Source organism: Mauremys reevesii, linkage group 3, assembly GCF_016161935.1.
Source record: "Mauremys reevesii isolate NIE-2019 linkage group 3, ASM1616193v1, whole genome shotgun sequence".
Classification (NCBI taxonomy): Eukaryota; Metazoa; Chordata; order Testudines; family Geoemydidae; genus Mauremys; species Mauremys reevesii.
Window position 1 is genome coordinate 93,540,757 of NC_052625.1, and position 576,716 is coordinate 94,117,472.

The 576,716-nt window shown below is 41.3% G+C and overlaps 1 protein-coding gene and 3 long non-coding RNA genes across 17 annotated transcripts; 3 read left to right on the forward strand and 1 right to left on the reverse strand.

The window, feature by feature from the left end:
• Positions 1 to 6,415: 6,415 nt before the first annotated feature.
• Positions 6,416 to 412,031, reverse strand: ARID1B (AT-rich interaction domain 1B). 13 transcript variants are annotated; one of them, XM_039529447.1, is made up of 23 exons: positions 409,985 to 412,031; positions 377,431 to 377,625; positions 316,663 to 316,809; positions 285,372 to 285,482; positions 193,489 to 193,530; positions 133,756 to 133,999; positions 111,420 to 111,509; positions 96,796 to 96,975; positions 88,328 to 88,655; positions 86,171 to 86,299; positions 62,243 to 62,388; positions 53,510 to 53,619; positions 52,611 to 52,769; positions 45,936 to 46,145; positions 41,986 to 42,190; positions 28,743 to 28,881; positions 27,117 to 27,289; positions 22,245 to 22,395; positions 21,090 to 21,206; positions 18,442 to 18,538; positions 14,388 to 15,177; positions 12,339 to 12,469; positions 6,416 to 9,458 (listed from the first exon to the last, which is right to left on the reverse strand). In XM_039529447.1, exons 1-23 carry the CDS (start codon positions 411,689 to 411,691, stop codon positions 7,725 to 7,727), a joined length of 7,335 nt encoding a protein of 2,444 aa, XP_039385381.1. In that variant the 5' UTR covers positions 411,692 to 412,031; the 3' UTR covers positions 6,416 to 7,724. The 13 variants fall into 13 exon arrangements, with proteins under 13 accessions (XP_039385381.1, XP_039385380.1, XP_039385392.1 ...); XM_039529446.1 differs by having other exon boundaries at positions 62,237 to 62,388; XM_039529458.1 differs by lacking the exon at positions 409,985 to 412,031 and adding an exon at positions 386,377 to 386,438 and having other exon boundaries at positions 62,237 to 62,388.
• LOC120400636 lies at positions 253,880 to 258,123 on the forward strand. Its single transcript, XR_005595940.1, has 3 exons — positions 253,880 to 253,966; positions 257,141 to 257,271; positions 257,690 to 258,123. It is a non-coding gene; the product is annotated as an uncharacterized LOC120400636 (long non-coding RNA).
• On the forward strand, positions 393,795 to 409,191 carry LOC120400633. Of its 2 annotated transcripts, none has more exons than XR_005595936.1 (2): positions 393,795 to 393,970; positions 408,936 to 409,191. It is a non-coding gene; the product is annotated as an uncharacterized LOC120400633 (long non-coding RNA). The 2 variants fall into 2 exon arrangements; XR_005595937.1 differs by having other exon boundaries at positions 408,939 to 409,191.
• Positions 412,032 to 497,422: 85,391 nt separating the features above from the next.
• Positions 497,423 to 534,340, forward strand: LOC120400634. The gene is made up of 3 exons (XR_005595938.1): positions 497,423 to 497,636; positions 498,108 to 498,185; positions 533,990 to 534,340. It is a non-coding gene; the product is annotated as an uncharacterized LOC120400634 (long non-coding RNA).
• The last annotated feature ends 42,376 nt before the right edge of the window (positions 534,341 to 576,716 follow it).

Genomic DNA, 576,716 nt, shown 5'->3' on the forward strand with positions numbered 1-576,716 from the left:
AAAGTATTGGCTATTTAGTTTTGCTTATTAAGCAAGACAAGTGCATGGTGGCTGATGGAAATAAGCTATACTGGTAGGTATGTTGAACTACTTGGTAAGCAGAATGTGCTGTGGTTGAGTTGACATTTCGTGTTAACAATGTTATTGGCCTCAGGGTATGCTGGTCATGCATCTGAGTGCTTTTAAACTGATAAGACTTATTGATATTTAAAACAAACACTTTTTACTCAAAAGACCTAATAAAAGAAAAACTACAGAGGGAATAGATGGCAACTGGGAAGGCTTGCTGTTTTAGAATAGCTTTTAGACTCACACTATGTTGCCGTCAATCTGAGATTATCAAAGTACTTTACAAACATTAATTAAGGCATTGAGGGGGGAATTACTATCCCCGCTTTACAAATCAAGAAACTGAGTCACAGAGAGGTAAAGTGACATGCCACATGACACTGGTGGCAGAAGCTGGAAACAGAACCCAGGAGTCTTTACTGCAAATCCTGTATCTTTATGACAAGATCATCCATGTGACAGAACATTTCAAGACCTTCACAAGAGAAAAGCTCTCTTCATAGTTTGCAGTGCAAAGGTATTTGCTAGGATTTACATAAAGCATATCATCAGATACAGTGCATGCACCATGATGCAGCAGAGTACATTTTTAAATAGGTTGCTGCTGGATGGCAGCAATAAAACATTTGCCAGTAAATGTTAAAAGGCAGATTCTGTCTTCCACAATGTAGACCCGTAAAGTGCTCAGCACCAGTTTTGTTGGTAGAGATTCAATTATATTACCTTGATGGTTTCCATATACTGTGTTTCACTTGGTATAGTTGCTTTATGTTACATATCAAAGTACTTCAGACAACAAACTGTTCCCCACCCTCACAACATATCTGACTTATAAATCATGCAATAGAACCAATGTAACATTCTTTCTGTTTCCCTTCCTGTTGAGAAATGTTGGTTTAACAATTGAGTTTATAGTCTTGGGTTATAATCTGACTGCAAAACACCAAACTTTTATAACAGGTGTTTGCTTTCCATCGTCTTTCTTATTATACACAGAGATGATAAACAAAATTTACTAGTACAGACACACCATAAGGTATCTCTCGCTTTTGTCTAGCATTAGTTTACTAGGATTGAAAATCTCATGTTAGATAAATCCTCCCTGGGATTGATTGATTTGTTTTTTAATATTTGCCTTTTGTTGCATTCTGTTGCATACCAAAAGTCAAACCATTTGCTCCTCAGGATTCTCTTTATGGAACAAGATAAACATGACCCCTGATGGCTTAGCCATTTGCAGAAAGAGGGAGAAAGGGTGATGAGTTTCGTGCCCTCATCGTGCCAGCGGAAGGCAATTCCACCCCACCACCTGTTTAATTTAAAGATTGTTCTTTAATCATTGGATTCCACAATGGAAATGTGATATGTACAAACTAACAGTGGTTTGAATAAATTAACAAATGGAGGGCAAGATAGCGTAGCCCTGTTAAAGTCAATGGAATTTCCCTGATTTCCTCCAGCTGAGGAGCCAGCCCTGTCTTGTTTTAATGTTAGTTTTGGCAATACTTTAAAACTAGAATTCTATTGCTACAGTTTCTGGATTGGAAAAAAAAAAACATTATGGGCTTGAGCTTCACTCTACCCATAAATGGCCTCACTTCTTTGCACCCACAAATTTCTGAGCACAAATAATTACAAGCACAATTTAGGTCATTCATGTAGGTAGGTGCCTAGACTGGACACACAATAGATGTCTCAGGCTAAGATGCTCCCACAGTTATTTATAGACACAAAAAGGGAGGTCAGATTTTGCTAATATGCCCCTAATGATATGCAAGAACATGGCAACGAAACTCATCTTATCACCATGCATGAACTATGGGGGAAAAAAAGAAATTCCTGTATTCAAACCATTGTTGGACATTGTTATACAAATTAAGAAACATGGATGGAGTTAGCAACGAAATCAGTATTAATGCCCTTTCCCCTGCCTTCTCCAGCCAGGATTCAAGAGAAAAGATTACGAATGTGAATAATTCAATAAAAATTAAATGTAGCAGTCTGAAAGTGGTGCCTTTCCTTTATGTCTCACACCTACTTCCCTTCCCATCAAGAACTGATGCAGTGCCAGGTTTCCCCCCCGTGTTTTATGCCAGCATAACTATTCTTTTCATGAGAGCAATGCAGTGGTGAAATAGGCCTTGAACTCTATTTTTCCTTTCCTCTCACCTCCTCTTCTGTCTCTTCTTTCTCCTGATGCCTGTATCTTTCAGCTGCCTAGTCTTTCTTTCCCTTGTATCTCCTGAGTGCGTCCTATCTCTTTCCCACAGATCATTCCCCCCAACCTTTTCTCCCCAGGTTTCTCTTTACTTGAAACTCCTCCCTTACGAAGAGGGAAGAGATTCTGTAAAAACCAACTTTTCCCCTGCTGACCTCAGCCAGTGAGAAGGGGACACCAGTTCTATTCTGCCTACTGGCAACTCCAGCAATACTGGTCTAGAAGAACATGAGAGCACATAGGCCTGCACTATTAGTTCTGCTTGGCTTTCTAAGGACAAGTGGAGCACAGCATAGAATCATAGACAATTAGGGTGAGAAGAGACCTCAGGAGGTCATATAGTCCAACCTCCTGCTCAAAGCAGGACCAACACCAATTAAATCAACTCAGCCAGGGCTTTGTTAAGCTGGGCCTTGAAAATCTCTAAGTAGAGTACACAGTGCAGATCTTTGCTTTCAGCAGCAGCAAATCCTGATTGGTGCCAGCAGGTAGTGGCAGCAACACCTGTTTGTTGCTTCCGTGCTCATCCAGCTGCATGCCATGGCACATGTAACATATGGCTGACACTCTATTACTGTATATGAGGTGGGAAGACATCAGCTTGACCCAGAGCTCAGAGTAAGTTTGCACAGCTGGCAGTTAGTAAAAACACCCCCATTCTCTTTACCTGTAAGCAGAGCACATTTCAGTTGGAATCCTTGAGAGTCAATCCCCCTGGAATTCACGTTGTCTTTGCAGAGTCAGTTCTTTTCAGAGTAGGACTGCACTTTAATAACCAGAGGCACAGGGTCCACTGGAATTGCAACAGCAGGGCATCTGGGGGATGGCTGTACCCAAGGTTAGCTGTGATAAATCAGGGGCTATCAACTCGAGAGAAATTACCATAGTGGACGACAGCCACAACCTGCAGGATTGAATGGAACACTAATTCCATCAGAAATGGGACAAGGAACAGAGCTCTTGATAGTACAGATGACAACTGAGCAGTGCATCCGCAGCACCCTCTGTTAAGCAGAGAATACAGAAGCAGCTGATTCAGTGGCTCCCATCAAGAGAAAAACCTGATGAGGAAAGAGCAATAGGGGAAACAGAAACCTCACAAGGCACCCTGAGGAAAATTTAGGGATGCGACTGCTGTGGAACCATCTTCTCGGGCTTCATAATTCCACTTCACTGCAAGAGCTGAGAGGAATGGTTCAGAGGTGAAGAATCATCTCTTCAGAATCTTCTGAGGACCTGTCCTTGTTTACAATAATATAGAGCACTGCTGCATTCTGTAGTAATAGCAGCACACAAAATAGTGTGACTGTGATGTTTTGGATGACTGCTGTAGAATACTTCTGAATCGTCCCTTTGTAAGGATGGACAGCAGCAGATAGGCAGAGAGGAATGCATGGCTTCTACTGACCAACATTAACACCAGCTTTTGAATGAAATAGCCATGCTGTAAACAGAATGGGATAAACATTTTTGTGGGTCTAAGGTAGACAGGACCTTGACTTGGGGTGGAGGTGTGTCAAAAGCCACGAGTGCATCTGATTCTTATTTAATTTAAAGCATCTTTACACCACTCTGGCAATAGAAGAATGCATTGCACTGCCAGAATGTCATACAAGAATAAGGATCATTGTGTTTTTTATTTGTTGCTATTTTTCCACAGGTAACTCTTTTCTGTGTTCTTTTCTTTCCCCCTGGCTCTGGGCACTCAAAGGACAAAGAAAATACACAAGTAGTGGTGGAATAAAACATGGAGTCCTTTGCTTCTAGCATCAAAATGAGGAGGAGGAAGTGGATAGGTTCCTTTTGCCTCCTTGCTTCCCAATAGGGAAACAGGGGATAGAGACTAAAAGGAACAATATTTGTTTTTGTTGAAAGGGATAGTCAGATCTTGGTTCCTAAAATAGTTATGGAGCACATTGGTCAATAAGACTTCAATGACTCCACATATAGGGTATCTACATTTTTAATCCATATAAAACTAGTTGCTTGGGTCTGCCAAAGGAACAGATGGTTTATCAGTAGGTAACACCCACCTATTTCTATTTAACCATTACTGCTTTAAAAATAACATTCAGCCACCTTATCTTACATAACATTTTTCTTTTAGAGTAAGATTTCAAACATTGTGACTCTTCTGTTTATGTTATTCTCAGCCTTTTGCACGGCATTTATGCTCATGCAGCTGGAAAAGCAGTGAATGCTACACATTTTTGTTACTCTCTGGTATTTAATCTTTAAAAAAAATTCTTATAGGAACAAATGCCACAAGCAGCTCTGATTCATTCAGAAGCCAATTAGAAAGACCCTGAAATTTGCAACTCTGATGTAAAATCTTCTCCAAAGGCTTCACTTGGACACCATTGGTTCGAAAGGTGCAAACTATGTATCAAATTAAAAGAGGAGAAAAACTGTTAGACCTTTCACTGGTGTTGCAACATTATCTAATGAATTAGATCTGCAATTACCTTAACTGCAAATCTACCAAACTCATGCTGTCTCTATAATAACCACCTTCCCCAATTTCCCACTATTTCTACCACTGACACAACTGAACTGGTAGTAGTTCTATTGTAGATAGGGATCATGTGGCTGCCAATGCTTTTACCACAATATTGTCTAACGCTGCCACAAGCAGATCTGAATGACACTTGTTAAAATATTGCTGATGCGCTATTCAGTGTTTAGCACTGGTCCAGCTCCCGTAGTGGTAGCAGTGGTGGGGAAATGGGAAAAAAGGCTAGAGCAAAAAAGGCCCCGGTATGTTTTTGGTTTCCTTCTTTGACTAGCCAATAGACACAGGAAAAAGGACAGGAAAGGACTGATTACAGATCAATTTTGGGTTTAGATAACAGCCTGCATTCATATAGTGGATAGCATCACTCCCTAAAACAGTGCTAGCAACTAAGAATAGTATTGGATACTGCTTCTCCCTGCCCTGATTTTAAGTTGTATGCTTCTTCGTGTCATGAAGAGTTACAAATGGGTTATAATTCAACATATATGTCTGAATGCATTGTTATGCAAGAGAAAAAGAGATTGTTACAGTAGGTGATGTGGGAGTGGATAGATTACTGTATAAAAAAAACTAAAGGAAAAATTACTTTTCGTGACACTATGGAGTCACGTTTCAAACTTGGATTATAATTGTATATACTTTACGTGTCTATGAAACTTGCTGCCATATATTAATGTATTAGAGTGAGCTATATGAAGATAAGCAGTATGCCTATGGGAGTAGTAATTCTCAAGTAACTGTACTGTGATTGAAGAAAGGAGGAGGATACTAACATTGTAATTATGCAGCAATTCCGGATAAACTGATTATTAGCTTTTTATGATCACACTAACAAAGTCAATGTTCTGAGATGAAACAGCAAAAATATTCTGTTTGAATATTCAACAATGAATAATATAAACAATATTCAGCAACCAGCTGATCACCAGGTGAGTGGTGGACAGGAGAGAGTCGATGTAGCTGAAACCAGATAAATCCTGAAATTTAAATGGCCATCTCCCACCAGTTATAAGAATGGATGTGCTGTATTAAAGCCTGATCCACTTCAATGGGAGTTCCAGGAGCTAAGCGCCTCTTAAAGTGAGATGCCATTAGTGTTGCAAGCATGCAATAATATATACAATATCAAGGACCATGTATGTGTTTATTTTGAATGCCCGTATCACTTGGGTGCATTGTGCCTTTACCCAGAGGAGAGAATTACAGGTAGTTAGTACAGATCCATTTCTTCAAGTTTGTTTGGTCTTCAACAAAAATCTTGTGTGTCACTTTTTCTAATATTCTCTTTATGATCCCTGACTGTAGCAAGTGGAGTGGATACCTGCTGAGTCAGCACTATCACCAGCTAATCACATCTTCTCCTTTTAAGATCACCTTTTTATAAGTAATAACTGGTATCTAGTCTCTGTGATCTCAGAAAAGAGTCTTCCAAAAGGAGAGTAAATTACTGCCTCACTTGATTAATATTAAAGATTAATATTTTTAAGTCATAATCATAAGGGAGGGGCAGAGAATAACTATTATAGCAGTTTCTTGTAACTGGTTTGTTTTTTGGTACACCACATTGAAACTAGAACATTATTCAAGAACACCCATCACAGTGCTTAACAAGATTTAATGTACATTTATTCTTAACATGTGGAACATATAAAGATTTTATACTGAATAAATGATATTCATTAAGCCAGAGGAAAAGGAGGAATTTACATCAAGTTTTTTTTCCTTTTTAAACTACATTATCTTGAAATACAAATGCGGATTCTCATCACTGAAAAATCTTTGAAGTTGTGTTTCTTCCTTTTTTTCTGTATATTTTTTTGTCTATAGACTGGTAACCATTTTCTTAAATCAATCCATACATAACCATTTTCACACCTTGATTTATAAAGCAAATTGTGATCGGCTGCTCTCCCGAAATAGAGCATGACTTTATACATACAGAAACTTGTACATTACCCTCGGTTTTTTTTGGAGATATGGCCCAAATGAAAGGGAAAAAAAATTCTACTGTCACTTTGGAGTTACCACATCATGGAAAAGAAACTAAAAACTTTGTACTTAAAAAAAAAAGATGAGGGCATGTTTAATGTACAACTTCTATATACATCACGGCCCTTAGGCAATAAAAAAAATATTTTAAAAAATGATTAAAGGAATTGTGAAGAACTGTCATTGTGGAAGGTCAAACAACAGATGCAGACAAGACAGTTCTGGTGAGGAAGCAATTTATGTTTATCGTCATCAGGTTTGTGTTTCAACTCTTTTAAACTTTAAAAACATTTTTTTGTTTTGCTCCTAGCCTAATGTAACCATTTCTCCTGTGGAGAAACCAATATCATTTTGTATTTTGACTACTGACTGACATCCTCGTTGATCCCCTACACCTACATCACTAGAATTTTCTATTGCACAGAGCTTTGGGTGACGGTGTACAGGTTATTTTTATTTTTCCTTTTTTTGAAAAAATAAAACACACAGGAACTTGGTATGTTGGGGTTTTTTTCACCTTTTCATTTCAAAGTGGTGAGATTTCTTTCCCCCATTATACAATGGTTTGCCACAATTTTTTTTTAAAGTTACTAGTTCGCTTCCCAAAAAATATGTAATACAAACATGGAAAAGAACATTGAAAAGGATAATCTATGGAAAAAAAGTGTGACCTTTGAATGTACTAGACAGCAACTTTGGTTAAAAAAAATAAAATAAAAAGATGTACTTATACACATAGACAGCAAATATTAATTTCATAACTGTTCAAATTAATAATTTCTTTAATTCCCAATTGGTAAATAGTGAATGGGGCAGAGGAGCAAAGATTCTTTTTTTTTCTTTCTTCCTACGCTGGATAAACAAGAACAGAAAACAGCCAGTTATATGTGACCCTCTAATCTCCACTCACACATGCTTGGCTTCTCACTTATGTCATAACTGCCCAATCTGAAAAAGTACATCACAGATGACAGATGCAACCAGAGAGTTCAGGACAGCAGATATTGAGATATCCAGCAAACGACCCTCATGCAAAAGGAACTCTGAGCGGTTCTCGTCCACTCTAGCCATGGCTAGCAAAGCCTTGGCTGCCCTGCACATCATGTCTACGCTAGGTGGCTCCAGAGGTGGAGGCTGCATGTGCATGAGGTTATGCTGGCTCTGTTGGTACTGGGCCATAGTGACCCCATCTTCCAAGAAACTTATCAAATTTCCAATGCTTCCCTTCTGCACAGCTATTGCCCTTGCTGCTAACATGTCCCCCTGGGCAAGGTTCGATAAGAGAGCCATGGACATTTCTCGGCAGACTGGGTTTTTGCGGTCCCCAACGTACCTAACTAAAGTAGCGTAGAGTTTCTCCTGACGACTGAATGGGGGAGTGGCCAAGATAAGGTCCACATTATTGTCCTGGATACTGAGCTTACACAGGGTCTCCAGCACAAGTCTTTGAGGCGATAGGACTGAGTTGGGCCCCACGGTTGGAAAAGGATCCTGTGCCTCTGCAGATGGGCACACCATCCAGTGCAGCAAGCCATCCAAAATTGGCAAACAGATGCTTTCTGTATAAGCAGACAAGTCTAGCTGCCCAGAAATGTTGGCTAATGTGACCAATGTATTATCCCTCAAGACCTCGAGGCAGTCCCACCACCACTCATCCTTGCTGCAGGCCACCCCTTTGTCCTCCTCTTCCTCTTTCTCATATGTCTGTGGCGCTCGCTTTCTTTCCGGATGCTCATGGTGAAGGAGGATCAACTTTCCCAGGATCAGCACCAAGCCTGGATGTTTGGACATTTCGGTGTCATTGCCAGGCACAAAAGACAAGCTGCGGACAATATTTGACACACAGATGCAGCGTTTAGCCAAGGAGTCTTGCCAATGAGTTATGGTGCATAGAGGAGTCTCATCCCGGCTCCTTGGCTCATCTTCTAGCAGTTTAATATTCCGGTGGCTTTTGGCTTGATGGATCCCAAAGGGAAATTTACTGCTCTCTGTCTGGGAACCAGGGTTTGAGTCTTCGGGCAATGCTCCTGGTCGAGCTGACAGGACATCATCGATGGTAGCTGTTATACTTTTTTCCTGTTGTTCTTCAGGTTCACCTTTCCCCTCCAGATCCTTCTTTTTGCTTGGAGAGTTCAAGGGCAGAGGGGCCCTCCTTCGTGGAGGAATCTCCATCTTGCTCTCAAAGTGAGTCTGGATGTGTTCAGTAGTATCACCCCCACCAAGCTGCCAGTGGAGAAGCCCACTGTTGAATTCCTGAACACGCCCCAGTTTGTCAGATCTGTCAACAACAAATAGATTATTTTTCTTTACAATCTTTATTGGCAGCTTGTCAAATTTACTGGCTTGTTTTGGCCTCTCACTTGGATCAGCAATGGCACTGGGAGTGGCAAAAACAGTGCTCTTTTCTTCTCCTTCTATTTTTTCAATGTCATCTTCCTCCTCCTCCTCTTCATCCTCCTCATCTTCATCAAAGTAGTCAATACATTCATCATTTTCCTCCTCTTTTCCAGTATCCACTGCCAAGGACTGGCTGTCATCCTTCTTGACTGCGTTGTGATCAAGTGCTTTGTGACCTGGATCTCCCACTTCATATTCCATAAGGATTCCAAAAATGTCAATCAGGCATTTTCTAAAATATTCTACCAAAAGCTCAAGAAATCCAGATAACTGGAGAGAGAAAAAATAAAACACAAGTCAAAAAATCAGATGAACATTTTAGACTGCATGGAATTTGTTAGTAGCACTGAGCATATTCCAATATGTGTTAACTACGTATGCTAAACAATCTGTTCCGCCTTGTATTTAGCAGTGACACTCTGAGTTAGTTTCCAGACCTGAAGAAAAGCTCTGTGTAAGCTTGAAAGCTTGTCTCTCTCACCAACAGAAGTTGGTCCAATAAAAGATATTATCTCACCCACCTTGCTTCTGTAATATCCTGGGACCAACCTGGCTACAACACTGCATACATATTTCTATGAATGTTTTCACACATCCTACAGACTACTGACAGCCAAGCCTTGAATGAAAAAAATTTACTAAGGGAAATTCTTCTTCCCTTCTGTCTACTCCTGAATTGGTGTAAACTGTAATAGCTCCTCTGACTTCACATGAGCTGAGACGATCTACATACATTAAGGACCTGGCCTACTGTCTCTAAACCAACTTTCCAATATGTGGGACTCTGGCAATGTTGATTCTAGGAGTTGATATTCTTCCTCATGTAAGATGTATATAGCAGAATAATTTTCATTATGTCCATGCATATTTGAAAGCTGTTACCGGCAGACAGTTCTCTATGCTGTAAGATACCCTCAAAAGTAGTTTTCATTTGTGTTTAAACCTGCATTAATGTGTAATTATTGCACTACTGAAGGGCAACACTTGGATTCCTGGTGCTGGTTCAGTGGCTTTATGTCAAAGATGAATTACTGTTACTACATTCAGTCCCAAACGTCTGCCTATTAATTGTTCTTATTAAGTATGCAATAATAATCAGGGATCCTAAAAATCCATTTGCCACGGAAAAACATGGAATTTGCATTTTTACAGAGAATCTTTAGTTTTTACATTTTGTGAAAAAATAAAAACATGTATTAACTACTGACTAAATTTTACTGAAATACCCATGTTACTTATTCAATGCACGCAACCTCCCTCTCTTGTTGCTGATTTCTGAATATGCTTAAAATTAACATACTCCAATAAACTGCTTCCAATGTATTCAGGTTACTCAATGTTGTATAGGGGTTTGTGTTTTATTGCAGCTCATATTTCATTTCAGCCTTCAGATGTAATTTAAGTTATGAAAAGATGCTGAAAACTTTAAAAATCACCTCTAAAGACCATGTCACTGAGTTTGACAAGGACAAATTTCATGCTAATGATAATGTGTTGTTCTGTACTGTATGCAGCAAGGCTGTAGATTACATTCAAATTGTAGAACACACGGAAAGTGCTAAACATAAATGTTTATGACAAGAATGGAAAGGAAAGGAAAACAAGAGGCTCAAACAGTGGGGCCATCAACAACAGTAAAGAAACAATGCACTGTGACTGGATTATTCCAGTGTTTTTGTGCATTAAAGAAACCCTTATTTTCTGAAAATATAGACTACAGACACAGAAGTATTTGGTATACGTAAGAAATACAAATGGCAATTCTATTAATTTTATTATAATGATTGATGGAACTGGTAGGCTTCAAACTTACTTAACTGTAAATATATCAATAAAACATGTTCAACTGATACATATATATATTGTGGCTTGGGAAACTAAAGTTCAGCGTTTAACTTTAATCGTGGAAAAGCACAGATTTTTATGGTTTTTTATTGGAGAATGTTGTTTTTTTCTATCATGGAAAACTAGGATCCCTGATAATAACTATTCAGTGAAAATATATACTTTTCTCTGGATGTCCCATGTTACATCCAATTTCTGTTTTTCTACAATAGTTTTATTTTATTGGGTGGACAAATATGTTCCTATTCCATGGTTCTCTTAAGACTTCCAAACCCTCAACTATTTAAAAAAAAACCCACCCCAAATAAAAATCTACATTTAATAACTGCAGAAATTTCCAAACATCATAGAGAATCTTGATCAGCAGTTCAAATCAAGCCCAAGACAGTAATACCCAAAAAATCATAATTAACTAATGGCTGTACAGTGTTTTGTGTGAAATAAATTGGAGGTTTTAGACCCAACTCTAATAGACTATATTAAAAATTGCCACCAACTGGCACAGAACCGCAGCAAAAAAGCCAAGGATTAAATGGGTCATAGAAACTAAATTTAATAGACACTAAATAAACTCTATTTTACATAGCATAGGTTCTTATACCATACTCATCATCATAGTATTTGCTACCTTGATTTCTAGAACAGGGCTGAGAAACACTGGAAGGTAGTAAAGGAGAAGCTTACACCGTTAGATCTTGTGTTATACATGGCTTGTAGAAAAATAGTGGATTTTGGTTTTAGCAGCATTATCGATCTGACACCTTTTGTGAAAATGTAATTCCTCATTTTTTTTAAACGTCCAGTGTAAAAAAAACCAAAACAGTATCCTGATATGCCTGGTGCTAACAACCAATGTGTGTTTTTAGTGTACCTGATCCGAAGAATACCTCAAATCAGTTTCATGCAGTTTTGTAATGCCTCCCTTTTCTGCAAAACCCACTTTGCCACACCACTGATCTATTGTGGTTTCCCTGGATTGCACATACGTCACACTAATGAGTATGTATTCATGGACATTGCCTTCTCCCAATGCTGAAATGCTCCTATCCCTCAACTGTCCATTTTCACAAGGGATATTCCTCATTTTAAGCTTATAATTTACCCCATCTCACACTAGCCTGGGCTCCTCTTGTAGTTCATTGATGTTCAATCAGCAAAATTGAGGATATAGAATATTTTAATTTATATTTTTAATTTAAGCTAATGATAATTAATTTTAATGGACTCACTCAATCATTTTCCTGTGTCCCTCAATTCGGATTTTTGACTTTATCAGGTTGAGAGGTAAAGTGCCATCTCACCTACCTGCGAAAGGTTGAAAGTAGCAACAGTGCTGTCATCATACAGAAGAATATTAATAGTGTCTAGAGCCCAGGTACTTTCAGCCAAAAGGCCAGATTTAAGAGACATCATCACTCGCCAGGCCTCAGGAGTTACTGGAGAATGAGAGAAGAAAAAAATATTAGAAGCAATGCTTTCTAGAGGAGAGCTGGTGGACTTTCAAGAGAGACTTCTGACATGCTGACTTTAGAGAATACAAATGAGGTGGTCTGCTAAACAGGGTGTGCTCAGGTTCTAAGGCCTGGTCTACACTGGGGGGAGGGAGGGGGGATTCGATCTAAGATATGCAACTTCAGCTACAGCTCCCTTGTTGACTCCGCTTCCGCCTCTCGCCCTGGTGGAGTTCCGGAGTTGACAGGGAGCGCGTTCGGGGATCGATTTATTGCGTCTAGATGAGACACGATAAATCGATCCCCGATAGATCGACCGCTACCCGCCGATCTGGCGAGTAGTGTGGACGTACCCTAAATTATGGCACTGAGCATCACTGCTTTATGAGCCTTGTTTCTAGTGTTTGAAACTGGCAGTTTTTCTTGCCTTTCCTCGTGGTGAGATACTTTTACTAATGTTTGAGTAGTCGAAAAAAATCTATGAAACAAGTTAAATAAAACAAAGAGTCCAATGATCATTTTGTTTCTGCCCTTTACTCCTGTGTTGGGGTAGAAGCTGGAAGGAATGCTGTGTGTATCTTTATCACACTGAGATGAATTTAATTGGTATAGCACACTGAAGAGATCATACAGTAAAGTATTCAAAAGCAGTGAAAACAGCCAGGTGTCTCAGTGACTACTATGCTGGTAACTCAGGAACTTGGCTGAGGAGACTGATATGATGGAAGCTGCAACTAAGAGGGCCTCACATACATCATCTACCATCAGTATGGGGCAGAGGAAAGGACAGAACGGAACAATAGAAAGGACATGAACAGAAGTGGGAACTTGAACGAGTGAAATGTAGTAATGGGTTCAGTCAAAATAGGAAAATATTTGGGAATAATGTGGAAAAAAATAATAAACTCTCAATTGTACGAGAGTAAATATTATGGGAATGAGCACTAAATCATAGTTGATGCTATAAAACAATCTCCCCCAGAAAGATTAAAATAATTCTTTAATTTAAAAAACAGTCTTTCTTAAGATTATTTGAGTGATTTTTAAGAATATTTTCCATGCTCATCTATGAGATGCAACCTGGGTCTATCCAAATGTTAAAGAAGTCCCAACTGTGATAAATATATAGTGCATGACTCAAGTCACTGAAGATCTTACACTAACATCCCTGCACTGGACAGACGATTACACTACATGCCAAGTCAGAATGGCCTCTTGAATCTTACCAGTATGATTTCACACTAACATGTTTCCACCTTCCCCCAAAATATCATCTCTAACAGCACATTCCTATGTGATACCTAGGAGAAACCTTCAAGTGCATTCAGCCCTCAACCACAGAAAACTCATCTCCACCAATAACACAAGGCCTTGCCATCAGAGTTGCAGGGGAAATTCTTATCCTGGCTGGATATAAGGCTTGCCATCAAAAAACAAAAGGCCATTTAATGAAGGTGTGTGAATGTCAGTAAACAATGCAACAGCACTGTGCTTTAGTATACTTTCTGTGCCACAAGAACAAACTTTGCCCAACTGATAGTTGTACTGACCATTCCATAGGTGCTGTAGGGTAGCAGCTAACACATGGAATTTGAGAGCCTAAACTGCCTTAATACAAAGAGAGACCCATGGAGACTACGGGGCTCAACATTCCATGCTCCTTTTGTTCCCAGCTGCTGACGTCCTATGCAGTATTTGCTGAGCTGTATTTGACCTGTGGGATGACCACCCATGCTGTACAATTTTTTTGGTGCTATTATGTTTTAACAGACACAATCACTTTACACTTAGCTGAGTTAACTTTCAAAGCAAGGTCATAAACTCAAAGTGGAAAAAGAAAATCAAAACTGAAACCAGATTCTTTATGACTATTTCTGTATTTAGACCTTTGTTTGATGCTCACCAATATCTTTTGAGGTAATCTTTCGTCTTGGTTTTAAGACTGGTTGCGATGCTTCTACGGAGCCTGGAGGGAAAGTAATTTCTCGCCTAATAGGTGGTGGCTGAGGTGGAGGTCCTGTGACTTGTGACACTGGAACTGTGGGTATAACCTTCTGCATCTTCATAGAGGGTAGGAAAGGAGACTTGCTTGGAGACATACGGTTCTCTAAAGAGCGCTGGAAGGATGCTGGACTTGGAGCCCTAGAGATGTGGTTTGGCATTGAGGGTGGTGTCTGGTAGGACGACTGAGGAGGTCGAGTGATAGGCTGCATGGAGGCTGAGGATGACATGTAAGAAGGCTGACGTTGGTTGACATGAGAAGGCCACTGACTCTCATGGTTTATTCTCTGGTCAGGTACCATCATATCATCTGTGCGGTTCATCCCTGGATAGGGTGGGGCCTGTGCAGGGCCTCCAGGGCCTTGCCTGTTCTGGTAAGGGTAAGGCATATCATTCCGTGTTGGCCATATGTTCTGCTGAGGACCTTCACTGGTGGATGATGACTGCATGGGGCCACCAATCATCTGCGGGGGTATTCCATGCTGCTGGATTTGTCCGGGGCCCTGCATCCTCTCCCTGTTATAAGGATATGGATACTGTCCCTGGATAGGCCTCCTGTCTGGTCCAGAGTAAGTGTTGCTGTACTGGTTATACATTTCTTGCTGCTGATTGCCATACTGCATGTTATACATATCCCCTTCATGGCGTTTTGCTGGAGGCCCATACATGCCATCCATATGACGCTTATAGTTCTGAAAAAGAATGTTTTGGAGAAAAAAGCTCAATCATATTGACAGTCAGGACTGAGATTTAATATGTAATTAAAAAAAGTTACTGGCATCCTTAGATTCCATGACACTAATATAACGGCAGCATTTCAGAATGAGCACATTACACAGGAGGTGGTAAAATAGTAATTTTATAATTATTTTTTGAACAAAAGGTTTGTTTCTTTTCCTATTGTACAAAACATATATGAACTGGCAGAAAGCTCATTTTAAAAATAAAAAATTCTTAGGACTGCACAGAATGCTGCTTATAGAGTCAAGCTAGCAATACTATAGTTATGGTTGAGCCAGCTTGCATTTTAAGACCCTACTTTGATGTGCTTATAAACTTATATTTTAAAAAAATTACCTCTGGCTAAAATTTCTCATGTTAGCTCTCAATCCAGGGGTGAATTTTTTGCAAGTTTGATAAAATTCTATTGCTCACTTAGGACACATCTAGGCATGAAAAAGAAATTATCTTTACCAGCTAAGGTATTTTTTCACGTTTTTTATGATCAAACTACCAAAAAAAAAGTGTTTTTAAAGTTTCAGATTTGTCACAGACTTAGTCTTCTTGGATGATAAGTTTTGAAAGTCTTCTAACATCCCAAAGCAGGAGACTTCTGCAAGTATGTATCCAGGACACTGGAGTTTGAAACAGAGTATAAGTCAGGCAAAACAGGCTGGCTGGTGGGAGAAACACCCATCTCAGTTATGTCTGGTGTTCCAAAACCTCCACACATCCCTGCCAAGAAGATGAATCCCTCTCCCTGAATCCCCTAATCACATTTCATGTCTGATTATTCCAGCAGTTAAATTCAAACATTTTATTTTATTCTAGATAGGTGCTTATATGGTGCTCATCACTGTAGTAATGTGCTCCTGGAAGGTGTTCAGATAAGTGACATGACTAACATCTGTCATGTGTGGTTCTTTATGTCTCTCATCCTCCCTCTGAAGGGGGAGAACTGTGGGCACAATGTAATGTTTTGTTTTGACAGGGTTTGATATTTTGTTTTAAAAAGTACATGCTGCTCTGTGTTTATGTTAGAGAAGGCAGGGCGAAGAACTGCACCTTGCACTTTGAGTGGAAGGTGGAGAGGTTTGTAATGGTCGTTAGTTCCTGGGGGGAGTTTGCTTCAAAGTTTGAGCCACACTGAATGCCGTGAGGCAAAAAATGTGAATTAAATGTGCAGTTTTTTTAATATATGATCTATGGTAAACAAAAGTTATGGCTCCCACAGAAACCTTAAGTCACATTGCACAATGTATACTAATGTACTAAAGTTAACATCATATAAAATTCTATATGCATGCATCGTGGGTCAGTTAGAATTGCTCTGGGAACCATTAACTCTCATTTTCTGACTTTGGTGCATGTAAAATCCTAACCACTGAGTTGCATGAATGTTTTAATTTGCCACTCAGCTATCAAGCTATTTTAGAAACAAAGGGTCCATGGCCAGCTTTAGGTCTTACACATCTATGTAATATACTGGGTCTGTGACATGAACTCTAATGCAAGACACAGAAAAACAGGCATCATGTAAAAATTGTCTAAGTTGAACCACAATTTCAAATTCAATGGTTATGCATAAATCTTCTTAGACCCTGATCTTGCAACACTTGAGCACATACTTAATTTAAAACATGCAAGTAATCGCACTTCAGTGGGACTTCTGACATGATTAAAGTTAAACATGGATGTGTTTGCTGGATTGGGATCTCAGACAGTCAGATAACTCAGAGGGAGGATATAGATGTAAAAAGGGGTATAGCAGGACAAAAAACCAGCATGTCAACGACACCTCTAAAGGAGGGTCCCACTATGGTAATTCAGCCATTAACTCCCACCCAACTCTACATCACACCACCAGCCTAACCTTAACTTTGTCCCCTAATATGTGACAAAATATACAAAAAGGTCAAAATAATACATTATTAAGACATTACTGGAAATGAGTACCTAGAATAGGAAATGAGATTTTATATTTTCTTAATAATGTTAGTTTGACTATATATTTTTGCAAAGTTTAGGGCGTTCCCATCTTTAATGAGAACCTTGTTAGTTCATTCCCTTGATACCGTAGTGTGGGGTATCACAGGCTATTTTTGTTATTGATCTTTGTGATTTCTCCACTAAATCACCCCAAATTACTAAAAATGCTGCTCCTTAGCACGACCAACAAAACAAATGTAGAGTTTCTGGACCACGACATTTTGGAGATAGTATGAGAGAAAAAAGAGAAGTGTAACATTCCAAAAGTGAATTTTAGATACATTTTCAAAACCCTGCAACTTTAGAGCTGCACTTCTGATTTTTACTGAACTTCCTAGAAAACCTCTGCCCCGCACTGAGATGTGGTATGTGAAATTTCAGGAAGATAAATTTATTTCTGGGGAATCCTGGCATGTTTAAAAATCTGTCTTATTCTAGTAACCTAGCACCAGCCATAATTACAGAGTGAGTACCAACTGCTTTATCATACACAGCGGTGAAATCCTGGCCTCACTGAAGTCAATGGGATTTCTGCCAATGACTTTAATGGGGCCAGGATTTGCACACATATTACCAATACATTTTACAAAACCTATGTCTAGAAACAGTACTCATATTTCCCTGCATAGTCTGTATATTTTATATATATAGAAAGGCTCAAATGTTAGAATGTTTAAAATATTTTTTCAATGTTAGTAATATATTGGAATATATCATCTGCTATACATTCAAAGTACATGATTCTCTCACATGCAGGTTTTATGATAGTCTTGGATTATCTGTGTGACACTCTATGCCAGCCTTAGCAACTACGAGGCTTAGGTCTTTCTCTTCCTGCCAGACTTCCTTGGTTTCAGTTGCCTGCCTGACAGGAGTGCTTTCTGCTCTTCCAGTCAGCAGCTTTCCTATTTGTCTCTGCAAGCTGGGTGGTGCAATATTATCAGCCTATGAATCACATTGTTTTGATCTGTCTGCTTACTGTGCCTGGGGCTTTCACCTGTCATGGATTCCACACCACAGAATCTCAACTTTAAATTACACCCTTCACATAACTAGTACATGGCCTTGTTCTCGCACATCCGCTGCTAAAATCGGCCCCGATTTTAGCCCGTACTATGTTGCTCACCTGTGCGAAAACTGCATGTATTTTAAGAATTTGTTTCAATTTCATATTATAAAGTATATTTTTGGGGGGTTGATGTTTACAAAATAAATGTTATGAACATAAATGATTCCACCTCTTTTACCTGCTGCTGTGGATACATTCCAGGTTGATGTCCTCCATACGGTGGTTGTCCTGAAGGAGGTCCTTGCCCTGGATACTGCTGCCCATATGGTTCATGCCTAGAATGATGCATTCAAATCAGCACTTAGTACTGTTGGAACTTCCAAGCCACTGGAAAAATGAAATTGCTCTGATGATTCTACACCTTAAAGATGGCCACCACCACGAAACATTCTCTTTCCCATACCACCTAATTTCCATACCAAGACTCTTAGCACAGTGATGATAATTTAATTTTTTAGAATGGATGGTGACACCTTTTTGGGCATGTTGCCAAAGTTGTTTGACCTCTACAAAGATGTCAACGAGAGGAAAATTAAGAGACTCAGCAACCCCCCAACCTTCACAAAACCGATTAAATTCCTTGAATTCCAACAGTCAGGAGTTCTCATGTATTGCACTAATTCAGCACTAAGACTACTGGTGGAAATCAGTTGCAAGGATGTACCAGAAGGAATTACTACACAGAGTATAAAGCAATATAGTTGTAACAGAATGAAGCAGGATATATATTCTAGTAAATAAAATATCTGACCTACAGCACAAAGAGGGTGTGTTCAAATTCTAAAGAGTTTTAAAAAGTGGGTCTCATCAAGAAACTCACTTTATGGAACATTAAAGACTGTACTGAATATAAAAAATATTTTAAAAATTGGTTTAAACTGAATTTGTCATTTTCGCTAGACCACAGTAGCACAAAATGAGTTTAAGTACAAACTATGAAAAATATTTCAAGATGCTACACTTATGCACTGGAACTTTTAACAAATAAATGTATAATGACTAAGGCCCTGTGTAAATAACGATTTCACAGACTGCAAGGAAATAGTGAAATTAGCACAATACTGTGATTTTTCCAACAGTGGGGAGGCAGAAGCAGAGATGCCCAAGGGATACTGGAAAAATCACAGGGCTGGGCTAATTCTGTTGCTGCATCCTGTCCAGCCAACCCATGGAGAGATTGTCAGTGGTGCTAACTAGAAGCCCTGGCCTGCCCCACAGCAGCCTCTGGCAGGCCTGGGTGAGACACCATAGGAACTGAGACCAGGATCCACTATTTGGAGTATGAGCAGAGGGTAAGGGGGCTTCTTGCCCAGCAAGGAACCAGAAGTTTTGAAGGGGGCTCTGACCTGGGTGCTCTCACTCCTGCTGGTGACTACTGTGGAGTGGGCTGGGGCAGGGCTTCTAACTGCTGGCTGGCCAGTCATAGAATCATGGATTATTAGGGTTGGAAGGGATCTCAGGAGATCATCTAGTCCAACCCCCTGCTCAAAGCAGGACCAATTCCCAAATCCCTAAATGGCTCCCTCAAGGATTGAACTCACAACCCTGGGTTTAGCAGGCCAATGCTCAAACCACGGAGCTATCTCTCCTCCCCCCATGTGGTGGGATGACCACTTCTGCCTCTATACTGTTGGAAATATTGCAGCAGTGCCTACCCTGTGAAATCCCAACACTTACCCATGATGATGATGTAATTTTTTTAAAACCTGCAATTTACATATGGCCTCAATGATGACATATTGTTCTTTTTTGAGGAATAGTATAGCAGTTAATGAAATACTGTGTCATAAAGTACAGAGTTAAGGTTGCACTTACAATCTTACCTGTGGCACTTCCTGATTTTTTGAGTGCTTAACTGGGCATACTTTTAATTTCTTTCTTTTTTTTTTTTTTTAAAATGAAACAGAAAATCATTTGAAGGGAAATACATGGAAAGCAGTAAGGATGATAAATACCTGGCGCTGATGGTGGATAGCAAATTGGATTTGAGCTTGCAGTGTGATACGGTAACACAACAAATATCAATTTCAGTATGGGTAGTGTACACAAAACCATCCTGTCACAGACCAAGATGTTAGCAGTCCCTTTGCATACAATACGAAAGAGGACACACCTAGAATTTTGAGTGCAGTTCTGGACACCAGAATATGTTCAAGGGCAATTCAGGAAAAAGGAGCAAAAAAGTTGAAAGGGCTGGAGAATTTGACTTCTTAGAAAGAATTAAAAGAACTAACATGGCCTGATTTTCAAGGTGCTGAACATCCACAGCTCTCACTGACTTCTATGGGTGCAGTAGGTGTTCAATATCTCCGAAAATCAAGCCAGACAGAGAGGTTATCTAAGCAATGTCAAAAGAACTACTTAACTGATAGGAATTGTCTAGGGTTGTCTGAAGTAATATAACAGAGTAATGAGATGAAACTGGGCAAAGGAAAATGGAGGCTATATATCAGGAAATGCTCCTTAAGTGTTAGTGTTACTTAGACTACAGAATGGCCACCACCTGAGCCTCAGGGTTTGTATAAGTCTCAAAGTTTGAATAATTTAAAACTAGAATGGACAATTTGAGAATATAATGTCGTGTACATCCTGTATTGGCACCAAATTGTGTGATTTCCTTTTCTAACATCTATAGTTCTATGGAAACACAAAATCAAATAGCTCTCCCAACCCAAAAAACAAACCCAATGGAAAAATTTCTATAGGAAAACACAAACAAATAACACACCACGCTGCTGAATATTCTGTTATACACAATCAGTAGCTGCTAGAATTTAGGATTATCTGGTTAATGCAGATATTATAAACAGAGAAATCAATGTTCACCTCTGCTGGCCAGGGTAACGATTAGGAGAGTACATGCTTGGGTCACTGTTTGAAGGCACCATGTTGCTCTGACCAGGAGGTCCCATACTGCCTTCAGGACCCAGCCCATGATCCGACCTAAAAATGACAAAGGAAACCTCATTCTGTAAAAAGCACTTATTCTCCAAAATCGCCAAATCAATAAAACTTAATGGGAAGGATTCTTCTGGCCTAAGACCTTCTGCTGGGACCTTTAATCTGGCTGACAACACAGCAACGTGGCTTTTGTTGAACAAAATGATTACAGTTGTTTTATTCTTCCCCTACTGCTTCAGCCTAGGATTGTGAAAACTGGCCTACTATTAACTTAGGAGGCCAATATTGTGCACCGCATTGGCTGCCATCAGGAAATGTTAGTAATGAAGCAAAACTGTACAACTAATTGAACATAACGATGGGAAAAAAAAGTTTCTACAGTTCTAGCTTGCAAAACATATTGCAAAACTCAGTATACCCAAACACTCCCAAACCTTTCTGCCTGCTCCCAATGATCAGACATCAGTGATTCTATGGATTTAAAAAAAACAAAAACAAGACTTTCCCAGGGTAAGGAAAAGGGGGGAAAAATTGGTTTTACTTCACTGAAATTTGGACCTATAGGGATCTAAACCTTCAGCCACTGAACCTCAGTACAGAGGATCACTATGGTCACACACTTGAAGAGCAGTGTCCCTACAGAACAGTATAGACCCTGAAAGCTCCAAATGAAGTTCTAGTCACCGGCAGACCAAAGAAAACATTTTTAAGATGCATATTTTGTTTTTTATATATTAAAAAAAAAAGCAACATCTTCCGTTTAGGTATGAACAGAGCAAGAGGACTAACACAGGTGCTACTTTAGCAAATCACAGCACAACACAACATCCTGCAAAAAGCAGCTGTCAAGCAGACCCACTTGCTGATCAGCTCTGGGTTGAGTGACTTCTGAAATGTGACAACTCTTTTCCTATTAATTTCGGCAAAAACCTAGACTCTCTCATTACCTGTGGCTTGACTCCCAGTGATTTAGTAAGCAGCTGCAGGAAGCGAGGGCTGCTAGGTTCTCTGTAAAGGACAATGAGGCAAAGGAGAAGACGACAGGATCATTTTCACTAACTTTGCTGAAGATTGACTCACCTCCTGTCATAGCCACCTCCATAAGAGAACTGCTGCCGCTGGCTCATACTCATGGTGGACATTGCTCCAGATGGAGTCTGGTTATAGATATCCTGTATTCCACTATTGGGCATTTGTCCAGGGGCCATAAAGGGCTCACTGCTTCCAGGCACTGCAATAATAAGTAAAAACGGAAGAACTGCAAATTAAACATTTTATTTTTGGTGTTCAAAGATGAGCTTCCAAGGTCTGTTAAATGACATCATTTGAAAAAAGGCCTGAAGCCCTAACTCTACGATGCAGAATTATTAGGTGTCTGACAAGCTCTAGGAGAGTGATGAAGCAGATAAATCAGCACTATCGATAAGATGGAACAGCAAGGTGGTCAGCAGGGCCACTCAGAGGATTCAGGGGGTCTGGGGCAAAGCAATTTCGGTGGCCCCTTCCATAAAAAAAAATTGTAATACTATACAATACTATAGTCTTGTGGGGGCCCCTGTGGGGCCCGGGGCAAATTGCCCCATTTGCTCCCCTCCCATGGGCGGCCCTGGGAAAAATAAACCTTCCACATCTCGGCACAAACCCAGTTTTGAGAAAACTTCTTTACAAGGTATCACTGGTTCTCAGCATCAGCTAGTGCTAAAAGGCAATAAAGCTCATTAAAAGGGTTGGACAAATATTTTCCGTCAAAACTTTTTTTGGATCGAAAACTAGGGGTTTTTAAAAAGCAGAACAAATTCACGGACAACATCTGCTTTCCTTCAAAATTTGTTGTTGTTTTTTTTAATTGAAAAGCTGAAATTAGTCTGCCAAAACCTGAACATGGTTTGGGGTTTCAGAAGTGTGTGGCCAAATATTTGCTGCTTGCTGTGTTTGATTGTTTAAAGAAACAATAAAAAAATTCTGCTTAAAAAAAATCCAAAACTTTTGAACCACCTCAGCTTGTGACCAAACGCCTGAGCCCATCCAGTCAGAGATTTTTCCAGGTATCTGATACTCTGCTGGTTTCCTTGACTCATATCTGTCTCCATAACTTTGGGTTCATTTAGGTTAGAACATAAGAACAGCCATACTGGGTCAGACCAAAGGTCCATCCAGCCCAGTATCCTGTCTACCGACAATGGCCAATGCCAAGTGCCCCAGAGGGGGTGAACCTAACAGGTAATGCTCAAGTGATCTCTCTCTTGCCATCCATCTCCACCCTCTGACAAACAGAGGCTAGGGACACCATTCCTTACCCGTCCTGGCTAATAGCCATTAATAGACTTAACCTCCATGCATTTATCTGTTTCCTAGAGACTGGCTCCATGGGGTCCCTCACAAACTGGAGACGGTTACTGTGGGTTTGTCTATAGTATAGCTTATGTACATACTCCATGAACTGAGCATTTGAGCTTGTTCCAGAATCTGGGATGAGCCTATGTTGTGAAAACTGAAATGCTCAAGATAGCACATGCATGTGAATGGACACAGGGTGCTAAAATTAAATTAACCCAGGGGTTCTCAAACTGGGGTTTGGGACCCCTCAGGGGGTCACAAGGTTATTACTGGGGGTCGCGAGCTGTCAGCCTCCACCTCAAACCCCGCTTTGCCTCCAGCATTTATAATAGTGTTAAATATGTAAAAAAGTGTTTTCACTCAGAGGTTTGCTATGTGAAAGGGGTCACCAGTACAAAAGTTTGAGAACCACTGAATTAACCCCTTTGAAGCCTCAGGGAATGCAGGGGAGGTGGGTCTCGCTAGGTAGGGTTGGGAAGGAGGTAGGTGGTGTAGGATATTGCTCTTCTCATGTGATCCCTCCCCCAGTGGCTAATTTTAAATGAAGCTACCCTCCCCTGACATGAATCTCCCTATGGCACTGAAATTAAATATAGACTATAATTTGGCATTTGAGAAGTGAAAGAGATGGTAGCCCTAATGGAAAAGCTAACAGCTTGGCTCTTCTGCAAGCCTCAAACTGCTGAATGAGCTTTAGGGTAGGGAAGGCTGTGCCTCCCAAACAGCCTGGCCCTGCCTCCTATCCGACCCTCACCCACTTCCTGCCCCCTGACTGCCCACCCCCCTCAGAATCCCCAACCCATCCTGCTCCCTGTCCCCTCACCGTCCCCCATAGACCCCCCCGTCCCCTGACTGCCCCCAGGGACCCCACCCCTGCTCCCTGTCCCCTGACTGCCCCCCACAACCTCTGCCTCCTCCCTGTCCCTTGACTGTCCCTGGGACTCCCTGCCCCTTACCCCCAGCTCCCCACTCACCCGGAGCCTCAGCGCGCCGCATCCAGAAGTGTCTCTGAACAGCGGTGCAGCGTGGCTCCAGCGGGGCCTGAGCTCCTCCCAGGGCTGTCCAGAGGGGGAGGCAAGTGAGGCAATTTTCCCCAGGCCCCACAGAGGCCCCCACGAGAATACAGTATTCTATAGTATTGCAACTGTTTTTATGGAAGGGGCCTCCGAAATTGCTTTGCCCCAGGCACCCTGAATCCTCTGGGCGGCCCTGGCTCCTCCCCGCTCAGAGCCGCGTGGTAAGGGGGAGGAGCTGTGAGCTCCAGCGGGGCCTGAGCTCCCTCCACTTGGCCTGGAGCTCTCAGCCCCGCCCCCTGACCACGTAGCTCTGAGCGGGGAGGAGCTCATGCCCCGCCGGAGCCACACTGCAGCGCTGTCCACGGACGCTCCTGGATGCGCTGAGGCTCCGGGAGAGGGGTGGAGGCGGGGTCAGGCCAGGGCTGGGAAGGGAGCCTCAGCCGTTCTTGTGGGGGCCCCTGCAGAGCCTGGGGCAAATTGCCCCACTTGCCCCCCCCGGGTGGCCCTGGTGGTCAGAATATCAAATAACGTCTAATGAAAAAAATCATATTTGGAACTCATGTTAGAGAATTAAACCCATCAGGTAGAAAGCTTTCTTCTTCCTAGATGTCCTAAAGACTCAAGCTGGACTCTGTTCACACTTGCTCTTCTTAGCCCAACAACGTTGACTCAAACTCAAATCTCTAGATATCAGAAAGGCTTATGCGCTAGCCTCATGGCTTTAATTAGCACCCTGTAGCCACAGGGCTGTTTTCTTTCCCTTTCCCAAAATGGGGTTGATGTCTGTGCAGAGGATCCTGTATCCTGGAGGTATCCTCCGGGCAAGGTAGATACAATTCTAAGGGTCCAAGAAGAGACTTGGCCAGCACCAGCCATGACATCATTTAGTAACAAAGGATTCAAGGAAGTTTGAGATATCTGACATAAAAAACTCTCTAGTTTGAGATATCTGACATAAAAAACCTCTCTAGTTTGAGATATCTGACATAAAAAAACCAGAGGTGAGGGTGAAGGTAAGGAGGCAAAGGCTCATCTTGGAAAGGAAGAATAGGACTTCTCCAAGAACCAAGCTTTCCACTTCCTGTCACTTGCTGCCTTAGAGCAGGCCAGATTTGTAACTAAAGCAATGGAAAGAATAGCAGGTGGGAGAACTAGGCACCCTTATAATAAAGGATCAAAGAAGCAGTTCTATTAATTCCAGGAGCTAGAGATTGGGTATATGCATGATAAGAGGGTATTTAAAAATGCTACAGGAAGCCCTGGAATTGTTCCCCAGGTTTTGTATGCACTCATCACCTTGCCAAACTCTTTTATAAAAGCAGAAACACCATCAGCAGAATGAGTTGAGTGAGGGAACAGATCTGAATCACACGTGATCATCTTTCCAAGAAGCCTGAGATGATACGAGAAAACTAATTTTCACTTGTGACCTAATCTAAATGAGAAATAAATGGGTATGTGCAGTAAACCAACCTGATCTCAAGATGACCATGGAAATCAAAATAAGTTTAAGCCAGAAAGGATGTTATTTCCCCTGAAGTTCTGCTGTACCAGGGTCCAGGGCAAAAGGCGCGGGATTTAAGGAAACATAAGGCCTCTACCCAACTGCTGTTCCAAATGGTCTCATCAGCATCACTTTCTCTCTCTTTTTTTAAACTAGTGACACCAGTACATCACCACTTCTTCTCCTCTCCCTGCTCTTTGTCCTTTTCCTCTCCGTTACCTCGTCTTTCAGCTGACACTTCATACTCTTAAACCTCCATCATCTGCTCTTCTGCTGTTATGAACTCTGAACCTCTTCCTACCCTCCCCCTTTCCTATACACAAACATGTAGGAGAATAGTTCAAATTATTCTTTCCTAAGATACTTTAAAATTCACAGAAAGACCCTGAGTGAAGTGCACCCGGGGACTGAGTTAGCTTTAGTGTTATTCTCATTTTTAACTTTCTAAAACACTAAACTTCGAATTACGTGGCACCTGTCACCACAGGATCTCAAAATGTCTAACAAACATTAATTAATTACACCTTGCAACACTTCTGTGTGCTACACAGTTAAGTATACCTATTTTACAGCTGCGTAACCTGAGGTAAAGAGGTTAGGAGATTTGCTTAAAACTGCACAATGAATTTGCAGTTGAACCATGATAGCACCTCTGAGTTCTGACTCCCAGTTTCCTACTCTAACAATTAGAAATGCTATCCCAAGCTGTAATATAGTTTACTATAGTCCAAGATGCTACTGGAGTATTAAAAACCCCCAGGCCCAACTAATTTAACCCGCTGATCCTTAGTGGTATAGTCCAGTCACAAACAGTACTGTGTAGTATTCCTGAACAACCATTCTGGGATCCCGTTGAAGCCTGAATCCTACACTTATATAATTTAACTTTGAGAGGAGGAAAAATGACCAGAGAAAACTGAGATGTGGTTACACTTCCTTTATTGCCGTGGAGATATGATGTTGCTGATGGCAATGATGCAAAGAGACAGGGAGAGCATGCAAAAAGAGCCACACCAAGCACACCTTGACAAATCAAAATACATTGCTTTGATGAAACTAGGGAAGAACACACTGAGACTGCCACTTAGTAGATACCTTTTCTTATCCCACCAAAAGGGTCCTTATTCGGTTCATAGGGCATCCTTCCCATCATATCTGGCATGTTCATCCCTTGCTGGTATGGTGCATTTGGCGTCATGGAGTTTCGCTTCGGGAATGCGGAATCACTTACATCAGAAAAGGGATCGTGCACACTAACTGCACTGTTTCTAAATGGACAGACAAAATGGAGGCATTAATGTTATAGGAACACATGCGAGAAATTGTGATACCAGACCAGACTATGGTCCTTCTAGTGCAGTATCCAGTCTTTGCTAGTAGCCAGCGCCAGATGCTTCAGAGAAAGGCATAAGAAATGCCATAATAGACAATTATGGAATAACCTGCCCACAGGAAAAGTTTCTTCCTACCCCTGCTTTTTCCTTAAGCATGAGGAATTTTTTTATCCAATCTAATGTAAATGTGTATATTGCCATTAGTCACATAAAAGTCCTCACCTTTTTGGAATCCAGAGCAACTGTTTGCCTCAATACCCTGAGGCAATGAGTTTCACATGTTAATTATGTATTGTGTCAAAAAGGTATTTCCTTGTATCAGTTTTAAATATAATTATCTTTCAGTTTCACTCAGTGTCCCCTTGTTCTCGTATTATGACAAAGAATAAACAGCAGCACTTGATTTACCTTCTCAATACCATTCAATATTATGGACCGGCAGCAACCTTTGTGGCTTCAGCTAGCTTTATTATAAAGCCCTTATAAACAGGGCTTGAAAAACTAAGTTGCTCTGAGAACTGCCACGTTTATTCTGAAGGCAAATGAGAATGTTTTTACAAATGGGAAACAAATTAATCAAAGTGTTTGAATGAGAGGTCATTAAAAAAGCTTTGCTACTACCCCTTCTATCTCTCCACATAGTCAGATCTCTTCGAAAACTTGTGCACCGATTACAGCTGAAGACAAGAGACTATAATTAAGCAAAGTTGTGAATGATTTTGTTGTGGATAGTCTAGATCTCAATCCTGCTCCCACTGACGCTGCTGAGAGCTTTTTTGTCATAGACTTTAGTGGCAGAAGGATATGGTGCTGTGTCTGCACAAGAACATTGCCCTTGGCTGGCTGACTGCTGCTTAATAAAAACATGAGGGTCCTTCTCTACAGAACAGAACAGTTCTCCTGCAGTTACCAGGTAGTTGATAACTAAGAGAATTCTCCCTTTAGCTCAGGGGCAGGAGACTGTATGTTTAGAAGTGAAGGAGCAGGGTTTTAGTCCTTGATCTGCACATGTACATGGTTTATGATGGAAAGGACCATTATAAAGATGATCACGATCCCACTTTCAACTCAGAAAAATCCCCATGTTCTCAAATGTTAAGGTTAAGTATCACTGACAACTGAAGCATTGACTATCATCTCAGGAATTCTGTTTTTTCCAAATGGACATTATTACGGGAATAGAAGGCAGAGCACTGATAACCATAGTTGCTGCAACTTGTTGCATGATGCAAAATGACCATGCAAAGATGCCCTTGGAAAGAACAAACAAACAAAAACCCTGTATAAAGAATGCTTTTCTTTATACAAGCGACACCTTGATGGCACACTGTTCTACTCTATGTAGCAAGGGTAAGAAAGGTGAAATGAAGCATTGAGTTTTCAATACCTGCCGCCCTGCATGGGCGTCATTTGTCCATGAGGTGTTGATGCTGGTGTTGGAGGCTTCAAGTCGCCCGGCACTTCTGTCATGGAATTACTACCGGTAGACTGGGGAGTCTGTGGACCTTGTAGGGAACCAGAATTAGCTGGCAGATTTAAAATAAAGACATATTAGATATATCAAGCAACGTACTAGGGAAGCAGCAATCATCAAGGAGAAAAGAGCTATTTTAAAATGAGTCTGCTACTCTGCTTACACATTATGCATTTCAGTATGTCAGCCTTCCTGAGCATCCCCTGAGATTGGTATAATCAGTGTTGTACTATCCCCCATCTTTTCTAGAACTATGAATTTAGTCCACTGCCTAAAGCAACATGAATGGAAATCATCTGGGCAAAGGAGGACCTTTAATTTAAATAATAGGTCAGAGGGTACCCTGTTCATAAAATGACATAACTTCACCACATAATCAGTACCACAATACAAATATTTATATAGCAACTTTCACCCTGAAGGATTACTTTACTAACTCAAACTGATACATAAACACTGTATCAGGAGGACTTCATAATTTCATCTACCACTGAAATGCAGCTCAGAGGTGAAATGTGGCAGCCAGTTAACAGTGCACAGCAACCTTACACAACCTATAAGACAGGATGAGAGAAATACTCTATGGAAAGAATACTGTATCCTTTTTTAAATATAGAGGGAACTTTAGTTAAGAAGAAAGCAATTACCAAAAACAGATTTTGAACAGGACACTGTGGTTAACACCTCATATCTTGTGAAAATACCAACAGAAAGTTTAACAAGTGTTAGGACTTTGGTTTTACACATCAATCAAACACGACCACTGAGGGTGAAATATACTTCAATATACTTCAGCTCTTGAAGAAATGACATAGGTAAAGCAATCTGCGAAGTACAGTATGAAAGGACATTGAAGTTCTTTGCTTCCACTCTGCACTTTCATAGCTCGTATTCTGCAGATGTCTTCCTCTGAACTATTTATTTCAAGGAAAAGGTATGCCCATGCTTAGTGTGTATGCCTAGATTAGGTAACTCTGCAAGGCCACCCATTTCATCTGCAGCTGCACTTGTACTGAGATCTCAATGAGGGATGGAGAGCATTTGCACCACTGGCACTCTTTCACCTTGTTAAGTGGCTCCATTCTTACTATAATTACAAGGAGAGAGAGAGAATTCTGTGAAGAGTTCTATTCCAATGAGAATGAGCAGTTATATATGGCCTAATTAACTGAAGATATTATACAAAGCTGGTGATGGAATACATGCACAGTGTACCTTTAAAGTAAACCTACAGATACCCTTTTAACGTTAATACCAGCAGGACATTTTCACTGCATGAGATGATAGAATATTTTCCCAACTAATTTAGTTTTAGAAATCTGCTAGATGAGACTATACAAGTCCATGTAGAAGCTTTGGATCTGATTTGCCATGCCCCCCATTCTCAGGACCCTACTGACTTCAGTGGGCGTACCACCTGAGGGGGGCTTGCAGGATCAAATCCTTTAATGTAATTGCTGTAAACAAAGATTCACCAGAAGGAAAAACATAGAACTCTAGAATATTTAGAAAAAAAATCTTAACTTAGCCTTAACTTTGCATTTCCTGTTTTTTTCCCCCTAGCTGGCTACAATCTGTCATGTAAATTCTTTCTAGTGCCTAGCCTGTCTACATGTGCTCAATGACTAAATGACAAAAATGTGCACACCGCTGCTAGGAGAAAAAACAGAAGGAGGCAGCCAGGGTTAATCTGTTCTGATTTCTGGGAAGGGACAGTGGGTCAGAGTTGGCCCCAAATCCTAGGAATCACATTATCTTGATGGATGCAGCTCAGTCTTGCTTGAAGGATGCCTTGCTTCGGTTTGCTTCATTCACATCTGTATTGCATCTCGCCAGTATCCGGAAATAATTCCTGCTCCTGAAACATCAGGACCTTTGCACAGCTTGTTTCATTAGTCCTAATGGTGCTATCCTTGGTTCTCAACTTTCCCAACTGTATTTGGTTTATGCCCATATAGTAATGAAGTTCTAAAAGCTTTTAAAAATCACTGAGCCCATTAATATATTAAGAAAACCAAAACACAAACACAACACAAAACTCATGTGCAATTAATGTTACATTTGACTGGGAACTTTGGGTATATCTACACTGCAAAAAAACCCCAACCCTTGTGGCAGCAAGTCTCAGAGCCTGGCTTGCACTATGAGGCTAAAAAGAGCAATCAATGTAGATGTTACTGCTCAGGCTGGAGTGCCGGCTCTGACACCCAGTGAGGGGGACGGTCTCAGAGCCCAGGCTCCAGCCTGTGCCTGAACATTTGCACTGCTATTTTTAGCCCTATGGCATGAGCCCTGTGAGCCTGAGTCAGTTGACCTGGACTCTGAGACTCACTGCTGCGGGGTTTTTTTTTTTGGCAGTGTAGACATACTAATGAAAGTCACCATGTGCATACACAATAAACCCTTAGACTACATGAAAGAAATCGAGTGATTCAGCTGTCACACCCCCTCTCCCCTCCCCCTTACATCTCAAAGTATCCATTGACACCAGGCAAATTCTACATTACTTCCCTGAAAAGTGAAAAAAACCAAAACCATTTCCGAGTTAAGTTATACAGATTTTTAGAGTCAATATACTAGAACCAGGTAAGCATCCTAGCATGGCCCTCTGCTATTTACTATAAAATACAATATTGCCTCACCCGCTATATTTCAAGCTTCTCTCATGATGGGCCATTAAGTGCCAATTAAATGTTTCCCTAACCCACCCTGGGCAAGAAGAACTTAATTCAGATCTTAAAAATAAAGCTGACAGCAGTTAAAATATATTTGCAGTATTTATAGGTTGCATAAATACACCATATTTTTATTATAAAATAATAATACTCTGTTTTATAGTATTTCCTTATATAAACATGTCTTACTCAAAAAATCAGAAAGCAAAATGAGATACCCAGCTGAGAACTTGTAAGCCAAATTTCTACCTGCTGGCTGTTTTAAAAAAATGAATGGTAACAAACAGCTGAAAAATGTGTTGTACAACAGAAATGCCAACACCAGCAAGGTGAATGCAAGCTTCCCGAAACTACTTTGTCAGTGTGCCTCAACTTTGACCTGGCAGGAGCACTTCTAGTGATGTGACAGCATTACAGTGTCTGCGCCCGTTAGGTTGTGGGGTGCCTACAAGGACATAAGTATGTTTAATGTGGATCCTGGAAAATGGACAGAGAACAACTGGTAGGCCACTGAACAGTTAATCTATGGTTTTTGAAGAGTGTTAATGTACAAAACACGTTCTTCATAGCAGAAAAATCTAAGCTCCTCACTCAAAACAATGGTTATTATAGACAGGGCAGACAGAATTGCCTATTATTAAGGTTGCCCGAGAATATTATAAGACCCTGTTTTCAGCTGCTTATAACTTTGCTAAACTTTAACCATTTGGGCTGAAATTTTTCAGACCAGGTATCTGCTTCAGGATGAATTTTTTGTTTGTAAAGTTTCAGTCAAAATGGTTTAGTTGTTTCTGGGAATAAAGCTAAGGGAAAATACATAGTTTTATCCATTAAAAAAATCTGGCAAGTATTCTTACAGAAGCTTTAGTGCACTCATGCTTTGGAGCATGGACTTTAAATCTGGTGTGAGGCGATCTTTGTGTCAGTAGTGTGCCTTTTGCTGCTTTTGTGAAAGTCCGCCCTAGTCCTAAACCTTTGAAAATATCAGTTTGCACATGCTCAGTAGTGACATGCTAGACCACAGCTTAACTCCCCCAAGTTCCTGTCTGCACTGAGCATGCTCCAGTCTGGGGCTGGGCGGGACTTTCCCTGCAATTTCTGCTCCTGGTTGCTCTGGGCTGTGCTGGATCTGGGTCTGGGCTTGGAACGAACAGCAGCAAGTCCAGCTCTTCTGTGCTCTCAATGCTCCTGCTGCTGGGCCCAGGGAGATGGGGAAGTTGCCTGAACTGAGCGCAGAAAGGAAAAGACCCAGACCAGGAAGGATGCAGGGTTAGTAGACTGGGACAAGGAGCCTGGGAGAGGGGAGTACTGCAATTGGAGGCTGGTGGGGGGAGAGAAGGGTCTGGCAGTTGGGGGAAGATTAAGACTTGCTGAGCAAAGAAACTAGGACTGAGATCCAGGAGGAAACAGGGGTGAGAGGACTGGGAACCAGCAGGTCAGGAGACTGAGTTTGTCTGAGGGATTATGGGGGGAGACTGGAGCTAACTGGGACTGGGAATCAATGGGGCGAAGAGAAGTTGTCGGGGGGAGAGACATATGATGAAGACGGTGTGAGGGAATAGCTAGGACTGGCTGGGCAAAGAGACTGGGAAGAGGAGTTGGATGTCGTGGGACACTGAGATTGGATGAGAAGCCGCGGGAGGGAGACTGGGACTGGCAGGTAGCGGGAATGGGGAATGTGGAAGTGACTGGATATCAGAGGAAAGGAGATGAGAGACAGACTGGATGAGGAACTGGGAGAAGCGAAACTGGGACTGGCTGGGCAAGGAGACAGGAACTAATGATGGGGTGAATGAGACTGGGATGGGAGTTTAAAGGGTGGACTGTCTGGGTAACAACACTGAGACCAGGATGAGAAGCCTGAGGTGAAGATACTGAGACTGTTCGAATAAGAAGAATGGAACTGGGACAAGGAGCCAAAGGCAGGGAAGAGACAGGACAGGAACAGCGCAGAGGGAATGTGGCAGAGAGGGTCAAGGCAGAAGAGTCTGTGCCCGCTACAGCACATTTCTCTCCAGAGACTGAAATGGGGCCAAGATTCCTGAGTCTCATTATTCCTCTGCTGTTGGCAAATATCTGTGAAACCAACAGGCAAAACAACTCATCGCCCTCTAGTGCTGGTCACATAGAGGATGACAACCTACTATTGCTATCAGTTATTCCATTAGCTCAAGAGGTCTGCTAGATGGATCTAAAGGTTTCAACTGCTGATGAACCACATGGGTGTCAATAGGACACCACATGATGGAACTTCTTTTTTTTTTCAGTTTGCTTTTTAAAAAATCTTAGGATTTACACACAAAAATTTTTTATGTTAAAAGAACATTATTATTAAGGTTGCAAACTCAAGCACTCAGAAGTTAGGAAATGCCAGAATTAAGGTTGTCTGTGCTACTTAATTGGCCCCTTGTGCGTACAGATTATGATACAGTCTTAAATTACATGATCACATACAATTTTTCCACAAGACCTCTGCCTCATTTAGTGCACAGGACTGACATACTCTGGGGATGAATCAGCATTGTGTAGTGAGGGAGACTGTTGTCTGTAGGACCCTTGCCTCATTTACAGTAGAAGGTGGAAGGTATGCCATCACTGATGCAGGGGATTACAGCAAGAGAAAGAACTGTCTCATGCTTAAGGCAACTGAGTGTTGTCCTGGCAATTGGATTCTATCCTTGCCTGTATCACACAGTTCCTATGTATTGCTAGGCAAGTCACTTAAACCAAAAACTTTTCATAGGTGTTCTTCATTTACTTGGTATGAGACCCTGTGGTTTGATTTGCAGAAGTGCTGTCGACTCATGATTGCAACTGCAGTCAATGGGAGCTGTGCTTTGAATATATTAAGTGCTATATAATGATAAATACTCTGAAAAATCAAGGTCCTAGGTGTCTCAAATTAGGCTCCTCAGATTAGTGGATACTTTTGACCATGATCTCTCTGTGTCTCAATTCCTCCCTGTAAAATGGGATAATAACCCCTCAGCACACAGGGGTTTTGTGACGACAAATTAATTAATGCTTGTGAAGCACTCAGATATTATACTGATGAGTAACATAGAAAAGCCTATGAGGAAATTAATAATTTTGTATTCAGAGAAGTAAATAAGGCCTTGGGCTACACAATGAACAAAATACTGAAATGGAGGAGAAAACAAAATATTGAATAGCTGCTCACTAAGTGATCAATGTCCTTTCTGCGCACTGAATGAGGAATGGGTCCTTTGGAAAAAAACAGTATGATCATGTAATGAAAAGACTGTACCATAATGCATACGCACAAGGGGTCTGAGCTAAGGCTGCACAGGCAAGCTTAACTCTGGCATTTCCTAACTTTTGGGTGCTTGACTTTGCCACCACAATAACGTTTTCTGAACATAGTTTTTGTATATGTTATATATGCATATATATACAGTGTATACACACAGGTTAATTATAATTTATACTGAGTACTGTCCAACATGTACTAGGTGCTGTGCAAATGACTGGAAGTTATGAGATGTATGTTTATATATCCTGTTAACATATTATTACACGTATTATCATTAGTAATACTTTTCCAGTTAGAAATCATGAAACTAAACCCTTTTATCTGTGTGTCAAAGCTGCTACTTGCTCCTCCTTCAAATCTCTCCTTGCATCCCACTTTTGTTTAGATTTTCAATGCTACGTTGTTTTCTGACACTGTTTACATCCATCCTTGTAGCTTATCTTTTTGTTTCTATTCTGTTTAAGTATCAGAGAGGTAGCCGTGTTAGTCTGGTTCTGTAAAAGCAGCAAAGAGTCCTGTGGCACCTTATAGACTAACAGACGTTTTGCAGCATGAGCTTTCATGGGTGAATGCCCACTTCGTCAGATGCAAGAGTGGAAATTTCCAGGGGCAGGTAAATACCCCTGGAAATTTACCTGCCCCTGGAAATTTCCACTCTTGCATCCGATGAAGTGGGCATTCACCCACGAAAGCACATGCTGCAAAACGTCTGTTAGTCTATAAGGTGCCACAGGATTCTTTGCTGCTTATTCTGTTTAAGTTGACTGTAAACTTCTTAAAACAGGGATCCTGTCTCGTTACTTTGTCAAGTCCTACATAAGCACTCAGGACTATAAAACAAAACAACAACAACAGAGAATTAAAAAGAAGGAAACAGACAATTATTTGAAGTGTTTAAGCTGTGCATACAAGACCATACAGCTGACTGGCGATAGCCAGAAAAATACTCCTCTGTATCTAGTCAACTAGTGTAATATGTGATTTTTCAACATACAAAAACACCTGAGCAGCACCTGCCTTATAGGTGCCACCGCAGATTTTAAAAAATTGAAAGAAAACTGTCTGAAAGCAACATTTTCATCATGGCATCCTTCACAGCCTCCTATATGGACCAATTTGCTGCTAGCTGCATGAAATTAGCACCTCAGTGGCTGCTTCCTTAAAAGGCCTGCAATGCTAGGGAGTGTGGTTTCAGGAAAGACCCTTTATTTACAATAGTTCAAATGTGCAGTTAATAAAAACAGAAAAAAATTCTTCCTCTTGCCAGAATTATTTTTCCTTTAGAAAAAAGAAAAAAAAAAAGAATGCAACCTCTTGAAACTCCATTACTAGGAGGCCTGACATGCTCTCTCTAGGATATCCCTACCTTTTGCCAGAAGCTACAAATGTATACGCTAAAGTAAACAATGGAAAGGTTACTGAAGGTTAAGTACATTCACATACTTCAGACTGAACAGCCAGACGCCACGCTGGGAAGATAATTTACACAGTATGAACCCAGTGCCCTAATTCTGACTAGGATGGGGGTGGGCTGGGGAGGGGAGAGTTAGTCAGATATGCCACAGGTCTACAGTGAACAGAGGTCAATCAGAGGGCACCTTTATTTATAACCCAGACCCTTTTCTCATTTATCTTCCACTGGGGATTCCCCGGTTGGCTACATGACAGGTTTTGTGACATCACCTGTCAGCTAATAATAGAAATTCAGTCAGCCACCTGCCAGTAAAGATGGATGGGTTTTTGGTTACAAACTTACTAACTGAATGACTGGCTTTTTTCCCCGCCTCCCCAAGTCTTGTCTCTGCTGCCAAGGAAACACAGAGAACAGGCTGTTGGATCTCTGTGTTACAACAGAGCACAAACTTTCACAGGTTTGCTATCATATGATCTGTGTGAGACCGTCAAGACCAAAGTCTTGTCTGGATTTTATTCAGGAGTGCCCCAATCTATCGCTGAGTACTGCCCAACATTCACTAGGTGCTATGCATATGACAGGAAGGTATGGTCCCACATATATGTTTATATATTTTGTTAAGATATATTACACATATTATCATTAGCAATATTTTCCAGTTGGAAATCATGAAACAGAACCCCTTTCTCTGTGCGTCAAAGCTACTACCTGCTCCTCTTTCAAGTTTCCTTACATCCCACTTTTGTTTAGATTTTCAATGCTACATTGTTTTCTGACACTGTCTACATCCATCCATGAGCTAACTCACAGCTAATTCTGAGCCAGTACAATAACGAGTAACAAACCCCAAATACACAGGCTAACAATGGCCATCACTTCCAGAGTCATGTGTACCCAATTGATCTATTTATTGTAGCTAACAGAATTTCTTTTCTGACCAACAAAAGAATCTATAGTGTCAGAATAGAAAACAGATCATATATGTTGGAAGCTTTTTGCAATTTGCCTCCTGGTAATCATTAGCGTTTTATCATAATGGCCACCTTGTATTTTCAATTTAGAATTTTCCACAACATTCATATATAAAACACTAACAAGCTTATGGCTTTGTCTTCACAAGAATCTCCAAAAAGCATTAGCATCCCAGATAGAACACTTATGAGGATCTTGCTATTCCCTAGTGCTTGTTTGTCTGCAAGAAGCAGCTCCATGACACATTCAAGGCCATCTCTTCTCATATGATTTCTGAGTGGACTGGAGAAGTTCTGATAGTAGCATACATCCAACTCATGCTTTAAAATGGACAATTAGAACAAAAACAACAGTAAGTTGGCCGAGGTGTGTCTGACTCTGGCCTCCACTGAACAAGGCCCACTGACCTACTGCTTTGCTGAACTAGTCCAACTCTTCCATTGTTGTTGCTGGGATATTGAATTGTCACAGGCAGCCTTGAATTGTCACAGGCAGCCCAGACAGCTAAATTCTACCTTCAGTTACCACCCATCCTCACTAAAGTCAATGGGGTTAAAAGAAGTGTAAGTGATGGTAGAATTTTGATCCCTCGACCTCCTTATGTAAACCACTGGGCTAACTCACCAGCCAATGTACCAAAGAACACTCTTCAGTCACAGGATTTCAGTCCCTTTACTTCAGGACTTTGGTTTTATTTCTTCAAAACAAAACTGTTTGATACAAGTTCAACATACCAATCGTGCTTTCTCCTGACCCAGGATCTTCTGCAGGAGCCCATCTACTCCCTGAAACTCTCACATTCCTTCCTAGCCTGCTCCTTGCAGGATTCCGCTCCACAGGCCATCTACCAGGGAGTAGCATATGAACTCTGAGCTAACTCCACCAAGGGGCTGCAATGCAGAGCATTGCAAAGCATAACTCTTAGGCTCTCTGCTGCTTAATCAGAGTCCTCAGCCCCAAGTTAGGTGTCCAGACTCTGCATAAAATGCATGGGGCATGTTAGGCATCTAAGAAAGAGAGCCTCAGAAGCCAGCACACTGAGGGGGAGCCACCTAAGCTAGCCGGGAGTGAAATGCAGAAGAAAAGGGCAGGGCTTGGGGCCCAAATTCACAAAAGTACTTTGGCACCCAACTCGCAGCAATCTAGGCGTTAGGTGCCTGACTGACAGGCCAAGGAGGTGCCTGTCTGTGCTGGAGTTAGATGCCTAAGGCAGATCTGCCCTTTCTCAAGAAGAGAGAGAGAGAGACTCTGTAGCCCCAGGTCAGTCCTTTCTTGGAGGAGGAAGAAAGAGAGAGAGTTTGATTTTATAGCCCAGTGGTTAAGGGCACTCACTTGGGAGGTGGGACAATCAGGTTCAAGTCCAGGCTCCAAATAATATGTGAAACAGTTCCAACAGGAGAAAAGAAAGAGATCCCACTCCAAATACTCGATAGCTCAGTGGTTAGAGCCCTCACATGGGAGACCTGAGTTCAAATCCCTGTTCCAAATCAGGCAGACCAGCAATCTGATTCTGGGTCTTGCACATCCCAGGGAAGTGCTCCCTAACTACTGGGCTACTGGGTATTCTGAGGACAGACTGACATGCACATGCATGAAAAATTCCTGACTTGCTTGCCCCCAGTTGTCTTTTGTGCAAGGCCTGATCCAACAGGCATGCTCAGAGATATGCTTACTGGCTTGGGCCCTGCGAGTCAATGACTCATTTGAGAATCCTGCTGGGGCTTAGGCATGTGTTAAGGCATGAAGCAGCTTGTAAGTTGTGGGGTAGCCATAGGCGGCTTGGCACTTGCCCACCAGAGGAAACTTTGATGCCTATCAGAATTTAGGTGCCTACAGGGTAGGTGGCAGCTGAGTGGTGATTTTGAGAATGTCAGTGGCACCTAAATGTTGGAGTTCGGTGCCTAGGTACCTTTGTGGATCTAGCCCTCAGTTCCTCCCCGACCCAGAGACTCTGGCAGGATCCTTTCTACTGCCTGAACCTCTTCTTAGCAACTGAGCTACTTGCTGGTTTTCATGAAGACCACGTGATCTTCAAGCTGTCACCTGAACCTCAGCCTCATAGAATCAGCTGCAAAAGAGGTGATTTGTCACAGGAGGGGGTTAAGCCCAATTCCCTTAAGGGCAACCCTACCCTTCTTTATCATGTATTGATTTCGGTATCAATATTGCAACTGGTTCTGTGTAGCTGAAGCAGGCTTCAGAAAGGCTGTTATGTGCAGGCACAGGGGTGTGCCTGCACAGAACCAATCTCATGATGTCTTAATGTTTAAAAGCAAGAACCTTTTAGTCTACTGCTTCCTGTTCCAGTGGGCTCCTGCTCCATTTGCAAGCCAAAGATGGATGGATTACCTAAAGTACATCTATAAGCCTACTGCAGTTAAAACATTAATGTTGCCATAAACTGAAGAAAAAGGAAAAAAGAGCCAACTGTTAAGAGAACAGGCCCTGTACTTTCTGCAGCATCTATAGCTCAGCGGGATTTCATGTACTAAAGCTGATACACACTGGGAAAGCCTTTTTCAACACAGAAGTGCAGCCCATTCAGTGACACAAGTTCTTTTCTAGCAAACAAAATAAACCTTGAGATCATTGCTTGATTCCTCCCCTCTTCTGGTCCCTATGTCCAGCTGTGTTTTTATTTTGGAAAAATAGTTTCAGTTCTGCTCCCAGACAGATTGTTTGAACTGAATGTAATGTTGTGATAAATTCAAACTTGGACTTTGCAGTTTTCATTTACAGTTTCAAGGTGCACATGGAACTGCACATGCAGGGCAGCCCATGACATTTCTCTGCTTATTTAAATAAAGATTCTTTAACACAAAATTCAGACAGTTTTATGATAATTGTTCCTGAACCACTAACCAAAATTACTGAATGGCAACATTGTAAGGGAGTTGGAGAAAGGAAGAGGGAAGCAAAATATTTATTTATTTTTAGTTTTGCTGCTTAATTAAAAAAAAAAGTTCTTTTCCTTCTCCCTAATGAGTCTAATGGTTTCAGCTCCATTTACTGGTCCTTGCTGCAGGTGATGCAGCCAAATCCAACAGCTTTCAATTTTTAATAAGAGTGCATGTGCTGGCTAATCTAAACTCCCTCTAGGGAGTCAAATACTCTGACTGCTGTTCTTGTTTATAATACGTGGGCCTTTCCTCCTCCTAAACTTGTTTTTCAGAGTAACATGCTTGCTTGATACATTAAATACCTATTGTTGGGGTACACGATAACCTTAAGTATTTGTAAGGTATAAACATTTAGGGTGTTATACAGGGGTGAACATAGTGGTGATGGAAGGTAAATTTGAACTGAATATCAGGAAAATATTCATAACACTGAATTCTATTAGACTTTGAAATGTCTCTAACAGGAAGCAATTTAAGCCCCATCACTAGAGACATTTACAATACTGGACAAAGCACCAGAGTGAGCATCAGAAGGAATAATCCTACCTGGCAACTGAATGTAATTGCATGACTTAATAGGTCATTGCTATTTCTAATATCTATGAGAGAAGGTCACAAACTAAGGGGACAGCTGGCTGGTTTCCTGGCTCTTCTCCTTATTTCCAGCTGCTAAAAGAAATCAAGTTATATTAAATATTTTCCTAAATTCACATTTCCATGTAAGCAACTGTTGTCGCTTTCACAGGGATTATACTATGTTGCTAATGGGAGGAGGTGGCCTGTGTAATAGTGAATGCCCCCCATTCACTATGTATCTATGAGATTATTGTGTATTAAAAAGTACTCCACACCAGGAAAGAGTCTGAGCATCCCATCTTTCTGATTCACACTTACAAAGGTCTTTTCCCTTTTGTGATTCCATGCAGACAGAAAATAGTGTATACCAATTATAAGTCCTCTTTTCCTCTTCTGTCTGAAACCAAGAGGTTAAATACTCCAAAAGGCAACAAAACCTTCTATTTATTCTTTCACATGCTTAACATGTTACTCCTATAGCTTTCTCTAGCTTGAATGTCAATCATGGTTGTCATTTTACAAACCCTGAGTTGAATGTAGGCAGAAAAAAACAAATCTCACTTTCCTGACTACTTCAAGCACCATACTGTACATGAAGATTCATTAACCAAAATCAACCATTTTGACTGCAGTGCCCTTCTACAGCTGACAATAGGATACAGACAGTGCTGCTAGCACTCAATCTAATACACAGGATTAGCAACAATGGCAGAGGAAAGTGACGTAGTCTATAAATGACAAAGCTTGATACTGTACTATGGGTGTTCTCTAGTCTTGCAACTCTCTCCATTTGCCAGGCATTTCAAATAAACAGTAGTGGGGCAGCAGGCTGAGTTCCATTTATTGGGCCAAAAGCTACCATCCTTACTTACACTGAGTAGTTCTTTTACTTGCCAGCAGGCCCATTGAAATTTGGCTCCAGATTTCCAATAGTTGAAGTGTGGATGGGAGAATCCAGCCCTTCCTTACTTTATTTATTTATTTATTCCTGGGTATCTGATGTCTTACAGAGACCAAATGCAAGGGATGGTTATTGTTGCTGCTATTGTTTCCATTTAACAGTTTGATCATTAGAATGCTTGTATTTTTCAGAGAGAGACAAATAAATGCTTAAAGATGTGTGGGCATATACGCATCTCTGCAGTCTACCCTTAGAGTTAACTTTCATACTGTCTTGGAACCAGTTCAGAACACAAATAGGATCCCCAAGGAGTATTTTTTTTAGGTAGATTATCTAAGGTTAGCAAGGGATGCTTCTAAAATGTTTGCTGGGACAGGAGATTTGAGAGATGCAGGATGCAGTCTAGTGAATTATTGTGTAAGAGGCTGTAATTCTTCTACTTACCAGGAGATGGCGGCTGAATCTTAGGTTGTTTCTTAGTATCTCCAGTGCTGAAGACCTCTGGAGGGGGCTCCTCCCCTCGTTCTATCTTACACTCAAAGGCAAACAGGTACTGAATATACTGTTTTTTCAGGGAGCTGGCGGCGCTGCTTGAAGTGCCAACATTCAGGTTGGTTGCCAACTCACGCCACTTCTTGTTTTTATTAACCTAGCAAAATAAATGGCAGAAGTATTGGTTTGCAGCAAGGCGGCTTGTTTAAAGCCAAGAGGAAAAAGAACACTTAATGTCTTGGTTTACTTTTTTTTATTTGCCTCTTTTAACTAATGCTCATTACTCCCCCACTCAGTAGTGCACAGACAGCGTTTACAGTTATAAAACCATTAAGGAACCTGCTGATAGCTACATAAAAAGCTTGTTGAGAGTCTTCTGCATGGTGCATCTTTTAAATGCCTTGCACTCTTCCAAGGCTTGTGCTGTTCAGTTAGCTATTTATCTCCATTCAAATGCACACTCACTGACTCTCTCTCTGACACACACACACACACCCTATTCTAATTAAAAAAGCAGCTTCTAAAAACTAATTTAAAAAGCAATAACAATGTTATTCTGCAGTTTAAGTGTTTCAGCACTGATATGAAAAACATTTCCTCCAGAACAGCCACCAGCTGTCAGGTAGTTTAGCCTGTAATTTCTGGTTCAAATCCTTTCACTTTAAGGCTTCTTGTGGGATATGATCCCGTTGCAACAGGAGATGCAGAGTCAAGTGAGGCCCCTTATTAATTAAGGCAGACTTCAAACACACTGGGACAATGCAGTAATGTTCTGTATTACAGCTCTGCTGATACAAGCATGCCATTGGTGTGAGCCTTGTTTTGTCGCGTATGCTGGAGTACTGAAAGGGCCTGTTCAAACTATGCTCTTAGGTTGAGGCACACTGGATTTGCCACACCAGATCGGACCATTGGTCCAGCAGTGCCTCTAGTAATGACCAGTATTTTTCCTTTAAACAAAGGTGAAAATGCCCCAATGTGCATCAAGCTAGATGTGCAGTGCTGGGTATGATCCGACGAGGTGCTGAGCACCACTGAAGTAAATGGAAGTTGAAAGAGCTCAGCGTCTCTTAAGATTATATCCTGGGGAGGAGGGGGAGGAAGGGGGAGCGTACTTCTTGAATGCTATGATGATCAGTTTACGTCCTGAAGCATGAGATTTTATCGCCCTATTTTAGCTTAAATAGCTACAAAGTTTATTACTGGTCATATCTGTTGCCAACCCTATATGCCAGCCAAGGAGATATTTATATAGTTTTTATCTTTGTGTTCAATAACCCCTTCACAGCTGCCAGATAGGATGGTTCTCTTGGCAAAAGAGTTAATTACAAGCAGACTGGCATGGCCGAGTGAAGTTTTATTTTCTCTGTGTATTCCAGGTACATCTGGCAGCAATCCGGGGGTCAAAGAGAAAGTGATTTTCATAAACTGGCACTTTTGAGACTTAACCCCCCAATCACACAGCCCTTTTTTGCCCATTTACTTTGCACTACGTGGTATACAACAAACACACTGCATAATGCACACAGAAGTACCCAGTGCCCAAATGTCCAGTGTATTGGCATATAAAGCGAGGCTGCCAACAGCAGGTCTACCCAGGCTTTGGAAGAGGGAAGCAAAGCGCTATTTGGGGTACCTTGAAATGCAATGCTTCCGGAGGATAAATACGCACCATCGCTGCACATCTACAGCCTCTCACTCACTGGGCAGAGATCATGAAACGTGGAGAGCAGTGGTAGGGGCAACTATGCTTTTCAGGTGGGCACCATCCAACTATATTTAAATAAATCTCATTAGACGAACATGTGCATTTCTCTGTAGCCCTAACCAAAGAATACATGTTAACATGCCCGCAGTGAACGATCAACCTTTGTAGCCTACAAACCTATAAATCAAGTTCCTTTCAAAACTGTATCTGAGTGGGACAGCATCTCCTCACCGGTAAGACATGTTGGTCCATATTGGAAAGTAAGCTTGGGCCCAAAATGTGTTTTTAAAAAAAAAAAAAAAGAAATGACCCTCGTTATAAACAAACATGCAGGCCTTTTTAGGATTTCAAATTTCAACTCCCACTTGTCTTATATTTAATGGTTTAATATTAACCAGTTGTGTAGAAGCATTCGAGCCTCTGTAGACACCGAGTCAAATGCTGTAGCTAGACTTAAAAAGAGGGCTGCAGAGTTTTATGACCAATAATAAAGTTTGCAAGTTCAGGAAAACTCCGGGGCACACATCAGCTGGTCATTGCAAAAGTCAGAATGGAATCCCACCTTTCATCCATGGACAGCATTTAACAAGTGGAAAGGTGCAATACATTAGATCTTTCTACCTTCCTCTGTGGCGCCAGTTAGCATCACTGGACTTGAATGACCATGGTCTAATTCAATATGCTATATCATGCTATGTAGAGTACTACTGTTAAAATCAGCAGTAATCACTGTTGGAAGTGGGTTTCCAGAACTGGCTAGGTGGGAGCATTACCAGGGGCTCACTTTCCATGGGCCCAATTCAATACAACATACTTCTGTTTTCAGATTGTGTGTTTTAGTGTAGAGATCATGTGTATTTTAGTTAAATCTAACTCAAAATTTAGAGCCTGATCCTGCAAAGTGCTGATCACCCTCAATTCCCCTTAATTCAATTCAAGTTGTAAGCTCTCACCATCTCACAGGAAGCATTCAGCACATAGCAGGCCTGGGCCAGCAAGGCAAAAAGAAGGTTTTGAATCCCAAATCCAATACTACTACTACTTAATGTTTAGTATCTACTCTATTTCAAAGTGCTCCACAAACATTAAAGGATCTAAAGACATGAATGGGATTGAACCTAAATAAGTTAATGTTCACAGCATCAGTGTGAGTCAGGCAACTATTACTAACCCCAATTCGCACGTGGAAAAAGGAACCTCATATTCTCTCATCTGTGACATCACAGGCCTCATATTTACTCTCGGTGGGAAAGACAAGGTTCAGTGCAGCAAACTGTATCTCTGACTTCTACCAACATCTTTTTTATTTGCAGCCTTTTCCCCAGTCTACCTTCCTGCCTTTAGGGTAGGTTTCCCCATTATTGATTATTATTGTATTTATATAGAGTGAAACAATGCAAAACATGTGCTAAGTATTTTCCAAACATAGAGGAAAACACAGTCTCTTCCCAGCTGAGTGTACAATCTAAACATACAGAGGGAAGAAGAATGGTTTGGGACAGACATTGCTTGCAAATTACATACTCCTGCCACTTCCTAAGAGATTTGAACTGACTTTTCCTAGAGGCACTTCCCTGTCTGAGATGGATGGATTTCAGGCGCTCTCTTTTCTTCCATCTCTAGAACAGCTGTTTTCCATCACCTGTTTTGATCTTCTTCCATGTTTCTAACCCTTCTCTTTAATCCAATGGCCTTCTCTTCTGAGTCTCTCTTAGCACTACTAGAGTGCCCTTGATCGCACAGCAGACTAAGCTCCCTTGACACTAGGAAATTTAGAGCCACACTGTGCACTATGAGAGCACTTGTGGGGTCCAAAATGAACCTCAGGGCTTGTTTACATAAACCCTGAGTTCATGGCAAGCTGGGGTGTAAATCTACCCCAAACTAAGCGCCCGTGTGGACCTTGCCACTGCGCACTAAAAGTTCAAACAGCTTTGAAACAGGAGTAAATACTACAGAGCTTTTAGTATGCAGCAGCAGGATCCACATGGTCAATTAGTGCATGGCAGGCTAGTCTGGGTTAGATTTACACTTGATCTTACTTACCCTCAAACATTAGTTACACTGAAACTTCCATGTCTTTTCCCCTTTGTTTTCAGGGAAGAATTCGTAATGCTGCAACTAGCAGAAAATATTCTAGGAGGAATGCAGGGCTAAATTTTTGGACGGTCTAGTTTCATCCACTTCCACTCACCTGTGCTAAACCTCCAATCTCTTTGACACAGACATAAAGTCTGAAGAGGTCCAGTGGCTTTTTGCCTACAGCTGGCAGACTGGCCACAGGCGTGCCCCTTTCTTCCATGAAGGTGAGGTATCGATCCACCCACATCTTGCGCTCTGGCTCACTTCCCAGCTCATAGACTTTTGTGATCTTTTCTCCAGTTGTGGTGGAGGAACTTGATTTCTAGAGCACAAAAAGAAAAAAAAAAGAGTTGGGGGAAGGGTGGGAAGGGAAGGGAAAAGAAAGTAAGATACTCACAACACTGAAAAAGAGAAGATGTCAAACAAACTAAAGCTATCACACAACAGTCAGGAATGAAGGCTACTAGTTCTGGCACAAACAGTACATTCTGGCCATATACTGCAAGTTACATGATTTTAAATAAAGGGCCCAAACTCCCCATTTTCATTATTTTCTTATATTTCTTCCATTGATCTGAGCTTTGGATCCCAGAAGGCAAGTTTCTGATGATGCCTTAAGTCATTTAAAATATCTAGTTTTTATACAGAGCTTTTCACCTACAGATCTCAAAGCACTTTACAATTTTAAATGAAGCTACATTAAAATCAGCCTCTTCTGAACAACTTGTATAACACAAAGAACACCCTGAAAGAAAGAAAGCACCAAAATGCTCCATCAGAAGAGGAATTTCTGAAGAAACAGCTCAGAGCAGAAGCTAGGACAACCAACCTGCTCTGTGAGCAGTGTTGGAATTGGACAGGGGTAGGTGATTATGTCTTACCTACTCTTCCCATCATGTCTGGCTAAAAAAACCCAAAAATGCAGAAGAGGGAGCCTACTGTCATTTTCTCATACCAGCCAATTTGAGTACTGGTCATGAGTAACCACTCTCTTCACTTGCAAAGGTGAAAGAGAACCACAGAGTATAGCCATCACATGTATTCGGAGTATGGAGAAAGAACATACATAGCACACTGGTGAAAACTGGGGGTATAAACAGAAGCAGAGCCCATTCCAAGTAGCTGGACCAGGTAACGGGAAAATCCACAAAAGTGGAGGGTGGGGGGAAAATTAGTTCTCCCTCTGCTGAGTAGTAAGAATGGAACCATTATGTGGCTACTCCTCTAATTTTAATGCGAGCAAAACCTCAGCATTTCTCATCCCCCTCCCGTTCCTTACAAGGGAAGGGAGAGGAAACAGCTGGTGGATCTGCGCAGAAATGCATCCACCAGCCTGCTCTGGACCCTTTCTCCACACCTTTGCTATGCAAGCAGAGACCCCTGTGAGCTGGGCTCTGTGACTCACAGGGATTGCATCCCACTCATGTGTAGCTCTCTCGGTAGTGTCCCCCTTCCACACAGTATAAATGCTCTGGGTTCTGCTGCAAGAGGGCTCTCTGTCCCTACAGAGGAGGGGAGATGATTTGCCCCCTAGTGAACTTGGGGTTATTCAGAATTAGACATGATCAGGACATTTGGACACCAAGCTACGTGGGAAGGAGATATTCACATGACATTATGGAGAAGGAAATGTATTCTGTATATATAACATATCAGAGGTGTGGCACTGGCTGTGGTAAACACACTTCACCATCCTTGTCCATCCATTGCCCTTCCCCTGCTTAACTTTTCTCCATTTTTTCTTTTTGCCTTTTAGGGTAAAATATTTTAAAATAAGCAAAAAAAAAAAAAAAAAGTTTGACCGATCAACTCTAAAGAAAATTCCCAAATGTACTTTGGGACGAGTACAGAACGAACTTTCTGTTTATCACATGGTTCTGACCAGGGCTTGGCACTGTGGCACGATGCAACATGTAATGTGGCGATATGCAGCTTTCAATGACTTTAGCCTATTGATTACTGTGGTGTTCAGAAAGCCAATGACAGCTTGCATAAAGCATTGCCACCAATCACCTTGTACAATTTGGGCTGGAAAATCTGAAGAGCTCCAAATCTCCCTCTGGTCTCTGGCTGAAACTTGACAATGTTGGGGAAGAGCCAGGAGGGAAGAGAATCAGAGCCAAGAGGATGTGACCCTGCAGTTCCATTGTTGTTGTTATTTCCAGTGAATGGATATTAATTTTAATTAAATAAATTGGCTCCTGAAAAGCTCCCCACTTTGCTAACTGAATCTCTAATTTCTTCAGTTGTAATCCTTCCTAGTGATATGTATGTAATATTACCTTTCACATTTTAAAGTTAGAAGGTGCAATATCGAATTCAGTGAACCAAATTCAGCTGTGCTGCAACTCTCCCGGAAGTCAATGGAGCCAAGGCTGAATGTGGTTTACTGGTTTTAAATGGAGGGAGGCGTGTGCACTGGCATAAGGCCCATGGATTAGGCTGCAAAAGCACAAATTTAACGACTCTGTATGTGGTTGTGATATCAGTTCTGTAACCGAAATTGCTTCATCCCATGCATTTAGGAGCACTGTGTTTTTAAACAATATTTCACCAGTGAACTGTTTTTACTTTGAAGATTATTAAAACGGAAAGGAAAATTTAAAAAGGAGGATGGACAGTAAGTGGACAAGTCATAATCCTAAATATTTTATTCTCAAATAGGAACCTAGGGCTGAGCATATAACTCTGAATAGCAGAGCAGAGTGGAGCTACAGTGCTACCCACTTAAGTAAAGAACAAAACGATTCTGCCTTTTACCAGCATTAATTTCACAGTCTCACATTTGTGATATCACAGACATCTTTATCTATATTCTAGGCAGGAAATACAAGGTTTTATATAGCAATTTTTATCTCCACTTACATCTAATGTAGGAGGTAATAAACTAGTTTCTATTATGCTTTTATACAAGTTCACCAGTAGAAGAAAGTTCAGGTTTAATATTCAAATGAAAGGTTTTACATTATAAAATTCTTCTTCTTTTAAACCAGTACCACTGCAAAATGTCAATTGGTTTACAGTCTTTCATACTGGGCTCTTATACTATCTCTGTCTCAAATTATGTTGCTTTATGTAACATGGCAGCAGGCTCCAAAATGACAGTATGATTTGAAAACTTTTCACAGTTCGCAGAAGGTAAGAAGTGCTTCTCACTCTGCAATTTTCTTTTAAAATGAAACATTAACTTTAGAAGAATGCACTGGGGGAAAACAATACCCTTTCCCAAAAGTAAATGTTTTTTTTTCTCTTCTGCACCACTATGTGCAAAATGACAGACTTTACACAAGCCTGTGCACACACTAACACAAACTGCAGTCCTGTATGGCCAGATTCAGCCTAGAGCAGGTAAGTTTTAAACTGTAGAAAATAGGGATTTATTACAGCATAACTACTGACTAACTTAATTAAAGTGGGGAGTACCAGGCAATACTGGACTAACAACAAATATCCTACATTTTTCTTTGTGAGTGCATTTACGGTCTGATTAAAATAACCAATAGGGCTTAGGCAAGCTTGTCATACCTAGCTCTATCACCTGGCTTCAATTCCCCTGTAATCCTAACCTCTGCTACTCTAGCCCCAGGACTTTCCTGTGAAGAGATCCTGTCATGCCAAAGCGGGTGGTGGCTTTTGAAACAAGATGAGAAGAAGCAAACTCATTTCCATATTTAATTTGTATATTATTTATATTGCACCAAAACATACACTGATGCCTCATAGAGCAGTAATCTACCACACCTCCTATGGTCAATCTGCAAGAATCCTTCAGGCAATCCAAGGTATCTGCTTGATAGTTCATTGTCTCCTACAACAATTCCTTTCAGATTTTAGCTGTAGGTAATTATTTCTGTTTGCATCTGTGTATGTGTGTGTAAAACACAGCCTGATAAATCCCACTTTAAGAGTTTGTTAATATTTATATAATAATAAAGACCTATTTTTATTATATACCCACATGTGCAGGCACACGCACACACAGAGTACACATACAGACACAACTGCGCATGGCTGAAATCTCAAAAGACTGCTTGCAAAAGACTCTTTCGTGCTTTCAAGAGACAATGCACAGTCATGGAGATTTTTACTGATTGCCTGAAGGATTTGACAGATTGCAAATCTCTCAGTGAATGCACTGTGGGAAAAATGTACCATTCAACCAGCTCTACTTTAATATGTAGATATATACAGTGAACAGTTTCAGAGCATTTTAAGGGGGTTCATAACCCTACTGATTTAATTTGTGTGACAATGACCCTGCTCACAGTCTCTCTCATATTGAGACACACACATATTTTCCTATTCTATTTTAATTAATTTTTAAGCCATTTTGTTCTTTACATAACTGATTACAGTATAACAATGCCACTGTAACTATCCAGCTGGAGAATCCCACAATACATATCATGATAGTCTCTTGTCTGCATCTCCTCCCTCTACACTTGCATAAAGGAATCACTGAACAAAATGACCCACTCTGCTGGTGCAGGGGTACTGCAAAGCTAACCACAGACCATGCTGACCCTTGCCCACACTCAATCCTGGAGCCAAGAACTCTATCAGAACATTAGCACTTGGATAATCTGATGAATATATTAGCCAGCACAGGCTATTTTCATATATTACTGTGAAGAATGGGGAATCCCAATAATCATTTCAATCAAAGTCAGACTAGTGTTGTCAATATCAGCTGTAAACTAAGTTATCCAACAGTCTGGCCTCCACAGATAAAAAGAGCTGGTTGACAGCTCTTATTTTTCTATAATTCTATAGTTCTCCAAACCAGCACCATTCTAATCACTCGAACTACGTATTGAGAAGGTAACTGAAGCTATGGAATCATTGCTAAGAACTCTGAGCAGGAGGTGTAACATCGTATTTGAAGAGAAGAGCATGTGGAACAGGAAGTTTAACCTGAAAGCAAAACCATAATGCTTCCCACCTCCTTCACACATATATTCTATTTTTTTTTGTTAATTTTAAGTGGAAACAATACATATATGCTCACGATGGTCCCTGTGGTTTATTAACAAATTGTTAAAATGAGCTCAGGAATGTACATTCACTAGACAAAATATTTTCTAATCTTCGAGAAAAAAGCAAAACATTAAAAGAAAAGAAAAGAAAATTTCCCATCACCAGTTTATAGCATTGTCCATTCAGAAATGTTATTAAAATAAACACAGGATGGGACTCGGAGGGCGTAAGGAACACCAGCTGCCTTCTGAGACTCAAAGTCAATGACATATGGACATCAAAATTAAGGTGGTGCATCTCATTCCTATACTTCCCCTGTTCTCCCCTGCAGAGCTTATATTTGTACATACCTCCTCAGGCCTTTTAAGGTGAAATTCACACCAGTGCAGAGGGCATGCACAGAAACTCTAAAAATTCACTTGAGCCTATTAAATGTGGTTCAGAAGGTCTTGTATGGACCCTCTACACTAGCAAGAATGTCACCCTCCATGAAGAAAGCTGTCTCTGCAGATAAAACGCTATGAGCTTAACTACTTTCCCAGAGGAACAAAAAGTTAGTAACTCTGAATTGCCATGTGAAGTCTATAAACATTTTTGGGGACAACTTTAATGTCTGGCTCTATTTGCTGCAACAATGTAAGAGTGATTAATTACATTCCCTGTCTTGGATGTTGTATTTCCAGGCTCTGGACTGGTTAGACTTATTCCCCTCTCCAAATTGCTTTTGCCTTGAGATGTGCTCTTCAATTTATCTTGTGAAAACTAAGGCATTATACTAAAGCCTAGTTGCTAAGTTAGCTATGTATTAACATTGGAAAAGAGCATTATATTTCGTATATAATTATAATATAGTATTTTGCTTGAGTGAAGTAATATTTTAAATAAAAGAATGACATATACTTTCCTAATTTAAGAAATAAGCCAAAAATGGTCAAATGGATATTAGATCCCCATATATGCTTATGTTTGCACACTTTTTTTTTGTATTTTTTGCTCTTTGCATCTCATCTGGAAATGATACTTAATTTAAATGTTATGTCTCATGCTGTTCTGGATCCAGATTTTTCTGCATAACCTGTTTCTACTGTGATTACACGTTGTTCATCTAAAAAAGGAGTTTTCTAAAAATATACATCCCTTAACTTTTTCACCAACCTTTTGGTTCATTTCAACTAACTGAGTGAAACAAATAACAACTGATGTTATTTCAGATGGTGCCCTGAGAATTTATATTTCTACATATGAAATTTGGAAATAAAAATGTTTCGGAACTGTAAATGACAGACTTGTCTGAGGTGTCTTTTGTGGTGCGGAGCCTGTAATCTATACGGTGCCTGTTCTTACTACCCATAGAAAAGAAAATATATTTGTTTTAAATAGTAATACTTAATGAACAGTGGGACAAACAGTGAAGTCAGTTGTGTGAAGGAGTTTGGACCCAATAACAGAAATGGAATGTCCTTATCAACACATTTGGCATGCTCTGTAAGCTGATGCATTATGGGAAGGATGCTTTCTTCACAACAACTGCTGTATTACCAGACAGTAAACTTACACAATGCACTCAATTTTACTCTTTTTATTACTACTGGGTCAAATTTTGCCCTCTGATAGGCATGCTCAGGTCCCACAGAAGCTAAGCCAGTGGGAGTTGTACGCATGTATCTGAGAGCTGAATTTGGCCCTATTATTATAAAGAAAGAAAATCCTTTAGTGGATAAATTATGAAGAAAAAGAATTTATAAAACAAACAAGCAAGCATTAAAATATAATTAATTACAAAAAAACCCAAAAAACCAGAGCCACTTACAGGGCTTGATGGAGTCTTTGGCCAGCCTGGGCTGCTAATGCTATCACTTTCATCTCCATGAAATGAGGAGATGCTAGCAGAGCTTGGGGACATTGGGGAAGGGACTGGCAGGTTGCCTGGGGTTGGGGGCTGAGAAATACCCTGAGAGCTGTAGCTATCCTGTGGTAGAGGAATAAAAAAAAATAATATGACAAAGGCAGGGCAAACTTTATTAAAAACAAAAACAAAAAAAATACATCCAGTTTAACAAACTGACCAATTCTTTTTATATATAAAATATATATATATAAACAGAGAGAGACATACAGAAAACACACACATATAGAAATATATATATATATATAAAGGTATTAAAACAACATTGTTAATTAGTATAATTTGGAAAATTTGCTGGATGCTTGGCTAAAGTCACTAAGCCACCATGCTTACTTCAAGCTCAAATGGAATGCTAAGCATGGGTTTCCCCTTATGAAAGAAAGAAAAAAAAGCTGTTCACCTTATTTTATCAAATAAGGCAGGAAAGCAAAATATTAAAGTATGTTGCTGCTGCTGAGGCGGCCAAAACAGGAAGCTATAACTGAAGGCAGAGAAAAATGGCTGCAAGTATTGAAACCAGGCAAGACCCTCCTTTCCCACCCACCTGGCTTAGCCAAATCCCCACATAACTGTTTGAGTGGGTTGCTTTGCCCCCGCAAGTTAAAATGCCATAAGAACTAGTAACTTTCAGATCCACACAACGGAGGAAAAAATAAGAAAGAAAAGAAAGAAACAGAATGCACATGAATGGAGAAGGCATGCAGGAAAGAACAAAAGAGGGTAGGCCAAAACCAGAGAATGGAGGACAACATAGCGGACTTCTGCTGGGCCGAACCAACACCACGTGCAGAGGAAGGAAATACCTTTGACTTGCTCTCGGGCTGTGAGGGTCCTTCTTCTTTGCCATCTGCTTTGAGAGGAAGGGGCAGTTTGGACTCACCAGGTGTCATCATATCTGCAAGACCCATAGGTGCTAATCAAAAACAGGAGAAACAGTTTAGCATGATAGGTTTGGCTTTGCAAGAAAATGCTTCCTGCTGTTAAAAACTGATGGCATATGAAGCATAGGTCTTTCACCTTCCTCTCTCCTTCTTTTATTATAGCACCTGGAAATCTGGAAGTCTCTTAGATTTAAGCAGACAAAAAACAAAAAAACCCAACCAACCAAACAAAAAAACAGAGGGCAAAACCCCCCCAATATCACACAGCAAAACCATTTTACAAAGTATAAATAAAATGTTAATGCTGCCGGCAAGTTTGTTTCCATAACACGATTGAGCTATTATATAGTAGGAAGATGACAATCTTCTTCAGAAACTGTTACATCTTTCACTTTATCTAGAGCAGAACATAAGCCAAAACTGTGTATGAAAATTGTTCTCTGTGTTAATGCTGGGAAAAGGGTGAAAACTGTAGTGATACTCCTGTTTGATTTGGTGGCTAGCAGATCATGTTGCCACTTCTCTTCACTATCTGCAGTTGGAACTCCATGGTTAGGTGAGCTTTTTTATTTAAGGTACTAAAATCCTTGGGGTTCCAACACATTCATCTCCCAACTACTTTACACATCTGTAAAGTCAGCTCTAAGGGAGAAATAGGCATTCAACTTTTCTCTCCTGAAGAAGTCAGGTGGGATGACAGGTGAGTACTCAGACTACATGTTCAGATATTACTTACACAGACACCTTGTTGGGTGTTGTGAAGGTTAGTTAATTTTTGTTCAGTGTTTGAAGATGCAGGTGGTAAGTATATTATTACTGCAGCAGTACTGCTGAGTTTCTGGATTTCTAATATGAATGCAAGAAGAGATTTTGAGGTAAAAATACATACAATACGTGACAGAGCAGATTCTGAGAGATGACATGTCATCAACTCAATGCAAATAGCCAAAGAACAACTGCTAGACACTGCCTGAAAACTATGTGCACAGCATTCACTAAAAACTGGGACTGTCTATAAGACAACCATTTTATTTTTAGAGATTCAAGATAAGCAAAAGGGGGAAGGACAGATAAAAAGGTGCGGCAAGAAAGTGGAGGAATTAGATTTGCAAAATGTACGAAATATAAGAATTAGAAAGGCAACATTCTTTAAATAAAATAACATTAACCTGATGGATGTTGGACCAGATTGCTTTTCTGCAAAATGGCAAAGCTGGCTAGTCAGCACAAACATAGCAGGAGGAATCTTAGAGGGGACAGAGAAAGCTTTCAAAAATACTTCACAGATTGCCCACTACAAAATGATTACTGCACATATTCATGTATTACTATGTTTTAGAAAATAATTAGTTTTAATTATAGCAGTCAGAGAGCAAGCAGGACTCTGGCGAATAAACTGGCAAGCTTTGCAGTGCTAATTTGCTAATACCTTTAGCATCACTACAGGTTGAGATTATGGGTCTGCCAAAAAATCTACCCAACCATGTGCCATGTGAGTTTACAACTGTATGCTTAATATTCTGCATGGAACTACCGGTGTTTTTCATGGGCATGTTTTCTTGTTTTTTTTCCAAAGCATATTTGTAGCCCAATCAACCCCTTAAAGACATCACAACACAGAAATCATAATTGAGACATTTTAAAAAAATTACTTGCAATACTTAGAGACTTTAAGAATTGGAACAAAAAGCCTTTTTCAAATGATGCAGCTGCAGCAAATATCTATTGAGATCAGCTAAAAACGCTGTTATTTTTATGAATGTGTGTGAAACCTCAACAAAACAACCAAGCAATATTATGCTGAGAAGCCGGCCTGTAATAAACATCTGATTTGTATGCAGTATTGCCCTTAAACTCCCTTGAAAGAACAGGGCAGCTTGTGACCAGAATGAGTTGAGGACCAGTATCTTGACACTTTTACTTTTTTAATCCTACAAATATTTAAAATAAGTTTGTTTCCCTAAAAGAACACTATCACAACCAAAAAACCCAAAACAAAACAAAAAAACCCCAACCAAACCAAAAAACAACCAAAGAACAGAAAACTCACATTTATGTAAGAAAGCATAAAATGTGCTCCTATAATTTGGTTCCAAACTGACATAATGTTAACCCATGTAACTGTTACAGAATTTCATGCCATAGAAGCTGAAAACAGAAAGTAAAGATCAGCTAACCACTAACCACACTTCTGCAGTAGAACATCACATGACTAAATCCTTCTTTTATAAATTTATTCGATATTCTTTTCTTGTAATTCTGTTTATATCAGAGGTTATGATTATGAATCCTGTTTTTTCAAGTGTAAATTAATAGTTTAATAAAAAAACAAATGACCCAAGTTTGCAACTTACCACTGTATTAGGCATTTTTTAAATTCACTAAAAAAAAAAATTGTTTTGGATGGTAAATTATTTTGAACTTTTCTGAGTTTATCTGCTTTGCAGTGTACTTAAAGACAATTCCACATGTGCTGGTAACAGGGATTGTCAGGAGCTGAAGACAACTATGAAAAACTTTTTATTTAATAAAGTGCTCTGAAAAGTGGTTAACAATCTTTGTTCTATGTTTATTATTGTTTCATCTACCTTGCGATGGGAACTGCAAGGGCTTTGCTATGTTCATTATAAGACTGTCTAGTTTCCTTGTAGCTTCTGTAAGTACTTCTCCATCCTCTGCTGAAATGCTGTTTTGTAACTTCTTGCAAGAATACTCCCCAGTGATTTGCAACAGACATCCCTTCACTTTCTAATACAATGTCACACTAGGGGCATTATTTTGACCCTTTTCAAAGCAGTGGGAGAACATCACTGTCACAAAACTCTGCTAAATTAAGACATCAACCCTTTCTGTACAGATACTAATAATCCTGCATCTGAAGTGCAGACCAAAAGTAAAAAAGAGGATAACAGGGAAATTTGTGACTCAAAAAAAGTGTTGCAGTGTACTGTGAATAGGTTTCAAGTTCTAGCCTCTCACTTTATTATAAGAATAGAAGAGCTAGAATGATTTCATAAAGCGAGTATGAATTAGCTATTCTATGCTGAATTTAATGTACTCAAAGGTATATGTGACATGAGTAAAACTGCAGCAAAGTATTCTTTTTGCTAAAAGTTGGCTATCAGTTCCAGAAGATGGTGACATACAGTAAGAGCAGCAATACACAAACATTGCTTTTCTCTTCATTGCTAGTGCAATAACAAATCACACTCTACAAAACAGAATATTTTGGCCTCTCTCTCTCTCCCCCTTGCATATAGTGTTGCCGATAGGGTGAGCAGACAGCAAATGTGAAAAATCGGGATGGGGTGGGGGATAATAGGAGCCTATATAAGAAAAAGACCCCAAAATTGGGACTGTTCCTATAAAACTGGGACATCTGGTCACCCTAGTTGCCAACCTTCCCAGTTTTGCTGAGAGTTTCCTGGAATCAGGCTCTATCTCCCAGAGGCTACCGAAGCCAAACCAGGAGATTTTAGGATGCTAAAAGTCCGGCGGTGCAGCAGGGCTAAGGCAGGCTCCCTGCCTGCCCTGGCTCTGCACTGCTCCTGGAAGCGACCGGCAAGTCCCTGCAGCCCCTAGAAGGGTTCAGGGGGGTTCTGCGTGCCGCCCACGCTCTGAGCACCGACTCCGCAGCTCCCATTGACCAGGAATGCCTGCAGGGCAGGGATAGAGCATGGAGCCCCCTGCCCCCCGAGGGACCACAGAGACACGCCAGCCACATCTGGGAGTAGTGCAAGGCCATGGCAGGCAGGGAGTTTGCCTTAGCCTGGCTGCGCCACCACTTGGGAGCTGCCCGAGTTAAGCGCCGCCTGGCCACAGCCTATACCCCTCACCCCCTGCCGTACCCCAACCCCCTGCCCTAGCCCTGAGCCCCCTCCTGCACCCAATCTCCCTCCCAGAGCCCACACCCCCTCCTGCATCCCAACCCTCTGCCTAGGCTGAGCCCGGACCCCCCACCCACAACACTCCAACTCCCTTAGCCCCAGCCAGAGCCCACATCCCTGCCTGGACCCCAACCCCAAGCCCCTGCCTAGTGAAAGTGAGTAAGGGTGGGGGAAAGCAAGCGCAGACTGAAATCTCAAGTACTTTTAACATCCACAGAAGAGGTACAGCATGGACATTTGTGATGTGGATATAAGCTCCTTGGCAATGCTGCTTTATCAGCCAGAGAATTGACAGTGTCCCTTCAATTTCTTTAGCACAAACACCGTTTTCCAGGATCTCATTTTCATAATTTGGTATTTCTGAGGTAAATAATTTACAATCAATAATAAAAGAAAGAAAATGCCAGGTCTGTGTGGGACAGAAAACTTGGGTCTGTAATGAGGGCTGTCCCTTGCAATAGAAGAGAGATGAAGTTCTGGTCAATGTTTTATGCATCTGTGGAAGTGCAAAGGAAATCAGGCCTGGTCTACACTTAAAATGTAGGTTGACATAGTTATGGCACTTGGGGAGTGAAAAATCCACACCTATGAGCACTGTATGTCAACCTAACCCCCAATGTAGACACAGCCAGGTTGATGGAAGACATCAACCCTAGCTACTGACACTCAGGGAGGAGGTATTCCTACAGAGATGGAAAAACCCACTCTGTCACCGTAAGCTGCGTCTACACTGTGGGGCTATACTGGCATAGCTATGGCACAGTAACTACAGGCCCTGTAGGGTAAAATGGCCTCAATGTCACTTTCTGATTCTCATGCACAAGCACAGTGCTGAAACATTTGAGATGCAAGGGCTCCATGGGACTGATTGTTCAAATAATCAATTTCCACTAGAATTTTAAAACCACCTCATGAAAACATTTTTATTGGCTTAAGTTTTGTGAAAAATTTGTGTTATTCTTTAAAAAAAAGAAGCAAACTATTGGGTCAATTTAACTCTAAATAGGATAAAATATATCTAAGAGATATAAACCCGTGTGTTTCAGGATAAAAGCTGATGGGGGGGAGGGAAAAGGAAAAACCTCTTCTATGGCAGTTTGTTTCATAATTGTCAAGGGATCCTAGCACTTTCTTCGGAATCATCTGGTACTGTCATAGAGAGGACACTGTACTAGACAGACCACTGGTTTGATCCAGCCTGGCAACTCCTATGTTCCTAAATTACTCTGTGTCAGCAGAAATTGTGAATGTGTTCTGCTTTATACACGGTGACTGCTTAAGTGACAAGATGTAGAATTGCAAAGCTATCTTCTGTGGAACTTGTGGCATCTGTTTGATTTAAAATACCAAAGGAAAAAACAGAGTGGAGTGGGAATAATAAATATTAATTAATAATAAAAATCCAATCTGCAAAAACAAACAGTAGGTCATATTGAGCAACAATGCAACTCTATTTTGAATAAAACCATTGTAGAAATAATCCCCAATAACATCAGCACAAAATCCCTCTCTCTTGTATGGAGTAAGTTCTTAAGATATGCTTGTGTTTTTAAAAAAAATCCCCTCTTGCTTACTGTTTTTTTTCCCCTGGCATTACAGATGAAGAAATAGTTGTCACATTCATATTCCTACTGGCTCCATTTAAATAATTACTTGTTCACTGAAGCTTGTAACAATTTGTCACTACACAAGAGGCTTTTTTTTGGCCCTGTACACTACCTAAAACACATTTTAACTGCCATGTTGTCTTAACTTAGCAGAACAATGGCTGAAGTGCCACTCAGCAAAGTTGGTGTCAATGGCACAGTAAATCCCATTTTCAGTCATGTAACAGTCTTTATCTGTACGCTCTTTACCTCCTCAAATGCTGCACTTCAGCAAGAAAAGAGCATTCTGACAACCCCCACGTCTTCCCTCTACCCAGCACAAAGTTATCATAATTACCGCAGTTAGAGCAGTTCTTATCTTGGAAGTTCAACCTCTTTCTTGCTTGATGTGGGTGGACTGGGGGTGGGGATGTTTCAGGACATGGGAGAAATGGAGAATTCCCTTTGCTCACCACCAATGTATTCTCAAATTAGGCTCCTCTTTTCTTTTCACCCTGGTCTGACATAGTGCATATGCTCTCTTGTAGTCCTACTTCAAGAAGCAGTACGGCACAATACACATATGGTGTGTGTGCACACATCTCATATTTCACTTCCCATTGGGTAACCTCCCAATTAATAAGACTGGAACAAAAGGAAAACCTCACAAATGCACAAGAGGAAAAAAACCTCTGATAAATGTTTAAATTATTAAAAATCCAATATTTCAGAATGCATAACACAATAAAAAGGATATGACTAGCCCATACAAAAGACTGTTAGGATAAATGGCCTTGCATTGAACAGATTTCCACTGTATGAAATAATGAATGGCTGAATTATCTGAACAAAAAAACCCCTCTGTGAATCTTCCTTTAAACTGGTTATTCCTTAGGAATACATAAATCTTCTTAGGCAGGGAACTCTGCCATCTGTTTGTTGTTGGTTATTTTTGCAGCTCTGGGGGCCAAAGAAAAAGGAGGAAAAATTACTGCTGCTAATGGCAAGCCAGAATTTATAGTGTAGTTTCAATGCTCAGAAGTAATTTTATTTCAGCAAGCCAGACAAAACACATAACTACACAACCCAAATACAATATTACCTGGGACAGCTGTGGTGGGGGAAATGCAAGGCATTAACTAATGGCCTGTTCAATAGCTTTTCCCTTTTCGTCCAGAATGTAAGTGTGCTGCCTGGAGAAATAAACGGCTGCCTAGCCAATGTTAAGGAAAAGCAATTTTATTTTATTTTATTTTTTAAAATCTCTCTGATTCCATTTTTTCTTCCACTACCAGAAAACATACCATGAGCACTTGAAAAATAAGTTAGCTGGGAATACCTCTGCTTAACTGTGGTCAAGGGAAAAAAAACCCTGGACATTATTAGGTACTATGATGTCACTGTCCGTTTTCTATATGAAAGCAAAAGAGGACTGATAGTTGAAGAGGAAAAAAATTAGAAAGGATGAGAAAGAAGGAGGAAAGAAACAGGGAGGGTAGAGTTGGGAGAAAGATATAAAACCCGAGGCTCTTGGTAAGATACAGTTCATCTTGTACTTGACATGCTGTACTGCTTAAGCAACAAAAGGTAAGTTAGGTACTGTACCAGCTGAAGAGAGGAATCCCATCAACTTGCCTGACCTTTGTAACACCTTCCTAGTAACCCCACAAAAACCAAAGCTTTTTCAAGAAGAATAACTATAAATAGCAAGTGCACTGATAGAGACTCAAAGGTTTGGGCTCAAGCATTCTGGAGTTATGCTTTAGGGCAGGGATACTCAGACCTCAGTGGTTCAGGAGCCAAATTAGCAAATAACATTACCCAAAAGAATGTGAATTCATTGATTCATTTACTATGAAATAATACATGATATAAAAATGTATATTATTTGCACATCAAAATGACTGACCAAGTATTATTATTTTATCAACTACAATTGGTTAATAACATAGTAAAATATCAGAGGGGTAACCGTGTTAGTCTGGATCTGTAAAAAGTGACAAAGAGTCCTATGGCACCTTATAGACTAACAGACGTATTGGAGCATAAGCTTTCATGGGTGAATATGTCCAACGAAGTGGATATTCACCCACGAAAGCTTATGCTCCAACATGGTAAAAGATACTGAGTGGTTAAATAACTTAGACTGGTTAATTAAATCAGACAGTGTTTTAATATCGGGTGCTGAAAAGAACTGCGGGAGGCACACTGAAGAGCCACCTGTGGCTCGGGCGCTTCAGTCTGGGTATCACTGCCTTAGGGTCATTGAAATCCTATCCAAAACTCCCTAATGTCTTGGAGAATCAAAAGGATAAACTCTTACTCAGATATGATCTTGCAAGAATTTAGCTGTTAACATTTCAGATGAGGTGGCGAGCCTCTCAATATTATTGTACACTTTAAGCTTATTATCAACAGAGAATTACATTAATTTGTCTCTCTTTCACAGGTGCTACGGGGCATTGAAGCCACACACAGTGCAACAAATAACAGTACTAATAATAATTTTAAATTCCCATAGTGCAAGGCACAAACTGTAACACAATTTTAGCAGGTATTTCAAATATATCTTGTTTGCATTTGGCACTTTTTTCCAGTTATGACTGAATCCAATTATTTCATATAGTAAATGTCAACAAGCAAAGGAAAGAAGCACTGTATAGATATAGTGACTTTGCAAATACAATGTATATGGTACACATTTTCAAAAGTGACTAGTTATTGTGGGTGCCCAACTTACAGCAACTTGAAGTGATCTGATTTTCAGAAGACAGATGCTCAGCGCTTTCTAAAAATCAGGCCCATTTTCAGTGTCTCAAGTTGGGATCTCAAAGAGTAAGGCACCCAAAATTAGTCACTTTTGAAAATGTAAGAGTCTCTCTCTCTGCACCTCCACGTGCCCCAAAAGGTAAGCCAAGTTTGGACCCAACTTCAAATATGCTGCCATAACTTTTCAAAGTCATCACATTCATGTACACACTATGTGAGAGGATTTGATCGAAGCAGAAATGTATCAAGTATTTCACCAAAAAATCTGAGCACCTCAACTCAGTATAGAGTCAACAACATGCACTTAGCTGGTAAACTGTATAAAGGATAATCCCTCTGCCATCATTCGAGGGTTTGTACCTTTAAAGAGATTCATGGAGGAAGGTCACTCCTGAAACGTTACCCACCATTACCTGTTGAACTGTTCACCATGTTAGGTGCCATGCTGTAAGGAGGAGCTTGTGGGTTCATCAGGCCAGAGCTGTTGTTCATCGGCTGCGTGTAGGGAGAACTGGATCCCATAATACCACTCTGATTCATGCCAGGAAAACTGCCTTGCCTATGTGAAGAGAAAGCACACGCACAGGCTCTCATTACGTATCTATCTCACTGCTGGGTGTGTTACGGTTTGTCACAGCATTCATCTCTTAGCATTCACAGGTAGCTAAGGAAGAGGCAGGCAATTAGTTTTACCTGCACTGGGGGGCTATTAGTGTTGAATTAGTTACTGTATAATCTGAGACAGAATTAGATCGAACACAAACCTCCAAAAATGTACTCACTTATTAATTTGAACTGATACAACATAACATCACACAAGGAGGTATAGATTATTATCTGTTCCAAGGGAATAGAGTGATGGACTCGGAGGAGGGAGAAAGGAGAATTTGAAATTGGCATAAGAAAAGCAACTGGGACAAGTTCTGTTTAAAAAATAAAGTTTTTTTGAACCTATATTAAAGCTCCTTTGTCTGTCACAAAAGCCATACACCTCCCCGCCCCCAAAAAACAAAACCAAAAACCAAAAACAAAACAAAAAATCCTGGATGAGTGGGGGTCATTTTTAGGAAATTCACTTATTTGCTCTTATCAAAGGTGTCTTGTTTGCAATAAGATTTCATATCCTTGTGGTGGAGAGTAAACATTAGTTGTACATGAAAACGTATCTACACATCCTGGGCTCTTTGAGAACCATTAATGGCCAAAAGTAGCTTCAATGGAATTTCCAAATCAAACCATATGAATGTCATATATTGCTGCTTGCTGCTTCTTCCCCCCAACACCAAGATACTGCACCACAGTAGATTTTTCTCTTGTCAGTCCTGACTTTGTTCACAGGGCTATGGACTCAGTCCTTCAGTAGATGACACCAAAAGAATTAAGGTAAAGAACCTGATTATGGACTTGATTACAGCACGGTACAAAACGTACACCAGGCTGCAATCCTGCGAACAGGTACGTATGTTCATTACTGACAAAAGAAATCTCAATGGAATTATTAATATGCTTAAAAGTTACCCTCGTGTATATACATGTTTGCATGACTGGGATCTTAGTTTGCACAAAAAGGTGTCCCAAATGAAGTCTTGCCAAATGATACTCCTCCACCCACCAGGAACCAGTATTTTTGTTTTGAGGAACAAGTAAAATATCATTAATTTTTTAAAAACTATCATCAGTCTAGTAAAGGCTAGACAGAAGATTTTGTACCTGGGCTAGCAAATTTTCATAAACAAAAGGAATTTGCTCAGTTGTGTAAACTACTGGTTTTGCAGTTCTTTATAGTAAACACAATGCCCATTCCACTCAAAAAAATAGCCCCTTTATTCCTTACAGCTCTAGTGTAATTATGTACCATACATTGGTATACTTAGGTCTGTGCACACATATTGATATTCATCATACATATATACAAATATAAAAACACATGCACAAGTATACTTGTGTCTGCATATCTTATGTGTGAAAATACAAACCTCAGATCTAAGAGTTTCTCCATTAAACGTCTCAAATTTTATTTTGTGCTTTTCAAAAAACAAAATAAAAGTTACAAACCCACCTTTAGCGACTCACATTTAACTACCTTACAAGTACATAAAATGGCATATTTTGGTGTCAGATTGCAGGTTTGGTACAAATGCTTTTTTCAGCATTATGGTTTATATATATATATATAAAATAAAAACAAACAAAAAAAAATGGAACAAACAAACCAATCCCAAAACATAAAACCAAACCTACAATTTCTGAATGATTTGACTAGCTTCAATATTTTTTAATTTGTTTGCAAAATAATGTTAGATTTCCAAGATCTTTGACAGGACTTGATCTTTTCCATTGGGAGTGGGGTACAGAGCATTAAAGCGCCATTTGGCTTAATTTTTCCAAATACGTTGTGAATTTCTTTAAAGGAGTAGAGAATGTGTTGTCTAAATAAAGCATTTTTAAACAAATCAGTTTTGTCCTTTGCTCTGTCACTCCTGCGAAGAGGCAAAGGATTTCTTTTGATATGAATGAGACAACTGCCATACAATGTCATTTCTCTGCTGAAGCATGCGATGAGTTGTGGAGGGAATTTTTAAAAAAATGCATAGTGGGGCAAATCTCCAAGGGGAAATTATAAAAGGAAATAAAGACTAGGACCATTTGGCAACAACTTCAAAAGAGTTCAGTGTTACAATCAAGCTTTTCTTATGTAAATATCGTAACCTTTCAAAAGAAAGCACTTCTCAAAGTTTTGGCTAAAAACTGTTATATATCACAAGTATATCTGGTGGAAAAAAGCTTTTTACTCTGAATAAATGAGATCCTTATCATTAAGGGCTACAAATACTAACAAAATGGGGAAAACCTGCATATCTCGTTCTATGGCATAATACGCAAAACATATGTTCCGAAAGGTTCTTTCAAGGGGTGGGATGGGAAAGAGAGACAGGAAATAAGCTTCAGAAGCCAAGTCTCTCTCATGTCTGCCATTTGCTTTTAAAGAAACAATGCAGATCTCCACCTAGCAAGCAAACAGAAAATGCTCTTGATTCAATAATATTATAACAGTACTACAACAATACCATATCTTCTTAATAGCATCCTTCATGCCAAATTGTTTTATTAACTATGGGGCTCCAGGGAGGTATAAGGATCCATCTGTAAAGATCTGGTTGTAGGCCTGGGGGATTTTAAATTGACACACAAACTATATAATGGGATCACATCACCTACCACAGTGATCAAACATGACACTTGCTAAACAGTGCACAATAACATTATACAACAGGAAGTGAAAAACTATTTCCAGTTGAAACTGCAGGTGGGAATTAGGTAAATGTAATGAGATGGCTATCTTTGGCCAGGACATTCAAAAACCTACCCAATCTTTGAAAAAGTGCCTCAGAATCCTGAATGACCACAATGACAATAAATGGCAGAAAGAGAGGTTACTCCCCTTGAGCAATAACTGGAGCTCTTGTGTCCCTGAGGGTGTTCCACTTTAGGTGCACATGCTCTCCGGTGCCTTTGATCAGAGATTTTTGGTAGCAGTGCCCATTGTGGCTGTACATGCACCCTACACATCCTTGTGCCCCATACCAAGGCATACAGCACTGTGCAGGAAAACCACCTTCAGTTCCTTCTCTACACACTATGTTGTCTGTCATGATCTTGATGGACTTGTTTTTGAGTAGGGGAAGAAAGTGGAGGCAAGCATTTCTGACAGTCCTTAATTCCAATTCCAACAGACTGATGTGCAAGTGTTGTGCCCATTTACCTTGGACTGTGTGAGAACCCAAATGTGCTCTGCATGCCATGATGGACGCGTCCAATATTAATATGACTGTAGAGGATTCTGGTTGAGCAGGATTTTTGCACAAAACTTCGAACGGATTCATCCACCAGATGACTGTAAGACCTGACTGGGTACAGATACCTGCTTGTTGACACTGCGTTTGTTGGGTACATAAACAGTCCTAAGCTACCCCAGAGACATCGAACATACAACCTGATGTTTTGTGTTACAAAAATGCAAGATGCCATGTGTTCCAGCAGTTTCAGACATATCCTTGCTGGAACTTGTCGGCTGAGCTGAAATCTTTGGATAAGGTTCTTTAGCACAAGGAACCTGTGGAGAGGGAGATAAGCTCTGCCCCCTATCGACTCCAGAATCAAGAGAATTTGTTGTACAGGGGCCTTGATTTATCAAGATTTATATGCAGGCCTAGACGTCAGAACAGATAAGTTGGTCGAACTGCCGATCACACCTCCTGATATGACTGACCCATGAGAAGACAATCATTGGAGTAGGGAAAGACAATTATTCCTAGACAATGGCAGTAGGCATCGATGACCTCCATGATTTTGAGAACACCCTTGGGGCGGATGACAGGCTTAAAGGGTAGGACCCGATACTGGTAATGATTGTGACAAAGTGAAAAGAACTCTTTTGTGGGAAGGATGTATCGCTACATGGAAGAAGGTATCTTTGAGGATGAGGGTTGCAAACCAGTCCCTCGATTCCATGGAGGGAATTATAACTGCTAGGGAGACTACCCTGAATTTCAGGTGTCTGGAATCCTTATTCAATTGTCTGAGATCTAGTATTGGCCTCCAAATCCATTTTTCTTTAGTATCAGAAAATATCTTGAATAGAACCTTTTCCCCCTGTGTTTAAGTAGAACTGACTCTATGGCTCCTAGACTTAGGAGTGATGAGATCACCTGTGTCAGCAATTGCTTGTGAGAGGGGTCCCTGACACGGGATGGGGAAGAGGATTGGAAGGGTGGGGTGGAGGTAAATTGGACAGTATAACCCGAAGTAATGGCTTCCAATACTCATTTGTCCAGTGTTATAACCTCCCACGCTTGATGAAATAGAGAGAGGGAATGTCCAATTTGAGGAAGGGGGTTGTGTCATGTGGCTGATGACACCTGGTCATTGGGTGGTCTGGATTCTCAACAAAACCATCAAAACTGGCATTTGAACGATGTTGAAGACTGGGATAAAGCAGTCATGACAGTTGCAGGCTTTTTCTTTGAAAACCTTGACCTCTTAGCTATTGGTTCTGGTGGAAAATTGAGCAGGGCAGGATCTTTATGTTGACTGACAACTACTAAACTTCCTTTTATTTATAGATGTGTATATCCCTAAAGACCTAAATGTTGTCCGAAATCCTTTAGGGACTCGTCCGTGGACTCTGCTAAAAGTTTCTGGCCATCGAAAGGTAAATCTTCCACAGCTGATTGCACCTTCTGCAGAAACCTGGACAACTGAACCCAGGAAGCTTGCCTCATCACTACCGCCGTGGAAATAGACCTGGTTCCAGTGTCTGCCACATCAAATGAAGCCTGAAGTGAAGTTTTTGCCAAAAACTGACCCTCCTTTAAAATGTGCTTAACTGTTCTTGAAATTCATGCGGTAAACGGTCAATAAAAGCATTAACTTTTCATAGTTCATGTAGTCATATTTTCATAGTTCATGTAGTCAGATGTTTCTGGTCCTTATTATTTGGGTAAGCTACATGTCCCTTTTAATTGACTGCATCCATGACCAGAGAGTTTGGTGGTGGATAAGAAAATAAAAACCTTCTTGTCTGCCCTTGCCTCTTGCTCCTCAAAGGTCTCCTCTGGCACAGAATGGGGAGGAGGGATGGATGGTCCTGGGAAATGGGGTCCTGTGGTTTCCTCTGGGACTGAGTTGAGGTCCCTCAAAACTGCTGGCAGTACATTGCCCATGTATCCCAATAAGGCAGATCATAAGGCACAGGGGGGAAACTAATGCTGGGCATCCCAAGTGTTGGAAGGCAGGGGTCTGGTGCCCTTCCTCTGTTGTATTTGCAATGGGGAATAACATCTCCTGGAACAAATTGGGGATCCTTGAGGAGAAAGTTCAGAATCTGAGTCAGTATGCTCCTCCACATATTGTATTAAAGGTGACAACCCCTCCTCATGGATCGTCAAAGGTGGAGAAGAGGCAGGTCTCCTAGAAACATGAGCAGTCAGTACCCAGCCAATCTCGGGACTGAGAGGCATCCAGAGGTTACAAGGAGTGGAGACTCAGACTCACTCAATACCATAAGGTGTTTTGAGTACCAGAATTCCTGCAGTAGCAGAAGCACAACAGAACTCAGAACTGACACTGATGGTGTTGCAAAGGCCATTATGTGAGGTGCAGATGTTGGTATCGAGGGGGTCAAGGATTCCACTGAAGCTGATCCCTTGCAGTAGCAGTCTTCAGTACTAAGCCCTTTACCACTGATGTATGGGACACAGCTGAAATCTTAACATGCTTCACAGTACCCACTGTACTCAAGAGTCTCACTAGCACTCGTCTCGGAGCCTGAGGCCCCTGGTGACCGGATCATCTTTGATGAGGAACACTCTGTTGTTTTGTTCCTCTTAACCCCTTCCTTACACTTGGAATAGAAAGCTCTTGGCACTGGTGGCTTGCTTATCCGTAACTCGGTCAAGGACAGTGGTGGAGACTGGGGTTTCAGTGTCATTTTCTCCTTGGAAGCTCTCTGTGGTAGTGATCTCAATGATGACGGGGCATCGACAGACATGGGGTTTCTCTATACCTGCGCCTAAAACTAGGTTTAAAGCTTGCTCCTTCATTAATAGTTCACACTTAATTTCCCAGTTTTTATGGGATCCTCCCTTAAAAGAAAAGCATGAGAACATGAGAGTCTCCCAAGCAATGAATGCAGTGGGAGAGCCTGTCACTAACAGAGATTGCTTATTGACAAGAGAGGCACTGCTACCAAAAATCTGCAATCAAAGGTACAGGGGCACATGTGCACCTCAAGTGGAGCATCCACAGGGACACTATTCAGAGAAGAACTTCAGTTTTCACTGTAATCCAGTTCTATCCTAGCGCATTGGTTCAGTAAGGAAACAGAGAATCACCAAGCACCAGTTCTGTAGAACTTATGTGTTCTTTGGCAATATCCTATCAAAGTACTGACCAATACTGAACTATATTACATACGGAACAATTTAGAGACCCTGATAGCTAAAACTTTATCTGAGTAAAGACTGTTTTATCTTGAGGTCAGGTGCAGTGTCCAATACACACCTCACCAACAGTACTGCTCTATGATGGGCTGGAATGGACAGTTTCTGGTAAGGGGTAAAAAGTAGGTATTACTTCATCCTCTAATTCTCACTTCACAGTTGGTCTCCCTTTGAGTAAAGACAGCTGACTGTGATAAACTGTGCTGCATCAGTGCTATAATATGAAGTAGAGTCCATTAAGAACTGAGCGGAGATCACCAAACTCATTTTGATTAACCTCCAAGTAACTAAACACTTATAAATATGTTACACAGCAGCTGCTAAACATATTTATATATGCTTAAGGTCATAGCATCATCTGTTGGTTGTTGGAATAAAATCGAAAATCTTATGCTTCCTTCTGTGTTGCTTCACTGAAGTATTTGATACATTGCTTAAGTAGTAGTTATTTGAAAATATATTACCAATCTCTTCCCTACATGCCCCCCAAACTCTTTATTTTTGCAAGGCAACATTAAAATTAATTGCTGAAGTTTTAAAAAAAACTGTTTTTACACCTGGAGTGACATCTACTGGTGAGAACTTAACTTATCAGCTGTATACTATACTGCCGAAGAAATCCAATAAGTTGTAAATCATATTGACGCTGTGATCACCAAGGAAGGAACTGGCTAAAGGGAATGCAAGTGATTATAACTAGGAATAACAAGAAGAAATTAAAAAAAGAAAAAAGTTAGGCTAAGTGTAAAGGAAAACACCCTCCCCTTGAGGGGTATTTATCCTTTAATGGAAGTGATGGAAATCCCATTCCTTTACTCATTTACAAATAGACTACAAAAGGCATTAGAATATTCACTGTAGGGAACAATTCTGCATTTGCAGGGGGCTGAACTAGATGACGAACCAGGTCTTTTCCATCTCTAATGTCTATGACTTTATGACACCTTAGCATACTGTTTTCTTTCCACTTTGGAGGAAAGTCATTTGGGCTATTATAAAGTGACATCAATAGCTCAAAAAGCCACACTTATATTCACCTTTGTTCTGTTTTAACCTACTATTGCTACAAGTAATCCCTAAGGATACTGTGATTGAACGAGATTAGGAAAACATTCTATATTTTTATTTACTTTGTGGAACTGACAGCACTTTGTGTACTGTCAGTTTCACTGTTTTGTTGATCGTTGCTCTTCCTGTCTCATGCACTAAGCATGATGACATCATTCCCATTTACTGTTCTGGAGGGGAGTTCATATTCATGCTCTTCCCCAAGCCTTCTGAGGAATGTACTCGGAACACAGAATCAGACAGCAGAGGCGGATTAAGCTTTTGTGGGGCCTTGGGCCAGAGCAAGTGGGGCCCCCTCCCCACCCCTTCTGCCTGCAGTCCCCTCCACCCACCACAAACTCCTGCTGGGGAAATGGGGTCAGGGCGCGGGGGCTTGACCTGCTCACCAGCAGGAGTGTTGGGTGGGCGGGGCAGGTGGCCATTTTTCTAGGGCCCCTCAATTGGCCGGGGCCTCTGGATACAGGCCCCGTTGGCCCAATGATAACATTGTGTACAAGTTTGGAACTCTGAAAGTGTCCCCTTTTCTCAAGACCCCTGTATGGAGCAGGTAAGCGACAGGGACTGGGGGTGCCCAGGTGAACTCTCTTTCTTCACTCCCCAAGCACCTATCATGAGGCTAGGGAGCAACTGAAACCTGGAGGTTTGGGAAAAACCTATTCCTCCCTCCCCAGGCCCTGCATGGAACCCCAGTTGGGGGATAACCTAGGAGGCAGGAGCCCCTTTTTTCAGTTACCAGTCTCTTACAGAATGTTTTACATTCCTTGGGGCCACTTTGCAGACCTGGAGATAGAGCTTAGCCTCTTTATGGCCTTACCTCAATGCTGTTGCAGAAATGGCAAGCAGGCAGGAGTGTGCACAGATGGGGGGAGGGATGACCTGAGCACCTTTAGTGCTGTTCCTGTGAGGCTCAATCACTCTCCCTTGCTGAGAAGGCCCATATAATCAGCAGGGAAGCACAAAAACTCTTACAAAAGTTCTTACATAAAATTGAACGTAAGAAATGTTTGGACACACTATTTAAAGGGTGTGATCTCAGCTCATAGCTGAAGTTAGTCTATTTCAAAACATCCACATTTGCAGTGTTCTTTAAGAAAGTTAGGGGGATTTCTCTTTCATTTGCAATCAATCTGAGAACTGATTGGTACTTAAGCCCTTGTCTATGTAAAAAAGAGCAACCTCGGGGTAGCCTCGGTAGCAGAGATCTCATTTAACCGTGCATTCTGAGCTGAAGTAGTGATCCTTACATTCAAAAAGGGGGGTTGCAATGCTAGATCTGGTCATTATAACAAAGCAAAACAAGGCAATTTTATGAAAGAACAGAGATTACAGAAAATACCAGGAGTCCATGGCATAATAGAAGTCACTGCTATCTGAGCAAGAATTCTGTCCCTTAAACTGAGGTTCCATTACTTAATTGGGCCTGAAATCACCAGTAGGTTAGTGGGCTATTTCAAGCTCTTACAGTGAAACCATTTCATAGCACTGAGCTACTTTATGGAATGCTGACTGGTCTATTGGTTTAGTACCTATTAAATGTTTCCATCTCATGTCAAGTGCTCTTTGCAGTCATCTTCCTCAGGTTGGGCCTGATGACTTACTACAAAATGAGTATCAGAAACACCAGGCACAGTATCAGGAAATTCCAGAGCTGGGTCAGGATTAGCTATTCAGAATGATAAAAGTGGTTTAAGCTTCTTGCAAGAACAAAAGTAAAACCTTACTCCTCGCAAGGAAACATGTCAGAGTTTGACCTTTTGCGGTGTGTGTGTGGGGGGGGGATTAGGTTCTCTCATTTTCTGTAGGTCTTTAGGCATAAATTTACTCCAGATCTTTAACCTACATTGGTTTTGCAGAGAATGCACTGTAGAATCTCAGGGGGGTAATTTGTGTAAACATTTTAAAAGGAGTATTTTTTTTAATGCTGACACATTGCTAAGGTGGCTATTTGATTACAAGCTGTGAAAATGAGTATGTTAGACTGTACTCACAAATCACAGTGTACTGACCAAATTGCCTTGCGCTTATCTGTGCTAGGTCTGCCGCATGACAATATTTCCTCTCTCTTTTAAATGTCAAAGTATGATTTGGGGGGTTGTTATTTAAACACACTGACCTGCACAATAACCAGAAGTATTTTATTTAAATCTGTCTTGAGCGGGGACTAGCCATAAACACTTATAATCTGTCATACTCTGACACCAAATGGGTTATTATAATGAGAGTAATTCAGGAGTGAGATCTACAAACACATTTTCCCTGCAGGATTTACACTCACACTCTCTCTCTCTCACACATACACTTTTGTTATGGATTTTCCCCCTTGCCACATTATGAGCTTCCTTGGAGAAGTGAAGCTGTAATCTGCCATCAAGGGAGGTTGTGAATTGGGAGAGAGAAAGAAAGGAAAGAAAAATAAAAAAAAGTAATTGCTTGCTGTGCTCTGACCAGAAACTCATCAGTGAGTAATAACTTAAACCACAACAAAATTGTATGAGATCAGGATGCTAGTTACAAAAGCCTTAAAATGGCATTTAAAGGTAAGAGAGTGTGTGTGTGTGTGTGTGTATTTGATTTTATATATATATATACACACACACACACACATATATAAAATCAAATATAATGTAACGCTATATTAAAACTTAATTTTCCCTTTTTTTGTTAGCTGTTAGTATAAAACTTCCCAAACATGTATTTGTCTCTTCCCTTGTTTAGTGGAGAAACTCTGAGTTACAACAATAATAATAATTTAAAAAACAAACAAACAAACAAACAACTTTCTGGTGTGATGGGTGCTGAGACTTTTGATAAAATTCATTTTTCAGGAGCGGGAGGGAAAAGAAAAGTGTATGCTTGAGTGGGTGGGTGGGCAGGGAGGGGCCATGGCTTTGAAATGCAGATGACAGTGAAGAAACATTATGAAATATCAATGACAAAAGCATGTAGGTTAGTACCAGTGAGGATGTACTGATACCACATCAGTGGAATCAACTCACACTAGGTTGCTCAATCACCATGCATGAAAGGCAACACTGAAATGTGGAATAATCTGCTACCATCATAGGGAAAAGATAGCACCCAGCATCTCCTATACACGTTATCATTCAAGGTTACATTTAGATGTGAACCTAAGAGGAAAATAAACCCAGCATTCAGTTCTCTATTGGCCTGATTTGGAGCTATGCTGCTCGGTACGTCTGAAAATTGTAGCCACGTGTTTATCTGTTAATTTACTGGCTACTGTCACCAAATCAGCAAACTTTTGCTGCTAAATGGTTCACCTCATTGGTCACCTACTCATTTTCCATTGGGATCTAAAGCCCAGTGAATTGTAGTGGCATTACTTACATTACATCAAAGTCTGAAAAAGCAAAGAAAGATGCAAATCTAATTCATGAATATTAACATCATCACCACATAGCATTTACTTAGCTTTTTCAACTACATACCTCTAACCATCTGACAAAATGGGATATGTCTCTTTATCCCTGTGTTATAGATAAGGAAAAATGAGAAGCAGAATTAAGACTCAGACTTTCAAAAATGGTCTCAAATTTTGGTGCTCAGCTGTAGACACGGAAGTCCTGAATTTCAGGGCAGAGCATCCACAACTCCAATTGAAGTTAATGGGAGAGGCAGGTGCTCAACACATCTGAAAAGCAGGGCTAAGGTTTCTAAAGCTGGAGACTCAAATTAGAGGCCACTTTTGAAAATATGGCCATAAGGAGAGATACCCAAGGTAACATAACAAGATACATGTAGCACTAACCCACAGAAATAAATCACTAATCTCCTTTGCTCCTGATCACATATGGGTGTATTTAGCTAAATGTATTGTTCTTTGACTTTATAATCCTATTGTGGTATTGCAATATGGACTTGTCTACATGGTGCAGCAATGCGTACTACAGGGATGTGATTTCTAAAGCACAATAATGTGTTGCACTTTAACTGGTCTGCATAGATACTCCTGGTGTGTACTGAAGGTTCCCTAAACCTAACGCTGTTTAAAACAGTACTATGTTAAAGCGCATCAGGGACCATTTAGTGCGCACCAGCAAGATCTACATGAACCAATTGCTGTGCGACATATTATTAATGTATATTATCCTACCGTGTAGACAAACCCTGCGTAAAGCACCAGGTGAACAATGGTCTTTTATTTTTTTTAAACATGTGCCAACATTTAGTGGAATGACTGCAGGATTTAGCCACTAATTTTGATCTCCCAAAATATTTTTATTACACACTGTTCTTCCATGTGCTTTGAGGCGTCTACTCTCATATTTTCTAGTTTAAGAATAAACTAAATCATCTGCAGACAACTGCAACCTGTATTAGATAAATGCAACATAATGCTTGGTGACAGAGAACATGGGACTGCTGAAAAGCTGACCAAGTCAAATGGTCTGTAATCACACTGAAGCTATGCTCTCTTAGTGACCCCCGGCTACCTTACTGACAAGGTAGATTTAAACTGCAGTTCTAAAGACAGCTGCTTGTCTACTGTCCCTATGAGATATAATGTGTCAGCACTAGGAGGAGATACATTTCTTGGCCCAAGTGTAGCATGCAATGGGACAAAGAGGGATTCTGTAGTCCGAACAGTAATGTCAGGAGCACAGTTGGACGCTAGACAACCCAGCAAGCTCAGCTGGGCCCAAGGAGCCTTCTCCAAGTAGTCGTGCTTCCTCATAGGGCAGGGTGGTCAGCAGCCTGCTAACTGAGCCTTGCAGCTGTGGCAGCACAGCAACTACTCAATGAATACCACGCCCTCAGCTGCGCTTGCCCGGCTCTCCCTTCTGCTTCCTGTTCCAGCCTGCTTCCAGTCCTTGTTCCAGCTCTGCTCCTGCCTTGATCCCACCTGCTTCAGCCTAACTCTTGCCTCTCTGCCCTGCCCGACCTCTGGCTTGGGTTCTCAACCCTGACTTTGGCTTACTCTTCAGCTTGGTGTTCCTGATCTTGACTTCTGATTTTTTTGGCTTGGCACCTGAATCCTGGCTCTATGCTTGCCATTGCTCCGAACTTCCACTACAACCACGAGGCAAGGTCCTGCTCCACCCACTTGCAAGTGAACTGGTTTGCTGGAAAAACCAACTTGTCTTGTACAGTATGGGAATGAAAGGAGTTAGTCAAGCTGAATCAGAATGCCAAGAGGGCTAGTTTAGTCTGGTTTGACTTGAAACCAAAATTAGGAGTGACTCATATGACTCTCTCTCTATGTACCTTCTATTTTTGTGTATGTTTATAAATAGCATTCTTAAAAAAGCAGAATGCCCTGTGAACTCCAATTCAGAATGAATTACTTGAAAGCAGGTGAGAATCTGTTCCTGGTGCATTAACAGCCATAAGGTCACCAATGTGTAGCACTAAAAATATAAACGAAGGGAAACAGACATGGAATTTTTCACACTTCCCTATGTGCAATTGCTGAAGAACTGATCCAATTCCCCCCCCATGTATTACTGCCACAAAAAGAATCCAGGATCCTCAACTTCCTCTGCCACTTTGATCTTGCACTGTGATTCTCACACTTCCCTCCACCAAGATTTTATGATGGCTCAGTCGCATTTTTGCATCACTTTTGAGCACTCCCTAGCTCTACTAAGCTCACTGTGCTGGCAACTAACTAAAATCCTGATCACTTAATGCCAGCACTTCAAAGTTCAGGATTTTCAGAGTAAATTTCCTTTGTCTCCCAGCACACTGAACACAACAGAGCAGGGTGCAGCAACATGGCAAGAGAGAGCAAATCAAGACAGTAGGTCCTGAAAAGTGATTTCCAGAGGGGCAGGTTTTCCACTAGCATTCTTGCCCAACAGCCTGGAGCTATTTAATTTTTACCAATAATAAAATAATATTTATAATAATATAATTATCAGCCTCAGGATTTCTGCATTCAGACATTCTCCTGCTAGTGACACGGTGCATATGTCAATACAAATCCCCAGCAGGCTCTTCCTGCAACTTGTGCTCAAAAGACACCAGAAACTCACTGAGGTCAGAGGAACAGTTTGACAGTTTCAGTGCATCTGCTATCATCATTACACAGAGACACACCTAAAGCTGTAGATGGGAGAAGTTGGGTAGCTCTCCCATAACATACAAAATGTAACCCCTTAGCTGTATTTATGTCTTTATTATTAATATTCATCTTACATTAGCAGCTAGTGGCCCAATAAAAATTTATGTTCCACCATTCTACATAGGAAGAGAGTCCGTGCTGCAAAAGGTTTATAGTTTAAGAGAAAGGCATTATTTTCTTTTAACCTCCCCTGAATATCCTTGATATGTCAACTCTGTTAAAGTACAAGCCCCTTCCTTTTTTCTCTCTGCTGTACGAGTTGCACATTGAATGTGTCAGGTCACAATGAGACTTGATCGTTCTGTCACTTTTTCCATTCTGCCCACTAGGAACAAGGGACTCTTCACCCTGTTTTGATTCCCATGATGGTCCCCATCTACATCACACACATTTTCTTCCTGTTCTTCAGATTAAGGTAATGATGCAAAGCATTAGTTTCTCTGGCCAACAGACTGATCCTATCTACAAAAGCTTGTTATCTGGCTCTTGAAATACTCCTGATCATTCAAAAACAGTGTTCAAAATGACATCTCCCTTTCTCCTGAAGAAGCCAAGCTTTGTGATTGTCCTAGAAAAGCAATCGATGAAGCGCTGTATTATTAGTATTCCATCGATAAAGATAATATCTCTCCATTAAAAGCAGAAGTTAATTTGTGTTTCCCATTAAATCCAGTTCAGAGGCAGCAGGTTCCTAAGCTAGATTGATTCCTATACTGCAAATCTGTTTTAACAGAACTATAATTCCAATAGAGGGAATCATCTTTTCTAAATAACTAAAGGGACTAAGCCAAAATTGGAAGTGAGACAGTAATCAAATCAAAGTATCTTTGAGATTTCCGAAAATTCACAGCCACTATCAGAGAATCAATCACCCTGTCCCTGCCCAATATACCCTTGCTCTCACTATTTAAAAATGGTTACGTTCAAAGGAGGGAAGGACTGTTTATTCCTGAGGACTGTGGTTGATCTCTAATGGCATGAACAGCATACAGCAGTCCATTTGATGGATGAGTAACAAAAAACAGTCTCCCTAAATCATTGGTTCCATATTCCTGTGTGGGATCTATAGCCTGCTGACACCCAGGACTCCAAAATGATGGATTTGCTTTTCAGTAAAACAAAATTCCAGATAAAAATTTATTCCCTTCACTCCAGTACACAAATAATTTTGTTCAGTGTGAAGTTTCTGCTGTCTTTACACATTTTTATCTGCAATTTGAGATGATTTACAATATATATATATTTATAAAAATCTCAAAAGAGACGCTTCCTGCCTCTCTTTCGTTTAACAAGTATACACTAGCTCAATTATACTCTACCCCTTCTGAAAAATTTCTTACTTCAGGAAAAACCTGCATATGGTTCTGCTCCCAAATGCAAAACATGAGCAAAGGAAGTTCACTTGAAGGGGGAAAAAAAAAGAAAAAAAAGCACCAGCTGGAAGTAAATGACTATTTTTGGTGGAGGGAGGAGGGGCAAGGGTCTTTAAAGAAAAATCCATCAACCTTGGTTTAGCAGCTCAGCTAGAAAGCTCAATTACAACTATCATTAATATCTTTCCTTTGATCCCAAAGTCACTTAGAAACTTTGTATACCTAGAAATCACTTCACCAAAACACTGAAATGCAGCCAACTTTGAGGTGGAGCGCAGCAGATGTTTAACAGTTCACAGGAACACTACACAACTGTTTAGGCCAAAAAGCAAATACTGTATCATCCAATTGAAACTGTAGGGGGATTTTTTTGGAAGCAGAATGCAGTCTCCCTGACTGAAATTTATTGCTTGGGTATCCAAGCAGTACTAATAGAAGGCAAGGTGGGGCTCATTTTGACTCATTTTGTTAAGGCTCCTCTAGGAAATCAAAAGTGTGGGAGTCTTTGGAAGGGGATGAAACACCTTGAAGTTTTAGAGTTGTGGATAATCTGAAATTCAATAGGACTAGCTCCCTTGCATCTTCTGTCTTACACAATAATTGTATATTAATGTTATATTGGCTTGGGAGGATTAGATTTTTATCAGTAAATGTCAGTAAACATCGATCTGACTGCTCACGCACAAATCGATGAAAAAATATTCCAATGATGATAATAGATTACTGATAATAATTACAGATGGGCAAAGTAAGAAAAAGGCTGCTTGAGAACTCAGAGTTTGATGTAAAGCTATTTACTTTGTATATTTTCACGTGATGTTGACAATTTGTGTGTTAACCATTATAAAGCTTTAACCTTTTGCATCTCAGTGTCCACTATCATGAAATAATTAATGTCTGACCCCCACAATTTCCCACAGCCGTGAAAATTTAAATAGATTAAAATAGGAAAAAATACTTTTGTGTAACTGAAAATTTAAATCAATAAAAATGTAAAAAATGCTTTAAAATAAACATGGATATTATCCGTTGAAACGATAAAAAAAGAAAAACTGAATTCTGCCAGAGAGAAGACTGGGCAGAAGGATGCTTTCTATAATAGGATCCTATTTCAAAGGCAATAGATGAAATGCCCCCAGTGCTGGCTCCAATTACAGCTACTAGTTGCTGTCTTAGCTTAGTTTACTTTGGGGATTTCACAGCTGGCAGCCTTACATCTAAAAATGGCCTGGTTTGAATAAGCATAGAAACTTGAATGAGTACTTAACCTTCCTGAACTCCACAACACTTCCCAGTAGAGAAAAACAGCACCTCCAAGTTCAGGAGGAAGATAGGAAACAATAGGAAACCCTATGCCTCGCCCCAGGAATAATAAAAAGAGATTTTATTGCAGCACTTTAAACCTTTCTGTGATGTAAGCACTGCATGTCACAAGTGTGCTTTTTAAAATCATGATTATAATTGTAAACTTAAATTCCGAGATCAAAAGGGTTAAACTGGCAGACAATGTAGTTACAACATTCCTCTCTTTGAATATCTGAAACCATTATGGCAACACTCACCGTATCTAGGACTTAAAACGTTCAGAAGATATATATTTTTTGTAATTTAGATTTTTTTTAAAGTGTATTCCTCTTCCCCTCCCTCCCATTTTTCCCTTTTGACATTTTAATGCATCATGTCCATTACTGTATTTCCTCACCAGTGGCTTCTAGTCCATCAGTAGTATTGTATTATCCAGGCGGTGGATAAAATAATATGGAAAAAGTGCTTTGCTGGCACCAACAACATGAAATATGAATTATAAATACACCACACTGGAGAAATGCTGATGGAAGGTTTGTGTGTGTCAAATACATATGCGTATATATACACATACTGTATACTAAATATATACAGGAGAAGAAGTTACTCATCTTGGTTCTTTGAGATGTGTCCCCCAATAGGTGCTCCACTGTAGGTGTGTCTGCGCCCCTGTGCTCCTGATTAGAGAACTTTCTTAGCAGTGTCCGTTCAGCCCGTATATGCACTGCTCCTCGCCTGTCATGAGGCTAGCCAGCGTGCATGGGTGAACCCTCTTCAGTTCCTTCTCTATTGCAGAGTCACTGACAAGAATTCCAAAGTAAAGGGGAGAAGGGCGGGTTGTGGAGCACCCATCAGGGGACACATCTCAAAGAACCATTGTTACTGCACAAGATAGGTGGCACCCAAGGAGTACCCACCACTGGAGGCTGGGACATTGGCATCGAGTCTGTTACAGATGATAGTACTGTGGCACCGAAACTGGTGTCTGCACCCAAGTCTCGCAGGACAGTATAATGTTCTGCAAAGGTTTGTGCAGATGCCCATGGAGCCGCCCTGCAGATTTCTGATATAGGGATGCCCTTGGAGAAGGCGATGGAAGTGGAGACCGATCTTGTAGACCGCGTGCATATTGAAGACGGGGGTGCTACATTATGCATCTGGTAACAGCGAAGATACAGTTCGAGACCCATTTGGAGAGTCCCTGAGCTGAAATCACTGTACCTTTTGATGCAATGGAGAGGAAGTCTCAAGAGATTTTCTCAAAGCTCTTGTCCTGTCTGAACAGAAGTTCAAGGCTCTCCTCACATCGAGCATATGAAGGATGGACTAGACTGCCATGTGAAGCCATGGCCACTTGTTCTTTAACACATCTTTCCATGAAGATGGTGTTCCTGATTGCCATCACCTCAGCAAGAAGGATAGGGGAGATAGTGGCTCTGATGGTGCATCCCCCTTCACTGTGTTCATCCCCAACAAAGTCACTCTTAGACCACATCTGAAATTCACTCTCAAGGTGACTTCCACATTTCATATAAATCAATCTCTGTTCGACCTGTAAACTGAACCGAACCACACTTGGAGGGATCTCATCCAGTCTGGCATGAGCTATAACCGATGTACCAAACGCAAATGCCCCAGAAGCTGGTGGCAGTGTCTGGACGAAATCTGAGGCCTGGATTGCACCATCTCTAACAGTGTGGAGAGCCTGAGAAATCTGTGATGTGGGAGGAGCCTCTTCGCCTGGATGGAGTCGAGGTCGACTCCTATGAATTCCATCCTCTGTATTGGTGTTAATATCGATTTTTGTGCATTGATTTGTAGGCCAGATACAGGAAGAGGTCCAGTTTGGTTTGAGTGATTTGCTGGGCTTTTGTGAAGGAACGTGCCCTGAGAAGGCAGTCATCCAGATAGGGATAAATCATGATGCCTTGAGAGCATAAGAGGGCCGCCACTACCCGAGAGGACCTTGGAGAATACCCTGGGGACTGATGAGAGGCCAAAAAGGGAGTGCTCTGTACTGGTCGTGGTCTTGGCCTAGTCTGAACCTGAGATAATGTCTGTGACTTGGTAAAATCAAAATGTGGAAGTACGCATCTTGGAGGTTGAGTGTTGAGCACCAATCTCTTTTCTCTAGTGCTGGAATAACCATTGACAAAGTGACCATTGTGAACTTCTGCGCTTGATAAATTTGTTGAGCGCTCTTGAGGTCTAGTATAGATATTCTTTGATATCGAAAAGTAGTGACAGCAGAAGCCTTCATCTCTTAGATGTGTGGGCACTGGTTCTATGGCTTCTATGCTGAGGAGATGGTTTATCTCCTGATGTAGCAGACTTTCGTGAGAAGGATCCCTGAAGAGGGACAGGGAAGGGTGTTTGTCCCTGGCACACAGTAGCATGACCAGGGACAGCTGCTGGTGAGCCTGGTGCCTGCTCCAGTGGGCAGGGCTGGGGTCACTACAACCATGCTGGAGGAGCTGCCTGGGCTGGGCACTGGCTCCTGCAAGTGGTGGCCTGACATGCTACTGCTTTTGAGGCTGCAGTTCCTGCCTCGGTTGCTGGCCATGGCCCTGCTGGTCTTGCTTGTTGTCTGTCGCTAGAGTCCTGCAGGTACGCGGATATTCACTTTATATTTGTGGATACCCGCATCGATGGGTATAAATTGTGCATCTGAGCAGGGCTCTACAGGCATGCCCAACCAGGCCAAATAAGATCCTCAAAAAAAATGGGGGAGAAGAAAAACTGAAACCTCTCACAGCTAGCTAACTAATTCCATACTAACAACAACTAACTCTAACTAGAAACACTAAACAACTACAAAACATGCTGAGGAACACAAGAGGCAGACACGCTAGAACTCCATCTCAGGCCGAGGTAGTAGAGAAGGAACTGTAGGTGGTTTGCCTACACAGCCCTATATACTGTTGCAGAGAGAGATGAGGTTGTACAGAGCGCAAGCGCAGATCAAGCAGACATTGCTAATGGAAAATCTCCGATCCAGGGCTTGAGAGGAGTATGTGCACCTGAAATGAAGCACCCACAGGGACACTACTCAAAGAAGAAACATGCCTTGTAGTGATAGTCTCAAAGGGCTCGATCAATTTAGCTTAAAAAAGAGAAGGCTAAAGGATGAACTTGACTGCAGTCTATAAGAACCTACATGGGGAACAAATATTTAACAATGGGCTCTAGCAGAGAAAGATATAACATGATCCAGTGGCTGGAAATTGAAGCTAGACAAATTCAGACTGGAAATAAGGCACAAATATTTAGCAGTGAGAATAATTAACCACTGGAACAACCAAGGGTGATAGTGGATTCTCCCACACTGGCAATTTTAATATCATGATTGCATGTTTTTCTAAAAAATCTGCTCTAGGAATTATTTTAGGAAAGTTCTATGGCCTGTGGTATACAGGAGGTCAGATGAGATGATCACAACTGTCCCTTCTGGCCTTGGAATCTATGGAAGTTCTAGTCTGAAAAATAATTCTAAGAATAACATTGTGTGGTTAACATAAGAACATAAGAACATAAGAAGGGCCGTACCGGGTCAGACCAAAGGTCCATCTAGCCCAGTATCTGTCTACTGACAGTGGCCAATGCCAGGTGCCCCTGAGGGAGTGAACCTAACAGGCAATGATCAAGTGATCTCTCTCCTGCCATCCATCTCCATCCTCTGTCCTCCACATCCCTGTGGGGAATAGCGGACAGCGCTGGGAGCGCGGCTCAGCGCTAGCCTTCACAACCTCCTCAGGCGCTTAAGGAGTTCCACAATTTGCAGCGCTGCAGAAGTTTGTTTTCACACCCTGCTGCCTAATTATATATTCTCTATCTATTAATTCTTTTAACATCCTCCCTGTTTTTTTTTTTTTTTTTCCCACACCTCTGCACACATTCTCAGAACTAGAACTACTATAATTCCGATCTTTTTTCCTTTTCCTGACTTTTTGTAGCTAAATTAGCCCCCATCATATGTGTATGTATAGTATTTTTTTTTTTTTCCAACATACATTCATTTACATTTATTAATTTCATTTTTTTTGTTTTTTTTGCTATCACTTAGTTTTTTGTGTGATTTTGAAGTTTTTCACAATCTGCTTTGGTCTTAACTATCTTGAGTAGTTTAGCGCTGCAAATTTGTAAGTGTAGCCAAGCCCTAAGAATAACATTGTGTGGTTCAATGTTTATTGTGTCTCAAGGATTTCCAAATCAAAGTTACACCATTTACAAGTAAAATTAAGCACAGGCTTGTTGTGACTACCAGCCCTGAAAACTCAGCCTGGGACTTGAGATTTCATCTGGGCTCTTTCCTTCTTCTCCATCATCAGCAAAGAGCCTGCAGGTGATATTAAGCCATCTATTATACCTGTGAAACTCTACTGTGTTCAATTCATGCTGTTGGTGACTCCTAGGCAGATTTGGAGTAGAACCACATTTGAAAGCATGTAAAGGGCATATCAACCCAATGTAAGACCATGTATTACCCCACTGCTGTGGCACTTCTGGTCTCTGTTGGCATGATCAAAGAAACCATATCACTTTAGTTTCCTATGTAACTCTTAGAATAAACCATCTGCGTTATGCCCCGTGGACACCAGCTGGGGTGATGGATAGGAGGAAATTAACCAGCTCTCTCTTAGTATATGTATAAACAGCAGTTTTAAAATGACCAGAGGTTATAAATAGCTCCCAAATGCTCAATTCAATAAAAGACTATAATTTTTAAAAATTCCTCTAAATTCAAGTAAATGAAGCTCTTGCTCGATCAGAACAGTCTGAACAAAAAATCGTATCATGAATTTATGAGTTAACACATTTTCCAACAAGGCAGATTTACTCAGAATGACATAGCTGACAGAAGAGATACTCAAAGTGCTTTTGACACATCAAAATCCTGCATTAATTTTGGGTGCCAAACTTCAAACAAGTGGGGTTCAATTTGTGAGTGCTGAGTACCTACTTCTCCAGCAGAAGTTAATGGGAGTCATGGGTACTGAGCACCTGTGATAATTAGTCCCTAGATATCTCAAGTTGGGCACCTATAAATTGACGAACACAAATTTAGCAAACACATGAAAATTTATTTGTTGCCTTTTTACACTCTCGCATGTGCATCCAGTTGAGAAAGTCTAAAGATGTACGTTCATTTTTATAGTGAGTTCATTGAATCCATCTATGACAATTGCACAGATTTGCATACACCTGAACATACTCCTTTTATCCACACTATCAGGTCTTTTAAAATTGTAACTTGAGAAAGAGACTTAACTCTTTAGAGCACTCTCTTCCTCAAAGGCATTCACCACTCCCAGCTCCCCAATCCTTTGGAGCCTGATCCAAAGCCCATTGAGGTCAGTGGTAGTCTTTCCATTGATTTCACCGAGCATGAATCAGATCCTTAATGCAGAATTCCTATCATGATAATAACCTGTTTTCTGAAGCCAACCGATATATAAAAGGAAGATATCTCTTTGTAATCCCTCCCTATTACTTTCCTGAAGTAATTAACTGTATATAATACTAGAGAGTTATTTTGTACTGCTTACTGTAAGTTGTTATGTAGACCAAGCAGAAACATTCTGGGCTACGTGGATTCCTGAAATCATGGCTGCTGCTAGTAACAAAGGGCTTGGACAGATCTCTCCTTCCTTTACCTCCAGCATCTCAGTTTTCATTCAGGAAACACTAGGCTGAGTACATGACAGGGACTAACACATCATAAGGTTTCATTTCATAGGAAAAATAAGCATTCTGTAGGCTGCAGGACATAATCCAAGGATAATACAGGGCAGGTTGAAAGGTCAGGTCAAACGCTCAGGCAAATTGTGTGACGCACACCTAGAACATTCCTCAACCATCTCTCTCTCTTTCTCTTTTAATCTTTCTTTACCCTTTTTTTTAATTAAAAAGGTGGTGTTCTGTAGTGAGGAAAAGGACTGGGTATAACTCACTGAGCGTCTCACATCTTGATCATCTAGCTCTGGTTAGGTAACACTGATTTTCTGCCCCAGTGGAAGTGATTTTACTCTGATGCATGCCATTTAAATTCATTTTACACAGCTGCTTAATGTGGCTTGGCAAGCCACAGCTAAACTAGCTTTCTATATCTAAATGGGACTCCTGAGTTCATAAAGGACAGATCTTGTGGATTAGCACTAGATAAATGTCTCTCCCCCACTGATATGTTGCTACTGATTTAGGAGTTGACCTTGAAGGCTACCACAACCTACTTATACAAACAGACTGCTGTATAACTATAACCTAATCATTTTGTTTCCTTTTAACTCTACATACAAGAATATCTTTCTCAGTTATAAATAATCTCAAATAATCAAATAATCTCTGAACCCCACAAATCTATCCTACAAACTCAAGACATACATGGAAATAGGCTGCACGGTGTTCATGCACTCTGGCATATACCAGAGTAAATCTTTCCAATTCCAGCAAATGCCAGCGGAGTGGGGAGAGGGGGCAAGATTTGCTATTTTGCAGCTTCTAACATTTTAAATAAAGAGAACCAATACTGATTTTTATAGTAGTTTCTCAACTTTCTTTTCTGGAGTTTCTCGAACTTTTTCTGTGTGTGTGGCTATGTAAACAATATACAGTTCATGGAAAACTGAAATTGAAACTTGCTGATGACTGGGAAGGCACTGGCAATATGGGTCTTGAGACTTCCTATTGGTCAGTAATGGAGATAACGTCATGGAGGGAATTCCACGACACTTGAAACTAAGATGAAGTCTTGCACTGTGGAAGATCAAAGGCTGCACTGGAAGCAGGTTTGTACATATTTCCTGCCCCCTCCCTCATCCCCGACACTGTGATTTGTAACAATGCTGCAGAAATCACAGCATGAAGAATTCTTATGGAAAAACATTAGGCATGTTTCAAGCTAATGTTTCATATTGGACACTCCAGCATGTTTAAAACTCCTCAGTAGGGAGGGACTAGCAGATATCTTTCAAACACACACTCTCTCAGTCATGACATAATGAAACCTTTTGTAAGTCCAATTAATGAATCTTGTCATCGCTTTTAAAATAATTCTCCTGTCAAAAAGGGGTGGTTGTATTATGTGAGAGTAGCTCACTGAAGTGGTAGTAATGCCAACAACTACAACATCACAGTCATGTAAGCAATGTTCCTAAACAAAACAACGACAACAATGGGGGAGAAATGATGCCTGGAGTGTGTGGTGGGGTGGATTTAATTCTTTTTCAGTGATGACGTTCTTCATTTCCCTCTCAGGCATGAAGGAAACAGAGCCATGCCAAAAGCCATGCAGGGTGTGTGTGAGTGAGTGACATGCAGATTTTCATCATATTGTCACAGTGGAGTTAGTAAAAACAAAAACAAAAGAACAAAAAAAACCCTTTATGATGCAAATATTTGAAATTCTTTCACTTGATTTTTATATTCCTTCAGCAGCCAGATGGCATGTTCATAAACATTAAAAAAACCTGCTAAGGTCCCACAGCAAGTCCAGTTTGTATTGCTACCTACCCGTACTGGTCAGGCTGGTGCATCATGGGAGCCTGAGCGCTGCCATAGTTGGGGTGCTGTGAAGAAAACATGGGGCGTCCGCCAGCCCCAGACTGGCTGGGATAAGCAGGCGACCTAATGTATGGTGGCCTAAAGCAGAACAAAAGAACAGCTTCTTTGGATTTGTTCTGTATCAAGTATGAATCACCCTGTCAACTACATTCCTTCCATATATAAGTATGGAGGGCTTGCAGAATTAAGGCCAAAAGCAATAATGCTATCTCCCATACACTTAACCTGGGATCAAGGAGAGAAATATTGTGCTTCCAATCCTTCAGAATAAGAAAGGATTGACAGGTTTCACCCAATTTGTAGCTTGTATATGTTCTTTTTGGGGTAAAGACCTGATGACTGCATAGTCCTCCTTGCAGGTGTTGGATCACTTGAATTGGCAACGTGATGAAAAGGCTTTGAAATGGTGCATTTTTGACCAGGCAAAGCTAGAAACTGAAAGCAAGTCTATCAAACTGATTCGGGAGGGAGGTGTGAGGTGGGAGCAGGAATTAATTATCTTAATTTTTAATCAAACACCAGGCACTATATTCAAAGTATAAGGCAAATCACCACCATATACTTTCCATTTATTACAATCAATTCTTTTCCTTTTAATAAAAAAAACAACATGATTTTTTCTTTGTCCACCCACTTGTACTATTATAAAGAAAATGCTCCTACAGTTGCAACAATGGCTAATTTATTCCTTCTAGCCTGACCTACCAGATTACATCCTAAACCAGACAGACAGAACCAGACTTTGTAAATCTTACTCAATAGGTCTGTGAAAACAATCAAGCCAACCAGAGCCTGCTGGTCCACAGGCAAGGGTCTAGGCTATTTTGCAGAAAGGGAGTGTGATTTATTTTACTAAAAGGGAATGTGAAAACAGTGACTTTATTATTGTTTTAAAAGTTTTACTAACACTTAACAGTAGGAGCCATCTGCACTCCAAAAGCACCAAACAAGAAAGCAACATGTACCTAAATGCATTAGCTTCCTATTTCCTTTTGACATTGTGTCTTAGAATTACCTGCACCTCCAACTTCCAAATACCGTTGTAGAATGTATCCTAGAATTTTATAAAGACCTATACATGCATATGTGCCTCTATGTGTGCGCTTACGTGCGCTTAATATACACATGCATAAAAACTGGCATACACATAAGAGGGGAATGAGCTTGTAGTAACCTCAGATATAATGAAACTCCTTTTTTATGGTGAAACAAAATAAAAGCATCGGTCACTATTTGTTTCAATTCAGTGAAACATGCACATTCCTTATATGAAGATGTTCTGAGAAAGAAACACTTCACTATAGGCACTTAGGCACCTTAAAAACACTCAAGGGCTAATCTGTGGCTTTGCCACAAGCCATGAACAAGTGGCAGTGTGTAGCTGCGCTGCCCTCAGGAGCAGACAAGAAACCAGATTGTGACTCAGAGTCACAGTCTAGTTCCCAATTCCCCCCTTGCAGGTGGGTGAAAGTAATTTCCTCCAGTTTATACCTGGTGCAGCTTGCTTCTCGTTCCATGCCAGCTCAGCTCTACTGGCTCGTGTGTTAGGGAGGAGACAAGGCTCCGCCCCACTCCCAATAGCTGCCTGCATGGGAGTGGGAGTAGTGGCCCCATAGAAATGGCTCTCCCCTAGTGCTGTTACCTACAATATGGATAGGAAGCACAGGAAAGTAAGGGGAGCCTTGTGCCCCATTACATCCCAGCACAGGCACGCAGCCAGGGACACAATCTGGCCCTAAAATAGCTACAGGATTCCAATTCAAATATTAAAATTCTCCATTTTAAGTTGTAAGAGCTTGTTTTTGGCTCTTGATGTCACCATAGCCCTGTGGGATTTCCTGTTCTAACAGCCTATAGTGCCAGGAATCATATTGTAAATGGCAAGTCCTCTCCTTGTAAGGCCAGTTCACACAACATATAGCTGTACTGTACTTTCCCTTACATTTAAGATTGTTCTTTCACATTCTTTGTTACCCGTATATGTATAGGACATATAACTAGAGCATACATAAATTAACGCATACATCTACATAACTGTTACCGTAGAAGTTTCTGAAATAATACCAAGTTTCTACTTGTTTAAAATCCTTTCACTTGGATGCATACCTGCTCTGAGCGGAGTTTGCAGCAGCCTGCATCACTGCAGCAGCTGCCTCCTGTGCCTTACGGTTCACAGTTGGCATGGGTGGGCCCATCCCAGGGCCTCCCTGCAGAGACATGCCAGGAGAATTGGGGGTCATACTGCCCATGTTTCCAGGAAATGGTCTGCTTTGCATCCCAGCTGATGGCATCCGTCCCAGGGGCATGGTACCACATGGCTGGCTTGGCCCCTGTCCATGCATCTGACTATTGGCATTTATACCCATGCCGGGTCCTGGGCCACTGTAACTTGTGTTAGGCACCCCACTGTAGGTTGACGGTCTGGAGTAGTTTCCTAAACAAAACAACAAACACAGAGAAAAACATAAAACTTTTCATCTGATGTTTCCATTTAGCAAGTTGCCTGCCGGAAAATTCTTTAGGTAGTCAAATAATGTGAGTAACACAGGAAATGAGTCGGAATTTCTATTAACCATTAGAACACTAGTATTTTCCAGACTGATAGTCATATAAATGCATAGGGTGATATGAATATAGAAACACACTGCATCTAAAGAGTTAACAATTGATCAAAAATGTTTTGTGCACTGAAGAGACACCTAGGGTTAAAGAAACTCCTTATATAAATTCTTTTCTTACATAAATTCCTTTTATTTTTGCTCATTTTATATCATCAGAGATTTCATCCTTCTGTAATTCCAGCTCCAAAATTTTCTCATTGGAGCCCTGCTCCTAAAGGTTCTGCTCCTAACCAAAGTGTGAATTTACAATACAGATGTGCCAGTGGTGATCGGCGATGCTAGGACTTTAGGAATCTTTCCCTTCCCTTTCAGAAGTCCCATTTTACCCTAGTAGAGCTCAGTGTCCACAAAGTTCCTTTTTGATTCCCAGTGTTTCAATTTTCGCATTGGAACTTTCTCCGCCTGTTGGTCTATATTCTAGCTGCTGCATGCATAAACACATGCAGGCTCATAACGCCCCCCCAAGTTTGTGTTTCTCTATGATGCAGAGTATTGCTTCCGGTTCTGTGGACTGTATTCAGTACATGAAAGGTGGGGTTTGACTCCCAGATTGTAAAACACTGAAAGATTAATAGTTGCCCACCAAAAACATGTAAGTGTACCACATGCTAAATATACCAAGTATCCACTGAACTGGACAGGGAAGCTCAAACACATGATTACACCAAAGCACCAACACCTCTGCCTTCATTTGGAGTCTTTCATGGCTACAAGAGGGACAATAATACTTAGTATTTAACCCAACATTTTACATACTCAGCTTACTTTACAAACATTTCCTAAAGAATCCTGAACATTACCTAAGTCAACGTGTTTTACCTTTTTCTTCAAATTTAAGTACTAACTTTTCTGGAACAGAATCCTACTTAAAAAAAACCAACAACGACAACAACAAAAACAAAACCAACCAACCAAAAAACAAAGAGCATAAGAAGGAAAAGAGAGGAAGGGAGATTTGACAGAAAAGATGTTTAAAGAAATATATAAAACCCCACATTTCCCTGGACTGCTCAACTGCTTTGCAATTTCTTTTCCCGTCACACCCAATTTAGTAGAAATACAGCTCAATTCCCCCCCATGGGATAACAAAGAGTGGAATATTCTGACTCTTCCTCAATATTCCCACGCTTATTTAAATGGTACAGCCAATGGGGTCTTCCTCTGAAATGAAGAAATAAGACATCTCTCTCTTCACCCCTCAAGCTACCAGAAAGAGAAATGGAAAGAATACAAGGAGTCCTTCATCCCCTTCTGTTTATATTGAAAAGAAATATATTAATCCATCATCTGACTGTATGTGTAATTAATTCATATATTCATGCCATTTTACTGTGCATAGTTCTCTTCCCCCGCCCCCCGGCCACTTTTAACTGACTCATTCAGTTACAAGCTCTCTACAGTGGAAACATATGTGACCTATGCTTTCGAAGGAAATGAAATAACACGTTACTCTTGTTTTAGAAACCCAGTATCTATGCGTGGTTGTTTCACAGAAGGATCCCCACAATGTGGTTTAGCAGAGATGAAAGTGCCCAGATTTAGCTGTACTCTAAACACTGTGCCCTGTTATTCCCCATGCTCTTCTAGTCATAGCCATTGTCAACTGACCATTTCTATTCTTGAAGAGGTCCTGTTACTGATGCCTCTTCCAGCCAAACCTCTTCAATCCAAATATATGGTGACCAAATGAGTGCTCAAGGCCTGTTGCTCTGGTCTTAACACTGCTTGGTAGATATATTTATGCAACAGGGTTGAGTGAACACATATACACACACAGAGTACAGCATGTTTTATATATATATATTACATTCACACTGTACTTAAGGGACCTTCCAATGAGGAGCAAATTCAGCCCTTATGTAAGCAGGTATTACTCCCACGGAAGTCAATGACAGTTACTGTCATTCCAGCTTATGCCAAAGTTGAATTTTGTCCTGAATTCCTAATTTTTTTCTGTCTTTAATCAACTAGGGTCTACAAAATATAATTCAGAAGCAAACATGGAGGAACAGACACTGATGACATTATTATTTTGAGACTATTTTGCATCAGGGACAGAATATTTCTAATTTTCCTTTTTTCCCCTTTGGTTTATGGAGACTGAGTACCACACACAAAAACAGAGGAATCTTCTCCATAAACACATGTTGGCTCAGTTAAAATCATTCGTCTCCAGGGATCCAAATCCGAGAGTACAGGGAAATGATATCCTTTCAGAAAGGAAAACATGTTTCAATGTTTTTTTCCACAGGTTTTTATTTTTTTTACTAAACATTTCCTCAATACCTCAAGTACCAGCTATTCTTATACCTTCCCCAAACCACAAAAAAGGAAAAATAAAAAGCCAAACAAAATAGAAGAGAAAAATCCAGGACTGAGAAGTGCAATCTTATTTCCATGTTTCTCTAATAGATTAGTAATTTGCTGGCAGTGGCTTTGACAGAAAACAGATGGATGCAGCATTAAACACAAAGAATGCAGCAGATGCTGGGCCAGCCCACATCAGCTGGACGTGTCAGGCAGCCAAGTCCAAGAGCCCACACTTTTCAAGTGGGTACAAGCCTGGCACAGCAGCTCTGGAATACTAGAGAGCAACCCCTCCCCTCTGCATCCAATGGATTTTCAATTCCAGCTCACACAAGCAAATTAGAATAGAATCCAGAAGTTTGGAGTCTCAAATGGAGGAGGAAGCAATCAAAGTTACTTGTAAAATGATAATTGGAGTTAAAAAAAGGGAAGACAGACAATAAAAACACGAAGACACTGACAACCTGCCAAAGGCTGAAACTTATGTCCCATGCTCACCACTGTGCTCAGGCATTGCTGTGCATGAACCACAGTATGTAACTGCACTTAAGGGTCTGATACCCTACAATTTCTAGGCTGTTAGAGAGGAGTGAAGAGGGAAGTTTCAGAACTGACTGTAAGTTTCCTTGCTTTATAGGTGGAGGTCAGATTCACAGTATTAAAAATAATATCCCTACATTTTTTTTAAATTGTCAACACTCCCATTTATCCATCAAACTGTAGTGGTGCCTTTTTTCGTTGGATAAATATAGATTTCAGGAATTTTAAAAAGAGGCCCATATTTAAATGAATGAGTTATTAACAAGACTATTATGTTAAATCCCTTTACAAGCATTTCTCATTAGGGGACGCTATCAAGTGGCGGAGGCCTCATGTTTAGGAGCCAACCTGAAAACACTCATTTGTAGAACTGGAGCCTTAGTTTTTACTTAAAAAAGAAATTACAAAACATGGTATTAATAGTTACTAATGTTATATTTTTCAAATTAAATGAAGGGTGTTTTTTTGTTTGTCTGTTTGTATTTTAAGATTTCGGGTGGGATTTCAATAGCATTCAGTATTGGCCTAATACACTAAAGCAGCGGTGGACAACCTGCGGCCTATCGGGGTAATCTGCTAGTGGGCCGCGAGACAGTTCGCTGACGTCCGCAGGCACTGCCACCTGTAGCTCCCAGTGGCCGTGGTTTGCCTTCCCAGCCAATGGGAGCTGCAGGAAGCGACACAGGCCACAGGGACATTCTGGCCGCCAATTCCTGCAGCTTCCATTGGCTGGGAACGGCGAACCACAGCCACTGGGAGCTGTGGGTGGCCGTGCCTGCAGATGGTCAATGTAAACAAACTGTCTCGTGGCCCACCAGCGGATAGCCCTGAAGGACCGCAGGTTACCCACCACTGCACTAAAGTCAATGAGACTTTTACTACTGACTTAAATGGGAGCAGAGTGAGGTAAACTCTGAGCACTTCGGAAAAATCCCATCCTTAATATGCCCTGATGGGCTCTATTCTATGCTGGTTCTTCTATGGCCCTAACAGCTAAGTATTTAAGAACCTTCCAGAAGAGCATTAAGAGAAGTGATTAACATCCATTACGATAACAATTATTTTTTATTTGTAATCAGTAGCACACAGGAGCTCTAGTCATTGACTTGGACCCCATTGTACGAGCTGTTTTACAACACAGAACAAAAAGACAGCTTACATACAGTTTAAGTGTGTTTCTTTCTTTGGGGTGGGCAAGAAAAATGGTGTTGAGGATTTTTTTCATATTTTAAAAAAATGTAATATATGTACTCTGTGCTATGTCTGTATTTTAGCAAAAGCAAGGTTGAAGAAGTGCACCTTGAATTTGGAGCATAAGGTGGTGATGGTTTTATTTCTGTGGGAATTTGTCCCACAGTCTTGGACCGGCCCGAGAGAGCTGTGTCCTATGCAAATGAGCTTTACTATTGCTGTGAAACTGCATGACAACCAAGTGAAACTGACCATAAACAGATTAGATAATTTCTACTCTATAGCTGGAGGCTAACTCCTGCAAACCCTAACTCACAGGAGTAATTTTTATTCTATTGCAGAATAAGGACTACTCCCTTGAGAAAGGGTTTGCAGGACTGGTCCGTGACTGACAAAGAAAACGTAAATTAAGGCACCCGATATAGCAAAGCACTTTAGCATATGCTTATCAAGTACACAAGACGTCTGATTGAGTTAAATGGGACTACTAGTGTGATTAAAATTAAGCACGGGCTTAAGTGCTTTGCTGGATGAAGGCTAAAATGAATTTTAAAAAAATATGATTTATATTTTGACACTTGAAAGACAAGTGGAGCAAAACTGTCGTATATTCTTAATTGTAAGTATATTTGTGGGCAATGTAAAAGGTTTTGACTGTAACTTTTGAAGTTCTTATTTCTGAAGTGTTATAATGCTGTAAAGTGCACCCTTTCAATGTTAATTTATTCTTTGTTTGGTCTTTGTATACGTATATTTGGTAACTGAAAGAAATATTTAACAAAGCTATAATTAAAAAAAAGTGATTTTTTGACTTTTTGAGCCAGAATGGGCTTTTATACAAATCTCTGTCACAATATTCATAATGTATCAAAGGTTAGTGAGTAAGTGTTAGAGAGGAAAGTACAAGTTATGCTCATTAAAAAATGAAGAGTTGTCTATTAAAAGATAAAACTTAAAAAAGCATTTGAACTAAAAATATATTGGATAAGGCCCAAGACACATTATGATTAGTGCTTGTGAATATTTAATATAATTATAACATTCACGCCAATGTTTCATAAATGGTCAAACAACATGGTGACAAATTTCAGGTTCTCTTCTCCCTTTGTCATCCATACAACAAAGTCTTCAGTGTACTAATTTTACAATTGCCAGAGGACGGAATCACCAGTCCCCTCTAGGATCTGACAGCGAAACACACTTTACATCCATCACACTATTCACCAAGCCCTTTTGAAACTACTTGTTAATGCTCATTCCCCTACTGCCCCCAAGTTCACATTTTAATGGCCGTTTCTTTTGACCATGACCCATAAAATCATTACATAGGCACTTTCATCTACAAAGAGAGGTGAAAAAACTGCTGAACTCAAGAGAAAAATAAAGCAATATTTGGCATGTTACTTAAATGCATTGATTTAGTATAAAAATCTTTCCATTCAATCAGTGTGGATTCATTCAGCTAATGTTTTACTGCACAGACACCAACTATTTCCATGGTCTGGAATCTCAACAGTATCAATGTGGCTTGAAGTCATGATGGTACATAATAAATCCACTGGATTTTTACCACTTAAGCTAGCTGCTCGCTTTTCAGATAACAGAAGCGCTCCTACAACATTTTACAACTACAAAATGCTTTACAAACAAAAGGAAGGCACTAGTAAATTGGACATAACTAATTAATCTTCACACATCCCTGTGAGGCATTATTATCCCCATTTTACAGTTAAGGAAACTGAAGCAGAGAAATTAATTGACTTGCCCAAGTTGAAAGAGGGAATCAGCAGCAGAGCTAGAATTAGAATTCAGGAGTTCTTGGCTCCTTGTCTTTTGTTCAGAGCACTAGAAGAAATGTATCATAGGGATTAATGAGAAAGGGATTTTCTGTGGGGTGAGATGAGCCACCAAAACAAAACAAGGAGAGGGATTAATTCTGATAGAACTCAGAATACTAAAATCATCCTCGTTAGAACTCACTTCCAACAGCATTCTGATGAGCCCTCTACAGAATTTCCTGGATCAAGATACAGACCTTTTTCAATAGAATAGCTATTTTCAGTAAACAAGCAATGGGAAGAACTTGCTGAAACAGACAAGCTTTTTGATCCAATTTGAAAGGAAATACTGTCCCTGTATATTCAATGGTTTCGCAGCAAATTCATTAAATCTCTAAACAGATGCATACTTTAAAGGTTATCCATTAAAGACGAAGCAACAGACTAGTTCAAGGTTGTGCGCATTAAATGTTCGGGGTAGAATTTGTTTCTTCTTTTTTTTTTTTAAATCCCTCAGCAGTTTTGTCAAACAAGCAAAATAAAAGGACCTATCTCTCGCTCTCGCTCTCAATTTGAAGGGTTAGTTAAAATTCACAAACCGCATACATTAGAGCTCAATATTACATTCCCACAGTAACTACTGGATTATGATACTCATTAATAGACCACAGTTACTACAAAATTTCAAACTGACCTCGGGGCTCCACATATCAAGGGAAATCCTGTTTTGGGACCAGTTTTGTGATGCTTGTTCCCTGAGTTGGTAGAACTCAAGCACATCCTAGGGATGACAGGCCTGGCCTCCAAAAGAATGGGCCAGGAAGCATTACAGATCCAATACTCCATGTGTATTGTATGGTGGCACATTTACAGAGAGACAGTGGTGTTAATCTAGAAGAAGTTTCTCCCTTGGCCAGAAAACCAAACCAGTGAAGACAGCAATCTACTTAGACAGAGTAAATTAATAAAATAATAAAGAATAATTAATAACGGCTTCATCAGTATACACATACTGATGCTGTCATCTCTTGGCTAATGGGAGCTAGCTAAGTGGTGTACAATGAGATACCCAACACTGGTGAGTAGACAAATTTTGGACAAGGACAAACATTTGGCCAGCTTATGTTCTGACCCAGGACAATCTCTTGCTCTTACAAACATACCCTGAAATCTTCAATTTCCATTCAAAGGAGACAGGAAAGTAACAAATCAAAAACAGGAAGAGATATGGACAATTAGGAAGTAATTAAACCATTATCAATACTGTAGATGATGACAAAAAGCAATTAAGGAAATACTGGGAAAATGTGAACCTATACAGATCAGTGGGTCTCGGTGATTTGTATCCTAGAGTGGTAAGTGAATCAGCTAACTAACTTACTAAAACACTGATCACCATTTTTGAAAAATCATGGAGCACCCATGACAGTTTCAGATTAATTTTGTTTGAAATTGTGTGTTAATTCAAACCTGAAACTCCAGAGTTGGAAGGGTGTAAACCACACAGATTTAACCAATTAAAATGTTTCCTCAAGCCAAAGTGAAGTGAAACTCCTAGGTTTTGCACAGATTTAATTAGCAATACTGTCCATTATTAGTCTAAATAGAAAATAAAAATAAATGGCCATTAGTGCTTCTACCTCTCTAGGAAATAACTGGTAAAGTTTCAACTCAAGCAGATTTAACCCTACTTTAAAATTTACGAAGTGTCTAACATTGTGTCTTGGCCTGTTTTGGATTATTTTATTTGTATATATATGTCCAGTTTTCTCTTCAGTCACCAAGTCAGATGAGGCAACACCGGAAAACAACTCAATGTATGTCCCCAAATGATCTTTTAATGGCAAATAATCTCTTGCCTCATGCTTAGCCTCAGTATAATACGCAAAACAAAAAGTTTTAACTCAAGTGCCATAAGCTAGTGAATTTTACTGAGAAATTAAAGAATACAAAGACTGCTAATAACATTTTGAATATGATGTTAGTTAAAGACGTTTTTGCAATTATTTTAAAACGAAAGGTGCGTCATTGAGTCCTTTTAAAAAAAGACATTCTTTGAATAACAGTTTTCCACAAAATTATTAGTTTTTTACCTTACAGTTTAACAGCATGTCTCATGGTTTGTTTGTTATATTACCTTGTGGTCCATACTGGCTCATCTGAGGCCCATAAGTACCACTTGAATTACTCTGCTGGAAACTACCAATCCCAGGATGCATTTGGCCTCCAGGTGAAGGATGTGGTGACATGGAAGGCCCAGTCTGTTGAGGTCCATATTGGGATATTTGTGGGTTCCTTTGTATGCCTGCCATAAAACCTAAAGAGAGATAAATAGCAAAACAAAAATGTAAATACAGAACTTTCACTTTCATATTTCTGAAGACATTTATATTTTCTCTTTAAGGGATCTCTTCCTTATGAAGAAACTTTTCCAGTCATTTTCAAAGTAAAGATTCCTAGACAACAGACAGCTATAATTGCTCACATCAGAAAACAAACAGAACCAGGGACGATGAGTCAAAATCTCTGCTGGCATAACTCCATTGCAGTCAGCAAAGAAGTTGACTCAAATTCTAAAGTCAGGAGATATGGCTCACAAATTTTTATTTTCCAAAGAAGGGCAGTGGAGTCCTACTTATTCTATTTTGATTAAGTTGAAAGACAATTTCAAAAACTGAAAGTCTCCAGAAATAGAATTAACAGCAATTCTGTTCACTGTAATAAAAATAACTAAATTAACCAGAGGAGGGGAGGTTAGCGTCTGACTGTTTGCTGCAAGAATACAGCGCTTTTTTGTCCAGCAATGCGGCATTTCCATGAATACTTCTGTTACCTGTGCCACTTATAAGAGCTCCAACATCACTGAAATGAAGAGCAGGATGTAGCAGTCATAAATAAAGTATGTCTAAATGTCCTCATCCATTCTCCAGACCCTTATTCCACCAATTTAAAGTCATCTATATGGTCATCAACACATCGCAACTGCATACTTTTTTCTTTTCCCTCCATAAATGAAAAGTATTAATGATTTACATTTTTGATATATAGTTCAAGCTACAATCAGTGGTCTAGTAAAATTCACTAAAAATCAACAGCCCTATAAAGTCATAGTAGTAACCCCACAAAATGGGAGGGAAGAGAGGGGATTCCATGGAACTTTTATTTTTCCAATAATTAAAAAAAAAAAGAGAGAGAGAGAGAGAGAGAAAGAGAGAAATCTTATAAAATGCAGCCCATCAAATGTCTGTACACAGTTACTAGTTCTGCAGGTTTTTTTTCTCTGAGAGTCTTCAGTTCTGCTTTTAACTCTGATGATGATGTGCTGAGCAGACAGCAAGTCATTCTCTGTTTTCGTGAGGAAAGGTAATTTCTTTCTTGTCCTGTTTGCTTATTAAGATCTGTCTTTACATTTGCCTGAAAAAAAGCCCCCTCAACTCAACATTATAGAGAAAGTTTTGAGTAACAGAGTTTTCTCACTATTCTTCAAGCACAAATAGAATTACATATAGTGTGGCAAAAGCATGTTAGGCCTTGAAGTTGTATTTGAATAAAAGTTACTGTTCAAATACAAATGTCAGGCAGCAAGAATATGAAGATATCTAAATAAAAAATGAAATATCTTTTGTTATTTTTTCCTCAAGTACTGCAGACACTTTTGAGTCAATACTCTGTGGGATTAGACGGTTTAAACTGGCAATTTTACTGCAGTGGAGAGATAGCATTTTCAGATTCTACAGCACAGTATAAAATGCTAGATCCAGCCTGCTGGATGTGTTGATGCTGCCTGCATGCCATATTCAGATTCTGCAGAATGTAAGCGCTGATGAAAAAAAAAAAAAAAAGAGTTTCTGTCCTTCATGACTGCAAACAAAACCTTCCAAATGCAAACGGAATATAAACTCAAGCAGTGTTGCTTTCTGAGACTGGAGAGATCAGACACAAAAGGTGTCTGTTTCCTCCTCTCTCCATTAATCTAATTGGGCGGAGAGGGTTAATGCTAAAGCCTAATGACAGCTTAAATGTCAGATTTAAAGAGATAAGAATATTACACCATTGCTTTTATTAGTGGTGAAATGGAGGAGAGTAAAAATGAAGCCCATAGATGAGTATTGGGAAACTGGAAGTTGCTGCAGGGAAGGAAATGCAGAAGAAGGAGAGATACAAAGATAAGGAAGTGGGAGAGAAACAGAAAAAGGAGTTTGGTGAAAAGAAGAGGCAAAAAAAGGGGCAGTGGCGCTAACTGTAAGCATATTTTCCCCACTGTGAGATACTGAGCGTGACAAAGTATTGAACATTTAATAAATTATTATTGTAGTGTGAGGAATTGGGTAGTGTCCCTTTAAATAGTCTGTGAGCCCTCTAGAGGAAGCAAAACAGTATACACTGTAGTGTGGGAAGACAAATCACGGTAGTCAAGGTCAAAAGAGATGCCTTGAAGACAGGGTAATACCGATTGGGAACTTCCGTACTTCCAGACAGGGAAAATTTATGTGAGTTTTGTATTCAGCTCTGTTTTGAGACAGACTCCTACATTGTAAAGTAGTTACTTTACTACACACACAAAACTTATTACAAAAAATCTGTGGTCAGAGGACATCACTGTAACTAATTTAAATCCTAACATAATAGTTGGCATGAAATAAATGTTAATATTTCCAATAGACACCACCTGTATCACACTCCTGGGATCCATTTCAATGAAACATTCTGTACTAGCTGCACTATAAGTCTTTTATTATAAAGATAGTAAACCCACTTCTATATCCAGTAAGCACATAAAGTACACAGCCTTCCTATTCACAATGGACTTTTTAATCTATATGACATGGTTAACTTTCCAAATGTTGCACTGGCTAAAAAGATTAATCAGCCAGGCTATCATCACTCCTAATACCTTCTTGAACATCCTGGCTATGGTGGACACACTAAAAGGCTATAATTTGTATTAGTAGTGATGGCTTCCACAGGTGATGTGGAGGAATGATTTGCGACAGGGCCTGATGGGTATGTGCAGATACGTTTCCTGAAGGTCTCCTGAAGATACTGCAACAAAAATGGAAGGAAGAGTCTCCATCCCAAATGACCTTTTGTTCAGCTTCTTGAGGTTTTGTTTGAATTGGGCAGCTCCCGAATCTTTGTCTGACCACAAAGCAAAGGGAGTGGAATCCTCATCAGCTTTCGAACTGAGGGACTGGTTATATTGCCCGCCTCCTGGTTTCAGAAGATGTGAGATTTCTCTCAGGATGGTTTGGTGTTTTCTTGTTATTTTTTGAGATTGGAGAGGGGAGGAAGTTATGATGTGATGGAGCCTGGAGATGCAGAGAGAGCATCTGTGCTACATTATCTTTTGTTCCTAGCTGTCTGAGATGAGTTAGAACCATGCCCTCAAAGGTGGGATATCCTGCCCCCTAAGGCCTATTTCTGGAGAGAAATAGGTTGTGTTGCAGTCCCACTGCTGATGTGGATGGGAAGGAGGGATTGGATTGGGTCCTGATCTGGATCTCCCTGAGACATGGCCATGCTCGCATGGCGCCATGGAGAAGTCCAAGCTTGCTTCCAAATATCTGCAGGAAGCCCAAATATCTTAGAAAGGAAATGGGTTCATGATCAAGAAATTAAAGTTCTCACACCAAAAAGAAAAAAATGTATCAATTTTAGGAATCTTATCAAGAGTGGCAGGGAACAGCTGGCATACATTCATTTTTCCTTACTTGCACATTTTCCCACAAGTGTTCAGCTTCATTTTATAACCAAAACAAAAAAGAATAGATTTAAGATGAAGGTTTTTTTATTTTTTTTTTAAAGAAGAGAAGTAGGATTACATTAGGATTACATTTGAGTGGGAATGGGGTGGTCAAATAACTAGATTGCATCAGATGTGTCAGTTTGTGTGACAAGTTTGCTACTTTTAGGAAACTGCTGTAAAACAGCAGTATGCTTAGTCTTAAAAAATCATCATGGAAATGTACTCATAAAAAAAAAATCTATTTATTGTAATGGTGGAAAAAATTATATTTTACTAGCCATCAAAATAAGAAATTACTTGCCACAGGAAAATATGCAAGTGGGATTTGGTAAGGGTGAACTATTTAAAGAGTAGCTGAATAAAGTGTATGCTGCTGTATTTTTAAGATGTATAGAACTTTTTTATTTAAATATTTCTTTTTAAAAAAATAATCTTTTTATTAAGTACGCAATCCATAAAGGCCTTAAAGTTGCCTTTGCATTTTTCAGGAAACAAGTGAAATTGTAGCAGACTACCTATTAACAGCTATAAAATTAACTTAAGATAAAATACATTTGTACATTCAAATAAAGCATACACTTGAAGTTTTAAATTGGCTAGATACAAATTTAGTAAAATGCAAAAATAAAACACATTCTTTGCTATTGACAATGAAAAATTTTCTTTTCCTTCAGAAAGGGCTAGAAAAAGCAAATGGTATTTTTACAGTATCCTACACATCACTGATACTTATTTGTGTCTGAAACGTTTATCACAGAGATTTACAATTTTACTTTTTCTCTTCATATGTATGTACATATATACATATAAATAAACATGCTACTAGACACTTCATGAACTAATGCACTCAGACTCACTTAGGCCATGTCTAGACTACAGGCATTACAGCAGCACAGTTATGGCACTGTAGTGCCATAGTGTAGATTCTTCCTACAGTGAGAGAAGGGGTTTTTCCTTTGCTGTAATCCATCTCTCTGAATGGTGGTAGCTAGGTTGATGGATTTTTTTCCCCACTGACATAGCCATGCCTGCACTTGGGATTACGTTGGAATATCTATGATGCTCAGGCAGGGGTGTGAATTTTTCACTTCCCCTAACTGCTGACCTAACTTTTAAATGTAGACCAGGCCTAATACATATTTGTACAATGCCCACCATCACTATTTATTTACTGAATATGGCTACATTCCAGGGCTATCTATCAAGCACTAATCAATTTCCAAACCGCAGTCCTAGTATGTACTGGGTTCTCCTTTAAGATCTGAGAGGGACTCTTTCAATGCTTCATATTTGGTTTGAACTCTGGAGGTAGCCTCCTTCCAGGACATGACACTCAGGGCATGTCTACACTACAAACTTAAGTCAACCTAATATAAGTCAACTTACAGCCACTGCAGCAATTACTGAGGTGGTTCTCTACCCTCCTTCTGCCAGTGGTGCATGTCCTATTGAGGAGCGCTTCCATTGACTTCAGAGGGGCGGTGTGGGGGGCTGAGAGCCTGGGCTCTCAGCTCTGTGTAGCTCCCTGCTGGGAGCCCAGCTGCCTCCCCCTCCCAGGCTCTCGGCTCCCTGCTCCCCACCAGGAGCATGGCAGCCACCCAACGGAGAGCTCTGTGTGTAGAGCCTAGGCAGCTATCAGGCTCTGAGTAGGGAGCTTGGAGCCTGGGCAGAAGCCCTGCTCATAGATGGTAGCCAGGAGGCAGCTGGGCTGGAGCTGGAGCTCCCTTCCTGCCCCAGGGTGACAGCCTGAGCCACGTAAAAGACCATAGTTAGAATCACATTTTGCACATGATTTTGTTTACTTGCCCAGGAGCAGAGATTTTTATTAAAAGTTAAAAGTAGGGGGCAGGGCGCATGTTGAATGGGGTTCAAAGAGCTGCTTTCCTAAGAGAGAGAGGAGGCACTAAATCCTTTTTTGTATTTGATCTAATAAACGATTAACAGAACACTACATACAAACATTTGAGAAGTGGTACCCTCCTCTGAACTGAAGGGTAGCAATATTATGAAGTCAATTAGAAACAGAATCAAAAGAGCAATGGTGAAGCCAGGGTGCTCAGTTAATGGCCCCTAAAAAGACATCTTCTTCCACTTCATGAACTATCAATTCCTGTATTCTAAAAAATGCTGGAGGATCTCAAAATTCTATGGGGGAAAAATACTCAGGGTTGATGTAAGCTCTGACTCATCGTTCATTCTACAATCAATTCTAAAACGTTTTGGGGGAAAATGTTTTATTTCTGCCATAACAACTATGCAGAAATCAAATTTCTACATTCAGCTGTTTCATTAGCTAGCATGAACCTCAACTTCTTCTACAAGCGCATCAGGATGCCACTAAAAACATTCAAGGTTCTTTGGGCCACAATAACACACAACATGTTTTCTCTTTGGCACCTTGACAATTTATTTTCATCTTGGCATCTGCTATTATTTGCAGACTGATTGCCTTGTTTCTTTGCACCAGTTCAACAAAAGATGTTTCTTTGCATGTGTGAAATAATAGTCACACAACACACCACCTTAGCAAAATCATCTCCTACTGCACAGACAGCGAGAGCTATTGCTCCTCTTCACAAAGAGGCCAAGTTTCTATTTGGGGGGAGGTAGGGATATTGGATCTGTTGCATTTATTTAAAAAAATATTTTTCTATTATGCTTTAATATCTTACAATATCTTCATTGTTTATTTTTCAGCCAGTTTCTCTTGACAATGCCAGTAGCTTTGGGGAAGATGGAAACTAATGACCTAGCTAAGGCTTTAACCCAGACCCCCTAGTGTTCTACCAGCTGTGCTCTTAGGTTAACTGGCTGACTCTCTCTCAGTTCTTTCTCTGATATTACAAAACCCTGTGTAGGTATGGCATGCATAATATTTAAATTTCTTCACACTCCAAGCCCTGCTCAGCTACTGCCTTGCCTTGAAATTCATATAATCTATCACCGATAAACTGGAATCAGGGGTAGGGTCAGACAGATTACCCAGATAGTAGCTTGGGAAGAAAAAGCCAACCTTTCCATATGCAACTCTTGCCTAATGCTCTCTGATGTAAAGTTTAAGTGCAGCACTGAGGGAAGAGAAGCAAAAACATTTGTGGAGTCCTCGACACACTGACAGAGGCAAAGACGACTGTTCATGTGCCCCTTAATACACTATTTCACGTGCAAACAATGTATTATTGCAGCACACATGGTACATGATGCCTTTTGCCATGGTGCTTTGGAAACTGGGACAACAGTAAACTGTAGTTAGAAAACAAATCCACAGCAATTTCACCTGGTAGCATGCCTCGAAAAAAACAAATCTGACCATCAATGTGAAAAATTCTAAGGAGTCTGTCTGCTTTATACAACTGACATTTGTCTATTTCCCCCATAGCATGCATACTTATGAAAATAAAAGATGAAAGAGTGGAAGGAAGGGCATTTTTCAGTGTGTTAATCTGTAGGGTCTGCAGGCTTTATGGTCAGAACTTCAGGTCTGAAAAATTTAGTATGCTGGAGACTCAGGTTCAAATCTCCACTGGATTTCTTAGTGCTTCCCTCTTGTGAGGTAAATATACTGAATTCCACGAAGTATGCAGGGTTTTGAGGACAAAACCATAAATATATGTAGTGTGTCCTGTCTGTCTTACATGGACATAAAATGTTGTGTGACATTTTTCATAAATGAAAAATTAGCCCATTGTCTTCAGCCCCAAAATGTCCCTGTCCTCACACTGTTGTTTCTGGCAGCAGCTCCTCAGTGATAAATGTATATATTGCAGTTTGCAAAGCCATTTGGGATCCTTTAGAACAGTGGTTCCCAAACTTGTTCCACCGCTTGTGCAGGGAAAGCCCCTGGCGGGCTGGACTGGTTTGTGTACCTGCCGCGTCCACAGGTTCGGCCGATCGCGGCTCGAACCGCAGCCACTAGGAGCCGCGATCAGCTGAACCTGCGGACGTAGCAGGTACACAAACCGGCCCGGCCCGCCAGGGGCTTTCCTTGCACAAGCGGCGGAACAAGTTTGGGAACCACTGCTTTAGAATGAAAAGACCAAAATAAACATAAACTATTGTTAAATATATTATTTAGATCTCAGATAACTTATGTATTGACTTAAAAAGAAATAGGGAGCTTAGATTAGCCATTCATTATTTTTAGGGAGGCCTCGTACAAAGGTTAATTAAGATAACATAAATACCAAATATCTTTGAAATTATAATGCTGCCCAATAGGCAGACCAGAGGCAGCTCAGATGTCACAGGCCATGATAGGAAGCTGTCCCAAGGATAGCGATAAGACTCAGTAACTTTACAGTAAGCCTGGTGACAGGAACACGACTGTCACTTTGTCAAGTTCTTCATCAATGACTGGTTGTGGCTTATTTCACTCCCAGACCCCAGAGGCAGAGAATTCAGAGGCTGTCTAATGAAGTCAGTGAAACTCTTGTGTAGAGGAGTCTCAGTGTTAGCAACTGTATAAACTCCCTTAGACTAATTCAATTCCCCTCCCCTAACCTCAAAAAATGATTTCCCAATTTAATGTAAAAGATGAAATAAAGATTCATTCTCCGTATAACTATATTTAACATCAGCAAGAAAAGAGCAATGACCAGATGGTAGTGTACAAAATTTATCTGGAGATTTGGTTCCAGGTTTTGATTGTACCAGTCTCATTATTTACTCTGAACCTCACTTCTGTGGTTATGAAGTTTATTAAAGTGGCTTATTATCTCTCCTAAAATATACTCTAGCCCCTTTCAATTCTTCTTGCAAAAAAGACAATACTGCTGTATATTTAGCATCATGCCACAACTGATCAGTTCACTCCAAAGCTGAAGCTGGCTGGTAAGGGAAATATGTCTGATATCCAAATCCAATCTGAAGCCCACGTCCATCAATTGCTGAAACTGGCATTTGGATTCTTTAAGAATTAACTTGGTTTGGCATCGTGCATCACTTAAAATATTGTAAAACAAGTAAAGCAACAGTCTCCCTTCAACATTTGCTATGCAACAGGCCAAAGGTCATTCAGACTCTAATGGCCCAAAGCAGAGGACAAAGCAGAGACTTTGCAACCCAGCTCCCCTGATTATTCATATGACTTGCATCTAAAGTGACCAGACAGCAAATGTGAAAAATCGAGACAGGCCTATATAAGAAAAAGACCCCGAAATCGGGACTGTCCCTATAAAATCGGGACATCTGGTCACCCTACTTGCATTATTCCAGAAAAAAATGCAATGGTAAAACAACCAGACATACTGATGACACCTTTCTCCCCTTAAATGTTGTGTGTGAAATAAGTGCTCAGGAATGTGACAGTGCTGTCCAGAGTCATACAAAGAGCCAAATTCTTCTCTAGTGCAAGCCGGTAAAACCCATGCTCACTTCAACGGGAGTTACACCCAGGCTGAATTTGGTCCTCAACGAAACCAGGTGCAGCACAGGTTTCCCCAACACAATTCTGCCAACTATTTGATCACTTTTATATGTGCTTGTCTCTCCCCTTTGGAAGAAGGGGGAGGAGGAAGAGCATTGAGACTGTTCAGTAATGCCATTCAAGTTGAGAAAAACTCTTTTTATGGGGCATCCTTATAACTAATAAGTGCTTCCAAAAATCTGTAATGGCTTCAGCTAAAATCTGGTCTGTGTCTAACATGAAACACTTCTCTGGTTGTCCAGAACACAATTCACCTAGTAGCAGGCTGCTGGGCATAAAGATTTGTTCCACGTTGGCATGCATGTTGGCACGTATGTCAGATTGAGCTAGCTCCGCTGCACTCACCCACTTGGAGAAAGGGGTGAAAGCAAAAGGCACCCAAACATACCTGTGGCTTCGCACTCTGGTGCACACCTTGAGCACCTTCGCTTTTAAGAGCCTGAAACACTTCAGCCTACATCAAGTAAACTTATTTCCAAGTCTGATTTAACCTTAAGTGGTGTAATCATTAACATGGCAAGCAGAAGAATTTTAATGACAGGAATCATTTCATTCTTTGGCTCCTCTGTGCTCTGAGTAGATCCCAAATCCCCAAATGAGAGCAAAAATGTAAGGCGGAGGGGGGAGCTTTTTAAGATCTAAAAGCAAACTACCGTATCTTTTTTGTTGCAATCAGAGTTCTTTGATCTATTTTTTCTTCTTGCTTCTTTCTTTTCTTTTTTTTTTTAAAGATGAGGAATAGATTTCAGTCTCTAACATCAAATGTCAGTATTAAACCATATCAGGATTTGTGGAGGAAATTTAGGGACAAATTCCCAAATTGGAATCTATGCCATCTGAACAAGTAAAAATATTTATATTTTATTATAAGAATTTAAATAATGGTGAAGTTTGTGTAGTGACAGTATATATGTGAGGAAAGAAAATAACTTGAAAGGGATAACAAAAACTTCATGAAATCTAATGAGTAAATCTGCAATTTACAGTTACAGAAATTCAGTTTGCTGTTTAGTTTTTTGTAGGGAAGCACAAAGAAAACATCAAAATGCCTGATCACATCCCATCTGTTACTACCTCTTGCTGGACAACATCTCTGCTGCCAAAAAGCCATTTAAATTTACTACATTGCAGCTACTGATAAATATCACTTCTGTGAAGATCTAATACTAAATAAGGACTAAATTTGGAGATAATGCTTACACGCAGCTGTGTCAAACAGATCCAGATTTTGCTCAGCACAACTGGATCCTATTTGTTACCCATTTTTCTCCTTTGTGATATGATTTTAAGCAAAATATACTATAGTACTACCCCCCTCCCATGACAGGCTGCAGCAGGTAAACCATGTAAATAAATAAAGCTAGAAGTGGGAAGGATGACAAGAAAGATACTGGGAGGAGGAGGAGAGAAGAGGACGGTTACTGTTCAACAATTTCAGAAGCTCTCACTCTTGGCATCTTCCATGCAGATCTGACAGGCACAGAATGGTGCCATGAAACTGCCTCCAGCAACGGAATACATTTTCCAGCACATCACAGCAACTGCATTGGCATCAATTCTGCTTGCAATCCATGTCCAAACAGAAAAGTTCTCAGTGGTCCTATTTCAGCATATCTCAAGGACTAATTAAATCCTCATTACGATCTTCTAATTATTCCAGTGCTCTGGGATTTCACTGAGCAAGTCCCTGATGGTGCATTAGATGAAAAGGGTTAAATAACCTGTGTTGATTCTGAGACTCCAGATCTATTTCAAGACCTTTAGCATATCATCAGCATTATCATGAATATTTAACTATACACCGCTGTGAAAATTATAAGGGGAAAACAATTAAAGATTTTTTATAAATTAATTCTGACCCATATTCATTTTCCCTAATAAATAAGGCTTCTTTAAGTATCCCCAGTATGACAGCATATGCTAGAGTAGGAGTATGCGGTCATTTACTGTTTCCATTACGTTCAGTGGTGCTGAGAAGTTCCCAATTTACTATTTTAATATAAATAAGACTGAAACTTGGCATGCAATTTTTGAACCCAGATGAGAATTTTAAAAAATAATTTACTTAAATAGGAGAAGATGAGTTTTGTGAGCTTTTTTAGGATACAGGAAAGAACTTTTCGTTTGTTCTGAGGTAAAAAAAAAAGTCAAATTTTGACCTTATTGTAAAATATACTTTTGTATTTGTAAAACAAACAAATAAAATGATCAGGCTACTATAATAAGGGACGGAGTGTAATCTAATGTTTGGGCCAGGGAATAATTAGGATTTTTAGATTCTATTCCCAGCTCTGGCATTAATTCATGTTGTGACCTTGAACAAGTCACCAAGACACAGATTGTTAAGGGTATTTAGATGCCTAGCTAACTTCCATTGATTTTGTGTAATTTCTTGTGGCACCATTCATATAAAACAACTTATTTTGATAAAATCCTTAGAGGTTCCATTGACTGTGTATCAAATCTAAATAACTAAAGGACACAAAATGTGAATGGAAGTGAGCAGCATGAACCAAATGTTTCCACTGGTATCGTACCAGGTCAAAGGAAGTATGGACCAGATATGATATGAAAGATTTTCAAAATCATTTGCAAATATAGATAACTTCTTACACTACTGCTAAAAAAAGTAAGAAATAAACGACATAAAAAGTAATTTGAAGGGCTTGGCATATCCAAAACTTCCTATTACTGTGCACATGAACATAGATCACACACACACACACACACACACACACCATATAAAAAAACCCTGCTTCCTTGATACTGCACTTCTACAGTATGGGATGTACAGCCTGAGGCTGGCAAACATGAGCAATCCCAGCTGGGTGCTGAGTAACCATGGAAAGAAGGATAAAATACTATCAAACACTTTCAAAATAAAATAACTAAGTGTAAACATAATGGTTCAGTGTGGGGCTTTAGGATTTAGAAGTGCTGTAGCTCAAATCCTACCCTGTCAATCAAGCTGCAGTATATCTGACTAATAATATTTTTTTCAAGTGTTGAGGGTATGGGATTCCATTCAGTAAGCCATTAGAAACCCTTTGTTCATTCAGTCATTTATCTAAACAAGGAAAGAAAAGTTAGGTGATGTGCTAGAAGGAACAAAAACACCTTATCCTAAATTGGAGGGTCACTTGGTCTTTTTGCTGGAAATCATTCATATCAGTGAGCCAAGTGTTTAAATTACTGTAACAGATGCCTGCGGATCAGGTGTCTTCAGCAGCAACGATTTTCTGCTCAGTTTTTATCAGTAATTGACAAGCACGTTCCCTTTGAGCCCCACCTTTCCCCCTCCTTTCCCTCTCCAAGTCAGTGGAAATCAGTTCAAGCAAGCAAAGGAATCAACTAATGTAACAGCCTTTTTAAAAGGTGAAGTTTTCCATTTCAAAGGAGCCTCTAATCAATGATAGGGCACAAAAGGGAATGTATGCATGTTTATGTGTGTACTGCATAGCCTTTACAGAAGCTTTGGGGATCATGTTCTGCAAAATCAATATAACCTAGCTGGTTACAAATTTCATATCTGCTGCATGAAACAAATGGACATTTTATACAAGTTGGGTCACATGGATTGTGTGTAGCATGCTAGAAGCCTCAATTTATAACCAAACAGAAACAAAGCACATTGCATATTACACAATGCAAAAGTTATTAAAATACAAATCCCAAAGTTACAGCTTAAAATATGTTTTTTAAAAATATACCACTAGGTTCAGCTTCCATCTGTGAAGAGCCTTTTGTGTGACAGCACTGGGAAGAAACCTAGGCCAACTCAACCTTGTTTATACATTCTGGTTTCCGCACTGTTGTTCACCGATTTGGCTTTTTAGTTTTGGCAGCTGTCTTCTCCCTTGTTTCAATTTTGATCCACCCCACGCCACCTTTCCCCGGCCGGGCACTTCAACCACAGAGTACCACCTAATTCCCCTCTAGAAAGGTGATCAAGAGATTGACCCACACAACAAAGTTAGAGCATCCCACTCATCCTTAGCATCATTAACCCATTCTTTGAAGCCTAATAATATATCATAAGATCAGCCATACTGGGTCAGACCAAAGGTCCATCTAGCCCAGTGTCCTGTCTTCTGACAGTGGCCACTGCCAGGTGCCCTGGAGGAAATAAACAGAACAGGTAATCACACCCATTCTCAGCTTCTGGCAAACAGAATGTATCCACGCTGTAAAAATACATTTTGTTAGGCAGTGCCACATGCTATGCTGAGACTTTACAATCAAGAAACGCATATATCTTTTGAGATGCTTGGGCCTCTGAAGCCCCTGCCTGATGCAATCCCACTGTTTTATGAGAGTCCATCACATGCAATATACTGCATTAGTACTGGCTAGTGAAACGGTTCTTTCTCCACCATATGGATCACTCTAAACAATTGTTATGGTGGAACTGAGGCCCTGTGCTAGCAATGGATTGTGTTTAAAGGTGACCTGTAAAGTAAACACAACAACTGAGTTAAGCCCATAATTATATACTAAATGTTCTCTGCTAACCAGCATTCCACGGAGGGGGCACACTTCAATACAGAAAAAACTTTTCAATTAACCGTTTCCCCCTCTGTCTGAAATCCTCTTAGTACTTCCTGGATGATATCCCAGAATGCATCATTCTGTCCTCACTTATACCATAGGTTTCACTAGCTGCAAACAGACTTCTAGAGGTATTTGCAGAGTCACAGAATGGGATCTGGGATATCTTCAGTACCAAGACTATTGTAGTGGTGGCATTTAACACAATTCTGTCCTTATCTCAGATGGCAAGTTGGTTTTATAAAATTGTTGCTAGCACATTTCAATCATAGTGTGGACAGCACCTCTGGTTCCATAGTTATTTTGCTATAATCACTTTATGAAACTGGGATATACTATTATCCTGGGGTGGCAGGATTATAATACAGTTGTAATGAGAAAAAACCCTGTCCACATTGGTGAGTGAACCTGTGCTAGCCAGCAACAGCCCCGCTTGAATGGGGTTGTTGCTAGCCAACTTTTCACTACACTGTGAATAGGATCCAACACTTTTTGCAGGTAAGGGGTGGACGGGTTGGGATCCTGAACCACTCAACCCTACCAGCTTGTTTCCCCCTCCTCCTTTTCAATGTAAAGGGATTTTAAATTTCTTTCTAGAATTAGGCTGTAGACCAGCCATGGCCTACATCCAAAGAGATGGGATACATCAGAGTTTTGCTAAAGTGAGTAAACTGTGGTCTATAAAGCAGATAATATTTCTATTCTACAGACATCAAATTCCAAGTTAGATATTTATAATTCAAGTTTATTTTATTTGAATTCTGAAGAACATTAAGACTTAGCAGCAGAATCCTTTTACAATTACTGCTATTTACAGTATTTTGAAAAAGGCTTGCATCCAACTGTGTTTTGGTAAAACCCGCTATTCACTTACTCTTCCCACAAGAGAATTAAGAACCCTACACAGTCTATTTAAATGAAGGTTGTCATTATTCTACTGAGAGAAACGAGCTTAGAGAAATTCCACCACGCTGATGAACTCCTGAGAACAAAAGGTATATCTGACATAAACTAATAAATAAATAAATAAATTCTAACAAACCTCGATCTTGTGGCATTGGTGACTGGCTCAAGGCAGGATGGGAGCTGGATTCTGATTGACTACCAGGAGGCTGAGGTGGCATTTGGCTACCTGCAACAAACAGAGAGAAAATTTAAAAAACAGACCAAAACCCGTTACATTTTTTTAAACCATCGAACATCAAAGAATGTACCAATTGTATACATTAAAAGACACAGCTCAGCAGGTCTAGCTTTTTTCACAACTTTTTTTTTTTTTGGTAACCCAAGGAGGAAGTGTGCATAAACATATTTAGCAACAGGCATGCCGAAATGTTCAATTTTGTATTGAGCGAGTTCCCAACCTCACTGACATGATCCAATTTACAGCTGTAAATCTCGTGACACATATTTCTGTTAGAGAATTTAACAAAATCCGAGTCTGCTGAACAATAGGGCTCACCCTGCCGAGTTTAAACTGGCCTCCAGCCAAGCAGACATGGACTGCTGCCAACAATATAACCAATGAAAAATCCAGTCAATACAGAAAAGACTAATAACAACAGTTTAAAAAAATATTTCAATGAATCGGTGGACTTAATATATTTGAATGTCCAAGTGTAACGCAGAAATAAAAAATGAAAGTATGCACATGCTGTGAAAGCGTGGTGTATGTGAGATCAGATAGAGATGGGGTATATTGTTATTCAAAGGAAAGGCCAACATTTACTCTTATTAAAAAAATAGCATGGTATCTTTCATATACACAAAGAGCAGATATGACCCAATTTTAAGTTCATGTTAAAAAACACCACCACCCTCACAACCAGTAAACTGCATAGATCACAGTTTATCTATCCTGCAAGGTTAAAGAGCACAGACAGCACCGTCAACATTTTCACCTGTTATTCCAAGGAGACCAGACTTTCAAACCAATGAGGTTTAGAGCACTAGAGCTTTCCTCCTTCAACACTATTACACAGCAAAGCAGGGACTTACTGTCATGGGCAGTGGGTATAATAGGCCAGGGGAGGCTAAATCTCCACTGGCGCAGCCGCCACCAACACACTGCTGGATGCCTGGGCCATGGTGGCCCCGCCTGCGCTCTGCCTCTTCCCCTCCCTGCTCCGTCCCCTTCCCCAAGGCCCCTGTCACCTGTTGCTGCTTGGTGAGTCCCTCCTCTCCTCCAGTCCACTCCCCCTCTCCAGTGGTCCCGGCAGCTCGCAGCATCCCTCCTCACCCCCACGGCCCTGCAAGGGAGGGGGTGGAGGAGAGATGTGGGGAGTAGTGGGGGTGGGCTCACTGGGGAGGGGGTGGAGGAGAGGAGGGACAGTGGGCTGTGAGGACCTTGCAGGGAACAGGGGAAGGAGAGGAGGGACGCGCTGTGTGGCGGTGCTAAGCGGAAAGGGGGCGTAGTGAGGAATGGGATGGGGATTGGGGCAGAGTGGGGGTGGAGTGTGGGTGGGGCCGCAGGTGGAAGAGATGGGACAGGCAGCTCCCCTCTCCCAGGGGAGGCATCACCCTCTGCCCATGCTTATTCTACTGATGAATAACACTAGTGAGCCACTTCCCTGGGATGCATCTCAACCCTCAACACAGTGCTAAGCATGTAGGATCAAGCACCAACTCTTGTGCTGCTGTAAAATGGTGACAGTTTCACACCAACCAATCAAATTGCCACAGCCTAAGGAGAAAGGAGAGCAAGTCTCAGGTGCGTCTTGGGATTTTCATTCATCACTGAGTTTGAGATGTGGCTGCTCCTGACAGCCAAAGCAGCTGGAGGACCAGCTCAGATTAGGCAATAAAAATATATTTTAGGTGGTCAGACACTGCAGCGATGAGTGTGGTATAAACAGTAGCAGAGAGATTTAAATGCCTCCTCATCAGAATAAACAGATTATTTTCAGACTGATTTCCTTTTTAAAAAAACAGCAAGAATAAAGAACATGTCAAATAGATTTGTGCATGTAGAACGCCATTTTCTCTTGCTTAGCTACCACCCTTTTTTACTGGTTGAGGGGAAAATCCTGGAGTTATTTCTGTAGCCATAAGGATTTGTCCCAAAGAGTATCAGTAAGGATTGCTCTTTCTGCAGAACTATGAACTATCCAAATATTATGGGCAAATAGGGTGACCAGATGTCCCAATTTTATAGGGACAGTCCTGATTTTTGGGTCCTTTTTTTACATAGGAACCTATTACCCTCCACCCCTTGTCCCAATTTTTCACACTTGCTATCTGATCAGCCTATGGGCAAACCACAGAAGGCAAGTGAAGTGCTATGTATTCTTTCTCCTCCATCTACACCGTGTCAGAGAAACTAGCCACAATTACAACAGCTGATTTTAAAAGATACATTAGATTTATATGCAATACAAAGAAACAAACTAGAATGTTTAAAGTAAAATATAAAAGTTGCCTAGCTATTTGAATGGAAGGTATTTGCACTAAAACTCATAGTATGCAGTATTATGATGGGATATGACAACTGCCTCATTTCTGCACTTCGCAAGAGTATGCAAATGGAAGTCTAGAGGCAGAGTTCTTTCTCCAAAAGACCAAACATGGCACTACTATGAAATATTCAGTGCCTGGGGCCTTGTATACTCAGCCCATTTAGGAACTCTAAAGCATATGAGAACAAAATACTGACTTATTTTTTTATGTCACTCAGGAAAGGACTGTAGCAAGACAGTAAGTGCCTACATTATAATGAACACTTCTGCATGACAGAAAGGATTCAGTGACTCAAGACTGTAAATAAACAGTAATTCCATGTTAACACAGGGCACTACCACTTATACTGTGTATGCCTGAGGCACTGCTCTCAGACAGAATATTTCAAGTAAACCTAAAACATGTTTTATCAAAACCATCTATGACTTTATAAGTTACTAAAAGAGGCAGGGGTACTGCTGGTTGCATTGTACAGCCCCAAGATGGGAATTCCTTTAGGGTCAGGGATAGAAATTCCTTTGGGAGCTGTTAAAAATCAAATAGAAGATCTATGCTGTGTAGTTTATTTTGCATCTATTTACGATGAGCTTGTAAAATCTTTCTAACACTCTAATTTTTAACACTGATAATAATGTCAATTGTCGAGCAAGAACCTTATCCTGCATATACAGTCATGGAAGCACAGCACTGGCGAAATCAAACTTTAGAACTGAGCGTATGTAAATTAGGCACTACAGAAATCAATTTCATCTGCCTCCTCTAGAAATGTAAAGTCGGGAGTTTCTCAAATAAAATGATGGGCACCTGAAACCATTTGCACAAGTATTTATTTATTTACAAAGGGGGTACTTTGGAAATCTCCCCCTTATTTAATAAAAGCTTTAGAACAAAATTTGGCTAAGTCACATGAGAAAATTATTTCTGTAAAGAACGAGCAGATCAACCCTGCGAGCCTTGAAGAAAGATTAGCTCAACCGGTCCTGCTGTAGTTTATTCACATGGTGAAATTCAACAGACTACAAAATTATAAGTTAGACCAAAAGCAACAAAAGGAGAAGAATGCTAAGATCACCATTTAACCCTTAAATGGTGACCCACAAGGGGAAAAGAGTTGGTGCTTTTTTGGTTTCTTTCGGATATATAAAGATGACCTACAAGGTTGTTTGTTTCTTTAAAAAGGTTTATCCTTTTTCTTTCTTTGATCATTGTTTTTATTATTATTTGTGTAGTGGTGGCACCTAGGAGCCCCAATCATGGAGCGGGACCCCACTGTGCTAGGGGAGTACAAACACAGAACAAAAAAGATGGTCCCTGCTGCAAAGAGTTTATAATCTAAATACCCTAGGAATTAAAGCGTAATTAAGTGAGAACTGATTTATATTTAAAAGGGTTAAAATTCTGGGGTTTATTGTTTATTTAATACCCATTTAACTAAAACACCAAGGAGAAAAATTTCATTGGCCTGATTGTGCAATGTCCGATGGGTGGGCGAATGCTGCACTTAATGGGGCTCTTTGCAGTCACAGAGGTCTACCCGTGTGGACTGTGTGATGCAGAAGCAGGGCCTTTGTTATGAATTCAAGTCCCGCCAAATCTTCAATGTGAAGCTTATAAAACTCCTACTATGCATTTTTGAGATGCCAAAAAAATTTTCAGCACAGCTAGGGAAGACCAGACATTCCAGATATTTCTAAGGTAAAAAACAATCAAAAGAAAGAAGTAACTGCTATTAAAATAACCTACCAACCAGCCACCCTTTCTGGCCTTCAGACAATATATAAAAAAGAAGCAAGAATGGGCACAAACCTTCCATCCCCACTCCCCTGTTAGAAGCTACTTTTAATTTCATATTAACTGATTTTTCTATTTAATTTTGGAAAGAAAATTGCAAAGAATGCAAACAAGTGTTTTCGTACATTACCATAGCTTTTGTACATTACCGTAGCTATTTGAAAGAAAAAGAACAACTTTTTTTTTCCACTGGCAAACTATTTTGACCCAGTGCAATACAAATGGAACAGAGCTGAACTTTTCCCATGTTTTTGTGTAGCACTGTTGCTACATTGATGAGGTATTCCCTCTGCCAGAATTTATGCAGGATAACCACTACTGTGTATGTTGCATAGCATCTTTATTATGCAAAATCACAGCAAATAGAGTAATGTGTGTTAAAATACTTTGCAATGACATGCTATTCCATTTCCGTAGATTTCGTACAGTCACACTGTCACATGTAAATCTTGGTAGCAGGAGTGCCATTCAAATCAGTAGCACTGTGTACTAGCCAAACTGTATTATAGGTAGTGTGGAATGCAGGGCCTATAAAAATCTTTATGCAATTACTGGTGCATACACAACAGAAGCTTTTAAAATTTAGATAACAATCTTTTCAACTTTGTTGTTAAAATACCAAAAGTGGGAGCCCACATTACGTTATAATTGCCTATCAGACTGTATTATTTTTAAAAATCAACTTTTTATTAGAAAAAATTAGAGAGAGAGAAAGAGGAGAAATCATTTTAAATGGTTAATAATATAATGACAGACTATGATTTTTCTGCATATAAAAATAGGTTAGGTTAAACTCTTAAATATTTTGTATGATGGTTTGAAACAAAGGCAGAAAGGGTTAAATTGCATCTTTCAGAGAGGTGGACTGAACAGAGTTGGGACATACCACTTAAACTGAAAAAGTACTAAAAAAAAGATTGTATCAATGACACTGCAATATTATTATCACTTTTCTACTTTCTACATCTCAGTTCTTTGCTCCTGCTGCCAGCTCACACTCTGTCTGACTAGAATAAAGCCGGGGTCCTCACACCTGTTGATGTTGTAACTGCAGGTTAACTTGCATTCTGAGGACCAGGTTGACATCTGACTAATCTGTGCTGCTCTAGCAATGCAAAGTAGCTGTAAACTCAGTTTACCCAGCTGTTTAAACCAGGTTTATAGCTATTTTGAGTCACAGGAGCAATGCAAAGCAGACAAAGGATATCAGTGGATCTGTCCCTGAATAGTCCATATTAGCCCTTTAAATACTGTATCATCCTTCAAAGCCGCAAGTTTCTCTAATGTATATTAACTCTCACAAAACAACTAGTAAGTATTCTTTTACTGTTCATAACAATATATAGTTCTTAGATTGTAAGAGTTTCAAGGCAGAACTGTGTCTTTTTTTCATGTTCTCACAGTGTCCAGAATAATGGGGCCCTGATCCTTACTGGGGTCTCTGAATGCTACTGTAATATAAACACTACATTATATTACAAAAAACAAACCCAAACAAACAAACAAAACCACACACCAATCAACCAAAACCACTTCTGTGTTAAAAGAACCTTCCTTAGGTTGAGTAGTCAAGCACTCAAAAGCTAGGAAATCAGAATTAAGACTGAGTAACCTTAATTCTGCTCCCACCCCCCCCGTGCATAAGCATTATGATACAGTCTCTAATTCATGAGCATATGCTGTTTGTTCCACAGAATCCCGTGTCTCATTCAGTGCACAGAATGGGTGGTGCTCAATGAATGAGGGAGCTATTCAATATTTCTTTTTATCCTCCACCACTCAGTGTGTTGCCCCAAGTTCTAATATACTGCACACCATACAAATGCTGCCCTGCCTATGGAATTATTAAAGGCCGCATGGATTTTTCTGTGGTGCTCATCACCGTAGTGTGTGTCTGAAACTTGGGTCTGCCATATTGGAGTTGCAGGTTTGAAAAGGGCAAAGAATTATTAGCACTTCTTAGTAGAAACAGGGAGTCTAAGCACTCGCAGACCCCTAAGCAGGCATGCTAGTGCAGCGGATGTTCCCTTAGGCCAGAGCGAATGTCACTGGGGGGAAAGCAGTGGCAGAAAGATGCATTTTGTCTGTGTCCCATCCGGAGGTCCTCCTCTGGGTGTGGATTGCTGAAGCAAGGCACCACTGCAATGCACAATTCAGGGAATTTTGAGAGTTTTTGGCAGCAACCCCTAAGGAAGCTGAGTCGTGTGAAATATAGATAGCCAATGGCAACTTTCAACAGCTTACAACTCGGCCAAATCTGAATGGATTTTCATGAGGCCACTAAAAGGCATCTTTCTGCCAAATTTCAAAGTCCTGTTGCAAACCTTGGAGGTACCAGAGCAATTCAAAAGAAGGTCGCAAGGTTTCTTTATAACAGAAAATATTAGTTAATCTAAACCTAGGAATCACTGCCTCTCTCCCATAACACCTACTTGTGATTTGTAATTTAGATACAGAGAAGTTTCATTTTGAGGGTCTATTTCCTTCCACTTTCACCTTTGCTCATTTGATGCACAATCTCCATTAAACTGGGGAGCTACCACAGCATGAAATATTTCTGCTGGTACAGTACAGAATCATACAGCTCAGGAGAACAACTAGTTAAGTCTTTTCTAATCCTTGCATTCAGAGATGGTGGCTGGGGGAGGGAGGAGCAGGAACTGAATTGAGCAGGGAAGCTCATATTTCTCTCACCAGGCCAAATTAATAAAAACAAAACCTGATTTCTTCTTTTCTTATTCTTCCTCCTCCCCAATGTTTTTCCTCTTTCTAACATCTTAATTTTTTTTGTTTTGTTTGAGAAGCTTAATATTTGGCTGCCTTCTGAAGAAATGGGCACAGTGACAGATGAAAGACTGTATTCATCGTATAATTCAGAATAGGGGGAAAAATCGACTGCTGTGCATTTAAGATTCTAACAACCTTGCAATTTTGTATAGTTGGTTCCCCCCATCCGTTCTTTTGAAGAAATCTGCCTTTATTCTGTTAATAACTAACCACAGTTGCAGCAGCATGGATCCGATTAGCAGTTCTTATGGTACAAAGAGAAGGGGGGAAAAGAAAGGCTGTGAACAGGGTTGCCAATTTGTCCACCTAGGTCCCCAGGAGAAAGATTAGATGAGGCGCTTGCTCCCTTTTTTCACTCAAGCACTGCTCTATACTACATAGGCCTTTTCAAAGCCAAGCCACTGACTTTTTTTTAAAGCTCTTATTTGAGCCTCCCCAGCAAAAACTCCCTTCATCGGTTTTTCAGTCTGGGCCCCAAAAACATCCAACACAATTGTGCAAATTTGGGGGCAGGGGCAGAAGGGGAAAGGGGACAAAGAAACACAGCCTCTCCAACACATTTTATCACACCTCTATGGTGATTTTAAATTATTATTATATTTGCTCAATTATATTTTCCTGACTAACGTACAAGAGAGAAAATAATGCATAATGAACAGGCACCTCACAGGTGATATAGCAAAAAACATGTACACATCTGTTTAATGTATGAGTCAAATCCTTACTGCAGTTCTTACTCTGTCCTGTTCGCCGTGATTTCAGTGAGATTCGTGTGAGTCAAAGCAGAGTAAGAGCTAGCCTGGTAGGAATAGTTGATGCATTACTTTATATCTTTTTTTAATGTGGTAAACTAGTGAAAACAAATGTGTTTTTAATTGCTTTCTATATTTCAATTAAAAAATTTTTAATCTGCAATTGATCCAATTTGTAAGCAATTGAATGCTTTTAACAAAAGATAGGGAAGTTCTCTTGCCTCCTTATATTTCATTCAAATTCTCTATTTTCTAAAATGAAACCTTATAAAATATTAAGAATTTAGTTTAGCAAGTTAACACAAGTTCCAAGGGAAGGCGTTTTTACTATTAATGATCATTCTTTAGAGACAGCTTATCATTTATAAGGAGAATTTTTCTCTAACCTGGTCTTGGTTGAGCCTACTGTACTCAGGAGCTTGAAAAGTACTATCCATAAGAGGTAGGTATAAAATTCATAGGACTTGCTTCCCAATAAAAACTGACCTACATCACAATTTTAACATAACAGAAGGCATATATTGGTAGTTCACCGATAATCTTTGGAAGTTCACCACATCTGCAATGTGAAAATCACTTGGGACACCAAAGATAGGATAAAAATGTTCTTAGACTCCCCACCACATTTCTTTTTGCAGCACCCATCTACACTTGGGAATAATTCCAAATCAACAGCTGACAACATATGTTGCTGACCCCTAAGTATAGATGAAGACTATCCAGGACATGTTCCTGTCTGCACTTTGGGGTCAGCACTGGGGGCCAGCGATAAGTGAAGTGGCATCATTTGCTAAATTTAAGATATTCCCACTGTTCCACAGGCTCTTCTTTCTTCCCTCATTCTTTCTCACCATCTCTCCTTTTTCAAGTGCTGGCAAGCAGATGGAAATTGGAACAGTGCTAATCTGCAGCATTGAAGCAGTTTACCTGTGTGCTGCTGTTCTTTGCTCTACTCTAACTTTGCAACTTCCACTGCCTGTAATTAATAGATACTTTGTTAGAAAAAAGGTAGGACCAATAATTAATCCCACCCACCCCCATGAGGAACAAGCTTCACCAGAATAGTGTTCATCGTGAATAACATGAGCATATCATCATAATACACACTTCTGTTCAACAGGAAAAAAGAAAGCCCCCAGGAAGGGAAAAAGGCAAATCTAGGATATTATGAATAAAAGCCTCCAAAGGCAAAGCAGGTTCCAAACAGCATTTTACGAATCTGACCTTGAGACAGGATCTATCATGCCATAATTAAAGTTGCCCAACAATGGGAAACCCAAAAGACTAGTGCTAGAGCCTAGCAATTCTTCATATATTTTTAATCAACTTAAAACTTCCATCAATTTAGTACCCTCTGCAAGGTCACACGCAAAACATTCAGCCATATGCCTTTAATGTAGTTTGCAAATACGAACTTCTATGTCAGTTTCTGTTTGGAAGGGGACGTATCAACATTAGCAACCCCTGGTTATATCATTTATAAACATGCAGATGTGGATTATTAAAGATTAATGCATTTTGGGATTGGTGTCGGCATTCCGTTTGTCTCATGCCGAAACCAATTCTGTTCTTCATTAGTCAACGACAACCCACATCACCGTGTTGTGGAAGAGAAATCAAAGGTGCAAATGTGAATTGAGAATAAGTGATGAAACTGATTACTAAGAAACTTAACTGCTGTAATCAATCAACACATCACAATAATTTGAGTTATCTGGGGATGAGGAAATGAACATAAAAACTCACCATCAGAGTGGGTTTATTGTCTGTTTAGTTTTTAAAAACCATGTCTGATATCTGAGTTCCATATCTGACTATGGAACAGAACTGTCAACTCTCCACACACGTATTGCAAAGCAACAGCTCAGTCCACACACATTTTGTTACAAAGAAGAACAAGATATTTCTTATTTAAAATTCATTTCTCAAAAATACTAGCCATGACTAAAACTGGAGGGGTGTGTGCATAGTGGAAACAATTTCCTTGCTGGACAAATCTCATTTTATTATCTGGCCTAAATTTAACTCAGCAAGACTTCCAGGCCTTTGTTCTGATATCTTGCTCCAAGTAAGGACACATAATACCTTCCTGAAGTTGATGCTAATTACAGAGCAACCCCAAATTGGACCATTTCAGGAAGGAGTAGAGATATCCAGCCTACATGGGAAGTAGGCACTGACAAAGCACTCTACTCCAGAAAACAAAATATACCTTGTACTAGATTTATAGAAAGCTTTATCAATGTAATATGTGCAATTGCCAACAACAACAAATTGATAAAGTGGGAGTGGACTGACTGACTTTCCCTGTAACCCATCAATCATTACTCAATAATGCAAAGCACAGGGGAAGGAAGCCTTTTCATTTATGACAGAATCCACACCTATCTTTTATTGTGGCAACACATGAAATGGAAAAAAAGGATCTAAATTTAACCACATAAGAATATAAAAATTCAATTTCCCATAAAGTAAGCACAGGCACTATAAGTTCCTTGGTGAAGGCATCAGTGGGTTGGAAGCATCACATAACAATCAAGGAACACAAATAGTAAATGCTAAAATTACCAGCAAACTGTACTTCCCTATGGTCGACCTCAGCATGCAATGCCTAGCCGCAAGACATGACAAGAACGATTTTCATAGTTTTGGTAGCTTCAGTAGATATATTTGAACTTCGTATGAGAACCAAAATGCATGTACTATATACTTATTCAAAGACTTGAATTGTTTTTCCACACCCTTGTCACCAAAGATTCAGGTGGACTGACACATATGGTATGTTAAGCAACAGAGAAAACTTTAAAAAAGCAGTAAGAGAGACTGTTTTAAATAATTATTTTTTCTGGTTGGCTGGTTGTTTCTTCTAATTTAGTGATGCTGAAAAGTACCAGACTGACAGTCCTGGCAACTGACGCTCTCTGTCCTCAACAAAGCACAAGTGGGCTGTAGCAGTGTAAGTTTCTCTAATGCTTTTTCCTTGCCACTGTGCCTCAGCTCTGTTCTGGAGAGACCACCTCAGAAACGAGGCTAGTTCCTTGACCTCTCTGATGAGACTGCAAGCAAGGAGCCAGTTCTGTTGGAGTTTTTTTGTGACATGGACAATTGTCTCCAAGGAAGTGAACTGATTTCACACAGGCCAAACAGTCTTCAGATGGCAATTTATAATCACTACTGAACTGATCTGATTTTTAACAGAGAACATAAGAATGGCCGTACTGGGTCAGACCAATGGTCCATTTAGCACAGCATCCTGTCTTCCTACAATGAGCAACAGAGTAACAGAGGTTAAATACTCCATATAATAAAACCAATCCCTAGAGCTAGAGTATCTAAAAATTGCCTATTCCTTCTCCCCTTCTCAAAAGAAAGTGGACTGCAGTATAAAAGTTTTAAATGCTGTTAAGAATCATTGGAAAAGGGATTTAAAACTATTGCTATGTGGAACATTCTAATATTTCATTTGTAAGGGAAATCCACAGCCTTGCAGGCTCTGTAGGTTTGTAAAACTGCTGAATAGATGTTTTGTGCACTGCTGGTGATTAAAAACATGGCTATGTCAATGGCATTTTGTGTTCTGTTTTTTTTTCTGGTCTGCTTGCCAATAAACAGCATGCATCTTCCTTGCAACACTTGTTGCAGGAGTTTTGCCTCCGGAGAAGCCAAGAGGGAAATATTGATGGATGTGTTAAAATAATCTTTGTCCATGCAGGAAGATCATGTTCATTTTAAAGGGAAATTATCCCCTATCTTGTCTTGCAATGGTACTACTAGGCACCTGTAAACTTATTGCAAAAAATGAAGGTTCACAAATTCAGCTCATATGGTAATCATCTCAAATAATTTTGTTGAAACAACAAATGCTTTAATACACTAGTAACAGTGGGTAGTAAAGCAAGTTATTTTTCCCCCTAGGTAAGGACCAGAGTTTGGCTCATAGGGGAAGGAAGTCTGAGATTTTCCAAAGTGTAGTTTAAAAGACATTTCCAATCAACTTCTCTTTGTCCAGTCATGCTTCTAGAAATACTTTATTTCACAAGCCTTAATTTTTGCCAGACATGAAAGAGACTACCATTTCTGCTCCAATTCTCACTCTGAAACCTTATTTTAGCCTACGATAGACAACCCTTACTCACTTTTTCCTTGCTCCGCTAATGAATCCTTCTAATCTGCCCACATACTAACTAGTTTGTATACCAAATTAGGAGGCTGGCTGGATTTCCAACCACAACACTTCAAAGACACCCTATCGCCCTTCCCTCCTTCATGCCTGCAGCCATATCACCTTGTATTATAATTCTGTCAGGTCTTAGAAGTTAAGTACACTTGGGCCTGGAAGACCGCCAGGTAAAAACTCATTAAGTGGCGTTGACTGCACAGTGGGAAATACCCATTCCCTTGAACTAGGGTACTCTGTGAGTAGAAGAATGGCTATACAGCTGGGATGTAATACTCAGATACTGACGATCTGTGGCCATTAAAGATCTTTCAAAGTGGATTAAGCTAAACCAGAACAAGGTACTCTTATTCTGGAAAAAGAGTGTCCACACTTGGTGTTATTCAGGAATAGCTACTCCTGAGTAACTCTGTGTGTAGAAAAGCCCCATGTATAGACAAGGCACTACAGCTTTTATCATGACTAACTAGGCAAGGTCAACACTATATTCCTTGATAAAAAAACACCACCACCTTTTTTGCGATGAAGACATAGCCTAGGAGTGTTAAACCCAATATCCCAACCAAATTCCAATTTAGCTTGTAGCAATCCTTCTGTAACACTGCATACGGATAATATTGTTCTTCACTTCCTATGCTAACCTGCTGAGTAGCATTGGTGTCTATTGATAAACAGCTGTTTTTCCTTCATATGGAAAAAATGCTGAGAGAAATGAAAACACCCAACGATGTGAAAAGCCACTGTTTTCCTTTAGGACTTTTCTGCATGGAGACGTGATAAGCAACAAGCCTGGGTGTAACAATAGTAGGCGAAAGTGGACTACAGAACAGTTAGTGTGCAGTAGCAGGGTCCACACAGCCACTTAGTGCACAGCAGGCTGCTGCACTATAGATTTACACTGCAGCTTGCCGTGCACTAAATTTCAGGGTGGGCAAGCCCTGAGGTATTTCTAAACACAATATCCACAATACATGAAGAATTAGTGTCAAAAATGTCAAAGTGTGTCTAAAGGAGTAAACCTCTTTGCAGAGGGTTTCAAAAATAATGTTGCTTAACTCATGAAATCTGCCCAGACACTAAAGAGTTAACAGCTTCCTGGCCTATCAGCAATCTCCCACAGAACTCTTGCCCTTCTTAATATTTAAACACTGTTGCTGCTTACACCGCAGAGAAGAAAAAGCTGATGAAAGCCTTTGGCCAATGAAATAAAAAATTGAAAAAAAAAAAAAAAAAGGTCTAAACCAAATCTGTTTAGCTTATTTACATTTTTGCTTTGTTAGTAAACTGAAACGGCTGGCGCAGGAGGCAAGAAAAGTGAAATTAACATCCACTACATCTTCTGACAACGGCAGCACATTTTGATGTTATGCCCTGTCAGCTTCCACTACTGGGTGAGGGTTGACTGAGGTACAGTATAAGACCTAAATACAGTGCAGGGCATCACATTTTATGTTTTTTTTTCTTTTAAATCAGTAACCTAGTTCTGGAAAAGCTACAAAATAAAGAGAACTTTATTTCTGATTAAGTAAAATAATGGTCTATATTACAGAAATAAAATATACAACAGCATCTTAAATTGGCCTATTTTTAATCACTGAAGAGCAAAAAATGGGCTCTGTAACGCAAGTGTAGCTGAGAGAGGAGTGATATAGGTTTGGGGAAAACATGCACTTTTGATTTAAAAAAGAAATCCAAGTTGATTTTTCTGCCCTCAATGGTTAATCTCCCTGCTCTATTCTAATAGTATGGATGGAAACAAAGCCGGCAGATATGTGTGCCATTTACCACAAGAAATATCTGTCTAGCTTTTCAAAGAGTACAGAAAGGAAATGCCCACTGATTTAGGGATGTGCCAATGTCAGGGCTGTCTGTGCCGGTTCATTCCCATGAAATTCGCAATGTGTGACAGAAAGCAATATGAGATGGCAAATTTTCAGAAAGGTGGAGAAACAGTTTAAACAGGCAATGGAACAAAATCGGCCATTTGGGAGGTTTAATAGTGGGCTGTTTGTTTGCCCTTTTGATGTTTCATTAGTTGTTGATTTTATTTCAACAAAGGAGGGATGGGGAAAAGGAAGCTTCTCTTCCAGCGAACCCTGGGAAAGCAACACCTTTCTTTTAATGGCCTTCCCAGCAAGACCCCCCAGCAACATTTTGGCTTTCGCCCTCATAGCTATCAGCAACACAACAGCTGCTCTTTTTACAATGACTTGCTGGAGAGAGAATGATTGAAAGAGCCAATCTATGTCACATGGAGAGGCTGCAGCAAGACATCGCAGGAGGCAATAGAAGAGAAGTGAGGTCAGAACAAACAAGGGTAGGGTGAGGAAGGAGTGAAAAATAACAACAAAAAGAAAATATTAAAGACAGGGAGCACACTAAAGAATATTTGTTTCAAAAACATTGCAGCCTGAGCATCACAGGTCACAGAAATACAGACAAGCCCCCTATTACTTTTTTCCCAAGGCATCATGGCCGTAATTGGTCTGAATGGAAGATATTAGACAACTGGCAATGGCACACACGGATGGAAATTCCAGTTGGGGTGAAAGGGGAAGATGACAAGAACAGTCTTATTTATATGGCTTAAAAAATTTAGCAGCTCTTAGCCAGAGGATTAAACACGCACCCACCGCCAATCTACTGGGAAAGCAGAGAGCATTTGGATTTCTACTAGGATCCTGTCCCTGGACCCTAGCTAGGGTATCCATATTCCATAGCAACCTTTGGTTAGTAGGTAACTGGTAAGTCAAATCCTACAACCAGCTATCCCCCTTGGCTGCTGGAAAAGCAAAGCATCTGTCTTCTCCTGACTCCTGGACTCCAACACATAAGAGAAGGTTACTCACCCAGTGCACTAACTGACCTTCTTCGAGATGTGTGTCCCTATGGGTGCTCCACTGTCAGCACAGCAGCGCCCCCTGCAGCAGTGCCCGTCAGATTGCACACGTGCACCTCCTCTGTCTCACTCCATGAGCGGGATGCATATATAGCGCTGTGAGGTTCAATCGCCCCCGCAGTTCCTTCTCTGCCGCAGAGCCTATGTTTCACCTCTGAAGCAGAGGGAAGGTAGTGGAGCACCCAGAGGGATACACATCTCGAAGAACCACAGTTACTGCACAGGGTGAGTAACCTTCTCTTCTTCTTTGAGTGATTCCCTTATGGGTGCTCCAGTGTAGGTGACTAGGAAACAGTGTCCCTAATTGGAAGACTGGGGCTTCAGAGCAGTATTTACTGCAGATGACAGGACAGTGTGTCCTAGCAGAGTAGTAGTGTCCTGCTGTGACAGGCTGAGTAATGGTGTAGTGACAACTAAAAGTGTCTGCTGATGCCCATGTGGCCACTTTGCAAATGTCAGCAATTATTATTGAGAAAGGCAATCGAGGTGGAGAGCGAGCAGGTGGAATGTGCTCTAGTTCCAGGAGAAGGCTATCAATTGTGTAGTTGGTAGGACAGATGCGTACACTGCGAGATCCACTTGGAAAGGCGTTGCTTAGAGATATCCGCACCTTTCGATCTTTCGGCCATTGAGAGGAATAAGATTTTCAGAAAGGTTTAGTTCTGTGCAGATAGAAAATGAATGGTCGTCTGATGTCCAGGGTGTGCAATGTTGCCTCGTATTGGTTGCTGTGCAGCTTTTGAAAGAAGCAGGGAAGGTGGATAGGTTGATTGAGCTGGAAAGAGGATGGTACCTTGGGTAAAAACTTGGGATGTGGACATAGAATAACTTCGTCCTCAGGAAAAGTTGTGTACAGGTGGGTATGCCATGAGGGCTCCAATTGAGGGCAGCAGGAGTTCTCTGGTATGGCAAAGAGGTTCAAGATATGCTAAAGGGCTCACGTATCTAGTTCCCACTTGTGATCATGGGAGAATCTGCTGCTCAGTGAGTCCACAGTGGTGTTCTGGTGTCCAGGGAGGTATGCGGTTGAGATGGTAATGCCATATTGTATTCAATATTTCCATAATTTCAGTGCCTCCGAGCACAGAGTGGGACCTTGCTCCGCCCTGCCTGTTGGTGTAGAACATGCAGGCGATATTGTCCATCATGACTCTGATGGTGCGATGTGCGATCAGTGGGAGAAAGTATCGGCAGACACTGTGGACCGCTTGTAGCTCCAGGAGGTTGATGTGAGTGTGAAGGTACTCTCCTCAATCAATCAAGGAGGTGTCGGTTGTTAGAATCATGGACGGCGCTGGATGAAGGAAAGGAACCCAGACACAGATATTGTGGGGCTATATCAACCAGAGTAGAAAGTCCTTGACTGCCATAGGCATGGATAGGAGATTGTGTATGCTGTGTCCATGAGGTACATAGACTATATGTAGCCATGCCTGAAGACGTCACATGCGTAACCATGCATACTTTACCATAAGTGTGGCCACTGCCACGTGGCCAAGTAGCTGGAGACATGTCCTGGCTGAGATTTGGGGACAGGTTCTCACCATGGATACAAAATCAATGATAGTCGAAAATCTCTGAGCTGGGAGGAAGGCATCTAATTTTGCCCCCATAAATTCCAGATGTTGCACTGGAGTCGGTGTAGTTTTCTCTAAGTTTACACAAAGGCCAAGGCTTGAGAAAAGGTCCATTGCCATTTGGACAGCACAAACGGCATTGGTTTCAGATGGGCCCTGAGGAGATAGTCATCCAAGTATGGAAAGATGACGACGCCCTAGGTATGTCCTTGCGTAGGTAGGTAGTGACTACCGCAAGAACTTTGGAGAACACACGAGGGGCTGTTGACAGTCTGAAGGCTACTACCTTATACTGATAATGGTCAGTCCCCAGGATGAACCGAAAAAACCATCAGTCGGCATGTAGCGAGGCAGTGTGGTTCCCCGCCACCCCAGGGAGGGACAAGCCTCTCCAGACACCAAAGTGGGCGGAGCCAGTGAACCCTGCGTCCGCCCTGCAGAGGTCAAGGTGCAGGACAGGAAGTATAAAAGCCCAACCCCAGAGATCATTAGAGATGCGGCTGCCGGAGATGCCAGACGCCTGTGGCCGAGGTCCTGGTTGGGAGACCCCGCCAATCAACGGCCGACCCGAGGACTGGCCAGACCAGCCAATGCCTGAGGCCGACCAGAGCCCGGAGAAGCAGTCAAGCCTGCCCCTCGCAAGTTACCCTGAGGAGCTGCCAAGCTACCACTCGCCAATTACCCGGAGGAACCCAGGGTGCTTGACCCCTTGGAGGACACTGTCCGGATGCAGGTACCTCTAGAGGGGGAGTCTGGAAGTAGCCCGGAGGCAGCCGACCCTCGTCTGGCTGCAGCACTGCCAGAGCCTATGTCAGTGTGTTGCGGCCAGGATCCCCACTGACAAAGCAGCGGGTCTTCTGCCGCTGCTAGGGCCCCGGGCTGGGACACAGTGGAGTGGGTGGGCCTGCGTCCTCCCTGCCACCCAATGCATAGGTGGCAGTCTCTCCCTCTCCCAGGCCCTTCGGAGCCAGGACCTGGGCTTGTTGCTTAACTGTCTGCTCAGCCCCTGCCTGAGGACCTGAGCCATGGACTCTTTGCCGCCCACCCTGATCTAGGGCCTGGGCTGGCTGAACTTAATTGTTTGTTCAGCCCCTCAGTGAGGGCCTTATTGTTTACTGGTTTGCTCCACCCCATCCGAGGACCGGAGTGTGGGACTCGCTACTGCCTGCCAGCCCGGCATGAGTAAGCATTTGTTTTGCTTCTACCGCTGCTGCAGCATGAGATCCCGCAGCCAGATTAGTTCCCTGATGTAACTCGACTGACGTAGTGAGGTGGTATGGTTCCCTGCCACCCCGGGGAGGGACGAGCTCCGGCCGAACCCTTCTACATGGCAGGATATATTGTGATAAGAAAATACACATCTTGGAGGTCCAGGGCTGAGAATCAGTCCCCCTGCTCCAGTAATGTTGGAGTAACCATCTTGAAGCACTGCAGTTTGAGGAACCTTTATGTTTTGAAGGTCCAGGATCGGTCTCCAGCTGACAGATTTCTTTTGGACCAGAAAATAATGGGAGTAAAAACCCTTCTCTCTGTGTTGGGATGGGACCAGTTCTATGGCTGCCAGTTGCAGAAGATGATTTATTTCTTCTCGTGGGATGGGTTGGTGAGAAGTGTCGTTGAATAGCAATGGGGAGAGAGGGTGGTGGGGATGGATAGATAGGAAAGGGATGGAGTATTCTTCTCTGATGGTCTCTAGAACTGACTTGTCTGAGGTAATCAGCTGCCATGATGGGAAGAAAGGGGCTAAGCAGTTGCCAAACCGGTGAGATGTTGGAAATGACTGATGTGACTGGAACCGGGGAAGGCTTCTTGGGACCTCAATCACACCTTCAAAATTGTTGTTTGGTTGATGGTGCATGGGAGGTATCCCCTCGAGGAACCCATGGTGCTTGACCTCTTGGACTCCCAGGATTGTGGGAGAAGTTGGTATTTCCCAGGGCACTGGTCTCTTTGTCTCTTTGGCACTGATGTGTAAGTGCCAATAGAGAAGTGAGTTGCTCGGGAATCCTTAAGGGACTGTAGAGATTCATCCGTATGCTCAGTGAACAATTGGGGGTCCTCAAAGGATAGGTCTTCGACAGTGGTTTGTACCTCCTTAGGAAGACCGGCGAGGTGGAGCCACGACACCCGTCTCATGGAGCTGTTGGATAGGAAGCAGTGCAGTGAGCGGGTGCTGGACAGCCCCAACTCCAACTTGCTGCCCACCCCCAGCTACTGGTTGCTGCTGCCGGTGCCGAGTGTGCTGTGCCCCCCAGGCTGCCTGAGCCGGATGCCGTGTGTTGCGTTGCATGCGGGCCGGATAAAGCACAACAACCAATATGATTGCAAGCTGAATTATTTATTATTTACAATACATTATATTATATAGGCTTCTTTATATTAGCAAACGTTAGACACACCAACATTACATTGCTGCTGATTGGTTCTTTGTCTGATATACACACTTTTTACATGCATGGCCCTTTGCTTACTGGTTTCCCATTTCCCATGCAACTTATTTGATCCCAGTTAGGCCACCTGGCATTTGCCTCGCTCTGGCAGTTCCCTACTTTCTCATAACAACTTTATTTAACTCCTCTATTCTTGTTGTCCTGCTGCTGTAACTTTCCACCAAGGCAGCATAGGGATGATGTAACCCGACAGCCGTGGGCCAGATGCCACTGGCGAGTAGAGCCCTGCATGGTTATATCGGCATCTGATCCACTATCCGCAAAAATGGCCTGCGGATAGCCGCAGATTTGCAGGGCTCTAATGACAGCCTCATCAGGCAAGAAGACGAGAAGTGGAGTGGTGGTAGAATTTCATCCTCCTGTTCTTCCTTCTCATCTGCTAGAGGGAGATGCTCAGCCTCTGGTGGGCCAGAGAGCGATGGAGAAGGTGAAGGTGTAGGCCTCCGGCTTTGCTCCATGGGAGGTTTCCCAAACTGTGCTCTGTACATGGCCCCAAGATCCCAGTTGGGCTAATGTTGAAGGAGTGGCACATTGCATCCATGGTGGTCCGCACCAGGGACCAAGTCTGGTTGTGGATTGTGAGTAGTGAGGATGAGTAGAGGAAGTTTTTTGAGCCTATCTCAAGTAAGAGTATGGAATGGAGTACTCCTTCTCCTCCTCCATGTCACTGGGGAAGGGTGTTGCCGTCCTTGGAGGGGAAAGGAAAGAATGGTGTGAGTCTGGAGAAATGGATGGAAGTAGCGGGAGGTCATGTCTGAGTAGTGGTGACTCAGGCACATCAGTGACAAGTCAGTCCTTGGGGAATCTGTACTCTTGGGGTGGAGGGAGGGGCGTCATCGGCACCAGCGCGTGTATTGGTGCTGAGGGAGAGATGCATTCTCCTGAACAGTCAGCAGATGGAGTGGAAGACTTGCTTGGTGCCAAGGACTTACTCAGTGCTGAAATGGACGTCAGCACTGATAGTGCTGCCAGTGCCATAATACCCGAAGTTGGCCTGGTTGGGACGGTTGGCACTATTCTTCAAGGTCTTGTGTCTCAGTCTGTAGGTCTGCCCAGTTAGGATCTTTAGACCTTTGCTTAGCTGTGGTACCGGAGGTATTCAGACAGGCGATGTCTCAGAAGGTGATGAGGGAGCCAGTTTCTTCTCAACAGAATGGGAAACAGAAGGCATGAAAGTGTTTTTTTTCATAGGGAGAGAACGAAAAGGGAGGAAATAACTACTAAACTACACTAAAAGGTAACAGGTAAGGCACTATCTAACAGGGCAAAAGGAGAAGTGGGCTCTGCTGTGGATTCCCTCCCAGACCAAAGGCGGTTAAGAAGGAACTGGAGGGTGGTTGGACCGCACAGTACTATATATATGTCCCGTTCCTGGCGTGAGATGGGGGAGACGCACATGTGTGGTCCGAAAGGCACTACTGATGAAGATCTCAGATCCTAGGCACAGGGAGTGCTGCCACATCTGCAGGGGAGCATCCACAGAACCATCACTCAAGGAAGAACCCAATTAATATTATTAGAGGTGGGTGCCTACTGCTCTGCTTCTCTCAGCCTCCAGAAAGCTGCAAAAGGAGTGAGTAAGTGATTGTCTCCATTACTTTATACTTGGCTGCTGGCAGGGTAGGGTCTCTACTGCTCTCCTTTACCATGAATCACTCCAGAGCTTGCCTCTGGTGCTTCTCAGTGCTTTCCCAAGCAGCAGAAGACTGAAAGGTAAATATTCCAGTCAATTTCATGGCTACTCAAGGCTTCTGAATTGCAGTCTTGTTAATTTCGTTCTGTAGCTGTTGCTTGGAAAGGTGTAAACAGCAGCAAAGGCACTGCAGCCATCTGTAGATTCAGGAAGACAGCAGCTGCTCTAGTTCATATCTAAAAGTTCATCGTCTACCAAAAGAGTGAGAAAAACTTGGTTTTGGAGGCTGCTTAGGCCAGGAGGCAACCTGGAGCAGCCTATCTTGTTTTTATGTCATTCCTAAAAAAGCTACTTTGGAAAGATGGGACTTCCAGGACTGGCAAATCATTCCATAGAACAGGATGGCTGATTTTCAAAACCATGTCGACTTCCTGGTAAAAAATTAATTAGGTAGACAAAACACCGATTTATTTAGCTGGACATGATTGTTTGGAGGTACACCAAATGTAAATGAACTGACTTTCCCATATTTTAATGCTGGGTTCTTTCAACCAAATTTGGGACTTCCAGCAACGCCATTTGATTTGAGCCCTCATTGTAAAGCGCATGATTCAGTGTATGACCTCAGCCTACCTCTACTATAATAGACAGGTGGGGACCAGTTTAGAATGTGTCTAGAAATCTAAAGTTTATTAGAGAATATTTAAAAAATAAACGATACAAAGCATTTGAAGCGTCAGTTATTGTGTCATTGGGGGTAACATAGTGTTGTAGGGGGCTGTTAGCGTTTTGGTGTTAGGCAGCATATACCATATACAGTCTGTCATGTCCCCAATGCGGGGTATACGGTGGGTGAGTTCAAAGTACAGCCAGCAAACAGTGAGGGTACATCACTCATACAAACAGGTTACAGATAGTCACGGGCATGAGTAAGCGGGCTGAATAATGGGGCTAGGACGGCCCTCACATGGTGGAGTTCCGTTTGGTGGGTTCAGGGCTTAGGGGATAGAGTCCAACAGGGGGGTCCACAAGTCTCCTCCCCCCTGCGGGTGCACAGAGTCACGCCTGCTCACTCCTGGTATTGGCGGTGGCCGGTGATGTGCTCCATGTAAATGTCTCTGGACCAGCGAATAGTAATGCATATAACTTTTCTTCTGGGCAGTTTAAGGTATCTTTATAAATGTCTTAGTCTACATGAACCACCTTGTACCACACACCAAATGGCACTGGACAATGAGTAGTAAACATTTCTCTATCAGTTTAACTATTATTGGTGGGATGGAATCCTAGTGATTTCTTGTCCCTTCCAGCTGTAGGGTGGAAAATACTGTCTTTACTAGTTTGCAATGATGTCACACACTATGCATTCATAACACAGCCCATGGATTATTTTCCCTTCCCTTTCCCTTATGGTACTCTATAACTCCAGGGATCAAAGACAACAAAACCCTATATGTAGAATGAAAAAGGGACCCAGAATAATTCAAAGAAGTGTGAGACTTTTGATAGATGGATCCAAGATTTGGCCCAAGGGAAAAGGTCTGAGCTGTACTGCTGTAAAGTTGAGAGTGTCTGGATCAAAGGTTTTGATCGGCCCATTATAATGACACATACCGAGCGCAATTCTGGATCTGGACCAGAAGATTCAAAGAATCTGGAGTTCAGGGGTGTTTGAGCTGAAGTTTTAGTTTGAACTCATTTCTGATAAGTGGGTATTTTAACAACAAAAGGCCACATAAATGCAAGATTTCCATAAAATGAATGAATTTCAAATACCCAAGCCACAGAAGTAATTATTTTTAAAATTACATAAAACATCATATTTCTACTCATTTTATTTTTTAAATCAAATTTACCTGGAATACTTGCAGGAGAAATTGGACCAGATCTTGATTGGTTGCTTCCAACAGGAGAGCCTACAGGGGACGGTGATGGACCCCCTGGGATTCCAGAGAGATGTGGGGAGGCATGAGGGGAGAAAGGTGACTGTGCAGGGTTACTCTGCTCTCCCTGGCTGCTTGTAGAACCTGATGCACTAACCGCTGAACTCAGTGTTGCTTCAGTTCCAGTGGGCAGGTCATCAATGGAGCCGGATAAATCCTGAGAGAAGAAGAAGAAAAAAAATAGAGTATGAGTAAGAACTAACACCCAAGGAACAGCCCCTGAAAACTAGAAGGGTGGTGAGGAACTCTCTGTGCTTGGGTGGAAACCATTATTATTTTTAAGACGTTATTTCATGTAGAAGATGATGACTGGCCCTGGCCCCTTGTCTCATTAAAGACCCAACTGCGATTTTTTCAATAGTAAGGAAGTTTGCTCTGGTCTGTTAGTTAAATTCCAATTCATAAAACTACATTCTACCAATCTAAAATCCCCTTCTACTTTTAGCTGGATACGCCATTCTTCACGTGTTTTTCTACTACTATATGATCTAAGTTCCCTGTAACCTGCCTGGCCATGCAGCAGCCTATTTAGTGCCATGCAGGCGCTCAGGGAACTGGCCCAGGGACCTGCTGCGCCCCCGGCTGCAACTGGGGCGCCCAGACCCAGGCACGGCCGGGACAAGGCAGCTTGGCTCCAGGCTTGGCTGGTGCACCCCCATCCAGCCCCAGCCCAGACCTGCTGGGGCTGGGGTGCCTATTCTGCAGCCCCAGCCCCAGAGCTGCCATTGCGGGGAGAGGCATCTCTCCCCACCAGCCCAGGTGCTGCTTCAGGGAGAGAAAGCTGCAGGGAGTCTCTCTCCCTGCCATAACCCTGGAGCACCCTCCTGCACCCTAAACCCCTCATCCCTGGCCCCACTCCAGAGCCCGCACAACCAGCCGGAGCCCTCACCCCCTGCACCCAACCCTCTGCCCCAGCCCTGAGACCTTCATCCCTGGCCCCACCCCAAAGCTCGCACCCCTAGCTGGACCCCTCACACCCCAACCTCCCTCCCATACTCCGAACCCCTCGGTCCCACCCCATGAATTTTGTTATGTGCACCAATATGTGTCACACATCACCTCCAAATTGGTGCACATAACAAAATTCATTCCACGCATGGGTGGGAAAAATTAGAGGGAATACTGTATACGATGCTGCTGTGTTTCATTTCATATATGGCTGCACTGACAATGGTGCATAAAGTGTTCCCTATAACGTCAAACCTCGCTTATCTGAATGCTAGTTAACTAAAAATTTCAATCACCTGAAGGCTGGTTACAAAACCCAAAAGGTTTAGATTCCTAGATTCCAAGGCCAGAAGGGACCACTGTGATCATCTAGTCTGTTCTCCTATATAACACAGACCATAGACCTTCCCCAAATTTCTAGAGTGTATCACATAGAGAAATATCCAGTCTTGATTTCAAAATGTCCAGAGATGCAGACTCCATCCCAACCCTCGGTAATTTGTTCCAATGGTTAATTACCCTCACTGTTAGGAATTTATGCTTTATTTTATTTTACATCTGAATTTATCTAGCTTTAGCTTCCAGCCATCGGATCATGTTATAAAGTTCTCTACTTCACAGAAGAGCCCATTATTAAATATTTGTTCCCCAGGTAGGTACTTATAGACTGTGATAAAGTCACCTTTAATATTCTCTTTATTAAGCTAAATAGATTGAACTCCATGAGTCTATCACTATAAGGCATGTTTTCCAATCCTTTAATCATTCCTGTGGCTCTCCTCTGAACCCTCTTCAGTTTATTAACGTTATTCTTGAATTGCGGACACCAGAACTGGACACAGTATTCTAGCAGAAGTTGCACCAATGCCAAAATAACCTCTCTACTCCTACTCCAGATTTCCCTGTTTATGCATCCAAAGATCACGTTAGCACTTTTGGCCACAGCTGGGAGCCCAGGTGTAGATGACCATTCACCACGACCCTCAAATCTTTTTCAGAGTTACTGCTTCCCAGGATATAAAAGTTCCCAATCCTGTAAGTATGGCTTACAGTCTTTGTTTCTAGACCTACACACTTACGTTTGACCATATTAAAACACATATTGTTTGCTTGTGCCCAGCTTACCAAGCGATACAGATTGCTCTATATCAGTGACTTATCCTCTTCATTATTTACCACTCCCCAAATTTTTGTGTCATCTGCAAACTTTATCAGGGATGATTTTGTGCTTTCTTTCAGATCATGGATAAAAATGTTAAATAGTGTATGACCAAGAGCCAGTCCCTGTAGGACCCCACTAGAAATGCATATGCTCGATGATTCCCCGTTTACAATTACATTTTGAGACCTATCTGTTATCCAGCTTTTAATCCATTTAATGTGTTCCATGTTAATTTTATATCATTATAATTTTTTAATCAAATGTTGTGAGGCATCATGTCAACTGCCTTACAGAAATCTAAGTATATTAAATCAACACTACTGCCTTTATCAACCAAACTTGTAATCTCATACAAAAAAATCAAGTTAGTTTGACAGGTTCCATATTCCATAAACCCATACTGACTGGCATCAATTAGATTACCCTCCTTTAATTCTTTATTGAGTCCCATATCAGCAACTCCATTATCTTGCCTGGGATCAATGTCAGATTGACAGCCTTATAATAACCTGGTTATCCTGTTTACACTTTTAAAATATTGGCACAACATTAGCTTTCTTCCAGTCTTCTGAAACTTCCAGTGTTCCAAGATACAGCAAGCTCCTCACCCTGCTCTTTTAGAACTCTTGGATGCATCTATCTGGACCTGCTGGAAGCCCTTGCGTAGCATTCATACTTAACAGACACTGAGAAAACCCACATTTTGCAAAATGTTGTGGATTTTTTACACAATGACAAATACTTTAAGGTTGTAAGGTATATGTTAGGAGGCAAGCTGATACTTCTATTAGCTAAGTAAGGTGCAAATAAAAAAGAGATTGCTATTTCACACATAAAATAGGTCATCTCCTGCGTCATCTCATGACCTCAAAGTCTTCAACAGAATAAATAACTGGTATGACAGACCATTTATCCATTTGGTTCTAATCTTGCTCACATGGTTCTAATCTTACTCACATAAGTAGTTCCACTGAAGCTAACATGATTGGTCACATGAGTAAGGTGTGGAAAATCTTGCTCTGTCTGGGGGAGAGTTGATGAAGGGACAAATTATTCTTGTACAAACATCAGCCAAATTTTTGATAAGCAAAGGAAGAAAATCTCAATAATATTTTTGTTTAATTTTCAATACTTTGGGCCAGATTGCAAAGGAGTATCTTTAAATGTAACAAATTTGCCATCGCCTACTGGCCCCCTTACAAAAGACTCACCCTCTAAAAAAACTAGAAATTTTTGAAAACTATAATTCACTTCCAAGTTGCATGAGTTTAAGTGCAAAATAATCATCTTAAAAACTCAACCAGTACAGAAAACACCCAACATCCTGGACTCGACTCTTCCTTGCGCTTAATGAGGACTACTCTCTGTGCCTGACCCTCCATTTTTGCTCCAAATTTGCTCCCAACATGACACTTCATGAATCTTCTTTCCAATCCAAATAAGATCTCCATTTCTGTGGGCATAACTTTGCACCTGTGATATTAATGCTTTTTCCTCTGAGCACAAAACCGTAGGTGTAGCTCATTGTGCATGTAAAAATGGGAATCCATATTCATAATCTGACCTTGTATGTCAACACTGCACTGATTTTATAGTAAAGTTGCAACCCCCTGAAAATAGTGGCATAATACTGTAATTGGCAATAAACTGTTTTTGTTTTGTCTGTTCTAAAAACTATTAATGTCTATAGAAAGTGTAAGCAAGTAATGAAGGTATTTCATACAGTATAGAATAATTATAGAGATTCTTAAACAGGAGTATATTTGACAAATAGGTAAGTAATTACTGCTCTTCCATGCATAATATAGCGTACCCTTAAACAGAAGCAAATGATTACTGTCGTAATGTGTAACAAATATAGCAGAAATTGCTGATAAAACAAATGCTGCTGAAAAACACATAATAAAAACTGAAAACAGAACCTAGCAGAATAGAAGCAGTTCACAATGAATACAGATCCTGTGTACCCAAGGGGTACAAGATATATACATACACAACTCTGTGTTTAGAGAGGCCATTTCACCCAGACTACAGCTCAGACTCAATAACATTTTTTGGACTGAAGATCACTTGTTTCATGAAGCCAGGTGGAATATGAAAAAAAAAAAAAGTATTAAGCGGGTAATACTGTGCATGATAAAATGATTTGTAGTTCAGGGATCAAGGTAAAACTTGAGAGTTCACCATAATATCACCATTTATCTTTGGCTTGCTGAGCGTGTATGTGTAGGGGGAAGAAGGCGGAGGACATGAGTGAAGTTCATTTTTTCCATCAGGTTGCATTACGACTTATTCTGTTAATCCCCCACGGGGGAGGAGTGAGTGACAAGTCCCAGGCATTTCCTCAAGTGCATGCCTTCAAGGGATTTCCTCACAAACCTGATGCAGCTCATTCATAAAAGCAAAAGGGGAGGGAGAAGGCTCACGTGATGCTACTTTGCTTAAAGAGCTAAACTATGTCCAGAGAGAGAGAGAGAGAGAGAGAGCGTGCAAACAACAGACAGGCTTCAACTGCACTGCACACTACTTCAGCCTGACCTGACTGACCCCCCTCCCGTACATCATGATCCACACACACTGAACAAACAGCAGGATTTCCTTACAGGACTGGATATTGTACATGCACACCTCGCAATTCATTTAGCCACACTGTCAGAGACGTTATCATAGCAACAATGTGTGTCTTGCCAAGCAAGAAAACAGATAAACATGGAAGCTTTCTTACAAGAGTGAATAGACTTATATTATTCGCAGGGCTGTCCAGGTTACAGTGGGCAAAGTCAGCCATCCATACTTCGTTAACTTGCCATGGAGTTGTCTGTGATTTTTTACTTTTAATTCAATAATTCGGCAATTATATGTACCTTATGACCTCCTCCTCCCATCCCCCATTACATGCAATGCAAGAATAGGTGCAGCCTTGTTATAAAAAAAAAAGGTACGTGAGGAAATTATATAGAGAAGAGAATGCATGCAGTATATAGATAGTAAGAGCAGAGGTCTTCTTATTGTTCTCATGTCAGCAGCATTTTAATGTTTGCTGTTCCTCCAAGTAACAGAACAGTAATAAAGTAATATATAATTTCCATATTACAGGCATACACATTAATTTTTATATTTAAATTACATAAATACACTTACACACACACACACACACACACACACACACGCTTAGCTTAACCATATGCAAAGCTATTTAAAAACCTGCTAATAAGAGAAGTACCACAGTGGTTTAAGCATGCAGCCTAGTTAACAAAGAAGCTCTGTAACTAATACTTCTCTAGAGGACAATTTAATCAGCAGGGCACCAACTCTATTCTTTTATAAGTACTATCAGATCTATGATGCCTGTAAAGAACAGAGAGACCTTACTGCATCTCATTCAAACCAAGGCACCTTCAAGGTACAGTGGTTCCATTTATCTTGTTGGAAAGCTGGCAGGTTAGGTAATTGCAGGGATTCTTTTAAGGGGCTGAGGTCCCCATACCCCAAGGCATGCCTTAAATTCTACCTCTTTTTCAGAGACTTCATCTGTAAGGCTCTGATTTCTGGAATAAAGCACAGCAAACCTACTCTTGCCAAAAATCTTTTGCTACACAGGTTTGATTCTTGTAGCATAATCTTATTAGTGTTATCTACAGTTTACTTTAGTTTTAGAATGTGGTGCCAGGTCTAAAGAAAAATAAAGGATGAAATGCAATTTCCTATATCTTCTCCTACCAAATCATACCAAAATGCTACATTATCTATGTGTGTATCTATATTATTCAGGACATCCCAACCAGTTCTCAAAGCTAGTTTATAGATAAAACTTGATTACAGACCTAGCTGTCCCTGTGCAGAATTTATATCTCTTAGGTAAGTGTGTTATCTATGACTATCTTTCCTTTTCCCTTCACCTTCCACCTATGTACCACCTTTATTCTTGTCCATGTGACAAGTACAAGAGCTAAAATGAACAGGATCACATTGTGTTTAGGATTACGATATGTTTTCCCGGTGGTACAATCTTATCAGACTTTGACAGGAGAGCCATTCTTGATTCCGATCCACAATTGTAACACAGCCAGCAGGGAAAGGTGTAGGAAGTAAACTACTCATATGGAGCCAGGAAACCTAAGGTTACTCATCGGTGAAGCACAGGGGAAACAACATAGTACATAAATACATATATATTATATAATGATCCTTCTCGCTCAAGGAATATTCCTAGAGCCAAAAAATATAAAAACCCAACATCAAAAATGAGACTGCAATAACTTGATAATAATCCTGGAAGCAAGCAACATTCTAAACACAATTAGTTTGACAGCATTAGGACATTCTCAGCTCAACATTAAAAACACATCACATAAGGTATGACTCTGCTGCAATTAAACACCTAAAGCTACCCCATGTCAGCTGACTCAGGCTCAGGCTGCAAAACTGCAGTGTGGATTTTTGGGCTCAGGCTGGACTGAGACTGAAGCCACAGTTAATAAATTCAGGCCTTCTCGCAGTCTTTTAGTAGTATTAAAGATGGCATTGCTAAAAAAGATAGAATGCTACATAATATACCCCCCTCAACAATTTTAAAAGTAAAACCATATTTTATATAACAAATACAAGTAGATACACACACTTCACTATTGTTTTGGAACTAGAGGGGATTACGAACAATATGCTCTGTAATTGAGATTAACTTTGAGCCAATGATTTGGCTGACAAACACACAAAGAAAAACGCCACAATAGCTCTGTTTAAATTTCAAGATATTTGTAAGACTTCTTTTCATCACAAAGCAGCCTATAATAGTGTGTTTCAAGAAGTCTTCCAAAGGCCCCGCTGGTCACATTGTCTAGACAGCAAGTGAGCTAACAGCCTCAGATTTCCTGTGCAACTGGAAAAATACACAGGCACAGGAATGATGGAGAACATGAGGAAAAACCTTTCATGTACTAATGCTGGCTCCCCAAGCAGGTGTCTTCTTTCCAAACTATATATGTTGTAATCCTTATCCAGTCATGTCAAAAATACCCCAAGTGCATCCCTTAAAATCTTATCTGACAAGACACACAGAATACCTCCCACCCGTACTTCTCCACTCATCATAACTGGAGAAACAAAATCAGCCAACCTACTTTTTTAAAAGTGAGGTTGTTATAATCTTTTTGTACAAGTGGCTTTCAACATTATCAGTGTGGCTCCTTGCCTAAGTAACACACTCATGGCCAAAAGACAAGGAACCTTCTACAAATGTTGTTAATTCAAGGTTCATTTGAGGCAAATCAGCCACGATCACTTCCATTACAAATACTTTCTTTGGGAAAGCCCTTGGTCTCTGGTATTAAGCCTGATTCACCAACTTTCTGTCTCAGAAAATTCTACCATGACAGGGAATCTGTTCTATATACTAAATTCGTGTGCAGGACAAACCTAAGCTTTGCTAAATTAATGTTTGGTTAAAGACACTCTTCACATACGGTTAGTCATGGTATTCCAGACATTTTCATTTCATTCCACTTATTACACATTCATTCTCATTTTAACTGTCAAAACTGTACCTGTACACACTAAGCTATTCATGAAAGCTTCTAAACCAAAGTAGCTCACTTTGTGCAACATTTTACCTTCTTGCACTAATTTCAGTGACAGTAAATAAAAGCGGTGTGAAATGTGGGCCATTTGCTAGGGAAACCCATTTCCTTCAGTCTATAAATCTCAGGGGTTTCCTAAACCAGTGGCTCTCAACCTTTCCAGAGTACAGTACTGTAACCCTTTCAGGAGTCTGATTTGTCTTGTGTTCCTCAAGTTTCACCGCACTTAAAAACTACTTACTTATAAAATCAGACATAAAAATACAAAAGTGACACAGCACACTATTACTGAAAAATTGCTTACTTCTCATTTTTACCATATAATTATACAATAAATCAATTGGAATATAAATATTGTACTTACATTTCAGCATATAGTATATAGAGCAATATAAACAAGAATTTGTCTCTATGAAATTTTTGTTTGTACTGACTTCGCTAGTGCTTTTTACGTAGCCTGTTGTAAAACTAGGTAAATATCTAGAGTTGATGTACCCCCTGGAAGACCTCTGCGTACCCCTAGGTGTACATGCACCTCTGGTTGCGAACCACTGTTCTAAACTACCCCAAATAATGAACTGTGCTCTCAGACATCCTGCTTTGTTGTTGTAGGGTCAAATACTATTTTTGAAAAGTTATGACGAACAGAGTCCAAAAAATGCAGAATCATTCTCTCCGCCCCACTCCCAGTCCAGTATTAACTTCAGCAATCAGGAACATGTGTGAGCAAATTTTTTAAAAAAAATATCAATGTTATGACTTGTTTTTGTTTAGAATTGATAATCCCCAGTCTTTGTGATGTCAGCAGTGGCTATAATCTATGCAAAGTCTAAATACCTGCACAGGATTCAGCTTCCATTTGAACAGGATGGATTCTCTTTACTAAGGGTAAAATCATGGTACCATTGAAGTCCGTGTGAGGTTTGCCAGTGACGTCAATGGAGCCAGGATTTTATCCAAGGTTCCCACCTGATGGGAACATTTCCAGACAGTAAACATAAGGGGATTCTAAACTGATCAAATGCAAAGTTCAGAACAAAACCAGTGTACATATTAGTTTCCAAATATGGGTCCCGAACCTGCAATCTGATACACAAAGGTAGACTGCCTGTGTGGAGCCCTAATGACACCAACAGTACTCTGCACAGCCCTATGGGAAGCCCACACAGATTGGGGCCACATTTTGGTTATTTAGGAAAATAAGATTTCACTAGCCCATCCTGCCTAGAGCAGGGACCAATTTCTGATTCGGTGTTTTTAAGATGGCTTTTATTTTATAAATATTTTTAATAATCCTGGTTCAGTATATTTAGGTGACCGGGAAAAAAAGTCTGCAGTAGTAGTAAGTTCACTGTAATTCCTATTTGTGGATAAAGCTGCTAAATCCTGTAGATCACGGTTTCCCAAACTTGGGATGCTACTTGTGTAGGGAAGGCCCCTGGTGGGCCGGGCCGGTTTGTTTACCTGACCCATCTGCAGGTCCGGCCAACTGCAGCTCCCATTGTCCGCAGTTTGCTGCTCCTGGCCAATGGGAGCTGCTGGAAGCGGTGCGGGCCGGGAGACTTACTGGCCGCCACTTCCAGCAGCTCCCATTGGCCTGCAGTGGTGAACTGTGGCCAGTGGGAACTGCGTTTGGCCGAACCTGTGGACGGGGCAGGTAAACAAACCAGCCCCGCCCGCCAGAGGCTTTCCCTACACAAGCAGCGTCCAAGTTTGGGAAACACTGCTCTAGATTTTATGATTTAAAGGAGGCATTTATTTCCCAGGATTTAGTCCTAGCAAATTCCTCAGTGTCATAAGGACTATTTGAAATACATGTTGACACGCTATTCTTTTACTACCTTTTTTATAATGGAGTAAGATGTTACCACTGTACATATCTGTGAATTCTTCAAATTTAGAGATATGAAAAAAACTGACCAATTTCATAACAACCCAAATGGAATCTGATAACCAATATCTAGTCCACTAGCCACAAGTTGGGAAAAACGGGAGGCTGCGGGAATGAATGTAATGATTTCAACAATTTTTGCTGGTCAAGAAGGTAGTCCTATAAGGTTGTGTTGGCAACAGATTGACAGGGAAGAGAGCTTTATGACAATCAAAATTACTAAAATTACATTATAGTTTCAAAAAGCCACATGGAAATATGGTCAACTGTACATCTCAGTGATTGTATTCAGTACCACTCATAATGTGATCCATAATTCTCTGATAGTTAATGAGAAGGGGACTCCTGAAGTCTCCAGGACTTTCAAGAAACCCTCCCAATGGCATGAAAAAAGTTGATATTTTACCAACATTAGCTTTATGAAATGATAAAAACTAATGATCCCCTGCTCTCAAAACAAATTGATGAAGTCTAACAAGAACTATAAACTGGTACGATTTAGGGCTTGTCTTCCAACTGCACTTTTTGATATTGAAAGTAAACAATAAATCTTTAGAGCAGGAAAACAATAATACAACATCTCTCAAGGTACAAACTTTCTAGTTTATCTCTAAAATGTAATGCTTAGCACGTAGAAATTCTGAAAATAAAATTTAAAAACAAAAATCCACAAACCCCTTAGGAGCCATTTGTTTCTTTAGTATTCCAGCAATGAAATATTCTCAACCAGAAAGTCCTGTAGCAACAGCAAATAAATTAGCAGCATTTTTAAAAAAAAAAATTGCCCTAAATTCACTGGGAAGACGGAAAAGTTGTATTTGTACAAGAGAAATCTACTAAAACTTAATTGTTCTGACACTATTTTTCACTCACAGTTCTCTCAGAGTTGTTCTCTCTCCACAAACAAAGACCATTTATAATAGATAAAATCCCTTTCAATAAAGACAAGTTTAGCATCACATAATTTTTTCTAAAACCACTGTGGACATTCAACATTTCAGAGGTTTTTCTGAGAGAGAGCTCACCAGCTGCCCCAAGACAAGAAAAGGCTCTTCAGAGGGAAAGGATCATCCATATCTTCTGAGAACCCAAAGAGAGGGGAAGGTAACTTTGCACAATGCAGGTATATGGAAGAAAGACTTATTCTCATTGAAGTGTTTTGGTAAGAAATTCAGGATGTGGGGAGAGCCCTGTTTAAGAAATGAAGGAGGACTTCACAAACTTCACAAGAACAATGGTGGGTATAAGAAATTAAAGAGCAGCTTTCTTTGCAGCCAGTTGGGATAGCAGCCATCTCTTTAGTCCATGTTGGTCAATTCTTCCCCAAGGAAGAAGCAGACCAATCCACAAGGGCCACACAGCAGAGGGGCTGAGTGGGTGAAGAAATCTAGATCTTCTCAACTCCTAATGCAATTATCTTATAGGCCTCCATCTTGCCTCCCTCTTGCAATAAACTTTTAGGTTGGATGCCCATAGAAGGACTCAAGCAGCTACTGGCCAGTCCAAGCTTCTCTTTTCTGCTTTCATTTCTACCTCGAGGGTACATGCAACTTGGCATCACAAAACCATGAAATAAAATAAGAACATAAGAATGGCCATACTGGGTCAGTCCAGTATCCTGTCTCTGTCAGGAGTCAGTGTCAGCTGCTTCAAAGAGAATGAACAGAACAAGGCAATTTTCAGTGATCTATCTCCTATCATCCAATCCCAGCTTCTGACAGGTGGAGGTTTAGGGATACTTAGAGCAAGGGGTTGCATTCCTGACCATCTTGGCTAATAGCCATTGATGGACCTATCCCCATGAACTTATCTAAATCTTTTTTGAACCCAGTTATACTTCCTGCCTTCACAACAGCCCCTGGCAACAAGTTCCACAAGTTGACTGTACATTGTGTGAAGAAGTACTTCCTTTTCTTTGGTTTAAATCTGCTGCCTATTAATTTCATCAGGTGACCCCTGGTTCTTGTGTTATGTAAAGGGGTAAATAACATGTCATGCATCCGACGAAGTGGTTATTCACCCACGAAAGCTCATGCTCCAAAACGTCTGTTAGTCTATAAGGTGCCACAGGACTCTTTGCTGCTTTTAACACTTCCCTATTCATTTTCTTCACACCATTCATGATTTTATATACCTCTATCAATCATATCATATCATATCATGTATATCTAAGATGAACAGTACCAGCCTTCTTAATCTCCCTTTATATAGAAGCTGTTCCCCAATCATAAGGGGATTCTAAGCTGTATATACCCAATCATTTTCTTTGCCCTTCTATGTACCTTTTCCATTTCTATCATTTTTGAGATGGGGTGACCAGAATTGCATTCAGTATTCAAGGTGTGGGGGGTATCATAGATTTATATAGTTGCATTATGATATTTTCTGTTTGTCATAGGTCTCACCCCCACTTGGAGCTGTTGGGTTCACAAGATGGGGACCTGCATGGATCCTTCTAAACTTAAATCCTAGTTTAGATCTGGTAAAAGCTGCCACCACCCAATAATGTACGTGTATTGGGACACAGTCCTTCCCCAAAATCCTTGGGGATCCCAAGAGCCCCAAATCCATGGAGTTCTTACACCTAGGAGAAATAAACCATTCCCCCCTGCTTCCTCCCCCCTCCCTTTTCCTAGGAGAGATACCGGGATCCAACTACAGAGGGATGCCTCCCTCCTCCCCTTTCCCTGAGAATACCCAAGGAAAGATCAACCAAGTCCTTAATAGAAAAGATTTATTAAAGAATAAAAAGAAAGTAACTGTCTCTGTAGTACCAAGATAGAACAATACCCAGGGTCTAAACTTATCAATCTCTGGAGAGAATCCCCCCTCCTTTCTTTCTCAGTAAAAGCAATAACAGTACAGAATTAAAGAAATTCTATAGCAAAACACAGAATTGCAAATACAGAAATAAAAGTATAAGAATACTAGTTCCTTGCTAATACTCACTAGCTTGAATAGAAGAATTTATTGCAGAAACCTGGGAGGACTTGATTAAGATGTCTGGACTCCCTTAATTCCCAAGAGAGACTCTCTAAAAAACAAAAGAACAGAAAAAAAACTTCCCTCCTCAGGGATTTGAAAATATCTTGACCCTGATTGGTCCTCTGGTCAGGTGTTCACAGGTACTGCCTGTTAACCCTTTATAGGTAGAAAAAACCCTTAACCCTTAACTAACTGTTTATGACACTGTTTTATTATCTATCCCTTTCCTAATAGTTCTTAATGTTCTGTTGGCTTTTTTTCACTGCTGCTGCACACTGAGAGGATGTTTTCAGAGAACTAGCCACAGTGACCCCAAGATCTCTTTCCTGAGTGGTAAAAGCTAATTTAGAACCCAACATTTTGCATGTATAGTTGGGATTATGTTTTGCAATGAGCATTACTTTGCACTTATCACTGCTGAATTTCACTGGCCATTTTGTCCCTCAGTTACCCGGTTTTGTGAGATGCCTTTGTAGCTCTTCGCAGTCTGCCTATCCATTGCTATGGAATCATATTATTGATCTCTTCTTCTTAGTAGTGCTCTAGTATGCGGTGTCACTTATTCTATAATTTGATAAAATAAGTTAACAACCCAACACATTCACTGAATACTTTACAGTGATAGCAGCTCCAATGATTTGCTCAACCGCACCATTGGGTTGTCAGTCATGGCCATGTTAAGGAGACAGGTCAGATTCAGGGTGAATGCCAGTGAAGATGCCATGGTTGTTTACTAGAGAGGTGAATTTGGCCTGAGTGAATGGAGTATGTTGAGAAAGAATGTGGACTAATCTTGCAATGTAAATCCACAGATACAAACATCCCTGATTTCAATATGAACTGAATCAGAAGGCATGATATGGGCCCACCTTTTGTTGTTGATTGGGGTTTTTTAAAAGTTGTCATCTTCAACTCTTGATTTATAAGCAAAAATGTATCAGAGAACTATATAAAAACAGCAATAATTAGCACAATGCCATTCTCCTTATATACTGAGTGCTAGAGGGGGCAAGGGATAGATGGCGGCTGCAACACCATCGCAGGGTTCACAATTCTTTCTTGATAGTCACAGAAGAATCAACCCTAAATCTTAAACAAATGACTACCATCAATTAACTTTTGTGCTTTCATCTTCATGCAAGATTTCCACCTCTTCTTTGTTTTTCTTTCATTTTTGTGACTCCAGCATGTGATCCCAATTGAGTGTGCAGCTGAATGACTGATAAAGTGCAAACAATCAAAGGCTGAGACAGTTTTAATTAAGCTCTGCTTCAAACACAAACACACACACACACACTTCTACTTTCTGATGTTAAAAGGAGTTTATGGGGCACTAACAGCAAAGTCAAAGTATTATGCTTCAAAGCTGCTCATTCAGACCCCCCCCAACCTTTCATTATTAAGTAAACTGGAGAAAGAGCGAGTGTGAAATCAAACACAACAATAACAAAAAGCAGAAAATAAATGTTCAGATCTCTTCTCTCAAATGGCAAATAGTGCCACCTACCTTAATCAACCAGAATCCTGAAACATGTCTCCATATAACAAATATTCATTTCTTCAGGACTGTCTGGGATATAATATTGTATAAAATCATTTAGCTACAGGACAATTTGGTACTTTGATATAACATACTTACAGTGAATTTGCGTAAAATTCATAAGCCTTTGACTTTCCCATGCAAGTTTTAAATGGTTTCTGAAATCCTATAAAAATACCTGAGGGCTCAGATTTTAAACAGCATCATGATTAGACTAATAGAAGAGATGTGTTGTTACGCTTCCTTTAATCACTTACACCTTTACAAAAAAATTGAAAAAGGCAATGGTCACAAAAAGACCACCTTTAAAACTGCATAGTGTGCTCTTCCCAACCACATTTTACAAACTCTATCCAAACAAAATGATGGCAGCAGCCTGGCGGAAATATTCAGAGTTACAACAGAAATTATGTCTGTCCCATCACCTAACCTCTCTGTCTGAGAGCTTGAAAGTTTACATGTGCTCTTTGATCCCAATTAGAGAGAGGAAAGCAGAAATACAGATTCATAGTTGAAGTACATTAAACCAAATATACAATACATAGAAGTAAAAATACAGCATTCACAATGATGATCTGAATTTTAGTAAATAAATAACCATGAGGAAAAAATGTTCAGTGGTGAATAGGAAAACCAACCTTTTGTTTGTCTTTGAGTGCCCTAGCGATATGGGACTCTTGAAATTTGCAGCTGTTTCTTATCATAAAGAATAGAAAGAATCCCAAACTCTTCCAGATAATGTTTCCAATGAGCTTGTGTCTCTAAAAGTTATCTTGGGTTGGGGGAGGGGTCTAGGGAAAGGGTACGCAACTATATTACAATGAAAGAATAATAATTATGCCCTGAGAGAAAACAACGGAAGGTGTTTCAGTATAGAATATTTGCAAGTGAAAAAGAAAAAACTGTAGTCAGCCAATCCTATTAAAGTTGTACTGTATTTTATGACCTAGCTGTTAGTATTTGGTTCACAGTAGTTTTATAAAAGTGTTGCCTGTGTGTCTGTACTAGCCCCTTGATGGTTAGTAAGGTTGAAGGGAGTAGATCTGTACCAATAAGGCACAATTTCTCTATTGTTGTCCATTCCTCTTTTTATGCTAGTTGCTTTGTGACTACAAAAAGCTCTGATTGTGGAACCATCAAACCAAACTTCGTCACCATCACACTTCCTTGAGTTATTCACTGGATAAGATTACAAAAAATAGCAAGAATGAAGCTGGCTTCCTCCATGCCACCCCCTCAAATTCTGAAGGGTGCTTTTTCAAAATAAACAAGCACGTTAAGGTAACAAACAGACTTATGAATTAACTAAAGGAGTAAATAAAGAACTAAATATGTAAAAACTGTAACAATCATGCCAATCTGTTACGAGCTGAACCATTGCCAGTTAGTGGGCCTCAGGGCTCCATAGGATTTCTCAGCACAGTGCCAAACTCTAGCAATATTGTTATGGTTAGAAAGGAATTTCTCACAAGAGCTAACAAAGGCAGAAGGTCATAAATAAACACAGCAGGATTGCCTTGTCAGTTCTCATTATTAGCGCTGTGGGCACTTGCTTTTCTATGGGCTGCTCACAGGTTCATTTAAGTGTAAGAGCTCCTCCTCAGAATTTCACATACTCATAAATAAAGAAAATATTTCTTAACTCAAGAAAGAAAAACATGTGTAAAAAAACCTGTGCGCGCGCGCGCACACACACACACACACACACACACACACACACACACACACACACACACACACACACACACACACACACACACACAACTGATTGAAAGCTTAGGCAAAGCTAGCCCAGAACTGTAACATCCTTTTTACCTGGGCCTTCATTATCTCTCACAGGCCTCTGTCAGACTTCAACCATAATGAACAAGAAACTGTACTTTCTTACTATAACAACAGTCAACAGAATTACATCTGGGCGGGAAATGAAGCCGAGTTCCCAAACTGATCCTGACGTGCGTTATAATACCAGGAAAGCACAGCTGTGTGATCATTACTGCAATTATAAAATGACATTTAGTGTTAACTTTCTTTTGTTGCAGAGTTGAAAAAAAGGGAGAGGAAGGTACCAAAATTATTGGGGATATATCAGTAGGAGAAAAAAGGGGGAAAGCTCTTGAAACCTCAGGTACTAGGCAATAAGCTATAGAAGGAGATAGGAAAACCCTAAGTGGACACACCTTTCCTTCCTTTTGCAGCAAAGGAGAGATTTAGGGAAGGCTGTAGACCTCCTCACACAAAAGAAACCAGTGATTTGGTAAGTTTAATGTGATGCATTTGCATTGATTTCAGGGTATGTGGAGATAGTTCCCAGAAAATTAGATCAAAATCAGAGACAAGCAACATAATTTTATTTACCCCTATTCACTGTGCTGGAGTAGAACTGTAAGGACTTACAAAAACTTCACAAGGTCACGTCTTTAGGGAAAGTTCCATTGAAATAATGTTTTAAAAAGAAACTAGATAGACTTGATATCAGTCATCACTGATTCGAGGGATGGGATATAGCCACAGTTAATTAATATTCCCTACTACTATACCATAGGAACTTCAGGGAGGCAACAGGAAGGATGTTGCTCAATCACACCCCATTCTAACAAAAGAGAAGAGGTAAAGAATGCAATTACGCACTTTTTAGAATGACATACACATCCCCCTCCTGTGACTGTTATATAGCACTCTAGTGAATTGCTTTATTTTCTCTGGACAGACTTATTAAAAGGACATGCCAGCCTTTAAAGGCCTAAAATTTAACCTGTATTATCACTGCTATAATCTGGGCATCCTCTTCTACATTTCTTGTCTTTTAAAATACAAATTTTATTGACTTCCAAGAAAAATTTCAGACAAAAAATACAGACCTGGTTGTGATGGGCCTACACAAAACCAACTTTATTTCCCCTCTACTACTGTCTTGCCTTGTTTTTTAGCCAGTCATCTTCCAGACAAGGAAGCTAGGCTGGTAGTACTGATGTGTTAGGATGGGAATCATGTTCAGAGAATTGCTTCTCTCAGTTAGAAATGTCGCAGCCTTTCATTGAGCACCATTCATTATTATCAGTATCAGAAGCTGGAGCAGCATTTTCTGAGTGAAAATTTTTTAGTGTGTGTCAAATCAGTCTACACATTGTCCTTTAGTAAAAACACACCTGGACTGTGCAGAAAATGTGTTCTGAATACTCTATATCCTGAAGCAAGGACAAATTAAATGCTGGACAGCAGTTATTATCAAGGCAAGCCATACTTTCTGTTCCAGAAACTGATACACAAGGGGCTATTTCAAAATTGCTTGGACTCTTAGGTAGACTTCCGTTACCGAAGAAACTAGAGGTGTTACAGGAATAGAATTCTTTCTGCAACAGCAGCAATGTTTACTTCTCGGTTCCAGGTTGTTTTTACAGGAAAGAGCTGCTGGAAGTGAATGAAGCAGGAATTAAAGATAAATGATTTCGGCTGGTCCCTTTCTGTCTTCCTCTATCACCAGATTAGGTATGATCTAATCACAGGACACATCACAATGCCTCCTTTGGAGTGTTGAAACTGAGCTATCACTTTATTTCTAGTGTTCTCTCTTTAATGTCTCTCATAATATTTTCTCAATTCTCTGATTTCTGGCATTGGCTTAAACTTGTGCACTGCATCAGTCCTGACACTCAGCTTCTTCATAGTGAGTTAACAATTACTGCACCTGGATTTCTAACTGAAATAATATAAACACACTGCTGCTATCTGCAGAATGTAACACACTCAATTTGGGCAGATATCATATAGCTGCAACAACAAATTATTTTGTTATATGACAACAATGTGCTCAGTGCTGTACAGGCCCCAAAGAAGACTTAATCCTTGCCCAGAGGAGCTTACAATCAAACCAGACAGCATAATATGTACTGGGAGACCCAAAGCAAGGTTCTGTTTTACAGCATCAAGTTTTTAACTTTGTCTCCATGACCACAAATTTTCTCTCTTCTTCATTGATAAACATAATTACAATAAAAACTCACATAAATAAAAGATGAATGTTGAAGCCACAAAACAAAGAGCCCATAATAAACAATTTTATAGAATCAAGCACTAACCTTTACATTCCCAAGAGTGAGATATAAGAGAACCAAATTGTGAAGGCAGCCCGTTTTGTGAAATCATAACCCATGAAGTATACCATCTGTGATCTAGCACAGTTCTCGTTAAATGATGGGTCCCTGTGCAGTTGAATATGAGAGTTTCTCATTGAATTCTGAGCTCCTGATATCTTTTTTATTTGTTTTCAATATACAGTATATGCATTTCTGAGAAAAGGATACCAAAAGCAAAACAGAACCTATATTTTCCCTTTTAATTTTATTTTTTTTGTAATATTTACCACTCACTTTGCAATGTGTTATCTTCACTGATCAAAATGTGTCTACTTCTCTAGGAATGCTATTCAGCAGTTATTTTCAAAGCTGGGATTGGGTTTCAGCCTACTTTCTCCAGTGCATATTTGTATTTATTCCTTTGTGTACTATAGCATATTAAAAAAGCAAAGATGTCTGAATACAGATTGACACGTCATCCTGAAAATGCCTGTTGTATATATGAAGAGATGTGAATGTTGGTGAATTTGGTACTTAGATATTAGTGATAGAGATTCCAGATTTGTAAGAATAAATTAATTTTCTTTTAGCACAAACTTTTTTCCTCTCCAATATTTAATACTACACCACTCATAGCTTTGGGGTTTTTCATATCTATCACTTAAAATATTTTACATTTTCTCACTTGGATGTTTTCTGGTTGCAAAATCATTGTTTTAATGGTTGCATGACTTATAAACCAAACATGGAACTCTTCCTCCTCCTACATACTAAACATCATACTGTAACAGATTCTATTGCCCTCAGTGCACTGCTTTGGAGATTCTCTCCATAATTAGGAAACATTATTTTTGTACAACCTGTACAAGGCCATTTCATTTTTTTAGCAGTTTTTAAGAGTATAAAACAGGGTGGATTGATTTAAATCACAATTTTAATCATGTGTTAAATCAGCGAGCAGAAAACCTTGATTTAAATCATAGATTTTAATTGTATTTTTTAGTTGTTTTCTAAAGAACAGTTGATTCTCATTGGTTGGTATCATTAAAACATGTTGATTTGCAACTAAATAGAGCCTCTGCACTATATTTGGTCCTTCTTTTTGCTAACCAGGAGGATACATTATATCTATACATATCCACTTAAGCAATTATATAGCTTAACTTCTCTTTATTCAGATTTGTAATTTATTTTACAGTAAATGGTAAATGATGCATTTCTTATTTGCTCAGTGCTTACTATTTTACTTATCAGAGGGGTAGCCGTGTTAGTCTGGATCTGTAAAAGCAGCAAAGAGTCCTGTGGCACCTTATAGACTAACAGACGTTTTGGAGCACGAGCTTTCGTGGGTGAATACCCACTTCGTCGGATGCATGTAGTGGAAATTTCCAGGGGCAAGTATATATATGCAAGCAAGAGGCAGGCTAGAGATAAAGAGGTTAGTTCAATCAGGGAGGACGAGGCCCTCTTCTAGCAGCTGAGATGTGAAAACCAAGGGAGGAGAAACTGGTTTTGTGGTTGTACTATTTTACTTGTGATTTGTATCAAGCTCTTTTTGGATGGTGTGACGGTGTGTGCATGCCATGCACTGGGCAAGACAGGGTTAACCCCACGCCATGGAGTGCAGAAGTCTTGCCCCTCAGACCATGCTGGGTATGCTCCAACTGCTGCCTCAGTATAAAAGGGAGCAGCCCAGGTCATTATTGGCTGACTGCCGGAGAGGAAGGACCATTGGACGAGGCTCCAGCTGAAGAGCTGCCACAGCCCTTGCCTGCGGGAGCTGGAGATCCTGAGATTAGGACCAGAGATCTGTGGCCAACAGAGACCCAGGGAATTATTTGTGCTGAGGAGCCTGGACAGCCCGATGACCCATGGACTACAGCTTCAAGAAGAGTGGTAGGAAGTGACCCAGGGAAGGTGAGTATGTGGTATCTCCAGGGCCGGCGCAACCCATTAGGCAACCTAGGTGGTTGCCTAGGGTGCTAACATTTGGGGGTCGGCGACGGTGGCGGCTGGATCTTCGGCTGCCCCGGTCGTCTGCAGTATTTAGGGGGCGGGACCTTCCGCCGCCTCTGTCGGGGGCAGTATTTCGAGGGCGGGACCTTCTGCTGCCTAGGGTGCCAAAAAAGCTGACGGCGCTCCTGGGAATCTTCCACCCATGTGAGGTCAGTGTGTTTCGGTGGGATTCCCCACTGACCCAGTGGTGGACAATGCCACCACTGTTAGAGCCCTGGGTTGAGGCCCAGTGGAGTCAGTTGGGCCTGGGGTCACCTACTCAGGCCACCCTGCCCCTCTTGTGGCAGCTCCTCAGGTACTGGCCACTAGGCCGCACTGCTATGCCTCAGGACTGTTATATTTACTTAGGCTGCCAGGCCGCACTGCCCTGTGCCTGAGGGCTGTTGTATTGACCCTGGCCACTAGGCCACACTGCCCTGTATCTGTGGGCCATTGTACTAACTCTGGACACAAGGGCCGCTGTAATTGACTGTCTACTAGACCACGCTGCCCTGAACACAAGAGCTGCGGTACTGACTCTGGCGTCTGGGCTGCACTGCCCTGACTCCAGAAGTCGCCATATTGACTCCGGCCTCTGGGCCATGCTGCTTTCAGCCTAAGGACACTCTGGCAGACTGTAACTGTGATGGCATCACAACCCCGCCCCACCCCAAAGGAGGATGGCGTGTGCATGCCACACAACAGATGGAAATTGAAACCCAATTAGAAGTGCACAAAAACAGATTTTTAAAAAATATTATATGTGTAGAGAGGGAACAAAATTCATCAAAGAGTATCTCAAAACATGGTTTTCATTCAAGACTAACTGATCTATTAAACAAAGGAAGTATTATTTGTAGTTAGTGAATTGAGCTGTTTCTAGTCACCATGACCTTGAAGATTTTAGAACTAGCAGATCTCATCCTGTCATACCCCATTTTTTTCCATAGATTAGAAAGAAAAAACAAACTCCTGATTTTTTTCTCCTCCCAACTGGCTTCTTAACTTTGAATGAACTAGTCATTAAACTGAAATAGCCGAATAAACTGAAATGAAGAAAATATTCTCTCTGCACTTGCAGAAGGGGCTACTTATGTCAAAAGCTGGTTTAGACTTTCAACAAACTCTGATTTTAGAGGTTTGCCAGTGACTTCCACCCCTATATTGCTTTGACTTTCTTAAAATCTTGGCACCAAACATGTATTGCTTAATATTATTTTGTATATTCAACTTAAAAGTTTAAATAAGATTATACTAAGTTTAGGTCTTAACATAAGTTGTCAATTTCAAATTTAATTTTAAATAGGTTTATTCAATTTATCCATAAAACCAAATGGATTTTTTTATTTACTTATTTCAAATAATCAATTTTTATCTACCATGTATAAAAATACAGTTTCGAGTAAGGTGGATGGTGGAGTTGAAGAAAGGAGAAGGTTAGAATGGGATGTACATTTCCAGCATAAAAAGTGATTGAGATGTTTTCCTGTTGTAATATTTGATTCATCGCTTTTTTACAAGAGAGAACAACCAGAGAAAGATTAAAAAGAAAGAGTACAAACTAGTCTAGGAAAACAACACAAATTTTGTTTGATCCCCAAACTGGCACATTATTGTCAGCCCTGTTGATTGTTGTAGAATTGTCAGGACATTAATTTATATATATAAAGTAACCAACTCCAACTGGTCTGGGTTGTTTTTTTTAGACCAAAGTTAAAGAACTGTATTGTGTCCATGATCTATATTGCCTTGTACCTGCCCACTTCAACCTCCCTGACACTTGACCTGCTTTCAGAAAAGCAAGAAGTCCAATTTAAGTAGAAGTTCCTATGGGGAGGTAATGGTTTGACCCTTGATCACCCCACCACAACTGTTCCAATTCTCTAATGATTTCCCTGCAGGGTTCATTTACCAGTTTTGGGTCAAAGACCAACACATCTGCAAAGACAAGAGGCAACACAAGCAGTGCATGATGTATTTGAAAATAAGTGCATCATAAAGGATTAGAGCTGCCCTTTGAATTCAAAATAAAAGGAAGCAAAGTGCAAATCGTATAGTATCCTGCATTCATGCTAGCAAACACAGACATGTTAGAGAAGAGATATTCTAGGCCAAGTCCAGAACCAACAATCCCTCGTTCACTTTTTAAAAAGAGTTTTGTTTCATCACTTTTAATAACTGGGAAATTGGACTCACAAGTTTTCATTATTTCCAACCAATTTAGCTTACACACACCATGATTTTAGAACAGTAAGGTTAAGACAGTCTCTCTAGAAACATGGAGAGAGAAGGGAATGATGATCCAAATTATACTTAACTTTCACTTTTTCATTTTGTGTCTTAATTTACCATTACCATAAATGGTAAAAATGTCACTGAAAGGCGTTGTTTACCTCCTCTCACTAAGTACCCTTAATATATGCAACCTCTGATTTATTTTTTCTCCTGAAGTTTTAAACAATGAATTAAGTTATATGATTTGAACTTGGAGTAGAAGCATTTGAAAGGTGGAGGTGGGCAGAAAATTTTCAAAAGAGATCAAGAAAACAAATACTACCATGCTATTTGCTTCCTAAAGAAAGAAAAATAAACTATTATTCACTCTATTATCTGTGTATGTTAGAATTATAAAAACATGAGCTCTGTAATACAGTAATGTTTCACGGGATGCTGATTAGATGAAAAGTGGCACGTAGCAATCTTATACAAGGGATCAGATTACACCACTGAGTCTAGTTCTATGGATGTTTTGTATCTGTATGGCCACAGCGACCCTTAGACTGAGGGTAGCCAAGGAAGTCTCTGGAATAGCTTCCCATAGCCCTGGCTTGCATCATCTGTGTTCTGATATATGTAGTTCAGTTAAGGTTACACAGTAATGAACTAAAGAAGGCAAAATATCCCCCGTTAAAAATCTTTTGGTCTTTGGTCTTTATTATTCTAAGTACCACCAACATTAAAACTTGGAAGACATACCATGGTGTCCTCTACTTATTACAACACCAATAAATAAATTATATTTCTAAGGTGTCTGCCCTGATCATTTTAAAGGAAAACTGTCAAACTGGTTATCTGGTAGTAAATGATCTTCAGTTTATTAATCATCTTCCCGGATCAAGATTTTCCAAAAAGATTAGTGACTTCGGATGCTCAACTTGAGACACCTTAAAAGGGCTTAATTTTCAGAAAGTACTGAGTACCTTGCATCTGAAAATTAGGCCCCTTTATGATGTTTCAAGTTAGGCAAAAATCACAAGTCACTTTTGAAAATCTTGGCCATATGAGTGTGCACTCTCTCTTGTACAGATTTGCATGTCCATGTATGATGTATTGATTATATAGATATCATTTTTATATATCTATATATGTATAAAATATACACTCACACTAAAATACTATATATATATATATATAGTGTGTGTGTGTATATATGGGGTGGGATGGGGAGAAGAGAGAGAGAACGTAAGCTATCACTCTGTTGCCAAAAAGGGAAAAGAAAGAAGGCAATCACTTTGATGTGACAACTGAAATACTATATGTATGTCACTCCTCAGACTGCAGCTAATCTAAATAAAATTATAACTGATGATGCACAGGCAGAGAAGTAAACAAAAACAAGGTTGTGATGCCTTCTGCATCAAGAATATGATATAATCCATTATTTGCTAAATTTGGGTGAGAAAAAGGAAACAAAATAACTATGAAAATAATGTTTGATGTTATGACCTTTAAAACCTTCTTCTCTTACAAATACCAAATTTAAAACCCCAGTGTGAAGTCCCTCAAGATGGGTAGCCTTGATATTCTCACAAATTACCTCATGATGTGTTTACTGTTACCTTTTTCTATTTTGGCAAAGCTGAGAAGAGGGCAACAAGCCCTTGAATCTAATTTAATTGGTTTTGTATATGTGACCAGGCTAGGCTAGAGTGTATTCCTGCTGCCAGCTACTTGCTACGTGACAGGAAAAGTTTTGTTAATAAAAGACAAATTGATGTACTGGTGGATGACTCGAAAACCAATTAATTGAATTTAAACCACGCAACCGTTCACCAGGGTTGTATTTTGCTACTTCAGCTTACCTCCCTGTCTTCTCCACCCCTCCTTGTTTACAAGCAGCTGGAACAATTTATTACAACACCCTTCCCATCACAACACTTCCACTTTCACCATTACCTGTGCTTGGGGAGCCTATCACTTGATTTTCTAAAGAACAAAGCAGTTTTATATCTCCTGCTATAAAAAAACAGAAAGCACTTTTATCTGATATTTTCAGTTCACCAATAGGCGATACAGATATGCTGCAACTGGCTGCCACCAAGAAGAGAAAGTCTGTCCATTTGACCTCCTGAGGGTTAATCATATCACTATTTCTGCCTTTCCTTGTGGGGGAGGGGAAATTAAAAATATAACCCTAAACCTCAAACACTCTAGCCAGTGTACAGAAAATGTTTTAACACTAAAGGCCATCATTTCCAGAATAACAATACTGCATCTAAGAGCAGAGTTAAGCAGAGGACATGAATAAGCAAACACACATTCTCAGCCAGCTAAGAACCTAAATGGTAATATTTCTTTTCCTACATTTAGCATTTAAATTTAATTTCCTTATAAGGCAGTATAAGGAGGCATTGGATGAATGCATGAGACAGGTAGCCCTGCTGTCCATGGGCCATGCCGCACTAACAGGAGTCCCAACTCCTTTCAATAGGGAAGTCAGCTTAAAATCAATAATGGGAATAAAACTGTAAGTGGTTTTTCTTTTACTTTAACATTATGTAACCCTTTGTTGGGAAAGACCTTCACCCCTGCTTTAACATTGATACCACTGCTCACCTTGGCACGGTCTTTATTGAGTCAAAGGGTATGTTAACACCCAGTTTTTCAGTGAACAGCACACCGTGGGCGCTACTCAAAACAAATAATAAATCTAACACACGTTTGCTCTTTTTTGGTTGGATTAAATTATTTTACATGGTCCTTGTTAGTGTAACATGGAGAATCACCTACTAGAGCAGTTCACCTGAACAAATCCTACATCTAATGAACTTACTTACTAGACAGCACGTATCCAGAAAGATGTTGGATGTCATTTCTCCTCATACCCATCCTGCTCCCAACCCCAACACATGCATGCTCCCCTCCTCTCTCAAAGAGAGATGGAAATAAAATAGTGAGTGGTTTTTCTTTTACTGTAACATCATGTCTGTGGCTGCATAATGATATATATTTACATCACAGACGTGCGCTTTCGGCAGCTTTTTGTATGGACTGATAGATTGTCTTTATAGATGTGAACTTATCAAGGTTTTGCTTAGTGTAGGTATCCAGACAAGCAGCTGGCAGCAAGGTTTCTTTTGCACTAATTACATTCTTTTCCAAAAGTTCACCCTGCCTGGGTGTCCAGGTAATTGCAATTAAGGCAGGAATCTGGTAATTAGAAATTCAAGTGCCCTGCCAAGAACAATACACTTCCTCTTGACGTGCTGCCCAAAGAACTAATTCACTTGGAAAGGACAGAAGCTGATGTGAAGTGGCAGAGTAGATGTTGATTAAGCAACAACTACAGAAATAAATTCCCATCCCCCCTAAAATCAAATTCATTACACCTCATTTAGGCTCCTGGATAATGTGTTTTATTACCTATGAAACACTGATTGATAAATAAATAAATAAATGAATAAAAGAACAGAAAAACACAAATACCCAAACCCACAGTATTTTGTACTCATCAGTTTCAGAGTTAGCCTGGCTAGCAAAGAAGAGCAAGAACTTTTTCTAAAAACTGAAAATAAAACTCTTTGGTCTGCTACCAAAATGCTAATTCTCATATCAGTGACTCAGCTTCTGCTGCCTATAGACATTATTCATTTAATCCCAAATTCCTTAGCATTCCTTGAAAGATTTTTAACAAGCCTCAGTACAGAACAAGGAATACAGACAAGAAAGTACAAAGTAAAGCCACCCACAACACAGGGTTCTAACTAAATACAGATAATACATTCCCCAGTAAATTAAACATTTTCAACTAGAAACACTGCTTGTTTTCTTCTTTTAATTAGCAATGTTCCCATACATTTACATCTACTTCATACCTGTTCTTAACACATTGCTTCCAAAAGAACAAAATAAAAAGTCAGATCTTTCTAAATTCAGATGGTGTCATATCCACATGCAGTATGCTGCTCATCTCATTCTGAGAATGCAAAAGACAATTCTTTCTCCTTTTCAGTATGTCTACACTTGACTTTTTAATTGTGTTTTATCATGTGTTAACTAACACAACAGTAAATTCTAGAATGGACACTACACAAATATTTCAATGTCTCAGGATAGCAACAAACACTGTTCACCAGTCTACACCAGAACTTGCAATAATGTTAATTAGAAGTTAGCAAGATTCAAAGAGGAACTGGATATTTATACAGATAACAAGAGTGTCCAGTAATAAAATTAATGATAACAAATATTCTCTCTCTGTGCATTCTCTCTCCTTGCAGGTATGTCAGCTTTCGCCACAATCTGCCTGTGAGGAGAGGACAGACTGGGCCAGTAGGTGCACTACAGAGATTGTCGTCCTCCCCTGCCCCCCTAAGAAATTAGCTGAGAAATGATTCAAAAGATAATATAACCTCAGGTGGCATGACCTTCTGCGTAGAGCATCCCCATGCTGTGGAACCCCCTCTGTTAGAATGGCCTGTCAGCATAGTTCCTTCAGTGCCATACTGACAAGGGATGAGGGAGAGCCACAGGAACCCAGGAGGCAAAGTGAATAAGAAGTTCTTTGCGTGGAAGATCTTGGGAGAATCCATGCATTGTGGGATTCAGCCTCCTCCTGCCAGTTCCACAGACTGGGTGAACAAACTCTGCCCCCTAAACCCTGATGGAACATTCCGGTGGGAACTCTGTGCCAGGAATCTTGCAGAGTTTTCATCTCCCACTGGCTCTTTGATGGCTTTTCTTCTGAAGGAGGGGACAATCTGGCCCAGTGTTTGCCACCTACATGTTGTAGCACTATGCCAATTCATGAAAGGCATAAAGTGAACCTGACTAGTTTATTTTCATTCAGGGTGAATGTAGAACAAAAAGTAAACTACTACTACTACTAATGATGCAAAGAAAATTGGATTTTTAAAACTGTCCCTTTTAATAGTCTATGGTGTTATTTAAAAAGAAAGATTTTTAAAAATATTATATATACATATATGTCTAAAAACTAGATTTACATATACTGTATTGTTCAAAAATCAGGTAAGGTCACAAAATGTTGATTTCCTGAAATGACTTTCATTATAGTTTGTTATTTCCATTATCTAGTGCATGTGATTATAAAAAATCTAAAATAGTCAACACATAAAGAACAGGCTACTTATCAGATAGGAGGGATAGCTCAGTGGTTTGAGCCTCGGCCTACTAAACCCATGGTTGCAAGTTCAATCCTTGAGAGAGCCACTGAAGGACCTGGGGCAAAATCAGTACTTTGGTCCTGCTAGTGAAAGCAGGGGACTGGACTCAATGACCTTTCAGGGTCCCTTCCAGCTCTATGTGATTTGATTTCAAATAAATATATATACAGAGAATACCTGAGTTCAGTGTGCATATTTCATGATGCTACAGTTTCATTAGTACCTGCCATTCCTATGAAAATCTGTTTTTCTATAGGACTCCATTCTGAAAACATTTACACATGTGCCTGCCTTTAAGCACATGAATGGTTCTCCTAACAGAACCATTCTCCTAATGCAAATTTAAGTATGAGCATAAAAATTTGAAGGATTTGGGCCTAAATCTCCTTTCTGTCTATAAAATACAAAATCTTAGGACGGGAGGGAGGACTCTCTCTCTACATGAAAATTAAAATTAGTTACATGTTTATACTGCATGAATCAAGAAAAATGCTCTCGGTATTGCACTGAATGTTTCCCAAATTGTTGTTTCTGGATGCTACCACTGCTGCTTCTAAAGCAGTTACCTAGCACCACAGACTGGGAGTCAGTATCAGGAGCCAGGATTACTTAAAACTCAGGAGTTTCTGGTTCTTTGTTCTATGCTCTGACCACTAGAGCTTTTAATAAACTAACATAACCAGGACTGATCTGGGGTTTACAAAGCAACACAAGCATAACACACAAAATTCAAAATGAACATCATAAACTGAGCCTAGAGCCTGTTCCATAAAATGTATATAGAGCCCTGATGGGAAGCTATGAAAAGGAAAGGATGCTTTGAAATTGTCAAGATTATTTTTTTGGTTTTATAAAATATTATAAGATCAGTGTCCCCCTGTCTTTTAGTGGTTTTTTAAGTCTATAAAATTCACCAGATCTACCATAAACTGTTTTCCTATTACCCTAGAGGGCTATGCAGATTCCTCAGATCATAGCCAGACATAACTATTGAAGGAACAAGCTGAGATCATCAAAACCTTATGACTGAAACACTGAAAACAAAAATAAAATGTACAGTTATCACCACCCACCCCAGAATTACATCAAGTGCACAGTAAGAAAAGCCTACAGTAAGAAATTACCTCTCACACACTGCAGCAAAGCCTCAGGAGCTAATAACACAAGAAATAAAACTGCTGTTTTGATTGATAGATCCGTTAAAGATTCTTATCACTTATTTCCAACATTGTCAGTCAAATATGTTACTTCTTTTATCAGCCGCAAAATAAAGCTATTTTTGACTAGACCTAAAGACATTTAAATTTATGGGAGGGAAATTTACGCTCTCAGCCAAACAGCAAATGAGGATAAATATTTTTTATTTGACGTATCAATTTATTAAGTATAGACGGTAGTGAAGGGTTAATTGATGTGAATTAGCGTTGCATTCCTCTCTCTATTCCTCCTTCCCACTGATCTAAGGCAAGGATTTTAGAGCTCTTCTATTTTGTAACATTAGTCTTCCCACCCTGCAGTTACTGTAGGTAGGTTTTAGGGCATAGAGGGTAGTATAAATGAGATTTCTCAGAAAGGTTGGCTTTCACAGCATATTTTAAGACAGAAAATAATGGCATTGACAACATATCTTTTAAGCATAAATGTGAATGTTGAGAAAAGGGTGACGCACAGCATCACTATGCTGCCATATCAAAATGAACACCTTAATTGTATTTTTCTAGGTAAGATTTATTCTTTTTAATGTATACAGGATCTTTCAAGTAGCAGGCTGATTTCATTGCTGCAGCACATAGTCAGTTGCCTGGTGCTTCACATGCCATAATGTGGAGGACAGACATGATGCTTTCTAGGGCAGCTGGGTTTAGCGGGACTGGGGAGAAATTAAGCATGTAAACATTTTTATCACAAACACTGGCAGGAGGATTTAGGGGAAAATATAGTACCTGGCACTATTTTGACTCATTTTCTGAAAATTACTAGATTTCAGGTATATAAAAAACATATCTGCTGTCTCTACCCCATCCACATTTAAATTCCTTTTAAAGACTCACTTCTGCTGTGCTGCCTACACTGAAAAAGTCCTTGAATAAAAAAAAATCCTTATTTGCTCTTCTCCTTTCCATAGCTGTTATCTGCCCTTAGGTTTAGGAACATGTTGGGGTCCTTTGAACAAGACCTTAAGAATGTTTTTTTCTGTCATCTCAACATGGACATTAAAGATCCTGTGGTACAGGGATTTGGCATGGTGTCCTGAACTCAGCACTATTATGTGGTTTGCTGTGTGCCAAATGTCTGCCACCCTCAGGAGAGGTGGCTGCATTTCAGTGATGTCAGACATCTGTAACTGCATCACAGTTTTGGGTCTATCAGGATGAAGGCACTATGTGCATTAAATATATTATTACAATTAAGTTATATTAAATCAACTTTTTTTATAGCAGCTTAAAAAGATAGTTAACTAGGGATTTTAAAAAGTTAGCTTTATCTTGCCAATTATATAAAACAATCACATTAGAATATTACACCACTTCTTTCTTCAAAGATATACAGGCTTGAAAGCTGCATCTATTCAAGCAATGGAAAGTTGCCAAAGTGCAACTAGCAGAACTTGCTTTTTGAGAATGGAGCAGTCATTTTACAAAAATTATATTAACCAGCACATAGCACTATAAATTGCTCTATAAAAGTAGCAAACTGTCTTATAAATTGCTCTTTTAAAAATAACAACAAAAAATAAATATTAAGTTAACAAAGAGCCCCACAGCTGTAAAATAGGCTGCCAATCCCTGACTATGGTGATGAAAAGCCTTAAGGAAACTTCAGCACATTGCAAAAATAATGTGAAAGCAAGGTGCCAATTATATTTAGTATATTTGGGGGAAGTGATCAGCTCTAACAGAACCCACTTTAGTAACAGAGCATTGCATCCGTCTAAAGTTGACATCCATTTGAACAGGCATGTTCTTCTCAAGAAATCCATTACCACTGAATAATCTGTTTGAGAGCTGTTCCCTGATATACAGGACTACACTGGACAAATACAAGTCACAATCTCATAGCAGTTGACTAGCTGGTGATAACAATGCTAGAGGGTCATTTTCCCCATTTCATAAAAATGCAACTCCCAATACCCATCTTGCTTCTTCCCCATGTCCTCCATTAAAGCTCAATTTGAGATAACATTTACCATATATATGTTCTAACGGCCACTGGGAGCTTCCAGAAATCCCCACAACCTGCATGAGGCTTCAACCTGTGTGATACTTCTTCACAAATCTTAAGAGAGAATTGCTGTTTTGATTGCATTTTTAAATTAAAGGGAGGAACTCTTTGCTAACAGGAAAACCCTGTACACAAACCCATATCACACATGGGTACGATGGCAAAACTCCAAGTATTTTTATAAAACGTGGGCAAAGGCCAGGGGCGGCTCGCGCCGCCCTTCCCCGGTCCCGCGGCCGGGGCAGAAGTGCCTAAGGACCGTCCCGTGGTCCCGCGGCTCCGGTGGAGCATGCCTGCGGGAGCTCCGTCCGAGCTGCGGGACCAGCGCACCCGCCGCAGTCATGCCTGCGGGAGCTCAAGTGGAGCCGCGGGAAGAGGGGACCCTCCGCAGTCATGCCTGCGGCAGGTCCGCTCGTCCCGGCTCCGGTGGACCTCCCGCAGGCATGACTGCGGAAGGTCCGCCGGAGCCAAATGCCGCCCTGCCAGGACAATGCCGCCCCACGCGCCTGCTTGGCGCGCTGGGGTCTGGAGCCGGCCCTGGCAAAGGCTCACCTACTGACAGCACAAACAGAAAGAATGTCATAAGGGAAAAAAATTACTATGTAGCCTCCATTATTTTTCCTAAGTAATTTTGTTTTTAAAAGGAGATACAGTACATAATGACCTTCCCACCCAAAGGTTAAGAGCTTTGTCATTTGTGAGTTATTTGTATACTCCTGCTAATTTTATTGTTACTCTACCCCAATTATTATGAATATTCATTTTATCTCACCTTTCTCTATGCACTTATTAACAGAGACACATGTATTCAGGAAAAAAAAAACAAAAAAACACCTATATGAATCCACCTCAGACCTAGACACACAAAACACAGAATTCAACAATGGTGCATTCATCTTTAGAAATAACATTTCTGTATATCTGAATTGCCACTACAGAGGTTCCAAATTACCAAATATCATCTGAAATTAAAACAATTCCTTTAACAGTGACTTTTTTTGGCAGAAATGTGAACCTACTGAACATTTTTATTATTATTATTTACTGAACACTAAAGTGCATTTTTGTCTTATACTGTTAAATTAATAGAGTAAGCTGCCTAAAAGATCTAGCCTTGTTGTGTTCGCTTCTATCCGCTGCTTCAGTTTTAAAGCACATTTTCCTTTATTTCACTTTTCCACAAGCCATAAAAAAACTCATTTCTAATTCATCCGTTCGTTCAGCTTAACCTCTCTTCTCAGCAATTAAAGCACTCTGCGCATCCCTCATCTATCACACAGCCAGCTAAATAATGCATTGCGTCCTCCGCTCATCTTTTATCATCCCAAATGACAGGTATTAGCATATCTCCCCAGTCAATTACAGTGCAGCGGAATAATCACAGCATAATTGGGCGAAAGCCACTCTAATCACCAACCCTGCAAACTCGCAGAATAAAAACTGAGTGGCAGTTCAGACAGGCCTTGCTCTTGTCCATGACTCTAGCCAACAAGCCTGGCAGGTCTCCATTTCCTTCTGCCTTCTAATACTTATTCTTCAGGGGTAAACTTCTCAATAAACATATAGCAGATTAAAAAAAAAAAGTCTACACATACTGATATAGAAATACTATTTGCTATCTCGTGTGTACACATATATGATGTATATTTCTTGACCTTCAGGTGATACTGCAAGTCTCAACTTTTTAGACAAACTTTTGGGGAAAGGGTTTTTGCTTGAGGGGCAGTTATACAATTTTATTTTATTTTATAGTAGTGCAGAGGTTGGAAATTTTTCCTCTCCCCTCCACCCTCCAATTTTCCTCCCTCCCTGAATGAAAGGTTCATTTGATTGCTCCTGGGTTTGTTTTTCTTTTTAGTTTTGCTTTCCAACAATTCCCATAGGTGCCTGTTTACTGTTTGTCTGTTCCAAACTTATATTAAAAAATTATTAAAAACCGCATATATATATATTGGAACATTAAACAGAATACAATCAAAATTTCCACTGCTAGCCAGAAAGAAGAAAAAGTCATTTAAGAGCAAACCTCTGTCCCTTACACTCAACCTGAGTAAAGGGAAGTGGCAGTGATGTCTCCCCACAGCCATTACTCCAGCCTCAGAGTGCAGTGCTCTCTGCAGGACATGTGCCTCTCCCTTGTCCCCCAAATGAGTGTGTGAGGAACAGTCACAGGAGCCCCAACCCTCCCATGGCCTGATTAAAAAAAAACCTTTCTGAACACTGTAGCCTATTTAAAGCATTGCTGTGTATTGTTCAGGGGCTCTACAGGCCCTGTGTTGGCTCCTGCCCATCGTGCACAGCAGAACCACAACAGTTCTTCTATGGCTGGGGCCCTCTGAATATTAGGGGAAGGTGAAATCACCTTTTAATGACCATGCTGCTGTTAAAAGTTCTGCTTAATCACTGTGGCTCCATTCCTGCAACAGTATGTACTTGCACAAAGCTGTTTGCAGGTATGGAGCCTATGACAGCATATCAGGGAACTAGGACATGTTTTAAAAAATAATTTTTAGGCTTTTAATAAATACTTAGGAGGACACACATTTGCAAATGTCAGATATGTTATAAACTGGTGGGGAAAGTCTTCTCAATTCCAAGGGCCAAATTTTCTTCTTTTTTACGGTATGTAAATATAAAGTAACTTAACTGAAGTCCATGAATTTACTCCAAACTTATTCTGCTGTCACTGACAGCAGACTTTGGTCCTAAATATTTACATTGCCTGTGTCCCTTTCCCCATTTACCAGTCCATCACAAAAACAAAACAAAACAAAACAAAAGAAACCCAAATGAAAAAATGTAACTGGATCTTGTCGCCATACCCAACACCATAAATCTCATACCTCCCCTGCTAGTTATTCAGCAGCACATGTAACTACAAGTTCCACCCACTATGGTTGGAGTGAATTTTATCTAGGTTTTATGCAAGTGAGGTTCAGGCAAGTTGCGCACGTACTCCAATCTGAGGTCATAGTGAGTCCCTGCAGTGGCAACTACTCCAGCTGCAGCTCCTCTTTGCCATCTGGATAACATGGTAGGGACCCATCACACACATGAAGAACCTGAAGCTGCTCCACTGTCATAACTCCATTGTCACCCTATACACAGCCATGCAGTTAAAGGACCCACCCAAAGGATGCAAGAGATGTGGAGGGCTTTGTGCTGGCCTTTGGCACAAGTGGGTCATTTTTTATCTGCTTGAGATACTACAGAATTGTGGCCCTTACACATTATTTTAATAAGGACATAAAATCATTGTTTTAAAATAGCTTTTAAGTTTTCACCTTATTCCTAACTTTTTTCATTTTTTCTAATAATTGTTTCCCCTGAGCCACTTGCCAAATTTATCACTGATGAAGGCACTAGAGCTACACCAGATCAATCTGATCCATTGTGATTCGCCCCTCTTGATTTTCAGAGCGGAGCTGAAAACATCATGCCTGGTTTTGTTCAATAACTTCATGTTACATAATTTCTTGTCAGACATCTTTGCATGCCAGTATCATTGAGCATATTAGCAAAGCTCTGTAAAATTTGCTACTAGATTGCTGCTACACACAGCCAGAAGAGGGAACACAAAAGCCCACATTTTTGTGGGGTGTAAAGATGTAAGCTTTACTTTCACTATGTTTTCAATAAGGTCCAAATCATCCCTTTTCTCTGCAGGTGTGGTGAGACCCAAGGCATCATATCTATTGCAGTTCTACTGTACATAGGGAAAAGAATGAAAGATAACGGGATCCCAAAAAGATGTAAGTGGACAGGGGGTGGGATAGAGGATCCCTGTGTCATTTCCACCTCCATGCATGGGACTGTACAAATGGCTCAGAAGGCTATTCAAGCCTTTGGGACACAGTAGCAGCCATGAATTATCAATTGTTTGCAGCATGAGGGCAAGAGTCCTCCTTTTGCCACTGGGGAACTCCCCAATGTCCAGCATGCTACTCAGGATGAGTGCTGGGGGAAGAGTTTGGGAAATGCGTATAGATTCTCTCTCTCCAGCACCCATCACTTCAGACTGAGTTATTCCACTTCCCTCATTTATTGTTAAAAAAATTCAGCTTTATGAAAAATATGTTTTAAAAACAGAGCATTATTTCCCCACTCTACTTAATTCATGCAAATGCACTGAAGACCCACAGCAGCCTCCAACTTTCTGGCTCTTCCAATGCCAGACACTCTCATACTCTCAACACATTCACTGAAACTGATGTGGCTTGGGGAGAAGCCAGTCAACAAGGGGAAAAAAAGCCATTAAAAATTGGCTTTAAATCTTGGCTTTGAACAGATAAAAAGACTTTTTTTTAAAAAAGACAGCAGTTTTTTTCCTCACCTCCTGCGAAGACTAGCTTCATTCCTCCTCTCCTGTATCAACCCCAGCAAATTGCAGCAAGTCTGGTTAATTGCGTCAAAGCAGCTTGTGTTGAGGAAACTGGTATGCTAGATGCTGCCACAGGAACCTCTAAAGCCCACAGACGTTTTCTTTCTACAGTGAATTTATTGCTCACGAAAGAAGGCTGATTGATAGCTCTGGAGAATAAATTGAATTCTCCATTTATCTACACAAAAGACACAACATAGCATAGGCACTAGCACTGCAAGCTTCCCCCTTGTTGCCCTGCCAATATTCTTCAAGCCTGTTCTGGGGAAAGTGATCTTTAGAGGTGAGAAGATACCTCAGGTTTTATAGTGTAGAAGCTATATTTCTACGTAGTAACTGCTCACTTTGCAAAGCCTGCTGTCTCAACATCAGGCAAAGGGGCTTTATATTTTTATATTCTAGTTGCTCTGAAAACTTAAAAATTCTACAACATGTGATGGAACATACTTAAAAAGGCAAAGCTTTCATTGGGAATCACATGTCACATGTCTCTCGTCTACATCTTGGGGCTATAACCAGACAGAGGTCTGGACAGCCTGTAATTAACATAATTAAAAACTCATTCAACCATCTAACAAACTATGGAGATGTTGGAGATCAGCTAACTCCTCCCATATTACATTATTACATCTGGAGTTAAACAAAGGGATCCAATGTCTCCTCCCTTTTTCAATCTAATTCTAGACCTACTCCTCTAAGTGCTACAATCTGAAGGAAGTAGCTTTTCTATTAGTTTATTTGGAAATCTCGCAGCTCTGGCCTTTGCTGATGATCTGGTATTGATCAATGACTCACGAGCATGAACAGAAACTGGAATGCTGAGAGCCTTTTGTAATCTATCAACCTCGAAATACTACGACTCATGATTCATACACAATGAACAACTACAAACCCTGGTTAATCAGAATATGATTCACCCTGGAAAAGCAGACAAATATCCTGGGATCAAGATGGATCCCTAGACAAGCCTCGCTAAGCCAGAAAGAGTAGGGAACATAACAACCTTTACAGACAGGATCCATTAGTCCCCCTTGAAATCATCACAAAAAACTCAAATTCTCCAACGGTATGCTATACCAAGACTGATCTATCTAGTGGACCACACGGACTGCACAAAACCCAGGCTCATCATGGTGGATTATATCATAAAAAAATCCACCAAAGAATGGCTCTATCTACCCACTAGCACATGCAACAAAATGCTATACTCCATGGGAAAGGATGGCAGCCTTGGGCTAACAAAATAGGCTAGTCTGATACCATCCCTCCAAGCTCGCCATTTGCAAAGGATTACCAACTCATCCGATAACACAAGAAATCTTGCAGAAATATGCAACCTAGAGAACCTACAGAAGGAATAAAAAAAAGCTCAGGTAGGTCTGAGAATAAGATCCCAGAAATTGTCAGTGACAGGTTGATCTGTTAGTAAAAAAATTCCCAATTCCACAAGATTGAGAACAAAAGAATGTGAAGTGTGGTTTTGCCTCCTTCCATCCCTGGGTAATGGAATAGTGAATGGATCAAGCTTCCAAGAGTGCACTCAGAGAGCAACCAACCAGGGAATTTCTAAGATGCTAACGAATAATATTGCAGGCTGCACTGCACATTATGAAACATGTTCCCATATTCTTGGACAATGCCCATCCATCCAGAATGTAAGAATAAAGAGGTACAAAAAATGAAATGACATTTTAGCAAAAGCAGCTGCTAAAAAAAAAAGGGGGTAGTAGATCACAAACCTCATCTCTGCAACAAGGATGAAGAATTATGTAAATCAGACAATTTTTTTTTTTGCTAAAGACTAAACTCTTCTGGGAGTTAACATTATGTGGTTAAAGGACAAAAATAATGGTCTACAGGAAGCTGCAAAAGGAAAGGTAAGTCACTACTCTCTACTAAAAAGACACATCAAGGACAGGGCCAAAGAAATTAAATTAAATTAAATTTGGATTTTGGATTCTCAGTAGGAACCAGAGGCAACTCACTGGAAGAGAACTACAATCTATTATCCAAATTGGGATTGAAGGATTACATGCAGGACATATTTGCTCAGCTGAGCAGTCCTATATTCAATGGTTATTCTTCAAGCTTTCACTAATGATGACCCAACAGAAATATTATTCCAAAACTGACATTTACTATAAGTTTTACAATTTATGAGTTTTGTTGCACTATTTGTATACTGTTATAATTACTGCACTTTATACTTGAGGTACATGTTCATTTCTGTAAAACTATTTTACATGTTAAATTATTGCTATTTTTATTAAAATGCTTTCTCATTGTTATTCAAGCTGTTTCTTGGCTGGCTATCTTTTCAGATCCAAGTTGTCCTACCCTTTCTTTAATCTTCTCTTTCTCTCCTTTTCAGAGAAACTTATAATGATTACACTATAATGACCAGAGTTCACATGAATGGCTATAATTGAATGGGTGTCTATAACCTCAAATAGAAACCCCTCAATGTTTGATAGCACAGATGTAACATAGTCACTACTACCTTGGGCTGAAATGAGACCAAGGAGATAGGGATGCAGATTAAAATCCCTCTATTTAAATCCTGGCATCCATTATAAATCCCATAAATTAATAGTTCCTGTATTGAGAATTAAAAAAATATCTTTACTATTTTTTGCCCCCATCATATTGATTTTTTTGCCCCCATCATATTAAGACTAAGAACTTCTGGTCCATGTGGTCTAGAAGATTTATACTCTGGTTTAATTCTACAACTAGCCTACCAGAACTAGCTCATTGCTTCTGTGACATTTTAGTACACCCACACCAATGAAGTGGGGATAAAAATTTCTCAAACGTAAAAGAATTTTCCTTCCAAGTCAGAGTATAGCAGCTCTGAGACCTCAGAAGAAAATAAAACATAACGGACTTCAGTTATTTCTGGTAGGAGCAGTAAGAATAACATTCATTGCCTAAAAAGGGAGTACAGTTCTGCTTCCCTTTGCCACATGAGAAAAAACAGTTACCTACCTTTCCACAACTGTTGTTCTTTGAGATGTGCTGCACATGGCCATTCTACTGTAGGTGGGCATCCACCCAAGGCCCAGATGTTGGAGATTTTTTCCCTCAGCAGTACCCATTAGAGTGGCTTGAATGCCCTCCATTGCTGCGTGCCACTGCATGCTGGTACAAGAGAGCGGAGCTGTCCCCAGCCCTCCTGAGTTCCTTTATACCAGGCAGACTCTGATAGAGAGGGGAAGGTGAGTGGGTCGTGAAATGGACATGTGTAACAGATGTCGAAGAACAACAGTTACAAAAAGGTAGGAAGCTGTTTTTTCTTCTTCGAGTGACTGTATATCCATTCTATTGTAGGTGACTCACAAGCAAACACCCATGGAGGTAGGTTCGGAGTCTAGCTGAACAGTGATTGTAAGACAAGCTACCTGAAACTGACTTTGTCTCTGGACTGATGGGAAATGGCATAATGAGAAGTGAAAGTGTGGAGTGATGACCAAGTTGCTGCTTTACAGATATCTACAATTTGCAGTCATGCCAGGAAAGCTGCAGAAGCTGCTGGCGCTCTAGTAGAATATGCTAACACTCTAGCGGGCAGGATTGTATTAGCCAGTTGGTAGCATAAGCAAATGCATAAAGATACAGGAAGAGATTCTCTAGTCTACAACCACTACAAACAGTTGTGTAGAGGATCTGAAATAAGATAGAAAGCTCCTTCCCTGTGACGTAAGCTTTTTTTCATCCCCCCATGTCATATGTGGGGGGGGGGGGGGTGGGGGGGGAGGGAGAGGGGCTAAGAGAGCTAGGCTGCTATGAAAAAATTAGAGACTACTTTTAATTTTTTTTTTTTGGTTGGTTAGAGTAAAATTGTTCACACCACTTAGAGGGGACAAAGTACCTCTGGGCTCATCTTCCTGTTGGGGGGCAGGGACAAGGGTGTCTGTCAAAGAGCCTTGACTGGTTCCACGAGGAGAAAGGAAAGTACTTGAATTAATCGAGCCTGAAGTCGCTCTGACAACCATCACTGGCAGTAAGAAGGAACTGAGGGGGGGAAAGGGGCGACTCTGCTCTTTTATAGCAGCATGCAGCGACAGAGGGCACATGAGCCATCCTAACAGGCAGGGCCGGCTCCAGGGTTTTTGCCGCCCCAAGCGGCGGAAAAAAAAAATAATGTGATCGCGATCAGCGGCAGCTCCACCGTGCCGCTTTCTTCTTTGACGGCAATTCGGTGGTAGGACCCGCTGCCGAATTGCCGCCAAAGAGCCGGACGTGCCGCCCCTTCCCCTTGGCCGCCCCAAGCACCTGCTTGTTGGGCTGGTGCCTGGAGCCGGCTCTGCTAACAGGTACCGCTGAGGGAAAAAATCTCTGACACATGTGCACAGGCCTACAGTGGAATTGACATGCAATCATTCGAAGGAAAATTATACCATCATTCTAAAGCCATGGAAATAAGTAGTATCCTTTTACTCCACTTTTCCTCAATGCTAAACTCATCTATTCTCATTCTCTGTGTGTGCATGAGCATATGTATGGTTATTCTAGTTCTGAGTATATAAAAAAGAGGAAATCTGATACCCTCTGGTAATCTAGCACTTGCAAAATGAAAGTGATTTAAATAATACACATTTTCTTAAACAAAGCTAGATTAAACACAGGGTCTAACATTTTGGTTTGCAGTCTCAAGCCATTTTAAGGGAATGAGACAATAGTGGTTACAGAGTAGCTGAATCCAAGAGCTAATCATGGAAAAACTGTGTAAATGTAACTAGTAGATGCCATTTATGACAATCTCAAAAACAGCATTCCAAGGCATACCATAACTCCACAGGTTTAGAATGATCGTCTGAGATTAAGTGCTTTTTAATCACATATGCCTCCTTTCTAGTTGCTTGCAAACTAGATCCAATTATTAGCAATATCACTAGCCACTACAGATTACCGGTATCTGAATTCGCAGACCAAAAATGTTAATAGAAACAACTTTTTCTTTTGGTTTAAAAATTTCACTTTCTCTCAGTTATGTACAAAACACATACAATATGCACATATGCCTTCATGTGGGAGGGGAAACTACCTTTGATGTGATGTATTTGATACATTATGCCCCTGGTCCTACAAAGACGTAAGCAAAAGTTTAATTTAATGAATCAGAGAAGTCCTGTTGACTACTGGGACTTCTAATGTGCTTAAAGTTAAGCATGTGCATAAGTGTTTTCAGGATCATTGTCTAAAGGAGGAACATGGAGTCCCAGAGCACAGACAATATGAACTGAGTCACTATCTACTGATTAAACATTCCAATGAAATAGGACTGGTAGAGATACGAAATAATGTATGAAAGGACAGCCAAGGATGTAGGAAGAATCCAGGATAAGAGAGACCAACTGGGCAAACCCCATCTTAGTTTTAAACACTAAGCTCTGCCGGGTAGTTACAAAAATGGTGCACTGGGTATACTCAACACATTCATTTTATATGTTTTTAACTCTGTTATATCAAATTACAAAAAGTTTTGTCAGATTTAACTATGGCCATCCCTAGAATGCTATGGTAAGATGAGCTTTAAAACAAAATATTTTGCAAGTTATCAGCATGCAAAAAAGTCTAGTTTTTATTTTAAAAAGTCAGAAAATACTATTTTTCTTCCATGCTCACATAATAAATATGGCTAAATGTATTTTATTGAAACTTTTTAAGAAGTCACCATTAGGCCAAGAGCAAACCTGAGAAATCTGAATCCAAAAGAAATATTTTTGAAAAAGTTACGATTAATTGAAAAGGTGTTTAGAACGTATTAGCCTAATATAAATAAGGTAAACACAATTCATAACCAAATCTGCATCCCAATCAGCAGTGCATTTTTATTTTATGCAAGTGCATAGATACTACAAAAATGGTTGTCATAAAAAAATATAGACAGATTGTACTGTATTGACTTTAACTATAGCAGTTCTTATCAAGTGACCATTAAAGTTTCAAAATAGTTTCCAACAGAACAACCTGTTACAGTTTTCTGAAATATTTACCTTTTGGGTTGTGTTTTCTACTTTTGGTCTCTGAAGATGCTTCCCCTCTCCCTTTCCAGAAAGCTGGAGCAAAACCCCATTTGGTCTTTTTGAATTATAGGAGAGTAAAAAAAAATGCCCTTATTCCATTTTAAAAAAATATCTAACCACCTTTTTTCCCCCCATACAGACACTCTACAACAGGGGTAGGCAACCTCTGGCACGGGTGCCGAAGGCAGCACATGAGCTGATTTTCAGTGGCACTCACACTGCCTGGGTCTGGGGCGGGCTCTGCGTTTTAATTTAATTTTAAATGAAGCTTCTTAAACATTTTAAAAACCTTATTTACTTTACATACAACAATAGTTTAGTTATATATTATAGACTTATAGAAAGAGACCTTATCAAAATGTTAAAATATATTACTGGCATGCGAAACCTTAAATTAGAGTGAATAAATGACGATTCGGCACAGCACTTCTGAAAGGTTGCCGACCCCTGCTCTACAACAAAATAGAAAGGGTCCAAAATTTGAAACATACAATGGATGTATTTGAGACAAAGTGGGTGAGGTAAAATCTTTTTTATTGGACCATCTTGGTTGGTGGAAGAGACAAGCTTTCAGGCTTCACAGAGCAATTCTTCAGGTGTGGAAAAGGTAACCAGTGTGTCACAGCTAAATAAAAGGTGAGGAAGATTGTTGTGCATAACACATGTTGCAAGAAACCACTTAAAATGAAAAGTTAAGCTCTTATGCTTAACAATCTGTCCCACCTTGCATTCAGCTATGACACTGGTCAAACAAAGGAAGGCACAGTACCTGCCATGAAGAACTTAAAACACTTAATTTATTTTAGTGTCTTAGTGCACACCAAGGACCTGCCCCCAATCTCACTTAAGTCATTTATATGGTATGGTAATGGAATATTATATCATTAACTTCAACGGTTGCAGATCAGGCAGATGTACTGCAGCTGCATAAACTGCTAAATAAGATCCAATTCTGCCACCATAACTCACGCTGAGTATCTTATTCTCGTGAGTAGTTCCACCAACTCAAAGGGGCTGTTCCCATAGCTACTACTCAGTGTAAGACAAAGGAGGCAGAATCAGAAGGATATGTTTACACTACCTCCCAGCTTAGGTAGACAGACGTGTACTAGTGGGGCTAGAGCCAGTTCACTGAAAATAGCAGTGTCGATGTCGCAGTTCAAGCAGCAGCTTAGGGTCTCAGGCCCACCCGAGCCCTGGGTCTGAGCTCTGGTGGCTAGCCCAAGTCTTTGCTGGAGCCGCAATGTCTACACTGCTATTTTTAGCGTGCTAGTGTAAACCCTGCTAGCATGAATCGGTTCACCCAGGCTGGGGGGCTTGCTCCCAGCTGCCGTGTAGATATTCTCTAAGCGCTCACTAGATAATTCAAGGAACTCTGATGTGTTCCTTGCAACATTGATGGAATAGTTATGGAACAAACAGTTCACAGATCAAATAGCTTTGCAGGTTTTTTTCTCTCCCCCCCCCTCCCTTTCTTTGTTACCCTCTTTCCATTTTCTTTCTTAAAACAAAGCAAATAATTAGGAATGGAATGCAAAATATGTTGTCAGAAAGCACTACGGTCACACAGCTAAAAAAAATTAAAAGAAGTTAGGAACTGGACAAATTCAGCTTCCAACAACAACAGAAACTTGGCTCTGTTGCATCTAGGTACAGTTTTGTATTCCTGTGTTTCATTTTTAAATTTGTTGCTATGGTTTGTGTCATAAATGGTGAAATTCACCCAGGCACAGATCTAGGGCAATTAAGACCTGCATTGTCCCTTTGTAGCAGGTTGGGGGGAGAGGGTGTGGAGCAGTCACACAGGGAGGGGGCCTCTCTCAAATCCTTCCCTAACACTCCCTGCCCCAGATTAGAGCAGTGGACAGAGGACAGTGCATGGCTTGATTAGATGCTGTGAAGGAACTGGATTGCCTGACTGCGGCTAGAGTGGCAGTGAATTCTATCTGTTCCCCACCCAATTCCCACTGTGTTTCCCACACAAAGCCTGAGTAACAGCTTTGTACAGGAGATTGAGAGGTCTGAATTCACTTGAAAGATATATAATAAAATACACAGGATGTGCAACATGGTCCAGATAAGATTACTGTTGGAACCCGCTGTTGGAATCACTGACTGCGCAATTCAAAGGTTGCATTAATTCTAATTAGGATTTTTTCTCTTTTGCAAGTAATTAGATATTATTAATTACATGTTAATAAATAACAACAAAGATCTAAAAAATTGAGAGAGAATTTGTAATGGATTTTAAATCCAAAGCAGAATATATTTTTAGTTTGCAAACTTGCACATGTACACAATTGGGAGCCAACACAGGACTGGAGTGGCATTATGAGGAGAAAAAAGTGAGTGCATATGAAAACTTTGTACGCATTAAGAGTGGATGTAGTACACAGACCTGAAAAGGACCTCTTTAGCTAAACATTATAAGGTATGCAACTAACACCCAGTTTCAAAACTGTGACTAAATTAAGCAGAAAAGGCAAACTAAATATTAAAATGGTACCTACCGTACATAAATATTTATTCAGATATTTTCACATAAGCCAGCAGGAACTGGTTAAAATTTGTCTCTGAAAATGCTGAAGACCTAATACAGTAATTAATTTTATTATTTATTTATCATCATAAGCACATCAACTGCCCTATTTCTTCATCCCTCTAGTAAAAAGGGTTCATTTCTACTCCACTACAACTCCAGGAACTTTTAGGCCATGTTAAATAAAGAAATGAAACTTCTGTAGTTCTAGATCTATCATTTGCGTCAGATTATAATCTCAAATGTAGAATTCTACTTTATGTGAACAATCTGATACTGCACTGGCACATGGAAGCGCACTAACAGATTTTTTGAATTACACAGTGATCCATTCTGTGAACATTACTTATTGAGCAAGCCAAATCTGCACTAAGCAGTATGACTGAAAGAATGATGGCAAGAACTACATCTGAGAAGCATCACAAAATTAGACTAGGACTGGAGGAGGTACAATGACTGCAGTCATACACCATACCAGAGCAGGTTCTGGCCGGATCTCCTAACAGTTTCTTTTCATCTGTGGAAGTAGCTGCCTTTGCTATTCTACAACAATCAATAATATGAGTGGGGCATGAAATACAGAATTCTTACAGTTTAGACCAGTGCAGGATATGAAATAAAGCAGCAGCATATTTCTATATATGAATCAGGAATAACAACAAGTTTATTAAATTGTGGTGCTCAGATAGCATTCTATGGCAATTAAGGCCATATAGGTAGTTAGTAGAAAGTAATGTGTGGATTAATAATTATTATCCTCCCTTTTCCACCCCACCCCACCCCCCAATTTTTCCCTCTCTGTTGTTATATTTTATATCTTCCAAAGAACAAAAATGTACCCAGCATTATGAGGATGGCTGATCATGAGGAGAAGACCTTTTGCTTTGTTTTTAAAAAGGTTGCAATTTGCACACCCTCACCCCTGCTGATTTCATGCCTGGCCTCTTGTCCTCAATGCCCATTCGGAGGTCTACTTTATGAAAATTCTGTTAGAGTAAAGGCAAGGGCTGGGCTGAGCCGAGCCATGGCCTTCATTAAACACGAAGAACATAAACTGTTGCCTCAAAGTGATAGTCAACTCATAACACAGAAGAGGAGGAAAAAAAAAAAAGGATGAAGAGGAAGAGGAATGGAGAAAAGATGGGGAGAAAAGTCTTCCAATTCCTATTCAATACAGCCTGCTTGCAAGCACAATACTCTTTCAATTTACACCCAACAAGATTTCACTTGAAATTTTCAAGTTAATTAAATTTTACTGTTTCCATTTCAGGCTTGGGGATCACTTAACAAGGTTGCATACACTGAGACAAACCTTGGTTCTGTTGGTTTTTCCCATTGGCTTCACTCAGGACTGTTTTACTAAACAAAATGTTTAATTTTGGGTCTCTTATTTATTTATTTGTTTATTTATTTATTTTTAGGAAAAACACAACTAAAAAACTAGTTCAAATAAAAAAGCTGAATTTGAGGAAAGCAGTGGTACAGTTGGGAACAGAAGCACTAATTCAGCAAAGCATTTAAATACATGCTTAAGTCCCACCACTGTCAATGAGATTTAATCGTGTACCTAAAACAGTGGTTCTCAAACTTTTATACTGGTGACCCCTTTCACATAGCAAACCTCTGAGTGCGACCCCCCCCCTTATAAATTAAAAACACTTTTTAATATATTTAACACCATTATAAATGCTGGAGGCAAAGCATTGTTTGGGGTGGAGGCTGACAGCTCACAACCCCCATGTAATAACCTCACGACCCCTTGAAAGGTCCGGACCCCCAGTTTGAGAACCCCTGGCCTAAAATTATGCTTGTGCTTAAGTGTGTTGCTGAATGGGAAGGGATTGCTGTACTGTGTCTGGAGAATCATACTCTTTTCATGTCTCAGGGCACACAAGACACATGGTCTGTTCTCTGGGCCATTTCCCTATAGGGGAATTAGAAAAAGAAACAGACACAGAGAACCTAGAGATATGGGTTTCAAATGATTGAACCTATGCAATATATTTAAAAGGCTGGTTGACACCAGTTAGGCTATACTGGAAGGGAAACCGCAGTTGGCATTATGGCTCACCAACTTAAATAGGGCACCAGAGGGGGGGCACTCTGAATAGGAAGTAAGGAAAATGTGTGGGGATGGGGGGAGGGGAGCATTGAAACAAATATATTAAAAACCTACTGTAGGTCTATGGGGGAGAAAAGTGGCTTTTTAAATTTCCACTTCAGCTACTGTGCTTGAATTTTTTTAAATTCAAAGATAGCTGTGTAACACTGCCTACAGTAGAAACTTGAATTTAATAGGCACGAAGCAGAAGGTGTGTAGCATTTTCCTCTGATCACAAGGAACAAGCACTTAGCTGAGAGAGATCCACAATGAGTCACTGCAGGGAGGAATCAAATACATCACAGGTACATGCCAGCCTTTTTTTATTATTATTGTACCATCTGAAAAACACTTTATAACTTAAAGCCCTAGAAAAAAATCCATCTTAAATCAACCAGCCCTTTATACCTATCAGACTACACCACACTGTATCACACCATAGCAGTGCATTCACACAATTCTAGTGGAGGCTGGGTAAGGCCAGAGGGGAAGGTCAGCATTTCCTTTACAAACTCCTATTTTTAGTTGTTTATAAGTAAGCTTATAGATTCACTCCAAGCTGAAACTGGGCATACTCTCAACCCCAGCACTGAAGTGAATTACTTTCCACGGAATTTCAAACATTAGTTTAAAACTATTTTAATATTGCACATCTGCAAAATAGCATATTTTTAACATTGTATATTTTGACAGCATTTAAAAAATCCTCTAAGATTAATTTGAAGTTTAAAATACAGTACATTTAATTAAGGGCCAGATTCTGCCATTTTTACACTGAATACCATCTTACTCCACGAGAGATACTACATGTCTACACCTAACTGCTACACCTGCACCACTCTAGTGCTTCAGTGAAGACACTACCTACACCAACGGAAGGGGACATATTTCACCTCCCCAAGAAGCAGTATCTAGATCAGTAAGAGAATTCTCCCGTCAACCTAGCGCTGTCTACACCGAGGATTAGGTTGTTTTAATGGTGTCACTCAGGGGTGTAGGTTTTCACACCCTGAGGGCTTGGCTACACTTACAAATTTGCAGCGCTGCAGCAGGGTGTGAAAACACACCCTCTGCAGCGCTGCAAATTGCGGCGCTACAAAGCGCCAGTGTAGTCAAAGCCCCAGCGCTGGGAGCCGCGCTCCCAGCGCTGTCCGTTATTCCCCACAGGGATGTGGAGTACAGTACAGGGAAAACTCTCCCAGCGCTGGCGCTTTGACTACACTTAGCGCTTCAAAGCGCTGCCGCGGTAGCGCTGCCGCGGCAGCGCTTTGAAATGCAAGTGTAGCCAAAGCCTGAGTAATGTAGTTATACCAAACTAATTTCCTTGTGTAGACAGTGGTTTTATTTTACCACAATGGCATAGTGAGTGAGGATTTCAGAATCTGGCCCTACGCAATTAGCCCTTAAAATAGTATAATTTTTCTTATATTGCCTATGTCTGTGCATCTATCTGTGTATTTTGGGTAGGAGAGAACAACCAATAGATATGTTGGCTTACATGTGCCTACTGAGCATACAGAGTCACCATTTTTCAGAAGGATTTTTAGTGTGCATTTTTAACACAAACTATACATCTACTGAATATCTATTTTCACAATAACATGGACAGGCTCTAAACAGTAGCAGTTTCTATAAAGTGAGAGATTCTTCTTAACACATGAAGTAAATGATCTAACTACAGAGGAGTGGGATAAGATTGGAATTTCAGCCTGATACTGAAATTTCCTCTGTGGGTTTACAGCAGAGTCAGTATTTTATACTTTTTGGTTCTATCTAGTATTCCAACCACTGCAACATACCACACAAAACTGTACACCACAGTTACCATCCGATAGAGTACGTAGGCCATTTTGAATGTTTATATATATATACACCTACGTATAAACAATGATCCATTAGCTTCCCCTTGCCCACTGTATCAAGTTTAAACTTCTAGTTTTCACCAACACCCAAGCTACAGGCAGAATCTCACTGTATCGTGCTCTCCTTAGCCCCCTTCACTCTGTCAGTGATGACAGCTTCACTGCCTCTTTAATTTCCTTCTCCCACTCCTGTCTTCACTCATTCTTCCATGCTGCTCCTGATCCAGGGAATGACCTCCCAATCCCAACATGCTTTCAAATCCCTCCTTAAAGCCCCCTTTCTGCAAGGCCAACTATAGAAAAAATATCTTTAAAAACCAAAAAAGCTTTATCTAAAGAAACTCCTTCCTTTCGGTTCTTTTGTGCTCTTTGCAACAATGTCCTGATATCTTTGTCCTGCACAGCACCAAGCACATTATCACAACTTCACATACATATATACATACATTTACAATATGTAAAGTTGTTGCTTGTAAGCATATATTATATACTATAGCAAACAAACCAGTCAGCCATTATGAAACCTAGTTCTACAAGAGCAGTTTAATTTCTTCCTCCCTAAACAGCAGTTGGAACATTTCTCAAAACATAACACTGAAATACTAATTTTTTGAAACACACATGTATTCTAGCTCCCTCTCTTTCATAGGCATGTTTTCTAAGGTAGAACTCTATCAATGGACAGTCTTTACACAAGGATTAAAAACATACAGATTATATTGTTTATATTATAATATAACCAGCATGTCTGCTATGATACTCAAGACATTACCATGAGTGAGTTCCCAAGGGCTTCAAATAGGAGACTCAGATAGGTCTTGATACAGAAAAATGCAGCAAGCGGGATGGAAAGAGAAAGACACACATGCAAAACCTCCACCTACCTATAAATACAGTGCTGAGTTTTGTTTTTCAAATTCCAATATTACCTAAGGTGGTTTTCACTACAGTAGCCTCTGGACTTCCAGCTTTCTGCTTGAGGTAGTATCACAGACATCGTAGTAAAACCATGCAATTAATAGTTGAACAGTCTAATATTTTTTACAATTGACAAATACTGGCTCTTGTATACTGAACTCATAATATTGGACAGTTTTAAACATCAAAACAATATGAAAATCACATCAAAACAATTTCTGATTTTGGTCACTCATTAAATAAAGAGAAAAACATGAAAATAAATAAGTTTTGTTTTTTTTTAAATCTAGTAGAATTAACTGTTCATAAGGAAAATTTAATTTAAGAAGCTAAGGAACTGACTTGCTAATAACAAGACATCCCAGTGCAACTCTACCCCAATAAAATTCTCCATCCAAATCCCAATTCAGAAGATAAATACAAAAGAACCACCTTGTATCAAATGAGCAATGCAGTAAGGAAAACTGCAGAACTGCAGAAGGTCATTTTTGCAATAGGGATGTACTATTAATATTATTAAACAATCATTTTATTATTGTTGTTTTTTCGTCTTTGAAGTTCACTGTCACACAAAGCTAAGCCACTGCACACCTGACTCAAGTCAGAAAATGGCAAACTGCTTGCCGACCTAAAAAAGGTTTTCACATCGCTCTTTGCAATCTGCATTTTTCAAGCTGTACACCCCACTTTTACTATCTTAAGTGTTTGTTTTGTTTAAAAGAAACCCAACAGAACAAAAATACTTATAAGTGACAGAAACATACATGTACTACTTCTCATTGTCTATTTACACCCTGTAGTACATGTATGTTTCTGTCACTTGTAAGTATTTTTGTTCTGTTGGGTTTCTTTTAAACAAAACAAATTATGCCAGTTGAAAAAAAATCCTAAGATTAATGGGAAACTGCTTTCTGTAACAAGGTGGGGTGTGTTGCCTCAGTGAGCAGTCTGGACACATCAGTTATGCAATACAGTGCAATTTGCAGAAGAAAAAAAAATCTGGTCTAACCTGCTCTACTCCAGACAAGGCCTATTTTACAAACATTCTGTTCTCTCTCCACACAACACATAGACTACCTGCCTCAACATTTATTTAAAAATTCCAGGTATTTAAAAGGCAAACATTATGCTCCAATTATAAAATGGGTTCAATATAAATATGATACTCACCAAGAGCGCCAAAAAAAAAAAATCAACATGAATCAAATGTAAATCAAATGGACTACACAGAATTGTAACTGACCCACAGAATTATAGGTAAATTGTATTGGTTATATTTTAACAGCCTGTAGTTCAGCTACAAATAAGGGCACTATTAACGGAACACTGAATGTAAACAACTAGTTTGGAAACAAGAGACTGTAAAACATATGAGGTCTCACAGATTACAAATGTGGTACAGAGGCAAATGACAGTAGAGCAGTGAGTATGGGTATATGCTTTCTTTTGTCGTAACTCTTTTATGATTGGATTGTGGTGGCCTACATGTGTCCAATTCACACTGGACAGATGTCTCCATCACAAAAAAAAAAATCAGACGCTGAACCTTTCCAGTGTCTCACCAGAGAGCTGAACTTCCCTCTCACCCTTGAGATATTCTATTCAAGTTAAGATTGAGGCACATCAGTAAAGCAATGTGGGGAAGCATAAACTTCTCCTTTTGACGTAACTGTTATATGGATAAAAGATTTCAGTAGCCAGTGCTGTTCACCTGGCAACTTTTACCAGCACTAAAAATTAAATATTATCAAAAACAGTTATAAAACAACCAGAAAAGAAAAAAAAATATTTACCAAGCACTATTTACTATAGATGATATCTTAGCAATGTCCAGACAATTGTCTTGAACTGAAGACACAACAGGTATTTTATTTATGAAAATTACATGCCAAATTCTGTCCCCAAACATCCCAAAGTCAGCGGGAGTTGTACACATGTATTGGAGAGCAGAATTTGGTACTATTTCTACATTAAAGTAAAGAGCTAATTCTACAATATTAGAGGTTGAGATAGGTAGTGTATATATTTGCTTGTTTATGCAGGGGCACAGTTCTTCTATTGTGTATGGATATGTAACGGAGATACAGCATGGCCTAAGGAATTAAGGAAAAGGCTGGTAGGTTAGGACCCTTTAGTGCTAATACCATCTCTGTGAATTACTTTTTTGTGGCACTAAAATCACTTTGAGGGAAATTTTCAAAGATGTTGAGATGGGCATGCAGTTGCTCAGCTTTGCCCAGACTGGTTTTCTGCAAGGTTTTCAAAGCTCATTATGAGCAGAGCTGTGTTTTAAAAAATAAATTACCATTTACCCTTGCAGATTGCCTAGCTGTAGCACAAAGTCACTGGTAACTGCTGTCCAGTCTGGGCTACGATCAAATGATCAAGCATTTCAGACCTCACACACAGCGTAAGGACTATACATATAATCATGGGCAGCTAAGGCAACAACCACCTGTTCTGGTAGGCGGTCTCTTAGGGCAAAGAAAAGTAGGATGCCCACCTGTGCCATGTGAGAATGGCTATGCTCTGCCCGGCCTTGCTGAACCCTCAACTCAAAAGGACATCATGGTTCCTCCCTGAACTCCCACCTAATCATTTTTGGGACTGTCACCCAGAAGCATAATATGGTGAACACCAACAAGTTTTGATTACAAAGATCGAGGAGGGAAGAACCAACTCTCAATGTCCTGTTTAGCTCTTCTGTACAGAGCCTTATTTTTTCCCCTTTTTGATCCAGCCCAACCAGTTTCCCCATCTTCCCTATCTTATGGTGGAGCTCTGTGGGGCTCTACAAATCATCTGGTAGGAGGGGGACAACTATTGAGTGCTAGAGGACTATAAGGAAGCAGTGCACTTTGGTGGGGACTGAGAAGGGGGGCAATATTCTTTCTTCACTAATGTCTCTGCTCTGTCTTACCTCTTCCATATTCCACATGGTTGGAGATGCTTCTCCTGAGGCCTTAACATCCAGCATACCCTGGACTACAATCAGTATTTTGCTGAGAGGAAAGCCTATATAACAAAATCCTGATTTTCCAGGACTAACTCCTGGAATTTAGCAAAAATAAAAAAATTAAGCAATTGCTTTCAGTTATCCTTGTGTCCTGAGTGCTTGGGGAAAATGGGCTCGAGAGAGGGCTAAACTGAGACCACACAATATCTTCTCTCATGCATTCTTGAGCCTGTCCTGAATAATGTGGGAAGGTTGGGAGTGATGGAGAGCAGGCCCAGCCAGAGATGCGTCAACTTTCAGCTTTGTGGTTAGTCACAGCTATCTCAGAAATACTTTGTGCACCTTTTGGGGCCTCTGTGCAGTTTTGAAAATCTCACAAGAGCCCCTTACAACCAAACCTCATCCCGTTCCCCACTCTTAGGGCAAGGACCTTCAGGGGACTTGAGTGATACTAAAACAGGGTGTTGAAAATGCTGTAAATGATCAGGGGGGCAAAAAAAAAAAATAAAAAAAATCCACAACCGTCATTTTCAGTCATGCACACTTTTGAACATTTTGGCCTTAATCTGTCTCAGTTTCCCCATCTGTAAAATTAGGATGATAGTACTCACTTACCTAACGCACAAGAAAATTGTGAGGATTATTTGGGCAGTGTTTTGAAAATATAAAGTGATAAGTACTATTATTATTGGAGAATTTTTTCAACTATAGTTTAGAAAACGAACGAAAACATATATTTATGTCCACTAGTTCAAGGCAGGCAATTTACCTGGGCATGAAAGTCTTAGTGATGTATTTATTGCAACTATATAGAAAATGTATGTATCTATAAAACTTCATATTTTTTACATCTCAAGGATTCAGATAAAATTACTAATTTAGATTAAGTATAATCCAAATTCAATCCTCAGTAAGACCTGTGTAACTTGGCTGAAGTCAGTGGAGGGTAATGGGAGCATCTATCAATTCTAAATTAGACTGAGCCCACCAGTCCTTTTCACAACCCCCAGATTCCTAAAAAAAAAATCACGAATTACAAAGATGTAACTAGGAGCACATTTCCCCATATTTTTCTACATATAAACACACACACATCAAGTGTCAACATATCAAGACAGAGTTAATTCAGAGACTGAACAAAATCCTCTTCTAACAAGGATTAATTGGCTTTAAATTTTACTGTGCTTTGAAAATGCAAGAGTTACTAGTAGCCAGCAGATGGCAGAAGCAGAGGCTGCTTAGAGGCCTCAACAAAAGCAAGCTATCTTAAGCAAGACAGAATTATTAACAGCTACTTTTCCTTCTTCTTACATTGCTCTTTTTTGCCTTCTTTCCAAGAAATATTTACTTTTTTTGCCCATCAACTTACTACACTTTTTAAAATCTTGATGATACACTTATAATATTTTCAAATGTCATTCCTGCTCTGTCTCATATCTCTGGACTTCTCTACTATGAATGTTGCTACAACAACACATATCTTTCTGGATCCTCCACTCATGATAGGAAGAATACTCTCCTCGGTATCCCATACATCAGATCAGGTAGCTACAGTCTAAGATTCACTGTCCATCTAAATTCCCCCCGGGAGTTGAACTCATGGTATCTGAGACTACAAGAGGGAATGTGCTATAGAAGATGCATTGTGGTATGCTGTGCTATTGCAGTAACACAGCATTTGCAGGGTGGAGGAGGAAGAAGGAAGCTACGTAAACTGGAGTAAAAATAGCATATTGGGGTGAAAAAGTTATGGTCCCCCCTTAGTGCAATGGTCGAAAAGATTAGCTTATATACTTCACTTGGTTCTTGCAAAACTGGATATCTTATGTCAAAAAATGTGAGCATTAAAACAATCTGCATGTTAGCAGCATATTTTAAAAGAGTTACATATAGTATCTCTTAATCCTTGCAGTTACTAAATTATGAAGATGAGGTCATCCATTTATGCTATGTCACTAAACCATAAGATTGGCTGGTTCCATCACCAATGCCTAAAGCGCCACTGCACTGACACAACCCCATCAGAAATATCAGCCGTATTACATTTCTTTAACAGAACCATCTCTCTATTCTGCTGAACTCTAGATCAAAGGCAAACATCTTCTCCTATGTTTTTCTTCTAATGGAGAAAATGTAAAATCAGTTCCATGATGAATGTGTTCATTGGAAATAAAACAGCTCTGTCTCCCCAAAGGCAACAATACATTCCCGCCCAGAGATGAACAGGTGGAGCTACCTCCTACTTCATAGCTGCTTGGGAGGCAGCGGCATAACTCTACCTCTGAACATTAGGAAACATTCCACTTACAGAGTCTGACAGGCTTTCTTTTCTGCCCTTGTTGTTGTTGTTTTTAAATGACATCTGTAAATCACTAATCCAGTTACCATTTATTTCATATGTCAAATTATAATCCTAACTTAATGTCATACAAAGCAACATAATAGGAATGATTAAGCCAATTACATCACAACACATCTTAAAACTACTCACAATGGCAGGATTAGAGCTCAAAACCAAAGCAGAGAGCCCCAGTTCTTGATGGAGCTCCCCCACTGTACAAGTCTAAGTGTCTCTTTTCCTGTTGCACAAAGTTGTGTGCTGCCTGACATGTAGCTGCTGGACTGTCATTAACAAACTTATTTAAATTAATACTGCATTAAACTAGAATCACTGCATCTCAGCATTAGCTAGAGTAGGCAGGCTGTGTGGCTGCCTCTACAAATAGTACTAATGGCACTTCGCAAGCTGAGATGTGAAAGAGGTGATCTCACTCTTCTCTTCTAAGACACTGAGTACATAGTCTTTTACTCTATATTATTTGGGTCAGTTTACTGTTGATACTGAAGGCTCCAGCGAGAGAGAAGGAAAGAAGAGAGCAGGAACTGAGCGAAGATAGGGTCTTCTAAAGCAGGAGTATCAAATTCATTTTAGGGAGCGGGCTGAATTCCATTTGTAACTATGGTCAGTGAGCCACGTTAGAAATTACCCACAATCCACAGCGGAACTCTCACTGATGTCAATTGGAGGTTTGTACAAAGATCAAAGGTAGGATAGGGCCCTTATGTAGTAAGTAACTAACCTTTTAAGCTAAGATTTTTGGCTGTCCTATTGAAAATTGGGTATCTAAATCCCTTAGGAGGCTTTGAAAATCTCAGCCTTAGTTGTTACTATTTGGTCACTGTTTTACTGTCAAATTTAGCATCATTCAATATGGCTATCTTTCAGGACTACCACTATTTCTGCCCTCTATTTCTATTCCTTCCCTTCCCTCCTCTGTCTGTGCTCCCCCTTTCCTGTCTTTTTATCTCTCTGACTTTTTTCCCTTTGCTATTCCTTTCCTGCAGCAACTTCCAATTTCATTCCTGGTGGTCCTTATTTCCACCTGCTGAAATGCATTTCCCCAACGTATCTACTAAAATCCTGAGAAATGCAATAGTTACTGCTGGTATTTAAAGTGCTGTCATTAGGGTACAACAAGATTAATGGAAGGGAGGAGCATACACCTCTTAGAACTGTTGTTTTGAGTTGTCTGTAGACTCAGGCAGCTATCACTGTATCAGTTTACCCTCACTCCACATTTGAAAGCTTTTCTTGGCAACTAGGAAAAACGTAGGGGGTCTGTTTGTTTGTTTAATAAATGAAAGTTTAGATTCTACCAAATCTGAATGTACTATACAGAACACAGCATGCACAGTATATGGCATGTAGACTGGGTGTGTGACACCATTATTCTAAAACCCTGAAGCCATTCTCACAAAGGCCTCTCTCTTGACAATAAAAACTTTCTGACTCATGCACCCTGAAGGGGCCAGGGCATCTGTGGACACATTGACTGGGCACATCCTCTCAGCAGGCTCCTTTATTGGGGCTCCTAAGCCCTAGTTGCAACCTAACGCTATTGTCCTGAGAGAAAAGTGAAGAAGATAATGACTGCCCTCCTTTGGGAATAGTTTAATTAGCACCCTAACCCCCCCCCCTCCACACATACACACAGACACACGTGATTAGGAAGCCAGGATGGTGGAGGGAAGACTAATACCTTTTTAATAGGCAGCAGGTTTAAAAGAAACAAAAGGAAGTATTTCTTCACACAACACACAGTCAACCTGTGGAACTCATTGCCAGGGGATGTTGTGAATGCCAGGACTATAACAGGGTTCAAAAAAGAATTAGATAAGTTCATGGAGGATAGGTCCATCAATGGCTATTAGTCAGGATGGGCAGGGATGCAGCCCCTTGCTCTGAGTGTCCCTAACCTCTGTTTGCCAAAAGCTGGGAGTGGACGACAGAGGTTGGATCACTCGATTGCCTGTTCTGTTCATTCCCCCTGAAGCACCTGGCATTGGCCACTGTTGGAAGACTGATCCTGGGCTTGATGGACCATTGGTCTGACCCTGTAAGGCTGTTCTTATATGCCAGCTATGGTCAAACTGTCCCAGAGCACCTACATGTTGATCCATTGTTTTCCCACTCCCTCCTAGTACATGAACATGCACACACACAAATGCCATGCTAAATCCTAAAATATTAAAGTTAATCAAAAGCTATCCCAATTTGCTGTAAAGAAGAAACCAAACTAAACCACATACCACTCCCACAAGTTCAGAAGCTGCAGTTGCATCACATTGAGTTGTTTCCTCCATTCTACAAGACTGCTGGCACATACAGCTGATCATTTTTGTTTTCTACCAGCCACTCAGAGGAGAGGTTTAAAGAGCATGTTATAAAGCTTGGGGTCTCTTTCCATCTAACCAGCAAACCACAACTACTTTTTAAAAGCCCCCAAGGGGGTTCTCCCATTGGCATAGCTAATTCACCTCCTCGAGAGGCAGGAACTAGGTTCTAGTGTCGACCTACCGCAGTCTACACAGGGGGCTAGGTCAGCTTAACTATGTTGCTCAGGAGTGTGGATTTTTCACACCCCCAAGTAATGTAGCTGAGTCAACCCAACTTTTTAGTGTAGACCAGGCCTCAGAACCAAAAAAAAGAAAACATTTTCTTGGACCCTTCCATTAAAATTAACCCCATGAAAAAACTTTTGATCCTAAAAGGGAAGAGTTCACAGAACTAGAGCAGAGCGGGGAGGGGGAAAAAAAAAGTATACTAAAGGCAAAGTGATATTAAAGGCCTCAATCTAATAGTACTTTCAATGTGCAAATCTCCCATTAACTTTAATGGGACTTAACACACATCCAACCACATCTATATGGGAAAAAATGCTCTCTGTCCACCAAAAGAGGCTCTTTTAAAAAATGGAATTTGTTGATAATGTGGACCAATAGCTATGTTTTAATTTTAATTTTTTTTTTAATTTACATTTAAAGACATCAACTATTTTTTCCAAAACCATGTGCGGATTTTACACCAAAAATATCCTGAAGATTTCTAAAATGTACCTAGCATCATCAAGGACCCAAATGTTTTATGGTTTGCTGGGGAAGGGAGAGGGGAGAAATCCACCAACTAACAATGGTCTCACTAGACCTTCACCTGATGGAGCACAAATGTTGTAAAGAAATAGTATTTTGCTAATTCCCCTAGTATGTGTTTTCTTGGGAAAGTTACACATTCTTAAACATTGCCAGATTATGTGTTTACTAAATGAAATAATTAGGCAGAATTAAAAACAAAAGCATATATTACTATGAACTCTTTCTTTTAGTAATTTAGTTTTCTCCTTTTTATTCCACCAAATCTAAAGGAAATACAACTATAAAGGCCTTTCAATAACAGTAAGACAAGCAGACAAACAGTCAGCAACAGGTGCAATGGATGAACCCCCACAAAAATACACCAGCACCCATTGCATCCGCATACACTTATACATGCAAAAGCCTGTTGGTGCCCCGAAATGTGAAGCACTTATTGTATCTGCAGCTGAAAATCCAGCTCCTAGAAAGCCCGATTTAAACCTATAAAGAAATGCGGCCTAAAAACTGGTAATCCAGGCTCATACCATCATGCAAACTCTGATTTTAAGCCTTTTCATCTAAGTCATCCTCTATTTGCGAGTTAGTCAAATCCACACAAACTGTTTTTTCATAACTTAAGAATTACTTTTATTCGCTATTCAGAATCATTGTTGGGAATCTTGAATCTAAAATTGTTTCTCCTCACAAACAGTGCTTATTTTCATTGACCATGGGCACACATACAAGTTTGTTAGCATAGTGTTGCTCATTAGTACTGTTCTGGGGGGCATTTATTTTGCATTCAGAAAAAAGGAAGGGGAAGCACTTAGTTCTAAGGGGAAAGAAAACAGTTATTTAGACTTTGGAAACAGGTGTAAGAAAAAATGTTAAGCCGATTAACTGAATGTTGGATTCACTAAACTTGAGTGTATCTTTTTTCTCTGTGTCCTTGTGTGTATGTGTGTATATATATATATATATACACACACACACACACACACAGAGAGAGAGAGAATACATTCATATAAATAAATAGCCTTTGGTATTTTATATAGATATAGATATAAATATAGATACCAAGATACCAAGGGCTATTAATCTCCCAAATACACACACACATATCCCTTGGTATTCCTTCTCTAGATACGGACATTCTATTAGTAAAGCTACTTTCTGAGGGAAGAAAAAAAAACCTCTTGGGCTTATAAAATCTCATAGAAAGACCCCACCCATGTCTCTAGTAGGTGATACTAGAAGTGTCACTTGTACGGATTCAGATTTATAAAATCCAAAAGATTATGAGAAATTATTAAAATTACTGATGTAAAAAGGAGCTTCAAACTGTGATCTCTATGAAGTTGATTTTAAGAATGAAACCAACCTGCAAGTTAGGCCATAAAACAATAGCATAGCCTTTTCCACAGTGAGTTAGGCTGAGAGAGCTATTGCTACAATAATCTTCAGTAATACTTCTGTTTACCCAGCTAGTATGAAGGATTATGGAGATGAGTTCACAAGAGTTGACCCTCCAGGTTTATTAAATATTCAACGAATAGTCTGTATGCATGCTGGGTATTAAATAAAAAATGGAAAATGCTGCTGACTACCATATGTTAAATACTTCAAATAATACTGGAGTAGCACTATTTATTTTTTAATAATTTTATCAGCTATCACAACACAAAAACATGCAACAAGGACATTACCATAAGTCTTATTATCATAAATGTGTAGATGCTTTTTAAGAGTTAAAATTTAGGATTTTTTTTTTTTGGTTTGGCTAATTTTGTTTATGGTATTCCTTATAAACTTGTAGAAGTTATTTCATCTTCTCTTGATTGTTTCACTTTGGTAGTAATATCACTGCTATTTTCTCACCTGCAGTGGTATCACAGCATGTGGGGTTTCAGCAGCAGGGGACTCTTCATTGTCATGATTTACCCCTAATGTTCCTACAATCTCTTCCCCCTCCCTTATCTATTCTCTCTTCTCAGCTAGCTTGCCTATAGCCTACACACAATCTGCCTTGCCTAAAATCATCTGCTACTAGCATTCAATTAAGAACTGTGATCAACACCATAAGGTACATCGACCAATAAGCGCTAGGATGCACCCCAACCAGTTTGCAGAATAGCTCTGGAGTGTTCTCTGGAACACGTATCCAGTATGCCATGGATACACTTACAATTGAACACAGGGTGAAACAGCTGTTGACTAAACTGCTTTCTGCTTGGGGTGCATTGTGAATAAGGGCCATGAACAAATGAGTTAACCAACAGATTGCAAATCAGATAATGGCTACCAGTATTTAATTGTTAAGACCTGTGAATTTCAAATTTATGGAACATGATCATGAACAAACATTCAGTCAACTGCAATTTTAAAAGTCACTAGAACACTACCTTCTGCTTTTCCTCCTTGGCTCCCCTAAATAAAATTTCCCTGAGTAAACAAAAGGAAGTAACACTATCAAACAGCCCCACATTCCATCCTCAGAGTTTCAGGAATATGGGATAGCTGTTGAACTGGTGGATCTGAATCACAGAACTCCCAAATCTCACGCAGGAAATTACCCTCTTCTGTGACACTGGATCCACCAGTCTAAATTGATGTGACCTATATAACAAAACTGCATCAAACTACACACCTTCAGTCCAAATGCAGCATCCTCCGAGGCCAAGACTTCAACCTGAAATTATAAGGAGAAAAATCATTTCAAATTTAGCCACTATCAGAAACCTTCCCTGAGCACAGCACCAGAATCCAGGCCAAACGAATATCCAGAAAGTGGGGGCCCTTGTGTAGTCTACCACATGGAAACCTAAATAGGGAATTGGCCATGCCAAACTATCAACCAACCACAAAAATCCTCAGAGGAGAAAGAGGGAGCTCTACAATCATTCTTTAAGACCTACACACAAAGTAGGTTACCTGCCTAAGCCATGCCAAGAGGGCAGACTGCAATTTTCCAGTGCCACACACTTTACTGTAATACAGCTGGAACCATGTTTTCCAACGGAGGTTGAGTCACAGGAAGAAGTTTCCTGTGAACATTAAGAATCACCCGGCAGTGTAATTATCTGACACAGCAGATCAGAATGATCTAAACTCCTACCCCATTTCACTCCTCCCCACTAGGACTAATACTCTTGCATCATCGCAAAGTGGAAAAACTGCAACTGGAAAGTAGGCAGCATAAAGTCTCACTTATAGACCCCTGTCCTGTCTTGGGCAGAGCAGATTCTTCTGAAACTCTGGAATTGAGAGAATAAGATCTCTCCTGGCAAAGACTGTTTTCTGCCTGACTGCAAGGTTTGGGAGCTCAAGGGACATAGGCTTGTTAAGTGCCAAAAGTGAAATTACTTATTGGTTGCCTTGCAGCTTACAGGTCTAGGAGTTGGTAACCTATTAATCTGGACTGAGAGAGCTGAGAGAATGGAAAAACAGGCACAGTACCTGATTTTCCATTGAAAATGTCAGCTTCTTGTCAATATTTCACATTTCAGCACTTTTACACTGAGAATCTCAAAGTGCTCTTATAAATTCTAATTGATTAAGCCCACAATACCCTTCTGAGGTTGGGAAGTGTCCTCATCCCATTTTACATATACGAAAAAGAGGCACAGAAAGCTTAAGTGATTTACCCATGTTCAGGCACCAAGTCAGTAGCAGAGCCAGGAACAGAATTTACGATTCCTACCCTTAGTCCCTGCCTCCTTTAAACACTAGAAAACACTTCCTTCCTTTGATTTACATTTTATTTTAAAATGCTAATACTGCATTATAATTTATACAACTAGTATAACTAGAACTAATGTATCTAATCTACAGTTTAACGTGAAAAAATGAAAGAAGGATTTCAAGCAAATCAAGAAAAGAAATGAATGGCAAGTTTCAGCCTGGAGCAAATTTGAATGCCTGAGTTATAAACCTCTGAAAAAGACATTTTATAATGGAAAGGCTGACAAACTAACAACAATGGCAGCACTTTAACATATTTGTGTCATGATCTAACAACATAGAACCTCTATTCATTCTGTACATAAAAAGGGGAAGGGGCGTTCTAATGGACCCTAGGATGGAGAAGAGAGCACGTGCCACATGCTCCTCAATTGTAACCTGTCCAGCTGATTAAGGAATGGCCCTGACAGGCTCCCAAGTGGGATCCTGAGAGGGATGTGAAGCAGGCAGGGAACAGAGTAAGAAAAATTCACATAAATAAAATCAATCTAATAATGATAATTATGAGCTCTTAATACTCAAAGGGCTTTATAAATACTAAATAATCAATTCTGGTGAGGTTGCTAAATATCCATAGTACAGTTTGCAGAAACTGACACACAGGGTTAACTGACTTGCCCACGGCTACATAAGGACTAAGTATTAGATGCAGGATTAGAACTAAGCATCACGCTCAGACCCCTACAATTCATATGGCTCAACACTAAAGTGATATTTAAAGTATAACCTCTCTCTCTCTCCCTCTCCCCTTCCCCTTTAAGGGAAAAAGAGAATGTTCTTGATGTCACAGTTTCAAAATATGCATTTACAAAACATCAGTTCCAGTTTCACTTTCCCCTACGAATCATGGAAGCAAAGATGGCAACAAATTGTGACACCCCAAACAATAAAAGCAAGTTTAAGACATTATACTGTACTTTCTCTTTAAAAATGGAAATATTTCCTATATAAAAGTCTTACAAACACAATTCAAAACCCCAGAATATAGCTATCACATTGGTTGGAGATTCTAATTACAAACGTTACCGGAATAGCCCTGATAATGTCACTTCTATTTTTCCAGCAAGGATCAAAGAGGCACTGTCAAGCTCTTAGATCTTGGACTTTTAAACCAATTCTGTGATATAATATTTTATTTCATCTTGAAGACAGTCCAATAAAATATCAATCTGAATTCTTTGTTAGTATTGCATTTTTTAAATGCACGCTGTACTCTATTTGGTTTATTTTTCACCACTTTGTACAAAGATTTATTTAGGATGTATCAGGGATGAGGGACTGCAGACACTGTAGGATATATTCTGTACAATATTCAAGCAAGATACAGAGTCATGTGAGATTTCCCCATACTTCTTTTCTGAAAAAGCACTACAGCCCGGCATGGAAGGAACCCCCCTCTAGTGGGGATGAGAGGGTACTTCAATCACCACACACATTGTTCAGGTAAAAAATTAGTGAATTTCTCTCTCTAAGAATCAAGCAAAGGGCATCTCTGTTTGTAACCTTCTAAGAATACATCACCTGGTTTTCACTGAACAAAAAAGTGGATAACTGGGTTCATTATTACCAACTAGGCATTAATTAATAGTTATTTGTCAGAGTTAATCATTTGTAATTCTAGTTGATTGTTCTGGTTATTTACAGATTTTAACACATTACCTTTCTAGTTTTAAAGAAAGAGAAAAGCTCGCTGTGAATAATTCAGTACCTTATTGAAGAAAAGCAGACTTGGTTCTCAAATGCACCACTGTTGGTTTCATGTGTCCTTAATAGTATCTCCCCTGCAGGTGCTCCACTGAATCCTTGCTGAATACCCCTCCACCTCATTTTGCCTGTGTTTTTTCACTCCTCACAGTGCAAAATAGTCAAAGGTAACTATATCACCCATATTATAAATAAATTACAAATTAAAACACATATATACACATGTATATATGTACACACAAACTCCATCCATTGTTCAACAGTGACTCCTCCAAATGATCTGAAGAATTTCTAAGGTGTTGTCTACACTATGGGGGGGGGGGAGGTGAATAGATCGATCTAAGTTACCTAACTTCAGCTACGTGAATAATGTAGCTGAAATTGACGTACTTAGCTCTACTTACTGCAGGGTCCACACTATGCTATGTCAATGGGAGATGCCCTCCCATCGACTCCCCTTGCGCTTCTCATTCAGGTGGAGTACAGGAGTCAACAGGAGAGCGATCTGCGGTCGATTTAGCGGGTCTTCACTAGACCTGCTAAATCAACTGCCGATGCATTGATCCCCGTGCATTGATCCTCCAGTGAGTGCAGACAAACCCTAAGTCTTTCCTTATTTGATAGTATGTATGTGGGCATATGAATAAACTATATTCTATAGCCAGATCAGATTAGATTAGCACTATTGCTTACATGGTGTTCTAAGTCATAACTGAAGAATACTGTAGTATTGCTTGTTTTTTGTTTGTTTGTTTTTTTAATTAAAGAAAGACTATTCAGAAACTCCTGAGGCCAGCCAGAGAAGTCCCTGTTGAACAATATGTGGCACTCCAACAAGTGGATGATGGAGTTGCCCAGCAGACCCTTCTACCTCAGGGAGTGAGACTTAAATATTTTTGTTTTGCTTCTAAATAAGAGATTCATACAGTACATTCCAAACTCCAGAAACAATATCGCATCACAAACAACAAAAGACTTACTGTAAAGTATGCAGAAAGAGTATATAATTTTCAGCCCCTGCTCAAAGAGCCAAGAGTTGTAACATACACCAAAATCATCAGGAGTAATGCTGAATAATACCTTTCCCAAGCAGACAGGGAAACATTTAGATGATATAAGGAAATTATTACAATTTGGCCAAATCCTTGTCCTTGCTCGGAGTTTACTCAACTCCTCTTGGGTTCAGCGGGAGTATGTATGAGAAAATATTGGCTGAAACTAAAGGGGGACTGAAGAATGTGGTAAGAAAAACCAACAACAACCAGCACCACTTTACATCTGGAGTGTTATCCAGACAAAGCAGAATGAAGATTCTGTAGCAAAATATTTAAGATGTAAAGACAAAATAACCTAGTCATACAAAAGGGATGGATTGTAGCTCTTCTCTTCCTCTCATGGAGGCCCAATATGAGCAACAATTGTCCCTTCCTGGTTCATTAAGATTCCAAAATAATATTCTGTTATTGCTAATGTTAGCAATATTATTTTATCTACAATTAACTACTCAGGTGAAAACTCCTAATATATATAAACTGAACCTCATTCTCAGACCAAGGGGTCTCCAAACTTTATCTGCTGGAACTCCACAAGCAGGAGGCGGAAGGCTATGTCTATTTGCATAAAATGGAGTAGACTGCTGCCACTCTGATTAAGGTGAAGCACTCCATGCTGGCTCCTACAGTTTTTATGGGCCACACAATAGAATTCTGTGGGTTAAATTTGCCCGGCAGGCGGCACATTCTTTCTTTCTATTATCATCTGTTGGACAACTGTGCTAGGGAACTTAGAAGGTATTAATTTTTACCACTTGCCTACTTATTAAAAAGGCTGGCTTCTGGGACTTTTAAACTATGTTCGAAACAAAATAAAAACAAAAATTAAAGAAACATTTTAAGAATAATTTTAAGATGCTTTTGTCTTCAGTCTTCGTTGAGAAGTTCTATCAGATTAGAAGGGGGCTGCTTTCTCCTCTGGTTCCCCTCCATGATAACAATAACAGAACAGAATGGGAAATATGCATAGTCTGTCCTGCATTACTGTCAGACTGTCTTCCCCTTTTTGAGGTCCATCTCATGTTTGGTGAGACCAAGCAAACTAAATGAGGCTGAGTAGTATAATTTTGTGCAATTCTGGCCAATTAGAAGATGCTGGGTTTGCTGCTGATGGAGGGGATATACTCTGGATTGATTATTTAGCATGGAAGGCCATGTTAAAGCAGGTACTCCAAAGTAGCTATTACCATGTCTGGCTTCTCTAGAAAGTCTCCCCTTCTCTGTTAAACATGAATGTTGCTATGGTCATTCATACCTTTCAGAAGTACAGGCTAGTTATTTGTAATTCCCTCTTACTTGAGCTTCCCTTGAAATTGACCCAGAAACTTCAACAGTTGTAGGATATGACTGCCTATTTGCTTCTTGGTACAGGGACAGTGGATTAGTGAGTACCATCTGTGATCTGCACTACCTTTTGGTGAACCTTCAAGGACTTACTGATGGTATATAAAGCTCTTAATAATCCACGAACGAGATACCGGAGTGACCCTCAATTACCATATACCCCACAAAGGCAGCTGAGATCACCTGGGATTTCCCTGCTCTTCATCCCAGGGTTTTACTCGGATTGCGTTGGTCAAGGCCTCTTTGGTTCAGGGAATGCCATCTATGGAACAACCTTACCCCCTTAATTATGATGTCTCTTTGTAGCTGGATAGAAAGCTTGTTGTAAGGGCTTTCCATTCAGATCAGTACAGCTTTGATTTTGTCCTCCAGTTTTTCTCAGACCTTACTTTTGCCTATTTCTTTGTTATGTCGGAGCCATTTCCCCACGCCCCAGGTCACAGGGTTCAACAATAATTAAAATTAGTGTTCTAATTTGTGCAGCATGACAGATGTTTAACAATAGATGCCGCCAAAATACTAAGCTAAATAATAAAATTAACTTATTTTAAAATAATACAGTAGCTTTGTGTTCTTTTTGTGTTAAAAGGGATTGGAAATATTTTCAAGAAACCATGTCTGCATCTCATACTTGCTTATTAATTCTACTCATTCTCCTTATTAGCATGTACAGACAACACAGCAGCTCAAGGACGCAGCTTGCTGAAATAGCTCTGTACTTGGTTAGCCAGAATTACAGAAAAAACATGATGATGCCTCATATTGTTAAATGCTATTTAGTAGAATAGACCTGCCCAGTTCATATTTAAAAACAACTTTAAAAATATCACAACAACTTTGGGAGTCTAATTTACAGGAAAAAAATGCACTCAGAGCTTTAATGATGTTCATAATACATGCTCTTGGACATGATTTTGACTAACCCACTGTTTTAGTCTCCCACTGCAAACATTTTGAAAATGCTAGGAACAAGGCCAATCCCTAAGAAGCAAAAAGAGATTAGACTCTGGATATTGACTAAGTAAAAGTGGTAACCATCAACCTGGTGGGATACCATAGCTATTGCAGAATAACATATAGTGGGAACGACTCAAGGAAAGGATAGAGAGTTTTAGGTTACGAAGCAATGTGAGAGTTCCCCCACCCCAGAAAGACAAAGACAGACAGATCTATTTAGACCAGTTATCAAGGTTTAGCTATCAGGAATTCTGGCTAAACGGACATTTGGGATTTCTGTTCATTTCTGCCTAAGGTGAATAGCTCCAGCATTTTACTGGAAGATGAAATACAAGAAACATTATATATAAGCATGTTATTCTGTTACTGTAACACACACATTGGGGTTCAAATTCTACCTCACTGCTTCCTGACTGACTCTGTAGGAAGCCAGTCCTGTTTACACTATATACACATACACAGAGACTTGTGGATTCTGATTAGTTTTTCACTTTGTTTCTCTCCATTTTGGGGGATAGAACCTCTCTCTGCTGGTGTAAATTGGTGTAACTCCCCTGAAGTCTGGCCTTTTGCTATTTATTTGTTTGGTGTTGTAGAGATCAAAATGACTGGTGTACTGAGCGAGAACCTAGAATAGCAGCTATTCTATTTACCTTACAAACATCCCTTATGCTGAGAGTGGAGAGTACTATAAGTACAATATCCAAGCCTTTCATACTCAGACATTCTGACACGTGTGTTCTCTTGAAGAGGTGCTGTTTGACCCTGCCATACATACGTGGCAATTACTTCATGAAAAGCCTTTACTTACTCTAGGTAGTGCACATAAATTTTTTTCTTGTCCATTATACTCATTATTCCTCTTGCTTGGCAGACATGGTATTTTCCTCTTAATTCAGTGTCCCTGCACCTGTACGTCCTAACATCTGGTCTAATGAACTCTTCACACTGGGAATCTAGGGCCCATCAACCACATTTACAACACACATATCCCCACGCCTCAAATGCACATTTTTACAAGCTTGCCAGCCTCTCATTTACTTGCGCCCAATGCAAAGGGTGAAAAAAAAGTGCTTTAATTGCTAAATATTCTCTCCCTCTTCCTCCCCCCCTCACTTTCCCACCCTTCCTTACTTTTAATTATTGTACAGGTAACTCTTAGGAATGAAAGAGGAAAGACAATCCTAGCTAAAACTGTACTTCTCAAACAACCTAATAACCTAAAATTAAATGCAGTCAGACAATTTACAGCAAAACTTAAAGATAAATGACCAAGGACAAACCTGCATAGAAACACAATGCTTAAATTTCAGCTTTATGCCATACTGTCAGCAACTTTTTATGCCATTTTGTTTAATTGAGCCAATATACAACCAACATCAAAGATGCTGAGTTATTTTGTGCTGAAGATATTATAGGCATATTAGGCAGAGGTGGCAAACACAGAAAGGATCTGTCAAAGGTAACAGATGTATCAAGGGCATGAAGCACTGTGAAGAAGGCGTTAATTACTTATGCTGAGAAAGAAAAGGTGTTTCAAAAGCAGAAACTGTTTTCAAAAGATTCAACAAATCCCTATTGTGCTGGGAAGAAAAAGCTTCCTGCTTCTCAGACAACACTTAGTTAAATCTCATTATTTTGAGTATGAGAGCTTAAAAAAAAAAGTTTGAAGGAAGTTGTGTATGTGTGTAGGGCATTCCTTCCTTCCTTCCCCCCCTCCCTCCCTTATGAGAATCTCTTTTATGAAATCTGCTTCATAGACATACTTTTAATTTTAGAACCTTTATCAAAAGGTATCTCTTAATATCTTCAAATTATAAATGTCACTCTTTATTCCTAGTTTTAAATCATATCATTTTGGAATGGGTACTTTGCATCCTTATGGATGGAAGGAGACTGAAGAGAAAGAGAAAGAGAGAGCATACATGCCTTTTGGAAATTTAGGACAAACTCTAGAGTAGTTTCCCCTTTTGCTATAAAAGTTATATTTTACAGTTAGTCTGCCTCTGGAGAATCTCAGTGCTTCATGAGTAAACATCAATAAGCAAAACTGGAGACAGAGAGACAAATTTCCTATCATAAGATCTGCCTTACATAAGGCTTAATAACTTAAGAATTCTTTCTAAGATTACATAGGTCTCTGTTCCCCACAATCTAATTCTGATTCAGGAGACAAAACTGTCTCTTCATTATAGCATGCCATCTCCACCCTTCCCTCCTACCTCTTCCTCCCCACTCCTGTGGAATCCCCTAGGTCAGAAATTTCTAAAGCGTGATTGGTGGAGAGCTGGTTGGTCACATGCTGCAGATTCTCCTCATTTCCAAAGGAGAGAAACTGACCACACAGAAGAAGAGATTAAATGACATCCTCTGCTTTTGATCATCAACAACTTTGGTTGTTTTTTCCCCAAAAAGGTCAATATATGTATCGTTCTAATGACAGTTAAAACTATTGAACACATGCCTTATATTACATTTTAATGCAAGCAAGAGCTGTAGCTGCACAGGGACGTTAGGTGATTGCAAGTGAGGAAGTGGTCTATGCAATTATACAGAGAGACTTCACAGTATCTCTGTTACAATATGGCCCACACAGTATGAAAAAGTTAAAAACCCCCATCATCCCTCCTTTCCTATACCAATATCATACCACACACAAAAAAAAGGGCTACTAATGACAATATTTGGGAAACACAGCTGGGCATTACCCAGGATTGTCAGATGACAGTACAGGGGTGGAAGGGACAGTTTCCATGACAAAATATCTGCTGCCAAATAGTCATAAAAGATACGGTAATTTCCCGCATGGTTAAACATACATGTGCTAGCTTTGCTTCAGCTAGTACCTAAAAATAGAAGCGTAGCCACGACGGCACAGGCAGTGGCTCAGGCCAGCTGCCTGAGTACAATCCACACTTGGAATTACACCTCTTAGCTACTGTATAGGAGAAGCTTCTGAGTGATGTTCTGTATATCAAAACTTGAAAGGGTAAATTAGTGGCGTGCATCTTCGCTAAACTAAATTATTTTCCTTTGTTAACAGTTGGGCTTTTTCTTTTTGTCAGGGTACAAAGACTGATTAATACTCTGATTGGATTAACTGCCCTAAAAAATTAGTCAGATGTCACAGGAGGCCAGTTTTTGACCCATCTGATACCATGATTTAAAGGCTTTGTGAGAGGGAACAAGTGCACTGCTCACTACCATAACTCCTCCACACATTTTTAGCTGGCAGCGCCAAGAGAATCGTGGATCTGAAGGGGGAAAAAAAGTCTCTGCAGCCCAATCAAGCTTAGTGCTTAGCCACTGTCACCATAACCACCATGCAAGCCACAGCCACCATCACATATTTAACACTGTATCAGAGGGGTAGCCGTGTTAGTCTGGTTCTGTAGAAGCAGCAAAGAATCCTGTGGCACCTTATAGACTAACAGATGTTTTGCAGCATGAGCTTTCGTGGGTGAATACCCACTTCTTGGGATGCAAGCAGTTTAACACTGGTAGTCACTTCACATTCTAAACAGGTTTCATAATGTTGAAAGTCTGGATAAAAAAATAAAGGAATAAGGAATAATTTGTGCCTTCATTTCACTCAACAGTTCTTAATGGGAGTAGAATTAAAACAACAATACAATAGTGGCCTTCAAAAATGTATATTTCCTGATTTACCACACAAAACCTGAATTTGCATACGCTAACCAGACAGATACTCAAATGCCTAATTTGCTTACACAAATATGTTTTTTTTTCACACCAACATGGGAGTATGCGGTTCTGCAGGCCACACTTGAAAATTTAGTTTTAACAGTACATCCTTAAAAACAGGAAAATTCAGAGGCAAATTTTGCTATCAGTTATTTCAGTGGAGATATTCTTCACTTCTACCAGTGTGACTGAGTGCAGAATTTTGCCTACAAACTTCAGTGACACACTAAAATATGAAGATATCTGGAGTTCATAAAGCAAACAATCACTATAAAAATGTCTGTGGCATATTTAATGTTTGGATGCCATATTACAAAATGTAAATGCTCTTTTATTATAAAATTGAAATTTCTTTCCACAAACAGGAAAAGAATAATACTCACGGAGACAGGGAAAACAGAAAGGATGAAGTAGCTTGCTGTAATTCCACTGCCTTACAATTTTTTGCTCTTCATTGTGTTTTATGACTGTCTTTTGAGTTTTGTTCCAGATATATAGAGGTACTCCCAGATAAATACAGGGTACACATTAGTATTTTTCTCAAGCTACAGTATGTGAACTTTAAAGTAACTCCTTCTTCATGTATTTTTATTATTCCAGGTCAGAGGAAATCAGCAAAAAAAACCCCAACCACTAATCATTTACTGTCTCATGTAATTTGGTTTTTTAAAAGTAACATTACTTGATGTCTCTCCAAGCTCCCTCCAAAAACCTTAACAAGGCCTCAAGCAAATAAGAACTCCAGCAAGTACACTAGGTAACATAAAACCCCAAATTTCACATTAAGGCATGAGAACCTACACAAACTCAAACTAAAGCTCTGGTGACTATTTCAGTAGAGATTTCTTCATTGGTCTTCATCATCTAATTTCCATGTGTGTGTAAAAGCATACACACACATAATGCACACACACTTTGCATAGATAAAACATATGTAGATAAAAAATGTATGTGAGTTAAAATTCTTTCCATAACTTTTCTTTAGCGACCAAACCCCAGAACTGGCTCTGTTTTCTAATTAGGAAGGCAGCACCAATTATACACAGTGGGCTGGGAACACTGGAGACAGCTTACACCATGAAGCTCGTTTTACATGGAATGTAAGGGAAGACTCGGAACAGCAATCTCAAAGGTGAAAGGCTAGAGCTTTAATCTTTAAACCACCCAGCTCTGGCAGATCCTTTCAACACTGTTGTGTTTTGTGGAGTCCATTTCATTTCTGCACACGTTTTCACAAAAGGTGTTTCTTTCAAATGAAGAATGTATGGTTAAACCTAAAAGGAAGCCAGTCGTTGACAGTTTTTGCCGTAGTTCATTTGTTATGTCTTGCTAAGGGTTTACAAACAGATGTCCCAATGCATCTCCACTGGATGCAATTTTAGTCTAGACAGGGGAAATCCAAGCTACTGCTGCCCAAACAACATAAACACAGGAAGATTTTAAATCAATCATTTCATTAATAGGAACACATCTAATAATATAAGGGGAGGGTGTTTTGGAAGCGAGCCTACTTCAGAGCCTGAAACAGTCTAATTGCATGGTATTGTTCTTGTGCTAGGCAGGGCTATGGAATGATAAGGCTCACAAACCAGATTTTGGTGCTGTGGTGGATTACAATAAAATTAGCCTTGTTTCTCTAATATAAGTGGCTTTCAAGATCAATGACAACTTTGCATTAAATAGCAAACAGACTAAAATGTCTTACGCAGCATAGGTATTCATCTCTGCTTTGGTACATTCAGATCAGTGCCCACACAAATATATTTCCAGAATGACCATTATTTCAGTTTTCCTTAAAATTGTTTTATTTGAGAAACAGGGTTAAATACAGCTGCTATTAACATCCTCCGTATTCATCCCTGTGCTCCTGAGTCCTGCTGTCTGTTCTCCAAACCTATAAACGTCTATGGAAGATGGTTTTATGCCAGTCAATTTCATGCCTTTTGGGTTTTTAAACAGTAGGTTTCTCTTTATTTGTTTGGGTGGCAAGTTGTTGTTTTTTTATGTTACTTATTTTGTTTATTTGTATTCTGTGAACAATAGATGTGCCTTCTTCAATAAGTTCAGTATACAACAGTCATCTCAGACCAACTATTACCAGTGGGTGTCAGTGTAACAGTAGAATGATATGATGGGGGAGAAAAGAGTAAAAAATCCACAGATGAAGTTTAATTTTTTAGATTCAACATGTACATATAAATTGAAGATAGAAATGTGTTTCTTTTCAGCAGCACTCTAATCCATTGTCAACGTGCTATGAAAAGTTGTTGAAGCATCTTTTAACCTAACACACATATTTGTGTTACTATGTCCAGAGGATCTGGTTTCAAATTTAATTTCCCAGCTTAGATATACTGATATATATATACACACATATACAGATATATGCCATGCATAGTATTAAATTTCTTCTATAATGCATTTCCAAAAGGAGAGAAGGTGAGGTTGTCTCTTTAATTCAGATTTCATAGTGAGGAGTTAAGAGGCTCTGCGGACCCCAATTTATTAACCTGTGCCAATTTAACTAGTATTACCCAAGAGGTTCAGAAATCTAAAAATAGGGGCTAATCTTTGCAGACTGACAGCAGCTAATCAGTAGCTGCCCTGTCACAACATGTCCCTCCTACTCTTTACAAGCTAAGTAAGAAACATTTTATATATATATATATATATATATATATATATATATATATGGATGTTCTGTAATTTGTTTTGTGCTCATCTTTTCTGGAAAAGAAAACAAAAGATGTAATTTTAGGTTGCTTTCAGGTTAAAATGAAACTTCTGGGCTTCCTTAGCAGAAAGCAATGGCTTTCTGAAAACAAGAAATACTTGTACATCTATCAAATCCTGCTGTCAAAGTGAAAAAATCCTTTACTTTTACTTACGATAAAAATAAACAAGCATAAAAACATCTACCCCAGTTTCAACTCTGTGTAATTAGATGCATAAGAGATATGTGTTTGAAGTTTTACATATGTAACTTTGGTCTTTCCAGATTTTATTAGAACATAAAAAAGACAAGATTAACAATCTCATACACATTCACTGCTTCTCCCCAAGCATGTAACAAATTTGTATATGTGGGCACATTTCTTGCCCTATTACTTCTCAACTTCCAGTCCTCTGTAATAAGCTGGTGCAAGTCCATATTATAACAAAATATTACACACCTATACACTCAGATCTGTTATTAGTGGAAATAAAATTACAGCTAGGTGCCATGAAAAAATATCCCAATCCAGGGCAAAGCTAAATACTAGGTGATAAGCAGTTCTAGCTGGAGTGGCAATGAACAACTGAACTGTGCTATAAAAGTGAAAAAGACAATCAACATCCTTTATAACTAAATTGTAACTAAGTACTGGACTGTATTTGGTCCTTTTGAAACACCTTATGGTATCTAGGATGCACAGTATTAAAAAAAAAAGGGGGGGGATATCCTTCTGTGTTTAAATGGTTGTGGGCAGAAGTGCAGGAAATATTAAAATAACATTAAATAATCCTATTGCTAAGAGAGGGATATAAACAGCAGTGGGTAAAAAGAGAGAAAAAATAAACTTTGCAGGCTTAGCCTGTACTCTGTTTTAAACACAAAAAAATGCCCTGCGTCGGTTTTCCCGCCAGTCAAGGTTGATGAGCCTGCATTTGGCTCTGACTAGCAGCTATTAAACAAATGGAACCAAAGTGCCTAAGCAGTAACTGCCATCCTGCGCTCTGCTCCCACAGCTGCTCTGGAGCCTAGAAAAGAGCCAATGGCAGGAAGTGTGCCCATCCCCCACAGCAGATCAACCAGACCTGTTTTTGTCTGCTTCAGCAGTAGCGCTCCAACCCTCTTAGCTTCCTCCCTCAGCCCCCACCTCCCTCAGCCTTATTTTCCATCCCTTTTCAACCATCATCCACTCATTTTAATTACGCAGAACGAGTTGCAACTCATCCAGCCTGGAAGTTATATTAAAAAATGGGGGGGGGGGGGGAGCGGACAGAGAGAGATGGCAGGAGAGAAAAAAGCAGTGGAGGGTGGAGTTGTGCCTCCTTGCCTTGCACTATGTTTTAATGCAACATTTTATTTTAGGCCAGCAGAAACTTTTTTCTTTGACCTATGCCTCTCTCTCTCTGTTTCCAAGCAAGGGGAGAAAATGAAACAACTTTAGTGCCTGCACCCACAATGCACCATAAAAGATCTACCCAACAAGGATCAAAACTCCCAAAGCTGCCACTCCCTGGTGCCCAGTGTCAGGCTGGCACATGGCTCGGCTGTTTGGGGTGGGCGAAGGGAAGTTTTCATATTTGTTGGCTGCCGGTTTGGCGGGGGTGATGAACTCACTCTAATCCAATAAGCAACAATAATAATTAAGAAAGAAAAGTGAATGGGGGGGCGGCGGCAGGCCTTGAAGAAAGGCGATATGGCCTGCCATTTGCATTGGCCCCATCCTCTGAGGGGAGGGTGTTTGCCCTCAGCACGCAATCCTTTGCAGCATTTATATGGATTTACAAAGGCACATCTGTGCGTGTTGTAGGGCCAGCCTGACGTGTTTTCTGCTAGCAGCAGCTGCGGTTTCTGAGGAAACAAGGCTGATTTTCTAGTCAGGCTGGAAGATTTTTTTTTCCAAGAGCCTACGTGCGGGGGAGGGGAAGAAGGGAAAGAAAAGGGAGGGGAGGGAGAAAGAGCAGCAATAAAAACCTCCAGAGCTCAGAAGGGGGAGGGGAGGAGTCGAAGAAGAGCCTGCTGGGAATTTTCTTGTGCTTGCTTTCTCAACATATCTTTTCTGTGTTGCAATCTTTAAGTTGGTTTTTTTTTTAAATTAACCTTTGTAGTTTGGTTGCTGCTGCAGTGTTTGTGTGTGTGACTGCTGCAGTTGGGGTTCATAATTGCAAGGGGGTGTCTCACATCACATGCCAAAAAACCCTATCAATCCTGCCAAGTTTTTTTTTAAAAAAAGCTTAACTGTCTAGTCGACTCACTTTTTTGCTCCTTTAAATGGATTTTCACATTTTTCCTGTAAATTTCCCCTGATGTTTCTCAATCACTTTGTGACTGGGTCAGTCACTTGAAAGGTGAATGGTTAATTTAATACATTCCAATTATTTTAATACACTAGCAGGTCTGGTACATGAAACCATTTTGCAAGGGATGAGCGCCTTTGGGGAGGTGGCTGTTCCCTTTCCCTGCCTCATATTTCCAGAGTCCTTTCTCAAAACCAGTCCCCAGCATCCAATAAAAATAGATAAATTCTCATGCTGATGAATGATTAACTCTGAAGCTAACATACAGGCCAGCATGGAAAGAGGAGAAGGGGGAGGAGAGAGAGCAAGACAGAGAGACATACACAGATCCACATGCACAGGGAGAGAAAAGGGGCCCCATCAGGGAGGCTCCAGTTCAACAACAAACTAATGCAGTTTTCATTTCTGAATCATTTTTTTTTCTTTTTGAGGGGGGTAATGAGAGATGGGACTGTATTTACATTTATTTATTTAAGTTCAACATTTGCTACCTTTACTATTTAGAGCACTATAAAGCATAATTCAGCGTTACAGGCTCTGGGGCAAATGCCACTGCCCTAACAAGAACATTTAAGCATCATCAAAATATTTTGTGTAAAAATTAGTTTAGCGCTTTCAAAAAAACCTTGATTCTTTTTTTTTTTGGGGGGGGGGGGAAGAGTGTTTTCTGGCAAGGGGGAAAGAAGGAGAGACAAAGAGGGAGGAACCAAGTAGCATGAACAGGGACAACTCTCTGCTGATACCATTAAATTAAAACCAAACAAACACTGAAACTACAAATTATTCATTACTTAATTCTAAGGTGTGCATCAGTGGGTATTTGGGGGTGGATGGGATAAGGGGTAACACATATTTGCTCTTTGTAGCTGGTCTTATGCTGAAAATGTCAAAACTTTAAAACTTAAGGAGTATTTTTTAAATATTGAAACATTCTTCTGTGCCAATATTGCAAGATAAATTAATTGGTCTGATGTTTATGATTCAAAAATACAGCAGACAAGCAAGAAACAACTTGGAAACATAAAAGGCAATAACAAACATTTTCAACCTTGACTGCCTAAAATTAAGCACCTAAATTCATATTTAGGGACTTTAAAAGTGACCTGATTTCTTGAGGTGTTGAGCACTCACATACTCAATTAGCTTCAACACCTCAGAGAATCAGGCCACTTATTTAGGCACCTAAATATAGATTTTTATGTCTAATTTTAATCAGCTAGATTTGAAAATTTTAGCCAATACCTTTACAATGAAGGGGGGGAAAGCCATGATATCAGTTTAGGTTCCATCCAAATAACTTCAAAATTATTGATTAAATATGAAATGGATATGAAGGGTCAAAACATATTTATTGGATGAGGAAATCTACTGCCATTGCAGCTAACTGATAGAAAACAATGCATACATATTTGACATCTGCTATTCATGCTGGTACCACTTATTGCACTGGAAGTATTTAGTGTAAAAAAAAAAAAAACATTTGCAGATTGTCAGGTCTGACCCATCACATCTGTCTGCATGAATCAGACTGCACTGGTTTCCAGTAGAAAGACTACATTTAAGGAAAGAATTGCCTCTGATTAAAAAAAGAAAAGAAGAGCCAGCCAGGATTCTACATATACAAATATACACATACACACAGAAAATTTCACTTACGTATTATTTCTAACTTTACAAGCAATGAAATGCTATTTTCTCCACCATTTAAAATTATTCACTTCATTTGTTTTTTCTAAATGTTTATGGCCACATTGTGTCTAGCCCATGAGACGGGGAAAACCCACCCTCCCCAGGGTCCAGGAACAATCATCTCCCTGCAATTCCCAGTGTAAAGACTACTAGCTTCTAAGTACTACTGCTGACACTAGAATCAGTATCGTCAACTGCAAACATTAAAAAATGGGTTAAACTCATGAGTTTTCTTTTAAATAATTATTTTACGGTCTTTTTATTCGCCTTCTGGTTTTTGAGCCTTTAGGGTACACTCCAGTCACATTTTCAAGCCCTCTCCCCCAACCCCCAGCAATTGGGACTAAAAAAGGTACTCTTTTAATCACATGGCTCCAGGAGCTGGAGTTATAAAAAACTCCAGCAAGACTAGTGGGAGGAGAGGCATGAAGTACTGCTGAGGAGATTCTGGGAAGCACTGCAACATATAGGGCAGTCTGCCATAACTTAGTGGCCACTAAGGTTGCCAGGTAAAATCTTAGTGAAGACAAGGCAATCTGTAATTTTCACATGAGATAACATGTTGAGTTAAGACTATGAAGGAGCATAGGATTTGCCTTGACCCGCTAACTTGTGTGAAAACTACAACTTGCCTTTGCTTCACTAGGCTCTTAACTTGTGTTAGTTAACTTGATAAGTACACAACTGAATACAAGTTACAACACAGAATCTCACCCATTGTATTGGCCTATAACACCAGGAGCTTCCACGGGAGTGGTGAGCATTCATCCCACACCCTACTCTAGGCTCTGTATGCATACCACAATTGAGCAGTCAATGGTGAAACCTAAAAAAAAGTAAGGAGCCTATTAGTAGTCAACGGAGATAGAACAAAACCCAAGGACCCTTTCGATGGTATGGGGAAAAATAAATGGTCACTATTTTTAAGTGTGTAGAAGAATGTCACTTTCACTTTATAACTATGTATATAATTTAATATAATGAGTATACATTTGGATATAATGACTCTGCGCAGCAGATGTGGCTTTAACTATAATGGGAGAAAATATTATCCACACAAACTATAGCTGAAAAAGCAACAACACATGTAAATAATATAAATAAAGCTCCTGCATAAAACATATGTGTACAATGTGTACTTGAAAGACATAAGTCTAATATATTGCATAGAAGTATATTAGCCGATTCATGTGTCTGTTTGCATGACAACACACGTTCTTCATGTACATGATGCTTCTTCAGCTACCTACTGGATTACTACTGTGAACATAAAGCAAAAATAAAAGTTTTTGAGTGTCTCTTCCTTGAAAATCACCTTTCCAAACACCTAGAAGGGCACAAAAATTCCCTAGTCTGTAACCAGGCCCTTGCCAGCGTATCTTCCAAAATCTAATGATAAAGTTTAACACATTCTCCTCACCACCCTGGAATATGCTACACTGAAGAGAACCAATTTTGAGGGAGACCATACAGCTTCACAGGAGTCTTTAACGGCTCTCTATATTTTAAGGGAGGAACAATCGGATGGAAAAAACATGGTATATTTGGCCATTAAGCCCAGTGGATCAAAGCTTATGAAAAAGAATCAGTGGAACATATTAAAGAAGCCAGCCTGGACAAACTGCCACCTTGACAAATGCTCACTGTGATTAGCTGAGCACTGCCATCCATCCTCCTCCTTTCACCACTGAGTGAAACTGTCATTAGCAGAATGTCAGTCCCAATATCATCAATGAATTAATTGCCAGGTTTAGTCAGGAGACAAATCAAGGTAATGCAGTCCCGTAGGTGGAACCCATGCTGGAAGGAAACAGTTTGACAGATATGGTGGTTCCTAATAGATTGGAGAACAATTATTTAAAAAGGAAAGGAGGCTCTTTGCTTCCCTGTGCAGTAAGTATGAAACGTTTATGAAATGTAAACACCTCTGGAAGGGACATCAGCAGCAGGGATCAAACTTGGGACCTCTGAATCCAAAACCCTGAGTCTCTACCACCTGGGTGAAAAAACCTAGCTCTGTTAACTCAAGGGCTGTAGCAAACTCATAAACCCCTAGGTGTTCAAGTTATCAGAAGGGAAGACAGGCAACCAAAGTAAGCATGGGTTACAAATGAAACAGCAAAAGAATAGAAATGAGTTATATATGATTAACTATATGTGCAAAATATCTCAAAACTCTACTCTTGCAGTCTTCAGCACTTGGACAAATTAATAATGAGATGGGTAATGGTAGCCAAGACAATCAACTACTTTTTTCAAGAAGTGCCTTGGTATCTTTAATTTGCACTAGTACCATCACAAATAATGGGAAGAAAGAACCTCTGTTTAAAATGTTTCATTTCTTGTATGCAAGAAAAATCCCCATAACTTTTGGGAACCTCTAGATGAGGACAGAGAAGAGACTTGATTTCCTCTGAAACTGGTTACCTAAATTGGCTGACAAGTTGGCTAATTTTCTATTTGTAACCCTGAAAACAGTACTACCAGATCCAGTCAAAAAATGAGAATTCAAAAACATCTCAGGAAGCTGGGCACAGTCCTGAAAAATGGGGATTTTCCAATACAGCACAGAAGCTGCAAACCAGAATAGAGACAGGGAAAGTCAGAAAAGTTGCAGCTTAGTGGCTCAAAAAACCTCCAAAAACTCTCATTTTCTACTAGTGGATCAAGCCATTTATAAGTAGGGCTCTGTGTGCATCCCTGCACAATAGGACCAATTTCTACAGCAAGAACCCTTAAATTCCATGGCAATGTTAATATACTCTATTACAATGGAATATCTTTCATTGTTACCCCACCCTCACACACACTACGGTTTATAACTGAAAATCATCAAAACACAAAACTCTTCAATTATGATTTTTGACTCAACAGTTTTGGAGAATGGATTTTTCCACTATACTCTTTAGGTGGTGTGACTCTACTCCCTGAGCTTGGCCTATTACGCTAAGAACATAAGAATGGCAATACTGGGTCAGATCTATGGTCTATCTAGCTCAGTATCTTGTCTTCCAACAGTGGCCAATGCCAGATGCTTCAAAGGGAATGAACAGAACAGGGCAATTATTAAGTGACCAATCCCCTGTTGTCCAATCCCAGCATCTGCCAGTCAGAGGCATAGGGACACCCGGCGCATGGGTTTGAGTCCCTCACCATCTTGGCTAATAGCCACTGATGAACCTGTTCTCCATGAACTTACCTAATTCTTTTTTGAATCCAGTTATACTTTTTAGCCTTCACAATATTCCCTGGTAATGAGTTCCACAAGTTGACTTTGCATTGTATGAAGAAGTAGTTCCTTTTGTTTGCTTTCAACCTGCTACCTACTAATTTAATTGGGTGACCCCTGGATCTTGTGTTATGTGAAGGAGTAAATAACATTTCCTTGTTCACTTTCTCAACATTCATGATTTTTAGACCACTATCATATCCCCTGATAGTCGTCTCTTTTCCAAGTTGAACAGTCCCAATCTTTTAACATCTCCTATTGAAGCTGTTCCATACCCTTAATTATTTTTATTGCTCTTCTCTGTTCCTATACCATTTCTAATATATCTTTTTTTGAGATGGGGTGACCAGAACCACAGTATTCAAGGTGTGAGTGTACCATGGATTTATACAGTGGAATGATGATATTTACTGTCTTATTTCCTAATAGTTCCTAACATTCTATTTGCCCCCTCCCCTTTTTTTTTTTGAACTGCTGCTGCACATTGAGCACACATTTTCAGAGAACTATCCACTATGACTCTAAGATCTCTTTCTTGAATGGTAATAGCTAATTTAAAACCCATTATTGTCTATGTATAGTTGGGGTTATATTTTCCAATATGCATTAATCAACATTGAATTTCATCTGCCATTTTGCTGCCCACTCACCCAGTTTAGTGAGATCCCTTTGTACCTCTTCTCAGTCTGCTTGGACTTAACTACCTTGAGTAGTTTTGTATCATCTGCAAATTTTGCCACCTCACTGTTTACCAGATCATTTAGGAAAACGTTGAACAGCACTGGTCCCAGTACAGATCCTTGGGGGACACCACTGTTTACCTCTGTCCACTGTGAAAACTCACCATTTATTCCTACCCTTTGATCCCTGTCTTTTAGCCAGTTACTGATCCATGACAGGACCTTCCCTCTTATCCCATGACTGCTTACTCTGCATAAGAGCCTTTGGTGAGGGACCTTGTCAAAGGCTTTCTGAAAGTCCAATTACACTATATCCATTGGATCGCCCTTGTCCCACAAAGAATTCCAGTAGAGTGGTGAGACATGATTTTCTTTATGATAGCCACCATGACTCTTCCCCAACGAACTCTGTATACCTATTTCTGATAAATCTGTTCTTTACTACATTTTCAACCAATTTGTCTGATACTGAAGTTGCTGTTCTTTAGCTAGCTCAGCTCACTAGCTACACTCCCTCCACTACATGACTGCAACTTCCCTAATATCCTGGTGCTTGGCTCCATGCACTGTAATCTAATTAACATCCCCTTGCAGGGAATAGTGAAGAAAAAGTAGTAGTTGTAAGCAGGTCCTGGAAGGGCAGGGAGATGTAAAACAAAATGTCAGGCATCTAGTTAAAGTAAATAGTAAATTCTGTGGCATCTTGGAAAACATCAAACTTCACAGCCATGGAATTGCAGAAATCACAAGACCCTGACTGAGATGAATAGGACAGTTCTCAACTGTTAGACAGCTGAAGACCTTGGCAGGCATCACTGCATTGTTTACACTTGGTTCAGGTTTTCAAGGTTATTGCTGTTGCCATAATGGCCAGAAAGATATTTTTTTTTTAAATCAAAGCTGAGATTCTGAAATATAATTAAGAAGGAAAAAGTGAATTCTGCAGCATGTTTTGTAGATACAAAACTGCAGAATACACTCAATCCTGTTCCTATGTCACTGTGTCACTATTTGGCTCTTATTTAAAAAAAATATTAAGGCTAAGTTATTGCATATGTAATACAAAATATCACAAGCACGTTTTGTGTAATTATTGTATTTAGTGTGAAGATGTACCTGAATTAATTGTTGCTTCAGAGCATCTGTAGCTAAACAATTCAAATAGTACCAGAACCAGTGTCATAAGTCAAACATTTTACAGTAAGCAAAACAACTTTATCCACATTTGAAATCCAGTATTTTAAAGGCTGCAAACCAGAGCATTTTGAATGCCATACTTCTTTCCTTTCAAAGGCATGAGGGTAAAAGGAAAGTCTACCACTGTTAACTAAGGAGGGAGCATTTGCCATATTATTATGGTGGTTGGTCTATTCAGAGCAGCTGTACATCATGCATCTGACGAAGTGGGTATTCACCCACGAAAGCTTATGCTCCAATACATCTGTTAGTCTATAAGATGCCACAGGACTCTTTGTCACTTTTTACAGATCCAGACTAACCTGGCTACCCCTCTGATACTTGACATGATATCAATGGTGAAATTGCTATTAGAAGTTAAGAAAGGTTGCTATTGCCTTCCTCCATCCCCAAACACAATCTTTTGCAAACAAAAATATATTGTAAAACTTTTTTTTAATCAAGGAGAGCTATAATAGTGACATAACCTAACAACTCAAATGTAAAACAGACAGGACAAAAGGGTTTCCCTAGCTCTCTGAGATCTGTTTCATTTTAGGATGCTTACAATGAGTTTAAACTAATCTCCTTACAAAGGTGTAAACTAACAATTGGACTGTACAGATAGACTTCCTTGGTTAACATGAGTTCTATTCAACAAGCTCTTTGACACAGGAGCCAAATACAGGTCAGCTCTCCTCTGGAAACTGTTAGTCCAAGTTTGGTAACCCGGGACTATCAGGCTGCTGTTTCCATTCTTACTCAGACTGGGTGGGTATATTTCTTACATTTTTTGGTGCAATGCTTTAACAGACACTGCTGTTTAAAGCAGCTGGTTGGAGGGTAGCAGGGAAGAAGGGAGGGGGAGAGGGAGAGAGAGACCTTGTTATATGAGATACTTAATTGCCCTGCTTCTGATCCTGAATACTGTATCCTTCAGTGGAAAATTACCTCTGTTCCATAAGGTATTGTAATTTATCTATTTTCACAAAATGGGTCTGACCAACACACATCTTTGGACACCAAGTTTTTGTAATCCCAAATCTGAGCTCACTCTGAACGCACATCATAATGAATGTTTACATTCTTAACATAATGGCTAATAAATATGGCTTCTCTTCATTTAAATGAAAATTTCTTGTTCCTACATCTACCCTTTGGTTAATTCGATGTACAAAACCCTTCTTCTATGGAACTAATATTGAATTGATGTTCTATATATTTCAGCCCCTCAGTAACAACTGTAGTACTGCAAAACACCTGGACCACTGTGCCACAGGCACAAAACCTCAAATGGCCAGAATGAGGCCCATGAAGTTCTACAAAGCAGCCATCGACATCTTTATTAATGAATTGCAACCAGTGGACAGTGCTCCATCCTGACCTAAGTGGGCTGTACCACCATGTATTGAAGATGTGATGGCTGCAGCAATCTGCTCCATTTTATAAAAACTTGATGCATGCATTGAGGTCGTGGTAAACAGCCAACATAGTTCTGAGTTTGGCAAAATTTACTTGTCCCGGTCTTAACTTAAATGTTTGTAAAAACAATTCTTGTTGCAAAAATACCTGAAGACGCATTTCTAATTGATCTATTCCTTATACCATATGTCCAACATATTTTAGAGTTATGAAAAGTAATTTCCAATGACTATTCAGGAAAGCAAAGCTGTTATGCTTAAAGTTATGTGGATTTTTAAAGCAAGACACAATATATGAGATGTCGTTAAATCCTTTAAGACTTTGATTGCTACTATATTTTTGGTATATATTAAATTTATGAAACACAGTTTTATAAAATATGACAAAACTGAATCCAACCTGTTCTCCTCAACTCTCCACCCACGCATGCACCCCTGTCTGTAGGCTGATATTTTCATAGGCAGTCCCGCAGGCTAGGCCCACAAAAGATGCCATCTTTACCCTTCAGCTTGAACACTGGGCTTCAGGATTAAAGGAAAAAGAAAAACAGGGAAGAAAAAGAGATCTATAGTTTTGCAGATGAAACACTGATCCAATCTGTTTCAAACTATCAGCATCTCAATTTTCATTTAACACATATATTCGAGCTAGTGCACTCACGCCACAAGCAGGCAGCACCTAATCAGATACTTCATTAATATGAGGAAAGAAAGAAAAATAACAAAAACCAGCTCCTTCACATCCTAATCAATAGCATTTGGGAGAAAAAGTACTCCCATAAGCAGAACTAGGCTAAAAGTTGTACGCCTGGTCATTTAAGACAAAAATAAAAATATGCATTTCTCTACATTTTTTCTATCTAACCAATCAGCCACCCCCCCCCCCCCCCCGTTGAGGGATCAAGGTTAAAACTTGCAGTATATATTAAAAAGACAGCGCTAAATAAAGAGGTCTGCTTTTCAGAATTTGTGAGAGCCCAGATACCTGTGGGGTATGTAGCAAAGCAGCAAGTGTTATAATTTGAGGATATAGACAGTTTACTTAGGTTCCCTTTAGCAGGGACCTGTTTGCATAGTGTAGATATTTTACACAAGAGGACCTGGCCGGCTGGCAAGAAAATCGGAGACAGTAGTCACCCAGCTATTGCAAATTATTGGATAATTCTGTCTCTCTATGGAATTTCTAATATCACCATTCTGAATTTCATACAGCAATGCTCCCTTCCTCCCAAAGTCCTAATTAACAGTGTCCCCAAAATACTTTAATCTTCTATCCATCATATGTCTGAAAACCTCCCTGATCACTCACTTTTTAGCTTAAAGTAACAACAAAAATCAATTATTTAGGTCTAATTTCTACAAACACTGACTACAGATAGTAGTGATTACTATCATGAGTAGTTGCATTGATTTCAATGGAACTAATCACTGGAATAAGCACTATGATCAGTAGCAAGTGTTTGCAGGATTGAGCCCTTGTGAGGAATACCTTTAAAAAAAATTCCAGCTATCTCCTATGTAGACAGGTGCACTTGAGACCATATTATGGTTTCTCTGCCACCATTCCCTAAACTCACAGAGGAAAGTCCAACTGTCCTTAGTCACAATCTTTTTGCACAAGAAATTTTATTCCACAATAGGATAATTTTCACTGTAATTTAAAACACTGTAAGAAGAAAAACTAACGTTACCTCTCCTCCTCCTCCACCCACCAAAATACCCCAACCAAACAAATTCTAAAGTTGTGCTGTATCAGCATATAGACAAGAAAATGAAAGGAGTGGAAAGGCAAGCTTATAAAAATACATATAAAGAGAAAGTCAGATCATAAATGGCATTTTAGCCTTGGTGCCTTCTTCAGGCTGTGGAAAAAACAGAGAAAAATTAACAGCTAACTCGCTCGCTCTCAGTTGTGGGTGTGTTTGTGTGTGTATGCATGCACACGTGGTAGGATATTATAGATCATAATCTATAGATTTCCTGAACCAACAAAATATTAAAATTATTTTTTAAAATGCAGAAAGAGAGTGGGATGTGGGGGAAGGAATATGAATGATTGCTTTTTTCCCCATGGCCTATGGGAAAACTGTACTGATTATTTTTCATAGAAAAAAAAAACAAAAGAAACCGTGCTTAGTCCTCCACCACTGAGGATTAGCTGTTCAGAGAAAAGATTTTTCATTTTCACACATGCACACGCTTACACACACGCTTGGTTTAGATAAATTTGCACAAGCTGCTTTGACTAAACTGACGGGAAGCCTGGCTGCATCTGAAATACATGGTTATTCTCATAGACAAGAGGGTGATACTGCATGCATGTTGTTCAGAATTAGACAGCAGTTTAGGACTCTACATTGATCAGGGAACAGCAGCCTTGTCGTTATTCATCACTTTCAATATTCAAACAAATATTGTGACTGAGGTAATAAAATACAATGCATACGTGTGTATGTGTGGAAGAGGAAAAGGAGATGGTTTGATTCTGCATACCTGCTAGCCAATGCAAACCATTTAAATCCTGGAGTGGGTATTGGACATTTTAAGGAGATCTGCTCATATAGCTCTTATATTTCACTTCAGGCTAAAGCACAATTTATCTTCTGTTCCACCCTTCCCCAATTTCCCTTCTAATCAGAGCTGCCAAAAATCAGAACAGTTAGATTTTATTATGACATCTTTTCGGAAGTTCCCTGTGAATTATGACTGAAAAATACTACATTACTGTGAAACCAGAGCTCATGGGCAGATTATTTCACTCACCACGGCTCATTTTGCTTTTAATACTTAATTTTTCATTGCTAAATGTAGTTAAGTTTCTGCAGTGATCGATTTTTTTGTAGAAATTAGTTACAACCTTATAAATACATTTCTGTAATGTCGTCACAAGGAGAAGGCGGATCCATGCTCAGTCCTCCAACTGTAGCCTAGCAGAGCAAGAGTGCCTCATGTCACCTCCAACAATAGCTCTGAGGGGCTCCAGCAGAAACTGAGTCCAGTTCTCCTCTATTTGTGGAAAGGTTCCAGTGACATCAAGCGTTGGGAGAGAGAGAAAGAGAATCTTTGAGGATCCAAGTTCAGCTCCGATGACCTCTTCGGGACAGGGGGAAACTGCATTTCAAAGGAAACTTTAGTAGGTTGATCTTGTTGCTTTATATGAGGTGCATGCATTGTATTGCATATTGCAAATAAGCATACACCTTTGTTAGAAAGATCCAGTATGAGAAGAAACGCTGCAATATGTGCCTGTGAGAACACTGAACCCTTCACATCCATTCGAAACTGTTCATTGTTCTATATTTCTGACCTTCCCCATTCAACAGATGCTGTGTAAATGTGCTTCATTTAAAAAATATATATTCCTATTGCACTTTAAGAAAGGATATAGTTCAGTTGTCTCATGCAAATTGTGTCCAGAAACCAATTTGAGTGTATTATGTAACACTTAAAAATACACACCTACTGTATATCAGAAAATATTTCTGTTTTGAATGTCTTAAACTAATAGTATTGGACATTTATATAGCACTTCCTAGTCCAGAGAATCCCAAAGTGCTTCACATATTATAGTTTCAATCCTGAAAACTCCTGTGTGTTTGCACAGTCCTTGACTTCAATGGGAATCCGTAGGTGAGAAAGGATTTTCAAGATTAGGCCCTGTATCTTTGTATAGTTGTCATATTATTATTAATATTTAGCACTCCGATAGAAACCCTCATCCTATAATCTCAAAAGTCCTTTCCAAAGTCTTCTACAGATAGGGAAACAAAGACACAGATTTGCACAGGCCACACAGCAAGTCAACTGTTGAGTCTAGAAAAGAATCCAACTCTCCTGATTACCACAGGCAGTTGTTTGCTCCCATAACTCATGAAGATGGCTAACTCAAGAGTTTAATAGTGCAGAACACTTTACACAGTATGGGCTAGCACAGGAAATGAAAAATACTGTCCCCAACTCAAACTCTGTCCCCTAAATTCCCTTCACATTTACCCAGTTTACCATTTAATCAGGATGCTGGGGTAATACCCTATCTCTTTTGTTAATTTACCATGAAATTATCATGATCACACGTAGACAAGGCCTCCATTTTACATTTCATCTGAAAGACGGCACCTCTAAGAGGACAATCTCCCCTGAAACCATGCTGGGACATTGATTCAGCTCCGGCTCAGAGAAAAGAATGCATCTGAAGAAGTGGGTTTTTTACCCACAAAAGCTTATTCCCAAATAAATCTGTTGGTCTTTAAGGTGCCACCAGATTCCTCGTTGTTTTTAGAGAAAAGGTCACCTATTGAATTGTGAATACCACTTTCAAGAGACATCCTTCTATGTGTCACATATAATCAGTATAACACAATCCTCACAGCTGCCTGGAAAGCTGAAAACATTCTATTTCAAGAAACTAAATTTTAATTTTATTCAGAAAAGACACTGGCATTGCTAGAAAAAGAGGCTTTTACCAAGATGTGGAAGAGTATTAGCAAAATGTTATGGGACCATATGGCCTTTAGTATCCTAGCCAGACTAACAACCATTTAGAGTGTTAAGACTTCTATGGGCAAACCCTGTCTCCCTTCCGTCCAGTTAATAATTTGCAGGTGATGAATGTGGAGATATATCTATATCTATATCTATCTATATATATATAAGTATGTCTATACGGCTCATTTATTGCAGCTCTTTTTTTGTTACGTTTACTATCCTAGTTTTTTTAGCTCAATTTGCAATTCTAATAATATTGGGGGTGTTCTGTTAATATTAGGGATTCATCTGTACAGCCTCCATGGCACAGCAGAATATTGAACCCAAGTGGCTTAGTGACTAGCTATGTGAGCAAGGCACATGCCTCAGGGGACGAGAAAAAACTGCAAGATACAGCTTGCCAACCCTTCCCACACTCTGATTATACTTTAAATCTGTAGATTAACAAATTTCAGTGTTTGCTGCTCATTTCCCCCTAGGATTATATAGAACTAGGTGCAGATCTTTTCTCCAAGTATCTTCATGAGATGGTTCTTTTGTGCAAAAACTGCTATTTGATTACATTCTTCCCCTAGATACTGAAGGACTTTTCCTGGGATGGAGATGTTATCTCTATGAACTAAATTATATTACAGCTTCTATTATTTACAGTCTTCTACTAGTTGAAATTGGGTTGCTTTTTCTGCAGGCAAGAATTGCACATTTGTGCTGGAACTGCTTTTCCATAATGTTAGACTGCAATAAATTGCTTTTTTGTAAACTGCTTTAAAAAATACAAACACATACACACACTTGAGAGAAAGAGACAGAGAAAGAGAGATTGCACACACATACAAAATTGTAGTTTATTTAAAAGAATCCCTTTACTATTAATATTTTTAATCCAATATGCATTATTTTGGGGGGAAACTTTTTTTAATTGTAAACATGAAGAAAAAAGATATCACAGAATACATATCTGCAAAATTAGTATGACTGACTATACATCTTGACAGTCTAACCTGGGAATCTTTTCGCAGCAAAGCAAAATAGAGGCTGAGGTTTCAAGAGAAGATCAAACAGTGGAAATACGCCACCACAGCAAACAGAAAGCGTGTTAGGTTTTTGTCCATTCAACTATAGAGCTTTGGCAGAATTTATCTTCCAAAGGTAGCAACAACTGATCCAGTCTAGTGAAATACCAAGTCTGGCGTGACGCAGAGGGCTAGGGGGTGGGAATGAGTGAAATAGTCACAATGGAGTGAAGGATGGAACACCAACTTAACTTAACACTTCCTGTCATTCATTGGATTGTTTCACAACTTTAATTCTTTTTGTATTGAAAACAAATGTTTTTAAAAACATTTACATTTTAATATAGGTAAAAAAGTAAAGTTAAAATAAATCTGAATTAAAACACGCTCTATACGTACAGTTTGTTTTATTCATCCCCAAGGTTACAATTAGCTTCTTGCTAACCTCCATTGAAGCAATTACCATAATTACTGAGCAGTATTATATTTAAGCTTCTGCTTTAGAAGTGACCATTTATATTTAAAGGGTTGCACCTGGACCCCCCGAAGCACTACAGAAAACCAAAATTAGCTAAGAAAAGGAAAACACACACTCAACCAGATTCCTGTCTTCCTATGTTTCTGAACAAAACAACACTATTTTGTTATATAATTGTATTTTTGTTAATGATGTAGGATCTTGCTATTTTTTAACCCCTATTGTTGCTATTTTGAATAAATACACAAGAGCTAGTCTGAAGTGGAGATTTTATCTCACTACAACTTCTTGGAATTACATTCTGTCACTCCCTCAGCTGGTATTCCATAAAGCACTGGAAAATGTAGGATATCTTCCTTTTGACCCCATCATTTTCTCCCCCAATATTTGTTCAAAGGAGATAAAAATGACCTCATTTAACATTTTTGGGGCTGCAAAGCTATTACACTTGCTAAACACTCAGCAAACATATAATTTACCAGGCAGCATTTGACAGAGTTCAAGCTCTTTCCTGGCATACATTTAGTATCCCAAGCCCGTGACATTTCAATGTAAAGCAGGCTTCCTGGGAAGTAGACTAATGCTAATCAATAGATCTGACTCAGTGAAAAGCCTTGGACTGATAAAAGGAGGCATCAAACATGAAGACAGATCATTACCTCGTCTAGCAGCTGTCTATCATTTACAGAGGTGCAAAACTGTTTCTTAAAACATCACTTTCACTCAGTTTAAACTGAAATACTCTTTCAAAAGTGAGCTCTGTGGGTCTAGTAGTGTCACTATTTTACTAAAATTGGTCAGATTCCATTTTGCAATTGCCAGAAACCATTGTTATTATCACTGTTCAAAGTACTTCCACAAAGACCGCTTTAAGTCTCCACACAGAGATATTCAGCTACCCCCTTTAAAGTCTGGTACTTTAAAGGTAAAGGGATCTGCAAAAAGGTAAAGAGTTTCTTGCTGGAAGGCTGCAGTTGAAACCGATCAATTTTTTCTCCTTTTGCTACATATAAGAGGTGTTAACAGAGATAGTATTCAAACCTTCAGCCTAAATTCATTCCTGGTGTAGTATTTAATTCAATAGATTTCCAATGGCACAGATGAATTTGACTCCCACTGTGAGTTTTAGGTTTTAGCCTATCAACAGAATATAAAAGATGCTAAAAGTATTTTTAAATTGAGAATGCTATATTAATATTTGGAGAAAAGAAAAATCTTTCAAGAAATCCCAACTCTTATACATATAAAGAAGGCTATTGTACACACCATATTATAATAATATAATAATAAATAATAATAATAATCATGCATATGCAGCTTTGAAAACATTACCAATAATTCTAATAATTCCATGCTTAATTCACAGAGTTCTGACCTTCCAACACAGTCTTTCAGTTAATCATATTTACCTTTACGATTTAAGCACCTAAGGAAGTTTACAACTACTGTGTACCATAATACAATGGACCAAACAACACAGAATGTTTATAGTTTCATACCAATACTTAATAAAATATTATGAACGAGATATTTCATTATAATCTGCAAATAATGATGAGAAAGTCCATGGATGTTCAAATATGCATTTGTGTGTTAACCTGTGGTTTCAAGTGTATGCATGGACACACACACATTTAAAAGATCTTAACATTTGCAAAGTCAAACACTCAAAAGTTAGGAAGTGCCAGAATAAAGGTTGCCTATACAACCCTAATTCGAAACCCTTGTGGATATGCATTATGATACAATCTTTAATTTCATGATCATACACTATTGTTTTCACAGCATCCTGGCCTCATTCAATGCACAGAATGGACAGTGCTCACTTATTCAATATTTTGTTTTATACTCCTTGTTTAATTGTGGCCCCACACATTACTTACTGCACACTATTCAAGCCTTGCTTTGAAGACAGAATTATTCATTTCCTCATGGATTTTTTTATGGCATTCATGACTATAGTATCTGAATACTTTATAACATTAATTAATTTATTTCGCAACAGCCCTGTTACATAAGGGGATAATATTCAATTTTACTGATGAGAAACTTAGACACAGAAAGATTAGGGTCAACAGTATCTCCTAATTTTGGGTGCCCAATCTGAGACACACTGATTTTTCAGAGTACCTAGTATTATTTAGCACTTTATATGTTCAAAACACAGCTCTGATCGATTTCAGTTGCAGCTGTGAGTCCTCAACACTTCTGCAAATCAGACTCCAGGGTCTCACATCAGGCACCCAGAAAATGAAGAACACAATGAATGACCTCCTGTGAAATGTTTGGTTTAAGTGACATCACACAGGAAGTCTGGCACAGGCAGGGACAGAATTCAGTTCTCCAAGGCAGCATTCCACTGCTTTAACCGTGAGATCTCCCATTCTCATTCTGCAAATCCTTGCCTCATTCACTACACACATTCCAGCTTCTGCAACAAATGAGGCAGAGGTCCTACACACCCCAGGGCAGCCTGTGCACTGAATGAGGCAGGGGTTCTGAGGAAAAAACAGTATGCGATCATATAATTAAAGGCTGGTATCACAATGCACGTATATCGGGGGGAGGGAGGGGCATGAATCAGGTTGCACAGGTACCTTAATTCTGGCATTTCCTAACTTGACTTATAATGTTCTTCTAACATAGCTTTTTGTGTGCATAATTTCCTAGGTTTTTTAAAAGAAGTGAACTGGGGAAAAAAACATTCCATAATGTGGCATCATATTGACATTCACATGGGTCACGAGTAAAGTTGGAACCTTTAGATCCACCCCACTGACCTCTCCTACTTGAACTACTGGAGTAACTGACAGAAGTAATAAACTGTTATCCTAAATATGGACCAGCACTAGAGAGGGATAAGACACTTTGCCAGTAGGTTTCACAGATCTTTGCTGACTTCAGAGGAATGGTGAGACTCAGGAATCTTTGGATTCCATTCTGGGCTGTGGAGGGGAGCGTGCTGTAATGGGCACAAACTCCTCTGCCTATTCCCTTCAAACTTGATGCCTTCTGCCCTGTCCCCTCCAATCTGTACTTGTCCAAGTCCTGTCTCTTTGCCACTCTTGGCTCCTCATCCCAGTCCCATTCTCCTCAGCTAGCCAGTTCCAGAGTCCACTCCTCAGGCTTTTCATCCCTAGTCCCAGGATCCTTGCCCAGCAAGTCTTAGTTTCACCCCTCAAGAATCCCAATCCCAGTCAGTCCTGGTTCTTCCCCTCCCAGTTCCTTATCTCATCTGCCTCTCTCTCTGACTCTGGCATCCAGTTGTTCCCCCATCCTTACTGCCCATGATCTCCATCGGTTCCTACTACCAATCTCCTTCCCCAGGCTCCTCATCCGATCTCCACCCACCCCCGTACTCCTTGTTCCAGTCTCTTTGCCCAGTCACTACTAGTTCTCCCCCACACCCTTGCTCTTCATCAGATCTACCTTCCCTGCCACTAACCTCCTGCCCATTGGTTTTCAGTCCCAGCCTCCTTGCCCAACCAATCCCACACTCCCCCCAGACTCCTCATCCTATCTCAGTTTCCCACTACCTACGCGGTCCCAGTCTCCTCCCCATCAGTTTCCCTCCCTGGATCCCAGTCTCAGTCTCCTCCTACACTAACTCCCAGTCCCACTTTTCCTCTTCATCCCCTGCCAGCATCCAGCCCCAATCTTTAACGCTCATTCCCAAGGATCCATATCTTTCCTATTCCTGCCACAATTCAAATCCTCCTCCAAGCTGCCTGGGCCTAGTAGAGGGATCACACACAGCAGAGTAGAAACAGTCTCCCGGCTCTCAGTTCAGGTATCCAGACCTGCAGTTGTGAGGAAAATCCTGTTTAGCCTTAGACTGAAACATGCCCAGTGTGGACAGAATTTTGCTGCTATAATATGAGGCCCATCCCTGACACAAAGGCTACTGCTAACCCGCCAAATTTCAAGACCTTGCTCCAAAGCATGGGGGCACTAGAGCTGATCAAAAAGCTGTTTTAACACTGGAAAAAGAACGTATTTTTCTCCAGCCTTGATCTCGGAAATGGCTGAACCATTTTGGCTGAAATAAAATTAAAAAAAAATCATTATAAGCCCCTGAAAACAGGGACTTCCAATAGGATGTGTTGGGCAACATTAATAAGAGGAGGCATTAAGAGCCCCACCTCCAATAATCTCCAAAGAGAATTTAGATTCTGTCATGTCTTCACTCATACATGTTAAAAGGGCACCCATTAAAATGTCCAAGAGGAATCAGAGTAGCAGCCGTGTTAGTCTGTAGCCGCAAAAAGAACAGGAGTACTTGTGGCACTTTAAATTTGTTAGTATCTAAGGTGCCACAAGTACTCCTGTTCTTCAAGAGGAATCAGTTTCCATAGCCAACAACTTTCACAGTTTTTCAGCTACTTTTTGTAATTTTGGAGTACTGTGCTGGATGAATTTGTTCCCATACTCCGACTGTGGGGCTGGCCTCCCGGGGGATACTCCCACCTCTTCCTGGGGAGAAACAAGCCAACCCGAGCAACATGAAACAAATAAAAAGGACTAGTATTTACTTTCTGTAAGTCTTAACAAAAGCAAAACACAGGGTAGAACTCTGCACCCCTTCAAAATGAAGAGGAATGAAGAGGAAAAAAAGATACAGACTTCCCTATCCATATACTTAAAATATACCAATGTACTGGTTTTTCAACCCACTTCTAACCCTCTCATGTGCCTTGATTTTTTCTTTTTAAAGAGCGGACATTAGGGGAGGCTTATGCATTTTTTCCCTGGGTCTAGAAGAGGAAAATTAAGGAAATCCCTGCCCTAGTGGACCTTACAATCCTACACAATCTTTCCTTGATCAGCCTCTAATTTGCAAATCAGTGAATGTCAGTAAGAGGTATCACTGCCATCATCATCACCATCACACACAAAATACAACTACTGTTTTGTTTTGACAACTTACCGTGCTACTTATTCCATCATCAAAAAGTTGCATTTCTTTTTCACATTGTTTCAGTATGGTAAACACTATTCCCTAAACTCACACACATCAGCTTAACCAGGCAATTTTTGACAGTCCAAATAACACTGCAATGGATCTTTGTATTTAGATAGGCCATATTACTCGTCTGATCTCAGTTTATCAATGTACCTCTAATACTTAGTTCAAAAATACACAGAGGTATACAAGTGTGCGTGCGTGCATGGAACTGGGAGTTGGGGGAGGGGGACGCACAGTAAACAAGTATGTTAGAGAGGGCAGAAGAAAGCAGAGAGCAGAATCAAGGAACTCAATATACGTTGTTGGGGGGTAGGGTTTTAGCCTCGGTTTTTGAAATCTAGCAGCAAATGTATGCAACTGTTCTGCTTTATCACACAAATGGGGACTGAAGAGGATGCAGCAGATGATATTCACTTCTCTGTACTGATGACCTTCACCCTCCTGGGTTAAGTAGTCCAAAAGGAAAACTGAACAAATACCACTAGAAAGAACATAACAAAGTTGAAAATCCCAAAGTATTTTGGAATAAGACGGGCTTTACGTAAGTACTTCTTTCTGGAACATGGTGTCCATTCTCTCTCAAAGCAAGAGGAGAAAGCCATCACCTACAGCAGTTTGATGCAGAACTCAACATCAGCGTTGTAGCTGTGGTTTTCCCCCTTCATTCCTCCAGCTATCATTCCTTATTCACTCCACACGCTCCAAGAGAGACCTCATCTCTTTGAACTTTTCTCCACTACTTTCAAAGGAGGAGGAGGTGGGGTAAAAAGGAGAGAGGGAGGGAAAGAGAGAGAGGAGAAAAAAGACAGGAAGGACACATCAAGGTGAATTAGATTTCCACATCATTTATCCTACAAGAAAGTACATGCTTTAATCTACCCTGAACCAGTCACAGGCATCATTAAGGCTGCATTTTGTCTACAAAGCTAAAGGAGTAGTGAATATAATCTTACGCTGCTGTGTCAGTCTAGTTTGACCAGTTTTGCAAGTTCACTCGAGAAGGAAGTGTGACATTTTCATTTAGAGGAACATGAACAAAGCTTGAAAACCTGGCTGGAAGAGTTAAAATAAATGGGACTATGTATATCTGAAGGGAAAAGGAACTTATTTTTAAAAATTGTCAGTAGAATTTTAACAGTTGATGACAGATTCACTTAAAGTTATAATCTGAACACAGGCAACACTTCTGATGAATAAAGAGATTTCAAAAGAAAAAATATTTACTGAAATGTAATCCACGACTGTCCCCCAGAAGGGGACAGTCATTTGTAAGGAAGAGGAATTCAGACACACTAGACAAAGAGTGCAATCAACAAGGTTTGCTCTGGATGGCAAGAAGGGACCACTTTTAAAATACTGTATATTGTTTTCTGAGTAATTCCCATTGCTGTTACTGTACACAGGACTTTCCCTAAATCAGTACCAAAACCAGTCTCATATATTTTATGTACATAATTAACTTCACAGGGTTAGGATTAGGATGTATACCCATTGGACAAATGTATAGGAAAATAAGCTGTCCACATGAAAATTATGTTCTCTTCCTCTGGAGAGAAATCCTGTGACTATTATGAAAATAATGAGAAGTTAGATTATGAGCCAGATCTTCAGCTCCATTTTGGCCCCTTTTTGTCCTTCTAGTGGTGCAAGGAAGCCAAAAGGCTGGCTCCTACACAACCTCATGGTGGGTGTAGGGGCACATGCCTGGAAAGGGTTAAGGCCATTGAACTCCAGCAATCCTCAGCTTCCACTCTGTTGCCTGAGGGCCATAGCCAACTGGTGCAGTTTAAAGTGGCACTGAGTCGTGGATAACTGACCTCAGCAATCTCAGACTGGCGAAGAGCTCCTTTGTGGCTGCTTCCCCATCTCCTGCATTCAGTGCTTATTGGGCACAGTTGAGACTTGAGCCATATACTACCACTGATCAATCTGTTAAAATCAGTAGCAAATGGCCCATTCAGATAAAAGTATAAATGATTGATGGTGAGACCAGCAATTGTGGTAAAAGCCTCTGCTGTGCTAATGTTCCTTCTTTTCTCTCATTTAAAGATCTACATGTTGAAAGTCCTGGCCCAGTTCCTCCACTGCAGGGCTGAACCTTTGCATTGCAATGCCAACACAAAGCAGGCCTACATCTAATATAGCCAAAGGATAATCCAGTTGTAGGGGATTCCTCCAGAGGCACAGAAGCAGTATATCCACTTCTATGCCACCCACGTTTCTGGTACAGAGGCATACCCAAGGGGACAGGGACATGGCCAGGGCTTCCTGAAGCCTACTCTAAACTCTGTCAGGGAAATGGCCTGACACATAGCTAGCAAGAAGAGGAGGAGAGCGAAGGCCATCTTTGCACACTCCCACCTGAACTGTGCTGAGAGCGCATCGTATGTTGCAAAGGATCTGGCCCCTATGTTAGATGTAATTATTATAATATTTAGCCATTTTCATTCAGGGGCTTTTAGAAAGAAACCAAGGCAAGAGACTAGCTTTCCTTTTCATCCTCAGGTCAGATGTATTAGTCATTCAATGTGTTTAGGTCTCTAAGAACACGTCACAGCCTCACCATCAAAGCAAGCAAAATGCAATTAATGTTTCACTTTTTTGCACCAATGTTTTGCTGCTTAGAATTTTTCCTATCCTGTTGGGGGAGACGTGACTGTGAGGTCAAGAAGGGACTCTACTGTTGACACAATAAAAGTGTCCCACAAAGTTGTACAAGTTTATGGTTTATTAGGTAATATGATAAAAATTAATTTAAACACACGTGTAAAGATGACCCAGCCAAATGTATAATCAACACGCTACGTTCATAAAAATATGACTAGAAGGCATTAGATGCACAGCCAAGTGAATCGTCTTGTCGGACACAGACTGCATCCGCACAACCTTTTTTGTGAAATTTCCCACTATTGCACTAGGTTTGGTGGGAGTGTTGGTGAAGACAGTGCTCATGATTTTTTTTTTTTTTTTTTTTGCCACCACATTATTCAGAACAGGTCTACTTCCAATGATGAAAAATGAAAGATTAAAAAAAAAATATTAGTGCAGACAGGGCTAGAGCAGGTTTTGGAAGGGAGCCATATAAAAATCTAGATAGCTAGAATTTATGAGTTTTGAAAAGAGCAGCTGGAAACTTTAAGGAGGAGAATCCTGAACATGGAGAAAATCAGAGCATGGTGGGGAAACAGAGGAAAGAAATAACAAGGAGACAAACAGTATACGTAGAGGAATATGCAACTGGTGAACTGTATATTCTGTTCAAGTCTTGCATTTTCTGGGGACGTGTGCGCCAGAGTAGGGGCTCTACAAAGCACATGAAATTTGAAATTCCTGGCTTAGAAGCCCAGCAAAAAACACTGCCAGATCTGCTGGTCCCCCTCCAATCTCATCTTAAAGACAGAAGGGAATGACAAAAAGGAATGAGTGAATGGGTGCAGACAGAGTCCTGAAGATGAAGATCTGCATGCACATATCTCAACAGACATACTCTGTGAGCAATTAAATTACTAAAGGGAAACAGGGTACCCATGTACAAGTAAGATGCTATTTTCAGTTGGTTATAACCTCTTTATTTCTTAACCAGTGTTTTGCAACATTTGGAAAGCAGGTATGCTGGTTTTCATGCTAAGTTTGAAGTTAAATATTCTAAGTCCTTTGAGTTAAAACAGCTGCCATTTGTATGATCCCCCCCCCCTCCCCCACACACACACTTTTTTTTTTAATTAACCTTTTGCTAGAAATTAGGACCTTTAACAACAGGGATACTTTTAGTGGAAAAATTATTTGTGATTGAAGGTAAATCTTATAACATGTCCCAATCTGAACCACAGCATTACCATCATGGTGTTATGGTAAACAGAGCTAACATAACAAAAAACATTTTTTTAAAGATTAATTGAGTGTACAAGTATACATTGGCCTAAGAAAGGGAATCAATTTAGATCTCCAAATTAAAATTAGATTAATGGCAGCACAACAAAGCATTGTGGATCTAGTACACTCCTAAAAAGTCTATATGCAGTCATTGGGCAAAATTAAATTTTAACTAACTTTCAGTTTTATCCACCTAGGTTCCTATGCTGTACGCAAGCACCATGGCATGCAAAGGCCTTACGTAAATCTTGACTTTGATTAACTTATTCCAGATTATTACAGGTTTAGCTCAGACTAGAGTTTGGCCCACTGTGGGCAAAGTATACAAATAAGAGTACAATCAGCTAAGTTTAGTTAATGTGACTTTCCTATTCCATACTTCTATATAAATTATCAAACTGAGATCTCAGTCAGTTTGTTCCATTTGCTACATTTTCTGTGCAAATGTTTCTCCCTACGTGATGATTTCTACACCTCAATTAAGTTAAAATAAACTTTTAAAAGAAAAAGAATGTCCATATCCCCACAGTTACTGCATATACCACATGTATGCATCTACATTTTCTTTAAAAAACAATTAATCTGTGAAGAACCTTTCAGTTCAGACAACAATATTTTTGAACATGTGTTACTTGTAACACAGCTTTCAGCTGTGTGTTCATTTTGTTTATATCTGCATCCATCATGTCAGTTTAAATTGCTATGATTGCATCTTTTGACAAGTCACATGCACTGATGGCAATGCCACCCATCACAGGGAAAGAGAATCAAGAAGCTGTGTGTCCATTTTGCTTCAGGCCCACCCCAAAGATGTTGGTTACAACCAATGCCAGTCACTCAAATAAGGTTCTGTTCAACTTACAGGCTATATTTTTTGGGGTGAATGCAATCCTTTCTGAAAAGATTCACTATGTTGTGACCTCAAGGACTTAACTTTTGGGGGTTGGACGATATGTAAATATAAGACCTAAACATCTGCTTGTGTTCTAATGGTCAGAGAAATAAAGTAAGAGTCAGGAATTCACTCCACTTTTATTCTGATTCTGCCTCTGACTTGCTGCATAACATTGGACAAGTCAGTTAGTGTATCCGTTCCTCAGTTTACTAATTCTAATTGGTAAAGTGCCTTGAGATAAATTGTGTTAAATAAGTGCAAACTTCAACTGCTAGTTTAACAGGCATTCTAGAAAATGCCAGTCTTCTTTTGAGATTTAACAACAACAACAACAACAAAAGTCATCCAAGGATTACTTTGTTCATCTATGAAAATAGTTAAAACAAATTGGTCCTTTGCTCACTATCTCCACTGCTAAAATCCTTCTTCATGCCCCTGGTCATTGCTTGTCTTGATTACTGAAACCTTCTTACTGTATGTTTTCCTGTCTGGTCTCCCTGACTATCATGTCTGTTTCCTCCAAGTCTATTCAAAACACTGCTACAAAAGCAATCTTCCAACTCCCTCAATGCTGTCCATATCACCCCATTCTTGAATCTTTTCACTGTTTTCATCACTCCTACCACAAATAAGTCAAGCTCCACATCCTCACGTAAAATATCTTATGTCATCTGGCCTACACCTACACCTTAGCTCTCATTTTGTTCCTGCCACTTTGTACCTTCTCATCAGCAATAATCCCCAACCTTCCTTTGCCTGAGCTGTTGTCCATTGTCTTTTCTTTATGTTTCATACACTATAAACTCTTTAGAGCAGGAATAGTGTCTTAATCTGCATTTGCAAACAACCTCTATAACCACGATGCTACACAAATGATATTAACAGCAATAAAAAAATTTACACCAAAAAAGCAACTGCTCAAAAACCTTGCTGAATACTAAAGAAGTGATGATTTTCATAATACTTTTAATACTTTCTGTTTCACATAATGAAAGAAAGTATGTCATTTCCCTGTAAAATAAGAAAGGGCAAATTCAGTGCCATAAACAATAATCATCTTTGGTGTTGGTCTCATTACATCTTCAGTGCCACTTGGGATTCATAATGGTTAAGTCTGAGTGGTGCAGAATACACTATATTCAGAGGTTATTTGGAACCAGGCAAAAGTTTCCCTTTTTAAAAAAATACTTCCAGGTCAGATACTAATGATTTTGCTTTATCCATAGCTAGCATCTCATCTGTTAAAACACTGAAATACAACTGGTTGATTGCAATAAAAGATACTAGTTTGAGGTTCTGAACAATACTTTTGCTACACCCACCCCAGGCTCAAACTGCCAGCCCTCGTCCCATATCATTATACTTGCTTGTAGGTCTAGTGGGAATGCTTTGGGGCTAAGGCAAGTCTCCAAGGCCCAACGGCCTCTGAGAAGAAACAGGCCACCTTCTGATCTGTAGATGGAATGAATGGATTAGCAAAGAGCCAAGCCAGCTGTTGCAAGCTTTATCAGTACACAGGCCTAACAGATGGGAGCTCATTCTAAAAGCCTCCTGCTACAGTAAGCAAGGCCCTGGTGATGGCCTTCTGTTCACTAGGCTTCTTTTTGACAGGAAAGCAGACAAAAAATACACTAAGGGGCATATATACATTTAAAAATACACACACACTTTTAGGATAATGCTTTGTTGTATCGTTAAACTTTATCCGTTCTGAAGCATGTCAGTTTAAAAATACTAGACTTTGCTGAGTTTTCAATCATTCTCTGGGTTTATATTTAAGATTTTCAAAAAGATGTTACTGTTATTTTCTTTAAATCTGAAATAACACTCATCTCTCTAGGAGACTCAGCATGAGTAATAAGGTGTAAAAAAGATAGAAGACACTGTAAATAACAGAGACAAATTTAAACTAATTTGTTTACTTTTTGATTTACTGCATGATAGACACTGGGTCATCTACACATATATAAAGCATAGATGTTGAAAATAGCTGCTTCCCATCCTACTGCAATTAGGGGATGGGGCTTCTGTACTTTGGGAAGTACAGCTCTAGTGTGTTTGTTTACTTAAGAAGTGTGGGATTCAGGGTTGCCCCCAGGATGCTTTGGTCTGTTATTTGAAACAACTTCTTGTGACAAAACCAGATGTGTATTAGACTATTTTTTATTGATGAAATTTCTGATTGAGCCAAATTAAAAAGAAAATTAAAACAAAATCCACAAAATGTCACAGAAATAGAAAATTACGACAATTAAAAAAACAACACATGATTATGGTCTAGAAAATTTTCTGTCCACTAAGCCATGAAAAATACAAGAAAGCAGTTAAGCTTACATCTATTTAATAGATGAAAATATCTTACCCAGATTGTTATATGGGAATGATCCAAAGCCAAATGGAGTCTTTCCATTGATGTCAATGGGTTCTGACCACAAAAATACATGTACTTAAGTTCACAGTATAACTTACCCAAACCTACATGTCACTTCTTTCTTCATGGGCACCAATGTGAATAAGATTCAAATGAAACAGTACAGTCTGACAACCTGCTACATCATAGCCTCATATTTCCTCCTCTCTCATTCCTTGATACAGGTTTCACATAAAAGCATGTTCCAATCTAAATTTATAGTATTTTCACTTTGGAAGATACAAAGTCAAGACTCAGCAAAGCTGCCTACCTGCACGCAAACCAAGCATGCTGAGTCCTATTTACACAAGTTACACTAGCACACTGCCTAGAGGTCAACTTTAATTTGTTTTTAAAGATATAAATTGCTATTACAATTTGATATAACTCCTTGTAACAAGTTTCAACTCTTTGCAACGCTGCTGTTTATTTCTGCCAAAAAATTATCTTTGAAATATATTTCCAAGTCCACTAACATAACTCTTTCTACCCACTGCATTTAAGGTTAATTAATTTGACAACTCTTTCTTGGCTTAGAACTAGAAAATATATGTATTATGAAAAATGAAATCAAAACAACATAACATTCCAGACAAAGACGTTGTTTAATAAATACAACACCTAAATCTGGATGAACTTTTACTGACTCAAGTTGTTTAGAATAGTTGGGTCATTCATCCAGCTTAAGCCAAACTATTTTATTTACTCTTACACAGTGAAATTTATGATCTAAACTGATGGAAATACTTTACCCGGACATGTTTCTTACCACACATTCTTCTGTATTAAATTAAATCATTTTCTTTAATTTAGTGAAAAAAACTGTAGTGTGCTACGTATATTTGTTTAAGAAGTTAGACAAGTCCTATCCTCAAAACCAAACTTTTTCAAGCATCTCAGCTATTGTTTTATGCCTTCAAAACAAGAACTGATTCCTACGTTGCTCTATCATACTAATGAGATTTATCCCAATATCCTAATGAATAACTTGGCTGCGAACTCCTGCATAATCATGAAAGTGATTTTTGACAGTGGATTATAATTAATAACAACATCAGGATAAAATAGTATAGAATTTATTAAAATTTTAAAGCACCTCAACCTAGACACACACAGACTCCTTATGCATTGTTCATTATGTACAAAAGCAACACTTTAAGACAAGGTAAACCTGTGGTACATCCACAAAAATTTTTATTTAAGAATGCTGTTTCATTGTGTTTAAAGTTTGTGAAATGTATATCTGAATTCATCCCATGCCACCAAGCATTGCTTAGGGCACAAACAAGAAAGTTTAAATGGTAAACAAATAATAAATTTTTAAAATATTTTAACTAAAGAAGTCCTATGACCTAAAGATTTTACATAACAAAATATTTGTTGAAAAAAAAAACCCATAAAACCCACAGCACCCTCGTCTTATCCCCCCTGCCCCTCACATGCATACCCAAAACCTATTCACTATAAAATATGTGCAAATGTGAGGTGCTGTCCCATATCGAGGAATGGCAACATGGAAGCTGTCAAGGAGCCTTCACTTACATTATCCAGTCAAGGAATAAGAAGTCATCTGTGTTTTAAAAGTCTAATTTGGATGAGGAAGCAATTCTTAAGAGCCAACAAGGACCAGCCTTCAGAGAAGCAAGCAAGCAACAGTTTAGGATTTTACATTTGTACTTTTAGGGATGCTACTGTGTCATCATCAATTCATGTCCTGAACCCCCTTACTTCAGGATCACACTTACGACCTGCAAGGCTATAACTGGAACCAGCTGGAAGCCATATCCATTTGCATGACATCTTCTGAAGAACTCTGACTCAGAGTTTGCTGGAGTCTATCAATGTTGCCTGGCAAAGGACTTTTTAAAAAGTGGCCTTTTCAAATGTTGGAGACTGATGGCTGGACATCCAGAGCACAGGCCTTCTAACCTTTTGTGTGTAGTGTATTAAATTAGTGAAGTCTGAGGGTAAAGACAATAACAAATTCTGGCAACAACTGAAATAGAGAAACAACACACAAGTTTTTCATTAGGACACATGGGTCAGAGAGTGAAACAAGTAGTAGCTGCTATCCATAAACACTTCAAACATGCAAAGACTTGATCAACAGAGTTGTATTACTCACAGTCTTCCAAACACAGCACATACCGTACTGCTGTCACCTTACAAGGGTCCTAAGTGAAGTTTGGCAGTATATCTCACACTCTCAAGGCCTGTAGATATCTGATAGTCTACTTTAAGGACAAAATCCAGGGTTTAAATGTATAGGCAGAAAAGCAAACTGGCATGAAATCTTCCTCCACATCAGCTGGTTCAGCATGTCAGAACATGCTAGAACAGTGACTCTCTCATGCTTGAATGTCTCCTGGAACAAAGATGTGACATTTGTGTTGTATTAAGTAACAGACAAATTACAATGCTTGTGAATGCTCACATTACTGAACATAAAAGAAGAGGAATGTCAGATATGAGAATTTCTTCTGGGTAGCTCTATTACGTGGCAACAGCATCAGATCTCCCAACTCAATTCAAACTGGACAGTGACAGCACACTGACTGATGCACCATCTCTCATTGTAAGTCACTACTTCTTGTCAGTACAGCTATAAACATGCATATTTGTTGTTAGGCACAGAAGAAACTCTATAATGTAGTTATTCTCTACTATTGCTATGACCGTGGTCACTAAGACAAAACCAGCAGCTGAAGAACAGCTGGGAGAAATGGCATAGGAAGCTATGAATTTATGAAAAATTAAGTACATTCAGTACTGAGGGTCTTGGTGGATCTACTCAACCAGCAGAAAAGACAAAGTCTGGACAAGGGAAGGAAGATGTTAGGTCATGTTTAGCTTTTTTGCTTGGCAATATAGACAACCCAGAAAAAATGCAGTCTTTTGAACACCCATTCCTACTGAATTTGATACTTAGCAGTACCAGATCCATATGCTGATTGTAAGCTGAAGTACTAGGTAACTACACGGTCAGCGTAGTTAACAAGCCATGGAAAAAGAAAAACCTTACAGTGCGATCACTTCCAATCCTATGGACATTTTCTTAACTGATGAAAATACAATCTCAAGACTCGCCAGAGCCAGGAAAAGCAAGCAATCTGACTTCCTCACAAAAAAATCCAATTAGCAGACTGTCTCACACTGGCATTAACACTTTTGTTGCCAGTCCTCCACTGCAGCTACAATACAGCTGCAGTTGTATTAACATTCCATCAACATTAATGGAGTGTTGGAAAGCATGTGGTATATTCACAGTCAGCACAGCAGGAACTTTTTACTTTGCCCATTCAGTAGCACTTGAAAGGTGAATGGGAGGTACCTGGCTAAATTCCCACATACAGTTTTGGAAATTTAGGAGCAAGTGAGTAGGAGCTAAAAAAAACGTTCAGCCACATCAGAATGAATTTTAGCAGATGCACTCTGTTGACTGTAATTACACAATTTTAATACAGAATTTCACTGAAAAGTCAGATTTTGGGTTTGTTTACTCCAAAAATGTAATAGTAGAAAGAATGGAGGAGGTTAAACAAGGGAAGGTTAAAGGAAAGTATGGAACAAATCCAAAATTACAGCGTCAATTATTTTATGAAAATGTGATACATTGAATCAGAAAATTCATATAAATCAATCGCTCTTCAGAATTTAAACAGCAACTTGTTAGGAAAGAATAAGGCACACACGTGCTGTTATAGGATTAGGCTTTGCATCTATTTGCAGTGCAGATGTTTAGGATTTAAAATCAATATGGTTCTCTTTTTCGTGCTATAAAATGTATAAACAATTATGCCCAAGATGTGCGTAAAAGTTTTAATATTAAAACAAAACAGAGATTCAGTATGTTAGATGTTTATGTCTCTGAAAAGAAAAAATGTTATTATATAAGGATCCAATCACTAAAGTGATATTAATATAAAATAAACAATATATTAACACACCCCCCCCCACCAAAACACAACTGAAGTTGTTATTGTTGGCTAAAAGGCAAACAATCCATTGCTGCCAATGTTTAAACTGTGGGAGCAGACACATTGCAATTACAGTTTTAAGATTTACTTTTGTCTCTTCCAAATTTTTATATTATCTTTTCAAGGTGTGTGTCCTTCCATTCTGAAACTTCAACTCCTTTATTTAAATTGTCATTAAGTAGTCAAGAATTTTGGATAATAACTAGCAGCAAAAGAGGAGTTTCTTGCTACTCTTCAGAACACTTTTACATGCCCTGGATCCATCAGTTCTATCTACTACTTCTTGACTGGCAAGTCAGCAATTAATGAGAATCTCAAGTTGTCTCCCCTACTAGCCAAACAGGACACAATTCCCACCTCCTTTTCTCCAATTTGAGGTCTTCCAAAACTTAAAACTCTTGGTAACATCACAAGATGCAACAAGCAAGAAGTGCAAATTCAAAACTTTTCACTGACTAGAAGGACAGATTCTCACACTGATAGAACTGGGCCCCAGAAAGAAATTGTTTGATAAGAAATATTCCAGCTCCCACTGATACAGGCTGAATGGGCTCTACGAAGAAAGCCCTGGACCCAAAAGACTAATAATACAGAAGCTGAGAAAAGGCAAAGGTGCCAAGCTAAGTAGATTCCATTCAAAGTATTTAGATCAACTATCAAATAAAGAGCTTGGTTAAAAAACAGTAGTAACTTCCCTGGCACAGCTAACAAACAAAGAGGCAGAGGCCCACAAAGCTACTCACTCAAGTCCTGGCTACAGAACATGCTGCCGACAAAAAACATTCACTGAGGAAAGCACGTCACAGCTAAATAGTGCTTAGAAAATGCATGGAGGGATCAGCAACTGGCAGCTTTGCAGAGTTTTTAACAAAAGCCTCTCCCTTTTTCAGTTTGAGGGAGGTGAAGAAGATGCAGTTGATTGGTCTTTTATGTTAAGAGGACAAGGAAGGCCCATCAGCTTGTATGCTTCTGATATAGAGAGTTTTATCCATTTAAATAACACAAATCTAGACCCTCAAAGAGAATGAATAAGGATTCTGATTTTCTAAATTCAGCTACTCTAAATAAGTAGGTCTTAAGGGCCCTACAAACATCATAATTGAGTCAAAGCTTCTCTTTTACTGCTTTAGGAGTAAGGAAACAGCTAGGAAGGACTATCTCCTGTTTTAAATGAAAAGAGGAAGCATCCTACAGTAGACTTCTGATGTTCCTTTCTTTCAAGGCACCAGCAGTATGGAAAGAACTTTATTGGAAATTCCTGGATTTTTCAGCAGTCTCCATTCATAAGCAAGGCCTATAGGCTGAGTTCTTCAAGCTGCCAATGTTTAAATAACTATGTGGCTATTTTTCTTTCCTCTTGGTCCTTGGGAGAAGTCTCCTTCTGGCTCTCCCCAGAGTTCCATCATCTGAACAATACTTTGCCTTTAAAGACCACTATCTAATTTGCTTCCAAATACTTCTTTCCTAGAACATGTAGGACCTGACAAAACAGAGGTTCAAATTTGTCCAGCGAAACAAAAGAAGCAACCCATTCAAACCCCCCCCCCCCCCGAGCTGGTTAACGTAGGCTACCACAGCCATGTTACAAGATATGAGCAAAACATGATAATGATATCCAGCGGTCAAGGTGAGGAGAGTACATTAAACAGCACTTAGCTTTGAGCACATTGATGTGCAATTATCTGATGAGTTCCGAACACCTTCTACCATTCTTTGGCCTGAATGAGCTCCTCAGCCCAAAAGAATGGAATATACTGTCAGCTAAACATAAACCAGACACTCTAGAAGTATGGCTTTCAAGGCGTTCTCTTGCTCTTCACCAACTGAGGAAGCATTCTACATGCTGTAGTCAATGGGACTAGTTAAAAAGATGTCTCAAAGAACTCCTTTCCTGAAGTAATAGGAATTGCAGCATGTTCCTAAGGCGATGCTGAGATCAAAGTACCAAGTCTTGGCAAGATAACATTAACCTCAGGAAGCACACCTAGAAGTGAACAGAAAAGTATTCCTGTGAATACTTGAATACAATGAACAGCTACAGCTTCTGTTCAGGGATTGAAACACTAGGATTGGTACCACATGAGTTATCCATTGACAGGCAACAAAACACCTCTTTTCTGCATTTAACACCATATCTAGACAATTAGGTTCCTAATTTTCTTGACCACAACAACAATCTGCACAAATGAGTCTATCATCTAACCAGGGGTTCTCGAACTCCATTGTATCACAACCCACTTCTGAAAACAAAAATTACTACACGATCCCATGATGAGGGGCTGAAGCCTGAGCCCACCTGCGCCCTGCCACCCAGGGGGAGGGGGGGCCAAAGCCCAAGCACAACCCCACCACCCTGTGCAGGGGGACCAAAGCAGAAGCCAAGGGCTTCAGCCCCAAGCAAGGGGCCTGTAATCTGAGCCCCGCTGCCCAGGGCTGAAGTCCTTGGACTTTGTCTTTGGCCCCAAGAGATGGGGCTTGGGCTTTGGCCCCAGGCCCCAGCAAGTCTGAGCCAGTCCTGGTGACCCATTAAAACGGGGTCGCGACCCACAGTTTGAGAACTGCTGATCTAAACCAATAACAAACCTCCTACCTCCACAGGTCTGCTGCCACAATGTCCCAAGTTTGTGTAACATCTTGAGAAAGTAACCACTCTGAAAACATGGATCCTGTACTAGAAATGGGGCTGATCCACATGAACCACAGGTACCTCGTCAGAGGACAGCAACTGACATATATAGATAGATACACCTCTGCACGCTGATCCATGCCAGAAAGTTACATGGGAATATTGCTGGAAGAGTCAAATGCAGGTTTCCATCTTGAACCAAGACATTTTATGAACAAGTTTAACATTTCAAGCTTGCATGAAGAAAACAATTTTTGCTAGAAGAAATTATATAATAAATCTGAAAAGAGGGTGAAAGGACTGAAACTTGACGTTTCCATAACAGAGAGACACTAGTGCCTCCCCCCAACTTCCATTGGTGATGAAGGGGGTGGAAGGGAAAGGATAATTCAGAATGACAACATTTCCCAGTTCTTTCCTTAGAGAAGTATGTGGAAGTATTTCTGTAGTTTGTTAAAGTTTGTAATTTTAATTGTATGTAATGTTCTTAGATCCTGAGATAGGAAGAAACAGATAAATAAAACTACTTAAAATTCTTAATAAAGATGGTGCCCTGATTGGCTACCAGGAACCAAAATCAGAAGTTTTCATTGATTGACACCCAGCCTCCGAAGGTGAGAAAGAGAAACTGCCTACTCATCCTGTGCTGGTGGGAACCAATCCACAGAAATACACATAGCAGCAAAGATTCTAGGACCCCATCACAGAACAGACTCCCTCAGCATACAGGTGGGCTTTGAGGGTCAGCTGATGAAAAAAACAGATCCACCAATCATTCCTACCACACAGAGACAGGTGCTACAGGGCTTCTGCAGCCTGGAAACTTCAGTAGCCAGCTTGGATCAATTTAATCGCCACTTCACAGTCTGGAATGGATGATTCTTTAACCCCACCATCCACTAAGCACTCTTGTAGTTAGGATTCAGCCCTGAGTCTTTCAGTACATCCATTATACCTATCACTTTACTAGACAGTATTGTTGTGTTGTAAGAACTGACCAAAATAGCTACTAGTTTCCTTTTTTTTTTTAAAAAAAACTGTCCCCAAATCAGAAGCATCAGTAAATGGGTTCAGTAGCTATAAAAAAAATTAGGATGACTAATATTGTTTCAGTGTTCTTAGACTGCAGGGAAACTACTTTCTAATGCATTTTAGCTAATGAAATTAGTGAGCAACATTACTGATTTTACTTAAGTCTTCAGGGTAGTTAAGGCTATATGTTAAAAGGACCCACTCAAGCAAAAAAAGGAGAGTTTTATTTATTTATTTAAAAAACTCTTGGAATGCCCCTTACAGTCACTTGAAAATAAAAATAGTTTTCCCTACAGATACTGACCCTTCTTTTTTGCCAACCATGACTCCTGAACCTACTCTAACCATCTGCAGAACAGAGCTAAATTTGTCATTGCTGTTTTTATTACAGCTTTAACTTATAGAAAATCTTCAATTGAAATCATCTCTTTGTGCCATAGTCTAGAATGTCAGCAGAGCTTTAGGAATGAGTTTTTGTTATGCTGTAAAGTCAGCTGGAGCTCACATACTTTTTGCATGATCTACAAAAATTGTGAAATCTGCTGCTGGAATTTTTCAGATATCAAATGAGTGAATTTTTTGTAAAAAGTAACATGTAGACTAGGTAGATTTGCTCATCATTATTGTAATCGTTTTAAGGTACACTAAATTCTCGGGGTTTGGACTGTGTCTTTGTCACCTGTAAGGCTCCTATAACAAACCTCTGAGCACTACAAAATAAATACATAAAAATAATAAAGTGATATTCTGAGTTCTTGGCTATTGTATCTGTCATTTGCTGATGCTAACTGAGAATCTTCTGACATGTGAGTTAATAAGGAGAGAAATATACTAAACTTTATTTAGGCAAGGGAAATGGGCTACTAAAATTACATTTGATACCAGTTCAACTGCCAAATCTCCTCTGAAAAAAATAATGAAGTAAAACCATACCAAAGGTTTTAATTCTCCTTAGCATATTGTTATTACTTTACAGAAACACCATAAGGAGGAATAGCTATTGTTTTTATTTTGTTTCCAATCCCCTTATGCTCCTAACCATTACAGAGATCAAATTTAAATACACCAAGTAGCTGGTTTGAATGTCTGGAGCCCTAGTGAAACAGAATATAAGCATGCTGCAGCTTTATCCAACCCTGCTGCCTGGCTGCCATCCACCCATCATTTGGATGGGTAATTTCTCCCCTTGGGACCATATGCAGTGCTTAAAGCTGAGTCAGTTTGCCGTATGGCATTATTCTGTAATCGCAACAAGACTTTGTTGGAATCTGACCTAGGAAGGGTAAAGATTTTTGACTGTTGGCACTCTTGTAGTTAGCTGGACATATTAAAAGAGCAAAAAAGAAAAATAAATTTAAATGTTACTGTAATCCACCAGTTTTAGAATGTTTCTCATCCCTAAAAAAGGTAACTATTGGCTTTAAGCCTTTAAGAATTAGACATTACTCTTGTGATTACTTACTATTCAATTGCGCAAAAGAAATGCAACAGCCAAAGGCTCCAGAAAATTAAAATAATTAAACTAAAAAGAAAGTATAATACAATGTAAACTTGTATTTCACCCAGACAATGTTGATGTCTGAATCTTCCTCTCTGTCCACTTTTTTTCCTTTTTCAAATCATTCTAACAAACACTCCGGACAACATCAGACACTAAAGTCTTCTGGAAATGGTTACTGGATGCACTAACAAAGCATTTCTTTGTATTTCACAATGTTTACTAATAGTCTCCACACTTACTTTTATTTTATAATGGCTACTTTCTTCGGCTGTTCACTGAACAGTCGGAAAACGATGATTTACGTATAGAGGAAATGGAATCGATGCTTCTGTAATTGTGTCTCTTTCTCTGCACAGTACAATGAAAACAAGTCAAGAAAGAATAATATATGTACAGAATGAATGTTCCTTTTCTGATAAATACCACTTGTGCTAAAGTTGGATTTTCCCCACAGTAAGTGCTTTTCTAACATTGTTTGAAACCAACAGGTCATCAGAAATTTAAGACAGGGTCCAATCATTCAACCCTTACTTATGCTGGTAGTTCCACAGAAACAATACGTAGGAATTGCTGAACAAGAAGGACATGGTAAGATGCTGTTTAGGGTACAAAGGGAACAAATCCTTTCTAGGCCCTAATTTCAGAAAAACTGTACTGTGTGTGAGAGAAAAGGGAAAGGGGAGAGGACTATAACTGTACTGTACTTGTTAATGCAGATCTCTGCTACATTTCCTTAGTATGGACAACTGGTGCTCAGAAGGGGTCCAGCCAAAATAGAACATGTGCGTAGTATAACTCAATGGCGTTGACCATGGGTATTAAAATATTCATATCTTCTTTCAATATCACTTGCATACAAACAGCCTTTCCTCCTGCTCTGAAGCATCAACATTAACCTCTGCTCTCCCAGGTGATGCCAACTGGCTACAGAATTAATACAGTCTTTCCAGACAAAACAACGATGGATGGAAGCACCTGTCGGACATTTTGTTCTGTCCATACAGTATTCAAAGGACAATGAAACTACAGCTTACCATCAGGAAGAGGGCTGAGCATTGTTAGGATTTTTGGTGTGGTTTTTAAAGACTATTTTAGAAATACTAAAGCACAGTTTAATCACTCCGCTCTCTAGGTTTATATAGAATGTAGCCATTCCCACTCCCCGCTAGCCTTCTATGTACATTAATCATATGGACTATTTACTAGAAAAAACTATGTGATAGCCTTAACTTCATGTGTTTTAAAATAAGACATTCTGTAAAAGTGAAGAGTGCATAATGCCTCCCTTGTGAGGCACTAAGGAGTATGAATAATAATCTGAGGACTCATATGGCTTTGTTATTACAGGGCTTTATACGATAAAGCTCCCAGAAGATTAAAAAAAACCTGTAGTCAGTCTGAAAGTGTGTTTGTTAAGAAGCATGATTCATTTTTTGTTTTTTAAATGTGTACAGTAATTGTGTTCATAGTGGAGTTTAAAACATGGAACTGTATTATATGCTTCACCCCAGCTCCAATGCTTTCCCCATCAGCTACCTACCAAAAAAAAAAAAAAGAAAAGAAAAGAGAAAGAAAAAACCAAGGTATCATCAGTTCCTGAATGAACAATAAAATTTTACAAAATGGGTGTCCTCTGGGAAATCATGTCTAAATTAGCCCTGCAAAACATGGCAGAAAAATGTAAGATGAGGAAATTCTGTTCAAAAATCAAACTGGAGCTTTGCTCTGGTCATGCCACAGCTAATCAGTCTAGGCAAGTGGTATTAAATACAACAACAAACAACAACAACAACACAACCAGTCTCCTGCCCCATCTTGATGTTTTCCCCATACAGAATTAAGTGTCTACAGTGTGTTAAAAATACACAATTCACAAAAGTTCAACAAGGAAGTTTTAGGGATATTGACTAGTAGTAAGGCTGTAGACATTTACAGACTCTTACATCAGAGGATCTCAAAACACCTTTTTAAACATGGGCCCTGATTCTCCATTGCTTTGCAATGTGTGTAGTCATTTACAGCCGTGCAAAGATAATGCAGAGTGGGTGTAAAACAGTTACCAAGTCAGAATGATAGCGTTTTACATCAAACTATGTACAGGCTTAAGTGCCTAAGCAAGAGAGTGGAGAATCAGGCCTGTAATTTATTTCAACCTCAGAACAACCTTACAAACCAGGGAAGTGATATTATCTCCATTTAATGCCCTGTAAACTTAGATACCACAGTGATGGGTGCATTAGAAGTATAAATGGACTGATCGCACAGATGGAAAGACAGACAGGAAAGGTCAAATGACTTTCCCAAAATCACCCAGAAAGCCAAGGGCAAGGCTGTGAATAGCTACCAGATTGACTTGAACACTAGATAATACTCTCTCCTGCAATAGCCTGATACTATAAGTTGTTTTTTATCTGGGGATGTCGCTCATTAGAGGTCATAAATGACAATTTCCATTTTTGTTCACTTTGAAGCAACCTTGCAAGGGAAGAAAACAAGCCCAGAATCTTAGAATTAGATCCACTTGATCATTTTAATTATACCACATTGCTCTTTTCAAAGGAGTACTGTGTGCCTTTATGGGTTGATGTGTTCCCCTTTGAAATTAACAATTTAGACCTGATAATTACAGAGTTGAAACTGTGTGGTATATTGTTTGGGGATGAGGGCGGGTTTAATAATGTTTAATTTTACATAGTATTTTACCTCTAAATCTGGAAAGCCATCACCAGTCATGTAAAATCCCATTTTACACCTACGCTGATTAATAGATACACCTCTACCTTGATATAACGTGGCCCGCTATAACATGAATTTGGATATAACATGGCAAAGCAGCGCTCGGTGGTGGGGGAGGGCGCTGCGCACTCTGGCGGATCAAAGCAAGTTCGATATGACATGGTTTCACTTATAATGTGGTAAGATTTTGGGGGATTATATCAGGGTAGAGGTGTATTTAATGCATTTAGGTGGACTCTTCGGACCATTGTTGTTTGTGCATTTCAAGAATTTCCTCAATGTTGGCTGTTTGAAATGACTTTCTGCAAATACCTTCTTTTAAACGATTATTTCCATAAGAGAAAATGGTAAATTTTTAGGGAACAATCCTGAAAATACATCAAATTACATTACATTGAAATTCCATGCTTTTTTCCCATGTTTTCTTCTTTAAAATAATGTTATTTCAGGAATTTAAGTACTAGAGATTTTGCGGATCTTTTTCTTCTTAAGGGTTCCTCAGAGAAGGACCTGCTGTCAAATGTCAGGATGTCACTGATGTATGATGCATTACTGCAGGAACTGCACTGTTGGATCACATGACTGAAATGACCCAGAAAGGCAAAGTTGGGGCTTTCTACTTCCTGAAGTAACAATCAATAGGTGTGAAGCAACATACTAAACACTTTTCTTAAATTGTTTGTTGTTTTAAATGATATTATATGCCATACATCCCCAAAGTAATCTTTATCAAATTGATACCGCAGAAAGATTGCTTAGGGAGAGACTGGCAGATGTCACAAATTTCAGCATCAACCAACAACACATCTTGGAAAAGTCTGCTAGAAGAAAAAGTATGACCTGTTCATATTTTGGGGTTCCCTCCCCACCTTTACATACTAAAGCAAACAAGAACAGACAGGAATATTGGCCATTTCCTTGACATGCCCTCAGAGGGTATTATTTATACTATGCACTTACAATACTGTCTTTCATCTAAGGCTCTCAAGGCGTCTCACAAACTGCGAGGGAAATACTTTTTTGACAAACAGGGAAACTGAGGCACGGAGTGGTTAATTAATCTTTGTCATGAGCTAAATCACACAGGAAGTCAGTGACAAAGCTGGGACAAAACTAAGCTTTCCACTTACAGAAATTTTAACTTGTAACATACGCACACAATTTTATATATAAAATAAACACAGCTAGAGAAAACAATGCAATGCTGAGGTTTTAATACAGTTTTCAGTCCATTTGTTTCTCAGCAAGGAAAGCTGCCAACTTTCGGATAACACTCTGAATGAATGCACCACAGCACTATTTCTGGCAAAAACAAAACCTGAAGCACAAGGTATTTTAAGGCTATTCAAAGTTTTAAAGCACTTGGTACATAAATTTCCCCCCTGGAATTCTGCTTGAAGCCAGCGTTGTATAACGACGGGTGAAAGTGTCAGAGAAAGGAGGCGGGAACCTGGTTCCCATATATAGGATCAAAGAACATAAAACACAGGAGACAATAAAAAGAAAGCAAGCAAGAAAAAGTAGTATTAAAAAAAGGCATGATGAATGGCATATACATCCTTGTGATAATTCCTTCCCTGCTTTATTGCTCAGTAATGATCACACAATACTATACTTCATTGATCACTGCTTGAAATCTAAGCTTCATTTCCTTCACATACGTTAAACACCTTTGACTAGAATTCACTTCATGTAACTTTTCAGCACTTTCTTTTTAGTATAAAAAGAAACTGCACATAAATACTGAATGAAGAAAAATCATTCAACATTATTGTTCTTTAACATCTATAGAGTCAGGAAATTTCTTTGAGGTTCAAAAGCTTCTGTGGCAAAGCAGGGCACCACATCAAGGCTTTCCATATATTAAGTGTACGCCTTGGGTTAGTAATTTAAATCAACTTTGCCCATGAGCTGCAAAGGCTTAATACAGGTTTCCCCATAGCAAAAAAAATAATCTCTAATCTCTGGACAGAAGAGACTGGACCTACGCTCAAATTACTTAACACTTCTTGACTTTACAGATATTTTCAGCTCCCAGATGAACAAGTATGACGCTTCCTTTGCTTTGATAAAACACTTATTAGATGACATCATTTATGGAGAGTCCTTTTTTGCCTATCCTTCCCCCTTCTCTTTTGATGGACTGCTAATGGACTTTGCAGTATTCCCCCTGAATAACCACATCTCCTTCCCAATGTGGAACAAATGACCCCAAACATAGGAAAGCATCTAATGAATCAACCAACCACAGATAACTAATATTAGTCTGTGAGCTGACTTATAATCACTTATTCCAAAAGATAATGATGATCCTATGTTGGGGGAAGATGTGTTCATTAAGAATGCCCATATCCATTTGTTTACATTACATTTTTAAAATTCCAGCTAACCCAACAGAGTTAATGGAGTACAACTATCTATAACGGAAGAATATGGATATTTACACACACACACACACTCTCTCTCGTATAGACAGACGCTACACTTAACTATGAGATTAAGAGACAATTCTTGAAGTCCTTTTTTAGTTTTTATTACTGACAAATACTCATTGACTAATGGAGCTATGCCTGAGTAATGACTGTAAAAACAAATTAAGGACTTTAAGATATGGCCCACCAGGAAGGATGGATAGATAAATGGGTGGAAGGAATAAAAAAAAAAACAGAAAGAGAGGTGTGATTAGGACACTGGAGTGGGACTCAGGAGATCAAGACTGAGTTTCAGCTCTGCAAGAGACCACCTGCCTTATCATGGGCTAAGGTTGCCACCTGTCCAATCCGTTTTTTGGCTTCTCTGTCCAAGTGCCATTTAGGGAAAGTCTAGTTGAAAAGGGGACCTGGCAGTGTCCAATCAGATGCACTGACCAGACACCTAAAGTCCAGTTACCATGGGGCCGGGGAGGCATCAGATCATTAACCCATGCCAGCCCCTGCTCAGGCGGGGCCACTTCCTACCTGCAGGCAGGCTCCTTGTCAGGCTACAGCAGCTCCCGTTCCAGTCCTAGAGCAGAGGGAGTTCAGCTGACAAGGGTGGGGCTGAGAGAAAGGTGGAGACCATCCAGCAAGTGACAGGGCAGGGCCTTGAGGGGAAGAGGCAGAGCAGGGGTGGGGCCTCGCAGGTCTGGTTACCAGTAATTAGGAAGGTGGCAACCCAGTCACAGGCAAATCATTTAATCTCTGTGACACACTTACCCAGCAGCGATAGTAATAACAATACTTTTCACCTCACAGGGATATTGTGACGATACATTCATTAATGTTTGTGAAGTGCTCAGCTACCTCCTTGATGGGTCATATAAGCATACAGCTGCACTATGAATGGTTTATACGTTGTTTGTTTATATTTGGGTATCGGCAACAAAAACTCTAATATCTACTATAAACAACACTCTAGTTCCTCAGAACAGAAACCTTGACTACTTTTGTAGACTGTTTGCTATAGCAAAGAAACTGAAATTCTTCTAAACTGACTTCTTAGTGCAAAAATATCCCATAATGATATACTGTGTAGTTACAGCATATGGCCACTCACTGTAAAATAGGAGGCTGAAACAGCCAGTACTTTATAAGTCTATATCAGATACCTGTGTGCTTCAATATAAATGTGTTTGTGTCTGAGGCATCTGAAGAACATTTATTTCATGTGCAGCACATGTGTAAATATTTACATACTTGCATAAATCAAATATAATTGAAAAGCTAAAAAATTAACCAAAGCCAACAAAATAACTAGAGGGCAACATGCAAAAGCAAACACTAGAGACCACAACTTACTAGACTTCCTTACACTTCATTGTTATCAAAATTTATAGGCAAACAATAAAAGAGGCCTATTAAAATATTCTTCAGCTGTTCTGCAGATCACTTAAAAAACAAAAAAGAGAAGTAACTGCTTCTAAGCATGTATATTTCAAAATAGTAAGATTTAACACTATGTCTTTATTATGCTGGTTGAATAGCACTACTGCATTACAGTATCTAACTCTGAAGCTTCTACATAAGCCTGAAATTAAACAACAGGAAATAAGTGACTATGGCACCTGATTAAAAAAGTCAATCAAGCTAAATGACAAAAGAATAGCACGGGTCAGAAGAAAGTGACTCATGTTTACTGGAAAGCAAGCCAATAGCAACTGTACCATTGGGAGTTTATAGTCCCTGAACTGATGTAAACAAATGATGTTGTTATCCCATCTTGGCACACGTGACATCTCCTGAACATGTCACAGGTGGAAGGACAAAAGGTAGCAAAAAGTGTGGGAAAGACAGACATTCTCAGAGGTATACTGCAGTTAAGTGGCTTGTTTATGATTTAAAGAGGGAGTAGAGAACTTGCTTCAATTTTGAACATTATTGTTCCATATAGACCAGAATGCCCGGGGATTCCCCATGGGTCTTGAGACAATGTCAGTAAAGAGTAGCCTCGGGGAAATTACATATAATATTCAGACCAGTAATTCAGCCTGCACACACAGTTTTTATAGAATATATATATTCCAAGCATCCTTACTCCAAAACTGGTTAATCCCTTTCTGAAATGATAAAATGAGTTTTAAATTTCTCCACCTCTGAGATTCACTCTGGCTTCAAAGCAAACACAAAAGCTGTATGTCTATGTTGCTGTGTGCATACAGAGACACAAATGCACCACACAAAAGGGGGGTGAGGGGGAAGAGAGAGGGACTTTACTAGCAGGACAGGGAAGGTAAGTAGCCTGTCTAGTCAGAATAACACTTGTTGCTCTTTAAAAAGCATGTCCTACCCCACATATTTCAAATGGATGCATATTTTTAATATTGAATTATAGGCTGTACAGTTGGGTTCCAAAGCAACTGCTCGGGGCAACGACAAAAAGGGAAAATAAAGGTGGCTTTATGTCCCCCTTCGAGCTTCTCTTATTCTCGAACCAGTCGGGGTGCAGCATGGGCCCAGAGCACAAGTTGAAGCTTCAGGGTAGATCTAACTTTTGCTCATTTGCCAATAGCCCAGAAGGGCTGTTCTGGCAATCAACAACAGCCAGAGCACAGCAAGGGCTCTAGCAATGCCACCTTCACCAGGGCTGCAAGGAGTGTGGTGGGGCAATTAATCCACCACTTTGCCAACAAGGAATTTACCCTAAGCCAGGAGAATTCCTCAGCAGATGCATACACGGACTTTACAGCCCTTTTGTGCCACTCCCACAGCACAAAGGGGCTGTATCACAACGAAAAGGGCTGTATCACAATGAATAATCGAGCCCATTGTCTTTTTAGGGTATTTTAACCATCCAGGACCAGAAACAGTATGAGAAAACCAGAGCTTCTGCACCTAGGTGGAGTCCCATTGTCTTCAAGAGACATGCAATGGGATTCCACAGGGGTACAGAGTTCATCACTTGTAATTGCCAAGACAAGTCTGGGATCTTAAAAGGGAACTTGTTGGGTTGAAAGTCAATTTTTATAGATATGAACCTTTTGGAGCATGTGCAGATCCTTAAGCAGGAGCCAGAGGCTATGGTAGTTGAATTATGTATTTTCTAGGTGGAAAAACGTATTTTAACAAATCATTTCCTTATCTTGCTTCTAACTCCTTAGATTATTAACAGTGACATAATATGGCACCATGAAATGCATTACATGTTCCCATGCCCACAAGTGTTTGTACTTGTGGATTGCTCTCTAGGATTTAGAGACTTATGGGGGTTGAAATAAAGTCCCTGACAGCAGATCTCAATGCAGGATCAGGGCCTAAGAAAAAAGCAACCAATTACTGGAACCCATATCTACCCCTAAGAAAAGGGTGATTATGGAGGAATACAACAAAGACAGATGTGCAGGAAGAGACATTTTGTCCCAACATTAAGAAGCATTCCTCTAGAAGGGGCAAAAGTCACTAAGCAGCCCTGTTTTCATAATTTTCATTTTTAAATTAACCTTAAAATATTTGTAACATCAGTTGCACAAGCTGAGTTCAGTTCCCGTAAAATTAAATTTTAATGTTTAAAAATTTTGTGACACATCCCTAAAACTTCTGGGATTTTATAATGCCCTACCCACAGTATTAGCCACACATCAGGAAATATTAGGAATAGTTTCTTGCCTTTCCATGGATGAAAACAGGGAGGAGAGGTTAGGGGAATTTAAATGAATTTAAAGCTGCTGAAAACTAATGTCTACCACACGAGGAACAAAATAAGCATGCAGTTTTATATTCAATGAAAAAATAACTGTTATGAAATATTCATTTGAAAAGTAATTAAGCCCTGCAATTGAAAAGCTAACCTTTCACAACACAAAATAATCATGCAGCTTGGAGATTAACGCATTCTGTGTCCTCCGGTGTTCATTACAATTTAAGTAACATCTCATTCATGCTGATACTTGGATTGCTTACATATTTTCCTTTCTCTTAAGGCTTAAATGAAAAAGAATCAAGATCGGGTTCTTCTCAGAACCATGCCCCAATTGGAAGGATCGGATTCTACCACCATTATTGTCATGAGTAGCACCTTTCTCCATTAATAGTCCAGAGTAACAGGGAGAGTAATGGAGGCAGAATTGGGACCCAAGTAATTAAAGCATTATTTAAAATGGGCTTATTTCAACAAAAGAATGTCCGGTTGTTGTGATTTTACAGTGTAAGGCAGCTTTACTTTAGTTACTCAAAACAATTTACTTGACAGAACAACACAAACCATGATATCTCTCTTTAAAGGTTGAAGATAAGCAACTTTCTCATGCAGAACCGATATTCTATCCCCCAAACTATGAGAGATTAACCCATCAAGCAAAGAGATATTTTACAATTCCATTCATCCTAGCTAATCAATATCTCCAAGAATATTTACCTTTACATAAGCTTACATACAAAAATACAAATTTTATTGTATAAATATAAATATGTATTATATATATCTTTAAATCCTACAGTCTTTGAAATAGTCTGTTCTAAATTTTCCTTATGCTGAATCTCATAATTAGCCTCTCTGTAGTCTAGGCACATACAGAGATCAGGGATTATTCATTAGAGGAAGGAATTAGCAGGATTTTAGGCTTCAATGGCCTGAACAGACTATTAGCTTGCATTTGGCTATTAGGCGGGTAAGCAGAGCGGTCTCTAAAGCGTCACCAACAGATAACAATAAATTCTCAAAATGAGACTTAACACCTGCTTTTCTAATCTTGAAGGGAGGGGAAAAAAGCTGATTCAGCGGATGTACAGCATCCATTTGAGTCATACACACTCCTGATGTCATACAGGGCCTTGATAACTCATAGCACTGGAAGTCAAAGGTCACAAGATGAGTTAATAAGCCATGCAGCTGAGACCATGGCAACACAAGGCTTGGGTATCAAACAATATTTCACACATCCGCAAGACAGCGTGCAGAATCTCTGTGACTGTTTCCCTCTGATAGAGGAGTTTTTGAAAATGAAACAAAGGAGTGGTAAGGAGGGTTGGCTTATTCTAGGGCTATTAGCGAGTCTCCTTAATTTGCAGGGTCTGTATTTAGAAGATGAGATTGAAAACTAATAATAAAGACACAAAGCACATGCATATCCTGTAAATGGATATTTATTATGAGTGCCACCAGTTCCCAACACCCTCCACCTCATAATTATACCCAATCAGGTCTTTCATTTTAGACAGATCATTCAGTACTTCAAGCACAAGAAAAATGTCAGTGGAAACAAGAAAACGGTCCAAAGAAGGTCACTTTTTGTTATGTTTTATTAAAACTGCTTTCTGGAGCTGCACTTGAAGATGAAGGAGTAGGTAATGGCTTGTACTTAGAAAACAGTGCAAGAATGACTTTGTTCTTACATCTATCATTTACATACTGAAAAAACAAGGTAGTTTGGTGTAGCTTAACCTCTCAGATGATAACACTCTTTTGCATTTCCAAGGGACACAGAAATAAAATAGCCATGTTAAATACAGTTTTTCAGAACTGCAAAACTAACAGATAAGCAGCATGATCACAATCAATACTATGTCTCACATTCTAGTACGTTTCATCTTCACCTGGATGAGCAGAGTATTTTAGGCAGTTTACAAAGCACAGGTGAAAACACTGGTCCTGATTCACCATCACTCCATTCTTCCAGCTTTAAACAGGCATAATTCCCTTGATTTCAAAGCAGTTATGTAGAGGTAGAATAAACCTGATGCAGTCGTGAATCAGACCTACTAGAATGATTAAGTAAAATGCAACTTCAAAGGAACTCTTCCATACCCCAGAATGCATACTAGTAAAAATAATAAGCTGCAACATTAAACAGTAATAATACACAGCAGAGAAAGAAGGCTTAGCTTCATTATGTCAATGGAGCTATGCCGGTTTACCCCATCTGAGGATCTGACCCTATATATTTAAGAAAATAAATAAATGCCAGAGTGTGTGTCAGTTCTGACCAAAGAATCAGGTCATTATTAATAATACTGTGGACCTTATGATTCGAGGTAACCTGAAAATACTATCTTGAGTAGCTCAAAAATAAGTAGGTAAAACTATCCGAAGGGTAGTTTTAAGGTAAACTGAAGAAATCAGGACTAATTTAAGAAATAGATTAATCTTGTACAGCCAAACGGCTGGAGTTGGAAGGAAAAAATGGTAAGAAAATTGTTTTGGATATTGATCTAATTTAATGTCTTTATACTATCTAAAATAAACAATAAAAATAATATACACACAGAGTTTATATAGATACATTTAATAATTACAAATAAATATAATTCAAGGAAACATGACAAAATAGAGCCATCTGAATTGATTTGAGCAACTTTTCTGTAAAAGATAGAGGTTCAGTAAGGAGCAAGACAGATGTAGGGAAATAGGAAGAGTTGTAATTTTTGTTTTTTTATTCACTTAAAATAGTAAGATGGGAAAAAAAAGAGATTTCACTAACTTAATTTTTACCCTTGCTTTTTTTAGCTAGAGATGGTTTTCTGACTTCTTGTTGTTCTGAGTCAATTAAAATTATATTCACAAAAAGAGACCTACAATTCATTTCCCCCTTTCTTTCCCACGTTTTCACATTTAATTGTGAATGAAGTTAGCATTCGTCAAAGTGAGGGACTTGTAGCACAGATCGGTTTACAGTAGCACCCTGCAAATTTCCTCCATGTTTAACAGCTCACGAATGCACTTCAGTCATGACAAGCAACTCCTCCATCAATTCTAGTTCTGGACCTCACTTCAGAAATGATTATTAATTTTGCAACATGTTTGCGATGTGAACAAAAGGAATGGGCAAGAAAGTCACTTTCACTGGAGACCTTACACAGAATTTGAACTTGGTTCTACAAAAAGTGAAAGATTCTCACTATGTAACACAGTCTCTGAATGCCCCCTTTTCTGATCCAAAGTCCAGTGATGTCAATGAGAGTCTTTCAGCTGACTTCTGCGGGCTTTGGATCAGGCCCTTTAGTAAGAAAAGTAAATGTGAATTAGTCTGGTGCAACAAAGCAAAATCTTTCATTGGAAACCAACAACCCAAACAGGAGAGTGGATAATTCAACCCCTCATTGTAAGACCCTGGCCAAGATTTTCAAAGATGGGTGCTGCCTAAAGCAAGCCTCCTAAATCCTCATTTGGTCCTCCAAATAAATGATATGATTTGCAAAAGTGCTGAGTATGTAACAGTTCCCACTGACTTCAAAGGGGTTGCACTGCAGCAAGAGCTCCTAGGAAGTATTCGGTCTGAATCAGGGCAGTGTTGCTTCTGGTATCTCCAAAGCAGTATGTAGCTCAATGGTGATCACTTAACACTCTTCATCCATATGCAGTATTGATCCATAGCTTTCACATTTAATACAATAAAAATGAGACACACCGCCCAATGAATTCAAAACTGAAAATGAACTATACGGCTTTCCATCAGAGGCCCTGCCCAATCTCCAGAAGTTTCTCAACTCTAGCAAATTAAATTGTATTTACTTCACCCACTCCTCTGTCTCCAATGACCATTCATTACCCCCACAAGCCATGCCCCACTTTCCAATCACAAGTGACTCCTCTCATTCCCCTTCAGGCTTCTGAACAGTTCTGTAATTTTCTTATGGTTTCTTAATAGTCACAACAGGAACTTTGATGTTCTCATTGTTTCCCTTCTAACTTTTTTAAATATTTTTTCATTCACAGATTGAAATTAGAGTCCATTTCTAAGACTTAAAATCTTTTGAGCATACTTTATATAAATACCTGAGTGACACAGAAGTTCAAATAGGAAGAAAAGATAAGAAGAGGTTACTCATTGTGTGCAGTAACTATGTTTCTTCAAGATGTGTGTCCCTATGAATTCTCCACTTCAGGTGCGCATGCGCATCTCAAGCCCTTGGTCAGAGATTTTCAAGTAGCAGTGTCCATTTGGCCAGCACATGTGCTCTACACAACTTCATGCTGTCCTCCAAGGGAATATAGATCTGCCTGGGTGAACCGCCCTCAGTTCCTTCTCTATCTGAATGTCCAACAAGAACAGTCCGAAGCAGAAGGGAAGGAGGTCAGATAGTGGAGCACCCATTGGAACACACACATCTTGAAGAACCACAGTTACTGTGAAAAGTGAATAACACCTTTTCTTCTTCTTTGAGTAATGTCCCCCTGGGTATTCCACTTCAGGTGACTAATCAGCAGTATCCTCACAGGGAGGAAGGGGCTTCGGAATCAAGTCCAAAACTAAAGACAGAACAGCAGACCCAAGCAACACACCAGATCTGACAGTGTGAACAAAGGCATAGTGTTTAGAAAAGGTATGCACTGAAGCCCACGTAGCAGCTCTGCACATCTCAGACACTGGAATATTTTGGGAGTAAAGCTCTGAAAGTTGATTTTGATCTGGTAGTGTGTGCCATAATCCTTTGGTGGGGAACCATAACTAGTTCGTCCAAACTGTCTCTGGTTGAGGAACAGGTCCTCCTGAACCAACCCTGAAAGCATCAGAGGCACAATCTTGCATGCTTGGTCACAAAGGTGCAACATGCCATATGATTTAGGAGATGTAAAAAGTTCCTTACTGTAGTAATGGGGCTTTCTTGAATTGTCCTAACCAGATTCAACAAAGTTATCAATATGTCTGTGGGAAGGAAGGCCCTGGCTGCCAATGAATCCAAATATGCCCCTATTAGTTGTATTCTCTGTACAGGGACTAACGGATTTCATTATGTTTAGCTGGAGACCCTACTCCTGGAAGAGAGAGAGAGAGAGCAGTCTGAGTGGAAGTTAGTACTGCTTCAACAGATCGGCCCTTGAGTAGCCAGTTGTCGAGATATGGGAAGACTAAAATTGCTTTGTGTTGAAGGTGAGCAGCCACTACCACTAAAACCTTCGAGAACACCATTGGGGCTGAAAGGAAGTACTCGGTATTGAAAATAGTCCTGGCCCATGGCAAAGCACAGGTCTCTCCTGTGTGGGGGGGATGTATCGCTATATGGAAACAGATGTCTTGTAGGTTGAGGGCTGAAAACCAATCTCCTACCTCTAGAGTAAGGATTACAGCTACCAGAGTAAACATCCAGAACTTTTGAGCTATGTTCAGTTGTGTTAGCTCTAAGATTGCTCTCCACCCTCCACCCTTCTTTGGCATGTGAAAATACTTTGCATAAAACCCTTTCTCCATGTGAGGGGAGGGGACTTATTGCTCCTAAACAAAGGAGAGAGTGTACTTTTTGACTCAATATAGACGCAAGAGGAGTCCCTGAAAAGGGATTGGGAAGTGGGGTGGGGATGGTATAGCCACATGATTTAACCTTTATGGCCCACCTGTCTGTTGTAATACACCACCAGGCTTTTGGAAATGGACAAGGCAGTCTCCTGAAGTGGGGAGGTGGGCAAAAGGTTGCAGTTTGCAAGATAGAGATGAGGGAGGAGTCAAGCCTGTGACCAACCCAAAAAAATCGCTGTTTCATTGATGACTGGGTACTAGCCGAAAAAGGGTGGGAAGCTCTTTTCCTCTGGAATCTCTGTCTTTTACTACTGGGTTTGGTGGTTCTGTAAAAATAAGAGAACTGAGCCAAGTGCAATCTCTGGGTAGTGTGAGACCTGCTAAATCTCCTCTTGTTTGTTGGGGTGTATATACTAAGAGACCTCCATATGGCCCTGGAGTCCTTCAGCGTATGCAGGGACTTGTCCATATTTCCTGAGAAGAGCTTCTGACCATCAAATGGCAGGTCCTCAATCATATTCTGAACCCCTCTTGGGAATCCCAACTGGAGCCAAGATCTTCACTTGACAACTGTTGTGGAGATGGATCTAACAAAAGTGGCCATGGCATCCAAAGATGCTTGGGATCGGTTCTGGCTAATGAATGACCTTCCTGAATGATGGTCTGGAAGTGTTCTCTATGCTCCTGTGGAAGATGTTCAATAAAGGATGCAAACTTGTTGTAATTCGAATAGTCACACTTAACCATGATCGCCTGATAGTCTGAGATTGTGGATGAGTAGACCTTCCGTCTAGAAAGGTCTAATCTTTTCTGGTCCTTGTCATAAGGATTAGACCCAGAGTAATGTTGTCTACCCCACTCGTTTATAGCATTCACCAACAGAGAATTATGTGGAAGGTGAGAAAAAAAAGAGTCCCTGCAGGGGCTATGATGTTTTTTAGCCACCCATTTACAAGTTGGATCCAGGAGTGCTTCACTAATGGGTAGTGCAATCCGGATGAGTTTTGCCAACTGAAAAATGTCCAAGAGCTTGTGATGTTAGTCTTTAACCTCCTCAAGAGATATCTATAGGGTGTCCACCATCCTCTTCACAAGGTTCTGGAATTGATGAAAATCGTAGGCCATTGATGGTGGTGGAGGCATGACTGCCTTCTCCGGAGATAACGATGAAATAGGAGTTTGAAGGGTAGCTTCTTTGTTCCTCAGAAGTGTCTTTGAGTTGGGGGTTTGGTGGAAGAGACTGTGTAACCCTAGTTTCCTGGTGCAGTAGAGATGGAGGTCTAGCAAATTGCTGCTGATATTCCACCCATTGGGAAGGCCCATATGGGAGAGGGGGTGGAACCCAGGACTGATCCCACTATTCTTGATGTGGGAGAGGGTCTTTGTCAAACTATTATATTCCTGAAATAATGCTGAGGGGAGCCCTGCACTGATAAGGAGGAGACTGACTGTCTCCTTCATCCTTCTCAATGTCCTCTAATGGGGGTGGGAGGGCAGTAAAAAAGTGTGGAGAATCCTAGTGGGAAGCATTGGTAATCTGGAGACCAGGGTCTCACTTTGAAGTTTAGTACCCATAAAGCAGAGGGGAGTCCAGCTCATCTAACACTGACAAGTCCCTATGGGATCAAGTGGGTCAGTACCAATGCAGCTGTTGACTTGGGCAGTACCTTTGGAGCATGTTATTGAGCCCAAAGGGGTGTGTTTCAATTCTGTTAGTACTGATGGAGCAGAGTGGGAAAGCACTGTTGGTAAATCTGTAATAGTGCCGATCTGGAGGCAGACAGTGCCGAGGTCATGTCAGCACTGTGTTTCTCCCAAGTGCTCCTGGTACCAGAGGAAAAGTCTTTCCCCTCCATAGTATCGAGTCAGAGGTCGACACCTTTGACACTATAGACCTAACAGGAGATCAGGACTTCTTGGGAGTTGGCTCCTTGTGGTGAGAGACCGAGCTCCTCTTCTTTGGAGCTTTCCTTGAGTCCTGTAGGATCTTTCCCTTCTTAGGTGAGACCTTAGCCAAATTCAAAGGGTCACTGGATCTGTCTGTAGACAGATGTACAGGGGGATCTCCTGCCATGACTCGGAAGCAGATCAAAGGGAGCACTCCATCAGCAGCAGCTTCAGTTTGTTTTCTCGATTCTTCCAAGTTCCAGATTTTAGAGCCAGGCAAAAGTTACACTTTTGGGAGATATGGAACTCTCCCAAGCAATAGATACATGTACAGTGGTCGTCGCTGATCAGGATAGCCTCCTGGCAAGACAGGCAGCATTTGAAACCTGGCGAGCAGGCATGCCCAGCCAGGCCAAGTAAGCTCCTTGGAAAAAAATATGGGAGAAAAAAGAGAGAGAAGAAAAACTCAGACCTCTCACAGCTATCTAACATTCTATACTAACAACAAGCACTAACTAGAAACACTAAACTAACTAAACAAAACAAAACGCTCTGAGGTATGCATGCACACAAGAGTTCCATCTCAGACCAACATGGTAAAGAAGAAACTGAGGGTGGTTTCCCCATGCAGCCCTACATACTCTCAAAGTGCGATATGAGGTTGTAAATAGCACATACACAGACCAAACACAGTGCTAACAGAAAATCTCCAATCAAGGGCTCAAGAGGCACATTGTATCTGAGTGGGGCACCCATATGGACACTCCTTGAAGAAACATACCAACACCAATACAAGTGTTCCCCCTTCATTTTTCACAACCCCTGTTTTTGATTAAATCTTTTAATTAATTTTCTCAAGACCAGAATTTCAAAATCCCAAATAAGTCCTTTTCAACACAATAGTATGAACAAAGTGCAACCCTCAAGCAACTCGTTTTAGTTTTAAGCTTCAGATGAGAAAATATAAAGGTTCTTCATGAAGTCTGGATTTATAAATTCTTATTCCATTGGTATCAACTACATAATCACTCCCTAAGTCAAAACTGAGCTTTGTGAAGCTTTCCTGAAGTGATATCCATACTGTAACACAGTAAAACACCCAAGTTCAGTGTCAGTTTAGGTAAGTTAACTGAATAATAAAGTAACCTAGAAGTTACTTTTAATTACTAGTTTAATTAAAAATTACTATGCACTAGACCCTGTTGAAAGCTCTTTACCTAGTGACAGCTGCTTTTTTTTTAATACCTAAAACCAACCCAAACTTGAAAGAAAGAAAAGTTGGTAGTGTAATTTCCTGCACCTTATCAAATAAAGGCTACATCATTTTACTACAACACTACCATGGCAATTAACACTTTAAAGAAAAACAGATGCCAGACTCAACTTATTTGTTAAAATAAGCACCAAATAACCCAGTAATAATGGATCACTATAATCAGGAATTTTAGAAACCACATATGTTTTGGGCGTAATTTCAGTTTTGCTTTGTTGTTTAAAAACCACAGCAAATTTGTGTGTGTGTGTGTGTGTGTGTGTATAAAAATATAAATTTAGCTTGCAAAGAATTAGCAGTTTATTTTCGGAGCAATCATTCCATAAACAAAGCACAAGAGAACACAGCGGCATTCAGGAATGGACATCTGTCACCCAAACAAATACCACATCACACATTCACAGCCCAATTCTCCAAGTGGAAAAGAGGAATCAAAACAAGTAAAACCAAAAGTGCACTACATATATTTTTAAACTTTTAGTTACCAATAATATCCAGATACCATGACAGATGTACAGCATTACACACTAAGGAACTGCCAAGAAACACAATGACAAAGGACAATAAAAAATGTCACCTGAAATTGGAAAAATCAAGCCCTGTACAGTTGCATTGCTTTATTATACAATGGGGGAGGGAATGAAGAGAGGAGAGGAGGAAAGGAAGTCACATTCAATGTCATCTTGACAGTGAACTCTTATTCAAAAACTCTTATTTTTCCTTCTTGAATAGGAGAGAACCAAGTGCTCTTCATAATCACATAAATGACCTAGCTCTCTTTAAGTGCTCTCTCTTAGATCAACAAAGAGCTATCACAAGCAGAAAGTATTACTCACAACTGTCCTTTCGTCTCGCTGTAAGTCCTTACCATAGCTCAACCTCACCAGAAACAAAACCTTTAAAGGCCAAAAGCCTCAAGAAATACATTAATCAAATTATTTTCCTGCTTGTAGCAATCCTCTCACAATTGTGCATGGTTAAACTAAACAACAAAAAACAACAAAAGAAAATGAAAAAGCAACGACGAGAGAGAGAAAGCTGGAGTGAGGTGAAAGTTAACTTTTATTTTGCTTTAGGAAATAAATCAATAACTTTAAATTGGCACTTTACAAGGACAGGAGGAAACAGTTATCCATCCTTTCTATAGACTGCTTACTAATGCTGCACTTTCAAAAGACCCTCATAAACTACTGATTGGACTACTACGGTTTTTACTGAGAATCTCCTTACTGTGAGAAACTGCACCAACATGTACCATTAAATCTTTAAGCCCACTCTCCTAACCACCAACAGACACTCAAATGAGCCTGCTGCAGCCAACAATGGATAAGTCAGTGATCCTTAAAGTGAAGAAAGACGGGGGGGACGGTGGGTCGCGCGGTGGGTGGGGGAAGGGGGAAGAAGCTGAATCACATTCATGTTAAACCAAAAAAGAATGACATAAGAAATACTTTATAAGAATGACAAAAGGAATATTTTTAAACTGCCAGGATATTGCAGCACTTCATACAAAAAGTATCAGAGACATGTTTTACTATTGTCTTACTGGAAATAAATTTACTATATAAAATCTTTTAAAAATCTAGAGTATAGTTGAGAATTCTGTTTGAATTCAAAGAGAGCAGAATAGGGTAGCACAGGTACTGACTTACTGAGCTGGCACCCCAGCTAGCAGCCAGGAGGGGTGGAAATAGAGCGATACTGAAATGGATAATGAAATTAAAAAATGCCTCATCCAATTTCAAGTGGTCTTCTGCTTTGCTACTGTAATAGTTCCAAAGTACTCCGCCTCCTCCTACTGTACCTGTGACACACAATGGGACCACCTCAAAGTTGCAAAAGTTTTAGTTTCTCCCCAGCTACCTGAGCTGGTTAGTTGTTTGTAAGGAAAACTAACCTAGTATTCTACCTAGAAGTCAATTTGAAATAGTGAATATAAGAATTTCAATTTCTAATCATTCTTCTAAACAAATGGTGAGGAAGCAACTCTATCTCGTGGAGATGCACTGAGTGGAAACACAAATCCTCTCAAACAAGAAAGATGGGTAAACCCCAGTTGCAAGACAGTATTTACTCAGAGGTACTCATCTTCATGGGGCTGCAATGTACTTTCTGCAATGACAAAAGACAAAGGGATAGACAGGGCTAGAGCAAGGAACAGGGCAGCTCAGAACTCCTTCAGAAAGTAAATCTATAAATTCACCTTCTGCCACTAACATAAAGCAAAGAGATCAAGTTTATATTATAAATAAGACAGACCAAAAGGCAATAATTAATTCTTCTTTTTCTACCAGTGGAGAGTATAAGAAGCCACAAAAGAAAACAAACATGAGAAAATCCTAAGAGAATGCTTGGATTTGACCTTTTCCTTTTTTTTTTTTTTTTTTAAATTCTGTAAAATTGTTACTGTCTTGGTGCCTGCAGAGTAGTTTTAATGAATACATAATTATACATCTATCAACCCCTTGTGATCAGGTGTACCTAAACTGTACCTAGATTACATTTATGGTTTCTCCCCATAAAGACACAGGAGGAATTTGTGCACTTGACTACCAAAATGCTAATAAGAGATAGAATAATCACCGATACATCTTGCCAAAGAATTAAAACATAAAATTAAAATCTCAACCACATTTTACTAGGCATATTTCTCACTTCTTCCCACTTACTTCAATTTGCCTGTAAGTCCTTATACTCAACTGATCTTAAGAGGTATCAACTCACTGCACAGTAGATCCACAAAAACACACAACGTATATAGCTCAAGTGCACTACCAGTGCAATCACTAAAAATCATGGAAATCAGCACTAAAGGCAACATTTAAATCCTCACTAACCTCAGTTCATATAAACTTATATCATATGAGCATTTTAATACTCAAAATGCATTCACCCATACAAAACATTCCCCTTCACTTCCAAAATATAAACACCTGCATTGGATGTGGGCATTGGGCCTCTTTGTATGCTGGAAGTAAAAGAAATTGTGAGAATTTAATTTTTCATCCTACACATTCATATGTTTAAAGTAATAAGAAATTGTGACTTTTTTTAATGGTACATGATATAAAGATATACCTGAATTTGTATTTTCCAAGCATAAGTTATTCAAATTTTTTTCTATTAATGCTTTCTCAAATAAGTGAAATGTGGGTGGTGGATTTTGGGGGTTTTGGTTTTTAGTTTTTTCCTACTGGTAATGGAGATTATTTTGAAAATAATTAAAAGTGTAGACTTAAGTATTTTAACAGCCAACACAACCTGTGCTAATGGTCAAGTCTGGACCCATGTAGTATAAGAGCTGTCAACTGAAAACACAGTGAAAACAATGGGGCATTGCAGATCTTGAACTGCAATATTTAAACAATAAGTTTCACATAGAACATAAGTTTAGATGGTCTAATGGGGAGTCATTCTTCCAGACAGTCATCAGAGCACTGGCTGGAAGTTAATGAGCTTGAATATAGATCCCAAAAATATACAGTTAAGTATGCATATAAATTTAGATATCAGTATTATACAACTTGACTCTTCAAAAGCCATTTTTCCTAATTTTACTTTTACACACACACACATTTTATTTCAAATGAAACATCCATATGTGCTAGAGCAGGGGTTGGAAACCTTTCAGAAGCAGTGTGCCGAGTCTTCATTTATTCACTTTAATTTAAGGTTTCACATGCCAGTAATATATTTTAATGTTTTTAGAAGGTCTCTCTCTATAAGTCTATATATTATATAACTAAACTATTGTTGTAAAATAAACAAGGTTTTCAAAATGTTTAAGAAGCTTCATTTAAAATTAAATTAAAATGTTGATCTTATGCCACCGGCCCGCTCAGCCCGCTGCTGGTATGGGGTTCTGTTCACCTAGGCTTGCAGCAGGCTGAGCGGGGCCTGCGGCCGGGACCCTGGCTGTGTGGGGCCAGCAGCCGAGACCCCAGACCAGCAGTGGGCTGAGCGGCTCAGCCCGCTGCCGCTCAGGGGTTCCATCGCCGGCTCCTGCCAGCTGGGATCTCGGCTGCCGGACCTGCTCAGCCTGCTGACGGTCTGGGGCCCCGGCCCTGCCCACATACAGTGGGTACCTACCTTCTCCCTGGTTCTGGCCTATTCTCTTCCTCTCTCTCTGCACTGAGCTGAAGGTGGGAGTGCACTGAGCACAAGGCTGGGGGTGAAGGAGCACACTGGGGGTTGGAGTGTAGGGTCTGGCCAGGAGCTAGAATGAGGGAGGGGGCTCAGGGCAGAAGGCTGGGTGTGTGTGAGGGGGGGTCAAGGCAGAGGACTGGGGTGTGGGCTGGGGTCATGGGGTGCTCATGGCAGGAGGTTGGAGGGGACATGCCCCTATTCCACCACCCCCCTTCTCCAAGGCCCTGCCTCTGCTTCTTCTCTGCCTTCACCAGGAGCAGCAAGCACACTGACTCCACTCCCTGACCTCCTCCCTCACAAGGGCCATCAGCTGATTGGCCAGCAGGGAGGGAGGGATGGAGAGGAGGAGGAGGGGCAGGAACCCAGCACACTGCGGGAAGAGGCAGGGGAGCCGGCAGGACCAAGCTTCTGCCCCCGCAGGAGGGGGCGGGGAGGCGGAGGGGGGAGAAGAGCGGGTAGGGCCGGGCTGGGCAGGATTTTTAATGGCACGCTGCTGTCTGCCGGGACTCCGGCAGGCAGCAGCGTGCCACTAAAAATCAGCTCGCGTGCTGTCTTTGGCACTCATGCCATAGGTTGCCGACCCCTGTGCTAGAGAAAGTGGTTGAGGCCTAGCAGTTTCAACGCAGATGATCATGAAGACTTTGAAGATAGTAACTAACAGGGATTTTTAGATGTCTTGATCACTAGAAATAGTGCATACTGTTCAAAATATAATGTAACTGGTGAGACTGCACTACTCAAAAAGAACACTGACATCTATGAGAACATGGAGGAACAGGATGATTGGCAAGAAAGAACAGAGGAATTGGGGTCAGGGGGAGGGCTAATCTAAAACTGATTGAAATCAATGGAAAGATTCTCAATTGAGTCTAACAGGCTTTGGATCAGGCCCTAAAGGAGGAAAGAGAAAGGATAGTAAAAATCTGAGAAAAAGCTCTCAGTGGAAGTTATGGAGAAAAGTACAGAGAGTATTGAGACAGGAAGCAGATGAATGGCCCTGACCATGAAGTATCTGTGCAAGATGAAGTTGGCAAAGAAAATATGGAGAATGGTTTGGAAAGTAATTTGGAAAGATTACTGGGCACCATAGGCTGTTGAAGGAGGAAACTAGATACTACTTTAAATAACTTTATTAACTGTGTAAATATTTTTAATGATAATATGTCTGTTTTAATTACAGAGGTCTGTACAAGGTTGTTCATATGTCCATGTGTTTTTAATAAAGCAGGACTTCCTCATGTTTTACGTGTTGTATTTTATTGTTAGTTGTGAATTCTTCCTAAAACTTAAATAAATCAACTTAAAAGAGCCTTCTGCAGATAAAGGCATTATTTGAAGTTGTGTGTTCCTAATATTCATAGATTCCTCACATTCTTTATTTTCTTAGATTGCTATTTTTAAATTTTCCTGCATATGTATGTCTAGTGCCTGCTAATGCAAGTGTGCCCCCTTTTGTGTACTTTTCTGTTTTTATAAAGCAGGCTATGTCTGCTTTTATAAAAACTATATATTAGGCCTTGTCTGTATTAAGGATTAGCCTTTAGTTTCAGCAATCAGGAGCCAGCAACCGGCATAACTGCAGTGGGACAAAGCCCTAGTATAGATTAAAAAAAGCCAGGATTTGCACGAGTGGAGTTCACTCCAGTTTCAAGCAAAGGTAAGGTTCACTAGTGCACACTGCAGCTTTCATTCTTTACAGTAGGGATGTAAACTAGTTTGTGGCTGTAATAGTTGCTAGGTTTAGACTGCTGAAATTGGGGCTAATCCCCAATACAGACAAGGCCTTAGTGCTGAGTGTGGCTTACGGATGGACACACCCCATCTGGATGCTCTTCCTTGTTCTGTATTCTTTTCTACTGGCTTTCTTGTCTTGTCTTTTCATTCTAGGTAGGCAGTGTCATTACTGAAGTCAGCCACAAAAAACCCATGTTTTGCTGGCCTCCACAGCAAAAATAAATAAATAAAAACTACGATTAAGCTAAATAACTTTGTGTATATTTAGTTTTGTTTCCACTTCCTTCCCCTGTCCTCCAACACACGCACTCTCCACCTGTACTGGCATTGGTATAGGCTGAAGCTGTGGGTGAAATCTGAAGTTGTTCAGCCTCATCCCTAGCTGGTATAAACTGTCACACCAGCTGAAGATCTGGCCCAAAGACTTTAGCGATTAGAGAACCTGAAAACAGTTTGACCTCCGAGAAAATTTCAGAAAGGAATGATTTTACGTTGCTTAGAATTCTGCAAATACAGCTCTAAGAAGAGCAGTGAGTACCTAGGAAATTAGTTTATCCTCTTTATTGAAACAGTTCTTGTTTGAGAATGATTTGTATGAATTTTCATGTTTAATTAAGGGATTTATACCCTGTTTTAAGTGGAAAAACTCAACTCACCTGAACTATGGACCCACTAGAGCACCTTCATAATATATTCATGTTGGGAGATCCAGGACTTGGCTTTTTAAAAAGCCAGATATTACAAACACTCAGTTCAAATATCAGTCACACGCATGTGCAAAATTAATTTACAGGCAGCTGAAAGCACTAAACGTTCTAGGAGACAGGACATGTTAATAAAAATTGGTCAAATGGGTTTTGGTCTCATGCAAGTAGATTTTTCTTTCCCATGCAATGAATACTGATATTTAGTTTAGATTTTTTTAAAATGCAGTTATTAAAAAACAGCAACTTAAAAGAGCCTTGTGCAGATAAAGATATTGCATGTTTATACATTCATGCCTGATGTTTCTTTCTAAGTCCTGAGATGCACCAATTTTAGTGGACCAATTTTAATGAATAACTTGGCAAATGCTATTTATGTCCCAGATGCATCAAACACAGGTTGCAATTTCCATCTGAAGCACACTTCTCTCTCTAAGCAAATTTTAGCTGAATATAAAACTTCTCAAGCTGTTTTTGACTCCACAACAGAGTATTTCTTCAGAATTTGAAGATTACCTTCATTTCTAGCCAAGCAGTTGCTTTGCCATAATTTATTAACATATGGTTTCAGCTCTGTAGTCCTTTAGAGAGATACAGTATGTGGTAACCACAATATGCAGCAAAGTATCTATTCCAAAGACACAATTTAACATGAGTAATTTTAATCTTTTGTCAAAAACTAAACAGAAACTTACTAGTGTATCAGTAATTTTTTAAAAAATGTGGCTAAAAGTAACAAGAGCCCAACTCAAACTCCAAAACTAAGAAATCAGAGTTGAGATTAAATTTCTGGTCCTCCTATAATCATTAATGAGCCCAGTTGTGCAGTACATAGAGCAGGTTCTCAAAAATGAGCCACTGTTTGGAGCTCCCTGAAAAATCTTGAACATAACGGAGTAGATGGAATTTCAATCCTCTCTCTGAATTCCATTTCATGTATTGGCTTCTTTTTTTTAAAATGACCTTTTAAAACTTGCACATACAGAGTGACAATTTTAAAAACACATATTATTGGTGAGTTCACCACTCTGGTGGCAGCAAAACACATCACTGTATAGGTAATGCAAGTCTGGGCCACAAATACACAAAGTCTCAGGCCTATAAGAAATGCTACTTAAGTAATACATTTGGCGAGATGGAAGAGTGGTCTTGCACTGTTCTCAAACTACCTCCTCTGCCAGTTAGAAAATTGTGTTGATTGTCCATTTATCCTCTAAAGATCTGACCATCATTCTTCTCCACAATAGTCTCCCTGAGGCAGGACATACATTTTCTTTGAAGTATTTCCAACTGGTGCTATGAGTTGCATGTATATTAAGAACACCCACACGGATTCTTTTTGGTGTGGAGGACTGGATGGCTTAAGGGTAAGATCATGAACTTTACACCCCTAACAATGGTTTGAGTCAGCCTAGGTCGAAATAAACGTAGCGATCTCAGTCCATTTTCCAGGAAACAAGTGTCCATCACATAAAAGCCATCACTACAACTGAAACCCTTGTTGGCAACATCAGTAAAAAGGCTAAGAATTGAGAGACTTGAAAATTAGCAGCCCTCTCATCCCTAGAGATGGGTCCTTCCAGGTCAGGTTTTAGAGAGATGGGGGGGGGGGGGGGGTAGCATGGAGATGCTTGCATCACTGTTGCCTGTCATGAATCTATTCTGTGGATAAATTCATGTCTTCTGCTTCCCCAGAGTCAATCAAGCACCTTTCAACAAGTACAACAAATGTACAGTTAAAATGAAGGAACAAAGGTAAAACAAAGTCAGATTTGCTTTTCAGCCTCAACATTTGCAAACAGAAACAGTGCGCGTGTGTGTGTGTGTGTGTGCGTCTGCAGGGATGCAAGAATCTCTACACCTGAAGTACTTGTTTGCCTGGTAGAGACTATGGGCAGGTCTACACTTACAATGCTGCAACAGTACAGTGCTTCAGTGAAGATGTTATTGTGCCGATGGGAGAGATTCTCCCGTTATTGTAGTTAATCCACCTCTGCAAGAGGTGGTAGCTATGTTGACAGGAAAAGCCCCCTCGTTGATCCAGTGCTGTCTACACCAGGGGCTAGGTTAGTATAACTGTGTCGCTCAGGGTGTGGATTTTTCACACCCCCGAGCAACGTAGTTATACTGATGTAAGTTTATAGGCTTGCATCCGAAGAAGTGGGTATTCACCCACGAAAGCTCATGCTGCAAAACATCCGTTAGTCTATAAGGTGCCACAGGATTCTTTGCTGCTTCTACAGAACCAGACTAACACGGCTACCCCTCTGATACTTAAGTTTATAGTGTAGACCTGGCCTGTGAGATTGCCTACACAGTGCGTTAGCCCTCACCAACTGCTGTGTAAATTCTAGTTCATACCTGCGTGTCGCACGCTGACTGACTGTAGGGACCCTGCTGGTGCACATTACAAGTTCCCTAATGTGCGTTAATGTAGTCCCGTTTCAAACAGCAGTATGTTAACATACACCAAAGTACTTATAGTGAATACCAGCAGGGCCCATACTGGCTGGTCAGTGAGCAACCTGTTGGTGCACATTACAATTTACACCCCAGCAGGTGCACACCGACGCACCATGCAGACAAGCCCTAGAAATGATATCAAGACATCCTCTAGAGAGCAATAAAAATGACACAAAGTGTTCAGATGATACTTAGTTAGCTTTATGTTTGTTTAAGGGAAGAAGAAAATGCAAATGAGGGAAGCTTCACCTCCAAAAGTCTTTTCTGTGTTCTGGGGGAAGGGAGACTGACAACAAACTTTGCATCTCATTCTCATAACCACAAACGATTTGAGGGGGAGGAGTCCAGGGGAGAAACTTGACACAGATATCAAACTGGTGGACAAAATTCTGCTTTGACTTGAATCCTGGACTGCCCCACTGAAATCAAGGAGCTTGTGCTTGGTGTCAGAAAGCACAGTACTTGGCTCAGTATTGCTTGTATTCAGTGAACAAAAGTAGACTCATCTGCACCACTGTTTTCCAATGCTTCAAAAATTAAGCCTCTTTCTTTAAAATGCGAGCATCCTAAACTGTTCAAAGCTTCTTTCTAAGTTGCCGAAGGAAAGATCAAGCAGAGAAAGGGTTAAGTCCTGAAAATAAGGGAGCAACAGAGCAAATCTGACTGCATGTTTGAAAAAGCCTATAAAATGTTACAAGCAAAACAGGAAAGCTTGTGTTAATAATGCATAAACCAAAGGGGGGGGGGGAGGGAAAGCTACCCATTTAATGGAATAATGCTTTTATCATCGCAGTTAAAATGAAATAAACCATGACTACTAATCTAGTAAAACCATGTAAAAATGTAATTTTTAAACATTTACTAAAAGGGGATAGTTCAGTAACCACTCTAAAAATCAAGGCCTTGTGTACAGCAGCGTTCAAACGCTAAATACCAATCTCCTCTCTGTGGAGGCCATTACCCACCCTGTCACCATAGCAACGCTAACAGTGTGCCTGACTTCAAAGACAAAGATGTAATTTCAGACTTCCAGCAGCCAGAGGGAGTGGTAAGAATATTCAACCCAGGCTGTGTCAGCTGATGATAAATTATAAAAATATCCAGGAAGGTTAGGAGTTGGACTGAACCACAGTATTCACAATCCTAGGGGAGATTTTTGCATTAACAAAACACACTCAAAGACAAGAAGAAAACAGGAAAGAATCTCAATGGAGTCAGATTAAACAAAAATTATATAGCACAGAGTCCTGCCTGCCTTTATATTTCATTCCCAGGCCAAAGTAAAAATAGCTAGTACCATCCTTCTTTTCGTTCAAAATAGAGTGACTGCTGGATCTGCATGAATCTTCTAAGGGACTTGCTAAACCACCTCTGTAACTGCTACTTCTATATTTGTGTAACTCCAGCATTTGTCAAAAACTGTTTCAAATACCAAGCAGCCCTCTAAAAAGCAAAATCCATTTACTCATTTAACCTAACGACACTATAGCCTCTTGGAGTTTTTAAAATCAAACCCACATTTTAGTCTTACAATTTCAGTGTAATTAGAAGAAGGAAAGGTTTATTTCAATGAAGAGAACTTTAAGACCAATTCAGAGAAGAAGAAAGCACTGGAAGAGAAGGAGAGGAAATGGTCTTTAGCTCACTTTTAAATGTTACCAATCTTTAGACTGTGGCAATAAATAATGATAATATAAAGCCACACAGATTAGTTTAGGCTACATTACTGTCTCATCAATATGTTCCTATGGAACAAATAAAATAACTACTTAAAAGCCTATGCATGGGACTGGTCCTGTAGCCTAGCAATTGTTGTTACCAGGAAGACACAAATCCAAGTCAGGTCCATTCTTTGACTCTAATTCCCCAGGTCACCAGGAGGCATGTGTTCCTTCCATAGAGAGGAGGAGGAATGCCTCATGTCTCACTCAGTCTGACACTCTTACAGCTGGCTCAGGACAGGCAGCAGCAATTAGCTCCTGTGGACTAGTGCGGGGGAGAGTTAAGGAGAGTTGGGTCAGCCTCATGTGGAATCTTTTCGAGAGGGAAATAGGTCTGTGGGAATGAAGAGATTCCAGAGGGTGACCAATCACAGCCCAACACCTTGATGTCTGACTTTGTTTCTGTCTTGAAGTCTTATTTGTTGAGAATTTTTTTTAAATCTAGATGACATTAGGTTGCATAACTTCTCTATGATTTAGTTAAAGGGGAGAAATATTGACCATGACTATGGAGTTATCTTCTGTTCTCTTCAGAAATGGATGTTTATGTTCTTTGCTTCCACTTGGACAGCTACCAGAGGGGATTACAAGTAACCTTGGGCTCCAGTATCTTCCTCTGTAAAGAACATTTTCATCTCAGTACAGCACTGCAGTGTCCAAACTGGCTAAAAGCCCAACTCGTTTGTAAAACCTAAACCCATGTCCTTCAAGACAAGAAGAAAAAGTGATAGCTGGCACCTGTACACAAATATAGGTTACTGTAAAATTCACTTCCACCGTCCTACCTATTATATCTTACAGCATCAAGAGGCATTTATATGTACCCTCCCCGAAAGCAAAAATACACACCAGTGTGGTTAAACTAGAAGCTCCAAGTCTCAGGGCAAGTCTATACTACAGTGTTGCATTAACGCAGCAAGCTGCACCGCTGTAGTGTCTGGTGAAGACGTGCTATGCCAATGGGAGAGCGCTCTCCCGTGAGCATAATTACTCCACCTCAGAGAGAAGCAGCTATAGTGCTGGGGGGAGGCAACATAAGTTATATCAACTTAGGCTGTAGTGTAGGCCTGCCCTCAGATGCAACAGAAGACAGAATACAAAGGGGGGCATAAGTCTCCACTGCCTTGCACCTTATGTAGCGTCATTTATACCTGCATAAACTGAGGCATGTAAAAAACATTATGACAGGGTTTTACACTCATTATTTACAGGCGTATGGATTTGATCCTGCAGGGTACTGAGCACTTTGGTCCTGATCCAGAAAAGCACTTGTGCCCTGGTTTAACTTTAAGTCCAGATGGGACTACTCATGCTTCTAAAGTCAAGCAGGTGTGTACATGTTTTGCTGGATCAGGGCTGCAGCATTCAGCCCCTTGCAGGGTGGATCCCTGAAGAGCAGGTTAGACTACCCAAGGTGTGAGAAAAGAAGAATTGGGCCCAGAGCACCTCCAAGCATTTATAAAGGGTGGAGAGTATTCCATGTTCCAGAATATTTCATTTAAAAACAGAGGCTAAGTGTAAAGAGATCTAATCACAGCTTTCATTTGTGAAGTATTACAGTTTTTTAGCTGGGGGGAGGAGAGCATGTCAATCCATAGCTCCTTCCTCATCCCCACAACCCCCAACCCACGCAAACCAACATTTTCAGTGCTCAACCAGCAGTTCAAAATGTTAAAGGATAGTTCTCACTCTGATGTCTACATTGCACTGTCTTGTGGACTCAGTGGTTACAAGCCCATGCCTAAGCATCCATACTGCACTTTAAATCTGGTTTACAATTGCTGGACCCGGGCTCAGAGCCATCCTAATGTGTCCATACTGTAAGCTAAATGTGAGTCAACAGTGTAACGCTGTTGCAAAAGAAGCGAACATCATTCTGGGATGTATTAGCAGGAGTATTGTAAGCAAGACACGAGAAGTAATTCTTCCACTCTACTCCATGCTGATTAGGTCTCAATTGGAGTATTGTGTCCAGTTCTGGGCGCCACATTTCAGGAAAGATGTGGACAAATTGGAGAAAGTTCAGAGAAGAGCAACAAAAATGATTAAAGGTCTAGAAAACATGACCTATGAGGGAAGACTGAAAAAACTGGGTTTGTTTAGTCTGGAAAAGAGAAGACTGAGAGGGGACATGATAACAGTTTTCAAGTAAATAAAAAGGTTGTTACAAGGAAGAGGAATGGTCTAGATAATACTTAGTCCTGCCATGAGTGCAGGGGACTGGACTAGATGACCTCTTGAGGTCCCTTCCAGTCCTATGATTATATGCAGACCTTCTGACCTGGGTCTGCAGCTTGAGCTGCATCCACACTGCAAAATGACAGGGGTTGGACCTGAGTCACAGACCCAGCCCCTAGCAGTATCCTAGGACCTGGGTTCTGAGTGCTTGCTGACCCAAGTCAGAAAGATTTCTGTGTGTGGAAGGCCCAGGCTTAGTATATAGCGTAGACATAGCTTGAGTGACTAGTTAACTATAGACCTTCTGATTCCAGGTGAGCAAAATTATTATACAATAAAGGAAAGTTTGTTTTCTTTGATGAAGCCAATTTTTTAAAATCCTTACCTTATTTTTCCAGTCTAATCTACATTCCTGGGAAAACGAGCAAAAACAGCAACCGACACTCAACAGCAAAGAATCTCCACTCTTCTGCCAGTTCCTTCTCCCACAGAAACTGCAGCCAGATTAGTAATTATATATATATATATAATATTAGTATTTCCTATCTGACCTCTGCTTGCTTGCAGACAGAAGTGGAAAATCCCGTAGGCAGATAGCAGTGAGAACTGTCTCCTCTCACATTCAGTTGCAGGCAGTGCAGTGCAAATACTTTTTGCAAAAAAAAAAAAAAAAAAGCTGAAAAGTTTTGGAGCCAAAAAGCTCCAGTAGTTTATAATACTTTACTTCAATCTGGAAAAATGGCTAACAAGTCACGTAGAGAGAAGTAACACTTATTTAAATAATTAAAAATCGTGTGTATGTGTTCCTCCCTACTCTGTCATTATCTTTAAAATTATGAGCAAAAATTATACCGTCAGCTATCAAAAAATGAAGCGGAAAAAAAACCCCACTGCACACTGGCTAGGATAAGAGTTTGAGGGTTATGTTTCACTACTGTGAAATCACAGCTGTGAAATATTCTTCATTAAAAAACACCCAAGATTGTTTTTATAGCCTTATAATCAATAAATCATCCACACAATGCTCCATAGTTGCCCTGAAAGCTAAATTCAACATCTCTACCTTTTTTTCTAACGTTTCATGTATTTTCTTAACTGAACATTACTCAATATGCAAATGCAGGAAGAAAAATGATGTTTCGAGTGAAGTATTCATTCAGTAACTGTTCTTATTATTAAATTATTGTGAAATCCTGCAAATTAAATATAGAGGGAGATTATTGGAGGTTCTTCATAATACACAGAAATAAAGAAATGAATGGGGGGAAATTAGCTTACTTCCAAAGACAGCAATAAAAATCTAAATTAAAGGGACCAAATTCTGCAATAACTTATGCCTTATGCAAAACTAATTCATGTCAGTAGAGAATGTGTACTTAAAACCATAAACAGGATACTGCAAAATTAGAAAGTTAGTCGGTTTAGTTTGATAAAGTCAGACCATGTTCAGATTCTGACTTTCTCTAGAGATTTTTGTTAATGACTATACTGGGCTTTGTGCAGCTTACATTTTATTAAAAATAAAAATAATAATGTTTTACACCTCTTTTTTATGCCAAAATATTTTAATCATTTGTTATACTATACCAGTATATGTGCAGGAATGCAACTTATGCTTTTATGACATGAAACAACACTAGATTTATCGTCTTTATTGGGTCCATTTATTGTGTGTACAGCAAACTTACTCATTGCTTACAGCTGCATGTGTATTAGTACATACAAATATACATATCCAGACTCCCACTCCCACGAGCGTGTTATATGTTACATCTCTTCACAACATATTAATTTCTTTAATAATCAGCAGCAAGGATACTTTAAAAGCTGTTTTTCCTCGCATAATTGCCACCTTCAGAAACAGTTACAATCTGACACATCACGTACTGCAGTTTATAAATTCATGTCACTTAATCAATCATGATGTGAAATAGAGAATCCAGAACAGCACATTTTCCTATGCTAATACAATTATTCAAATGTGCCTCAAAATTCAGTTCTTGCTATTGATTTAGAACAACAGTTCTCAACCTGTGGGCCAAGATGCCTCAGAGGGTCATCTGCAGTTATCTATGGGGAGGGGAAGGAGATCACAAGCCTGTTTTCAATTCCCTGTCCCTAGCTTTTTGCTGAAGTGGGAAGCTTTTACAACCCAACTTCAGATGCTATTGCAGGGGTCTCAAACATGCAGCCCGCCAAGCTCCCCGCCCACCCCGCCCCGGAGTTATTTCCTGCGGCCGCCAAGCTCCCCTCACCCACCCCCACGTGCACCGCGTCCCTGCCTATCTCAGGTGCTTCCCGCCACCAAAAAGCTGTTTGGCGGTGCTTAGCACTTTCCAGGAGGGAGGCGGAAGGAGCGGGGAGCCGCACACTCAGGGGGGGAGGCAGAGAAGAGGCGGGGCAGGGGCAGGGATTTGGGGAAAGGGTTGGAATAGGGGCAGGGAGGGGATGGAGTTGAAGTGGGGACTTTGGGGAAGGGGTGGGAAGAGGCGGGGCATGGGCAAAGCCTCATGGAAGGGGTGGTGTAGGGGCAGGGGGCAGCTTTTGTCAGTGATGCGGCCCTCAGGCGAATGTATTAGTTCCTCATGTGGCCCTCGTGGTGATTTGAGTTTGAGATCCCTGCGCTGTTGTGTACTCCCATACAGCACTGTGCCCATTCCAACAGTACCTCCATTGCTGCAATGATGTGGGACTGACACAAAAAACTCTTGTTGTACCTAAGGAAATCTATTGCAAGTGGCCAAAATTCAGGGTGTCCTCGTATGACAGAGGCAGAGAACCCTTAATTCAGAATATGAATCTTTGCAGTCACTGAAATGAGGTACTTTACTAAGCAACACACAGAATATCTCATGTACACTTTTCATACTTTTCTACACTATATTTTGCTGTTAAAGTAGAGAATCCATTTTGGATTTCCTTACTAACGGGGGAGACTAAAGAGAAGGTTGCTGATAGTGAATCCAACATATGTGACTTCAACACAGTGAGAAATGGTTTCTGAGAATGCAGTAGTACAACAGTATTAGATTTCAAGAAAGCAAATTTGAGGGAAGTTAAGAGAAACCTAGGACCCAATTCAAAATCCACTGTTGTCAACAGAACTCGCTACAGCTCATTGTGCTTGAAACTCTGCTTCTTGATCAGACCATAATATAAACAAACAGACAATGAACAATATGCATGACCATAATATAAATAAATAGACAATAAACAATAATCATGTGTTTATATTTATCATTTGTATTATGGACGCCTCAATTAACTTTGGTGCACCAGCATGCTAAAATGCTCCACAACCACAGAAGATGACTCAGCCCCTACCTGATCTGGAGCTGACAATCTTAGGCCCTGATCCTGCAAACATTTACGCACATAGTGCCATTGCGTTCAATGGGACTATTCAGATGTGTAAGTGTTTCAGGATTGAGACCTAAGAAATTTTGAAAAGAAAATCATGATCAGGGTACTGGAAGACAACAGAGCACTGCCTATCATGCTGACCAATCCTGTTTCCTTGCACTCCACCTGTCTGTCTGTATCTATCTGTTGTCTCTTATCTTATACTTAGATTGTAAGCTCTCTGGAATAGGGACCATCTTTTTCTTCTGGGTCTGTACAGTGCCAACACAATGGGGTCCTGGTCCATGACTAAGGCTCCTAGGCACTATGATGGGTACAAATAAATAAATAAACAAGCAAACAAACAAAGAACAGGTGGTGGTGGAGGAGGAAGAAGAAAAGGGAATCTACTATCTGACTTCTGATATTGCTGGTCAGAATGAGTTACTGGATTTAATCAGTGTTCTGAGGCTGAGGCCATCCTTTAGAATGGTTGGCTCTCAGTAAGGGAGTCGTTCCACAGAACATGCTCTTACAAAAAATACTTGTAGTAGAAACAAAACAAAGAAAAACTATTAACAGTGTCTCAGGTATTTCCCACAATACTATTCCAATAAGTAATATCCTTTTGTCTTATTGTTCTATATAGTGATCTGAGTGTGCACACAGGAATAAACAAACATAGGCCATGGTAAAAAAAATCTGCTTTCTACTCAAAACTTACATGTAATCAAAGAGATGAGGAAAACATGTACAATCACACAAATTGTGGCCAGGACTGTCAAAAATTGAAGTCCAAAGTTAAGTTCCTAAGTCCATACTTAGGAACCTAAGTGTTTTGATATTGAGAGGAACTGAGCACATGCATGCAACTCCCACTGACTTCCATGGGAACTACTGGATGCTCAGCACATTCTGAAAAATCACTTACAGAACTTAATTTTAGGCCTCCATTTTTGAAAATGTCCTAAATAAAGGTCATTATGGCATTAAGCTTTAACTATCCCCAAGTTCTAATCATGGCTCTGAAATAGCCTCCCTCTAGGGGCTTGACAGTTCACTTAACTTTTCCGTGTCTAAGTTTTCCCAAGTGTTAAATGGGAATAACAATTTACCTGTCACAGAGGGTTGTTGTGAGGATACTTTGTAAACTGCCTTGAAAACAGAATATGCTAAAGAAGTGCTTAATATTGTTTTACACTGTTCTGGTACTAAATGCTATTTTCCATACTTTTATAGCAGGCATAACATTGCATTTTAAATATTTAAAATAAACCTGGCCAGTCCATCAAATAAAAGCATGCACCCCTGAAAAGCATGGAAAACAAATGAATCACTAACAACAGAATAAAGGAGCTAAGAGATCTTATCTACATTTGAGTATTATGATTATTTTACCAGCAAGAATACTTACTTGAAGAATAAATGTTCCAGTTTTTATGGGTGAGATTTGCCCTTTTTGCAGAGGGCTTACTCAGGGTTACTCATACATAAATTTAAAAATCATTTAAATACAATTGGAGGACTTAAACTGAATTTAAAGGGGGGCCAGGATTTCACCCTTTATTATAAACGAGTGATTACAGTATGTGCTGAATCAAATTCATCCCTAGTATAACATCATTAACTTCAAGGGAACTGTGCCCACTCACACCAGAGCCCAGTATGCTGACCTATACAGTCATACAAACAAATGTATGCATACAGAATCCATTCTAGAATCAGCACCTAAATATGGTGCTAGGTGCTTTAGAAACACAAGACGACAGACAAGATTTTATTTATTTATAGATATATGTGTGTGCATGTGAGCATATAAACATGTTCTATCTTTATTATGTGAAATGGAAGAGGAAGAAGAAAATAAAAGGCAACTAAGTTCAGTTGGGGATTAAAATAACTTTTTTTTAAGTAGCACCTTCAAACTTTTCAACCTGATGTATAGTGGCAGGGGAAAGCATTTGAGAAAGCTTAGTCACTTCTTTGTAGCTTAAAGCTTTTTTCCCTTTATTCCAGGCTTAAACAGAGTTCAGTGGGGCATCAAACTGCCTCAGTTTTAAATTACAGTCTGTACTTTAAAATAGAATGCATGCACGACATGTTCCTGAAGCTAGAGGGTGGGAGTGTTATTCACTGAAAATTGAAGGCTTGTTGAGTCAATAATCTTCTTTCACAGAGTAACAATTTTCAGCTAAAATTTCTTGACCCAAACAAAGGAAAACAAGATCATTCAGTTATTTTATAACACTGCAGGAGAAAGCAAAAGGAGAGTGGGGGAAAGACACCACTCTCATCGCTCACTGTGTAAAAACAATGGAAAATTTCATTCACAAGTATTATATATTCCTATTTTCCCCTTTCTTGGATTTAACATATTTCCAAATAGTTATTTTCAGCTCAAGAGATGAATAAAAGTAAATAACCAGAGGCTACAATTGCTACCATGCACTATCCATGTATTTATCAGCCACAGGCTACATTTACCTTCTATTACCAAGAACCAGTTTACTGACCTTTCTTCAAATCAGCAATAACATTCTGAGTTTTCTTAACGACACTTGAATTTTTATTAGGTTTTCTTTTGGTTTGTTTACTTGCAAAGTATCTATCTGCAGTACCAAATAATAGAGTCTCTATCACCACCTTTCCCTTACGGCTGCTGATTTCCCCTTTCTCTACACCTCTGTAGCTTATCTACCCTAATAATAATTACACCTCTACCTCGATATAACGCAAATTTAAGCTGCACCAATAACTATATTACCTACGCAGAGAATCTTGGAAATCTAGTTTTCCCAATAATAGGACCAGTTCAAAAATACATAGTATGCAAAGGAATAACTGCTCAGCATTTTAAATGCCCCTTTGTGTAATACACAAAATACTAGAAACACTAAGTGGTAAACAAAACCACAGAGGAATAATTGTTGTGTTGTTGTCCATACTGTCAAATGTAATGAAACAAGGCCCCACTTTACTCTAGAGCTGGGACCTCTGTAAAAGTTTGTGCACCCAAACTTAAACATGATTCAAAGATCAGAGTATCACACAAGGTACAGACAGCATTCTAATTTCATGGTTCATTACTATTTTTATTTGTTCATAAAATTGTTGCGTATCCATTAAAAGAACCCAATAAAGATATTAGATTTTAGGATTAACCTGAGAAAACAGAAGTTAAAAGGCAGAGACGATCTAGTACAGCATTTATTCCATTGCACAGCAAATGATGAATATCATCTTTCCCCACTCACCCCAAAGGAAATATCTGATATTGAACTGATTCTAGATCTGATCTTAGCTAAAAGACTAAGAAGAAATGTGTTAGGAGGCTGCTTCCTGTACAGTACAGGTTAGTGGCCCACCGAGCTTTGGAATGAGCTATGAGGGAAGCCATCCAGTTTCCTCTAGGGCAGTGGTTCCCAAACTTGTTACGCTGCCTGTGCAGGGAAAGCCCCTAGCGGGCCAAGCCAGTTTGTTTACTGCTGCATCCGCAGGTTCGGCCAATCGCTGCTTCCACTGGCCCCGGTTCGCTGCTCCAGGCCAATGGGAGCTGCTGGAAGCAGCAGCCAATATGCCCCTCGGCCCATGCCGCTTTCAGCAGCTCCCATTGGCCTGGAGCAGCGAACCGCGGCCACTGGGAGCGCGATCAGCTGAATCTGCGGACGCGGCAGGTAAACAAACCAGCCTGGCCCACCAGGGGCTTTCCCTGCACAAGCGGCAGAACAAGTTTGGGAACCACTGCCCTAGTGGCCTAGTATAGAGCAGGGGACTTGAAGCTAGTGTAGGAAAAGCTTATGTTCTAAGGCAGGGTGATCTTGGAAGAGTCACTTGACCTAGTACTCAGCCAACCAAGCTGGAAACTGGACAAAAATAGGACCTTAGTGAAAAATAAGATACTGCATCTGAGAACTTTCTTGTGGAAATCAATTAAAAACTAATCACAAATAATAAATGAACTCCTCATTTCACCCCCCTCATCCTAGCTACCTCACCAGTGGTGAAAGTTTATGAAATGACACACACCACACGCAGAGAGTCTATAGCTAATCTAAGCTCTTTTACTGCCTACAACAACCACGTTGCTGATGTATCGTTAGGGAGCCTTATCTGCAAAGCCAGTAGAAAGGTAAAGGATTTTTACCTTTCCAGCGATCACAGAACTGTGTATCTTTTGCCACTATTCCTTAACTTTAAAGAAATCTCCTCCGTAGTAGCTGTTCTCCAGACATTTTCATCCAGGGTTCTCCCCCCTCCTCTCCCTCTGCCTAATAGGGAACAGTTTCCATTTATTACTTCCTTTCCTTCACAGAGAACCAAATAACCAGGTTTTCTCAAAAGCCTGGCATTTCCTTCCAATTGTGACCAAAACAAAAGTGCTGTAAGTACTATTCTATGCAACATTTCACTTGGACTCTTAGTGACTCCACATGGTCAAAACCCTCTAGGGCAAACCCTCCAGATAGCTGAACATTTACGAGAAGAAAGGGGAACTTTGTATAGCACCTGATGAGCCATTAGGAGTAGCCAATAAAACTATATTTTGTTTGTAGACATTTGTTACCAACCCACATTACAAATTTGTCTGCTTTGAACTTTATGGGGACATTCATACCAGGACTTTTATATACAATGTGTGAAGGAAATGGAACAACTATTGACCTGTTTAGCAGTGCTTACTATGACACTAACCTGTTGGAAAACTTCCAAAAGGATGACACAAATGCAGAAGGTGGTTAATTCCTCTTGAAATCCATCAAAGCGGAAGCCTTTTACCAGGGTCAGGGAAAACCATCCAACATTTATTATTTGGTTTCTTTGTTCTTTTAGCTCTGTGTATAAGTTTGCTACGTAACTTAGAGCAAGCAGTTATGATGTCATCTAACACCCTTAAGAAGTAAACTCTAATAGGTAAATTGTATACTACACTATCATGAACTAAAACATAACCGAATTTTATTATTAAAAACACAGCAACCTTGGCATTATTTGAGACTAAGATAGCCCATGGAAACTTACTGACTACCCTCAAGAACAGCATTACAAAACAGATTTTAAAAACAGCACTCCAAAGATATATTTAATGGCACCAAAATGACTCCTGAGCACCCAGTTTTAAACTAGAGGAATTTGGGGAATATTACACCAGAGATGCTGGTCACATGTTTTGGTAGCTAGACAAAAACTGGATACAAAACGTTACTGTTCAAGTAAGAGGTGGGGGAAGCTGGTGCAGGTGGAATAATATGTTCAGTCAATTCTTACCCCCAGAAAGAACCACGCTACAGTATTTACCATTCCAGCATCCTTTGGTTAGTAATATATGGGCTAGTGTCATTCTGATCCCAACACAATCTCAGAAGGACAAGTATTTTTTAATAATACAAGAATGATTTTCTTTCTGAGATTAAGAAGGTGGAGGATGGTTCATTCACAAAATAGGAAACAATGTGTGTAAATATGTAGGGTTGCTTTTGTTTTTAGAAGGAATGAAAAGAGAAAAACATCTTCCACTCCATGTTAGTCCCCCTCTTCCACCCTTTTAAAATAGTAGGATTTTTGAGTGGATGAAGCAGACTTGGGATTTTTATCAAAGTTTTTTAGTGGTGAATTCAATGAATAAAGGTATTTATGTTAAAGTCACAAATGTAAAGCTACAGGGCCAAAAATTTTATGATTAAATTATAACACCATCAACTTATGGTTAGAATAATAATGAACTACTGAATATACTGAACACTTAGTGACGCATAATATTCGATACTCTTCTCATATTTTGGTGATGGGGGAGGGCTTATAAAAGTAGGACAGATGCTGAAATTTTAAATAGCTTGCATGTAACAAAACGGTAACCAAATTAGACCATTATGTGGCTGGTAACTCCTTACACTTTGTGGGGTAGGGAGACAATCAACTACAGAGAGGGGGAAAGGGCCTGCCCACATCAAAGTTTTTAAATATGTTTAACTGTTGCCAAAACAGTTCATGTCCACACTATTTGCGATGTATAACTGACTGTCAACCACCATTTCTGAGTTAGTCTCAAAAACGGTTTACTGGAAAAATGCTGAAACTAAAACCAGTTCAAAAGTAAGTGGACAGCGCTGTTTAAACCTATTTTCATAGTTCCTCTACAAAGCACACATATATCTAAGTGTATAAAACCAGGTGGAAGGAATTTATGGCATACATACTGCTGGTCACTGTCCTATGTTTTAAAAATGGAACTTTAAAACCTCTAAAAATATGCTGATTACATAGTCTTTTCTTTAACACGGGCTTAAAAACATCTGTAGACAGGACAGATAGATAGGTGATTTGAACAACAGAAAAACCTACAAAGTGGGGAGAAACTTAGCTTGATCAACCTATCAAGTGGAGTTGTCACAACATGAAACAATTTTATGATAATTGTCTAGTTCTGAATATTTGATTGATTGGCTGCAAATTCTTCCTATGCTTTTAGGAATGGATGGTAGCATCATATGTCATTGGAAAAATTCAGTAAGTTCTTGGATTTTTCACATATAACTTCAGTGTCTAGATAAGTTAAGCATACTTAATTTACCTGCTCTTCGAATGGGTCCCTCCACTAATTTAAAATGATTACATGCCCACTGAACTGTAGGAGGTCTCTTGGAAATATCCTACAGTTCAATGCAACCGTATTCACAGCCACAAATCACTTGGTCTAACTGATGTGACTCTTCTAACCTAAAAATATTTAAACTGGTTTAAATTTGTGTGGGCACATGAAGCTGATTTACTTCTTATAAAACAACCAGAGGTAAATGGAAACACAGCCAAAACATAGTTTGCATCTTACAGCTGGCATTTATGAGGACACTGAAGACCTCCATGTGCAGATAGCCCTGATGTCTCTGCTAAGTGTATCAATTTATCGGTGTTAGTCTGTTTTTTTCAATTATGCATAAAGCTAATACAACTAGGCAAGGCTAATTTAACATGATCATCTATCACAAAAACTCAAGTGATAATAACCAGACCAATATAAAGTGTTACTATCGTTCTGATTAATATAATTCTTTAGACTGCTCCAATAGACTAAAACACAATTAACTTGTGAAAAGATGTGTCCAGTATTTTTTGCAAGTGTCTCATACTATGCTGACAACTAATGAACAGTGTTTGGAGGGAATAACTCATGGCAGTGTTGCTTCCTTACTTATGCCTACAAGGTCTTTGAAATAAAATCAAAACATACTTCAGGGGAGAAAACCCTCAAAGGAGGAGTCAGGAGTTAAAAAGACCCTGAATAATTCTCTTGTGTATGACTGCAAAACCAAAAAAGCTAAGAAGGAGTTCTTTTCTCTCCATGCACAGACAAATCTGGGTACAAATTTGTGAATCAGCTACAGTCCTGAACCAGTTCAAGCTATGAACACGAACACACACACAATATCTGAATCTTACACTGACAGAATAAACTATATTTAATATGGCAAACTGTGTGATGGCCACTAAACAAATTAATACCAAATGAATTATCTGAATAAGAGACTTCCTTCAAGGGATACGGGATTATCCTAGATAATATACAGATCATTCACTGTAATCAGTTTTCATTATGCTTTTAAAACAAATGTGGTACTAAAATTGTCATATATTTGTCATCCCAAAAACTCATCCACATATCATAGCGACAATAAGATCTTTATAAAATATTTTTCATTTTAAAATAATGTACTACTATTCTACAACTGGCACATTAATTTCTTACTGGTAAGCTTGATGGTCTTTCTTGTTGTATTAGGTTTAAGTCTTCATGGTTAGGCTTTCCTGAGGCTATAGGGGGTTGGGATCTGGTTCCATAGCCTTCCTGAGACATGTCCTGCAAAAACAAAATTATAAAAACACTATGATTATTCATATGCCACAGCACTCACAGCTAAACCCATGTGAAGGAAAGGTGAAGATATAATGGTTGACTTCTGATCTGTTTTTTGTTGATCAAAATTTTGTATTAGACAAACATCCTTTTTCGGTGGAATCACCAGGTCCTACTCGGTGCCATTATGACTTGAATGTTTTATAAAGAAATAAGAATGGCAGAGTCTAAACAGAATTTCGTGCCCATTTCTGTTCCTCTGGTACAGGTTAAAATAACTAATTAAATACTTTTTTTTTTGGAGAGATTAAGAAGCCAAAATATTCTCCAGCTGATCAAATATTCAGAGCAAATCTTTAGCTGAAATACTGAACCAGTTGGAAGATCTTACAATATTGGATCTGAGAATGCTAGATAATCATACTATGTAATCAGACTCCACCACCATCCCGACACAGTTTTCAAACATAAGCTGTCAACCCATAAAACCTTCTCTGCAACTGTGTGAAATATATATATGGCCTAACTTTCCAGAAAAGAACTAGAGTTGATCAGAGGTACATCTATGTCTATATCAGCAACTTACGTGAAAGTCAAAGGCCTTCCTAAGGCCAGCGCACAAGCCTAAGCAGTGTTACATAATGGCATAAGATCACTTACACCATGTAGAAAAAAATACTCTTTAGATGCAGAGATAATCTTAGCCACTATACTTTAGGTTACCAACTTCTACACATAAAGTCGAGGAGGAGGACAGAATGTGAAATGCTTATTTTAGCATGTGTAACTGGCAGGGAAAGTTGAAGAACCAGTTTCTGACTGTGCAGGAAAAAAGTATCACACCTAAAAGGTTTTTCTGTTTTGTTTCATTTCATCTTCAGTTTTTTTATTTCTCCCCAATTTGTAAAACAGATTGCTGGCTTAAGTTGTTTTTGTTCCGCTATCTTACAATTTTGATAAACACCTAAAAGAACAATTATTTTTAAAGACTACATTTTTTGGCTTGAAAGTGTATCTCAAGATTCTCTCCACCCCACCCCCACCCATACTCTAAAAAAATTACACTGCTGCTACTTATAAAGGACTATTCTATAGCTAAGATTCCCTAGCCCAACAGCAGTTATTGAAAATAGAGTGACACCACAAAACTTAGCTTGCAGAGCAGTAGTTTTCTGCCCCTGCCCTAATGAAAGTCTGACACAGGGAAATATGTGAACAACCATACTGTTTTCACCCAGCCATCTCTGTCATTTTGAGCTGTACTGCAAAAATGTTAACATTTTAACAAGGTTTAAAAACAAAAGCTAACACAAACTGATAGTAGTACGTAAACCAATAATAAACTGGTCTATCCATCATAAGCATGTTTCAAGTAAAATCAAGGAACGCGTAAAAGGCTAGCACTTCAATCTGGCTACCAGCAGAGGGTAACAATTAGGTTTACGGGTGACAAGGGCTGATGGCTGAATCATTATTATCTACTGTGACACACACACCCTCCTGCTTTTTCCCCTCCCAGATTTCCACTTGTCACACAGCTCTCCTGCTGTGTAGACCAGCAGGTTCCTGTGGATTAACAGCGAGGTTTAAAATCAACAAATGGCACAAGTCCTCCATTCAGCAGCCTTCACCCTGTTACAAAGGAGCATAAAGGTGCAGGACAGCTTCACAATAGGCAAACAAATGAGCAAACCTCTGCTTTCCTTTTTGTTTAAGCACACACACAGTCACACACTATTTGTGGTCACTGCACAGGCGTTCATAATAAACCCGGTTTAGAAAACAGTAGCAACAGTGGATTTGAACTGTGCATTCAGCATTCTATTTCCTTTTCATTCTCCCTTTACAGCCAACAAAGAAGAATCACTTAAAAAAAAATCACTGAGGAAGATAAATGGGATATTCAATTTAGCAGACATCATCCCAGAAATAAAGTTATTCTTCATTCCAAACTGACACTGCTACATTAGGACAATTTTCCTGGGAAATGAAAGATGTTTTATGGTTTGAAAAATCAAATAAGAGTTATTAACCCCTTATGAAGTACCAAGCACGGCTGTGCCCACATGTTTGCTGGGTCTTATTTAAAAACTCATTTCCTACTAAAATTTCCTGGGAGGAGGCAACATGTGTTTTCATGAGAAGCACAGAAGGACAAATTGAATCAGTTCTTGGTTATTCATTTGGAGACTGTCCATGGGCTGTCTTTCCAGACTGAATTGACAGCCCTGTAGACTTAAATGCACTATTTAGCCACAGATTATCTTAACAGGCAGCAGGAGAGCAAGCTTCCCTATAATGGCCCACCAGTGCTCTTCCATTCTGATCTTGGAGAGACCAAATCTAAGGGTGGGGAAAAAGACAAGCCGGTGAGACACAGAAGTGGATACTGTAGACTAGTGTTTCCCAAATGGTGTTCCGCGGAACACTGGTTTTCCGCACGATGTGAATAGGTGTTCCGTGAAAGAATCGTAATTTTAAAAAAAGGGTCTTTAAATTTTTTTTTTATTTTAAAGTTGGCATATTTGAAGCGTAGTTTACAACTCTTTATGAATGACTATAATTTAACATAAAACTCTTTTTCCGGTTATTGATAGATCTCGTATTGAATATCATGGCATAAAGAGAATGTGGCACGCAAGCATGTTGATGTCTACCCTTTCGGGCACATTTCATTTAGTGACGTCATACCCCTTCCACTCGAGGCTGAGCAAACTGCAGCAGTATGTACACACCATTCTCTTTATGCCATGGTGAATATAACATATTCACTCCACAAGTTCAAACCTGTGGGTCTTTATCATGTGTGTGATAAGCACAACTAAACTAGCTTTGCTCGAAACAATATAAATATTTGTGACAAAGAAAATTTGACAAAAATCAGTATTTCTAAATATTGTTACTAAACCTAATAACCATGGATTTGTGGCTAAAAGAAGGAACTTTGAAACAAAAAGCAAGTTCTTCTGGTACTCCAACTGTGGCCGAAATAAACAAGCAAAATACTGTGACACTTCAAAGTGAGGATGAACAATCACAGTCTTTTGTTGCCGAAAAATCTGTTAGTACTAGTGAGTTATCCAGGGTGAAAAAATTTCCACTGAAGTATATTAAAAAACAAGAAGAAGCAGGTGTTAAAAGACCAAAAAGAAAGTATGATGAAAGTTATTTGTCTTTCGGTTTTACGTGTGTTGGAAATAAAGATGTTCCTGATGCGCAGTGTGTCATGTGCAACAGAATACTAGCAGTTAATTGGCTCCTGCTAAACTTCGTAGGCATTTGGAAATCAAGCATGCTGAATACAAAGACAAAGATATAAGTTTTTTCAAGAGGCAGTGTGACTCACTTGGAAATTGTAAACTTTCCATGATTAAAATTGCTAAAACAGACAACGAAAGTGCAACAGAGGCATCTTATCAAGTAAGTTACCATATAGCGCTTGCTGGAGAAACTATTGGAGAAACGCTTATCAAGCCACTTGCAAAAGATGTTGTAACTTGCATGTTGAGTGAGCAGTCTGGTAAAAAAAATTGATGCTGTACAGTTGTCAAATGATACTGTTGCACGCCATATTAAAGATTGTGACGGGTTGGGACTCACCACCGCGGCGCCTCCTACTGGTTGCCTCCAGGAATTAGAACAGTCCAGTGGTGCGCCCTCTCCCGGTGGTGTCCCGTGCGTCGTCTCACCTTTGGTTGGCATGTGTACCCACGTTGCTCCCAACTTGCAGTGTCCTCTTCAAACCACTGCCCTCCAGCAGTGCCCCTTAGTCCATCCTCGCCCCCTACCTGGGGGAGTCAATCAGCTGTCTCTCTGCACTCCGGCCAATGTGGGCAACTGCACCCCTGAAGTCACACCCCTCTTGGCAGGGGGTTGGTGCAGCCCCAAACAGCCACTCCCGTCGGCCAGGTGTAAGGCAAAGTGGAAGGGGGGACCCAGGCCCGCCCACTACTCTGGGTCCCAGTCCAGGGACCCTCTAGTGGCAGCCATCCTGCCCTCCTTCTCTCCCTCCATCTGTCCACGTTCCTGGGTCGCTTCCCCTTCGACCTCTCGCACCGGCTAGGCCCTTCCCCTCAGGGCCTGCAGTCTGGCAGACACCGGGCTGGAGTTCCCTTCTGCTCCCCCCCAGGCCTGCCCAGCACTGCGCTGTCCCAGGTGCTAGTCTCCCAGCTTTGGAGACAGACCTTGCCCTATCGAAGGCCTGGGACAGACTGCCTGCTCCCTCCTTGAGCAGCCTTTTTATAGGGCTGAGCCTGGCCCTGATTGGCTGCCTCCAATCTGGGCCCTGATTGGCTCTCAATAAGCCCTTTTCTTATTGGCTGTACATCTGCACAGGTCCACTGGCCTGCTGCAGCCTAAATTCTCAGGGAGCGGGGAAGCTGCCCCACTACACAGATCTTGCCGATGACATACAAAAAGAGCTAGTTTGCCGACTGAAAATTTGCCATGAGTATTCATTGCAGCTAGATGAGTCCACAGACATTTCAGGACTTGCTGGGCTACTAGTATTTGTCCGATATAGATTTAATAATATTATTGAAGAGGACCTGCGCTTATGTGAATCTCTGCAAAGCAACACAACTGGAGAAGAAATATTCAACTGCATTAACAATTTTATCAGAAAGCATGAAATTAATTTGGGAAAATGTACTGATGTATGTACTGACGGTGCTCGGGCAATGACTGGGAAGATGAAGGGAGCTGTAACGTGAATCATAAGTGTGGCACCAGAAAGCACTAAGAGCCATTGTGTTCTACACAGACAAGCACCTGCAGCTAAAAAAAATACCAGCATATCTGAAAATTATGCTCGATGAAGCAGTACAAATTATCAATTTTGTCAAATCTCGACCACTTCAATCCAGGTTATTTAAAATTTTGTGCGAGGAAATGGGTAGTCAGCACAAAGCGCTTCTTTTACAAATGGAAGTGAGGTGGCTATCCAGAGGAAAAGTGCTTGTGAGGCTTTTTGAGCTTCATAGTGAACTACTGATATTCTTCACTTCAGATAATTCAGGATGAAAATTTAATGGCTGTCTGACAAATTCCTCATGGCTAATGAGACTTGCGTATCTTGCAGATATTTTTGCAAAATTAAATGAAATTAATCTGTTGCTGCAAGGAAAGAATGTGACTATTTTTACTACAATGGATAAAATTTCGTCGTTAAAAAAGAAACTGCAATTCTGGGCATCTTCTGTAGAGCAGAGTAACTTCGACTGCTTCCCTACAGTACATGAATTTCTGACTGAAATGAATTCTACGGTCCATGAAGAAGTTTCCAGCACCATTTTACAGCACTTAACTTACGTGACTTGCAGGCCTCTTTATTAGAATATTTTCCTACAACTACTGATGATAATGCTTGGGTTCGAAATTCATTTGTAATTACAGCCAAACCAGTCGGCTTTTCTGTGCACAATTATGAAAGCCTAATTGACTTAATTTCTGACTCTGATTTGAAACAAAAGTTTAAGGATCTTCCGCTGAATAATTTTTGGAGCAGCCTAATAGAAGACTACCCTAATGTGGCTAAATGTGCAGTTCGAGTGCTCCTTCCTTTTACTACAACTTATTTGTGTGAGACAGGATTTTTGTATTATACTGCAACAAAACCAAATATAGGAATAGACTTGATGCTGCGCCTGACATGAAGATTCAACTTTCCAGTATTATTCCTAATATTAAGCGAATTTGCGATAGAAAAACACAGAAACACCAATCCCATTAAATCCAAATTTGTATTTCTGTTTATAAAAATAGATTTTCCTAATAAAAATCTAATTTGTTTGGTGTTTGTGTATATATAAAAACAGGTTTTTTTAAAGTAGAACACTGTTTTTAATTTTGACTCTTGCACTTGATTTTTGTACTACTTTATGCATGCTTTCCAGTTAGAAATTGTTAGTTCAAGTTATTTTAAATTTGTATTTTTGCTTCGTTTTATAAAATAAAATATATTTGAGCATAAATAACGCAATTTTTTATTTGAAAACCAAACGACTACAAAATAATAATATAAGTGTTCCGTAACAGGCTGAAAAGTGTTCCGTGGCCGAAAAAGTTTGGGAAATTCTGCTGTAGACAACCGTGCCAATTAAGATGTAGACACCTGTGCATTCTGAACAGGACTGAGACCACCTATTAATTTAATGTAAAGTCATTACACAGAAACATCTTTTGTCACTGGCAATTTGGGAAGCAGCGACCTAAAGGTGAAAAACTATTATTGTTTGCAGTGTTTTTGTAGCCATGTTGGTCCCAGGATATCAGAGAGAGAAGGTGGGTGAGGTAATATCTTTTACTGGACCAAATTCTATTAGTTGGGAGACAAACTTTCAAACTTACACAGAGCTCTTTGAAGAGCAGCTCCGTGTAAGCTTGTCCAAGAAAAGGTATTACCTCATCCACCTTTTCTCTGTATGTTATTATGAGCTTTCTATGAATTTCAGACAAAGTGCTCTCTTTACTTTTTTTTTAAAAGTATTTGCTTTAAAGTTATGATAGTGGAAACCTGGAGAAATAATTTAATACACAAGTTTACCAAAGTGTTGGCTTTATAAACAAAGGAAAGAGCTCAATATCATTCTTTTCCTAAACAACAGGAGGGATGAGATCACTTTTCCCTCTTACAGCAAAATATTTTAATGCAAAGAACACACAACGATTCTACTAGGTTTCTGCAGATAAAGACATGATAAGGAAAGGTATATTCAAATAGGATAGTGTGTCATGTCACTACAGATGCATATGGAATTGTAGTTTTCATTTTCAGTTCTGAGAGTGAGGAATCTTTTAGATTCCTGATAATTTTTTCCATCTTTTCACTCACAAAATTGTAACCACTAACAACTTCGGCTTTCTAAACAAAGCTTAGGGTTTTTATTAATCACAGCAAAATATAATGGTGTAGCATGTGTGCTTACTTTAAAATAGCAGGCTAAAAGTTTCCATTCACTCAAACCTTTCTAATTCTGGAAGAAATCCAGTGGCTGCTACAGCAGGAACTGTCAGCAAAATCCTAAAGTAACTCTGAAAGTTGAGCTTCTCCATAAGACTTTAGGAAAGGCACCAGGCCAAGCCATCAAATTGTCAGGTGTATGCAACAAAAGTGGATGAGATTTTGATTTTTTTAAAAATACTCAGCCTAGTTTGTTTGTGTTGGAACTATTTTTTTTATTAGTGAAATGCACATTATACAAGTCATATCAAAAGAGCATTTATTCAGTAAAAGGTAGATAAATGATGAAGGTGACAGATAACAGAGTGAGCCTATACATATATGTGAAAAATCAAACATCTGGGAATGTAGCTCAGAAAGCAGTTAATACATACAACTATTACATTTAGATAGCAGTGGTACCAAAATACACTTTACTAACACAATCAGGTATGGTTGTGTACCTAGGAAGCCATCTCCCTCAACATATGACAGCACACTAATTAAAATCTCATTCAAAGAAATTGTTTACCCCGCCCAGTAAAAGTTAATTAATTTATATGGCCAAAAAAACAGACACTCTCAGGGATGCATGTGCATGTGATAGATTCTCTCTCAGTATTCTGCAAATTTATACCATTTAGTAAGATATATCATATAGATTATTCACATTGTCATTACTTGTCCAAAAGACCTGTGTACCACAACAATACAGCATATGTCTGGAGAGCAAACGTTGTGTACGGGGCTAGCCTACCAGAGATAGCATAGATATCAAAGAGCAGTGAAGACAATACAGCGCAGGCTTCAGAACAGACTAGTACGCTGTACCCAGGAAATCAGTGCTGAGGTTTTCACTACACTGTCTTCACTGCTACAGTTATCCATACTAGCTGAATTCAAACTAAATTAGGTAGGCTAGCCCATGCACAGCTTTTGCAGTGTAAACATAATGTGTAGTCAGTGGAGTAAATGGATTTTTAAAAAATGAAAAAATAACATTGTGTAACTGGACCTCGCTCAAAGAGATCTGTTGACACCTACATAGGACGCTTTTCTTGTTTTCTGTATCTGAATTAATGCAGTACTGGTTTGCTCGAAACTTTTAGTTGTAATTCACTCCTCCCTATGTAGTTCTGTAGAAGGACAGAGAGGTTAATTATTAAACAGCTTAAATTATTTTTATTTTAAAATAATGAAAGTATGGTGGAGTCATTAATCTGAGGGAAAACCCTATTAAAAGAAAAGGTGGGCCAGAAAGAAAAAGAAACATTGCCTAGATTTCCTTTCCTTTCTATTGCAGTAAATTGCAGAGGGATAACTTAAACCCACAGTGATTCCTATGAAGATAAGCAGGGCAGTGGTTAAATAAGAGGCCATAGAAGTGGCCACTTAAAAGAAATACTACAGAAGGCTTCCATTTTAAAACCTCATTACGAACAATTTCAGTTTATATCCTGGATTCAGTTGGCTGATCCTTAAAAGATCTCAAATGTATCTTGAAGCCTTCAATTCAACAGTCATGTGCCAACAATAAAATGAACGCAAAGATAAAAATCTGTTCCCCGGTCACCTCCAGAATGGAGGTCAGGACCCAGAGTAACAGTCAGAGGAGGAGTATACAGTTCTACTATACAGAATTATTTCACTCAGCTCTGAAGGGACTTCATGCAACAGAATCAGAGCAGGTGAAATGTTAGCAGCTTATTGTGATTACTTCTTTAGATATTAATTAATAACATTTTATACAACAAAGCATGCAATGTTACCAGTACACATATGCAAACAGATCCCCATCTCTCCATTTTCCAACTCAAGAATGGCAGATTCACCTGCCAGACCCAGCTTTCACCAGAGGACTGCCAACTTGTTACCACAACACCATCAGAGTAGTAGAGTGGGCAAGGCAATACTCAAAGAAAAATGCCATGCTAACACCTTTATAGTCCCAGCAAAAGGGAGTTAAAAGTAATATACCACATGAGAATATGGAAGACAAACTAAATCCCAAATGTAGTTTATCTTTCCATTATACTGCACTGATAGTATTTACTCTTACAAGCAGTTTCTGGATCTCATGCACCAAGCCAGACTGATGGGTTGCAACTCTAACCAATGAGTGCAAGGAAGCAGTATCAGTGTTATAACACCAAAGAAATTTGGAGCTGAAAAGATCCTCTCATTTCTTCCTCTGTCTGCTTTTTCCAGATGAAACTTCCACAGTATTCAGACACAGAGGACAACAAACCAGGAACAAACCACAGAACCTATTAACAATCTCTTTTAAAAAGCTAGGGTGGGGAATGGGAAGAGAAAGAGAAAGGCAGAAAATTATGCTGCCTACTGCAAGAATGCATTTCAAAACAGGGCAAAGTGGATTTTCCAAATTGGTGTATCAGAGGCAAAACTAACTTTAAATTGCTTTCCATAATCTGGCATCCACCAATCCGGAGTAATCTCTAAAAGCACTCAGAGAACAGAAATGGTTTAAAGTCATTGATTACAGTATGGCCAAATGCTATAACCTCAGAAGCAGAGGTATTCCACCTAAAGTGCTTGAGAGAGTGCTTGAAACCTTCCAAAATTCTCACACAAGGACCCAGTCACTGGTCCTTTAAGGGCTCAGCCCCACCCAAGTTGATGCTATAGAACAAGGGTTGGCAACCTTTCAGAAGTGCTGTGCCGAGTCTTCATTTATTCACTCTAATTTAAGGTTTTGCGTGCTGGTAATACATTTTAACATTTTTAGAAGGTCTCTTTCTATAATTCTATAATATGTAACTAAACTATTGTTGTATGTAAAGTAAATAAGGTTTTTAAAATGTTTAAGAAGCTTCATTTAAAATGAAATTAAAATGCAAAACCCCCTGGACTGGTGGCCAGGACCTGGGCAGTGTGAGTGCCACTGAAAATCAGCTTGAGTGCTGCCTTTGGCATGTGTGCCATAGGTTGCCTACCCCTACTATAGAATCATAGAAGATTAGGGTTGGAAGGGACCTCAGAAGGTCATCTAGTCCAACCCCCTGCTCAAAGCAGGACCACTCCCCAGACAGATTTTTGCTCTAGTTCCCCAAATGGCTCCCTCAAGGATTGAACCCACAACCCTGGGTTTAGCAGGCCAATGCTCAAACCACTGAGTTGTCCCTCCCCCCCAAGATCACTCCTGGTCTTCATAAAATCCAACCAGTAGCCCACTTGTGCTGAATGGAGTAGGCGGGCTCCTGCAGGAGTCCCTGGGTCAGGGGAAAGAACCTGGATCATATATGACTCAGGTGAATGGCTTGTAGAGTCTAATCCTGCAGGGAGCAAGCTGGAAAGGGGCAGAGATGCTTGCCTAGAATACTAAGCAGATGGCCTGTGGAGGACAATCATGTGGCTAGGATCCTGCAGAAGACCCTAGGTATATATTCGACTAGTGTTAATTTGAAGCAATGAACTGAAGACCTCAAGAAAACGGGACTGGAATCCTGTCTTGAGAATCCTATGTTCTTTGGTGCACAGACCAATAAGCTGCCTCTTTATGCGTCACAGAGAAGAGGGGATTATAAGCAGGTGGGCTTTCATCATAGAGGAAAATGCCTGATTGAGTTTGAGTAGATTGGCCCAGCATCTATCCATCCTCTAGAGTGTAAATAAAAGCTATAGTCTGCAATGTACTACATGTTGGCTACTAAAGCAGTAACTCCACTTCACCCCTCAAACATGTGTGCACCTAAAGAATTGGGTGGACCCTTCTGGTGGTTAAAGTGAGTGAACCTCTTTATAGAAAAAAAAATGTAAAAAATGGAGACAAGAGCAGCAGCTATTGTGACGGTCAACACTGAATTTCCTGCTTCAGCTGCACCTCAATATTCTGATGACTGAATGCTACCAGAAATTCTTTAATATTTACATATTAACACGCTCAAACCCTGTACCATCAAACCGCCTTAAGGCATTCAGGAGTTACTAGAAGAGTCAGCCAATCCTACTTCACTGGAAAATGCTTATGTAGTAGTGGTTTTATACAAAGTGTGGGGCACTAAAATCCTCCCATCTCCCAGCTCTATTTGTTTGGACAGAGCAGTGTCTTCCCAAAGAGGCAGACGTGGCCCGGCCCCTGCCCCCATCCTCCCTCCACTTCTCGCCTTCCTGACAGCACCCCCCCGGAACTCCTGCCCCATCCACCCCCACACTCCCTGTCCCTTGACCACCTCCGGAACCCCCACCCCTGACTACCCCCCGCTGCCCCATCCAATCTCTCCTCTCATTCCTCACTGCCCCCCCCGACCACTGCCCCATCCACCCACCCCCCCTTCTCCCTGACCGCCTCCGGAACCCCTGCCCCGGACTGCCCCCTCCTTCCCATCCAACACCCCCCCTTCCTGACTGCCCCCTGTGACCCCTGCACCCATTCAATCCCCCGTTCCCCGCCCTCTGACCGCCCCCCTGACCACTATCCCAAACTTCCCTGCCCTCTATCCAACCCCACCTGCTCCCTGCCTCCTTACTACACTGCCTGGAGCACCAACAGCTGGCGGCGCTACAGCCGCACCGCCTGGCTGGAGCCAGCCACACCACCATGCAGCACAGAGCACTGGGTCAGGCCTGGGCTCTGCAGCTGTGCTGCCTGGCAAGAGCTCACAGCCTCGTGCCCAGAGCATTGCACCGGCGGCAAGCTGAGGCTGCGGGGGAGGGGAGGGGCTGGGGGCTAGCCTCCCGGGGCAGGAACTCAGGGGCCAGGAAGGAGGGTCCCGCGGGCCGTAGTGTGCCCACCTCTGTTCCACACAGATATGGCCTTCAGGATCAGTTCTAAGCTAGCACTGTAGAAGCAGTTTAAAGATAAAATTTTCTCTCTTAAGTTCCTATTTTGTTGCTCTATTTCTTTTAGCCCAATTATATTCAATGGATCAAAAAGGGCAGCAATAACTAATCTGATCAGAAACAAGGCATTTTCTGTTGTTCTTTTTTCTGTCACACCTTTCTAATGTGTGATAAAAATACAGAGAAGAAGTGTGCAAGTTTGGTACTCACATCAAAACATATTGGCAAGGGACAGGGCTTCATCACATGGGTGAATACACACCCGCCAAAACCTAATTTATAGACAAAAGAAAGATAGCTCAAAGGAGAGTGGTCTCTTGGCTAAATCCACAGATAAGGATTTGGAGAATGAATGAAGAGGTGACAAAGAACTCCAAGGGGAGAGCCTGGAAGCATAAGCATAATTTGGGGAAAAAAATTGTCATAATGCACATCTCATTCCCGGTGGACCACCATGCATTTTTAAAGGCTTCCCAGGCTTTTCCCAAAGCCCTACAAGGTTGGCAGCCTGACCACACTTTCAGTTTCTCCACCCTCTATTTCCATGTCCTGACCGTTCTTTAACACAGACAAGTACCATACCAATACAAATTATAACCTGCCGTTTTTACACATCCTATATCTCTACTCTCATTTGTAATAAATCGTAATATTAAATTACTTCCTTCGCATCCTCTCCCAACTCCACCCTTCAGAAAAATTTTGGAGGAAACCTTTCCTTCTCTGACACATCTGAGAGTAAAAGCTAGGCTGCACTATTTTCAATAGTTCCAGCTAAAAAAAAAAAAAATCAAAATATCTGAATGTGGCAGGATTAAAAACCTGACACTTCTTTAAGATTTCTTGCTGCACAAGCAGTGAGTTTATGCATCTCAGTGCTCCAGACGGCAGAATCCTCTGCCAGTCTGCCAGCCACCAGCAGAAGAGTATCTCTGAAGCATAGGGCTTACTCACGTAAATGAGGTCATAGCAGTGCCCCAAGCTTACAGTCAAACTGAAACCCTGAAGACAGCTTACTGAATAAAGAAAAAACTGCACCAAGAGCAGCTGCTTCCTCTAGGCTAATCAAACCAGGTACCAAAGGATGGTACTTCCTCACTTGAGACTGGGAAATATTTTTCTGCATTTTCTCAGTGGCACCTTCCTTAGTGAACTATATAGGAGAGGAAAGCCTCACTGTTGTCTAAAGCCACACTAAAGGACTTCATAAAGGCTCACAAAAAGCTGCAGTTGTATTTTGGGAGTGGACCCTCCCCCCAAAACAAACTCACTGAGAATAAGGCAATTGTGAGGATTTTTGTTTCTTTACACACACAAAACAGAATGGTACAGACAACATTCAAGGAATAGCACAGGGGAAATCTCCCCAATTCCATTCTTTATTACTCCACAACACATCTTCTAAGGAAGTGGAATATGGTATATCCGCTACACAGTGCCAGGCTAATCACTGAATAAGGCAGTGAGGTTTTCTGCAGGATTCATACAAGTCTGTGAATATATATTAGCTTTGGTCAAGAAAGCTGTTTACTGCTCAATGCTATTTGATGTAATTTAATTGGGGGGTTGGGAGGGGTCTGGCATCTCAGTCTTTGGGCCACTGAAGGCGAAGGTGCATTATAATCTTTTACGGTACAACCAATGAAGTCACACAGTTACTGCTGTATACGAATACTTTAATCCAGCCATCAACCAAGCGAGGAGATGTTTTTGTTCAGGACAGTGAAATAGAGAGCAATTAACTTAAAGAAAAAAAATTATCCAGCTGCAGAAGCATTTTTAATACATTGTATAAATAACGCCTTAAGCCAGAAAAAGCACATTGGTTCTTTGATCTTTGAAGCTAAGGGTCTATTACAGGAGTGGGTAGGTGAGATTCTGTGGCCTAAGATGTGAAGGAGGTCAGACTAGATAATCATGATGTTCCCTTCTGACTTTAAAGTCCATGAGTCTAAGACAGAGGTAGTCAATAGGCGGACCATGGACCAAATCCAGACGGCCACATGCTTTGAATGGACCGTGAAATCTTTTTATTTACTTATTATTGTTATTATTTTTATATTATTTTCTCTGGAGTCTGGACCTTGACTAGACATTGACCAAGAGATTTGGACCTTGACACAAAATAATTGATTACCCCTGGTCTACGAGTTCTTCACCACCACAACCACCTCCTTTATATTTTCAAAGTAAATCATTTTAGATCATTGGAGGAAAGGGAGATGTGGTGTAGTGTTTGAGGACTTAAAAACAATCTAGGATGAAAGTACGGACATCTTTACTGATTGTCACCAGGCTGTGCTTCTCCTCAGCTCCAAAGTATGTGCTGCCACGCCCAGTCTTTTCATAGAGGTTAATATACCAAATGGGAAAGTCTTAACTCAATCCTTGGCCCTAGGCTTCACAGCCAACACTTGCAGGGGTTTCTGGCACTCTAGCTCCTAGCACCTTCCCAGACTCAGCTCTGTTCCCTTCCTGGGTTAGCAGCCACAGGGCTGCCAGCCTGAGCCTCTAGCCCCCTGCTCTAGGGACCCACTACAGGAGCTACCTCCACCCCACTGTGGCTTTCCCTCCCCAGGGCTCAATCTATCTCAGTTCTTTCTCCTCCAGCTTCCCACTAGCAGCCCCTTATACGCCCCAGTGTAGCCCAATTAACTGGATAGGGCTCACCTACTCTGGTTCCCAGGAGCTGGGCCCAGTCTATCAGCAGAGACCAGCTACCCTGTGACACTGATCCTCAGGGAAGATACTCTAGGTCACAGCCTGTTCGTTAACAATTGTTGGCTAATAAGGCAGCAGAAAACCTCCCCATCTTATAAGATGGGAAAGTATGCAAATTTGGTCTTGCAAGCTCTTGCTGCAGTTGTAAATTACTTAATTTTACAGACAGACAGTTACTTGATTTTCTATTTGCAAATAGAACTGGTGTGTTTCGTTTTTGTTTGTTTGGTTTGCTCTGAAGGGGGGTTGAGGGAAGAGGATTGGACAGTAAGGGGGAGGAGGAGGAGGAAAAATGAAGACCGACTACATGTCATCATTCTCCCAGAGCCTGGGCTGCAGAGAACAACAAGTTGGCCACCCCTCATTCTCTACATAAAAAAACGTATGAAAACATTTGGTTAGTCATCTCAGACTAATTTTTGTAAGCAAATTTGCTTTTGTTATTGGCCTTAATTTGCTGTTCCATTTCAATTGTTGTTGTTTAGTTCTAATTGCAACTGCTGACAAAAGAGGATTTTGGAAATGTGCTCACAAATATATTAAACTCCACTGCAGCAGAATAAGTGGGCATACTGAGAGACAGAGATGAGTGTATTTGTAGTGTACGCTGGCTTATTACAGGTAGAATATTGTGTATTAGCACCCAAGAACCTGGTTCAAAATATAGAAAATAAACCTACAAATAAAAATTTTCGCTGAATATCTTCAATTAGAAAGGAAATAAAGACAGGAAAAAATGTAGTGGTAAATCTTGTGCCAAGAAAGGTTAGCAAACAAACCCCTAACTGGGACCTTTACCTTTGAGGAAAATGAGGCAAAGTTAATTTAAAGACTTTAACAGAATATTGTGGAGTTGCAACTGGCCATAAAGTATAATTTACAAGACCACTAACATTTAAAATATATAACACACATATGGTACTCAAAAAAAAAAAAAAAAAAAGAAAGAAGCAGACACATTGATACTCTAAAGATTTTACTTCTTTACTATTTATTCCATGATTTTATTTTATTAGCATTTAAAATTATAAAAAAAATCTGTGATTTGTGTTAAACACACTTGTTTTACAATGAAAATATAGAGAACTTTAGCTGTGCTCCACAATCAGATAAGTGAATCAGGACAATGGAATAAATTACTATTATATAGGCAAGCAACCTTTCAAACTCACTACTCTGTTTACCCTACCCTTCAAATTCTATCAATAATTAACTTAAAGTTGCTTCTTTGACATTAATGGCACTCTTAAACCAAAAAACCCACCACTGATGTCTATTGCCAGAGGAAAAAGGAGGGACGAAGAGGGGGAAGAAGGGAAGGGAGAAGCAGGTTTGACTGGTAATCTTCTTTAAAACAAAATCATTTTTATCAGCCTACATTCCAATAGTTTTATCATCAAGTTAATTAATAGACTCCTGTGCTAATATCTAAATGCTAAGCAATTAACAGCACTGAACTATAAATGGCACTGTCTTTGCTCTTGCAGCAAAATCTTATAAAGCAAATGCAATTCTATCACTTCAGTGATTTAACACAGCCTTTGCAAGGTTAATATTCTCAAGCAGTTGCAGAATAAAGAGCTGTTTTAATTAACCTTCTGTGATTTAAATACTGGGAATCAGAGTTTAGAAACGTATAACAACAATGCCATAATAACAACAACAATGCTTTGTGGATCAAATCCAAATCACCAACATGATTTGAGAACTTTAATTTACTTACCTTTGAGAAATACATTTGCACACTTTCTTAAAATTTAGGATGATCATATTTTAACTGGATTTTTCAACTTGTACCAAGGTTTTCTTCTAAGCGTACCATACTAAATTCTTGATAAATTTTCCATACTTTTTTAAAGGCAAGTGATCAATTGTAGTGGCCCTGGCTCTCTGCTTCAGCACACAACAGGTAGAGAGATTTTATTCAAGTGAGTTAGGATCATTCATTGCCTATTGAATCTACCAATGACAGTCTATCAGCATCTATCTACATAATCATAAAGGAAAAGGCACTGGTTAGATTTTTTTTGCTATTTCCCCCCCATGTCTTCTGTTTGTTTCTGAGCCAATCAAGGAGGTTCACATCATCAATTCTTCCTAATATTATTTATTATTTATATGCCAGTAGTGCCCAGAGACCCTAATCAAAATTGGGGTCCCATTTTACTAGCCAAGCACATATATGGACATGCATTAGAGATCATCCAAAGGCTGCCATTCAATTATAATAATACCACCTATTTCTTATAATAGCACTTTTCATCAGCAGATCTCAAAGCGCTTAACAAAGGAGGGCAGTATCATTATCCCCATTTTCCATGGCACAGGAAATAAGGAATAAAAGTTAAAATAAAAAAAAAAAAACCACTGGGATACCGGTTTTGTGGTGAACAATCCCTGCTAGACAGCTTCTCATTGTGCTCTGATCAGTCTTATCGGATTCTATCCACCAAGATCTAATCAAACCCACCACCAGTAATAGATGTCTGGAGAAGCGTATCAGAACAGCACAAGCCTTTTAAATTCCTCCTTTCAAATCCCAAGAAGTAATGCCTTGTTTTACTAAGTAAGAATTAATAATTGAACATAGTGAAAGAAAGCAATTCTCAACCACAGATGGGACCCTCATCTGAAGATAACCTGGTAGATGCAAATGTGAGTTATTAATTACACAGACACTTTTCATTAACTTTTTTTTTTAAATTCGGATGATGTGGAGTTAAATGGACAAACATGCATGAAGGGGTGGCAATTTATAAAGTATCTAGTGCTGCCACTTCCCAATTTGTGAGGAAAGATAACAAATATTTTGCCTCTTCCAATATTACTGCTTTCCATTCATGTAATATTTTACATGCTCAAATCGCTATATAGGTATTAACTAATAGTGGAAAAAACCTACAGCTCAATTTTGGTTCCGTGCTGGTACAAACAGCTTCAGGAAGAACATCCTGGAGCAAAAGTCCTAGTTATTTAATCAATCAGTGTGGCCCTGAACCTTTATCATTTAGGGCCAAGGAAGGTTTCTCTGATCACAAAAGGAACAGATTGGTTTTGGACACCATGGCTTCAGTGCAGTTAAACCTTTCCCACATACCTCCGTTAATGTGTCTGCTGTTCCTTAATATTACCACAATCTTGTCTTTGAGGTCAGCTTTGAATTTGCAGAGGGTTCTCCTCACTACTGTCATTTCTTCCTGCATCTATCCCTTCAGGTTACTTGATTCCGGAAGATAGCCTGCTGAGTCTAACAAGCTAGCACTTGGGATGATGTTACAACAGAGATATAAATCACTGCAGTAAAAATGGGGTTTAATGCAGATATTGAGACACAACTGCAATCATACAGGATATACTGTAAGTGCTATTTAAACAGAATGACCTCTGAACAGACAGTGAGTCAGCCTTGTCCACTAATGGGGGAAGACCTAGCACAACTGGAGTCATGGTTTCACTGAATTCTAGTGCTGAGTAGGCAACCTTAGTTAGTGGAATAAATAGACATATTAATACTTATTTGGTGTTACAGCAGTCCTCCATGCTTATGAAACAGACTTTACAGAAGCAGAAATCTGACTGACTGACAAAGGCTCCAGCTGGATAACCATCTAACTGCATGGGTTTAAACTCAATAGCAAAACGTGTCCTCCTGGAAATCATTATGCCCTTCCATGGACATAAAGAGAAAAAAAGCGTAACTTTCCAACCCTACTTCTGTGTAACCGAGATCAGAGCCATGGTGAAGGCAACTGTATGTATACAAGTCGATGGATGAAATCCTGGGCCCCGCTGAAATCAGTGGGAGTTATGCTACTAACTTCAATAGAGCCAGGATTTCACCCAAGGTTTTAATACCATCCCCTTATTGTTGTTGATCCAATGCAGAAATATTAGACTAGCAACAATAATGTCAACGTATCAAGACACTTCTATAAAAAGTTCTCCTGGACACAGTTTCATTGCTCCAATCTCAATTTCCACAGAAGCAAGGCTGGGAACACTGGCAGTAGTGAACAGATCTCAGTGAAAATTTCACCTTGCCACTCAGCTTTGGATGGCTGTCTGCTTGTTAAGCACCAGAAGTTCTGGGTTGCAAAAGCCACCCAAGAAAAGTATGGAAGAAGTGAAAAATTGTAATATTTTGCATTTGGGAATGAATATCTTAAAAGAATTGTCTTACTTTGTACATCCTTACATTCAAATTAAATAAACAAATAAATAAATAACACGGAGAGGGTTTTTTTTTTTTTTACACAATCTATTTAAGTATAACCTCAACATTTCACGACAGCAGTAATACACTTTAGGCATTGTGGTTATTCTAAATACGTGCACTTAACATGTAAGCAAAGCCATGAAGGTTTTGTGGTTAACACCACACCAAATATCAAACACAACCATACATACTGTAGTTGATGATTTTACACGCACATACACAGAGTGAAAAGGGCAATAGGTAAAAGTGTCTTTATTATGATTTCAAACCATATTAAAAGCTCCCAATACTTTGAAACAAACTCAACCAAAATTCTGCACAACTCCAGTGCAAAACACTGGAAACTTCTGTGCTAACTTCTGGTAAATAATTGAGGATTTTATTTAAAAAAAAAACAAAACATGATGGTGAGATATAAAGGTTTTATCTGGACTTATTTGGGATGATCTGCATAATTCAGTCGTGGCTTTGACACTTGTGAGTAATGCAACTCATGGCAACAAAACCTTTCTACCACACCATCATATGTTATGAATGTGTATGTATACATACATACATACATATGTATCTACACACTGGCACAAACAGCTTGATTATGTTAATAGAGTTAAATATGCCAACACCATACAATTAAAAGGACAAATGTCTAAATAAAAATCGTAATTAAAAACAAATTTTCCTAACCCATAGTACCAAAAACACTTTACATTATTAATACAATTTTCAATGATTTATGTTGATGTTTTATTATAATCACACAACTTGGGCATTAGAAGAGAATACTTAATATCACATTCTGGGCCAAATTTTCAAAAATATGTTCTAAAGTGGGCAATCTTTTCTGTGCCCCACTTGCACTGATTCCACACAGCATATAGGTGCCTACATATGCATGTGTACATGCACATCTCAAATCTGCAATAAACTGGTGAAACAAATGCCCTTTTACAATATATTTGTATAAACCTGAAAATTTGACCCTTTGATTCTCATGCATGAATACAATATTGATAATTTGGGGTTGAAAATCATCATAAAAGAGTATTTAAAATGTGTGGAGAAAAACAGAATGTTGTTTAGATTTAAAAATTTGTGTGAAAAAAGTTCTATCATTAGATGTTATAATTTCTTCCTTTTTTAAAATAAACACAGCCTAATGTTGAGCCTGATAGTCACTTTAAGGATTTTGAATCACAATAGACACAAGAGCAAAACGCAAGATACACATTCCACTTTATAACTTATGTTGTCTAGAGTGCCTCGCAAGAACAGTGTACACAAATGCCACACCTCAAACACCTGCCACTTTTTTCTTTTCAATATTAAGACTGCAGTATGAGAAAAGGGATTGGTTTACTACTGCTCTATTTAGAAATTCACACACACACAAAATCCTCAAAATATTTAAAATAAAAATTGCATCATATATGCCAACAAGTGTACAATAAAACTGTTGTTTTAATTGAAATAAGGGTGAGTCTATCACTGATTCATGGCTTCATTTCATTCTGTCAAACAAATTACATTTTCCACCAATTCATAAGAATATTGCTCTAAACCTCAAAAAAGACATCATCTTTTCCACAGACACATGCACATAAACAAGAATATATATGTCTGTTTTAAAAGTTAAAGCAGCAAAGAGTCTTGTGGCACCTTATAGACTAACAGATGTTTTGGAGCATGAGCTTTCGTGGGTGAATACCCACTTCGTCGGATTCATGCATCTGACAAAGTGGGTATTCACCCACGAAAGCTCATGCTCCAAAACGTCTGTTAGTCTATAAGGTGCCACAAGACTCTTTGCTGCTTTTACAGATCCAGACTAACACGGCTACCCCTCTGATACTTTTAAAAGTTAGTAAACCATAATAATATGAACTATACATCTCTCTACCTTAACAAAATATTGTTTAATTACTAGAGTTTAAACTATCATTTATATGACATTCGTTAGCAAAATATCACTTTTACTCATTGCAAATGATTTAATGTCGCAAAAACAGCTGCAGCAATTATTCACTTATATGCCATTTCAAGACGAAAAACATTGCCAAGAGCAACAGTTGTATTGGTGTAGTGTATTCTGCTCCCCGCCCTTTCTCCCCCTTCCCCCCCCCTTTTTTTTTTTACACACTAAAGGTAAAAACAGAGCTCCCATGTGCCAAATGGCAATGAATGTAAATGTAAATGAATCTGCTAGCTATAATAAACTTGGTTAAAACAAAACACTTCCTTTCACGGTTTTTACACAGTAGGAATCTGAAATTAACAGGTAATGATGGATGCTGTCTTACATTATCGCAAAGCATGCTGATATTACTATCAAACCACTTCCCATACCACCAAAAAAAAAAAATCAGCTTACCAAAGATTTAACCACTGTTAAGCAAATTCCCTACCGCCTTCCTCATACAGAGAGGAAGAGTGCAAAGTCATCAATTACTTTGCCCATTTACTTTTATTGATGATGTTGTATGTTGCATATGAGTGAATCGACGCCTTAGCAAAGAAGCAACAGCTTCACACCTCAACAATACATGAGAAGTGAAGAAGAGAACCAATTCCAAAGCACAATATTAAGTGTTAAACCTGGCTCAGTTGTATTCTGACTAGAAGAGCAAAAATAAAACATTTATCAGTAATTTCATATTAGTTTTCATCTCTTCCCCTTCCTGCAATAAAATACTATTACATCGTATTGTAAGATTCCACCTAGAAGAAGCAGGAGGAAAAAACTGCCCATAATCTAGTCAGAATAAACACTAGCTTCTCCTACCTTTTTCAGTTTGAGACTCTTCAAAACAAATACATTTCCATAACTGAAAAGGGGAGGAAGAGAGAGAGAAGCAGAACAGGGAAAATAAGACTATAACAAACCAAATTATCAGCAACTATTTTTCCCCTTGTCTTAAGTCTCTCTTCTTCCCCATCCTACACATTTACATCACAAACACATTTGCAAATGGTGCAACTATCAACATAGTTTTATTTACCCTAACGCAACTGCAAAACATGCTTCTATCCACATCTAATAAATACTTCACTGTTCAAACAGATGCAGTTTCTAGTGTGAGACCAAAGAGTGACAGGACATCATCCACTAAAGCTCCACCATTCTCTATCCAAGTCACAGCATCTCATGCAATTGATCAGGACATATTCTGGCAAGGCCTTACTTACATTTAGGTGTATTGTAACATACTTCATGTCTTTCTGAGGTTTGCAAACAACCAATTCCTTGACTGATAAAAGTTTTAGGTATAGATAAAAACAATGAGTTTTTCCTACTCATCTTTCTTTGTAACCTTCTTAGATTCTTTGATATAGCTCCTCCCTGCCAATAGTTGGAGACAGTAAAAGTGTTTCTTTATGACATATCTTTGCATTTAAGGAACTTGTTGGCTCCCAAAGCAGTAAAAGTTACATTCACCATTATTTAATTGCAACCTTATAAATTTGGTGACTTCAATATAAACTTGGAACTTTACACTGGAAGGGAGTCTTGACTGGCACAAGTATCCAGTGTTAGTCTGGATCTGTAAAAAGCGACAAAGAGTCCTGTGATACAGAAGGTCTTGAAGACCCATTCTCTCTTTGACTTCCTATGCCATTTTAGACAACTAGGGGGAAGATAACAGCATCTAATTATAGCCTGCTAAATGCTCCTTCCAAACACTAGCTCATTTTTCTGGAAAGGTATCCTGCAGCGTTTAGAAAATGTGTGTAGCAAGGCCCAAGTACTGTCTTAAGTATCCTCAATAGTGTCACATCTGCCTTCCATCCCCATAATGAGGTTACCGATGCAGCTCAAGCATGCCAACTATCAGGTGTAGTTTCAGCAGTTTCAGATTACAAGCTTTTTTCATGCCTGCCAATCACTGGCACCCCATCAGAAAAATTGAACCAGTTTAAACATGTGATTAGTGACACAGCTAAATCAGTGCTGAGGCCAAAGAAAAGAGTACACCAGGATTGGTTTGATGAGAACAGCGAGGACATCTCCAGACTCCTAAGTGACAAGCAGAAAGCATTTGTTGAATGGCAGAATGAACTCACTTCCATCTCAAAGAAAGACAGGTTTAAGTATCTACAGAGCAAGGCCCTGTCTGAACTAGGAGAATGCATGTCATAGGTCTCACCCCCACTTAGAGCTGTTGGGTTTCAATGTGGGGACCTGCCTTGGTTTTCCTCTAAACTAAAATCCTAGTTTAGATCTGGTAAAACTGCCACCACCCAATCAGTTACGTGGATTGGGACACAATCCTTCCCCAAAATCCTAGGGGATCCCAAGAGCCCCAAATCCATGGAGTTCTTACACCCAGGAGAAATAAACCATTCCCCCTGCTTCCTCCCCCCTCCCTTTTCCTAGGAGAGACCCCGGGATTTAACTACAGAGGGATACCTCCCGCTCCCCTTTCCCTGAGAATCCACCCAAAGAAAGATCAACCAAGTCCTTAACAGAAAAGAATTTATTAAAGAATAAAAAAAGAAAAGTCACTGTCTCTGTAACCAAGATGGAACAATACAGGGTCTAAATTTATCAATCTCTGGAGAGAATTCCCCCTCCCCCCTTTCTCAGTAAAAGCAATATCAGCAAACAGGAATAAAGAATTTCCTTTAGCAAACACACAATTGCAAATATAGAAAGCACTCAAAAGACTAATCCGCCTTTCTAATTAATACTCACTATTAAATAGTAGAAACTACTCCAGGAGAACTTGGAGACATGACTGACCTCTCTTAAATCCAAAGAGAGCTCTGAGCAAACAAAGAACACAGACAAAGGCTTCCCTCCACAGAGATTTGAAATTATGTTGTCTCTGATTGGTTCTCTGGTCAGGTGGTCATCAGGTACTGCATGTTAACCCTTTACAGGTAAAAGAGACCTTAACCCTTAACTATCTGTTTATTTATGACAATGCAGGATGAGTGACTGGAGAGGAAAGCTGCAGAAGTCCAGCATTATGCAGATACAAACAACACAAGGATGTACTCTGACTCTCTCAAAGCAGTCTATGGACCATCTAAAACTGACACATCTTTCTAATTGATTTCATTCTCTACAGATAGAAAGTCAAAGCCTGACAGACATTGAGAGTGAAGTCTTCTCTCCTTGTCGGAAGCATAAGGTTTTGGAAAGAATACCAGGAAGTGAATAGGTTAATTCATGTGAAACTCAGAAATTACCTTAAGGATACATTTCAGGTGGAGGTGAAGGGAAACATTCTCCTTTTGAAATTTGGTATATGGTGGATCTGCTATAAGTGCTCCCAGTTCACTCACCGTTCTAGCTGATATAATGGCTACTAGAAAGGCGACCCTCATGGAGAGGTCGGACAGGGAGCAGGTGGCTAGCGTTTCAAAGGGAGGGCTGGTAAGCACTGAAAGAGCAAGACTAAGATCCCATTGCAGTGTTCGTTTTGCCACCAGTGGGAAAGTTCTGATGAATCCCTTCAGGAATCTGATTGTTCCTGGACAAGTAAAAAGAGCATAGGCTTCAACTGGAGGATGGAAGGTGCTGATTGTTGCAAGGTGGACCTGCATTTTCTCATGGAGACAGAACAGCTTCTGAACATGAATGGTTTTGGTCTGACACCCATCCAAATACCAGGCCATGAAATGACGGGCGCCTGGGTTGAGACGTCTCGTCTTGCCATTCTCTTGAGTGAACAGAGGTGGAAAGGGTCAAAGGCTGATGGGAAGCTGGGTTGACAAATGCAGAAGGTCTGAAAACCAAAATGGTCTAGGCCAGCTGGATATGATGATAAAGACCTGATCTTTGCTGTAGCAAATCTTTCATAGAACTTGTAGTATCAGGTGGATGGAAGAAGAGGCAAACCTGATATGGTCTGTCCAAAATAGGAGAAGGGCATTGCTGACCCACAGCTGCACAGGAGCAGTACAGGGACAATATCTTGTTTGTCTGGGTGGGGAACAGGTCTCAGGAAAGCATCCTGCCCTGGGTGAAGATCACATTCAGGATGGAATTGTGCATCTCCCATTTGTGGTCTGTGCAGAAGTGCTTGCTGAGATTGTCCAACAGAGTCTGCACACTCAATAGGTAAGTTGCTGAGAACCACTTTTACACAAAAAGGAAATAATTTTGCTCCACCCTGTTCATGTAGAAAATAGTCATCATGTTGTCTGACATTATCTGGGTACGGCCAGACCAAATGAGTGGAAGGAATGTATAGAAGGTTAGACAGACAGCTATCAGTTCTAGTAGGCTGATATGCATCCTGACCTCTAGAGGTCCAAATGCCCTGCATGGTGCGATTGTCCATGGCAGTGTTTCCCAAACTTGGGAAGCCGCTTGTTTAGGGAAAGCCCCTGGCGGGCCGGTTTGTTTACCTGCCGCGTCCGCAGGTTCGGCCGATCGCGGCTCCCACTGGCCGCGGTTCACTGCTCCAGGCCAATGGGGGCTGCTGGAAGCACGTACTGGCTGCCGCTTCCAGCAGCGCCCATTGGCCTGGAGCAGCGAACCGCAGCCAGTGGGAGCCGCGATCGGCCAAACCTGCGGACGCGGCAGTTAAACAAACTGGCCCGGCCCGCCAGGGGCTTTCCCTAAACAAGCGGCTTCCCAAGTTTGGGAAACACTGGTCTATGATGTTATATAAGTATATGAAATCATATGGCCTCATAGGGAAAGACACACCTTGACTGTGGTCCAAAGGATGACTTGTCTTACCAAGTTGTTTATGGCTTGGAATCTTTCGATAGGGAGGTAAGCCCCTCCTGCCACTGAGTCTAGGATTGCTCCTATAAAGTCTATGGTCTTTGTGGGAGTCAACTTGGACTTTTATTTGAGGACATAGTTTCCCAAGGAAGACAGCAGACAGAGTAGGAACAGAGGTGCCAACTGAACCTCTTTGCTGGATCTGCCCAACAGGAGTCAGCTATCCAGATATGGAAAGATGATATAGCTGTTTCATCTCATCTGGGCTGCCACCACTGAGAAGACCTTGGGTGCCGTAGCAAGTCTGAACAGAAGCACTCTGTACTGGTATTGTACTCGTCCGACCAGGAATCTGAGGAACCTTCTGTGGGATGGGCGAATAGCCACATGAAAGTAAGCATTTTTTGTGCCAAAAGCCTCAAACCAGGAGCCCTCCCCTCCAGAGAGGGGATTATTGATGCCAATGAGACCATGCCGAATTTTAATTTTCAAAAATAGACTTTCTGTTGGAGTAGACTGAGAACTGGTCTCCATCCTCCACTTTTCCTAGGATCTAAAAAATATGGCAACTAGAATCCTTTTCCTTGATGTTAAGGTGGCACATGCTCTATAGATCTGGGCTAAAGAAGAGAGTCTACCTCCTAACGGAGGGACCTCCTTGTGACAGTGGTCCCTGAACACATGCCAGGTAGGGAGTTTGTGAAGGAGAGGTGATACAAACTCGATCAAGTAGCCAAACTGAATGATCTCTAACATCCACCTGTCCATTGTTATTGCCCACCAATTATGAGTGAAGAGGGCAAGGCAGTCACCAAAGTTTGGGGGCAGGGTGGGATGGAATCAACAGCAGGTTCTCAAATGTCCCCTAGATAATGGGCGGGGTTGATCAGTGGCACTAGATGTGGAGGAAGCTGTGTACCAGAGGCTCTGTACCCTCTGGCATTTGCACGATATTTCGTAAAGGCGCTGCTCATAGAATGGTTATGGGGGCGGTCTTGGCCTGTACACTTGTTTATGGTGTTTCCTCTTTGCAGATAAGGTATAAACGCCAAGGGAATGGAGAATTATTATGGAGTCTTGGAGTGAGTGAAACGACTCCTCCGTTTTTTTCACTGAATAAGTTAGCCTCATCAAAGGGTAGATCCTCCGTGGTATTTTGTAACTCCCAGAGGAACCACAAGAAGTAGAGCCAAGACTCATGCCTCATGACAACTGCTGAAGCTATCCCTCTCAAACCAATGTCACCCACTGCAGCCTGAAGAGATGTTTTAGCTACCAGTCTGCCCTGATCACTGAGGCCTTGGAATTGGGCTCTGTCCTCTGACGAAACTTGTCTTTATAGTCCAAGGATTTGGAGTAGTTGGTGAAATCATACTTTGCTAACAGGGCCTGGTAGTTAGCAATTCGAAACTAAAGGCTGATGAAAGAAAATACTTTCCTCCCTAGGAGATCAAGGTGTTTAGCACACTTACCAGTGGGTATTGCCTTGGGATGCTTCAACTTCTATCTCTAAATGGCGGCTTGCATCACCAAAAAGTTAGGTGCTGGGCGTGTAAACGGGAACTCTGCTCCCTGGCTGGTACAAGATAATGGCTGTCAGCCTTTTTTGGGGTGGGAATGCAGCAAACAGGAATATGCCAAGCTTCCCTCGCTGGTTCCATAATGGCCTTGTCACCGGAAGGGCCAGCTGGCTAGGAGCAAAAGGCTGGAGAATGTCCAGGAGCCTATGCTGAATATCCTGTACCTCCTTGAGTTGGATCTGGAGGTCTGTTGCCCCCTTCTGCAGGAGCTCTTGATATTGTCTGTAGTCATCAGGCAAGGATGGCAAAGATGGAGGCAACTGCCTCATCTGGCAAGGAGGAGGACAGATCTGTTGCAACTGTCTGTCCTAATGGATCCAGCTCAATTTCTTCTCCCTTATAGTTCAACAGAGGGAGTTAGGCAAGGGTAGGTGGGATTCATGCACAGATCCTGGGTGTCTAGCATGGGGATCCATGAATCCCAACAATGCCAGTATGAAGGGTTAATCACTAGAGCGGGACCCCATGGCATTGGGTACCATCGTTCCCATTGGTTAGTCACATCTGAGAGGAGGAATGATCCTAGACCTTCAGGAGCCTCTGTCCAGGCTAGACTCCCTATGTGAAGGTGATGTTCCATCTGGAACCTCCGACACGGCAGACAAGAAGAGGGGTTCCAGTTCAACCAGCAAAGCCACTGGTAATGGTGGACGAATGCTCCAGCTGGGTGGAATAGAGGAGTACTCCGGTCTCCTCAAGGTGGTTTCTTCCTCAGATGTCTCTGATTAGGGTTGTAGACAAAAAGTGAGGAAATTGCAAATAAGGTAGGGTAAAGATATCCTCTGGGGAGGTGTAGGTTTTGGGGTATCCCGGAATGCAGCATGTTCCGATGGTCAGGACCACCAGATCTGGCACATCCCTAGTTATGGTGGACGCTGGTTCCTTATGGGAGCAGGCCAGTGCCAGAACATAGTCTAGATTGGCACTCTTGGATTGTGATGGTGGGAGGCTATCCTTGAGCTTATGGAATCATAGGATGGGAGGGGACCTCGAGAGGTCATCTAGTCCAGTCCTCCTATGTTGAAACAAAGTCAGTACTGATGGGTCCTTACTCCTTCATGCCATACTCTCACATCCAGCAGATTTGAACGGACCTAAAGCCTCAGGACCTGTGATGAGGACTCACTCAACTTGGATGAAATCGGGGAAGGATCTTTTCATTTAGGAGCAGATTTATCCTTGTGTTTCTGAGAGTGTCCTTTACTCTCATAAGAAGTCCTTGGTAACAATTCTTTGGGCTTAGCATCTCTGGCCTCAGATCCGGAACTCCTGCTTGGAGGGACACTGCCCATGGACTCAGGCCACTGTATGGGGGGAAGGGGTGTCTCCCTGGCTCAGGTCTGACTGAGATCTCATGGCCTTCTCCATGAGATGCTTCTTTAGTGAGAGCTCTCATCTCTCACATGTTCAGAGAGAGAAGGCACGACAAATGCTGCACTTAGCGGAGAGGTGAGCCTCTCCAAAGCAGTAAAGGCAATGTTGGTAGTCATCACTCACAAAGAAGGAGCGGGGGCCGGGGAGCAGGAGATGCAGTTCTTAAATGCTGGAACTGTAAGCATAGTCTTTGTCTGCAGGGAAAGACTCCCCAAGGTGGAGAGAACCAAACTACAGTAACTAGACTAAAACATTAACCCTAACACTACAAAGAATACTAAAAGAAACTATTTACAATATACGTTTACAATAGGTTTTGAAGAATAAAGATGGATGTAGCTTCAGACATAGTGGAGTCTAACTCAGGTGATGAGGTGGTAAGAAGGAACTGAAGAGGCATCAGTCTGCACTGCCTCTTATACTGGCAGTTTGGAGCAGGAGGAGAGCAACTGTGCAGGTGCAGCCGAACAGACACTACTTGCTAGAACTCTCTGATTTCAGGGGCATGGTACACATGCATACCCACATGTAGAATACATGTAGGGCCCAGCACTAAAAGAAGAAATACATTTTTTAAAATCACACTAATTTCAAAAGAATTAGGACTTACTTACTGAACTGTTTCATCAGGAAAAGTTAAACTACACCTTCCAAGCTTTTGCTAGTATCTTCGTATGTAATGTTACCCACCACTCTGTAATAACCCCACCAGAGATCTTCTGTGGAGACAGAACCCTCGAACTTCAGTACTAAAATCACAGGCCTCAATCACTTTATCTAAAGGCATCACCCCCTTAGGTGGTTCAAGTCATATGTTCTTAACCTCTATGTGGAGTAGACACCACATGGAAAAATGACACACTTAAGTGTGATACACAGAAACCCTATTGGAAGAACTCATCCCAAGCAGCTGAGTTACACAGGAGTTCGAATCCCCATAGTGGCCAAGTATTCAGCCAGAGGCACAATCCCAGTTTGGGTGCCTTTTCTCTCTCTCCACTCACCCCCTCTCCCCAACCTTCTTCTGTGTAATCTCCTTACTTTTTTGAGGTATACAAAAACAACTGCACAAAATTTCACTGCACAGGGCAGAGTGGCAGGGATCATCAATGGGCCATGCACCATCGGGATAACCAGATTACTTGTTATTAGATACATACACTTTGTGTAACGTTCAACAAGTGTATGATTTTTAAACAGATTAAAATGTTCAAGTTACATGCTCAAGTGACAACAATTCAACATATGATCAAGCGTTCGGGCAGCCACAAACTGATTCCGTTTGTCAGGCGGCTGATTGGAGATATGTGGACATGAAGAGCTGTGGGCCCTTATTGGCAGTGCTCTTATTAACTTCAAACCACAGATCACCATGTGCTGTATTACTATGTCTCTGCCTGCTAACTGATTTAGTTAAAGTTTTTACATCAACAGAATCAAAATATCCCAGAGGTTGAGAAATCATGTGTTTAAATGTCCATGAAAATGGAGAAAGAGAGGAAAATTAAATTTATAGACAGAACTACAATTTCATATTTGAAATCACAGTTACATGTTTAAAGTCACCAAAATGATGGAGGGGTGGGGCTGCTTACAACTGCATGGCTGGTATGCCTAAAAATTGTATTTCATAAATGATGCAGTTTTAATTAAAATGAATTTATTTCCAATGACATTTGTTTTAATAATCTGTTTATCTAATTTTAATAAAGCAGTAAAAATATTTTAGCCTTACTTTAAAATCGGAGTATGGAGGACAACAGCACTCGAGCTACATATGGCTTCTTTTGTTAGTTTGTTTCACAGTGTATTTTTATCATGAGCAAATATTTCTCCCCTGCCCCAGTATTATCCTGGTATGCTAAGTAACTGTGCCTGAGGGATCGTCCACCAGTGAACTGCTGAGAGTGATGATACTGCACAGTTCTTCCAGAGACACCTAGTCTTTAGCAGCTCAATTTAGTTAGATCCCTGAGGACACTGGATATATTTTGGTTTCATTTTCCTCTCGTCTTCCTTCCTCTCCCAGGCAGGCAGTCCCTCTGCGGTTAACACTGCTGGGACTATATTTGGAACTTAAGTCTACAAGTACAGCTACAGGAACTAAGTGCACCCAAGGTCTCTTCACTCCAGGATGCCTCACACAGGCATTCCTCAAGTTCTAGCGTATTAAGCCAGCCATTATTGCTCCCAATCATATTTTAAAACAAGACTGTCTTTAAAAAAAAAATCGAGCCAATAAATGCTGCCGTATTTGTAGCAGCTTCAATGAAAATAAATGTTTCATGCGGGTGCTATGGCTGGGTATAAACACAAAACAGTAACTGGCATGGAAATCGGGTTATTTAACACAGCTAAATGGATGTGCGGAATGAGGAAAGTGAAGTGCTGTTTTAAATGTATTTTCTTCCCCACCAGCTCCCCTGAAGAAGCAGCTCCACCTATTCTTTTTTTAAAACCAACTGTGATCACATCAGCTGGGAGGCACCACTAGAATGCCTTGCAAAGAATTTTAAAACAAGACATGTGGAAGTCTATGACCCACACTTACATGAAATCAATGAAGTATGTTACCTCTTTTTAAAAAGGGGGGGGATAGTTGAAGAGGAATGTAGGACTAGCTTTATTCTAAATTCACACAGACAGCAAGCAAAGCTTGAAATAGATATACCTGTATATACCAACACTTTCCAAGAGCACTGCGGCCTTGTTTTAAGTTTACAGTAAATAGGAGAGTGGGGTTTGGGGTGGTTTGGTTTTTTTTTGCTTTTGGAATAGTACCCATTTGGACAATATTCCATCTTCTACATGTTGCATTTTTTTAAATTAGTGCAATGTTGTAGTTGTGAGCAGCGGGTGACTATGCTTACCTGCTGTGTCTGGTACCTCTGCTGGGCCTGCGACAGATACTGTGCCTGGGGCGGCAGATGCTGAGGTTGCGGTTGCTGGTTGTAATATGGCTGTTGGCCCTGTTGGCAGTAGCCACTTACACCTTGCTGACCATACTGAGGCGGCATCTGTTAGAAGAGCCAAGCAAAGCAGATATATGAGTCAGGAGGTGGAATCATACAAAACCAAGCAAGGTTACAGTCGCACACTAACCTCAATAGAAGTGGAGTCCTCACCCACAAACCTGGCTCAATATTACCAATCTTTTTACCATGCAGTTAATAGAAGTGCTCAGATCTATTTGAAAAGTATCACTTTTAGTACCCAAGAAACTTTATTCTCAACAAGAATGTCCAAGGAAATCAGATACCGCAATTTATGAATGCATATCCTAGTGGTGGTCACAATTCCGTAATGTCTAGTTTCTAAATAAATAAATAAATAAATAAATAAATAAATAAAGCAAAAGTTTTAATGGAAGACATTTATTCTGAGTAGGCACAAGGCTAACCTACTGCAGGAATTGTTCTGATCAGCTGATCAAGAAGTAGAATTATGAAGAAAAAAAACCCAACCCCAATTCTAAGGTGTGCTTCCCAAGAGGAATGCCATTTTGTACGATGAACTTAAGTAACACGTTCTAATGTTTGTGATGCAATTGCAAAAACTTTCAGTGTTTAACAGGTACATTCAGACCCCTTTTTTTTAATTGCTTGCTTCTTCTCTAAAAGGACATGCTTAAATGCTCTCCGTTTTTTTCTCTCTCTCCCCTTCCCAAGATAGATCTTTTGACAAAAGCTTCAAGCAACAATGTAATACATAAATATACACCAGCAACTTGTCAAAGGTGCTAGAATAAACAAAATAGTGCACATAATAGATCACACCTATGCAGACTTTATGTTATAAACTAAATCAAGTCACTTACCCCTCCTCAAAGTATTGGTGCTTGAGGTATCATCTTAGTGCTACCACTACTATGGCCTGTGGCGGTAGGCTCTGAAGTGTAAGTATTCTTGCAAGCACTGAGGCTGTGACACTTGCAGTGAACAGGTAGAGTTTTAACAAGCTCCCACCACTGTCCATACATTGTTTCTCCGGTGCATAGGTGAATCTGCTTACTGAGCATATTAGTACATAGCTGTTCTGCATCGGGATCGGTAGTTGTTACACACATGCAGCAATATTAGATAGGCAGTGAAAACAGCTAGAACTTTTGCCACAAGTTGCTCTGTCCGTACTGCCACACAATTACGTTTTGCTAACCTCACAGCACTGTATCCGTGGAACCATTCCTTTTGTGCTTGTGCTCCTGTTCCTTGCCTCTTCCATTAGTTTGCACTCCACTCTGCTTCACCGTCCCTCCATAATCGCCCCTTTTTTTAATCCACCTACACTCTCACATACCTTCCCACCTTCTCAGAATGTACACTTATCACCTCAATTAAAACAAGAATACAGCCATCAAGGGATAGGTCTACGCCGCAATTAAACACCAGCGGCTGGCCTGTCCCAGCTGACTTGGGCTTCCGGCGCTCAGGCTAAGGGGCTATTTAACTGCAGTGTAGACATTCAGGCTCCAGCTGTAGGATCCTAACCACCTCACAGGGTCCTAGAGCCCAGGCTCTAGCCTGACACCAAATGTCTACTCCACAATTAAACACCCCTTAGCCTGAGCCTGAGTCAGCTGGCACGGTCCAGCTACGGGTTTTTAATTGCTATGTAGACATATCCACACAACAAATCTAAGCAACCCCAGGATCTTATTTATGTCATACTCATCCTTCACTTCTCACTCTTCTCGCACATTATGTTATGTCCACATTTAGACTGTGCAACCTTTGGATCAGGGACCACCATCAGTTCTGTTCTATAAAACACCTACCACAATTTCGTGTAGCTATTTAAATCAATAATAAATGACAACAACAACATGGAAATTAATCCCCCCGTCTAACAGATGGGGATCACAAGGTACTGCTCATGGACAAATGCTTATTAAACAGCATATTAAAAAAACTTAATTAAAATCTCCCCAGAACAAAACTAAGATGAATCCAATTACTTACTTTGCTTGCAGTGAATGACCTGAACATCAGCTTTCTTTCTAGTGAAGCCCCCACCTTTCACTCTTAGACCCACATTCTTTGTAGCCTTCACAACTCAGGAGAACAAAATTCAGAATGCTTTTCTACTCCTAGGTGAGCACATGAATTCTTGGGAAGGTACAGGGAGAACAAATCAGTGCTTTAATCTGTTTCTAGGGGAGCACAGACATTGTAATAATTATACTATGACCCCTTTTATCTGACTTGCACAGTGCAAATAGCATTATTTTTTGGAGGAGTGTGATTGACCATCAGTGATTAAACTGCTTTGGCTGCTAAGAAAGAAAGGATGAGAATAAAAGAGAAACCAAATTGACAGCTAGAATGAAGGGGTGGGAAAAATCCAATTTAACCAATAACTCAGCCATAATCTTTCATCCTTGCTTGAACAAGGGGGCTTGTGACAGACTTTCTTTGTTCAGGCAATACCTTGATAGTAAGTTTCAAGTGATTTTTTGCATGCATAATCCATAGCTGAAATCAAAGTATTAGGTAAAGGGCCATTAGACAGCTGTATGGCCATTATTTATAAAATACAATGTAACAGAATTAGCATATTATCATTTCTATTCTAATTATATTGGCCAAGAGCTGTTATTGGATTTCTCAAGCCACCCCTCTCTAGGGTAAAAGGGTCTTGTCAGTGCCCCGTCAAAAAGACCTGTGCACAGAGACTGTAGGTTCTACCTGAACATCTCATCCTGCCTAGACAACTGTGTCCATGCTGAGGGTGTGGGAAGTTTCCTAGTAAGACTGGGCATTGTTCTTCTCTTGCATCTTACACAGAGACCCTATTTTGGTGCCCTATGGACAGGAAGGCCTAGGAGAATTTCACTGATTGGTAGTCTTATCTCCAGAAGAGTCCAGATCTTTACAGATTGGTTTCAAAATGGTGGGACGGTTTGGTACTCCCCAACTCGGACATTTTCTGCCTTGTCTGGCAAGACTTTTTGGTTAATAAATGTATTGGCTGCTATCAGATATCTCTGAAGCAACAGAAAATTTGAATGCCGAAGACAGGGGCTGTAGTCAGCAAGAAAGGGGTGCCACTGACTGACTGAGCGGCTGACTGGAACAGTGAAAGCAACCCACCAAAAATATTCTAATTTTCCTAAGTGCTAGGGTGCCAGAATTATACATTTATGTCATTTAGCATAATATACTGAAGGAGATTCCCAGAAAAATTGTGTTTATGTGCAATTGTATTTCACATTGCAAGCTAAGAAAGAGCTTTTCCTCAGTTAACAAAATGGTATAGCAAATTTTAATAATTTTTATTTTACAGTGATCACTAATAGTGACAGTTATAATTCAAATAGTTTCCATTATAAACTTCTGATTTCATATGCTGGTAGCTTTCTGAAGTACTAATTCTTTCACACAGAAATTCCCAATGTTGTCTGCCAATAGGAAAATTTTTCCCTTAAAGTTTGAGCAACAGCCCTCTTGCCACTTCTGAGTATGCATAAAAAATACTTTGTCCGTTCCAAAAATAAATAAATGAAAAAAAAAATAATTCTAACGATGTTGGTTTTATCTAGTTACAGCATGAGTAAATAATATCTGAAAACTGAGACTAAGTATAGGCACAGTCTTTTCAGAAAGGACTAGTGCCTTCACTTGGTTTACAAATAAATAAAAAAATTTAAAAGATCATTAGCAACAGGGAGACAAAAACTTTTAGGAACATGCTCAGTGGGATTCTACTAAGATTCTAACATAGCTTAGTGAAGTTCAGCCTCGTTTGTGACATCACTGCATCCAACTCATGCCTGCTGGTACAGGTACTAGCTTCATAAAGGCTGCAAATACTTCCCACTGAAGAGCACACACTAAAATCCTAAAAATAATTCTAAATAAAAATTCTGTCTTGACACCAATGACATATGAAACAAATCCCAGACCCCATGATTATAAGGTGTCTTTCAATTTTTTTATGTACACTGCAATATTCTGCAAGTTCTAATCTTTCATTTCAAATTTTACCTTTGTCATTATAAAGATACATTAGTCATAAGATTAATCTATGTGCTCCTGTATTTCTAGCCCGGCCAAATATGATTTTGTCTCCAGAAAAACAGTAGCACCAAATGTGGGAATTTAACACTCCTTTACCTCACTGAGGTCTGAACTTCAAAGTCTTATTAGGACCATTTAAATTTTAACAGTGGACCAGATTATGGCCCATCCTGTGGGGCAGCACGAGGGAATAAGGATGTGTAAGGCAGTCCCTTACACTGGTATGCCATAATGTATACTGGTGTGCCATTGTATGCAGGGCAGTTGGCTCTGCTGAGCCACTTACACAAGTGGATGAGAAAGGATGGAGCCTTGACAGTACACCTCCAAAAAAGGCGTGTCAGAGGAAGGTATGCTGCACCAGACGTATACATGTCATAAAGTACTCCCTCCCTGGAATAATATAATGCCCCCTACTCTTGTCTAAATCAAAACATCCTGAGCTAACTCATTCTTAGTACAGACAATTTTCCTCTTTTAAAAGGCAGTAACTAGAAAAATTAGATGCAAAACACCCCATTAAGGTTGAAGTTTAAAAATCCCCAGTCAGGAAATACAAACATCAAGGTTCAAACTGCCACATTAACTGAGCCATGTTGCACATATGTAGTATCTTCAATTCTGGATTTATGTTGTAAAATGTATTCCACAAAATATAGAGGATGTGAAATGTGACTGAATTAATGTGGGTGCTGGAACCATAGCATTTATGTTTTCTGATTTCTTAGTTGTGCAAACTTCATATCACATTAACATAGTTTTTTGCATGAACCTATACTATGGAATAATACTTACGTTTTATGTATTGACATATTTTTGATCTACTGAAATTCTGAATATGTTTGCTATTCTTCATGATGAGAGCCAAATAAATAAAGACTATTACCACAAAATATTCAATCATGTCTACAGAAAGGTAAACTCTCTCCTTCCAAAAAGAACACTTTTGATTCCATGGTCATGAATTGATGAAAACTACCTCTGATATAAATGCTAAATAAATCTATGTCACTAATAAGAATAAGAGGTTACTTGCCTTACAGTAACTTGAGTTCTTCTAGACATTTTGACCTTATGGCTGCTCCACACAAGATGCGCACATGCCCGTGGGGTCTTAACTGGAGAATGCAAAGCAGTGTCTGCAGGACAGCACCTGCGCAGTGAAGCATCTAATGCTTCCAAACAATATCATATCAGGATGCGTGGACCCACCACCACTCAGTTCCTTCTCAACTGCAAAACAGAGCATCCACAGCCAACGGGAAGGAGGGCAGGAGATGGAGCACCCATAGGGATGAAACATCTTGAAGAACTCAAGTTACTGTAAGGTAAGTAACCTCTCCTTCTTCATCCAATATATGTCCCTATGGGTGCTCCACTGAAGGAGATTCCCAAGCAGTAAACTCAACAAGGAGGTGAGTGCTGAGGCAAGTCCAAGATGGTTTAGAGGACTGCACCACTGGAAGCAGGCATCATGGCATAATGGCGGGCCAAAGTGTGAATGGAATACCAAGTTGCAGTCCTACAGATATCTGCTACTGGAACATCTTTCAGTAGAGCTATAGATGTGGAGTGAGCTGTCACTGTGAGGGGGCTGCATCCCAGAGATTCAAAACAGGTTAAAATGCAACCTGAAACCCACTTTGACAGTCTTTGAATGGAAATAGGGTTGTCCCTTCATCCTTTCTGCAAATGATGCAAATAATCCAGGAGAGGCCCTGGCGGTCTTAATCCTGTCAAGGTAGTAGGCAATATCCCTTCCGACATCTAGCATATGCAGGCTGGTTTCCTCTTTGGAGGTGTGAGACTTTCGCTAGAACACCAGTAGATGGATTTCTTGATTAATATGGTATTCTGAAGAGACCCTAGGGAGGAAGTAAGGATGGGGGCACAATGGAGCCGTGTCTTTATACAAGGTAGTAAACGGCGGGTCTGCCATGAGGGCAAAGAGCTCTCCCATTCATTTAGCCAAAGTGATGGATATAATGAATGAAGGGAGGGGTGACTACTGGTTCAAAAGAGGGGTTTCCTCAGGGCATTCAGAACCAAATTAAGTTCCCACTGGGGGGGAAGGCGTGGGGGGTTGGGTTCCATACACGGTTAAACAAGTTGGGTAAGCCTTTAAAGAATATGGAGGTAGTACGGTGGGCAAAAACTGAGAGGCCCTCGATGGCCCAGTGGAAGGCTGTGACAGCTGTCAAATGTACTCTGAACTCATGCATTTAAAGACTCAAGGTCTGTCAATGAGGCAATCTAAGATTTTGGAGAGTGGAACTTCTGATGCTTGAGAAGAGTGAAGAGAACACCAGAAATGGAAGCATTTCCACTGCGGAAGGTAAATTTTATGAGTATTAGGACCTTATCTGAACCGGTTAGCTACATGCTTGAGATCCATCTAGGAATCATGCTCTCAGGTTCAAGGAAGAGTAGTTGGGATGAATCAGAGTCCCAGAGTTTGTGACAGGAGATCCTTCCTGGGAGGAAGGCGGAGAAATATTGCCACAGAGAGATGAAGGAGATTTGAGCTCCGTAGCCAGGATGGCTATGAAAATATTTGCTCTTTCCTATTGTAGTCTGAGTGATGTCTTGAGAAAAAGAGGTGGAGGTAGATAAGCACACAGCAAGGTACAGGGCCATGGTGTTATCAAGGCATCTCCCGATGAATTACAGCCATATTCCTTGGAGAGAAAAGGCAACATTTTGTGCTGACTGGGGTGGGACTTTGAAGTCTTCGCCTCTGAGGGTGCTGCTGGAGCTCCAACAGCCACTGGAGTGGCCTGGGATGTTGAGGCCGACGTACCGGGGGGGGGGGGGGGGAGGGGGTGGAGCCCATTGCAGCTTGTGAGTATTCCATTAGAAGGAGCTTCTATCTAGCCTCTCTGTCTTTTCTAGTCCTGCTTTTAACCCCATGCAGACCTTACACTTTTACAGGATGTGGGTGTCTCCAAGGCAGCGAAGGCAGCTTGAATGTCCTTCACCAGGGGAAAGGCCCAGCAGGGCAGAATGCGAAAGGACCAAAACTTGGGTCCTAAAATCAAAAGGGGGGGTATAGCCCCCACCTCCAAACAATACTGGAACTAAAAGAAAAAGAGAAATAAAATAACTAAACTAAAGAAAAAAAATCAGAATAAATTGTCTGTGTAAAAAAAGTGGGAAGCTGAGAACAGCAGACACACTATTGCTCCATCTTGAGCTGCAGGCAATTGAGAAGGAACTCAGTGGCAGTGGGTTCACGCCTCCTTAAATGCCTTCTTTTGGAAGCATAAAGTGCTGCTTTGCTCTGGTGTGGGCCTAGGGACACTGCTTTGCATTCTCCGGTCAAGAGCACATGGGCATGCATGCATCCTATGGTGGAGCACCCACAGGTACATATACTTGAAGAAGAACTATTATTTTTAAACAGGGAAAAACCTCTGCATATTTATAAAATTTGTTTAAAGGGAGGGAGAAACAGATGAGTCTAAAAACAACAAGGAGAAAAACCTTTTCACATAAGATCATAATACAGTTGCTTTGTATATTGCCCTGCAGTTCATACTAAAATTACCAAGAAAGAAATTTTGGTCTTTTCTGTAAGTTACCAACTACTGAAAATCAAATCAAACACAGCAGGGCATTTCCTTAATTTTTTTTATGCCCATACCCATCTGACTGATACAATATCTCACGGTAAAGCAATATTGTCAAAGACCCACATAAAATCTTCAGAAGAGCTACTATGGTCAGCCACTTTTTTGTATATTAAAACAGATTTACACGGTGACTCTACTAAAATATCAGTTCTCCTACATACTTCTGTCTTGATTTTTTTTTTCAATTTTTGTTAACAACTGAATGGAAAGATGAAAGAAAGTCAAGCAAACTGCCTTTTTTAAGTACAGGGCATTTATTCTTTAGAAACATTATGTCCATATCCAGTAAAATTTCATCAGCCATTATTTAAAAAGAATTAAAAAGTATATGTTTATCTTTATTTTCGTCTGGTGACAGCAGTAAGGGCTTCAACACAGGGCATTTCCCAGGCATTATTGGCTGTGATTAATGGCTGAAGGCACAGCCTTTGGCCATCATCTCTTCCCAGCTGGTCATTAATATCCAGGAAATGAGCTGTACCTTGATCAATATTGCTTAAATAAAAATACTACCATAAAAAATCTAAATGCAAAACTTATTTTTTCCCTCTTCATACAGTGAGAAAGAAAGACTGTGCTTGATTGTGCACTTGAAAGAACAGCTCTGCAATGCTGTGGGTGGCTTCAAGTTCTCTGGTGCATGAGGACTGTGGGTTCACCTCCTCCACACCCCTGTAGGCCACATACTCCCCTGGGAAATATGGTGAATACAGAGGAGAAAGAAGTGTAGGATTCCCACAGTCTGAACACTCAATTCAAACTCATGCTCAATATATAGGTACACAGCTAACAGTAAAGGGAACAAATGATGTTTGGTGTTTACCAAACAATTCTATTGGTTTTGCCCCAGCAAGCTCAAATATAGTAACACATTCTAGCAAACACCCATAATCTGACATCAGTCCTTTAGTCTGAGTCAGCACAATGAGACTTGCTGAGAGCAAGGTAGGTCGTCTCGGGTTCTAGTCCTCGCTTTTCTAAGAGATATCACACTCTTAATCACCGAGAGCCTGCCACATGTCCAACAAAAGAAAAAGCTATAAAATCACTGTGCTTTCATTATGGATTTCAACCACCAACTAGTGCCAACAGTACAGGAGGTCAGTACACAAAAGAAAGAGGTATTACTTTCTTGAGTACCATATCAATGTTTAGTAATCTCTATGACAAATCTGGTAATTTCTAGAGACCAAATTCTGCTCACTTCTGAAATCACAGCAAGATCAAAAACATATTTTTCATACTACGACAGACTAAAAATACTCCACAGCAAGGAATTCTGAGGCAAAGAGAATGCTTGGCTGAACCAAGTGGATAAGGAAATTTGATTATATCAACACTACCAGCCTGGCATAATGTTATGCTGGAAGATAATAAAAAACCTACTGCTAAAGTGCAGTTCCCAATAACATGTCCAAACACTTTGGGGTACTTTATGTTTTGATTTGCTTTAAAAAAATGAAAACAACCATGGACACACACACACCCTGTCCTTCACGCAACATCAGCAATAATAAAAAGAGAAAAATGTACGTGTTTCCTATACTGACGCTGCCCCCTAATCTGTCCTGGGGGCAGGTGGAAGGACTATAGCCTTTTAAATAAGAGTACTTAGATACAGATCTGAAACACTACAATCTTGCACCATGATACCACCATGGCATGGACTGCCACTGTAGTGGGTTTTTTTTTTTTTTTACAACAAAATAACCCAAGAACCCACCTTCCTTGTAGTTACAAAATTTTACCCTTTGATTTATCCAACCTCTATTCTTTAATTAAAACTTATTAACACTTACATATTCCAAACAAACACCTTGTTAAGTCAGATTTAATAGATGACCTACAGTAGATAATCAGTCCTTGTATAATTACAATCACTTTGGGTGTTTTATTACAATCATCATCTTATTCTAGGAAAATATTATTCCTTGTACTAGTTCTCCCGAATAAATCTTGTATACCAACTAATGAATTTAAGTATCTGTAAATAAAGATAATCCGACTGCCAAGACATAAGGGATCATAAGAAAGAGAACAGAGGAACACACACAAGACACATTATAGTCAAACCATTACTCATTAAAAACTCACCATTTCCAAATTGTTTTTAAATGTTAGGCTTTTTCAATCACCAAGTCCATTTACCTAAGGCCAAATTAACAGGACTCTTCCCCACAAGTACTTACACTAAGTGCAAGGCAGTTATTACACTCTAATACTACGTATGTTCAGAGTATCTACTATTCTCTTGATGCAATGCACATTTACTAATCCCTTGTGCACTCATGTGCATTCCTTCCTCCTCCACACTTCTTGACCAGAAATGTTTTTCCCTTTCATTTCAGGTCATTTCATGAATACCATTTTTGCTAAAGCATTCACTAAACACACTCTTGCACTCATAATAAAAGGCTTCCCCCTCTCATTTATGGCCAGTGCTGAACTCAAGTTTAACTGTACACAAAATTAACACAGAGAAGTATATAATTGTAGTTTTATGCTCAAGTGCTCCAATTATGCACTTTAAAACACTTTACAAGGATCCATCAGGGGCATTCAATACCTCAGATCCATAAAGTCTACACAGTGCCTTTTGACAAGACAGCTGCGTAAAGGGGAAATCTTACAGTTAAAAGCAAAGAAACAGATCATTTTATTTTGAAATGTTACTTACAGATATGCATATATGTATAGGGTCCTACCAATTTCACCACTGTGAAAAACCATGACCTGGACCGTGAAATAAGCCCTTCCCCGTGAACCTGATCTCCCTGAAATCAGCCAGGCTGGGGAGGGACAGGACTTGTGCTTTGCCTGCATGGCTGTTATCTGAGAGAGATCAGACCCACCTCCACGGAGCAGAAGCCCCAGAGCTGGGTTCCTGGGCTTCTGCCACCCGTGGCTCCTGCCGAGGCTTGGGGCACCCGGGCTGGGGGCTGCTACTGCTGCCCACAGCGCCTGCCGGGGTTCCAGGGTGCTGTCCCCACCCCAGCAGCTCTAGCCGGGGCTGGGGGCTTCCATCCCCTACAGCTTCAGCCCCCGCAACTCCTGCCCAGCTTTCTTAAGTAAACAAGATGGTGATCAATTAGGTAAATAGGTGACAAAAATGTATAGTTTTAAAAACTTTAATATTTTGTGAGAAAAATAAGTCAATCAAAGCCACAAATGATGAATTTTTCAAAGCTATAACTCGTAAGGTCATTCTGGCCCACTGAACTAACTTTTCTCTATAGAAAATAAGAAAAAACACACGTGATACACTGTACGATTTCCATACTACATCGCAGGCTCTGTTTCAAAAAGCAGTCTGGGTATCTAGGTTATTTTATGGTGCCCATCACTCAGTGCCTCCCAAGAATTAAAAAGGAACAATAACAACTGCTTCCCTTCCTTCTCAGCAAAGAGTAGTAACAAATAACAATGTATTTTGAGGGGAATTGTGTTTGGGTGTGAGCAGGATTATTGAAGGAAATCCAAGTCACATATATCAATTTTTATTTCGTTCTGAACAGTATCGGTAAGTGGTGAACTCTGTATATACACACCCCTCTCTAGTATAGCTTACCAATTCTCTCACTGAATACCAGTTCTGTTTTCATTGACTATGGCATTGCTTGGGACTGAGCCTGGTTTTTGCATTTAATTCAGCTCTGTTCCTTCGTTTACCCAAAATACTTCCAGACAAGGGGAAAAGGGTAAACTTTTGATTTTACAATCCTCTAAAAAAAAATCAATATATTTAAAATATTCGAAACAGCAAGTCAATATTTCTTATTGATTTATTCACACTTCAGATCAAAAGGTTCATGTTAAGTCTTTAGGAGTAAGAGGCAAGCTCTGTTTTATATTTTAAAGCAGCAGTGTTCACTACTTAATTGGCCCAATAAATAATGTTACCTTGTGCTATAGAATAGGGAGAGAAAAGCTCAGAAAAAACTGACGTCTGTTTTCGAGGGAGCCACTTGCCCATCTGCCCTTCTGGCCAGAGGTTTAATAGATTTCTATTTTTATAAAGGACATACGGGGAGGGGGTGGCTCCCTCACTTTCCTACAGAAACCCAGCTGCCAAACTGGATTTGCCAAAGGGGAATTTTAGGGAATTTTAAAGAGATAACCTCTGCTGAGACTGCAATGTCAGCTTTGTAACCTCATGACTGGAACATGTGCCGTGAATGCTGGATTGAAAAAACTATGCTATGGGAGTTAGAAGAAAGAAAAAGGAGAAAACATGAACAGCAGCACAAACTGGAATCATTACTATGTGATGTTAAGGGGACTGAAGCTCAAAAAAAGGCCCAAGTTCACGCTGAAAAAATAGATCTGTAGAGAAAGTTCCCTTTGATTTGGATATTTATTGATAATCACTTCCACTCTCACAAAGTTGATATGGTCTTTTATGTGGATTTATGTCTGTACGTTACACTCATAGGACCAAACTGATCCCTGGTGCAACTCTATTAAAGACTAAAAAATTCAGAACATTCAGAAAATATAGCCATTTTTCTTTCAGGTAATCCATGATGCTTCGGGCTGTGTATTTCTTCAGCTCTCGGCTCTATTCAACGCTTCCTGCAAGTTCACAATTATCAAGAATCTTTCAATATCTAATTTTATGGAAAAAGAGTAAATTAAATATTAATAGCATGTACTTTGTATATCATACGTTTTTACTGCCCAGGGCCATGGCACCAAGTGGAGAAACTTTTATGGTTCAAGCTAAGATTTACCATTCCAACAACAATAATAAAAAGCTTAACAGCCCAACCAAAATATTACAAAGGAAAAGTCTCACTTGGAAAAGAGAAATGAAAACAGAGATTTTTAAATTTAGCAGGGGCATGAAGAAATTGTAGAATGTCCACAGAAATTCACTATGTTATTATATAGGAAGGAAAATCATTCCAATGTAAGATCCATTTTGCAAAACACTTCAACCAACACCCAGCTGTTCCCTTCCTTAACCCCCACATAACCTCCTCTAGTGATAGTCATGCAAAACTGTATCCCTTTTGCTTCATTCAAAATAGAAAATAAATCAGTGGCAGAAACCAACATCATCATACAACTGCTAGAGAGGAAGCAGTAATAAATATATTTTTGCACTGAAAGCGGGAATACTTTATGATAAAATATCACAAAAGAAATATTTAATGGTAGCAGGGACACAAAAAGGTAACATAATTAATTGTTAAAGGTGACCTACAACTCTTTATAATCCAATTCCATCAACAGTCCCAATAAGTGCTGAATGCCCTCAAATTGCCAGTTTAAGAGGAGAAGCCACCTTTAAATTTATAAATATGTGCTCCTCTTAATGTGGCAATTTGGGAACATTTAGCAAATATACTTAGTGTTGAGGGAATTTTTGAGGAAGACATCATGAGAGCACTAGAATGATTAAAGGATTAGAAAACATGCCTTACAGTGATAGACTCAAAGAGCTCAATCTATTTAGTTTAACAAAGAGAAGACAGTGACTTGATTACAGTCTAAGTACCTACATGGGGAACAACTATTTAATAAGGGGCTCTTCATTCTAGCAGAGAAAGGTGTAACACAATCCAATGGCTGGAAGTTGAAGCTAGATAAATTCAGAGTGGAAATAAGGTGCAAATTTGTAACAGTGAGAGTAATTAACCATTGGAACTATTCACCAAGGGCTGTGATGGACTTTCCATCACAGACAATTTTTTTCTTAAAAGATCTGCTCTAGGAATTATTTTGGGGGAGTTCTATGGCCTGTGCTTCGTAGGAGGTCAGATCAGATGATCACAGTGGTCCCCTCTGGCTTTAGAATCTATGAATAAGTTAGTTATTTTTGGTGCATTCAACATGCAAATTCTATTGCAATAATCCCACATCAAACAAGAAAAAGCTGATAAATTAAATTTTTATATAACTATCAGTTGGCTTTCTTAGTGTCCTTTCTTTAAAGCAAGGGGTGAAAGTATTCAGATTATTATTTTATTTGCCTTTATTCTTGAGCTGGGCTAGGTTGAGCGCAATCCTGTATGATGTCTGCACTGGCAAAATTAAAAAAGGTGACAGGTATTTTAGAAACCTGCATAAGAGTGGGCCAAATCCTGCTCATTGCACGCCTGTGAACAGTCTCACCAAGGTCAGGGGAACGGTCACCTGAAGTAAGGCAACCGGGGTTGACTTAGCACATCTACAGGCCACTCCAGAGGTAAAGGAGCACTGTAAATAAAATAATTAACACCCAATATAACCACTCTCCGTTATCAAAAGAGGAAAAACAACATGAGCAATCATGTAAAATGTTGTTCTACTCTGTTGCTTTTGATTGATCTGAAAATAATTTTGTTTCATCTTAAAGTTAAAAAGAAAACACCCTGTTACATTACCATTATGGAGAGGCTCCTTAGCCAGCTTTCAGGCAGAAAAGCTTTGTGAACTCACAAGATTTTCACTTTATTAAAAATATGTATTTCTATGATACATTGTAAATCTTTCACTCTCTCAACTGGGAGGTAGATATTTATGCCTTAAAAAATATTACACCTGTTTGATTGTGCTTCCCTAAAGATCCTCTTCACAGAGGTGGCCAACCTAAGACTGAAAAGGAGCCAGAATTTACAAAGGTACATTGCCAAAGAGCCACAGTAATGCGTCAGCAGCCCCCCATCGGCTCCCCACCCCGTCCCCCCAGCGCCTCCTGCCCACTGGCAGCACCACTGATCAGCACCTCCCCCTCCCTCCCTGCACCTCCCGATCAGCTGTTTCATGGCGTCCAGGAGGCTCGGAGGGGGAGGAGCAAGGGCATAGCAGGCTCGGGGAGGGGGCAGGAAGGGGTGGAGTGGGGATAGGGCCTGTGGTAGAGTCAGGGGTTGAGCAGTGAGCACCCCCCGGCACATTGGAAAGTTGGCGCCTGTAGCTCCAGCCCTGGAGTCGGTGCCTATGCAAGGAGCCGCATATTAACTTCTGAAGAGCCGCATGTGGCTCTGGAGCCACAGGTTGGCCACCCCTGCTCTTCAGTTTCTGTTCCTTCTAGCTAGTGAAAATGCTATTAAGTGCAATAAAACAAAGGCATAACGAGAAACGGTGAGGAAGCAAATGTATTAGGTAAACTAGAAAGACAAAGATACACATTTAGTGCACTTCAGAACCCTACGAAGCATGTTATGACTGGACGCATGAAAATATGTGATTCAGAAGTACTCACTAGTCTCTAGTTTTTATATCTTTTATTTAAAGTAAGTTTAAGACTATAAATAAAGCAACAACTAAAAGCAAACTACAAATAACATAACTTAAAACCCATGAAGATGTATATACTAGTCTCTAAATAACCACACTAGCTTGTGGGAACCTTTGTCCTCCTTTCACCCTACCTAACCCTTTGTTTTTTTAATATCTACTTCTTATGTCATGTGTTATTTAGGCTCCAGTCCTGCAAACACTATCATGCATTCTTAACTTTACGCACTGATCCCAATGGGACTAATTAATTGAGTATAGCTAAGCACATGTGTAAGCATTTGCAGGACTATGGCCTTAGATTGTAATTTCTTTGAGGCAAGGACCATGCATTTCTCTATGTTCCATGAAGTATCACACACTTTAGATGAAGAACAACAAATAAATAATCATCCAAGTTTCAAACTTAAGAGTGTGCTCACCATTCATACTGATGAACTATCAGATATCAATACCATAGAGCTCAAATAGGACGGCAGTAAGTCGAGCCCAAGCTGAGAGACGAAGTTAAACTAAAGGATCTCCAGATACTCTTCTGTGATGACTAAATCAGGACTGGCACTACACAAGCTACAACACCAGAAAAAATGCAACTTTTTTAATTAACAAAATTAAAAGGCATTTATATATAGAACCAGGACACCGCTTTTTTCTGCTGCCATTCTGAGGAGACAAATACAAATGAGACCCCCTTTTCTTTCTTTGAGAAGATTCATGTCAGAGGACATTAAGATACAGACTTAATTTACCATAAAAAACATGCAAGCAGAACTCCGATTCCAAGAAAAATGAAGTAAAAGTAGGACTATAAAATTGTTATTACAGGGTATTGAAGTTTCAACTGTTCTAACAAGCCCTTCTTACCTTTTCCTTATTTTCTTATACAAGTATACGCAGACTAAAAGAAGAAAAAATTGGAGGAGAAAGAGTTTAACTGTACAGAAGCTCTGTCAAACCCACCATTTAGAAAATCAAGCAAGTCATTAATTCTTCAACAGGTTTTGCTCTGCTATACTAGCATATATACAGCAGAAGGCTATCAAAACTATTTCAATGTTGAAGCAATAGCTTTATCCTTCACATGTGGAAACCGTAGCAAATTCTATTATATAACAGATGTACAGTAAAACCTTGCTAATTTTCACTGAAGACTAAGAGTCCTGTTGTGAGTTACTGAAGTGTGCATATTAGCAACAGAGCAAACAAACAAGATTTAAAGAAAAAAAAATCAAGGCTATTTCATCACAAAATATACTTTGTTAAGATATTTTCAAAACACTAGTTTAATTTACAGTAACACTTCAAAGTTGAGTACTGCAAACTTAGTAAAATTTTATAAAAGTAATGGATCGTTAGTTGTATAAGACTTCACTAAAGTCAAATTGCTAATAAATCTTTGCGATCGAGACCTTCATTTTTTTTATTTGGTTGGTTTTGAGAAATATTTTGTTTGCAGATTGGCTACATGCATATTAGAAAGTTTCTTCTTTTCTAAAAATAGCTCTACTCCTCTGTTTTATGTCAAATATAAACATGCACTATGCTTTTAATTGTACAAATGCGGGATATGACATGTAACAAAAAATGTAAGATATGAAACAAACATGGCCTTGCCATCAAGCTAACTTCATGTAAAACTGCTACATAAAAAAATCTGTATTAACCAGAATTTGCATGTAAACAACATTTCTCATCTCATTCACGGTTATAAAAGTGACTGAACATAGAAGTAACAAAATGCTGTGCATCACAAAAATACTCTCCCTTGTTCTTAGCTTTTGGTTTTTATAAACAATACATTGTTATTTTTGTAAGCATCAAAGCACTCAAGCAGTTGAATTCAACACTTCATCTTCAGGAAGAAAACATCTATAAATTAAAAAAAGGGAGGGTGTGTGGGGAGGTAAACAAGAAAGAGACACAGTGAAGAAAGTGAGTCTTCAGACTCTTGACAAGGCTTATATCCCAGAAAAGCCTTGCATGTGAGCCAAGGCGTAGCAATATAGTGTTTAGGCACATCTAGGAAAAATGCTTGTAAATTCCACTGGTCCAATGAACAGAGACACAGTTTTCATAATTTTATCATTCTACTCCATGGCTGACTGATTGTCAAGCCAATGCCAAAGCATAGGTCCCCATCTGAATGACATATGGATTAAACCAACCAGAGAGATGTTAGAACATTAAATAACACAGACAGACAGGACAAGAATACAAAAAGTCAAATTAGCACTCACACAACCGTATACTCTGGTACAGACCTCAGTTTTTTCTCACTACATTTTCAAATTCTCTGTAACATTATAAATACTACCTCTTATAGATAAACAACCTCTCACTTCATAAAACTGAAAGACACTCTGAGAAATGAAACCATGAAGAGAAAAAAGGGAAAAATAACTATAAGGATAAGCAAATATGTTTCTTATACTGAAAACTGTGCATTTAGAAGCTGGGGATTTTAATATAATTTCCTCTGTTACACTAAAAAAGCAAGGTGGAAAATACATTTTGCCTGAATGGAAAGCCATTCCTAAAACAGAAGTGTTTAACATGTTATATAAACATGTTATGCAGTGAAATGTAAAACACAGGGGGATTTTCATTGCATTTGTTAGCCAAAATGTAGTAGTCTTGTAATCACCACCAAAGCTGCAGTAAAACACCTCGGTAATATTAACAAAAAAGTGGCATTAAGCCATGCTTGTCGAAGGGAAAAGAAAAATCTAGTGAACAACTCAGAGATTTAAAAAAGACAGATTTATTTTAACCAGCAATTCCCTAGTGGAAAATGTGCTGCTGTTTTAACTCCAGACTGTTTTGGCTTCTTGTCTTAAGAGGGAATCCTCCCCCCCCCCATACAAAATATGCTTACCAAAACTGTATACTGGGGTTCTTGGGCTGGCTGGCAGGAAGAAAAGGGGTTGCTACCCATATAAGGGCTCCCCTCTGCAATTGATGGCAGAGGGTGAAAGAAGGGAAGGTTCACCTGGATGGGGCAAGAAGAAACAGGGAGTGGCTGAAGCAGGTGGAAGAGGGCTGTCTTTTCAGATTACCCTGGGGTAATCTCAAATCCTTTCCTGGGATTCGGCTGGCACATGTGTATGCTGATCATTTAAAATGATGACTGAAGCCTTAATTATCCTTTCCTGGATATTGAGGCACAAAGTGGACTGTCGTCCACAACACAGCCCAGGATTTTTGTTTAAGATCTCCCTTAGAAATCCTCATTTGTTTAAAATAAAAAAATAATAATCAAGCCATGTACTGCCTTACAACTTATAAAATATGAGCTGTCCACTCAATTTGTGAAGCAATGAAATAATGAATGAACCAAACTAAGCCACCAGCTTGAAAGAACGGTTTGGCTATTGGGGAGCATACGGTGCTCAATTAGCACTTTTAAGGCTTCAATCAAAACACAGAAATACACCCTCAGTTCACCATAATTTAGTGGAATGAATACTGAACTCACACAAAAGACGGCTTGTACTGAAGTAAAGACCAGAAAAAACTAACGGCATTATATTCAACTGCTTAACATACTTTTTTCATATGCTGGCAGATTTTCACTTGACAACACTCCAACAGGTAACCCAGCATGTGCTTTCTTACTGTAGGGTATCCCAAACAAACGTAATAAAAGAAAACATTTTTAGAGCATCAAGGTTATGCATTTAACAGCTTTGACTGTATTCCTACTGAATTTTTTTTTGTCACCACATATTTGAGTTGCAACCTGCTAAAGGACTTTAACAATACCGTATGCACCTAAGGAACATTTCTTTAATTGACTTTAAGAGATTTATTCTTCTCAGTCTCTCCTTCTTTGCTCCATTTTCCCCCACTATCGATGTCTCTCTAGACATGGTTTCTTTAGAGCCATTCTATAACATCAGGTTTCTTTTTTTCCTCCTCCTGTATTTTCCTTTCCCCCTTTGCTTTACCCTTTCACTACTGTGTTTTCCTTATCATCATACAAATACCTGCAAGAATGAAAAGCAGCTTTGAGAGTAATGAAAGAAAACTACAGTATAAAGTAGAGTAGAGGCTAGCATAGCATTTAGCAGACAACTAGTCAGACTGGAGGTCCTCTGATTCTCTAACATGAAGGACCTTTGAGAACCGCTTTACTGACATCATCTACAAACATATATAATTATTAACTTTAAGGTTGAAAGTGAAAATGAATAAAATATCCCTTTTTTATATATAGCTAAAGCTTTATTTATCTTTGATCTATTGTGCATCACACTGGTTTGATCTATTGTGCATCACAAACATTTCCATAGACCCTCATCTGGCATAAACTGTCACAGGAGTTATGCCCCAAGTTTTCGCAACAATATTTTATTGGTTTCTGTCTGATAACTTTGTATTCTAGCATTATCTTGAACTGACCGCCTCTATCTTCCTCCCACCTTCTCTCTCTGGTTAATTACTGGGAACACATTTTCTGGGCTAGAAACACTGAAATATTAAAGAAAGTAACTCGGGCTTAAAAAAAAAAACAGAAAAAAACCCCTATTTTTGTTGCACAAATACATTTACAAACAAACAAACAAACAAAAACCACCACACACACTCACTCTCTCTCTCTCTCTCTCTCTCTCTCTCTCTCTCTCATATGACTTGTAGGCTAATCCATCCCTATGCTCTGTCTTTGAAGATTATACTCTCATATTAAAAGATCCATCAAAGATTGCCAACCTCAGACAAGGAAAACGAAAGCAGCTAAACTAATGGACAGAAACCCCCAGAGCCAGAGGAAGAGTAAGGCCTGATCTACCCTACAGAGTTAGGTCAAGCTCAGGCAGTTTATGTGGGCCTAATTATGACAGTGTCTACACTACAGCTTTGCTCCTGCCGATGTAAGTGCCCTACTACACCAACATAATAACTCCACCTCCACAAGAGGTGTAGGGCTTATGTTAGCGTAGTTAGATGACACAATGTCTGTGTAGGGCGACACAGTGTCTCATGTCCGCTGTCATTCTTGCCGGAGCTGTGAAATTGACAAGAAAAGCCCATAGCTTGGCCTGTCACCCCAGCTAGAGCCCTGATGCCCCGGGGCTCCCTACCCCCAGCTGGGCTTCTGCCTGGTCTCCCTGCCCCATGTCAGGCTGCCGCCAAGGCCCCCAGCTCCCCGCTTTCAGCTCTGAGCCGGGCTGCCACCCATACTCCCAGTTCCCTCCTTTGACCTGGGCTGCTGCCCAGGCTCCCCACTCCCCGCTCCCAGTCAGGCTCCTGCCCATGCTCCTCGCTCCAAGTGATCCCAGCTCCAATCTAGACTGCTGCTCAGGCTCCCAGCTCCCCATTTTGCTGGACTGCCTCCTGGGCTCCCTGCAGGGAGCCTTGTTGACCGCCTGGATCCCGGCTCCCCACTGGGCTGCTGCCCGTGCTCCCCACTCTGGGCTGCTGCCAGGCTCCGAGCTGGGAGCCTAGAGCCTGGCGGGCCAGCTGGGCTCTCAGTGGGGAGTGGAGACTGGGGTTGGGGTCACAGCTGCACACGGAGCTGAGAGCTTGGGCTTTCAGCCCCCCACACTGCCCCTCAAGTCAGTGGAAGCGCGCCTGGTGAGGATGAACCACGCCGACAGGAGAGTAGTGCCGACGTGAACCACCGCAGTAATTGCTGCAGTGGCGGTAAATCAACCTAACATAGGTCAACTTGAGTTTGTAGTGTAGACATCCCCTAAGTCTCCTCTGAAACAGCCTCCATTATCCCCAGTCTCTTCCATGTTACAGAAAGATGGCAAACTGAGGCAGAGCTCACAAATCAAAACCCAAGAAACTTTTCAAAAAGGTTTAGTAAATCTGCAGGAAAATTCTCATAATGACAGTGTGATCATGACTATGTTCTTTTTTCTGGTCCCTGCCAAATTCAGACTTTTATGGCTGAAAGAGTCAGCATTCAGAAAATTAGAATAGGATATCTCTTAGAAGCTAAAAAATCATATTAGATATATGTAGATTTCAATGCTTGTTTTAGAGGTAAGAGGAATTCTGAGGGTTTGGATTGGTTTTTTTATGCAATAGCAGAACAGGGTAGAGACTAGAAAGTCCATTTCACGGAGGATTTTGAAATTTGTTTTAGTTTTGATTTGGAATGGAATTTGAAAATTTCAAAATTCTCCACAAAAGAAAATTCTGCAAAAAAAAAATCATTTCCACTTGACTGAAATGTTTCTTTTGGCAAAATCATATTTTTAATACAGAATACAAAATAAAAATAATTACTATGGGAAAAAAGTCATTTGAAAGGAAAAATATTAATGTTTTGTTCTGAAAATGTCAAAACAGGACATTTCAGCATCATCAGAACACATACATCACACACATTACTGAACAAGTGAGCTATCCAAGTGCTCTGAAGTAATAGTGACTTAAAATTGCTGGATCTTTGGAACACATAGGCAAGTATTTTGAGGTGAGCTAGTAAATATTATTTAGCTGTTTGTTTCATTGGGTCTTTGTATACCTGTAGGTAGATACAACTGGATTAGGTTCAAACTGAATAGAGTCTTCTTTGATGTTAAGAAGATTTTAATAAGGAAGAATGCGTTATCCCCCACCTTCAGAATTCGAAAACATGCCATAGCACTTCTCCAAGACACTGGTTTCTTTCCTCAAGAACATGAACAGTTAAAGAGGGAGGAGGTGGGCTAAAAATTACTTTTCACATCAAATGAATTAAAACTGGGAATGTGGCTATCCTACTTAATAAAACAGTCTTTTCATTTGAAATTATTCAGGAAACTGAAGTGCAGGTTTGAAAGATATTGGTGAAAACACTTTCAAGTCAGCCCAACACTTAACATTTGAGCTATGATACTTCAGGGTTTTTCCAAGAAGAGATTCTACCTGAGTCTTGAACTCGGAATGAAACAAAAGCTTAAAAGCAATTGCTCATCCCCCAAGGCAGCAAGTCCCTTCAAGAAAATAATCTTAACTCCCCTTGACCAAAGAGGTATTACAATAAATAAATATGGCTAATCTAACACTCACCAATGGATGCTTTAAAAGATTGGATGAAACAGAGTGATCTTTTTTTCAAGTTTTGAGAGCAATGCCCATTCATTCACATCCCCTCCTGCCCTCTGCCCCAATTTGTGCAATGGACTGAAATGCTGAGAGTTCTGTAATGCTGTTGTGAACAGGCATCAGAATGAAACATCTCCTTTGCCCATGATCTGATGGAACAAAGGACTAAAAAGTCAGAATGTCCATTCATCTCCCCTGCTTTTTGCACTGTGATTGAACTGTACATAATGGAATGACAGAGATACAGTGCTTGAACATGGGGAACTTAATGAACAAATTATCACTTGGAAAGCAATGCCTTGCTTATTTTTTAAATATATTTTCATATGTATACTGAAAGGTAATACTACTGTTCCTTGATTAGTGGTACAACTGAAAAAATACTTATATTTCTGGTTTCAAAATTAATGAGTTCAACACGAAAGCCCTCTAGGAAGATAACTGAATCTCAGGCATTAATCCAGAAGGAAGAAGGTTTCAGGTATCAGGATGTAAGAATTACACTAAAAATACAGGACATGTAGAGAGTTAATGATAGTTTGATAGACCTGACTGAAGAACGCTTGGCTAGATGGCAGTCACTGCCTATTATTGTAAGGCTGAGATGGGATTATTGAAATGAATGTTCGACCTAAACTCCTATTTCAATAGCTACTAATTGTCATCATGATGAACTACTGGATACACCCTCAGATTAAACAATTTTTCAAAGACCTCATTCTGCCTTGTACTACACATTGTTTGTTATATTGCTTTATGGTACAACAGAAACCTTAAATGCTTGAGATAAAGCCCTAAAAGTGAAGCCATTCTGGAGCAGGCTTTGTGAACTCATATCCACAGTATAAATTCCTTATTCTTGCATGTGTACAGCTAGAATGGAAATATACAAAAAATTCCCTGAATGAATATATTGTATACATTTGTAGAAAAATTAGAAATTGAGTCTTCTCATACGTTAGTCAATCTCTAGACTGACTTCATATTCCCTATCACTACGCCTGAATACACCTGGGATCAAAGAAACAGGTGGAGAAAGGCCTTGTTTTGTGGAAGCAAACTTTTGGAAGATTGATATCTGAAATTCTTTTAAAAAGACATAACTCTACAATTTTCTACAGGTGAGACAATAGGCTTAATATCTACAGGAAAGCACATATTTGTCCTTACTTCAACCAACTTGAAGGAAATATCTCTAGGGAAATAAAGATATATTTTTCCCACACACCACAAAGATCTAGCTATATTCCTGTTTTGCGGATGAAAGTTTCAGTCTTTCTGTATTAAAACTGCTTATTTCAGTCAACCTGAGCCTATTTTTTAATTTAATTTGTTTAATACTGGGATATAAAAGCAGGATACAATCTGATATATTGAAAGGAAATAGTTATTGAAAATATTTCTGGTTGAAGTCAATAATATTTTGGTCCCCCATTCATGGTCCCCCATTTCAAATATGCACTGTGACTTCCCAGTACTAACAGAGAGCTACACAGTATACAATTGACAATTCAAATTTGTTTGGCAGTATCCACTAATTTAATTATACCACAACATCTTATAGATTTACAATTTTAAAATACAGTAAAAACACAAGCAGAGGAGCTAGCAACAGTCTCTTAACATATCAGGAGACATCTGGAATTTTTAAAAATTTGCTTCATTTTTTTTTAAATCTGCTGTCTTGTGATATAGAAACTGTCATTTTATACTACTTAATTGAGATGTTCTATGACAACATGTTGTTATGGTACAATCATAACAACAGAATTGCAAGACTGCATGTTTCCCCTCCTCCAAAGAAGCTACGAAGAGCGGAAAACAAATTAAAAAAAAAAGCTATACCATTTAATTGAAATAAAAAATTAGCTACTATTAATGCATCTACACTACTTTTGGACATTACACTTTAAAAACATTTGCTTTCTCCATCTGTCTTTTCTGAAAAGAAGACTCGCTTTGTCAATGAGTCATGTTTTGGACACATTTCACGTGATGCCATTTAAAAAAAATAAATGAGGAGCAAGAGGAGGCTTTGTGAAGTAACTTTCAGCCACAAGATATATATGGAATATTAAAACAAATTAATGTCAAAAGTATTTTCTATTTCCAGTGCCTAAACTCTACAGACACATATTTAAGGAGGACTGGAGGGGGAAATAAATCATTTCCCAAACATTCTTAAGGCCTCCAAGTACTGTGTAGTTGTGCACATAACATGTTACATGTCAGAGTGGCGGAGAGAAAGAAAGATGTGCATCTGATTAAATGATCTCACAACTTGTAATTTCTACTACATTCAAATACTGTCAGAGGCTTTGTCTACTGGAGGATTTTCTAACATCCCCCCACCAGCACTGGAAACAGTGGGAGTCATAGTTCAGGCCAGCTACTGGACTTTTTACCATCATGTCATCTAGCCCAGTTATGTATGTTAGGGTTCCCATTCAGAAAACCCTCAACATAGATTCAGACAAGGAGTTTGATTGATAGTGCATACCATGTCTCCATATGGAAGCTCGCAATTCACACACAGCCTCAGGATTCTTCTCAAATAAGCACAGACACAGCACATTTAGTTTATGAATTGAAAAGATTTGCTAGCATCACAAATAGGAGCGCCTACAAGACCAAAGGTTTTCTGCTAAGACTGCTAACAAGGGTGCCAATTATGGCTATAACATCTTATGCTGTGATTTCATTTGTTCTCAGAAACTGAACACGATTTACTAAGGAAAACCCAGTATGTTGCAAGCTGCGTTGCCGGTTATGCAGTACGTGACACTTGTTAGATTTTAACACCATACCATGGTGCTAGGTGACAATGCAGTGATGAAAGTACAGTCTTTTGGTTCAGGAGTAAAAGACCATGACCACTTGCAGTCAAAGTTTCCTTTGCATTTTTCACAAGAGTAAGAGTGTTACTCCAATCTAATAATAATATCTAGTTCTCCCTGGACAAATTCTAATACATAGACCACACATATATTTGTAGTAATAATTAGCCTTCCATTTAAAAATCTTTAAGTAATTTATAAGCATTAATTAAACTATACAATATAGCCAGGAAGCAGGTAGATATTATTATCATCCCCATATTACAGATGTGTAAACTGAGGAACAAAGAGGTTAAATCTATAGTCCAAATCAGCAGCAGAGCTGAGACTAGAGCCAGTGTCCTACTCTAACTTTACAACTGAGCATCCCTATTGCCTAACTTGATTCCACTATTACCTTATTTTGCTAAGGTATTTGCCTTCATTTACAATCTTTAAATAACTCTGTGTACTGTTGCTGCTGCAGTGTAATTGCTGCTACATTCTACCTCACAGATGGGTAGGTGATGAATTTAAGTAATCCCTGCATGTATATATTGCAGTTTGCAATTCTGTAAAATACTTTTAGGCTTGTGAAAGGTGCTACGAAAGTCTTAGAATAAAATTTCTCTGTAGGTACTGAATTCACTCTTGTATATATTCTTAGCGCTAATTTCTTTTTTCTCTTCATATATGTAACAAAAGCAGAAGAAAAAATATATTGAATTTTTAGCTATTCTGTAAGCAGTAAAAGCCCTATTCAACTAGCTAGTGCAAATTCTTAGTGAAGCATCCAAGGAAGTAAAGTGGTTACCTTGTTATTGCTAATTGGATCATGGTGCTTAACCTGACACACTAAAACTTTATCTCACTGGCTCAACCAAAACCAGTGTATAAAAGAACAATGGCTCCATAACAAAGGCTTGTTCAAGCCACTGGCAGAGCAAAGCTAGAAATTATTTGAAAGGTAGGGGAGAGACTACAAAAATTGTTCTTATAAACTTTGCTATTAGGACACTGACAGTACCCTGACATATCAAAGTAAAGAAAACAAAAGGAAAGCAGATATTTCACCTGCCCCAATCAACTTTCTGTATGTTTAAATGGTTAGAAAAACCCACACAAATTTTAAATATTTATTGCCTTAAGCTTTTACATTTCAGAAACTTCACATGAAATATATAGATACCTTGTTGGAGGAACTGGATTGTCATAAGGAAAAAAACCCAAATCCCCAAACTATATAAAAAAAAAACCCTTGGCTACTTAATATATTGCCATTACTAAGGATCAAGGGTAAAAACCAAAAGGGATGAATTGAAGGCATATTGAGTGCTCAAAGCAGACTCCTGAAAGACAAGATAACAATTTGTCTAAGAGCTTCCTCTCTATCTCCCTCAGAGGTTTGCAAGATTATTAATCTTCAGAGCACAAAGAATTGAAAAACTACTATTCCCAGTGTACCCTGCAGCCCATTCAATTACTACTAGTACACAAGGCCTTGCTAGGAGGTGGAAGATTAGTTTTAAGAAAACAAAACTAACCTTCCTATGTGGTTCCCATTTTACAGTGGTTAGACATATAATTTTTTCACTCTCTGCTCCTCTGGCAGAAAGACAGAAAATTCATGACCTGCTAGAGGTTGAACACTAATCTGAGAACAATCTCAAGGCAATACTGCAAAGTATACAATAACCTTTGGGACAGAATCTGGCAATATCTTAAGCATAATTTTACCAGTGTGGTGTTAAAACAGTAACTCCAGATTCGACAAAGAATGTAGGTAGCTAGGTCTCTACCACAGAGAAAATTATACACCTCTACCCCAATATAACACTGTCCTCGGGAGCCAAAAAAACTTACCGCATTATAGGTGAAACCGCGTTACAGGTGAGTCTCATCTTACACTGGGGTTACATTCCACTGTCAGCGGGCAGAATCGCCTGCACTACAGGTACAGAATTTAAATTGTTATTTTTCTCTCTCTCTTTTTTTTTTTTTGGCCAATCGCGCAGAGCTGAATTCGCGCATGTTAAATGCGAATAAGATGAGACTCGCCTGTATATCAAACTTGATTTAATCCGCCAGAGTGCGCAGCCCTGCCCCCCCAAAGCACTGCTTTACCGCGTTATATCCAAATTCGTGTTATATTGGGTCGCGTTATATCGGGGTAGAGGTGTATTAAGTGACAAAACAGCAGAAATTAAAACTAAGTTCAAATGAAATGGCAGCTTTGATAGGGTCTTCAGAACTTCCATGAGAGAACAAAGCTTTCTGATTTTGGGTCTAAAGGACATTACCCACCCAGGAGAAAGAGAATGATTCCTATTTCTTAGCTCAATAGGGTTCCTACAATCTTTAACACTCTGCAGTTGTGAAGCTGGAGATTTCAAGAGCTGGGGGTTAAAGACACTAGAAAAACTTCTCAAATCAACACTACTTGAAAAAACATGATGCACGATGAGGCACCTTTCACATCTCCCTTTCTTAATCCATTACAATTTGTAGCTCAAGGAAGACAACTTTGGCAGCCTTTATTTCTCTTGCTAAGTAAGAAAATGCAGCAACAGTCTCTGATAAAATACAATGCCTCACTCCATGAATTTATGCTCCAGCCACCATGCAGAAGAAACTAATTGTGTTTATTATCTCATCTACCTCAGGGAGAGGTAACAGAGAACACCCAAAAACAGAGGACACCACAATTCTCTACCTGGATGGAAAAGGCTGAAGAAGCTGTCAGAAGCTTCTGATCTCATTCTCAGAAACAGGAACCAAGGAATAGCAGTCACAGGCCATTACTTGAAGAGGGAGGCACACACTTCCTTCTCATATACTGACCAATTAGATGGAATTCTGAGCTACCAAAATCCTGACGTGTAACACAACAGAGGAGCGAGAGCTACAGAATGAGACTCTATTACATTTAGATGTATTTGGAGAAAGAACTGTTCCATGCAGGAGCTACAAACAGATCTGAAATTTGGTGCCCAGAAATCTATTATTTGTTACTTCCATTTTGTTTGTCTCCCCCTCTTGGCAGGAAAGAGTAAAATCTACAACACTAGGCTTGGTACATATAATAATGCAGACTTAACTAGCAGAAGGAGCCAAATTTACAGCCCAGTACTAAAGGAAGACTATCAGTTTGACTTACTACCTTTTTATTGGCATAAATCCCACTTTCTAATGGCCTTCTTGTTCCTGCTTATGAGAAATTATTGTGCAGCTTATGCTAACTGCTTTCTGTCATGTTTCATTTCCAAACACCATCTTTTTGTCAGTTTTTTCCAATCAAACCCAGAATAGACCATCAATGTGAATAAAGATGATCTGTCCAACATTTTTAATAAGCTCATTTTGAAGGTAATTTTCATCTTCCCTACTCCTTGAATCAAGCCCTCTCCCCACCCGCACAAACACAAAAACAAATCCAAAAAGAAATACCACTCCAATGAATTCTAAATGCCACAAGATATATATTTATACTTGAGCTGCAAAGCTCATTTGGCTGAAGTGCTACACTTGCCTGACTGAGAGGGAATAACACAGAGATGGACAGTCAAAATAAACTGCTGAGTTTTATTTTTATAATACACATAGCTGCACTGTAACTGTGGAATACACATGTACTGTTTCTCTTTTCTTGTTCATCCCGCTGGACTTTACATTCTGACCTAAAACAGCAGCCTTATCAGGGAGTAGAGCTCAGACCCCTTTGTTTCCATGGCTCATCAGACTCATATCAAACCTGCATCAGCGCAGGACACAAATCCTCAGAAGGCGGCAAGTGATGGAGATCACTTTTTTAAAAGGACAAGAACCAATGCCTGCATTGAACTAAAGCAATTATGTAACTAGATTTGAAAGGTGTGAAAGTTACAATAAAAATATTTGCTATGACAGCTCTTCACATCGGTAGTATCATGCCCTACCCATACTACAGGGGAGCAGATGGTACTTTTCAAGCACACTTAGACAGGTTTTGAAGGACACTTACAAATAAAAACCGCCAACAAATAAAAGCACATGTGAATTAAACAGACATCATTTTAGCTTTGCTAGATTTTGGAAGGATGCTAGGATGGTCAAGATGCTTTGGCAGGAATCTCTTTAACATTCACTGATATCAATAAACAACTCCAAGGAACTTGCAGCCTAGACTCTATAGTGGTCAGCAAAAATGTAAAATGACTCCCGTCCCGTCAGATGAAGTAGCTTTTAGGGGTTATTGTACTGAAGAGTTTCCCTCTATTGTCCCCTTTCCCCAAAAAAGTGACTGAACATTTATCCCATTTCAAGCACTTAAGGACATTGCACTAAGTTTATTTACATACTGTACTATGATTACCTAGAGATTTAATGTGACATCATGCTTACCCTGAAACTCCAAATAGTTATTTAAAAGTTTGGCGGTTTTTTTTTAAATCCTCTTGGCTCTTTCAAAGTGTTGCCTGCTCCATAAATGACTCTAGGCAGTTTTCCACTTGTCATGACAAAATATATATTTGGGTTTGGAAGGATTACATTTTTATTGGTAAATGTCATTTCTAACACACACACACACACACACACACACACAATTTCCATCAATAATAACTGAAATTTACAGACAAGCAAAGAAAGAAAAATGTTTCATGAGAACTTATTAGAGTTTCATATAAGGATATTTACTTTGTATATCTTGACATGTGATGTTGAGAATTTGTGTTTTAATGGTTATAAATCTAACTTTTTGAATTTCAATGTTTACTATAATTAAATAATTATTGTCTAACTCCCCCCACAGTCAGACCTCCCCATAATTTTCTGAAACTGAAAATTTAAATCAATACAAATAAAAAAGATTAAAACATAATTTTGTGCTAGCATGAAATCTGAATTGATTACAATAAAAAAGGAATACAAATATAGCTTATAAATAAAATAAATATTATCCATCAAAATTATAACAAATAATAAAAATCAAATTTTGCCAAGCACTGTACAATACATGGTATTGTCAAGATGGTTTTCCTGCCTGGTCATCATTTCACAGATGCTGCCTATTTTGAAATGGATTATCTGGCAAATACCACTGAAAACCATATAAAACACTAGAAACCATGCTTAAGACACTGTTTTGTCAAAAGGAGAAAACTAAGGCAAAATTTCGCACTTAAAATGGTTTGCCTACTGCTAAAATAAATACAAAACTTTAAACTGCCCTGACACATGAAACACTATGAGTGAAATATAAACATAGCATACCACTTTTACACTCCAAGGAACTAGTTATGCCCCTTTTCCAATACTTTTTTAAAGCGCATAAACCATTCTATAAATACAAAAATCTGGAAAATATGTAACTTGATCCTCTTTTCTAGGTACTCGCATCCAAACTATGTCTAAATCCTGATGCTTCATCCTGTGTAATAACACCTCTAAGATCCAGCCTTTCCTCTGTCCCTAAATCTCTCATTCAGACCCCATCATCTCACATCTTGACAACTGCCAACATACTCCATTCTGGCCTTGACAAGTCTATTTTACCCCACTTATTGTATAGCCATTCAAAATGCTATGGCAAAGATCATTTTCTTGGTTTGTTACCTTGATCCTGTCATCCCTCTCAGTGTAATCTTTCTATTGGCTTCCTCCTGTCCAATACATTGAAAACAAAATACAGTAACTCCTCACTTAACGTTGTAGTTATGTTCCTGAAAAATGCGACTTTAAGCGAAATGATGTTAAGCGAATCCAATTTTCCCATAAGAATTAATGTAAATGGGGGAGGAGGGTGCACTAGGTTCCAGGTTCACCAGAGAAAAGGACTATATTTTATATATATACATACACACACACACACATACACAGAGTATAAGTTTAAAACAAACAATTTAATACTGGTACACGATGATTGTGAAGCTTGGTTGAGGTGGAGGAGTCAGAGGGTGGGATATTTCCCTGGGAATGCCTCACTGCTAAATGATGAACTAGCAATTGGCTGAGCCCTCAAGGGTTAACTCTCACACGCTACAAGGCAGCAGGAATGGAGGGGGGTAGAGAGCATCGCAGACAGAGACACACACTGTGTGTGTGAGAGAGATGCGCATTTCCCCTTTAAGTACACTGCCTTGTTAATTAGATCAGCTTGCGGAGACCGCAGCTGCTGCTGCCAGCAAGCTCCCTCTGTCCTGAGCCCTGTTGTGTGTCCCCTCCTGCTCTATGGAAGATGGGGTAAGTGGGGTGCAGGAGCAGGGGGGAGGGGGACACCCTGACATTAGCCCCCTCTTTCTCCCTCCTTCCCCCCCCCCCCGCACAGCAAGCAGGAGGCTCGGGGAGCAGCTCCAAGGCAGAGGGCAGGAGCAGCACATGGCAGTGGGAGGGGGGGGGACAGCTGCAAATTGCTAGCCTGCTGGGCAGCTGCTGCTCAGGGAACTTAGGGGAGCGGGGAGCGGATATGGGGAGCTGATGGGGGGCTGCCAGTCCACCCTGGTTCCAAGCCCCCACCAGCTAGCTGTAATGGGCTGCTCTTCCTGCAAGCAGTGGACAAAGCAGGTGGCTGCCAAACAACGTTAGAAGGGAGCACTGCACAACTTTAAATGAGCATGTTCCCTAATTGATCAGCAACAAAACAACGTTAACTGGGACGACTTTATGTAAGGAGTTACTGTACTCATCTTCACTTTTAAGGCCCTTCACGCCTTATCCCCCTACTATCTCATAGGTGATATCAAGATGTCAATCTCCACCTCTATTCTTCAAATGATGCCAATCTTGACTGACCGCTCCTGTGTGCCCATTTAAACATTTTTCCAACAAGCACCTTCATACTTTCTGCCATGCTTCCCCTTACGCATTGGAGAAGCTCCTCATAAATATCTGCAAGACTACCTCAACTGTCTTCCTTCAAATCCCTCTTTAAAACTGCTCTGCCTCCAAACAACTCAACACTGCTCCAAACAACTCCAAACAACACTGGTTTGCTGTGAGTACTGTTTTTCATGATAACCTGTAACATTTCATTGTTTTCTTGTGCTCTCCCTCTTTGTTTTATCCATCTGTTGTCTACAGTTTTATAAGCTCTTCAGTGCGGGGCCATCTCTGTTTATACAATGCCTAGAACAACAGGCCCCTCGCCTCTAGGTTCCACTATAATGCAAATAAATAATACATTCTAGAAATACTGTGGTGTCATTAAAGAAAAAAATATCCAACACTGCTCATTAATGTACATGTAATATAGTAAAACCAAGTAATTAAACTATATAAATAAATCTATGATCAATTTGCTGCAAGGAGGTGACCCCTCATTCTTCCATAAAAGAAATGCTGTGGCAAGCGTCCTCTGTCATGCTTTCTTGGCAGGATTGTATGGAAAGTCAAACGAGGCTCTGTGATAAGCAACTATTATTTATTCCATCATACAGTTCATGAGTATTTGTACTTGATGTGCAGGTGCACCTTTGTTAGGGGGTACCGTGTTGAATTTCTTTTAAAAAGAAACACCTGGAGGAAAGAATGAGAATCTGCTTCTATATCATTTTCTAAAAAGTGTTCTTCCCAATGGACGAATGACCCTTTTGGATAAAGCAGCGTTGAATATTCAGTATCAAGCAGATACTGCATTCAGTTATTTGTAAGCAATCATGCAGTTATAATAAATTAACAACATTCAGCACGTCTATGGCACCTTTCTTCCAAGGATCTCAAAGTTCTTTACAAAGTTAATTAAGCCTTCAATAGGGTCAGGGATGTATTATTATCCCCATTTTATAGATGAAGCTGATTCACAGAGTGGCTAAATGATTTGCCCAAGGTCACACAGCAAGTCAGTAGCAAAGCCAGGTCTCGTACCCAAGTGTTTTGACCATCTGCCTTAAGTTCCACACTCCAACCCCTTTGTGGGACCATATTTTCTTCCTTTTATGTAATGTATAGTAATTTCTAAAGATTAGGATTATCATAAATAGCTTCCTTAAGTTTTAGTAGGGTTTGCAGGCATTTTAAAGAAAGCAGAATATAAATTGCAATAAATAGGTTTTTTAAGAAGTGTTGTGAATTTTAAATACAATTGATTCCCCATCCCCTCCCCCAAAGGAAAAGTTTTTAAATGAAAAATTACTTCTCACATAGAAGACAGAATTTTAACTGTCTATTCCATTGGCTGGAGAAAGTAGAGGATAATGTCTGAAATAATAACTGGAGTATATTGTAACATGGCTCCCGGGCATTAAAAAAATATAAAAGTAAGTCATTAGCTTAACAGAGCCAGAGAAAATTGTTATAATTAAATCGTAGTTTAATCTACTGTATAGTTTTATGAGTTAATTGTAACATGTTTCTTTGTGGTCAGTTTTGGAAAGTAAACTGTTAATCAAAAAAAAAACTGTTAAAGGAAACGACTGTTGGTGGATAGAAAAAAATACAGAGAGAGCAGAGAGGCACATATCCTTGCATGGAAATTCTACAAGATTAGCTTTCCTTTACCACAACTTCATGGTGCTTGCTCTTTGGTATCTCTTACATTAGTTGGCTCTAGGAAGTAAAATGGGCTAAAATTCCACAGGTTAGCCAATCTACAAACTATCATGCTCACCAGAAGGAATCTTCCCACATACGCACAGCAAAACTTGAAGAAATTATGATATAAATCCTGAAGTACTTACTCAGGTAAAACTCCCACTGACTTCAGCGGGTCTTTTATCAGAGTAAAGACCCCAAGTACTGGGGTCCTACATTTTTAATTAGTGATTTTAAAAAAAATCTCTGATGTCTTCTGTGCCAAATTACTTCAGAAGAGGAAAGGATGTGTGCTGAGTCACGCAGTCAAGAGGGCTCAACTGATGAACAGCTTCTCAGCTAACAGGGCCTAATCTTCAGAAATGCAGCTGTCACTGACCCTAATATGAGGGATAGGTGTTCACAGCTTCTAAAGATCAGGATTTTTGTGTATAGTTTTGAGAGGAAGAGGGCACAAAGACCAAGCTGCAACTTTACAGTGCTCTGAGATAAGCTTCTTGTTAGGAAGCTACTACTGCCCTGGTGGTATGAGACGAAATGACACAACAGGACACCACAACTACTTTTGTATGTCATCTCAATTCTCATAATGAAAACTTTAGGTCACAGAACAGTTACTCCATTTACAGACTTTTGATCTCTTCTACACACATATTAACTACCTGTCTGGAATTTAAGGAATGGAAAAAATATTTTCCTTAGCACTCTTCACATAAGGACAAATTGGAAAGAATTAAATTACTTTACCTTTATGAAACTTCATGAATGGTTTTTGAAGGCACAAGAGTCCTTTCTAGTCTTATGGGCTGAGCATATTGCTACAATACCAGATTCTTTGTAGAAACAAAAAAAATGAGTACCCTGATTGCAGGGGTTCAAAAGGACTGAACTGCCACTTGCAGAACCAAAAGTTTTAGAGAATAAAAATTCAGTTCTAGACCTTACTAAATTGGTTGCTAGATAAAATTGTACAACATCTGGAGGAGATTTCAGTGGGAACCACTGGAACTGAGATGGTGCAAATGACAACTACTGAATTTTTAAACAGCAGACTTCCAACATTTATGTCAGTTTCCTTCAGAAAGGACTGCACAGTCACCCAATGATAACTTCTCAGGTGTGACATTCAATACCAGTTGATATAGACTTGCATTCAGCTCTAGAGTCACAGTACTTTCAGGATCTGTGAAGACCTTAGTGTAGTGCAGAGATTCACAGATTATAAAGCTGGAAGGGACTACTGTGATCATCTACTCTGAAGTCTTGCATGTAGTCTGAATTGTCCAGTTTCTGCTTCCAGACATCGGATTTTTTTTATACTTTTGTCTGTTGGAATGGCGATCCCCTCTATCATCACATTTCTGTTCCCTAAATTTTGTATATAAACTGTGACCAATTTACTCCTGTTTATATATCCAAGGACCACATCAGTAAATATGGCCACAGAGTCACAATGGGAGCTCATGTAATCCACCATGACTCTCAAGTCTTTCTCATCACTGCTTCCTAGAACAGAATCCTCCGTTCTGTCAGTACGGCCTGCATTCTTTAATCCTAGATTTAGGACTTTACAACTGGCCATATTAAAACACAACACTGTTTGCTTGTACCCAGCATAGGAAGCAACCTTGATTGCTCTGTATCAAGACCTGTCCTCTTCATTATTTACCACTCCCCCAATCCTTGCAGCCTCTATTTGTGTCTTCTCTAGCCATTCAAAGAATGTAGCTCCCAGGAGGCACTCAATCCTATAAAACAGACTCAGTCCAATATTTCCACTTATCCCTACTGTCTTATTAACTTCCCTGTGTGGACATTCAATGGTTCTATACACTACTGAAAAGTCACCACCTCAATACACAGCAGGGTGTGGTAGGAAATCAATTACTCTGACACTTGTGGTACAGTAGCGGTTTAAAGATGTAGAGAAAGCATCAGGAGTAAAGTCCACATATGAGGCCATTAAACTAGGGTCAACAGGCAATCATTTACTGACACCAGCTACAGTCAGGAGAAGGCTGATCAGTCCCTTTTTGCTCCAATCCCTCAGACAGAGATAAACACCTACAAGATCTCTATCAAGCATTCTTAAACCTACAATACCCACCTGCTGAAGTGAAAAAACAGATTGACAGAGCCAGAAGAGTACCCAGAAGCCACCTACTACAGGACAGGCCTAAAAAAGAAAATAACAGAACACCACTAGCCATCACCTACAGCCCCCAACTAAAACCTCTCCAGCGCATCATCAGAGATTTACAACCTATCCTTAAAGATGATCCCTCACTCTCACAGATCTTGGGAGACAGGCCAGTCCTCGCTTATAGACAGCCTCCCAACCTGAAGCAAATATTCACCAGCAACTGCACACCATACAACATAAACACTAACCCAGGAACCTATCCTTGCAACAAAGCCCGATGCCAGCTCTGTCCACATATCCATTCAAGTGACACCATCATAGGACCTAATCACATCAGACACGCCATCAGGGGCTCGTACACCTGCACATCTCCCAACGTGATATATGCCATCATGTGCCAGCAATGCCCCTCTGCCATGTACATTGGCCAAACCGGACAGTCTCTACGCAAAAGAATAAATGGACACAAATCTGACATCAGGAATCATAACATTCAAAAACCAGTGGGAGAACACTTCAACCTCTCTAACCACTCAGTGACAGACTTGCAGGTGGCAATTTTGCAACAAAAAAACTTCAAAAACAGACTCCAAAGAGAAACTGCTGAACTTGAATTAATATGCAAACTAGATACTATTAACTGTGGCCTAAACAAAGACTGGGAATGGTTGGGTCATTACACCAATTGAATCTATTTCCCTATGTTAAGTTCTCCTCACACCTTCTATGGGCCATCTTAATTATCACTTCAAAAAGTTTTTTTCCTCCTGCTAAGGATAGCTCATCTCAATTGATTAGACTCTGCCTGTTGGTATGCATACTTCCACCTTTTCATGTTCTCTGTATGTATAAATATCCCGTCTGTGTGTTCCATTCTATGCATCCGAAGAAGTGAGCTGCAGCTCACGAAAGCTCATGCTAAAATAAATTTGTTAGTCTTTGAGGTGCCACAAGTACTCCTGTTTTTTTGTTGTTGTTGTTGTTTTTTGTTTTTTTTTGCGGATACAGACTAACACGGCTGCTACTCTGAAATTTGTAAGATTTATCACTTGTCTCTAGATAATCCTCCTTTTTCTAAATAGTCAAATACACCACAATAAAAAGATTCAGGTTCTGCCTCCCAGACAGGTTATATTAGTTAAAATGTGGGTTCAGATTTTCCACTACATATTCTGTCACTGTATTTCTGATTAGACTGTCACTGAGGTAGAAAGGAGATGTGTACCCTTTTGAGACCATTCAGCTTTAAATCAACAGGACCTTTCACTGAAGAACCTAGAGAGTGGAGATTATGCCAAAAAGAAGGTACTGGCATAGATAACATCTTCCATAACCTGTGAATAAAACACTCCTGACATAACAGGAAATCTTCTGCAAATCTACTTATAAAGTGTTGGCCACAGAGGCCAAAATGCTGAGAATGGCACCACCTTGGGCAAATTTTACTGCAAGTCAGAGACCCAATGGGAGAGTTAATGAACAGCAATGACATTCCTAAATAATAACTGAGAAGCGTCTTCTTCCTTCTTTAAAATCACCACAGCAAACACTACACCCACTGAGGCGGCGGATGGGGAGGAAGAGGAAGGGAGAGAAAATGCCCTGTACAGCAGCATCCAGAACCACCTTTCAAAATTCTACTTGGCCATTCCTTCTTCTAAGCAAAATACAATTAGTATTATCATCACCATTGCAGTAAGGATGAGTAAATAAGATTTTTGTGCCTAGGATAATAAATGTTCATGACAATTTTGCAAGGCTGATCTAGAGCATCTTCATCTTTTTGGGTCAACCACTAGAGTTAGGGATCAGTGAAGGAGTGAAAAAAGTCTTATAATAGTTTCAGAAAACTATAAAACTCACTGTTCAAATATCAACTATGATACAATTGCTCCCACTGTATGGAACTAACTATTTAATTTTAGGAAAAAGTTTCCCCATAAAGGAAAGTGTTCATTCTCATGTGAATCTTCTAGATGTTAAACCATTTTCACTTATCTAAAAAAAAAAAATAGTAATTTTACATGTTGCACACTGTGTGCATTACTGGATAAGAGACAGTGCTGAACACACAGGGAGAACAAAAACTGTAGTCCAAAATCAAAGCCAATGCAGTCATAAAAATGTGCAGATTTATATAGGATTCACTGTAAAAATATCTCCAGGCTAATCATAAATTGTTCTAGCATCCTCAAGATTTCCCACTGCTACCTTCCCCTTTTATTCAAAGAAAAAAGCAATGATTCAAAATGGAAGCTCAGTAATTATTTACGCCTCAGTATGTAAACTGTAAAATGACTGGCAAAGTTCTTAGCACATCAACTTAGATATATGTAAGCAAGACATTCTTTCCCTGTGGTAGGCGGCCCCATGTCAAGTAACTATGCGCTAGAACTTGTCCTGTGCTACCTGTTCAAAGGGAACTGCACAAGAATATTTCAAGCTCTGACAGATACCATTTCGTGCAAAAACATCCACAGGAGTATTACAAAAAAAGACAGCAGTGATGTTTCAGCAAACCCTGTGTCAAGAAAGGTGCTCTCCTGCATTTTTATTGACACACAAGAAGTGAATGATCATTCCTTATGTAAACTGTGTCAGCAGTGCTGATACTGCTTTTCTAGAGGTCCACAGTCCTTTCCATGCATGCCCACACCCTTTCATTTAAGATTTTACCTCTCTCCACTGGGGATGGGACTGAACATGGCAAATATTCTGGTATAACTCTGTGATCTTCACAGACAGGAAAAAGGACCTAGTAAAAATTGCAAGCTATATTTTACAGCACTCTACTACTAAATGACTAAAGGATTAGTGGGGCCCGAAATGTTTTGTCTTTTCCATCAGCAGCTGTTTATAAATTTTTAAGGACTTTTTATAACCAATTTTAAAAGGATCTAGAACTCACATACCTCTGCCTATTCTTGTAAATGGGCTACATTGGAACATGTCTGCTTAAAAAAAAATACCTTTCAACTAAAAATATGTGTTTTCTTCACTAAGGAGAGCACCAAATGTAACCTACATTTTGACATTCTTTATAACAATAGCTACTACCAAACTTCAGAATAATGTTTGATTTTATTTTCTGAATTTAAGAGTATTCTTTTTCAGGTTTCCCAGAAAATGAATAGTAGTTACAGAAGCCCTGTAGGCAAATGGAAAATGACCCAAGTAGGAACAGTTATAATACTTTACATTTATTTTTTAACAGGCTCTTGAGGCATTTCAAAAAGGTGGGCAAATATTATCTCTCACTTTACACCCGCAGAAAAACTAAATCGGAATACAGAAAGCAAAAAATATTAAATTACAAAAGACAAGATTCAACAAACTATCAGAGAGGTACAAGGGAGATTAACAAGATGGGGGGAAAAGCAGAATTCACAGTTACAGGCATAAAGAAGCATTTCTTATATAACAATGTTACGTTATAAAACTCCAAAAATAAAGAACAAATGTCTGCACCGTGATGGCATTTGGCAAGTGTACCTTTTACCATTTGGTCCAAGATTACACATTTATTCAGATCATAGAGCCTCCAAATTGCCAGTGTAGGGAGGAGGGTGACCAGACAGCAAGTGTGAAAAATTGGGACAGGGGTGGGGGAGGAGGGGTAATAGGAGCCTATATAAGAAAAAGACCCAAAAATCATGACTGTCCCTATAAAATTGGGACATCTGGTCACCCTAGTAGGGAGGATATATGCAATGTTCCTTCAATTTTTTTCCATCCATGTACAGAATGATTTTTGTTATGTGGGCCAGTAGAAACAAAAAACCTAGATAGAATATATATTTTTAAAAGTTACCATCGGGATAATTACTCCACCCAGGATAGGTTAGGCATTTTAGAACTCACTACTAAATTTAAGCATAAGAGAGAAATAAAATTATGAAATGCATAGACCAGTCCAGAAACTAAAATAACAGCACTTTGAACTAATACAATTACAGAGAATATATGTGCATTGCAGAAAGTACCGAGAAGTAACAATAAGAAAGTGTGTGTGTGTGCTGGCTGTTGAGGAAGTCAATGAGAGACCGTGCACTGTCTCTTGAAGGCACTCACACCAGAAGGTTGAGACCACAGCAGCTGCCGGCAGCTCTCCTGCTCCTGAGCCGTCTCCCCTCCTCCGCTCTGCGGAGATGGGATACATGGGCAGGGGGGAGCCTGTGGAGAGGGACACCCTGACATCAGCGCCCCTCTTCCCCCGACCACCCCTGCATAGCAAGCAGGAGGTTCCCAGAAGCAGCTGGCCAGGAGCTCCAAGGCAGAGGGCAGGAGCAACGTGGTTGCAGAGCAGCGGGGGGAGGGGCACCTGAACACACGCCACCATGCATGGCACTTGATTCATTCCTGGGCAGCTGCACAACTGTGCAGCTTAGAGGGAACACAGGATATATGGGATTTCCCACAGCATAATCTTCAGGGCTTGAGAATTCCACTCACCTGCTCTTCAGCAGCAAGGAAAAAATTTTTCTCTGTGAGTGTGGGGCCTAACTCATCAATTTCTGCAGAATTTAATCCTTCATTGTAAAAATATAAATTTCTAGCTAAGACAACCTTATAAATATAAACTGAGCATAAATCCATTAAGCACAGTCTGCCTGAATCTGCAGAGGGATATGTCCAGTACCTCCGCCTTTGTTTTAACTCATGGTTATGCCAAGCAGTACTAAAGTGAAAACTGACTAAACACACAGTGGTCAGCTTCCACTGGTGCTTTTAGAATGCTGTGGGCCACAGCTGAATTGTCAAAAATCATGTTAATTTTATTGTGCCGCTGATTGGGAAAGTCAGGAGCAGCAGCACAATACATTATTCAAGGAGGAAAAAAGGACCCTTAAACAGAGGTTTGCAGAGGAACTTACCCTTACCCACAGAATCAATGTGTTTCTAGCAATGAACCACACATATTTACTTTTCCTGAAAGCTGTTTGCACAAAATAAAATAGTTCAGAGAAACAGACAGCCCTGTAAAAGAACTAAGTAACTCTGCCTACAAAGCATAAAGAATACTCAAAATAAATACGTTGCTTTTATAATTAAAACATAGTCTTCCTCAAGTGGCTGCCTAAACCTTGCTCATTTAGATCGGAATCTTGTATCAAAACACAAGTTTATACTGAGTTTTCCCAAAACCGAGATGGGAACTCTACCTCTGTTCTATGGAATACAGGAATAAAGAGTGCAATTTGCCCCTTTGATATAAATATCAAAGCCAGAGGTCACTTATTTTTCCCCAAAGAGACACCTTTTAAAGTAAACATTTGAATTTATTTTCTAATGTGGACTTGCTAAAGGGGAAATATGTAACAACCTGGTTAACAATGCCTATATATCTTATCCTTAAATCATCCAAATAGTACAATGTTGCTAAATAAAAATAGCCAGAAAGGAGAAAAAGGGGTAGCACACATACAAATATGAGAGAGACATGGATTCCTCTCCCCACCACCCTTTATTATCAATTTTTAAAGGTATCTGAGGATTCATATATTCAATCCTTTAACCAATAATGCAGGAGTTTAATATTCTTGTTTTATTTTAAACAAAAACAAACTAAGCACCACAGGTGCAAGTGCAGCTCCAGAGAAAGAAGTGGTCACACTCCAGCCTGTAAAGTAACAAAGGCCTGTGAAAAGTGGATGGGCTTTAAGCAGTATTTCTACTTTCCCTTCATTCCATCCACACCTACTTTTAATTTCATCTTCAAAAGAAGAAAATAAAAAACTAAAAAATCAAGAGAATTAAACCTTCTGATTCAATATTTACACTGGGCTCTTCCCCTGCCCCTGATATGGAAGAAAATAACAATGTTTAGTGAAAACTATAAGCAGCAAAGCAGAGGAGGGGATAGCTCAGTGGTTTGAGCATTGGCCTGCTAAGCCCAGGATTGTGGGGTCAATCCTTGAGGAATCACTTAGGAATCTAGGGCAAAATCATTACTTGGTCCTCCTAATGAAGGGTCCCTTTCAGTTCTATGAGATAGGTGTATTTCCATATATTATCATTATGATATATGAAGAGCTGATAAAAGCTATGGAAACTCTGGTGTCAGAAAAAAAGTGACCCCAGCAGAAGAAATAAGGAACATAAATCAAAACAAAACACACACACCAATTTTACATTCCTGGGTAAAGCTATGTCCAATAAAATATTTACACACAAAGGTGAGCAAGTATTTCTTGAACTTACACACTGTTCAACATCAACTACACAAAAGAGGGTTGACTAAGATTTTTTACTTTTTTGTAGTATTTATCATTTCACCACAAGCTATTTTTCAAATTAAAAAGGTCTAATTATTTTTAATAGAATTTTACTTAATTGATTCTAGTTCAATAGTTTTTTTTTTAAAGGAGAGAAAGGGTGTGCGGGGAATGGGAGTCTAACTAGACAGTGAGCTGTTGCGAACTCAGAGACAATCATTTAAAAAAGGTACTTCAGCACCAAAAGAGCCACAACTTCTAAATTTTATTATATAGGTTTATTATCTCCATTTTTTAGGTCCCCAGAGCAGCTTGCCCATATCTGGATGATCACATGACACTCATGCATCCCAGAGTACAATGGAATAACAACATTATTGCTTTTATAAGTCTACTTCATTCAATATTTAGCTTTTTGGTGCTTTTGAAGATTTTCTCCAAATGACAAAGGTATCGAAGCCCCATTTTCAAGAGACTTAGACACTCAGAAGCCTTAGTCCCATGGACTTTCAATGAGACTTAGGCTTCTACATTCAAAAATAAGATGATTTTGAAAAATTTTACCCAATAGTTTAAAATTTAAAGTATTCTTATTTTATAGGTTAAAAATTCAGAAAACTTCAGAAAAGAACTTAGAATCACTTGTTTTTTTAAATATTTCTGATTACCTTTTTTAAAAGGACAGCATTTAATTAGCACTATAATAAATGCACTAGAGGCTCCATCTGACCTACTCTACTGTTGCCAAACTGGAATTCTGCCTACTGGATCTCGAGGGGCTGATTCTGATCATGCTTACAATAATGTCAATCAAGGATAACTCAACTGAACTCCAATATCACGAGATCAGAATCAGGCCCCTTGAGTGAAATCCTTGCTTCACTGACCTCAATGGCAAAACTCCCATTGACTTCAGTGGAATCAGGATTTCACCCCTTATCTACACAGTTCAACTATTAGTCATGGGAAACATACACCCTCCTCATTTTAAAACTCAAATACCAGTTTCAGAGTAGCAGCCGTGTTAGTCTGTATCCGCAAAAAAAACAGGAGTACTTGTGGCACCTTAAAGACTAACAAATTTATTGTAGCATGAGCTTTCGTGAGCTAAAGCTCACTTCTTCGGATGCATAGAATGGAACACACAGACAGGAGATATTTATACATACAGAGAACATGAAAAGGTGGAAGTACGCATACCAACAGGCAGAGTCTAATCAATTGAGATGAGCTATCGTTAGCAGGAGGAAAAAAAAACTTTTTGAAGTGATAATTAAGATGGCCCATAGAAGGTGTGAGGAGAACTTAACATAGGGAAATAGAATCAATTGGTGTAATGACCCAACCATTCCCAGTCTTTATTTAGACCACAGTTAATGGTATCTAGTTTGCATATTAATTCAAGTTCAGCAGTCTCTCTTTGGAGTCTGTTTTTGAAGTTTTTTTGTTGCAAAATTGCCACCTTCAAGTCTGTCACTGAGTGGTTAGGAAGGTTGAAGTGTTCTCCCACTGGTTTTTGAATGTTATGATTCCTGATGTCAGATTTGTGTCCATTTATTCTTTTGCGTAGAGACTGTCCGGTTTGGCCAATGTACATGGCAGAGGGCATTGCTGGCACATGATGGCATATATCACGTTGGTAGATGTGCAGGTGTACGAGCCCCTGATGGTGTGTCTGATGTGATTAGGTCCTGTGATGGTGTCACTTGAATGGATATGTGGACAGAGCTGGCATCGGGCTTTATTGCAAGGATAGGTTCCTGGGTTAGTGTTTATGTTGTATGGTGTGCGGTTGCTGGTGAGTATTTGCTTCAGGTTGGGAGGCTGTCTATAAGCAAGGACTGGCCTGTCTCCCAAGATCTGTGAGAGTGAGGGATCATCTTTAAGGATAGGTTGTAAATCTTTGATGATGCGCTGGAGAGGTTTTAGTTGGGGGCTGTAGGTGATGGCTAGTGGTGTTCTGTTATTTTCTTTTTTAGGCCTGTCCTGTAGTAGGTGGCTTCTGGGTACTCTTCTGGCTCTGTCAATCTGTTTTTTCACTTCAGCAGGTGGGTATTGTAGGTTTAAGAATGCTTGATAGAGATCTTGTAGGTGTTTATCTCTGTCCGAGGGATTGGAGCAAATACGGTTGTATCTTAGAGCTTGGCTGTAGACAATGGATCGTGTGGTGTGTCCGGGATGGAAGCTGGAGGCATGTAAGTAAGTATAGCGGTCAGTGGGTTTCCGGTATAGGGTGGTATTTATGTGACCATCGTTTATTAGCACAGTAGTGTCTAGGAAATGGACCGCTTGTGTGGATTGGTCTAGGCTGAGGTTGATGGTGGCAGTGACAGACTTGAAGGTGGCAATTTTGCAACAAAAAAACTTCAAAAACAGACTCCAAAGAGAGACTGCTGAACTTGAATTAATATGCAAACTAGATACCATTAACTGTGGTCTAAATAAAGACTGGGAATGGTTGGGTCATTACACCAATTGATTCTATTTCCCTATGTTAAGTTCTCCTCACACCTTCTATGGGCCATCTTAATTATCACTTCAAAAAGTTTTTTTTCCTCCTGCTAACGATAGCTCATCTCAATTGATTAGACTCTGCCTGTTGGTATGCGTACTTCCACCTTTTCATGTTCTCTGTATGTATAAATATCTCCTGTCTGTGTGTTCCATTCTATGCATCCGAAGAAGTGAGCTTTAGCTCACGAAAGCTCATGCTACAATAAATTTGTTAGTCTTTAAGGTGCCTCAAATACCAGTGACTCCCCTGCGCCCACTGCACTAGTTCAGATTTATGGACAACTGATAGTATGTGTTGATAAGCTTATATCAGCTATATATAACATTTTCAAAATGTCCAGTGGGTATCCTGTAGCAAGTACAGTCAAAATGTTACTACATAGATGTTGGTTGTAGTTAGTTAAAACATTATGAGCACAAAACTCTCCTTTAATAAATATAATCGACAAAGAGCTGTTAGCTAAAGTTATAACACGAACAGTAACAGTTAATTATCCTTAACCTAAACCTCCTGGTTAGACATTAATTGACAGCTATTAAACATAATTCCACAGCAGAGTTTTCTTAAAATGAGACACTTATTTCACTATGGATTTAAATACCTTAATTCATGTCTCAAGCTGCCATGCAAAACAAGCTGTCCATAAATAAATGATTCCCCTGCTTCACTCAGCAGAGAGAAAACTGCCCTGTTCCCTACTGCTGATAATCAAAATTCAAGTTTACTAGCTAAATAGCTCTTTGACTGACAGCTAGCTCTTTTCATATACAAAATTCACAACAACAACAAAATCCTTCATATAGGGGAGTGTTGTGCCTTGCAATCTCCCAAAACAGCAACCTTTCCAAATCCCCGATAAACACTTCTGCAGGTTTTCCTCCCTCTTCCTTTCCATGAGCAGCACCAGTTCCAATTTGGTCTAGCTGCACAAATGTTATTATATTTATCAAGGTGTTCAGATTAAAGCACAATAACTTAGCAGTACTGAGAACAAAACGTAATAAGAAAAATATATTTATGAAACTTATACATATCAACTGCCACTCTCTCAATGATCAAAGTAAAATGAACATTTAATGAACATCTGTGAAGAAGTGGTGAGACTGAAATTCTGGCACCAGTGTCCCTTCCAAGATAGCACTCTGCCATGCACTTGAAGGAACAGTGCTGTTTCCTTGAGGCAGCTGACACTTTCTGCTTAACCTACAATTTTTTCCTACACAGTTCTAAAGAAATGATAGAAACATTTCAGTGATTTCTATTTTCCATAATAATGTAATTCTGCTACTTAAGGGATTTTCTTCAGTAAACATTGTCAGATGACCAATGTTAAGATGAAGAGCTAAGCTACCATAAAGACCCCAACTTATGTCAAATTTGATTCTGCGATTATCTGTAATCTATGCTCACCTCCCTCTATGGAGTGAATTACACTGAATGGAAGGGATAATTCTAAAGGAGACAATACAATATAAAGCCTTATCCCACCATGAACTAAAGTAGCTGCCTTTTTTCAATTTAGTCAATGAGGCTTAGCACCAGAGAGAAAGAAAGAAAAACACTGAACACTTTCCAACAGTCTGCACAACACATACACTTTTAAGTGTTTCTATAAACCTAAAATATAAAATCCCATTTCTTTACAAGACAAAGGACAACAGCAACTTTGATTTTGAAATGATTAATGGTTGAATATCAAAAGATCGACTCTTAAAGATGACCTAAAAAGGAAAACAAATGGGGCCAGGCCCTTATTTCCCCTCTTTAAGATGCATAAAGGGAGGTCTACAAGATTCCCCCATCAAAGAAGTCCCCCCCCCCAGCTTATTATTTTGTCTATCATGTTCTTTTCCTGGAAGTTTATAGAGGACTGATAGAATGACTAAGACACCATTCAAATAACACACTGAGTGAAGAAATTACTTTTATTCAACTGGTCACAACTCTTTGAATTAAATAGACATTAAAAAGCATACTAAAGCAGGGGAGGAAGAGTCACCTTCTTAATGATGCAACCACACTCCTTTGAATTAATATTCCAAATACGTAGAAAATAAAAAATAACCAGAACTTCCCACCCCCAATAGAGTCAAATGAGATTTTTTTCCCCTAAGAAATAATAGAGCAAACATTCTACTTTCTGCCTCCGTCCCTCTATCATCCACACCAATATACCTACTAAAAACAATTTCAGAAAATAAACTGCAATCTAGCCACAATTCTGTTGCTGGATGAAGACAATATATACCAGGGGTTGGCAACCTTTCAGAAGCAGTGTGCCGAGTCTTCATTTATTCACTCTAATTTAAGGTTTCGCGTGCCGGTAATATATTTTAATGTTTTTTAGAAGGTCTACTATAAGTCTATATATTATATAACTAAACTAGTGTTGTATTGTAAAATAAACAAGGTTTTCAAAATGTTTAAGAAGCGTCATTTAAAATGAAATTAAAATGTTGATCTTACGCCGCCGGCCCGCTCAGCCCGCTGCTGGTCTGGGGTTCTGTTCACCTAGGCCGGCAGCGGGCTGAGCGAGGCCTGTGGCCGGGACCTCGGCTGGCAAGGGTCCGGCAGCCAGAACCCCAGACCAGCAGCGGACTGTGCGGGGCCGGCAGCCAGGACCCAGAGGGCTGGGGGCGGGCTGGAGTCAGGGCTGGAGGTGTCAGGGCAGAGCGGGGGCTAGGTATGGGTGGGGGTGCCAGAGTCAGGGCTAGGGTTGGGGGGGGTGAAGGAGTCAAGCAGAGGGCTGGGTGTGTATGAGGGAGGTACAGGGCTCAGGGCAGGGGCCTCGGGGGGGTGCGGGGCTCAGGGCAGAGGGTGTGGAGTGTGTGTGTGAGGGGGGTTCCAGGACTCAGGGGAGGGAGTTGGGTGACTGCCCCCCTAAGAACTCCCAACCCCGCTGCGCCTTGTCCCCTGACTACCCCCTCCTGGGACACCTGCCCCCAACTGCCCCCCAGGACCCTGCCCCCTATCTAAGCCTCCCTGTTCCCTTCCCTGGACTGGACCCTACCCCTACCTGTCCCCTGACTGCCCCAACCCTTATCCACACCCCCATCCCCAAACAGACCCCTAGGACTCCCATGCCTCATCCAACCGCTCCCCGCCCCCTGACAGGACCCCCAGAACTCCCGACCCATCCAACCCCCCCACTTCCTGCCTGCCCCAACCCCTCTCCACACCCCTGCCTCCTGACAGGACCCCCCGAACTCCTGACCCATCCAACCCCCGCGCCGTGTTCCCGGACCACCCCTCCAGAGACTCCCCACCCTAACTGCCCCCAGGACCCTCCTTGCTCCCGGTCCCCTGACTGCCCTGACCCTATCCACCCTCTGCCCCCTCACAAACCCTGGGACTCCCATGCCCCATCCAACCCCCCCCCCGCTCCCTGATTGCCCCCTCCAGAGACCCCCGCCCCTAGCCAACCCCCGGGATCCCACCCCCCCATCCAACCCATCCTGCTCCCTGTCCCCTGACTGCCCCCACCCCTTATCCAACACCCCCAGCCCTGGGCCCTTTACCTTGAGGCTCCAGGCAGAGACAGACATGCTGCCCCGCCGGAGAGCACAGCCCCAGCCCTCATAGCGCTGCGCGCGCGTCAGCAGAGCTCCGGTTGAGCAGGGAGCATGTCTGCCTCCCCGCAGAGCCAAACGCTGCTCCGCGGGAGCACGCAGCCCCAACCCCCAGAGTGCTGCACGCAGCAGCAGGGCTCCAGGGGAGGGGAAAAGGCGGGGGAGGGGCCGGCAGCTTGCTGCACTCGGGCCGGCGCTCCAGCCCGGGAGCGCGGACCCCGCGGCTTGCTGTGCCCGGAGAGTAGGCCCATTTGCCCATCCCATGCCTCCCGCAGGGGGAGCGGAGGGCAGAGGAGAGCGGGCCAGGCTGGGCAGGATTTTTAATGGCATGCTGGAGTCCCAGCAGGCTCCAGCGTGCCATTAAAAATTGGCTCGCGTGCCATCTTTGGCATGCGTGCCATAGGTTGCCGACCCCTGATATATACACTAGTGAAGGAAATATATATACAGCTGGCCTAGTTTTCTTTGTATAATATATGCATTATCTTCCAATTACTAGGTTGAAGCAAACCAGTATCGTTAACCCTGCCTTCTTCTTGGCATAATTAAATCTTCTGGAATTAAAATGATTTCACAAAGTAACACACACACACACCAGTCACCCAGCAGCTAGTACACTAGTGTTTGCTAGCTTTAAAAAAAATCTACCTTCCAAGTCAACAGCCAATTGATTTCTTTGGTTTAAACTGGACATTTTCAATCTGGGATGTCACTCAAGATGAGCACTGCGAACAGGTAATCATATTGGTGCTGCTATAGTTCTGGTTGACTTGCAGTTTCCATTATAATAAAGCCTTACTGTACATTCCCAGAGATTTTATAACTTTCCTGAGCCTTTAAAATGTACTCCCAAGTTGAAACCTGTCAACCAGAAGCAAATTTCCCCTGCTCCACCCAATACACCAAAATAAATAAGTTGGTCTCAGAAGGTTTAAAGTTCTGCCTTTTTAAATATCAGGGATCAGACACCTTGTATAAACTGAGTTTACTGTACACACCATGGGCTCCTTGTATTCCTCCATTCCGCTCTCCCCTCACAAGCTCCCTGTGTACCATTCTCCCATCCCACTGTATTTCAAAGAGTCTCCACGACTCCCCCAGTCACCCACATGCCAGTGGCTCAGTGTACTCCCCATTCAACTCTCCTCCCATACCAGGGACCCCCCATTCTCCCACCTCCATAACAGAGACTGTGTGAACCACGTTCCCACTTCCCCCCATGCCATCTATTCCCCACACATACTGACATGCCAAAGGCTCTGTGTGCCCACCCCCTTCCCTCATACCAGGTTCCCCCATTCTCTCTCCCATGGCAAAAACTCTGTGTCCCCCCCCAATTCCCTCTTTCCAACCATGGCCCCCATTCCAGGGTTCCCCAATCACCCCCCAACAGGGGTTGTGTGCCCCAGTCGCCCTTCCCCCAATTCCAGGGGCTCTGTGTACACTCCTATTCCCCCCATACCAGGGTCCCCCATTCTCTTCCCCATGCTAGGGGCTCTGTGTGCCCTCCATTCCCTCACCTGCCCCATGGCAAGGGTTCTATGTGAACTCATTACCTCCTTCCTGTTTCTACATTCTCCCCCTGCCAGGGGCTCGGTCTGCCCCCCTCCCCAGGGGTTGTGTGTGCCCCATTCCCCCTACTATTATTCTACTTTCTGTCTGAGACCTAAGTCATTCAGGGCTTGGCTACACTTACAAGTTGCAGCGCTGGGAGTTACAGCGCTGCTCATGCAGCTGTGTAAGGGCCAGCGCTGGAGTGTGGCCACACTGACAGCTACCACCGCTGCAGTGCAGCGCTGTATTGAGAGGTGCATTGTGGGCAGCTATCCCACAGAACACCTCGTACCGGCGCTGAGTATTGTGGGAAGGGGAAGGAAGTGTGCGGGTCATTCCGCTTCCTGTTTGCCAGCGCCCCGTGGTGCATCGCTTCACATCCCAGCATTCATTCCGGCAGCGTTTGGCGCCATTGTGAGTGTCTTTCTGTTACTCTCTGTGAATCGCGATTTCTGTGGCAAATGGAGCCCGATCTGCTGAGGACTCTGCTGATGAGTGTCACCAGCACAACACGTTTGGCAGTCGAGCTATTCCTTCAGCTCCAAAGTGACAGTGAGGAGTCCGGCGATGATATCAATATGGATTTGTCTGCCGTGTGACACTAGAGTGCTTGCGGCATTCACGGAAATGCTCAGCACCGTTGAACGCCGCTGGGCTCGGAAACAAGCACTGAGTGGTGGGATCACATCGTCATGGAAGTCTGGGATGACGAGCAGTGGCTGCAGAACTTTCGTATGAGAAAAGCCACTTTCATGGGACTGTGTGCTGAGGGACACAAGATTGAGAGCTGCCCTGACGGTGGAAAAGCGGGTGGCTATTGCAATCTGGAAGATGGCAAATCCAGACAGCTACCGGTCGGTCGGGAACCAGTTTGGTGTGGGAAAGTCGACCGTGGGAATCGTTTTGATGCAAGTTTGCAAGGCAATTAATCGCATCCTGCTAAGAAAGACCGTGACTCTGGGGGCGTGCAGGACATTGTGGATGGCTTTGCACAAATGGGTTTCCTAACTGTGGAGGGCGATAGATGGATATTCCTATTCTGGCCCCCACCTGGCATCAGAGTACGTTAATCGTAAGGGTATTTCTCTATGGTTCTCCAGGCGCTTGTGGATCACCGGGCGTTTCATTGACATTTACACAGGCTGGCCTGGAAAGGTGCATGATGCACGCATCTGAACAGTGGCCTGTTCAGGAAGATGCAGGCAGGGACTTTTTCCCAGACAGGAAGATCACAGTAGGGGATGTCGAAATGCCCACTGTGATCCTTGGAGACACTGCCTTGGCTCATGAAACCCTATACAGGGAAGCTTGACAGGAGCAAGGACCGGTTCAACTACAGGCTGAGCCGGTGCAGAATGACTGTGGAGTGTGCTTTTGGGCGTTTAAAGGCTCGCTGGAGATGTTTGTATGGGAAGCTAGACTTGGGGGAAAGCAGCATCGTTATAAGCGCTTGCTGTACCCTCCATAATATTTGTGAAGGGAAGGGTGAAACATTCAGTGAGGCATGGACCACCGAGGTTCAAGTCCTGGAGGCTGAATATGCACAGCCAGAGAGCAGGGCTAATAGAGGCCCAGCACAGGGCTTCAAGGATTAGGGATGCCTTGAGGGAAGAATTTGAGGCTGAAAGCCAACAGTAATGTTTGCTGCCTTGCATGGGAGTGAATTGCACTGCTTACACTGTTATTCTATTATCCATAATAATAATATGATTTGCAGTGCCTCTTTCTTTACTGGGCTAAGGTGTCTTTCACTATCTGCTATAATAAAGACTGTTTTCAAAGCCAAGAATTGTTTTATTGAAAAGAAAAAAACTTCCTTGACAGACAGACAGACACACAACATTTCATTAACACAAGAGGGCAAGGGTGTGGGTTGGTGAACTGTACAGTCACAAGTTTGCATATGCCATGTCTGGATTGCTGTTTAATGAATCCTGCACTTCAGGGTGCATATACTGCATGGTGATGGGGTTGAATGCAGAGGGTAAGGGTGGTGGTAGGTATCAGGGCTGGTTGGGGAACAGGTGTTGGAGGCAGCTGGTGGTGGTAAGAGCCTGGATGCTGGGGAAAGGTGGTTGAGCTGACATTGGGGCACAAGGCACAAAGGACGGGCGGGTGGGGAGTAGCACGGTAGTGCTCTGCTTGCATGGCAACGAGTGACTCTATAGACTCCAGGATGGTGATTTTCCTCTTGGCCACTGCATTTCTCTGGTCCTGCTTTCTTTCTCTCGCCACTCCTTCAATTCTTTTCTCTCTGTAGCAGAGTGCTGAAGAACAGTTTTCAGCATGTCCTCTTTGCTCTTTCGGGATTTTTCTCAAATTTTGAAGCCTCTGTGATGTTGAACATCTGGGCAGTCCAGTCAAGGTCACTGTACACACAGAAATGACAACATTTAACACGGGCAGCATTGTATCCACTATCTCCAGACATGAATTGTTACACTGAGGAGTTCTCACTTGCAAGTTCTCACTTGCATTCTTTATCCCAAAGGAAAACACAACAGAAGCCACGAAATGGTGAGTGAGGAGTGAGAGGGGAGCTGGTTGCCGGGTAATCTGGAGTGCTAGAGGGGTTGAGTGAAGATGCAGATGCAGGGTGATCTTATCTCCTATCTCTTCACTAAAGAGTCTCCCAACATTTTCACAGGACTTAATCCTGGAAGATGTTTCAGTCACTAGGGAACAGCGGGGGCTCTTTAGAGCAATGTGGATTCCGCCGGGACCCTATGCGGCGTGCCTGTGTTCAGAAATGGTCCCCTGGCCGAAGAGTGCACCGTCACTGGGACAAGGGACACAGTGGCTCTGCCTATAAACCCGCGCAGGCATATTGCCCACGCCTGGATGAAGCTTTGCTGAGATAACTGAAGCAGATTACCGCGACGTGATAGACCACATCAACGGGCTATTCCACATCTAGACGCTGCCATGCATGCCTCCATCAACCCCCTTCCTCTCCACAAACATGTCCACCCAGACAAAAAAAGCCGCTTACGGTACACCGCTCCTCTGCCTGTCCTTCTGCAACTGCTGGCTGCTGCTGCGATTGGGTACTTTCCTCCTGGCTTGAGAAGAGCTCCTGGCTGCATGCCTCCAGGAATCTGCGGTTTCTTCCCCATCCCAGGAGCTTCACTCGCGGTTTCCTCTCCCCGCAGCCTCCTCCTCCTCCTGTCCCCAGCCTGCTCAGAAGTGTCCATCGTTACCCTGGGATTGGCAGTGGGGTCACCCCAAGTATGTTGTCCATCTCCACGTAAAAGCGGCAGGTCGTGGGGCGGATCCGGATCTGCGATTCCTTTGTAATAGGCACTCCGCAGCTCTTTAACTTTCACCCTGCATTGTAGGTTGATGGCCCCTATCCAGCATGTCCCTTGATATCTGCTCAAAGATATAGCGCAGCTGTGCCTGAACAGACGCCTCACCCCAAACACTGATGAGGTCCTGCAATTCACCTGTGCTCCATGTGGAGGCATGGTTACCTGTAACCTGTAACTGATTAACTGATTGCACTCCACACCTGGCTGCAGCAAACAGGAAGGAGATTTTTAAATTTCCCGGGCATTTAAAGGGCGGGTCACCTGAGGCAAGAGCAGTAGAGTGCAAACTGATGTGCAGAGTGGCTGAACAGGAATTCTGGGATAGCTCCTTATTCCCTGGAGGACAGGTAAAGCGCTGGTGAGTGTCGCTGAGCAGCGCTGGTGTCACCAGCGCTGCACTCTTATACCCCAACCCGGATGGGTTTTCAGCCAGCGCTGCAACCAGGAGTTGCAGCGCAAGTGTGGACGGGGTGTTAATTGCAGCGCTGGAAAGCCTCCACCAGCGCTGCAACTTGTAAGTGTAGCCAAGCCCTCAGGGTGTCAACATGTTAAACTCTATGGGCAAGATGATCAGAGAGGAGCAAGGGAATTGTTATGCTAGCAGGTGTTAATGGATGCCCTCAACCAGTTGTCTGATCCACAGACAACCACAGCGCTGCTTCAGACTGTGGCTGTGCTAAAGAGCTGGCAGGGGCTTCCTGTGCTCTCCATTTTTACCCCTTTCCCCAAAATCAATAGCATTCTTCCTGGAGGCAGTATTCAAAAGTTATCACATTACAGATGGACAGACAAATGCCATTGAGTTGACTGTAAGGCCTTTGCAAACTCAACCAATAAATACACTTAGAAGGTACATTTTTGCATTCTTAACACTCAATATTTTTAAAACAAAATATGAGAAAATGATCAGTTCACAAACCAGTTTGATTGCACTTGGATATTTTGAAGTTTAAGGCACCAGTCTTACAAATTACTACCTAGAATCTGCAGAATCACAGTCAAAATTAGAAAGGCAGCTATATTAAGCTTTAACTGGCTATGAAGAATGGGTACTGTACATACACATGCAACTATTTTCCATAAAGATTTTACTATGCATCTCACAACACAATCTTGTTTTAAACAATAAGATGTTGTTCCAGTCCATCAAGTACATAAGAATTTTTAATACATCCTAAAGATCAATTATCCAATGATTGACTGATTAAATAGGCCCATCGCAGCACTGAAAGGACCATTCTATTATTTCAGACAATTATCTATATATTCAGGCTTTTAGACGTGGTTGAAAACTTTTATAACCTTTCATAAACTACTGTATGGTTTGTTTGTTTTTTGGGAAGGATTATTTCCTTTTTTTAAGCTGGGGAATGGAAAATATTACAGGTACATAATATTGAATGACATTGTAGTAGATAGGTGTGTGTGTGTGTGTGTGTGTGTGTGTGTGTGTATAGTTAATAAAACACAACCTTAATTTTAATAGAAATGTTTATGTATTTTTAATTCCAATTAAAACTTTATTTAAACATTTTCCTACAGGGCTTGGAAGCCAAGCACCACAGTATTTTGCAAATACATGAGAACAAGAAAGTGAAACTGACCAGTATCCTTTCATTATCAAAGTGCTGAAAGGGAAGAAAAGAACTGAGGAAGAGTAAATCAGATGTTAAAAACAATTTCCTTTTCAATAATCTGATATTGTTATTAGTAACAGTGCAGAGAAAATATTTTCTATCAACATATTTGACCGGGGACCTCATATTTGGAAAAATGTAGGTGCTCACTGTCTTTGATTTTCAGACCAATTAGTTTTATTTCAACACTGTCTCTTTAAAATTCTAGGAAATACATAAAAGACAAAAAATTAAAAGCTCTGATTATGTCTTTAAATGTACAATATAATCTCTCTCAGAAATCCTGCCTAAGCAGGGATGTCACCACATTATAAGCTTAAAATTACATCTGTCCCACACAGAAAAATTGTCCCTAAATTTGTGCGTCACTTAAATAAGAAATGCAGTACCATGAAACTGAAGTTATGGAAAATGTTATTTGAAACTAAAGAAATTACACCCATATAATTTTAATAATGAAGTGCAATGAGTTTAAATAAATAAAAATCTATTAAGACTCCAGAACAGTAACGGAATAAATTGATGAAATTAAAAACTCACAAATGAATACATTTTAAATTCAAGTATTTGAAAATCATCTCTTTTTCTACTGATCTGTCAGGGCCTGAATTCTGGGTTTTTAATAAAAGAGTTGATCACATTAGAATCAATTAATCATAAGCAAGCAAAAGCTGGGTTCTTTATGCAGATCTAGGGGTATGTTATGACACCAGTACTTTCTCTCAGCAGAAACCCAGAACTGTGAACTCATGTTCTAAGAAAAAAGGAGTTTCAAATACTGTTCTAAAATGCATTTACATTGCAATTTTAAATCTACTTAAGTGTTCTGTTAATGCTTAGGCATCTAAAATGGTTTCTAGGCTAAGGCTCAGATTGTACAAACAGCTTACAAACATGTGCAACTTTACTCAACACAACTAGTCCTCCTGAACCGAGACTGAAACATGCTGTACATGTTAAATATTTATCTGTGGACTTAAAAAAAAAAAAGACTTTTAAGCCAATCATATTCTTCTTTAGCAAGCCTAGACAAAGGAGAAATACGTTTTTTTCTTCATTTGTAATCCCATGGAGAAACTATTAGAAAGATACAGAGGTCTGTTCCACATGGCACGAATAGCAAAGGAGTATATTCTCACACTAAGAATGGAAAGATTGTGTGAAGGAATAAATTTGCCACATATGACACCAGAGAAGAGAGCACAGAAACAAGGTCCCTGAGAGGATGGCGCAAGACCAAGCAGAGTTTTGAAAATAATGGGCAGTCTCCTCTATTGCTTGTACTTTATGAAGCAATTTGATTTGGCAGCCTTTTACACCCACTTTGCAGAGGTAAACAGCTATAAAAAGTGCAAGGCAGTGGAGAATTAGGCCCCAGGAGAGAGATTTTGAAACTGTAGATAGCAAAGTCCACAGACTCTGTAGCCATGGTTTCCAGTAGGAATATTTTTAATCCAAAAATATCACTGTAATGATTTTTATGTTTTTTAAAACATTGTCTTCAAATATTTGTAAAGTCTTGGAATGCATATAAGCAGAATTTCAAGTGTTAAAGTCTTTGGGGTTGTGTGTGCCCATCTGACACATACACATCATTTGTGCATTTATACAGAAGATCATTCAACTCCTTTGAAGTTATAAGGTAAGTAATTCTGATATCCACATGAGAAGAGAAAATGATTTATCTTGTAATTCTGCATCTCTGAAGTTATAATCTTGCAGGATTCTCACGCCTGAATCTTGGCTCCGTAAACAGGCAGAACTTCCCCAAATGCTAAAGGGTTTTTTGTTTGTTTGTTTGTTTCTAAGTAGTATTGTATGAGAGCATGGGTCATTCCACAACTAGCAGCTGCATGTCACTATATAGAGGCTAACAACCATCTTTGATGTCTGCAGTACTTTCTTCATCAACAGGTCCAAAATAGGATCCAGGAGAATGGTAACCCTATTGGATAGGAGTTCCTGGCCCAGGTTTCTCAGTCATAAGCCCTTCTAGCTTCTACCATAACCAATTCAGTCTGCCAATACAGCCAATTGTTTAAAAGAGTTATAGTAAAATCAGTTCCTCAAACAAAGTTGCTGTCATGGAACTCCATTGCAGAAGAGAGATACTTGGCATCAGAAGAGCCACCAGCTCGTGACCAACTAGGAATCATTGTCTCCCTGCTCCCACGTAGTTAATTGATCATGGCATGCTGACAGGGGAGCTTGGAGCATCAACCATGGATCAAAAGGCACTGACATTCAGTGCACGAGGAATCAGGGATACCAGCATCAAGACCAATATTTATGGCCAATGCTTCAGAATCTTGGTGTGCAGATATCGACTTTGATGTTCCCATGTGTTCAGATTGTGCTGACAACTCCAAAAAATCTAGATATATGTAAGCTTGGTGTGATTTTCCTCCCTTCGAAAAGCTCTTCTTTTCCTGCAAGGGTGGGTGAAAAAGTCCACTAAAAATCCCACAAAGGCTTTTATTAAATGAAACAGAAAATACTATGCGATTCACTTTATATGAATTATTCCTCAAGCATAAAACAGGCACACATTGTCCAAAATGAGAAGTTTGCAATTCTGTAAACAAAACACAATTGACTCCCCAGTTGACTAATTAGTAATGCTTTCCAATTTTATATTTGCACTGAGATACAGGTATACTTTTATCAACCTCTCTGATTTTTCAGCACCTACCTTATTACAACAATTTGACCAAACCAATCCAAGTGTACTAAATATGTGCTCGATTCATGCAGAACTGACTCGACAACTCTCTCAAAAATTGACAAAATTCTCAATCAAAATGATCTGACTTCTGTGATTTTAATTCCCACAATTTCCTATCATTTTGATGCAACAATTTGTGACACAACTTCCTTCACAAACATAAATCTGGGTTAAAAATCTAAATCTTCAATGTCAAGCGAGCAAGGAAATCAGGTTAACAATTCTTCAGCCTTACTTTTGCCTTTCCTTCTTGTTCTAGGCTTAACCTATACTACAACCTTTGTATATAGGATCACTAAAATTGCAAAAAATGCAAAGGTCCTCTGCATTGTATTTAATATTTTGTCCTTTGTGTAGTTCCAGTTATTTTTTGTTAATTAATTCAAACTAGATTTTCACCAAGACCAGGACAGCGATGTCATCATCCTGTACGTAGTCATCCAAGTTTCTCCAAAACCTCCTTCAACGCTTTGTTAAAGTTTAGTGTCTCTCTTGATGAAGTCCTTTGTAGCAGTTTCATAGAATGCACCCCCAACACTGCTAGAGACACTATTATCCTGAGACTGCTATAAACCTTTGTTGGAAAGCTAGGTACATCATTCCCAGGTTTATCTTTATCAGCCACGAGGCAGATGGTAGTTGTGAAAGAATGTTTTAACTTCTGTTGCATTAGGTTTCTTTGCAAGTTTTATGTAACATGCTGAAGATCTACATGTCAGAAATTTAGACTGCCTGCACCAGATAAGTTCTCTCATCTTTGTCACTCTATCTTCATTGTCTGAACAAATAGTAGAGACCTCCCTGTCATACTTGTCTCTGTATCTGTGGATGGCATCGTCATCCAAATGCACACAACATTCTTCAGTTTCTTTACAGAGACAGAATCAATGGCATTCTGCAGCAACACATTTTTTTCTTTGCATGCATGCTTATAGCCAATTATAGGATCATTTCTCATGTTTGACCAAACATCTTCATTAATGTTGATTCTTTTAGTCTTTCTTTAATTTTTCCTCTATTCCTTCATTTGCAGCATCTATTAATAGACCTCTAATAATAGGATATATACCTATCTCCTACAACTGGAAGGGACCTCAAAGGTCATTGAGTCCAGCCCCTGCCTTCACTAGCAGGGCCAAGTACTGATTTTTGCCCCAGATTCCTAAGTGGCCCCCTCAAGGCTTGAACTCACAAGCCTGGGTTTAGCAGGTCAATGCTCAAACCACTGAGCTATCTAAGTTAAAATCTGCCACTACAGACAGGTCTAACCCCAAGCCCTGGCACATAGTGGCTGAAGACAACTCAGGCTTATCTTTCAAGGACTTCTCCTTCAAGACCCTAAATTCTTTAGAGCTTTGAGGACTTTTACTTGTCTCCTGCTGTAGAGCTGAGATTCAGGAGTAAGATTCCTGCACAGATGGAACATTTAGAGAAAAAGCACTTACCATGCACCTTTAACCATCTCACTTGAACTCTGCCCATTAATTCCCCCTGGGATTTAGTCTAATATTCCAAAACCTTTGGACAGCATCAAACCACCACTTTAAAACAAAACAAAATCAAAAAATAAAAACAATCTCCCAGAGACTTTTCTTTCCCTTTCCTGCCTCCAAAGCATATCAACACTCAAATTAGACCAGCACAACTCATAGGTTTTAAGTCCAGACACCTCACAACTCATCAGATTTTCAGAAGTGTATGGTATTTCTGAGTACCTTAAATGGCTGGTTGTTCAATCTGAGACATTATAAAGTGCCCCAATTTTCATAAAGCGCAGAGCACACACCCTCTGAAAATGCTGGCCGTATAATTTATTTTATATTATACATAAACATACAATCACTAGGCAGTCAATTTCAACAAGCATGACTGGGCTCCTCTTGCTTTAATATTCATGTCACAGAAGTAAAAATCCAGGCAGAAATGAAAATGTGGCATCCTGAGCCAAAGACAACTTACCACTCAGCTGGTAAGTTGGCAATTCAATTTACAAACCTGGATTCCTGCATTTTAATCCTTTGTAGAAAGGTGGTAATATATGAGCAATATGAAAAGAGCTGGATTCAGATCATTAGAGGTTCACAAGCCAAACACATGAAGCTCTGGAGGCTGTCCAAAACAAAATCATGCCTAGGTGGTGATGTCCGTTCAATAAAAACTCAATGTCATAATTATCCTCTCACTTTTTCCCTGAAGAGTATTAGTAATCATAACTGTAATGTTGCTCAGCCAATTACATTAATGCTGTGAGAAGATAGATAGGGCCAGCAGCCAATCACTGTGCCAGGTCATTGCCTGTTGACAGATAATGTACAATTATCGAGCAATTAGTAAATGAAGTGAAAAATTCAAACACTCATCTCTGAATAACACAGAATAATTCCTTTAAAAATAAAAATATGTTTTAATAACTTTGCTTTGGCTGTAGCTAAACAAAAAACTGAAGGCTCTTTTTTTCCACATCCCTTTCTAATGATAACTGGGTACTTTTTATTAAACTGGCCAAATGCCTTGGCTGTATTAAGCTGGCAACAAAGTAAGGTGTTGGCCTCCTTTAAACCAAATTGCCTCTTATAAATCCATTTAAAAAAATCTAATGAGGAAAAGAAAAAAGTCAGATGATGAAATACTGACACACTAGCTCAACACACTAATATATCTGAAGTAGCTGAGAACTCATAAGAATAGTATATTTGAAGTTACAAGCTAATTAGACACTTGTTGTGTATTCTATGCCAATGGGTAGATATTGGGATTAGATTGAAATAAATATATTTACCTGGTAGATCATTATTTTCAGTACTTTTCTATATTTAACACAAAATAAAGTAAAAAAAAATCTGCAACTAGTTAGCTCCATGTAGAGACAAAACACTGTTTTCCATGCATTATCAAAAAGGCTTGTGCTTGCAATTGAGTATAGAATTCTCAGTCTCCAGTAACAACTCTAATCAGAAATCTAGCCAAAATTTGCCAACATGCTTTTTTGGATAACTTTAATCTATTTTCCCCTTCAGAAAATAACTACTGCATCTTCACTAATTTATAGTGAGAACGTGGGTAATTAATCCTCTTAAAAAGGGTGAGAAAGGAGCAGAAGAGGTCACCATCAACAGTGAAATCCAACTAGACTAGAGGAGATTGTTACATTTATATATCCTCTGATACAAAAAGAAAAAAAAAGCAACCTTTGACTTTAAAAAGAGAGACAAAGAGAGAAAAGAAATAAACCACAGAAAGCCTCGATAAAAATCAACTCTGATGCAAAGACATGACAGGCTCTCACACACTGAACAATATTGGTCTCGCTCCAATAAACTGGTACTGTGTTAGTGTAAGCTTGGAGTTTTTCTTCTTGTGGATGAGAAAACCTATTGGGGCGGGGAGAAAGGGAGAGAAATGGATACCTATGTGGGTTAAAAAAACCCAAAACAAAATTCACATACCAAAGAGATATACAGAGCTAGGTGATGTCAACCAAATTTTTTTTGGCGTTCAACATGTTCTTCTCCTAAAAGATATGTCTGTAGCATATTAAATAGTTTAGATATAGTGTGAAATTTAAGGAAACAAATTTATGTCATTATCTATTCATTTTTAAAATAGCCCCTTACCTTCATTCTGAAACCGAAACACTTTGATTTGAGCATTTTCTTGTGGCCTGCACATTAAGCAGAATGGCAGAGGGGAAGAGAAGAGGAGAGAAACGAAAGCAATACAGAAAAATCCTCCACCAACCTGTTGCTGTGGATACTGCATTCCTCCCAGGGCTCCCGAGGTCCGTCCCTGCATTCCCATCGGATATCGCTGAGGTCCTGGAGGGCCATATGACTGCCCTGGGTATGGACTGCTTTGCTGTGTCTGTGAATGAGGGTTATTGCCCATTCCATACAACTGAGGTCTCTTCATTACCATTGGATCCATTGGGCTGCCCTGTTATTAAACACAAGCAAAGAGCTGCTTTAAACATACTGTAGGAAGAAATTAGAAACACCTCTTAATATAGCACAGATTATATCTGTATTTATTCAGCACAGTGAACCTTTATTCTGGACACATCCAACGATTAGACATACAAAAATGCGGAGAAGTATAGGGATCTACAAGCAGCATGTTCTAATTTTCCTATTAATTAGAAAAGAGTTTTGAAATATGGAAATGAGACTTAAATTCCGAGCTATGACAAAAATATTTTGCACATGTAAGCAAAAAAAGAAAAAAATGGCATTTAAATTTTCTATTATCTCTGCAGGAGATAAAAAAAATCAATAAGCACACTATAACATATATAATGATTAGCAATACTGTCTTTAAAGTATTCTTCCAGCTACACCAATTTTATTTACGTGTAAAGACACAGTCTTGGGCAAAAATTTTAGCCTGGAAAAGGTGGCTAGTTTTCAAATTCATAAAAGAGATGGTGGAAGAAAAAGGAAGTTTTGAAGGAGCATTAAGCATATATGTTATGTTACATTTCAGAGCCTTTGCATTGCAATCATGTGCATTAATAGGCTTCCAAATCATAATGTGGGTCATAAGCCACATTTCACATGAAAGTCAATTTGCTTCCTTGCCAGACCTCAGAAAATCCAAGACTGGAATGGTTTGGGTTTTTTTCGGTTGTTGTGTTGGTTTTTTGTTTTTGTTTTGTCAGGAGGTACCATGCATCTCAAGAGTTTCATGACTGGTGTCAACCAGTGTGTGACACCTTACTGTCACCTTTTTAACTAGTGAGGACAACTGAATCAGATCAAGAGTATAAACTGTCAAGTGCAGCTCTATCATGCTCCCACAGTGCTGAGCTACAGCATGTATCCTCTACCTCTTAATTAATGTGCATTAATTCGAGGTACAGAAAAGTTACACTTAAAGGGAAAAAAAAGCCTAAAACAATATTAGCTTAATTAAAAGCAGGGTTTTCACAGAATCACACAAATTAGAAAAGGAAAAGACTTACTAGTTTATCCAGTTCATTTCCCTCTCAGTGCAAGCATATTTTCTAAAATTCTGCCCAATCTAGTTTTAAATGTCTCATGGAATGGGGCTTCTTTTTAAAGGAGATTATTCCACAGTCTAGTAGGCTATGATACCAGTAAGTTTTTCCTGATATTCAATTTAAATTTTCTTTTTCTTAGTTTCATCCCATTACTGCTACTTACACTTTTGTAATACACTAATTTTTATTTCTTTATGTTTACATCTGTCAAAAATCTGTACAGTATATCTCCTCCAAATTAGTCATTGCTTAGCCAACCATATATATTTAGTTATTTTCATCTCTCTCCTCACAAATAAATCACTCAAACCCATAATTTTTATCATTGGCCTTCTGTAACATCCCACCAATTTGGCAGTATCTTTCTGATAATGAGGTATGCAGCCCTGAATGCAGTATTCCATGTGTGACCATACCACAGCTGTGTAGATGGGAACTGTTACTTCTTTGTGATATGCCTCTATGCATTTATTTCAAAAGTGCATTAGCCTTCCTTGATACCACATTAAATTGAACGCTCTTCTCTAATTTGAGATTCACTATTGCACCTATATCTGTTTCACCGGGTTTCTCTTTGCTTTATATATCTGACATTTCAAATTATTTTTGCCAGATTATTAGCTTGCATTTGTTTTCAAATTGAGTGTCACTGGATAATTTTCTGTGCATATTTCATATGTCTCTAGGCCACTATGTATTATTACTATATTCTCACTATAGTGTTTGCAACGCTTTCCAATTTAGAATTATCTGTGAATTAATTAAATTCACGTTTCCTCCCCCTTCTAAAGCATTAAACAAGATGTTATATAAATCAGACTTAACACTCCCTGAGCTTCTTTCACTAGACTCTTCCCTTACTCAAAACAATACCTATTACCCTTCATTTTAGATTATTTCTTCCAGGTTTCAATCCACTTGACGATGTTCACATCCAAACCAATTTCAAGTGCAGCATTTCTGCTACATGGTATCAAATATGGGGCTAAAAGTATAGGCTTCATAATTAGCAATTCCAATAGTTACAGTTAACTGACACTTTCCATTATAAGATCATATTTTCAGTTCATAAAATAATAGAATTATAGGATTAGAAGGGACCACAAGGGTTATCTAGTTTAACTCCCTTCCAAGATGCAGGATGTCTAAACTCCCTTCCAAGATTTAGTGGTGTCTAATGCATCGAAGATGGATGGCTATCCAGCCTGCTTTTGAAGGTGCTTCCATAACCTCCCCAGGGCATTCTGTTCCATTGTCTGCTTATAACTTTCAACTAAATTGCTTATAACTTTGCCAAACCTTAACTATTTGGACTGAAACTTTCCAGGAGTGGCTCTACCTGAGGTTGAGCGGTTTTTTGTCTGTTTGATTTTAATTTGGCAAAAACAGTTCACCCATTTCGCAGAATGAGGTTGGGGAAAAATAAATTGGTTATGTTAAAAATTCTTATAGCTTTTTCACTGAGAAGCTTTAGCACCTCCATGCTTTGGAGCAGGAACTTGGAATTTGCTCGGAAAGTTATCCTAAAGCCTTTTGCTCTTTCTATGAAAAATTGCCCAAATATCGAGAAGGGACTGGAAGCCAGGGATGGGGGGAAACACACAAGGAACCAGGGGGAAGGTAGGGTGCGTGTATGGTGGAGGTGGAGAAGAAATGGACAAATGGTGCCATAGGACTGACTGAATAATGAGACTGACACAAGAAGCTGAGGGGGAGGGGACAGAAGAGACAGGTCTCTTCACCATTCCTCTGCTCTCAGCAAATATCTGTGAACCCCACTGGCTGGTCCACACAAGGATTACAACCTGTTACTACTATCAGTAGTACTATCAGTTGCTCTGTAAACTCAAGTGGCAGAGCATGCAGTGGCACTAAAAGTTTCAACACACTTGATGAACTTTGCGGGTGTCAATATGATTCCACAAGATGAAATTTCTGTTTTTTTCAATTTGCATTTTTAAAAACCTTAGGAAGTAACATATAAAAAAAAGCTAAAAAATGTTAAGCTTGCAAAGTCAAATACTCAAAAATTACAAAATGCCAAAATTAAGGTTGTCTGTGAAACCTTATTTTGGCCCCCTTGTCCATGAGCATTCCGATACAGTCTTTAAATTACATAACATAGTTTTTCCCACAGGACCCAGTCTCATTCAGGGCACAGGATAGACCTGCTCTAAGAAGGAATCAAGGTTGTGCAGTGAATGAGGCTCTTGTATGTAGGACCTCTGCTTCTCTCATTTGTTGCAAAAGCCAGAAACTTTTGCAGTAAACGACGCAGGAGATTATAGGAAAAGAAAGGATGGTCTCATGGTTAAGGCAGCTGAATGCTACCCTGGAAAACCAGATCCTATCCCTGCTTCTGCCACAGTGTTCGTATGTGATGTCACTTAAATCAAACTCTTCCCAGGTGGTCACTAATTTTCTGGGTGCCTGATGTGAAATCCTGGGGTCTGGTTTGCAAAAGTACTGAGCACTCACTGCTACAACTGAAATCAATGAGCTGTGCTTTGAACACAAAGTGCTATATAAAGGTACGTGCTCAGAAAAAAATCAGGCCACAGGCATCTTAAATTGAACCCCCCAAATTAGTGGACACTTTTGACCTTAATCTCTCTATGCCTCAATTCCCCATTTAATAATGGGAATAACACCACCCTCTCATTGCACAGGTGTGTTGTGAAAATTAATTAATGTTTGTGAAGCACTTAGATACTATAGTGATATGTGTCATAGAAAAACCCATGAGAAAATTATTAATTAATAATAAAAACCTTGTTTCTGGCAATTTCTAACTTTTGAGTGCTTCACTTTGCAACCATAATATTCTTTTAATGTATTTTTGGATGTGCCCCCCTTCTTCCACTACTATAAAGTTTGTCGAGCAAGATTTGTTCATTTATAAATCTGTATTCAAGGTTCCTTTATCCTTTTGATGTTCAAGTATTTTTTTGCTCTTAACATTTATTCCATTAGTTTGCTAAAGACAGAAGTTACAGCAACAGAATGACAATTACATGTATCACTCATTTTCTGAAGATCAGAGAAACTCTACTCTTAGCCAGATTTCCCATACCAGTTCTCCAACACTTCTCAAAAGTCATTGCCAGCAATACCATAAATGTATCTAATTCTTTCAAATACTCAGGAACATACACTCTCAGAAACAACTGATGTGTACATTTACACACTTTCCAAGTACTCATTTACCTTCCATCAAAAACTATTTTACAAAGCTTTAATTACTTCTTAATTGGTCAAATTTATTTTCTTTATTTTATTATAAAAATAATATAATATTTTAGTGTTTATCAATTTCATCTCACCTCCTTTATTAATGAACCTAATTTCTCTCCAAGACTACTTTCCCCTGGGATACTTGGAATAAAAACCTTTTTACTGCTTTGGCTAGTTATTTGCTTATTCTGCTTGTCTACTGCCCACATTTTTTTTCTTGCAAGCCTTCATGGACTGTATTTTTCTTCAGTTTCCCCTACCCTCTTTTCAATTTCTAATGTAGGTTTCTTTTAAATCTCAGATATTTATACAGCTCCTCATAACACCATATTGTACAATTCTTGTTCTTTGCATTCTTCTTTAGTGGTAGTGTAGTCTATAGCATCTTTATTATAATGTCCTTCTTAGAGCAGTGTCAGATCACATATTTGTACATGACTTCCAGCTCGAACTGCAACAAGAGTGCATATAATAACAATCCCGACTGCTATTCACCTTTGAGTGCTTTAAAAATACCCAGGGTGAAATCCTAGCCCCACTGAAATCAACGGGAACTTTGTTATTGACTTCAATGGGGCCAGAATATCACACACACCCGTCGTTAGATGAACAGTCCAGGTACTTAAATAGAAAGAGCGTGGAAAGTGCCCACTACCTGAAAGGATTAACTGAGAGCTACTCTTCTGTGCCTGCTATTTCTCCAGAATGCTCAAATGCTAAACAAAGCATCAAATACAGTACAGACCCGTTTCCATGCGAATCCACTTAAAGCGCGGTAGCGTCATGCCTCCCAGTGCTACCTATTTAACATGCGAGGCTTGTTAACACGCGGTACAGGAACTTGCTATGTAGTGCTACAGATTTGCTCACTAACTCACTGACATAGAAATCAACAGGAAGTGCAGAGCGGAAACGTGTTGTACCTCTTTACATATCACGCACGCTTAGTCATTGTCATGCTAGAGATATATAATATATATATTAATAGTACTGTAGGTATATAGCAATATATATACTACATTAGAAAATTTTAACCGTAGACCTAATATAATGGCAGAGGACAAGCGTCAGCGTTCCTCCACTGTAGAAGAAAAGCTAGCCACAACAGATCGAGTAAATAGCGGAGAAACCCAGGCCAAAGTTTCAAAAGATATTGGGACTGCCGAATCTACTCTCAAAGAATGGCTAAAAAACTAATCTAAACTGAATGGCTTTGTACAAAATATCGATCCTGCTGCGGGGCTTAAGCGAAAACACATGCGCACTATTCAGCAAAACCAACAACAGACAAAGCCATGTGCACACGGTTTGCTCAGGAAAGACTGAAAGGAATGTCGCTAAGTGGACCAATTCTTGAAGCCCAAGTGACAAAATCTGGAAATTTAACGGGGGATGACTCATTCCAAGCCAGCAAGGGGGTTATAAGTCATTTTTAAAAGCGTCATGGCATAACGCAGGTATCGATTATTGGAGAAAACCGATCACCCAATGAATCAGCCATGAACGCGTTTCCCGCTGAATTAAAATCTATTTTACAAAATGACGACTACCATGAAGAACAACTTTATAACTGTGATGAAACAGCTTTATTTGCAAAACTGCTACCTGATAAGACTTTATCCTTTAATTACGAGACACAGAAAACAGCTGGATTTAAAAAGATAAAAGATCGTCTGACTCTTCTTTTTTGTAGTAATAAGACAAGCAGACATAAGCTTACCCCTCTTCTCACTGGCCACTTTCATAACCCTCGCTGCTTTAATCACCTCAATAGAGCCAAACTGCCAGTAATATACACTAACAGCAAAAATGCTTGGATGACGAGACATTTCGACGACTGGTTCCACAACAGCTTTGTTCCAGCTGTTCGTAAGCATCTGCAATCAAAGAAACTTGAAGCCAAAGCACTTTTGCTATTTGACAATTGTCCAGCCCATCCTCCAGCCGAATCACTGGTATCGAACGATGGAAAAATTCGAGTATCTACCATTCAACACAAAATCAAAAATTCAACCTTTAGACCAGGGCATTATTCAGAATTTTAAAAACAATTATCAACAGGAGCTGATTTCAGTGATCGCGTCATGCACGTCTTCAGGCATTTCCAAATTCCTGAAACAGTTAAACATGAAGGAAATTATTTAGTTAGTTAAAAAAGCTTGGGATGGCATAAAACAAAAGTCCATTGAAAACTGCTGGATGAAGGCTCTCGGTGATGTCTTCTCTGTCAAAGACGGCTCAGACTCGGAAAATCCCAGCAGTGGCACTGATTCAGCGCTAGACTTTGAAGGATTTTCAGAAGAAGACGTCCTACAAACACGCACGCAGACAAAAGAGGATAAAGGTAAACTTCTCTTTCAAATGATAAAAGATTTTAGTTTGAATACGTCGCCAGAAATCATTACCAAGTGGCTGGAGATGGATGAAGATTGGCCGACTTCAGAATTTCTGTCCGAAGAAGAAATATTAATGGGCTGCGAGGCTACATCGGACCCGAAAATGATGGCGAGAATTCTAATAACACAGGCCTAAATGACAATGACGACGACGAGGATGTCGTTGAAAAGGTCAACATTTCACCCACAGAAGCCCTTAGCATTGTAGAAACTGTTGGAAGATTTATGGAGGAGCAAAATGCAGAAAATATCGAAATAATTCATCTGCGGCAAATGACAGACTTCATAAGAAAAAAATGCAAGCATGAAAGAGCAGAAAATAACTGTGGTTTTTTTTTAAGGGAATCATAGACACTTTTTTCAGCATGGCCCTCTTAACCCGCAGAAAGTTAACACGCGGTCATGACGGTTTGACTCCCGACATCTGCACGTAAACGGATCTGTACTAGACGTACAAATTCAGCACATTTTCATGAGAAAAACTGGTCCAATTTTACACTGCAACCCCTTATAAACTCTCAATTTCACCAGTATCACCACAGTCTTCCCAGTCATAAGGAAACCATACAAACAAAAGCAGACCCTTGCCCCACTTCCCAAAATTGTGAAAAGATTAAATGTTACATTGACCTTCCCTCCCACAATGTACCCAGAGTACTATTGGAGGTCCTTTCTCCATCACAATTCCTGTGGAGTGTACTAAGGTAAGTTTTCAGCTCATGGTCAGTCTTGAACTACATGCTTGAACTACACTTCCTGGCTCCCAATGATATGTCCTGCCTTTAGCCTCAAAACTTTCTCTCAAATACATGCAGCAAGAAGTTTAAGACTATAGATGGCACTTGCCTGAAAATACAGTCTCATCTGTCAAAGGAGACCACTAGCCCATAAGATGTCACAAGACATCTCACAGAGGTGTTTTAAGACAGGTGAAGAGAAAGCGCCTCCAAAAGGGAGTGGTAGAATTCAGCAGGGATGGAATGAGGATCCCGTACACAGATGAAAGTTCCTTTATTTTTACACCCTAGTTTTCTTCACGAATGGGCAACAAAGCTTAGTAGGCTGCAACTCTGCATAGCTCTTACATCAGGCAAACAAAGTGGTTCACTAGAAGAAAATCATGTTCACCTAAAATTGCTCTTCAGAGTGAAAAAGTGCAGCTTTTTTAAAAACAACAACATTGGTTTAGATGATTATGCCAGTAATGCAAATTTTAAGTGACTATGGCATTAGGCTCGTACTGCCTCATTTATATCTATAACAAATCAATATGGGCTCAGTGCAATATGTTCTGGAATAAGTTTGCCCTCAAATTCTCAGAAGTTACCATACACACAAAGTTCTCCACTGATCTGCTGCCAGAACCTCTGCCTCTGTATTAAAAAGAACCTGTTTCTCCATTTATAACAAAGTCTGAAGCGGCGAAACCTTATAGTGAAGATAGTTGACAATCAGCTACCAACATTCCAAGATAAGCAGGAGGCATGAAGTTCCCAGCTCCAGCCCATGCTATGTATGAGTTTTGAATGAGGTATTTATGACAAGAGATAATTACAACTATTCACTACAATAAAATGACACGGGAGGCATAAGGAGGCAACTGGGGAAAAGGTAACCCATCCCTAGATTATGGCTTAATCTCTGTTGAATATTAATGAAGACTTCCCAGACAACGTATCTAAAGTGACAAAAAAGTGAGGAAGACATCAAAATATAAAAGGTGTGCATGTTTTAAATATCCATTAAAAAAAAACTATGTTGAAATTTAGAACAATATAGTTAAGCACTGAAAAGTCAAGATATTACAAAAAGTTTTCATGTACAACTTTAAACTCTGACATTGCATTATTAGACTATTAAAGAAGCAGGAAATCATCTGCTTTTTTATATATCATCATATCTTATTTAATCCCTTACTAAATTTTTTTTTACAAAAGTACAAAAATCTCAGCTACATAAGGAAACTTAGAGCGATGTCATTCAAAAGACAAAGGGCCAAATTCACCATGGGTATCAGCGAAGGCAAATCAGTGATATAACCAAAAGTATCTATTTTACCTGTCTTGCAACCTCTGCTTACTGCACGGTCCCAGCTGCAGAGGGCCACCCACAAATATTCTTCCTTGTTCAAAACAAGAAAAAAAAAACAGAAAAGGAAAAAATTGACACCCATCCCAACACACACACACCCGCCTCAACAAAAAACACTCTCCTACCTCAAAAAAACAACCACCACCACCACCAATATATCATAGATTCAAAATACAGGACATTTGCTTATTTTTGGCTACATGCATTTTCCCCACCATTCTTCTAAAACCATTTAATATTACTTAAAAACTGGAGGGTTAGGGGTTCAACCATTTCCTAGCTATTATTTTGGAGGCGGGTAAAGTTATAATGCCTATTGAGAGAATAAATCACAACAAAAACAATGAAGAAAAGAAATCTGTTTTTAATGAACCACATATGAGTTGCATCTTCATGTTGTCACTGGAAGTGCAAGCAAAGGTTAAAACAACATTAAAAAGCAATTATATACATTTATCACACCCGATGGCCAAAACAATCCTATGGGCTGAAACAAGTTCATGTGACAACACAGCTTAGCACTGCTACCCTTTGAGTTTTTTAGTTTTTTTGCTACTAAAAACTATTAACAATACTGAGTGAACTCCTGACCCCATTGAAGACAATGGGAGTTTTACCACTGGCTTCAATGGGGCCAAGATTTCAAACCCAGAAAGCTACATCTTCATGTCAGCATTTCTTCCCTATCACCCACCTAATCACCTCCAATTTTCATTCAGGAGGACCCAAAATTACCTTCCTCAACTTTTAAATGTATATTCATTTCCTCAACTAACACTGGTTTTCTTTGCTCCAAAGCGTCTACCTTTGGGGCTCAGAAGTACCCATAAGTCTGCTCTGACCGCTGTCAATGTGCTCTTCAGTGATACAAAAGTACCTTCTGGTGAAGAAGCAACTAAGGTGATTCTGAGCCTCAACAGTGGCCGATGCTGTGGTTCAGCCAGGAAAAGAAAACCAATTTACATAAACCCACAACTGCAAAAATTAAAATTTTCCAAAATGGTACAGGTGTGAAAAATTTACATTTACACAATCTTCCTACCTTGAAAAATTAAAATTAAAGAAGTTAGTAGATCTGTTCCTTGCCTTACACACACCTAACCAGGTGAAGAGGAATCACAAGTGAGAAAAGCAGGTAGACAAAATAAAAATGCATCTATAATTCAGTGTGTCAGCAGAGAAAATGCACTTTCCGACCTTCCCACTCATCTTCTAAAGACCTACTCTCTCGGTTCAAGGCACTGAGACCCTCTTGAGTGGAAGCCAACGTAAACCCATTTATTTTTTCTGTGTTTGTACAGCACCTAGCACAATGGGCAGGCTCCTAGCCTCTAGGGTAATACAAACAATAATGTTCGGTTCCTGGCCAGTGGCTCCCTAGGCTGGAGCTTGTGACCTCACCTTCCTCTCTGCTCCCAGCATATCCACATATATGGGTTCATGGAAAGGATACTATAGCTGGGGAAGTGCCCTGGTTTAGCTTACGCTCCTCTTTTTCCTAGCTGGTCTGGGGATGAGGCTCTCAGCTTCTGCAGCAAGTAAATGTCTTTTCCACCCTACAAGTCTGCTCTTTGCTCAGTATCTGGAACTGAGGGCTGGTCTACACTATGGGGGGGGATCGATCTAAGTTACGCAACTTCAGCTACGTGAATAACGTAGCTGAAGTCGACATACTTAGATCTACATACCGCAGTGTCTTCACTTAGGTCTCCCGTTGATTCCCTTTGCGCTTCTCGTTGAGTTGGAGTACTGGAGTCAACACTAGAGCGATTGGCAGTCGATTTATCGCATCTATACTAGACACAATAAATCGACCCCTGCTGGATTGATCGCTGCCCATCAATCCAGACAGTAGTGTAGACAAGCCCTGAGAAGAAGAAGAATTCTTTCACCTACTTCTTCGTGAGGCTATACTAACATAAATAATGGGAAGGAGGAACATTTACTAAGAGTGGTAGCTGCCAGGCAGAAATCAGACAGCAGCCTAGCATAGCCTGAAAGGAGCTTATTCCCTCTAAAGAGAAGTCCCTGCAAGAAAGAAGTCGGATAAGAGGAAGAGTGTATAAAATGTTGGTGATTAGCTAATGAGAGGTGCAGAAAAAAAATACAGTATCACATTTTAAGGAGAATCTTGCTATAATAAAATGATATCCAAACAGATCTGGGGATATTTTCCCAGCTATTTTGGTCTTGTTGGGGAAAACTTAATGGTTAATGTATTTTCACTGTGGGGGAAAAAACAGGCCTAGTTAAGGAAATGACAACATCAATACTGAGGAAAACAGCAGACCCACAAAAAATTATGGTTCTGCTATAGTAACTAGGTCATAAGCCGAAAGTTCATAGTTATCTGCAGATTTTTCTATTCTGAGTGTTCTATATAGTTCTTTATTAACACACACAAAAAAGTATGCTGGTCATATATCCTCAGCATTTATGGCAAATTATTAATCAAGTCCCACCTGAAACAATTTGTTAAATTGATTTTAATCACTGGGCCTCTCATGTGAAGCTTTGTATAATCAGCATTTCATTTACAAAATTAATTGCCTGATTGATTCTCAAGAGGCAGTAGCTGTCATTACACTGCTGTCATAACTTTTGAGTAGGGGTGTCACAACATGGAATTCTGACAGTATGAAAGGCACTTCTATTTAAAAGTTGGGGGTGGGGGTGAAAATAAATACAGTGATTTCACAGAGTTGCTCTTTGGTCTGAAAGAAAGTAAAAAACATTACTTGCCAGTTTTAGACTGACTTCCTGCCTTCCTGCCACTGAACTAATGGACTAATCTACTCTTCGGCACTCCTTACTCAGGAGTAATGTCCATTTAAGTCAATTATATAATGGTTTGTGACTGGGTATAATGGAGTTGTTGGTGGATATAGGTGTTAATTGGGGGATAAGTAAGTACTAAGGTTGTTTGTGGAGTATAAGTTTCCTAACTTTCGAATGTATAGGGATTTTTGCATATATAATTTTCCTGACAATTTTCCTTTGTTTTAAATTAAACAAAGAATGCATATATAATTTACAACCCTACCATCACAAAATCCCCCTTGGCAGGTAATGGGGGTTTAGAGATTTTGTGAAAGAAGATATTGGATGCTAGGACCAGGTCACTGAGCTAGGAGCACAGGAAGGATGGAGGGAGGATCTCTGGTTTGGGGTCCTCCTCTACTCATATTTAAAAGAAAAATCATTGTTATATACTACAATAATGAGTTTAGGATTTTAAAAGCTACCTTCACAAATTAAAAATGATGGAAACTTTTTTTTTAAAAGGTAAAAATGTAAGTTTCCACTAAACCCTTTGGAGAACTTTTAAAGTCTTCTAGACGCTGACCTATTTCTGAGGCAACTCCAAAAATAAGCTCCTCAACTTCTCAGAGTCCTATGCACTAGATCTCACCAACTGCTCTTGAATGAGACAAATTAGAATTTTCTAGGCCAGGCTGTTTTTGAGATTAGTGTGACAAAATATCATGGAGGTAACTTTTCAAAAAGTGAATTACAGCCAGTACCGGGATATGTACTAGAACTCACCAGAATGAAGTTCCAGGATTAAATCTAGACCTGACTGCACCAAAACCCAGTGGAATGTAATGGCGTAAATAGTCCCACCCAAATTCTAATTCTGACCAGTGACAGTCCGTCTCTCATTGCAACCCTCCACCCTTGTCTGACTTTCCTCTCGGTAGGTAGACACTCTCTCTCCCAAAAACCTTCCTACTGTGCCAGTTAGCACATGCTACTTCAACATGCACAGGATGCTGAGATCTATTTTCCTTCCTTGACCTACTCCCCATCTTTGTGAGCCTCAACTTTTTCAGGTGTTCCAGTGCATGATCAAAGAAGCAGTAAGAGGAACCTCAGTAATAGGTAGGTTGATGGTGTAAAGGTAGGGGGGACACAGAGCTTCAGATGGCAGAAGAACCAGTAAATAGCTTCATTTTGTCCTCACAGTAAGAGGGAAAACTGTTCAACAACTCATGGCCCCAATGACAGAAGTGGTGGGCAGAGTTTCTGAACAACCCTTTTGCCATCCAGCCACAGTAAAACAATGGAGAGAACTGGAGATCCATTTAACACAGGAGTTTCAAACATACGGCCCACAGGCCAAGCTATTTGCTGAGCCCCACCAAGCTCCCTGTGCCCCACCTCCACCCCCCCCCAAGTTATTGCCTGCGGCCGCCAAGCTCCCCTCACCCACTTCCTCCCCCCAGCGCACCGTGTCCCCACTCCTCTGCCTACCTCCAGGCGCTTCCTGACGCCAAACAGCTGTTTGGCAGCATTTAGCTCTTTCCAGGAGGAAGGTGGGAGAAGCGGGGAGCCACGCACTCAGGGGAGGAGGTGGAGAAGAGGCGGGGCAGGGGCGGGGATTTGGGGAAGGGGTTGGAATAGGGGCGGGGAAGGGGTGGAAGAGGCAGGGTGGGCATCATGGAAGGGGTGGAGCTGGGACGGGGACAGTGGGGGGTGGGAGTGACAGTGATGCAGCCCTCCAGCCAATGTACTAGTCCTCATGTGGCCCTCATGGTCATTTGAGGTTGAGATCCCTGATTTAACACATCCTCAGTGACAGAAGTAGTAGCATACTGATCTTTTATGGGGGAGTGTAAAGCAGAGACTCATTCAACAACCTCCTGCCTCACAGCAGATGGTGAGTTCTGGTAATGTTTTACCATTTTCAACCCTAATTTCATATTTTTTCCCATAATTTCCTATTACCTAAGAATGGCTTTGATTAAAAAAAAACCTCTAGCCAGAGATAATATGCAAAATTCCTAAGTAATATTTTTAGGCTGATGGGTGATTTTGGAGGCAAACTCGGCCCTATAATGGAAACCCTGTTACAACTTCAACTATGAAGAGCCTACTGTCTCTTCACATATATATATATATATACACACACACACACACACACACAAGAATTTTTCCCTCCCCCAAAAGGGTTCTGCATGTTATTTAACTTTCTCTAAAAATGGAACATTTGGGGGCTTAAGTAGTTTGATGGTTTAATTTTAAAATAGTAATTGCTGCCTTTCCTTGGTTCATATGTGGTCCAGGTCAAAAGTGATAGCAGCTTTCACCAGTTGTTGGTTGTTTCATGCGCTTTAATAATACATTGGTGGTTTCAGTATAATTCCTAGTGAACAAATGATCATATTACTAAAACCTGTTGTCCCAATTAATAACCATATTAGCAGTCTCGGCTGAGAGACCATGGACCGAATGGGCATAATAATAATAGGAGATATCCCAATCTCCTAGAACTGGAAGGGACCTTGAAAGGTCATTGAGTCCAGCCCCCTGCCTTCACTAGCAGGACCAATTTTTGCCCCAGATCCCTAAGTGGCCCCCTCAAGGATTGAACTCACAACCCTGGGTTTAGGAGACCAATGCTCAAACCACTGAGCTATCCCTCAGACCATGAATCCAAAGATAGGCCCACAAGAGCATTGTTTAAGCACAAGATATTGTTGACTGGGCTGTCTATGCTTTCCCTAACCTACAGATACGCTAACTCACTGTGTCAATGCTGGCACCTGTCATGACTATCAAACTAACTTTCTAAGACAAAGAACAAAAACATCAAAAGCAGATAAGTATCACACCAATTTCACTGTGGTTTAAAGTGTTATAGACAGGAAGTGGATTTCTTCAACAGCCAAAACCAACACGGAATGACGAAGATTGGGTATGAGAGGAGATTTTTCAATATTAATTTCTCACATTTTAAAATGAGGTAATAAATCTGAACAAATGGAAACACTGATGAAGATCAAGTCTTTAAACTGTTTTAGAACAGTGGTTCTCAAAGCCAGTCCGCCACTTGTTCCAGGAAAGCCCCTGGCCGGTTTGTTTACCTGCCACGTCCGCAGGTTCAGCTGATCGCGGCTCCCACTGGCCGCGATTTGCCGCTCCAGGTCAATGGGGGCTGCGGGAAGGGCGGCCAACACATCCTTCGGCCCGTGCTGCTTCCCGCAGCCCCCATTGGCCTGGAGCGGTGAACCGCGGCCAGTGGGAGCCGCAATCGGCCAAACCTGAGGACGCGGCAGGTAAACAAACCAGCTCAGCCCGCCACGGGCTTTCCCTGAACAAGCAGCGGACTGGCTTTGAGAACCACTGTTTTAGAGAACACTGTGAGGAAATCTTGAATTTACACTCACACTTACAGAAAGCTACATCTACACCAGCTCTTTTACATAATGTAACTGATTCCCAAGTATCATTTTACAATTCTGATTAGGTTTTACTAAAATCTTGTTTATTAAATTGCTTTCTTTAGGCATGCATAGCTGCTAATTTGTTTCCAACTAAATCATGTATCATCTGAAAAGATTACATTGCAACAGTGAAACAACACACTTGGGATTACACTTCATCTGGATTTTAGAATTAAAAGGACTAATATTATACAGTTATAAATTTCCCTTTAAAAAGAAAGAGGGGTTATGTTTATCAGTATAGTTGTAAAGCAAAATAATTATGGTAGTTTGTGTATATAACATACATACTCAAAGACACACATGGCAATACTTAAAACACCTAAAGTGCTTGGGGATTTTTTCATAGCTGTTCAAATCACAGTTTCTGCTGTACGCAACAAACAAACAAACAAACAAGGGGGGGGGCTGTAAGAGATGGCTTACAGTTCATTGTACGAACAATTGTGGTATGCAATGAAATTCATGAAAAACCATGGAAGCAAAAGTGCAAGATTACTTTGTCTCATTTAAAGAGATATGTTTACTGTATAATATTCACAGAGATGCCACAGTACAAAAAGACATCTTTTTTAAAAGCCTATTTTCAGAGATTTGTCAAAGGTTTTACCTATGACTCCCACTGACTTTAGCTAGTGACAAGACTTAAAACTCCATGTGTACAGCTCTGAGACAGTCACTCACTTTGTTCAACAAATGCATGACTTCTGTGCAACTTCATTCTAAACATTCTCAATATAATATCATTGTTTTTAGTATCAAACAATTTAAGAAGTCATTCAGGATCAACATGCAAGATATTTATTTGAAGCATGCAAGAACAGAAATTATAATTTTTATTCCACTTTGCATCTTCCACCCTACTGAAATCAGTTTTAACAAAATAAATTTTGAATTTCACAATGCCATTTTTACAGGGTCTTTTACTCAGAATATATGCCATTTTTAATTGCCTCTTTCTTGCTTTATTGCTGTTGGGGGGACAATATTTGCCCTTCATGCCTACCTCTGCTTATTTATCAACCCACAAAAGGAACCAAGCATGGGCCTGAGTTTTGAATCTGAATTTTCGCCCCTTTAATGGGAAAAATGGAATTTAAGAGGAAGATGACAGTTGGGAAGGAGACGGAACATTGGGACTAGCTGGTTCCGTGGCAGTTGAACAGGAGGAGGAGGAGGAGGAAGAGGAGCGCAGGAAAGGTACCGTCACAGCATCCATCGCAGCTAGAAGCCCATGAGGAGGAGAGAGGCGGGGCAGAAGAGATGGTGGGAAACCAGGCAACACGTACAAGCAGGATCATGTCCGAGACAGTGGACATGACAGAGATGAAGAGGTAACCAGCACTGTGAGGGGAGACTGACAGATGGGCAGAGGGACAGTCACCTGACTGGGTAAGCGCCCAGCTCCACATTACTGTGTCTGACTGCACTGAGGGTGGGAGGAGGAGGGCTGTACAAGGGTCTCCTCTATACCATTTCCTCCACACCACCAACCTGAGCAGGTGCCCTGAAGACATCCTGCCCCTACATGCACCCGGCTTGACCAAGTGAGACCCACTCAGTCCAATTCACATCAGCTTGTGCTCAAGCCAAGGATGTATGCCTCCCTTGTTCCTCCTGAAACCAGACTCCTGTATATGATTCTGGGCAGTAATTAGTTTGGGTGAGATGTAAACAGGTTTGGGTCAATGCTACAAGTAATCAACACACCTGGAAACTACTTAATCAGGGAAGTCTTCTTTGTACGTCTGCATAGTTATGTCTAGAAAACTTTAGCTGCGACAGGCACTGCAGAAATCTCAGGAGATGGTGAGGAACAGAACGGGAGACCAAATGTACAATAAGACAAAACTTACTACACTGCCACAGATTATTCCACTTACTGTCTGGGAGAGTGAGTTTCTTAAAGCATCTCTCCACCACAGAAAAGCTGTAATACCAATCAAGTATCTAGGAACAAGAATTATGATCCCGTTCTATCACCTATCGTTCTTAGGCTTCCTGCATTAAATACTGAAGTCTTATTGTGATAATATGATACCAAAATTCAGAGACACTTTTTATAACCCAGAAATACTTTCAAAACAGCAAAATTACCATAGGCTTTTCTACACTGTGAAATTTACTGGCATAATTATACCAGTTTAACTCCCAGTATGGAAACTCTTATTTTGGTATAAAAGTGACTTTTTCTAGTTTAGCTTCTGTTGTTTTGGAAGCAGAATACATTAACCTGGGAAAAGGCACTCATTCTGGAATGAGCAGGTCACCATGGGGAGTTAGAGCAGTATAACTATAGAAGTATAATTATATCAGTATAGTTATGCTGGTAAATTTCCCCATGTAGACAAGCCCTAGGTCACTAGTTCAAATAAAATTTCTAGCAAAACAAATAGACACCAAATTCCATTAAAAATACATAATCACATAAATCAGTTTATTTTGATACACTTTCTATATTTTTGAACGATGAATTACTGAAATTAGTCTTACTGTTTTCAAATATTTTTTTCCTCCAAAGCCATCTCATACAGTATTAAATTATTCCTCTGGTTGCAACATCATAAACTAACACTTTGAGAATGGCTGTGATATCTCCCACACAGATTTAGTTCCTCATAGCATAAAGCAAGTGGTGAGAAACAAGGTATAATGAAGGAGAAAGGTGCCGTTTACACATTTATTTGTTAGGCTAACACCTTCTGAAGTACACTGCCAGCTAGTTTAAACAGTCAGTGCTGCAATAATTTAGTCTCCATCCTTTTGACAATTTGATTCACACCTCATTTGCTACCAAAGTTAAAATATTTCAGTCAACCTTGAGAAACCAATCCTTTTTATTCCCCACAGAGAAGATGTATACAGTATATTTTTAAGAATTGTACCACTAGTTTGAGTTGAAGCTATAAACAGAGGTTCTTCAGAATTCTGCCATCTCAAACAATGATGGCTATCTGGTAGCCAAAAAATATAAATTAACACCAAAATTTGTCACCATTTAATACAGGTGCTCTAACAAGAAAGTAAACAGTAATTCTAGCTACATTATATACAAACATGGAAAGGCATAGACCTACTATATTCACCATATCTCTGAAATATGTATAGTGAAATTATTAAAAATAATGATGCTTTAATTTTAGGATTTCTATTTGCAAACAATATAATTAAGTCTTACAATACAGCTGAAAGACAGTTAAGCATTATTATACCCATTTTGCCGATGGATAAATGCCTACCCCAAAGAGAATTTTTTTCCTTTTAGAGATATATTATGTGGTGTTGTGAAGAATTATATCTTTAGGAAATACATTGTGTATATTAATTTTGTTATTTGGATTACATCTCTAATGCCCCTGAAAGTGGTTTGTTAGGGCCGATAAGAGTGCGCCAACAAACAGTGCATGAAGAGTGAGTGATGAATTACATAGCAAGTGATATGAAACCAATTTTTCTGTCACCTATTTGCAAGTTTAAATTTTGCATTTGCATGTGCAAATCCAAAATTTTATGTACACAAATTCAGAAGTAAATTAATCAGAAACCTCAGCCCAGGGTTTCCAAAGCTACAGATATGCATCTTGTGGTGTTCTGCATTTAAAAAAACAAAAGTATGGTTATCACTGTTAAAAGGAAATTTTAAAAATTTAAAACAGGAGGAAAAAATAGTAGAAGATATGTTTGAGTGGATATTCGAAAAAGGAGGGGAGATTTTTTTTCCAATTTCCTTGCAAGCTTGAAGAGTTATCTTCAGCTATTTAAAAATAATCATAAATTTCAATGTTTTAATAAGATATTGTTGGAAGGAAGGTTGGCCTTGTGAACTGTGATTGAGATTTGGGTTCTCTTGTCAACTCTATCATGGACTTACTGCATGACCCTTGGATAAGTCATTTGGAGCCTGATTTTCAAAGGCACTGAGTACCTGCAAGTCCAGTGAAGCAAATGAGAGTTCTGGATGCTCAGGATCTTGCCCATTCTGTACCTTGCCTTCTCATCTGTTAAATGGGGATAACAACTCCCTTCCCCACAGCAGTGTTGAGAAGTTAGACCCATTCATGTTTGTAAAGTGCTTTTAGAGTCTTGGATGCAAGGAGCTATAGCAGCGCAAAGTATTATTATTGAGTGCTCAGATACTGTGTAAAATTAACATTTATCTGAACAAAACAAAAACCCATAAACACTGAGGAAGAGCTCTGTGTAGCACAAAAGCTTGTCTCTTTCAGCAACAGAAGTTGATCCAATGAAAGGTATTATTTCATCCATCTTGTCCCACAAAAGCAGTCTTTCCTCTGGCAGATTCTAGCTTGACACCACACAAAGTGCACATATTTAAAATTAGTTTAATAGTATTTTGCTACTGTTCACAAATAGATATTCTACACTGGTTAGGGATGGAGGACATTCACTTGATTCAGCTCCTTCCTTGCTGACCTGTCACTAAAAGGTTTACTACCATGAGCTCAGTCTCTGAACCTTGGGAGTCAAAAAAAGCTGCCTGCTCTGTAAAAGAGATGTCTAGATCGTCTGCTGAATGTCTGAATAGTGAGCTAAAAAAATTCAAACACATTCAAGATTCCTTACGTATTCCCAAGCATTGAATCTGAAAGTGACAGCCAACACATGCTACAGGCTGCTAGGTAGGGAATGACAGTTTGAGAAATTGAAAGGATTTAAAAAGAGGTGAGGGATAGAGACAGCATGGCAGGCGTGTATCCTAATTTCTAGAAAGAGAATTTTAGCTACGTTTTCCCACCTTTGCCACCTGGTTTAGGGGCAACTTTGCAAGTCTGTGGCAATGTCACCTTGGCCTACAGATTTCAAGAAAGATTAAATGCCAAAATATAGAAACACCAAAAGGCTAGATTTCATTACGCCATGTATTTCAACAACACAGACTGCTCCACTTTGCAGTCCCACTTCTACTCTTCCTCCTTTTCCTTCCTCCATCCAATGAAGTGATGAAAATGATAAATACTAAATATGATGAAGGCACTTCACTTAATCACCAGAGTCCATAATTGTATTATTTACAACTAACAAAAGATAAGCGAGGTATGACTAGACACCTCATACCAAAAGATGAGCAACTACTGTATCCAACAAATGTTTGTCCATTGAGCATTTTGAGATCAAAAGGGACTCCATAATATTTGGAAAGTCAAACGCATTACAAAAATAAAGCTTACTGGAAATACAACTCAAAGAAACTTGCTCTCAGCCATAACTGAGGAAGAAAAAAAACCAATGCTAGCACAAAATAAGAGGAGGAAGGGGAAAAGATACAGTATCCGTCTGAGAACAGAAATTAACATGGATAATATTTTGATCACACTGTCTGATTTTAAGAGCAAGGCCAGATCCTGCAAGCAGTCCACTCAGCAGGAGAGAGATCCTAAAGATGAACAAAAAAAACCCTCATTTTTCCCTGACACTAATCCAGCTATGTGAGCAAGACAGGAAGAGTTTGACCGTACTTGGAAAAAGCCTTTCCTGAAAAGGTAGGCAGGGAGAAGACAAAAAAAGAAAAGAGGTCAAGGTCTGTATTTTTTCCAAGTTAAAGACAGATTATCATCAAAAGGTAAAGGACACATCTTCAGGGACTGAGCTAAGGTATGACAATTGCTGCCCCCTATAAGGTACAAAAAAAAAAAATTGGTGGAATCTGAGGAAGATTAGGAAATACACCATGAGAAGAAACTGGCTTTGTAATTTTTCATTGTTATTTGATTCCTTAAGAGTTTCTGTTAAGTAAAGTTAGAATTACCTTTCTCATATAAGAGTACAATGGAAAAGTTTTGAGGCCTGGAAAGAAATTATGATTGTAAGCAGAAATTGATTGTGGATAAATTATAAAGCTGGAACTGTTTTTATTTATTATTATTATTATTATTATTATTTCCGGGGACATATGATGGGAAATAAAATAAGCTTTAATATGCTCCATGCATTGTGGTAACTTACAGGGTCTCAAAGAAAAATTAGAATGATGAAAAACAAACATTTTTGGCCAGTTTGCTCCTCTTTCAGAGATCTGTGCAACTGTTATTTAGGGACCAGAGGGAAGAAAAGATATGATGTGAGGAGAAGCAGCTGACTTTGCTTAAGGTTCTGAGTTCCAAATCTAATGTAGAGGATAAAGTGGAGAAGAAATCCTGGAGTCCTCTATGAAAACAGTCCTAAATAACATTTAAAATGCCTAACTTTTGCGGGGGTGTCCATGCACAGGAAGACAATACATAGCACATGGTGGGCACTATGGAATTCAGATAATAATGAAAATCTGCAATAGTCTTTTCCTCTTCTCATTCCCAGTCTTCTCTTTACTTATTTCCAGACTCACTACCTTGCTTCCCTCCCTCCATCCTTTTCCTAATTTTCCTACATTAGGAAAGAGAAACTCGGGTTTTCCCAGCTCTCCTTTTAAGGCAAATGTAGACAAGAGGTTTTTGATGACAGACTGAAATTTCTGGTAAAATGGAATGTCTCCCTCTCACGTCTCCATCTATTTCTCCTTGCTTTTTGTTTCACTCTCCTCTTGTTGCCTTTTTATTTATTTCTTCTTCTCTCTCTATTCCATTGTTTGTCTTCTCAAAGTCTTCATCCCACTCATACTTTCACAGATAATTATTTCTATAAAGTTTCTCTTCTCCGTCACCACAGATAACTATTTGTATTACACCACCTGTTGCACTACCACATCCTGAAGAACATTCAATTAATGCTCTGATCCCCACTCTGTCACAGCCAGTACAGGGCACAGAAGCAGCCCTACAAGCCCAGACCTACCAACAGACTCATATAGGCTGAGACCATTTTCATTTTTAAAAACCTGCCACAATGAAATGTCCAGGACTATGGCTCCTGCTGTCTGAGGATTTTTCTGAAATGTAATTAAGACCTCCCACCACTAGAAGTGGTTATATTGGGTTATGCAAGAGGCTAAGTAGTAAATGCCCTGCTTCAAAAAAATAATTCTGTATCTCAGCCACTTTTGTGCTCCTGCTAGCACAGAAAAGCATAGCCAAAGACAGGTCAGAGGCTGCAAGGGGTCCAGGGAACAGTCACAAGCCATATTCTTCTTGCACATAGAGCCTCATTAGCCCATCCTTGCTAACTCTGCAATGGCAGCGGCCCAGGGCTGAGTAGGGATGGTCACCTAACATAATCCATCACTGCAAAGACTGGGATCATGGAGTATGAGAAGGGACTCACCGTTCCCATTAATTTCAAGGGGGAAGGGAGAAGAAAGAAATGGCGTCAGAAATGCAGAGACATAAAATTAGAAGAGACAAAGGGGGATGAAAAATAACTCTCAGAAGGGAGGAAAAACAGCACGACCTTGGAAAGGAAAGGAAAGAGACAGATAAAGACGATCAGCAAATTAAATCTCTCACTCCTTGGAAAGGGAAATATAATAGGAGAGAAGGCTTGAGCCAACCCAACCCACAGCAAGGCTGGCAGACAGCAGTGTTCCTGGAAAATGCCAAAGAGGGGAATGGATACACCACCTTTTCTTGAACACATCAAATGATTTCTTCCCCCTATAAGTAAAGAGCTCTAGGTAAGAAGAATCTTCAGAGTCATGGAGATGGATCAGTCACAGGGAACAGGAGAGTAGCTCATCAGTTTGGATCTGACTCCAAACTTCTGAGCTCTTTGGGGCAGGGACTGTCTTCTTGTTACATGATTAGGCAACACCTAAAACAATGGGGTCTTGGTTCATGGCTGCACTTCCTAGGTATTACCGCAATACAAAAATGGACATTTATCTAAACCTAAAATCGTCCAGGACCCTGAATTAAGAAGTTTACCAAACAAATATTCTGATATTCACTAGAATTCACAAAAAACCCTAGTGGTCCCCAGATCTTCGTTTATTTGAAGAATTGTCTCTGGACATTTATTTTAAATCCCAGTACTCTAGGAACTGCATGAAACCACTCCTACAACATGGACAGCCTCAGCAACAGATTGCTCTCTGTAGTGACCAACCCCTTCTCTTCAGAGGAGTACTAAATTAAATTGGGAGATTTTCTTCTGAATTATTTGAAGTGTTTTCTTTTTCACTATGATTGGACTTTAGTCACTGTAGTTGCTATTTACATTATTTATTATTGGCATAGCACCTATAAGCCCTAGTCTTGGACCAGAACCCCATCAGAACTTTTATTTTAAAGTCTGGTTATGGGCTTTATTAGCCAGGCAAAATAGAAGTATACTATTAAAAACTCCACAAGGTAAATTTCTGTATAAAAATATTTCACTATAGTTACATATTGCAGTAAAATATATTCAAGCTATATGTACAATCAGCCAAAATCCCAGAGATCTCTATTGTATAATACTACCTCTGGCTGATTAACAGAAAATTAATTTACACCATGCATGAGGCTGAGATCACAAATCATACAGTACACATTAATTTCATGTTTTAAAGCAGAGAGAGAAAATGATTCTTAAGAGAAAGTGATTGCATACATACCTCTTCATTGGTAACAGACTATCCTATTTTTTACATGTGGAAATTAATGCTTTTATAATTTAAAAATTAAAAAGATCCTTTGAAAAAATCTTTAATACACTCAAATTTGCATGATTTTCTAACACTTAAAATCAGACTCTACATAGAATGTTAAAGGCGGGGAGAAACAAGCTTCAAATTATTAATAGTAAAAGGTTATAAAAGAAAATCTTGTTAGGGGATGCAGCTAAGCAATACACAGTCAAGAATTATCACTCAAAATAAACAAAATATTCCCCAAACTTATCTCTTTACACTTGTTTTTCAAAGCATCTAAATCAGCAGTTTATCTGTATCACTGAATTATTCCATTCTCTACAAGGTAAGAAAGCTGCTTGTCTGTATATACTGCCTCTGTGTGTTATCTATATGCATTCCATTTGAATCCAATTTCCTTGCATTACCTCTGCCCAGGTCAGGGATGAATGGCTGTCAAATTCCCTGAGGAATAAAAAGAAAAACCCTTTCTTCCTGAGGCAGCAAGTTTCAATTCACAGAGCACATGGCTAATCTACATATGTGAAGGTCATGGCACTTCAGTCAAAGAGGTTAAGAATGGAACAGTTCACGTAAGGGGCTGTCTTAAACATCTTGGCGTGGTGCCCAACAAGTGAAATTGTTGAAAAGCAATAGATAGCTTCTGGCAGCAGTGAGGGGGAAAATATTTTGATCATGTGATGCCATACAAACTAACTAGTTTGCTTCATGTGTGAAACTTTTATTCACAGTACAAAATACCAAATTTGGAATCAACTCCAGATTCCAGCCTACTTTCTTTGGCTACATTACCTATTTGTGAAAAAATATGAACTGTATGTAGCATTATTTTAGGATACAAATTCCTGAAGCCAGGTTAAAAAAAACAAACATATAACAAACCTTTACAGCCAAGTGACTATTAACTATATATTACCAGAGGATTTCATCTCCACCAAACATAGGAAAGCAAGAAACTATTTATGCCACAGAAATCTACTGCATCTTTTCATTTATTAGCAGCACTTTAAAATTATATTAAATCTGGCAAGCAAAATTAATTTTTCATTGCTAGTACTCTACTAAAGTTTGCTCAACTCCAGTGCCAAATATATTTATTTTTCACAGGTCACGCAAAGTAATTTTGTATTTGAGACTGCCATAGAGGCAGAATTATTTATCTCCCCCATTCACGTTGAAAATAAAATTAAAAAAAAAGCAAACACTGTAAAAGGACCTATACTACCTATTTTTTACACAGGAGCTTTGCTTAGGTAAGGAGTAGTGAGTAGGACCAGAAAAGCAAGAGAATTATTTTCTGCAAACAACCTTGATTGAAGGTAAAGTAAAACCTCAGTATTTAGTATTTTATATAAACAAAGAAGACTCAAATGTTCACAATACAAATTGTTACACATGAAATACACAGCTCCATCCATATTTCCATCTGAATCAAGGTTTCAAATAAAACCAGAAAATTCCTTAAACGCTGTCAAAACAAACCTCTTTATCTCTATTTTTAACCTTAAAAAAAACACAATTTAGGTACTACAACTCAGTCTTGTTTTCAAAAGAAAATTTCAAAGCTGATGTTTCAGTATCTCGCTTACAAATAAATTAGTCTGACAATCTAATCAACTAATACAATCAATTTATGTCGAACAACTGGTCCCAGATCCTTTCCAAGAAAGGAAAGCATCCAGTCCCTAACCCGTCTTCTTTCTCTTGTTGCAAAATATGACAACTGGCTGGCTGAATTAAGCTAATATACAACTGAATAATATTTTACATTTAAATAGCACCTTTTATTCAAGGAACTCAAAGCACTTCACAAAAGCATAAATATTATCTTTTTATACCTGGGGAAACTGAGGCACGCTGATGTTAAACCAATTCTCTTAAGACAATCAGTGGAGAGTTGCAACAGAATTCAGGATTCCTGACTCCATCTCTATTTAATGCCATCTTTCTAAAGCTACACAAAACTTATTCAAAATGGCCAAATTCACTTCTCGTGTAAATCAGCACTATTCCACTAATGTCAATGGGAATTGCACTGGTTTATGCCAACAATGAATTGGCTATAGCCACATGGGGAATGGAACTGTAATAACACAACTCCATGTTTTAAAATGGTGGTCGCTTGCAGGGTTTTTCTAACCTGATTTTCCTTATCTCCTCACACCAAGAACCATATCAGAACTGTATTTAAAGGGTCTTTCTGCACAGACCAGTCTATAATTGTTATAACAATCCAATCTCCTCTATCTCATAACATAATTCAGTCTTCTTTAAAATGGGACCAAATAGTGTTTTAGCTGTGTAATCAAACTGGGCTACTGCCCTGGACTTTACAGGGCAATTAGATTGATTCAACAATTATGTAATGGTTCTAATTCTTACGTTCACAAGCAAAATTATGTAATAATACAAACCCCCAAAATGATAGATATGCTTTTGCATAAGAAGCAAAACACAATTCAGACACAGTTCTCAGAAAAAACAATAATCCTGTAATCAATGATTAAGGGAAATGGACTACTACTCTACTAGGCAGAGACAGGGGTGCAGAAGAAAGGGGCAGCAATTAATTTCTGTGCTCAAAACCCTGCTTACCAAGTCCAGAAGCAAAAGTTTATCTGACCAGTAATGCCCAAATTAGAGAGAAGGGAAAGTGATAAATGGGTTGCATCCTTCTATAGACATTCAATCTTCCTTAACTAACAGCTACTGCCAAAATCACTATGCTTTAAGTGCAAGATGCTACATGAAGGGTACATGAAATGCTGATAACTCTGCACTGAATAAGGTCCCCTCAAATATTTGGGGAACCAAGAACTAAATTCATATCACAGATTAGATTTTCTGTACAGAAACTTAGTAGTAGCCACACCACTGCTATTATCTCTAGGTTTGGTATTGGATAAAATAGCTGGCATTTCCAGAGCACAAAGATGCCAAACAAACATTTAACAAGAATTTTCATGAAGATGTACAGGTAAAACCCTTGTACACTGTCTCCCGGACAGTGATTCTGTGAAAGATGGGTTTACAGTTTTCTAAACATCTGCAGATGACCAAGGATCTTTAAACAGAAGATATGAAGATTGTTGGATGGAAAGGTGCCTAAGGTGCTGTGTTCCTGAGATAAGTTAAGTTGCCATGTGAAGGAGGCTGTTTAAAGAAGATATAATAACCACGATTAGTATATACAAGAAGCTGGAGTTAAAGTTAGAGTTGAAGGCAGAGGGGGGGAAAAAAGGGAAATCTCATCTGCATCTCATCTTAAAAAATGAGATGGGTGTGGATGTAGTTAGGTGCTTCAAGATTTTCTTGTATATCCTCATTAAATAAAAACTTCCCTTTGAAAAGACATATATTGTCTTGGACATAAAGCTGTGTGTGTCAGGCTTTTCATCAAACTCCAAGTTACAGCACACATAGCATCAATTAAAAATGTGATTTTACTCTGAAAAGTAACTTGCAAGATGGCATTATGGGGTATTATGTACACTCTCTCTCACTGATTTCTGTATCAAGTTTGTTCAGCTTACACTTTATTTACCATAAACTCACCATGAACTCTGAAAGATATTCTGGATTCTTTCCGCTTTTTACATCATTAGAAATGGAAATTCTATAGTCCAAACTAAGCCCTCAGGATACACCTGTCCAACCCAAATTTCCTCAGATTTTGCCCTCAGTGACACCCATACAAACGCTAAGGTTTTGCACAGACATCAGTAAGGGCATAATCATAAAACAGTGCAAGACAGACAACTTATGTACACGCATTATTATTTAGAATTCAAGATGACAATACAGACATGAAGTCATTTTCTTTTCCTATTGCCTGAATAATGTCTGTGAAGACATACCACACTGAAGCTTGATACCCACATTATTTTTAGATCAATTTTCAAAATAAATTTGAAAACCACCGAGGTACATTGGCAATTTAAGTTTTAATTCATTTAGGGCCTCACCCAATCCTACCAAAAAAATTATTTAGTACTACGTAAACCCCCACCCCACCCCGAAATCTGAATATTGTAAACAATACAATGCTGAAACATATTCTGGCAAGTTAGCCTACCACATCTTAATACTACTGGGAGCTGAAATCCTCCAGCCTTGAGCATGCATGCACAGTGAGTGTAGTAACACTGCTTTACATATCCACAGAGAATCTTTAGAGCCTCCTGATAAATGGCACATTTTAAAAAGATATTGAAATGCAAGACTGTACCCATGTCCTAACAAGCTGAGGACAGTTATGTGGACTGAAGTATAAATAAAATACTGTCACTTAAAATATTACTGGTGAGAATTTCAGGATACCCATACTTGATTTTATATGCTTTGCAGGTACAATAGCAAAAGAAAGAAAAATAGAACTTTAAATTATCATTCAAACTTATTTTAGTCATTAGAATTAATCTAGTTTTAACTTACTTTTTAAAAAACATTGTATTCCAAATGAGAATGTCAGGTAACCTATGTTTGACCATCAACAATCAGTCCAGTTGGCAATCTCAAAAAAATTAATTATATATGCATCCAGGAATAAAAATATTACAACAGTATAAACGTATTAGCTTTCCTTCCCACAGACTTAGATCAAAATGCCAGAAACACATTAATTGGCTATTCAGTTGTACAAGTCTAATGTGAAGGAGGAGGTAATAATATAGTATACTGGTATGCACCACTTTTATTTATCGTACCTCATACACAGAGTCCTGTTCTTCAATTTGCAAACATAATGACCACTACAGAAACCAGTAAGTGAACACCAAACCACAAGTGTCAAATATATAATCACAGTACAAAAGAGATGCTACTAATTCACACTACTGTTCTCTGCTATTTCTAGGTAGAGAATGTATAACAGCAAACTGTTTGCGAATAAACACACGGGCAGAAAGGAAGTCTATTCTCCCATTAATGTACAGAGAAGCTATGCACCACACTGACAGTTGTCTATCAGCCCCCAGACACAGGACCCAATCCTGCAGTCCTTACTCAGACAATACTCCCCTTTAAAGGCAATGCAACTGCCATAAGAAGAGCTGCAGACTCAGGCCCATTCTGAGTTTATGGGGAAAATAATTCCCATAGAAAGAGAAACTAGTAATTTTCAAACAAACAAATCAGCTGTTCCTCTACATTGATTTTTTCCTAACAACTGGTAAATATCAAGTGCAACCCAGATAATACTGAAAAGGCCAAGATCTCTCTTTCTCTCGATATATATAGATATATAGACATATATATACACACACATACATTATTTTTATATAGACATAGAGAGAGAAAGCGAGTGCAGAACTTATGTGTGTGTGTGTGTGTGTGTAGTGCGTGTCTCTGGAATGAAACTCAAAATATAGAATAAATAGGGTCATTTGATTACAAATTTGAGTTATACTGTCAATAAACTGGTCAATAATTAAACAAATGGCTTATAAGATTTCATCACTCCCCCTTAACTGTGATACCATATAACTTATTATTCATAACCAATTAATTTTGCATTAACTGTATCCAGTAGCTTTGAATATTTGTGCTTCCTCCCTTCTTCTGCAATGAGAGGCCTGTTCTTCAAGCTGCATGTCTCATCTCTGTTTCAGGCAAGTAGATTAAATGAAGCAGAAGCAAAATTTCCTTAAATGATTTAATAGGTTAGACAGGCGGACATTTCAGCTCGTAGTGGGAATCTATTGCCCTGGATACTAAGAAAAGTACCTTCCTATAGGCAATAATGTCCTCATCGTGCCGCTTCAGGTATTGTAACCCATTGTTCACAGAGCAATAGTTTATATATGTTTAGAGTCAAATCATCACTAGCATACTGACACTCAGACTTAGTAGTAGTGTACACATATATGCAGCAAAGTATTACAAAAAAAAAATCAAAGAAACACTATACTCAAATGCTACAGGAAAGGTTCTATTTCTCACTTATTTAAAAAAATGTACAATTATTACAACCACTGAAATAAGGTACCAAAAGAATTAAAGAGCTATAAAAAGAAATAACTGTACCAGCAACTAAAATAATTATTTTCTACTCCGTATAATCTATTTTCCTTTAAAAAAAATTCAAACCAGCAAATTTTCTTTTACCATCAGGCCAGATGATACACACAGTAAAACTGTAATTTAAAAGGAACAAAAATATTCCTGATGAATGACTTCTCTTTATTACAAACATTATAGGACATATCAAAGGACAGTACCATGGTACACTGTGTCTTATAATTCACAACCTACATGTATATCATATAATACCAAAACGAAACAAATAATGTGTAACTGTGGAACAAGACATAGACCCATAAATATAAAAAGTATTAACAAGGGTCATACTGAAGATATAATGAATTTAGTCTCAATTATGATAAAAAAAAATCTTGTACAATTTCTGCCACACACACACACACAAAATCACACTCAGAAGTAAAATGTGCCTACATCTGTCCCAATACATTTTTTACTAGATTTTAAAGCTGTAAATTTTAAACTACCTATGTTTAAAAGCAAGCTGAGAATGCAAACCTTGTTTAATTAACTGTGAAAGGTTATGCATATGAAGCTTCATTATTTTATGATTCATTATGACCCTTTTACCAGTCCAAATTAAAAAAGGGAAAAAAAATTCATGAAATTCTTATTTCCCCATCTGAAATAGCAAGGAAAAAAAACACAATAGAAAGTAAAACACTGCAGTAATGGCCTGTAGACAAAAGACAAACATTTTCAGTCTGTCCAAGGTTCACATTATTAAGGTCAGTCCATCATTCACTACAAAAACCAATATCTGCTCTAGAACATGCTCATTTTAAAATTTCTTTTACAGTAAAATACAACAACTGACTAGTGTCACAAAGAGTATACACCTGTACTTACTTCTATTAGTCCTAATTCTTAAAACCTATTAAAAGACTTCACTGTTATTAAAAACAAAATTTTGTGGAGGGAGAAGGAACCCCACAAAACTTGAATGCATTATCATTCCTTTTTAAACAATTTACTTTCCTATGGAGAATTCAAGCATAAGATAATTATGTATTTGTATACAAAAATAATTAGATTAAATATTATTCCTGATATATCTTTCCCTCCAAACAATTCAAATGTAAAACAGATTTTTTTTTACGTATCTGGATTCATAACAATGATATAAAAATCACTGATAGTTTGAATGGCTTCTCCCTTTTTTATTATCTGCTATATATGTTCATATACAGGGTGCCACAAATAAATAAAAAACCCAAGCTACAAACACAGGGCTATGACCACTGTAAATGTTAGACACCAGAATAAACTGAGAACGTAGGATGATCTTTAAATTAAGATTAAATCACAAAAATATCTAGTTTCCTTTCGTAACTAGCACATTTTTACATTAAAATATTTTTAGTAAGAGGCATAAAGGTTCAAATAAATACCACTTGAAATTACTGAATCCTCATCCAAGCCATGATATTATATTTTTGTCTGCAAGTCTGATTTGCTATAAAAATAAAGGAATATTAAATCTAAAATCAACACTCAGAAAAACCATCACCTAACAGAATTAAAAAAATAAATAAGATGCCACTGGCTTTTCACTATACTGTTCACAAGCATAATTTTTGTTGAGGCACATGAAACCTCCACTGTATAAATATGGTTGCTCATTGTTTCAGCTTCTTCTAACAATGTTTAACTTTTGCATCTGCGAGCAATACTGCTCAGTTATTATTTGTGGCAAGAATTTTTGTGACTGTACTGTTCAGCACTTCTATTTACATCAGCAGTGCTAAATGCCCAATGGTGAGAGAGGAGCCAATCAGATGGCAGATTAGATGTCAACTCAGAGGCAGCTGTCTGGAGACTATTACAGCCAGTTTACCTCCACAATTCAAATTCCAAACCTTGCAAAGGAGATCAAGTCACTCTTTAGGCTCAGACTGCTAGCAAGAAACGTGGAGTACAGACCATTTCCTAACCAACTCCTATAACTTTGACGATGGCAAACAAGCAATCTACATAAACATAATCCAACAATGATCTGATATTGATTTGTAATTTATTGGATTTAATGTATCAGGGACATGTACATTAGTCAAAACAAGCAGAGCTCTCAATATCTGGATCTGTTTATTTAAATAAAGGACTCTTCCAGTCTCTTCATCAAAGTATGGATTATTTCAAAATGGGAATAATAATATTTGTGTATCATATTAATTTTAAACATAACACTTATTTACATCTCATTCTCATTTGGATGTTTGGGGCAAGTATACAAGAAGAATTAGGTATCTAATGCACCTCAACGCCTATTAAATGAATCTTCATGATTATGGCACTCACACTTCAAATAGCAAAAGCAAGCTGACTGCATTTTTGCTGGATTTCACCACAGTATCTTCATCGACAAAACACTAATTTGCTAAAAGGCTATCAAAGTTATCTGCTCTGTCTACAAAAATTCTAACAGAGGGCAGTCAACATTATTTTCCAGAATCTGACAGTGTAGCTACAAAATCAGCTCCTCCTCCCTCCTCACCCCAAACTGCTTTTCCTCGGGGCCTTGTATCTTCAAATTTCTATTTCAAACTGGAGGAAAACTTTATGCTGTTCAGTTGTGTAACCGAATAGTGTAATTTTGTAGAGTGAAACCGTCTGTCGGATGCCTCCAATCTAATCAGTCGGACACTGTGCCTTACCAAACCCTGTTATGGAGGCAGCAAGTAGTTTAAATGGCCCAGGGGGAAAAAGTAAATTGGAGAGAGACTAGGCTCTAGACCCACGTTTAAAATATACAGGGGGCGGCCTTTGCGGGGGGGTTTCTGGTGGTTACCTGGGTTCTGTTGATGGTCTGACCAGTGCTTCCAGGACTCATAGCTGGATGAGCTCTTTGTTGTGCTGCTGCCCAGGCTGGGTTTGCAGATCCATACTGGGAGCCCATGTCTTTGCCCATGCCCATGCCCATGCCCGCTGCTGCCTGCTGGCTTCCTGGGGCTGCCGTCGCTGCCTGGGGTTGTGGCTGCTGTGGTGGGGCACTGGGGTTGCTGTAATCAGGGTAGCTGCTGCCATAGCTCCTCATCATGGGGCTGGGGGAAGTGAGCAGCTGGTTCAAGGTAGGGGTGGCCCCGGACGGGTGCTGGTTCTGCCCGGAAAATCTCTGAAAGCCTCCAGCCCCAGAAGCCGCAGCAGCCTTGCCAAGGCTGGCCCCTCCACCTGGGCCCAGCATCATGCTGCTGCCCTGCTGCCTGGGGGAGCTCAGCACCCCGTAGCCAGAGGACGAGCCCCCATAGCCGCCTCCTCCGGCTCCTGCTGCAGCCGCGGCGGCTGCAGCCGCCGCTCCCGCTCCTGCTGCTGCGGCGCCGCCGGGCCGGCCGAAGCCGGGGTAGTGGTTGTACTGGCTGTTGGGGTAACCCTCGTGGGAGTTCTGCAGGGGGTCCATGCTGTTGGGGGCCGCCGTGGGGTGCATCAGCCCCATCCCGGGGCTTTGTTGTCCGCCATGTTGATCAAAGCAAGGCCCGGCTCGGCTCGCTGTAGCGCTGCTGGCAGGGGCAGGGTTGCCGTAATAGCTATTAAACTCCGAGACCCCCACCGCGGAGGGGCCGCCGCCTCCCCCGCTCCCGCCGCCGAGGCTACTATTGCCGCTGCCGCTCGCGCTTTGGGGCTGCTGCTGCTGCTGCTGTCCGCCCAAAGGTCCCAGGCTGGGGTGATCGTAGCGGCCGCCGATCTGCTCGCCCATTTTGCTGGGCAGCTCTTCCTCCTCGCCCCCTTTATTCAGCATTTGCTGCGGCGGCGGCGGGGGCTCGGCCTGATTTCCCAAAACACTGTCTTTTCCTCCATGTTGCTGCTGCTCCATGTCTGCACTGGGCTGAGCAGCGCCGCCACCGCCGTTGTTGTTGTTGCTGCTGCCGCCGCCGCCGAGGCTGTTGTTATTCTGCATCGGATGGTGCTGAGGCGGCGGCTGCTGCTGCTGCTGGAATTGATTTAGTTGCTGCTGTAGTGCATGGTGGTGCTGGTGGTGGTGGTGGGCATGGTGGTGGTGGGCATGGTGATGAGGGTGGTGGGCATGGTGGTGGTGGGGAGGTGCAGCAGGGTGATCGCCTCCAACGTTTTTCAGTTTGTGGTTGGGGAGCAGCCCCGTCTCCATGGCCGAGCCCGGGTTGGAGGAGGAGGAGGAAGAAGAAGACGGTAACCCCGATGAGCTTCCACCTTCTTTCAGAGCCGACTCCGAAGAGGAGCTGTTGCTACTGCTGGTGTTAGCGTTGTTGTTGTTATTACCGGTGGCAGCAGCAGAAGTTGCATTATTGGCCATGTTCAGTTCATTATGGTGGTGCAGGAGATGGTGATCTACATTATTCAGGCTGCTGCTGTTAGTCCCATCTCCGACCCCCAGCATGGAGCCCGGTCCAGGTCCCCCGGTGGCTGCGACTGCTGCTCCCCCCGAGCTGAGATCCTGGCTCAAGTTGCCCGGCAAACTCGGGGTTTTGCCCTTGTTGTTCTTCGCACCCGCCGGAGCCGCTGCTACTTGCGCGGCCATGATCATTGCAACATTGCCAGTCCGAAAGAAAAAATCCAACACCCACCCTCAAAAATTAAATAAAATAAAAGCGAAACGGGGGGGAAGGGGCACCGAAAGGGAGCGAGGCAAAAAGAGAAACGGGGGAAAATAAACTTATTTGAATAAACAGCAACCCCTCCTGATCATTCAACACAAAAAAAATTATAAAAATTCCCCTCCCCAAGTCCGTGATTGAGATTAGAAACGGTAAGAATTCCTTACGGTCTGTGCCTGTTCCTGCCGTGTGATTTCATGTTGAAAGTTTTTTGTTCAGGTTTAAATGAAACTTTTTTTTTCTTTTCCTCTCTAACCCGGATATGGGTAAATACACACGTCTGACTGAGCCTATCTGGCCCAGCATGGCATGAGAGAGAGAGCGAGCTCTAACAACTATTATCCACTTCTCTCTGATTACTCCTGTACACTTGGAAAACCCGGACTGGACTTCCCCCTCCTCCTCCTTCTCAGCTTTAGCGGTGGCACACTCAGGGAGTCAGAGACGCACATTACAACCTTCAAGAGCCCCGAACCAAGGCAGCTGCGTCTGGTAATGCAAAAGGATGCACTCTCCCCTTTTGTATTTTTTGCCCGTCAAGAATCGTAGTGGTTAGAGATGGAGAAAAACCTTTCAGTCACTCCCTGGCAAATCTAGTCTTCCATAGAGAATGAACTATAAAGCTGATGTGACAAATGATCTTAACCAAAAAGGCCAACTAAGCATCACTGGGTCAAATTCAGCCCTGGTGTAATTCAACTGAAGTAAAAGTTGTTACATCAGGGATGAATTTGGCTTTTTGTATATGTATTTTTGGGGTGAGGGCTGTAGACACTGGTCAGGTCAGTTCAGCAGACAAAGAAAGAAAAGAAAAAATTGTTGGTAATAGATTTTATTGGACTAAAAAATAAATTGGTCAAACTTTCAAAATCTATACCGATATACTGAAGCCAGTATGCAACAGTCAAAAGCTTTCTCATTTTATGACACTAAAATGTTCTGTCTCCAAATTGTTTTATGGAAAAATAAAAATACTTTAAAAAAAGATGTAAGTGGAGTATTTTGAAAAATTTAACACAAAATTCTGCAGTAATGGCATTTTTGCAATAGTCTGTAGTGTCCAGCTGTCTCAAAATTCTAATGATCATTTGTGCTAATGTTGCTTTTAATGTAAGCATTACATATGGAGCTGTTTGGAACATGTTCTATGTATTTATTTGCAGATCAAGAAGGCTCTCAAGGAAAATGAAACATTTTCAGTCCTATAATTGTGTCCCCAAACAACATTCTTTTCTAGTATATCTAAGACACTCATGAAAATGTAGAAATATAAAATACAATATACGATAAAAGCAACTTTTACTCCTAATGACTTACATTTATAGAGTGGATTTCAGCAGCTATTGGTAGTTGATTTTTTTTTAATAATTGTCTTAATATAAGTAAGAACTTGGTCAGTGCAAATGTAATAGTCAAACACCACATTCAGCTAATAAAAGCAGTTGGAAGATAAAATATTCTTCCATGGACACAAGCAAGATATTAATGATATTTAGGCAATTTAATAGGAATCTAAAATATATTATTTGAAATGAATGTTTTATTAAAATCTTTTAAATAGCAGTATTTTCAGATTTTCAGCTCACTAAATAGAAGATTTGTTAAGACTGACAGAACATAAAACAGCATATCATGAATGATGTAGTAATGAGTAGGAAGATTTTTTTTTTTGTTTTTCCATTGGGAAAACATTAAAGAACAGACTCGTCATGACAGAATGTTGATAAATGTATGAACAATGTGAGCCCACTGTCCACTGATTTTTTTCTGCATAGCAAAGTAAGAAAACATTAGGATTTTCCAGTATGAATCTAGTTTGTAAAAGTCTCAAAATTCTTCAACTACATGTTGATATTACTTCTATTTCAATTCTTTCTCTCTCTCTCTCTTTTTTTTTTTTTTTGGACTCTGTGCCAGTGCAAAAATGCTATATAGTTAATAGAAACCAATAGAGTAGAAAAAAATCAGTGAGTCATTCTAGTGGGGGGAATCAGGTGTGTACCCAAGGGTCATTACAGTCTGTAACAACAACAAATTGCAGTTTTATGCAAACTGCTAGCAAGAGGGTATATCATCTTTGTAGAAGAGAGAGTAACAGAACTATAAGATGAATTCATGCCAAATCATTCATCAGCTTTTGCCAAGAGAATACTACATCTTTGTAAGTGAGCCTTTTTGACATTTTCTCCTGGATTTTCTTCTTTTCTATATTGAAACACATACTAATTATACACATTAAACCACATAGGTTTATTTTTTTAAGGCTTTCATATGCAAATATAAATATAAATGTCTACTTGTGCATATTTATTTATATGTATATTCTAAAATAAAATATAAAATCAATTACACATTTATGCTTTTAGGCTTTTGTATTGAAGCAGAAATATAAATATATTATATATACACACACACACACACAAATCTGATAAAATGTATTGACAGTAGCTCACTTGAGGATTTCAATACTTTCTGACTTATTTCACTAGTTCTTAACAGAAAAATAAGCCATGAAGTTTAATGCAGATTTACTTTTAAAATATTTTTCCTGGGGAAAATGATGAACCTCAAAAAATGAAAAGTTTATACTACTCAGTCTTTTTCATTACATTTGTTTTAGCAACTCAGCTATAAGATTGGAATTAAGGCTGTAAAATAGAGGCCCTCAACACAATGAAATCAGTCTGCTATAAAAGGCAACACATGCCAGTTTTTCCTCCCCAATGGCAGATGCCACACCCGAAAGCAGACAGAAGGCACTGCAGTCTGTGCAAGTGAAGCACAACACAAAGCAACTATGGTTCAGTTTTGGTTTTTAGATCACAAATAATGTTGAAATACCTTGTACCATCTTTGCTCAGATGATGAGTGGTAGTGTATGTTAAATTCAAATGATCCTTTCCAAAAGCTCTCTCTGTTGTACAAATTATAAATATATATGCATATAGTGTAATAAAAAGCTGTAATAGTTATGCATAGTGTCTGTTACAAAATTATTAAATCTAATATTTAATACCACAAATGCATGATTTCAACTTTATATTTAAATTGAATTATTTTGTATAAATCTATATTAATTTAACACAGTTTCTCTTTCAAAAACTATTGCTCTATAACATGCTGGATGTTAATGTTTCTGATAAATTTAATACTCCTGTATTTTGGATCCATTTCCAGGATTAACAATATAATTTTCTAAATTTACTGTTTATTACACTGACTATGACATTTATACAGATTCCCAAGACATCTCTGTATAGCTGGTCCAGTATGAAAGCCATAGACATTTCACAGCACTAAGGCAGCCATCTTTTTGTTTGGTCAGAACAGTGGCTTTTGAATGCTATAAACGGTAACAGTAAACAGATATATAGCGTATAAGCCAATATTTTGACAGTGCTAAGGTCTTATTACCGTTAGAGAAGGTAGGGAAAACAACCATTCTGTTTTGGAGTTCTTTTTTTTTTTTTGGTAAGGGTTAAGACGCTATGGCCCAATTGGAGGTTCAAGACATTTTTGTATCTGACCCAGCTAACCATGGCACACTGCAAAATTATTGTACATAAAGTCCCTGTTTGGGTTTAACAATTTGGTTTTTTAAGTCCACTACCCGTCTAGGTAACGCAGTTCACAAATTCACTGTATTTTTCCTTATTCTAGTTATTGCAGTGATTTAAGGGTGGAAAACCATAACAACCAAGGTTTAAAAATTCAGATATATTAAATTATCACTTACTTCTTTCATTAGTTAAAGAGCCTACCCAAATCATATTGAAATAAATGCAAGCCTTTCCATTGATTTCAGTAGGACATAGATCAGACCCTAAAAGAAAAAAAAATGAGTTAAAACACATACACACACACACAAGTACACAGATAGCACAATGCTTTGGGTTTAGTTTTATGTGAAGCTCAAGATGGGGACTCTGTTGAAAGTCACAGAGCAAATGCAATGAGACATCACTAATTTTTATTATCTATATTGATTTTATATATTAGTAATTAATAGAATGCATGAACAACTACAATTGAGTAACAGCCAATATGCAATAATCTGTTCTTGTAAAGTATAATAATTTCATCCTATCTGACTGAATAGGTTTTAAAGTACACAGTGTTTACCAAAAGCTTGTACCCTAATGTGTGAGAGTGACACATTCTGCCATTTGATTAAAATCCATTCTTCAGATGCCACTAATACGGGGCAGTTTAATCAATTTATTCTATCTGGCTGTAACCAAAAGGACTTCAAAACATTACCATCTTCATTTCAAGAAAATCATTCATTATTTCATTAGGGAAATTTTACATGAACAATTGTTTTCCTGCAAGATTTAGATCCCAATTCAGTAAAACATTTAAACACATGCTTAATTTTAAACATGTGAATAATCCCATTGAAATCACCAAGATTATTCACTTGTTTAAAGTTAAGAGCCTGTTTAAGTGCTTTGCTGAACTGAGGCCTTTATAATGAAGAGTTTTTGAGGCTCTGTACTTCAGTGGAACAGCATGAGCATTTTTTAAAAAACAAAACAATCTTACACTTTGTAATATTATATAATAGTGGTTATAGTTGGCTGCCAACTTCACTCATTCTGAAATCTACGAACACTTGATAGAACACCCCAAGAATTCTGTTTCCTGTGCCATTGTTTGGGAACAACATTGTATTTCTTGGGAGTGTAAGCGAAGGCCATACATCCTGTCTTCAAAAGAATGGTAAGTCATGGTCATGTTAACTTAATCAGTGTTTTTTTTTAAAGTGGAAAGTAGTTTCAGGTACTATATCAGCCCCCAAATCCCCTTGTCATTTGTTTCCCATTTTCCTGTACTTAAAATTTCCTTTCTCCCTTTGTTGCTATGTGAAATCCAAACAAACAAAAAGGGAAAAAGATTGCAATTTCCTTCATGCAGCTTTGGGGTCCACTGACACTGAGTCAATAGTAGGATCAGGGCCTGGCTCATATACAGGGGAAAACAATTAAACTGACTATACATAAAGTGCTGTCAAATTCACAAAGAAACTGAAAAAAATATTTTTAATTAATTCCTTTAAATTACAAGTATCAGAGGGGTAGCTGTGTTAGTCTGGATCTGTAAAAGCAGCAAAGAGTCCTGTGCCACCTTATAGACTAACAGACGTATTGGAGCATGAGCTTTCGTGGGTGAATACCCACTTCGTCGGATTCACCCATGAAAGCTCATGCTCCAATACATCTGTTAGTCTATAAGGTGCCACAGGACTCTTTGCTGCCTTTAAATTACAGTAAATTTGTGGATTATTTGTAACAACATAGGTCAAACCATTTCAGATAGAAGTTTTGTTTTTTTAAATGGTGTTGCATAAAGGAGAAAATGTTGAGTTATAATGTTAATCAGATATAAAATTAATGCCTTGTCTACACAGGGAAATTGAGCAGCATACCTATTGAGGAAAAAAATGTTCCAGAATAACAGTGGATTTTATTCCAGAATACTGTCCATATGGGGGAGTTATTCCAGAATGGCTAAATCATACCAGAATAACTATTTTGGTCAATTTCTCCCCATGTAGACAGGACCTGGTGTGGGGTGGAAAAAGGAGATTTAATTAAAATGGGACTAATTTGCAGAGTAAGGTATTACTCAATGTGATTGAGGGTGGCAGAGTTAGGCCGCCACCTCCCAAAAAAAACAGTGCTAATGCCATGGATTACCTTCACAAAAAACATTCTTATGTTGATTGTTTTCTTATTTTTCCTATATGTAATTCTAGATTGTAGTTGTTGTTGTTTGTTCAAGATTTTATTACCATTTGCACCTATCCTGTCTATTCCAGGGTTTTTGATGCTGTAACTGTTGATGCATTAGCACTTGAATTTTCTTTATTTTTTTCTGGAGTTTACAATATGAATGTAAGAATCCACTCCAGGCTGAAAGTTGGCATGAAAGTTTTCACCCCAGTATTTTTAGTTTTTAACATTTAAAAAAAAGCTTTTAAACAACTCTATGCTTTGAATGATAGTAACAAACTGGGTATAAACATTATAGCACATTACATCAGGCAGGAAACAAAAACGGGGTGTATCTTGTCAGGATCATACTGAATGTTAATATTTTTAAGATTTAAAGAAGGCTCAAATTCATAAAAGCATCCCTTTTTAGTAATGGCATGTAAGCATGTCCTTACTGCAAACTCATGTAACCCTGATGTAAGGGGGTGCATTGACAGAGGTGTATAGCATTCCCATCTCATCAGCCATACCAAGGTAAAGAGGGTAATTAACTAAAATTGGAAGAAGTGAAAGCCAGGTAAGATTCAAGCCTATAAATTTGTGAATGCCAAAATATATCTAAATGCAAAGTTACGATTGTGAATTTAAAGACAAAAATAAGGAAATAAAAAGTTAAAGTTCATATAGCAACATTTACTTACCCAAGTTGAATGTGGATTCATAGATTACAAAACCCAAAGGGACCTTTTGATCATTTTGTCTGACCTCCTGTATAACACAGGCAATAAAACTCCCCCAAAATCATTCTTAGAGCATATATTTTAGAAAAATCCAATCTTGAATTAAAAATGGTCAGTGTGTGTGATAACCAAACTATGTTCAGCCAAGAAAAAGAAAAGCAAATCTTACAATCTGTAACAAGACACTGTAGAGCAAACAGAACACAACTGTTCACCCCTGCAGGCTTCAGGCCTGATCCTAAACTCACTAGAGACAATTGAAAGACTCCGATTGACTTCAATGGTCATTGGATCAGGCCCTTTGTCAGAGAATAAACATCCTTCCCGTCGGTCATAAACTTGTTGGATCACCAGAGATTTCCAGGTCAAAGACATAGTTTTAATTCTTAATTAAACTGGTACAGTAATCTGTCATCAGATTTAATATTTCAAAATAACATAAGCAGCCTTGCTCTACATGATGGTTATGACCTGCTGTTTCATGGAGGATATTATTGTGACCTTCACACCTTGACTAAGAAATTTCTTCTGGTTGTAGCATATTCACATCTAAAGCCGTGAATCTCTGTATTTAAATCTGAAACAAAGAAAAAAAATCTTAACTTTCACGAATTAGCTTTTTTTTTTTTTGCTCTGGCTATCTTTAGAACTATCCACACTCCTGAATATCTGTGAGAGTCACAATTATGGTGCTGCCTCAGATTCCCTATTCTATTTATGGTAGGTACTTATATGGACGACACTAGTGTAGTATCTAGTATACCATAGTCTTTATGTATTTATTCTCACAACCCTTCTGTGAGAAGTACTCTTATACCCCATTTTACACATAGGGAACTGAGGCACAGACAGACATGCCCAAGCTAACTCAGGAAGTCTGTGATAGAGCAGGGAACTGAACCCAAATCCCAGTCTAGCACCCTAACCACCAGACAATCCTTCCTACTCTTATAGAGTAGGTGGGTTCTCTAAATGTGAAGTCCAATGGCTAGGTTGTGGCAGTTCTTCTGTAAGTATGCGAGATGGGAAATCTAGATTGATTTTTCCTTTCCCTTGTGCACTTATATAGGAAGCAGTCAAAATGTTGGGGTCTGCATTCTCTAAGTATATGGGAAGAGGGGGCAGAGCTTAATGTGTCTGAAGACAATCCACACACCTGGTGGAGAAAGTGTGGTCATGGCTCTGTCATCTGTGCATCTACTAGTAGATGGAAGCTGGCACTAGTGAATAACGTGCTCCTAAAGGGTACTGTAGTTATCAGTTAAGACTGTACTCTCCAAGGAGGCATTCTGTCCGTCTCTGTTCTCTGCAAACAGAATGCTTCAACCAACTGCTGTTCTTCCCCTCTGTCACATCATGACTGCCTCTCAAAGCCATGATCAAATCTTTCTTGGAGAGGCAATACATTTCTCCATAAAAGCATCCTCCATGATATTGGTCCCTTGCTTCAACACTTCTAAGAGCTTTTTAAATAGTGGAAGTGAATAATTTTATAACATGAGCATTTATAACCTCAATATTTTACTAATTTAGCACCTGCAGATCTTTACTTATGTGAGTAATCTTTACTCCTATGAGTTGTCCCATTAAATTAATTGAGAGAACTTGAGTGGGAATAAGGTTTCCCAGGATCAGGTCCTTAGAATGGTTATTTTTTCTTATTTAAACTTAAAATGAATTTGATTTAAAAATTTAAATTACCAGGTTACTAATCCAGAATATCGCCTAGTTATTTAAGAAAAAAACCAACAAGGTACTGATCTGAACTAATAAATCTACCTGCTCCAAAGTCATCAAAGAATTTGAAACTGACAAGATGCTTGCTTTGTTTTTAGCTTTGTTGCTGATCCCAAACAGTCCATTCCTAATATGGCTTTTAGGAAAATTGTGGGTTAATAGAAAACAAATTCTCAGATTGTCTCAATTATTTTTTAACACGATATACTAAGACAGCCCTGGCTTTGATTTCTCCTTTTCAGTGGATCTATTCAATATTAAATATTTGCATATTTTCTGACCTATTTTGAATCTTACCATTATTGTCCCTATTCAGTAGCTTGTCCTTGTTAACAGATTATTAACTTTATTTGGGCAGGAAAGGGAAGCCAGCTATAATTAAAATTGCTACATAAACCTTTCAAGTAAGGTGGTCACTCTGACAGTATGATAGACTTGTGTATCTGTTAACTAAGGAGAATAGGTATCCCAGTTAGACTTTGAATATAGATGGATGATGGGTTGATTGGCGTGGAAAACCTTCAACAGCTTCTTTGGACCAGACTGAATCTAATGTCCAACCCACAGCTGTGACACTTGCTCTGTGGAAAGATATGTGTCAAGTTAACAGTAATCTGTTTCCTTTCACATGTATTTGGTCCAATGTGCATTTTACTGTGGCTCTCTTGAAGGACTGGAGTAACAGAATGGAGATCAGTTCATTAAAAACAAATACATGTTTCTCTCAGAAGTACAACAAAAGTGGAACATGCTAGACTTCCCTTTGTTTCTTTACTTCCAGTTCAGGAATTCCATTACTTAATCCGATGTTAAGTCTACTTGTATTAGAGAACCCTATTTATTTGAGCAAATTTTATTCCTTAGCAATGAATTGCAGAACATTGTGGGGTGATTGTATGAAGCCATTGCTTTCTCTTTATTGCCCACTAAAGAAACATTTATGATTAAATGGGAAAGAGAACTATCTCATTCTCTTGAGCTGGAGGTATTGGACTCAATAATGTCCTTCATATGTGTATGTTCTATTTCAACTAACCTGCTAGAATTGCAATATAAAATTGTAAATCAATGGCACCAAACAACTGTGAAACTGAGTAAGATTGCAAGCCATTTCTCAGACAGATTTTGGAGACTGCTCTCAGCAAAGAATGCTTTTACACGTACTCCAGCCCCTGTCCTAAATTATCCCACTAAAAGTCACTTGTTATACATATTGCGAAAAGTACTGGCTTCCTGATGTTAAGTACTCTGGAATATTGTACATAGGGACACTTGGACACTGAGGTATAAACATACGGACAACTGAATGTTAGTACAGTCTTGTTACTGGGTGTTCACACAGTTATTTGCAGAAGCGGGAAAATTATTTTTTCATCCTGGAATGGGTCTGGCAAGCCTGGAACCTTATAAATCTGTTTAAATCTGATCAGCTGTACTGTGGAAATGTGTGTATTGTTTTTGCCTATACGATGTGTTCTTTTGCTCATTATATTAGTAAAAGGAGGAGTATGTAAACTGAACCACTGAGCAGTGCTTTAAGGACTGGAATAGAAAGGGGTTTTTTGTTTCGTTTTTTCCCTCACAATAGTTTTTGTTTTCTTTGTGGCTTCTTTTTTAAGGCTACTTCTTTCACCCCTCTTGTCAACTTTAGTAAAATGGATTTAATGTGAAGTATAAGCTATTGTGCTTGCCTGCAGAAAAACAATAACAACTCTCATTTGCTGTATCTTGCAATAAGTTTATCAAGACTGAAATATATTAAATGTCCCAAAATTTCACAGAGTTAAGGTTGACCATTGGTGCCTTGTGCCCTTCCAGAATGTGGAGAGTGGCTAAACTTTAATTTCTGAAAACCAGGAAATACAAAGGTAAGATATATGCTACTTCTGCAGCAGAACCTTAACTGTTCCCCCTTCCTCTCTCAAAGCTGGAAAAAACATTGGGAATGGTTTACTAAGAGTGATGCAACAGTCAACAAACTAGCAAGGGAAGTGGTGGATTTTCCATCTCGTCATGTCTTCTAATCAAGACTGGATATTCTTACTGGAAGATGGTTTAGTCAAGCACAAGTTATTGAGCTCAATACAGGAGTAACTGGATGAATTTTTTTGGCCTGTGTTATACAGGCCAGACTAAATGATCTAATTGAATCTTCTGACCTTCAGTTCTAAGAACCTACAATAAGTAGCTATGAGGAAGGAATAATACAAAGTTCCCTGTTTGTGTGTATGTTCCACAGATTTGTATACCAGCAGTTATCTGCATGCATTCCAGCTGCATTCACTGTGTTAGGTGTAGATGTATTGAACGGTGGAGGAATAAGGTGAAGCAGCTTGGCAGACCTGTGACTGTAAGATATGAAGAGAGGTGTATGCGTACCTTTTTGCAAGCTGTGTCAGTAAAAGTGCACAAGGGATCTCAAAACACCCTGGCCCCCACCTGGGCTCAGCAGATACAGGAAGCATGCCCCCTTCCCCAGGGTTTACTCCTGTCCCAACCACAGATATTCATGGTGTGGGGGTGTCTTCAGTCACCGCCTCCCCACTGTGTCGGGAGTCTCTGGATGGGTCTTCCTATGTCCTTGCAATGGGCATTGGGGTTGTGCTGTGGCCAGTGGGAGGGGAGTGGTGCAGATCCTGGCTGTCTGCCCTGGAGTTACTGTAGTAGGGCTGGGTTAGGTGCTCTGAGTTGGTGCAAGGAGTGCAATGAGAGGTGCTCATCCACCATAAATTGGGGCCCATCCAAATTTCCATTCCTCGCTATGCCACTGCTTCAAATAGGAGGGGAAATATGGGGCTGACCCCTAATACTCCCCATCTTGCCTTCTGCCCCCCAAGTTTCCCCTCCCACTCACCCTAAACTCCATCCCCTCCTCTGGACCAAGCGCTCCAATCCCTACCCCCTTAATCTCTTCCCTTACCACCCATCCCCATTTATACTCCTCTCCTAACACATCCTCCTCTCACCACTGACCCAATCCCTCTCCCCCTACTCCTCCGATCCCTCTGCCCCAGTCACTCCTCCTCTCCCTGCATACTACCAATCCCATGTATTATTCCTCCCCTACCTGATATTCCCCCTCACTACTCCAACAGCCTCATATTTCCCAGCTCAGCACTGAAAAAGTTATAAGAACCTGAAAATGTTATGAGTAGTTCATGTTAGGAGGGCTGGGTATCAGTAATCCCTTGGCCAAATGATTGCTTTTCTTTGATCATGCTCAGATCCATTGTGCAGGAAACATTATTACATCCTAACTGCTTAATAGAGTACTTCTTCTTTTCTCTTATTTAATTAACGCTGATTTCCTTGACAATACTTAAGTACAATCAGAGTTTGCATGTGGGGTTTAGAGAACTTTAAAATACCGCTCTTAAACCAGAAATTTTGGTCTTAAGGCAAAACTGCAAAAGGGAGATCCTGGATAATGAAGGCAGAAAGAAACAAATGTGCACAAGACTCTGAAAACAAGGGTAGGGCTCAAAAGCCCTATGCATGGCTGCAGCTGATGTTCAATGACTACAGCAGGTCACTTTGAGCCACCAGTTACTGTGACAACAGAGTGCCTGAAAACACTCTTACTTTAACAAGTCCCTAGTCTTGCTGCATATGCATATTTCACTTTTTAGGTGCATCAGTTTGGCATGTGCCAACCTGAACTCAGAAACATTACTCCTAATAACTTTTTCAGTATTGTTTCCCCACATGGCAGTGGGTGCTGTCACTAGCAGAGATAAATCCTGAGCAACTGAGATCAGTCTGGTGAGGTTCAGAGCCTAATGTGCAACTCAGGCGCATGCAAAAAAATTTGGAAGAATGAAATAATTTTGTAAAATGCTGGGTTTGTTAGTGGGGTGGTGGTTATATCTCAGGAGCCCCTGTGCTCAAGTGACCCCAAATTTGGACCACTGACACTACCCAGCACCCCCAAGAGGCACAGCAAATATCAAGACAATCCAAGTCAGCATATGGACTCTAAAGTACTTAAAACAATCCATCTTTAACCAGAAAATAATGCTCTACCTTAACTATAGCAATTCTGATGCTGTTACAACTATAAATGTTTTACAAGAATACAAAAACACAATTTAAAAAATATAACAATGGCTGAGGCAATTAATTTTAATATAGCTTATAGTTCTGTAGTAAATTGTCTCAACAAAAATGTCATAAGGAATTTAGCACATAGACTTTGAGGACATGCACAGGACAGAATCCAAACTGACATAATATACTTAACATAGGCAAAAGTATTTATATGTAATCTGGAGTTTAGTGGGTAAATAAACATGCACTTTTAAATTAGTTCAATATAGTATCATACAAAAGTACGGAATGTGGTGCTTTTCATAAGCAAAGAATGTTTTATGAAACCAATAAATTAACTGTAACAGTTGTGACAATCACAATTGTAAAAGTTTATGGTGCACTTGACTTCTGTACATTTATATCCTGTCAAGTGCCATCTAGTGGCTGAATAATCTAATTGCTCTAATAGCACCTTGTGTTGAGATGAGGTAATTACTGAAGAGCATGCTGGGAGTAACAGCCATGTCATGAAGCTAAGAGTGTGAGAAACAGGAAAAAGAAGTTCTGTGTGTACAATCTGTCTCAGTTTGTTTCTGTCTGTGATTTATTCACACTACACAACCATCATCCTGCTCCAGTTGAAAGAAATGTATTGATACCATTGATACTAAATTAGTGCTGTTTTTCTTCATACACTTAGTACATTGGGCCTGATCCTTAGATGCTGTCACTAGCAGAGATAAATCCTGAGCAACTGAGATCAGTCTGGTGAGGTTCAGAGCCTAATGTGCAACTCAAGCACATGCAAAAAAATTTGGAAGAATGAAATAATTTTGTAAAATGCTGGGTTTGTTAGTGGGGTGGTGTTAGTGAGATGGTTTGTTCCATTTAAATCAGTGAACTCATGCTGATTTACACCAGTTTAGGATGTGGTCCCATTATTTTTCCATGTTTTTTAAATACCTTTTCCCTGTACCAAAAGTTGTCTACCATTCTGCTCTCAATACATATTTTTCTAAAAGATATGAAATTTAAGTTACAAAGCTTGAGACTCTGCAAATCTGTTATCTGTAGAGATATAGATATTCCATCCAATGCAGATATTCATCTATTGTATGTGAAGTCAGTACTAAATCCATCTAGTGCTTGAACCTAAACTTCATGTAAAGATATCTGAACATTCAAAAAGAGGGACATTCCAGGAATTAAAGAGATAAGAAAGATTCTAGATATAAGGTTGCACCAATAACTATTTACGATAATCCTTCACTCCCTAATAGGCTGAGAAATGTAGCTACTTTCTTGAGTTTGCATTAAACTCCTGATTGCATTTCTTGGAAAAATCATTTAATAAGTTCAAGCTTTTTCTTCATTGTTTAGAAGAAACAAAAGAAGAGCCACCTGAAAGAAGGCTAACATTTTATAATTCCACCTTCACAAGTGCCTTTCTTTAAGAGCTGGAGAAAAAAACATCTTCCTCATATTGATTCCTCTTATATATACATTAAAAAACACAGACTTATAACCCATTCTGTAGTTCATACAACACCGGGAATTACCATATTGCTGATAAATGGTGTACGGTGAATGCATCTTTGATATGGTTTGCAGTGTCTGAAACAAAAAGAACGGCCATATTTTCCTCTGTATCAGAAGCTTCTGTTTGAAGGCAACTGTAATTGGAGGAGAGACAGGCAAAAGAACCATTTAAAGCTAGCATTCTAGTTCACCTTCTATCAATTCATGTGGAAAAATACCAATACCTAGCTGAAGACTTGATGTCTTCCTATTGCAAATAAACACTGAGACAACCAAGAAGGGATCTTTTAATAAACTTGGTGGAACAGGAAGGAAAATGGCTTTTTTTCTCTAATAGTAGGAAGTACAGTTTTTCCCCATCATTTACTCTGCTTAGTATCTATCTATGTACAGATAACAGCAGAGAATTCCAATTAAGTAGTAGATTCTTAATGGATCTAACTATTGGTTTCTTTGTGATCGTCTCAGACTATTCTCCTGTTGTTTGGATCCTCTAAATATTTAACTCCAATCCTGAAACATTTAATGGGCATAAGACTCCTACCACTAGAACGAAAAACTCTGTCAGCTGGAAACAAACTAACAGAAAAAGAATCTGATTTGTGCCACTGAATCCCATATCTCGAAAAGGATCCAAAGCCACTTATTGTCTGAGGCAGCTGATACAACAATGACTTGGGTACCAGAAAAACAACAAATAGTCATCTGCATATTGAGATAGCTCATGAGCTCTTTCCTTTTCTCTGTACTCTGAATGCCTTCATGTTTTCTGACAGCTATTATAATGGCTAATGGCTGGATTGAACAAAAAGGGAAAAACAAGGCGGCGGGGGGAGGGAGGGGTATTAACATTAGTAGCTACTGTTGGAGCAAGGAACCTATCCAACCCAGAGACTGTGCCATCCTGAAAATAATGGAGTGCTACATAGAAGATTTCCCCTTCTTTCCAATCTTTTCTCTCTCTCCAAGTCTCAAAGTAATCTCTCTTGTTATTTTGCTGTATATTGTGTACATTAGTCTCCTATTATTTTATTCCTTTTAGGGATGGGACCTGATGTTTCTCTAGCTCCAGAATATATTTGAGTTGTGAGGAATGTCTGGTTGATAGAATTCTACTTCATGTATTCCCAGGATCAAACTTTTCCTCTTTTCTTTACTGTATGAGAAGGACCTTCACTTCAGTTCTCTGTGCTCTCTGCTTAGCCCTGGATTTTAGTATGTTTTCCCACATACAAAAAAACCCAAAATCTGTTGTGTTCAGTTCAGATTATTTGTACTTTAAAATAAAAGTAAAGACTTCATATAGCCTTCTGCATTGGAACGGAAACACAAAGTGGCAACCATCTCACAGCTGCCCCTGTAGCAAGCCGGAAGGCTCCCTTACATTTAAAGATACAGGATGCAGAAAATAGAATAAGCATCAGTCACAGCTCACAACTAAACGCAAGTGTTTATTGTTTTCTGCAAAATCAGTTTGGGCCAGGGTTTAGTGGCTCACTTCCATGAATTATATTAATCAATTTCATGTTTCAGTGACTACTTCACACTTCACTTTGACTGTTTTCCTTTTGTATCCTGGTCTGTGTCTTCCCACCAAACATAACTTACAGCCAAATTTAAAATTTTTACTATACTTTGGTGATGTTTGTATAATTTAACCAACTTCCTCACCTGTAAGCCATTGGGTATCACTACACATATACTCCAGAGAAAACAATAATTCTGAACTGAGAACTCCCTCCTGGGTATTACCACAATGAAAAATAGAAACAATAAAGTCCTTCCTCTGCTGTAGGAGTTGGCCATCCACAAAGAGTGTATTGCTCTACTTTGCCCCAAATAAGGTCTTTCTTAGCTTCCAATGCTCTCCATTTGGTTGTCATGGGAAGGTCTGCTGGTAAAGTACTGATTTTACTTGTGGTGTCTCTATTTTCAGAAGCACTCAGGATATCATATCACTACCAGCATGTTCCTCTGAAGGCTTGAAACTTATATTGCACTGTCATACAGTTGAAATCAAAGGCTATTTCTGTATTGTGGCTGATGGCAGAAGTGGAATGCCTGTCTTTCAGCCTAGTGCCTGATTCTCTGAAGCTTTGTATCTTCTGTAGTCACATAAACCAGTGCAGAATTAGTATAAAATGGTTGTAAAATGTTACCATCACTGTAAGTAGATAATCCAATTTGGTAGTACAGTATTTGATATCCACTTTGCATAGCTGTAAATGACTATACAAGGTTCAAGTCTAGATAACTTTTATTTCAGTTGACGGAACATAAGAACATAAGAATGGCCATACTCAGGTCAGATCAATGGTCCACCTAGCCCAGTATCCTGTCTTCTGACAGTGGCCAATACCAGATGTTTCAGAGGGAATGAACAAAACAGCCTCTCATTGAGTGATCCATCCTGTCATCTAACCCCAGCTTCTGGCAGTCAGAGGCTAAGGACAACCATAGCATAGGGTTGTATCCTTGACCAGATTTGGCTAATAGCAATTGATGGACCTATCTTCCAGGAACTTATGTAATTATTTTTTGAACCCTGTTATAGTTTTGGCCTTCACAGCATTCCCTGACAACAAGTTCCACAGGCTGACTGTGCATTCTGTGAAGTACTTCCTTTAGTTTGTTTTAAACCTGCTGCCTATTAATTTCATTGGGTGGCCTCTGGTTCTTGTGATATGTGAAGAAGTAAATAATACTTCCTTATTCACTTTCTCCAAGTCACAAGTCACAATTTTATAGCCCTATTATCATATCCTTTAATCATCTCTTTTCCAAGCTGAAAAGTCCCAGTCTTTTTAATTTCTCCTCATATGGAAGCTGTTCCATACCCTTAATCATTTTTGTTCCCCTTCTCTAACCCTTTTCCGATTCTAATATTTTTTTTTAGATGGGTGACCGGAACTGCACAGTATTCAAGGTGTGAGAGTACCATGGATTTATATAGTGGCATTATGTGTTATTATCTATTCCTTTCCTAATGGTTCCTAACACTGTTAGCTTTTTTTGACTGCTGCTGTACATTGAGTGGATGTTCTCAGAGAATTATCCACAATGACTCCAAGATCTCTTTCTTGAATGGCAACAGCCAATTTAGATCCCATCATCTTGTATGTATAGTTGGGATTATGATTTCTAATGTGCATTACTTTGCATTTATCAACACTGAATTTCATCTGCCATTTTGTTGCTCAGTCACCCAGTTGTGCAAGATCCCTTTGTAACTCCTCACAGTCTGCTTTAGACTTAATTATCTTGAGTAATTTTGTATTGTCTGCAAATTTTGCCACCACACTGTTTACCTCTTTTTCCAGATCATTTATGAATATGTTGAACGGCACTGGTCCCAGTACAGACCCCGAGGGGACACCACTATTCACCTCTCTCCGTTCTGAAAACTGACCATTGATTCCTACCTTTGTTTATGGTCTTTTAACCAGTTACTGATCCCTCTTATACCATGACTGCTTACTTTGCTTAAGAGCCTTTGGTTAGGGGCCTTGTCAAAGACTTTCTGAAAGTCCAAGTACACGATATCCACTGGATCACCCTTGTCCACCTGATAGAATTATAATAGATTGGTGAGGCATGATTTCCCCCAACAAGAGCCATGTTGACTCTTCCCCAACAAATCACGTTAATCTCTGTGTCTGATAATTCTGTTGTTTACTATAGTTTCTACCAATTTGTCTGGTACTGAAGTTAGGTTTACTGGCCTGTAATTGCCACTATTGCCTCTGGAGCCTTTTTTAAAAATTGGTGTCACATTAGCTATCCTCCAGCCATCTGGCACAGAAGCTGATTTAAATGATAGGTTACAGACTACAGTTAGTAGTTCTGCAATTTCACATTTGAGTTCCTTCAGAACTCTTGGGTGAATACCATTTGGTCCTGGTAATTTACTGCTGTTTAATTTATTAATCTGTTCCAAAACTTCCTCTATTGACACCTCAGTCTGGGACAGTTCCTCAGATTTGTCACCTAAAAAGAATGGCTCAGGTGTGGCAACCTCCCTCACATCTTCTTCAGTGAAGACCGATGCAAATAATTAATCTACAGTAGAACCTCGGAGTTACAAACACCAGAGTTACAAACTGGCTAGTCAACCAAACACCTCATTTGGAACAAGAAGTACACAATCAGGAAGCAGCAGGGACAAAAAAAAAAAAGCATATACAGTACAGTACTGTGTTAAACATAAACTACTAAATCTTGACTGGTGTGCCGAAAGTAAATAAGAAAGTTATTTATTCCTTCTCATAACACAAGAACTATGGGTCATGAAATGAAATTAATAGGCAGCAGATTTAAAACAAACAAAAGGAAGTATTCTTCACACAACACACAGTCAACCTGTGGAACTCCTTCCCAGAGGATGTTGTGAAGGCCAAGACTATAACAGGGTAGATAAGTTCATGGAGGACAGGTCATCAATGGCTATTAGCCAGGATGGACAGGGATGGTGTCCCTAGCCTCTGTTTGCCAGAAGCTGGGAATGGGTGATGGGATGGATCACTTGATGATTACCTGTTCTGTTCATTCCCTCTGGGGCACCTGGCAGGATACTGGGCTAGATGGACCTTTGGTCTGACCCAGTATGTCCGTTCTTATGTTCTTATGTACTAAAAAAATAAAGGGAAAACAACATTTTTCTTCTGCATAATAAAGTTTTAAAGCTGTACTAAGTCAATGTTCAGTTGTAAACTTTTGAAAGAACTAAAATGTTTTGTTCAGAATTATGAACATTTCAGAGTTATGAACAACCTCCATTCCTGATGTGTTCGTAACTCTGAGGTTCTACTGTAGCACCTTGCAATGGCCTTATCTTCCTTGAGTGCTCCTTTAGCACCTCAATTGTTCCGTGGCAGTACTGATTGGTAGGCTTCCTGCTTCTGATGTACTTAAAAAAAAATTGCTGTTAGTTTTTGAGTCTCTGGCTATTTGCTCTTCAAATTCTTTTTTTGGTCTAATTATATTTTTACACTTGACTTGCCAGAGTTTATACTCCAATTTTCCTCAGTAGGATTTAACTTCCAATTTTTAAAGAATGCTTTTCCCCCTCCATTTCTTTTATTTTGTTGTTTAGCCATGGTGACACTTTTTTGGTCCTTTTGCTATGTTTTTTAATATGGGGTATACATTTAATTTGAACCTCTATTATGGTGTTTTAAAAAAGTTTCCATGCAGCTTGCAGGCACTTCACTTTTAATTTCTATTTAACTAGCTTCTTCATTTTTGTGTAGTTCCACTTTCTGCTTTGAAATGCTACTGTGGTGGGCTTCTTTGTTGTGACTGCCCTTCTGCGCCCCCTCCTCCCTCCAAAGAAGGACGTTAAAATTGAATTATATTGTGCTTGCTATTATTGAGCAGTTCAGCTATGTTCATCTCTTGGACCAGATCCTGTGCTCTATTTAGGATTAAATCAAGAATTTCCCCTCCCCGTGTGGTTTCCAGGACTAGCTGCTCCAAGAAGCAGTCATTTATGGTGTCAAGAAACTTTATCTTGAAATCCCCCATTGTTACTGAGTTTATTATTTTTATAACCACTCTAATCTCCCGGAGCATTTCACAGTCACCACCACCATCTTGGTCAGGTGGTCAGTAGTATATTCCTCCTGCTATATTCTTTTATTCAAGCGGGGAATTTCTATCCATAGAGATTTGATGGTACAATTTGATTCAATTAAGATTTTTACTATATTTGACTGTATGCATTCTTTCATATATAGTGACATTCCCCCACCAGCATTACCTACTCTGTCACTCCTATATATTTTTTATCCTGGTATTACTGAGCCCCATTGATTATCATTGTTCCACCAAGTTTCTGTGATGCCTATTATATCAATACCCTCATTTAATACCAAGCACTCAAGTTCATCCATCTTAGTATTTAGACTTCTAGCATTTGTATATGAAATATACACTTATAAAATGTGTCACTTTGTAACTCTCTGCCATTGTAACGGACTCTTTTTCATTTGACTGTTTCTCTTCAGTTCTTATCTATACTTTATCAACTTCCATCCTCTCCTCCTCACTAGGATATAGAGAATCCCTATTAATAGATCCTCCCCTAAGGAAAACAACAAAGAAAGAATTAATGGTGGTCCTCAGTACCTCTGAAAAATCAGGCCACTTATTTCATACCTAGATATGACTGTTAGGGAAGATTTTCAAAGGCACAAAGAACAATTAGGCATCCAGTAAAGGTCAAAGAGAGTTAGGCATCTAACTCCCATTTGTGCCCTTGAAAATTTCTCCCTTCTCATTTAATTGTAGGCATCCACATTTGAAAATGTTGGCTATAGTGTTCATAAGAGAGATAATTCAGTCACATTCTGCTTCTGAACTGGAACACAAATGGCAAGTGCCTCAGAAACATAGTGTAAACTCCTGTTCTGTATGGAAAAGAAAAGAAACGGCAGAAAAGTGCCACTGGCCCCTTTATTAAATTTGTATTGCCTTTGCCCAAATCTAGCATACAGTGGTCTATAAACTGCTTAGAAACCCTTTTTTAAATGTCGCAGGCATGCTTTCGAATTAGTAATTTAGTCAAATGATCATTTCAATTGGCCATTTGACCAAATGGGTAAAACTTCTATTTGGGGAAATGACTGAAAATGAGATCCCAACATGAGATAAAATGCCTAAAGTTGCTCATTGAATTAATAAACCAAACAATAAGTGTATTATATTTTAAGCCTGTGGTCAAATACAAGAGAATATGTATCATCAAGTAACTAACAGTGCTGTGTGTATGTGGGAAAGGGGCGGGAAGTTCATCACTATTGGTCTGTTTACTGGAACATCATGGCTTGAGTGACACACATTCCAACTTCTTTTTTAAAAAATTTGTACCTATTGATTTAGCACTTTTTGGGTCTTGAGCAGTTATATTTAACAAATCCTTAACCACCAAAGGTAGATTCTTGTTGAACAGCTTCTCTCATAGATACAATTCTCAGAATTCACAGTATTTTAACTAGAGAACTTCTGGTGGCATATGACAAATTGGTTATGAGAAAATGTCCCTCTCAGTATTGCAAGAGCATAGTCTCATGATCAGAGTACAAGAGTGGGTGTCCTGAGTTCTGGATTCTATTCCTGGATCTGCCACCAAGGATAAGCTTAAGTGAGTGACTTAACCTCTTTGTGCTCAGTTAAATCTATACACTCAGATAATATTGTTGTCAAGTGCTGTACTGAGGATTAATTAATTATTGGAAAACATCCCTAGAAGAAAGAAACTATATAAGTGTAAATGTTACACTATATAAGTGCATATTATTGTTCTCCCCGAAGGGAATCAATAACATATTCTTTATTTTTGTTAATGTTCCAAGTGACACTAAGAATATTTCTGTGGTTGCCCCCTACCTCCTCCTTCTACTTCTGTCCCCAAGTGGAATGGATACAGCTACCCTGTCATTCTTTTTACCAGCCACTATTTTAATTAGGCTTAATTTCCCCATTCTTTGGGCTTGTTCTTGCTAATCAGAATCATATAATTGAGTTGTCTGCTTGCTGATATTTTTTTTTTCTGGAGGATAGTGTCTCCAGTTACAGCTTAAAGCTAACACTTAAACAGAGTGTTTAAAGCATTTCTAGAAACTAGGCCTAATCTAAATATCTATTTATAAAAAGCCACATCAACCCCTTGACCCTTATCTTCTATTTGCTTCCCTTTGTGTTAGGAACAGCTGTGCATACTATCTATCTTGAGGTCAAGTATCAGAGGGGTAGCCCGTGTTAGTCTGGATGTGTAAAAGCCGCAGAGTCCTGTGGCACCTTATAGACTAACAGACATATTGGAGCATGAGCTTTCATGGGTGAATCCGACGAAGTGGATATTCACCCATGAAAGCTCATGCTCCAATACGTCTGTTAGTCTATAAGGTGCCACGGGACTCTTTGCTGCTATCTTGAGGTCCTGCACTAATGGCCATCAACATAGTATCTGAGTGGTGCATTGCAACACTATGATCATACAACATCCTGTCCACCTGCCTCTCCTACTAATTTCCCACCTAACTCTCCAGCTTCCCTCCACCCCATATCAAACTCCTCCTTCATCCATCCATTCTGTACCCTATAAATCTTTCTTTCCCATAGCTGTCATTCCAGCTCACTCCCTTCAGTGCAGCTCCTTCTGCTCACCAGAATGTACTAACTTCCCTTTCAATTCAATCCCACTGCCATTATCCTGCTAGTTTTCCTCATTACTTTTTTTTTGGGGGGGGGAAGGGGCAGGGGGACCGAATGGGCTCATGATGCAGTATCTGAGTTGAGAAAATAAACACTAGCAAATGAAGAAATACCGCTCAGGTCGCTAGTCAACCTCCATTTTGAATTTTCTGGCATCTGGTGGCTTGATTTCTCCTACTTACATTGTTGCAATAACAATTTTTTAAAATGAGAATGTCACTGACTTTTTGTTAAGGAAAGAAAAGACTAAAGTTATAAGCAACTGCAAATAGCAGTTTAGAACTGAATCTTTTTCTCAATCTTAGCATTGGCTAAATAGTGTCCATGAAACAATCATGTCCTTTGGCAATAGATGATACTCCAGATGAGGCTTGGGATGTTCCTTGCTACTTGATTTCATCTTGTCAATCATTTTAAAATACCCCACCTTTTTACAACAGCATGGTAGTTGTGAAGTGCTACACTAAGAAGGGGCACTAGTGGACCACTTCCTTCACCTTCCCCTGCTTCTCTGCTCAGCCACAGCAAAGGGAAGAGGGGAGGAGAAAAAAAGGAGAAAAGTTTGCTGGAGTCTTCCTGCAAAGCAATGGAAAAGAAGTGCTGCTAATGGAATTCTCATAGTTGCAGGGTGAAACCATACCTTTCCTCTTGCCCCCCTGTAGCAGTAGATGAGCACATCTCCATGAAGGCCAAATATATCTTCTTCTGGTGTCTCCCAAAGCGGGGTGAAGGGACACCCCTGCCACAGTCCTTCTGCTGTTTCAGGGCTGAAGATTTGCTTTACCAAAGCTTCCTAAAGCTGGGATTGGGAGGGAGGACCAAGAAAAAGATATCTAAGGCCTGATTCTCTTTTCACAAAGGTTTTACAGTGGTGTATCTTCCTTGATGTTGGTAGAGTTACGCTTCATGTACAGAGCAGGGCCGCCCGGGGGGGGGCAAGTGGGGCAATTTGCCCCGGGCCCCAGAGGGGCCCCCACGAGAGTTTTTGGGGGCCCCTGGAGTGGAGTCCTTCACTTGCTCCAGGGGCCCTGGAAAACTCTTGTGGGGCCCGGGCCCCTGGAGCTTCTTCCGCTCCGGGTCTTTGGTGGTAATTCGGTAGCTGGGGGTCCTTCCGCACCAGGACCCACTGCTGAAGTGCCCCGAAGACCTGTGGCAGGGGGTCCTTCTGCCCCAGGACCTGCTGCTGAAAAGCTGGGTCTTCGGCGGTAATTCGGCGGCGGGGACCTCCGCTGTGGGTCTTTGGGGCACTTCGGTGGTGGGTCCCGGAGCGGAAGGACCCCCTGCCGCCAAATTACCGCCGAAGCGGGGGGGCCCCGCCACCGAGGACCCCAGGCCCCCTGAATCCTCTGGGCGGCCCTGGTACAGAGGTGGCTGAGCAGAATCAAGCCTCTGGTGGACTGCAGACTGTCACTGTCACGGGATGCAGAATAGACACCACAGGTGCTCTCCTGAAATAATGAGGCCATAGAAAGAGACATAAGTATGAAAAGAAGTTCTGGAATGGAAAATAGAAGACTGAAAAGACAGGCCCTCATTATAAACCAAACTTTAGTAATAGTTACACTGTATTCCTCAATGAATTCAGTTTGCTGATTGCATAGGGCAAGACAGAAAGAATCCCCATTTTCCCCACTGGCCATAATTCAGAGGGTCTCAAACTGTGGTCCACAGACCACTTTAAGGTGGTCCACAGATAGTTCCCTCTAAAGTGTGTGCCTGGGTGGCTGCACATGAGAGAATGAAGGGCCACCCACCTAATTAGTGGAGCCACACGGCATGGCTCCACTAATTAGATGCCTGGACCCTGGAGAAGACAGGTGGTGGCCTTGTGGGGAATAGGGGGTAGGTGGGAGGGGGCAGTGTGGTGAGAAGAGGGAGTGGGGGGAATTTGCGATGTGCAAGGCTGCAGTGGCCAGAGAAAGAGGTGACTTTCCCCAGCTCCAGGGCTGTGGCTGCTGGGGAGAGACGACCCTCCTTCCCACCCTCAGCTCTGTGCCTCCTGAAGTTGGGGAGAGACCTCCCTTCTTCCCAGCCCCAGATTGGAGACTGCTGCAGCGGGTGAGAGAGGGCACATTCATCTCATTAGAAAGGTAAGACAACTGTTATTAAAATATGAGTTGTGTGCTTTTATTTGTAGAACAAAAACGTTAATTATTATTAAAGTTTTTGTAATATAGCGCTTTTATCCAAAGCGCTTTACAATAGTTAGCTAACGGTACAAACAACATTTGGAAAGATCATTCAGTGGTCCGCTGAGACCCTCAGCAATTTTCAAGTGGTCTGCGGAAAAAAAAGTTTGAGAACCACTGGCATAAGTGGTCTTCTACTCTGAAATTTTTTTCAGCCAGTAGATTTCAAAATGTTTGAAAGACCACCTTAAACTCCTAGGCATATTTAAGTTTATCTACATACATATTACTGTAAAGTTTTTGCCAGGTTATTGAACCGCTAACAAAAGGCCCTATGAATAATGGTAAATCCTATATTGATAATTCTTTTTGCAAAATGATAAAACCTATTCACTGTTAACTAATTTGCTTTAATGTTGCCAAATATTGCTCAGGATGAGCAACCTTCTCTCTAACAGTAATTTCACTGGTTGTTATTAAATCTCACTGGGTGTCAAATGAATTCCTATCAATAACACTACAGTAAATCACACTCAATAGGAATAAAATATCCCCAGTAAAGATAATTCCCACTTTCTACCAACAAACCACCTGGCAATTAGAAACAAATCCTACTATGGCAGTATTGCAAACACTAACAAGGCAGGGAATATCATCATCATCATCATCACCACCATTTCCTTTTTCCAACACCAAGACAGGGCAGAACCGAATTATGAGCAGATTCCATTCATGCCTGTTTTGAGCTGCCATTTGAGTCTGTGGGAGGGCTGCCTGGATAGTTTTATATACCATCTTATGCCATTGTTTTGTTGAATGTCCACAGCCTCTCTCACCAGGCACTCTTCCACAGAGAACAGTTTTAGGCAACTGGTATGAAATCAGTCTAGCAACGTGGCAAAACTATTGTAACTGGCACCTTGTAACCACTGCAGTCATGCACTACACTTTCAGTCTTCTACAGATGTTGTAATTTCTTAGTCAATCTAGCCTTCTCATGTCTAGGATATGGTGCAGGCACCTCGTTTCAAATGTTTGCAGCTTTTGCTTCAGACACTTTTCCAGTACCCATGTGTCACAACTGCAAAGTAATGTGGGTCCAATGAGTGTTGTATGTAACCTGGTTTTAGCTATCAGAGGGGTAGCCGTGTTAGTCTGGATCTGTAAAAGCAGCAAAAAGTCCTGTGGCACCTTATAGACTAACAGACGTATTGGAGCATGAGCTTTCGTGGGTGAATATCCACTTTGTCGGATACAACCTGGTTTTAGCTGTTATAGAGACTGATTTAAGGTTCCAAACATTTTTATTTAGAAATGCACATGTTCTGCTGGCAGTAGCTATCTGCTTCTGGATGCCATCTTCACAATGCTTGTCATGTGCTATAATGGAACCCAGGCAGCAGAAGCTATTTGCCCAATGTACACAATTAATGCCTAGTTTAGCCTGATTTTTTATGTTACCATTAGTTTGGTCTTTTTTTCATTCCTTTTTAAACCACATTCTGTGGCTGTGGTGGCCAGGTTAGTTACTGCTTCTCAGTTGTATTCCTCCATAGGCATTATCACTACACTATCATCTGCAATCTGGGTGATTGATAATTTTCCCCAATATCATGCAGCCTCCATCAATGTTTGACAAGTACAGAACAAATAGTATTGGGCTGAGTATGCATCCCCATTTCATTCCAGTTTTCACTTCAAACCACTCAGTCTGCTCACCACTGCCTTGTACGGCATGCAAAACTAGGCTATACAGACTCTACAGTATTTGAATCAGCATGGTACTAAAACTGTGTACCACTTGAGTACTTTCCACAGAGTCTCTCTGTTAACAGAGTCAAAAGGTTTCTTAAAGTCAATGAATTTGCAAAACAGGGGTTTGTTGAACTCTATGTCTCTCTCCAAGATTTGACAAAAAGCAAATATCTGATGTATGGTGGAACATCCAGGTCTAAAGCCAGCTGGTGACTCAGAAAGAATTTCCTATAGTCTTCTTTTCATTCAGCTGAGAATCACTCTACAGCAGAAGTTCTCAAACTGTGGTCCGAGCTCCATTCAGGTGGTCCGTGCATAGTTCCCTCTCAGGTGTATGCCTGGTGGCCGCACACTAAACAATAAAGGGCCACCCACCTAATTAGTGGAGCCACACAGGCGTGGCACTAATTAGGTGCCTGGACCCTGGAGAAGATGCATACATAAGGAGAGGTGGTGGCCTTGCGGGGACTAGGGAGTAGGTAGGAGGGGGCAGTGGGGTGAGAAGAGGAGGTGGGGGGAATTTGGGATGTGCAGGGTTGCGGAGGCTAGAGAAAGAGGCAACTTTCCCCAGCTTCTCAGTTCTGTTTGAGAACCACTGCTCTACAGAATATCTTGCTAGGAATGGTTATAAGACTTATTCCTTTGTAGTTATTGCAATCTGTTGGGTCACCTTTCTTAAGGAGTGGTACAATGACTGATGGTTGTCAATCTTCAGGGGTTTAACCTCATTTGGGCAAAGGGGGAAATAGTTTGCAAAGGAGCATGACCATGTCTGTTCTACCATGTTTTAACACTTCACACAGTATACCATCTGGACCAGGTGACTTGTTATTGAGGGACCTGATGGCAGCTTCAATTTCTGTTTCCAGTATGTGATCTTCTTTGTTGTTGCCTTCACAATTGATGGCCTTAGGGACACTTGGGTCAGCTTCACTATTCACATTCAATAGCCGATGAAACTATTATTTACATCTTTTTCTATTTATCAACTATATAGTTCTCCAGAGGCTCATGTAGCTGACTTGCTACAGGCATTAACTTCTTTGATAGTAATCTAACTTTCTGAACAAGTCCTCTTACATTACTTTTTTGAAAGTGTTTTCAACCTTTTCCACCTTGAGCCTGCAGGTCTACAGAAGCCTAAATGCAGATTCAGACAATTGGGCAGTGATCACTACAGTAAGGATCAGATTTACTACCTCAAAATATGCACACGCAAAAAAGACAAGAGAATATAGAGTTGAAGCTTTGAAAAATGCAGACACTGTGGTGACCTTTCAGAATACTACTGAAGGCTACTTTGTCTATCTCTTAGATGTAGAGGACACAATAGTACAACTCTGGGCAGAAGTGAAAGACTTCATTCATGCTATAGATTCATAGGGCTGGAAGGGACCTCAAGAGATCATCTAGTCCAACCCACTGCTCAAAGCAGGACCAATCCTCCCCAAATGGCCCCCTCAAGGATTGAGCTCACAATCCTGGGTTTAGCAGGCCAATGCTCAAACCACTGAGCTATCCCTCTCCCTGAGCGAGGAGGTTTTAGGGATGATGTTGTATCCAAAACGGAAAGACTGGGTAATACCAGATATTGCAAACCTAACCATTCTAACCCTTGTTAGAAATCCATGTTTCTTTATGAACTTGCCTGTGCTGAAATGCTATGTTTGTTATAAACAAACTGTTGATTGCTTCTGTTCGGCACTATTACCTCACTTATTTTTTGATCCTGTTGTTTCTTGTTCCACGATGTTCTCCCAGTCAGTGTTATCACTCCCAGCCTTGGCATTAAAGTCCCCCATTATAACACTTGATGGGGTTTGTGAAAGCTCTACTTGAATTTAATTGTAAAATTGGCTTATGGCACTGTCTTCTGCATCTGTTGTGAGTAAGCAGAATTGTATTATAGTTATGGAATCATGTTTCCCCTGTAGTTTAATGTTTATTATGCATGAAGCGCTGTACCTACAGTTTTTCAAAGACCTGTAGGCTTTTTCTGATAGTACAAAGCAACTCCTTCTCTGTGAACATTGTCTGCCCTTTCCAGAGTAAATGATTTTATAGTGCTTTGTGGAGAGTTTGCCATTTCCAGTCCAGAGTGTTTCACAAATACTGAGAATGTCTATGGAAAAGGAATTAGCTCTAGTTTTGAGTTTGTCATATTCATATAGTATTCTCATGTTCCAACGTGCACTCTTGTTTTGGTGCTGAACAATCTGGTCTTTCTTAGCCAACTTTTTGCACAGCCAAAATTCCCAAAATGTCGGCATGGACCTTTTTAGGCTGGGTGTTGTCTGATTCGGTATTGCTGGTTTGATCAGTTTCTTAAATAAGTACCTAGACTGCCAGCCACTTCAAGTCTAGGCAACTCCCTTTTATTCACTACTCACTGAAGGTACCCATATTGCACCACAAGTTGTTGCAGTGGGACACTGGGTTTGTGACCTGGTCAGATCCCTGCTCCCACCTAAGGTACCACAGGGTTGGCTATGCCAGTGTTTGATTCGCAAGCAAGAGCTGCTAGCAGGAAATCCACTCTCCCTTTACAAACCACTCACCCTCTGCAAAGCAGGTAATAGCCTTGTCCAAAATTGAGAAGCAAAGGTTAGAAGGAAGGTCATTTTAACTGAGCTCTCTGTATAATCATTTTTCAAAGTTAGATCTGATTGTTCACTACTGCACGGGGGAGAGAGGGGGCAAGGGGCGTGTGTCTCCTGTTTCACAGCCTCTTTCACTTCTTTGATCTAAAAATAGGGATAAAATCTGATCTATGGTATCTACTTAGTCAGCTATATTGTGCTTAACATTGGTGTCGGAGTTCTTCATAATTTTTCCCCACATCTATATCCCACAGCCAGTGGGGTTTATTGTATTGTTATTGTGGGAAGGCTGGAACAAATGGGCTTTTTATTTTGATCTGATGGCAGTGAGACTATAGTTATTCTAACTTCTTACGAAAGTGAGGTCCACAATTGTGGACCAGCTGCTGAGAAAACTCTTGTCTCCTTTTACTTACAAGTCTCACTCTTGTGGAAGACAGCTTCATTGTTCCAGAGATTTGTAGATGTCCTGAGAGGTCATGATCATGTAGGATAAGGCACTTCCTCAGATAGCAAGGACCCCTCCCACAGAGGGCTTTGAAGATAAGGACCCAAACCTTAAACTTGACTCTATATTCAGCAGGTAGCCAGCACAGAGAGCAGAGCATTAGGGTGATGTGCTCTTGGTAGTCTGTCTTGCAAGAAGATGGAGTACTGTCTTTTGAAAAATTTAAGTTTTTTATAAGTTTTAGTTCCTATGTGTATGCAATAATCAAGTTTCGAAGTCACAAATACATGGTGCTTTGTGGCAAAGTCTGAATATTATTGGCTTGGATGCATTCTCTTGGCCGGTCTCTGATTTGGGCTGAGTTGGATCAGGTCAAGTCACTGGCCTGCTACTTTGCCCTAGAGGCTCACATCTTGAGTTCCAGAATCTAAATTAAGATTAAAAACAATTAATTTTCCACTAGTCCTTGTGGTTGCAAAGATAACCGTCATAATGCCAATACAGTGGTATGTGCTTCAGTGTCCAGACAGCCTAAAATAATAGCTGAAAGTGGTGTAAACTGACATGTTTATCAAAATTTTGACAAGCTTAGTTCTGACAATTTAAATGTCACAGTCATTAACTATTACACTGCTACCAAACATCCAAGAAAAAAGGAAGAGAAAATTATGTGAGTGGTGTTTCATTTTGGCATCATGAGTGGGCAAAGCTGTGTTTGTGGTTGGAGTTTGGTCTGGGGGCAGGACTTGAGAGAGTACCACAGTATATTTTTCAGTACTCCATCTTCTTGCAAGTCATCCTTGATGTCTCACATTTTGATATCTCATATCTGGGGTACTTTTTCAAAATTCAACCATTTATGAGTTATTTGAAATAAAGTGTGAAAATAATATTTTAAAATAGGAAAATTACACCTTTTACCCCTCTACCTCCTGGGTAGATTTAAAATGGCTGAGGGAACTTTACTTAGGTATAAAAGAAGAAGTCACCTTTGACCGGAGATTGAGAATGGAAAATTTCAGCCCCAAAGGTGAACTTTTCAGCGAGGAATTATGAACATATGAACACAGGAAATTGTCACTGGAACTGTTTTTTACCTTACTTTATTTGCAGACAAATGAATACTAAACTTTCTTTTTACATGTTCGTACAGCTTCTAGCATAGTGTCCATATTTAGAGCTCAGTAATACAAATAATTAATCATAATAATAATATGGAGAGCAGGGCTGCTTTCATCTAGCTAGTGGGCCTGGTCCTGCCATTATTCCTGCCTTGCACACAGCTACTGTGGAACAGAATATGAATGGACTATGTCTCAACTTAATGCAGGTGCACAGCATCAAAAACATCTGCTAGCTGCTGATTTTATACATACTACAAAGACTTTCTGACTGTTAAATGGACTGTTTTTTCATTCCAAACCATAATTTTCCATCTGGCATCATTTGATCTGTCCTCACTCCAATATTTGGTTTATCTAACCATTTCTTCCCTCCAATGTGTTTTGTAACTTTCTGTTTGGCTCTCTGTGTGTGTCTTGCCTGTGAACGGAAATTATAATAGTACTCCTGTCATGATAATATGGTGGTAAAACAGAATATGTTATTTTAATCCATATATACCTCTACCTTGATATAACGCGACTTGATATAACACGAATTCAGATATAATGCAGTAAAGCAGTGCTTCTGGGTGGTGGGGCTGCGCACTCTGGTGGATCAAAGCAAGTTCAGTATAACACGGTTTCAAACCTATAACGCGATAAGATTTTTCGGCTCCCAAGGACAGCGTTATATCGAGGTAGAGGTGTATTTTATTTCATTACTGTCTTTCAGCAGTGCACTGTAGTCTAGACTGTTTAGATATTATGATACCAACTGCTACCCAGTTAAATAATAGAATAACATGATAAAATGTATTATCTTAGAAGTTCCATCCAAAGTCTAGCAAGGGATAGAGGTCTCACATTATTTTTTCATTAGAATGTAAATGCAACCAGAGGGGAGAAATGTATGTCCCACACAGAACTCCTATATGGTTCAGTGAACTTCACCCTTTACTGGAAACACTTCACTGAAAGTAATGCATGCCTCAGTGCAATCATGGCCTTGTCCATGGTTATGCAAGAAATGCCTCTTACTGGGTCTATTTGCAGAGACAGGGACTACTCAATGTGAATTGGGCCTTCACTGGGTTATCAATACACTTTTCATATGAGGATTAATTTATTTTCCAAATTAGTCTTGAATAAGTCCTTAAATCCCTGTATTGTTCCCATCCCACACTGATTTGTCTTTTATAGATTTCAGTTTGTGGAGGCAAATTTCATATTTTTTTTTAGTTTCTGAAGACCTTATTTTATGGAACAGTATTCAGATTAATAAGGAACAAAGGCAGCTAAAAATGGAGTCCATCTGGCACAGGGTGGTGAAAGCAGTGGAGAACCTGCACTGGGACTCTGCACACCATGCACACTGTGGACAGGGTCTCTGTGATGGGTGGTGATGGGATTGCGGGTGCGACAGAGTTGTGGTCAAGGGGTCCATGCAAATTCTGAGCATACATGGCCATAAATCTATGTTGGTGCATTGAGGAGAAGCATCTGGTATTCGCTTAATACCTAGGTGAACACACCTAATGGTTGCCCTGGACATTGCCTTCAGTTTGGGGCTAAGGAGTGAGAATTCCAACCCCACAACTTCCTCATACTGAGTAAACTCTTGTAGTTAGGAGACCTCTCAAAATTGTAACACAGTGGCACCCAGGAGCCTGTGCCCCTAAAACCCACAGTGACATGTGAATTGGGAACAAGGCTAGATTAAGGCAATGCAGGGCCCTAGGCACATCATGACAAGGGACCCATGGTGACCCCACTCTGTGCCATGGTCTCACCCTCATTTGAAGTGGCAGTAGCAGGAGCCATCCACATAAAAGCTGTCTGCTGTGAGGCCAGTCACTGCTCCTCCTTTAAAAAAAAAATGAAATCTGACATTGACCTCATCATCAACTTCAACTTGATCATTTTTGAGATATCTGAGCAGTGGAACTGAAGGTGGAAAAAAACATTTTCACCAGACAAGAAATTGTTTGTAAATTCACGTTAGTTTTACATAAATCCTCTGTGCACATCTCTGGCAGGAAGAGGGGGTGGGGAAGGTGTAGTTCTCTCCCCCAACCAAAAGCTAGTCAAAATGATGTATTATTATTATTATTTATTTGTATTGAAGTGGTACCCAGGGGCCCCAGTCAGCAACTGTAACCCCAGTGTGCTAGGCACTGTGATCCAGATTCACAATGGTACTTGGGCTTATAAACATGTGTAATCAAAAAGACACTTCCTGCCCCTAGAGAGCTACAATCTAAGTATATGATGAGCGTGAACAGATAGAGACAACAAGTAGACAGGGAGAGCATGAGGTAACAGAGAGATGATTATGATTAGTATAATAAGCTGTGGTCACAGCACACCAGCTGCCTAGCCATTGTCAAGTGTTTTGTGGGCATCACAACAAGGAGAGAACTGAAAGAGTTTAATGTAGTGGCTTGGCAGACTTTTACAGGGAACTCCTCCCACACATATGGGGAGGCACAGGAGAAAGTGCTTGTGGGAAAATTGAACTAATGGGCAATAAAAGCCGTACCACTGGCAGAGCAGAGACAGGAATCAATGTTCTAATCAATACCTGTATCAGAGATGGTAAGTAGGGCAGGAATACACCATGAAGGGTCTTAAAAAGGAAGACAATTAGTTGTGCTTGATGGGGTGGAAAGAGAGATCCAGTGGGGGGATATGGCTGAAGTGACAAGCCATGTAGCTCTAAAGACACCCCATGGCCACTATTACAGTTTCTAGGCAAATTCATAGACCAAACACCATCCCTCTTGCAGCCCTCTACCGCACTCCCCTTCTGTGTTCCTGATCAGTAAGTATTCCTCAGCACACAACAGATGCAGCCTCCTCTTGTGCTGACTCTCTCTGCCCTAAGCAAAGCAGTTCCACTGCTTTTCAGTTCTTTCATTCCTCTACACACACAACTTGTCCCATAGTGCTTTTGCTTGCATGTGTGAACCTAAATGAAAGTGTGAATGTTCAAGTGTTTGCACATGTGCCTTCTGAGCCAGTCAAAATGCAGAGCAGGGGAGAGAATTTATGGACCCCTGTGACGGGTCTGGTACCCCAACACCCCCTAGTGGCAGGGGCGAGCTGGGGGCCTAGCGTCACGCCACTCCCTTGTCCGTCGGTCAGCCCCTGGTAGCCGGCGTATTACGGCCTAGCGGCCGGAGTCCACAAACACCCCCTTCGGAGCGGGGTAGCGCGGCCTAGCGGCCAGAGTCCACAAACACCCCCTTCGGAGCGGGGTAGCGCGGCCTAGCGGCCAGAGTCCACAAACACCCCCTTCGGAGCGGGGTAGCGCGGCCTAGCGGCCAGAGTCCACAAACACCCCCTTCGGAGCGGGGTAGCGCGGCCTAGCGGCCAGAGTCCACAAACACCCCCTTCGGAGCGGGGTAGCGCGGCCTAGCGGCCAGAGTCCACAAACACCCCCTTCGGAGCGGGGTATTAAGGGGTGGGGTAGGGGGACTCGGGCCCGCCCTCTCCACCGAGCCCCGACCCAGGGCCCTGATTGTGGCAAGCTCTCCTTGCCACCCGCTCGGCGGGGATCCGCCCGCAACACGCCGAGCGGTACTGCAGCTTTAAGGCTGTCAGTCCCGACAATCACCCTGGGTCACTTCCTACCCTGTCTAGCCGGACGTCTGCGTTGTGGGAGCGGTTCCCCCGTAGGTCCCTCGCGGCAGGCGTCCCTCCCTGGGGTCTCCGGTACGGCCTCAGCTCGGCTGACGCCCCGGTCCAGGCTCACTGGCTCTCCTTCTGCAGGAGCTGACGGTCTGCGTCCTTCTCCCCCGGTGGCCAGCCCAGACTGAGCAGACCTGCAGGCTTTTATACCGGTCTGCCAGTTGGAGCATGCCCAGCAGAGCTTCCTGGGCGTGGCTTCCTCTGCTAGCAAAGAAGGGTTAACCCCTGCTGTACCAGTGCGGGGCTGTCCCGCCCCGTCACACACCCTCCCCCTTAAGACAGCCGTCGGGCCCGGCTGACCCTGGACTCCCGCCTCCCCCTCCTCCTCCCCGATGCGGGAGAAGAAGTCCGCGTTCCCATGAGCCTTGCCTGGCCGATGTGACACGCGGAAGGCGTAGGGTTGGAGGGACAGGTACCACCACATGATCCGGTTATTCGTCTCCTTCATACTATTGATCCATCGGAGGGGCGCGTGGTCAGTCACTAAGGAGAAAGGGTTCCCTAATAGATAGTACCTTAGTGCTTCGACCGCCCACTTCACTGCCAAGGCCTCGCGTTCTATGGTGGAGTACCGGGTTTCGCGGGGGAACAGCTTGCGGCTAAGGTACAAGACCGGGTGTTCTTCTTCCCCTACCTCCTGTGACAGTACGGCCCCCAGTCCCACCTCCGAGGCATCCGTCTGTAGGATAAAGGGTTTTGAAAAATCCAGTTGGACTAGTACCGGTTCCCGTGTTAATTGTTCGCTCAGGGCGCGAAAGGCCTTTTCGCAGCCTTCCGTCCAGCGTACTTTCTGGGGTTGTGAACTGCGCGTCAACTCCGTCAGTGGGGCAGCGAGTGTGGCGAAGTTAGGCACAAACCGCCAATAGTACCCGGCCAGCCCCAAGAACTGCCGGACTTGCCGCTTGGTTGTGGGCGTAGGGTATGTCCTTAATGCTTCCACCTTGTCTATGAGGGGACGGATCTTCCCCCGGCCAACCGTGTAGCCCAGGTAAGTCACCTCCTTCTGGCCCAGGTGACATTTCGCCGGGTTCGCGGTGAGGCCGGCTTCGCCTAATGCCCGTAGAACTTCGGTCAGGTGTTGCAGATGTTCCTCCCAAGTGCTACTGTAGATGACAATGTCATCGATGTACGCTGCGGCGTATTCGTTGTGTGCGTTCAGCACCTGGTTCATGAGTCGCTGGAAGGTGGCCGCGGCCCCGTGCAATCCGAACGGCATCATAGTAAATTGGTAGAGTCCGAACGGCGTTGGAAATGCTGTCTTTTCTCGTGAGGCCGGTGTCAACGGGATCTGCCAATATCCCTTCGTCAAGTCCAGGGTGGAGATGAACTCGGCTTTTCCTAGCCGCTCCAGCAGCTCGTCCACCCGGGGCATGGGATAGGCGTCAAAACGTGAAATTGCGTTTACCTTGCGGAAGTCGATGCAAAACCTGACTGTCCCGTCTGGCTTGGAGACCAACACTATGGGGCTCCGCCATTCACTCTGCGACTCTTCCACCACCCCTAAGGCTAGCATCAGCCAGAGCTCCTCCTTCACTGTCTCCCACATCTTCCTGGGGAGTGGGCGGTGTGTGTCCCGCACTTTGTGCCCTGGAATGGTAGCGATGTGGTGGCTTGCTAACGTGGTTCATCCGGGTCGCGTCGACAAAACCACGGGGAATGCCGCCACCAATCGTTCTAACTGGTCCCGCTGGGCTGGGGTAAGCTCGTGGCCTATGTCCGCCGTCCCGGCTGCCTCGGGCTCTCCCACCAGCGGCCCCAACTCCGGTTCTAGCGGGTATGGGGCTATCAGCAGGCCCTCTCGGTCCCTCCAGGCCTTAAGGAGGTTCACGTGGTAGACCTGGGTATCCCTCCTTCGCCTGGACAACCGTACCTCATAGTCGACTGGCCCAATCCGCCTGACCACTTCAAAGGGGCCCTGCCACTTGGCCAGCAGCTTGGACTCTGAGGAAGGAAGCAGCAAGAGGACCCGATCCCCCGGCCCGAAAGTTCGCACCTTGGCCCCCTTGTTATACTGAGCCTCCTGAGTCTGCTGGGCTCTAACCAGATTTTCGCGGGCCAAGGTCCCCAGCTCCCGGAGGCGTTCCCGCAGGTGGAGGATATACTGCACCGACCCTCGAACACGGGTCTCCTGCTCTTCCCAGGTTTCCCTTAGGAGATCGAGGATACCCCTAGGCTTCCTCCCGTAGAGGGGCTCAAAGGGGGAGAACCCCGTGGACGCCTGGGGTACCTCTCGCACCGCGAAGAGGAGTGCGGGGAGTAGTTTATCCCAGTGCCGTGGGTCGTCCTCTACAAACTTTCTCAGCATGGCCTTCAAAGTGCCGTTGAATCGCTCGACCAAGCCATCCGTCTGGGGGTGGTAGACGGAGGTCTTTAGTGCCCGGATGTTCAGCAGCCTGCACAGCTCTGCCATCAATCTAGAGGTCACATTCGTTCCTTGGTCCGTTAGTATCTCCCTCGGGATACCTACCCGAGTGAAGATCTGCAATAGTTTATTAGCAATGACCGGTGCTGTGGTGGACCTCAGTGGCACCGCTTCGGGATAGCGTGTGGCATAATCGACCACCACCATGATGTACTTATGACCTGTGCCGCTCTTCTCCAGGGGTCCCACGAGATCCAGGCTATCCGGTCAAAAGGCGTCCCCACCACCGGCAAGGGTTCGAGGGGGACCCTTGGTACACCTTTTAGACCAGCTCTCTGGCATTCTGGGCAGGAGGCGCAATAATCTCGTACCTCCGCATGGATGCCCGGCCAAAAGAACCTCTGGGCCACCCTTTGCAATGTCTTCTCCCTGCCTAGGTGTCCGGCCCACGGCACCGAATGTGCCAGACGGAGCAAGTCCCGTCGGAACCGCCGCGGGACCAACAGCTGGCATAGTTCTTCCTTTGTCTGTGGTTCTGGTACTACCCGATAGAGTAAGTCCCGATGGATCTCAAATCGGGGCCCTTGTGGCTTGCGGTGGGGCGGGTCTTCCTCCCCTGGTGGGCTAGTCGCCTGTTCCCAAGCCCGGCTGTGAGTGGTATCCCCTCGTTGCTCCTCGAGGAAGTCGGTGTCCACCTCTAGCCAGCCCGGGCCCTCTCTTGCCGGCGCTTCGGTGGGGACTTGGCTCCTTACCCCTCTCCTGGAGCTCCCCGAGGGCCCCTCTAGGGGGTCCTCGGCCCTGGGCTGGCCTAATAATCCCGGTCGTCTAGCCCGTTTCCCAGTTCTCCTCCCGGGCGGCGTAGCCCCTTCCCTCAAGAGGTTTGTGAAGCCCGGCCAGTCACGCCCTAAGACCACGGGGTAAGCCAACTTGGGAGCCACCCCCACTAGACACCGCGCCCGGTGTTGGGCCGCCTCTAGCTGTACCCAGACAGTGGGGTAAGGCTTCACATCCCCATGGATGCACTGTAGCCGGATGGGTGCCCCGGCAGGGCCGGTGGGCTTAATCAGCCCCTCCCGAATAACCGTTTGGCTACACCCGGAGTCAACTAAGGCCCAGGCAGACGTCCCATCCACCTTCACCGGCAGAACAATTTTCCCCGGCTCCCAAGCCCGGGCCCGGTGACCCGCCGTCCACCCCTGCCCATAATTGCAATCCATGTACGGGCACTCCCGCCTGAAGTGCCCTACCTGACCGCACTCGTAGCAGCGGTCCCGTCTCCCTTCTTCAATAGGGTTGTGGCAGGGGCTGCCCGGCCTTGCTGGTGCCTCCTCCGGTCGTTGCGGGATATCTCCTCGGGGTGTCGCCCTAGGGCCCCGGGTTACTGGTATTCCGGGGGGCTGGACATGCCGCCGAGGGTCTCCCCCATCCCCCTTACGTGGCCCCCGGGCCTGCCCTGGGCTCCGTCCCCCGGGCTCTCCCCCTGGGGGTCGGTCTTCAATTCCCCATCTGCTGCCTGGTAGTCCTCCATCAGGGAAATTGCGTCCGTGAGGGTCTTGGGGCGGTGTCGCTGCACCCATTCCTTCCCTCCCGGAGGCAGGGCTTGCAGGAACTGCTCTAAGGCTACCATCTCAGCCACTTGAACGCCCGTCCGCCCTTCCGGCTCCAGCCACCTCCAACAGAGGTCCCGGATTCGCTGTGCCACGGCCCGTGGCCTGGCCCCTGGCGTGTATCGTTCCCGGCGGAGTCGCTGGCGGTAGGTCTCAAGGCTGATGCCAACTTCGTCCAAGATGGCGGCCTTGACCTTCGTGTAGTCCAGTGCGTCTTGGGGGTCCAAGTTCCGGTACGCCGCTTGAGCTGGGCCCGTCAGGTAGGGTGCCAGTATTGTGGCCCAATGAGTGAGGGGCCACTGTACGGCGGTCGCGACTCGTTCAAAGGTCACGAGGAAGGCCTCGGGGTCATCCCCCGGCCCCATCTTAGCTAGGCGCACGGGTAATCCCCCGAGACCCTCGCCGGGGTTGCCCCTGTCGGCCCCTAGAGGCGTACTCGGTGCCGGTCCGACTAGTGCCGCCATCTGTTGAACCAGCCGCTCCTGATTCGCCTGTTGCTGGGTTGTCAGCTCCCGGATCAGCTGCTGCTGCTGTTCCTGTCGCTGTGCGGCTTGTGCCTGCTGCTGGGCCGCCAGCTGCTGGAGCAGCTGAGTTTGCTGCTGCTGCTGCTGCGCCATCTGCTGCTGCTGATTCTCCAGCAGCCACTTCAAGAGTTTCTCAGGGTCCATTTTGGGTTCTGTGGCCTTATCTCAGGCCCGTTCAGGCCCCTGTCTGGGTGCCAGTTGTGACGGGTCTGGTACCCCAGCACCCCCTAGTGGCAGGGGCGAGCTGGGGGCCTAGCGTCACGCCACTCCCTTGTCCGTCGGTCGGCCCCTGGTAGCCGGCGTATTACGGCCTAGCGGCCGGAGTCCATAAACACCCCCTTCGGAGCGGGGTAGCGCGGCCTAGCGGCCAGAGTCCACAAACACCCCCTTCGGAGCGGGGTAGCGCGGCCTAGCGGCCAGAGTCCACAAACACCCCCTTCGGAGCGGGGTAGCACGGCCTAGCGGCCAGAGTCCACAAACACCCCCTTCGGAGCGGGGTAGCGCGGCCTAGCGGCCAGAGTCCACAAACACCCCCTTCGGAGCGGGGTAGCGCGGCCTAGCGGCCAGAGTCCACAAACACCCCCTTCGGAGCGGGGTAGCACGGCCTAGCGGCCAGAGTCCACAAACACCCCCTTCGGAGCAGGGTAGCACGGCCTAGCGGCCAGAGTCCACAAACACCCCCTTCGGAGCGGGGTAGCACGGCCTAGCGGCTGGAGTCCACAAACACCCCCTTCGGAGCGGGGTAGCGCGGCCTAGCGGCCGGAGTCCATAAACACCCCCTTCGGAGTGGGGTAGCACGGCCTAGCGGCCAGAGTCCATAAACACCCCCTTCGGAGCGGGGTATTAAGGGGTGGGGTAGGGGGACTCGGGCCCACCCTCTCCACCGAGCCCCGACCCAGGGCCCTGATTGTGGCAAGCTCTCCTTGCCACCCGCTTGGCGGGGATCCGCCCGCAACACGCCAAGCGGTACTGCAGCTTTAAGGCTGTCAGTCCCGACAATCACTCTGGGTCACTTCCTACCCTGTCTAGCCGGACGTCTGCGTTGTGGGAGCGGTTCCCCCGTAGGTCCCTCGCGGCAGGCGTCCCTCCCCGGGGTCTCCGGTACGGCCTCAGCTCGGCTGACGCCCCGGTCCAGGCTCACAGGCTCTCCTTCTGCAGGAGCTGACGGTCTGCGTCCTTCTCCCCCGGTGGCCAGCCCAGACTGAGCAGACCTGCAGGCTTTTATACCGGTCTGCCAGTTGGAGCATGCCCAGCAGAGCTTCCTGGACGTGGCTTCCTCTGCTAGCAAAGAAGGGTTAACCCCTGCTGTACCAGTGCGGGGCTGTCCCGCCCCGTCACAACCCCCTTAGAACTCCATTCCGTGCGGTCTCCCTGTGCCCCAGCCCTGGCACACTTATATTCCCATAACTCACTGCAGAGACCTCATTCACACATTCAGTGGCCATTCTCTGCAGGCTACAGAGGCTGCTGTGGCTCTAATGTTTCCCCATTGGTAGCTCTGTCAGAAAGTCCAGGCCTGAAGCCTGGCCATTCTGTTGTGTGTTAGCTTCATCGGGAATCTTTCTATTGACTTCAATGAATATTGGACTAGAACCAGAAGCCTGACATCTCAGATTCATATACATACTTAATCCAAAAATGTCAGATTGTGCATACATACTAAAGATCCCAAACCTCCTGCAAAGTGCCGAGCGCCATCAACTCCCAGTTAATTCAGTGGGAATTAAGAGCACTCAGTGTCTCACTACCACAGTTAGCACCATGTACAATATGCAACATGTTGTGTATTCACAAGAGGGTCTAGTTCTGATGGCTGTGAATTTCTTGAGTTTTACGTGCTTGCAATCTTAACAATAATACTGCTTTACTGTATTGTTTTGCCATGAAATATATATATTCAGAAAGTTATAATCAACTTTCAAAAGGTGCTTAGATTGAAAATAATAAATTAATCTTAAGTATGGCTAGTGCTCCAACTGTAGGTAACTTTATTCATCTTCTCAAATAAATATTTTTTTAAATACTTTGTAGATCAATACATTTTTGTACCAAGAAGATGTACATACCATGACAGATGTCCTTTATTATCAGCAGCATCTCTTCACATTGACCTATACAAATAGCCAAAGGAAACCTCAATCAAAAGTACCTTCTGTTGTGTTGTAAAAGCTGATCATTCTAAGACTTTTACACATTTTATGTTGCAACACCAGGAAAACAGTGTGGCCTAGTGGATACAGCACTGGCCTGGGACTCAGCAAATCTACCTTCTATTCCTGGTTCTGCTGCTGGCCTGGTGGGTGACCGTGGACAAGTCACGACACCGCTCTGTGGTTCAGTTTCCCCATCTGGAAAATGGGGATGCTACTTAACTCCTTTGTCTATACACACACCAATCAAGAGATGGCCCCCTGTTTAATATATAACATATAAAGACTAGCGACATACACTCCTGCTCTGACAGTGTTCAGGTTGCTTCTGAAACATAGAAGACAGTGAGGACCACCAAAGGGTTTACAAACTACCCAATCCCTGGTCACTATATCCCACAAGTATTTTCTGAAATGGTGATTTCTGATGAAGTGGGTTCTAGCTCACGAAAGCTTATGCCCAAATGAATTTGTTAGTCTCTAAGGTGCCACAAGGACTCCTTGTTTTTTTCTTTTAATACTGTAACTGACAAACAACAGTTCTTACTTAGAAACACAAGGTCATAATTCAGGAAGATAATCTTTTATATGCTCCCTACAATATGCTCTGACATCCTACATTAAAAAGGATTTAAAAACACAATACCCCAAATAAGCAGTAAAAGTAACAAGTGGAAACAGCCATAAAACCAGACTAAAAAAAATTTTTTTTAGTATTCTCATCTGTATTACCATAAATGACATGCTATATTTAATTTTATAGTGCCCCTGGACAAATCATCAAATACTTTAATAACTACACAAACATTAATATTTAAATACAAGAGATCTCCTAGTTACAGAATAATCACAACTCTGGATTGATAGGGTACTAAATGGGAAAATCCTGTTTAGACAGTTGTAAGAGGGGGAAGGGTGTTTAATGAAACAAGTTGATGGTCTTGTCATTATAAAACTGATAGATATTTGGCACAATTTCTATCTTTGCTGAAGAGAAGTTTGAGAAATGGAACAACTGTGGTGAAGATTAATTTTCCCTTCTTACACTACAAGTGAATACTCCTTCAGGTCATTAGCAGGAATGTATAACAAAGCTTGCACTGTACCCATGTAAGCCCTGTGTTGACTCTTTAAAAATGCACATGTTAAATAGATGTGGCTTCCACACTTAGCGGATGGGCTGCCCAACCATCATTACTGCTACCTTTCTAGACCAGCAGTTCCCAAATGTTATTGGCTCACGTACACCTTCTTCAAAAATTGATGTTTGAAGTACCACATGCAAATTTCTCCCTTTTGTTAACATTTATTTGAGGCTTTAATAGGCTTAAGTATTTCCAGACACTATAGTAAAATAAATTGCTAAGGAAGCCTAAAGTGTTTGATTATAACTAGGGCTGGCCAGAAAACAAGAATTCCATTTCATGAAAAACAGAGAGCGAGACTATGACTGAATAGGGAATAGCCCACTCAGTAGGACACTCTCCTAGGCAGGGCCGGCTCCAGGCACCAACAAAGGAAGCAGGTGCTTGGGGCGGCCAATGGAAATGGGTGGCATGTCTGGGTCTTTGGTAGCAATTCGGCGGTGGGTCCCTCAGTCCCTGGAAGCAAAGGACCCTCTGCCGAATTGCTGCAGAAGAATGAAGCGGCGTGATTGAACTGCCGCCGAAGTGCCGCCAATCGGCTTCTTTTATTTTTATTTTTTCTGCTTCACCGCTTGGGGCTTGGAGCTGGCCCTGCTCCTAGGAGGTGCGAGGCCCAAGCTCAAGTCCCTGGGCTCAGTCAAAGAAAGCAGGAATATGATCCTGGGTCTCCCACATCCCAGGTGAGTGTTCTAATCTCCAGCCTATTCTGGGAGGGCTCTCCCATTCTCTGGTTTTGACCAGAAATTCCATCCTGAACATGAGAAATCTTCCTGAGGAAAATTCAATCAAACCATTTAAAGTTTCCAACCAGCTCTAATTATACCATCCTTTCTAAACATCTCAGCTGTTTAGCAATGCACCAAAAAGAAAGAAATGTAGTAAAGCAGCCATTATTATTATTTATGTCTTTTGTGTTGCTCAACAATTAAATATATCATAAATGACATTTTGATATGGTTTGGTGTATGCTGCTGAACTACAGTTAATAGCCTGATTTTTTTTTAACTTGTCTAATTTAGGTTTGAAGTTCTTGCTAGTTCTTGTCTGGATCATTGTTGAACATGAGCCAAAGTTGGCTCTGCTCACCTTTTCACATTTAAATCAAGAAAAATACAAAAGATTTTGAGTAGCTTTTGAAGAAAATGAAGAAAAAATGCCATTACTGAGAAGAGGGTGTGTGTGTGTGTATGTTAAAGAGCGGTGAGCCATATGTGTGTGTGTAGGAGGGCAGAGGGCTCAGTTAGAGGGTAGAGAGGTGGGGGAGTCTTGGCTAGAAGTCAGGGACTTTACCTGGGCCCGATGTAATTTAGCTCCTGGAGGCCTCTTGCTCCACAGCAGCTCTGGATCACTCCAACCAGGGCCCTGAATGCCTGCAGTGCTGGGCAAACTGCACAGAGCCTCATCTTGCTGGGAGAAGTCTAAAGCTGCAGCCAGCTGGCACTCTGTCACTGAAGAGCCAGGTGGCTCTCGATAGTCCTGAAGCCAGGCTTTTATCCACAGGACCTGACCAACCGCTCTCACTCCCCAACTTCTCTGTACAGACAGGAGGGAATTCTCCAGGCACTCCTTGCCTCCCAGCCTTATAGAGGCCAGGCTGCAGCCTCTGCAGGGCAGGGAGTGTAGAGGCAGCTCCTGTTGTGCAGCAGCTTCCCGTGGGGGGGCCTTTTGACCTCTAGGCTCCCTGCCATTGCAGATTTTCTAGCTGCTCTGAACTGGCCCTGCATCAGTGTGACTTTTTGGATGAGAGGCGCTCTGGTGGCATGATACTGAACGTCACAAGTTCACCTCAGTAACTTGAGCTGTACAGCTTGGTACAAGCTGAAGGCTAGGCCTAGCAGAAAGCTTCACTTATCTTCTACTCTGGCCCCACAATTTTTAATTGTATTTTCATGCATGTCTTCTGCACTTCATGTTTTATCTAATACTGAAGTGGAAGCACTGAAATTCCACAAGAAAGGCTATTCTATTCCCAGGATATTTCTGATACTGCCAGTGCTAGAAATCTCACCAAGAAGCCCATCCTTGAAAGTTCTGCAGCCTGACTTCTAGAACAAAGTGGTTCCCATAAGCATCTGAATTCTTGGTCATTTACCCAGATTGGCAGAGATCCTAGGGGGTTTCCTTTGCAGTGTGGGACACAGGTCACATACTGGTTTTAACTAGATGGTGGATTTTCTGTAACTTGAAGTCTTTAAATCAAGATTTGAAGACTTTGGTAATTCAACCAGGAGATATGGGCCTATTCAGTGATGAGCTGCCAAATTTTTAACAACCGGTTCCCGCCTCCCTCCAAAATTTTAACAACGGGTTCCCTCCTTCCCTCCCCCCCCTTCCAGGGGGGGTCGTGCCCCATCCAACCCCTCATGTTCCTTGACACACACACTCCGAGACCCCTGACCCATCCCGCCCTTCCCTGTCCCCTGACTGCCCCTTGCCGCCACCCAACCCCTCCTCTCATTCTCAATGGCCCCCCAGAACCCCTACCCCATACAACTACCCCTTCTCTCTCTCCCTGAGTGCCCCCACCACCTCAACCAACCCAGCTCGTTCCTGACTGCTCCCGGGACCCTTGCCCCATTCAATCCCCTGTTCCCTGCCCTCTGACTGCCCTGACCCCTATCCACCCCCACAACCCACCCCCTCCCTGCCCCCGTACCACACTGTCTGCGGACCGGGTCCACTCTGCCAGGACCACGACCGGTGCCGCGGGGCCCAACTCCCCGAGCCCGGCCGGACCAGAGCAGGCACCGCTCGGCGGCAGCCGCTCGGCCCGACTCCCGGGCGGCACGGGCGAGCCGCTCGGCAGCCGCTCGGCCCGACTCCCCGGGCCGGCACCGGGGCCCAGCCGCTCGGCGGCAGCCGCTCGGACCGACTCCCGGGCGGCACGGGGCCCAGCCGCTCGGCGGCAGCCGCGGCCCGACTCCCGGGCTGGCACCAGGGCTGAGCCGCTCGGCGGCAGCGGGGCCCGACTCCCGGGCGGCACGGGGCGAGCCGCTCGGCGGCAGCCGCGGGCCCGACTCCCGGGCGGCACTGGGGCCGAGCCGCTCGCCGGCAGCCGCGGGGCCCGACTCCCCGGGCCGGCGCTGGGCTGGAGGGAGCCGTGGTCTGGGACCGGGAGCTGCTGAGCCAGCCGCACCTCCCCTCCCCCTCCGCGCCCCAGTTTACCTGCCTCCATGCTGCTTGTTCAGGCTTCCCGCGAACATCTGATTCGCGGGAAGCAGGGGAGGGGGAGGAGAAGGGGGCGGAGCAGGAGAGGAGCGGGAAGTGAGTTTGGGCCAGAACTTTTGCTAAATTTAGCAGCCCTTAACAACCGGTTCTAAAATGGCTGCTAATTTAACAACGGGTTCGCGCGAACCCGTGCGAACCGGCTGCAGCTCACCCCTGGGCCTATTGCAAGAATGGGTGGGTGAGGTTTTGCAGCCTAAGATGTGCAAGTCAGACTAGAAGATCATGCTAGTTCCTTCTGGCCTTAAAGTCAATGGAGTCTAAACATAAGAACATAAGAAAGGCCATACTGGGTCAGGCCAAAAGTCCATCCAGCCCAGTATCCTGTCTGCCAACAGTGGCCAATGCCAGGTGCCCCAGAGGGAGTGAACCTAACAGGTAATGATCAAGTGCTCTCTCTCCTGCCATCCATCTCCACCCTCTGACAAATAGAGGCTAGGGACACCATTCCTTACCCATCCTGGCTAATAGCCATTAATGGACTTAATCTCCATGAATTTATCTAGTTCTTTTTTAAACCCTGTTATAGTCCTAGCCTTCACAACCTCCTCAGGTAAGGAATTCCACAAGTTGACTGTGCGCTGTGTGAAGAACAACTTCCTTTTATTTGTTTTAAACCTGCTGCCCATTAATTTCATTCGGTGGCCCCTAGTTCTTATATTATGGGAACATGTATTATATTTGGTTTATCTGAACCAAAGCATCAAACTTTTTTAGGTTGTAAACTCAAGGCAGGGCTGTGTTTATTTGTGTGTACTGTGAAGCACTGAGCACACTGCAGGCACTAAACAAATAATGGCTGCTCATCATTAATGTGGCATCCAAATAACCTTTGTTATACCATATCAAATAGACTGAGCAACCAGACATTTTTTAAATAGGAAACACACAATGGTTACAGATTGGGGAACTGGGCAGCATTTATCTATTGGCCTCTCACCTTTCTCGCCAACACATTGCCCTGTTTCAGCCTACTGACTGCTGGCTAGCCACACCACTGGAACTCACCCCATTTTGAGGCCAAGCACTCAGGGCTATGCACAGAAGGGGACATCCGTACACAGACCTCACTCTGCCCATGTGGAAAGGGGTGGGGTTAATGGCCTCCATGGCAACATCCCTCTCCCCTTTTCTGGGATCATGTGGGTTGGCAGCAGGCAGGCCTATGAGTATGACCAGATCATAAATGATCTGGAAAAAGGTGTAAACAGTGATGTGGCAAAATTTGCAGATGATACAAAACTACTCAAGATAGTGAAGTCCCAGGCAGACTATGAAGAGCTACAAAAGTATCTCACAAAACTGGGTAACTGGGCAACAAATGGCAGATGAAATTCAATGTTGATAAATTCAAAGTAATGCACATTGGAAAACATAATTCCAACTATACATATATATAAAATGATGGGGTCTAAATTAGATGTTACTACTCAAGAAAGAGATCTTGGAGTCATTGTGAATAGTTCTCTGAAAACTTCCACTTAACAGGCAGCGGCAGTCAGAAAAGTGAACAGAATGTTGGGAAACATTAAGAAAGGGATAGATAAGACGGAGCCGTGGGAGCAGGGGGCCGGGCACAGGCCCAGTGGCCGGGAGTGGGTCCGGCGGCTGGGACCTAAGCCCCAGATGCAGGGTTGGGGAGTGGAGCCAACAGCCGGGGAGCAGGGCTGGTGGCTGGGACCTGAGCCCCAGGCGTAGGGCTAGGGAGTGGAGTCCCGGGTGGAGGGCCGGGAGCAGGGGCCCAGGTGCGGAGCCAGCAGCTGGGGAGCGGGGTGCGGGACCTGCCCCTGGGATCCAAGTCAGGGAGTGGAGCTCTGGGCAGGGGGCCAGCGGCTCCGCATAACAGCTTGGGGTGCTGCAGCACCCCCCGCACTCCTACTTCCTGCACCTATGGAGTAAACACAGGGCCTCTGAATAAAAGATCCTGGCTTCCCATGTGTTGGCAGACCTTGGAACTACTAATGCACTACTTTGCACTACTTTCCTCCTGTGGGAAAATCACAAGGGTCACACCAAGGCTGTAACAGGGTCACATATGGTGCACTAATTAAATGATTTGCTTAAGATCACACAGATAGTCTAGAAGAACCAGACACAGAGCCCAGATATCCTGAGCCTTCACCACAAGGCCGTCCTTCCTCTCTGCAGCACCCTTCTGAAATGGAAGTCTGGACAGATTAAGAGACAAAGGATCAACTCAAGATACCAAGGCTGATTCTTGTGATATTGCTATTTTTAATGCAAGGAAAAAAATAGCTGTTCTCTCCCCTTCTCTGTGAGAAATGAAAACACTGGGGAAATCCAAACCTACCGAGCAGGAATAAGTACTGGAGCAGAACACTGAGGATTAAAGCAAAGAAAGTCAGCATGTACATTGTTGCACAGGGCTGAGCAAACCCTCAAGTAATTAATTCTCCCTGCTCTCTCCCTCACACTCTTTCATCTTTATATGCTTCATCATAATTCTGATAACTGTTTAATTTTTGTTCTTGTTCGAGTGATACAGTTAAAACTAGAACGTGTTAGTGCTGAGTTTTTAGTATCAGAGAAAGTGCAAGTGATCACCGGTTCCTCCTCGCTCTGAGCACAAAATACTTCTACATGCCCTGTTGCTGTAGTTCATGCACACTCTTGAGGGAGGGATAGATTTAGCCATTAAGTATAACTTGTTCTCACAAGAAGAAAATGTAAAGAGAGAGCAGTTTCCAGAAATAAACAATATTTCTCTTGCTTTCTTTCCAACTATTCTTGGATGACCAATGTCCACTGGAAAGATTTCCCATGGTTCATGATTCAAATTTTTGCTTGAGAAATGGGACAATGGCTGACTTTCTATCCTTACGTGCAAAGAGGAAAAAACTCAGCCTCAATTTTCTCACTCCATCTGCCGTAAATCTACCTTTAAATGCTGCTGGAAAGGAGAAATAAAAACCTGAAGAGGAATCTTGTCCAAAGAAATAAAGACATTAGTGAAGAATGAGATTCTGCAAACCTTCTCTACTTTACGATACCGTTTATGTACAATGTATGGGAATGAATAATGGAGCTCCCCTAATGGTGGAAAGCTATGAAACTGCATGTTCTTGTGAACTGTTCTTTCTGCTCGTTGTTAATGAAGTTAATTCAAGACTGACTCTGTGTGTGTGTGCATGTGCATGCATGCATGTATGTGTTGTCGCACTGCATCTTCTTTCCAAGAAATCCCCAAGGTATCACAAACTGATGACCAGAATGGGATTCCTAAATAACTTACCACTGCTAACACTTCCCAAATCAGTGACGGAAACAGAAGCAAGCAGCAATTTTGTGAAACTATATTTTAATCAGCACTAAAGATCTTTCTGGGGATAGACATAATGCCTAGGTTTATTGAACACATGAATCCCTATAACAAATCCTGTGTGGACAGAAAGTCATAATAGAAATACTAGAGCAGTTTATTTTATGTTAACTGATAACAGAGATACAATCCCTTTTGAGCCTGATGGGAAGTAAAAGGTATAGACAGTTGAGTACGCTCATAGCACCAGTGACTGCAAAAGTGAAGGGCTATGCAGAGATTTACAAATACATTTGTCTCCAAAAGCTTCTTTCACATGGAGTCCATTAGCATATATGTGGAAGGGATGAGGAAGCCACAAAGCTATTCTTGGCAATGATGGAAGGTACCGTGACAATGATTCAACCCTGCATTACTCCAGCTTCATGCCAGTATAACTCCATTGGCATAGAAAGATCCCATGAAATCTTCTAGGGCCAAATGTACTATGCTGCGATCAACGCCAAACAAAATGGCTGGAGGTAATCTGCATTTTATTAATGGTAGCACTACACAATGATGAAGTAGTATTTACCGTGTTTGCAAGAACTCGTATCCTAGAGCAGCTCATCGGTGATAACAACCCATAATTTACTTAACCAGAATTTCAGGAATTAATGAAGTCAGAGAGAATCATGCATCTAACCACAGTCCCAGACCATCCATCCTCCAGGGGCTGAATGGTCTGTTTCCCAGTTAAAACATTATCATAGTTTATGAAGTCTGAAAAGGGTGCTCAGAAGAAAGAAACTATCAAGCTCCTTATTGACGCATGGTGCCAGAATTCTCCATATAGCAGCATGCCCAGGCATCTTCTGTTTTATATTTTGGAAAAAAAAAAACTTTTTTTTTTCTTAGTTGGATCTCCTTAAACCAGGCCTTCAAGCATCTGCTTAAAAAAACGAGTAAAGTAAGCTGCCAATAGAGAACGGGCCATTGTCTATAAATTGTACATGGGCCAATGAGATTTCCATGGAAACCAAAACTGGGTACCAGGTGTCCTGGTTGTGGGGCTAGCTGCACCTCTGTCTCCTTCCTGGTCTCTCTGAATGAACCTCTCATGCCTTTACCACTCCTGGGGTGGAATTCTACAATTCTCTCACTTTTACACTATGTTCCTGTGTACTGACTGTGCTAACCCAGAAGATCCTGCTGGGTTCAGTACCTGCAGTTCTTCCCTTCAGGATCTGTGACTGGTGGTATATAGTGACCAGACAGCCTCCTTCATGCCAAAGTATTGTTTAATTTTAACAGAAGGAACAAAGCATTTAGAGAAAAGAGATTTTAAAACAACTAACATCTATCCACGTCTTACCTAGAGGCTCACCATTCTCTGATGATAGCCTAGGAAGGCCTAACTTCTTCAGATATCCCAGTGGGTGCCTGTGTCACTCTAAACAGCTCCCCAACAACTGCTTCCCTCTCTCTCTCTCGAGTCCCTCTTTAAACTGCTGTAGTCCTGATTTTTTTGTATTCCCAGGTCCTTTCCTGTCCAACATTGTCTCTTAACAACCTGTGATGGTGTCCACCCCACACCAGAGTGGAAGAGGTTAATGGAGGCCAAATGGGCCAATTAACCTAGTAGACTGGAAGCTAAGAAGAAAGCCCAAATTAGAGAAACAGGCTCATCTGTGCAGGAACAGGCAGGGCCTGTGGAAAGCCAGGTAGCTGGCTACAGACAGAGGTGGCTGTTGCTGGGAAAGCTGCCTACTCAGAAAGGGCAGTCACTCCCTGGGAAGAGCGAGGAGGGTTCTTGGAGCTGATTTACCCCATGACAGAAGGGGAACCAGAAATGTAGGAAGCAATCCAGGGAAGGACCAGTGAGGGCAGAGAGGGAACCCAGAACTCATTAACTGAGGGTATTTGGACTGGAACCCGGAGTAGAGGGTAGGCCCAGGTTCCCCTACCAGCCACAGGGGGAGTGGCACCAAAGCAATGAGATGGAAGACTGGCTAGGACTGTTGATGGACTGGACCCCAGAAGGGAGAACACCGAGTGACCTAGCTGGAGGGTTAAGTCACGAAGGAGATGCTGAGGGTCCTGGAGTGAGAGAAGCTGCAGAACAGAGTCAGAGTGATGGTGTGCAAACCATGGATGGGGGCATTGGCCTCGAGAGGTAATCTCCAGAGTGACCAGGAGGAGGTGTCAGCCCAGCAGTGAGTGGTGCACCCTGTGACAACTTGGTGGAGAATGCGGGCACCCAGTTGCCCTGATACAAGGGGAGGATAAAAAACTGGGTATGTGATTACTCCGATAGAGAGGGCATCTAAGAAACTGTAAAGGACTGTATAAGGCAGTTACCCAGGATACAAGGGACAATGGAGATGCCACAGGCAGAAGCCTTTTTTGGAGAAGGCCAGGATACTTTCTCAAGGTGGACCCCAGAGTTGCCACTCCCATCTAAGGGGATTCAGGACTACTAATGCAAGTCCTGGAGAATCAACAGAGTCAATGGGAAATGCAGTTATATCTGTAGGGTTACTTGTTGATATTGGCCAAACAGCAACAGGGTTTACTGAAGATTCTTCAGGTGCAGATTAACAGAGGCTACAGAGGCCAGGGGCAGAGGAGAGGCTCAGGGGGTAGGAGGCCAGAGACCCATCCAGAAAATGTTACACTTGTGGGAGGAGTGGACACCTGAAAAGGGAATGCCCCAACATGAGTTGTGGTAAGAAGCTCTGTCCTGGTGAAGGGAAAGAAGGACAGCCCAGAAGAGTCCCACTTATTGTGAGAGCAGGAAAGGGGGTGCCTGATTTTCTAGCAGAGAATTAGGACACACAAAGAGGTATTGTTCTCACAAGAAAAAGAAAACCAGAGAGAAAGAGGGAAAGGGGTCAGTAAGAGACCAGAGGGAAGTGCCAGGGGCCCAGAATAAGTGCAAAAAAGTGGTGGAGAAAGCCGAAGGGGCTGCGAGGGAGAAGAGAGAGGCAAAGTTGGAGGGAAGAAAGAATCCCTCAGAGGCAAACTTAAAAGATAAAGGGACCTACAGAAATTAACTGGCGTGGAGTGGGAATTCAGACCCTGACAGAAAGGGATCTGGGGGATTTTGTGGAGCAAGTAAGGGGTGCTGCAGAAGGAATTAGGAGCAGCTGTGCAGGCCTTACAAGAAGCTGCAGTGGACTTGGAATAGGCACACAGGGAGTACAGAAACACTATAGTGGAGGAAGGAAGATTGTTTCTCAGGGTGGGAGACTTAGAGCAGGAAAGGGATGGTTTGCATGCTCAGCTGCATGAGAAGCAGGGAGGCATAGCTCCTCCCATGGTTAGCAATCTTGAGAGGGAAGGTAGGTGATGGGGTGTCCACCCTACACTAGAGTGGAAGGGGTTAATGGACACCAGATGGGCCAATTAATCTAGTAGAAAGGGCAGACACTCCCTGGGAACAGGGATCATGGTTCTTGGAGCTGGTATACCTCGTGACAGGAAGGGAACCAGAAGTGAAGGAAGCAATCCAAGGAAGGAGCAGTGATGGCAGAGAGAGGAAGCCCAGAACTGCGGATCCCTCCCTGGTCTGGAACTTGGAGTAGAGGGTGGGCCCGGGTTCCCCTACCAGCCACTGGGGGAGTGGCATCAAGGCAGTGAGATGGAAGACTGCCTAGAACTGTTGATGGACTGAACCCCAGAAGGGAGAACACTGAGTGATCTAGCCGGAGGGTTAAGTCACAAAGGAGACACTGAGGGTCCTGGCGTAAGAAGAGCCGCAGACCAGAGTTGGAATGATGGTGTGCAAACCCTCGACAGGGGCGTCAGCTAATTCCCAAAGTGACCAGGAAGAGGTGCCAGCCCAGTGGTGAGTGGTGCACCTCATGACACAACCCCTAAATGTTTTACTGATGGGTAGCTTATTGTCCTTGTTTTTCTTCCTGCTTGTTGTCCTTACAGCCTGGTATTAAACTAAACAAATATAGTCAGTCATTCAGTAAACATCCAAGTAACCAGGTCAACATACAGTATTCATCAATTCTTACAGAGCAGCTCCAGCTCTGTCACCGTAGGTATTACTGAGTTACAGTTAAGTTCAGTGTAGTGCACAGTAAAAGTCAAAGGTGACAAAATCTGGCACACACATATAGATCATTTGTGTTATGATTGAGCTGCTACCTAATTCTAGTTAATTGGTTACAGAGACTCCTTTACTTCCATCAGCAACACTATCAACTGAGTTACAACACAGAAACCTAATGACTTACACAGATTCTTCCTTGCATGGGCAAGTGGTACAAGTACTAACTCCAGAGATCCCTGAACTGACTACAAATACTACATTTCCACAAGGTCAGGAAAGTGTGCCTGAGCAATCAAATGAAAATTATCTAGAGACTTTTTCAAACAAATGTTAGCTCACAAAAGGCAGTCATTTACCTGCCCATCCTAAAAAAATATTTGTTAGTTAACTAATATAGACTATACTTACAGTGGCATGTATTTAGTATATTAACTTACACATATATGAAATATATTAAAATATTATATGCTGGTTGAAATTTTCTAAGATGCCTAAAGAATTTGGATACCCAATTCTGATCAAAATGAATGAGAATTTGGTGTCCAAATCTCCTAGATAGCTTCAGCGGCAAAGAGTCCTGTGGCACCTTATAGACTAACAGACGTATTGGAGCATGAGCTTTCGTGGGTGAATATCCACTTCGTTGGATGCATCACCCATGAAAGCTCATGTCCAATAGGTCTGTTAGTCTATAAGGTGCCACAGGACACTGCTGCTTTTACAGATCCAGACTAACATGGCTACCCCTCTGATACTAGATAGCTTAGAAAACCTCAGCCCAGAGGTTCATGATACTTAGTGTAAAGCAGTGTTTCTCAAACTGGGGTCGCCGCTTGTGTAGGGAAAGCCCCTGGTGGGCTGGGCCAGTTTGTTTACCTGCCCTGTCCACAGGTCCGGCCGACCGCGGCTCCCATTGGCCGCGGTTCACTGCTCCGGGCCAATGGGGGCTGCTGGAAGCAGCGAAAGCTGAGGGACATTCTGGCCGCCACTTCCAGTAGCTCCCATTGGCCTACAGCGGCGAACCACGGCTAGTGGGAGACGCGATCGGCCGGACCTGCGGACGGGGCAGGTAAACAAACCGGCCTGGCCCACCGGGGCTTTCCCTACACAAGCGACGACCCCAGTTTGAGAAACACTGGTGTAAAGGTTAAAAAAAATGAAGTTAGTGATACTTGGTGTAGGAAACAACTGTCTTGGAATGAGTAATAGACCTCCCACTAATGGTGTTTCTCTCTCTCCTCTCTCAAGGATGTTCTTGTGTTGTTTTTGTGTTCTCCCTCCTCCTTGTTACTGTCTCTGTATGAGTGTGTGTGTCACACTGTGACTACTTCCCCAGAAGTCTAAAAAAGATACACTATGAGTTTGGAGGAACTCAGACATGAGCACATAGTGAGATGTTCTTTACATTGTCTTTTGGATGTGATGTAAAGCAGAGGTCCTGACTAGAGCTGAGTGAAATTTTTCAGCTATAACTTTTTGGGAGCAAAAAATGCAGATTCAGCAACACTGAAACATTTTGCAAATTCATTTTGGTTTCACCAAATTGTTTGCATCAGAAACAAAACCTGAAACATTTCATTTTGACATTTTAAAAAATGTTTCCATTTTTTAATTCAAAATGACTTTTTGTCTCAAAATGTTCTCCAATTTTATTAAACAGAGCTCAAAAATTATTTTTTAAATTATCAATTTGCAGAAAATTTTAAAAAATGTTTTTGGTCAGCCTGAAACAATTTTTTACTTTTCAGAATGGTCAGCGAACCAAAATATTAGTTATTCGCACAGCTCTATTCCTGACCACTTGTGTTCATTAAAGATCTCTGGGCAGTTTTTTCAAGAATAGGAGTATTTGCCCCAGTGTTCTAATCAAATACCACTTTAAGAATTACATCCTTACTAATGACTGCAAATTCCACCTGCAGTTTCAAATTGGATATAATATTCTTCACTTCCTGTCCTAAACTATTGTCAGGCATTGCTGTGATGCTGCTAAACAGATGCTACATTCAACAGCAAAGTTGATTGGATTTCACTGGTGGGTGACCTGTAAAGTGTTTTGGGATCCTTTGGGATGAAAGACGTAAAAATATGTGGAATTATTATTACCATAAAAATGGTATGTGTATGGTGGTGGTGGTGGTGGTGAGATGTATTTTTCTATTAATGAAAAACCTATTTGGGTGTATCACCCTGGAGAAACTGCTGAAGTACAGCTTAGCCATAGCAACAGTATGAGCCACCTCTCCTGTAATACTGCCAAGGTCAGTGAGACATGTGGTGACGTGCTGTAGAAATGCTGATGATTACTCAAGTTACGAGATGTTTGGGGGCTGTTTTAAGCTATAAAACTTGTTTTCCAAACAGTGTTGGAGGAGAGCATCTGTAACTTGCTCCTTTTAGGGCCAATGCCATCTCTATTTTTCTTTCTCATCTCTTTTTTGAACAAGTTTCCCCCACATGTGCACCAAACTCAGTAAAGAGAAATGCCTTTAGAATTTAAATGGAGAATTTAAATGAGGTAGTTATAGTATAAGATCTTGAAAAGTACCATGTGTGAAAGTCGGAGACATATAAAGTTGTAAACGAGAACAGAATGTGACTCTTCCATTGTGCCTGCCCTTTAGATAAGCAGTAGATTTCAACCATTAGCAGGCTAAATCCTTCAACTGTCACGAGTACTAAAGGCCAGATGCTGCATGTTACTCCACGAGTAGTCCCACAGATCTCAGTAAGACTACTCAAGTACTAAGATACTATTCAATATGAGTGAGAATGGCAGAGTCTGGCCATAGATGAATAAATAAAATCAATAACATTAAAATGCAATATTTCTCAAAAGACATATTCATGCCTTTAAGAAAAAAATTAAAGCAAAATTTAAAACAATTCAGAGGACAGTAATATCTCACCATAGCATCGGTAAGTAACAAAATCATCGTATTACATAGCATCAATAGACACTGAGTCCTGACTGTAGTTCCTGTCAATTTATAGTCTACATTACTGTATAGTATCATCGGAGGGGTTGCACGCATGGAACCAACAGCAGAATTTGGCCCTATGGCTGTGACTTCTTTAATGGGTATCAAAATGCAACTCTGGTGTATGCAGAGGCAACTGTATTGGCTTCAGTAGAGCTATGCTAATACTGAATTTGATTGTCCATATACTCTATGACCTCATTGCAGTATCTAGCTTCACATATAGTGTATGGGAGTAGATTACAAGGCCAGAAGGCACCATTGTGATCTCTAGTCTACCTTTTGTATAACACGGGCCATAGAATTCCCCCATAAAAAGACATCCAATCTTGATTTTAAAATTGCCAGTGATGGAGAATCCACCACCATCCTTGGTAAATTGTTCCAATTGTTAATTACCCTCACTGTTAAAAATGTATGCCTTATTTCCAGTCTGAATTTGTCTAACTCCAATTTTCAGCCATTAGATCTTGTTATAGTATTGCCTGACAGAATGAAGAGCCAATTAGCAAATATCTGTTCCCATGTAGGTACTTACAGATTGTGATCAAGTCACTTCTTAACCTTCTCTTTGTTAAAATAAATAGATCGAGCTTTTTGAGTCTAACACTAAAAGGCATCCTAACCCTTTATAATCCTATAATCTCATGATTCTTCTTTGAACCCTCTCAAATTTATCAGCCTCTCTCTTTTGAACTGTGAACATCAGAACTGGACACAGTATTTTTGCACTCGAACCAGTGCCAAACCACAGAGACAAAATAACCTCTCTACTTCTAATGAAGATTCCCATTTGTGGATCCAAGGATCTTTTTAGCCCTTTTGGCTACAGCATTGCATTGGGAACTCACATTCAGCTGATTATCCACCATGACCCCGAAATCTTTTTCAGAGTCGCTGCTTCCCAGGATAAAGTCCCACATCTTGTAAGTATGTTCTACTTTCTTTGTTCCTAGATTTATAAGTTTATATTTAGCCATATTAAAACACACATTGTTTTCTTGTGCCCAGTTTACCAAGCAATCCAAATTGCTCTACATCAGTGTCCTCTTGTCTTCATTATTTACCACTTCCCCAATTTTTGGGTCATCTGCAAACTTTATCAGTGATGAGATTTTATGTTCTCTTCCAGGTCATTGAGAAAAATGTTAAATAGCATAGGGCCAAGAATCAAACCCTGCAGGGCCCACCTAGAAACACATCTGCTCAATGAAGACTCCCCATTTACAATTACATTTTGAGATCCATTTTGAGCTTTTAATCCATTTAAGATGTGCCATGTTAATTTTGTACCATTCTAGTTTAATAAAAATGCCATGTGCTACCAAGTCAAATGCCTTATAGAAGTCTAAATATATTACTTCAGATACTATTATCTTTATCAATCAAACTTGTTATCTCATCAAACACATGTATCAAGTTACTCTGACAGGATCAATTTTCCATAAACCCCATTGATTGGCATCCATTATATTACTTTCCTTTAGTTCTTTATTAATGGAGTCCCATATCAGCAACTCCATTATCTTGGCCAATATCGATATCAGACTAACAGGTCTATAATTACCCAGGTCCTCCCATTTACCCTTTTTGAAATATTAGCACATTAGTTTTCTTCCAGCCTTCTGGAACTTTTCCGAATATTCCAAGACTTATTGAAAATCAACATTAATGGTCCAGGAAACCCCTCGGCCAGCTCTTTAAAACCCTTGGATACAAGGGCTCTGGACCTGCTGATTTAAAAATGTCTAATGTTAGTAGCTGCTTTTTAAAATCCTCACGGGTTACTAATGGAGGACCTGGAGGGAAGACAATATATTTATTTAAGATTCAGAGAGCTCGGAATTAACCATTGTGGTTCTTAATGGTAAGCACTGTTTACATATAGGCCAGGCAAACTATCAACAATGTGGACATGGTGAAGGGTCAAATCACCTGATTTTGCTGAAGGAGCTGTGTAAAGGCCAAAAATACATTAAAAATTCATGGACCAAGGCCTATAGAAAATAGGAAGTACTGCACCCTCAGTTTGGCAAGCAAATTTATATCAGATTTAAATGTATGACAACAAACTTGGGCCAACTTGTGAAAGTCTTCATGGGGTGTGGCTTTGAAATCTGCAGAGTGGCATGTATATTGCAGCAAGTTGTGTGTATTGGCTGTAATCACAGAGCAGCAGCAATAGTAATGTCTCATACTCATGAGCTCCTGAGAGCAATGGGAAGGTCATAGAGGCTTGAGGATCACCAGGAGCAGCAGCTAGATTGGCTACAACCCCAGCTGAGTGACAGGGATCTTGTGTTGGGAGCTTGTCAGGTGGCTTTCTCACCCAGCTCCGAAAGACACCTCATGTCTTGGCACCCAGTGCTGCCCTGGCAGTTCAATTTAGCATACTGATCTCTACACCATGATGATGTCTCTCTTTGGATAAACCACTTCCCAGTGGGATGTCTCCTGCAGTTTCATGGGGAGTGCACTCACTGCCGTATTTCTTTATGAGGTGCTGCATCCTCTCCTCATACACCAGTCCTGGTCTGCAGGCTGGTGCTGAAGAGGAGTGGGTCATCTTCCTCCCCATCCCTTTGGGATGCTGTGCATCACTGGCCAAGTATGGAGGGAACTGTCCCAGAACATAGGAATTGCCATACTGGCTCAGACCCAGGGTCTGTCTAGCCTATTATCTTGTGTCTGACATTGGCCAGTACCAGATGATTCATGGGCGGGTGCAAGAACCTTGCAGTAATCTGCCCCGTACATTAGGTCTCATCCTGATCTCTTATAGTCAGAGACTAGCTTACGCCCTGAAGCACAAGGTTTACTATCCACTTTATATCTGTGGACCATTTTTGCGGATAGTTGCTTGGATGCGGATACAAATTTTGTGTACACACAGGACTCTGGTGGTAAGAGCTGGGTGGGTAGCTGTGAGGAACCGCAGTGTGGACCCTCCACCTGCCCTGGGAGGGGTGCCTGGGGGGCAGGGACACAGCCCGGGGGCTGTTTGGGTCCACCAGCTAGGGCAGGTGGAGGGTCCTCCATGGCTCCTCACAACTCCCTGCCTGGCTCTTATCATGGCCGGGCTGCAGCTCCAAGGGTGCGCTGACAGCTGTGGGGAGCCGGGTCCCTCCACTTGCCCTGGGCAAAGGGCCTGGGGTCAGAGACACGGACTGGGGGCTGCTTGGGCCCCCCACCCAGGGCAGGTGGAGGGTCCACCACAGCTCCCCACAGCTGCTAGCATGGCTCTTCCCGACTTGCGTCCAGCTGCGGTGCGGGGTGTGGGAGGGCTCGGAGCCACAGCCCAGACAGGATAAGAGCCAGGCAGGCAGCTGTGGGGAGCTGCAGCAGATCCTCCACCTGCCCTGGGCGGTGGGCCCAAGCAGTCCCCGGGCAGCTCCACAGGTCACCGCACTGGAACAGGGGCGGGTCAGGAGAGTCCTTTCTGTCTATTCTTCACAGGGGCAGACCCCTCCCCCTCTTCTTCCCCCCAAGCCTCCCTCCCAGCCTGCCCAGCATGGAGCCCAGCCAGGGAGCCATGGGGAGGGAGGGATAGCTCAGTGGTTTGAGCATTGGCCTGCTAAACCCAGGGTTGTGAGGTCAATCCTTGAGGGGGCCATTTAGGGATCTAGGGCAAAAATCTGTCTGGGGATTAGCCCTGCTTTGAGCAGGGGGTTGGACTAGATGACCTCCTGAGGTCCCTTCCAACCCTGATATTCTATGATTCTATGATGAGGGTGCCCAATGGCAGGTGGAGGGTCTGCGCCACTCTGCACAGCTGCCCACATGGCTCTCCCCAACCCAGCTCTGTGAGGGGTGGGGGTACCTCCAAGGCTCAGCCTGGCCATGGTAAGTAGAGCCCTGCAAATCCACAATTTTTTCGGATTGCGGATTGGATGCAGATACACATTTCTGTATCTGCGCATGGCTCTAATTATGATAACTCTATGCATTCTTCAAGTATCAGAGGGGTAGTCATGTTAGTCTGGATCTGTAAAAAGTGACAAAGAGTCCTGTGGCACCTTATAGACTAACAGATGTATTGGAGCATAAGCTTTCGTGGGTGAATACCCACTTCGTCAGATGCATGTGGTGGAAATTTCCAGAGGCAGGTATAAATATGCAGGCAAGAATCAGTCTAGAGATAACGAGGTTAGTTCAATCAGGGAGGATGAGGCCCTCTTCTAGCAGTTGAGGTATGAACACCAAGGAAGGAGAAACTGCTTTTGTAGTTGGCAAGCCATTCACAGTCTTTGTTTAATCCTGAGCTGATGGTGTCAAATTTGCAAATGACCTGAAGCTCAGCAGTTTCTCTTTGAAGTCTGGTCCTGAAGTTTTTTTGCTGCAGGATGGCTACCTTTAAATCTGCTATTGTGTGTCCAGGGAGATTGAAGTGTTCTCCTACAGGTTTTTGTATATTGCCATTCCTAATATCTGACTTGTGTCCATTTATCTTTTTACATAGGGACTGTCCAGTTTGGCCGTTGTACATAGCAGAGGGGCATTGCTGGCACATGATGGTGTATATTACATTGGTGGATGTGCAGTTGAATGAACTGGTGATCTTGTGGCTGATCTGTTAGGTCCTGTGATGGTGTTGCTGCTGTAGATATGTGGGCGGAGTTGGCATCGAGGTTTCTTGCATGGATTGGTTCCTGAGTTAGAGTTACTATGGTGCAGTGTGTGGTTGCTGGTGAGAATATGATTAAGGTTGGTGGGTTGTCTGTGGGCAAGGACTGGCCTGCCTCCCAAGGCCTGTGAAAGCGAGGGATCGTTGTCCAGGATGGGTTGTAGATCACTAATGATGCGTTGGAGAGGTTTTAGCTGAGGACTGTAGGTGATGGCCAGTGGAGTTCTGTTCGTTATTTTCTTGGGCTTGTCTTGCAGCAGGAGGCTTCTGGGTACACGTCTGGCTCTGTTGATTTGTTTCCTTATTTCCTCATATGGGTATCGTAGTTTTGCGAATGCTTGGTGAAGATCTTGTAGGTGTTGGTCTCTGTCTGAGGGGTTGGAGCAAATGAGGTTGTATCTCAGTGCTTGGCTGTAGACGATGGATCGTGTGGTGTGTGCAGGATGGAAGCTGGAGGCATGAAGGTAGGCATAGCGGTCGGTGGATTTTTGGTATAGGGTGGTGTTAATGTGACCGTCACTTATTTCTATTGTGGTGTCTAGAAAGTGGACCTCCCATGTAGATTGGTCCATGCTCAGGTTGATAGTGGGGAGGAAGCTATTGAAATCGTGGTGGAATTCTTCCAGAGTCTCCTTCCCATGGGTCCAGATGATGAAGATGTCATCAATGTAGCGTAGGTAAAGAAGAGACGTGAGTGGACGAGAGCTGACAGACATATAAATATCCAATACCTTTTTTGAATTTTGCTAAGTTCTTGGCCTCATTGACTTCCTGTGGCAATGAATTCCACGGTTCAATCACACATTGTGTGATAACATATTGCCTTTTATCAGATTTGAATTTGCCACCTTTCAGTTTCCTTGAATGTGTCCTTGTTCTTGTGTTATGAGACAAGGAACAGAAGTTCCTGATCTACCTTCCCTAGGCCTAGACCAGTGGTTCTCAAACTTTTGTACTGGTGACCCCTTTCACACAGCAAGCCTCTGAGTGTGACCCCCCTTACAAATGAAAAACACTTTTTAATATATGTAACACCATTATAAATACTGGAGGCAAAGCGGGGTTTGGGGTGGAGGCTGACAGCTCGCGATCCCCCATGTAATAACCTCGTGACCCCCTGAGGGGTCCCGACCCCCAGTTTGAGAAACCCTGGCCTAGATCATTTATTATTTTATTTATCATGTCCTCTCTGATTCGTTTCCTTTGTAAAGTAAACAATCCCAATCTTTTCTCTCTCTCTTCATAGGAGAGTTGTTCCAGGCCCTTGATCATTTGCATTGCTTTTCTAGTAACCCTTTCTAGTTCTGCAATATCCTTTTTTGAGATGGGATGACTAGTACTGCACACAGTATCCCAGATGAGGTTGCAACATTGATTTGTATAAAGACTTTATAAAATTCTCCATAATATTCACCATCCCATTCCTTATGTGCCCTAACATCTTGTTCGCTCTTTTAACTACAGCTGAATGTTGAGCAGAGGTCTTCATTGAGCTGTTCACAATGATGACTAGGTTCCTTTCTTGAGCGGATAACTCCCTTAAGAGCAAAAATTCCAATTGTGCCTAGCCCTTATGCAGAACACACAACAGGAGGCTCCTTGTGCTCTCTCTCCACACATGCACCTATCCAATCTAGTCCAGCACAAACCATGAAAAGACATTGAGCTTTTAATACAAAACAAGACTCGTTATATGATTAACTACTATTTACTCCTTGTGCTAAGACAAAGATAGGGATTAGAATACTTGAAAGCAATTTTTTTTACTATTAGCCAAAATGTCTTTCCTATCCACAAAAGACTTATCTAACAAGAATGAAATAGTACCCCTAAACCTCTGCCTGTCCAGATTAAAAATCAGATATAACATTACGTGGTTAGAACATCAATTCTTGGACAATCCACTGAACTCAGTTTGTATTTGGAAAGAAAATCAATGTAGCGTAGGTAGAGAAGGGGCGTGAGTGGACGGGAGCTGAGGAAGCGTTGTTCCAGGTCAGCCATAAAAATATTGGCATATTGTGGGGCCATGCGGGTGCCCATAGCGGTGCCACTGATCTGAAGATATATATTGTCATCAAATTTGAAATAGTTGTGTCTGAGGATAAAGGCACAGAGCTCAGCAACCAGTTGTGCTGTGGCATCATCAGGGATACTGTTCCTGACAGCTTGTATTCCATCAGCGTGTGGGATGTTGGTGTAGAGAGCCTCTACATCCATGGTGACCAGGATGGTGTTTTCTGGAAGGTCACCAATGCATTGTAGTTTCCTCAGGAAATCAGTGGTGTCACGGAGATAGCTGGGAGTGCTGGTGGCATAGGGTCTCAGTAGAGAGTCCACATATCCAGACAGTCCTTCAGTGAGAGTTCCAATGCCCGAGATGATGGGGCGTCCAGGATTTCCAGGTTTGTGGATTTTGGGCAGTAGATAGAATAGCCCTGGTCAGGGCTCTAAGGGTATGTTGATTTGTTCTGGTGTTAGTGTAGGGAGTGTCCTGAGTAGATGGTTCAGTTCCTTAGTGTATTCCTCGGTGGGATCTGAGGGCAGTGGCCTGTAGAATTTGGTGTTGGAGAGTTGTCTGGCGGCCTCCTTTTGGTAGTCAGACCTGTTCATGATGACAACAGCACCTCCTTTATCAGCCTCTTTGATTATAATGTCAGGATGGTTTCTGAGGCTGTGGATGGCATTGCGTTCTGCACGACTTAGGTTATGAGGCAAGCGATGTTGTTTTTCCACAATTTCTGCCTGTGCACGTCGGCGGAAGCATTCAATGTATAGGTCCAGACTGTCATTTCGCCCCTCAGGAGGAGTCCATGTGGAGTTCTTCTTTTTGTGCTGTTGGTGGGAGGGTAACTGTGTATCAGTGCGCTGTTCAGTGTTGTCCTGAAAGTATTCTTTGAGTCGGAGACGGCGAAAGTAGGCTTCCAGATCGCCGCAGAACTGTATCATGTTGGTGGGGGTGGCAGGGCAAAAAGAGAGTCCCCGAGATAGGACAGACGTTTCTTCTGGGCTGAGTGTGTGGTTGGATAGATTGACGATATTGTTGGGTGGGTTAGGGGTACCACGGTTGTGGCCCCATGTGGCAGGTAGGAGTTTAGACAGCTTACAGTCCTTTTTCCTTTGTAGAGAGGTGAAGTGAGTGATGTAGATCTCCTGTCTTATTTTAGTGAAGTCCGTTTGTATGGAAGTTTGGTTATTGATGAGAGTCTCCAGGTTGGAGAGCTCTTTTTTGATGTTTTCCTGTTTGCTGTATAGTTTGGTTACAGAGGGCCTCATTCTGGTCTCAGTTGCCAGTGTGAATGAGGAGTACAGTGCATTGAAGACTTTCAGCAGTGTAAGAAACATCAGAATCAGGCCCATAATAAAACCTTAATGCATTCTGAAGCCTTCCCATCACACACACATATATACACTACAGAGATTGGGAAAAGGCCAGTTTAGAAAATGGGTAGTGTTGAGTACATGATTCAGTTCTGTTGTGATCTGAGCACGGCTTTTCAGAAGCATTGCAGGATTCCTGCTTTCAGTTGCTATTATAATGGATAGACAGTGTAACTAAGCTGAACAGAAGAGGAAGGAGGAGGAAAGACTGGAAATAATTAAAGACTAACAGGAGCGAGCATGAACAAAATCAGACTCTCTTCTTCTGACTAAAATGCCTATAAATAAGAAAATAAGATGTGCCTACAAAAAATCTGAAAAGATAATTAAACGAGTGCAGTTCTAAACATTGCATCTGATAGGAATTAATGTTGGAATTTTCCTACGCTTTCGGACACAATTGGGCAGCTGCATTCTCCAAATGGGGCTTGGCACATGTTTGGGGGGCTCAGTGGGTCTTTCGGACAGGTTATTAGTTGCACCCAAATTGACTGAGTGCCCTGAGAAATGGGGTCTAAGGTATGGTTAAAGGGCTGGCCGCTCTACTAGGATATACAGAAGTACTCAAAGGCCCCCATGTGTTCAGCCAGATGCTTCTGATTTACTTGTGTCAGGGGCATGAGTAAGCCAGCAGGCACAGATTAAGCTACTCAGGCTTAATTCAGGCTCATTCATTGATTGTTCTGCACATCATTCCCTCCCTCCCCACCAAAATAATGGATATTAGCAGCCTTAGTGTATACAGGACTCTGTTACTCATGCTTAAGGGGGTGCACTGTGCTGCTCAATGGTGAGAACACTGGGAGATATGCCTGTAGCAGAGTCAGAGGGTTGGGTCAAATTCTAGAGATTCTCTGGGTGGGGCAGAGATGAGCCCATTGGGTACTGCTGGCTAGCATCTGTACACAGTACAAGTCAGTTTGGATTTTGACTTCAGTGCATTTTTTGTGGTGGGAAACTGGATTTGATGGGGGAAGGATTATGCCTTCACCAGTCCATGAATCTGTGTCTGTTAACACAAGAGGAGAGGTGGCAATGGCTGCACCAGTAACTGCCTACTGGTGTGCAGAAAGGACATTGCAGATTCTGGAATCAACCTTAGGGGCCATTGAAGACTGTGTGTTGCACTTAACTTGCTCATTTTAGCCAGCAACACAGCAGTTAATGCAATGGGAGACAGCTAGACTTCCCTGTGTCCAGTCTGCATTATCTTTGCCCCCATACTGGTTAGATTCACCCAAATGTCCCCATGAGATGAACTGCGCTCTCAGGATATGTGTGTACTACAACAATGGTTCTCAACCAGGGGTTGGGGGCCCCCTAGGGGGCCGTGAGCAGGTTTCAGGGGTCTGCCAAGCAGGACCAGAGTTAGACTTGCTGGGGCCCAGGGCAGAAAGCCAAAGCCCCACTGCATGGGACTGAAGCCTGAGGCCCTGAGCCCCACCACCTGGGGCTGAAGCAGAAGCCTGAGCAACTTAGCTTCACTGTGCTCCCTGTGGCATGGGGCTCTGGGCAATTGCCCTACTTGCTATTCCCTAACGCCAGCCCTGGCTTTTATATGCAGAAAACCAGTTATTGTTGCACAGGTGGGCTGTGGAGTTTTTATAGCATGTCTGGGGGACCTCAGAAAGAAAAAGGTTGAGAACCTCTGTACTAGAATTTTACCTCCAGTTAATTGATTACCAATTAACTCAAAGTACTTAACCCATTTGTGAAGCTGGTGTGGACTCTCCCGGTATGTTTGACGCACACTACAAACACTCACCATAGGGTAAAGAAGAAACATTTGTAGATTGGAACAAACACATGGACAAAGGGGTTAAGACCCAAATCAACACAGCTATTTAGGCTCCTAACTTCCATTAAAATCAATGGAAGTTAAGATCCTTAAATAACTTTCTGAATCTGGACCTAAGTATCTTGAGTTAGTTGGGAAGCAACTAACAGGAGGTGAAGAAAAAATCCAGTGTAGACACGTTAATTCACTATTTACTCCTGGGGGAATTCTGCACCAAAAAATTAAAGGTTCTGTGCACAATATTTTAAAATTCTGCATATTTTTTGTCAAAATAACCCAATATAATCAAGCTGGTTTCAGTTATTTTGGTAATTTATTTAAACTACAATACAATGGATGGAGAATGGGAGTGGGGAGCACTGGAGGAAATCACCAAATCCCAAATGTAGCTAGTATTGACCCTTTACTGCTAGTTATTAGTTAACAAAATATGTGCAGCCATATGCTCAGTGTTACATCATAGGCAACTGAAGAGCAAGTGAGGGCTGGGGAATCAAACTCACAATTTATATTGGCTACTGACCATCTGCAAAAAGGTCAGTAGCAAACAGTTCATGGAACACATTTTGATAGGAAATTTTTTCAGTCCAAACATTTAGACCAGTTCTAATCACTAAAGCACCATAAGCATTTATAAGGCCATACTTTCCTTTACAATAAGGCTCCTTTACACCTCTCTAGAAATATAAAGGAGTCTTAAAATTTTTACACCTGTTTTATATTCCTAGGAGAATTCACTAAGAACAATGGGAACAATTCACTAAGCAGCCAGGCTACTACATTCTGCTCTGCCTGAGGGAACAGAGCCTGCCCCACGCCTACCTTTTCAGAAACACCCCAAAGCCCTGCCCTTCCACTCCAAGTGTGCCACAGTAGCAAGCAAGAGGGACAGAGTGTCTATCTCTCTCACACACATGACTGCCCAGCCCTCCCGGCGGTGATTTATGTCTCTACCAGCTGCTCTGGGTGCCCAAACCAACCTGCCTGTACTGCCAGAGGGGGCGCATGACTGCTCTTGTGGCTTCCCTTTGCTTCCCTGTCAGAAGTAATTTTTCAGTGTGGAAGCAAACAAATCTGCGGGGGCCATGAATACTGCGCAAGTGCAGTGATGCAGAATTCTCCCAGGAGTAACTATTGTTCATTTTATCTCCAGGTGATCTCCTACTTAAGAGCAGTTACTGGCTGTGCAGACACACTGGATCCTGGATGGCCGTGTGGAGATCTGGCCTCCACTGAATCCTCATCCCTTTCAAGTGATAGGTATGTTTCCTGCAGGGAAAATGGGTAGGGTGAATCTGAGCGGTGTTCATCAAGCCCCACTCTGTGGTTTGGTGAGGATAGTGCTTGGGAAGGTGGGCTATTTGAAACACTGATTCCAATCAGCATGACAGTACTGCCCTGCTCTGCGTATAACTGAGTACCACGATCAGAAGTGAATGAGCTGAGTGCCTCTGCAGGGGATAAGATGGACAAGCAGAAGCACCTGGGAAATAAGAACATAAAAGTCTGAGGAGATAACAGTCACGCTGGAGGGAGGGATAAGATACAGAGAGATCTAGCCAAATTAGAGGATTGGGCCAAAAGAAACATGATGAGGTTCAACAAGGACAAGTGCAGAGTCCTGCACTTAGGATGGAAAAATCCCATTCACTGTTACAGACTAGGGACTGAATGGCTAGGAAGCAGTTCTGCAGAAAGCGACCTAGGGGTTACAGTGGACGAGAAGCTGGATACGAGTCAACAGTGTGCCCTTGTTGCCAAGAAGGCTAACGACATTTTGGGCTGTATAAGTCGGGGCATTGCCAGCAGATCGAGGGACATGATCATTCCCCTCTATTCGACATTGGTGAGGCCTCATCTGGAGTACTGTGTCCAGTTTTGGGCCCTGCACTACAAGAAGGATGTGGAAAAATTGGGAAGAGTCCGGCGGAGGGCAACAAAAATGATTAGGGGGCTGGAGCATATGACTTATGAGGAGAGGCTGAGGGAACTGGGATTGTTTAGTCTGCAGAAGAGAAGAATGAGGGGAGATTTGATAGCTGCTTTCAACTATCTGAAAGGGGGTTCCAAAGAGGATGGATCTAGACTGTTCTCAGTGGTACCTGATGACACAACAAGGAGTAATGGTCTCAAGTTGCAGTGGGGGAAGTTTAGATTGGAAATTAAGAAAAACTTTTTCACTGGGAGGGTGGTAAAGCACTGGAATGGGTTACCTAGGGAGGTGGTGGAATCTCCTTCCTTAGAGTTTTTTTTAAGGTCAGGCTTGACAAAGCCCTGGCTGGGATGATTTAGTTGGGAATTGGTCCTGCTTTGAGCAGGGGGTTGGACTAGATGACCTCCTGAGGTCCCTTCCAACCCTGATATTCTCTGTTTCTATGATTCTATGTCGCTTCAAACAGCTCAGTATCAAAGAGCGATAGTGACACAGTTGGGATTTTGGCCTCATAACTCTAACACACGCAGGGTGAGGGCTGGGTCGTTACAACATGTCAGTGCTGAGACTGCTTAATGGGGAGTCAAGTGGCATTTCATGGTGAGCAATGTCCACATTGGATGAGTGAGCCATCAGCAAGTGGGCCCTGAAAGAGATTATTGATGTGGGGACTTGTCTGTCCAGAGCAGTGGTACTGAATGAAGGAGGTTACTAATTTGCTGTCTGTCTGTCCATTGCTGGGGTGCACAGATGGTGCACAAAGGGATTCCCTGAGTGGGTGCTTTATCCTGTGCAGTGAATACAAGGTCATTGGATTGCTGTTCTAGCAGGGTTGCCAGGTGTCAGGCCATCTTCTGTATAGCTCTGTGCCACAGGTCTCTTCTTTTCTGTTAATGCCCTCCAGATGCCCCCATGTGTACTGCATTGATCTTGCTAGGGATCTGGTGCCACAACTGGTATGCTTGGGCTGCAGAGCTCTTTGGGACTGGGAGTCAGCAGTTTATTATTATGTAGAGTTACCTGCAACACCAAGAATCTGTAAAACTAGATTTTCTTTTTGCCTGCCATTCCCAGTGTTACCACTGGATCCTGCTCCTACTCCCAAGCTGTAGGCCCTGCCTTGGTCTTGTTCCTGCCACTGCACCAGCTGCCTTAACCAAAACACTCAGATTACTGTAAATCCTCCCTTTGTATGCTGTGCACCTCTGCATGAGCAGATCTCATTATTATATGGCAATAGGCATTTGCATATGCAAATTGGGTTAATGAGAGCAGAACTGTGCAGGATGGCACTCCAGAAGTATTTGCATATCTAGCTTTAAAAATACCATACATATTTCAGTGATCTTTCCCTAGCTAAGCAGCCAGGACACAGTAGCACTGGCAGTGTATCTTCAGTGGTGATTATGTTTGCATGCCCCGGAGCAGTGGCCACTATCTGAGCTGTCTTCTCATTTGAAAAAGGTTATCAGTGGTATAATATGGTCTCATATAACAGCTTAATGAGGGGCAGTTGTGTCTCAGCCCTTTCAAGAACAACATGGGGGCTTCTGACAGGAAGGTATGTGAAATTCAGCAGGAAGAGTAGGATCACTTACTGTGCTATCACCACACAACCTGCCATGTTGAGGACAATAGGGATAGTGTTAGGGACAGCAGTGTAATTATCTGGCATGGATTTCTGGGGGTAAATCTGAGCCCTGAGGCATTCTGTGATAAGGCACCACAAAATATGTTTGCTCTTTAGGCCACTAACCCCCAAAATCAAGAGATCTCCATTTTGGATGATTTACAAACAGCCAATAAAAAGCCCTGTTTCTCGCCACTTACTACTTTACCCTCTTCCATTGGTGGAGTAGACAGTCTACTCTCCATCTTTGAATAATGTCCCTGCTCACTATGTAAAGGGATTCCATATTCATAAGTAGACTATGGACTACAGTTTCTTAAAAGAAGCAGCTTTTACAGATCATTTCTTTAGCAGCCCTTTTCTAAAGGAGCAATCTGAATGCATTTTCAACATAAAGCTCCCTGGGCACTGTTCTCTGCCAATGGCTGCTATTCCTGGGTGTGTGGCAGTTCTTAGCCCAGTGCTCACTGCTGTGATAAGCAAATTTCTGATATATTCTGAAGGCCAGCAGATCTTTCATGGCAATGGTAAGAGTTCTTCTTTTGCTCCCATTAAAGCTAGCACTCTGCTTGAATTCTGCCGTAACATGGACTGTCACAACTTCTTAAACAACTCCAGGGCACTTATGACTGGGTAGCTCATTATAAATAGCACAGAGTTGATTTCTTATGGACAGGGGAACACTGAGCAAAGTTCTCTGCAGGTATCCGCCCTGGTTATTGCTGTCCAGGTGTCTATGTGCTTGCATTAAGTGGAAACTGTCTTGTCTATCTCATTGAGAGCGCCACCTATCCCCAGGCAGATCAGAGAGACTAACTTACCACACTGCAGGTGAGTATGTCCCCTGTTTCAATACCATGTTCAGGGGGTCTATAATGCAGGTGCCATGGATGTTTACTGATGTGGTCTTTCATTTTTAATTCAAATGGGTTAAAATCTGCTGCAATAGTCCCTTATATGTTGACAGTCCTCTCCTGCAACTCTTCTCAGCAGACCTAATATGACTGATGTGAATTGTCCATGAGCATCCAAAAAGTATTTGCAGTTGTGACATCTTGTATATTTCCTAGGTCTGTGTTGGTTCTTCTGTTCCCCAACTGTCACTGAATAAGCCCTGCAAATCTTCCTGCTGAGTGACTGGGTTCAAGAGCAATGTGGGAACACTTTTGCATTTGGCAACAATTAGGCACAGCAGTAGATCAGCAGCATAATCCAATAAGATATTTGAAAATCTCTGAGCCTCAGTATGCAGTTAGCGTCAGAGCACCCAGCCAGGTTGGGTGCCTCCAGAAAGGGCTAAAACTTCACAACTTCAGCACTGCTCACTCTGAGAATTCCTTTGAATTTAAGAATAGGCTGAACCAAACCAAGCACTCAAATTCTAAAGGTGACAATTCGGGGGCAGGGAGATTGCCCTGTAAGTGAAACACTTCAGAATTTTAGTCCTAAGTTATGGCTGAAATTTTTTTCTTCTCCATATAATTCTGCCCTCCTGGTTTATGAAAAAAAGGAGAGGCAAAAATGCTAATTGCTAAAAATACTACCTATGGGGCCAGAAGACGGTGATCTTTTACACTGTTACGCTTTTAAAATAGGAATGTTTGAATAGGTCAGATAGTCTTTATTTGTTGTTATTGCAGATGTCTCTGTTTCAATATACTTACTCCTTCCATTAGTTTATATTTAAAGTTCATACTTCAGTGCTTCTGTCATCAAAATGTATTGCCTCATATAGTGGGAGATTAGAAGCAAAGTATTAGGGAATGCTGGCATAGGAGGTGTCCTGTTTTACATAGCAAATAGCCTCAAAGTGGCTAAACCAGAAGGGCAAGGAGAACTAGATCATTGCTAGGGAAATGGAGCACTCCTCTCATTATCATTATTATATTGGAAGTATAATATGGATTTTTTTAAAGTCATACAGAAAATTTCTTGCTCTCCCCTTTCAAGTCAGTACTGTATCTCCACAGCCCTGTTTAAAATCCAGTGGGTTTTCATCCAACCCCTCACATCCAGCAGCACCAGCCCCACTGCATAGCCAAATCAGAGAACTATTAACAAGAATAAATCTACCTGCTTCCTCCCTTTTCCCTCTTACTGTTCCCTTGCACTGAGCCAAATTCAATGCCAAACACCTCTGACCACACTGCTCATATAATTCTTTATATAGGAAGGGCTACACTTGGGCTTACACGCATACAGAACAATTAATATTTATAATGTGGTGTTTTTCCTATCTCACTATCTACTTGTATTTTTTCAGGATACTTTTTCAAGTTGTATGTTTGATCTAATACCGGGGAAAGAAATCCTTATACAGAAGCATAGGTTCCAAGGCCAGAAGGGCCCATTGTGATCACCTAGTCTGACCTCCTGTGTAACACAGGCCATAGAACTCCCCCCAAATAATTCCTAGAGCTGATCTTTCAGAAGGACATCCAGGCTTGATTAAAAGATTCTGGGAAAGCAAACAATACAAAAAATGGAAGGGAAGCTAAACTCATTTGTGGCATCAGTTTTCATTGTATTCTGTATTGTGTGTGAGTGCTTCAAGATTCTGTATATGGGGACGCTTTATTAGAAACCAATTCTCCATAGTGACCTCTGGAGGCCTCGTCCTAGCCAAGAGTGATCCAGGTGCCAGAATGAAAGGAGGAAACTCATTAAACAGAGGTGCAGTTCTGAGGTATGAGCCAAACATGGTGAATTACAGTTCAGCGTAACATATTCTTACAAGAAATGAAGGACACTTCTGGTATATTGTTTTTTCTTTTTCTTCCATACTTACTTCCCCATTTCCTTTTATTTCTTATTCTGCTTATTTTCCTCTTCCTCCAGTTCTTGTCTCCCCTATACTATTCCTTTTCTTTTTTCCTCTCTATCCTCTAACCTTCTGTTCTTCCAAAGTCTCCTTTTCTACTTCCTAACTGATCTCATGATAGCCTTTCCTTCTTTCCTTGATAACTATTCTTTCCCAACTTTTTAAATCCTCTTCCTTCATTAGAGTCCCCTCCCTTCCCTCTTCTCTCCACAGTTTACTCTCTCCCTCTGATTTAGACTGGCATATGTTCAAATAACTTACTAATATAACTATGAGCAGCAGAAGCAAAGGGAAATAGCAAACAACTTTTGTATTGTGTTAGCAGGAATTAATCAGTGTTACTGAATTCTGTCTGTTCAAAAAGTATCTGGAGTAGTTGTGAGTTTTTCATTTTCAGTAGTTGTGAGTTTCTCTCATTCTTAGCTGGTAGACTGACAAAGCCAAAGCAAAGCAACCCAATTAAAAATGAAATGATTTCAACAACTGTGAAATAGTGCATGACATAATGGACATCATTCTGTGTTTACATTGGTACTGATTCTAACAGCATGCAGTTAATTCAGCACAAAACTATGCTCTTCTAAAACTCAGGTACAAGGAGAACCCCTTTACAGCCAATCATATTCCAGCCCTATAAAGCAGGGGTGGCCAACCTGTGGCTCCGGAGCCACATGTGGCTCTTCAGAAGTTAGTATGTGGCTCTTTGTATAGGCACTGACTCTGGGGCTGGAGCTACAGGTGCCAAATTTCCAGTGTTCCGGGGGGTGCTCACTGCTCCTGCCTCTGCCATGGGCCCTGCCCCCACTCCACCCTTTCCCACCCCCTCCCCTGAGCCTGCAGTGTCCTCGCTCCTCCCCCTCCCCCCCAGAGCCTCCTGCGTGCCACGAAACAGCTGATCAGGAGGTGCGGGGACAGGGAGGTGCTGATCAGCAGAGCTGTTGGTGGGTGGGGCGGGGATGATGGGGGGCTGCTGACGTATTACTGTGGCTCTTTGGCAATGTACATTGGTAAATTCTGGCTCCTTCTCAGGCTCAGGTTGGCCACACCTGGTATAAAGAATTACAGTATCAATCTAAACCGGTAAGGTAAAGCTCACCCGTGGGCAGGGCTGGCTCTAGGATTTTTGCTGCCCCGAGCAAAAAAATTTTTGGCTCCCCATTTTTTTTTTTTTGCTTTTACACGTTTGCACTTTGCAGTTTTGTTTTGACTGTTTAAAATTTAAAAAAATGAAAACAGAGAATTTGTAGTTAGTGAAACAAAACCATTTCCTACTAATGTAATTTTAACATTTAATTTTAACAAAACCCTCCCGCCTGGCCCAACTCTTACCTTGCTGCGGATCTGGCCCAAGGCGGATTCAGCTCCCGTCACCACCGCTCCCAGGGCCAGGGGTTGGGGCCGCTGCTTGATCTTAGCCCCCCTCATCCTTGGTCTTTGCCTTGGCCCTGGCACGAGCTGGGCTCAGCCCGGGCTGCCGCTCTGCTCCCCCTCCCCTCCCCTGGCAGGAGGCGGTGCAGAGGGGAGGAGGAGGAGGAGGCAGGGACAAGCCAAGGAGGAGCGTCCTGCCTGGGCATCATGTCCCCCCTGTCCTCTGCAGCTGGAGCAGCGCCTTGGGGGTGGCCGCTGCCTGCAGGATAGCGGCGGGGACAAGCCGAGGAGGAGCGGCCCATCCTCTGCGGCCGGGAAAGGGCCGCGCTACCGGCTCCCGCCGCTCTTCCGCGGTCAGCGGCTTCCACCGCCAAGGCGGAGCCGGTAGCGCAGCCCTGCCCCGGCTGCAGAGAATGGGCTGCTCCTCAGCTTGTTCGCGCCACTCTCCCGCGGTCAGCGGCCACCCCCACTCCCCAGGCGGGAGCTGGTAGTGCAGCCCTGCCCAGCTGCAGAGGACAGGCGGCTCCTCAGCTTGCAGTGGCATGAACCAGGGCCGCCCAGAGGATTCAGGGGGCCTGGGGCAAAGCAATTTTGGGGGCCCCTTCCATAAAAAAAAGTTGCAATACTATAGAATACTGTATTCTAGTGGGGGAAATTTGCCACACTTGCCCCCCCCCATTGGCCCTGGGAAAAATAAACATTTAAAAAACTTCTGCATCTCAGCACAAACCCAGTTTTGAGAAAATTTCTTTTCAAGTCACCTTTACAAAGTATCACTGGTTCTCAGCATCAGCTAGTGCTAAAAGGCACTAAAGCTCATTAAAAAGGTTGTACAAATATTTTCCGTCAAAACTTTTTTTGGATCGAAAACTAAGGGTTTTTAAAAAGCAGAAAAAAAATCACGTCTGCTTTTTTTCAAAATTTGTTGTGGTTTTTCTAATTGAAAAAGCTGAAATAAGTCTGCCAAAACCTGAACATGATTTGGGGTTTCAGAAGTGTGTGGCCAAATATTTGCCGCTTGCTGTGTTTGATTTTTTTTATTGTTTCTTTAAACATTCTGCTTAAAAAAAATCCAAAACTTTTGAATTTTAATGGAGTTAGATGGCTTGCCTCCTCGATCTTCTCTGGCAAAAGCACACACAACAGACAGACAAAGACTTTCCTCCCTCCCAGATTTGAAAGTATCTTGTCTCCTTATTGGTCCTGTTGGTCAGGTGTCAGCTAGGCTATGTGATCTTCTTAACCCTTTACAGCCAAAAGAGGAATTCACCCTTAACTGTATGTTTATGACACACTCTAAAAGCTTATCAGATGTCACTGCTCAATCTGACAGGGGCCCTAGTAAGCCAAAGTTCTTCCAGCCCTTCTGGAAGGGTTGCCTTTTTGGTTAGAAGGCTTGTCTGCTTGCTGAATCACAAGAAGGCCCTGAGTCAGTTTAAATGTAGACTTTTTATGCCGAACATTCTTTCTTAGTCAGTTGGTCTCTGGAAAACCTAGTTTGAACCGGTTTATGCAAGCGTCTCCAGGCATGGTACCTCTCTGGAGATCTTTACAACCTGAGTGATTCACCTTAAATCACCATCCACTGCTTTTAGTTCCTGAAGGAGCTGTGGTATCATTCCCCCTCACTCTCCACCACTGCCCCAAGCTGCATACAGTCCCTGGCCCACAGTGATACATAAACTGTATATAAGCTTAATACAGTATGTATCCCCAGAGATACTGCACAAGGTTGCATCATATGTCATAACAACCTAGTATGATATTAGTCTCTTTTGTAGCTGCATCATACTGTTGACACATTCACTTTGTGATTCACTATAATCCCCAGATCCTTTCCAGCAGTACTACTGCCTAGCTATTCCCTATTTTGTAGTTATGCATTTGATTTTTCATTCCTAAGTGTAGTACTTTGCACTTGTTTTTATTGAATTTCATCTGCTGATTTCAGACCAATCCTCCAATTTATCAAGGGCATTTCAAATTCTAATCCTGTCCTCTAAAGTGCTTTCAACCCCTCCCAGCCTGGTGTCATCTGCAAATTGCCTAAGTGAACTTTCGACTCCATTATCCAATTGATTTATGAAAATATTGAATAGTGCTGGACCCCTGTGGGACCTGCTGGACACATTTCCCCACTTTGAAAGTGTATCATTGATAACCATTCCTTGATTACTGTCCTCCAACCAGTTTTTCACCCACTATTTCACCTACCTGCACATGACTGAGCCGTAAAAGGCAGGCCAAACACATACTTGGCTAAAATAATGTAGAAATATCTCGTGGTTAATCTGAAGAGCAGAAATACATTATTTTTCTTCTTTGTCCAAGGAGTGACTCAGTTATAGGTCAGAAGGAGGAATGTGCTCATACCATCCAGCAAAAGTAATAGTTTCAGCCAGATATCTAGGCACTGGGACAGAGGCTGGGTGAGAAGCTGAGGGTTAAGGTAAGCAAGCCATATTTAGCAGGTGCCCCCTATGAGACTGAACTCAGGCCAGTGGGCCATTCAGGCTAGGCATAAGGAGCATACAGAAGCCTGTGCGGTTACAACTAAAGCTGGGTGATTTTTTTGTTCAATCAAAACAACTTTTAAGAAAAAATGTGCAGAAAAATGTTTCATGCAACTTTTGTTTTCCACTTAAATTAAAGCCTTTAAAAATGGTTTTCATTGAGCTTTTCCTCTCTTGGGCTTTCCTTCTCCTCGCCTCCTTTTCCCTCTCAGGGCGGGGAGAGAAAAAGGTAAAGAGGGAGAAAAAGGAGGCAGGGTAGAGGGGTAACAACAAATTGAAAACCTTGGAGGCTTTTTTGGATCTTGTTTCACCAAGCAGAAAAACAAAAACAAACAAACAAATAAAAACCCTGCTAAACATTTCAAATGAAATGAGATTTTTTTAGAATCCCTGACCCATCCTGCTCCTTGTCCCCTGACAGCCACCTCCCCAAGACCCCCCCATCCAACCCCCCCTCCCTGTCCCCTGACTGCCCCCCTCAGAACCTCTGCCCCATGCAACCCCCCCCTTCCCTGTCCCCTGACCGCTCCTCCCCCGAACCTCTGCCCCCTCCCTGCCCCCTGACTGTCCCTGGGACTCCCTGCCCCTTAGCCAACCCCCCAGCCCCGGCCACTTACCCCCGGCTCAAGGCGCGCATCGAGAAGCAGACCTGAACAATGCTGAAACCGCATGGCTCCGGAGGGACCTGAGCTCTTCCTCGCTCAGAGTCGCGTGGTAAGGAAAGGAGCCGCTCAGCCTGGAACTCGCAGCCCCGCCCCCTTACCACGTGGCTCTGAGCGGGGCGGAGCTCAGGCACCCCCCGGAGCCATGCGGCTGCAGCGCTATTTAGGACACGCTGAGGCAGTGGGGGGATGGCAGCCCTGGCACGAACAAGCTGAGGAGGAGCGGCCCGTCCTCTGCAACCGGGCAGGGCCGCGCTACCGGGTCCCGCCGCTCTTCCGTGGTCAGGGGCCATCCCTCTCCCCTGCCCTAGCTGCAGAGGACGGGCCGCTCCTCCTCGGCTTGTTCATGCAGCTCTCCCACGGTCAGCGGCCACCCTGCCACCCTCCTAAGTGGGAGCCGGTAGTGCGGTCCTGCCCTGGCTGCAGAGGACGGGCCGCTCCTCGGCTCGCAGCGGCGGGGACAAGCCGAGGAGGAGCGGCCCCTGCTCTGCAGCCGGGGAAGGGCCGTGCTATCAGCTCCTGCCTGAGGGGTCGGGGATGGCCGCTGCCTGTGGGACAGCAGCGGGGACACGCTCCCCACTTAGCCGTATCCCTGCCCCGCTGCACCCGGCGGCAGAAGAGGCTGGTTACCGCCCCCGGGCCGTCAGAATCCAGCCCAGGACGCCGCTTCAGGTATGAGCTGGGGCCCCTTATGCCGCCCCCTATATTTTGCCGCCCTAGGCACCTGCTTGTTTAGCTGGTGCCTAGAGCCGCTCCTGCCCGTGGGCAGCTTAAATTTACACTGTGAGCAAGGGACTTACTCACCCCTTAATGTCAAGAATCATAACACCATGATTACTGCATGTACATGCGCACAATCCCAGGAATCAATGAATGTTAGTGCTATATTTATTATCAAATCCAGTTGCTTTTGCAATTAACCCAATATGACATCTGCATGGAAGACTTAAATTAAGGAGCATCACATTACACAGACTAAATCAATAAAGTGAAAATGCAGGCGCTGACAATACTTACAATTTGGCCTGTTATTACAACATCCCATTTCTTTGAATTGAAGTTATTTATACTTCCACTGAATCACGGCTGATATTCAAGTACTGCTAAAGGCCATGATGTACAAAAACATACCATCTAAACCAGAAATGACTTGTGTACACCACAGCCAGTTACAGCTATCGGAGAGACCTTAAAAGGTATTTTCTCCTTCGAGAGCATGTCTGGCAGTCTAGTACACATAGGTGGATCTTTCTCCTTTAAGACAAAGAAGGACCTACCAATGTGCTCTAGAATGATGATCCTGAGCAGAGAAATTTACAGACTAAAAGATAAATTTCACAGTATTGGCTAAATATAAGCTGTGCCAATTATAATATCTTCTGATTTTTATAAAATAAAAACTGGGTTTAGCTTTGTTTTTCTCATGAAAGGTGAATGAGCTGATGAAGATAATGAGACTTATGGAAACTGAAAGTTAGTTGAAATTTGAAAGAGTAAGAAAACAGAGCCTCTTTATTATTTTAAATAATAAAAACCCAAAATATAATTGGTTATCCCAGATACAATCAGTATGAGCCACATCACTATCCTTCCAGACAATAAGACAGCCACAGTATTGGCTTTTGCAGTGGGCATTACATTGGCTGTACATGAATAAGTTGGTGTTTTAGAAATCTGAATGAAAGGGAAAAAGTCTCTTACTTTCTAACAGCTAGAGACATGTTTGATAACCTACCTTCTTTAAACTTATTTGAAGTATGGCCCAAAATGTAGGTTCTGCATCGAATAAGTCATTACAGAACCTAAGTATAATAGAAATCCTTCCATTAAAAAAAATTCCAATGGAAACTATTTTTGTTAAGAAATAAATCGTCCTCTGTAGTGTCTATAAAACAGATTCTGCAGATTATGCTATTGCATGAGAATCTGAGCAGGATATAGATTAGAAATAAGTGAAACTCACTAATGTTTTTTTATTGTCCAACCCAAGAAAAACTCAAAATAGAGATATGGCCCAACTCCCACAGTTTGAGAATTGTGCGAAATACATACACACAGTGTTTGATATATTCTGCTGTGAGTCTAAAGTATTAAAACCTTCAGATTTAACATTTGGCTAATGATATAGTCCCTGATCCTGCACCACTGAAGTTAATGGCAGTTTTGTCATTGGCTTCAATAGGTACAGAACGAGGCCTTAAGAAGCTTTATTTTCCCCCCAACTTCCCTCTTCTGCAAGATCTCTTTTGTCCAAGATGTTTTAGTTGTACTGCTGTGTGTGCTTTATCTCATATACTATTTCTCATACTAACTTATGAAATCTTAAATAATGTTAAAACATACAAATAAAATTTCAGATCCACATCTGGACTTTTCCAAAACTGGCGAACAGAACTGGAGACTTTGGTTTGGCTTATTAATGAGTGAGGGGTCAGCAACCAAAGAGGCTGAATTGGTATAAAAACCTCCCGGTGTTCTTAGGTGTTCAGGTATGGAGTTTTGGGTCAAGCCTACAACTTCAGTAAAAAGTAAATAGGCACCCTAAAGAGTGAAAAGTACATTACATCTTAACAAATTTCTTCAATGTTAAGGTGTTATTTGTAAAGACACTTATTTAATATTATGACCTTTTAACATGACAGAATTCCTTTTAAGTAAAAATAAAATGAACTCCATCCCTCCTCTTTTTTGGGCTTTGGTTTTTTATCTGTAGAGCTCAAGCTCTTAAAAAAAGCAAAATATTTAAAAGCAACCTCCCCTTTTTAAGCATAGCTGTTCTTATCCATGCTAAGGGCAAATCCTTGTTTAACACTGGGTTAGTTAACATGTTTTCTAACACAATATTTTATCCCAGTGTGGACAAAGTCTCTGAAAAGTAGGGCTGCAGTAGGAGAGCTCTGAAATGGAACAGAATTCCTGAAAAACTCTCAGGATCCATACGCTGCATCTTTGGAAATTGCTGCTATGGCAGCAAGGGAGTGAACTCCTACCATAAAACTAGCTGACCTGTTAAAAAGAAGAAATTGCAAACAGCTAAACAAGGAGGTGCAAGAGAGTGGGAAATATGAATGCAATGGCAGAGAGCTCCAGGTGGTCAACAGACAGATGCTTCAAACTGCTTATGTCAGCAGTGCAAGCCTACAATATAGGAACATCCTCCCTCTCCATTGCTACCAAGTGCTGAAAGATGGGGGAAAAAAATCTTTGCTCTGGCTGTGACAGCAAGACTGAGGAGACAGCATTATATGGGATAGACATGCTCACATGGTAAAAATAGGGAGCATTCATTCAAAAGAGATAGAATTGCAGATGGAAATATATAACAGGTTATACGATGATGACAGGGAACTAAGAATAAGCACATAATTTACCTGTTTAAACAGCCGTCTCCTCTTGCACACAGTGAACAGAACAGCAGCAGCATATTCTGCATGGATGTGTCTGAAAAACACAGAGGTCAAAAAGTTCCTGGAGATCTCCCCTACTGCAAACAGTTGAAAGGGCTGAAGCCTATTGCAAATAGCAAGGGAAAATGGAATCTCTCCTTTACAACACATTCTTCTATCAAAACACTGGCCTGTAAATATTGTAAAATATGTAAAATTGTAATAATTTGGATAAAATACCGGTACATATAATTTAGCAACAAAATGACTATATGCAAGCACAAAAAGGTCAAAACCATATCTACATTATTCAAAAAAGGGGCAGGAGGCTGCTGCAGGGAAGAGTAATTTAGTAAAGACAGACATAACCTTCCTTATTTTATTTAGGACATAGTTGTAGTTTGGTTAGCCCTAAAAATACATCAGTTGCATCTTTATAGGGAACAAAACAAGGACTTATTTAAATTGTGCAGGTCTAACACCATCATGAGTCAGGCATCAAAAAATTAGATTTAAAAAAATCATAAAACAGTTGGGGTTCTTTTTAATTTCTGCGCCATAGATTACACTTGTCATATTTTCAAGATTTTTCTGCAACCATGAGATCTAGAAACATACTTTTTTCTTTTAAATGAAAGCGACATTCTCACATAATAATCACTTTACTCCAGGGGCTGAGGCTTGAAAAAAAAAAAAACCCACAAAATCCAAATCACCAACTATGACGAGAATCACAATAAAATCATGAGAGGTGGCAACACTGCTTCTGAAAATGAGGACAAATAAAGTTTCTTTATAATTAGTAAAATTCACCCTTGCCTAAATCACTGACGCACGTGATCCAAGATGAACCAGATGTTAACGGTGAAAAATAGTAAAACAGCCGGCAAGGCATATACTTGTCAATTCATGTAGGAAATGTTGCACAACTGAAGGTATGTGTGCATAGGCAATTGAAAGGCTCAGGTGAGTGGTAATATAAGTGAAGGTTCCATATCCTATGTCTCTAATTCAGATCCAGCATAGGGTAGTAGTGACTGAAACTGGCTACCACCTCAAGCCCATTTGCTAACTTATGGTGAAATCAGGCAGACCACTCAACACTGCAGAGACATGCCCAAGTCTTTGCAGGATCATGGCTGTAGTAGTTTAGCTCCAGTTTCCTGTAGACAGATGTCCATGTCACAAAACGCAATGGCATTAACTGGAACGCTTGTTTGCATTCTAAATAAGGAGTCCAGGGCTTAAAAGGGCAGACACAAAACTAACCTTCATTCCTGGAGGAAATTCCTCCAGGTAATATCTGAACATGAGGCAGAGTGGCAAGACAGTGGGATTGCTTGCACTACTACTCCCATGCTGAATCTGTTCCAGGGATCAGTACAGACTTCAGTCTCCAGAGTTGTCAGGCCAGTACCTCTTACAAGCACGAAAGGCCTTATCCTGAGAAATGCTGAGTGATCTTATTTGAAGTCAGTGGGAGTTCAAATCTTTTAAACCATTTGTAAAAATACATGGTTCATGGTATCCAAATCGGAATGTCTGTGTTCTCTTTCTCTAGAGTGATATGTATCATTTTTGGAATTTACATTGCATCTTTCAGCCAAGGGTCTTAAAGCAATTTGAGCAGGTGGGTAAACTGATCCCAGCTTTACAGATGGGGTAGCTGGGGAACAGAGGTATATGACTTGCCCAAAGTCACACCACCAGTAAGTCAGTGACATGGTGGCAATAGAACGCACATATTCTGGCCCTGTGCTCTCACTATTAGAGAGCACTGCCTTTCCTACCATTAGATGTCTTTTAACAAGTGCAGTATATATGGATAAAGACAGTCCATCTGACTGTGTTTAAAACCAAACGTTTAAGAGGTTTTAGCACCATTTTTGGTATGCTCACAGCATCCTTGGCAAGGGGGAAGGCCAGTGAACAGAGAGCTGTCAATTACTTTACCTTCAGCAGGCAGAGGGAGTGTGATCCCCGCTAGGGTGCAGAAGTAATCCTGAGTGTGAAGGAATTAACAGGAAAATCCCTGGCTCTGAGTAAGTGCTCACTTCTTGAAGCTGGTGTGGGTTTGCAATGGGAGGCACAATTTGTTACCGATTTTAACCTACTTGGGTTCGTTTTCTTTTTAAAAACTAAGCTCTCCTCTTACCCGCCTCTCCTTAAGGTCAGTGAAAAAGTTTAAGGTAAGAGAGTAATTCCCCCACTTCACTCCCAGAGAACAGAGCAGCCCAGTCCTGCGCTCCGTGTGCCAGCGCTATCCAGCCCGGGCTTTGCGCATTGCCGGGCTGCTCCTCCAGTTCAATCTATTTCTCTGCTGCAGCCCGGAGAGTGAGTGAGGCAGAATCGCACGCAATCACAGGATCAGTGGATCCTTACACCATTAACTCACATGCACAGACCAAGCGAGCTAGGAGGACTCGGCACCCACTCATCCCCTCCCCTCCAAAAAGTCCAGAGCGCTCCCCCAGACCTAGTGCACCTCAAAAACATTCCTGGCAGTCAAAAGGGGAAGGAGAGCACCCTGTGGGAGCTGGAAAACAGGGACTATTTTCTCTTACTGTGTCCTCTCCTAGCCTGGTGTAATGAACAACATTCCTAGGTTGAAGCCTTCTCTCTGCTCTGTGCCTATTAGCTGTTCCAGCTCCCTCCCTCTGCTGCTTGTTTTCCGCCCTAATAAAGATCATAGAGAAAATAAGCTTTTAAAAACCCTTGCAAAGTGACCAGGAGTTGATCAAGTTAAGTGTTTAAGCCACAAGATTTGCAACGATGCATATTTCGCACTGTTAACATTATTGTTTCCCCTTCAAAGTGCCAAGAGGCAGGGGGTGGGGGATCTGCCTGCAATTGCTCCACATGCATCAATAGTTGTCAGTAAAATCAAACTGACGTCATCCTTGGGTAAAAAGATCTGTCTCTTTTGTTCTCATTCCCCCCCTCCAACTCCCCCCTCGCCGTTGCAAATCAAAAGCAAGAACATTTGCAAAAAATAAAAATAAAACAATAAGAATCCCCCCCACACACACTTTAATTGCAAATGCAAAAGGAGAGCCGGCATTAAAGATCCTGCTTAGGCTGTGCTAAATTTTAATGAATGCATCAAGCCTTTTGATCTCTCTGAGTCAGTTGGGTTCAGTTGTGCCGGAAGGTTAGTTGCATATCCTGGCTGATCTGAAATTCGATCGGCAGAGGGGGCAAAGAAAAAGAAAAGCATTTTAATGGGAATCAATAGAGGATCATAGGGTCCTGGAAGCAAATACGTGTTGATTAAAAATGCTATGTGATTTTTTTTAATGTGCACGCCTTGTTTAAAAAACAAAAAGCACCAAAAGCAAGTACCCCGCAAAACACACAGAGAGAAGACTGAGAAAACGGCTTTCCAAATCACTCTCTGTGGGCTTGGGTTTCAGAGATAGGGAGGCAGTCAGCAGACCAAGAGTTTGTGCAATGCTTCAAGCTACAGCGCGCAAATTTAAAGCAGTCGGCTCCAAACGACATCATAAATCCTTACTGCAAATGCATTTCTACTTCTACCCTGTTTACTCGTGCATTATAAAACAACAACAAACAAACAAAAAACCCCGACAACTTGTTCCCCACCCCTCACCTCCCAAGCCGCAGGAGTCCATAGTAACTGACACAAGGGGGAAGCCGTGTGTTTTGTTCCACTCACAAGTTTTCACAGTTAAACTTTCTAAACATTATTTTTGCCACTATTCAGGAAATATTGAGCTGAATGGTTCTATAGAAATCGCCTGACTTTGCATGAAAAAGCAGGAATTAAAATTATACTTAACAAATGTTTAGAAAGAACTAAGTCACCTGATTCTCAGACTTGATTCACCTGCCTGCTCATTAAAATAAAAACGAACCCCTAATTATATTTTGTGTTGCTTTATAAGGGCCAGTGCACACACACACACACACACACCCCTACCTGACTGCAGTGGAAAATAACAGCAGAAAAAATTGTTGTCCAGAAGGTTGAAAAGTGACTTGTAGTGGGATATAATGTCTGAAGTCACAGAGAGAGGGCATTGTTGTCCCAAAGGTCACATTTTCATCCCAAAGGAAAGTTTTCCTGTAAGCTAAAAATACTTACCTAGATGTATAAGCTTTGCTATCTTTTTTTCCTGTAGTTCTACTTACCCTCTGCTAAGACTTCTCTCCTTTAACTCAGAATATGGTTCTTAATTATTTGTATTACTGTCTACAACCCACTTGTACTAGCATGTTTGTAATACACACACGAAGAGACAGTGTTACAACTAAACAGACAAGACAGACAGACAGAGGGTAGGAGGGGAGACAGAGGCAAAGCTGGGATGTGACTTGTCCAAGATCACACAGCAGCAGTTCAGTCATCTCCTGACTCTTGGGTCAGTGCCTCATCCACTAGGCCACACTGCTTCACTCAGTGTTTTTTGAGCATCCCTGTCAAGGGCCCAACAGCAGTAATTGTGACATCCATCCTGGATAAATATAGCAGAACATTTTCCTCAAACTTTACAGGTTTTGCCAACCCATTTAATCATTCATTCTTACCAAGAACATTTTCAGGCATAGGTGCTGGAACTAGGGGTGCCGCAGCACCCCCTGGCTTGAAGTGGTTTCCATCACACACAGAGTTTACAGTTTGGTTCAATGGCTCTCAGCACCCCCACTATACAAATGGCTCCAGCACCCCTGTTTTCAGGCATATCTCTTAGTGTACCCAGTGGTGATTACAAACATTAGTTTTTACTTTTAATTTCTTTCCATTTCTCTTAAGTATTAATTGACTAGATTTAAAGACCACATATTGCTGTAGAGGCAGCATTTTCCCCCACTTTGTTTTGTTAAACCCCTCCCCGTCCACTCACAATGGTTATCCGTACATCAGTTAATCTTTATTTTATGGTGCTCTTTGGAGAGAATTTGTGACAGGAAGGACATTCTTAGGTAGCAGAGCATGCAATAGTTGAGGGTAACAGTAATTTAATTATACAAAGGAACGGAGAACTACTAGATATAATTCTTTTCTTTTAAAATGATGACGACAATAGTAATAAATGCTAATAAATTATTGCTGCTCTCTGCAAAACAAACTACAATAGGATATTGGATATAATGAGATGCCATTGTCACTTATTAACATACAAACATGGAAGACAATGGAAAGTCAACTATTTAAATATTTTGTAACTTCCCTCCCATTTTAATGCTCAAGAAAGGTACCAGATTAATATAGCTACAGAATGAAGGGCTTCATTTATCTATAGAGCAGGTATAATCGAGGTATCTTTCCCACACTCTAGCTTTCTCCTCACTGTCTCAAACCATTTTTTGGAGAGACCACAATTAGGCCTCAATCCTGCAACCATTTACCCACTTGCTGAACTTAATACACTGCAAGTAATCCTATAGAAATCATTTGGACTATAGAAATATATAAAGATAAGCCTCTAAGTCTTTACAGGGTCGGGACAATAGCGGTAGAAGGCTACTGTGGGCATGTCTACACTACAATTAAAAACCTGCAACTGGCTTGTGTCAGCTGACTCGGGCTCAGGCTAAGGGGCTGTTTATTTGCGGAGTAGATATTCAGGCTCAGGCAGAAGCCCAAGCTCTGGGCTCGCCCCCCCCCCACCTTTGCAGGGTCCTAGAGCCCAGCCCGAGCCTAAACATCTGTACCTCAATTAAACAGCCTCTTAGCCCGGGCCCCTTCACCTAAGTCAGCTGGCACGGGCCACCCACGAAGGGCTTAAATTCTCAAAGATTATTTCCCAGAGTCCCCCGACTCCCATTCAGGCCTCCGGGCTTTAGCCACGCAAAGCGGGAGGGAGGCACTGGGGCTCAGGGCTTCAGCTACAGTGCACACTGCGAGGATGAAGCCCCTAGCCCTGACGCCTCTGATGCGACTGAAGCCCTGAGTCCTGAAGTCCTGCACCTCCTGCGGGTTCGAAAATATTTATTGGAACTCTGCTCCGGTGGGCTCTGGCTGAATGTAAGCCCTAGACTCACGGGTCTTTAATCATAAGTATAGATGTACCCTGAGTCTCAATTTAGTCCTGGGGTATCTGCTCCCAAGGTTGCTAATTATAGTGGTTAGTGTTTTATTTTTTATATGGAGATCTATTAGGAACAGGAATGAGATACCGACTAATTTCACACAGGCCAGCAAATCACCTCAGGGGGTCACTACTTTTAGTTTTTCCCAACTTGGACTAGAGTATCTGGAAGTGAAAGGCTCTACAGGCCTGTAACAATGCCCTAGCCTAAGCTATTCTGTACCCTAGTCTGCCATTGTTTTCAATCAAGATACCACAGGGATGTGCACAATCAGTGGAGAAATGGCAAAGAAAATTGACTACCGAAAGCACACCATCTGGGGCTGCTTGCTGCTTCCTGCCTCCCTCCTGAAGCCACTTCCCTTATTAGGACTGTGGGAGTTTTTGAGCAGTAATCCAGCCTAATCACCCAATCCAAGCCTGTTTTACCATGGGCTCTAGGCACATTTCATTAGCCCTTCTCCCACTTTCTGAGGATCTCTCCCTTTTCCTTTCTTCTTTTTTTTCCCCTCAGCAACGTACCTATTGGTGGGGTTTCTTTTTCTGCTCACTTGAACACGAACAGGGTGACTGGAAGAAGAAGAGACTTCCAAAGACAGGGAGCAGGCCTGGGAACAGTGTCCCGCCCACACTGAGGCACCTTGCACTGTCTGCCAATGAGAACATTAGGGAAGGACGGAGACAAGGTGAGAGGCTGCAACCATTAGTCAGAAGGAGTAGGGGCGTGCGGGGGGGACTGTTCCCGCTAGCCCAGCCCATTGGAGTTTTGGTGTATTTGGGTCTCATATTTACTCCTGCAACTGTGTTTTGGTGAATGACTATTATTTGTATTATGGCAGCACCCAACTAGAATGGGGCCCTAATGTGCTGGGCATTGTACAAACCTAGCATAATAGACTGTCCTTGCACTGAAGCGCTTACAATCTACATAGATAAAATGGACGAAGGGCAGAAGAAAGAGACATACAAGCAGAGTGAAGAGCGTGATGGCTTACAGATATTATGTTCTGTTACTGCTCCTGCAATGAGTGCAGCATAAATGCCTATGCTAGGCATTTATTAGATAACCCCCAAAGGCTGAAGAACAAATTAACAAAATGAGTTATGGCTGCCATAGAACCTTTAGCATGTTTCCTTTATTCCTTCATTGTTTCCAGTTATTGCAGTCCAGCAAGTGGGAGAACACCAGCTATTCTGAGACACCTGGGCTAGTGCACTATGCTGAGTGGAATGAGGTAAGAGCTCTGCGGCAACTGTAACTGAGAATGTCTTTACTTTTATTAGTTTGTGTCTTAACTTTTATTAATCTTTTGGCACCTGAGGACATATATACATTAATTTGTCTCACAGTTTTGAAAATGTCAGCGTCACAAAGGTTAATTATATTTTTTTACATATTTGCATATGTAATTTATTTTATTCAACAGAACTGTTTTTGTAGTGGTTTTTGTATGACCATCATGTGATAACACTTTCCTGGGTTCAGTGACCTAAGACAGTGGGCGGTACATGCTTCTGAACATATTACAGAAAACTGATGTAAAAACACAGTATGCTAAAGGGTAACAGCACAGGTGTGAAAGTGGTGTTTGGAACCCTCTCCTTCCCAAAATACAAAAAATTTACGTTTCTCTTGTGCTACAATGTCTTCCCCATTGAATGATAGAAGAAACATTCCAGATTCTGTGCTGCAAGTGCTCTCCTTTCCCAGAGGCTGGCTACATCCATGCGTGTAGAGCTTTTGATTAGATCTGCTGTTTTGCCTATGGCAATCTTCCCTGCAAACATCCTTTGTCTATACATCATTTGAGCATCTATACATGATAAGATTGCGACCTTTTTATTAAAGCAAAACAGTGGCTTTCTTCTCTATAAGCTTTTCTCCTTCCTCAGCTGTGTATCTGTCCCCAGGGGATGTGAGAAGGACAGGGAACTTTGAAAAACCTTTCACCCCTTTGTTCTCCTTGGAAGAATCTGGGAACAGTTTCTGTTTGTAAAGACCAGGGTAGACATTCATAAAAGGGGACCTTTTTCTGCATTGAAGGTGGCCAAGTTGCTAAAAATGTATTGCAGTATGTTAATAAGGTAACTTTTTTCCATAAAAGAAAACAAAAATATTTTGATATGTATTTATTGTTAATTTATACGCTGATTTATGTCTCCGGCTCCCATTACTTTCTGGCACCAACCACAATAGCATTCGCACACTGCAATGCACTGAAGCAAGTAAGAGCTTTCTTTCCATTTCACTCTAAATGGAGTTTTACTATACTTGAGTTCACTATAAGCAAGTTCCATTGTATTCCCGTTAAATGAATAAAGATTTAAGAGTACTCAAAATGTGAAATCCAATAGAAGTGACTTGTGTGAAAAAAGCAAATGAAAAACATACTTTCCTTACAGTAAACCAAATGCTTTGCACTAAAACACATCCGTTAAAGAACATATTTTGGTGTGAAGGCAGGTCATGCATCTATTTTCTACTGGGTAGTGTAATTAGTAGAGAGACACATTCAATTAGTTAGTTTTTACTGTAGAACTGTACTTTACACATGGACTGTGGCATATATAATATATAGTGCAGTCTCTTGCAAAATATGTTCCTATTTATGCTGATAGTAATAGAGAAAACCTACTACAGAACACTATATCAAGGCAGTCATAAGATTGCCAGAGTTAAAAATGGAAAAAATCTGTTAGATCATCTAGGCCCCTCTGCAAATGGACAATTGTTCTCTGCAGTACACCTTAATCCAGCCTTGTTTAAATGTCTCAGGTGATGGGGTTTCTATCACTTCCATTTGAAGATTATTCCATAGTCTAATATGTCTGACAGTTAGGAAATTTTTCTGATATTCTGCCCAAATTTTTGTTTTCTTAATTTCATCCCCTTATTTCTAGCTCTACTATATTGAACAACACTAAGAAATTCCTCTCTGTTCTCTCCATTCAGCCTTCCTGTATTTGTAGACAGTTATCATTTCCCCTTGATTAACTGTCACTTGGCTTTATAAATCAGTCCCTCCACCTGACTAATCAGTTTTGTTGCTCTTCTCTGAACTTCCTCCAGTTTGTCTACATCTTGTATGGAGGTGTCCAGAAGTGAATCCAATATTCCACCCGAAGTATCACCAGATTCATAAAGAGAGACACTATCACTTCTCTGCTCTGACATTATCCCTCTGCATATACAGCCCCAAATTACCTTGACCTTTTATACTGACACATCTCATTGCAAAGTCATATTCAATTTGTTGTTTCACTGTCACCTGTAGGTCTCTTTTGCTTCTTCCCAGGTTTCTTCTTTTCTATGAATATCTGTGTTTCTGATTATTTTTCCTCAGTGTATTAGTTTTCATTTTTCCAGGTTGAATCTCACCTTTTATTTCCTGCCTACAGTTTTAATCTCGTTAGTTCTCTTTGTATTATTGCTGTCCACACTGATATTCTCAGTCCCCATCCCCCCGATTGTCATTTGCGAATTTCTTTAATGTTCTGTTTACCTCCTCTTCCAGATTATTAATCAAGAAATTAAGTAAGATCAGACCTAAAACATACCTCAGCAACCCAGCCCAATATATCACCCTCCATCAGGGCTTTACTCATTGCATACAGTCCTTCAACAAGTTTTCAGTCCATGTGACAGGGCTCATATCAAGTCAATTTAAATTAGATTTTTTGTGAGAGGCGCCTTTAAAATTTCAAAGAGTTTTATGGGATTTTGCCACAAAAACACAATTTGCCATTCCTTTCTCTTCTCAGGGATGGAGCCACAGATGCTGCTCCTCCCAGTTTCCACATATGGCAATAGGGTATGAAGGAGCGAAGGGAGGAGAGATTTGTTTGTCCCTGGCTGATTGACAGGAGAGACAGAATGGGATGTTCAGTTTAAAGATGGTCCCTAGTCTTTATTTTTATTGTTAAAGATTTCATTATCTTATCCATTTTAAAGTCATCATTAATTTCCTTCCCTACTGCCTCATTGATTAATGGGCCTACTTTTTCTGATGCTGCTTTTTCCATTCATATATTTGTAAAAGCCCCTCATATTTCCCTTACCCACTTTGGCTACTATTAGCTCCTTCTGCTTTTTTATCCCCCTTTCTCTTTTCCCTGCAAGGTTCAATAGGCTGTGTTTCCTTATTTGATACCCCTGCCCTTTCTCTGTTTCCAACAGGAGGATTTTTTTAGCAGAATTTCATGACGCTGAATTGGCTTTTTTTCATTCTTTGTATTTTTTTTTTTAAGAAGAAAATCAGGTTAATAATGGGTGTTCTCCAGACTTCCTTCAAATTCATCAACTTTTTTCTTATCTGTTCCACTGATGGGATTTGGATCAGGTCTAGAGGACTCAATCTCCCCTATGTGATCTTGTGGGATCTGTGTAGGCCTCTACTCTGCCATCTGGTCCCACTGGCTCCTGCCAGCACTTTGACACATGGCTTCTGTAGGGCCTATGCTTCAAGTAGGTTCCCCTACTGTGAGTAGGAGAAGGATATAGCCACAGCATTCTCATAAAACATCTTCGACCCCTGATCTGTGGTGCGAGCAGGGGCGGCTCTAGACATTTCGCCGCCCCAAGCACGGCGGCATGCCGCGGGAGGCGCTCTGCTGGTCGCCGGTCCCGCGGCTCCGGTGGACCTCCCGCAGGCGTGCCTGTGGAGGGTCCGCTGGTCCCGCGCGGCTTCGATGAGGCCGCGGGACCAGTGGACCCTCCGCAGGCATGCCTGCGGGAGGTCCACTGGAGCCGCCTGCCGCCCTCCCGGCGACCGGGAGAGTGCCCCCCCGTGGCATGCTGCCCCAAGCATGCGCTTGGCGTGCTGGGGTCTGGAGCCGCCCCTGGGTGCGAGTACTACCTCATAGGAGAAGTCATTTGCTCCAATGTAGGTTCTGAAATCGGACCAAAGGGTAACCATAGAAGGAAATGGCATAGGAGAAACTAGTGTGAATTTAGCACAAGTTTATAGTTGTGACAGATTCTAGCAAGCACCCCTTCCTGGCCTCTCACTAGGATTGCTGTGAGGGGAATCCATGCCTCTGTGCTCTGGATTCCCTGGGGTGTGTTAAACTTTTGGAGCCTGCATGGAGTTCAGCCACTGATCCAATCTTGGGTCCCTAGGCAAACTCTCAGGGTGCAGATCTTCTGTCTGACACCCCCTCCGCATGTTGGAACCCATTGTCCAGCTGCCTACCCTTTCTGGGCACAGCACTGACCATCAAACTCCCCAGGACTAAAGCACAACCCTCTCCCAAAAGGTGTGAAGCGTCTGGTTACAGTTTAGTTCTCTTAGGGGCACGCAGCCAGTTGTGAAGCGGTTAACACACACACACACTTTGCACTGTCTAACACCTTTATGCTCTTTTATACTTAAGCCCATAAAGTACAGGAGAGTACAGATCATACAGAACAGTAAACACTAAATGAATGCCCCTTCCTTGGTTTCCTCAGCTTTCCAAAGCATTCTTTGAGTGGGGGTCTGAGTCCTTTGGGTTGTCCAGAGTCCTTTGAGCCATCTGGGCTCAGGAAAGCAGGCAGGGACCCTCTGCCCCATGAACCTGCAACATGCTGGGTGACCTTTCCCTCCTGAATCCTTTTACCCAGCTTCTGTGACCTTGCTCTCTCTTACCCCATGCTTCTTCTTCCTGTCTGGTTCCCCGGTTCCTGTATGTTTAATTATTTAAACCCCTCCTGGTCACCTGGTCTCTCTTGTTCTATGCCTGTTAAGTTTCTGTTGTTCCTACCTTCCCCTTTCCTTAAGCTAAAACTGGATTTCCAAGGCCTGAGCTGCTTTTTAGTATATTCTTTGTGAGGCCCAAGTACTGTTCTTAACCGTAAGTATTTTCCATTGTCCCTGTCTGGTATATCCCTACTACAGAACTTATCAGCGGTGGTGGATCCACATACATATTGGCGCTCATGATTCAGCACTTTTCCGTAATAGAACTTCATAATAGCAAGCAGCAATCTAAGTTGTACAGACATAGTCTCAATTCATCACAATAGTCATCAAAACTCATTTGATGGTTAGGTGGCCCATATAAAATGGGTCAAGTCTGGAATGCTTTTGTTGGCCCCGAGGTTGATCTTGGCAACAAAAGTATTGAAAAATAGCACTGCACATTGTGCTGTCATTTGAGTGACTCAGGGTCTGATCTTTCCATTAAGTTGAATGGACTTCGGATCAGGCCCTCAGTGCATTAACCCTGGCCTTCAGAGGCTTTGCAGAAAAGGAATTTTCTCCATGCTCTCAAAACTGCTACGAAGCTAAGCCACTCCTAGCCTGGTCTCTCTACACTTATTTTTTCTCAGTGCTTTTTCTCAACCTTCCCTTCCTTCTGCAGACAGGCACTTCCCTCACAGCACTCTTTCACCCCACATTGGTTAGTCAAGCAGTGCTACTTCCCCATCATTACAGCTCATTGCCATTTTTCCAAATTCATAATTTTCATTCACATGTTGAGGCTGGAGGAGAGGGGGAATGGAGAAACATTTCATGAAGTGTTCTCCTTCCTGTTTTTGACCAGCTGTATTTATCATCCTTCTTTTCTGGTGAATGATATGGGGAAATTACCATCTCTGAATGGAATAAAATAAAAACACGGGGGAAAGGTTTTTGATGTAGGTTTTTTGCCCCCTTTTCTTGAAAGGGAGAGCGACCAGTAACCCCCAAACCACAGCATCCTCTTGCTCCTCCCTACGGCGGATCTCGCTCTTTTTTCCCCATGCCCCAGCAGGAGCATCCTCTTGCTCCTTTTAGCTGCCAAAGCCTTCCCTGACCACCATTTTTTTCTTATTTTCTCTTCTCAACTATTAATATAGTGCTGCAATAGTATGGTAGCCACAGACACCTCTGCATGTCAGCACTGGCTTTTGGTGAGGGCAGATCATACCACTTCCATATACTGAATATGTAAAGGAGTGAACGTGGGTTGACAGGGTTGTCCCAAGGAAAAAGAATTATGGAGGGAAAAGTCCCACAATGAATGTGCAGATGGAAGCTTATGGACAAAGTCCTTTTGGGATAGCTAATTTATATGCCTAAAGGAGGTAAGGGAGAGATGCTCCCCTGTGCTTGGGGACAGGTGGAACCTATACTCAGATATCTCTGGCTCCTCTACTGGAAGGATGAAAAAAGCTCTGATCTATGATTTTGTTCATTGGTAACAGGAGTTTGGTAATACTTGACACATTACATTTTTGTGTGGGAAAGCAGTATTGCCTAGTAATCAAAGTTGTGGATTAGGGGCCACGGCTCCTGGTTTCCATTCCTGGCTCTACTGGTTACTCACTGTGAGACCTTGGGTAATGGGCCTGCCTCAGTTTCCCTCTATGCAAACTGGGGATAATAAATACCACCTACCTGTTTCACAAGTGTACTGAGAGGCTTAAAGTTAGTAAGGTTGGCTGAGATCCTTGGATAAAAAGTGGACTGGACAGAGGATTACTATATTTTCATTATAAGCCTTTTGTACAAAGCTTGTCTTTCAGTGATAACATCTGTAGGGTCTGTTTTTCAGAGGTGCTGAGCTCCTGCAGTTCTCGTTGACTTCAGCTGAGGTTGTGGGGCTCAGCACCTCTGAAAATCAGGCCCAGGCATTAAATAAAAGCACCTAATATTGCTTATCTGCTGAAGTATACACTGTGCAACCCAGCATTTTCCAGTTTCAGATAATAACTCTAAACCATAAATGTGAGCTATAACATTATTAACTTAGCTATAAAAGGTTTTTCTCATTAAACTAAAAATCTATCTTTTAGTGCAAGATGGACGATAGGGTTAGCAGCTTGTAGGGGGAGTGAGGGGCAACAGCTTGGTCATCGAGGGATAAATCTCGCCTAATCTTAAAAGCGAGACAAACACAGACTTTTTCTTCTATTTCTCTGCAAACTAAGACCATTGTGTTTCCATCCTTGGCTGTGTCAGCAACGATAGCCCTTTTTTCCAACATTGATTGTTGACTTCCCCTGACACCATATCACAACCCATTAGTGCTGAAAACTGACAAGCCCAGCTGCAACAGCAAAATGGCAAGTTCAAAAGAAAAATATACAAGGGACAAACACAGAACACTATTCATATAAAAAAATTGTGTTTTTTTTGTCTTACCTCTGTAAAAGTCAAGAAAGTGGATATTTTGTCCCCTTTAACCAAACCTTGAAGTGTATTTTTCTAACTAACAAAATATTTCTCTTCTCTTTTTTTTTAATAAGGGCTTCAATTTCTGTTTTACAAGAACAGCTACGTCGAGGTATATTAAAAGAGAATCTCTCTTTAAAATGCTTTCAGGAAATATCTTGCTGATGTCAATATATTGCATGTTTCTTTTTAGACAGCGACATTTCAGATAAATTAGCAGCTCAGCAATTCCTGGCTTCTTAGGTCCCAGCTCCAGGCCTTGGCACTGTTTGTTAAGTTACATTTTTTTCCTGTGGAGTAATATAGTGTGTGTCTGTATTCTGGAAGGTACAGTAATGGTAATGGCAAGCGTTCCCAGTGATTGTACACATGATTGCCCAGGGGAAGAAAATGACAGCCTCCATAGTTCCAATAGGCCTTGTACTTGCAGAGATATAGAGCTTGAGCAAGGGCAGGCAACTTGTCAAAATCTTAGAGCCAAGGTCCCTGTTTGATATTACTCTAAGGGCAGCAAGCATGTTTTCCTCTGTCAAAGCCCAAGGAATGCTGCACCAAACAAATGGAGCCCATCAGGTGTCGAGGCACTGCTGCTAGTTGCAAATGGTTATGGGGTAGCAACAACGACAGAAAACTGGTGAGGAACATTTTTAAAAAGAAAAAAAAAGCATGAAAATCAAAATAAGCAAAACTGGATCAGGAACATCTGAAATCCTGTAGAGGGCAGCGAGGCTACCCAAACAAACAAAAAAACCCACATCCTGTTAGCGGTGATGCGTTGTTTTGAGTAAAAGGAATTATGTAGACACGTTCTTTCTAACAAATAGCTTTGGAAACAAACCCAAAGGACATTCACCCTAAACTCTCTATTACGTATTCAACCCTGTCATTGCAAGTATAAATGTGTTCCTTAAAGCTTTTATGGCATCTACAGTCCCCAACATCCTAGGGCACTGCACAGAGACAGTCCTTTCCCCAAAGTGCTTGCATTCTATATTGACACAATGGACAAAGGAAGCATTATTAGCACCCCCGTTTTACATGTGGGGAACTGAGACGCAGAGACTAAGGGCTAGTCTACACTAGAAGCACTACACTGGCGCAGCTGCACCGATGCGCGTCTGGTGAAGACACTCTATAAATCCATCTCCACGAGAGGCAGTAGCTATGTCATCAGGAGAAGCTCTTCTGCTGACATAGTGCTGTCCACACCGGTGCTTAGGTCAGTGTAACTTACGTCACTCAGGGGGTATGGCTTATTCACACCCCTGAGCGACGTAAGTTACATTGAAGTAAGTGGTAGTGTAGACCTGGCCTAAGTGAGTTGTCCAAGTTTACACAGTGAGTCTGTCGTTGAACAGGGAATTGAATCCCACACTCTTGAATCCCCAACCAGTGCCTTTACCACAAACCATTTTTGCATTCAAGTTTCCTTTCTCTTCTTCTTCCTCTCCTAGTCAGTGCCACCCAAGGACTTTCTGAAATACCCAGTGACACTCTGGATGTGTCTTTTAATGTGTTTCTTTGGGATAATGAAGGAGTTGGATCAGATTTTCCTTCACATGCTCGTTACAATTTAATAGTAGCTGGTTCTCAGGAGGTTTTTCATATGGTTTGCTTAATTATGCTACGTTTGGAGAGTAATATAGGATAGGCTCATGCAAGATTTGAAGCTATGTCAAATAAAAGTCCTAGCTTTATTGTGGCACTTTTGATTGTGAAAAGGCCTGTCTGGCCCACCCCAGCCACTCATGCACAATTTTATAGCCCTGCATGGATACAAAATTTGTATCCGCAACTGGTCAGCGATCCACAAAAATGGTCTGCGGATGTAAAGCGGATATCTACAGATTTGCAGGGCTCTAACAATTTTATCTGAATGGGCAACATTTTCAGAAACACTCAAGCGTCCAAAAGATACAAAGGGCCTGATTTACCACTACCGTTCTCCGGTTTTACTCTGGTGTAACTCCACTGAAATCAGTAGAGCAGAGGTGAATCAGGCCCCAAACCTCCTCAGAATATTTCAGTGAGAGGAAAAAAGTAAAATACAAACCTTCCAAACATGTAACATTGGGGGAAGCAGATTCGAGCCTAACTGGACTAAGTCTAGCTTTTGCACTCGTTAGTTCAAATCAATCTGATCTACATATCTAGGTTTTAATATGAAGCTTGTCATAGAATATCAGGGTTGGAAGGGACCTCAGGAGGTCATCTAGTCCAACCCCCTGCTCAAAGCAGGCCCAATCCCCAGACAGATTTTTGCCCCAGATCCCTAAGGGTTGAACTCACAACCCTGGGTTTAGCAGGCCAATATTCAAACCACTGATGCACACTTTCTGGCATTGAAGTGGAGTCCCATCCAATTAGCAGCCTTGCTGGTGATGTCAAGTATTTGTTGGAGACTCTTGGGGTTGTCTGCAATCAGGACCAGATCATTTGTGTAGGCCAGGATATTCACTCTGTTGTCATATAGATTGACACCACTTAGACCGCTGGAGATCGCTCAAATGAGTGGCTCCATGGCTAAGTTAAAAACGATGTTGATTCATTCCCAGAGAACTATCCATCCTATACAATGAATGAGGCAAGGGTCATGTGCAGGGGGAAGTGTGATCATGTAACTGAAAATTATCAATGCATACACATACGGGGGCCAAACTACAATTTGCACGGGCAACTGAATACTTTCAAATAACTGTCAAGTGCTTAAAAGAACATTAAGATTACAAAGTTAATATCTGTATTTGTATGCAATTTCCTAGTTTTCTTGAGAAAAATTAAAAAAACCCACACATTTTATGACGTGGATCCCTTGTCACTTGAGCCTTTCATCTATGAAGAGCTAAGTTTAAGTCATTACTTTTGTCACATGTGCACTCAGTTTTGAAATCTCATCTTAGTGCCCAGTGATCATTTGTCAACATTATATAACCAGTGTGGTGTAGGTGCTGGGGAAGCTTGGGGAGAGAGCTTGCCACAAGTAAGGGTATTTCTATAACTTCTTCAAGACTGAATACTTCAGCCTGAAGCTGAGCATGTTTCACTATGCTGGTCCAGCAACAGCAAACCTCCCTAACATTTCATCTGTTCATCTGTGCACCAGCTTAAACCATTGTAAATCTAACAATAAAACCCAATAAGAACAGACAGCACATAAACAGCAGAAACACAAGTGGCTCTCAGAAAGAATACATGATGTCTGCTAGGGAACGAATGACTGTGGGAGAGTATGTGTTATACATATGTCTGATGAATGATTGTGGGTGGGTTCTTGGCTACTATTGTGGAAGACATACAGGACCAGATCGGTGGCAATGACAGGGCTTATAAATTCACAGGCAAACAGCTAAAGTCTACATACAAATTTGTGGAGGGGAACTGTACAGGTTATGTACTCTATAGTTTTCTGGAATCCCGCTCTACTTAGTTTTCTCTGATTTGTGCTAATTGGGAAGGGTTTCCTTTGAGTGTGTTTAGTGTCTGTGCTTGATGGTCACTCGTCCTGGTGGGGAAGAACCCAAGCATTTGACAGTGGATCAGATGTCCAAGCAGCCCCATTTAGGGATGGCCTGTTTGCCCCAATTTGAGGAAGGCCCTAAAAGGTTGACTAAAAAAGCTCTCTTCCAACTTCTTCTTTCCTGGCATTGCTTGTTGGAATGTTTGTACTATGTTAACCGGACTTGACTGAAAGACCATGAACTTTGGAAAATACTCATAATTGATAAAGAACTACATCAACTGAGTGTCATAATTTCAGCTCTCAGTGAGATGAGACTTTGGAAACTGGATCACTAGTTGAAGTGAGCTACCACTTCTGCAAGTCTGGGAAATCTGAAAATGAACCAAGGATATATGGTGTTGGATTTGCTGTCAAGAAGTCTGTCCTCAGTGCATGTACCCCTCTGGTATTTATCAATGAGAGGATCATGCAGGTGGATGTGAATACGAACTTGGGAACCCTGGCTCTTCTGTCCATCTATGGATCAACACTTGACTACTCCAAACAGCAAAAAAGATGAGTTCTATTCTCAACTGGAACAAATCATCAAGAATGTTGCCGTAAGGAACAGACTTGCTGTTCTTGGTGATTTCAATGCCCTCTTGGGTAAGGACTGGGAGCATTGGGGGCACATCATTGACCAACATGGCACAGGTAGCCTCAGCAAAAATGGCCAGAATATCCTAGAGCTTTGTGCCACTTGTAAGATGATAGTTCCGAATGCCTATTTTGCTGGCAGCAACGGCAGCAAGGTCACATGGAGGCCTGCTACTTTCCATCCCATAACTGTTCCTTGGATAAATAGAGCATCTCCATCTGTAAAGACACCTCTGCTCAGGACACTAGCATCAGCTTGACCTCATCTTGATCCGTCGCAGAAACATTTGTGATGTACTGTATGCGTGATCAATGCACAACACTGATTGCGACCCTGACTGTGCCTACGCCCATCGCAGAGCCCAGATCAACTGATTTGGGCTTGCGGGGTTCATGGAATTTGGCTACTGATAGGTGTATTGGCATTCCTGCTTGGGATGGAGGCTGGGCTCTGAGACCCACCCCCTTGCCAGGTTTCAGAGCCTGGGCTCCAGCCTGAGCCCCAACATCCACACAGCTGTTTTGCCCTGCAGTGTGAGCCCCTCGAGCTTGAGTCAGTTGACCCAGGCTTTGAGGCTGTTGTGGGTTTGTTTGGTTTTTTGCAGTTTTTTTGCAGTGAGTGGCCAGGTTTTCAAAAGTGCTGAGCACCCAGTAACTGCTATTTAAGTGAACAGAAGTTGCTGGGTTCCCAGCAACTTGCACAATGAGGCTACTTTTGTAGCTGCCTAAGTATGATATTAGGTACCCAGTTTTGCAAATATAGGTACCCAGTCTTGGCCAATATGGGTCACACTTTATATTAAGGTTCCATGTATAGATCATTAATAAAGAGCTAATGAATGCTTAATAGATGTTTTAATGAATTGTTATAGATAGTGATAGAATCCAATAGGTGATTTATAACCATAGCTTATATCTATCTCTAATACCTCCTACTGATCCATCTATAACACATCTGTAACATGCTTATAACATCTACTGATAATTTATTAGCCCTTTATCAATTCCTTATGAATAGAACTTTAATGGAAGATGTGACCATTATATATACATAGGTTTCGTTATGTCAAATGGCAGCTGATTGAAGTCAACTGGAGCTATGGGAGCTCTGAAAATCCAGCCAGAGGAGTCTCAAGTTGGGCACCCAAACTCTGTGGCACTGCAAGTTGGTTGGCTGTTACACAGGCCAGAGAGTGGAAATAAAGCTCCAAGTCTCGGGTCTTTTAAAGCCCTCTCCTCAGGGCTTGTCCATTATCTACCAATCACAAAGTCAAAAAGTAAATCATTTGAGAAACACTAAGCAGTTATTCCCTGGGCGTTTTCTCCACTTTAGCTGGTCATAAGGAGAAAAAAATCCACCCTTCCCTGAGGCCTAGCTTCCCCTTTCTTTTTATACTCTGCCCCAAGCAGCCAGGTGACCAGCTGGGATCTGTTAACTCTTTACAGTGTAGCCTGTCAACCACCCCCCAATTAGTAGACGTATTTGAAAATCTAGCCCTTAACCTGTAGGTTTTGTTTTCTCCATCTGTAAAGACACACCTTTGTTACAATGCTTTGTGAGGTTTGGATGAAAAGCACTTTGTATGTGACAAATACTATTGTGGTGGGTGGAATAATAGCAATAGTAGTACATTGATAACATTCTACTGGCTATGCTCCTGTGGATCTTGGTGGACTGTGGGGCATAGGAGCGAAACGGTGGCTCATTCCATAAGAAGGCAATGCTCTTCACGATCAGAAAAAGACTGGGGCAAAAACTCAGTAATGAATTCCTCATGGAGTTTTACTCCTCCCAAGCTCTCCTCTGGGTTTTTATTTGGCATTTGGCCAGGCCTATGATTCTACTAAGATTATATCCCAATTATACTGAACCTCTTAAAATGTTCATTTATTTTCTTACTCTCTCTCCAAAATGTTCTGCAAAGATATTTTGCCAGCCTTGTTTACATAAACTCTCCATTGTGCTTTGCATTTTTATTAAATAAGGTAGGTATTTGCAATATCTTGTAAATTGACAGGATACAAATTGGTGGGAAAGCAGGCATTAAAGAGCCAGTGATGTGTCCTGGTAAGCTTTGAAAAACATTCTATTTAGAACTAATTCTGCAGATATATCATTTATGTTATGGTTTTTTCCTCCCCTTCTTTCATTTGTTACGACTAGGGAAATTTGCATGAAAATAGCATGTTTTTTTGAAGCTCATCTGCTCCTACTGTTTATTCTCCATCTGAAGTTTCAATCCTTGATTTGTGACATCACAGGTAATTACAGTGGATAAGACTATGATCTCACAAAAAAGTAAGACTATGACTTTAAGGGACTGACTAGCTCTGTGGATTGGCAATGGGTTTAAAAAATTACTTTTAGGTCACAGGTTCAAATTTGGTCTATTTCACTAGTGACTATAAATTGTTAACCATCTAATGGCTTTTTAGCAGCCTGTGTAGAATGGGGATGGAAGGCTAAATCCAGTTCCTACTGTTCAGGTATGTACATCACACTAAAATGGCACTCTTGCTAGGAGTTTCATGATATATTCCCAAGAGTTTCTGACCATGGAGACTCTGCTTCCCTCTCACCCCTAGTCAGGTTTGAGATGCATTGGAGGGGCAGTGCAAAGAAGCTTGCACTGCTACTTTCCATCCCATAACTGTTCCTTGGATAAATAGAGCATCTCAGGCCTGGTCTACACTGGTGGGGAGGATTGATCTAAGTTATGCAACTTCAACAACGTGAATAACGTAGCTGAAGTCGACGTACTTAGATCTACTTACTGCGGTGTCTTCACTGCGGTAAGTCGACTGCTGACACTCCCCTGTTGACTCCACCTACACCTCTCGCCCTGGTGGAGTACCGGAGTTGACAGGAGAGCGCTTGGCAGTCGATTTATTGCCTCTTCAACAGAGGCGATAAATGGATCCCTGTTGGATCGATCACTCTGGACGTAAGTGTAGACATGCGCTCAGTCTCTATCAATGGAAATCGAACACCTTTCATGAAAACTACATTCCCTCAATAAAGGTGTCTGTGTAAGGTGAGCTATCATGACTCCAGGTGTGGAATGAGTAGTAATAAGAACTTAAACATGTATGATGAAAAAACATCTTGTTTTCATCTGAATGTTTATAGCAATAACAAGTGCCAGAAACACTCCCCCTACACACAGAAAAATCTATGCCACATAGATAAAAAAAATTCTAAATACAGAATATCCTTCAAAATGTTCCAGGAATTATTAACTGCCCTTTAAAAGCAGTCCCAGACCTATTCCAATAGCGGACAGAGAGCCTTGGGAAGCTAACTTTCCTTGCCCCATTCTAAGAGCGGATCTGATATATCCAGACATCACTGGGCACAACTGCTTCCTTCACCATTTGCTTCATGCTCCAACTTATTTCCCACACCTCTAAAATGTCCTACTGAAATTGACTTATTGGTCAAGTCACTGCTCCTAACCCCTGGCAAAGAATGAGGCAGGTGAATTGCTCCTGTAGGAAGCCATGCTGGTAGAATCTATGCTCACCCAGCAGGAGGGACTTCAGAGGAGACACAGGCTGAACTTCCTCCCCCATAGACCTGAGCTTGTTATTTTTGTCATTTATATGACACACACAGCCACCTCCAGTGGCCTGGGGGCCCTGGGAGCCTGCGTTCTTGTCTGAGCTCATCTCCCCTGCATAGAAGCCCAGTGCACTGCTGCCCTCCTGCCAACATGGTGTCTGCCCTCCTTTGTCTCTGGACAATGCTCCTTTAAAATATTCTTTGCATCGTCTTTTGCGTCACTCTGACAAAAGGGCTCATTCCCACTGACCACATTAGCTGACGTCTTTTTTTCCCCCTTTCGCAGCAGTGATTTTATTTGGTACCAGTGGTTTTTTTTGTAAAAGGAATTTAATTGTAAGGTTTTATTTTGTGCCTATTTCTCTCTCTTTTTTTTCATAAAGAAAGAGATAACAAATGACTTGTCTAGTTTAGGTGTATTTGAATAATTGTTGTTTTTTTAAAAGGCTGTGTCCTGCAAAGTAGATTTCCATCCCCTGAAGAGCAATGTGACACTCTCTTACTCCAGATAGGCAGACAGGCCTAATTCAGCTGTCGGTTGCACAGTATGGTTAAGTGGTTTTGTAAACAGTCTTCCCTATAATGTGGCAGTTTAATGGGTTGTCATCGGAACAATGTCAGTTTCATTGGAACCTGTTTAGACCATAAGGGCTCAAACCTGTCCCCAGTGCTAAGCCTGAGGCTGAGTCTACACCATAAACTTACATCAGTATAACTATGTCTCTCAGGGGTGTGAAAAATCCACACCCCTGTGCGACGCAGTTATACCGACCTAGCCCCCGGTGTGGACAGAGCTATGTTGACAGGAGGACTTCTTTCATTGACCTACCTACTGCTTCTTGCAGAGGGGGATTAACTCTCCCATCAGTGTAGTAACGTTTTCACTATAGCGCTACAGCTTTAAATGTAGACCTGCCCTGAGTAACCGGGTTTGGCTCAAGTGAGTTCTGTAGGGACTGGATGGTGCAGGATTATACTATCCTCCCCAAGAGCTGCTTTTCAGCTGCACCTGGAGACCTCAAGCTACAGTACCTTGTGATGGGATGTCCATCCCACACAGGATTGGAAGGGGTTAAAATGGCCAGGCTGGCCAAGTAACTCCCCAGGCTGCACCTGGAGTGGGAGCCAGGGTGCAGAGAACTAATTGGTTGCACGCAGGCTCACCTGTGCAGGAACAGATGTGGCAGTGTGGCCTATAAAGCCAGGAAGCTGGCTACAGATGAGGGGCTGCAGGAAGGCAGAGCTAATTCCCAGGACAGCCAGCAGGAGGCACCGCTAGCAGTGAGTGAACCCCGTGACATACCTCCTTCCACATCTGTATCCACATACTATGGGCACAATAGCTGATGGATTTATGTAGTCATGGATCCACAGGGCTTACCCCTGCTCCTGCCCTAAGCCATCCCAAACCCTGTTGTGTGGTAACGTTCCAGGAGCCCCTGAAGAACTCGACTCCATGGCTCACACAGCAGTGTGGGGACCTCATGAGTAGATTGCCCCAAGTGCCCTCCCTGCAGCTAAAGCTCATCAGTTCCACTGTCTGGGGGGTCCTCTGCAATACACGAGTAGATGGGCATGATTTGTCCCACCTGCCGTTGAAATACATGCCTACATAGAAGAGCTAAATCAAACTGGCTTTCAAAGTCTGTTTTAAGATTAGGAAACAAAATGATTTTGTTCTGGTGACAATCCAATAAACTCACATAATTTAGGGAAATCAACCTTACAAAGTTGTGCAACAGACAGCTGATTTAGCACTATCTGTCTACTGCATATGGATTGAGACAGCCTGACACTTTGGTCTGCAGGGGGGAGTTCTACTTGGCTAGCAGAGACATTAAAAATAATATTTCAATACCCCTAGAACAGACAATGATCACAGTACCTTCCTAAAGAAAAAAGGCCTAAAGATCAGTGTAACCGAGAGCGTAGTTTGGTCTTCTCTTTTCACAATGTGAAGTAATTTCTTCTTAATAATGAGATCATTCATTGCCTAAAATTAAGGTAAATTCTACCTTCTCTACCATTGACATAATAGGATAGATACTGGTTCTAAAGCTGAAACCAAAGAGATTGTTTCCACAGTTCCAGCTGGAATGGTGATGACTGTAGAATGATAAATAATTACAGCAGTCGCTGATAGCAATTGCTATCATAAAGGTTGAATTCCACCTTCCATTCTAACACCATTGTGTGCTGTCTCATAACTTTCTCAAACAAATTGTTTTGTAGCTGAAACTTTCCCTGCTTAGTCTCAATTCAAAGATGATTTGCCTCCTCCTCCCTTAGACTGAACACAGAGGCATCCTACCTATTAATGGTACTTGTATGGCCCCCATCGTATCTGAATGCGCCACAATCTTTAATGTATTTATCCTCACAACACCTCTGAAAGGTAGGGAATTGCTATTATCCCCATTTTACTTATGGGGAACTGAGGCACAGAGAGACCAAGGACTTGTCCAAGGTCACACAGGAAGTCTGTGGCAGAGCAGGGAATAGAACTCACGTGTTTTGAATCTGAGGCTAGAATCCTAACCCATCTTACTTCTCTGCACATAAGTGTACTAAATGGCAAAAAAAACTTTGTTAACACAGAGTTCAGGTTGCCTGGTACTAGTTCATGCCCTTCCAGAATGTAGCACTCCGCAAAACTGAAAACTAAGAAATACAGAATTAAGGTAAATGCCAACGTAACCTAAACTTTTCTCCTCTGGAGCTGGCAATAGGCACTGGGAATTATATGCATGCACTCCAGATGCATTCACTGTGTTGGGTGTAGCTGTACTGAATGCTGGAGAATAAATTAGAGTAGCTTGGGAGAGCTGTGATTGTGATATGATGAGATTGGGGGATTAGTTTGAGGAGCATCATAGAGCTGTGATTGTAATATGAGGAGATCTGGTCTGAGTCCCCTCCATGGTGTGTGATGAAAAGAAAAAGGTACATGTGTATCTTGAGGTTCCAGTCTGCAGCATTTCAGTACAGAATTATGGAAATGGTAACAGTAGCAGGGCACTGGGGTCTTCTTGCCATGGGTATTGTCAGTAGTGATGTGGGATATGAGAGCAATCTATGGATGTAATGAGGGGTGGAAGAAGGCATTGGTTTAGGTGATATCCTGTGTGCAAGTGTGAAGGGGTTGTAAAAAGATAAGAAATGGTTGTTAAATTTTACAAGCATGGTATTCTGTTGGAGGAGTAGGTTCAGTGTTTGAGCATAGGGCAGGTGCAGGTAGTGCCTGTCCATTACAACAAAAAGGCAGATTATGAGTATGTGTATTATGGGCATTGTGGGGCAATGCTTAAAGAGGGCAGAAGTAAGGTTGCATGGGATTTTCCCTTAGCTCTGTATTTCTGGTTTTCCAAAGTTTGAGCTTTGCTCAATTCAACGTTCTGGAAGGACACAAGCTATCACTGGCAAGCTGGACTCTGCATCAACAAAGGTTTTCTTTGCCATTTAATTTCCTAGTTTTTAAACAGAAAGACTAATGTTTGTTGGTAGGAGGTAGTGGTCATTTAGACAGTTGTTGTTCTTACCTAGTTTGTAGCTGACATGCTGCTATGGCTAGAAAAACACCCAGCTTTTATAGAGTGCATTTCATCAGTGGATCTCAAAGAAATGTACATCATTTCCCTCATTTTACAGATGGGAAACTGAAGCAGCATCACCCTGCAGACCAGTGGCAGAGCTAGCAACAGTCCCAGTCCAGTGGTCTTTCCACTAGGCCACACAGTTGCAAAGTGACTCCTCAGTTCCTCTCCCCACTTCTGTATATTTTGTTATAGTGGAATGGGGCTAATGGTCATGGTTTGAAATGTTTCTAGCATGTAACTGGTAACAGGGTCAATGAGAGAAATCTCATCCACGGTCTATGTCCCAAAACCTTGACAGTTTTATTACATGGTTGTTACAATAACTTCTTGAGTGTAAGAGAAGACTGGTGTGTCTCTCCTTCTCCCCCTGCCTGAATATTCCCCTCTGCTGCCAACACTTTCAGCTCACCCTTTCCTTCCCATCCCATGAAATTGTTAGCTGGTACCCAGAACACATCAACAGCATAGCAGGCTCAAAAAGGGGTATTAAGTGGCCCATTTTCAGACATGTTGCAAGGATGCCACAAGACGTTCCTGTAAACGCCATTCTCCGGGTGGCTTGTAGCATCCAGGCTAAAATTCCACCAATGGAGGGGTAGAGGCGGCCCAGAGGCAGACCCCCTATTACATGGGTTCATCAAGTCTGTTCTGACATTGGACTTTCAGGCCGTCAAGCCTTTGTGGTTGTGCAGGAATGGACCAAATGATGAATGATTGCTATGGCTGACTGTCTGGCTAAGCATTGAAGAAGAATATTTATCTCAGTGAGATGTTTTCAGCTGAAAGAGAATACCCGATGGAGATGAATACAGCCAGAAACAAGAGCTCTGAGATGTGTGAACTGCACTGTTCTTGTCAGTGGGTGCTCCTGTCCCCTCTCCCTCCTCCCCAGTGCTGGAGAGGATGTGCAAGCATTCCTGTTCTCAGCAACTGAACTCAGGCTATGTCTACACTACAAATTACACTGGTATAATTTACATTGCTCACGGTTGTGAATAATCCACATCCCTGAGCAACGTAAATTAAACCAACCTAAGCACTGATATAGACAGTGCTATGTTGGCAGGAGAGCTTCTCTCACCGACATAGCTACCACCTCTAGCAGAAGCAGGAGTTAGTAAACTGACAGGAGAGCTCTAACCCATCGGCATACAGTGTCTTCACCAGAAGCACTACAGTACCTCACCGATGCAGCAGTGCTGCTGTACATGATGTAGTGTAGATGCAGCCCCAGTCTCAGCAGTGCGAGCATGGCTGTTCTAATCTCCCCACCCAGAGGGCAGGGATTTCCCCAGATCCTGGCTGACGTGTGTGTGTGTGAGAGAGAGAGAGAATAGGGAGACTGATTCAGGCCCTCTTAAAGGGACAAGGCACCCAGATCCCAGCACAGATGAGGTGGGGGCTAGGGAGAGGGGCTCAGACATTCCCAGAAAGGCAAGTGTCCTCCAGAACCTGACTCACATAAGGAGGGCAGGGATGGGGGATGTCAACCCCTCATAGATGGTCAGCCCCCCGCCTAAATCCTGGCACACACATGAGGGTGGGGGCAGGGAACAGGACTCAGACACCCCCAGGAGGGAAGTGACCCTCAAATCCCAGATCACATGAGGAATATAGGGAGAGGAACTCACACCACCCCCAGAAAACAAGCCCCTTAGAAACTGGTTCACCCGAGGGAAGTAGAGAAGTATTAGACGCCCCACTGATGGGCAAAGGCCACCCCAGATCCTGGCACATACACACAAGTAAGTATCTCAGATCCTGGCACACACCCCTGGGGAGGGGAGGGTGGAAAATGTGGGGCTGACAGGTGCCCTTCCCCTAGTCTCCCCCAATACTCCTGTCACTTTCCGTCATGTCCCCCTCCAAGTGTCCTCACCTGTCCCATTCCCATAATGCCCCCCTCGATGCATCCCCAAACACCTCTTATCCATATTCCACCACTCCCTAAAATGCCCCTCCCCTACCAGCAAGCATTCACACTTCTAATTTTTTTTACAAAAATACTTTGATTGCATTCCCCCACACTTGCCCCAAGGGGGCGGACAGATTTTAGCGATATACCTTTCAACCTTTTCCAGTTTTCTGACCAAGGTGGGACTTAAGCTGACACTGGCTGGGTCAGGTTCAAAGGACTACAGGTTATCCCTTTGAACTATCCAGCTGGTGTGAAACTTGCAAGGCTAAAAATCCTGTGAACCACTCTGTCCATGCATGCTCAGCATAATCCATTTGTTGTAACAACAAGCACTCCAAAGGTGGATGCTCTAAACAGGAGAGCTAAAGTCTTTGGCTAATACAGTAAAACCTCCAAGTTGCAAACCTCGGGAATGGAGGTTGTTCATAACTCTGAAATGTTTATAACTCTGAACAAAAGGTTATGGTTGTTCTTTCAAAAGTTTACAACGGAACATTGTCTTAATACAATTTTACTGTGCAGAAGAAAAGTGCTGCTTTTAACCATCTTAATTTAAATGAAACAAGCACAGAAACAGTTTCCTTATGTTGGCAAATCTTTTTTTTAAACTTTCCCTTTATTTTTTTTAGTAGTATATGTTTAACACTGTACTGTACTGTATTTGCTTTTTTTCCCTCTGTTGCTGCCTTATTGTGTACTTCCAGTTCCAAATGAGGTGTGTTGGTGACCGGTCAGTTCGTAACTCTGGTGTTTATAACTCTGAGATTCTACTGGGATAAAGGGAGAAATTAAGGAAAATAAGGAAACTGCAGAGAAGCTGAAGGATTTTTTGCATTGGTCTCACCACAGAAAATATTAGGGAAATATCTAGCCCAGACCTACTCTGTTCAGGTAATACAGTTGAGGCACTGGTGGAGAGTGAGGTGTCAAAAGAGCAAATGCTGGAACAAACTGATATATTAAAGAGCAACGTGTCATTGAGTCCAGGTGGCATACATCCGAGAGTTCCGAGGGAGCTTAAGAATGAAGAGGCTGAGCTGCTCACAAAATATTCACCCTCTCATTAAAATCAACTACTGTAGCAGAGGACTACAGTAGGGAAACAAAAGTTGTACCCGTATCTTTTAAAAAGACACTGGGAGTGATCCTGGGAGTTACAGACCAGAGAGACATTTATGTGGATGATGGCATCTGCACTCACGTGGGATAGAATAAAATATTTTTCTTCATAAGGGATGTAAACCTTCCTGTTTCAGGGTGTAAGCTAACTCCAAACTAACTGAGGTTAGGGGGAAACTTCTATGTGCTAGTTATGCCATTATTGTTCGCTACAGAGTTTCTTGCACCTGTTCCTGAATCATCAGGTACTGACTCAGAGAGAAGTGATTGGACTAGATGGACTGCTGGTCTGATCCAGTGTGGCAATTCTTATTCTTCTAGGAATCTTGGGTTACATTCATCCTGGCACCTCCCTGCACTAGCCTGGCTCTCTGTGCTTTGGGGTTCGGGGAAGGAATTCATTTCATAAATGGCAGATTGTAGTAGCATTGCCCGCTCTCCCACTGGAACTCAGCTGAGTTGAATTAGTGCATTCCCCAGCCATGCTGGCCACACACCTTTTCAGGCCAGTGCTGCCACTTTTTGGCCACCCATTATGCTTTTGTGCCCCCTGAATTCTCTAACAGTGTCTATGTGCAGTGAGGTAAGAAAGAGATTTTGCTCTTCTAGTCAAGCTAGGAGAGAGCACTGAGATATTAAGCAGGTCTTTCATACTCCAGTAGAGGTCAGATACCTACCTACTGTAAGAAAGCTAATTCATTACAACATGATAGATTATAACAGTTTATTTGGAGCCCATTATATAAATCACTTAAATGTGTATTTACATAACATTCATATTAATTACCATGAAACACGTAATGACTCTGTCTGAGCTGTTCCAGTTTATCTTGTAAATATGTATTTAAGCAATTTTTGTAACAGGTAATATTTAATCGATAGACCCTAGCAGCTCATCTATCATGCCAAAGCTTTGTATGAAAAGTGGGTTTTGAACTGGATAGAACTTAATGGATCCTTTGGAAAACCACTTAATGTGTTACATTAATAATGTGGAAACTGCACACCGTTAATAGGGAAATGCCATTAAAAACCTTATTGTGACCTGCCTAGCGGTAGCTCTCCATATTGTCACAAGTTTTTTATTTTTTTGTGAGGCAAGGAAGTCATTGTATTACTCAGCAGTGACACCTGTGGCAAGTTAAGGAGCTGAACTGACAGACTGCAAGGGGCTCCTATCTGACTCTTTCTTGCCCCTCCCCCTAAAAATAGTGGTGAAATCTATCTATGTACGGTATTTATATTGCCATACATAGTATATAGTAGTACTAATATATACACTGTAGTAACTGAGTACCATGCAATCTCAAGCCCCGCTAGTATGAGTCTGTCTACCAGGGCTGGGAGGCTCAGTCCGAGCTGCAGTGTAGACATACCCTGGAAGTCTACTTGCTGTAGTGAGTGTGTACTATCTGACCCCCTCTGGAAAGCTGCCTTCAAGTTCTAGCCGAAGTCACAGGTAAACATTAGGGGCCAATAGCTGATCCAATAAGAGATATTGTCTCATCCACCTTGTCTCTCTAATATTGACACAGTTTAAGTGGGTAGCTGCATTGACATCAGAGAGACTGTTTCATGAATAAAGTAAGCAGGATTTGTTCCTAGTCTAGTAATGTAACACTATCACTCATTTGTCCCACATCGCAAGACCATCATGCAGTTTGCACTGATTAGCAGTCACTGCTCAAAAGAGGCTCATGACTGAAATAGTAGGGAAGTGTCAGGTCAGGGTTGTAATGGATTGACAGAGCTTTGAAGGGAGTTTTGTACATCACTGGGTCTAACCAACACTGCTAGTCTCTTGCTTTCATAAGCACTAAATTCACTTACAATTTTTAAAAAAAAGTATGACTGCCTCCATTGGAGCTTTTGCAATTTGTTGTGTAATGTAGGCTTTGGTTAATTTTTTTAAAAAAAGTCTCTTGTCAGGGCGGCTCTATGTATTTTGCCGCCCCAAGCACAGCAGGCAGGAGGCTTTCGACGGCCCACCTGCGGGAGGTTCGCCGATCCCGCACCTTTGGCGTCCCCGCCGCCAAATTACCGCCGAATCCGCGGGACCGGCGGATCTCCCGCAGGTGCGCCGCCGAAGGCAGCCTGACCGTCAGACTGCCCCCCCCGCAGCTTGCTGCCCCAGGCACGCGCTTGGCGCACTGGTGCCTGGAGCCGCCCCTGTCTCCTGTGCAATAACAATTCTCATGTGCAATAAATAATCAGTAGACACTACTCACTTGCAAAATGTCTTTGTTTCACAGATTATTGTATGCAGTGTAGTTGTAGCCATGTTAGTCCCAGGATATTACAGAGACGAGGTGGGTGAGGTAATATCTTTTATGGGACCAACTTCTGTTGGTGAGAGAGACAAGCTTTCGAGCCACACAGAGCTGAAGATGACCTGAACAAGAGCTCTGCTGGCTCGAAAACTTGTCTCTCTCACCAACACAAGTTGGTTCAATAAAAGATATTACCTCTCAGACCTTGTCTTTCTTTGTTTCACAGAGACAGTTTTTGAGTTGCCCAGTTGCAGCCCCCGCCCCCAACTTTCATATCTGTAAAAGATGAACCAATCTTTTTCTCTTTTTCTCTTTTTGCCAGTTAGTACAAAAATGTTATGAGCTGGCATGAATATTAATTTGGGGTGAATTTTTTTACAACAATTATAAATCCCTGACAAATGTGGCAAACCACCCTTAAGTACAGTAGTGATGCTGAGGGCTGTTCTAATAAAGTAATCTACAATATGGTTATCTTTCTTGAAAAACTGCTTTCCCAAAACAGCTTAGCACATTAACCACATCTGAAACACAGTTGCAATTATACACACATCAGAAAACATGTAAGAACTGCCTTTTTAGTCCAGAGTTATAAAGATGTTGCAGTAACTTTGTGATCTTGTATTACCTATGCACCATGAAGCCTGTAAAAGGAAAAAAGAAAGAAGGCATCAGCCATTGGAAGGTTGCTCATAGGTGAACTTTGGCTGCCTTTTACAGCATTAATTTTGCTCTCTGTGAACTGCACTTGATACCCTTGTACAGTCTAGAGAATTTTCTACATCTCTGACTGGCCTACATGGTTATTTGAGACTGATTTGCACTTCAAAGGTGATGTGCTGTGAAAAAAAATAGTTCATTGAGGCTCTGATGAACAGTACTCTGGGCTAACTCATTCAATGACTTGTCACAAGAGTACGCCTTGCTCATGCAAGTAGTTCCACTGAGGTCAATGGAACCACTTGTATGAGTAAAGATAGCAAGATCAGGAACTACAGCAGAGTGGGAAGGATACACTATTTTAAATAAAAAGAACAAGAGTATTTGCGGCACGTTAGAGACTAACAAATTTATTTGGGCATAAGCTTTCACAGGCCAATGGGTTTTAGCCCATGAAAGCTTATGCCCAAATAAATTTGCTAGTCTCTAAGTTGCCACAAGTACTCCTCGTTCATTTTGCTGATACAGACTAACACGGCTACCACTCTGAAGCCTGTCACTATTTTAAATGTAATCTTTCTTTCTTTCATCTATTTGGCTACTGAATTTATGGACCTAAAGATCCTGCAACTACTGCTGGGATTTCAATATAACTCAGATCCTTGTTACTTACTTCTGACATAATGTTTAGTCTCGGTGGTATGAGCCAAGACTACTGGAACCTTGTTTCCCAAGGTACAAACCAATCCAGCCAAGACAAAATAGTATGAACAATCCTGATATTCACTATACAGCAATGATAATACTTCAGAAGTAGTCAGACCTCTTCACCTCATTAGGGCTCTGATTTTACAGTCATACTCAGGCAAATCTCCCATTAATTTTAACCCTTATTAGAAATTCTATTTGAAAATTTTAATCTAGTTCTATTTGTCCAGCTAGGTTTTAGAAGAGAATAATATGCCAGTCTATAGGATTCTGAGGCTACTGTTATCCTGTAGACCAACAGAAATCAACAGACTGGTTATCCAGTAGAGATCAGTTGAATTAGCCCTAGGAAATGGAATTTTTCCTGAGTAAGGACTGTAGGATCAGTTATTATCTGTTCCGCAGTTTAAATGGAAGCATAAAAGAAGGGAAGAGTTCCCTTCTGGAACAGTCCAGTGGACATCTTAATAAGGATGAAACCAGTAGGATTGTTGTAATAGGGTTCTTTTATGGAGGCACTGATAGTGGCTCCACATTAAGACTGCATCAGATTTTTTAGAAATTGCTCTTGAAACATAGAATTTAATAGAAAGTGATATCCTCCAGGTCTGGTCTGTTTCCTTTCATTCCTTATTTGTGAAACCCCTCACAACCAGAGATGATGATGATTTCTATTGTGACAGTGCACAGTGTTCCCAGTCAGGATTGGGGGCATATTGTGATAGGTGATATATGAGCACATAAGAGTTTACAGTATATGAGGAGCTCCACATCTCTTTCTGTTTTCAAGACTACTGTGATACATTGGAGAGCCTGCTTTTTAGCTCATATTATATTTATTATTCTGTTTCGGCATTGTAGTTTTCATTGTAAAATGGAGTGAGACAAGGGTGACCAGATGTCCCGATTTTATATATAGGCTTTTTCTTATATAGGCTCCTATTAACCCCCACCCTGTCACGATTTTTCACACTTGCTATCTGGTCACCTTAAGTGAGACATTAGGTGGTGTGAATGATCCTATATTCTTCCATGCATTTTAGTGTACTAAAATCAGTGATTTCACAACTTCCTCCTCAGTATTTTAATAGGCAAAAATGTTTGGGTTCAGCTAAAGCAACCCTTATGGAAAAGTTCTACAGAACTCAATAAAAACAATAACCTTTCTATTTATTTATCTAGTTATTTGAACTATCCTACTGAATTTAACAGAGTGAAATCTCTGTCATACAATTCTATAAGATGGTTCAAAACCAGACCAGACCTGGAGGATATGCCAGCAGGTCGAGGGAAGTGACTATTCCCCTCTATTTGGCAGGGTGAGGCCACATTTGGAGTATGGTGTCCAGTTTTGGTCCCCCTAATACAGAAGGGATGTGGACAAATTTGAGAGAGTCCAGTGGAGGGCCACGGAAATGATTAGGCTGCTGGGGCACATGACTTATGAAGAGAGGCTGAGGGAACTGGGAACTAAATAAGTCTGTAGAAGAGAAGAGTGAAGGGGGATTTGATAGCAGCCTTCAGCTACCTGAAGTGGGGTTCCAAAGAGGATGGAGCTAGGCTGTTCTCAGTGGGGGCAGATGACAGAACAAGGAGTAACGGTCTCAAGTTGCAAGGCGGGAGGTCTAGGTTGGATATTAGGAAATACTATTTCACTAGGAGGGTGGTGAAGCACTGGAATGAGTTACCTAGGGAGGTGGTGGAATCTCCATCCTCAGAGGTTTTTAAGGTCAGGCTTGACAAAGCCCTGGCTGAGATGATTTAGTTGTTGTTGGTCCTGCTTTGAGCAGGGGGTTGGACTAGATGACCTCCTGAGGTCTCTTCCAACCTTAATCTTCTTGATTCTATGATATCATTTTCTATTAAATTCTGTATTTTAAGAGCAATTTCTAAAAAATGATGCTGCCTTAACTGTGGAGCCGCTATCAGTGCCTCCATAAAAGAACCCTATTACAACAACCCTACTGGTTTAATCCTTATTAAGATGTTCCATAAGGGAACTCCTCCCTTCTTTTATGATGCTAAACTAAGTGGGATGTCAGAGTTTCATAAGACTATGTAATCTAGCTAAAATACCTCATACTTATAGGAACTATGGGGTTGATATTTTGCTTTGCCTTAACCACATTTCTACTTTCCAAGGACCACAAACCTTGTTGGCCCAGTGGGACAATGTCCTGCTATTTGCCTTTTGGAGACTTCAGATTTTTATGCAATAAAAATGTGTCACAAAAAATGGCTCTAGTCAGCCAGCCTCCTCTAGATCCTCCACTCACCGGGAGCTGCCTTGATCACCTGACTCCTTCCTTTTGTTGGCGGTGTCATGTTAGCCATCCAGTTCAACTTGGAAGATAGACATTGGAAAGGCCAGATGGAACCTTTGAGTGTGAGATGAAGTGGGGGAACTGGCCATCTCTTCTTGCAGGATGTTTAGGAGAGCTGGGTGCTACTCAGGTCCGAATTTATGAGGATGTCTACTTCAGGCTCACAGATGCCATACAGATGGGTGCCACATAAGAACCTATATAAATAGCTAGCTAGATGTTGGTGATATCTCAGTAATGATCTCCCAGTTGGGCTAGTATTACTTAGGAAGGCAACGAGCACAAATTTAATTTTATTTACACATTGTGACCAATTTTTACCCACTCAGATTAATTATAAAATGCAATTTTTTAAACAGTGAGGGTAACCAAGGGATGTGGGGGATTCTCTATCACTGGAAGTCTTTAAATCAAGATTGGATAGCTTTATAAGAGATATACAGTATTATAATTCCTCCACAAGTTATGGGGCTTGATATAGAAATTACTGGGTGAAATTCTATAGACAGGAGATCAGACTAGATGATCATAATAGGTCTCTTCTGGCCTTAAAATGTATGGCTCTTTAGAAAATCCAACAAGATAATGACAATGTGTGTAACACACAAATTTCTGTCTAAGGTTTTTATATGAATTGTCATAAATCATAAACCTGTCTACAAATTGTGAAAATACTGTTTCCATATTCTGTTGTGCTGCTATTATGAACTAACTTTTAAAAAATACTGCTGGTAAGTAAGTTGAGAGAGGCTACAAAAGCGCCTATCCATTCAAACAGTGTTGGAAAGGCACTAATTGCTCTAAACTAGCTTCAGTGAAGTGCAGAGCAAGAGAACAGATAACAGGGAAATGTATTAGTTGCTTTTATTGCAACATAAAGGACTGTGGTGAGGGATTAGATTTTTCTTTTCAGCAAAGGAACTGACTTACTTCCCCCCCCCCCCTTTGCTATAGTTCAAGAATCTCAAGATACTCAAAACAATTTGGCAGCATCAGCAGCACAGTTTGACAACACACAGAGTGGCACAGTGCTGCCCTGAAGACTAGTTTCCTGACGCCCTTTAAAGATTACAATTTATGAGTGCACTGTATGCTGAGAACATTTTAATGGGAACATACAGGAAAACAAACACAGATGGCTGCAATTGCTTTATTTTTTCTAGTGGGTAATCGGCACTTGTAATAAGTCACACAGTTATTGGGGATAATACTGTTACTTGGGCATAAATCACAGACGTTTTCTTTATAAGGTTCGCTCAGTAAATGCCATGTAACTACATATGAATTACATGCTGCCACTCATTCCTTAGGATTAGATCCAATAAAAACTCCATCTGATTTCTTTACCAGGTTATCACACCTGGGTTATGTAAAAGTATTTCTTGTGAGGGTCAATCATTTGTGAAAGCATCTGGAAAGAATGTGATACTGAATCTGTTCCTTTGAAATAACAGATCATATTTGCCAGGGAATTTTGGCCAGATTTTAATGTAGGTGATAATACTATACTAATGGTCCTCTTCTGAGCAGGGATTATCTTTTTGTTCGGTGTTTGTACAGCACCTAGCAGAATGCAATCTTATGCACTACCACATGGCAAATAACAAACAAACAAACAAATAAATAATGGCTTATATGCCTTCTATTGCTTGGCACAGAGGGAAGAAAGATCATTTGAATATATTCTACACTAGGGCTGAGTAAAAAGCAAATATTATCTGCTTCTGTGGATCCCGGTCACAGATCAGGATCCCATTGTGCTAGGCGTAGTGCTTAATTTGTACTAAGCCTTGTCAGGGCTGCACACCCAGCACCTCTAGTCTTGGCAGTTCATAGATCCCGGCACTTCTGGGCTTTCCACATCAGTTATTAAAATTTAAAAAATTGCTTGAGCCCGGGCACCTAATTTCTTGAGCCCCGGCACCTCTTTCATTACAAATTAAGCACTGACTAGGTGTTGTACAAATGGAACAAAAGACAGTCCCCGCACCAAAGAGCTTACAGTCCAAGACAAAAGATGACAGATGGAAACTGCGAACAGACTGGGGTGCACTAGGAAAAATGGAGATTAAATTCTTCAGCATGAAAAGATCACAACACAGCGAGCTGCCTAACCATTGCCAGTTTTTTGTAGGCAAGTGGAGACTTGTTCCTCCATCATCTCATAGCCATTGGAATCTCCTCTGATAACTCAATATGGATCGTACACTGATAAATATGATGCTGTCAAAGGCAATTGTAATTATAGAATGTGTTAACACTGTTTAAAATGGAAACCCAAATATTCAAAAGAAGAAGAGTGAAGTAACATCAAATATATAGTCATCAACTAAATGACTATCAACTGCCTAATAAGATTTTGTGTGCACTACTAGTGAGCTTTATTCCAGTGAAAGATAGAGAAAAGCTCCACAAAACACGCACACAAGCTTTCTTTGAAATTATGTCCTAACTCAGGAGGTGGCTATCCAGTGTGAAAGGGAATAAGAGAAACCACTTGGCCACTTTATTTTCACCATTTGTCTCCTCCTTGTTCTCTCTGTGGGACTGAGAGAATTTGTCTTCACTCCTATCTTGCCATTCTGATGGGTTAATGTGAAAAGCATACACAAATTAGCATATACAAATGCACATGACTGTCAGCAATTGACTTCAGTATTTGTCTGGGGCATTACCTTACCCCCTTCGCAAACCTTGTGGCCATTAAGTCTAAGGTCTGCTATCATAGATATATGTTTAGTCATTAAAAGGACATCTTCAATTTCACAGTCACACTTTTGTCCAACATTTTTTACCTTCTCTTGTTGCAAGTAACACCTCAGAATGCTTAACTCAAAGAGGTTAAAAGAATTTTTTTTTTGTTGTTCAGCATGTTTACTTTGTGTCTTTGATATCACTTTGTAGAGTCAGTTTCAATTTCCCTTGTTAGGTCAAATACTAAGTCATTTTCTTCTGTTTGTGTAGATCTGACTGGAAAACCATAACAATTGGCAGTGCACTCAGCCGTGGGTATAAGTGCTTGAAACTACTTTACATTCAGTTTTTAAGAGTGACTAGATTTGAAGATGACTGATTCCCTTTAAGGGAATTTCTCCCTTTGGGTTCTGCAACAGACATAGACCAGTATAATTACAAACAACTTCAAAACCCATCTCCTTGGTCAAAACCATTATGGAGTTATTATTCAAGCCTCTTCAGATGGCTTGGGTTAAATGACCGATGTAGAAATCTTTTCCCATCTGTAGGTTCTTTTCTTTTACCAATGGAACAGTTAGGAGTTATCCAACTTGGGGGGGGGGGCAATAAATCCCTGCCCTATTGCATGATGCATGTGCATCTGGTACTTCTGACCTGCATTTCAGTGGGACTTTCACACATCCAGATGAACTTCAGAAAGGCAGCAGACTTTTGCCTGCAGTTGCACCTTCTGGCCAGATGGAACTGCTCTGGAACCCGCTAAGCAGGCAGCCTGGTGCCTCCTATCACACTGTTCTCCCTAATCACAGCAGAAAGTAGCAGCCAGGAGGTGTGGTGGCGGTAGTGGAAACTTCAGGAGAAGGTGTGGGGATGTAGTAGCAGCCTAAGGCAAGGGGCCAATACCAGCCACAGAGTCTCCCACACTGCTACAGTCCACCCTCTTGTTTCCCCCCACCATGCCCTCCCTAGCCACTGTCTCCTCCTCTTAGGCATTTGCCAACATGCACTCAGACCCAGCACCCACCCACATCCTATCAGCACCAACAGTCTCTCAGCACCCACCCACACCCAGATGTCCTAGCACCTCCCAGACACCTCTCAAGCACCCTCTACCTACCCTAGCCAGAGCTGCCAAGTTTTGCACAGAATCATGTCTTACCCCTGCCACTGCTTGGGGCAGGCTTTATTGCCCATGACCTGAAAGTTATGATGATATACAAATTATTTAGAAATGTATTAATTAATTCATTAGATAATTTTCAAAAAAGGTCACATGGAGCTAAACAAAACTCAGCAGCTAGCCATATATCCTCTTTGCCCCTGCTCTGTTGCTTCAAAGGGACTGTAGGGTAGGTGTGAGCCCTGCCCATTGGCAATACTACTGTAGCAATTTCGTGCCACTCCCCACGGGATACTCCACTATAGGCAGCATTCTGGGGTGGATTGGAGGCGGAGCAGAGGGCAACCCTAGTCCCCAGCTCCACAAGGCCTAGCAGGGGCCAAGCTGGTCCCTGGCAGCTCTAAGATCAGGACGTTGAAAGCCACCTTCCTTCTGTCCAATTGATTTAATTCTTATACAACAGGAGATAAAAATCACAGAGAGCGAGCGAGCCCGTGTCACAGATGTCACTGTCGTTTTTTGTGCCGGATGTCTGGCTGATATTCAGAGCTGTCAGAGTACCAACCCACATGGTACTGTGTTCTGACGTTGAAGGATGTGGTCTCCCTGCTGACTTTTTATGTCGGCGGTAGGGTTGTTTAAACAGTTTTCACTGATGTTTCCTTAGTCAGATGAGTTTCCACCAGCAACCGAGGTTAAAGCTTCTGCCTCTTTCCTGACTCTGCTCTTTTACTCCCTGGTTTGATAAACAGGGGTGGGAACAGGGCACTTAACATAAGGAGAAATGAAAGGAATTATCAAGCAGCAAGTGGATAAAACCAAAGGAGCAGCACACGCTGTTGGTTCCTACATTTCAGAGAGAGATTGTGAGTCACACACTCCAAACACGTTTACTCCACACATATGTGACTTATACCTAGAATGCATCAAACTTTTTATAGCTGCTCCCACTTGCTGCAGTGTCACCTGCTGGTGAGGTCAAAGTAGGCAGCTACACACTCCTCCGCTCCAAACTAAACAAAGTCACCAAGCCATTGAAAACTCCTACAGATGTTTCCTCTCTGAAGGCAAAAGGATATTTTTCTCCCCTCCCGCCCTCTCTCCTTCACACCAAAGAACAAATCCTATGCCTGACTGAGTTCCTACGACCTCGGATTAATTGGCTCTAATGCAAATATTCATGGCTGTGTGGGGGATGTTGCTGAGTGCATAATGGTTACTGTATTTGCTTGCATGAGGTTACTCCACTTCAGCTGTGTAATTCGTTGCTTTATAAAGTGCTTTGCAACGCACTACAGTACAGGAAGCTAATCATATGCTGTAGCAGAAAATACAGCAGAGGTTCAGCCAGTTGTTGCTGGTCTCCTAACACCAAACCTGAAGTTCTTAGTTCTTCTGGGAAAAATCCCAGGGAAGTAAATGGCTGTTTTGCCTGAATGAGGATAGCAAGATTGGCCCCTAAGGAAGAAGCTGTAGTACCATCAGCATCTCTAGAACTTCTTTCAGCAGGGTCTTTGTGGAATTTCCTTTAATTCCTTTTCAGACAAAATCATTTTTTCCCTTCCCTCACACTCTGATTTTTTCTTCTTCCTTTTGGGCAACTATGAAAAGATGCACATTGCTATGCCTAGAGTTAAGGAAGCACAAAAATTTCCATTCTAAGAGGGTCATTTTCAGTTGCTTATGTTTGTGGCTGAAATTTAGCACATTCATACTTGGTCCAGGCACAATTTTGACTTGAAAATTTGAGACAAAATGGTCGCAGCCTTTTCAAGAACAAAGAAAGTTTTAAAAAATACATTTTTCCTACTGTAATTTTAGTGGAATTTTTTGAACAGCTCTCACATTGTCAAGGTTACATGGTAGAAACTTGAAATTTGGCAGGAAGATGGCTGGTAGGTTGCAGATATCTCTTTTCTGGTCTGGTGACAAGTGGTTGTCACTTGTCAATGTTACAACAGTTGTAAAAATGTTCCTTGCGTATACACACTGTTTTGTAGTACAATCCCTTAATAGCCTGCTGATATTTTTTTGGTGCTGTACATTTGGGTGTAGCTCAGGAAAGCTCACAGGAGGTGCTATAACTTTTTCTTGGACCAATGAGGTAACAGGAAGGGAAGTAGTGATTCCAAGATCAGTGATATAAAAAGGTGTGTGTGGAATAGGGCAATGGCTCTCACCTCCCTGGTTGCACATATTTCACAATAAAGTACAGGACAGTCTACCACTGACTAGCAAAAAGTTGAACTTGGCGGATTTCCTTCCCCTCCCCCCATTTTCTATTTAATGTAAGAAATACCATTTAGTAAGGAAATGCCAGAATTAAGCTTGCCTACACCTTAATTCTGCTCCCTTGTTTGTATGTATTATGATAACATCTTTTTAGATTGTGATGTAATATTTGGGGGTTGCAGAACTTCTACCTCATTCATTTTGCACATGGAATGGAGAATGAGGCAAGTTTTTATAGTGTATTGCTCTGCTGTCCAGAGCACCCCTTCCTCACTCTGCAGAAGTTGCATGATGTATCATGAATGAAACTAGTGTCTGTAACAGGCAATATGGCATGTCATGGATGCAGGAAAGTATATAAGAGCCCACCCTGGAATTTGGTAACCTTGGCTTCATTTATTCAGTGGAGGAACCCCAGTCTGCCAGTCAGGAACTTGCTAGTGCTTTTCGTTGTTGCTAGTCCTGCTGGAAAATGGATGCAAATTATTCTAGTCTAGCTGTAGCCATAATGACTATTTAAATACCAACATTAGTAAATGTACAACATTAGCAACTGTAGTGCTGGCCATCTTAGCCATTCTGAGACTTTGAGCAGATCAAGAATTGTAAGCAGAATTTGAATATCATACTTATTTCTCCCATCCCATCCCTTATATCATCATATTAGGCAATTAACAATAATAATACCTAGCTCTAATATAACACTTTTCACTTGTAGATCTCAAATTGCTTAACAAAGGAGGTCATTATCATTATCCCCATTTTCCAGATGAAGAAACTGAGGCACGGATAGGTGATGTAACTTGCACAAGGTCATCCATCAGGCCAATGGCCGAACTGGGAATAGAATGCAGATTTCCTCCCTCCCAGGCTAGGTCCCTTCCAGTAGGTCAGTGGTTCTTAACCAGGAGGCTGGGGCCCTCTGCGAGGCTGCGAGCAAGTTTCAGGGGGGTCTGCCAAGCATGGCTGGCATTAGACTCGCTAGGGCCCAGCATGGGACTGCAGCCTGGGGCCCTGAGCCCCACCGCCTGGGGCTGAAGCCGAAGCCTGAGCAACTTAACTTTGCATTGCCCCCGTGGGTGTGGGACCCTGGGTGTTTGTCCTCCTTGCTACCCCCTAATGCCAGCCCTGGCTTTTATGTGCAGAGAAACACTTGTTGTGGCATATCTGGGCTGTGGAGTTTTTATAGCTTGCTGGGGAAAGGGGGGGCTCAGAAAGAAAAAGGCTGAGAACCCCTGCAGTAGATCACACTGCCTCCCATTAAAACAGAGTGTTTAAAAATCCATCAGTCGCCATTTCATTTTATTTTATTTTATTGATTTTTGTATTTCATTCAATGTGAACAGCTAAGTTAGTCTCATCTGTTTCACTTTCTGTTTGGAGTCACTATTTGGTTCTCATGCAGTAGCACAAACACTGTGGTGCTTGTGTTTCCAACATGCAGAGACAATGACTATGTTAAAAAAATACAAAACAGATGTTTTCTTCTGATAGGCATCATGCTGTAAGAAAACTCCGGAGGATGTAAGGACATGAATAAGAATATATTTGTGCATGTGTCCCTCTCTGATCAGCCAGAGCTTGTTAAGGAAATGCTGTGCATGGTAGAGAACTGATTTAGCACACTGCCGCAGCTGGACTGGCAAATGATTGCCTGCAGGGGCAGCACAGGGAAAATAATTTAAAGCAATTGCAAACAAAATCTTACTTTCTTTTAACAGGTCACAGCTGGGGAAGCAAGAGGAGGTAGCCAGCAACATGAGTGAGGAGGTTCACATACAGAGTTAGGGAATCAGGACTGCAAGGTATAGAAGGGAAGCAATACGTACCACAGAGATGACTGGAAAATGGATCAAGGAAAGCAGCAGATGGTTAGCAGTAAGATCCATTTGGACATGATTACAGGTTCAGGAATTGAATTGGATCTCCTGATCTGCATTCATTTCCCCAAGTGCCAAATGGGAATTTTGTATTTGTGTCAGTTCAAAATTCAAATTCAACTCTGCTAGCTGGATTTTGTAATTCCACCTGTGTTACCATGAATGGAAAGGTTGATCACTGACCCCAATGATAAAACCTTAAAATCTGCACTGCATTCAAGGATGATTAGAGCCACTAATCACACTTTCCCCAAAGTTGTTAGCGTCTTCAGTCCAAACACCCAATTGGAGTTGGTTTGTTTATGAGTTTCAATTAAGTCCATGTTTTCGATCACATTTCTCTTTTCTGGCTCCTGCTACCACTGGCTGGTTGAAGTCAGAGGTAGGGGCATTGGTATCGTGATATGTGGGGCCAAGTGGTGCTCAGGATGCTCATAAGCAGTATCTCAGCAAAGCTGATGTAAAGCACTTTAGTTTCACCTCTGCCTTCCTCCTCATCCAAGGAGCCAGCCTGGGGAGGCAGAGGGAGTGTGGAAGTGTTGAGTGGTAGGACTGACCTGAGTAGCCTGACACCAGCTGCTGGAAAGGGGACTGTAAAGAACAGTGGAAAGGGGGAGGAAGCAGTTTGGGGCAGAAGGAGGAGGGTGTCTGGTTGCTGCCACTGCAACAATGAGAGAGGTGAAGGAGATAGTACATCTTCTCCCCTTTTATGGTTGCAGGTCTGAAGAAGCACCACTCAGCTGTCCAGGAGCTCCTCTGATGGGTTTGCCCCTTCCCAATTTACAAGGAGAACAAAGCCGATCCTCTGCAGGTTTTTACTGACAGTCAGTCTATCCAGCTGTCCAGCAACATACAATATGTATAAACAAGTCGTATGCTTCTGTGCATTCATCTGTATTGTACATCAATGTATCTGCAGATTAACTGGGATCTCCTAGCTAGTTGCCAGTGTAGTTCTCAGTCACCAGGGCTAGACAATCGTGTACTGAACAGAGTGTTCACTGCAGGGGAGATAGCTTATTGTGTAAACTTCCCCTATGTAGTATATAAATTTGTAGTTTAAAAAATTATCTCATGTTCTGCATTTAATTTATTCATTAGTAAATGACATTGAATCTAGAGATTAACCCTCCCCAGTTTATATAATGACTGTAAACTACATAACCCATCAATCCACTTACTAAATCAATTGTTAATAGATAAACACAAGACCAGATTGTGACTGACCCTCATGCTGCTATGTAGGAAGGGCAGGATTCAAGGAGCTGCGTCTTCGTGTGCATCCCATGCAAGGGCCGGTGACTGACACAGAAACTGCTCCCTTTATTCAATCCCAAGGGTACATGTTGCCCACAAGGAAGTGGAGAGGCTATAGGGCAGGAGGAGTGGGCAAACTACGGCCCACAGGCCACATCTGTTTTAATCCGGCCTTCGAGCTCCCACTCTGCATCAAACTGTGGAGCACACCCAGTGCATTGAGGGAAGCAGGCTCACAGCCCCCTTGTGCCCTTGAGAGCTCAGGGAAGAATAGTGGCTCATGGAGGCACAGTCTCTCCTGGTGGGCCCCCCTAGGGCAGAGCAGTCTGCACTGTCCTTTTTTCAAGGCTGTGAATAAATCACACTGTCTGGCCCTGAGAAGGCAATGACTCAGTGCTGTGTGAATCTTACATGTGCCCTGAAAGGGCAGTTTTGAAATATTTATGCATCCAAGGTGTGTGTAAATGGGAAAATTATATCACATTATTGCTAGTTTACACACATGTGGGACAAGGGAGCAGTTAGTCCATCCTTCTGCCAGAGCAGGAGACAGGAATGCACCAGATATTAAACTGATTCTACATTTGATCTTGGACAGTGATGTATGTGAGACAGTATTATTACCTTTGGTACAGAAAAGGAAAAAAAATATGAAAAACAAACATCCAGTAGCATCCCCGAGGGTTCCTGGTGGTGTGCATACAAAGCAAGGTGTTTAGCATATAGCCAGTTTAGCACAGCCACAGAGACACAGGTGGAGAGAACAGTGGGAGGCAAATGAAGAGGAAAAAAGGAGAGAAGTTAGTAAGAGAGTCAGTTTGAGTTTTTAGGAAAGGAGAAAGAGAAGAATAGGCAGCTGCAGGTGAGGGGACAGTTGAGAACCCAGGTGCCAGGGATCTGGTTTGTGGTTGGGGATCTATTCCTGTTTCCTCTCCTGTAAAACTGCTAGCAGCTGCTGCTGCTCTGTCTGAGACCTTGCCTCCCTGCCTGGCAAGAAGAGAGATGAGGCTTCTCTTCTCTCTCTCTGAAGGGGGCTACTACAGATGCAAAGGTATACCTACCAATAGCCCTAGGGCACAGGCCAAAACATAAGGTGGCTAGGCAGGTTGTAGCTCACAGAACTGTCCCAGCCAAACCAAGAGTGTGGGTGGCGGTGCCAGACTTGCTTAAAAGAGCCTGGCTAGCTCAGTTGGTACAGCATCAGACTTTTAATCTGAGGGTCCCAGGTTCAAGTCCCTGGTCAGGTGCTCTGCTTTTCTATCTGTGACATGCAATAGGTGCTAAAAAAGGTGTCTCTTTAGAGCAGTGCACATTATCACAAAAAGCAGTGTGTGACATTATAGTTGGGAATCCTGGAGCACAGAGTGTCAGCATGCAAAACAGCAAAAGTACCACTTCACAGTTAGAGGAGCAACAGATAATAATTGCACTTCTGCAGTGCCTGTAATACAAGCACATTACAAATGTTAGCTAATTAAGCTTTATAACACCCTTATGAGGTAAGAATTAAAGCCATTTTACAGACAAAAATGGAGGCACAGCAAAGTTAAGGACATTTTCAAGCAGCCTCTGCCTGTGTGTGCCCAACTTGATATATCTTGGCCCTGATTTTCATAATAGTTGAATGCCCCCAACTCCCACTGATGTCAACAGGAACTGTACATGCTCAGTACCTCTGAAAAGTCGGGCATAAGGGGTCTCCAATTTGGTACCCAAAAGCAGAATCCACTTTTGAAAATTTTGGCCTAACTGACTTGCTTGAGGGTGACAAAGTGAGTAACTGACAGTATCAGGAAGCAAGCCCAGGAGTCCTGACACCTACTCTGCTAATCTAACTAGAGACAGCACTACCTACCAGGTACATTTAGTAGAAATTAAACTTTAAATTGTGCCAAATTATTTGATGTAAATACTGATCTGCCTGTGACTGAACATCTAATACTTGTCATAAAACACTTTTCTTCAATAATGAATGACTTGCTGTATTGTAATTCTGTTAAGTGTACTGTTCTTTTATAAATGGATTAGTGGTGGTGCATGTTTATGTGTTAAGTCCTTAGTGTATCAAGTTTATGAGCCTAATTGTCTGCTCAAAAGAATCACTTCATCAAGCTGTGCAAATTGAACAAGTCCCCTTAGTTTTTGAATGTTCTGTTAATTCTCTGAACATTAGTTTTTCTTACTTTTTTAATTTACTTTTTATTGAGTTTATTATGACTTAAATACAACTGAGGCAAATTCTGCAATTAAACCAAATAGTTTATTACAGGTGACACTAATAATTGAACATAGAGATGATAAAATATCTTTTCTTCTTTACAGGGAGCCTGAACAATTGTCAGTAGGTTATACTGCATACGAAATGTCTACAAAGAAAAAGAAATAGTAATGTTCTGTTATAGAAGAGTATATGAATATTATGTTCGGATGGTTGAGAGTATTGCTCACAGAGACATTCAGCAGGTGAAGGCCTTTTTAAAGAATCTTAACCCCCCCCTATGCCTGCTAAGTGGTGAAAACCAAAAAAAAATAATACAGCAGCATCTTGCTCTGACTGTAATCCTATCACATCACTATAGCTATGGTTGAGATATTAGACCAAGAGCTACAGGGACATTTAATCTTATGTCTGAGGCTAAAAGGTTTGAGGATATTTATTGTTAGCACTATGTCTAGATTTCATATCAGTATGTCTTACTGATCCCATTCTGGCAATTAACATGTAAGAGAGGGACCATATTAATTTCCAAGCCATCCAGATGTAAGCAACACCATTATTCTAATATGCATAACTTTGTCCCTAGCAAAGCTAGGAAGATGAAGGGGTTTTGGGACCACAGGATAAGGAGACACAGTATTCATGGAAGCAGGCATTAGCGATCCCTTGAACTAGAGCTAAGAATCGGCTCAAATGTGACGTCAGTGAGGTCAAAGAAGAAGGCCCATCTTTTCAACATCATGCTTTATCCACTATAATTCGTATAGTCAACAGCCCCCCCACAGAGAAGCTACCTAATGGTACACAGATGGTAAGGAATAAAGAAGCAAAGGGAAGAAAATTAACATCTGGACAATTTAATTTTGTAAGGATGATCTGATGTGAAGGTAATTCTGTGTGTGTAAGTGTGAGAGACACGTGCGCGAGAGAATGACCAAGAGCAGGACAGGGTCAGTAAAAATACTGACAAAGGGGAACAATTTCAGAAGTGCCTAAATGGCTTATGGGCCTACAACCATATTCAAAAGCTCCCAACTGGATTTAGGTGCTTTTGAACATTGTGCTCTTTGCAGGGCCGCCCGGGGGGGAGGGGTGGGGGCAAGTGAGGCAATTTGCCCCAGGCCCTGGGCCCTGCAGGGGCCCCCATGAGAATACAGTATTCTATAGTATTGCAACTTTTTTTTATGGAAGGGGCCCCTGAAATTGCTTTGTCCCAGGCCCCCTGAATCCTCTGGGTGTCCCTGGCTCTTTGTGTCTAGAGAATAAGAGCTCAGTTCTGTTCTCAGTTGCATGGATGCAGCTCCCACTGAAGTCAATGGGAGCTGCACTTGTGTAAATGAGGGGAGAACTGAATAATTATTTTCTGACTTAGTGTAGGAAACCCCATATTTAGTTCAGAGCTGAAATTTTCAAGACGGAGATTTTTGCACATCACTGCTGCTGAAATAACTTTAGACAGAAGCTAGAGTTAGGGTGATTAGAGGCTGGAAATGGGGATAGCTGGGTTCTATTTCAGGTATCTAAAAGGGTGTCATAAGGAGGAGGGAGAAAACTTGTTCACCTTAGCCTCTAAGGATAGAACAAGAAGCAATGGGCTTAAACTGCAGCAAGGGAGGTTTAGGTTGGACATTAGGAAAAAGTTCCTAACTGTCAGGGTGGTTAAACACTGGAATAAATTGCCTAGGAAGGTTGTGGAATCTCCATCTCTGGAGATATTTAAGAGTAGGTTAGATAAATGTCTATCAGGGATGGTCTAGACAGTATTTGGTCCTGCCATAAGGGCAGGGGACTGGACTTGATGACCTCTCGAGGTCCCTTCCAGTCCTAGAATCTATTAATCTATTCCTGGGTTTGTCACCAAGCTTATGCGACGTCATTTAACATTTCTGTGTCTTGGTTCACCCATCTGTATAGTGGGTATGGTATTTACTTACCTCACAGGGCAATTGTGAAATTTAACTGATGAATTCTGAAAAAGCATTTTGAGATAAGACATTGTATAAATGTAATCAATGTTTACATGAATATACTTGGTGCAAAAGCAATTAAAATATACTGGCCAAAGTAAGTTTCATGTAGACTTGCCAAAAATGGGACCAGAAATTCACCACCAATGCAATTTCCCTACTGGTATCAGTCGTGGAAGCTATAGTGTAGACAGGGCTTAGGCATTTTCTACCTATTCTCTAAGCAGGTTTAGATGGCATAGTGGTAAAAAGGCCTGAGCCCTGTCTACACTACATCCTCCATCATCACTATTACCAGCGGAGTTGCACCAGTGATTGAATTATAGATTCCATTGTTGATAGCAAAGATGATAATTCCTCTTTTACCTAGTATTTTTCATTGGTCGATCTCACAACACTTTATAAAAGAAGCTAAGTATCATAATTATATCATGACCAATCAGGAAACTGTGGGCTAGAGAGATGAAGTGACTTGCCCAACGTCAGCTAGCAGGGCTAAGCAGAGAACCCAAGTTTTAGCAATCCCAGGCTGGTGGTCAATCTGCTAGGCTACAGTGTTCTGCAAGCCTTGCATTTCAGAGGCACAGTCTCTCCTGGTGGGCATTTCAGAGACACTCACTGGCTAGTTCTTGCTTTGCATGAACTACTCACGCCTCATCTTTTCTACTTAAATGTGTTAATTCCACTAACGTCTTTAAATGACATCTTAGAAACTGTGTCCCTTTGTTAAATAAAGGTTTAGCATAGACACACCACTAAAGAATACAAAATGCCATGTAGAAATAATATTTCAGAATACCAAAAAAGTTTACATGGATTTGTATTCTATAAAAAAAAATTGTCTTTCAAAAATGGTGCTACTTATTTTGTTTAAAATAGCCTGCTTTGCATTTTTTTCTTATCTACAAAAAGACTTGTTTAGCACAGCAATTCACAGGAAAAATATTCAGAAACCCTTGTGCATTGCTGCCTGATCTGCTACAGTTCCTTTCTCCAGCAGAAAAAGGTCTTGTATTCTTCAGATCTGTGGTTTTATTTAACAGGAGCCTTGAAAAAGACCCACTTAAAATTAACTTTAATAATATACTTGAAATGCTGAAATTTCAATTATAGTCAACAGCGTTCATGATAGTTTGAATATAAAAGCCTAGGCCCCAGTACAGAAAAGCTCATGCTTATACACCTAACGTCATGCATGTGCTTAAGCCCCATTGTCTTAGTACTTTGCTAATCAGACCCTTAGGCCCTGTCGACACTGGCAAGTTTCTGTGCAGTAAAGCAGCTTTCTGCGCTGTAACTCCTGAGGTGTACACACTGCCAAGCCACTTAGTGCATAGAAACTGCGCAATAGCAGCACTTTAAAAGTAACACCCCAACGAGAGGTGTACAGCTTTCTGCGCCGGGGGTACAGCGCTGCGGTGTCAGTGTAGACACCCTGGTCTATTACAGCGCTGCAATTGGCCTCCGCGAGGTGTCCCACAATGCTTGTTCTCACCTCTCTGGTCATCAGTTTGAAGTCTACTGCCCTGCCCTCAGGTGACCAACCATCATTTCCACCGTGTAAATTACATTGGAATTTTGAAAGTCTCCTTCCTGTTTGCTCGGTGACACGTGCAGTGGTCTCAATACATCTTTCCAGATGGCCATGCCTGCTCCACGCACCAGACGATCCCTTGCTTGGAGTAATGCCGAGCTGTTGGATCTCATCGGCGTTTGGGGAGAGGAGGCTGTCCAGTCCCAGCTGTGCTCCAGCCGTAGAAATTATACCTATGGACAGATTTCACGATGTCTGACAGAAAGGGGCCATGACAGGGACACATTGCAGTGCAGGGTCAACGTGAAGGAGCTACAGAATGCCTACCACAAGGCAAACCACTTTGCTGCTCCCACGAGCTGCTGGTTCTACAAAGAGCTGGACGCGATACTCAGCAGCGACCCCACCTTCACTGCGAAGACCACTGTGAATATTTTGGTGGCTCATGTGACAGTCAAGAGTGGACCGAGCCAGGAGCAGGAAATCTTGGACGAGGATGTGGAGGGGGAGGGGACCCAGAGGCAGAGGATGACTTGGAGTTCAGAGATGCATGCAGCCAGGAGCTCTTTTTTACCTCGGAGGAGGCTAGCCAGTCACAGCTGTTGGAGCGTGGTGAAGCACAAACAGGAGAGGAGGCCCCTGGTAAGTGGATTTGATTTTGGGAATCGCTGAAGTGAGTTGTTTGGGGCAAGAGGGTTGCAGAAAGCAGGCTTGTCTCCCATCGCATGCCTAGTCTGAGCAGCGGAACAGGCTGTTGATTGACTCCCTCACTTCACAGGAATCTCCCTTAGGGATTTCCAGGAAACTCTCGTGGAGATACCGGGCAATCCGCTGCAGCAGGTTCTTCAGCAGAGCTACTTTGTTTCTTGCCCCATTAACGGTAACTTTCCTGCGCCACTGTGCTGTCACGGGGAACGGGACAGGGACACAACCATTTCTGCACACAGGCGAACAGCATAGGGGTCAAGGCGGAAGCTGCAGTCTTGGAGAAGACCATCTCTTGATTCCCTGCTCACCTTCAGCAGTGAGATACTTTCCATAATTATCACATCCTGTGGAAAGTGTGGGGACAGGAATGATTATTAGGCCCCCCCTACAGTGCTGGCTCTACCCAAGAGTCACATGCCCAGTGTACAGCAGGATCTGGGAAGAGTGATTTACCCTGCTCCTGTGGCCACTCACCATTTTGGGGGTCTTGTGGCTCATGTGTGCTTGACTGGGATCAGCCAGTTAGTGACAGGTGTGTGAATACTGGCTGTGTTTTAAAGCACTGAATCAATATTCTCTGTGTTGCAAACGATACTGATTCTGTAAAGTGTTGCGTTTAAACTTCACCGAAATGACCCTGGAGCCCAGCCTCCCTCTTTGTTATCGGTGGCTGAATGGCTGCGCAGAATGATGAACTAAGGAGGACTTTCTGCGTGAGGTTATGATGTACTCCGCTGCTGAGAAACAGGAATTGAAGGAGTGGCGGACAGCGAGAAGAGGGACTGAAAGGAGAATGTGACGTGCCAGAATGAAGCCATGGAGCAGCTCTCAAAGGTTATGGAGTGCCATCAGACACGTTTCAGGTGATACTAGCTCTGCTAATCGAGCAGCTCTGTGCCCGCCCTCCCCTGCAGCTGCTGTCGCAAAACTGTTTCCCATGCTCCCCCTCCAGACACCACCAACACACTTTTATCAACCTCCTGGCTCCAGTCTGTACCCGCAGCATTCCACTCCTCCCTCCTCACCATCCAGCACTGCAGACTCCCACTACCCACTGCACTCAACACCCATCCCTCTGCAGTTTGGCCCTGCTGAAGTACAGTACCTGCTGCATTGTACTCCAAAGGAGAAGGTTGGATATGATCCCTGGACATACACAAATCTTTAGCCATCCCGGGACTGTTCCTCTTCCTCGGACCCTCCCTTCCCCCATTCCCCTCAGTGCTGCTGTTTTTTTTGTTTGACTCTCTCCTCTGATTGTTGTTTTTTAATAAAAGAAGTGTGTTGGTTTGAAAGCAATCTTTATTCCATTAATTGAAAGCAAACAGAGCCCTGCAAAGCAACAGGCAATTTTCTTAAACCTTCATAGTGCATCTTCTGCACCAATCACCTCCTAGCATTACAAGCACTGCACTCCCGAGCATAGCAACAAATATTAGTGGCTTTCAGCTTCAAATTGCTGTGCTCCTCTAATTGCCCTAGTCTCTGGCTGTTCAAACTCAGTCTCTAGGAACTGAGTGATGCTTTCACCCTCCCTTCACAAATATTATGGAGCGTACAGCACGCGGCTATAAACATAGGAATATTGTCATCGGCCAGGTCCACCTTCCCATAGAGGAAGTGCCAGCGGGCCTTTAAATGACCAAATGCACTCTCAACAGTCATTCTGCACTTGCGTAGCCTGTTGTTGAACTGCTCCTTGCTGTTGTCAAGTTGTCCCGTGTATGGCTTCATAAGCCATGACATTAAGGTGTAGGCGGGGTCTCCCAGGATCACAATGGGCATTTCGACTTCCCCTATGGTGGATCTTCTGGTCTGGGAAGAAAGTACCTGCTTGCAGCTTCTTGAATAGGCCAGTGTTCCGAAAGATGCGTGCGCCATGCACCTTTCCAGACCAGCCTGCATTAATCTCTGTGAAACGCCCACGGGGATCCACAAGCACCTGGAGAACCATTGAGAAATATCCCTTGAGATTAATGTACTTGGTGGCTAGCTGGTCTGGTGCCAGAATTGGGATGTGAGTGCATGCCATCTATCGCCCCTCCGCAGTTAGGGAAGTCCATTTGTGCAAAGCCATCTACAATGTCATGCACGTTGCCCAGAGTCACGGTCTTTTGTAGCAGGATGTGATTAATGGCCGTGCAGATTTCTGTCAACACATGTCCAACGGTTGACTTTCCCACTCCGAACTGGTTATCTACCAATCGGTAGCAGTCTGGAATAGCCAGCTTCCATAGTGCAATCACCACGTGCTTCTCCAACAGAAGGGCAGCTCTCATTCTCCTGTCTTTGCGCCGCAGGGCTGGGGAAAGCTCATTACACAGTCCCATGAATGTGGCTTTCCTCATCTGAAAGTTCTGCAGCCACTGCTCATCATCCCAGACGTGCATCATGATGTGATCCCACCACTCAGCGCTTGTTTCCAGAGCGCAAAAGTGGCATTCCAGTGTGGTCAGCACCTCCATGAATGCCACAAGCAATCTTGTGTCGTAGCTACTACTCGTGGCAAGATCAATGTTGCACTCCTATTGCCTTTGTAGTTTAAGGAATAACTCCACTGCGACTTGTGATGTGTTAGTGAGAGTGAGCAGCATACTGGTCAGCAGTTTGGGATCCATTCCTGCAGCCCGAAGAGGCAGGGCGCACAGTACACAAATGGTTGAAAGATGGCGCCAAATACAGACGGAACAACAGGGTTTGCTGGGATGTGAAGCAATGCATCATGGGGCATTGGGACAGGCACAGAATACCCCCTGCTCTGAATACCTCTGCAAGTGCTGCAGCTGTCAGACAGTGCTGTTGTGCAGCTGTTTGCCTGCCACACACTCACACGGACCTCCTTCACACACAGCAGCAGCCAATTCTCAACTGCCAGCGCTGTAACTCTGATAGTGTAGACATAGGGTTCTTCTGTTACTGTGATGGCAGTGGGGGGGGGTACTGTTTAAGGGCAGTGTGTGTGTGTTTTTGTGTCTTTCTGTGTTTTATGGGTTCTCTGTGTGTTTCCCTCTGTTTCTGTCTTTTTGTTTAGATTTGACTGGGTTGGTATTATTTTGTAAACTGGGTTATTATATTTTTTTATTGTTTTTTATTAATGTTACAAATGTAATTTCAACCTAGCTGGTAGCTGGTAGCAACATGCATGTACCTAGCTGGTAGCCCTATGCAGTACAGGCACTTTTTATATGCTTATATGAAATCAGAACCACATTGAATCCCACCCATTTTCATCCCCATTTTTTTTTTCCCCCCATGATTACGCATTTTACCCCATATGTGCACGCATTTTTGATGTGATTTTTTCTTGTCACATTAAAAGCTTTTTTTTTGCGTTTCGCTCTAAGCCCTTTATTTAAAGCTTTTTGGGGAGGCCTCATTTTTCTCTTGCTAGGTGGTGAAGACTGTCTCCATTCACTCTCTGTTCATGAAGTCAACAATTTAATCACTGAAGTTTTATTTTTAACTTAATTTAAATTTTAAGTTTTTCTGCCCGTTTTTCTAATAAAATTTTTGCTAGAACTCCCTCAATAAAACTACTACACTTGACACAATGAACTAGGGCACTTTGACAATGCTGATCCTTTGAGCTGCAGCCATTGCCATAAAACTGCGATGAAAGCTGCAGCCATGCAAAAAAAAAAAGAGTGAAAGGGAAGAACAAGTGTTTGGACACCAGGACACTTGAGCCTGAAGGACACTCTGAGCTGCTACACACCTGCTACTCTTTCTGCTTTCACCACTTACCTTAATCTGGGAATAATCACAGTGGGAAAAAAGAAACTAGAAAAGCTAGGGAAAAGAGTCAAAAAATAGCTTCAGTTAGAGAAAAAAAACATGCTGGCAAACATGGGCAGGCCTTAAACAACTCACTCCACTCCTCTCACTCCTCCCCTCTCTCCTCCACTGGGCTCCTCGGAGAAGGAGGGCAGGCTGCAGGCCCTCCTGGGTCCTCTCCTTCTTTCCCTTCTCTCCCCTCTCTCTCCCACTGCTTCAAGAAAAAGAAAAAGAAAAAAAAAAGAAAAAAAAAGAAAAAACCCTTCCCAGCTCAGCGCCTCTTCAGCCTCAGCCCCTTCTCCCTTCTAAGGAAGTCTCAAGCTCTGCAGGTCTGGAGGAAACAGGTCCTGCTACTGGAGGACCTGCTAGACTGCCTCTGAGCCTGCCTGCCTGCCCACCTGCCTGCCCTGAGCAGATAGACTGCCTGATCCTGCTGATTGAGATTGGCTAGCAGATAGACCTTTTCCAGTGCCTGTGTGTGAGGCCTCCGCTGAGGGTTCCCTGCCCTTGGATTTATCATGGTTTCTCGCTATTAGAGTTATTACGGCCTGGCCTGGTATACTGAAACTGATTTCCTTTGGACTGTGCATGGAGGATGATGGGGATGATGGATGATGAACCTGCCCTGATGGATGCAGGAGAAAGCCCATATCATCCTTAACAACCTCTATCATATCCCAGTCTAGTTGTCTCTTTCTCTTTTTCCTCTTCTCTCTCTTTTCCATTCTCTTCATATCCATTTCCCCTTTTCTTGCCTTTCTTTTCTGTTTTATTTCTTCTTCTAATATAGAACACACGTTATACAGACGAATTCTTATATCAACGTGTTTCTATATAATCCAATTCGTATAATATGTCGTGGCCATGGATCCCAAATAATTGCATCTTTCAGTTTTGTGTGTCCGATGTTATTATGGTCCCCCCGTGTCGAGCGTGCGCACGTGCATCGAGTGAGATCTCCCAAATATTTTTTTGAGGTCGGGTTTTTTTTTTGCACACAGTATTCAAGGTGTGAGCACACAGTATTTTTGGGTGGTATTATGTATATGGATTTATATAGAGTATTATATCTATTATATTATCTATTTCTTATTATATATTTCATCTTTGGAGCTATTGCTTTGGACCACTTTCATTTTGTCATTTTGTTGTTTTTTTGGGATTTGTGACACGTAATTTTGCATTTTTTTATATAATTGATTTTATTATGTTCTACTGTTTTAATTCTTTCTAGGATGTTTTGTTTTCTTTTGCTGTCTTCTGCTCTCTCTACTGGCTGCTCTCCTGCCTGTCAACTGTGCTGTGTGATTGGAAGAAGAATTAGTTCCAGTTCAAGAGCAGAATGATAAGAGCAAGAATGATGAATCTCTCTCTCTTTGAACCTGAACCAGGGAAAGGGGGTGGGAGAAGAAGGAAGAATGACTGAATGAGACTGAAATTAAGGGTCAGATTGTGCTTTACCCTTGCATGGGATGTGCAGGGGGAATGTGTACAAGTCCCTGCCTCCCTGCCTGCACAGGGAACCAGACACAAATCCCCTGCCCCCTCCCTAATCCCCACCTTCCTCCCCTCCCCCCCACCTGCCAGCTCTGCCATGCCTGCTCTCTGCATGCCTCCTGCCTGCCATGCCCAAGCCATGCCTGTCACTGCCCAATGCTTGGATGTCACTCGTGGACACTTGCGTTGAGCGATTCTAGTGGCCAAAGAGTGCCAAATGCTTAATCAGAACAATTGCTCAGGCAGGGGGGTTTCCACCCAGGTTTCAACAAAACAAGCCAAAAACAAACCCAAACCTTTCTCACCACCCCACTGGCTACCACTGGCACACACACAAACACAACTCTTAGACACTCTCCCTCCCAGTATCACCACCACCAGTCCACCAGTGGGGATAAATGGGGATAAATAAAAACCAAAACATAAAAAAAAAAAAAGAAAAAGGTTCCCAAAGGACCCAGACCCAGGTCCCCATACACAATATACATCAGATCACCATCCACATCCACGCAATCCTTTATCCTTTAGAATCTAAATCTAAAATTTAAAGGTTTAAAAAAAAAGGAAAGAGAGAGGAGAGGTAGGTTAAAAAAAATCAATCATTTACATACAGTAATGGCAAGTTTTCAGTTTCTTCAGGCAGGCAGCAAAACTGCAGGTTTAAGTCTCTGGGAATACATCCCCCCCGGGATGGGGGTCGTTCAGTCCCCCCCTGTGAGCTTCAGTGTGGGCAAAAGTCCTCCAGAGGTCAGAGAAGCAGATTTGAGACAAAGATGGAGACGAAGCATCAGCCTTATATAGACTTTTCCAGGTGTAAGAATCTCTTTGTCTTCACTGTGGAATTTTACAGCAAAAATATGGAGTCTGGAGTCACATGGGCCAGTCCCTGCATACTTTGCTGAGTCACAAGGCGTGTCTGCCTTCTCTCCATGGGTCCATTGTGTCCTTAATGGTCCTTAATGGGCCATCAAATAGGCTAGGCAGAGCTAACACCAGCTTGTCTGGGAGGCTTCCCCCAGAAGCACAGCACAAACTTGAAATATTGACAGCATAGAGCCAACATTCATAACTTCAACTAAAATTGATACAGACATACAGACAGCATAATTATAACCAGCAACCCGGAACCTGGTCTTAGACACCTTATATGACCCCCTTTACTTAGGATTTGGTGCCACTACAGGACCTTGGTTGCAACCCATGTTCTATATGGTCCCCATTTATATCAATAACGTCACAACACTATTGGTCCTAATCATGTTTGAGTGAACTAAATGATCTCATAAGAAATGAGTTTCACCAGGAACTTTGATTTAAACTTTAGGTAGGGCATTCAAAATCAGCAACTGAACCCAGATCCAAATTTTGAAATTAGGGCTTATTTTTATAATAAGCTGTTAAAAAAAAAAGAGAGGATTTTCTACAATAATGATCCTAAACACTACAAGTTACAATAAAGTTTCTGTGGTGTTTTGGCTCATTATTGTAAAATACTGTGACAGATGGAGCATCTGTCAAGAATATAGATATGATACAGAGTAAAATTATTGCTATGATGAAATTATTGGTGCTGTATCTTTAAATTCAGGACCAAGGAAGATATTATAAGTCAAAGGAAAACTAATTAGCTTTCAGAGAGGAGCTCAGCCCAGCACGACTCTTAGTGAATGGAGGTGGAAAGGATTTTCATTCTACATGGCCAGATATACAAATCCAAATTTCCCTTAGCTGGCTCACTGTTTTCCAGAATGGGACTACTACTGCACAATCTACTGGGTTAAATGGATGTCTCTCCTGAGGCAGCAGACCTATGCATGAAGAGAAAGGACCCTTCTGAGCACATGCAGACTGAAAATCACATCAGCCAATGGGTAAAAATTCCAGCTGGTAGTGTCTTGAAAAGGTGTGAGGGGTGAGTGGGAATAATCAGCTCTGAAGAGCTGCCTTGGAGCCCACAGTTCGCCAGGGACTTCTGCTCCACTAGGGTAATCTTTCAGGTTTTGCTCAGATGGGTGCTTAATAACTTCATTCCTTAGGAGTAACACGCCTAGGGATCTGAGAGGAGTGAGAAAGTAGAGGAGGGGATAGGGCCTGCATAATCCTGATAATAGTGAATAGTGAGGGGCAAACATTGAAAGGTTTCAAGGCTTTGTTCAGATGACCATCTTAAAGTTAGGCATTGAACAAGCATCCAGTGTGAACATCTTTGGTCATAGATTCCAGGGTCAGAAGCAACCACTGTGATCATCTAGTCTGACCTCCAGTATAACCCGGCCACAAAACTTCTCCAAAAAAATCCCCTGAGCAGATCTTTTAAACAAACATCCATTGATTTGAAATTGCCAGTGATGGAGAATCCACCACGACCCTTGGTAAACTGTAAAATCCAAAGGTTGTACTGAGAGTCTCATGAGAACAGGCTCTCTCAGGAGACTCATAACTGAGTCCAGTTGAGTCAGAAATACTGGAGGATCAGCTTTTCTTGTGTCACTTCCACTTGCTTTTTAAATGAGGAGGGGAAAGGGCGTGTGAGACTGAAATAAAAAAAATGTTCATCACATTTTTTTACTTCAGAAAAGGTTCAGTTGGAGTTTTTTGATGGCAATTATTTGGGTTGGTTCTTATCACTTCCAAATCTGGTCATCCATTCCTAATAGTGAACAGAGAACTCTCCTCCTAAAGTGACTCAAGTGAGTTCAGAGCGGCCTGGTACTGCACTGAAGTGGATTTTTCTAGACAGAGAGTCTATTAGTAAGTGCTTTTATAGGATGCCACAGTCTTCCAGAATGAATAAGCAACGTGTCCGTAGTCCTGCAAAGCAATCATCAATGAACTGTGCATGGAGAGATGGAGAGCACGCGTGTGTGGCAGGTGTGTCCAATGTGGCTATTCCCATGGCCATCGGTTGCTTTGGAAAGTACAATTGTTAGCCATTAAGGCTAGCCTTGCAAAGCAGGCACGGCCGCATTAGTATTAAATGCTTCCTTGATTTGAATTAGAATGCATAAATTATACCCTTCTCTCTTATCCATGCAACATTCAGCAACATTTTCATCTAGATCTGGGAAATACGATTTTGCACATGGTGTAGTTTCCATTGGTTTAAGTCAGTGGTGGTGCCCAAACTTTTCCTCTCACCCCTCCCCCCAGTAATGGAATGTGTCAAAGCCCCCCAAGCTGGGAGCAGGGCCAAGACTAGGGGCCAGGGGCTGAAAGCTGAGAGCAAGGGTCCAGGAAAGGGGGCCAATGGCCAAGCTGAGTTTGGGGGATTGGGCCTGGTCCAGAGAGGAACTGGGGGCAGAGTGGGGCTGAGTGGGGCTTCCTGCCTGCCCCCCTGTGGGGGCTGGCCCGGGCCCCGCTGTGCCCCCCCACACCCCATAGTTTGCAGTCCACTGGTTTAAGTATATGGCCTCCTCACTTTTATCATTGAGCATTCACAGACTTCATTATTACAGTTCAGCCAGCAGGCATAAGTTGTATTTAGACCCCAAAAGGCCATTAGATGCATGCAGTTTTGAAATTTGGCTTCCACCTAGTGTTAGGAAGCTGTCTTAAAGCTTGATGATTGAATTACATGGGTTCCACACACCCTCTGCCTAGATTAGACTGACATGCAGTAGCAACTCTTCTGGGTTGGGGGAGGCAGGGAGAGAGAGAGAGATGGTACTAATCACCCCTTCTTAAGACAGTGAAAGATCTATAGAAGAATCCAGTCCTTCTGATTTTCTTTCATCTGGGAAAATCACTGCATGAAAAAGAGATTTATATAATTTATAAAGTGTATGTCAGCTCTTTATTTACATTGATTATTGGATGATTTGTAAGTACCTAATGTATTGGTAACGCTATGTGCTTGTGTGTAAGCAGAGGTAATGCGATTTGGTGGACAAAGTATAGGACTGGGACCCAGGAACCTATAGTTTTCATCCCAGCTTTCTTGTCGCCTCCTTCTGCGACCTTAACCAAATCACCTGACCTCATTGCCTTCATTTCCTCATCTGTAAACTGGTGTTAATAATACATATCACCCAAGGATGTTTTGAGGTATATTTGCACAGTATTGATACAGAGTGCCATGTAACAACTACGCTTTAAGAAACTAAAGAATTAAAAAATAATCTGACTGACCCCCCCCTCTCCAAACCAACTATACACATACTGCATTTTCTTTTCTATCCTCTCATGCCTTCCTCTCCCCTCACTCTCACTATTCTTTGCTTTTAAATGATATTTTTGAAACATTTACACTGAGATATGTGCATATTGGAGATTTACATTGCATTACGAGTGTTTTGCACACATATGCAAACTTCTTTTGTCATTCAGAGAATGTTCCATTTGAGATTTGCCCAAGCATGAAAGGAAAAATTTAATAGTGTTGCCTATGTAAAAGGTTGAAATTACAATTCCAGAAAAGGAATGTAAACTGTTCAAAACAGGAGTAGCAAGAAAAGTTGATCTGACATTGAAAAACATTGATCAAAAACCATAGGTTTCCTGCCAAAAATTTAGCCACTCAAAACTTTGTCTTTCACATCTCTTAGATACATCATTAATTGGGATTGTCTCATATTTTGTTCTTAAATATCTGCTTTTTTCCACTCAATGAAAGTGGTGGTCTTCTAAGTTTGACACTAGCCTTTTCATAGTCCTAATGTGCATTACAAGAATGGGTTAGCCAGAGGAAGCCATCTTCTACTTTTCTGTGTTGACAATTTCAATAGCTGAGTAAATGCATTTAACATCAGCTGTAAATGTAATACATTAAAATTAAAAGCAATGCACAGTGGAACACTGACTTCAAGTCACTGTAGTTTAGCATGAATAAAAGGAAACTGTTCAAGGGCAGACATTTTTGAATTCATCTTATGAGTTTATTTTATCATCAGTCATGTTAATAAAGACAAATCTGCCCTATACTCATGAGGGAATTTGGACCTCAGATTCCCCCTTAAATTTTAGGAATCCAGAAAGCTTAGTCCTACTTGATGATTACCTATTCTGTTCATTCCCTCTGAGCCACTTGGCATTGGCCACTGTCGGAAGACAGGATACTGGGCTAGATGGACCTTTGGTCTGACCCAGTATGGCCGTTCTTATGTTCTTATGTACAGTGCCATCCATGAAGTGCTGACCACTACCCAGCCTATAATTCAATTATTTATGCATTTGTAACAATTTAATACATAATGAATGTGATAAAATTGGCTTCTTTTCCATTTCTATTCTGAATGGGTAGGGTGCCTGTCAGGTTCCCTCCCCACTCTGAACTCTGGGGTATAGATGTGGGAACCCACATGAAAGACCCCCTAAGCTTATTTCTACCATCTTAGGTTAAAAACTTCCCCAAGGCACAAATCCTTTCCTTGTCCTTGGACAGTATTGCTGTCACCATCAAGTGATTTAGACAAAGATTCAGGAAAAGGACCACTTGGAGTTCCTAATTCCCCAAAATATTCCCCCAAACCCCTTCACCCCCTTTCCTGGGGAGGCTTGAGAATAATATACCAACCAATAGGTTAAAAAAGTGAGCACAGACCAGACCCTTGGGTTTTTAGGACACTATTAAAATGGGGTCACGACCCACTTTGGGGTCCTAACCCACAGTTTGAGAACCACTGCCCTATGCAAACCAGATACATTATTAATATCTTGCACTTATATACCAGCCTTTATCTGAGGATCTCAAACCACTTTACGAACACTAACTCTTATTATACCCAGTTTACTGATGTTTAAGCTGAGACTGTGGAGACACAGCAAATCAATAACAGAGTTAGGAAAATAACCCAGGAATCAGCTTCCTCTCCTTGGCTCTAATTACTAAAAATATTATTTTTCATACTATACCCCCAATATGTACTACTTATGCATGTTGCCTCTCTTAATAGTTTGCTGCCCTTGAGGCAACTGAGCAACATACATGTAATAATTTATACATGAAGTTTAACTGTTTTCTTTAATATTCTTGAGTAGTAACTTGTGCATGTGGAGGTTTCTGGACTTGTGTCACTGGATCCTGAAATACATTTTGTATTCTAAGCCTGCAGTAAGTCACCCTCTGGGGCAAAGAAGCTAGTGGTTCCTCTTCCCTATTGACTCTTTCTCACATCTTTTCCATCAAGACAGCCAACTTGGCTGTGTTACCATATGGCTACAAGCAGTGTGATGTAGGTGGAATTTATTGTTCATTAGAGACTATTTCATGTGGCTTGGGGTATTATTTTGCACTTGAACGTACAGTTGATAAGAAGTTGATAAACAGGGCTGGAAGAAAAGTAGTGTTGTGCCAATAATTTAAAAGGGTAAACAGGATGACCCAGTAATTATAGGCCTGTCAGTCTGACATCGATCCCAGGCAAGATAATGGAGCAGCTGATATGGGACTTGATTAATAAAGAATTAAAAGAGGGTAATATAATTAATTCCAATCAACATGAGTTGATGGAAAATAGATCCTTTCAAACTAACTTGATATCTTTTTTGATGAGATTACAAGTTGGTTGATAAAAATAATAGTGTTGAGGTAATATACTAAGACTTCTGTAAGGCATTTGACTTGGTACCGCATGACATTTTGATTAAAAAAAACCTAGAACAATATAAAATTCATATGGTACACATTTAATGAATTAAAAGCTGACTAATTTATAGGTCTCAAAAGGGGTTTGTATCTATTTCTAATGGGGTCCTGCAGGGATCGGTTCTTGGCCCTACATTATTTGACATTTTTCTCAATGACCTAGAAGAAAACATAAGATCAGCACTGATAAAGTTAGCAAATGACCCCAAAATTGGGGAGAGGTAAATAATGAAGAGGACAGGTTACTGATACAGAGTGATTTAGATTGCTTGGTAAGTTGGGCACAGGCAAACAATGTGCATTTTAATATTAATGTAGATGTAAATGTATACATCTAGCAACAAAGAATGCAGGCAATGCTGACAGGATGGGGACTCTATTCTGGGAAGCAGTGACCCTGAAAAGATTTGGGTATGGTGGTGGATAATTAGCTGAATATGTGCTCCTGGTGTGATGCTGTGGTTACAAGAGCTAACGCAATCCTGGGATGCATAAACAGAGGAATCTCAAGTGGGAAAATAGAGGTTATTTTACTTCACTTTTTGGCACTGGTGCGACCACGGTTGGAATACTATGTCCACTTCTGGTGTCCACAATTCAAGAAGGATGTTGATAAATTGGAGAGGGTTCAGAGAAGAGACACAAGAATGATTAAAGGATTGGAAAACACGTCTTATAGTGATAGATTCAAGGAGCTCAATCTTTATTTAGCTTAACAGTGGGACAATCAAGGAGTAACTTTATTACAGTCTATAAGTACCTACATGGGGAACAAATATTTGATAATGGGCTCTGCAATCTAGCAGAGAAAGGTATAATACGATCCAATGGTTAGAAGTTAGACAAATTCACCCTGTAAATAAGGCATACATTTTAAACAGTGAGGGTAATTCACCATTGGAACAATTTACCAAGGGTCATTGTGGTTTCACAATCACTGGCAATTTTAAAATCAAGATTGGATGTTTTTCTAAAAGATATGCTCTAGAAATTATTTCAGGGAAGTTCAATGGCCTGTCAGACTAAATCAGATTAGATGATCCCAGTTGTCCCTTCTGGTCTTGGAATCTATGAATCTATAAGTGTTTGGTTCTCAGAAATTTCATGCTTTTCAGGACCAGAGACTTGTAAATAGAATCATAGAATCATAGAATATCAGGGTTGGAAGGGACCTCAGGAGATCATCTAGTCCAACCCCCTGCTCAAAGCAGGACCAATTCCCAACTAAATCATCCCAGCCAGGGCTTTGTCAAGCCTGACCTTAAAAACCTCTAAGGAAGGAGATTCCACCACCTCCCTAGGTAACCCATTCCAGTTCTTCACCACCCTCCTAGTGAAAAAGTTTTTCCTAATATCCAACCTAAACCTCCCCACCGCAACTTGAGACCATTACTCCTTGTTCTGTCATCTGCTACCACTGAGAACAGTCTAGATCCATCCTCTTTGGAACCCCCTTTCAGGTAGTTGAAAGCAGCTATCAAATCCCCCCTCATTCTTCTCTTCTGCAGACTAAACAATCCCAGTTCCCTCAGTCTCGCCTCATAAGTCATGTGCTCCAGCCACCTAATCATTTTTGTTGCCCTCCACTGGACTCTTTCCAATTTTTCCAAAAATGGACACAGTACTCCAGATGAGGCCTCACCAATGTCGAATAGAGGGGAATGATCACGTCTCTCGATCTGCTGGCAATGCCACTGCTTATACAGCCCAAAATGCTGTTAGCCTTCTTGGCAACAAGGGCACACTGTTGACTCATATCCAGCTTCTTGTCTACTGTAACCCCTAGGTCCTTTTTTGCAGAACTGCTTCCTAGCCATTCGGTCCCTAGTCTGTAACAGTGAATGGGATTCTTCCGTCTTAAGTGCAGCACTCTGCACTTGTCCTTGTTGAACCTCATCAGGTTTCTTTTGGCCCAATCCTCTAATTTGTCTAGGTCCCTCTGTATCCTATCCCTACCCTCCAGCAAATCTACCACTCCTCCCAGTTTAGTGTCATCTGCAAACTTGCTGGGAGTGCAGTTCATGCCATCCTCCAGATCATTAATGAAGATATTGAACAAAACCGGCCCCAGGACTGACTCTTGGGGCACATCAATAATGGATATTGATACTCAGAACCCATTTCATGTTTCTTCCTTTACTTATCAACTTTCTTTACTCTATTATGACTGTGTAATGTATCTTTACAGTTGTCATCATGACTTGTTATTCTGGGGACAGAGATGTTACTGATCAGAGATTAGTCTCTTGGTATTTAGTTCTCATAGGCTACAGAATTATCCATGCCAATAGCCCATATCTTGGAAACATACAGAATAAGCCCAACAAAGTAGTGTGCACATGATGGCTGGATGCAAGACATCCTTCCACTGTATTCTTTTAAACAGTTGTGCCTCTGATAATGAACTAGAGTAATCTTCATAATCAAGGGACTTTATTTATAAAAAAGAGCCAGTAGCAAGTGTGAAAAAGATGTACGAAGCTAAAGCAGTGCTGCATGTTCTATAGAAGCAGGAGTTTGCTCTATAGGTACAGGTACAGTTATGTAACCTTTAATATACATCTTGATTCTGAAGGGAGCACATTAAAATGTAGAATGTTAAATATGATGCCTGAAGATTTTACTCTCCTAATCCCCAAGATTTACATATTTTACTGACACCCCCTCCTTCCCCCACCCAAACAACCATACACATACTGCATTTTCTTTTCTGCCCTCTCATGCTTTTCTCTCTTCCTCCCCCCCACTAGTCTTGATTTTACAACATCTTCCACCATTGTACTCAGAGCATATTCTTCTGCAAACAGTACGTGAATATATAAGAAGATTGGACTGAAAATGTAATTAAATCATTAAAAAAATAAAAAAGTAAAAAAACATACTTCATAAAAAGAGGGGTAATCATATCAAATATCAGGTCATATTTGACTTCAATATTAACTGATGGGATTAGCCAAGATGAAATTTGCCTTGGAAAGAGTGAGCCTGCACAGAATCACTAGTGAAAGAATATCAGAGGCTTTGAAGTTTTTGCACCAGAGAGACTTTTTCTCTGTTACCTTGATGCAAAGAAAATTGTTTCAGGTATAGTGCAAGGGGGCTCTGTGTGTGTGTGTGTGTGTGTGTGTGTGTAGGGTGGTACCAATTAAATTTGTTTTTCAAAATCCAGGTACCATTGTGTGATCTATTTCCAGTTGTTCTCCTTATTCAGCTTCCATCATCCCTTTGCTGAAAAAGTAACATTTGTGTGCCACAATCTACCTTGTTTTGCTGATGCCAGACTTCTGTCCCCATGTGGTCAGATGACACCACAGTTGCTTTCCCAAAATCGTCTCAGTCATCTTCCCCAAAATAGGAAGGTTAGAGATTGATAAGTAGTTGGCAAGACAGTGAACATTAACAGCTGGTTTCTAGAGCAAGGGCCTGTTGCAGGGGAAACTGGCATCTTGCTCTCCCAGAGAGATGTAAATCCAATTCCCTGTCAGAATGTGGCACAGATTATAACCTGTGCATATTGCCTGCAGCCAAGAGATCTGACTCACATCAATGCATGTTATCCCATCTCACTCACTGCTCTGATCCCCAATCAGAAGCCCTATTTAACAAAGGTGCCATAGAGCTTGGGTACTCCCCTTAGGCCCACCCCAGAGGACTAACTTTCTCTTCTTCTTCGAGTGATTGCTCCTATGCATTCCAGTTAGGTGTGCGCGCCGTGCGTGCACGGCTCTTCGGAAGATTTTTACCCTAGCAACACTCGGTGGGTCGGCTGGGCGCCCCCTGGAGTGGCGCCGCTATGGCGCAGGATATATACCCCTGCCGACCCATCCGCCCCTCAGTTCCTTCTTCCCGCCTGTGACGGCCGTTGGAACAGTGGAGCGCGGCTTAGCTGACCTCCACTTCCCTAGCTACTCGTAGTTTCTCTCGTTTAGTATATAGTTCAGATGTTTATAGTTGTAGTTAACTTTGTTTGTTTGTAGTATAGTATTTATTTTCAGGGGTTTGGGGTTTATCCCCTTCCCCTCACCCGGTGCCGGGTCCGATGCCCGGTCCACAGGGTTTTACACTGCTCGGCCGGCCACAAGCTGATGCCGACAAGAGATCCTCTCCTAAGTGCCTCGAGGAATCTCAACTAACAGATAAGTGCCGCATTTGTGAGGCCTTTAATCTGAGAACAAAGGGGAGCGGGACTTTCGTCTCAAGCAGCTCCTGAGGGAGGCACCGCTTGCTCCTCCGCTCTCGGCGCCGAGCGCTGGTTAGTCTTCAAGGAGCGCTCCCTCAGCACCGGATCGCCGGTACTGCCAAGGCCTCCCGGCACTGGCCCTCGCTGGTTCCGACGTCCACTCGGCATGGTTCCCTCTCCTGGAGGATGAAGAGGCACAATATACTTGCTGCGTCCGAGCTGCCTGCTCCGCAGCCGAGCGCTATGCTCAGTCGGAGCGCCCGGCACAGATGTCGGCCGCGGCACCGACAATATCCGCACCATTAACTCTGGCCATGCAAGAGCCGTCGAGTCCGGTGCTGGAAGGCTCCACGGTACGAACCGTGGTAGAGCTCGCTATGAAGCTGCGTCCGAGCCGCCTGCTCCGCAGCCGAGCGCTATGCTCAGTCGGATCGCCCGGCACCGATGTCTGCCGCGGCACCGACTATATCCGCACCATTAACTCCGGCCAGGCAAGAGCCGTCGAGTCCGGTGCTGGAAAGCTCCCCGGTACGGACCGTGGTCGAGCTCGCGATGAAGCTGCGTCCGAGCTGCCTGCTCCGCAGCCCGAGCGCTCTACTACGTTGTACTGCCCGGCACCGGTACCTGCTGCGGCACCGACAGTATCAGCACCGTAGACTCCGGACATGCAAGAGCTGTCGAGTCCAGCACCTGAGTGCTCCCCAGTGCGAGCTGTGGTCGAGCTCACTATTCCCTCCACGCTGGAAACATTTCCACAGCGAGGGGTTGATGGCAAGGGCAGAGCCTGCGCTGCTTTAACCCCCGACACCGCTGGTGCAGGTTATATTGTCTATCGGCGAGCCTGTCTTGCTAACGCCACCCTGCGTCGGTACCGCAGAGCGGCACCGTTCCCGATCGCGGTCCCGCAGATGTTCTCGGTCCTGTCACCGATCGAGGTCCCGACGCCGCTCGCAGTCTCGGCACCGTTCTCTATTTTGGTACCTTTAGTACTCGCGGCACCGGTCAGTGTCCCGTTCGCTGGCCCGGTACACTCAGCACCGATCCCGCTCCCGGCACCGCCCCAGGCACCGAGACTCCTGTAGCCACTCCTGAACATTGAGCCTCGCGCTCTCGGTCGACCGCCCAGCATAGCTCCGGTGGCAGGTCCCGTTCTCGGTACCGGTATGTCTCCCGGTACCGATCCCTGGTGCCGCATCAAGCGACGTCAGTTAGAGAAGGAGACTCTACCAAAGGCTCTTCAGCTCCTTCAGGGCCATCCAGCCACGCATCAGTGTTGCCACGTGCGGACACTTCATATGCGCCGTACTCTGTTTTCCGATGTGCCCTCCAGAGTCTTCCAGGAGACCTATCAGTGGTCCTTCTAGTCACCTTGGGCGTACTACCACACCAGAGGCATACCGGTGCTACCATCTCGCTCCGTTCCATCGGAGCTTTGGGTGCCAGAGGCGACAATTAGCCGTCCCCCTCCGACCGGTACGGAGCAAGCCCCGGTTCAGCCACCGGGCTCCCAGATCCCACCGGATCAGGAGGTCATCCAGGAGCGTGAGCCCACACAGGACCCGCTTGTCCCTGGCCTTTCTTCTGCCTCCTCCCCAGATGAGGCGGGGGCAGGAACATACTCCTCGGGCCCTCCTCTGATCCGAACGCAAGTACATGGTATCATCCAGGGGGTATGAGTACCTATAGGTACATCTACCCCCACCCCCACTCCCTTGTCATCCAGTCCCTCAATGGGATGGAACGCCATGGCCAGCAGGCACCAGCCCCTAAAGCCAAGGAGGCTAGGCGAATGGTCTTACTGGGCCGTAAGATGTACTCGGCGGGGGCCCTGCCACTTTGTGTAGCAAACTAGCAAGCCCTGCTTAGCTGCTACTATGGGTGGCGGTGGGCAAAGGTACAGAGTCGGTTCTTCAGAACTCCTCTCAACAGTTCGATGCCCTCCTGGAACGAAGGAAGAATCTGGCTAGAGCTTCCCTCCAGGCCTCGTTGGATGCAGCTGACTCCGCTGCCACGACCCTGGCCTCGGGTGTTGCCACGAGGCGCATTTCATGGCTCCAGTTATCGAGCCTTCCCTCGCAGCTGCTGTACGCTATACAGGACTTGCCCTTCAATGGCAAAGGCCTATTCTCTGGAAAAACAGGCCCTAGGCTGCAAAGCCTGAAGGGCAGCAGGGTCACTTTGCGCTCTCTCTCGGCATGCACACGCCGGTGCTTTAGCGCCGACCTTTCCGTCCCCAGCCTCACCGCTCTTACCCTGCGCCTAGACAAAAACAAGACTTTGCCAGCAGGCGTCACTTACGCAGTCGTAGGCGTCAATCAGGCCCCCAAAGGAGCCAAAATTAAGGTCCTTCTAACCACCAATGGGGCAAAAGCCTACCCATCCTCGTCCCTCTTAGGGACCCCTCTCACGAGCGATTCCTCTTGCAACAGGTGCGGACGCTCCTCTTCATCGGAGCTATACAGGAGGTACCTAAGGACGAAACCTAATCCCCTAGGCGAAGGGAGGTCTCAGACCTATCCTAGACCTGCGGGACCTCAACAAGTTCACGATGCAGATAAGCTCCGCATGGTACCCATGGGGACCGTCATCCCATCCTTGGATCCCGGAGACTGTATGCCGCCCTCGATATGAAGGGTGCGTATTTTCACGTCGCCATTTCTCTTCCACAAAGAAGGTACCCCCGGTTGGGGGCCTACCGTCGTTTCCAGTATATGGCCCTCCCGGTTGGCCTCTATACAGCCCAAGTGTATTCAAAATGCATGGCTGAAGTCGCCGCCTCTCTTTGCCACCGTCGGATACACGTTCTCCGTATCTAGACAATTGGCTTATTCGAGGGACCTCCGGGCCCAAGTTACCAGTCATGTGGGCATCGACACGGACCTGTTCCTGTGTCTAGGCCTGATGATCAATAGTAAAGTCCACTCTGGTTCCCACACAGGGAATAGAATTCATTGGGGCCATCCTGGACTCCAGTCTCACCAGAGCCTGCTTACCTCAGCCTCGGTTTCATGCGATGGTAACAATTGTACAAGGTCTACGGACCTTCCCGACAACTTTGGCTTGCACTTGCCTAGGTTTCCTGAGTCACATGGCTGTCTACACGTTTGTTTCCAAACATGCCAGGCTTCGCCTCCGTCCACTTCAATCGTGGCTCACCTTGGTGTGCCACTCAGGCAGAGATAGCATACTCCTGGTCGTCTCGTTCCCTCTGACCATCCTACGCTCCCTCGACCAGGAGTCAGCGCCCTCCCTGGTGTATCCAGGCAGGCTGTTCCATTAACCCCTCGGGGACCCTCATGACAGACACCCCATCTCTCGGCTGGGTGCTCACCTGGGTCAGTTTCGCACTCACGGCCTTCGGTCGGCTCAAGAGCTGGCCTTACACATCAATGTCCGAGAGCTGAGAGCAGTCTGCCTTGTATACCAGGCGTTTCAGCTGGCGGATCGCCTCAGCAGATCCTTCCTGTCTCACAAGTGGTCGCTTCCTCCGGACATTATCCATTCCGTTTGTAAGCAGAGTCAGGATGAGCCCCACCCTGTGGGAGCCCCAATTTCGTTGTTATTGGGGCAGGAGGAATGAAATGTTGTCACCCTGATTGGGTAAATGGGGAACTACAAAATTGTCTTGTGATGGGGGGTTTCATTGTCAGCTGGATAGCACTTGCTAGATGGGGCACATGGGTTCCAAAACCCATTGAAAGGAGAGAGGCTGGGGGGCCAGTATCTGTACTTGGTGGTGCAGGCTCCTTGTGTGAGCCAGAAGCACCAGTTCCACCTGTGCCTCTCTCCACTGTGGAATGTCAGAGTTAACTTTTGATTCCCTTAAGAATCTAGATGCAGGTTACTGAGCTGAATTCACTGGTACTGGGGCTCCCCTACTATGAGCTGAAATCACTGAAGAGCTGGACTTGCTGAGCTGAGAGCACTGTGCTAATGAGTGGAGCTGAAATCACTGAAGAGCTGGACTTGCTGAGCTGAGAGCACTGTGCTGATGAGTGTGGGAGCCTGAAGCAATACTGGCAGAGCAGAGTGGAGCAGTTTGTGCAGCCACTGGGTGAGTGGAGCTGAGCAGCTCGTGAGGACGGCTGGAGCGGATCACAGGACAGCTGGTGGACCAAAGCAGCTGGCAGAGTGGAGCAGCCCACAGAGTAAGCGGAGCTGAGCTGTTTGCGGGGACGACTAGTGGAAGCAGAACCCCACGAAGAGGCAGGGCAGCTGGCCCCGAACCACGTAAGGTGCCCCTTTCTACCTAGGCTGGGGAGGGGGACCTCTGCAAAGGGACTCTTGAACTCTGGGCTGCCTGACCCGGGACAGAGACTTTTGAATTGTGGGACTTTTGGGACTGTGGGTGATTTAGGGGGGTTGCTGGACTCAAGGGCCCAGAGAGAAGGACACGGCCCAAGTTGCTGGGGTGGGTCTTTGCTCACAGTTTGACCTATGAACTCCAGTTGAGGTATTTTCCAAATTTCATGCTTGTTGTTGTTTATCTTATGTAATTAAACCTTTTCTGCTACACCAAGAGTCTGTGCTTGCGAGAGGGGAAGTATTGCCTCCTTGAGGCGCCCAGGGGTGTGTGTAAGATTTTCCCAGGTCACTGGGTGGGGGCTCGAGCTGGTCTGCATTACGTTGTGGGGAAGGGACCCCTAGGTATTGAACCTGGCCCTTGCTGCTATTGTTTCAGCCTGGCAGAGGGGTTACACGTTTTTCGGAAGTGGGTCTTTCCCCGCATTGCCCTCTTCGCTCCTGCGAGAGCGAAAAGAGAGAGAAGTTCTCCTCATTCCAAAGCCTCTCCCTGGGCTCAGTCTAGGAGGGGTTTTCTGATGCCGTGGATGAGCCATCGGCTGTACGATTTCCCACCATTCCCGCTGGTTCACAGGGTCCTGCTAAAACTCCGCAGGGACGGAGCGCACCTGATCATGATCGCTCCAGCGTAACCCAGGCAGCACTGGTACACCAGGTTGCTACCCCTGTCGGTAGCCAACCCTATTTCCCTACCTCTTTGCCCAGACCCCATAACGCGGGATCACGGCAAGCTTCACCACCCAGACTTGTAATCCCTGCACCTCACAGCATGGCTGCTGCGTGGCTAAACCGATCCGAATTACATTGTTCTGCCTCGGTTCTACAGGATTCTCCTGGGTGGTAGGAAATCTTCCACTCGGTTAACGTATCTGACAGAATGGAAGCGTTTCTCCTGCTGCTACGAAACGCACAATGTTTCTCTCGCCTAGGTCCCGATCCATTCCATCTTGGACTATCTCTGGTCTCTCAAACAGCAGCACCTGGCGCGGTCCTCATTAAGGGCACTCTTGGCAGCCATCTCTCCCTTCCACCCGGCGGAGAGTGGCCGCTCCGTATTCTTACACCTTGTGGTTTCTAGGTTCCTCAAGGACTTGGAGCGTTATACCCCCCCAGTTGGCCCCCGCCAAAACCTGGGTCTTTGACCTGGTTCTAACCAGTTTTATGATTGCCCATTCGAGCCACTGACGACATGCTCGCTGACATACCTGTCCTGGAAGACAGTTTTTCCTTGTAGCCTTTCCATAGGCCAGACGAGTCTCCGAGCTTCAGGCGCTCACGATGGACCCACGATATACTGTGTCTCTCAAGGACAAGGGCAGTTGTGACCACGTCCAGCCTTCCTCCCTAAAGGTGGTGTCAGCCTCTCATATCATCCAGGATCCTTCCGGTCTTCTTTCCGAAGCCTCACTTATAGCAAGGAGAGCAACAATTGCCCTCCCTAGACGTCCGTAGGGCATCCGCAATCTATATCGAGTGGACAAAGCCCTTTCGTAACGCCCCCAAATCTTCATCGTGCTGGCGTGCCGGACGAGGGGCATGCCTGTCTCCTCCTAGAGGATTTCTTCTTTGATGATGTCGTGCATCCGCACCTCCTGTGTTTTGGCCCATGTTCCATGGAGCCACCTTACTTCACATTCCACCAGGGTTCAGGCTTCTCTGATGCCTTCCTGGCTCACGTACCCTTTCAGGGGATGTGTCGTGCAACTACCTGGCCCTCGGTCCACACCTTTGCTTCATTGGCCCAAGAGTCCAGAGATGATGCAGCCTTTGGCTCAGCAGTTTTGCATTCTGCAACATCTAACTCTGACCCCACCGCCTACGTAAGGCTTGGGAATCACCTAACTGGAATGCATAGGAGCAATCACTCGAAGAAGAAAAGACGGTTACTCACCGTTGTAACTGTTGTTCTTCGAGATGTGTTGCTCCTATCCATTCCAGACCCGCCCTCCTTCCCCACTGTCGGAGTAGCCGGCAAGAAGGAACTGAGGGGCGGATGGGTCGGCAGGGGTATATATCCTGCGCCATAGCGGCGCCACTCCAGGGGGCGCCCAGCAGACCCACCGAGTGTTGCTAGGGTAAAAATCTTCCGAAGAGCCATGCACGTGCGGCGCGCACACCTAACTGGAATGGATAGGAGCAACACATCTCGAAGAACAACAGTTACAACGGTGAGTAACCGTCTTTTCCCACCAGTGCAGGGAGCCTCTCACTGCCTCTGCAGGAGTACTAGATGCAGGGTCATTCTGGGGCAGGCCAGGCCAGAGGCGGGTTGAAAAAGGAAGCGGTAGACCAGTACTGGGAAGGGAGTAGCTGAATGACCTTTGCCATGTCAATTTAGAACCCTTACTGTGGTCCATTACAGCAGAGGTGCAACTTAGGTCAGCCTTGACCTGCATCACGTTGCACTGAGCCCAGTAGGCCTGGAATAGGGGAGGCAAATTCCTGTCCCTTTAATTGTGTGATAGCACTACTAGTGCAGGGATGTATCAGGTCTTCTATCATTGTTTTGATCAGTTTTATGTCTTACGGGGCCCTTGAAACATCTAGTGTGGCCTATTTGCTCCATGCACCTTATGGACTCAGAGATGGTTTGAGGTCCAGTAAGACTTCTGATGATTCACTCCTGTCACCGTAAAACCTCAGGACTCCAAGCTCTCAGCTCAGCCTGGCCCCTGGGATCAGGAATTCCTATACCTCTGCCACCTTGTGAAATTGCCACACTTCCAGCTTTTAAATCTCAGCGCAAGACACACTTGTTTGCTGGGGTGCCATTTCAGATTTTTTTTTTTGCGGGGCGGGGGGGGGGGAGGGGAGGAGCGGCAACTTTAACTGTGATTCCAGGGGCTACTTAGGCACCTGAAAACTCTGGGTTTTTGCAGATAACTTAGAAATTAGCTGATAAGAACACTGTATCTAATTCCGACATTAAAAAAAAAGTGAATTAGATAAATATTAGACCCACTCAGCTCTACTATTAACATGTTATAACATCTTGTGTCAAGTCACTTAAGGGACACTGGTTAGGTTTAAAATTGTAATCTATATTCTGACTTTGTTACTAACTCTTGAATACAGCAATTGAAACAACTGTAGTAAAATCTGGATTACTTTCTATCACTTTTTTGCAGTTCACCAAGCTTGGAATAGATCATTTAACTTTTGGAAACATCCTGCTAGGGCAAGCCCCCATGAGTTTACACTGTACCTGCCTGAATCTCTAGGGGTGTTACCCCACTACAAATAATAGACTAGAAACTGACTTTAAACAGGAGTGAAACTGACACTTTCAAGTCACTTTTGCAGTATTGCCAACCCCAAATGTTCAAAAATCATGAGATTGGCTTTAAAATCATGAGATTACGTAAGAATAATAGATTTGGTGTTTTTTATTTGCCTTCTGCTTTTTGAGCCTTTAGGGTGCACTAGGGTCTAATTTTGATAGCTCTGTGGTTTGAGCATTGTCCTGCTAAACCCAGGGTTGTGAGTTCAATCCTTGAGAGGGCCATTTGGGGATTGGGTTTGAGCAGGGGGTTGGACTAGATGATCTCTTGAGGTCTCTTCCAACCCTAAGAATCTATGATTCCACAGCCACGGGGGCTAGAAACTTAATTTTTCTTTAAGAATGAAGGCTGAAATCACATATCACTTGATTCCAGGAGCTGGAGCCTTAAGGAAAACAATAATTATCATGAGACTCATGACAAAATCATGAGAGTTGACAACACTGCTTTCACTTCTGTTTAAAGGCTAGTTACTTTCCAGAAGGCTCTTAAACACAATGCTACAGTGATTGAGTTGCAGTTCTCACAGGAGAATATTTAAAATCAAACACTGAGAAAATTTCAAATTTTAAAGTTGAGAAAAAATTTGAGACTTCTGAGATATCAGGGCCACTGCAAGCAGACTTCCTGTGTGACCTTGGGCAAATCACTTAGTATCTGTATGCCTAAGTTTCCAATCCCTAAAATGGGAACAATGATGTGTCCCTACTTCAGAGGATTGTTGTGAGGTGCTCAAATACTATGGTAATGGGGATATATATCTACCTAATATAAACTTGTTTCTCTCACCAACAGAAGTTGGTCCACTAAAAGATATTACCTTACTCACCGTGTCTCTCTAAGGCCTGGTCTACACTACGCGTTTAAACCGTTTTAAGAGCGTAAAACCGATTTAACGCCACACCCGTCCACACTAAGAGGCCCTTTATATCGGTATAAAGGGCTCTTTAAACTGGTTTCTGTACTCCTCCCTAACGAGAGGAGTAGCGCTAATATCGGTATTAACATATCGGATTGGGGTTAGTGTGGCCGCAGATCGACGGTATTGGCCTCCGGGCGGTATCCCACAGTGCACCACTGACCCCTCTGGACAGCAATCTGAACTCGGATGCAGTGGCCAGGTAGACAGGAAAAGCCCCGCGAACTTTTGAATATTTCCTGTTTGCCCAGCGTGGAGCTCCGATCAGCACGGGTGGTGATGCAGTTAAAAATCAAAATAAAGAAAGAGCTCCAGCATGGACGATGCAGACGTGATCGCTGTAAGGGCAGGCAAATCTGTTCTATCAGCGCTCCATTACAGAAGACGAAATTCAAAATCATTTTTTAAATATCTCCAGACAGATGCCATAGCAGGGACTCAGCGCACTGCTGCGTGGCAAGCGTAACGGAAAGCCAAAGAATCAAATGGACGCTCATGGACTGGAGGACTCAAGCTATCCCACAGTTCCTGCAGTCTCTGAAAAGCATTTGCATTCTTGGCTGAGCTCCAAATGCTTCTAGGGTCAAAAACAGTGTCCGCGGTGGGTCAGGGCATAGCTCAGCAATTTACGCACCCCCCCCACCCCCAGAAGTGAAAGGGAAAACAATCCTGTCTTGACTCTTTTACATGTCACCCTATCTTTACTGAATGCTGCAGATAGACGCGATGGTGCAGCACTCAACACCAACATCCTTGCTCCCCCCCGCCATGGGTGGCTGATGGTACAATAAGACTGATACCCATTGTCATCATCAGCCTATTGGCACATGGGGCAGTGCAAAAGGCCTGGTAACCATGCGTACTAGCATCGGTCAGGTCGATCAAGGGCGCCTGGCCCTAATTTTTCCTGGTAGATGGTACAATATGGCTGATAACCATCACTATCATAGCAACAGGGGGCTGAGCTTCATCAGCCCCCACCCTTCATGTGTAAAGAAAAGATTCAATTGCCCCTGGACTAGCAGCAGGATGCTGGGCTCCTCTCCTCCACACTCCTTAATGTCCTATGTGGACTATCATAGCAACTGGAGGCTGCCTTCCACTCATTTCTCACTAACAAGTATTCCTGCATTCTTTATTACTTCATCACACAACTGGGGGGACAATGCTATGGTAGCCCAGGAAGGCTGGGGAAGAATGGAATGAACAGGTGGGGTTGTTGCAGGAGCACCCCCTGTGAATAGCATACAGCTCATAATCTATGCAGGATCTGACACAGAGCAGCTGTGCTCTCTGGTTCTCTGATACAGTAGTTCTCTAGTACACTTGCCCATATTCTAGGCAGGACTGATTCTATTTTTAGATACCAAAAAGGAGGGATTGACTCAGGGAGTCATTCCCAATTTTGGCTTTTGCGCCCCTGGCTAAGAGCAGCCAGGGGCACTTATGACAGCAGCAAATGGAACAGTGCAAAAGGACTAGTAGCCATGCCCATCTTATTACCAATTTATGGTATGGTAGATGGTACAATATGGCTGATAACCATCTCTGCTATCATGCAAAAGCAAAAGCATGCTGCTGTGTAGCGCTGCTGAATCGCCTCTGTGAGCGGCATCTAGTACACATACGGTGACAGTCACAAAAGGCGAAACAGGCTCCATGATTGCCATGCTATGGCATCTTCCAGGGCAATCCAGGGAAAAAAAGGCATGAAATGCTTGTCTGCCGTTGCTTTCCCAGCGGAAGGAGTGACTGACGACATTTACCCAGAACCACCCGCGACAATGATTTTTGCCGCATCAGGCACTGGGATCTCAACCCGGAAATTCAAAGGGCGGGGGGAGGCTGCGGGAACTATGGGATAGCTACGGAATAGCTACCCACAGTGCAATGCTCCAGAAATCGACACTAGCCTCGGCCCATGGACGCACACCACCGATTTAATGTGTTTAGTGTGGCCGCGCACACTCGATTTTATACAATCTGTTTTGTTAAACCGGTTTATGTAAATTCGGAATAATCCCGTAGTGTAAACGTACCCTCAGATAGATAATAGCAGAACCACCAATAGAATCTAGGTCTCCTGACTTATCCATCTCTGAATTTATCTTTCTTTCCTTAGACATTCACATAAAGTGAAAAAGATGCTTGTGGTGGACCCAAGGAAAACAAATGGTTCCTGAAATGGGAAATGTCAGAGTTTGTGACTAGAAATAACATTGCAGAGTTAATTTGTTTTATTTATCATATTCCTAGCTCTTTGTCCTTCTGGAAGGAAACAAAGTAGCCCCTGTCCACCTGCCAAGAGAAATCTCCAGTGTTTGGCAGACTTAAAGAGAGGGACAGGATAAACATTGGAACAGTTTTATTTCTTACCATTGTATTAGTTATGATCTCAGTTTCCTGATTAGCATCATAAATGGTGAAATTACACCCAAATCTATGCAAGGTGGAGGTGGATTTCAAATTAAAATGAGCACCCTCTCTTGGAGGGATGTGTTGGGCCATCGAGAATGTAATAGCGGCTCATGAAACAGCTCATGGTGTCCGACACCATCAGGTGGTCCAGAGACATCTACACGGAACACATCAGAGGACACTGTCAATACCAGGTCGAGTAATTGAGACCGCCAGTCAGGGAAATAACCCACTTCCTTCCTTCCCCGATGAACCAAGGGACGCACCCCACCCATGTACTTGTTCACTACACCAATACTGACTTGGACTCTAAATACATTCTATAGATGGCACACCCAAGACCACTTATCCACTGACTTTTTAAAAACTCCCGCATCCCATTCTGGGTCTATGCTGGTTATGTGATATGTATGTATCGCTTCATCCTTGCAACTGATACCTGTAATCCCTCATAACCCAAGCCTGACCCCAGATGCACAGTACCTTCCTTCTTAACTTGGGTAAATTTGATTTTAAACATTAGCTTTAATATAAATTACAGATCATAAGGGACCTCAACAGATCATCTAGTCCAACCACCTGCTCAAAGCAGGACCAATCCTCAAATCGCCCTCAAGGATTGAGCTCACAACCCTGGGTTTAGCAGGCCAATGCTCAAACCACTTTGTTGTCTCATGCACATCGCATAAGTATAGAGAACCAAGCTGCCCCAGACCCACCTCAGTTCCTTCCTACCCCTGTGACCATTGTTGGAAGTCTCTGTCCTTGTTTCTTGAAATCTTTTCTCCATACCTGTATAGTATATCCGTGTGTAGTTAGTTATTTGTTGGTTTGTTAAAAAAAATGCTTTGGTTGCTCTCTGGCTTTCAAGCCCTGCCACTTTTGTGGCAAGACCATACCTAATAGTGACCCTCACCCCAGCGGCCTTAAGTGTTTGCAGGAGGCTCATGTGAGTGACAAGTGTGGTATTTGAAAGGGTTTTAAGCCCCGTTTGAAAAAAGAGAGTGCAGCCAGGTTAAAATATCTGCTGTGCAGGCCTTTTGAGATGGGCTCCTGATGCACTTTCATTGGCATCTGCTTGTGCCACGGCATTGCAGAGTATCTTCCTGGTACCATCTACTTTTGAGGCTTTGAGAAAGTTGTTGAACCTCTTGGTGCTACCATCACAAGCGGTTCAACAGACTTGCCCAGCACTGGTGCCCAAGGTACTACCCACAGCAACTTCACCTCTGTATCTAACAGTTCCAACAGATGTGGCCATCAGGCTACCTCTGAGGACGGTGCCATCTAGGGGAAAGCGACGGGTGATATCCCCAGCTCGCCTTTCTTCAGAGTCTGAGCCTTCTTGGTCTCAAGAGGAAGCTTCATCCTCATCAGACTCTGAAGTGGGATCCTATGTATCCCAACCTAGCCAGTCCCATCAGGAAGGGTATTCCACCTCCCTGTCCTGGTTTCTGCTTCAATACCAGCAGGGAGCTTAGATGAGAGACCCTTGGGCTGCAAATATCTGCGGTCTGGGGCCCTTTTGGAACGTGGTGGGTTCCTCCCCAAGAGTCAAGAGTGTCCCTGCAGCCATCTCAGCCAGCTCCATCTGCTGGCTCTCAGGAGCATCATTGCCACAAGCACCATAACATTGGTACCAAACCTGGCACTGAGCAGTCAAGATCTCTCGCTAGCAGCCACAAGAGGAGCAGGAACTGGACCCACCCCCGGTACCATTAGCATCCTCTTCTGCATCTCTGATTGAGGCAATTATTGTGGAACCTATTTCTCTACCTCCAGACAATTATAAGATACATCAGGAGCTGTTGAGGAGGATGAGTATGGCCCTAGATATCCACCCAGAGGAGGTCTGGGAAAAATCCCATAAATTGATGGACATTCTAACATCTGCTGCTCCACCTAGAATAGCTCTGCCAATAGATGAGTCTTTCTTAGAACCTACCAAAATCCTTTGGCAGACCCCTGCCTCTTACTGCAAAAAAAATGGAGCGAAGGTACTATGTCCCCTCCGAGGGGTTCAAGCGTCTGTACAACCATCCTCCTCCAGGCAGCAGCCAGTAAAAAGGAAAGACAGGGCACCAGACTTCAGCCCTAAAGAGGGTTCCTGGCCCAGGAGTGCTATTGCACAGACTAACTTGCAAGGCCTAGCTTCCTGCACCTCCATGTGGGTGGATGCAAGCTGCCTCATCACTCTTAACCTGAATCTCTGCACTGCACCTACCCCTTCTTGGCTCTGCTACCATGTTAACACAACAGGACTGAGTTTGGCATGTGTAAGCCTTTTCCTCCAAGAACCTGTTACAGTGGTTGATTAGTAACTCAACAAGCAGCTTCTTCAAAACAAGGCATTATTGATTCTTTAACCCAAAGGAACAAAGCGTGCAGAGCAAAGGGTTAAAACCAGTAAAGGTCTATAAGCCTATTTCCCCTTACCTAACTCTTAACCTTTCTTGAAAGCTTTTGTAAGTTCCCCTCAGCAAACCCCTATATCTGGCTGGGAGAAGCAGACTGTCCTCCTTGCAGCATGAATGCTCTGTTTCCGTGTCTCCTTGCATGCCTGTCAGCTCTCACTGACACTCCCTGGGAAGACACCCTTAGGTCACCAACCCCCTCCCTTTTACAGGCCTTGATCCTGTAATGGTTTAGCATCTTCCTTTGATCAGACGCTGAGCCTTAGGAAGAGTAAACCATACTTAATCTGGATGGAGCCACGTAGGAGGTATTCCCCAATAAACAGCTTCCCTATTGTTTCCTCAGGGACTCTTATCTTTGTCATTGTGATTGATTCCTTTAACAACCCCTTTGATTTAACTGTATGCAGTTAGGCAGGAGACTATCACACAGGTAAAAGGAGGGGCACATGATACCTATATAAAGAATACACATAACTCCCTCATTTTCCACACCAACTCATTGGAGCACACACCTCCTAGGAATTAATTGGCTGTGGACCCCCACTCAGCCTCTCATTACTGCTAGATTAAAGGCAAATCGCTTCAAATACCCTCACACAAAGAGCTCTCACCTTTCAGGTTTACATTTCAGAGTTTAAAACTGGGTTTTATCATGTTTAGCCCGAGAAATACTGTTTCTGTTTAGAGGAAATCCCATGTGATAGGAAAAAAGACTTCTTGTCCACCTGTCAGTCTCCCCATTGCACCGTGCACACATGGTTTCTGATCCTGGAAATCTTGGTTTTATAGAAGGCTCTTAGGAAAGGGAGTTTTCACAAGACATCAGTGATGTGAATCTGCAAGGAGGCTTTTTCTAAAAAGGTTTTGAAGTCAAGACAGCAGCACCTTTGTTCTGCTAGAATGGGACTATGGAAGTTAACTTTAGGCACATTTAGGGGAATTCTTCCCCACTGGAGATGGCAGAAAGGGGAGGGGGCAGGCCACACATCTTTGGGTTTTGATGTTGCCTAAAACGACTTCTCTTCTTACAAACCAGTCCTGGGTGGGAGAAGTCTAATATGTAAGAGAGGGATCTTTAACTAGAGTTTCTAGGCTGTTTCCCTTTTGACCAAATAGATTCACGAGGAAGCAACAGAGACTTTGGAGAAATCAGTCTAAAGTGTTTCCTTTTTTTGTCTCAGGAGAAAATTAAAAAAAAAAAATGAAGGGGAGCAAAACATATCCTTTGCTTTGCATATTACAAAAGGCACTGAATGTAGGAAAGAAGGGAGCAAAACGGATGACAAGAGCTCTTGTTTCACCCCCTGCAGGGTGCCAGCTTACCAGTGGTAACCTCGTGATCTGCTGATGTCATCCTCACAAAGCAGCTACTTCTGAAGAGGTAGGTTTCCTCAGATTTTACCATCTGAGGAAAATATAGAGGGAAAAAAGTGTTTGAAAGAAAAAAATGTTAAGATGTCTGTGTTTTACCAAAAGCCTTTATAGGAGGTTATTAACTTCAAAAGACAACTAAATTTATCATAACTTCTTTTCCCCCCTGTGTTTCTGAAAAGAGTGCTTGCTGTGATTGTCTGCGCCATCAAGGGCTCCTGGAAGGGTGACCAAGTCCTGAGCTCCCATCTCTGTGTGCCTACTGATTTCTAAACCTTTGTGCAGGAAAGAAGAAGGTGAAATTTCTCCTTTAGTGGTAGATGGGCTCCGAAGGCTAAAATGCAATTATTATGCAAACTCTCAACATGTAGGAAACAGGGAGAAAAATCCACATCTAAGAACCACGTTAAGCAAACTTTTTTTTTAGGCCGTCAAGGCAGCAGAGACTTCAACACATAACTTTTTTCATTTTGAACAATGATTCCTGAAATGAAAGATGTGCTTTACAAGAGGATTTAGATGAAAATACTTGATTCCCAGCTACTGGCTTTGAATCTAACCCAGGACTCCCCCCAGACCTAACATACCACCAACAATCCCGTGTATTATTTGGTTCAAGGAATCTCAGGTGTTAGTGCTGCAGAATTGGCAGAAGGAACATGCTTCCTTCTCTTCCCTAGCATGGTTCCTAATCTGAATAAGATGGGAAGGTGCTCAAACCATTTAAAGCACTACTGTTGCAAGAGAATTTGATATTAGAATAGAGCAGGAGATAAGTATTTCAAGTACCTCATGCTGGGCAATAACATGAGAGGGCTCCTTGTTTCTAAAACTAAAGTAGCTCTTTATTAAGATAACAACATACAGAGGTACAGAAACTGCAGGTAGCATTCAGGCCATGTGAACACAGACTCTTCCTGGTACCTCCTCAAACTCTTCCCTCCTGCAATCTGTTCTCCTCCCTCCAAATTCCATGCAGGTTGCTATATATATATTTTAATACTTCTTGATGTGTCTTTTGTGCAAGTGTCTGCTGACTTGCTGGCACCAGAATTTACTAATACAGTAACTCCTCACTTAACGTTGTAGTTACGTTCCTGAAAAAAGTGACTTTAAGCAAAACTATGTTAAGCGAATCCAATATCCCCATAAGAATTAATGTAGATAGGGGGGTTTGGTTCCAGGGAAATTATTTTTTGCCAGACAAAAGGCATTATATACATTTTAAACAATTTTAAACTAGCAATTTAATACAGGTATTAAACAGTCTGGCAGCCCCCTATTGGCTCCCCTACGCCCTCCCCAGCGCCGCCCGCCTTCCTGCAGACCCCTCAGATCAGCGCCTTTCCCCTGCTCCCCCTGCCTCCTGCCCACGGCAATCAGCTGTCTTGCGGCGTTCAGGAGGCCGGGGAGAGGAGTGAAGATGCAGTGCACAGCCTCTCCCCTCCCTCCCCTGACTCCTGCCCGGCATGGTAGCCTCAGTCAGTTCTCGTCACAGCAAAGGCCTCTGCCCTGGCTCCTATGAAGCCCAGCAATAGCCTCCTTGGCTCCCCACTTGGTCAAAGGCCCAGCAATTTCTCAGCAGCTATTGGCTTTCTAGCAGTAACTCCTGGCTTGGAAAGAGCTCCACAAAGCCATCAACCATCCTGGACCAGGAGCCTGGTAATACAGTCTCAGCTCCCCAGTCAGAACAGCGGACTGCAGCAGCAGGCTGGTGTCTTGCTTGAATTGAGTTCACACACAACTTCCAATCACTCAGCAGCTACTTTCTTTTCTTTGCTTTGCTTTTCTAGCCCTCCGCAAAATGGAGCTCATTGCATACTACCTCTGCATCCCAAAACAAGGCTTCTCTCGCTCTGGGACGTGGAAGTATCTCTCTTCCCTTAGCCGTCACGGGAGTTGTGGTCTCCAAGGCTGGACTGCAGCACCCAGGAGCTTCCCAATCATTTTACTGCCTGTAACGCCCCTCCTCTTTGGTCCATTATTGTTCAAAGAATCACCTGCCTTATACTCTATAAGGTATGCCCTGAACAGAGTATCTGTCACCACTAGTGACTTTCCTGGGCAGTACCTTATCCTCACATCGCAGTGCTGAGGTCTCAAGAGGCATTGTTGTCACTTGGGTACACTGAGCAGTGGCACAGGAGGCAGCAAACAGGGCTGCCAACAAGGGAGTTTGAGAGGGAGTTTGCAGGGGGAGGTGGAAGGGGGAGGCACTGTGCCCCCTGTGCTCCCCAGGTAAGAATGCCGAGCAAGGCCGAGACAGCAGCAGCCAGGAGCCAAGAAGCAGAGGACACACCGAGGATGAGAGCATGCAGCAGCTGCGGTATGTACCTGGTCCTAGCGGGGGACCCAGAACAGTACTATGTATGCATGAAGTGCCGCCTAATAGAGCTGCTGGAGGAAAAGATCCAGGGCCTAGAGCTGCAGGTAGAAACTCTGATAGAGAATAGAAGGGGGTTCGAGCAGCTGATGGAGCAATGGCAAGCAGTAACTGAAGGGGAACGCCCAGGGGCACAGGGGGGAGCAGGGGCTGAGGCCAATGAGGGGGGACCACCAGATGAGGCAGATGGGCGGTGGAAGCATGTGACCGTGAGAAGCAGGCCAAGGAAAAGGAGAGCCAGTGAGGGGGAAATTGAGCTAAGGAACAAGTTTGAAGGTTTGGAGAATGAGGAAGGGGTAAAGCAGGTGGTAGCTGATGGTGGGAGGCCAAGGAAAAAGAGACGAGCGGCCAGTCCCATAGAAAAAGGGGAGGAGTCTATGGAGGTAGCACCAAGTTTGGGCCCAGGGAGGATACAGGATGGCTTAAGGGGAACCACAAGGGATGATAGGAATGGAAGGAGCTTGCAACCAGGGGGAACGGGGGATAGGTTAGAGGACCGCACTGTCCCCAGGCGAAGGCAGGTCTACGTGATTGGGGATTCCATACTGAGAAGGTTGGACAGGCCTGTGACCAGGGCCGATCCGGAGAACAGAAGGTTGTGCTGTCTACCGGGCGCTAAAATACGGGATGTGGACCTGAGGTTGAAAAGGATCCTAAGAGGAGCAGGTAAGAACCCTTTGGTCATCCTACATGTGGGAACGAATGACACGGCTAGATTCTCGCTAGAAAGGATCAAGGGAGACTATGCTAGGTTGGGTAAGACGCTCAAGGAAATTGAGGCTCAGGTGATCTTCAGTGGGATCCTACCTGTCCCTAGGGAAGGGCGCCAAAGGGGTGACAGGATCGTGACAATTAATAGTTGGCTGAGGGAGTGGTGTTACAAGGAGGGCTTTGGGATGTATGGGCACTGGGAGGCTTTTGGGGACAGACAACTGTTCTCACGGGATGGGCTCCACCTAAGTAGGCAGGGGCGGCTCTAGGAAATAGGCTGCCCCAAGCAGCGCGGTGTGCTGCGCCGCCCTTCCTCGGTCCCACGGCGGGTCCCCTCTTACCGCGGCTCCGGTTGAGCTCCCGCGGCAGGTCCACCGGAGCCGCGGGAACAGCGGACCACCCGCGGGCACGGCTGCGGACGGTTCGCGGGTCCGGCGGCTCCGCTTGAGCTGCCGCAGTCATGCCTGCGGAAGGTCCAGCCGAGCCGCGGGACGAGCGCCCCCTCCGCAGTCATGCCTGCGGCAGGTCCGGTCGTCCGCGGCTCCAGTGGACCTCCCGCAGGCATGACTGCGGCAGGTCCACCGGCCCAGCCTGCCGCCCCCTAGATTTGGCCGCCCTAGGCACCAGCTTGGTTTGCTGGTGCCTAGAGCCGCCCCTGCAAGTAGGGAAGGAAGTAGACTTCTAGGAGGGAGGCTGGCTCATCTGATTAAAAGAGCTTTAAACTAGACACTGGGGGGAGACGGTTGGGAGAGGTCCTGGTGCTCTCCACGCCAAATTTATACATTGGGAGTGAGAACAACAAGATAACAACAGATATAGCCAGAGGGGGACAGTTAGGTGTAAGGAAGAGGGCGGGGGGGGACGGATACTAGATCTACAAGTCATACTGGAAGTACTGGGTCCCTACCAAGTTGGGTGAAAAGAGGGAGAGGAGCCCAACAGGAAAAATTAGGATGTTTGTTCACCAATGCAAGAAGCTTAGGTAACAAAATGGAGGAACTGGAGCTCCTGGTCCGAGAATTGAAACCGGATATCGTAGGAATAACCGAAACATGGTGGAACGGTAGCCATGACTGGAGTACAGGTATGGAAGGGTATGTGCTATTTAGGAAGGACCGATGCAAAGGTAAAGGTGGGGGAGTAGCATTGTATATCAATAATGAGGTGAAATGTAATGAAATAACTAGCAATGCAATGGATAATACGGAGTCTGTCTGGGCAATGGTCACATTGGGGAAGAAAACTACCAGAGCCTAACCCGGGATAGTGCTTGGGGTGTGCTATAGACCGCCGGGATCTAGCTTGGAGACAGATAGAGAGCTCTTTAATGTTTTTAAGGAAGTAAATACTAACAGGAACTGCTTGATCATGAGGGACTTTAACTTCCCGGATATAGATTGGGAAACAAATGCTAGTAATAATAATAGGGCCCAGCTTTTCCTAGACGTGATAGCTAATGAATTCCTTCATCAAGTGGTTGCTGAACCGACGAGGGGGGATGCCATTTTAGATTTGATTTTGGTGAGTAACGAGGACCTTGTTGAGGAAATTGTTGTAGGGGACAACCTTGGCTCGAGTGATCATGAGCTAATTCGTTTCAAAATAAATGGGAGGATAATCAATAGTGCATCTGAGACTAGGGTTTATGATTTCAAAAGGGCTAACTTTACTAAATTAAGGCGACTAGTTAGGGAAGTGGACTGGACTAACATACTTAGGGATCTAAAGGCAGATGACGCCTGGGGTTACTTCAGGTTGAAGTTGCAGGAGTTGTCAGAGGCATGTATCCCGAGAAGGGGAAAACGGCTCGTAGGTAGCAGTTTTAGACCGAGCTGGATGAGCAAGCGTCTTAGAGGGGTCATTAAGAAAAAACAGAAAGCGTACCAGGAGTGGAAAATGGGAGGGATCAGCAAAGAAACCTACCTT

Bases quoted from the DNA above. Each gene is read 5' to 3' on its own strand.
- ARID1B (XM_039529446.1), bottom strand. From the start codon at position 411,691: ATGATCATGGCCGCGCAAGTAGCAGCGGCTCCGGCGGGTGCGAAGAAC. The intron at 62,389-86,170 runs GTAGGTAGCAAT...CTCTTCACATAG, and splicing joins CACCAGCCTGACCAGTACGG to GCAAGGCAGTTTTCCTGGCA. The intron at 46,146-52,610 runs GTAAGTGGCTCT...TTTGTGCTCTAG, and splicing joins CAAAGACTCCATCAAGCCCT to AAATCAAGTTCCTCCACCAC.